This window comes from Oncorhynchus clarkii, chromosome 2 (genome assembly GCF_045791955.1).
Source record: "Oncorhynchus clarkii lewisi isolate Uvic-CL-2024 chromosome 2, UVic_Ocla_1.0, whole genome shotgun sequence".
Lineage (NCBI taxonomy): Eukaryota > Metazoa > Chordata > Actinopteri > Salmoniformes > Salmonidae > Oncorhynchus > Oncorhynchus clarkii.
The window spans coordinates 54,027,149-54,603,864 of NC_092148.1; the positions used below are offsets into that span (position 1 = coordinate 54,027,149).

At 42.4% G+C, this 576,716-nt stretch overlaps 13 protein-coding genes, 1 non-coding gene and 1 pseudogene across 30 annotated transcripts; 2 read left to right on the plus strand and 13 right to left on the minus strand.

Annotated features, from left to right (window-relative positions):
* Positions 1-13,400: 13,400 nt before the first annotated feature.
* Positions 13,401-15,394, minus strand: LOC139369874 (myoblast determination protein 1 homolog 2-like). The gene is made up of 3 exons (XM_071109159.1): positions 14,683-15,394; positions 14,346-14,424; positions 13,401-14,141 (listed from the first exon to the last, which is right to left on the minus strand). The coding sequence occupies exons 1-3, from the start codon at positions 15,193-15,195 to the stop codon at positions 13,915-13,917; spliced, it is 819 nt and encodes a 272-aa protein (XP_070965260.1). The 5' UTR covers positions 15,196-15,394; the 3' UTR covers positions 13,401-13,914.
* A 3,849-nt stretch (positions 15,395-19,243) lies between these two features.
* Positions 19,244-33,860, minus strand: LOC139369885 (ferritin, heavy subunit-like). Of its 3 annotated transcripts, XR_011627079.1 has the most exons (5): positions 33,735-33,860; positions 33,407-33,627; positions 32,914-33,060; positions 23,185-23,567; positions 19,244-21,582 (listed from the first exon to the last, which is right to left on the minus strand). XR_011627079.1 is itself a non-coding variant. In XM_071109177.1 (4 exons), the coding sequence occupies exons 2-4, from the start codon at positions 33,572-33,574 to the stop codon at positions 23,265-23,267; spliced, it is 594 nt and encodes a 197-aa protein (XP_070965278.1). In that variant the 5' UTR covers positions 33,575-33,627; positions 33,735-33,860; the 3' UTR covers positions 21,802-23,264. The 3 variants fall into 3 exon arrangements, 2 of the variants coding, with proteins under 2 accessions (XP_070965278.1, XP_070965271.1); XM_071109177.1 differs by lacking the exon at positions 19,244-21,582 and having other exon boundaries at positions 21,802-23,567; positions 33,431-33,627; XM_071109170.1 differs by lacking the exon at positions 19,244-21,582 and having other exon boundaries at positions 21,802-23,567.
* Positions 33,861-144,781: 110,921 nt separating this feature from the next.
* Positions 144,782-246,504, plus strand: LOC139369905 (voltage-dependent calcium channel subunit alpha-2/delta-4-like). The gene is made up of 35 exons (XM_071109189.1): positions 144,782-145,989; positions 150,400-150,481; positions 152,162-152,278; positions 152,490-152,549; positions 152,819-152,981; positions 153,256-153,387; positions 153,647-153,707; positions 166,957-167,107; positions 167,387-167,461; positions 174,389-174,478; positions 174,619-174,732; positions 174,962-175,174; positions 175,789-175,866; positions 176,169-176,324; positions 188,501-188,587; positions 189,144-189,215; positions 189,338-189,399; positions 189,506-189,573; positions 189,661-189,706; positions 189,941-190,038; positions 190,281-190,374; positions 190,538-190,630; positions 190,854-190,996; positions 191,829-191,900; positions 230,892-230,953; positions 231,248-231,262; positions 231,562-231,606; positions 231,738-231,800; positions 241,026-241,096; positions 241,202-241,277; positions 241,670-241,722; positions 241,822-241,877; positions 242,361-242,478; positions 242,651-242,849; positions 245,942-246,504. The coding sequence occupies exons 1-35, from the start codon at positions 145,382-145,384 to the stop codon at positions 246,029-246,031; spliced, it is 3,783 nt and encodes a 1,260-aa protein (XP_070965290.1). The 5' UTR covers positions 144,782-145,381; the 3' UTR covers positions 246,032-246,504.
* On the minus strand, positions 192,309-206,027 carry LOC139369914 (leucine-rich repeat and transmembrane domain-containing protein 2-like). 2 transcript variants are annotated; one of them, XM_071109200.1, is made up of 4 exons: positions 205,560-206,027; positions 195,299-195,420; positions 194,391-195,062; positions 192,309-194,214 (listed from the first exon to the last, which is right to left on the minus strand). In XM_071109200.1, the coding sequence occupies exons 2-4, from the start codon at positions 195,333-195,335 to the stop codon at positions 193,694-193,696; spliced, it is 1,230 nt and encodes a 409-aa protein (XP_070965301.1). In that variant the 5' UTR covers positions 195,336-195,420; positions 205,560-206,027; the 3' UTR covers positions 192,309-193,693. The 2 variants fall into 2 exon arrangements, with proteins under 2 accessions (XP_070965301.1, XP_070965308.1); XM_071109207.1 differs by having other exon boundaries at positions 195,299-195,447.
* A 5,758-nt stretch (positions 246,505-252,262) lies between the features above and the next one.
* LOC139369931 (mitochondrial inner membrane m-AAA protease component AFG3L1-like) lies at positions 252,263-269,338 on the minus strand. Its single transcript, XM_071109218.1, has 16 exons — positions 269,036-269,338; positions 267,412-267,490; positions 267,061-267,140; positions 266,614-266,763; positions 266,391-266,456; positions 266,047-266,171; positions 263,525-263,789; positions 263,194-263,331; positions 262,826-262,979; positions 262,528-262,635; positions 262,210-262,335; positions 262,021-262,131; positions 261,775-261,890; positions 257,859-258,059; positions 257,118-257,312; positions 252,263-254,532 (listed from the first exon to the last, which is right to left on the minus strand). The coding sequence occupies exons 1-16, from the start codon at positions 269,168-269,170 to the stop codon at positions 254,347-254,349; spliced, it is 2,235 nt and encodes a 744-aa protein (XP_070965319.1). The 5' UTR covers positions 269,171-269,338; the 3' UTR covers positions 252,263-254,346.
* Positions 269,339-279,823: 10,485 nt separating this feature from the next.
* On the minus strand, positions 279,824-320,964 carry LOC139381544 (RNA-binding Raly-like protein). 2 transcript variants are annotated; one of them, XM_071125181.1, is made up of 8 exons: positions 320,915-320,964; positions 316,818-316,893; positions 301,881-301,931; positions 284,393-284,565; positions 283,314-283,427; positions 281,317-281,456; positions 280,354-280,401; positions 279,824-280,192 (listed from the first exon to the last, which is right to left on the minus strand). In XM_071125181.1, exons 2-7 carry the CDS (start codon positions 316,883-316,885, stop codon positions 280,363-280,365), a joined length of 585 nt encoding a protein of 194 aa, XP_070981282.1. In that variant the 5' UTR covers positions 316,886-316,893; positions 320,915-320,964; the 3' UTR covers positions 279,824-280,192; positions 280,354-280,362. The 2 variants fall into 2 exon arrangements, with proteins under 2 accessions (XP_070981282.1, XP_070981272.1); XM_071125171.1 differs by having other exon boundaries at positions 280,153-280,192; positions 280,335-280,401.
* A 9,782-nt stretch (positions 320,965-330,746) lies between these two features.
* On the plus strand, positions 330,747-336,493 carry LOC139381555 (fibulin-7-like). The gene is made up of 7 exons (XM_071125191.1): positions 330,747-331,028; positions 332,116-332,278; positions 332,489-332,659; positions 332,912-333,121; positions 334,500-334,637; positions 334,927-335,062; positions 335,505-336,493. Exons 1-7 carry the CDS (start codon positions 330,957-330,959, stop codon positions 335,863-335,865), a joined length of 1,251 nt encoding a protein of 416 aa, XP_070981292.1. The 5' UTR covers positions 330,747-330,956; the 3' UTR covers positions 335,866-336,493.
* Positions 336,494-338,969: 2,476 nt separating this feature from the next.
* On the minus strand, positions 338,970-378,588 carry LOC139369942 (Golgi apparatus protein 1-like). 2 transcript variants are annotated; one of them, XM_071109229.1, is made up of 26 exons: positions 378,168-378,588; positions 368,074-368,103; positions 367,776-367,862; positions 366,657-366,872; positions 363,899-364,102; positions 363,595-363,666; positions 358,000-358,186; positions 356,544-356,758; positions 356,203-356,324; positions 355,961-356,062; positions 355,545-355,698; positions 352,268-352,306; positions 351,514-351,651; positions 351,175-351,261; positions 351,000-351,062; positions 350,305-350,418; positions 348,169-348,257; positions 347,865-348,075; positions 347,548-347,685; positions 346,979-347,102; positions 346,444-346,586; positions 346,198-346,299; positions 345,975-346,082; positions 345,738-345,858; positions 345,412-345,518; positions 338,970-340,635 (listed from the first exon to the last, which is right to left on the minus strand). In XM_071109229.1, exons 1-26 carry the CDS (start codon positions 378,489-378,491, stop codon positions 340,468-340,470), a joined length of 3,465 nt encoding a protein of 1,154 aa, XP_070965330.1. In that variant the 5' UTR covers positions 378,492-378,588; the 3' UTR covers positions 338,970-340,467. The 2 variants fall into 2 exon arrangements, with proteins under 2 accessions (XP_070965330.1, XP_070965337.1); XM_071109236.1 differs by lacking the exon at positions 352,268-352,306 and having other exon boundaries at positions 338,992-340,635.
* Positions 378,589-378,688: 100 nt separating this feature from the next.
* On the minus strand, positions 378,689-393,901 carry LOC139381564 (E3 ubiquitin-protein ligase rfwd3.S-like). Of its 5 annotated transcripts, none has more exons than XM_071125218.1 (14): positions 393,729-393,901; positions 391,955-392,272; positions 391,569-391,819; positions 391,422-391,480; positions 390,073-390,282; positions 389,583-389,674; positions 389,342-389,456; positions 388,876-389,101; positions 388,549-388,699; positions 388,130-388,306; positions 387,584-387,798; positions 384,371-384,588; positions 379,571-379,750; positions 379,012-379,234 (listed from the first exon to the last, which is right to left on the minus strand). In XM_071125218.1, the coding sequence occupies exons 2-13, from the start codon at positions 392,248-392,250 to the stop codon at positions 379,607-379,609; spliced, it is 2,154 nt and encodes a 717-aa protein (XP_070981319.1). In that variant the 5' UTR covers positions 392,251-392,272; positions 393,729-393,901; the 3' UTR covers positions 379,012-379,234; positions 379,571-379,606. The 5 variants fall into 5 exon arrangements, with proteins under 5 accessions (XP_070981303.1, XP_070981319.1, XP_070981313.1 ...); XM_071125212.1 differs by having other exon boundaries at positions 379,016-379,234; positions 391,955-392,258; XM_071125202.1 differs by having other exon boundaries at positions 378,689-379,750; positions 391,955-392,258.
* A 15,004-nt stretch (positions 393,902-408,905) lies between these two features.
* LOC139369960 (mixed lineage kinase domain-like protein) lies at positions 408,906-422,739 on the minus strand. Its single transcript, XM_071109248.1, has 11 exons — positions 422,667-422,739; positions 416,420-416,863; positions 416,041-416,106; positions 415,384-415,561; positions 415,182-415,282; positions 412,278-412,413; positions 411,296-411,380; positions 410,981-411,120; positions 410,711-410,760; positions 410,390-410,530; positions 408,906-410,262 (listed from the first exon to the last, which is right to left on the minus strand). The coding sequence occupies exons 2-11, from the start codon at positions 416,859-416,861 to the stop codon at positions 410,213-410,215; spliced, it is 1,389 nt and encodes a 462-aa protein (XP_070965349.1). The 5' UTR covers positions 416,862-416,863; positions 422,667-422,739; the 3' UTR covers positions 408,906-410,212.
* A 7,270-nt stretch (positions 422,740-430,009) lies between these two features.
* Positions 430,010-442,433, minus strand: LOC139369982 (mixed lineage kinase domain-like protein). Of its 7 annotated transcripts, none has more exons than XM_071109274.1 (12): positions 441,925-442,433; positions 440,222-440,366; positions 439,678-440,127; positions 439,427-439,534; positions 438,960-439,137; positions 438,758-438,858; positions 438,262-438,397; positions 437,406-437,490; positions 437,154-437,293; positions 434,425-434,474; positions 434,111-434,251; positions 430,320-432,699 (listed from the first exon to the last, which is right to left on the minus strand). In XM_071109274.1, exons 3-12 carry the CDS (start codon positions 440,123-440,125, stop codon positions 432,650-432,652), a joined length of 1,437 nt encoding a protein of 478 aa, XP_070965375.1. In that variant the 5' UTR covers positions 440,126-440,127; positions 440,222-440,366; positions 441,925-442,433; the 3' UTR covers positions 430,320-432,649. The 7 variants fall into 7 exon arrangements, 4 of the variants coding, with proteins under 4 accessions (XP_070965366.1, XP_070965375.1, XP_070965371.1 ...); XM_071109270.1 differs by having other exon boundaries at positions 440,235-440,366; positions 441,925-441,968; XM_071109265.1 differs by lacking the exon at positions 440,222-440,366 and having other exon boundaries at positions 430,010-432,699; positions 441,925-442,204.
* Positions 442,434-455,892: 13,459 nt separating this feature from the next.
* LOC139369972 (uncharacterized) lies at positions 455,893-480,528 on the minus strand. The gene is made up of 4 exons (XM_071109258.1): positions 480,284-480,528; positions 458,637-463,285; positions 458,469-458,531; positions 455,893-457,497 (listed from the first exon to the last, which is right to left on the minus strand). The coding sequence occupies exons 1-4, from the start codon at positions 480,301-480,303 to the stop codon at positions 457,376-457,378; spliced, it is 4,854 nt and encodes a 1,617-aa protein (XP_070965359.1). The 5' UTR covers positions 480,304-480,528; the 3' UTR covers positions 455,893-457,375.
* Positions 480,529-509,858: 29,330 nt separating this feature from the next.
* LOC139370014 (nuclear transcription factor Y subunit beta) lies at positions 509,859-560,566 on the minus strand. 2 transcript variants are annotated; one of them, XM_071109301.1, is made up of 7 exons: positions 560,422-560,566; positions 553,604-553,697; positions 553,126-553,259; positions 525,149-525,346; positions 521,696-521,774; positions 510,813-510,892; positions 509,859-510,470 (listed from the first exon to the last, which is right to left on the minus strand). In XM_071109301.1, exons 2-7 carry the CDS (start codon positions 553,695-553,697, stop codon positions 510,438-510,440), a joined length of 618 nt encoding a protein of 205 aa, XP_070965402.1. In that variant the 5' UTR covers positions 560,422-560,566; the 3' UTR covers positions 509,859-510,437. The 2 variants fall into 2 exon arrangements, with proteins under 2 accessions (XP_070965402.1, XP_070965411.1); XM_071109310.1 differs by lacking the exon at positions 560,422-560,566 and adding an exon at positions 560,085-560,389.
* Positions 510,643-510,756, minus strand: LOC139383709 (small nucleolar RNA SNORD67). The gene has a single exon (XR_011628775.1). It is a non-coding gene; the product is annotated as a small nucleolar RNA SNORD67 (small nucleolar RNA).
* Positions 560,567-562,749: 2,183 nt separating the features above from the next.
* On the minus strand, positions 562,750-573,478 carry LOC139377618 (solute carrier family 41 member 2-like; annotated as a pseudogene).
* Between the last annotated feature and the right edge of the window lie 3,238 nt (positions 573,479-576,716).

The following is a 576,716-nucleotide window of genomic DNA, read 5'->3' on the forward strand; positions in this document are numbered from 1 at the left end:
GTGGAGGGGGAGTGTTGGAAAGATTTTTCACGTTGAGAAAGGAACTGTTGTCATTCACAATGGATGTAAAAAAAACAGACTTAGTTGACTTTCTGGGTGGGGGATGGAACGACAGGGCCCTTATCGACCACTACCGCTGCAGCCTGTGCGAGGATGTCCATTGGGAGTTGGCCTGCAGGGATACCACCCTCACCTTCGACCAGCTGGTGGACCTGTCCATTCGGCTGGATAACCTGCTGGTCAACATTGGACATTCAGAGAGGGCTTTGTGGATTCCCAGTCCCAGCACCACCACTCCGGTGCCTATGGAGCTGGGAGGTGCTGCGCTCAGGGAGGCCGGAGGAGGGGCCTTCACATGCACCATCTGTGGCAGCAGAGGTCACACTGCTGGTCGGTGCCGGGTTGATTCCTCTAGGGGACGAGGCAGCAGGCAGGGCACTCTGGCGTCGCCCCAGGTGAGCCTGCACCACTTTCATCCAGAGCCCTCTATTGTACACCTGTTTGTGCATGTTTACTTTCCTGAGTTTTTCCCACATTCCCAGCATAAGGAGCTCGTCGATTCGGACGCAGCTGGGAATTTTATCGACAGAGCTTTTACCAACCCATCGACGGGAGGATAAATCTCCTGGTAGACGCTGCACTTCCCAGGAGTCACGTGTATCCCCTGTCACAGGTGGCGACAGCGGCTATGGAAACATATGTCTCCGAATCCCTGCGTCAGGGGTACATTCGGTCCTACACTTCACCCACCTCCTCAATTTTATTTTTTGTGAAGAAGAAGGGTCCAACACGTCCTCCACCGGAACCCAGCATCTCTCCTCCAGTACCTCCAACTCCACGAGGTACTGACGGCCACTCGCCCGACGCCTCGAATCCAGTATGGAGCGAACGGCATACGCCGGGACCCCCTCTATGTCCATCGAGGAACCTCCCGCACCTCAGATTCCAGGAGCGGACCAGCCACCAAACTTGCTCCAGTTTCAACTGTTCTACCTGCGGCTATGGAATCCTGACCTGTTCACCGGATGTGCTACCTGTCCCAGACCTATTATTTGACCATGCTGGTCATTTATGAACATTTGAACATCTTGGCCATGTTCTGTTATAATCTCCACCCGGCACAGCCAGAAGAGGACTGGCCACCCCTCATAGCCTGGTTCCTCTCTAGGTTTCTTCCTAGGTTTTGCCTTTCTAGGGAGTTTTTCCTAGCCAACGTGCTTCAACACCTGCATTGCTTGCTGTTTGGGGTTTTTAGGCTGGGTTTCTGTACAGCACTTTGAGATATCAGCTGATGTACGAAGGGCTATATAAATAAATTTGATTTGATTTAGATTTGATCAACCCGTACGGCATGAAGAGGTACTCATAATGCCCTGAGTTCGTACTGAACGCTGTCTTCCACTCGTCTCCTTCTCAGATACAACCTGGTGTTTTTTTTATGTTAATTATTTTCAGAACGCAGTCACATTATGTTGGACAGCTTTTTTGCTTTCTCCATGTTTTTGAAATGTATAGGTCTTTAAATGACCTTTTACAGACTACTTCTACAAACGAGGCTACACTTGTGGCAGCCCCTATTCCTGTGGCCCCCCATCTTCTGCACAACTTCTTGTGGCCCCCCTCCACCTATACCACTTCCTGTGGCTTCCCATCCACCATTCCCTGAGGCTTATCGTCCACCTTCACCAGACTCTTCTGTTGATGTTGGTGATGACAATGAGCAAGTCATCCCTGTAAATAATTAAATGTCTTGTTATTACAGATGAATTGTGGGAAGTATCTGAGCTTTGTTATTTTGAATGTTTCTTTTTTTAATGTTGACCTCCAAACACTGCTGAAGTTAATGAGATGCCAACCAAATTAACGTGATGAGGGACAATGTTTATGATTGTGCAATGACAGGCTTTAAGAGAGCCCGCTTTAATCCGGAGGCAAAAATAGACATGGTTTTTAGGGACGCTGACGGAAAAGGGGCAGCTGATGAGGGTGGACCCCTCAAGAGAATTTCTCTGGCTGTTAATGAGTGCCATCCATTCCTCTGCAATATTTGAGGGACCTGTTTGGCAAAAATGCCTTTCTTGCAACTCTCAAGGCGAGTTACACTTTTACACCAACAAAGACACGTTTGTTTATGGTAATATAGAGTGGGGAGAACAAGTATTTGATACACTGCCGATTTTGCAGGTTTTCCTACTTACAAATCATGTAGAGGTCTGTAATTTGTATCATAGGTACACTTCAACTGTGAGAGACGGAATCTAAAACAAAAATCTCGAAAATCACATTGTATGTTTTTTAAGTAATTAATGTGCATTTTATTGCATGACATACAGTAAGTATTTGATCACCTACCAACCTGTAAGAATTCCGGCTCTCACAGACCTGTTAGTTTTTCTTTAAGAAGCCCTCCTGTTTTCCACTCATTACCTGTATTAACTGCACCTGTTTGAACTCGTTACCTGTATAAAAGACACCTGTCCACACACTCAATCAAACAGACTCCAACTTCTCCACAATGGCCAAGACCAGAGAGCTGTGTAAGGACATCAGGGATAAAATTGTAGACCTGCACAAGGCTGGGATGGGCTACAGGACAATAGGCAAGCAGCTTGGTGAAAAGGCAACAACTGTTGGCGCAATTATTAGAAAATGGAAGAAGTTCATGATGATGGTCAATCACCCTCGGTCTGGGGCTCCATGCAAACACACTACGTCATCATGGATTAAAATCCTGCAGTGCACGCAAGGTCCCCCTGCTCAAGCCAGCGCATGTCCAGGCCCGTCTGAAGTTTGCCAATGACCATCTGGATGATCAAGAGGAGGAATGGGAGAAGGTCATGTGGTCTGATGAGACAAAAATATAGCTTTTTGGTCTAAACTCCACTCGCCGTGTTTGGAGGAAGTAGAAGGATGAGTACAACCCCAAGAACACCATCCCAAACGTGAAACATGGAGGTGGAAACATCATTCTTTGGGGATGCTTTTCTGCAAAGGGGATAGGACGACTGCACCGTATTGAGGGGAGGATGGATGGGGCCATGTGTCGCGAAATCTTGACCAACAACCTCCTTCCCTCAGTAAGAGCATTGAAGATGGGTCGTGGCTGGGTCTTCCAGCATGACAATGACCCGAAACACACAGCCAGGGCAACTAAGGAGTGGCTCCATAAGAAGCATCTCAAGGTCCTGGAGTGGCCTAGCCAGTCTCCAGACCTAAACCCAATAGAAAATCTTTGGAGGAAGCTGAAAGTCCGTATTGCCCAGCGACAGCCCCGAAACCTGGAGGATCTGGAGAAGGTCTGTATGTAGGAGTGGGCCAAAATCCCTGCTGCAGTGTGTGCAAACCTGGTCAAGAACTACAGGAAACGTATGATCTCTGTAATTGCAAACAAAGGTTTCCGTACCAAATATTAAGTTCTGCTTTTCTGATGTATCAAATACTTATGTCATGCAATAAAATGCACATTAATTACTTAAAAATCATACAATGTGATTTTCTGGATGTTTGTTTTAGATTCCGTCTCTCACAGTTGAAGTGTCCCTATGATAAAAAATTACAGACCTCTACATGCTTTGTCAGTAGGAAAACCTGCAAAATCGGCAGTGTATCAAATACTTGTTCTCCCCACTGTATATGACTTGAGTAAGACATTTAATTTTTGAATGTAATGTGTCCTTTATTTACTGTTTGTCTTCTGTGTGACAGCACTCTATGATGGCGTAAAGAAGCAGGTGGGCCGCATGATTGCTGTCTGTCTGGTACATGGGGTTGTAGAGACACATTTTTTCAGAGGCTATACAGGCAAGTGTGTGGCCTACAATCTCCTGTGCCAGAACTGAAAGAAATTGCGGAATATGACTTCAGAGAGAAGTTGGAGAAGGTAAGTACTTTATACTGTGATGGATGTTAAGTTACTGTTAATTTGCACCAAGTTTGAAAACAATTTGGGTTGTAGTTCATGAATACTTTTCCACGTGGATTTGGTTTCCTTTTGTTGGCAGTCAATCTTTTTTAAGGGTAGTGATAATCAGTTTATTGTTTTGCTAATTTTTCCCAAAACACAGTACAATAAACATTCTAAGATCCAGTTAGCACAAACTGTTGACGAGGCACAGGAAGCGGTCATGTTGGGTCCAGTGCGATACATTCGTACATTGGAGAGGGATGCCCTGGTGGAGTCAGCCACAAAGTTCTACTTAGAAAGCAGGATACGGGATGCTCTTGAGCAGTGAGTTTCCATATACAGTGCCTTGCGAAAGTATTCGGCCCCCTTGAACTTTGCGACCTTTTGCCACATTTCAGGCTTCAAACATAAAGATATAAAACTGTATTTTTTTGTGAAGAATCAACAACAAGTGGGACACAATCATGAAGTGGAACGACATTTATTGGATATTTCAAACTTTTTTAACAAATCAAAAACTGAAAAATTGGGCGTGCAAAATTATTCAGCCCCTTTACTTTCAGTGCAGCAAACTCTCTACAGAAGTTCAGTGAGGATCTCTGAATGATCCAATGTTGACCTAAATGACTAATGATGATAAATACAATCCACCTGTGTGTAATCAAGTCTCCGTATAAATGCACCTGCACTGTGATAGTCTCAGAGGTCCGTTAAAAGCGCAGAGAGAATCATGTAGAACAAGGAACACACCAGGCAGGTCCGAGATACTGTTGTGAAGAAGTTTAAAGCCGGATTTGGATACAAAAAGATTTCCCAAGCTTTAAACATCCCAAGGAGCACTGTGCAAGCGATACTATTGAAATGGAAGGAGTATCAGACCACTGCAAATCTACCAAGACCTGGCCGTCCCTCTAAACTTTCAGCTCATACAAGGAGAAGACTGATCAGAGATGCAGCCAAGAGGCCCATGATCACTCTGGATGAACTGCAGAGATCTACAGCTGAGGTGGGAGACTCTGTCCATAGGAAAACAATCAGTCGTATATTGCACAAATCTGGCCTTTATGGAAGAGTGGCAAGAAGAAAGCCATTTCTTAAAGATATCCATAAAAAGTGTTGTTTAAAGTTTGCCACAAGCCACCTGGGAGACACACCAAACACGTGGAAGAAGGTGCTCTGGTCAGATGAAACCAAAATTGAACTTTTTGGCAACAATGCAAAACGTTATGCTTGGCGTAAAAGCAACACAGCTCATCTCCCTGAACACACCATCACCACTGTCAAACATGGTGGTGGCAGCATCATGGTTTGGGCCTGCTTTTCTTCAGCAGGGACAGGGAAGATGGTTAAAATTGATGGGAAGATGGATGGAGCCAAATACAGGACCATTCTGGAAGAAAACCTGATGGAGTCTGCAAAAGACCTGAGACTGGGACGGAGATTTGTCTTCCAACAAGACAATGATCCAAAACATAAAGCAAAATCTACAATGGAATGGTTCAAAACTAAACATATCCAGGTGTTAGAATGGCCAAGTCAAAGTCCAGACCTGAATCCAATCGAGAATCTGTGGAAAGAACTGAAAACTGCTGTTCACAAATGCTCTCCATCCAACCTCACTGAGCTGGAGCTGTTTTGCAAGGAGGAATGGGAAAAAATGTCAGTCTCTCGATGTGCAAAACTGATAGAGACATACCCCAAGCGACTTACAGCTGTAATCGCAGCAAAAGGTGGCGCTACAAAGTATTAACTTAAGGGGGCTGAATAATTTTGCACGCCCAATTTTTCAGTTTTTGATTTGTTAAAAAAGTTTGAAAAATCCAATAAATGTCGTTCCACTTCATGATTGTGTCCCACTTGTTGTTGATTCTTCACAAAAAATACAGTTTTATATCTTTATGTTTGAAGCCTGAAATGTGGCAAAAGGTCGCAAAGTTCAAGGGGGCCGAATACTTTCGCAAGGCACTGTATCTAAGGTATCTCAAGTTTAGTTAAATTCTTCAGGGAAAATAAATTTACTTTTTTGACTTTATAAATTCAAAGAGGGTCTGGAGTGTCTAGGTCTCCTGCCTTACATGAATAGACACTCAAGCCTCTTCAGAGAGGTTTCCATCTATGCTGAGAAACCTCTTTTTGCCACAGACATAGCTTCTCTCTTCAAAGCAGAGTGCTCCCCACCTGGTACCAATCAAAGAGCAATGAGAGAAGAGTCATGTTTCTGGAGGGACTGGCATCTGGAGGTGGAAGGTTAGATGCAAAACCATGATCATTGAAGTAATACAGCCCACATCAGTAAAATATCACTTATTCACTCTCACAACTGTGGGACAGCATTTTATAGCCTTATTCTTCCATAGGCCCCCTAAGAATGTAATAGATCAATTAAATCCCAAACTACTTTCACTTAGAGTATTGTGTTCTCCAATAAGCATTACTTATGGACTTTAATGTCCCCCCCTTCAATTTTTTCAGGGGAGAACACACCCTTTAACCATGGAGAAGGTATTAATTTTCACTTCGGGGGCTTCAACATTCCTAGGCTGGGATTGCCAGTGGAGCCACAGCTACAGGCTACAGTTCTCTCTGCTACCATGCCAAGTCTAGGTCCAAGAGGCTTCTAAACAGATTCTACCCCCAAGCCATAAGACTACTGAACATCTAATCAAATGGCTACCCAGACTATTTGCTGCTACTCTATCTATGCATAGTCACATTAGTATCTCTACCTACATGTATATATTAACTATTTTCTTTCTTTCTTTGTCGTTTAAAAAAAAACTGCATTGTTGGTTAAGGGCTTGTAAGTAAGAATTTCACTGTAAGGTCTACCTACACCTGTTGTATTTGGCGCATGTGACAAATACAATTTGATTTAAAGATAATTAATTTAAGGGGAAATATCAAACATGTTTATCACATGACTACCTAGTAAGTTGGGAATACTGCAGCCAATGTTAATTGGTGATGTGTCCTATAAGAATTGATATTATGAAAGTTTCCGAAAGGATTGTCCGTCAGCAAAAAAAAGTTGTGTAGTGAAAGTTTTCAAAAGCATTACAACCAACCAGAATCAATTGAACCCAGTAATACATAATGCAGCTTTAATATTTGAAAAAATGTATGATTTCTTAGTAGAGTGGGTAAACTGAGCATTATGCAAAGTAGTTAAGGCATGTATGTCAAGGGACTATGTTACAAGAGATCATACGTTTCCTATGTGCAATGTTACCATAAATAAATCTTACAGTAAATATGGACCACATTTCATTTACATGTGTTATGGCAATAAAAACAGAAACCGTAGTTGGTACATAGGTCATGGTGCAGCAAGTTTGAGGGTAGTGGAGAAGCACAAGTGGGACTTTTTGAGTGAAGTAACTGAGGGCAGAAAAGGATATCAGGGTGCCCAGGAACTTGAAGCTGCTGATAATCTCCATGTCAATGTACAGTAGATGGGAGAATGGTCAAGTATCACCATCGACTTTGTTTTGCTTACGCTGAGACTGTTGCCCTATCACCATTATGTCAGGTCCCACAGCTCCTTCATGTACTCATGATCACTGGTGATCAGGTGTGCCATGGTAGTGTCAAGTCCATTCTGGGGATACACATTCTTGTGATAATGTAATTACAGGATTTACACCCAGAACCCTGAGTCTGCTAACCGGTTTGTGGGTCAGGATGGCGTTGAAAGCAGAGCTATGAAAGAAGATGCACTCTGACGTATGTGAACATGTATAATTGACATTTGTTGGGACAATAGGCAAACTGGAGTTGTTCCAGTGAGATTTCTGCTACTATGTGCAACACGATATCTGTTGTTCCAGTTTTTAAAATCGATATCGACTGGGCTGCATTAACAAGAGTGTCAGATTGACAAGAGTGTCAGATTGAAGTGTCTGACAAAATGTAAACAGAACCATAAGAGCAGATGACTTTTTTTGTCATCTTTATTGGCACAGTTTTAAAATGTCTATTTGCAGTCACTTTCAATTGATTTATTGATTCCAATAGCCATAGATTGCTTGTAGTTCATAACATTAACACAACTGACAAACATTGCTTGACCGTAAATTGGGATACATGTTTTAAAAACAATGTATATTTGATTGGGCTTAATGTTGCATACCTTGTGTTGTGCATGCCAACCAGGTGAGAATCACCAGAATTAATTGATACTTGATGAATCAGGTCTTCTCTGCTGTTTTATCAGCCTCCCCCTTGTCCACTCCAAGCTCCTCTTCATGGTTCACTTTGCAAGACACAATTGTGTGAAAATCAAGCGAAAGGAATGGGAACCCTATTCTTTTGAAGCAGTACTATATAGTACTGGGAAAATGCCTGAAGTTATTTTACCCTAATAAGCTTTGATGGAATATAAATGTTCAAAAAACGAAGTGAAAGTGCACATTAAAGTCTACTCTGTTCGAAAGCTGACATGTAGATGTTTGCAAGGGTTTTACAAGGTTGTCACTAGCCAAATTTGCTTCATGTGAGCTTTTCAGTGTCTTCATGCTAATCGCGAGCTACCTCGGTTAACGCTAGCATGGAAATGACAGCCAGTCAAGCTGTAGAAGTTGCCTACCTTCAGCTGTTGTTTTGCTTAAATACAAGGTTTTGGGCCTGCTTCAGTACTAGCTGATAAGTCACATTTAGGTAGCTTGTCTTCCTTTAGTCAATGATAAAGCAAAATAAAGACAATAGTCCAAAAATCGAGAACTACCAGGATGTTGAACATCTCAGTTGTCTAATCTATGTATGCCTAACCCTGCATTCAAGCAACAATCTTGCTAGTATGTAATTTACCTTGATAGTATTAACATAGTTAAATGTATTTCCGTGGCTGTTTTTCAGCAAGGCTTTTAATAAAACACAAGACGGCGCCGTTCACTGCGGCTAGCAGTATGACCGGGCAGTTTGAGGCTGACTATATGATATAATATGGCCGGGGTTATTATCTATCAAGTATCTGATTTAGCTTACGCTAATGTAACAGTAAACTTTAGACCGTCCCCTCGCCCACACCCGGGCGCGAACCAGGGACCCTCTGCACACATCAACAACAGTCACCCACGAAGCATCGTTACCCATCTCTCCACAAAAGCAGCGGCCCTTGCAGCGCAAGGGGAACCGCTACTTCAAGGTCTCACAGAAAGTGACGTCACCAATTGAAACGCTATTTAGCGCGCACCGCTAACTAAGCTAGCCGTTTCACATCCATTACACTAGGCACTGCTGATCCTGTTGCTGGATTAATGTTAGCTGAATTTTATAGCCAGTGATGAGAAACAGATCATTCCACTGTAAACTAGCTGATAAACTTTATGATTCAGTAACAACAATTTTCAAAGACAAAACCGTTACCTTGTAAAGGTGTTCATAATCTGCTTGCAATGCAGTGGGAAAGGAAATTCCTTCAAACTGTGAAATCTGGTTGAAAGGAGGAGCTAGGAAAATTGGCTAGTAAAATTAGCATATTAAAGAATGCGTTAAATTCGCTTGTGTATGTGTATATTTAGCCGCTGTTGGCATTAATTTGACGTGTGCAGGACCACTTGTAGCCGTTTATTTAGCACATGTTGGACCGCCTGCACGCACATTTGCACGCGCTTATTTGACTCGTGCACAAGTTAATTTAACGCATGCACCTGTTTACTTTACACACGTAGCATTAAAAAGATTGCGTTTGACCACGTTCTTTAAGACCCAAACGGCGTTCCATAGAATACCCTGCCATTTTCCTCTGAGCATTAATGTCGCGTCCAAGATAACTGGGAACTCAGAGAAAAAAACAAGCTCCGACTGGGAAAATCGTTTTGAACAGTCATCCAACTCGGAATTCAAACTCAGGGACTCGGGCCTCTTTCTAGAGCTCCGACTTTCCGATCTGAAGATCCTTGACGTCATGATTTGACCTCATATTTTTCCTAGTTCCCAGTTGCAGTGGTGAAAAAAGTATTACATTGTCATACTGGAATAAAATATATTTTAATAGAAAATTACTCAAATAAAAGGGAAAGTCACCCAGTAAAATATTACTTGATTAAAAATCTAAAAGTATTTTGTTTTACATATACTTAAGTATCAAAAGTAAATGTCATTGCTAAATACTTAAGTATCAAAGTAAAAGTATTTTCACATTCCTTATATTAAGCAAACCCGATGGCACAATTTTCTTGTTTTTTAAATGTAAGGATAGCCAGGGGCACACTCCAACACTCAGACATAATTTACAAAGGAAGCATTTGTGTTTAGTTAGTCCAACAAATCAGAGGCAGTCGGGATGACCAGGGATGTTCTCTCTTGATTAGAGAATTTGACAAGTTTCCTGTCCTGCTTAGCATTCAAAAAGTGGCGAATACTTTTGGGTGTCAGGGAAAATGTATGGAGTAAAAAATAACATTTTCCTTAAGAACGTAGCGAAGAAAAAGTATTAAAAACTATAAATAGGGAACTAAAGTACACATATCCCCAAAACCGACTTAAGTACTTTACTTAAGTACTTTACACCACTTCCCTGTTGTCTTGAAAGCACCATAAAACTCATGGTACCCTTCGCCAACCCATATCTGTGTGAAGCTGGATTCAGTGCTCTTGTCTGCATTAAAACCAAATATCGATCCAGGTTGGATGTGACAGCAGAGGTGAGGTGCGCACTGTCGACCACTGTTGAGAAGCTACCCGACATGCGTCAAGCACACCCATATCATTAGTGGTGGTAAGATAAGATACATTATGCCACATTAAAAGTATGTGATGGTGAGTTAAGAAGACAATCACAAACTGTTAGAATGTTTTTCAATTGACTGCCATAGCGGCAAATACAAAAGTGAGCATTGGCTGTTCATTGGGCTACATATGTTTTTTCACATGGTTGAGGTTGCGAGAATTTTCAAATATCAAAATGAGTTCGTGGGCCGAAAAAGTTTGTGAACCCCTTGCCCTGGTCCAGTAACCTATCCCTGTGGTTTGGGCAACATTGTGGTGCATTCAGAGTTGCCTGGCTTACAAACAGAGCTTTTAACATAATTTGTATTTTACTCTACACAACTACAAGTGCCTACTCACCGCCACATGTCGAAGGGGCTTGGCTTAGACAGCCAATACCTTCCAGCCCATGCTCGATTACGTTACATTCAATGGTTTAAAGCCTGCATGGCTGATGTTACTATTTATTGGCCATTGAGCAGTGGTGGAAAAAGTATCCAATTGTCATACTTGAGTAAAAGTAAAGATACCTTAATAGAAAATGACTGAAGTAAAAGTGAAAGTCAACCAGTAAAGTAATACTTGAGTAAAATATAAGGGTATTTGGTTTCAAATATACTAAAGAATCAAAAGTAAATGTAATTGCTAAAATATACTTAAGTATTAAAAGTAAATATCAGAGGCAGTACTAGGGTTGTTCTCGTGGTAAGTGCGTGAATTGGACCCTTTTCCTGTCCTGCCAAGCATTCAAAATGTAATGAGCACTTTTGGGTGTCAGGGAAAATGTATGGAGTAAAAAGCACGTTATTTTCTTTAGGAATGTACCTTAAAGAAAATGCTTTACTTATTTTTATTTTATCTTTAGCTCACCTAATATCATTTAAAAGTATGCATTAATGTGTCTGTAATATAATACATGTGACAAAAACGAATGTAGACGTTAATAAATTAATTTCTGTAGCTTCAAAAATTCCGGGCTTCTGCAACTGCAGTACACAATATGAACTCGTGATGACGCTGTTGCTCTCTCAATGTTCACGGGATATTTTCGGTCCTGACGGTGGATCTACTGTACTCATAGAAATATAATTACTAATAATAATACTATTGGTAGCAACTCACTTTGCACACTTGTCAGCTAAAAAAGAGACTCACTGTCCCTTTCACTTCTGTTCAGGATGTTTACTCTCGTTCACTTTTGAACAAGACAACAAATAAAGGCAAAAACAACTATGTTCACACAGCTCATAATACTTTTCCATCAAATTATATTTATCCTAATTGGCTATAGTGTTAGAAATATAGACCATATCTGGCCCAATGTTGTTTTTGCTTTGTGGACTGATTTATATTTGTAAAGTTAAATGTCAGACACAGAAAAACATGCATGTGTTAAAATAGTTTTTTTAGGCTATAGACTAGGCATATAGTGTCTGTCTATTTATTTTTGTGAATTGCAAAAGTGAAACCCCTTGTGATAATTACAAATGGTGTGTTACTGCTATACACAATTTTGTTTTAATGAAACATGCTACAGTTGGAGTTGCACATACGGCTAGTAAGTATTCGGCCCTGAGTTGATAGGCCTAATATCGCTTAAATTAACCTCTTTTATATAAATAAGGTTTGTGCAGATTATTTTATGGCAACAGTTCATGTCTTATTGGTAAGTAATTTTGGTCATTAGATGTGTTTCATTTAGGCCATAGCCAATAATTTTATGTATTTATTCATTTGACATTTTGCAGTATCAAATCTCTTGAGATGCACCATCTCGTTTTCAAGTATCCGAATAAAAAATAACAATAAATAATAACATTGAAATAATAACAACAATAATAATAAAAACCTACATTAACAGCATAAAACAAAGTTTTACAATTACTACTAGTCCTACCAATAAAAACTACTGCTACATCTACTAATACAACTAGTAAAACGAAGTACCTATAATATATATATACATCTTCACATGCCGATGTTTTATTAGTTAAATGCACTGTGTAATGCCCTGATTTCTATAGGTAAATTGTTCCAGGCAGTTTTTAATTTTTTTTTGGTATGTAACTAGGCATGTCAGTTAAGGACAAATTATTATTTACAATGACCGCCTACACCGGCCAAACGCGGACGACGCTGAGCCAATCTTGCGCTGAGATGCAGTGCCTTAGACCTCTGCGCCACTCGGGAGCCCAGTTGGGCCTTTGTATCTGAAAGATCTTTACTCCAACCTCAAGATGTACCCTTGGAATGTGTAATTGCTGCTGTTGTGGAAAGGAGTAGTGTGTGTCTTGTAAAGTTAGGTGTTTCTTAATATATAGGCCGACAGGGATTTTTTAAAATAAATCTGCTCCAATGCAGTTGTCTTCTGCTTAGGGGAAACATGAATACTTTAGAAACTATAATCTTTCCAGCATAGTTAATGCGTTGAGACGTTACATATGATAGGCCTATGACATGGAGTAAGTATAAAAAATAATTTATGTCTGATCCTATGCTATTGTGTCCTCTATTTCGTTTTTATTTTGCAATCAAATGGATGTGAATTATTTATTATTTTTTTAATTATGTGGATCCAGTATAAATCGCGAGAAATTATCAAATGTACAATAGGCCTAATATTATAATAGAATGTGCTTAATACAGTATAATATGCTTCAGCATTTTGAAGATATTTTAGAATTTCAATATGTCATTATAATCTTTGTTCCTCAGGTTTAATATGCCAGGCGAAACACATTCAGTTATCTTGGCAAAGCCAAGTAAATGATGAATCATGAATCATGAGTAAATGATGAATCATGTTTTGTATAAATAGCTATAGTCATTTATTTATAATAACATCGAACGACTTTCACAAATTTTAAGATGTATAAATATAAAGTTAAACATTTCTCACAACAAACCAACCACGCGCCCCTGAATATAAACAGGCAACATTAAATACATTAAAACCCTTTTTTTCGTTTCACCTCTTATTTACACATAGACCTATACAAAAATGGTCCTCTATTGTCATAAACAATTAAAATGGCAAGGGAAAGAAAGTGGTCAAATATTTCATATACGATTACATGTACATAAATAAATCGGTAAATTATTTCTTATAAAACGTGACCCATGGGATGCCAATGATTGAATTTCAAAGAATTTAAAACGTTCTATTAAAGGAAGGAAAGGCAACTTTGCCATCATATTCTTATAGTACAGCCACATTCTGCAACCCTGTCCGTTCGTTGTTTTCTTCATTTACATGAATGGATTCATTTTCATGAATGTAGCCATTTACTATCACTGTCTTTTCATAGCACTTGGTAGATGGGGTCATGGGAGGGCTGTGGGCACTTGGTCGGCGACGGCACGGTTGCCCCTGTCTCGCTCAGGATAGATCCCTCTTGGGGAGAGCAGGGGCTACCCTCCTGAACTGATAACATAGTGCACGCGGACGTGTCTGTTGAGATTCTCTCCACGATGCTGGATAGACAATCCAAGCTGGAGATGACTGCGTTCTTTTTGCTTCTGGCATCAGCTGTAGTAACAAAGGTGAAGAAAACATCAGAGACAACAATGAACTAGTAGCATTGTCTAAATGTCAAATGCTGTCTGTCTTGAGTCTTGAACTTTGGGCTACAGAAGAAGAGCTGCTGCTGAATAAAACGTTATTTTAAAACCGTATAATAAAGGTCTGGGCCTATAACAAGTCACAATAATATAAAACTAAATAGAAACTTACCATTTGGAGTCTCCGCAAAATAAGAGCTTTCATAGCTGCTTCGTCTTGCGGACGTGCACGTCGGGGCATTATAGTCCATCTGGATAAAAAAAGATGACATTATTAAGAATTCGAGCAATACAATATAACATTTTGTGTTCTGTCAACTTTTGGAATGATATGTCAAACCAAAGACCTATAAATCAACATATCATACTATAGACCTCAATCCTAAATAATATATACAAATAAAATGGAACAGGTCTACTAAATGTATGTGTACATTTTATGTAATAAAGAACGATCGAAATCCAGTGGACATGCCCATAGACACTGAGGTCAAGATGCACCAACTCACCATTCCATCAGAGCAGTTGGACCGTGGGCTGGATGCGTCAGAGTCCCCGTTGTAGTGCTCCAGCGAAGGGTAGTAGTTTTCGCCGTCCTGGCCCCTGAGCAGAGACTGCAGAGACTCGATGTAGCTGATGGCATTTCTCAGGATCTCCACCTTTGGAAGCCTCTGATTGGGGTTGTTCGACGTACATCTCTTCAGGTTCTCGAAGGCGTCGTTGACCTTGCCCAGTCTTCTCCTCTCCCGCATGGTAGCAGCCTTCCTCCGGTCGGTGTTGGTGGTTTTCCTCTTGCAGGCTTTGCATGCCCAGAGGAGGCACCTACCGGCTTGGTGGTGCCCGCTTGGGGCCCTGATGTGCTCGTCTTCGTTATGATGATGGTCGTCTGGCTTGAGGAGACCAACATGGACTAACCGGGGGTCCATGTCTTCGAAAAAATGCATGTCGCTGGTGTTGAAGCACGGGTCGTCATAAAAGTCATCAGCGGAGGTGATAGGGAACGAAATATCCGACAACTCCATCTCTATCTCAGTGTCAAATGCCAAGACCAACTTTGTAACAATTGTTCTCCTGGCTCTGTATTTGTTACAAACGTTCTAGGTTACCAGAAACTTTGGGCAAAAAAGTAAAAGTATCCTTAAAATTATGGTTAGGTTTTAGTGTAGGAATGTGGTTAATAATTTTCCCCAACCTCTATCCTAATGCACCCTGCAAACTGTTGCTGATGCTGTGGATCGAACAAGCTTTTATCCTTGGCGTTAGAGTTAGGGGCGTGCTCTGCATTTCTGACAGCTCCCTGGATTGGCCAATGATCGCGCGGAATGGGTGCATAGGGAGGGGTTTACAACTTCACGCTAATTAGTGAACAATTTCTCATAACTGTCCCTATAATAACATAGAAATCGAGGCCTATTATTCGTTTGAAAACAGTCATACTGATATTTTAAAAAGCTCTGATACTAGAGAAAAATAAATCACAGCAATCAATTCACTTTTCATTCGTTTTTCATAAATATAATTTACAGATTACATTTTTATATTTTGGTGCTTTGTTGTATTATTGGTATGATTCTATCTAGTTCTATTACTAGAATGTTATGATGTTGCTGAAGTTCCTTCTTGAATAAATAAAATAGGCTAATTCTATTCTATTCTATTCCCTTTCATATAGCCATAACCTGTCTAAATATATCATTCTGTTATGCACAAGTTTCTCTAATGTCCCTATAGTCTATTGGCTCAAACGGATGTTACAACAACTTGTTTCTAAGAGTTTCTGAACACAAGTTGGCCTAATGATATCAGCACTTATTCTCTTGCACACACTATTACTTTCGGCAGTGGCAGTTAGCCTATAGCGGTTGCAGCATTAGGCAAGTAGCCAAAATGTTGATAGTTCGAATACCCAAGCCAAAAAATAAATAAATACATATGTTGATGTGCCCTTGAGCAAGGCACTCAACCCTAATAGCTCCAGGGCTGCTGTTGATAATGGCTGACCCTGGTCGTGACCCCACTATCCAAGGGTGTCTCAGGGGGAGTTGGGATATTAGATATATTTTTTAATTCAGGTGTGAAACAGGACAAATATAAGCATCCACCAAATTATTATTCTAATCTATAGCCCTCAGATATATTCATTATCCAATGTGCATGCTGCTTTAGAATTAATCAGGCAGACCAGTTTGTTTTAAACACAATGTACTTTTCTAAATACAAAATGCTCTCTTGGCTGTAATTTCTGCTGCTACCTAAAGTGTATATTTTTTTAGACAGGTCTATTGGAGAATATGAGGCCACTATACGCCTACTTCTTGAAAACCTGACAATATTATGTTATAGGTGAGAATCACTAGATGGCGATAGTGAGTTGACTAAAGCAGTGTTGGCATCCCATGCAAAACTCCTCCAAATATCAAATTAAATCAAATTGTATTGGTCACATACACCTATTTAGCAAATGTTATTGCGGGTGTAGTGAAATGCTTATGTTCCTAGCTCCAAAAGTGCATTAGTATCTAAAAAATGATTCACAACAATACAGACACATCTAAAAGTAAAATAATAGAATTAAGAAATATATAAAAACATATAAAATATATCAATTAAATCAAGCAATGTTGGAGTGGCATTGACTAAAATACAGTAGAATAGAATACAGTATATTCAGTTGAAGTCGGGAGTTTACATACACTTTAGCCAAATACATTTAAACTCAGTTTTTCACAATTCCTGACATAATCCTAGGAAAAATTCCCTGTCTGAGGTCAGTTAGGATCACCAATTTATTTTAAGAATGTGAAATCTCAGAATAAGGAGAGAGAATTATTTATTTCAGCTTTTATTTCAATCATCACATTCCCAGTGGGTCAGAAGTTTACATACACTTAATTATTATTTGGTAGCATTGCCTTTAAATTGTTTAACTTGGGTCAAACGTTTCGGGTAGCCTTCCACCACCAGCTTCCCACAATAGGTTGGGTGAATTTTGGCCCGTTCCTCCTGACAGAGCTGGTGTAACTGAGTCAAGTTTGTAGGCCTCCTTGCTCGCACACACTTTTTCAGTTCTGCCCACAAATCTTCTATGGGATTGAGGTCAGGCCATTGTGATGGCCACTCTAATACCTTGACGTTGTTGTCCTTAAGCCAATTTGCAACAACTGTGGAAGTATGCTTGGGGTCATTGTCCATTTGCAAGACCCATTTGTGACCAAGATTTCACTTCCTGACTGATGTCTTGAGATGTTGCTTCAATATATCCACATAATTTTCCTGCCTCATGACGCCATCTATTTTGTGAAGTGCACCAGTCCCTCCTGCAGCAAAGCACCCCCACAACATGATGCTGCCACCCCCGTGCTTCACTGTTAGGATGGTGTTCTTCGGCTTGCAAGCATCCCCCTTTTTCCTCCAAACATAACGATGGTCATTATGGCCAAACAGTTCTGTTTTTGTTTCATCAGACTAGAGGACATTTCTCCAAAAAGTACGATATTTGTCCCCATAGTGAAGTTGCAAACCGGAGTCTGGCTTTTCATTGCGGTTTTAGAGCAGTGGCTTCTTCCTTGCTGAGCAGCCTTTCAGATTATGTCGAGATGGGACTCGTTTTACTGTGGATATAGATACTTTTGTACCTGTTTCCTCCAGCATCTTCACAAGATCCTTTGCTGTTGTTCTGGGATTGATTTACACTTTTCACACAAAGTACTTTCATCTCTAGGAGACAGAACGCTTCTGCTTCCTGAGCGGTATGATGGCTGCGTGGTCCCATGGTGTTTTTGCTTGCGTACTATTGTTTGTACAGATGAACGTGCTACCTTCAGGCATTTGGAAATTGCTCCCAACGATGAACCAGACTTGTGGAGGTCTACAATTTTTATTCTGAGGACTTGGATGATTTCTTTAGATTTTCCCATGATGTCAAGCAAAAAGGCACTGAGTTTGAAGGTAGGCATTGAAATACATCCACAGGTACACCTTCAATTGACTCAAATGATGTCAATTAGCCTATCAGAAGCTTCTAAAGTCATGACATAATTTTCTGGAATTTTCCAAGCTGTTTAACGGCACAGTCAACTTAGTGTATGTAAACTACTGACTCATTGGAGTTGTGATACAGTGAATTATAAGTGAAATAATCTGTCTGTAAACAATTGTTGGAAAAATTACTTGTATTATGCACAAAGTAGATCTCCTAACCGACTTGCCAAAACTATAGATCATTAACAATAAATGTATGGATTGGTTGAAAAACTAGTTTTAATGACTCCAACCTAAGTGTATGTAAACTTCCGACTTCAACTGTACATATGAGATGAGTAAAGAAGTATGTAAACATTATTCAAACATTACTGAAGTGACTCGTGTTCCATTATTAAAGTGGCCAGGGATTGCAAGTCTATGTATATAGGGCAGCAGCCTCTAAGGTGCAGGGTAGCGTAACCGGGTGGAAGCCAGGCTAGTGATGGTTATTTAACAGTCTGATAGCCCTTAAGATAGAAGCTGTTTTTCAGTCTCTCGGTCCCAGCTTTGATGCACCTGTACTGACCTCGCCTTCTGGATGATAGAGGGGTGAACAGGCCACAGCTCAGGTGGTTGACGTCCTTGATTAACAATTTCAGATTGTCAGTGATGTGTATACCGAAGACCTTGAAGCTTTCCACCTTCTCCACTGCGGTAACATCGATGTGGATAGGGGAATGCTCCCTCTGCTGTTTCCTGAAGTCCACGATCATCTCCTTCGAGTGATAGATTATTTTCCTGGCACCACTCTCACAGGGCCCTCACCTCCTCCCCGTATGCTGTCTTGTCATTATTGTCATTAATCAGGCCTACTACTGTTGTGTCGTCTACAAACTTGATGTTTGAGTTGGAGTTGTGCGTGGCCACGCAGTCCTGGGTGAACAGGGAGTACTGGAGGGGGCTGAGCACCCACCCTTGTGGGGCCCCTGTGTTGAGGATCAGCGAATCAATAAGAATCTTTTGACAAATCTTTTGACTGAAGTCACTATGAACACAAATATTACTTGAAAGTGTTAAATCAAACACCATAGAGAAAAAGAGACTGTTCAGAAATGTATTGAAAACTTTATTTTGAAAGGTAGATATATTGTTGTAACATTGTACTGTATGTGATGAAGAGGGACAGTGTATATTTGATCTGTATAGTAGGTAAAGGCAATAGGTTTTGTAGAAACATAAAGTGTACAGATGAGACCAATCCCAAACAATATCCCATTATACATCAACCCATAATTTCTTATGAGAGTGACCTCTTTGTAAAATACTGAATACAGAAATACCATTATAAGCCATATAACATAGCGAGGTGTGTCAATCCAGATATTAACAGTATTTCAAGTACTTTGCCTTCAGCTTTGATTGTCACATTGTTATCTCTCAATTCATGCAACACCACATTATGACAACATGGCTCAACTTTGCTCATGGAATACATACAGTGCCTTCGGGAAGAATTCAGACCCCTTGACTTTTTCCACATTTTGTCATTTTACAGCCTTACTCTAAAATGGATTAAATACAAATATTTCCTCAGCATCTACACAAAACACGACATAATGACAGAGCGAACACAGGTTTTTAGAAATGTTTTCAAATTTATTCCACTAAAAAACATATTTTTAAATAAGTATTCAGACCCTTTGCTATGTGACTCAAAATTGAGCTCAGGTGCATCCTGTTTCTATTGATCATCCTTGAGATGTTTCTACAACTTGATTGAAGTCCACCTGTGGTAAATTCAACTTATTGGACATGATTTCTATATGAGGTCCCACAGTTGACCGGGCATGTCAGAGCAAAAACCAAACCATGACGTCGAAGGAATTGTCCGTAGATCCGGGACAGGATTGTGTCGAGGCACAGATCTGGGGAAGAGTACCAAAACATTTCTGCAGCATTGAAGGTCCCCAAGAACACAGTGGCCTCCATCATTCTTAAATGTAAGAAGTTTGGAACCACCAAGACTCTTCCTAGAGCTGGCTGCCCGGCCAAACTGAGCAATCTGAGGATAAGGGTCTTGGTTAGGGAAGTGACTAAGAACCCGATGGTCACTCTGACAGAGCTCTAGAGCTCCTCTATGGGGATGGGAGAACCTTCCAGAAGGACAACCATCTCTGCAGCACTCCACCAATCAGGCCTTTATGGTAGAGTGACCAGACGGAAGCCACTTCTCAGTAAAAGGCACATGACAGCCCGCTTGGAGTTTGCCAAAAAGGCACCTAAAGACTCTCAGATCATGAGAAACAAGATTCTCTGGTCTGATGAAATCAAGATTTAACTCTTTGACCTGAATGCCAAGTGTCACATCTGGAGGAAACCTGGAACCATCCCTATTGTGAAGCCTGGTGGTGGCAGCATCATGCTTTGGGGATGTTTTTCAGCGAGAGGGTCTGGGAGACTAGTCAGGATCTAGGCAAAGATGAAGAGAGCAAAGTACAGAGGAATCCTTCATGAAAACCTGCTCCAGAGTGCTCAGGACCTCAGACTGAGGTGAAGGTTCACCTTCCAACAGGACAATGACCCTAAGCACACAGCCAAGACAATGCAGGAGTTGCTTCAGCACAAGTCTCTGAATGTCCTTGAGTGGCCCAGCCAGAGCCAGGACTTGAACCCGATCGAACATCTCTGGAGAGAACTGAAAATAGCTGTGCAGCAAAGCTCCCCATGCAACCTGATAGAGCTTGAGAGGATCGTCAGAAGAAATGGAGAAACTACCCAAATATAGCTGTGCTAAGCTTTTAGCGTCATACCCAAGAAGAGTCGAGACTGAAATCATTGCCAAATGTGCTTAAACAAAGTACGGAGTAAAGGGTCTGAATACTTATGTAAATGTGATACCTGTTTTTTATTTTTAATAAATTAGCAAACATTTTTTAAAAACTGTTTTTGCTTTGTCATTATCGTGTATTGTGTGTAGATTGAGGGAAAAAACGATTTAATACATTTTAGAATAAGGCTGTAACCTAACAAAATGTTGAAAAAGTAAAGGGGTCTGAATACTTTCCAAAGGCACTGAACATGATACAATGAGGCTGTGTCCTTTTAAATGCCCAAATCTAGTGCATAATATATGTATTCATTCTTTTTGAATACATGTATTTTAGAACCTAAAATACTGGATTCAAGATGTTGCCCTCTTTCGAACACACCAAACATTTAAACAAATTGTGCAGAAATGCAAACAGGAATTAAGAAGAAGTGCTACAGCTTGGTTCCGAATAAACCTAGTTGTAACTAAGCCATACACCTGAAATTATTCCCCTTGTTTTTTCAGTTTCAATCATTTCTATTGAGGAGCAAGCAAGTTATGTAGGAATAGGGAGTGTCTTCTACAATACATTGGCCTTACAGACAAGCTACAGTGCCTTGCGAAAGTATTCGGCCCCCTTGAACTTTGCGACCTTTTGCCACATTTGAGGCTTCAAACATAAAGATATAAAAATTTATTTTTTTGTGAAGAATCAACAACAAGTGGGACACAATCATGAAGTGGAACGACATTTATTGGATATTTCAAACTTTTTTAACAAATCAAAAACTGAAAAATTGGGCGTGCAAAAGTATTCAGCCCCTTTATTTTCAGTGCAGCAAACTCTCTCCAGAAGTTCAGTGAGGATCTCTGAATGATCCAATGTTGACCTAAATGACTAATGATGATAAATACAATCCACCTGTGTGTAATCAAGTCTCCGTATAAATGCACCTGCACTGTGATAGTCTCAGAGGTCCGTTAAAAGCGTAGAGAGCATCATGAAGAACAAGGAACACACCAGGCAGGTCCGAGATACTGTTGTGAAGAAGTTTAAAGCCGGATTTGGATACAAAAAGATTTCCCAAGCTTTAAACATCCCAAGGAGCACTGTGCAAGCGATAATATTGAAATGGAAGGAGTATCAGACCACTGCAAATCTACCAAGACCTGGCCGTCCCTCTAAGGAGAAGACTGATCAGAGATGCAGCCAAGAGGCCCATGATCACTCTGGATGAACTGCAGAGATCTACAGCTGAGGTGGGGGACTCTGTCCATAGGACAACAATCAGTCGTATATTGCACAAATCTGGCCTTTATGGAAGAGTGGCAAGAAGAAAGCCATTTTCTTTCTTAAGATATCCATAAAAAGTGTCGTTTAAAGTTTGCCACAAGCCACCTGGGAGACACACCAAACATGTGGAAGAAGGTGCTCTGGTCAGATGAAACCGAAATTGAACTTTTTGGCAACAATGCAAGACGTTATGTTTGGCGTAAAAGCAACACAGCTGAACACACCATCCCCACTGTCAAACATGGTGGTGGCAGCATCATGGTTTGGGCCTGCTTTTCTTCAGCAGGGACAGGGAAGATGGTTAAAATTGATGGGAAGATGGATGGAGCCAAATACAGGACCATTCTGGAAGAAAACCTGATGGAGTCTGCAAAAGACCTGAGACTGGGACAGGGAGATTTGTCTTCCTACAAGACAATGATCCAAAACATAAAGCAAAATCTACAATGGAATGGTTCAAAAATAAACATATCCAGGTGTTAGAATGGCCAAGTCAAAGTCCAGACCTGAATCCAATCGAGAATCTGTGGAAAGAACTGAAAACTGCTGTTCACAAATGCTCTCCATCCAACCTCACTGAGCTCGAGCTGTTTTGCAAGGAGGAATGGGAAAAATTTCAGTCTCTCGATGTGCAAAACTGATAGAGACATACCCCAAGCGACTTACAGCTGTAATCGCAGCAAAAGGTGGCGCTACAAAGGATTAACTTAAGGGGGCTGAATAATTTTGCACGCCCAATTTTTCAGTTTTCAATTTGTTAAAAAAGTTTGAAATATCCAATAAATGTCGTTCCACTTCATGATTGTGTCCCACTTGTTGTTGATTCTTCACAAAAAAATACAGTTTTATATATTTATGTTTGAAGCCTGAAATGTGGCAAAAGGTCGCAAAGTTCAAGGGGGCCGAATACTTTCGCAAGGCACTGTATAATACAATATAGGTGGCCATAAAACACTGACAGGAGAGGCTTGTTTTGAGAGTCGAACTCGCAAAGTAGTTTTCTTTAATATAAACTACTGAGTGATTTATCTACTGGAGACGTTGGTCAACTCCTCCTGCAGCTGGTCGATGAGGTACTCCCCGAAGCCCCCCGAGCGGTCGCTGGTGCAGCCCACCCTATGTGCGTTGGTCAGCAGGTCTCCCAGCAGTTTGACACGGGGCACCAATGGCCCCAGGAAGCGGCTCTTGATCACACTGGCGGAGTGCGGGTCGCTGTGCTCCTTGGACAACTGGCTGAGCTCCACCATCACGGCCATCTCCTCCTTCCACTGGCCCAGCATCAGCTCCAGGGCTGGGATCACAGCATACACCTCCTCACAGCCAGGCCTCTGGGTGAGAAAGACAGCACACACACACACAAAGACCGCCATTAGAATGCACTGACTAAGTCGCTCTGGATAAAACGTCTGCTAAATAACCTAAATGTTACATAGACAGCATTGAAGGATAACTTGAAGGATAACTATTATTTTTACTTGTAATAGTACTTTAAAATCGTTCCACCATTTCCTAAAATTCTAATAGTTTGCCTAATTTCAGTTTGTGACAAAACAAGCAATGCCCAGTGTAGATAATAATTTTACCATCTAAACCGCTGTGAAATATATTTAAATAACAACAAATATTGTATTTTCAGTTGTTTGAAGCTGGTGTACAAAACCGAAAGTAAAAGATGCAAAAACTAAACTTATGAACGGTAAGCATAGAAATAGGGAACTTTGAACAGATCTACTGTTTCTTGGGCTTGCTTTTAATGAGAATGACAGATGTACAGTGCCTTGCAAAAGTATTAATCCCCTTGGCATTTTTCCTATTTTGTTGCATTACAACCTGTAATTTAAATGGATGTTTATTTGGATTTCATATATTGGACATACACAAAATAGTCCAAATTGGTGAAGTGAAAAAAATGTACTTGTTTAAAAAGAAATCTACAAAAAAGAAAAAAAGAAAAGTGGTGCATGCATATTTATTCACCTCCTTGGCTATAAAGCCCCTAAATAAGATCTGGTGCAACCAATTACCTTCAAAAATCGCATAATTAGTTAAATAAAGTCCACCTGTGTGCAATCTAAGTGTCACATGATCTGTCACATGATCTCAGTATATATACACCTGTTCTGAAAGGCCCCAGAGTCTGCAACACCACCAAGCAAGCAGCACCATCAAGCAAGCGGCACCATGAAGACCAAGGAGCTCTCCACATAGGTCAGGGACAAAGTTGTGCAGAAGTACAGATCAGGGTTGGGTTATAAAAAAAAAAAATCTGAAACTTTGAACATCCCATGAGCACCATTAAATCCATTATTAAAAAATTGAAAGAATATTGCAACACAACAAACCTGCCAAGAGAGGGCCGCCCACCAAAACTCATGGACCAGGCAAGGAGGGCATTAATCAGAGAGGCAACAAAGAGACCAAAGATAACCCTGAAGGAGCTGCAAAGCTCCACAGCGGAGATTGGAGTATCTGTCCATAGGACCACTTTAAGCTGTACACTCCACAGAGCTGGGCTTTACAGAAGAGTGGCCAGAAAAAAAACATTGCTTAAAGAAAAAAATAAGCAAACACGTTTGGTGTTCGCCAAAAGGCATGTGGGATACTCCCCAAACATATGGAAGAAGGTACTCTGGTCAGATGAGACAAAAATGTTGCTTTTTGGCCATCAAGGAAAACGCCATGTCTGGCGCAAACCCAACACCTCTTATCACCCCGAGAATACCATCTCCACAGTGAAGCATGGTGGTGGCAGCATCATGCTGCGGGGGATGTTTTTCCATCAGCAGGAACTGGGAAACTGGCCAGAATTGAAGGAACGATGGATGTCGCTAAATACAGGGAAATTCTTGAGGGAAATCTGTTTGTCTTCCAGAGATTTGAGACTGTGACAGAGGTTCACCTTCCAGCAGGACAATGACCCTAAGCATACTGCTAAAGCTACACTCGAGGGGTTTAAGGGGAAATATTTAAATGTCATGGAATGGCCTAGTCAAATCCCAGACCTCAATCCATTGACTTTATATCCATTGTATTGACTTTAGGGGGGTGAATAGTTATGCACGCTCAAGTTCTGTTTTTTTTGTCTTATTTCTTGTTTTGCTTCACAATAAAAAAAAAAACATTTAGCATCTTTAAAGTGGTATGCATGTTGTGTAAATCAAATTATACAAACCCCCCAAAAATCTTTTAATTCCAGGTTGTATGGCAAAAAAAAGGAAAAATTCCAAGGGGGGTGAATACTTTCGCAAGCAACTGTATAACTCACATTTTTATGTGAATTTGGTCAGGTCGCCCAATTTAATCGTTTAATCCTCCTATTTTAGCTATAATCTTTATGAAAATGAATCTGTCCAAACTGTAAAAAAAAAATAAAAAAAATAAAAGACTTCTACCAAAGTCATCTATTATTGCAGAATTGAATACACATCTTAATAATATTAGAACTGACAAATAGACTTGTTCAGGACATATCATTTGCCCTCACTGATCAAATGGATAACAAGGTGTCCCAAATTGCTGATGATGGACCCCTTAGCCGTCCCACACAGGTTCTATTTTACATGACTCGTAAAACTAGAGGAGGCAGAAAGAAAAACTAAAGTGGCAACGTCACCCCGTACATCTGGAAACACAATTAATCCACTGTCCTTCCGCCTGCGCATTAATCTCCCCAATTTTCCGGAACTCAGGGGAAATGTACACCCTGGCAGGCATTAGGCCTGAGCCCCAGGCAAAGCCCCAAGGTTAGGGTTTAACCCCCCCATCCCCCTTGGCCTCAGATTTCCCTAACCTGTCTAGTCCACTCACAACCCCTTATTTCTAGCCCCAAGGAGCCCCAACACCAACCAAAACACCATCTCTGAAAGGTATGTAGCAGATCCTATAGGTATTACGTTGCAACACAAGGACTTTAGGAATAATTAACGTAAACTCACCCCATTCCGTACAAATGTGCATAACCGTGACATTCAAACGAGACTGCAATGAAAACGAATAGGACTGTAAAAGATGTGTTGGCATCAAAATTCAGGGTGTGAACTACGTTTAGAGTCAGTGTTGATTGACATGGTAATACTAACAGTATTAGAGAAAAGATTTTTAAAAAGCTGACCCCTCTGACGCTGTACGTTACATCGTGATCATCATCGTTTGCAACTCATTTTGTGCCATACAGCCTCTTTCCATCAGGGGTAGCCCTTCTCTCACAGATTAAAATCATGCTTAACCATATACACTTGTAAGACAACTTCATTATTCATTATTTTTTGTCTAAATTAATATAATTATTGCTAATATTAAACTAATATTTCATGACTAAGGTGCCAATTGCATTTTTTTTGCACGTCATTACTGCAAGCCATCATGACACTCAAAAGCCAGCACAGCTGCAGTTCACTTGTGAGGCTAACGTTAGCGCAGCCCTAAATCCCTCTTCAAATTTGACACAAACCTTCAAACAGGTATGTGATGAGACAGTACATAAACTCTTTGTTTTATTTACATTTTAAAGTTGATTAGTTGGACAAATCGGGTGAAAAAACCTGTTTCTTCACACAACATATTTCCCTCTTTCAAGATCACTTCGTAGCCTTCGCTTCCCACCCGACATTTTTTTTAAAAGACCCGAAGGAGCTCATTGCCTTCTTGAATTATGCAGAGATGGGCATCATGAAGGTTTCGTCATTCATTTTGTTGGAAAGGGGAGAAATTGTGCTTTACATTGGTATTGATATTACAGTTGATCTGGAAGTATTACGTTTTTTGGGCGCAAAAATAAGGTCAATTGTACGGACCAAGGCGATGTACAAAAGTGAGTGAGTTTATGTTAAGGTTGCCGTTAATCTTGACAGGCAGCGTGCCATTAATTGTTGGAGGTCAGACACACTGAGAAAACTGACGGCCGATAGGTACATTGCCGTTCCTTCTCTTGCAAAAACACAATACGTACCGAATAACCTTCCATTTCTACTTGGCTGTGAGTCAATCAGAAAGCAATTTTCCAGGTGTAATCCGCAGCCTTTATCAGAATTGTTTTAACTAAAACAAGGCTGCATTATACTTTTTTTTCCTATAGCAAGTCTTTACATATTTTACATATAGCTTGAGTTTGATAATGTGCACTTGCTCATTAGCTAGCTAGCTAACGTTAGCTTGCTAACTGAGCCAGGCAGTCACACACACTTCATATGAAATGAATGGGGTGGTATGCAGCACAATGCACACAAAACTAAATGCTTTACCAAGCTAGCTATCTAGCAATTCTCCATTATCCCATACGGTCAGTGCCAGTTCGCTTGCTAGCTAACGTTTGTTAAACGGTTAGCATCGATATTTGCCAGTTAGCTTGCTAGCTGCTCCACTGACTCTCAGAAGCTAACCGGCAGCCTGCTTAATTAAAACATGAATCCATTGTGATTGAATTATAATGTTGCTAGCTATGCAGGTTATCTAGTTGTGGCCATCTGGCTAGCTAGCAACAACATTAGCACAGATAGAACAATGATACAGATATTTCACTGGATGTCTAAATGTGATGCAGCTGCTTGGCGTTTCCACTCACTACCAAATATGGTGGTGAGAGAAAGTCTGTTGCCCGGCAATGGGAGAAAATGGAACGAGATGGATTTTGGCCGACATTCTGCAAATGTTCTCAATACAGTTTTCAGTTCCCAAAACTAGAATATGTTACGAACAGAGTGGACTAAGTTTTGTAAACTTTACCATTAGCTGAAATTGACAAAAATGGCGTTGTTTAGAAGGAGTGCACAGGCGAATTGAGTTACTGCACACTTGCAATTCCATGAGTAGGCGTTAAGTAGACAATGGACCTGATCGGACAGCTCAGAGCCTCTGCTCTTTTCTGTCCATAAGAAACAATTGGATTAGTGGAAGAGGCAGGGCAGGCCAGGAACAAGGAAGAAGGGTGTGGTCAGCAGGGCATCACCCGAGGCTGAATGCCCTAAGGTTTTTATCAGAACGGTTAGTTTCGCCTTTTTGCTTTTCCCGACATGAATTCGTGGTGTTTTGTTTTAGAAATAGAGGTAAAAAATAAGAGGAGAAAAAAAAGAGGAATAAAAGAGGGATAAACAGGCAAAATACATGCCAGAACGCACCAATAGGCTCTTGCTAGCTCATGGTTGGCTCTGCCCCCCCCCCTACTTGCTTGTTTTGCCCACTATGACTCATTTGTTCCCATTGGAAATGAGCTTGCTAGCTACCTAACCGTAGTTATCTACAACAGGCACAAGCCAAACATATCTTAAAGGGACTGCCAACTTGTGTTCTGGAGTTGAGCTGTGCTATGTGAACAACAAAAAGTTGACTGCAGATACTTTCGGCAGAGCTGCTAAGAACAGTATCCTTGGTGTGTCTGATGCTTTATACCATTCATATACTGTATAGTTGCATGTAGCATTAGTGCAGAGTAAGGACTTGCAGATCCTAATCTATGTATTTGCTCAGAGTTACTACAGTAATTGTATCATACTTATTTGTGATATCATGTTCATACTAGGGCTGTCAAATGATAAAAATATTGAGTTAATCACAGGATTTGTCATGCTTAATCGCAAATTTAGAATTTGCTAAAATTGAGCTGTAAATTAAGATTTTTTTTTTTATACAAAAAGCATTACAAGAAAATTAACATCTTCATTTTGTCCAAGTCATCAAAATCAGGTAGATTGATGAAGCACAATTTATTATGTATTTTGGATATGTTCTGTATTTTTAATGCTTTCAAGCAATGTGATTATTCACGAAAAAATGTATGCACAGAAATTAGTTCATAAACTCAGCCCTAGTTCATAAACTCAGCAACAACAAAATAACGTCCCTTTTTTCAAAATAAAGACCCTGTCTTTCAAAGATCATTTGTAAAAATCCAGATAACTTTACAGATCTTCATTTTAAAAAGGGTTTAAACACCGTTTCCCATGCTTGTTCAATGAACCATAAACAATTAATGAACATGCACCTGTGGAACGGTCGTTAAGACACCAACATCTTACAGACGGTAGGCAGTTAAGGTCATAGTTAGGCCTTTCTACTGACTCTGAAAAAAACTAAAGAAAGATGCCCAGGGTCCCTACTCATCTGCATGAACGTGCCTTAAGCATGCTGCAAGGAGGCATGAGGACTGCAGATGTGTCCAGGGCAATAAATTGCAATGTCCTTACTGTGAGACGCCTAAGACAGCGCTACAGGGAGACAGGACGGACAGCTGATCGTGCTTGCAGTGGCAAAACACATGTAACAACAACTGCACTGGATTGGTACAACCAAACATCACACCTGCGGGACAGGTACAGGATGGCACCAGCCACTGCCGAGTTACACCAGGAACGCGCAATTGGACAGAGCTTGTTGTCGTTGCAGGCAATCTCAACGCTGTGCGTTACAGGGAAGACATCCTCCTCCCTCATGTGGTACCCTTTCTGCAGGCTCATCCTGACATGTCCCTCCAGCATGACAATGCCACCAGCCATACTGCTCATTCTGTGCGTGATTTCCTGCAAGACAGGAATGTCCGTGTTCTGCCATGGCCAGCGGAGAGCCCGTATCTCAATCCCATTGAGCACGTCTGGGACCTGTTGGATCGGAGGGTAAGGGCTAGGGCCATTCCCCCAAGAAATGTCCGGGAACTTGCAGGTGCCTTGGTGGAAGAGTGGGATAATCAAATCAAAGTTTATTTGTCACGCGTGCCGAATACAACAGAATACAGTGAAATGCTTACTTACAGGCTCTAACCAACAGTGCAAAAAATGTATTAGGTGAACAATAGGTAGGTAAAGAAATAAAACGGTAAAAAGACAGTGAAAAATAACAGTACTGAGGCTATATACAGTAGTGAGGCTATATAAGTAGCGAGGCTACATACAGACACCGGTTAGTCAGGCTGGCAGGTGGTGGGACACAATGCAGATAGTCCAGTTAGCCAATGTGCAGGAGCACTGGTTGGTCGGGCCAATTGAGGTAGTATGTACATGAATGTATAGTTAAAGTGACTATGCATGTATGATCAACAGAGTAGCAGCAGCGTAAGAGAGGGGGTGGGGGGGGCACACAATGCAAATAGTCCGGGTAGCCATTTGATTACCTGTTCAGGAGTCTTATGGCTTGGGGGTAAAAACTGTTGAGGAGCCATTTTGTCCTAGACTTAGCACTTGTGTACTGCTTGAAATGCGGTAGTAGAGAGAACAGTCTATGACTGGGGTGGCTGGGGTCTTTGACAATTTTTAGGGCCATTCTCTGACACCGCCTGGTGTAGAAGTCCTGGATGACAGGCAACTTAGCCCCAGTGATGTACTGGGCCGTACGCACTACCCTCTGTAGTGTCTTGTGGTCAGAGGCTGAGCAATTGCCATACCAGGCAGTGATGCAACCAGTCAGGATGCTCCTTGATGGTGCAGCTGGATAACTTTTTGAGGATCTGAGGACCCAGGCCAAATCTTTTCAGTCTCCTGAGGGGGAAAAGGCATTGTCGTGCCCTCTTCACTTCTGTCTTGGTGTGTTTGGACCATTATAGTTTGCTGGTGATGTGGACACCAAGGAACTTGAAGCTCTCAACCTGCTCCACTACAGCCCCGTTGATGAGAATGAGGCGTGCTCGGTCCTCCTTTTCCTGTAGTCCACGATCATCTCCTTTGTCTTGATCACGTTGAGGGAGAGGTTGTTGTCCTGGCACCATACTGCCAGGTCTCAGCCTATAGGGAGGAGGTCAATCTCATCGTTGTCGGTGATCAGGTCTACCACCGTAGTGTCGTCAGCAAACTTAATGATGGTGTTGGAGTCGTGCTTGGCCACGCAGTCATGGGTGAACAGGGAGTACAGGAGGGGACTAAGCACGTACCCCTGAGGGGCCCCCGTGTTGATTATCAGCATGGCAGATGTGTTGTTGCCTACCCTTACCACCTGGGGGCGGCCCGTCAGCAAGTCCAGAATCCAGTTGCAGAGTGAGGTGTTAAGTCCCAGGGTCCTTAGCTTAGTGATGAGCTTTGAAGGCACTATGGTGTTGAACATGGAGCTGTAGTCAATGATCAGCATTCTCACATCGGTGTTATGATTCATCACAAAACCGGAAGCAACATCCGTTGAAGTAGACAAAACAAATATTGTATGTAACAAACATTTTCACCCATTGTTTACAACATGCTCAATGAAGTTAATGTTTGACAGTTTACTAAGCAACTACTGATTTAGAACCACAGCAAGTCAGCACAAAGAAACAGGAGCACTGCCTCCGCTATTCCAGCACTATTTCAACTTAAACATCCCCAAATCAACTAGATTATACCGTATATGCTTTGTCTAATACAGTGAAAACAAACTTAAGATAGCAAAAACTATTCAGTCCAATCAACATTAAATTAATATCATGTGGCTCTCCATGGTACTGATTTCTGTGTGCGTGCGCAATTAGAAAAATATGTTTTTGACCCTACTTGTAGAGTAGATGAACGCCAATGCCATCCATCTCTAATTCATGTTGGAAAAACAGTCTATGACTGTCATACAGTAGTACACACGCTTGTAGTTTTTGATGTCCTAGACTAAGCTAGCTGGTTAAAATGCTTGCTAGCCTAACTTCCTTTCATGGGCAACAATGAACCAGCTAAGTTAGCAAGTTCCTTGGTGTCCACATCACTAACGTTCTATCATGGTCCAAACACGCCAACACAGTCGTGAAGGGGGCACGACAACTCCCCCTGAAAAGATTTGGCATGGGCATTCAGATCCTCAAAAAGTTCTACAGCTGCACCATTGAGAGCATCTTTACTGGCTGCATCACCGATTGGTATGGCATCTGCTTGGCATCCGACCGCAAGGCACTACAGAGGCTAGTGCCTACGGCCCAGTACATCACTGGGGCCGAGCTCACTGTCATCCAGGACCTCTATACAAGGCGGGACCAGAGGAAGGCCCTAAAAATTGTCAAAGGGTCCAGCCACCCAAGTCATAGTGTTCTCTCTGCTACTTCACAGCAATGTCCTATACTAGGCTAGCTAGCTAAAAGTCTTGCTAGTCTAACTTCCTCGCATGGGCAACAATGAACCAGCCAAGTTAGCTAGCTAGCTAGTTCATGTGCGATTACTACATCTAGGCTACATGTTGAACTTCAAAAATCAGCTGATTATCAGTTGCTGTCAAACACATGGATCTGAAGCAGACTCTCTTCCCCAATATTGTGCAGCGAATTCTACTAGATGAAATTCAAAAATGATTCAGAGGGGTTGGGTTAAATGTGGAAGACATCTCAGTTGAATGCATTCAGTTGTACAACTGACTATGTATCACCATTTCCCTTTCCATGCCCTGCTTTAGGGTCATCCCTAGATACCACAGACAAAGTCATAAACCCTGCCTATTTCTACCATTTTATTCTTAAAATCTGATTCTCCACCCTAACCTCAACTCTCACCACATTGCTAAACTTATGCCTAACCTTAAATTGAGACCAAAAAGCTTATTTTTTTTCAATATCATTTAGACTTTGTGGCTGGGGAAACTAGTGGAAACCCTGCTTTAGTGCCTAGAGTTAGGAGCCCATCCCCTCTCCGCTGGCAGTGGGCACACAGAATTAGAATATGTAGAATGGGCGTCTCCATTCGGGTCAACTATGCCATAATGGGTGTACTGGATGTTCATTCTATTTCTATGAGTGGGCAGCTTTACCTGGATGTCTTTACTGCAGTACTGTCCCCCTCTGTCTGACAGGTAGTCCAGCATGGCCTCAGCCTTCGCCTGCTCGTTCACAGACTGCTCATGGAAGAACGCTGCCACTCTTGGCAAGGCAATGTCATCCTGCTCAAATATCTTGGCCTGGAAGAGTCAATACAGAGTAACTCAGGTAAGAGTGATCCACGTACAAATAGGTTATTGACATATATTGCTGTATTGGAGGGCATACAACTTTATTTATATTGTGACTCTCATAGGCTACTTGGTAAACGTAATCAACTCATGATGTCCATTTGTTTTCCTCTCTCCATCCTCTTTCGCTCTTCCCCCATGTTTCTCCATCTTCCCTCCACCTCCGGTCTCCCCTCCTACTCCCCCGTCTCCCCTCCTACTCCCCCGTCTCTCCATCTCAATTTACCCTGATAGAATTTCGTAAACAAGTAACTTGCAGTTGCAGCCTATTGCTAGATGGTCGGGTCGCCCTTACCAGTGCATCAAGTATGTAAGATACCTCCATAATCAATGTAGATACTCCGCACAAACTCTCCTCAACGACCGCTGGGAGATTCTGTTTCACTCTGCTCTCGAGAAAAGCTCGGTGAGTTTTACAGTTAGGCAGGTTGGTTTTCAATCTTTTGCCGCTTGGTTCAGCCATGTTCAAAAAGTCCCGACTGTGGTTAGATTGCAACAACAACCGTTGTTGCGCAACTGCAATAAAGTAGATCGCTAACGTTACTGATCTCGATTGAACGACACACTTTTTGATTGCATGTGTAATACTTAATTAATAGATCCTAATATAAACAACTACTTACACTATAAGTGTTGTATACAGTCTTTGGTTGCGGGAGTGTAGGATAATAGAAACGGAGAAATCGTTTCCCGTTCAGCTTCTCAAGTTCATCCGGTGCGTTGAACGACACACCGCCCTATATCAAAGTGAAGAGCGACGTCAATTGCGAATAGTAGCCTACAATCAAACAACGACGAGTGAACATTGTTAGAAAGTGAGCATGTCAGCAAGAACAGTGGCTAATGCATGAACATGAATTGTAGCTTAAGCCTACTGTGATCATACTATCGAAATCCTTCATTTTGATTCAAGGGATGGGATGTTGGTCAGTGCGTCACAATTGGGTGTCGGAAAATAATGTATGCTTGTCACAATAGAATAGAACAGAATAGAGAATAAAATAGTACAATTTGCATTGAACAGAATCACTTGCTTAGGGATACTTCACCCAAATTATAAAATGGCATTATTGGATTCCTTAACCTGTAATTCTATTGACCAGGTATGACAGCAATCCATGCTTTGGTTAAGTTTCCTGGCACTGTTTCCTAATGTCATGGTACCTACAGTTGAAGTTGGAAGTTTACATACACCTTAGTCAAATACATTTAAACTCCGTTTGTCACAATTCCTGACATTTTAATCCTAGTAAAAATTCCCTGTCTTAGGTCAGTTAGGATCACCACTGATTTATTTCAGCTTTTATTTCTTTCATCACATTCCCAGTGGGTCAGAAGTTTACATACACTCAATTAGTATTTGTTAGCATTGCCTTGAAATTGTTTGACTTGGGTCAAATATTTCAGGTAGCCTTTCACAAGCTTCCCACAATAAGTTGGGTGAATTTTGGCCCATTCCTCCTGACAGAGCTGGTGTAAGTGAGTCAGGTTTGTAGGCCTCCTATCTCGTACATGCTTTTTCAGTTCTGCCCACAAATTCTCTATGGGATTGAGGTCGGGGCTTTGTGATGGCAACTCCAATACCTTGACTTTGTTGTCCTTAAAAGCCATTTTGCCATATCTTTGGAAGTATGCTTGGGGTCATTTGTCCATTTGGAAGACCCATTTGCGACCGCTTTAACTTCCTGACTGATGTCTTGAGATGTTGCTTCAATATATGCACAATTTTCCTTTCTCATTTTGCCATCTATTTTGTGAAGTGCACCAGTCCCTACTGCAGCAAAGCACCCCCACAACATGATGCTGCCACCCCCGTACTTCACAGTTGGGATGGTGTTCTTCGGCTTGCAATCCTCCCCCTTTTTCCTCCAAACATAACGATGGTCATTATGGCCAAACAGTTCTATTTGTTTCATCAGACCAGAGGACATTTCTCCAAAAAGTACAATCTTTGTCCCCATGTGCAGTTGCAAGCCGTGTTTGAACTTGCGTACTATTGTTTGTACAGATGAACGTGGTATCTTCAGGCGTTTGGAAATTGCTCCCAAGGATGAACCAGACTTGTGGAGGTCTACATATTTTTTTCTGAGGTCTTAGCTGATTTCTTTTGATTTTCCCATGATGTCAAGCAAAGAGGCACTGAGTTTGAAGATAGGCCTTGAAATACATCCACAGGTTCACCTCCAATTGACTCAAACTATGCAATTAGCCTATCAGAAGCTTCTAAAGCCATGACATTATTTTCTGGAATTTTCAAGCTGTTTAAAGGCACAGTCAACTTAGTGTATGTAAACTTCTGACCCACTGGAATTGTGATACAGTGAATTTTAAGTGAAATAATCTGTCTGTAAACAATTGTTGGAAAAATTACTTGTGTCATGCACAAAGTAGATGTCCTTACCGACTTGCCAAAACTATAGTTTCTTAACAAGAAATTTGTGGAGTGGTTGAAAAACTAGTTTTAATGACTCCAACCTAAGTGTATGTAAACTTCTGACTTCAACTGTATATTATCATTTTTCGTGCATAATATCCAAATTACCTATAACTGACTTTGTTTAGCTACACAGTCAACTTCAAATACTTTAGGATGCTTTGGACATGATGTGTAGTTTTTTTTTATAGGTACCATGACTTTTTAGTGGATTTGTGCCACTAATGCTAAAACATTAACATTAGAAAACAGTGCCAGGTAAACTAAACCAAAGCGTGTCATCATGCCTTGTCCATAGACTGCTTATGGTGTAAGGAAACCAATATGTTATTTTGTAATTTGAGAGAACTATCCCTTTAAATGAATAAATGACAGGTAGCCTTTTCTTGACAGACAAATAGTCAAAAACATCAATGCAAATGTTTTGTTTTAAGTGCTGTGTCGTTCCTGGATTTTATGACAGTGGTAGAAGCAACTCATAATCAGCCAGTTGTGCCAGGACCTTACCCCCTGGACACTGGCCAAATTTAAATTTGATCCCCAAACTATTTACTTTACGCTTTCATGTATGTTGATCCACAAGTGGTGACTGTGACTGCATTCATATCTTCCATGTTACAGAGATGATTTTTCATCTGGGACTCCCCTGCCCCTCTCCTCTCTTCTACCCCATCTCCCTCATTTCCTTTCCTTCCCCTCCTCTCCTTTTCTCTCCTCTCTACCCCTCTTCACCCCTCCTCCTCCTCTCCTTCCCCCATCTCGTGTTTCAGCAGCGCCCCGTGCCACCGCTGCCTCTCACAGATGAGTGACTTGTGGGGCTAGTAGCTCCTCGGGGACCTGCTCGGTCAGTAGGGAAGAAAGAGGAACACCCAGTCTCAGGGCTGGTTTGAGGTCAACAGGACCATGACCCCTATGGCCCACAAACACACAGATAATCACCACGGCTGGACTTAAGTGTAACAAATTACAGCCACGCTCCAGGATAGAGACAAGGGGCTGTCCCAAATGGCCTCCTATTCCCTATGTATTGCACTATACTTTTGACCATTCCCCATAGGGGTCTGGTTAAAAGTAGAGCACTATATATGGAATAGGGTGCCATTTGGACATACAGTCTCCAAGGCCTACAGGAAATACTTTGAATTAGTGTAAATGATATCAATCTGAAAGAATAGAATGATTTTGATTCAAGGGTACAATACGCTTTACAATATGTGCTGATATACAAAAAAACTAAAAGGAATAGTTTAATTTACGTGTTTTAACTACTGCATTAATCGTTCCTATGGCGATGTTCTATTGTTACAGACCCCGCTGGGGATTGTCCTTTGACCTACATCCTGGCAGGGTCCCCCACCCCTCTTTGTCACTGTTTATTTGGTCTGCTCACACACTGGTTTGGAGCGCAGCTGTTGACAGACACTCAAGAGCACTATGTGGACACTTGTGTCATTATTCATGTCCAGCTGAACTCTGTGTACAAACACAGGGCCGTACTCAAAAACAATGACACTTCCCATACCTCACCAGATTTACTGTATCCAATAGCTATTTTACCATTCATATACATCATCTAATTTGTAATCTGTAAATTAATCTCTGCTTACTATAACTTTACTGTTTCTTATCAATCACTTTAAGTTGGTTAATCTAACCTCAAAGTAGTGTTACAGAAAGACTAATACTGTACATATTTTCCTATGCAGATTGTGTGGGGGCACACACACACACACACACACACACACACACACACTACATGGCCAAAGGTATGTGGACACCTGCTCATCAAACATCTCATTCCAAAATCATGGGCATTAATATGGAGTCCCCCTTTGCTGCTATAACAGCCTCCACTCTGGGAAGGCTTTCCACTAGATGTTGGAACTCAGGGGCCTAGCCCGAACCATGAAAAACAACCCCAGACCATTATTCCTCCTCCACCAAACTTTACAGTTGGCACTATGCATTAGGGCAGGTAACCTTCTCCTGGCGACCGCCAAACCCAGATTCGGCCATCGGACTGCCAGATGGTGAAACATGATGCATCACTCCGGAGAACACATTTCCACTACTCCAGAGTCCAATGGCGGCGAGTTTTACACCACTCCAGCTGACACTTGGCATTGCACATGGTGATCTTAGGCTTGTGTGCGGCTGCTTGGCCATGGAAACCCATTTCATGAAGCTCCCATCTAACAGTTCTTGTGCTGATGTTGCTTCCATAGGCAGTTTGGAACTCAGTAGTGAGTGTTGCAACCTAGGACAGACAATTTTGTTTCCACTTCACAATAACAGCACTTACTGTTGACAGGGGCAACTCTAGCAGGGCAGAATGTGACAAACTGACTTGTTGGAAAGGGGGATACTAGTCAGTTGTACAACTGAATGCCTTCAACTGAAACGTGTCTTCCGCATTTAACCCAACCCTTCTGAATCAGAGACGTGCAGGGGGTTGCCTTAATCGACACCAACGGCACCCGGGGAATAGTGGGTTAACTGCCTTGCTCAGGGACAGAATGACAGATTGTGACCTTGTCAGCTCGGGGAGTTGATCCAGCAACCTTTCGGTTACTGGCCCAATACTCTAAACACTAGGCTACCGGGAAGGTGGCATCCTATGACTTTGCCATGTTGCAAGTCACTGAGCTCTTCAGTACAGGCCATTCTACTGCCAATTTTTGTCTATGGAGATTGCATGGTGGTGTGCTCGATTTTATACACCTGTCAGCAATGGGTGTGGCTGAAATAGGCAAATCCACTCATTTAAAGGGATGTCCACATACTTTTGACCATGTAGTGTACATCCCCGCTCACACACATTGTCGTACAACAAACACTATAAACACAGTCAGGACAGGAGTGCTGACCTAGTGTTTGGCTAGACTGACAGGCGAGTGTCTGTCCTCACACCTGTTGCCTGCCATAAAGACTGCTGGGCGGGTTACCCTGTTGGGCCACCACTACAACAGCAGCATTGTGCCTAGGAAGCCCTGACCACAGATTGCATTACACATAGATTACCATTTAAACTGCAGTCAGGGCAACCAACCCGATCCCACTCACCTTGGACAATGGTGGTGTGGGAAGGGGGGCACACACACACACACACACACATGGGGCATAGCCCTGGACATAAGAGCCCAGGTGTCCTGGGTGTGCTGCAGCAGCATGGGGATTACCTCCTGAAATCTACAATTTATAGAGGTGCCATCCAGGAGCCACTCTATGTTATGTTTGTCTTAGTTAACCTCTGCTCTAAAGTCTGGTAGTCTGGCAATGGAGAGGGTCTAGTGATGTAGTTGCCTGGCTTTCCCTCGGATTGACAGGATTGGCCATAATACTTATTGTCTGGGATGGCGCAGTGTGGCTAGACAACTCCCTCCCCCTTCATTAAGTTATCCAAACAGCCCAGAGCAGAGCTGGCCTGGACTGACTGACTGAACACTGTGTCTTGGCCTAACGCATGTGTGTAATGCTTGTCATCTTGTATTGCTGAACAGAGGTTGGCAATATGATATAACCCTCTTATCACTTTTGTTTATAGCAAGTGGAATAAGCACTACATTAAAACTGTCTGAAGTTTATGAAAAATGGCTGTGCTTTTTTTGTCTTCATAATGAAAGTAACAGCAACACATCTTGATATGTTTTGCCATATGCTTATGATTTGAGGTTATATGATCATACATTTTGATATGTTTTCTAGTCCTGCTCTATTGCTCAATCACTGTTGCCAGTGGACTATTTATATTTTGCATTGAACTTTTACTGTATTTATTCAGGGGAGCCCAATTGAGACCATGGTCTCATTTATAATGGTACCCCGATTAAAAACATTTTCTCAATCAAGAAAAATGAACGTTCAAAAATAAACAAGATGAATAAAAAGTTACATTTACAAACAAACAAAAAATTAACAAATAAACCATCACAAGCAATCAAAAAAACTGCAAACCTCAATAAATTCATGTAACACCAGAGTCCAAAACTGCCCTAGTGCCACCAGGGAATCAAGATGCAAGGAATTTTGCAGGTTATTCTATAAATGGGGGGCACTAAAACTAAAGGAGGATTTACCTACTTTAGTCCAGACCAGAGGGGTCTCAAGAGTTAACCAACCCTGTGAGCAGGTTTTGTGGCTCATTATTTTATACTTTCGCAAACAAAGTTAGGCAAGTTGGAAGCTTGTGTAGTAGAGCTTTGAAAACGAAAACGGGAGTAATGAAGTGATCTACGGGACTTCAATGAGGACCAGCCAACTTTTCCATACAGGATGCAGTGGTGAATATTAAACTGTCACCTGTGATAAAGCGTAAGATGCCATGGTAGACGGCATCCAAAGTTTTCAGAGTAGTGGCTGCTGCAATCGGGTAAATGGTGTCATCATAGTCAAGAACTGGCAGGAAAGTTGACACTACAATCTGCTTCCTGCTATTTATGCAGAGGCAAGACATATTTCTTTAAAAGAAGCCCACTTTAAATCTGAACTTTTTAACTAGCTCAGGCCCAGATGTTTATAGGTGGGAACCTGATCGATGTGAGAACCATCCAATTAATTAATATGTAGTCCACCTTAAACATTTTTTTGCGAGAATTAGAGAACAACATGTGTTTATTTAGTCTTGCCCGGATTAAGTACAGAGCTTTATGTAAGTCAACAAGGTCAGATTGCAGCTCTAACACAGCCTGGTCAATAGTTGGGGCAATGGCAATGGCAAACAGTGTTGTCTGCATAGAGATAAATATTACAAGTTTTAACAGATACAGTGCCTTGCGAAAGTATTCGGCCCCCTTGAACTTTGCGACCTTTTGCCACATTTCAGGTTTCAAACATAAAGATATAAAACTGTATTTTTTTGTGAAGAATCAACAACAAGTGGGACACAATCATGAAGTGGAACGACATTTATTGGATATTTCAAACTTTTTTAACAAATCAAAAACTGAAGAATTGGGTGTGCAAAATTATTCAGCCCCTTTACTTTCAGTGCAGCAAAGTTCAGAAGTTCAGTGAGGATCTCTGAATGATCCAATGTTGACCTAAATGACTAATGATGATAAATACAATCCACCTGTGTGTAATCAAGTCTCCGTATAAATGCACCTGCACTGTGATAGTCTCAGAGGTCCGTTAAAAGCGCAGAGAGCATCATGAAGAACAAGGAACACACCAGGCAGGGTTCGAGATACTGTTGTGAAGAAGTTTAAAGCCGGATTTAGATACAAAAAGATTTCCCAAGCTTTAAACATCCCAAGGAGCACTGTGCAAGCGATAATATTGAAATGGAAGGAGTATCAGACCACTGCAAATCTACCAAGACCTGGCCGTCCCTCTAAACTTTCAGCTCATACAAGGAGAAGACTGATCAGAGATGCAGCCAAGAGGCCCATGATCACTCTGGATGAACTGCAGAGATCTACAGCTGAGGTGGGAGACTCTGTCCATAGGACAACAATCAGTCGTATATTGCACAAATCTGGCCTAAATGGAAGAGTGGCAAGAAGAAAGCCATTTCTTAAAGATATCCATAAAAAGTGTCGGTTAAAGTTTGCCACAAGACACCTGGGAGACACACCAAACATGTGGAAGAAGGTGCTCTGGTCAGATGAAACCAAAATTTAACTTTTTGGCAACAATGCAAAACGTTATGTTTGGCGTAAAAGCAACACAACTGAACACACCATCCCCACTGTCAAACATGGTGGTGGCAGCATCATGGTTTGGGCCTGCTTTTCTTCAGCAGGGACAGGGAAGATGGTTAAAATTGATGGGAAGATGGATGGAGCCAAATACAGGACCATTCTGGAAGAAAACCTGATGGAGTCTGCAAAAGACCTGAGACTGGGACAGAGATTTGTCTTCCAACAAGACAATGATCCAAAACATAAAGCAAAATCTACAATGGAATGGTTCAAAAATAAACATATCCAGGTGTTAGAATGGCCTAGTCAAAGTCCAGACCTGAATCCAATCGAGAATCTGTGGAAAGAACTGAAAACTGCTGTTCACAAATGCTCTCCATCCAACCTCACTGAGCTCGAGCTGTTTTGCAAGGAGGAAAGGGAAAATATTTCAGTCTCTCGATGTGCAAAACTGATAGAGACATACCCCAAGCGACTTACAGCTGTAATCACAGCAAAAGGTGGCGCTACAAAGTATTAACTTAAGGGGGCTGAATGATTTTGCACGCCCAATTTTTCAGTTTTTGATTTGTGAAAAAAGTTTGAAATATCCAATAATTGTCGTTCCACTTCATGATTGTGTCCCACTTGTTGTTGATTCTTCACAAAAAAATACAGTTTTATATCTTTATGTTTGAAGCCTGAAATGTGGCAAAATGTCGCAAAGTTCAAGGGGGCCGAATACTTTCGCAAGGCACTGTATACCAATATTATTTATATAAACAAGTAAAGAGGACAGGTCCTAATACTGACCCCTGTGGCACATCTTTTGTAATATCCAGGAAAAGACATTCAATCAAACATTTTGTCCTGTCAGACAGATAATTCTCAAACCACTTACAAGAAGCCTGATCCAGACCTATTTCAGTCAACCTTTGAGTGAGAATGTGACGTTCCTACAGTGTCGAAGGCCTTGGAAAGGACTATAAATAAGGCAGCACAATGATTTTTAGATCTAAGCAATTTAACGCATAATCTAAAACAAGTGTAGCAGCTGAAATGGTGTTCACGTCTCAAACCAGATTGGTGCACATTAAGAATAGAGTGAGAAGTTTAAAAAGTTATTGGCTGAGAGTTGGCTAGGGATTCAAAAACTTTAGAAAGGCAAAATAATTTAGAAATTGAATGGTAGTTATCTAAGTCAGAAAGATCTCTAACAAGGGGGAGGATGTGCCACTTTCCAGATCTTAGGAATAACACCAGAAACAATTGTCAATTAAAAAATATAGGTAAATAGTTCTGCAATAAGTGGGGCAGAGAGCTGTAGTAAGAAGGCATCAAGTGAATCAGTCCCTATGGATTTTTTTGTATATCAATCTTTAGCAAAGCACTTATTACATCATAGACATGGTTGATATTAAAGAAATTAAAATAAAGTATGTGAGTCTGTTAGTGCATCATTCTCTGTAATCTGTTCTGAGGTGACTAAAGTACTCCCTCTAGTCGAATTTGATGCATTTTCAGAGACTATCCTTTCAAACAGGTGGCTAGCAAACTTATTATTAAAAGTACCACAAATGTCCATTTAGTCTAGTATGGGTCTAGAGGCTGCCAAAACCAGCTGGGGCAAATAGGGGGTGGAGTTTTGTTTCAAAGATTTGACTACGTTCCTAAAATTTGCTGGATTACCACCAATCTCTGACACACAAGTTTTTGCTTTCCTAACCAGAGATAGAAATCTATTTCTCAAATGTCCGAAGGACTGCCAATCAGACGTAGAATCAGTCAGTCTAGCCTTAGCCCAAGCTAAATTTATTTCCTATAATTTATCAGACAATGCATGTGTGAACCAAGGATTACAAATGTCTTTTACACTTAGCCTAGTTTATCTGCAACAGAGTCATACAGGGAAATAAAATAATTAACGGCCTGATCCGAGTCGGTGATTGTTGATGCAACCCACCAGTCACTCACCCGCAGTTTAGACAAAATATGTTGCTCATTCCCAAAATGTCTCTTATAATAATGCGTGAGTTAGATTTAAGTAGCTTAACATCTCTTATGCAGGCAATGGGACAATGGTCACTGAACTCATTAGAAATGCCATTGTCTGTAAACTTATGAGGGGCATTAGTTAGAATAATTTCTAAAAGAGTCAATTTTTCAGTGTGTTTAAAATTGGGGGGAGTTTATTTAGTTATCAGATTAGTTAGATTTAGCTCAGTACACATTTTTCAGCCTATCAGATACTGCCATCAACCAATCCAGATTAAGATCACCCACTATTAATAATTCGGATTTAGCATAGTTATACAGCAGTTCAGACAATTTGCTAAGAGCACATTAAGTGGCCGAGGGAGGGCGATGTTGTTGTTGATCCACAGTGTCATGGAGAATAAGGGTCTAATAGCCCAGGTTCAGTCTCAACGCATTAGCCAATAATTTATACATACACTAGACGACTAACAGGGGGCACTGTTTTGAAGCCACCACGCCTCCATCTTGGCACTCCCCCAGCGTTGTAAAAAAAAATATTTTGGAAGCTATAGAAATGCATTTATTAAATGTTTATTCTATTACAGGCACCTTCATGCATACTTTAAATTATATTATGTGAGCTAAACATTACATTTTTAAATGACAGAAAACAGTATATACAAACATTTTCATTAAAGTTTAATAAAAAAATATAATGCTACTGTCCCCATGACAACAAAACAATACTTAAAATACATTACATTGTGTGCTTGAATCAGCTTATTGAAATATTGTACAATTACATTCATTCCTAAGGAGGACTGCTTCTTCTGGGGAGTGCCAATATGGTCGACTGGTGACTTCAAAGCCTCTCATTGGCCAATACGCAGCATCAGCAATCCAGGGTTTATACTTATCGTCAACGCCAGCCTCTTTGCTGAAATTTAGTATTTCAATTTCTATTCCTGTCTCTCATTACAAGACTCAAAATATAACAATGGTCAAGCACTTGCCTCATACCTGAGGTGTACTGTAGTTCCAGTGCAGTTTTCATAATAAGACAGCAAAGCTATGGCAAGTCTATTTAACTATTTTGTCATACATTGCTCTTTCTCTACCTACCATATTATGAAAGTTAGAACGCCTTGGAAGCCTGGTCCCATATCTGTTTCTAATGTCTTGCAAACACCTACAGTCATTGGCAAGACAGCCCAAACAGATCTGAGACCAGGCTATGGCTGGAAATGTTGCCATGTTTCATTTACTGAGCACATTGGTAAGTCAGAGAGAGGGGGGGCTCACTAGCTACAGTATGTTAAGGTGGGCAGTACACATCTGGGAAACAGATAAAGAAGGCATGTTTTTTTTACCAGGGCCAGCAGCTGTCTAATAACCATATTATGCATCGTAATCAACAGCCCTCCCCTCATCTCAGGTCACTTCTCTGCTAATTGATGCCTGTAGATGGAAGGGAGACAGAAACAAGGTAAATACAATTAATGATCATGAAACACAGGAAATCTGAGCTTTTTGTTGGAGCCCTTATTTCATTGCAGGTACCTGATACCAGTACCTGCCTCAAACAGGCTGTTGTTATGTGCACTTTAACTGTTTTTGCAGAGTAGTCTTCAAAATTTCATGAGGCTTTTGTAGTTTTTGCTGGTTGAGGTTGTCAGTTCGACTGACACGACCGACGCATTCCACTCAGTCTTGAAAAATGTTGTTGCTCAACGTATGGTAAGGAGAAAGGTCTATGGAGGGTGCAAAGAGCCTAGTGGGACGCCGGACGGATGGCTTTGTGCCAGACACTATGATTACCCAGAAAGCCCCTGGAATGCTCTCCCCTCATTAGGGAGACAGATATAGCCCAGTGTGGTATTTTTGGTCCTGTGAGGGTAATGAAGGGTAATGAAAGCAAGGAAGCACCGAACATACTGTAGCTAGAGAGCACCCTCCCACTCTCTGCATGGATTAAACTGTAATGAATGATAATGATGCAGTTACATTTAGGGTGGTTTAGTGACATGGTGGTTATTTTTTGTGGACAAATCTACGGAGCAGGTAAAGACAGACCCCCAGGACTGGACATAGTGTATGTATCGCGTTTCAGGAGAAGACCCAGATGCAGACTGTGTCAAAGTAACAAACGTTTATTACTAGAACAGGGGGCAGGCAAAACGACAGGTCAAGGGCAGGCAGAGGTCAGTAATCCAGATCAGAGTCCTTAAGGTACAGAATGACAGGCAGTATCGGGGTCAGAGCAGGCAGAGATCGATAATCCAGGGTGGTGTGACAGGGTTCAGAATGGTAGGCAGACTCAGGGTCAGGGCAAGCAGAATGGTCAAAATTGGGAAAACTAGAAAACAGGAACTAGAAAAAGACAGGAGCAAGGGGAAAATGCTGGTAGGCTTGACGAACAAAACGAACTGGCAACAGACAAACAGAGACCACAGGTATAAATACACTGGGGATAATGGGGAAGATGGGCGACACCTGGAGGGGAGTGGAGACGAGCACAAAGACAGGTGAAACAGATCAGGGTGTGACAGTATGTATTTATATGTATCACTTGATGTCTCTCACTCCAGTGTCTCACTTCAGTTTTGTAGAGAGATGTTTTCAGCAGATAACGGACATAGGTGATCAAAGGAGACATATCAAGAACCCTGCCTTAGCCATTTGTTTTAATGATATCCGTTATCATCACTTGATGAGGTCTGTAGTAAGCTGTAGTGTGTTGGGCTTTTATTTGGCAGACCCTCTCTGTAGATGAAGTTTCATCTCTCTCTCAATCTCTCTCTCTGTGTCTCTGTCACACACACATTCAGTGGATAGTGATGATGACCTAGGTGTCATGTGTAAAGGTTATCAGATGGCCTGTGTGTACCAGTGATTTATTAGGTGTTCTCCATCCACACCCTTCATCACTGGTACATCAGTGTACTGTTGCAGTCATATCTGCCACAGAAGGATGGCCGAACACGTCACCATTCACATCAACGGGGCTGTAGTGGAGCGGGTTGAGAGTTTCAAGTTCCTCGGTGTCCACATCACCAACAAACTATCATGATCCAAGCACACTAAGACAGTCGTGAAGAGCGCACGACAACATCTTTCCCCCTCAGAAGACTGGAAAGATTTGGTATTGGTCCTCAGATCCTCAAAAGGTTATACAGCTGCACTATCGAGAGCATGGTTGCTTCACTGGTTACATTCACTGCCTGGTATGGCAACTGCTCGGGATCCGACCTCAAGGCACTACAGAGGGTAGTACGTGCGGCCCACTACATCACTGGGGCCAAGCTTCCTGCCATCCAGGACCTATATACTAAGCGGTGCCAGAGGAAGGCCCCAAAAATTGTCAAAGCTCTAGCCACCCAAGTCATAGACTGTTCTCTCTGCTACCGTATGGCAAACAGTACTGGAGCTAAGTCTAGGTCCAAAAGGCTCCTTAACAACGTCTACCCCCAAACCATAAGACTGCTGAACAATTAATCAAATGGCCACCTGGACTATTTACATTGACCCCCTTCCCGCTTTGTTTTTACACTGCTGCTACTCGCTGTTTATTATCTAAGCATAGCCACTTTACCCTTACCTACATGTACAAATTACCTCGACTAACCTGTACCCCTGCACATTGACTCAGTATCGGTACCCCCTGGTATATGACCTCATCATTGTTATGTTCCTGTGTTACTTTTTATTTTATTTTTTACTCTAGCTTATTTACTAGTAAATATTTTCTTAACTCTTGAACTGCATTTCACGGTAAGGTCTTCTACCCCTGTTGTATTCGGCACGTGTGACAAATAAAATGCGATTTGATTTGATGATGAGGACTTCGGGCATTTATCAACTAGGGGTGACTTTTCCAGAAACACAAAGATCATCTTTAGCATTAAGATCAATGTGAGACCATGGCCTACCAATGGACTTACTATGAATGAATTGTGAATTCACCCACCTCTACTGTGACTTAAGACTTATAGACACAATTTGTGTGGAACACATCATTGACTTGATTTGTCCTATAGGGGAAATGTGTCTTTTCAGCTGACGCTCAGCAAGGACATGAAGACGTCTTGTGAGACAACATGGGGTATTGGGATAATTCGCTGTGTCCTGGCGAGTGTCAGGTATAAGAGTGGAGTCAGAAGGTGGTCATCTAGCCTTTTAAAGGGCAGTGTAACTCTATGAGATACTGGGGTGAAACCAAACCCTGCTTAAGAGCTCCTCTCTCAATGGTGAGCGGCTGTCTCTCTGGACTCTGGGCACTGTCTGAACCCCCAGCGTGTTTGTGTGTGTGTGTGTGTTCTGCTGTCACTGGGGTGTCTCATGCTGCACCCCCTGTAAACACTTTCTTTGAAGAGGAGCCCCTCTGAAAATAAGATGTTACGAGAGCACACCTTTTGCAGCAGTAGCCCACCCAGACATGACCTCCAGAGGCTGCTACTATCTGTGTGTGTGTGTGTGTGTGTGTGTGTGTGTGTGTGTGTGTGTGTGTGTGTGTGTGTGTGTGTGTGTGTGTGTGTGTGTGCGTACGTACGTGTATGTGCATACGGGTGTGTGCGTGCGCATGGGTGCGTGCGTACATGCGTGCGGGTGGATGTGTCTGTGCTCGAAGTTCATGACATGGATAGATGAACACAACACCAAACATTCACTCAGAACTCATTCCCTATTGGCAGTGACTGACTGATCAATCCTAATGTGAGTCATATTACCCTGCATCTTAGGGACAGAGCCATGTAAAATCATTGTGTGTGTGTGTGATGATAAGCCAGGCTCCCTATGTGGTCCTACCTATGCTAACCCCTTAACACAAGAGTCAGCGGTGAGAGTGTGCTGAGTGCGCTGAGAGTCGGGAAACAAGTTCAGGGAATGAGTATTTTAATAAATAAATGTAACATAATACTAAACAAGAACACAAGATCAACGCACAGACATGAAACTGAACCAGAAACAATAGTGCCTGGGGAAGGAACCAAAGGGAGGGACAAATATAGTGAAGGCAAATCAAGGAGCCGATGGAGTCCAGGTGAGTCTGATGACGCGCAGGTGCGCGTAACGATGGTGAAAGGTGTGTGCCATAACGAGCAGCCGGGTGACCTAGAGGCCAGAGAGGGAGCACATGTGACACCAACAACCACAACCGTCAACACGATGTGTGGGTCAACATTCCCAACGTCATGTGTCAGTTGGATAACACTCCATGTTTCAGAAATATTGTGAATCCATTATCGAAACAGGAGCTTCATCTAACCATGAGAAACTCCTGATTATTGTTGTCATGCTATTATTATACAATAAAATGAATTCACACCATGCAAACTATTATGGACTACAAAGGGAAACCGAGCTGCAAGCTGCCCTGTGACGCAAGCCTATCAGACAGGCTAAATACCTTTTATGCTCGCTTCGAGGCAAGCAACACTCAAGCATGCATGAGAGCACCCGCTGTTCCGGACAACTGTGTGATCACACTTTCCGTTGCTGATGTAATTAAGATCTTTAAACAGGTCAACATTCACAAGGCCGCGGGGCCAGACGGATTACCAGGACATGTATTCACAGCATGCGCGGACCAAAAAATGGTCAAAGACTCCAGTCACCCAAGTCATAGACTTTTCACTCTGCTACCGCACGGCAAACGGTACCGGAGCACCAAGTCTGGGTCCAAAAGGCTCCTTAAGTGGAGCTTCTACCCCCAAGCCATAAGACTGCTGAACAATTAATCAACTGGCCACCTGGACTATTTGCATTGACACCTCTCCCCCATTTGTTTTTACACTGCTGCTACTCGCTGTTTATTATCTAAGCATAGTCACTTTACCCCTACCTACATGTAAAAATTACCTCAACTAACGTGTATCCCCGCACATTTGGTAGGCCATCATTGTAAATAAGAATTTGTTCACAACTGACTTGCCTAGTTAAATAAAGGCTAAATAATACAATTAAGATAACATTGTCTCGGAACCGGTACCCCCTGTATATAGCCTCATTATTGTTATTATTATTTATTTTTTTACTTTAGTTTATTTAGTAAATATTTTCTTAAAACTGCATTGTTGGTTAAGGGCTTGTAAGTAAGCATTTCACAGTAAGGTCCACCTGTATTCGTCGCATTGGACAAATACAATTTTATTCGATTTGATTTAGCAGATACTTTTATCCAAAGCATGCATACCTTTTACGTATGGGTGGACACGGGAATCGAACCCACAATCCATTATTGACACAGCTAGACTCTTTTTCCATCTTGTGATACGTCTCTGATGATTCCAGTCTCAATTCTACACCAAATTCCTGATACAATATTTTATTTATTTGCAGCCTCAACTTTACATTAATCAAGCATGCCCAACGACCATCCATGTTGAACAACCCATCGGAAACCCTCCGAGTCCATTGGTCCCTCCCGGCCGACAGGGTTCCCTTCCCAACAGAGGTGGCTCTCGTCAAGCAGAGCCCTGTCCCCAACATTGAACAGAACGACAGACCTCAGCTAAGATCACAGCAGCACAATATTTTCCTAAGATGCTCTAGTGTTTGATCTTCTTGGGTAGCAGAGGAACACACTGGCAGGGCTCTCATGGGGAACACACACAGAGCAGAGAGACACACCGGCAAGACAAGAGGCACCCGGGAACCTCATCGGGCCGACAGGGCCAGGAGGTGAGAACTGCAAGGACACAGACCCTTAACCCTAGAGCCAAATATAGCACAAGAGATAAAAAGGTTGGGCCCAAGCTGGCGGCTACTAAAAACATATCTCTGAGGTGGTGGTGGTAGTTAAAGTCTCCTGTTTGTCTCGCTCCTTGCTTTCTTTGTCTGTCCTGGTGGTCCACTCCACTTTGCTTCATTTTGTTTTACATGCAAATGGTGAAGGCATCCAATAGGTTTGTTTTTTCAGTCCTAAGAAATCACTTGTCTGTACCCACACATAAGTGGGTTCCATTTGACACAATGCTCTTGTTCTTGTCAATATTGTGGAAAAGAGGCACACGGGATAACATTCCATGACCTCTTCCCTTTTACTGCGGAGATTCATTCTGTCCATCGTATGCCATCAGAGTCAGAGCTATGACATAATGGTGTAGAGAAGTAATTGACACAGAATAGCAAATATGTGACTTCATTTGACCACAGCCGAACTGCACCGTCAGTGTGCTAACGTAGTGGTTATCAAGAAAGAGGGGTTGGTGGAGGAGATGTTGATTGTTCTTGGTTGTAGCAATTAGTGTTGGTAGCAAACACCTCTTATGTTTTCCTTTGGCTATTCAGAGGTATGTCAAATCCAATCAAATCCAATTTTATTAGTCACATGCGCCGAATACAACAGGTGTAGTTGACCTTACAGTGAAATGCTTACTGAGGAGCCCCTAACCAAAAAATCTGGTTAAGAATGAGAGATAAAAGTAACAAGTATGCGTGGAGACTCGTGGAAGTATGCATTGGTAGTTTAGTGAAGACTTTGAGGGCAACAGACTGTCACACCCTGATCTGTTTCACCTGTCTTTGTGCTTGACTCATCTCCACCCTGATCCGTTTCATCTGTCTTTGTGCTTGACTCATCTCCACCCTGATCTGTTTCATCTGTCTTTGTGCTTGACTCATCTCCACCCTGATCTGTTTCATCTGTCTTTGTGCTTGACTCATCTCCACCCTGATCTGTTTCATCTGTCTTTGTGCTTGACTCATCTCCACCCTGATCTGTTTCATCTGTCTTTGTGCTTGACTCATCTCCACCCTGATCTGTTTCATCTGTCTTAGTGCTTGTCTCCACCCCCCTCCAGGTGTCGCCCATCTTCCCCACTATCCCCAGTGTATTTCAAATCAAATCAAATCAAATTGTATTTGTCACATGCGCCAAATACAACAGGTGTAGTAGACCTTACAGTGAAATGCTTACTTACAAGCCCTTAACCAACAACGCAGCTTTAAGAAAAATAAGAAAATACAATTAAAAAAAAAAAAAGAAATAAAAGTAACAAATAATTAAAGAGCAGCAGTAAAATAACAATAGCGAGGCTATATACAGGGGGTACCGGTACAGAGTCAATGTGCAGGGGCACCGGTTAGTCAAGGTAATTGAGGTAATATGTACATGTAGTTAGAGTTATTAAAGTGACTATGCATAGATAATAACAGAGCGTAGCAGCAGCGTAAAAGAGGGGATGGGTGCAATGCAAACAGTTGGGTAGCCATTTGATTAGATGTTCATGAGTTATTGCTTGGGGGTTAAAGCTGTTTAGAAGCCTCTTGGACCTAGACTTGGCGCTCGTGTACCTCTTTCCGTGTGGTAGCAGAGAGAACAGTCTATGACCAGGGTGGCTAGAGTCTTTGACAATTTTTAGGGCCTTCCTTTGACACCGCCTGGTATAGAGGTCCTGGATGGCAGGAAACTTGGCCCCAGTGATGTACTGGGCCATACTCACTACCTCTGTAGTACCTTGCAGTCGGAGACCGAGCAGTTGCCATACCAGGCAGTGAATGTAACCAGTGAAGCAACCATGCTCTCGATAGTGCAGCTGTATAATATCCTTTTGAGGATCTGAGGACCAATACCAAATCTTTCCAGTCTCCTGAGGGGAAGAAGTTTTGTTGTGCCCTCTTCATGACTGTCTTGGTATGTTTGGACCATGTTAGTTTGTTGGTGATGTGGACGCCAAGGAACTTGAAGCTCTCAACATGCTCCACTACAGCCCTGTCGATGAGAATGGGGGAGTGCTCGGTCCTCCTTTTCCTGTAGTCCACAATCAGCTCCTTTGTCTTGATCACATTGAGGGAGAGGTTGTTGTCCTGGCACCACATGGTCTGGTCTCTGACCTCCTCCCTGTAGGTTGTATCCTCGTTGTCGGTGATCAGGCCTACCGCTGTTGTGTAATCGGCATTCTTAATGATGGTGTTGGAGCCTACCAGGGTGTTTTCCGTGCTCCTGTTTTTCCTAATCTCTGTTTTTAGCCCTCCCGGTTCCGACCTGTTCTGCCTGCCCTGACACTGATCCCGCCTGCCTGACCATTCAGCCTTCCCTGACCTCGAGCCTGCTTGCCCCCTTGTACCTTTCAGACTCTGACCTGGTTGATGAACTTCTGCCTGTCCTCGACCTGCCTTTTGCCTGTCCCTTGTATTTTAATAAATATCAGAGACTCGAACCATCTGCCTCCTGTCTGCATCTGGGTCTCGCCCTGTGTCGTTATACAGACCTCAAAGATCTGGTCAGAAAAAGCGTGTAGTTGGTGTGTGTGTCAATGGCTTTCATATTAGGATGAACATGTGTTATGCACACCCCATCTTGTAGTGAAGTAAGACACCTAGAGTTGTTTATTAACTTCCATTTAAAAAAAAATGAATCCCTATTCCGTCATGGAAACCTAAACCAAATATTTTTACCTCTGCATTCCTCCAGTTGCTGCTTTAGCCATTTCTTTCCCTATTTTCTCTCAGTTACTACCCAAAGTTCCTAATAGTAATATCAAGCGTGGCTGTGACAAAAGCAGTGGAATGCCCTTGCTGTCGACAGTAAAAAGCTCTACCTTGGAGTAACAGTGTAATTGTAGCACCCTGGCTATAAACACAGGGTGCATGGGCCCCTGTAACTCCCGAGGATTGGGTTACCTGGACGACCAGGACAAATTCTACATCCTGTCTATCTCTACGGGCGTCAGGACAGAACAGAGGCTAGATTTGTTTGCAACCAAAGAGAGTAATGTTATTTGGGCTACACTCAACCGCACAAAAATGGTGTGACTCTATTACAGAAATATTTTAGCGATATTACACAACACATCACTAAGATATCTCTTAATCATGCATTGGTGCTGAAAAAAATGCAATCTGGCGATATCCACAGCACACATGTAGCACATGCTTGTATACAGTGATCATATTCCCTGGAATAGCCACTGATCATGGTTCTGTATATTCTCAATTGCTCAGTACACTGTTTTACTGTTTGTGAAAAGAATGGAAATATGAGAAGAGTTGAGATCATTATTCTTCCTCAGAAAAAAATCACATTCTTGAGGTCTTTCCCCCAGGCAAACTTAACTGAAGCAACTCCTCTCTCTCTCTCTCTCTCTCTCTCTCTCTCTTTCTCTCACACACACACATACAATCAGATGTCCTGTGTGTACCAGTGATATATTAGGTGTTCTCCATCCACACCCTTCATCACTGGTACGTCAGTGAACTGTTGCAGTCATATCTGCCACAGCATGATGAGGACTTCGGGCATTTATCAACCAGGGGTGACTTTTCCAGAAACACAAAGATCATCTTTAGCATTAAGATCAATGTGAGACTATGGCCTACCAATGGACTTGCTATGAATGAATTGTGAATTCACCCACCTCTACTGTGACTTGAGACTTATAGACACAATTTGTGTGGAACACAACATTGTCTTGATTTCTCTCTCTCCCTCTCTCTGTCTCTCTCTCGCTCTCCTTTGTTTTTAGGCTGCCATTAGTGCAGTCTTTGGCATGCATGTTCAACATTATGGACTATGTCCCAATCAGCACCTGCCCAAGCTGCCAAATCTCCCTCAGCCCGCAGCAGTCAAACAACAGTCTTTAAGTAGCAGTAGCCTGAAACTCTCCACACACATAAAAGTGAACGCTGGACTTTTAAAAGCACTAGTGGTACTCAAAGAGGGGAAATACGAACCATTGTTTTTTCAAAACAAAATTACGGATGAAGAAAGAGAATGGAAATGATGTGATTAGATCCCAGTGTTCTCTGACTGGGAACATTCAACAGTAGACAGGGAAGAGGTGTGTGTGTGTGTGTGTGTGTGTGTGTGTGTGTGTGTGTGTTTCCGTGTGCGTGTGAGTGCGGGTGTGTGCGTTTGCGTGCATGTGTGTGTGTGAGAGAGAGTGAGAACAGGGCCCTGTTTGGGGTGCAGTCATAAAGGAGGAAGTCAGGGGCCCTTGGCTGACCCACGGCTCCCCATGACAGCCCCATTTGGCCCTTGTCACGCTCTCTACATTTCTCATGGAGGGCCACACGGAAGTCTTCATCAGGCCTCATCATACACAGGGACTTCCCAGAGCTCCAGTGATTCCCAATGCTTAGAGCTAGGCTTGACTCTGTCCCCTCTTTTACTATCCCTTCACCAAAGCCTACACTTAAACCCATCTCCCCCCTGACAAGGATCAAATGTACCCATGATACAGAAAGAGGTGTGAACTCTCTCTCGTCTGCAGTGGTCATTTCATGCCAGTGTCAGGTGTGGCTGTGGAGATGTAGCCAGCAAGCCAGGGTTAGTGTATATTCCCTTGTGTTTCACCCTGTAATCGGCCATGCCAGTGAGACGCTTCGGAAAAACCCACCGGCTGAGCTTTTTCCCTTCTTCAGGCGGATTTAGAGAACCCCCAGTAAAATAATCCTGGATCCCACAGTGATAGTGATGTGAAACATTAAAATGTTGGCTCTAAGTACCGGAGGCGCCGTCCTGCCCCGCTCCACACTTAGCGTGGGCACACCGCCAGGGTGGCCGGGCGGGTGGGTGTGGGGGGGTCTCTATTGTTACCAACCATGGAACAAAGGGGACATGCCTACCCTGAGAGAGCGAGAGAGAGGGAGGGGGAGAGAGAGAGAGGACTGGATAACTGTGGGGTACTCATGATGAAAGAGACGTAGGAGCTGTGACTGTAGGAATACTTACCCCCCCCCCACACCCCCACTACCTCCCAGGGGGGAGACAAGGACGGGAGTAACCTCATTCACTCTCATTATTATTATCATCATCTTCCTCCTCATTATCATCACTATTTCATTCATCATCGTCATCATCACTATAATCACCATTGTGATCATCCAGTATGAATGGCTGCATTAGGCCGCATTAACTTCCCGTCCCCTCTACTATAAAACAATTGGGCTTATGGTTGTATGTGTGGGTCAGTTGTGTGTCTCCCTGAAAGGGGTGGAGCGGAGAGGGTGGAGGGGATACTGTTAGGGTTAGGGTCTCTCTGTGCGGTATGGAGAGGAGCTGGGTGGTGTTGACAGTGGAGGTGTTGACAGTGGAAGTAGTCCTTAGAGGGCCCTGTCAAACGTGTCCATGCCCAATCCCATCGCCACGCTGCTTTCACATGCCCCATTAACATGTGTGATCACCCCACTCTGCTCTCTGTCTGGGGTCTGCTCTCTTTCTGGGGTCTGCTCTCTGTCTGGAGTCTGCTCTCTGTCTGGGGTCTGCTCTCTGTCTGGGGTCTGCTCTCTTTCTGGGGTCTGTTCTCTTTCTGGGGACTGCTCTCTTCCTGGGGTCTGCTCTCTGTCTGGGGTCTGCTCTCTGTCTGGGGTCTGCTCTCTTTCTGGGGTCTGCTCTCTGTCTGGGGTCTGCTCTCTGTCTGGGGTCTGCCGTCTTTCTGGGGTCTGCTTTCTTTCTAGGGTCTGCTCTCTGTCTGGGGTCTGCTTTCTTTCTGGGGCTATTGCTAAAGAAGTACAGTGTCTTGCGAAAGTATTCGGCCCCCTTGAACTTTGCGACCTTTTGCCACATTTCAGGCTTCAAACATAAAGATATAAAACTGTATTTTTTTGTGAAGAATCAACAACAAGTGGGACACAATCATGAAGTGGAACGACATTTATTGGATATTTCAAACTTTTTTAACAAATCAAAACTGAAAAATTGGGCGTGCAAAATTATTCAGCCCCTTTACTTTCAGTGCAGCAAACTCTCTCCAGAAGTTCAGTGAGGATCTCTGAATGATCCAATGTTGACCTAAATGACTAATGATGATAAATACAATCCACCTGTGTGTAATCAAGTCTCCGTATAAATGCACCTGCACTGTGATAGTCTCAGAGGTCCGTTAAAAGCGCAGAGAGCATCATGAAGAACAAGGAACACACCAGGCAGGTCCGAGATACTGTTGTGAAGAAGTTTAAAGCCGGATTTGGATACAAAAAGATTTCCCAAGCTTTAAACATCCCAAGGAGCACTGTGCAAGCGATAATATTGAAATGGAAGGAGTATCAGACCACTGCAAATCTATCAAGACCTGGCCGTCCCTCTAAACTTTCAGCTCATACAAGGAGAAGACTGATCAGAGATGCAGCCAAGAGGCCCATGATCACTCTGGATGAACTGCAGAGATCTACAGCTGAGGTGGGAGACTCTGTCCATAGGACAACAATCAGTCGTATATTGCACAAATCTGGCCTTTATGGAAGAGTGGCAAGAAGAAAGCCATTTCTTAAAGATATCCATAAAAAGTGTCGTTTAAAGTTTGCCACAAGCCGCCTGGGAGACACACCAAACATGTGGAAGAAGGTGCTCTGGTCAGATGAAACCAAAATTGAACTTTCTGGCAACAATGCAAAACGTTATGTTTGGCGTAAAAGCAACACAGCTGAACACACCATCCCCACTGTCAAACATGGTGGTGGCAGCATCATGGTTTGGGCCTGCTTTTCTTCAGCAGGGACAGGGAAGATGGTTAAAATTGATGGGAAGATGGATGGAGCCAAATACAGGACCATTCTGGAAGAAAACCTGATGGAGTCTGCAAAAGACCTGAGACTGGGACGGAGATTTGTCTTCCAACAAGACAATGATCCAAAACATAAAGCAAAATCTACAATGGAATAGTTCAAAAATAAACATATCCAGGTGTTAGAATGGCCAAGTCAAAGTCCAGACCTGAATCCAATCGAGAATCTGTGGAAAGAACTGAAAACTGCTGTTCACAAATGCTCTCCATCCAACCTCACTGAGCTCGAGCTGTTTTGCAAGGAGGAATGGGAAAAAATGTCAGTCTCTCGATGTGCAAAACTGATAGAGACATACCCCAAGCGACTTACAGCTGTAATCGCAGCAAAAGGTGGCGCTACAAAGTATTAACTTAAGGGGGCTGAATAATTTTGCACACCCAATTTTTCAGTTTTTGATTTGTTAAAAAAGTTTGAAATATCCAATAAATGTTGTTCCACTTCATGATTGTGTCCCACTTGTTGTTGATTCTTCACAAAAAAATACAGTTTTATATCTTTATGTTTGAAGCCTGAAATGTGGCAAAAGGTCGCAAAGTTCAAGGGGGCCGAATACTTTCGCAAGGCACTGTATGCTTTGTGTTAACTTTTGGATGTACAGAATTACTGTGAAGAAAATACTGTACTACAAACACACATTTAAAAGATACGCATGTTAACAGGTGGATGTTGGAAAACAATGGGTACTCCTATTTAAAACCCACAATGGGTTTCGCAGCTCTGGATAGCCTTGTCATGCTGAGTAAACACTGTTAGGCCTTCCAGTGGATATCATGTTTAATATCGACCTGCAGAAGTGCACGTTCATAGCACCTAGGGGGCTTAGTAAGCCAGACCTCAGACCAGGCCAAAGGGAACCTGAGTGACTGTGAATAATCGACCCACACCCAGGTGTGTTTAGTCTGGGTGGCAGGCTGGGCTAGGCAGGGTCGTAAATATGGCTGCTTGAAGAGGTTTATGTTTACCATTCTGTTGTCCCGTCGTATAAATGCACCAGTCATCTTCAACTGTTGGAACAATCTTGATTAGGTAAAGCTAACTGCCATTTTTTTCATTATCCTGAGCAATCGCTTTCGCTTGTAATATATATACAGTGGGGCAAAAAAGTATTTAGTCAGCCACCAATTGTGCAAGTTCTCCCTCTTAAAAAGATGAGACAGGCCTGTAATTTTCATCATAGGTACACTTCAACTATGACAGACAAAATGAGAAGAAAAAAAATCCAGAAAATCACATTGTAGGATTTCTAATGAATTTATTTGCAAATTATGGTGGAAAATAAGTATTTGGTCACCTACAAACAAGCAAGATTTCTGGCTCTCACAGACCTGTAACTTCTTCTTTAGAGGCTCCTCTGTCCTCCACTCGTTACCTGTATTAATGGCACCTGTTTTAACTTGTTATCAGTATAAAAGACACCTGTCCACAACCTCAAACAGTCACACTCCAAACTCCACTATGGCCAAGACCAAAGAGCTGTCAAAGGATACCAGAAACAAAATTGTAGACCTGCACCAGGCTGGGAAGACTGAATCTGCAATAGGTAAGCAGCTTGGTTTGTAGAAATCAACTGTGGGAGCAATTATTAGGAAATGGAAGATATACAAGACCACTGATAATCTCCCTCGATCTGGGGCTCCACGCAAGATCTCACCCCGTGGGGTCAAAATGATCACAAGAACGGTGAGCAAAAATCCCAGAACCACACGGGGGGACCTAGTGAATGACCTGCAGAGAGCTGGGACCAAAGTAACAAAGCCTACCATCAGTAACACACTACGCCGTCAGGGACTCAAATCCTGCAGTGCCAGATGTGTCCCCCTGCTTAAGCCAGTACATGTCCAGGCCCGTCTGAAGTTTGCTAGAGAGCATTTGGATGATCCAGAAGAAGATTGTGAGAATGTCATATGGTCAGATGAAACCAAAATATAACTTTTTGGTAAAAACTCAACTCGTCGTGTTTGGAGGACAAAGAATGCTGAGTTGATTCCAAAGAACACCATACCTACTGTGAAGCATGGGGGTGGAAATATCATGCTTTGGGGCTGTTTTTCTGCAAAGGGACCAGGACGACTGATCCGTGTAAAGGAAAGAATGAATGGGGCCATGTATCATGAGATTTTGAGTGAAAACCTCCTTCCATCAGCAAGGGCATTGAAGATGAAACGTGGCTGGGTCTTTCAGCATGACAATGATCCCAAACACACCGCCCGGGCAACGAGGGAGTGGCTTCGTAAGAAGCAGTTCAAGGTCCTGGAGTGGCCTAGCCAGTCTCCAGATCTCAACCGCATAGAAAATCTTTGGAGGGAGTTGAAAGTCCGTGTTGCCCAGCAACAGTCCCAAAACATCACTGCTCTAGAGGAGATCTGCATGGAGGAATGGGACAAAATACCAGCAACAGTGTGTGAAAACCTTGTGAAGACTTACAGAAAACGTTTGACCTCTGTCATTGCCAACAAAGGGTATATAACAAAGTATTGAGATAAACTTTTGTTATTGACCAAATACTTATTTTCCACTATAATTTGCAAATAAATTCATTAAAAAATCCTACAATGTGATTTTCTGTTTTTTTTCTTCTCATTTTGTCTGTCATAGTCGAAGTGTACCTATGATGAAAATTACAGGCCTCTCTCATCTTTTTAAGTGGGAGAACTTGCACAATCGGTGGCTGACTAAATACTTTTTTGCCCCACCGTATTTATGTTTTTTGCAACAAGTACAGTATCTCACATTTGTAATGTTGTTTTGAAAAAAGTAGATTATTTTGTCCTGGGTGTGGTTTGTAGTGTGAATTGAATGTATCCAGTACTTAGCAGACTTTTTCCAAATTATTATCATGCCTTTTTTTTTCTTCTTTATGTTACATTGCATCTCAGTCAAAACCGCCTCATTGTCTTCTCCCTACTGAACTAACACTCTAAGAGCCCCTTTTCAAGTCTTATTTTCCCCTGAAACCACACAGAATGGATCTACCACATTTAGTCTGACCTATGGAAACAACACATCCAGGTCACCTCCAGTGTGGTAGCATGGCAGACTCGTTTTAAGCTGTGAGCTGTGGGATCTTAGTCTGTGGCTTCTTCCCAATGACAGCAGTACCCCTCAGAAGTGGAGGGACAGAGGAGCGAAGCGGGCATGTACTGACATGCTGTTCTCGCGTTGGTGTTAATCATACTGACTGTCCCCACCCTGGCTATTCACACCAGGGGGCAGGGGGTAGTGGGTTAGGGAAGGGGGGGTTAGGGGAGTTATAGTCGTGGACGTGGTTTCCAGATGAGCTTTGGGGATTTCCCTCTCTCGCTTTCTGTTGTATGTTGTTAGTTCAGCTTGAAGTGCTGACACAGCGCCACCTTGTTTTACCGTGTTTACACTGCTGTGGTATACACTGAGGGTACAAAACATTAGAAACAATTTTGAGTTGCACCCTTCTTTGCCCTCAATTTGTGGACTCGACAAGGTGTCGAAAGCATTCCGCATGGGCCTGTAAACATTTACAATGAATAGCAAAATCACAGTAATCACAAGAATGTCTTCTGATCCAAGTCTAAGTTGAGGCCGAAGGGAGCAAGGGTCTTTAAATTAAAGATCCAGGCAGCCTTTCGTTTTAACAATAAATTGTCAAGGTCACCCCCTCTCCAAGGAAGGGTGACGTAATTGTTGCCGATATAACGTAGGGAGGAAATAGAGTGGTTCACTTCCAAAAAGTAGTCAGCATTACTGGGTTTGTACACTTTTTGCACCTAATGGTGCTATGATGCTCTGAGATTCGTACTTTTAATTCGCGATTCCTTTTACCCACATCATTTCTACCATGGGGACAAGTTAAAAGATAAATAACTGCCTTAGTGGAGCACGTGATAACATCTTTGACCATTCTTGGTACACACAGGAAACTGTTAGGCATGAAAACCCCAGTTCTTGATACACTCAAACCGGTTCGCCTGGCACCTACTACCAAACCCCATTCAAGGCACTTTTATCTTGCCCACTCACCCTCTGAATGGCACGCATACACAATCCATGTCTCAAAGGTTAAAAATCCTTCATTAACCCGTCTCCTCCCCTTCATCTACACTGATTGAAGTGGACTTAACAGGTGACATCAATAAGGGATCATAGTTTTCACCTGGACTCACCTGGTCGGTCTATGTCATAGAAAGAGCATGTTTTATACACTCAGTGTACATTTTTATTTCAGGGTTTTGTATTAATTCAGATTAGCTTATATTTTTCTTTGGAAAGATTCTCTCAATGATCCACCATCAATATTCAGTGACTGTTCACATAATAGATGATCCTATTCACCACAACAAAACAAATACAACAAATGTGCCTGGGGTGAACAATGGTGATGTTTCACTTTCAAATCAAATGTTATTTGTCACATACACATGGTTAGCGGATGTTAATGCTAGTGTAGCAAAATGATTGTGCTTCTAGTTCCGACAGTGCAGTAATATCTAACAAGTCATCTAACAATTCCCCAACAGCTACCAAACACACACAAATCTAAACGGGTGAATGAGAATATGTACATGTAAGTATATGGATGAGCAATGGCCAAGCGGAATAGGCAAGGTGCAATAGATGGTATAAAATACAGTATATACAGTTGAAGTAGGAAGTTTACATACACTTAGGAGTCATTTTTTTTCAACCACTCAACAAATTTCATTAACAAACTATCGTTTTGGCAAGTCGGTTAGGACATCTACTTTGTGCATGACACAAGTAATGTTTCCAACAAATGTTTACAGACAGATTACTTAACTTATAATTCACTGTATCACAATTCCAATGGGCCAGATGTTTACATACACTAAGTTGACTGTGCCTTTAAACAGCTTGGAAAATTCCAGAAAATGATATCATAGCTTTAGAAGCTTCTGACAGGCTAATTGACATCATTTGAGTCAATTGGAAGTGTACCTGTGGATGTATTTCAAGGCCTACCTTCAAACTCAGTGCCTATTTGCTTGACATCATTGGAAAATCAAAGGAAATCAGCCAAGACCTCAGAAAGAAAATTGTAGACCTCCACAATTGCACAGGGCGGGGTAGAGACCCAGGTCCTCTAGCTTGATTATGAGCTTGGAGGGTACTATAGTGTTGAATGCTGAGCTGTAGTCAATGAACAGCATTCTTGCATAGGTATTCCTTTTGTCCAGATGGATTAGGTGTGCAGTATGATGGTGATTGTGTCATCTGTGAACCTGTTGGGGCGGTATGCAAACTGAAGTGGGCCTAGGGTGGCCGGTAAGGTGGAGGTAATATTGACTAGTCTCTCAAAGCACTTCATGATGACAGAAGTGAGTGCTACGGGACGGTAGTCATTTAGTTCAGTTATCTTTGCCCTCTTGGGTACAGGAACAATGGTAGCTATCTTGAAGCATGTGGGGACAACAGACTGGGATAGGGAGTGATTTAATATGTCCATAAACACACCAGCCAGCTGGTCTGCGCATGCTTTGAGGAAGTGGCTAGGGATTCCGTCTGGGCCATCAGCCATGGAGAAGGAGAAGGGGAGAGGCTCAGCCCTTGGTTGCGGGCTGCAACGGTGGTAATGTATTATCCTCAAAGCGAGCAAAGAAGGTGTTTAGTTTGTCTGGAAGCGTGACATCCATGTCCGTGACGTGACTGGATTTATTTTTGTAGTCCGCGATTTCCTGTATAACCCTGCCACATATGTCTTGTGTCTGAGCCGTTGAATTTAAACTCCACCTTGTCCCTGTCCCGGCATTTCGCTAGTTTGATTGCCTTGTGGAGGGAATAGCTACACTGTTGGTATTCAGACATATTCCCAGACCTCTTTCCATGGTTAAATGCAATGGATCGCACTTTCAGTTTTGCGCAAATACCGCCATCCATCCACGGTTTCTGGTTAGGGTAGGTTTTTAATAGTCACAGTGGGTACAACATCTCCAATGCACTTCATTATGAACACACTCACAGACTCAGCGTATAGGTCGATGTTGTTCTGTGAGAATGACCGGAACATATTCCAGTCCGAAGATTCAAAACAATCTTGAAGGGTGGCTTCCGATTGGTCAGACCAGCGTTGAATGGTTCTCGTCACTGGTACATGCTGTTTAAGTTTCTGCCTATAAATGGAAGGAGCAAGATGGCGTCGTGGTCGGATTTGCCGAAGGGAGGGCGGGGGAGGGCTTTGTATGCATCGTGGAAGTTAGAGCAGCAGTGGTCGAGGGTATTGCGCATGCGCATAGTGCTGGAAGAATTTAGGTAGACTTGTTCTCAAATTTGCTTTGTTAAAATCCCCAGCTACAATAAATACAGCCTCAGGATGTATGGTGTCCAGTTTGCATATAGTCCAGTGAAGTTCCTTGATGGCCGTCTTGGTGTCTGCTTGCGGGGGAATGTACACAGCTGTGACTATAACTGATGAGAATTGTTTTGGTAGGTAAAATGGCCGACACTTGATTGTAAGGAAATCTAAATCGGTTGAGCAGAAGGACTTGAATTCCTCTATGTTGTTATGATTGCACCATGAGTCGTTAATCATAAAGCATACACCCCCACCCTTCCTTTTCCCAGAGAGGTGTTTATCACTGTCGGCGCGATGCATGGAGAAGCCCAGTGGCTGAACCGATTCCGACAACATATCTCGAGAGAGCCATGTTTCTGTGAAATAGAGAATGTTACAATCTCTGATGTCTCTCTGGAAGGCAACCCTTGCTTGAATTTTGTCTACTTTGTTGTCAAGAGACTGGACATTGGCTAGTAGTATACTCGGGAACGGTGTGAGATGTGCACGTCTACGGAGCCTGGGCAGGTGGCCTCTTCGTCTGACCCTTCTTTCGGAGTCGTTGTTTTGAATCGCCTACTGGAATCGTCTTCGGGAAAGTCGTATTCCTGTTCGTCATGTTGGTAAGTTGACATTCCTCTTATATTCAATAGTTCCTCCCGGCTGTATGTAATAAGACTTAAGATTTCCTGGGGTAACAATGTAAGAAATAATACATAAATACTGCATAGTTTCCTAAAAACCCGAAGCAAGGCGACCATCTCTGTTGGCGCCATGCTACGCAGATCTCAGGCCACGAGAGACGAATTGATAATTATAAATCATTTTTTGATTATGTTTTGTCTGTGATTTTTCAGGGGCTTTTACTTCACTAACAGGTGGAGTGTTATCCGAGAGGTACGGGCAGTGGGGGGGGGGGTCTGAAATTGGCACTAGCCACCCCTAAATTACACGTTTGCTTCCTGTACCACAACCTCCAGGTCCCACAACTGCATTGTATTTTGTGTGACTAACAGCTGTTATCACGCTGCGCCGTCAAACTGCAACACAGGTTCTGTTATCAGGGCTCTGTTCAGGAGGGTGTTAACAATACAGAAACGTTCAGACAGAAATGCATTTTGCAGAACAGATTTGTGCATAGTGTCAGCTCTATTCATACATGCAAAGCTGTCATCAAGGCGAAGGGTGACTACTTTGAAGAATCTCAAATATAAAGTATATTTTGATTTGTTTGACACTTGTTTGGTTACTACATGATTCCATATGTGTTATTTCATAGTTTTGATGTCTTCACTATTATTCTACAATGTAGAAAATAGTAAAAACAAACAAAAAACCTGGAATGAGTAGATGTGTCCGAACTTTTGACTGTTACAGTATATATACAGTGCCTTGCGAAAGTATTCGGCCCCCTTGAACTTTGCGACCTTTTGCCACATTTCATGCTTCAAACATAAAGATATAAAACTGTATTTTTTTGTGAAGAATCAACAACAAGTGGGACACAATCATGAAGTGGAACGACATTTATTGGATATTTCAAACTTTTTTAACAAATCAAAAACTGAAACATTGGGCGTGCAAAATTATTCAGCCCCCTTAAGTTAATACTTTGTAGCGCCACCTTTTGCTGCGATTACAGCTGTAAGTCGCTTGGGGTATGTCTCTATCAGTTTTGCACATCGAGAGACTGAAATGTTTTCCCATTCCTCCTTGCAAAACAGCTCGAGCTCAGTGAGGTTGGATGGAGAGCATTTGTGAACAGCAGTTTTCAGTTCTTTCCACAGATTCTCGATTGGATTCAGGTCTAGACTTTGACTTGGCCATTCTAAAACCTGGATATGTTTATTTTTGAACCATTCCATTGTAGATTTTGCTTTATGTTTTGGATCATTGTCTTGTTGGAAGACAAATCTCCGTCCCAGTCTCAGGTCTTTTGCAGACTCCATCAGGTTTTCTTCCAGAATGGTCCTGTATTTGGCTCCATCCATCTTCCCATCAATTTTAACCATCTTCCCTGTCCCTGCTGAAGAAAAGCAGGCCCAAACCATGATGCTGCCACCACCATGTTTGACAGTGGGGATGGTGTGTTCAGCTGTGTTGCTTTTACGCCAAACATAACGTTTTGCATTGTTGCCAAAAAGTTCAATTTTGGTTTCATCTGACCAGAGCACCTTCTTCCACATGTTTGGTGTGTCTCCCAGGTGGCTTGTGGCAAACTTTAAACTACACTTTTTATGGATATCTTTAAGAAATGGCTTTCTTCTTGCCACTCTTCCATAAAGGCCAGATTTGTGCAATATACGACTGATTGATGTCCTATGGACAGAGTCTCCCACCTCAGCTGTAGATCTCTGCAGTTCATCCCGAGTGATCATGGGCCTCTTGGCTGCATCTCTGATCAGTCTTCTCCTTGTATGAGCTGAAAGTTTAGAGGGACGGCCAGGTCTTGGTAGATTTGCAGTGGTCTGATACTCCTTCCATTTCAATATTATCGCTTGCACAGTGCTCCTTGGGATGTTTAAAGCTTGGGAAATCTTTTTGTATCCAAATCCGGCTTTAAACTTCTTCACAACAGTATCTCGGACCTGCCTGGTGTGTTCCTTGTTCTTCATGATGCTCTCTGCGCTTTTGACGGACCTCTGAGACTATCACAGTGCAGGTGCATTTATACGGAGACTTGATTACACACAGGTGGATTGTATTTATCATCATTAGTCATTTAGGTCAACATTGGATCATTCAGAGATCCTCACTGAACTTCTGGAGAGAGTTTGCTGCACTGAAAGTAAAGGGGCTGAATAATTTTGCACGCCCAATTTTTCAGTTTTTGATTTGTTAAAAAAGTTTGAAATATCCAATAAATGTCGTTCCACTTCATGATTGTGTCCCACTTGTTGTTGATTCTTCACAAAAAAATACAGTTTTATATCTTTATGTTTGAAGCCTGAAATGTGGCAAAAGGTCGCAAAGTTCAAGGGGGCCGAATACTTTCGCAAGGCACTGTATGTTTTACTGTTTTGTACTTCATGTCATGTATTTGTACGTTTTATGTGGACGAGGAGCTTCTGTATGTGCAGTAGCTAATGGGGAACCTAATCAACTAAAATGATGATCTCAATGAACCTGCATATATACAGTAATAGGATCAGCATTGAATTAAAACACCATTAGACCAGAGACCTCCTCTCTAGATACCAACAGGAGCCTAGTCCTTTCATCAACATGTCTCTAAGGGAAGAAACTGGACTATGTATTATTTTATTATGGGGGGGGGGGTCCCAGCAGAGGTGTCCCAGCAGAGGGGTCCCAGCAGAGGGGTCCCAACAGAGGAGTCCCAGCAGAGGGTCCCAACAGAGGAGTCCCAGCAGAGGGTCCCAACAGGATGCGGGATTGAAGTATTTAGTTGAGGGGTTATTTTGGACCCATCTCTGATAGACCTGTGGCTGACATCCCAAAGCATCATCACACATAACTAAACCAAAGCAGTAAATGAAATCAAGACAATATCTTTGTGAAATAAATGTGAAATGTAAACCCTCAGAAAAATGTGCTAGCTAGTATAAAAACAGTATTGTCCCTGAGATTTGCTCCCCTCTGTTGCACTGTTGCCTAAGACAAGACACTACTAGAACTGGGTCTCTTCACCTTTGTCCAAGGTCCTTTCCTGACGCCAACTATGGTTTATGGTTTATGATTTATACGTGTGTTAAGGGGATAGTTGGCATTGGTCTCTTAATGAGAACCTGGGGTTGGGGTCACATTAGGTACAGCCGGTCAGCTGGTGAAGATCAAAGGATGACAGTTGAGAGAAAGAAAATATGAAGTTCTCTGTAATAATATGACCCGTTTAAAAAGAAAGAGAATAATATCAACATGACTTATCAATTCTCGTCCAATTTCATTTAAATTTACATCATTTTGGCTGCTTTTCCTTCACTCTGCGGTCCAACTTATCCCAAAACATCTCAATTGGGTTGAGGTTGGGTGATTGTGGAGGCCAGGTCATCTGATGCAGCGCTCCATCACTCTCCTTCATGGTCAAATAGCCCTTACCCAGCCTGGAGGTGTGTTTTGGATCATTGCCCTGTGGAGAAAAAAAAAGATAGTCCCACTAAGCGCAAACCAGATGGGATGGCGTATCACTGCAGAATGCTGTGGTAGCCATGCTGGTTAAGTGTGCCTTGAATTCTTAATAGATCACTGACAATGTCAATAGCAAAGCACCCCCACACCTCCTCCTCCATGCTTCACGGTGGGAACCACACATGTGGAAATCATCCGTTCACCTACTCTGCGTCTCGCAAAGACACAAAGGTTGGAACCAAACATTTCAAATTCGGACTCATCACACCAAAGGACACATTTCCAACTGTCTAATGTCTATTACTCGTGTTTCTTGGCCCAAGCAAGTCTCTTCTTCTTATTGGTGTTTTTTGTTGTTGCAGCAATTCGACCATGAAGGCCTGATTCACGCATCCTCCTTTGAACCGTTCGTTGTTGAGATGTGTCTGTTACTTGAACTCTGTGAAGCATTTATTTGGGCTGCAATCTGAGGTGCTGTTAACGCTGATGAACTTATCATCTGCAGCAGAGGTGACTCTGGGTCTTCCTTTCCTGTGGCGGTCCTCATGAGAGCCAGTTTCATCATAGCGCTTGATGGTTTTTGCGACTGCACTTGAAGAAACTTTGAAAGTTCTTGAAACTTTCTATATTGACTGACCAAAATGTCTTAAAGTAAGGATGGACTGTCATTTGTCTTTGCGTATTTGAGCTGTTCTTGCCATAATATGGACTTACCAAATAGAGCTATCGTCTGTATACCAACTCTAGCTTGTCACAACACAACTGATTGACTCAAACGCATGAAGAAGAAAATAAATTCCACCAAATTTTAACAAGGCACACATGTTAATTGAAATGCATTGCAGGTGACTACCTCATGAATCTGGTTGAGAGAATGCCAAGAGTGTGCAAAGCTGTCATCAAGGCAAAGGGTGGCTACTTTGAAGAATCTCAAATATAAAATATATTTTGATTTGTTCGACACTTTTTTGGTTACTACATTTTACAATGTAGAAAATAGTAAAAATAAAGAAAAACCCTGGAATGAGTAGGTGTGTCCAAACTGTTACTGTATATATCCCAGTCTTCTTCTAGTACGGATTCATCCATGAACCCTGTTACCTTCAGCATCCATCCTCCCCCTAACCCCCAACACAATAGCCCATCAGATCACCCTCTCTTTCTTTAAGTGCTCTTAGGTTTGTGACATTACCCAGCCTTCAGACTAATTAACCAGACTTTCCCCAGCCAGGTCATTCATCCAAGTCCTCTCAGCCTCCTAACCCACAACAATACTGCCCCCAAAAATGGCCAAGCTTTCAACAGAGGACCTGCCCTTGGCTCTGAGTGCCTTGGCTGTAAGAGGAGTAAAATACACTGGCACTTGATGAAAAGTCAGTTTGAAAAAGTCAGCCCAGAACATATGGTGACTCCTATTTTGAAGACGTACCCTTTTAACACTTTGAGAGCTGTCAAAGAAAAGTTACATTCACAGTATAGGGGAACATGTTCTAAATAGGTCCCAAGGGCATACTCTGAAGTGATGAATTCCAAACTGGAACCACCAAGGGGGTTCAGACCCCTATTGTGGGGAGACCCAGGGGGGTAGGAGTGTGAGCAACAGAAAACAGGTTCTCTAGGGGTGGAGGGGGAGCTGTAACCCAATCATCATTGAATGTTTCACCAGCCACACAGCAAGTCACAATTGTTTGGGAAATAGTATAGCTAAGTGTCCAACTGCTAACTATATGGTCAGTATCAGTGGCTTGGTCTGGTTTCTCCCCCACTTCATCTTACAGACTTTGTCCAACCAAAGTCACTCACTTTGAGATAGCTAGGTCAAATCCAAATCTATATTCATAGCACACATTTGATAAAACCTAAATTCAGCCAACTAAGTGTTTGAAGAGGTTGCTTGGATCTGAGTTCTGACTAGCCATCACCACTATTCTACATAAGTAAAATGGTCCCACCAGTATTGTTATGTTTGTTCCTTGTACAATGACAAACCAGGGCGTAGGTTTAACTACTTTTAATAAACAGATACTTCAGCTAGCAATATCCTTGTGTAGCCATGCAAGGCGTACTTCAACTCCCTCACCCTCGAATAGCTTGCTGGATAACGTAGTCTTAATGTTATTAACACATTATTAACACAACACACAAGTATCTCCTAAAGACCAGTTCATGGTCATCTTCATGCCTACAGTATGTGTGTTTCAGTTGGTCAGAGATGGTGGAGGCAATGTGAGATAACCTGGCTTCAGGTTACCCGTCCTTCCAGGCTCTCAGGCTCAGTTCAACCCTACCGTCCACAAGACTGATTAGGCCGGGGTAAAGCATGATAATCCATGGACACTGCGACTTCAGATAAGACTCAAGGTTTAACTAGAGAAAGCTACACAACTTCAGGGGGAAATCATATGAGCAGAGAGCTGGCACCTGACATGGCACCAAACCCTAAACGGAAGAGCTTTCCCAGCAACCCCTGCTCTATATACCCAGAGCAATAGCATTTGGTATCAAAATAAATCAAATCAAATTAAATTGTATTTGTCACATACACATGTTTAGCAGATGTTAATGCAAGTGTAGCGAAATGCTTGTGCTTCTAGTTCTGACCATGCAGTAATATCTAACAAGTAATCTAACCTAACAATTTCACAACAACTACCTTACACACACAAGTGTAAAGGAATTAATAAGAATATGTACATAAAAATATATGAATGAGTGACTGCCGAATGGCATAGGCAAGATGCAGTAGATGGTATAGAGTACAGTATATACATATGAGACGAGTAATATAGGGTATGTAAACATTATATAAAGTGCCATTGTTTAAAGTGGCTAGTGATACATTTATTACATACATTTTTCCATTATTAAAGTGGCTAGAGTTGAGTCAGTATGTTGGCAGCAGGCCCTCAATGTTAGTGATGGCTGTTTCACAGTCTGATGGCCTTGAGATAGAAGCTGTTTTTCAGTCTCTCGGTCCCCGCTTTGATGTACCTGTACTGACCTCGCCTTCTGGATGATAGCGGGGTGAACAGACAGTGGCTCGGGTGGTTGTTGTCCTTGATGAACTTTTTGGCCTTCTTGTGACATTGGATGGTGTAGGTGTCATGGAGGGCAGGTAGTTTGCGCCCGGTGACGCGTTGTGCAGACCTCACTACCCTCTGGAGATCCTTACGGTTGTGGGCGGAGCAGTTGCCTTACCAGGTGGTGATACAGCCCGACCGGATGCTCTCGATTGTGTATCTGTAAAAGTTTGTCAGGGTTTTTGGTGACAAGCCAAATTTCGTCAGCCTCCTGAGGTTGAAGAGGCGCTACTATGCCTTCTTCACCACGCTGTCTGTGTGGGTGGACCATTTCAGTTTGTCCGTGATGTGTACGCCGAGGAACTTAAAGCTTTCCACCCTATCCACTACTGTCCCGTCGATGTGGATAGGGGGCTGCTCCCTCTGCTGTTTCCTGAAGTCCACGATCCTCTCCTTTGTTTTGTTGACATTGAATGTGAGGTTATTTTCCTGACACCACACTCCGAGGACCCTCACCTCCTCCCTGTAGGCCGTCTCATCATTGTTGGAAATCAAGCCTACCACGGTAGTGTCGTCTGCAAACTTGATGATTGAGTTGGAGGCATGCATGGCCACGCAGTCATGGGTGAACAGGGAATACTGGAGAGGGCTGAGAACGCACCCTTGTGGGGCCCCAGTGTTGAGGATCAGCGGGGTGGAGATGTTGTTACCTACCCTCACCACCTGGAGGCAGCCCGTCAGGAAGTCCAGGTCCCAGTTGCACAGGGCGGGGTCGAGACCTAGGGTCTCGAGCTTAATGACGAGTTTGGAGGGTACTATGGTGTTAAATGCTGAGCTGTAGTCGATGAACAGCATTCTTACATAGGTATTCCTCTTGTCCAGATGGGTTAGGGTAGTGTGATTGTGATTGCGTCGTCTGTGGACTTATTGGGGCGGTAAACAAATTGTAGTGGGTCTAGAGTGTCAGGTAGGGTGGAGGTGATATGGTCCTTGACTAGTCTCTCAAAGCACTTCATGATGACGGAAGTGAGTGCTATGGGGCGGTAGTCATTTAGCTCAGTTAACTTAGCTTTCTTGGGAACAGGAACAATGGTGGCCCTCATGAAGCATGTGGGAACAGCAGACTGGGATAAGGATTGATTGAATATGTCCGTAAACACACCAGCCAGCTGGTCTGCGCATGCTCTGAGGACGTCTGGGCCTGCAGCCTTGAGAGGGTTAACACGTTTAAATGTTTTACTCACGTTGGCTGCAGTGAAGGAGAGCCCACAGGTTTTGGTAGCGGGCCATGTCAGTGGCACTGTATTGTCTTCAAAGCGAGCAAATAAGTTGTTTAGTTTGTCTGGGAGCAAGACATTGTGGTACGTGACAGGGATGGTTTTTCTTTTGTAGTCCGTAATTGACTGTAGACCCTGCCACATACCTCTCGTGTCTGAGCCGTTGAATTTCGACTCTACTTCGTCTCTATAATGACGCTTAGCTTGTTTGATTGCCTTGCGGAGGGAATAGCTACACTGTTTGTATTCGGTCATGTTTCCGGTCACCTTGCCTTGATTAAAAGCAGGGGTTCGCACTTTCAGTTTTGCGCGAATGCTGCCATCATTACCGATGCACTTGCTAATAAACTCGCTCACCGAATCACAGTATTCATCAATGTTGTCGTTCGACGCAATGCAGAACATATCCCAGTTCTGCACCCGGCCATACAATGACGCAATGTTGTCTTTCTCGCTCATTCGCTGTCTTTCTCGCTCATTTTTCAAACTAAAAGCCTGAAACTATGTCTAAAGACTGTTGACACCTTGAGGAAGCGATAGGGAAAGGAATCTGGTTGGTATCCCTTTAAATGGAGCAAAGGCAGGCTATGGAACATGGAGTTTTCAAAATAGAAGCCACTTCCGGGTTTGATTTTCCTCAGGGTTTTGCCTGCAATATCAGTTCTGTTATACTCACAGACAATATTTTGACAGTTTTGGAAACTTTAGAGAGTTTTCTATCCTAATCTGTCAATTATATGCATCTGGTCCTGAGAAATAGGCCGTTTACTTTGGGAAAAATAGTGCCCCCTAGCATCAAGCGGTTAAAATCCTCAGCTACAATAAATGCATCCTCGGGATATGTGGTTTCCAGTTTACATAGAGTCAAATGAAATTCGTTCAGGGCCGTCGATGTCTGCTTGGGGGGGAATATACACAACTGTGATTGTGATCGAAGAAAATTCTCTTTGTAGATAATGCGGTGGGCATTTGATTGTGAGGAATTCTAAGTCAGGTGAACAAAAGGACTTGAGTTCCTGTATGTTGTTATGATCACGCCACGTCTCGTTAATCATAAGGCATACACCCCCGCCCTTCTTCTTACCGAAGAGATGCTTGTTTCTGTCAGCGCGATGCGCGAAGAAACCAGGTGGCTGTACCGACTCCGATTGCATGTCTCGAGTGAGCCATGTTTCGGTGAAACATTACAGTCTCTGATGTCCTCACTCCTTTCCAAATAAACGTTCCTGATTGAAAATTACACAATCTAGCTATGTAAATGCAAAATGAAATGGTATACAACATAGATTATATGTAGACCTGACTACAGAGAAAGTAATACAACAACACATCAATAAAAACTATCTTTTTTATTTTGTGTGCGTGTGTGTGTGTGTGTGTGTGTGTGTGTGTGTGTGGTGTGTGTGTGTGTGTGTGTGTGAATGCATTCGTTAAGGTCCATGTCCACTCAAGGACTGAATGACGACTGTAGTGAGTGTTGACTGTCCATGTTTCCTTGATGGCTAGTCCAGGTGGTCCACTACATCAATGTTGTAATGATGCGCTGCCATCAGTGGCTCGCTTGGGCCGCAGCAGTTGACCCTGGTGTACAGGCAAAGCCCAAGCCCAAGAAGCACCCTACAAAGGCCCTGCAGGTTCACAGCAGAATGTTCACTCAATCTCTTCCTTTCGCCAAATGACATCATCCACAGTTAACTAGTCACACAATGTGCACGAGTCACCCACAGCCTCAGCAGCACAAAATTGAAAAATAATTTTACACATGCAGTCCATGATCAGAGAGAGAGAGAGTGAGCTCCAGCCCTTCAGTACAGAACACATGAGCTAAGCTAGCTTATGTAGCCAGCATAAGATAAGCTTGAGTATGTAGCCAGCTAGTTAGCTAACACAGACTGAGTGGTCAGTTAACATTAGCTAGCAAAAATAGCATGTAGAAGGGAGAAAATGTCCACCAAAAGAGGAAAAATATTTTCTCTAAAAATATTGACATACAAAATACAGACAGAAGGGTCCCAAGTTGCTTGAAATAGTCACAGTTACCAAAGTTGAAGTTCTGCAGGTAATAAACCATTGCGATGGCAAACAGGACAAAACAATTTTGCACAGAAACCCTAAATGGAAGTGCAATCCCAGCAACCCCTGCTCTTAATACCCAGAGCAATAGCATCCGGTATCAAAATAAAGGTAATCCAATTCCGGTCCCACAATAGCGATGCACTAAAATAACAATGGCAGCTAACAGCCATCCTAAGCATCTTCACATAACACAGATATCAGTATGCAGAAGAGCGGTTGGCGGTGAGATCAGGGGGGTGAGATGAGAGGGGAGAGATCAGGGATCCACTGAGGGGTCAGGTTGTCCATCAGGCTGCAGACAGGGGTAAGGGTCGACAATCCCCATAAATATCAACAACCTCCCAAGTCCAAGGTCGGCAAGGGGATGCCTTCACTGAGAGAAGGAACAGGATAGGATAGCATTATTAACCCAGTGTGAAGGGGAAAAGAGAACCTAGGCGTCCCAGACCTCTCTATCCAGGCTTTAGGGTTCCCTGCTGTTCAAATGCATCAGCTTGTCACTCACACACCACAATTAAATACAGTTGAAGTTGGGAGTTTACATACACTTAGGTTGGAGTCATAAAAACTTGTTTTTCAACCACTCCACAAATTTCTTGTTAACAAACTATAGTTTTGGCAAGTCGTTTAGGACATCTACATCTAGTCATTTTTCCAACAATTGTTTACAGACAGATTATTTCACTTATAATTCACTGAATACTAAGTTACTAAGTTAATACTAAGTTGACAGTGCTGTTAAACAACTTGGGGAAATGATGTCATGGCTTTGGAAGCTCCTGCTAATTGACATCATTTGAGTCAATTGGAGGTGTACCTGTGGATGTATTTCAAGGCCTACCTTCAAATTCAGTGCCTATTTGCATAATTGGAAAATCAAAAGAAATCAGCCAAGACCTCAGAAAGAAAATTGTAGACCTCCACAATTGCACAGGGCGGGGTAGAGACCCAGGTCCTCTAGCTTGATTATAAGCTTGGAGGGTACTATAGTGTTGAATGCTGAGCTGTAGTCAATGAACAGCATTCTTGCATTGGTATTCCTTTTGTCCAGATGGATTAGGTGTGCAGTATGATGGCGATTGTGTCATCTGTGAACCTGTTGGGGCGGTATGCAAACTGAAGTGGGCCTAGGGTGGCCGGTAAGGTGGAGGTAATATTGACTAGTCTCTCAAAGCACTTCAGGATGACAGAGGTCATTTAGTTCAGTTATCTTTGCCCTCTTGAGTACAGGAACAATGGTAGCTATCTTGAAGCATGTGGGGACAACAGACTGGGATAGGGAGCGATTGAATATGTCCATATGTCCATAGAAATTGGTAGACCTCTGGTTCATTCTTGGGATAAATTTCCAAATGCCTGAAGGTACCACGTTCATCTGTACAAACAATAGTTCGCAAGTATAAATACCATGGGACCACGCAGCCGTCATACCGCTCAGGAAGGAGACACGTTCTGTCTCTCTAGAGATAAACGTACTTTGGTGCGAAAAGTGCAAATCAATCCCAGAACAACAGCAAAGGACCTTGTGAAGATGCTGGAGGAAACAGGTGCAAAAGTATCTATATCCACAGTTAAACAAGTTGTATATCGACATAACCTGAAAGGCCGCTCAGCAAGGAAGAAGCCACTGCTCCAAAACCGCCATAAAAAGCCAGACTACGGTTTGCAACTGCACATGGGGAAAAGATTGTACGTTTTGGAGAAATGTCCTCTGGTCTGATGAAACAAAAATAGACAATGACCCCAAGCATACTTCCAAAGTTGGGGCAAAATGGCTTAAGGACAACAAAGTCAAGGTATTGGAGTGGCCATCACAAAGCCCTGACCTCAATCCTATGGAACATTTGTGGGCAGAACTGAAAAAGCATGTCCGAGCAAGGAGGCCTACAAACCTGACTCAGTTACACCAGCTCTGTCAGGAGGAATGGGCCAAAATTCACCCAACTTATTGTGGAAGCTTGTGGAAGGCTATCCGAAACGTTTGACCCAATTTAAACAATTTAAAGGCAATGCTACCAAATACTAATTGAGTGTATGTAAACTTCTGACCCACTGGGAACGTGATGAAAGAAATTAAAGCTGAAAAAAGTAATTCTCTCTACTACTATTCTTACATTTCACATTCTTAAAATAAAGTGGTGATCCTAACTGACCAAAGACAGGGAATTTTTACTAGGATTAAATGTCAAGAATTGTGACAAACTGAGTTTAAATGTATTTGGCTAAGGTGTATGTAAACCTCCGACTTCAACTGTATATTTCATAGTGTGATCCAGAGGAGGATCCAATAGAAATGAGTGTCCGTCTGTTCTGAATGTTTATCTTGAGGTAAGGGTGGTAGCCCGGTGACCTAAGTGTGAAACCAATACCCCAGGAGGATTGGGACCACTATTTACTCAACTGCTGTGTCCTAACCTTAGTACCTGTTGGTGGCTCTACATGATCCAAGTTAATACTGACAAATGACTTACTGTGAAAGAAAAAAATACTTCTGTGCTGGGTGGAGAAAAATATTAAGACATTTATGATAAGTGCTTGAATTGGGCCAATGTTCTACCGCTTGAAAAAATGTCTGTCCACTTCGAGGAATGTTTATATATTTTTTATTCATTTAACCTTTATTCAACTACGCAAGTCAGTTAAGAACAAATTCTTATTTACAATGATGGCCTACCAAAAGGCAAAAGGCCTCCTGTGTGGAAAGGGCTGGGATTGAAAAAATATACACTACCATTCAAAAGTTTGGCGTCACATAGAAATGTCCTTGTTTTTTTGGTCCTTTAAAATATCATCAAATTGATCAGAAATACAGTATAGTCATTGTTAATGTTGTAATCCCATAGTTGTATTATTTTCTACATTGTAGAATAATAGTGAAGACATCAAAACTATGAAATAACACATGAAATCATGCAGTAACCGGCTGGTCACTGAACTCTCACAACAATCAAATCCATAACACACAATACCACTTGTTATACAATACATGAATTAACATAATGTTGTCTTTGAGACTGAAGTTTTATATTTCATTCAAATCATTACAACTTAATTCATCTTTAATTTGTCCAATGAACCATGGAGTTAGTGCCTACAAAAATATGGTTAGGATGGTTAGTTTAGATGATAAATATTTGCCACCATAGCAGTTCATCTTATAAGCAAAGGGGAATATGTTCCATCATCTATGTTAATTTACATTAGTGCAAATGCTACATATGCATTACTTTTGAGTTTTTTTAAATAATATAACTAAATAGGTTTCTTTCTGTGTTGCGGGGGCAGTCAAGAAATGAAACGGCGAGGCAACATAACATTACATACACAGAGCTGTGGGAGACCACCTCATGCATGCCCCTGGTAGAGCGGGTGTGGGGGGGGGGGGGGGGGGGTATTTACCATCACACCTTCAGCAGGCTGGAAAAGTTGGATTTATCAGTTTGTCTATGTTTGATCCATTTGCTTGTTTCAGTTTTCTGTAGTTAAATCCTTTGATATATAGTTGATTTCAACATTTTTAATTTTCAACAAAAATGCACTGGATTGGATGAAAAGTGATACTAAACTTAAACTGAGTATACAAAACATTACGAACCCCTTCCTAATACTGAGTTGAACCCCCCCCCCCCCCCTTTTGCCCTCAGAACAGCCTCAATTTGTCAGGGCATGGACTTTACAAGGTGTCGAAAGCGTTCCACAGGGCTGCTGGCCCATGTTGACTCCAATGCTTCCCACAGTTGTGTCAAGTTGGCTGGATGTCTTTTGGGTGGCCTTCTAGGCAGAGTTCCTCTGTCTAGTGTCTGTGTTCTTTTGCCCATCTTAATCTTTTATTTTTATTGGCCAGTCTGAGATATCGCTTTTTCTTTGCAACTCTGCCTAGAAGGCCAACATCCCTGAGTCACATCGTCACTGTTGACATTGTGTCACGAACCTCGCCGAGGATGGTGCCTCTTCCTGTTCGGGCGGTGCTCGACGGTCGTCGTCGCCGGCCTATTAGCTGCCATCGATTCCCTTTCCGTTTGTTTTGGGTTATTGGTTAATTGGGTACACCTGTTTTGTATTAGGATTTGTTTGTAGGGTATTTAAGGGCACTAGGCCCGCTGGGTATTTGTGCGGGCTTGTTTTTGTTACTCTGTGTTTTGTTGGTGTGATTTATTATTGTATTTATTCTCCGGACTGTTTAGTCCTGTAGTTGTTTTGGACTAGCAACGTATTTACGCCCTGTGTGTTGGCGTGACTGTTTTTGTTGCGCTGGGGAATAAATCTGAGGAAAACGACTGAACCTGCTCTCTGCGCCTGATTCCACCCACCACACCTAGTAGATCGTAACAGAAGCCCGCACCCCTTGAAATGGAGTCAGCAGGAGCAGCGACCACTCCTCTCCCCACTATGGAGGAGCGCGTTCATCACCATACAGCTGTCCTCCATCGGATTGGTACCGCGATGGACCAGATGATGGAGAGGATGGAACGATGGGAGAGGAGTGGTCTCCCGACATCTACCCCAGCTCCCCCACTCCCGACACCACCTACTCCACCTACATCGTCCTCTGGGTCCGGCGCACTACGTCTCTCCCCCCCGAGGGAGTACGATGGAGCGGCTGCTGGGTGCCAGGGATTTTTGCTCCAGCTGGAGCTCTACCTGGCTACCGTGCGTCCGGCTCCCTCGGGTGAGGAGAGTGTGAGCCTCCTCGTCTCCTGTTTAACGGGCAGGGCCCTGGACTGGGCTAACGCAGTATGGAACAGTCCAGACTCAGCTCGGGACAACTACCTGGAGTTCACCCGCCGTTTCCGAGCAGTGTTCGATCATCCACCGGAGGGTAAAGCGGCGGGTGAGCGACTGTTCCACCTCAGACAGGAGACGAGGAGCGCGCAGGACTTCGCGTTGGAGTTTAGGACCCTAGCTGCTGGTGCTGGGTGGAATGACAGGGCCCTGATGGACCATTACCGGTGTAGTCTCCGGGAGGACGTCCGCCGGGAGCTGGCTTGCAGGGACACAACTCTCTCCCTGGATGAACTAATAGACATGTCTATTCGATTGGACAACCTGCTAGCTGCCCGCGGGCGTTCAGAAGGGGTCCTGTTAATTCCACCGTCCAGCTCTCCCACTCCCACTCCGATGGAGTTGGGAGGAGCTGCTTCTAGGGGGATCAGAGGGGGCTCCTCCTGCTCCTATTGTGGACGGAGAGGACACACTTCGGACCGGTGTTGGAGGAGTCCCTCTGGGAGTCGAGATGGTCGGCAGAGCGCTCCTCGGCCACCCCAGGTGAGTAAGCACCAAACTCACCCAGAGCTCCCTGTTGGTCACATGTTTTTGTTAGTTTTTTTCCCTGCATTTTTCCCCTCTCTTCAGCATAAGGCGCTAGTCGATTCAGGCGCAGCTGTGAGTTTTATGGATCGTGGACTCGCCCGTAAATTGGGTATTCCGTTAGTGCAGATAGACCCACCTGTCCCCGTGCACTCCTTAGATAGCCGACCGCTAGGGTCAGGGCTGGTCAGGGAGGCCACGATTCCGCTGGACATGGTAACGCAGGGGAATCATAGGGAGAGGATCAGTTTCTACCTTATTGATTCACCTGGGTTTCCGGTGGTGTTGGGGGTTCCCTGGCTGGCTATTCACAATCCCCTTATTTCCTGGAAACAGGGGGCTCTTAAGGGGTGGTCAGACGAGTGTTCAGAGAGGTGTTTAGGAGTTTCCATCGGTGCCACGACGGTGGAGAGTCCAGACCAGGTTTCCACCGTGCGCATTCCCCCCGAATATGCCGATTTGGCTATCGCTTTTAGTAAGAGGAAAGCGACCAAATTACCACCCCATCGACGGTGGGATTGCGTGATAAACCTCCTGGAGAACGCTGCACTTCCCCGGAGTCATGTGTACCCACTGTCACAGGAGGAGACGCTGGCTATGGAAACATATGTCACGGAAGCTCTGAGACAGGGGTACATTCGGCCCTCCATGTCACCCGTCTCCTCGAGTTTCTTTTTTGTGAGGAAAAAGGAGGGAGGTCTGCGTCCGTGCATTGATTATCGAGGTCTCAATTCGATCACAGTGGGTTTTAGTTATCCGCTACCTCTCATCGCTACGGCGGTGGAATCATTCCACGGAGCGCGTTTCTTCACAAAACTGGACCTCAGGAGCGCGTATAATCTGGTGCGTATTCGGGGAGGAGACGAGTGGAAAACAGCGTTTAGTACCACATCAGGCCACTATGAGTACCTCGTCATGCCGTATGGGTTGAAAAATGCTCCAGCCGTCTTTCAATCCTTTGTAGATGAGATTCTCAGGGACTTGCACGGGCAGGGTGTGGTAGTCTATATTGATGACATCTTGATTTATTCTGCCACACGCGCCGCGCATGTTTCCCTGGTGCGCAAGGTTCTTGGGCGACTGCTGGAGCATGACCTATACGTCAAGGCTGAGAAATGTGTGTTTTCCAAACCAGCCGTTTCCTTCTTGGGTTATCGCATTTCCAGCTCGGGGATGATGATGGAGTGTGACCGCGTTAACGCCGTGCGTAATTGGCCGACTCCGACCACGGTAAAGGAGGTGCAGCGGTTTTTAGGGTTTGCCAATTACTACCGGAGGTTTATCCGGGGTTTTGGCCAAGTAGCGGCGCCCATTACCTCACTGCTGAAGGGAGGGCCGGTGCGTTTGCGGTGGTCAGCAGAGGCTGATGGAGCCTTCAACCAGTTGAAGGCACTGTTCACTGGGGCTCCCGTGTTGGCGCATCCGGACCCTTCGTTAGCATTCATAGTGGAGGTGGATGCGTCCGAGGCTGGGGTTGGAGCCGTGCTGTCTCAGCGCTCGGGTACGCCACCGAAGCTCCGTCCCTGCGCTTTCTTTTCTAAGAAGCTGGGTCCGGCAGAGCGGAACTATGATGTGGGGGACCGGGAGTTACTAGCTATGGTAAAGGCCCTGAAGGTGTGGAGACACTGGCTAGAGGGGGCTAAACACCCTTTTCTCATCTGGACTGATCACCGTAATCTGGAGTATATTCGTGCAGCGAGGAGACTGAATCCGCGCCAGGCTAGGTGGGCCATGTTCTTTACACGTTTTAGATTTACGATCTCTTACAGACCAGGTTCCCTCAACACTAAGGCCGACGCGCTGTCCCGTCTCTATGACACCGAGGACCGGTCTATCGAACCCACTCCCATCCTTCCTGCTTCTCGGCTGGTGGCCCCAGTGGTATGGGAGGTGGACGCGGACATCGAGCGGGCGTTGAGGGTTGAACCTGCGCCTGCACAGTGTCCGACTGGCAGAAGTTACGTACCGCTTGGTGTTCGTGATAAGTTGATTCGGTGGGCTCACACACTACCGTCTGCGGGTCATCCGGGGATCGATAGGACAGTGCGGGGTCTTAGAGGGAAATACTGGTGGCCCACCTTAGCTAGGGATGTGAGGCTCTATGTCTCTTCCTGTTCGGTATGCGCCCAGAGTAAGGCTCCTAGGCACCTTCCTAGAGGGAAGTTACAGCCCCTCCCGATTCCACAACGGCCATGGTCCCATCTCTCGGTAGATTTCCTTACTGATCTTCCCCCTTCTCAGGGGAACACTACCGTTCTGGTCGTTGTGGATCGGTTCTCTAAGTCCTGCCGTCTCCTTCCATTGCCTGGTCTCCCTACGGCCCTACAGACTGCAGAGGCTCTTTTTACCCACGTCTTCCGGCACTATGGGGTCCCAGAGGATATCGTCTCCGATCGGGGTCCCCAGTTCACATCTCGGGTTTGGAAGGCGTTTATGGAGCGTCTGGGGATCTCGGTCAGCCTTACCTCTGGTTATCACCCCGAAAGTAATGGGCAGGTGGAGAGAGTAAACCAGGAAGTGGGCAGGTTTCTGAGGTCGTATTGCCAGGACCGGCCAGGAGAATGGGCAAGGTACGTCCCATGGGCAGAGTTAGCCCAGAATTCTCTTCGGCATTCGTCCACGAATATGTCGCCATTCGAATGTGTACTGGGTTACCAGCCGGTCCTGGCTCCGTGGCATCAGAGTCAGACCGAGGCTCCTGCGGTGGAGGAGTGGGTACAGCGCTCTAGAGAGACCTGGCGGGCAGTCCAGGATTCTCTCAGGCAGGCCAGTGAACGGCAGAAGAGAGACGCTGACCGCCACCGCAGTGAGGCCCCGGTGTTCGCACCAGGGGACAGGGTCTGGCTCTCGACCCGAAACCTGTCCCTCCGCCTGCCCTGCCGGAAGCTGGGGCCGCAGTGTGTGGGGCCATTTAAAGTCCTGAGGAGGATAAACGAGGTGTGTTATAGATTGCAACTTCCCTCTTATTATCGTATTAACCCCTCGTTTCATGTGTCTCTCCTCAGGCCGGTGGTAGCTGGTCCCCTACAAGACGGTGAGGTACCGGAGGTCCCTCCACCCCCTCTGGACATCGAGGGGTCCCCGGCGTACACAGTACGAGCTATTCTGGACTCGAGACGCCGGGTGAGGGGCCTGCAGTACCTCGTGGACTGGGAGGGGTACGGTCCGGAGGAGAGGTGCTGGGTACCGGGGAGGGACATTTTAGATCCTTCCCTCTTGAGGGATTTCCATCGCCTCCACCCGGATCGCCCTGCGCCTCGTCCTCCGGGTCGTCCTCGAGGCCGGGGTCGGCGCGCTGCGGGAGCCGCGCGTCAGGGGGGGGGTACTGTCACGAACCTCGCCGAGGATGGTGCCTCTTCCTGTTCGGGCGGTGCTCGACGGTCGTCGTCGCCGGCCTATTAGCTGCCATCGATTCCCTTTCCGTTTGTTTTGGGTTATTGGTTAATTGGGTACACCTGTTTTGTATTAGGATTTGTTTGTAGGGTATTTAAGGGCACTAGGCCCGCTGGGTATTTGTGCGGGCTTGTTTTTGTTACTCTGTGTTTTGTTGGTGTGATTTATTATTGTATTTATTCTCCGGACTGTTTAGTCCTGTAGTTGTTTTGGACTAGCAACGTATTTACGCCCTGTGTGTTGGCGTGACTGTTTTTGTTGCGCTGGGGAATAAATCTGAGGAAAACGACTGAACCTGCTCTCTGCGCCTGATTCCACCCACCACACCTAGTAGATCGTAACACATTGAGACTGGTGTTTTGCAGGTACTATTTAATGAAGCTGCCAGTTGAGGACATGGAAGGTGTCTGTTCCTCAAACTAGACACTCTAATGTACCTGTGCACTGGGCCCCCCCCCCCCAGTCTTCTTTCTGTTCTAGTTAGAGGTAGTTTGTGCTGTTACAGTGGGGAGAACAAGTATTTGATACACTGCCGATTTTGCAGATTTTCCTACTTACAAAGTATGTAGAGGTCTGTCATTTTTATCATAGGTACACTTCAACTGTGAGAGACGGAAAAGCAGAACTTAATATTTGATACAGAAACCTTTGTTTGCAATTACAGAGATCATACGTTTCCTTTAGTTCTTGACCAGGTTTGCACACACTGCAGCAGGGAGGCCCACTCCTCCATACAGACCTTCTCCATATTCTTCAGGTTTCGGGGCTGTCGCTGGGAAATACGGACTTTCAGCTCCCTCAAAATATTTTCTATTGGGTTCAGGTCTGGAGACTGGCTAGGCCACTCCAGGACCTTGAGATGCTTCTTACGGAGCCACTCCTTAGTTGCCCTGGCTGTGTGTTTCGGGTCGTTGTCATGCTGGAAGACCCAGCCACGACCCATCTTCAATGCTCTTACTGAGGGAAGGAGGTTGTTGGCCAAGATCTCGCGATACATGGCCCCATCCATCCTCCCCTCAATACGGTGCAGTCGTCCTGTCCCCTTTGCAGAAAAGCATCCCCAAAGAATGATGTTTCCACCTCCATGCGTCATGGTTGGGATGATGTTCTTGGGGTTGTACTCATCCTTCTTCTTCCTCCAAACACGGCAAGTGGAGTTTAGATCAAAAAGCTCTATTTTTGTCTCATCAGACCACATGACCTTCTCCCATTCCTCCTCTTGATCATCCAGATGGTCATTGGCAAACTTCAGACGGTCCTGGACATAAACTGGCTTGAGCAGGGGGACCTTGCGTGCGCTGCAGGATTTTAATCCACAACGGCGTAGTGTGTTACCAATGGTTTTCTTTGAGACTGTGGTCCCAGCTCTCTTCAGGTCATTGACCAGGTCCTGCCGTGTAGTTCTGGGCTGATCCCTCACCTTCCTCATGATCATTGATGCCCCACAAGGTGAGATCTTGCATGGAGCCCCAGAACGAGGGTGATTGACCATCAACTTGAACTTCCTCCATTTTCGAATAATTGCGCCAACAGTTGTTGCCTTCTCACCAAGCTGCTTGCCTATTGTCCTGTAGCGCACCCCAGCCTTGTGCAGGTCTACAATTTTATCCCTGATGTCCTTACACAGCTCTCTGGTCTTGGCCATTGTGGAGAGGTTGGAGTCTGTTTGATTGAGTGTGTGGACAGGTGTCTTTTATACAGGTATTGAGTTCAAACAGGTGCAGTTAATACAGGTAATGAGTGGAGAACAGGAGGGGTTCTTAAAGAAAAACGAACAGGTCTGTGAGAGCCGGAATTCTTACTGGTTGGTAGGTGATCAAACACTTGTATGTCATGCAATAAAATGCAAATTAATTACTTAAAAATCCTACAATGTGATTTTCTGGATTTTTGTTTTAGATTCCGTCTCTCACAGTTTAAGTGTACATATGATAAAAATTACAGACATCTACATGCTTTGTAAGTTGGAAAACATGTGAATTCGGCAGTGTATCAAATACTTGTTCTCCCCACTGTATGTGAAGGGAGTAGTACACAGCGTTGTACGAGATCTTCAGTTTATTGGCAATTTCTCGCATGGAATAGCCTTAATTTCTCAGAACAAGAATAGACTGAAGAGTTTCAGAAGAAAGTTATTTGTTTCTGGCCATATTTCGCCTGTAATCGAATCCACAAATTCTGATGCTCCAGATACTCAACTAGTCTAAAGAAGAAGGCCAGGTTTATTGCTTTATTGCACAACAATTTTCAGCTGTGCTAACATATTTGCAAACGGTTTTCTAATGATCAATTAGCCTTTTAAAATTATAAACTTGGATTATCTAACACAACGTGCCACTGGAACACAGGAGTGATTGTTGCTGATAATGGGCCTCTGTACGCCTATGTAGCTATTCCATAGAAAATCATCTGTTTCCTGCTACAATAGTAATTTACAACATCATCAATGTCTACACTGTATTTCTGATCAATTTGATGTTATTTTAATGGATAAAAAATGTGCTTTTCTTTTTTTTTTTTTTTTAAAGGACATTTCTAATTGACCCCAAACTTTTGAACGGTGGTGTAAGTTCCACTGTTAAAAAAAATTCTCCCTTTTTCTCCCCAATTGGTAGTTACAGTCTTGTCCCTACGATGCAACTCCCATACGGACTCGGGAGAGGTGAAGGTCGAGAGCAATGTGTCCTCCGAAACACAACCCCGCCAAACCGCACTGCTTCTTGACATGCTGCTCTCTTAACCCAGCCGCACCAATGTGTCGGAGGAAACACCGTAGAGCTGGCGACAGTAGTCAGCATGCATGCGCCCGGTCCACCACAAGGAGTCACTAGAGCGCGATGGGACAAGGACATCCCGGCCGGCCAAACCCTCCCCCAACCCGGACGACGCTGGGCCAATTGTGCACCGCCTCATGGGTCTCCCAGTCGCGGCCGGCTGCGATACAGCCTGGGATCGAACCAGAGTCTGTAGTGACGCCTATAGCACTGTGATGCATTGCCTTAGACCGCTGCGTCACTCGTGAGGCCCCAAAATTCCACTGCTTTACAAAGCAGATCTGACTAAGAGGTGTTTTGACATGTGGTTTCTAAACATTTTACTCACATGTTAGTTTTATGCTCTATCAGCATACTTCACTTTTGTAAAATTCCTAAGCTAAAAAGTTTTGTTTTATAATATTTTGAGGTAGATATCCTCAGCCAAGGGCTGCTATCAGTAGATTCCATTTGGTTGAGAATTAACTGGCTATGTAATATAGGAAAGTCCTAAATCTTGATGATGCACACAACACAACTTGTATGCAACCTCAAGTCCTCTTTTGCAAACAAAAGGACAACATTTGTTACACTTCTTGCTCTGGGATGATGATGATGATGATGACAAAGATGATAAAAAAAGCTTGAAATTACATCAATGTAATTTATGATAATGATGATGGTATATTATTAGAACTGGTCTAAGTATTATAAGTGCATAGGAATGCGTTTACATTGTTGACCTACTCCTACCCAGCTGAAAGTAGCCAATTTCTTGCACTAGTGCCATAACTTAGACAGGCTATGAAAGCTACTGTATGTAGCTCATAGTTTCTAACAGTGACATCACAATGGCAGCTTCCTGTGTAATTCCAGCCCAGATTGCAGCGACCCCGTGGCGAGTGCTTGTTGTCTTGGCAAAGGTCAGTTAGAGTTGTGAATTTATGGGACAACAATTTGAAGGTGACCGGCACTGCGAGACATGCCGCTGTCGGCAAGTTCTTCAGCTGCCCATCATATAATACCTCCAACCTGATTTAAGGAGCTTGTCAATTCAAACAAAAAAAAACGAAGAAAACTTGTGTTATTTGAGTTATCAGTGTGCTTGCACTTTTACAGAAACACAGAAATAGGCATGTTCCAGCACCATCATTTTTCTTTCTGAAACATCTATAACCCTTAGTCTCAGTCCCATTGGTTGGTTGTGGCTTTTCCAGTGGCAGTAGTACTGTATGTACTGTATGTGCCGGTCGTGCACTTATCCTACAACACCTCTTTGTCGATGACCATTTGTTTCTGGTGTATTTGGACGTTGGCCTTGACCTTCTCCTAGACTTCTCTTCCTGGTTCCTTGGTCGTTGGTGTTGGGTTTCTGTGTTTGGCTCTTGTAATGGAGGTGTGATGTCACAATGGACGCTGGAATGGTGGAGGAGAACCAGATGTTTATAGGATTAGGCTGTGTCCCTAATGGCACCCTATTCCTCCATAGGGCACTGGTCAAAAGTAGTGCACTATATAGTGATTAGGGTGCCATTTGATACATACCCTTACTAGAGGTTTAGAGGACCGTCACAGGGACGTTTCTCTGCTCCCTGCTCCATCCACATCCAGCTAGCACTGACATACTCTTTCATAGGCCTGCCAGACCTAGGCCTGGGTTCAGGTTGGTGTCCTCTGGGCTGCGCGGAAAGTGGTCTAATTGCACACATCATCAGACATACAGTACATACAGCAGGAGAGAGAATTGCGTGTCTGGGCAGGGGGGCACCATGCACCTTTGACAACCCTCACACACTGATGAACATATCAATGAAGCCCCAGCATCATATGATCCAGGATCAACATAGTCATATGATGGTCCAGTACTGATAAAAGACTATCCAGGACCATCACAGTCACATGACAATCCAGGACTGTCAGTCCTGGATCTATACGTGGTTTATATTAAATGTGGAATTTAATTATTATCATGGATATCTATTTTTGTACTGGTGACAAGCAGTAAATGCATTTATCCTCCCATCTACTTCAAAGTCTTGAGAATAGATCCTTGAGAATAGATCTTGAGAATAGATCCTTATCTGTCATCCGCACACTTGTAGCAGAGGTCAGCGTGTTCCCCTGTCCCAGGTCACAGAGGTTAAGATGAGGATAACTGGCCAAACAAAGGAGCTTGTTCTCCTCCTCCCCAGAAGAAGGTGTCACAAGGTCACTTCCTGTAAACGCGGCCGAGGGGACAAATGTCATGACTTTCTCACTGATTTGATGTCACATGGCCAGTCACTTTGCTGCTCCCACCCTGCGTTGATGACACACACACTCACTCTCAACACACACATGCGCACGCACACACACACAAACACACGCACACACCCACCCATGACAGTGGTTCCTGTCATCGTTAGAGGCTATGGTCCTTCTATGATTACGTCATTAGGAGGGTCTCCCACACTGTGACCGTCACCATCTTCTCCCACATGTAAATCATACCAACCAGCCTTTCCTAAGGTTTACTAACAAGGTTGTGATTTAGGTGCCTCTGTATTGAATGTTTGATAGCGTGAGTAATTAACATGTTTCAATAACTGTTTCATGTTTCAAAGTACAGTGTTGATATGGCATCCCTAAACTACAGTGTAGATGTGCAGTAAAGCATGTTTTTTTTGTATCTGTTATTTTTGTCTGGCTCATTCGTTTGATCATATTACATTGATTATTTCATCAGTACCACTTGTTTTTTTCCCCATAAATGACTTTTTAAAAGTCAAAACGTCTCTGCCACTCGCATTATGCTACTGGAGGTAGCTAACAGACAGCGGGATATTGTTGTGTTAGTTAGTAAGTAGCTGGACCCTGTTCTTGCTTGGTGCTGATAAGATTTATGGGTGTTTTAGTGGCAGCAAGCCTTCTCCAGCTGCCTCGGGAGTCACGGGAATCAGGGCCAAGCCAGAGCTCTCCTCAGCCCTGAACAATGTGGTTCTGAGAGCCAGGGAGAGGAGCACCACCATGGGGGATCAGATCACTGGGGGTGAGGCTGAGTGGGTGGTGGGGGTTGGTCGTGGTGATAGGGGTGTGGGGTGGTAGTACACAGGGTGATGGTGCTGGTGGTAGGAGGGTGGTAGTACACAGGGTAGTAGGTGTTGGTGGTAGGGGGTGGTAGTACACAGGGTAGTAGTGTTGGTGGTAGGGGGGTGGTAGTACACAGGGTAGTAGTGTTGGTGGTAGGGGGTGGTAGTACACAGGGTAGTAGTGTTGGTGGTAAGGGGTGGTAGTACACAGGGTAATACACAGGGTAGTAGTGTTGGTGGTAAGGGTGGTAGTACACAGGGTAATACACAGGGTAGTATACAGGGTAGTAGTGTTGGTGGTAGGGGGTGGTAGTACACAGGGTAGTAGTGTTGGTGGTAGGGGTGGTAGTACACAGGGCAGTAGTGTTGGTGGTAGGGGGGTGGTAGTACACAGGGAAGTAATGTTGGTGGTAGGGGGGTGGTAGCACACAGGGTAGTAGTGTTGGTGGTAGGGGTGGTAGTACACAGGGTAATACACAGGGTAGTACAAAGGGTAGTAGTGTTGGTGGTAGGGGGGTGGTAGTACACAGGGTAGTAGTGTTGGTGGTAGGGGGTGGTAGTACACAGGGTAGTAGTGTTGGTGGTAGGGGGGTGGTAGTACACAGGGTAGTAGTGTTGGTGGTAGGGGGTGGTAGTACACAGGGTAGTAGTGTTGGTGGTAGGGGGTGGTAGTACACAGGGTAGTAGTGTTGGTGGTAGGGGTGGTAGTACACAGGGTAGTTGTGTTGGTGGTAGGGGGGTGGTAGTACACAGGGAAGTAATGTTGGTGGTAGGGGGGTGGTAGTACACAGGGTAGTAGTGTTGGTGGTAGGGGTGGTAGTACACAGGGTAATACACAGGGTAGTACAAAGGGTAGTAGTGTTGGTGGTAGGGGGGTGGTAGTACACAGGGTAGTAGTGTTGGTGGTAGGGGGTGGTAGTACACAGGGTAGTAGTGTTGGTGGTAAGGGGGTGGTAGTACACAGGGTAGTAGTGTTGGTGGTAGGGGGTGGTAGTACACAGGGTAGTAGTGTTGGTGGTAGGGGGTGGTAGTACACAGGGTAGTAGTGTTGGTGGTAGGGGTGGTAGTACACAGGGTAGTAGTGTTGGTGGTAGGGGGGTGGTAGTACACAGGGTAGTAGAGTTGGTGGTAGGGGGGTGGTAGTACACAGGGTAGTAGGGTTGGTGGTAGGGGGTGGTAGTACACAGGGTAGTAGTGTTGGTGGTAGGGGGTGGTAGTACACAGGGCAGTGGTGTTGGTGGTAGGGGGTGGTAGTACACAGCGTAGTAGTGTTGGTGGTAGAGGTGGTAGTACACAGGGTAATACACAGGGTAGTACACAGGGTAGTAGTGTTGGTGGTAGGGGGGTGGTAGTACACAGGGTAATACACAGGGTAGTATACAGGGTAGTAGTGTTGGTGGTAGGGGGGTGGTAGTACACAGGGTAGTAGTGTTGGTGGTAGGGAGTGGTAGTACACAGGGTAATACACAGGGTAATACACAGGGTAGTAGTGTTGGTGGTAGGGGGTGGTAGTACACAGGGTAGTACACAGGGTAGCAGTGTTGGTGGTAGGGGGGTGGTAGTACACACGGTAGTAGTGTTGGTGGTAGGGAGTGGTAGTACACAGGGTACTAGTGTTGGTGGTAGGGGGTGGTAGTACACAGGGTAGTAGTGTTGGTGGTAGGGGGTGGTAGTACACAGGGCAGAAGTGTTGGTGGTTGGGGGGTGGTAGTACACAGGGTAATACACAGGGTAGTACACAGGGTAGTAATGTTGGTGGTAGGGGGTGGTAGTACACAGGGTAGTAGTGTTGGTGGTAAGGGGGTGGTAGTACACAGGTAGTAGTGTTGGTGGTAGGGGGGTGGTAGTACACAGGGCAGTAGTGTTGGTGGTAGGGGGTGGTAGTACACAGGGCAGTAGTGTTGGTGGTAGGGGGTGGTAGTACACAGGGAAGTAATGTTGCTGGTAGGGGGGTGGTAGTACACAGGTTTAGTAGTGTTGGTGGTAGGGTTGGTAGTACACAGGGTAATACACAGGGTAGTACACAGGGTAGTAGTGTTGGTGGTAGGGGGGTGGTAGTACACAGGGTAGTAGTGTTGGTGGTAGGGTGTGGTAGTACACAGGGTAGTAGTGTTGGTGGTAGGGGGTGGTAGTACACAGGTACACAGGGTAGTGGTGTTGGTGGTAGAGGGGTGGTAGTGGTGGTAGGATGTGGTAGTATACAGGGTGGTGGTGTTAGGGTGTGGTAGTTTACAGGATGTTGGTGGGCGGGGGGGGGTGTAGAAATGTCATTCAGAAATACAGTTTTTCCTCTAAATGTATATGAAATGATGAAGGCCATAGTCTTTTCCCAAGAAAATAAAATACCTGCTAAGGATATTAGAATTATTCCGTTCCAAATTGTCCAAATTGTTTAAGCCTTTTAAGAATACATGTTTGCCTACATGCGTTGTCCTCGCAGCTCTCGGAACTGCCCTCTTCACCACCTGTGTAGTAAACATCACCTGTCCATGGTTGTGTCTCCGTCTCCGCCAACTGACGTCAATGGAAGAAGTCATTCATCACAATAAGCACTCTGTCATTAACACCAGCTGTCCTTAGGGCTGTCAATGGCAAAAATACAATGTTGTTCTCCCCTCACCTCACTTTACACACAGGGTAATGTCCTGATGTACCCCCATTCACTTTCACCTTCTGCCTCAGTGTAGCCTTGATATGTTGTGGCCTTTTTGTATAAGATTTGCATGTTGAGGCTAATTTCGGAGTAAATTCAGAGTGCTTGTTCCTGTGAGTTGGAGGTTTCACAGTGTATAGCGTGTTGTTGTATGAACACCAAACTGCCTTTCTCCCTCTACAGCTAGCAAGGCTGTAGTATAGGAATGGTGTTTACTGTCCCAGGCAAAGTGGACCCCGTAACACTGTTGCTGCGCCACTTGATCAAGACCTCGCAACCCCCACACAAACATATTCCCTCCACCCCCGCCACTCCTCTTCTCTGGCCCCGCTGCTCATTGGCCGCTCGTGTCGTCACGGAGACAACAGCTGTGCTCAGGATGAAGAAGCTTCTTTCGGGGTGCCAGCCAGTCTGCCGGTCTGCAACTGGAGAATCCCAGAGTCCCTCATGGCCTTCCAAATGCACACGGACAGAGGGATACATGATGAGCCAACCCACACATACACAGCAGGGACAGTGCCCTCTAGAGGCTATCATTTTAACTCCGTCATTCACATTGCCCTTGTGTGGAATCTTTTTCACAATAAAGGAATGGGATTTGACAGAGAGAAGACAATGAATAATGTTTTATTAACACACCATCTTTAGTCTGCATACAAAACCATATCATCACTTCCCCCCACTGTTGTCAGGCCCTATAGACCAGGACCAAAAACAGTTTGTCTTATCGATAGCACACACTGGATATTCATCCTGCCTGAGATTGCTGGCTCACTGGAGTGTGTATCCACAGTGAGGGTGTGTGCGTGTTGTGGCGGACAGTGGAGGCATTTCCAACTGTAGCAGACTGTCCTCCTGTCTGTACAGGACCCCACTAATCTGCATCTGTCTCTCACACACTGTCTCTCTCACACACACACACACACACACACACACACACACACACACACACACACACACACACACACACACACACACACACTGTAGCACGCTCCTGTCCTGTAGCACGCTCCTGTCCTGTAGCACGCTCCTGTTCGGTATCAGGCCCATGTCCTGTAGCACGCTCCTGTCCTGTAGCACACTCCTGTTCTGTAGCACACTCCTGTCCTGTATCATGCTCCTGTCCTGTAGCACGCTCCTGTCCTGTAGCACGCTCCTGTTCTGTAGCACGCTCCTGTTCTGTAGCACGCTCCTGTCCTGTAGCACGCTCCTGTTCTGTAGCACGCTCCTGTCCTGTAGCACGCTCCTGTTCTATAGCACGCTCCTGTTCTGTAGCACGCTCCTGTTCTGTAGCACGCTCCTGTTCTGTAGCACGCTCCTGTCCTGTAGCACGCTCCTGTTCTATAGCACACTCCTGTCCTGTAGCACGCTCCTCTTCTGTAGCATGCTCCTGTCCTGTAGCACACTCCTGTTCTGTAGCATGCTCCTGTCCTGTAGCACGCTTCTGTTTTCTCCTTTACGATTTAAGTATTCAAATGTTGTGAAATACTGTGTTGTAGTCCTCCGGTTATGTGGAGACAGACATTATCTTGGTTGAAATGAGTTGTGTTGTATCTATCTACAGGACTCTTTTTACCATGCTGAAATAGTATAGGAAGAGTGTTTTCCAATCTCATTGCCCTCTGCCTGTTGGCTGTGTAAAGCTCATTTGGAGCAGATGACACTATCAGGCTTAACTGTTTCAATTAACTGATTAAACAGTGACTTATCTCTGCACTCATGTACCCTCTTCACACACAGTTTCTATCTCTCTTTCTCCCTCTCTCCCTCTCTCTCACGTGTGTCCACTGAGCCACAGCCCTCTGTAGCCACACGTGCGGAGTTGTATGTTGATTGACAGGTGGGGCAGGTGTGGCCAGTCGGTCTGTTTCCAGAAGCCCCCACATAGCCCACCTGTTCCCTCAGTGCTCCCCTTGGCCCTTGACCCCATGACCAGTTCCCCTATCCCCCTGGGCATTGCAAAGGCCCCATTATCCCTGGCAACCACATTGACCCAGGGACCCGAGGCACAATGAATAAGCCATCATCCAAACACAGCTCAGGTCTACCCTATAGCCAGCCTACCTGACTTTGAGCCGAAGAGGGCCAGGGCCCACCATGGTGTTTACAACCTCCCATCCCACTTATAGGGGAGAGTGTAGTATGTTGAGCCATTTTTTACATTCAGCATCACTACGTCCAGGGAAATGTAGTGTTCTTTCTAACAAAGATAGGTAAATGTTGCACAATCCAGGTGTAGAAAGCTTTTAGCTCTTAGAAAGCTCAGATAGACTCACAGCTGTAATCACTGCCAAAGGTGATTCTAACATGTATTGACTCAAGGGGTTGAATACATGTAGTGTTTTACAAATGTTTGAATTTTTTCTTCCACTTTGAGATTTCAGAGTATTTTGTGTAGATCGTTGAGAAAAGAGGACAATTAAATCAATGTAATCCCACTTTGTGAGACATCAAAATGTGGGAAAAGTCAAGGGGTGTGAATACTTTCTGAAGGAACTGTATATTTCAGGATGTTGTGTATCCCTGGAAATAATCAGAATTCATGTAAACAGTTTTGGAAAACATTAGCTTTCCCACCAAAAAGTAGTCTCTTGGAACAATTAACCTGGGGTATGGATTAAATTGATGATAGGGACAGGGTAAGTTGAGCCACCTTGGGGTAAGTGGATGGTGATATCCTGTGACAGTGGGTGATGATGCTGTAAGGCCAAAGTTTCATTTGTGGAATGGGGATGCAGTATATTGTATCTTTAAATGTATGCCTAGATTCAGATACACTAAGTGTAGAAAACATAAGGAACGCCTTCCTTATTGAGTTTCACCCCCTTTTGCCCTCAGAACAGCCTCAATTTGTTGGGGCATGATATCGAAAGCTTTCCACAAGGATGCTGGCTCATGTTGACACCAATGCTTCCCACAGTTGTGTCAAGTTGGCTAGATGTCCTTTGGGTGGTGGACCATTCTTGATACACACGGGAAACTGTTGAGTATGAAAAACCCAGCAGCGTTGCAGTTCTTCACACACTTAAACTTCTGAATGGGACACATACATAATCCATGTCTCAATTGTCCCAAGCCTTAAAAATCTTTCTTTAACCCGTCTCCTCCCCTTCATTTACACTGATTGAAGTGGATTTAACAGGTGACACTAATAATAGCTTTGGCCTGGATTCACCTGGTCAGTCTATGCAGTGGTTCCCAAACTATTGAAAGATGTAATAGCAGAATGCACAAGGTGCCATTTCTAAATTGGGTAGTGCGTCATCAGTTCCTCTTGTCATGTTAGTCATTGCATACCGTAGAGAAGTATTTATAGCTTGTCAGAAATGTCCAGATCAACTAGCCCATGTCAGCTTACATTTTTATTTATTTCGTTTTTTTAGCCCATAGATGTTGTTGTAATTGTGTGTATAGCATTGCTTTTGTTTGCTTTAGAACTGAAACATTTGATTTGCACCCCACAACAAAATGTGTAGAATTGCAGGAAATAAGCTTTAAACCTGCAAAAACTCTCTCCACCATCAAGAGGGGTGTGAACAGTCTGTGTCATGAACAGTGCTTGTGCCCATACTGTAGAATTAGATGTGGTGTGCGCAGGATGTGCCCCAATGCTGGAAGGGGGGGCCCCGAGTGAAAAAAGTTTGGGAACCTATCTATCTATGTCATGGAAAGTGCCTAAGGTTTTGTCCACACAGTGTAGCACGCTCTCTTCAATGTCACTTACCCTTCCATTTCTTGACCAGTTGTCTGGGACAGGTATGTTGTTTCGATGTGCCAATTGAGGAGAGAAGCTCGTGAAACTAGTCCGCGAGATGTTTAGTAAGCTCGGACTCTACGTCATCAGTTAAGTCCGGGTACATGTTCATACATTTTTTGGGGGGGTCAATGTGCCACTTCATTGTCATTGTCTATTTTTTATCACTTACTGCTGCTCAAACTTTTTCCATTCTCTCACTTATTTGCCTTTTAAGAACCTCAGGTGAGGCTAGACCCCTGCTTGTTTTATGTTTTTATACAAAGGGCATTAGGCTGTCTGCTCGGTAACAATACAAATGCACTACCTTGAGCTCATATGCATGACACATGGCAAAAATACTATGCATAAACTAACTAAATGTAATCATTATTTGTATGGGGTATGGTGGCCATTCCCTTAACTTACCCTATGGCCAGTGGCTCAACTTACCCCGAGGCAAACACGTTGACTATTAGCCCACACAGCTACAAGGATGAACTTAAATGCTAGGTTTTGGACCTCATATTGTAGCTTATAGAGACCCCAACTGATATATATATATACAAAAATTGAAAACAATTTAGAAAACCAATACTTTCACCCAATAAATTCATTTGACTTTGTGAAAATCAGGTTTTTGGACTTGCTTACCACTTTTACGAGGTTTCTTCCTTCACAGACCATGAAATGATGATCTCGTTCTAAATATTTGGTCACATTATTAATTTTGTGTATGGTTTTGCTAGATTTTTTAAAATTCTAAACACCTGTCTTAGCGTTGTCATTATGGGGTATTGTGTGTAGATTGATGAGGAAAAAGAGAAGGGGTGTCTCTTACCCCCGTCGGGACGTAGATGTGTTTTGGATGGCAGGTAGCAGGAGCAGATGTTTTTTGTTTGTCACATCTGTGACGTTGGAGCCAAGGGAGGCCGAGGATTACTTTGTGTACGGGTGCAGTAGTGATGAGGAAGGGAAGGCTTTCCTGGTGCATGGGTCCCATGGTGAGGGTGAGTGGTGCTGTAATGTGTGTGAATGTGCCGGATCCCAATGGTCGCTTATCCAGGGTATGGACCGGAAAAGGAGAGGAGTAGGGGTACGAGGTTATGTTCAGGGAGGAGACGGTGGCCAGGTTGATGAAATTCCCTGCGGTACCAGAGTCCACCAGAGCCGTAGAGACAACACCAGTCAGTGAAATGGAAACCAGAAAGGGTTTAGCGTAAAACGATGATGATGGAATACTCACGCCTACCTTGGGAGACGGAAGATCGTGAGGCCGCCCCTCTGCCCTAGTGGACCCCGGGTTGGGACGTACCGGAAACCGCTGAAGTTGCTTCCCCTCCTGGCCGCAATCGGGACAGAGCCCCTGCTGTCTCCGGCAACGCCGCTCTGCCGCAAGGAGGTGTGGGTTCAGGCTCTGCCTCAGGATAGCCAAATGAGGGGGGCGAGTGGCGAGGTGGGCACCGGCGCTCCTGAAGAAGGTTATCCAGATGGATGGCCAACGCAATGAGTGCGTCCAAGGATAAGTTCTCATCCCGACACGCCAACTCCGTCTGGACCTCTTTGCGCAGTCCTCTCTGGCTCATTTCATCCCCTGGAGACTGCAAAAGTCCGAAAGGTGAGGGCGTACTCCGCAGCGCTCTGGGCACCCTGCTGGAGTCGGAGAAGTCGCTCATTTCCCTCTCTGCCATCTGGATGATGGTTGTCGACCACCCTGAACAGAGCCATGAACCTCTCATAGGAACCCAGCTCCTCCTCTCTTCTCTCCCAGACGGCCGTAGCCCACTCCTTCTCCGGAAGGGACAGTCGGGCATCGCTGACCTGTGCGGACGACTGGGTAGGCTGGGGGACTGGCTCACTGTGATGACCAGTGGTAATAGCAATTGAACAAAACAGGAGATGTGTACTGAACATGAAAGCAAACCAATGCTGCCTGATGACTGAGGCTACTGAGGGCTAAATAAAGGGAAGGTAATCAAGGTGATGTTGAAGTCCAGGTGTGCGTAATAATTGAGAGCAGGTGTGCGTAATGATCGTTTCCAGGACCGGTGGTTAGTAGACAGGCGACGTCGAGCACTGGAGAGGGGGAGTGGGAGTAGGCGTGAGGGGTCTGAATACTTTCCCAATGCAATGGCAACTTACCCCACCATCCCCCACCCCATGCCATGGCCTGGGGTAGGGGAGAGTGGTGTAACTTACCCCACTCTCCCCTACCTCAGGCCATGGCCAGAGTGCTGGTAGTCAGATGCTCCTCATTACATGGTAATCCAGTTGGATGACTGTCAGTGTTATACGGTACTTTAGTAGCGGCAGTTATCGAAGAACTATACGGCCGATCATCTCAGTCACATCACCACAGTGAAGCATGTCTTTATTATTGATGATAATTATATCAGCTCCCCAATTCCCAGCTAATACTGACTCAGTGTTAAAAACCATATCATATGGTTTGTGACGTTTCTCAGTGAGTTGTGGTTTGAATTACAGTAAGTGAGGGAGTACGAATGAGTAAGAAAAGGAAAGGAAAAGAGGAAGTGTGAAGAAAGCGTTCCCATTTGGACAAAGCTGGACTGTTTGGTTGTTCAGGGTGGCCTAATTACCATCTCTCTCCCTACTAAAGTGGAAAGAATGTCTCTCTCTTTGGAACAGGCCGCTCTCCTCCCCTCACCATCCGTGTATAATGGGGTGAGGTAATCACCGCTTTTACAAGCTATGACTTTACTCTCAAAGCATGAGAACATGTCATCGTGATGACTACTGTAGATAAAAGGCAAGTAGATTTGAATGTTCCCCCTTGCCTTCTGAAGCTTGCCAGCATGTTCTGTGTTTTACAAAAAATGATATGTTTAACTGTCGTACTGAATACCAGTTGATATGCAATTTCAACTCAAAACTGTTTTTGGTTTATACTGTGTGTGTGTTTGTAAATTGCCTCCAGTGTGTTTTCATGTTATCAAGAGGGTTAGTGACTGTGTGTCACTGGCACCAATTGAATTCCGTTTTTTTGCCAAAGTTTACTGACACCTGTCCGTTTGTAGTCTTTAAAAAAAGGAAATTATACCTCTAGTTCGTTCAGCCATTCCTATACTCTGTTGATTTTCACATCCAAAGAAGGAATTCTCCTTTACCACGCCCACAAATTGGGGAAAACAAACATTCTTTCCTATTGACCCCCATTGTAAAAGAGAGACAACTTCGTCGTACATTGTTTTGTTACACTGAAATAACAAAACATGACAAAAAGCCACTGTGTTGTTCAATGTACATGTAATCAGGTCAAAAATCCTGACCTTAGGTTTGAAATGCTCTTTGGCTTCAGGCTATTCAGCGTGGGAGAGTGGGAAATGTGGGTTACACATAGCTAGGTAGGTGGAAAACATTTCATCACAGGTAAGACATTTAACTAGTTTAGTGTAGTCCGTTCGTAACTCCACTCACTACTTGTAGCTGTATAGTCTGTTTGTTTGTGTTGTTGGTCTTGCCTGGCTTAATGTTCTGGTCGGTAACTAGCTAGCACTCACGTGGCTGCTAGCACCGTGCCTGAGGCAAGCCCTATGATATTAAGTTTTTCTGGGGAGCAGGCAACGATGAAAAGTAATCTTTATAAATCTTATACTTTTCTTAAATGTAGCGTTGTAAATGTACTAAATAGAAGTGTTTGAAAAAGGTGATATTTTTTGTTGTGAGTTAATGGGGTAACCTAGGTAACCACAGGTTGTTTTCCCCACAAGCGGGCAGGGCCGCAACATTCTGTCTAATAGCAACTGGGGCTATGGGGGAAATAAATGGGGAAAAAATGCTGTTTTGGAATAAAAGCCAAAAATAAGGTTAACACGGGCTTAGGAGATCGTATACGTTTTGTTCTATGAGATAATATCAGTCAGTTAACATGACCTTCATGAATTATGAAGTTACGTACTTTATGTGCTTGTTTTGATTACATAAATGCTTCAAAATGATCTCATAAAACAAAACGTATAAGATCTCCTAAGCCTGTATTTAGCACAGACTTTATTTTCAGTGTTTATCCAAAAACCCCACAAAAACCCATTCATTTCCCTATAAGCTTTGGCCAAAAAGATATGGCAGAGTTAGCCTCCATTAGTGCCTACAAAAATTCCTCAATTATGTTGCGCTCAGGCACGCTCAAACCAAATTGGAGTAGATTACCAGTGTGAAATTACAAACGCACCCTGTGTGATAATGGTAATGAATGTGTCATAAATAACAATATATTCCACACACAGTCTGACGATACTAGGGAACATACACTCAGTGCTAGTTTATTAGGGTTTGTTGTTGTGTATGTATGATGTGTGTGTGTGTGTTGTGTGTATGTACACTCACCAGCCGGTGTATTAGGTACACCATCCCATTCACCCCATACAGTACAACAGTGGTGTGCAGAACGACATCTCAGAACGCACAACTCGTCAGTCCTTTTTCGTTCCGAGATGCCGTTCTGCACACTACTGTTGTACTGGGCCGTTATTTGCATGTTTGTGGCCCGCCTGTTAGCTTGCACGATTATCACCATTATCCTTCGACCTCTCTCATCAACGAGCTGTTTTCGCCAACAGGACTGCCGCTGACTGGATGTTTTTTGTTTGTCGCACCACTCTCTGTAAACCCTAGACACTGTCGCGTGTGAAAAGCCCAGGAGTCCGGACGTTTCTGATATACTGGAACTGGCGCGCCTGGCACCAACGATCATACCACGCTCGAAGTCGCTTAGGTCACTCGTTTGGCCCATTCTAACAAGCTGTTTTCGACCACAGGACTGCCACTGACTGAAGGTTTTTTGTTTGTCGCACCATTCATGGATGGGCTATTGCAGCAGACAACCAGTCCATGGCCCCATCCTGCCTGGTGTCAATGGTACTGGCTGGTGGCAGTGGTGTAACGGTATGGGGAATGTTTTCCTGGCACATGTTAGATCCCTTGATATCAATTGAGCAATGTTTGAACACCACACCTTGTAGAATCCATGCCCCGAAGAATTCAGTCTGTTCTGTTAGCAGTGGGGGTCTGACCCAGTATGAGATAGTGGCCAGATTAATGGGTAGACCTGAGTGCATATTCTAAAGCACCCCACTGGGCACAGAAATCAATTCATTGTCTATTCCACATTTCATTGAAATGACGTGGAAACAATGTCAATTCAACATGTGTTTGCCCAGTGAGACTATTGTTCTTTTTTCTTCTCAAATTGAGTACTAGGTACAATACCATTCAGAAACGTGTCTCATTCAGTGTTGAGTTGTATCCCTTACAGTAAGATTCATGTATCTTTTCTGAGAGAAGCACTCCTAAAATATAGCTGAAGTCACGTCAGAGTCTAAGGACAGAGAACCCAACAACATGCCGACTGTTCCTCACCTCTCCTCGCAGGTCCCAGTTTGGGTGTGTGACTGGTCCGGCCGGCACGCTGAAACCTCGCCAGCCCACAAACACTCACTCTCCTGGATTAGCCCCCAGCCACGCTGGAAAAGATGTGTGAAATTGTGACAGGCTTGAAAATAAAACGCCAAACTTTGTGAGGGTGTGTGTGGAGGAGCATGTTAGGCGTTGGCACGCATGTTGGTGTGTAAGCTGATACATATGCATGTGTGCGTGTGGGATGTCATTGCTTTAGGATCGTTTATAAAGCCAGCCTGCCTGCTGCCCAATGCTGACCACTGTGAGTCAGTCAGGGCCAGTCAGAGCTTGGGAGGACAATAACAATGTACTCAGACAGACTGGCAGGTGCTGTAAAATGGAAATGTGATCCCTCCCACACACAAGTGCTGTATCTATAACAAAGATAAGTGGTTAAATACATGTACATATCTCTCAGATATAGGATATAGGACAGACACTTCAGAACAAACTTCCTTTCGATTTTTGGGGGGACTATCTGTTGCTCCATGTAGTGAATATGTTATTCAATGTGTTTGTATGGGCTAACAGTAAGCATGAGAGAGCTAGCAGGCCAAAAATACTTTTTCTTCAAACCATTTTTGCGTGATATATTTTTTGGATCCTTCAAGGGGTCTCAAAATTCATAATCAAATAGCTAAATGATCCTTGGTATAACCTTCTTAAAACAATTCCATAGCTTAGTAGAGCCCCCTCCCCCAGCGTAGACAGGTCTTAGACTCTTATGGCTTAATTGATTGTTTTATCACAGTCAGGGTTCAGCCAAATGGTCCATTATGAATGATCAGAGGCTCGCTTGTGCCCTCGATGCGTTATTACACACTGAGATCACCCTCTCTTATCTCGCTCTCTCTTTTCTTTTTCCTTTTTTTCTTTGTTTCTAATTGCAAACCAACTGATAAATCACCTCACATGCAGAACATGACATCTTGAAGAGACCCAGATGTTAAACTGGCTTTTGAGCTCCTCTTTAGCACCTTTCCATCACTGTCTCTTCACTGTCACATCAGTATCCTCCTGAGAGGGTTGAGCGGTGGTTGCGTATTCATTCTCCTCATGTCTTCATCTCACCTCCTTTAGCTCCTGAGCATGTGTCCCCATTGACACCATTGTCTCCTTTGACGCAACATATATTCACATACAGCCAGAAGAGAGAAAGTGATCCCATAGCAAAGCACGGTAAGCAGGAACGGGCTCTCTCATGTTTGCATTGCTAATCAGGACGTCACCAAGGTGTCACAGTGTGTCACTAGCATTTAGATGTTAATGACACCATTAGAGAAGCGGTCACTTTGTAATTGTTGACATAAACTAGACTCCGTGCCATACATGCCATAGACCGTGCCATAGACTCCGTGCCATACATTTAGCCACAGACTGTGATGTCGTTGCACTGGTTTCATTCATTGTTCTGCAGATGTGTCCCTCCAGCCTCCACCCTGCTGTTCCAGACATCCCTGACCCCTGAACTCCACTCAGCTATCTTCACTCTGTTTAGCCCCGTTGAATGAAACCTTACTTGTCAAGGTCAGCGAAATTCATAACATGGGGAAATTATCCCCAAAATGTCCCCTGTGGGTAAGCTCCTTGTGGTCGTCGGCTTCAATGTGAGATATGCTTTAAGCGTCCCTTATCCATTAATTTCCATATGGCAAGTCGCCAAATCAAAGGGACAACTTGCGGTAAACATGAAAATACAAGTGTTTGGTTTTGTAAACTTGTCAATGGGACTGTTTTGATCAGGGGATGAGGAAGTCTTTCCTGAGATTAAAGGATTGGTCAAGAATGTCAATTCTCCCCGGCCGGCCGGCAGCACTAGAGTGATGTAGTTTGGTGTGGGGTGAGTGAGTGAGGACAGAGTGGGTAGGGAAAGGAAGGGTATTGGATTACTGAGGAGAAATAAATAAAACACTAAGTAAATTGTAACACTAATACCTACAGTATAGTAGTTGAAATGATAAATCATTGAAATCAATGTTTTATAAGATATCCATATTTTGAAATAGCATGTTGAACAGAAGAGCAGTTCACAGACACACACACAGACACACAGACACACACACAGAGACAGACACGCACACAATCAGAAGCACTTCACAAGCTGTCTCTCTTCAAAAACTGCCAACAGCCGCACCGACCTCCAAATCCAGTAGAGCATCTGTTGCTTATCAAACATCGTTGTTTTTCTGTCTTTGTCTTTTCTCCCCCATTCTTTCAACATTGTTCAACAACACTAGCTGGCCTAGGCCTGTATGGCTGGCAGCTTTCATTTCAAAAGCCTCCACAGCATTATATTGTGAAAAATGTGCTATGGAATACAGCTGGTTTCTGAAGACTTTGAAATTGGATCCGGCTACAGAGTAGTTTGCTTACCGTTTGCGAGCGGCGAGTGGGTTCCGAGGGACAAGCTTAATTAATGGACAGGATTGCAGATTGGGTCCCAGGAGACATCACTTACCATTTCATCTGGCCTCACCAGTCTTCTAAACATTTTAAAATAACTTTTAAAGTGACTCGTAATTGGTCTTCGATCTTCCTTGTTACAGGACACGTGTCAAATCAAAAGGCCTCTATGCCACTACTATCATCATGTATTGTGTGACATGCTGAAAAATAACTCCTAAAGTTCGAAGCTATTCCGTATTTCCTGTGTAAAATAACATTTTGTCGACTTTGGATGTTTTTAAAGTTGTGATTTAAGTGGATTTTCCATACACAATGTCGCCTCATCGTAGAGACCATCATCAACCCCCAACTGGTTGTGTCTAGTGGCTACTGTTGATGTTTTGTGCTGTCAGGCGTGCGTAACAGTTGCTGCTGTATAGTGACAGAGTGAATGTTAATGACACACAGCCAACACACACAGCTGCTGTTGCTAGGGCCGTGGTGTCTGGGCCTCAGCTCGTTTGACCACCACCCACACAGAATGAATGCATATGCATTTTCATATGTCTAAGTCTGGCTGTACCCCCAAAGGGCTTATCAGTGCTTACGCACAGCAGTGTTCACTTTCAGTCAGTCAACTTTGGTACAACATACTATGGGGAGTCGTACTCCCGGGACTTCCGTTGAAGCCTGAGGTATTCCGCTCTTCACCTTGGAACAGGAGACTGTCTTACATTGTGCCACCTAAACTGTCCCTTAGTGGTAGAGCGTGCTCACCCCCTGGACTTTGTGTGCTAAAGATTGTATGGCTCTCATCATTTTCCTAATCATTAACAATGAGTTATTCTTTGGATTGCTTGGCCTGGCTATAGCAGTAAGTCATTTTATTTATTTAAACCCTTATTTGGGTTAAAACCAGGTAAGTTGACCGAGAACACATTCTCATTTACAGCAATGACCTGGTGAATAGTTACGGGGGAGAGGAGGGTGGTCATGAAGGTGTGAGGTCAAGTAAGATGCAACTACAACCGAAATGACAAAGGCTGACAAGCCGGTTTCGGGTTTGCTACCGTGCCCCAATGAATTAAAAGATACATTTGTTGTCTTGTATGTCTTGGCTCGGTGCATGCTCAGGCTGCCCTCGCTCAAATCAGTTGTGTGAGACTAGGGGCACTCTTCCCCTGCTAGTGTGAGGAGCAGGTTCTCTTGACAATCGTGTAGCATTCTTTAACGGGCTTGGTGTTTCCTATAGTGACTTTCTCTCCCTGGTGCCCATACATCGGCTAAATCTGAGTTGCGGAACGCGGAGATGGATTGGGTCTTGGTTGGGTCAAATGTCTCCCGGCTCGGATGCGCTCTGTCGCCGGTTAGAGGTGGCTACTTGTAGAGAGTACTGTGGGTATCCCCCCGCCGCCTGTGTCTGCATTGGTTAAGCACTGCTTGTCTCTTCCCAGAAGGGTCCGGGTCCCATTTAGGTATTCCGATGAGGAAGTAGCATCAGGGCACTTGGCTCGGTACACCCCGGAGTGGGAGGCCTTAGCATGGTTATGACCAACCGGTGCGCACCTCCAAAAAAACAATACTGTGATTTCAGTGCCCACACGCTTGGTTATGGCCATCGCCTGTGTCCATAAATGTCTGGGCTTCATCCAGGCTATACAGTCTCACAACTTAGTTTCCCCTCTCTTTTGGTCACCAGTTCATGATGTTCACAGAGTTCAAGGGGTATGTCAATCTCCCCAGGGTGAGAGTATTAAGTTGGGCGATTTGCTCTCTATGCACAAGGAGGCACTCCTCCCCCATAGATGGCTCATTACTGGGATTCATTGCGGATTCCTGCCTGTAACTAACTAGTACCTATGAGGAGCTTAGTGATACAGGTCATGGGTTTTATAGGTGATTGGTTTCATTCCTGGGAATTAGGTTAAATTACAAATTGCCCCTGTATGTTACTACTAAAGGGGTCCATTTTCAGAGCTGTCAGTCCTTTTCCCAGCTGGGTTACAAGGTGCAGTGGCACAGGTACCTAGTGGGTATGATAACCTTCATAATAGCTTTTTTCCCCTGGGTCTATTTTTACTGGTTGTGGTCCAGCATGGGTGCCAGCCGGTTATTGGGACGCATTTTAACTCCTAAACCGACTGAGGCTCGTTGTGACAGAGGTAACACTAAGGGGCACTGCCAATCAGTGTACGTAACTGATTGCCGGAGCTCCTAAACACAGAGTGGAACGAGCTTCAGGCAAAACGTGGCGCATAAACACAGTTCTGTCAACCCAAAGTTCCACAGTGTTCACGGGTGTCAAAACGGTTGTTTCTCCCACATGTGGGTTTCAATGAAAAGTGTCCCTTTTCCACCTTCAGACACGTGGGGGTCGAGGGGAAACTAACCAATCTCTCCCAGTCTCCCAGTCCAGTTTCAGATGACACTTGAAGGGAAGCTTGCTGTCTGCTCCAACCAATGGCATGCATGCACAGTTTTGTTATGGATCATGTGAACAGTGACGTTGGGGTACAGGCTACAAATTCTATGTAACCAACGCTTCAGCCGTGTCATCACATCAACTGTTCCCGAGGCCCCACTGCCCGTTTTATGAGAGGCAACAGTTTTTAAGGGAGGATTGCCCGCCTCCAGGCGCGGGCAATCCGAGTGGTTTCTATGCCGGATCCAGGGTGACTGATACAGCCGGTATTTCCTGGTTCCAAAAAGCGTTCGGGACTTTACGCCCGGTTGTAGACTTGTGTCCTCAGCTAGCACCTTACAGTCTTGGAATTCAGAACGCTCGCGAGCTGTTGGCTATTACAGTCGACGGGCTGGGGGCAAGCAGTGTTACACACATACAGTACCAGTCAAAGGGGTTTTCTTTATTTTTGCTATTTTCTATATTGTAGAATAATACTGAAGACATCAAAACTATGAAGTAACACATATGGAATCATGTAGTAAACCAAAAAAGTGTTAAACATATCAAAATCGATTTTATATTCTTCAAAGTAGCCACCCTTTGCCTTGATGACAGCTTTGCACACTCTTGGCATTCTCTCAACCAGATTCACCTGGAATGCTTTTCCATCAGTCTTGAAGGACTTCCTACACATGCTGAGCACTTGTTGGCATTGCAAGTCTTCACTCTGTGGTCCAACTCATCCCAAACCATCTCAATTGGGTTGAGGTCGGGTGATTGCAGAGACCAGGTCATCTGATGCCGCACTCAATCACTCTGATTCTTGGTCAAATAGCCCTTACACAGCCGGTTGAAAAACAAATGATTGTCCCAGTAAGTGCAAACCAGATGGGATGGCGTATCACTGCAGAATGCCTAGGTAGACATGCTGGTTAAGTGTGCCTTGAATTCTAAATAATTTACCAAGTGTCACCAGCAAAGCACCCCCACACCATCACACCTCCTCCATGCTTCACAGTGGGAACCACACATACAGAGATTATCCATTCACCTACTCTGCATCTAACAAAAACATGGCAGTTGGAATCAAAAATCTCAAATTTGGACTCATCAGACCAAAGGACAGATTTTCAACGGTCTAATGTCCATTGCTCGTGTTTCTTGGCCCAAGCAAGTCTCGTCTTCTTATTGGTGTCCTTTAGTAGTGATTTCTTTGCAGCAATTCGACCATGAAGGCCTGATTCACAGTCTCCTCTGAACAGTTGATGTTGAGATGTGTCAGTTACTTGAACTCTGTCATTTCTGAGGTTGGTAACTCTAATGAACTTACCCTCTGCAGCAGAGGTAACTCTGGGTCTTCCTTTTACTGTGGTGGTCCTCTTGAGTGCCAGTTTCATCATAGCGCTTGATGGTTTTTGCGACTGCCCTTGAATAAACTTTCAAAGTTCTTGAAATGTTCTGGATTGACTGCCCTTCATGTCTTAAAGTAATGAAGGACTGTAATTTCTCTTATTTGAGCTGTTCTTGCCATACTATGGACTTTGTATTTTACCAAATAGGGCTATCTTCTGTATACCACCCCTACCTTGTCACAACCCAACTGATTGGGTCAAACGCATTAAGGAAAGAAATGCCACAAATTAACTTTTAACAAGGCACACCTGTTACTTTAACCTGTTGCGTCGACCAAACCCGGATCCGGGATTCTATTTACAGACCTAAGCTCATTACCATAACGCAACGTTAACTATTCATGAAAATCGCAAATGAAATGAAATAAATATGCCATCTCTCAAGCTTAGCCTTTTGTAAACAACACTGTCATCTCAGATTTTCAAAATATGCTTCTCAACCATAGGAAAACAATCATTTGTGTAAAAGTGGCTAGCTAGCATAGCATTTAGCGTTAGCATTAGAGTTAGCATCCAGCACGCAAGATTTCAACAAAAACATAAAAGCCTTCAAATAAAATCATTTAACTTTGAAGAACTCTCAGTTAGATAGCAGATGCTCAGTTTTTCCAAAAAATATTCTTTGTGTATTAGAAATAGCTCCGTTTTGTACATCACGTTTGGCTACCAAAAAAAACCTGAAAATTCAGTCCTCAAAACGCGAACTTTTTTCCAAATTAACTCCATAATATCGACTGAAAACATGGCAAACATTGTTTAGAATCAATCCTCAAGGTGTTTTTCACATATCTCTTCAATGATATATCGTTCGTGGAAGCATGGTTTCTCCCCTCAATCAAATGGAAAAGTACAAGCAGCTGGCGTTTGCGCACCGAATTCCACGCAGGACACCAGGCGGACACTTGGAAAATGTAGTCTCTTATGGTCAATCTTCCAATGATATGCCTACAAATACGTCACAATTCTGCAAACACCTTGGGGAAACGAAAGAAAGTGTAGGCTCATTCCTTGCGCAATCACAGCCATATAAGGAGACAATGGAAAACAGAGCTTCAGAGATTCTGCTCATTTCCTGCTTGACGCATCATCTTGGTTTCGCCTGTAGAATGAGTTCTGGGGCACTTACAGACAATATCTTTGCAGATTCTGAAACTTCAGAGTGTTTTCTTTCAAAAACTGTCAAGAATATGCATAGTCGAGCATCTTTTCGTGACAAAATATCGCGCTTAAAACGGGAACGTTTTTTATCCAAAAATGAAATAGCGCCCCTAGAGATCCAACAGGTTAAATGCATTCCAGGTGACTACCTCATCAATCTGGTTGAGATAAGGCCAAGAGTGTGCCAATTTGTCATCAAGGCAAAGAGTGGCTACTTTGAAGAATCTGGTTACTACATGATTCCATATATGTTATTTCATAGTTTTGATGTCTTCACTATTATTCTACAATGTAGAAAATAGTAAAAAAATAAATAAAGAAGAACTCTGGAATGAGTAGGTGTGTCCAAACTTTTGACTGGTACTGTAAATACTGGTGTCCTATACTCAGTCTCAAGGCTAAACCAGAAAAATAGCTGTTTGACTTCATTTCAGCACATTCCGTGCCTACTGGGAATGATGACTTCCATGATAGAAGGCGTTCCCCTTGGGCTATTGTTGCTGCGCCCTTCCGTGATAGAAGCCGTTCCTTTGGGCTATTGTTGCTGTTGTCACACCCTGGCCTTAGTTATCTTTGTTTTCTTTATTATTTTGGTTAGGCCAGGGTGTGACATGGGTGATTTATGTGTTTTGTCTTGTCTAGGGGTTTTTGTAGATTTATGGGATTGTGTTCTTTTAGGTGTCTAGGTAAGTCTATGGTTGCCTGGATTGGTTCTCAATCAGAGGCAGGTGTTAATCGTTGTCTCTGATTGGGAACCATATTTAGGCAGCCATATTCTTTGGGTATTTTGTGGGTGATTGTTTCCTGTCTTTGTGTTTTATGCTCCAGTTAGGACTGTTACGGTTTTCACGTTTATTGTTTTGTAGTTTGTTCATGTTTGAGTTTTCTGATTAAAGAACCATGAACTATAACCACGCTGCGTTTTGGTCCGCCTCACCTTCCCAGGAAGAAAGCCGTGACAGCTGCGTCCTTTCGTGATAGAAGCCGTTCCCCTTGGACTATTGTTGCTGCGCCCTTTGTAGCGCTGAGTGCTAGTGCTAGTCACAGCCTAAATCGGTGGTTTGGAACGTCTTCATCGGGCCAGGAGTGGGACCCCCTCTTATTGTTAGGGGGCTCCAACGGTTTCAGTTGTACCCCGCAGGGTGATCAGGACAGACTCAGCCCCCTGAAGGAGGGGTGCACTGTATGATGACAGCTCAATTCGGGCGGTATGGACAGTGGCACTATGCACACTGGATATCAATTATTTTGGGATGGTTACATAATATATAGATGGTTGGTTAAGGCAAAAACAAAAGTAGGGTGGGTATGGGTGTATGTAACACAGACGTCTAGAAATCCAAAGGTTGCGAGTTTGAATCTTTTAGATAATTAGCAACTTTTCAAATACTTTTAGCTACTTTGCAACTAGTTAGCGTGTTAGCTAACCCTTCCCCTAACCTTAACCCTTTAACCTAACCACTAAATGTAACCATAACCCCTAGCTCCTAGCCTAGCTAGCGTTAACTAGCTAACGTTAGTCACCTAGTCACCTAGGTAGAATTTGTAACATATGATACGTTTTGCAAATTCTTAACAAATTGTACATTTTGCAATTTTGTAACATATTTCCCTTTTTGCCTCCTTTTGCTTCTGAAGAGCAACAGTGGTTGTATGCCCTGTGTCCGGTACAAGATTTGCGCATGTAGATTGAGTGGACTGGGATATCCGGTTATGTGGCCAGTTTTTTGTCTGTTTTGCTAATCTAGCTTGAGGCAGGGGGCTCTCTAAGCTCCTACTATCTCCCACTGGATAATTTCCTTGGCAAATAGCAGCAAGGGGCAAGGGTTACCTAGCAGTGTACATGTGTGTACATGCCCACTCTACCAGGGGTCTGGCAGCTTATTGGGCATTATTTATAGGGTTGTTGACTGTACAAGATATTTGTGCTGTGGCAAGTTGGGTATCACCACACACCTTTGTGAGATATTACTGATTGGATGTCCCTGCTCCCAGTGTACTTACAGCTGGGATAGAGGAAAGTCACTAGGCAGCACGCTGTGTGCACAATAACCAGACTGTCACATCTTGCAGGGTCAGATCTTTGTGGTCTGCCATGGGCCGTTTCATTTAGTATCCGCGGGGGTCATCTTGGGGCATTTCCCCATAATATGTTGTACTGAAGTTGACGGACTGTAAGGGAACTGCTCCCTGAAATAGGGAAACAATGTACAACACCTCTTTGGCCCGCACCGCCCGTTCCTGTGGTCATTGAAGAATAGTATTCAACTGAAGGAATGATTACGAGCCTCACACTTATCACCTGTGGAAGGCGGGGCTTCCAGAGGGGAGTGGATATCATTGGCCTTGTCAGGGGTGATTTAAGATCCTTCAACCGAAGTGACGAGAGTGCGACTCTCCATAGTATGTTGTATCTTGTTTCCCTCCTTCAGGGAACAGTAGATATAGGCATAACGTTACATTGTAGAATATTGGACCGCTGGCTTTCATACTTTTATAATTCTCAGCGCGGCTCAAGTTATTTCTCCAACTGTCAACACATTCAAATGAATAAAAGACATGTACGTGGAGCCACTTTGGTTGGGAATTTTGCAGAGGTGCGCATTCGGGCTGTGTGCCCCCCGCAGATGGGAGCTACATGGCTATGAGACTATGTCACAATAGGACGCCGGACTATCATGTCTCTGCATCTGTGGACTCTGAATTACGCTTAACAAGGAAAGGCTTTTGACTTTAATGTTTTTAGCAAGGCTATTGCGATCTCGGTCTGTGAAGATCATCCTGCCCCAAGCAGTCAGTGAGTTTGGGGGTGTGAGTGTGTTGGGGGATTGTAGGAGAGGATGGGGGGTGGCACAGAACGAGGTAGCACAGCTAACAGTGTTTGGCTGGGCCCCTCTCTCATTATCCAGTGCAGATGTTCTCCGCAGCCCGCGGTATCAGGTGGCCTCAAATATAATCGATATCAAAACTCCAGCGAGAGAACCCTAAGCCCCTCTGACGGCTCCGATTACACCCTGTTATAAGACCAGGAGACTTCTGACAAGCATTGCGGGTCGAAACACAAACTGTCCTCACATCAAAGGATGTGGGCATCAGAGAGAAGGTCTCGATCCTCCCCAGCCCACCACCACCTAGGAAGAGATCCTCCGTTCTGCCCTGTTTTCTCTGGATTAGATCCTTCCAGTTATACGACTAATTTGTGACTTAACCGCCTAATCACATTATTCATGCTGTGGCTTTTATCTCCTTGGTGGGGCCATTTGTTTTGGCACGGCTGAAACGCAAGCATTAATAAATCAAGTTAAATGGTATTTGTCCCAAGCTTCATAAACAGCAGGTGTAGACTAACAATTAAATGCTTGCTTACAGGCCCTTCCCAACAATGCAGAGAGAAAAACAGAAAAATTATAGAAAAACATTCAACACAAGGAATAAACACACAATAATATTACTATATACTTGGCTGTATACACGGAGTACCAGTACCTTGTCTAGGTTATTGAGGTAGGTAAAGTATGTAAATATACTGTAGGTAGGGGTAAAGTGACTCGGCAACAGGATAGATAATAAACACTAGTAGGAGTGTGTGATGAGTCAAAAGATTTTGTGCAAAAAGGGTCAATGCAAATAGTCCGGGTAGTTATTTGGTTAACTATTTAGCAGTCCTATGGCTTGGGGGTAATGTTCCGGTTGATTCCAGATATGTAGCATCAGTAACGCTTGCCTTGCGGTAGTAGAGAGAACAATCTATGACTAGGGTGGCTGGAGTCTGACAGTTTTAGGGCCTTCCTCTGACACAGCCAGGTATAATGTTCCTGGATGGCAGGGAGAGATGTAATGGTCCATACGCTCCACCCTCTGTAGTGCCTTGCAGTCGGATGCCAAGCAGTTGCCATACCAAGCGGTGATGCAGCCAGTCAAGATGCTCTCAATGGTGCAGCTGTATAATTTTTTGAGGATCTGAGGGCCTATGTCAAATCTTTTCAACCTCCTGAGGGGGAAGAGGCGTTGTCGTGCCTACTTCACGACTGTGTTGGTGTGTGGACCATGTTAATTCCTTAGTAATGTGGACAATAAAGCCCCCTACAGAAGGTTTTGACTAGGTGGTATACAGCTGGGACTTTTTCGTAGCAGGTTAGGAGAACTTACACTGCAGCAAGGAGAAATAAGTAGCAGGTTAGGAGAATTAGGTTAAGATTAGGAAAGGGTTGGGGTTAGCTAAAATGCTCTTCTAACCTGCTATGAAAGTCACTTCCAGTTGTAGCTGTATTCCACCTAGTCACAATCCCTATAGAGAGCAATAGTAATGGCATCTATTTGTGGGCACTAACTAAGGCTTACTCCGCCTTGGCTTGTTGGCCAAAGCTTATGGGGAAATTCATGTTTTTTTTTGTAGCGCTTTTGTATAAACACCAAAAGTAAGGTCTGCGGTAAACACAGGCTTAGGAGATTTGTTCTATGAGATAATCTTCATCAGCTAACATCCTTTTTGTGAAATTTGAAGCTTTTCTGTAATCAAAGCAAGTAATAAGCTGCCGTTGTGCTAACAGGTAAAAAATAAAACTATACCTCAGGTCTTATGCCTTTGTCTAGCTAACATGCTTAGCTTACCTTATCAGACGGACCCCAAGTCTCCTCTGGACAACATCGTTCGGGAACTGATAAAACAAGCACCTTCCCTCTGAAGATATACTGTATGGTAGCAGCCTGGAGCAAAACAATATACCGTCCTAGCATTTTCATTCGAGCTGATATGCAGAAAGCTAACTAGAACAACTAGCTTTCTGGCAGACTAGTGAAGTGTAGACTGGATTGCATGGTCGGCGTAGTGACGTAAACAATTTTGGCGACTAATGTTATCGTTCCACTTCTTTAACAGTTAGCAACTCGTTAGTAACTGACTTAGCAGTATTTTGAGCACATTGATGCTTCATAATATCAGTACGCTAACAGGACCTTTATCTCATAGAACAAAATGTATAAGATCTCCTGTGTTAACCTCCGACTTTATGTTAAGTGTACATCCCGAAGCCACATTCTCTTCCCTATCCATTTGGGACCAGAGGTAGAACATGCTAACTTATTTCCGGTTGTTAGGACTACAAGCTGGCAAAATCTACTGGCACAGCACTAACAGTGAGTTTAATATGGAAAAGTGATCCCTGTCTGGTATTACAATGGGTCTGGGAGAGGGGAATTGAAAGCTTAAAGAAGAGGATGCGAGTGTAATGACTTTAAGGCAGATAATCCACCACATCTGGGGCCGGACATTGTTTGATATTTATGGTTGATCATCAGACACTAGTAGGTTTATTATTCTTATCATGAGCAGAATATGAGTCGGTTGGGGCCCAATTTGTTTTGTTTTAATATGGGTGCTTTGTTCGAGCCATGGTGATCAGTTTCAGGAGGCTGGACTGTGTTTTTTTTTCTCTGTGTTTTGTGGTGTGAAGGGAACGTGGAGGTGCCACTGAGATACCAGAGGGAGGAGAGTCAGGCCTTTAAGCTGAAAGAAAAGCACCAGCACCTCTTCTCCATGTCTGAGACTAAAATAAGATTAGGTAGAATGAAGTTGTTGGAGTTTCTCAACGAGAAGTAGATGGACATTGCACATATTATGGATGCTGTTCACATATCAGCTCCATACATTACCTTACAAAGTGTTTTTACACAGGGCATAAGACATATGACATCAGACGTTACATAGTCATGACAGTCTGTGGAACCTCTATGTCAGCCACATAGCAGCAAGGGCAGATATGGTTACCCAGTTATCTGACAATATTGATCTCATTGTCTCCCATGTTAGCCTCTAATTTTTACGTCTGTCTTTCTCTTTCTCTGTCCCTCCCACTCTCTATACATTTATTTTTGTTTTGAGACGTTATGGAGACATTCATGATTGAAGAGCAGTTCAGTTTTTCTATGTGTAAGGTTCCACCATTGCTATCCCTCGGTGCCACTGGCTGCCAGTGCCTGACCCTTGACCTACTTGCTTGATGGATGACTTTATGACACTATTTTGGTACCCAGCGTCACAGCCAGCCCAACCACAGAGAGCAGAGAGGGCTCTGTGACCTTTCTCATGCTACTTCTTGCCTGGATAAGATGGCAGCAGAGGACGAGCAAATGCTTCGTGAATCCACAGATCACGTCCAGCATGCACGTAGGGAGCTCCACTAGAATGTTCCAATCTCCACCCTGGAAAGTTCCACTCCACTATGGCCACCCATGAAGGTTGATACAGTTGAAGCCTAGCTATAACCCCGTAAAGAGATGGCAACTGAGGTTTCACAGGAATTCATATCTCAACATGGCTTTCATGATTTGGCTTCCATAAAAGCAACTGGGGGAAAACGACTTTTTGGACATCTTACATTAGGTGTCATACATTGGGGAAAAACGACTTGTGTAGGAGACATTTTATATATTTTTACTGGAATAAGAGGAAGCCTTGCTACACATTCGCCATCTATCTCAATACTTTGTACCACTAGATGGCAGTCCTCCTTACTTAGAATGTATGAATGTGTTGTCAGTAAGCTCCCCCTCGTAATGGTTGAATTAAAACATTACCATGAAATTCAATTTTCCAACTTTGCATTACATTCCCATTTGAGCTAATATATTAAGAGTCATGTGAATCGTATCTGTATTATATGAAATGTCTTCTAACAGACTATGAAGGCTGAGGGACAAAACTCTACATCTAGCTGATGATGAAATCCCCATGATGAAGCATGTTAGAGCTGTAGGCAGACAGACAAGTCCTTCATCAGATGTGTATTTTCCCTATGGGGCTGGTGACAGCCACCGCAGTGTGTTTTGTCTGGTCAAGCCTCTAACTGGCATGGCATCAGTGGCATGCCTGTAAATGTGTCTATTAATACCATCTGAGACCAGGGTCATGCCAAGAATGTATGGTCAAGGAACACCACCACACAAATAGACCCAACCCCCCTCGGGCTGCTCTCATGTGGTCGCCCCCGTCAACAAGAAGGTAATGTGTTGACTGGTCAGCTAAGCGTCAGCAAAGACAATGGACTTTCTTTTGGTATTTTGATGAGAGACAGTTGGACAATACAGTCAGACATTAAAATGTAGTCTGGACATTAGGTTATACATGATCTGGACTGAATTCGACAGAAACTGTACCAAAAAAACAAAGGGCATATCAACAACAGTAATCTACACCTATACATGTTAAGTCAGTACACACCATTCACTATAAATTGTTATACACTGCTCAAAAAAATAAAGGGAACACTTAAACAACACAATGTAACTCCAAGTCAATCACACTTCTGTGAAATCAAACTGTACACTTAGGAAGCAACACTGATTGACAATACATTTCACATGCTGTTGTGCAAATGGAATAGACAACAGGTGGAAATTATAGGCATTTAGCAAGACACCCCCAATAAAGGAGTGGTTCTGCAGGTGGGACCACAGACCACTTCTCAGTTCCTATGCTTCCTGGCTGATGTTTTGGTCACTTTTGAATGCTGGCGGTGCTTTCACTCTAGTGGTAGCATGAGACGGAGTCTACAACCCACACAAATGGCTCAGGTAGTGCAGCTCATCCAGGATGGCACATCAATGCGGGCTGTGGCAAGAAGGTTTGCTGTGTCTGTCAGTGTAGTGTCCAGAGCATGGAGGCGCTACCAGGAGACAAGCCAGTACATCAGGAGACGTGGAGGAGGCCGTAGTAGGGCAACAACCCAGCAGCAGGACCGCTACCTCCGCTTTTGTGCAAGGAGGAGCAGGAGGAGCACTGCCAGAGCCCTGCAAAATGACCTCCAGTAGGCCACAAATGTGCATGTGTCTGCTCAAACGGTCAGAAACAGACTCCATGAGGGTGGTATGAGGGCCCGACGTCCACAGGTGGGGGTTGTGCTTACAGCCCAACACCGTGCAGGACATTTGGCATTTGCCAGAGAACACCAAGATTGGCAAATTCGCCACTGGCGCCCTGTGCTCTTCACAGATGCACCACAGACTGTCCAGGAGTTGGCAGATGCTTTAGTCCAGCCTCATTTTGACTTGTTTTAAGGACATTACATCAAAGTTGGATCAGCCTGTAGTGTGGTTTTCCACTTTCATTTTGAGTGTGACTCCAAATCCAGACCTCCATGGGTTGATAAATTTGATTTCCATTGATCATTTTTGTGTGATTTTGTTGTCAGCACATTCAACTATGTAAAGAAAAAAGTATTTAATAAGAATATTTTATTCAATCAGATCTAGGATGTGTTATTTTAGTGCTCCCTTTATTTTTTTGAGCAGTATTTATATATATATATATATATATATATATATATATATATACACACAGTGCCTTGCGAAAGTATTCGGCCCCCTTGAACTTTGCGACCTTTTGCCACATTTCAGGTTTCAAACATAAAGATATAAAACTGTATTTTTTTGTGAAGAATCAACAACAAGTGGGACACAATCATGAAGTGGAACGACATTTATTGGATATTTCAAACTTTTTTAACAAATCAAAAACTGAAAAATTGGGCGTGCAAAATTATTCAGCCCCTTTACTTTCAGTGCAGCAAACTCTCTCCAGAAGTTCAGTGAGGATCTCTGAATGATCCAATGTTGACCTAAATGACTAATGATGATAAATACAATCCACCTGTGTGTAATCAAGTCTCCGTATAAATGCACCTGCACTGTGATAGTCTCAGAGGTCCGTTAAAAGCGCAGAGAGCATCATGAAGAACAAGGAACACACCAGGCAGGTCCGAGATACTGTTGTGAAGAAGTTTAAAGCCGGATTTGGATACAAAAAGATTTCCCAAGCTTTAAACATCCCAAGGAGCACTGTGCAAGCGATAATATTGAAATGGAAGGAGTATCAGACCACTGCAAATCTACCAAGACCTGGCCGTCCCTCTAAACTTTCAGCTCATACAAGGAGAAGACTGATCAGAGATGCAGCCAAGAGGCCCATGATCACTCTGGATGAACTGCAGAGATCTACAGCTGAGGTGGGAGACTCTGTCCATAGGACAACAATCAGTCGTATATTGCACAAATCTGGCCTTTATGGAAGAGTGGCAAGAAGAAAGCCATTTCTTAAAGATATCCATAAAAAGTGTTGTTTAAAGTTTGCCACAAGCCACCTGGGAGACACACCAAACATGTGGAAGAAGGTGCTCTGGTCAGATGAAACCAAAATTGAACTTTTTGGCAACAATGCAAAACGTTATGTTTGGCGTAAAAGCAACACAGCTGAACACACCATCCCCACTGTCAAACATGGTGGTGGCAGCATCATGGTTTGGGCCTGCTTTTCTTCAGCAGGGACAGGGAAGATGGTTAAAATTGATGGGAAGATGGATGGAGCCAAATACAGGACCATTCTGGAAGAAAACCTGATGGAGTCTGCAAAAGACCTGAGACTGGGATGGAGATTTGTCTTCCAACAAGACAATGATCCAAAACATAAAGCAAAATCTACAATGGAATGGTTCAAAAATAAACATATCCAGGTGTTAGAATGGCCAAGTCAAAGTCCAGACCTGAATCCAATCGAGAATCTGTGGAAAGAACTGAAAACTGCTGTTCACAAATGCTCTCCATCCAACCTCACTGAGCTCGAGCTGTTTTGCAAGGAGGAATGGGAAATGTGCAAAACTGATAGAGACATACCCCAAGCGACTTACAGCTGTAATCGCAGCAAAAGGTGGCGCTACAAAGTATTAACTTAAGGGGGCTGAATAATTTTGCACGCCCAATTTTTAAGTTTTTGATTTGTTAAAAAAGTTTGAAATATCCAATAAATGTCGTTCCACTTCATGATTGTGTCCCACTTGTTGTTGATTCTTCACAAACAAATACAGTTTTATATCTTTATGTTTGAAGCCTGAAATGTGGCAAAAGGTCGCAAGGTTCTAGGGGGCCGAATACTTTCGCAAGGCACTGAATATACACACTCAACAAAAATATAAAACGCAACATGTAAAGTGTTGTTTGTAAAGTAATGTTTCATTAGCTGAAATAAAAGATCCCAGAAATGTTCCATGCTCACAAAAAACATATTTCTCTCAAATTTTGTGCCAAAAATGTGTTTACATCCCTGTTAATGAGCATTACTCCTTTGCCAAGATTATACATCCACCGGATAGGTGTGGCATACCACAAAGCTGATTAAATAGCATGATCACTACACAGCTGAATCTTGGGGACAATAAAAGGCCACTCTCAAATGTGCAGTTGTCACATGACCCAATGCCACAGATGTCTCACATTTAGAGGGAGCGTGCAATTGGCATGCTGAATGCAGGAATGTCCACCAGAGTTTTTGCCAGAGAATGCAATGTTCATTTCTCTATCATAAGCCATTTTAGAGAATTTGGCAGTCCAACCGACCTCACAACCGCAGACCACACAGGTCCTCCACAGCCGGCTTCTTCACATGTGGGATCGTCTGAGACAAACCACCCGGACAGCTGAGGGACACTGTGGGTTTGCACAACCAAAGAATTTCTGAACAACTGTCAGGAACCGTCTCAGGGAAGTTCACCTGAGTGCTTGTCGCCCTCACCAAGGTCTTGTCCTCGGTGCAGTTTGGCGTCATAGACTATATCAGTGGGCAAATGCTCACATTCAATGGCCACTGGCACACTAGAGAAGTGTGCTCTTCAAGGATGTATCCCGGTTTCAACTGTACTGGGCAGATGATGGTGTTGTGTGGGCGAGCGGTTTGCTGATGTCAACATTGTGAACAGAGTGCCCCATGGTGTTATGGTATGGGCAGGAATAAATTATGGACAACGAACACAATTGCATTTTATCGATGGCGGTTTGAATGCACAGAGATACCGTGACAAGATCCTGAGGCCCATTGTCGTGCCATTCATCTACCGCCATCACCTCATGTTTCAGCATGATAATGCACAACCCAATGTTGCAAGGATCTGTACACAATTCCTGGAAGCTGAAAATGTCCCAGTTCTTCCATGGCATGATTTATATTTTTGTTCAGTGTGGTTTACAAATTTAGAGAAAAAATGTATTGTCTTAATGACATCACTCTTGTGCTTTGCAGCAGACAGCAGGTCACTGAACAGTTATTCTGCATTAATCCATATTTCATCTTGAGGACGTATGGAGGTGGAGGATGGTGTCACATTTAGGCTCTGGGGAAACTCTCGTACTATTTGGGCCTTGGTCAGTGGGACGTGCAGCGTGCAGTTCTGCTCAAACGTGGCCCGGCACCCTGCTGGGTGTTATGAATCGTTAGGTTCTCCATGCATGTTCTGTTCCTGGTAGAGCATTTCATGGAACAGATCTTGAGTTCAGGGTGAGGAATCTTGTGTCTCCCCGTCCCTCATTCTCTCCCTCTCCCTTCCTTCCCTTCCTCCATGTGTCGTCATGCCAAGTGGCTGAGTGCAGTGATTCACTGCGGGCTTGAGACACACATTGTAGAACGTGTTCTCTTTCACACAGCTGCTCATTAGTTGCCTTATTTTGTGTAGTGGAGAGAGCGAATGCTAGGCTACTAACTTTCTCTCCATCGTCAAGTGGGCACTGAGAACAGTTCCATTGGTTGCAGTTCCATAAACTAATTTCTAGACGGATTTAAAAAGTATTTAAGCAGTCATTATAAAACAAAATTGGGTGTGGGTAAACCTTGAGTTGTAATTCTGAATTTTGAGCTGAAATAAGTAATCTTAAAATACCTTTGTGCTCAATCTTAAAATAAGGGATCAAATTAGCCTCATTCATGACTTGAACACGCAAATGCAATTACCGTCAGGGGATTTCTACCCCTATTAACAACATGCCATGACTGAACTACGTGCTCTTTATCTAAACATTACAGCAGTATCAGATTTTACATTTAAATGCTTAGTTACCTTCTTTTTTGATTATCAACCAGTTTTACTGTATAGCTCTGCGGAGACAGACAGAAACATGCTGTTGGGGTTTATAGTACAATTATTTTACTCTTTTGAACAGTGTACTAAAGTATACAAGCTAACCTAGAAGTACGACTGGAATTAATATATAAATGCCTGGACTATTTTAATTTTGGACAATCTATTATAATACAATGGGTTAAAGTTATGTATAGTTAGTTACCCCAGGTGTAAAATAGTAAATAATGGCTAGTTTTCAGAAAGTATTAAATTGCCTAGAGGAGTAAAACTAAAGGCTTAAAAACAAATGTGCCATTGTACGCTGAAGATTCATGTTTCTTTTGAATCCGCAATTTGGATCCCTGCACAGCCTCATAGCGGATATAGATCCTCTTTCGAACCTCTCGATTCTAACTGAATTATGACGAAGTTACCATATGTTTTGGATGTCCAAGAAATACAACTTTTACATTACAGTGTAGTTTATCAATAAATGGGACCGATGGAGTTGCGGACATACTCTGTATTCATGTCCAGAATATTCTCACTACAATAAATGCTAATACAAAGTTAGCCAAATTAGATAAGCTTTTGCTACCATGTAAAGGACAACACCTGTATATTTCTCTAAAAATCACCCTGATTAATTAATTAGTCATATCCCAGTGTACCAACTGTGCATTTAGAAAGAATTCAGACCACTTTTTCAAACTTTTTTTACGTTAACTTTATTCTAAAAAGAATTTTTTTAAAAATCATAAATCTACGAACAATATCCCATAATGACAAAACACAGGTTTAGAAATTTGTGCAAAAAAAAAAAAAAGTACTTTCTTGAAGCACCTTTGGCAGCGATTACAGCCTCGAATCTTCTAGGGTATGATGCTACAAGCTTGCCACAAATCAAATGTATTTATATAGCCCTTCTTACATCAGCTGATATATCAAGGTGCTGTACAGAAACCCAGCCTAAAACCCCAAACAGCAAGCAATGCAGGTGTAGAAGCACGTCACACCTGTATTTGGGGAATTACTCCCATTTTCCTCTGCAGATCCTCTCAAGCTCTCAAGTCAGGTTGGATGAGTCTGTAACGACCGTTGGTGGAAGAAGGTGAGGACCAAGATGCAGCGTGGTAAGTGTTCATCATTATTTTAATAAACTGACCACTAACTACAACAAGGAACAAAAAGAAACAACCAAAACAGAAAATAACTACCCACAACCCATAGTGGGAAAACAGGCTGCCTAAGTATGGTTCTCAATCAGAGACAACGACAGACAGCTGTCCCTGATTGAGAACCATACCCGGCCAAAAACAAAGAAATACAAAAACATAGAAAAAAGAACATAGAACGCCCACCCTAGTCACACCCTGGCCTAACCAAAATAGAGAATAAAAAGCCTCTCTATGGCCAGGGCGTGACAGAGTCGGTGTGTCCAAACTTATGACTGGGTACTGTCTATTTACAAAAAAATATATGGGCGATTGCAAATGATGCAGCCAATTACACTGATAGAAGCCGCAATCTATCCCCCCCCCCCCCCAAAACAAAAAGGTAAAACATGTCAAGTTAACCTAGAATGTCAAATCAAACTAAAGCTTTAGAACAAATATAACTTTTTGGTTAACTATAACTGGTGGCAGATACAGTACATGAATCAAAGTTTTAATCAGTAATGCACGCTATAAGCCTACTCTTGTCCCTACTGTTATCTTCATGTCAAGGCATGTGAATTAGGAATTATATGGATATACATTATCTTGCTTTCATCCCAGCTTGCTTTTATCTTGCTTTAATTTGGTTTTAACACAGAGGCATTCTCAGAACCTCTGTGTGCCAACGTTCTGCTGATGCGTGACCTGGCTGGCGGTAAGCGTGCCAACTGCACGGCCCGTTTGGATTGTGTCCGCTTTCAGCACCCCCCCCCCCCCCCCCTCCCTCTATCTATCAGAAGGGCACCCTGCACCGCACTGTACGCAGTCCTCCACCAATCCCCAGTCTCTGGCCCCCCTGGCTCCTGCTCACCTCCCAGCCTCCAGCCTCCCCTTGGCGGTGATCCGTCGTCTTAGACCATGCACTCAACCCCTCTGACATGCCCTCTCACCCTGTGCCTCACTCCCCTAAAACCTCTGGCCCCCTACCCCCGCCTCCCGTTCTCCCCCCTCCACATCACCCCATCGGTCCAGCACAGGGCTGTGAAGTTTGCTCTCGCTCCCTCCGTGACATTTGTTCTTGCAGCTGAACATGTGCAGGAGGACAATTTCTCGATTCTTCCAGGGGCGGACAGCTGCAGTGCACATTACACTAAAGCTGTTGCTTTGGGGGGGATTAGGGTGGTGCAGTGTGTGTATGTATGTGTAAGCAGGGGTCCAAGAAGCACCCCCATGGGGCACGTTAACGTTGTGAAGCCAAAGGCCCTCCCGTCCTCGTGTCACGTATGCAATGTGCTGTACTATCTCTACAGAGATAGAGATCGAACCCTGCTGTAAGCAGTCTACTCTCATTGTGACAGAGGGTTTTTGTTTAAGCCACTAGCACAGCATCAACCAATCATTTCTCTCCCCTAAAAAGGTTTATCATCTCTTTCCTCTTCATAACGGTGAAAAACACATAAGAACACGTCTTGACATAAGAAGGTCTAAACCTTTTTAAAGCGTGAGCGTCTGATTGCTGAGTTGAGTTCACCGCGCTCCGACTGACCCCTGACGACCAGTGAGAGGAGAGGTGGCAGGCGTTGGCTCTTGCTCTCTAGGTTGGGTATCTTACCCCTCTGTGTGAGTGCTCTTCTGCCTTCACCAGTTGATTATGGCCAGCTTATAGATGATAGAGTAAACGTCTAAGGTTTAATGTTTTGGTTCAGAGTTTTTGGAATGGTCAGTAATGGTCAGAAACCTTTTATATTGTAATAAATATGCCCAATGGATGCCCTATTATTTGCCCTTAAATAACATACTTATTGCCTTAATCAAAATGTGGATAGGTCTCTAAAATGAACCATTATCATTGATTGACTAATTTACTGCTACTGCTATTGGAGGGACATTCTTGGCATCTATAATTAACACCATTTAACAACATTTCGTAAATCTGCTTTTAACATCCAGGGAGTTTGACACGGTCAGTCCAGGAGTATTTTAACAGTGAAACCATATCATTGCCTCTATATGGTCATTGGTGTAACGTGTCTGACTCTGAGTAACTTAGAAGGGATTTGTGTTTTACCTGTTATAAAAACCCTCAACCCAAAAGGTTAGAGGTCAGTGGCCATGGTTTGTGGTGGTAGAACGACATCACATTTGTTGACTAGGCTCCTAGTGCGATGAAGACATGCCGTTTGGGTGATATGGTTGGAAGATGGTTTCGGTCCATATTCCCCAAACGCGAGCATATATTGTGACATGCAGGATATTGACTTAGCAGATGCTTTCGATCAAGGTCGCCACTGAATGAATTGGAAGACGCACATACACACACTCTCTCCTCCCTCCTCTTAAAACCTTATGCACTGATGACTTCCAACAAAACCCCAGAGAACAACAGTTTTCTACAAGCCTCATTGAAGATGCATGTAAAGACAGTACTTGACCTCAGCCCAAGCAGTGGGAAACCAAACACCAGCCCCCAGTACATTACAAGGTGACTAAAACCTGTTAGAAGAGCCACATCTGTGCTGGGACAATCGCATGGGCCTTTTCAGATGCTTTGATATTGAAACACAGGCACACAGCTCACCTCAATAGTGAAAAACCATCCTGGGGGTACGGAGGTTATTGTCTCTGACAGAGGAGGAGGGGGAGAAGAGGAGGACCTAGGCCAGGACGAAGGTAACAGGCTTTTTAACTGGGCGGGTTATGTGTGTGGCAAGTGGCAGCGGCCCCGGTTGACACGCGGACAGGTTTTACGACTGAGTGCCCACACAGGGGGATGTTTACAGACCTACTAGGCCTCTGGTTTGAAGGAGAAGAGAGGCTGCTCTGCTCTTTACCATCCCTCTGTTAAGGGCTTTTTATAGCCAGCGATCAGTGGCGGCACGGGGGAGATGCAGGAGATGTGGGGGATCAGCTAGACTGAGAGGCGCGTGGGTGACGAGGAGGACCTCCAAGGGGTGCCTGCTATGATGATCTAGACTACGGAGCTACAAAACAAACAACTGTTCAGGTTATGGATGTTTTAAATGGTGTGTGTTTTGTAACGTTGGAACGTGTAAGAATGAGTCACTGGATGACAGAGAGGGAAAATATCATCTCCTGTACCTATCCCCATAGGACCCACTCCTGCCCATCTAATAATTCTAGTGCGAGAGAACGTCTTTGTAATGTTATCTGTTCCCCTAATCTTTCAGTTTGCCAGTTTTCCATTAGTTAGGGGAACGTTCTATCTATGTTAGTAAAAAAAAACTTCTGAGGACCTTTTTAGCGTGTTTTTGGCGTTAGGAGTTAGGAGAACATTCCTTTAATGTCAATCAGCGCTTATCTAGAACCTGGTTGCAATGTTCTCAGAATATACAACATGCTTTTTATGGGACATTGCCAGAACGTTCATGTGTCCAGTTTTCTGAGAGTACATCGTCAACGTTCCACCAAACATACACAGAACATGTTGTAATGTTTTCAGAATGTAAGATATTCATGTTCTAGACACGTTTCATGGGAATGCTGCAAGAACATTTCTGTATATCAGTCCCAAAGAAGCATTTCATTACCACACGTAATGTGGTACCACATCTTTGGCAGCGATTACAGCCTCACGTATGACGCTACAAGCTTGGCACACCTGCACTTGGGGAGTTTCTCCCGCTCTTCTCTGCAGATCGTCTTGAGTTAAAAAGGTGAAATCAATTAACAAAAATGAAAGACAGGGCTGTGTTCAAGAACACAAAGGAACAGGGCTACGTTCAAAAACACAATGAAACAGAACACAAGGTTGACTGAGAAAATAAATACAGAACCTTACTTGTAAGGTTTAAAACATGAAAAGGGGTAAATGCCGATGGTCCGGGTAGCTATTTGGTTAACTATTTAATTAACTATTTAGCAGTCTTATGTCTTGGGGGTAGAAGCTTTTAAGGGTGCTGTTGGTTCCAGACTTGGTGCATCGGTCATGACCCTACGGTCTTGTGAATGTTAAGATTGGTGGGTCCCCTGCGGGACAGTTGAGTTAACGTAGGCTAATGCGATGAGCATGAGGTTGTAAGTAACAAGAACATTTCCCAGGACATAGACATCTGATATTGGCTGAAAGCTTAAATTCTTGTTAATCTAACTGCATTACAGTGAAATAATGCCATGCTATTGTTTGAGGAGAGTGCACCGTTTTGAACATGTAAAGTTATTAAGAAAATTATGCACATCTGGGCAGTCTTGATACAACATTTTGAACAGAAATGCAATGTTTCAATGGTTCTTCCATTGGCTCAGTCAAAAACTTTGCACATACACTGATGCCATCTAGTGGCCAAAATCTAAATTGCACCTGGGCTGGAATAATACATTATGGCCTTTCTCTTGCTTTTCAAAGATGATTCAAATATACAATTTTTTGTTTGTTTTTGTCTTTGTATTATCATTTACCAGATCTAATGTGTTATATTCTCCTACATTCCTTTCACATTTCCACAAACTTCAAAGTGTTTCCTTTCAAATGGTACCAAGAAAATGCATATCTTTGCTTCAGGGCCTGAGCTACAGGCAGTTAGATTTGGGTATGTCATTTTAGGCAAATATTGAAAAAAAGGGACCGATTCTTAAGAGATCCTTAACCTGTTCGAAGGTCTTACTCACATTGGCTATAGCGAGTGTGATCACAAAGTTGCCCGAAACATCCGGTGCTCTCAAACATTGTTCAGAGTTGCTTGCCTCGAAGCAAGCATAGAAGGCATTTAGCTCGTTTGGTAGGCTCACATCGCTGATGCCAGTTATACCAAAACAATACACAACACAGAGTTCCATCTCCAGGTTTTCATGTGGAAAAATAGACAAATTGGAAAATAATCACTTAGGACCAGTGCTGGGGGTAATAAATACTTACAGCAATATATCCCTAACCTTGCCAACTGACAGAGCTGTGAATAGATCAGGTTCACCAATCAGTGCCTTGATTGACTCGGCTTTGGACACATAAATGTTCTTGACGAACTGTGTCTAGACGACTAATATCTTATATTTTGAGAACATGGAAACCATGTTCTGTAGAGTATATGTTTGGTGGGACGTTGATGGAATATTCTCCTAACCCACAGAAAACTGGACACATGGATGTTCTTGCAACATTCTCATTTCACGTGTCTAGAACATTCATATATTGTATTCTGAGAAAATGACAACCATGTTTTGTGTATGTTTGGTGGGACGTTGATGGAATATTCCCTCAACCGACAGAAAACAGGACACGTGAATGTTCTCGAAATGTTCTCATTTGTGTTTGTTTTTGTATTTCTTATGGATCCCAATGATCTGCTTTGGCAGGATCTACTCATCCTAAGGCCCAGCAAAATTAATGCAGTTATACCATTTTAAAAACATCACAAACATTCTCTGTGTGTTTGGTGCGACACACAGAAAACTGGACACATGAATGTTCTTCCAATTAAATGTTTCTATAACATTAAAATCTTAAGTTCTGAGAGCATGGTAACCACGTTCTGGGTAAGTTCTATTTGACATTATGGGAATTGTCTCTTGGAAACATTCCTTGCACATCACAGGAACATTCCAGTGAAAACGTTAGTTGATGACTTAATGAGACTCTTAAGGGAACATTTTCTAAAGTTGTGGGAACATTTGTTGTTAGCTGGGTGGACTAACATCAAAGAGAAGTTGGAGGACATCCGAATCATGTCCACTTTCACTTTCATGCTTAGTAAAATAAAATTTAAAAAAAGACTCTACACAGACAGACTTAGGGGATAGATAGTCAGGTCTCTTTACTCTCCAGACTTGGGTATGGATGAACAGAGAGCACAGATCAGGGGTCTCTACACTCTACAGAAGGGGTTCGGCCACAGGCCGGCCATAGGGGGAGGGGGGCCGTGTGGACCGCAGTAGCCGCGCCAGAAGTGACAGCTGCAGGTGCCGACAGACACAGGGCTGGAGGGAGCAACAGGCAGAACGAACGGCAACTGTTGGCCTAATGCCTGAGGATAAATAATAAACCAACTGTGAGATAAGCACTGTTCTTCAATCGGGGAGAAAAGGCTTCTAGAAAGGGGGGAAAATGCATGACTTGATGCAGAATTGTAAACCCCCGGCACCGGCGGTTTGGCACAGAAGATTAGTATCTGAAGATTAATTAAGCAGATGTCGCCATGAATATTTCAACTTTTGAGTAACCTGATATTGGACTGCGGGGTGATGTAATATGCACAGGGATCAGTAAATAATCCAGAGAGCACGTGCAAAATGGTCTCTCTCTGGTTGGATCAATTTCATGCTCATCTTGAGGCAGGGCGTGTGTGGACTGTGGAGAACAATCCATTCAAAGGACATCAGGACCGTATGTGTGTGTGTGTGTGAATGTACATACTGTGGAGCTAAACCCATTCAGGAAAGCATCACGATAGACTGAATGCCCTCCAAAGGATGTCCTTCCCATGATAAGCCAAAGACTCATCATTGTGTCATTGTGTTATACCACTTTGTATTGAATAATGAATGTATCACTGACATTCATGAAATTCAGCATCATCAGTACAAACAATGTGTCAGCCACATGGAAAATGAGATGGAGTGATGTGTGATACTGCTGCAGAATCAGAATGCAACAGTCTGTTCTAGGGTCAGGTTAGGTTTAGGGTTAGGTTTAGTTTAGCTAGGTTAGGCTTAGGGTTTCAGCAAAGCAAAATATGACCAGTCTACTACACATCCCATATCTGCACCCTCTACTTGTTTCACTGTGCGGGTCACAGAGAATGATTCCTTGCACGGTACAGAGCTCCATGTACATACAGTGCAGGCGACCAAAACGACCTCAACATGCAACATTCAAACATTGTATCATGACACATTTTCTGCAGTGTCGCCAGAATAGTTGAGGCTCTTTGCCCCTGTTGCTACCCTAGACCCTAGAGGATGTCACCTTCTTACCCTAACCCTTTGAGCCTTGCCCCTCTCAACCCTTCTTCTGGGCTGCAATGCCAGGCATCCAGCTCTGTCAGCAGGGTAACCCTATCCATCTCTTTGCCTGTGCCTGTGTGTGTGCGTGTGTGTGTGTGTACACTCCACTGCGGTGGGTACACTGTGGCTGCACGACCAAACCCCCTAGAGTCGATGTCCACGGCCTCACTGAAATCAAATTAGCATGATGAAAAAAATCCCAATAAAAAGTTTAAGCTAAATATATTTTTTTGCATTTGATGCGTCTCAATCCACCACATCTGCCGATGTCGCACCTCCGTATCTGCGGTGAAAAGCGACAGAGCTGCAGCGAGGTTCGTCAGACCATGAGACATCTCACAAAATCGCCTGTAACGTCCAAACATTTTGGGCTACAAACCGTTATGACCCCTCTATGGAAAGAGGTGTCTTGGGACGCATCTGAAGTCGGGAAAGGTTGTTTTGCTCTGATGCCCACAGGCCTCAGAAGACTCGTCTGAAGGTCCCCCTGTACCAGCAGAAAAACTATATGGAAGGATATATGGAGACTGTATTGTTCCAAAAAATAAGGGGTTAAATACATGGAGGAACTTCCTTGAGATATTTTGGGAGTCTATCTGTTGTTCCATGTAGTGAATCTGTTATTCGATGCGTTTGTATGAGCTAATAGCAGTATGGCCACATTTTTCATCAAATAATTGTATTTGATGTATTTTTTAAACTTCAATTCAAAATCAAATAGCTAAATGATCCTTGGTATGACCTTCTTAAAACAATTCCATAAAGCTTCGTAAACCCCCCGCCCCCGCCCCACCCACTCTCCCTCCCAGATTAGACAGGGTTTAGACTGTAATGGGTTAACTCTAACAAGTCCTGCAGTATTTTTAGCGTCTGTAATTACCCACGTCTCAGTATGCCCCCCTCAACGACACACCTCTCCCCAGAAACCTCTGACCCCGTCCTCCGAAATGTAACTGGAACCTGGGATCAGACAGTTAACGTGACGTCTGTTTCTAAACACCATAGTAAATCTACAGCAAGACTTCACCCCTGTCCTCCAGCCAGATCACTCTGCTCAATGCAACAACAAAAAAGGTTTATAAAAAAAAGACATATATTTTACCATTATTTAACTAGACAAGTCAGTTAAGAACAAATTCTTCTTTACAATGATGACCTACATAGGGTTGAAACTAGGCCTAGTTCTCATTCGATCTTCCAGAAAAGACCAGACTGCCTCTGGAGAATGCCGAGCCCAAAAGGGGATGTGTTGTCTCTGCCCACTGAACAGCTGGGTGCCTGGGGCAGACTGGGAGGACAGACAGGGTGAAGATGTTAATGAAAAGGTGGATGGGTGGATGGGTGGGAGGTCGGTGGTGGGTTGTGTACCATCCCTTGTTGCCCAGCCATGCATCCATCACTCCATCCCTCCATCAATCCATCCATCCGTCCCTTTATCAGTGGAACTCCACCCCTCACATCTCCACATGCGCCCTCGATGAAAGAGCCGCGACAGGCACCACCACACCACCCTCTCCACATGCAACATGCAGCAGCAGGCCACTTGGCACTAACATAAGCTGTCGTGTCTCCCTGAGGCCGGAGTGTGCCAGGCGACAGCTGCATGGATCAGGCCCTGGGCCCCGTGCCCCGCCTGCCTATTGGCCCCCTGTTGGACCTCACTGGTTGGCCCTGGCTGGTCTCCGAGGGCCGGGGCTACGGGGGACCACTCTGTACTTCTCAATAGGAGCATTGTTCTGGGGAGTGCTGGATAAGCCCCCATATCAGAGAGCTAGAGGAGTCATGGTAGAGAGGGTACATGGTGTGTTAACAGTTGGAAGAGAGAGTGGAGACTGGCACTGTGGATCAGATGAGCTTGATATAATGGTTGTGTGTGGGGTGTGTGTGGGTCCATGGGTCCATAACAACCAACATTGACCCTACTGCTGACTCACAAACGTGGGGAAAGGAATGCAATTGTTACCTCGAATGTCAAATCAAATCAAGATTTATTGGTCGCATGCACATATTTAGCAGATGTTATTGCGGGTGTAGCAAAATGCTTGTGTTCCAAGCTCCAACAGTAATATCTAACTATACACACACATCTAAAAGGTAAAGAATGGAATGAAGAAATATAGAAATATTAGAAATACAGTACCAGTTTAAAGTTTGGACACACCTGCTCATTCAAGGGTTTTTCTTTATTTGAATTATTTTTACATCGTACAATAATAGTGAAGACATCAAAACTATGAAATAACACATGTGTAATCATGTAGTAAACAAAAAAGTGTTAGACAAATCAAAATGCATTTTATACAGTGCCTTGCGAAAGTATTCGGCCCCCTTGAACTTTGCGACCTTTTGCCACATTTCATGCTTCAAACATAAAGATATAAAACTGTATTTTTTTGTGAAGAATCAACAACAGGTGGGACACAATCATGAAGTGGAACGACATTTATTGGATATTTCAAACTTTTTTAACAAATCAAAAACTGAAAAATTGGGCGTGCAAAATTATTCAGCCCCCTTAAGTTAATACTTTGTAGCGCCACCTTTTGCTGCGATTACAGCTGTAAGTCGCTTGGGGTATGTCTCTATCAGTTTTGCACATCGAGAGACTGAAATGTTTTCCCATTCCTCCTTGCAAAACAGCTCGAGCTCAGTGAGGTTGGATGGAGAGCATTTGTGAACAGCAGTTTTCAGTTCTTTCCACAGATTCTTGATTGGATTCAGGTCTGGACTTTGACTCGGCCATTCTAACACCTGGATATGTTTATTTTTGAACCATTCCATTGTAGATTTTGCTTTATGTTTTGGATCATTGTCTTGTTGGAAGACAAATCTCCCTGTCCCAGTCTCAGGTCTTTTGCAGACTCCATCAGGTTTTCTTCCAGAATGGTCCTGTATTTGGCTCCATCTATCTTCCCATCAATTTTAACCATCTTCCCTGTCCCTGCTGAAGAAAAGCAGGCCCAAACCATGATGCTGCCACCACCATGTTTGACAGTGGGGATGGTGTGCTCAGGGTGATGAGCTGTGTTGCTTTTACGCCAAACATAACGTTTTGCATTGTTGCCAAAAAGTTCAATTTTGGTTTCATCTGACCAGAGCACGTGGAAACATGTTTAAACAACACTTTTTATGGATATCTTTAAGAAATGGCTTTCTTCTTGCCACTCTTCCATAAAGGCCAGATTTGTGCAATATACGACTGATTGTTGTCCTATGGACAGAGTCTCCCACCTTAGCTGTAGATCTCTGCAGTTCATCCAGAGTGATCATGGGCCTCTTGGCTGCATCTCTGATCAGTCTTCTCCTTGTATGAGCTGAAAGTTTAGAGGGACGGCCAGGTCTTGGTAGATTTGCAGTGGTCTGATACTCCTTCCATTTCAATATTATCGCTTGCACAGTGCTCCTTGGGATGTTTAAAGCTTGGGAAATCTTTTTGCATCCAAATCCGGCTTTAAACTTCTTCACAACAGTATCTCGGACCTGCCTGGTGTGTTCCTTGTTCTTCATGATGCTCTCTGCGCTTTTAACGGACCTCTGAGACTATCACAGTGCAGGTGCATTTATACGGAGACTTGATTACACACAGGTGGATTGTATTTATCATCATTAGTCATTTAGGTCAACATTGGATCATTCAGAGATCCTCACTGAACTTCTGGAGAGAGTTTGCTGCACTGAAAATAAAGGGGCTGAATAATTTTGCACGCCCAATTTTTCAGTTTTTGATTTGTTAAAAAAGTTTGAAATATCCAATAAATGTCGTTCCACTTCATGATTGTGTCCCACTTGTTGTTGATTCTTCACAAAAAAATACAGTTTTATATCTTTATGTTTGAAGCCTGAAATGTGGCAAAAGGTCGCAAAGTTCAAGGGGGCCGAATACTTTCGCAAGGCACCGTATATAAAATTCTTGAAAGTAGCCACCCTTTGCCTTGATGACAGCGTTGCACACTCTTGGCGTTCTCTCAAACAGCTTCACCTGTAATGCTTCTCCAATCATCTCGAAGGAGTTCCCACATATGCTGAGCACTTGTTGGCTGCTTTTCCTTCACTCTGCATTCCAACTCATCCCAATCCATCTCAATTGGGTTGAGGTCAGGTGATTGTGGAAGCTGGGTCATCTGATGCAGATCTCCATCAGTTTCCTTCTTGGTCAAATAGCCCTTACACAGCCTGGAGGTGTGTTGGATCATTGTCCTGTTGAAAAACAAATCATAGTCCCACTAAGCGCAAACCAGATGGGATGGCGTATCGCTGCAGAATGCTGTGGTAGCCATGCTGATTGTGTGCCTTGAATTCTAAATAAATCACAGACAGTGTCACCAGCAAAGCACCTCCACACCATCACACCTCCTCCTCCATGCTTCATGGTGGGAACCACAGATGTGGAGATCATCCGTTCACCTACTCCGCGTCTCACAAAAACACGGCGTTTGGAACCAAAAATCTCAAATTTGGACCAAAGTACAGATTTTCACCGGTCTGTCTACTGTTTGTGTTTCTTGGCCCAAACAAGTCTCTTCTTCTTATTGGTTTCCTTTAGTAGTGGTTTCTTTGCAGCAATTCGACCATGAAGGCCTGATTCACGCTGTCTCCTCTGAACAGTTGATTTTGAGATGTGTCTGTTACTTAAACTCCATGAAGCATTTATTTGGGCTGCAATCTGAGGCTGGTAACTCTAACAAAATCATCCTCTGCAGCAGAGGTAACTCTGGGTCTTTCATCATAGCGCTTGATGGTTTTTGCGACTTCACTTAAAGAAAAGTTAAAGTTCTTTACATTTTCCGCATTGACTGACCAAGTCTTAAAGTAATGATAGACTGTTAACTTTTAACAAGGCACATTTGTTAGTTGAAATGCATTCCAGGTGACTACCTCATGAAGCTGGTTGAGAGAATGCCAAGAGTGTGCAAAGCTGTCATCAAGGCATGGGGTGGCTACTTTGTAGAATCTCAAATATAAGTATATTTTGATTTGTTAATCACATTTTTGCTTACTACATGATTCCATATGTGCTATTTCATAGAGTTGAAGTCTTCACTATTATTCTACAATGTAGAAAATATTTTAAAAAGTAAAGAAAAACCCTTGAATGAGTAGGTGTGTCCAAACTTTGACTGGTACTGTATAGCCAATATGGACAATATATGGCTATAATATGTGTATATCTGAATAGTATACAGTTTGTACAGAAACAGTTAAATAGGATAGGCCTTGACTAGAATACAGTATGTAAACATTATTAAAGGGATTATGTACATAGGGCAGACGCCTTGAAGGTGCATGGTTTGAATATCTGGCTGGTAGCCGGCTAGTGACAATGACTAAAGGTTAGGGCAGGGTACTGGTACTGGGTGGAGGCCTGCTAGTGGTGACTAAGTCTGTTGTCCTTGAGAATGAAGACGTTCTTCCCAGCTTTTATGCACCTGTACTGACCTTGCCTTCTGGATGGTAGCAGGTTGAACAGGCTAGGGTAACTTAGGTATTTGAGGAACTTCCTGTGGCACCGGGTGCTCCATCCACCTGGAGGGCAGGCAGTGAGCCCCCGGTGATGCCCACCACCATCAAATACTTTGAAAAGCAAGCTGAAGTTAAATAAATATTCAGTAACTCTTTGGGAGATGAGAATGAAAGTACCTACGGTATATTATGTTCAATTGTTCAAACCAACACATGCCCACTGCTAAGGTGTCGAACACACAGATGCGCCTGAAGTTAAGCACAACAACAGCTAAATGAAAGCAACCCATGGCCTTGTAGTTACGTAAGAGCAGCAGGCGGCTCTAAAAGTTATTGTATGTATTGATGAAAGTGAGTGTTGTGTAGTGTTGAAGGGTAGTTCCATGACATGGGTGCCCTTTGAGTCCCTTTGATATTTTAAGTACACATTTTGCCTGTTATATTGAATTAAGTGCCCTTTATTATAGACCACAAGGAAAATTGAATAGATCAGATTTTTTATAATTCTGCATTGGTTTTTGAAGTCTGTGACTTCCACTTAATCCAAACATGTATCCAAGTTTTCACCATCATTGTAAAGCCCTAGTTATTTTCTTGCTTTGACAAAGTCATTTCTGAAGATTATTATTGATTTAATTGGGGTGGCAGCGTAGCCTAGTGGTTAGAGCGTTGGCCTAGTAACCAGAAGGTTGCAAGTTCAAACCCCTGAGCTGACAAAGTACAAATCTGTTGTTCTGCCCCTGAACAGGCAATTAACCCACTGTTCCTAGGCCGTCATTGAAAATAAGAATTTGTTCTTAACTGACTTGCCTAGTTAAAATAAAAAGTGATTTTATATATATTTAATAAACTCTCTCTCATTTTTTAGGTCAACCCTGTTATGTGAACTGAACCCTCTTTTAAATATGGTGAAACTACTCCTTTAATTAAAACAATCTAAGGAAATATTGAACATCTAATAGTTATCATAACAGTCAAATCATAGTGTAAAAGCAGGTGAGCTGGTTCTACTCTTTTTGGCCATTTTCTGGTGTTTTGTGGTGGAAAACTGAGTGGTTCGAAAACAACATGTCAACCCTGTTACTCATAGATAAAACAGGCTAGACATGTTTCAACAATATAAATGATTTAAGATGAAGTAGTCAACCCTGTTACCGTCAAAACTGTTGCTCTATTTGTCACTTAATAGGCACTTACTATAGTATTTTTGCAATGGGAAAACATGTTTTCTATTAAGTTGAACATGTGCTCTCTATGACAGAAAACAACAATTCACCAAGGTACTGTACACTACTCAAAATGCACCTAATTGGTGGAACAACCCTGCAGTTGTTACATAATGCCGCATTCACGTGCTAGACGGAACTAGGAAATTCAGAAATGTCAGACTTGCTAACTAGTTGCAGTTATACACGTGCCGCGTTCAATCAATTAGCAAGTCAGAAACGTCAGAGTTCCAACTGGCAAATGAACATGGCATAAGTGACGTCGCCTCCTCACTTTTGACCCCATGGTCTGTGTTTTTGCAGAGTGCACCATCAGTGTGCTAGGGATGGGTAGTTGAGTTGGGCAAGACATTAGTAAGTAGTGCATAAGCCTTTTCCGAGCCAGAACAGAGTTGGGCATAGGATATAAGCACATTTTTTTCTGTGATATAATTAGTGTTTACCCTTATGGGAAAGAAACTACATGATTTAACATGTGAAAAATGTATTTCACATGTGAATTGATGTGTTTTTGGAACACTTCACCTGTGATGGTACTTCGCATGAAGGTTCATATTTCACATAACCTTTCACATGTGGATTCAAATGTTCACAGGTGATGCCCTTTAAACAATAATGAGTTGTTATCATACAAACAGTGCTTTCAACATACAGTGTTTTCAACATACATATATTTTGTATGTTTAGTTTACAGTAACTATTACTCAACATGTTTTTTACCGAGGTATTTGAACTCAAAACCTCCGATCTTCCCACTATTCCACTATGTCCACGTTAGTAACTGATTTCACCTGTATTACTACACTTTGGACTTTAAAGTAAACCTCAGCTTTGTTACAAATACACCCAAGAAAAACAATTACATGTATCATCAAGATTCAGGAGTAACATTAAAACATAATAATATGCCCCACCAACATTAAACAACTACAGAGAAAACCCTAAATTGCTGAAATAAGTACATGCAATCAATGATGAGAGAATAGTCCGAATAATTGATAACTAAAATAGCTGTGCAGGGCAGTGCAGGGCAGTGCAGGGCAGTGCAGTGCAGTGCAGGGCAGTGCAGTGCAGGCACTCTTTTGCTAAGTGCAGAGACGTATTATGTACTGAATGTTTAGGGGAATGCTTCAGACTGTGGTGCATCAAAAATATCAGCTTACCTCAAATCCTAAGGGTTGTTAGTTCAAATCCCAGTTGGGATATTTCTTTGCTGAACAGCAATAACACATGGAATTGCATTTGAAAACATGTAATCACATGTGAAGTGTTCCAAAAACACGTTTTCACATGTGAAATGTCACATTTGAAGTGTTCCAAAACCATGATTTCATATGTGAAATGTCAGAAATGAAGTGTTTAGAAAACACTTGTTCAGTGAAATGTCACATATGGAGTGTTCCAAAACAAACATGTGTAATTTCCCATTTCATGTGTCAAATCAGGTGAGTCTTGTAAATTAACTTGGCATGCCTCACTTTCAATTGCATTTAACCTTAAAGGACACTTCAGATACACTTCAGGCACAAACTGTTTTTGTTAAAAATCCTGTCATTTCATACTAAGTTACCGGCTACTAAGTTGCAGTGAAAATATTGGAAACTTTTAATGTATTTCTACAGCTGACCTATATTTTGACAATACATATCGTATTCAGGAAGTACACATAAATGTTACTTCTAATTATTTTTATTACCGGAAACATAGGAATTGGGTTTACTCTCTGAATTGACTGGAACTTAAATGGATTTGACCTCAACATTGATAAGCACACTTTGGACATAACCACACTTTGGACATAACCACACTTTGGACATAACCACACTTTGGACATAGCCACACCTGGGATTTTAACTCGCAACCTCTGAAAAGGCAGTAACCTGAGTTGCCTGCTTCGCCACCAGGTCTGTGGACCTAATAGAGATCACCCACAGATTTATTGGCAAGAATACATTTCTGCACTTTGCTAAAAGTTGCCTGGAATGAAGTCAATAATTGTGTGATTATCTGGCAAAACCAACTAAAAAGCAGCAATGCTCATGGAAACTTGCCAGTAAGGCCTAGATTCAATCAGATCAAGCGTTAGCACATGCTAGCCGACATCCACATAGGTGGTGTTTTGGCAGCGTCGGAGGTGTAACTGTGTTAGCGCTGTCAAATCGGTGAGCGGCTGTGTGGTTATTGTCATGAAGCCACACCATCCTACTCGTGTTAGAAGTTCAGAATGAGACAGTGTAGGCTGTATAGAAATAATGACACTCGAATAGAAAATCACTAGTGGTTAGAGCGTTGGACTAGTAACCGGAAGGTTGCAAGTTCAAACCCCCGAGCTGACAAGATACAAATCTGTCGTTCTGCCCCTGAACAGGCAGTTAACCCACTGTTCCTAGGCTGTCGTTGAAAATAAGAATTTGCTCTTAACTGACTTGCCAAGTTAATTAAATGAATGTTAAATTTAAAAAATCATTAATATTTCAATGAGTCATATTGTGGTGTTTATTACATGTCATATTCCAGTGTTTCAACCTGTAAACAAGGCTGCAGGGACTTCTCTTAATGCAAAAAGTACAAAAGAACCCCTATGCAGATGTCTGCTAGAATCTACCCCTAAATGTGGATAAGCACTCTTGGGATTTGAACTTGCAACCTTTTGGTCTGGAGTGCATTAATGTGTCAGCAGTGCCACCAGATGGTTATTTGTTATAATGAACATATATGCACACAGAAAAAGAAAAAAAAACAGAGTACCATTACGGTATAGTGTTGTTTCCTGGTGTACAAAAACATTGAGGTACACTCAGAGGTACACATAGGAACTCACATGGTAATGGTCTAATATAAAGCTGTGTTCGTAGCCATGTGGGAGTTGGGAATGTACCAGTTGTGAAGTCGTAAATAGTTGGAGGGCCGTTCAAGAGTCTTTTTCCCAGTTGTTGGTGGTAAATTCCCGCTTCCCACTTGGTGACGAATGCAGCATCATTACTGCACATTGAAATGTATGTGGAGGCAATGTGCTGACGGGGTCTCATTAGCATATTTGGGGGCATGGTCTAAAATATGTTGTTTTTGTGCCACCTGTCAGTAGAGGAAGTTTGAGCACCTGTTTTGACATTGTCAGTGCTGCAGTTTTTGTAAGAACTTGTGAGCTGCACTGTTAAGATGTTGTTGTGCATTTTTAAGTAGCTTAATGGCAGCTACCTAACAGGAAGGTAATGTTTAAAGTTCAATAACTTAGTGTCAACTAGTTACAAGTGGGATATTGTCAAATTCACAGTAATTTACTGTAGCTAATCCATCACACTAACTGACCTGAAGGTCTGATAGGGAAGTGAATGTTATAATTACATGCAGACTAGCTATAAATGAAATATTGTATGGCTCTTTGGAATAACCTGCACTTATGACAGCCTTTAGAAATGCTACAGAACTGACAGTATACAAGCTTAATGTTTATGAACAGAGCACATTAAATAGGATGACATTCCCGCTTACGGAATACCAAAAACAGCTAGCTGAAAGCCACACTTCAAATAGGCACAGCTGGTTACAGTATGCTGCCAATCTGCAACTGATGTGCATATTGTCAGCAGAGGAGTCAGTGAAGGCACAATAGGTTAAAGACAACAATTTGCAAGTAAGTTACTGTGACTAACATAAATTAGAGACAGATAGTTTCTAGTTAATAATTGACAATTTCACAGATCAGCTCATTAATGACACATTCAGAACAGAGGGTGTCAAATTGGGTTGCTTGCATCGGCATAACCATGAAATACTTAAACACTTCCACTGACGGTTAGCACAAATACACATATATCTGACCACACCCCAAAATATTTAAATGTGACCCACCTGTACATTGCCCCCACCTATGAAAGCGCAGTGATGATTGTACCTTATATTCCAAATATTGGGTAAAAAAAATCTCCCATTATAACTACAAGGTACCAAACTGTACAATATGAGTTCATGTGTGTACCTGTGTAGTGTACCTTTGACCTTGTTGTACCCCAGGAAACAGCACTGTAGTATACCCTAACCCAATGATTATTTTTCGATAGTGTGATAATACATGTTCCAAGAAACATTGACGCACTCTCAACCAAGAGGTTGCAAGTTCAAATCCTCGAAGAACTGACGTATACTCTACTTCAAGTGCCCTTGAGCACGGCCAGTTTTATGTTGGTGCTGATAATTGGACAATTATTTACTTGATTCTTGGCCGTTTTTAGCAAAGTGCAGAAATGAATTCTTGCCAACAAGTCTGTGGCCATATCCCTGTCACACTCACAGATCGTGTGGTGTATAACTGCACCATAGCAGGACATCTTAGGTTGCTATAGCAACCAACAAGTTATGAGTTCAAATCCCAATTTGATTCACAGTAAGGATCTCCTAAAAACATCCTTGGGGATGTACCTGTAACAAACTGGGAATTAGACAAAACCTGCTTGGGGACCATGACTGCTAAAATGTAATTAATGTAAATTATTGCATTTCAAAGTAAAATATTCTAAATGACATTTGACACCTGGGTTTTGTTGTCCCAATGTTGTCCCATGTGTAGTGTCATGCACATGTTGAAATTGTGCATCCCCGTGTCACATTTTTTGTCACGTTAAGTTCACACGAGATAATGTTCTCACATGTGCTCACCTACTGTATTGTCACGTGTAGTTTTATGTTATGCCATGTTGCTTCACATGTTGTCCCATGTTGCTTCACATGTTGTCCCATGTTATCCCATTAACTTCACATTAAATCACGTGTTCATAAGAGGAGGCACACCTTTATGTCCTCCTGTATGGCTCAAGACCGTCCCAACACTTTTTTTGAATTAAGGTACATTTTAATTGACACAGAATAATTTCCTCAGGCTCTGTTGCAATTCGTATGCTTCTTTTCACATTGGAGTGTTTTTACAGTTAGTATGGTTCGCACAACGATTCAGGGTAAGCTTGTTTTAAATTCATACGTTTTACTGTGGAGTTTTCCAGTGTGGGTGTATGCCATGTAACTGGGGGTGATTTATCCTTTCACGCTGTGTATTGGGCCAAGAGCACGGCTCTGGTTGCTGCAGGGGCGAACCTGACACCCAGGCCACCGTGAGTTACTACAGGTGTGTCACTAAACCTAACCTCTCAACAGGGACGCAAAAATGTCCCGACTCCCAAATGCGCTGTACAAACATAAGTCTTCAGAGAAAGTTAACTGGAGTAATATGCTCTTTCTTGTCTTATTGGTGGGTGGGTGCCATTATTTTCCCTCTGTCTCAACATCCCAGTACGAACACCATTCAGAACAGAGAGTGTCACTTTTTGAATCCTAGGTTACAGTACTGCTTGCTGGGGTGAATTATTCTGCAATGTATCCATATCCCTTCACCGAGATATACACCTGCATGTTTCCTCACATGCCAGCAGAGGGAGCTATTGTCTTGACTTCATTCTCCACCATGGGCAACTGATGTGGGTTGAGCTGAATGTATCATTTTAGCAATTTACCATCTTTGGTTAGTGCCAAAGGCTCCATTTGTGGACTGCAAAACAATTTTTAAAAAACGTATGGGAGTCGAAAACCCTATGCCCTACTGAAGGTCATGGTCTGAATATGAGATACTATGAGATCCCATAGGCCAGGAGAGTAGAAGCTTAGCGCTCTTCTAATCGTTTTTTTTTTTTTAAAGGAGATTAGTCTTAAAGACCCCCTACTTGATGTCCCACTGATACATCCCTTATCACTTAGCCTCACTGCAGCACTCTCCAAAGTTGTATCAAGTCAAAAGTACAAATAGATTATCCTATTACATTTTATTTTTTTTATCTCTTTGGTACTATTTTCACAAGTATGTGGTAAAACTCGTAGTACAAAACTCAAAACAGATCATCATGAACACGTTTTTTTTCTCTCACAACTTTAAGGGCATTTTCAATTGACTAAGTACATCACACAAAATCACACAGTAACTTTTTGACCAAACCTAATCACTGTTCCGTCTAGAAATACCTTTCATATAAAGTAATTGCCTTTCACAATGCAATGCTCACAATACTTTTCGTATTATTCTCTTCTCATTTGTTTAAATACAGTTGACCATCACTTAATCCAACAGCGTTTAATGGTTTAAATCACTTAACCGTTTGGTAAACCTAGAGATTTTAAACTGGTTTGTCTACTATATATGTATTTTGAGAACTACAGAAATAAAATGTACAGTCGTGGCCAAAAAAATTGAGAATTACACAAATATGAATTTCCACAAAGTTTGCTGCTTCAGTGTCTTTATATATTTTTGTCAGATGTTACTACGGAATACTGAAGTATAATTACAAGCATTTCATAAGTGTCAAAGGCTTTTATTGACAATTACATGAAGTTGATGCAAAGAGTCAATATTTGCAGTGTTGACCCTTCTTTTTTAAGACCTCTGCAATCCACGCTGGCATTCTGTCAATTAACTTCTGGGCCACATCCTGACTGATGGCAGCACATTCTTGCATAATCAATGCTTGGAATTTGTCAGCATTTGTGGGGTTTTGTTTGTCCACCCGCCTCTTGAGGATTGACCACAAGTTCCCAATGGGATTAAGGTCTGGGGAGTTTCCTGGCCATGGACCCCAAATATCGATGTTTTGTTCCTCGAGCCACTTAGTTATCACTTTTGCCTTATGGCAAGGTGCTCCATTATGCTGGAAAAGGCATTGTTCGTCAACAAACTGTTCCTGGATGGTTGGGAGAAGTTGCTCTCGGAGAATGTGTTGGTACCATTCTTTATTCATGGGTGTGTTCTTAGGCAGAATTGTGAGTGAGCCCACTCCCTTGGCTGATAAGCAATCCCACACATGAATGGTCTCAGGATGCTTTACTGTTGGCATGATACAGGACTGATGGTAGTGCTCACCTTGTCTTCTCCGGACAAGCTTTTTTCCGGATGCCCCAAATGATCTGAAAGGGGATTCATCAGAGAAAATTACTTTACCCCAGTCCTCAGCAATCCAATCCCTGTACCTTTTGCAGAATATCAGTCTGTCCCTGATGTTTTTCCTGGAGAGAAGTGGCTTCTTTGCTGCCCTTCTTGACACCAGGCCATCTTCCAAAAGTCTTCGCCTCACAGTGCGTGCAGATGCACTCACACCTGCCTGCTGCCATTCCTATGCAAGCTCTGTACTCGTGGTGCCCCGATCCCGCAGCTGAATCAACTTTAGGTGACGGTCCTGGTGCTTGCTGGACTTTCTTGGGTGCCCAGAAGCCTTCTTCACAACAATTGAACCGCTCTCCTTGAAGTTCTTGATGATCCGATAAATGGTTGATTTAGGTGCAATCTTACTGGCAGCAATATCCTTGCCTGTGAAGCCCATTTTGTGCAACGCAATGTTGCCGACACGTTTCCTTGTAGGTAACCATGATTGACAGAGGAAGAGCAATGATTCCAAGCACCACACTCCTTCTGAAGCTTCCAGTCTGTTATTCAAACTCAATCAGCATGACAGAGTGATCTTGTCCTCGTCAACACTCACACCTGTGTTAACAAGAGAATCACTGACATGATGTCAGCTGGTCTTTTTGTGGCAGGGCTGAAATGCAATGGAAATGTTTTTTTGGGGGATTCAGTTCATTTGCATGGCAAAGAAGGACTTTGCAATTAATTGCAATTCACCTGATCATTCTTCATAACATTCTGGAGTATATGCAAATTGCCATCATATAAACTGAGGCAGCAGACTTTGTGAAAATTAATATTTGTGTCATTCTCAAAACTTTTGGCCACGACTGTATGTTTGCAAAGTAAAAGCTTCTAAATTTCATGCATGACACCTTTGCCGATGTGGCATCCATCAGCTTTTACCAACAATCGCCCACCTTTCAAAGACAGCACCATGTATCTATGAAACATATTTACCTGGTGCCTTTTGAGAAACAACGACTGGGTGAAGCAACTGCGGGCCGAGTATGTTCAGGTACAGCACTATATACTGTGTTACTGTTACTGTTAATGCATATGCTGTTTCACAATATCATACTGGAACTATACTGTAAAAATAGCTAAACAAATACATTTTTAAAAGGTGTTGGTGCTTGATGCTGCTGTGAACTGTTACTTGTATATCTTTGTTGATGAAGCGGGCATCAACCTGGCCAAAACCCAGCACAGTGGGCGGAACCTCATCGGCCAACGGGCGACCGTCCAAGTGCCTGAACAACGTGCGGGAAACATTTTAATATGCGCAGATATCTCTGAAGATGGTGTGGTAGGATGTAGGCAATTACTTGGATCCTACAGTGCTGCACACCTCATTGTGTCTCTCAATAAAATTGAGCTGGCCTGTCAAGGTGAAGGGGTCACCTATGTCATTGTATGGGACAATGTCAGGTTCCAACATTCAGAAGTGGCCCAGGAATGGTTTCGGGCCCATCCCCGATTCGTGACCCTACAGTTAACCTTTCCCCATACTCTACTTTCCTCAACCTTATTGAGGGTCTTTTTCAGCATGGAGGTTAAAGGTATATGATCGCCATTCCCAGGAGCGTGCCAAAAGGTTTTTCTCGTGGTGCATGAAGAATGAGGACATTCACTGTGATGTGGATGAGAATTTAAGGTCAAATACTCAAGACAGGCTGGATGCAAATTAACCTTTAGCACGCATTGTTTTATTTGATTTTAATTTGTTTCATTTAATTTCTTACATTTGAATTTAGAATGTATTACAATTAAACTCAGCAAAAAAAGAAATGTCCCTTTTACAGGACCTTGTCATTTAAAGATAATTCATAAAAATCCAAATAACTTCACATATCTTCATTGTAAAGGGATTAAACACTGTTTCCCATGCTTGTTTATTGAACTATGAACAATTAATGAACATGCTCCTGTGGAGCGGTCGATAAGACACTAACAGCTTACAGACGGTAGGCAATTAAGGTCACAGTTGTGAAAACTTAGGACACTAAAAAAGCCTTTCTACTGACTTTGAAAAACACCAAACGAAAGATGCCCAGGGTCCCTGCTTATCTGCATAAACGTTCCTTAGGCATGCAGCAAGGAGGCATGAGAACTGCAGATGTGGTTGGGGCAATAAATTGCAATGTCTGTTCTGTGAGGCACCTAAGACAGAGCTACAGGGAGACGGGGCGGACAGCTGATCGACCTCACAGTGGCAGATCACGTGTAACAACACCTGCACAGGATCACTACATCCGAATATCACACCTGCGGGACAGGTACAGGATGGCAACAACAACTGCCCATCAGTGCTCAGACTGTCCGCAATAGTCTGAGAGAGGCTGGATCAATTTGGAGGTTGAGGGTCCGTCATGGTCTGGGGCGGTGTGTCACAGCATCATCGGACTGAGCTTGTTGTCATTGCAGGCAATCTCAACTCTGTGCGTTACAGGGAAGACATCCTCCTCCCTCATGCGCTACCCTTCCTGCAAGCTCATCCTGACATGACCCTCCAGCATGGCAATGCCACCAGCCATACTGCTCGTTCTGTGCGTGATTTCCTGCAAGACAGCAATGTCAGTGCTCTGCCATGGCCAGCGAAGAGCCAGGATCTCAATCCCATTGAGCACGTCTGGGACCTGTTGGATCGGAGGGTGAGGGCTAGGGCCATTCCCCCCAGTAATGTCCGGGAACTTGCAGGTGCCTTGGAGGAAGAGTGGGGTAACGTCTCACAGCAAGAACTGGCAAATCTGGTGCAGTCCATGAGGAGGAGATGCACTGCAGTACTTAATGCAGCTGGTGGCCATACCAGATACTGACTGTTACTTTTGATTTTGACCCCACCTTTGTTCAGGGACACATGATTCCATTTCTGTTAGTCACATGTCTGTGATACTTGTTCAGTTTATGTCTCAGTTGTTGAATCTAGTTGTGTTCATACAAATATTTACCCATGTTAAGTTTGCTGAAAATAAATGCAGTTGACAGTGAGAGGACGTTTCTATTTTTGCTGAGTTTATATCTGAAAATAACATGGTTGTTTTGCATGAATGATTGTAGAGGTTGTCGTCATTGATCACACCTTTTATTACACATTGATTAGATATTATGTAAATTCTAGGTTTTCTGTCAGTTTTGTTGTGTATTACCTAATGTGAACTGTAATGCACTGTAGCATATGCGACTTTTAGCACTTCTAAGGGCAATTTGAAACATCTCTGCATTGTTTGTTATTGGCTAACTGGTAGTCAAAACGACTACATTTAGAAGATACCAGTATGTTGTGTTTTGGTGATTAAACCAATGCTCTCATTACATTTCCCAAACTATTATTTTGAATCAATGTTTGTGGTGAGAGATTTTTACAATCCAAATGAATGCACATCGATAGGTTTTTAATGAAAGACTGACTGCGTTACAAGTGTGAGCTGTTTGACGTTTTGTACTAAGAGTTGTGAAAATGTACCACATACTTGTGAAAATAGTACCAAAGCGATTATAAAAAATCATAAAGGTGTGTGTGTGTGTGTGAGTGCATGTATGTATCTGAGCATGCTGTGCATTTGTGCCGTGTGTGTGTTCATTCGGTAATGCTCCCTCCTGCTTAGTGGTGCTTCTGTGCCAGAGTGCCACATTGCCAGAGTGGCCGGGCGGGATTTGGCTTGGCAAGCGTGTTTATGTTGGAGGGGAGTATCAGGCTTCATTAGATATCCCAGTCCAGCACTGCCTTTCCTAAAAAAACGTTGGGGCTTTTATTTATCATCCACTGATTGGATGGACAAGAGCCTGTCTCCAGAAATCACTATAATCCTCTTAGATAAAACAAACCCCTCATCCAATCCTCCGCTTCGATCCCCCCTCGCTCCCTCCCTCCTCCTCTCTACTTTCCCTCCATCCACCCCTCCCTTCCTCTCACTCTCCTATCCCCATCTCGGTTGGGGTGGGGAGTTTTAATCCAACTAGGTTACGCCCTAAATTTGATGACAGAGTAGGCAGCGTCGGAATGCCGACAAATCAATGGCTGCTGCAAGCCTCCCTCCCATCATTTTTCTGTGGGTTATTTTCATCTCGTCGTTGTCAGTGTGACGGCACGTCTGTCTGGTCTGTGCATAACCTGTTCATCTGCTCTGGTATTCCAGAGACCAGGAAGGGATCCTTCACCGCCAGGATGCAGAGAGGAACTACAGTATCTAGATCTTGTGAATGACCACCATGCAACTTTTGATGAATGCCTCAGAGTGTCGTCTTCATGGTTGATCGACGGGTCACAGTGATCGAAACAGTGCCTCTTCATTGTGTCATGTTGGAGTGTTTTGAGCTTCTCAACTTCTAACACTAGAAGGCAACACTTCTAACACCAACAGGAGAATGCTGTAGTGCTTTAGAATTGGAAAAAGGAGAGGTTGGCCTGTGGTTTTGAGAGAATGAGAAGATAACGAGAAAGACTTGGGGGATGACAGAATCCCGACTGCGGGTATTTACGGACTCAGAGGAGGACAGTATTCCGGTTCACATATTCAACACAGTCAAAAATGACGTCATGGGGCTTCCACTTCCTTTAGCCGACATGAGAACACTTTCCCCCACAGACTCATTGGGATGTTCCTCAACACTTTCCTGAGGCTTGCTGATCCTGAGGTGCGTTGTCGTTGTTTTGTTGTGTGCTGACTGAGACATTGGAGAGGAGCCATAGATACCACCGGTACAGATGTCTTCCTCAGGCGACACAGTGGGCCCAGGCAGGATGGGACTACTACCCAGGGCTGACACAGTGGACCCTTACAGGATGGGACTACTACCCAGGGCTGAGACAGTGGGCTCAGGCAGGATGGGACTAGGACCCAGGGCTGACACTGTGGGTCCAGGCAGGATGGGACTAGGACCCAGGGCTGACACAGTGGACCCAGGCAGGATGGGACTAGGACCCAGGGCTGACACAGTGGGCCCAGGCAGGATGGGACTAGGACCCAGGGCTGACACAGTGGGCCCAGGCAGGATGGAACTAGGACCCAAGGCTGACACAGTGGACCCAGGCAGGATGAAACTAGGACCCAGGGCTGACACAGTGGACCCTTACGGGATGGGACTAGGACCCAGGGCTGACACAGTGGACCCTTACAGGATGGGACTAGGACCCAGGGCTGACACAGTGGACCCTTACAGGATGGGACTAGGACCCAGGGCCGAGCCAGGTGGAGTAACAAACAGGCTGGGACCCAGAGGGACTCCAGCGGGGCTGAGGCTGGGCCTGTGGATCCTGTGTTTCAGCTGGTTCTGCTTCACTGCTCACGCTCAGATGAAGATACCACCTGAGACGTGAGTAGCCCCTTAGTGCTATCATGTAGTACTGCTCACCTCCAACAGTCTCTCCTTTAAAGTTTCTATTCATACAGGCTACTGAGGCTTTGGGTGTCAGCTACACCTCAGATGTGGAGGCACAAGGGGGCTAAATCTATCACTTGGTGCAGTGGTATTCTTACTGTACTATCTCAAATATATAATTCCTTGTTGATCCAGCACTGTGTGATATGTAGCAATCCTCCAGTTGGCCTTTGATGTTGATGAGTCTCCACAGTTTTATCAGCAGCTTGTCACCCTGAGATTGACTTTTACAGTACCCTTCTAACAAATGTAATTGTTGCACTTGGAACATTTTTGAGGAAGCACATTTTCTGACCAGCCGAATCCAGCCATTTATAGTAGGGGGACAAAAGTGTCTGCTAAAAGGCATATAAGGAGGAGGATTTCTAGGTTGAACCTCTATTCCAATACGGTCTGTCTGACTGACTGGCTGGTTATTGTTGTTTATCTGCAGTCAGCTGCTGTTCGGTTTGTTTCAAGGCCTGATTACACATTGACCCTGATTCCTCTCTCCTCTGCCTCCGCTTCACTCCCTCCGCTATAATTGAACCCCATCCAACTGTCACCAAAATCACAGCACCTAAAAAGGTCCCATGAGCCAGGGAGATTAATCACGCTCGAGTCCCACACTCTGCACTCTGCTTGTCAGCCCGTCTGGCCCTGTGTTCACATTCATCTCTCATCCCACCATATTAGGGGACAGTGCCAGCGGTCAGCCAGGCCAGTTCCACAACATGATTTGATGTGATGTGATTCATCATCCGGCGTCAAAGCCAGGATTTTTTTCCCCCCCTTGCTTTCAAAATCCAGATTTTCTCAACTTGTGGGAATTCAGCCACCATTTTACTTTGCTGGAAGAGAACAAACATCGTCATCGGGTCACTCAGTGTGCTGATGTGACGGAGTGTTTGTCACGTGGTTTACTACATTACATTTTGCTTCATCCCATGTGGGACAAGGCGAGCCTTGTCTTTGTGATAAAATGCATTGCAGTTTCCCCAAGGCACAATGGGGAGTGCTGGCTGATCTGCGCTTGTCTGTGTTTCTGTAGATTAGATTTTGTAGGCTAATACAGGGCTGGCGTTGGACAAACGGGATATTCTCCTGAGCTTACATACATTTAAATCCTTGAGTCAGGCCGAATATCATATTGATTGACCCAAAGCTGTCTCGCTCTTCAAAGTTGCCAACAGCTTATTGCTGGCAGTTCCACTGGTTTTTAAGCCAGTGTGTTATAGATAAAATATACTTGACCCACTAACAGGCAAAATTTGGCATAGGACGTCATTGTCTTGCTTTTGCAACTAGTAATAAATCTGACCATGATGAAACGAAAGACTCCATAATGACATCCTTGCAACCGGTTTTGCCAACCAAGTTGTTTTTTTACCAAGAAGCATTTCTCCCATAGGCTGCCAATTCCCAGTAAGCAGTGGTCAGTTCAGTCACTGCCAGTGGCAGGAAGTGGTCCAAAGTGCCGGTCGTATGATCGATTGACCACTGTTATTTTGCAGGACTCTGCCCTCACCCATTTGGGCCGGGCCAATAGCCAGGGGTATCACACCACATTGGTAGACAGATGGTCATGCAGACCGAAGTGTGTTGTCAGAGGAACCTCCTGTGAGCAGACCTGCATGTTAACTTGTACCACACTGGGTCCATCACTGCCTGAAGCCTCAGCAGGACTGTGGTAGTCTGATCCAAGGTGTTATCACTGCAGACCTGGATTTGATTTGATTTGAACGGTAGTTTTAACTGTGCTTTGCGGAAAGTAACTATTTTTCCCGGGGGAACCAACAGTTACTTTGGAGGGTGACTATTTGAAAACAGATCTCAGAAAGTGACTACTTTTCAAAACTATATTAATACCAATCTGAGAAAGCTAAAACTTTTTCAAAATATTTTAGTACAGATCACAAGAAGTTACTTCAACGAATGGCAGGGCTGTATCTGGAACTGCATGTTGATGATAGAAATATAATGAATAGAGCACACACAATCTCATATACTATTCCAATCTAGCTGACAGCCATATTTGATCTACACAAAACATTTATATCTGAACATTCGGTAAATGTCCATTCTTCTCAATGTCCATGAACCCAGGTGTATATAATCAAGTGAAACCAATTAACCAATGATATGTTGTACAAATAGGTATAAATAAGTTGTGATGCTCAACTACTGTATGGCTCTTCAACATGACACTGAACATTTATTTTATGATACTTGAAAAAACTGTAATTCAAAAGCCAATTGTAAACAATGCAAAAAGCAAGTTGGACGCTTACACAGCAATTTCTCAAGTGTAATAAAATAAATAATTTACCGTGTTAAATCAACACCAAAAGTGTGGAGTCTGTGGACCCAAATAGACACTATTTCCCAGAGTGCATTGCCTTTCGAGTAAATTGTAGAGCTACCACGCATTACTATATTTGATACTGACAGAGACATGTTTGTTGCATTCATCCATTTTCGATCCTATGGACACCAATTGAGTTCTTAAGCTCTTACATTTTTTTAAACACAATGCCACACTAAATCAGGGATAGGCAACTTTGATGGGGGTGGGTGTCACAAGAAACCGGAACTCATCATGAGGGGCCACAGTTTTAGGGGTATGTACGTTCAGTCACTGTGGGGACGATGTCCTCGATGCACTTATTGATAAGGCCAGAGACTGATGTGGTGTACTCCTCAATGCCACCGGAAGAATCACAGGACATATTCCAGTCTGTGCTAGAAAAACAGTCCTGTAGCTTAGCATCTGCTTCGTCTGACCAATTTCTTACTGACCGAGTCACTGGTGCTTCCTGCTTTAGTTTTTGCTTGTAAGCAGAGGGGATAGAATTATGGTCAGATTTGCCAAATGGAGGGCGAGGGAGAGCTTTGTACGCATCTCTGTGTGTGGAGTGAAGGTGGTCTAGAGTTTTTTTCCCTCTAGTTGCACATTTAACATGCTGGTAGAAATTAGGTAAAACGAATTTGAGTTTCCCTGCATTAAAGTCCCGTACACTAGGAGCGCCACCTCTGGATGAGTATTTTCCTGTTTGCTTATGGCCGTATACAGCTCATTGAGTTCGAGCTTAGTGCCAGCATCGGTTTGTGGTGGTATATAGACAGCTACCAAAAAATACATCTGAAAACTCTCTTGGCAAGTAGTGTGTTCTACAGCTTATCTTGAGATACTCTACCTCAGGTGAGAAAACCTTGAGACTTCCTTAGATTTCGTGCACCAGCTGTTGTTTACAACCATATATAGACAGCCTCCCCTTGTCTTACCAGAGGCCGTTGTTCTATCCTACCCGAAAAAGCTTAAAACCCACAAGCTGTATGTTATTCATGTCACCGTTCAGCCACGACTCGGTGATACATAAGATGTTACAGTTTATAATGTCCCGTTGGTAGGATATACGTGATTGTAGTTCGTCTATTTCATTATCGATTGATTGTGCGTTGGCTAATAGGACTGACGGTAAAGGTAGATTACCCTCTCGGCGTTGGATCCTTCCAAGGCACCCGGACCTTCGTCCCCGATACCTCTGTCTCTTTCTCCTGTGAATGACGGGCTGAGGGCCTTGTCGGGCATCTGAAGTAAATCCTTCCTGTCCGAATCGTTGAAGAAAAAGTACTAGTCCAGTACGCGGTGAGTCATCACTGTCCTGATATCTAGAAGCTCTTTTCGGTCATAAGACACGGTGGCAGAAACATTATGTACAAAACAAGTTACAAATAACATGACAAAACATACACAATAGCACAATTGGTTACAGGATCGTAAAACGGCAGGCATCTCCCTCGGCGGCATTCTTTTTAATGAGGTCGGGAGGAGCAAACAAATAGCATTACGCCTCATTCCATTTGATGTCCATACAACACCACATTGGTAGTCTGTCTGTTGACATATAAAGAGAGAGTTCTATAGGTGCCTTAAAATCATAGCCGCAGGAAGTAGGGGTGCTTAGGGTGCTGCAGCACCCCCTGAAAAATCTGAATAGAAAATTAATAAAACAGAAGTAGTGCACTGGGCCTTTACTTTACTACTATTAGCAGACCCACGGCTATGCTTAAAATCCAATCATGTGCTTGGGGCACCTACATCAGCCATGGACAGATTAAACAAATTTGGCATTACAGTTGTGATATTCATGGCCTTTTTTGGCACATGGGTCCAGTCTGGGTTTTGAGTGTCATGTAGACAGCAAGGCCAAAATCTTGATGATTATATTCTGTCATGGACAGGATGATAGATTATTTATCATCCCTCACTATCCATCACCTCTCTCTCTCTCTCTCTCTCTCTCTCTCTCTCTCTCTCTCTCTCTCTCTCTCTCTCTCTCTCTCTCTCTCTCTCTCTCTCAGGGTCCAAGATTGGGCAAATGCCCTTTCAGTGCAACTACGCGAGGCTACCACAAGATATTCGGGAGCTAACATTCTGCAAAAGGTAAAATATGGGTTTTATTTGGGGGTTGATCCCTAAACGAGAATGCGACCGAATTAACATCAACCATAGGACAGAAACAGCTCCACTTACCACACATATTCTCTGCCATTTCAACCCACTGATCACCATCTTCCCCATACTTTCCTTGTCTCATCACATGTATAATCTCATGTGGAGCACCATATTCTCTTCTAACGCCACACACTAAAAACAAATGGTTCTAAATTATATAGTTCCAAATAAGGCTTATTTGGTTGGTAACCATAACAGAAGGTTGTTTTTCTGAAGGTTCCAAATGGAACCTGTATGGTCCTATAAAGAACATTTTCCTAAGGTTATATAAAGAGCCATTAATAAAAGGTTCTATGTAGCACCCAAAAAGGTTATTTCTACATGGTTCTTTATAGAACCTTATAGAACCTTTATGGAGAATGGTTCTATAAAGAACATTTTTCAATCTCAAAAGTTAGTCTGGATTAGTAACCATATTATATTCTTAAAATGCCAGTGGATGTATTATGTTTATTAACAAGTTGAATCAGGTGTGCTAGCTCTGGCACAGCTGGGGGTCCCTGAGGAGAGAATTGAGAACTACAGACTTAGTCAACTGTTTTCAATAGACACAAGGGCATACATCTTTCATAAGACACCCTCACTGGTCGTAGTCATACATACCATGCAATTGCACAACACCACAGATTACATAAACTGTAATGACACTCTCACTCACCGTTGAACAAAAAAAGTGTTGTGCCCAAACCATTCCCCAAAATATTCGAATGAGCTGCTGTCTCTGTCCTTAATTATCACTAAAAGAGGAAAGAATGCTTTCTTGAACTACAAAGAACCATCGAGGAACCCTCATTTTTTTTTTTTGTAGAGTAGAGTGGACTGGAGTGGAGTCAAGGGAAGGGAGATACTTGGCACAGCTAGTGGCCCAGGGCAGCAGACAAAGACACACATGGTACAGGGCAGCTAGGCTACAAATGCGATCACGCTAATATAATGTAGGAACCAGGAACTCTTTACCATAATGACAATCATCATGATGTTGTGTCCTCCTGTACTTGTTTCAGATGGTCATGTCCCAATCTTGTCTTTACTATTTAGTTTGTTTGCTTGTCTCTACTCTTAGTTATAATAATATTTTTTTTATTTTCAACTACTCATTTATGGTATGCTGATGTAGTCCATGCTACGTACTGGATCTACCTCAATATGTGATATTCCTGACATTATGATGACCATTGTGTACTCATTGTCCCTGTGAATTGCCAGAGGAAAAATACCTGTATCTAGCATAGCTGAACTCTCTCCCCAACAGAGCTATTCAGTCATGACTCCTCTAATAGCTTCAGAATACACAGTATGACGCTTTCACCATTCAGTATATGGCTTGCTTGGATTAATTAGGATTAGTGAGTGACTTAATCGAGTAATTAAGATACAAGTAAAGTCAGAGAGCTCTGTTTCGTCTTCAAATGGCTTTACCTAATGGCTCACACTTAGCTCTCTGAATCAATCAGGCCTAAGAGAGAATGATACGTGCCACGTTAGCATAGCAATGCTGCAATTGGAGCTGAATTTCATTTCCTGTACAAATAACGAAACCAGATGATCAAATATGACATATCAGACAAACTTACAGACATGGTTGAACATCTCCCTTGTTCTTTTCAGAAATTCAGAGATGTAGAGTCCATTATCAAGATAGTGGACATCGATGGGAGAGCCCAAGTGAGGGACTTTTCAGAGGACATAGAGAGAATGCTGGGGTCCAAGATGAAGTCTGTTAAGGTGAGTACAAAGGTCAGATACAAGCCACACACACGTTAGATCCCCTCGCAGGCCAGAATTTGCCATTGGACCATCTGTTGATGTCCCCTGCTGTTATACACTATTTGCAATATGAGAGTAGCCACCCCCAGAACTTTAACCATGAGTATTGTGGTTGGGCTTGTGGTTTGCAAAACTTCTTTAAATTAATATATCTTTATTTTCTCCTCAGCGGTTGGCTGAGTCTGCGGAGGATGCAGATTTGTACCACGAGTTCAACAAAACTCTACAGGTTTGTCATTCTGTCTGTGGGAATGTGAGGTCTCAGATTTATCAAAGTAATGCTACTATGAGTATCAGAAAGCTGTTCTACAGTACCACAATAGAGATAATGAAATGTCTAACTATCATGCACATGTTGATGACCACAAAAACACACAATGCCATGAGAAGAAGCTTGTTTCTGATATAATATGCACTGCTAACTTACTCAACTTCCAATCACATTTGATGAATTTGAATGCAACTCTTCCATCTACCTCGTGCTTCTTCCTTCTCCAGTTTGACTACTATAACTCCATGCTGGTGAACACAATGGATGACGATGGTAACTTCATAGAGCTAGGTGGGGAGTTTCCCCTGGAGGAGAATGAGCATTTCAACAACATCCCAGTCAACACAATGCAGAGTGACGTACAGGTCCCCACCAATGTCTACAACAAAGGTGTGTGTGTGGTGAAGTTGAAACAGGCCATTTGCAGGCCCTTGGATCCAAATCCTCACTTGATGCCCTTGGATGCAAATCCTAATTTATATATGCACATAACACATCGTTTTTACATAAATCACACATTGAATTCAACGAGAGATTAGCATGTAAGAACATTGGATTAGGTGTGGCGTAGTCCGCCTTTAAAGTGAAAGGTATTGCTACTATATGTGATGTTACACTTTCCATCTCACTCATTTGCTGCTCTCTCTATCTCCCCTGTGTAAAGATCCCTACATCCTCAATGGAATCTACATGTCGGAAGCTTTGAATGACGTGTTCGCCAACAACTTCAAGAAAGACCCCACCCTCACCTGGCAGTACTTTGGCAGCTCCTCGGGTTTCTTCAGAATCTACCCTGGTAAAGGACGAGGCAGATGCCCACACAATGCTGATGTCATACGCCCACAGCTGATAGCATAAATCAGCACAGAATTATGTTTAAATCTAGAATAGAACATTTCAGAAAAGATAGCACAGCAAAACATAAAAACATACTAGTATACATAAATCATGTCAACGCTCTCTTATGATGTAAATTGCAGTGGTTTTGTAGAATTTAAATGGATGCCATGATGTTTGCTGACTGTGGAATTTGTTTGACTGTATCATTTACACAGGTATCAAATGGACTCCAGATTCAAATGGTGTGGCTGCTTTTGACTGCAGGAACCGTAACTGGTAAGCTACTATCTCTGCATTTAGTAGTGTCTAGGGTGGCCTTGACCTCGACCAGAGTAGGAAACTGACAGGTATCAAGGTGACAAGAGTAAGAGTAAGAGTTAAGACACTAATACTGTGACCTCTTATACCCTTAGACTCCCCTTACGGAAGCAACACATGATTTCACATGTTGAAAATCACATTATTGTGATTATTGTGAAAACATTATTGTTTTGCACATGTGAAGTCATGTGAAACCATGTGTTTTTGGAACATTTCACATGTGATATTTCACATGATAATCCACACGTGGATTTTACATGTGAAACCATGTGTTTTTGAAATGCTTGTGATGATATTTCACATGAAGTTTCACATGTGATGCCCTGCAAACAAACATTTGATGTGATGATACACACACACAGTGGTTTAAACATAGTGTTTCCAACTTACATATTTGACATACAGTGCTTTCAGAAGGATTCAAACCCCTTGACTTTTTCCACATTTTGTTACGTTACAGCCTTCTTCTAACATGTATTAAATCATTTTTCTCTCCTCATCATTCTGCACACAATATGAGACTCAAAATGAGCTCAGGTACATTATGTTTCCACTGATCATCCCTGAGATGTTTCTACAAATTGATTGGAGTCCACCTGTAGTAAATTCAATTGATTGGACACGATTTGGAAAGGCAAACACCTGTAAGGTCCCACAGTTGACAGTGCATGTCAGAGCAAAAAACCAAGCCATGAGGTCAAAGGAATTGTCTGTAGAGCGCCGAGACAGGATTGTGTCAAGGCACTGATCTAGGTATGGGTACCAAAACATTTCTGCAGAATTGAAGGTCCCCAAAGAACACAGTGGCCTCCATCATTCATAAATGAAAGAAGTTTGGAAACACCAAGACTCTTCCTAGAGCTGGCCGCCCAGCCAAACTGAGCAATCGGGAGAGAAGGGCCTTGGTCAGGGAGGTGACAAAGAACCCGATGGTCACTCTGACAGAGCACCAGAGTTCCTCTGTGGAGATGGGAGAACCTTCTCTGCAGCACTCCAGCAATAAGATCTTTATGGTAGAGTGACCAGACGGAAGTCACTCCTTATTAAAAGGCACATGACAGCCCGCTTGGAGTTTACCAACAGGCACTTAAAGGACTCAGACCATAAGAAACAAGATTCTCTGGTCTGATGAAACCAAGATTGAACTCATTGCCAAGCGTCACATCTGGAAGAGACCTAGCACCATCCCTACAGTAAAGCATGCTGATGGCAGCATCATGCTGTGGGGATGTTTTTCAGCGGCAGGGACTGGGAGACTAGTCAGGATTGGGGGAAGTATAAACGGAGCAAAGTACAGAGAGATCCTTGATGAAATCCTGTTCTAGTGCACTCAAGACCTCAGACTGGGGCGAATGTTCACCTTTCAACAGGACAACGACCCTAAGCACACAGCCAAGACAACACAGAAGTGGCTTTGGGACAAGTCTCAGTGGCCCAGCCAGAGTCCAGACTTGAACCCAATCAAACATCTCTGGAGAGACCTGAAAATAGCTTTGCAGTGACGCTTCCCATCCAAGTTGACAGAGCTTGAGTGGATCTGCAGTGAAGAGTGGGAGATACTCCACAAATACATGTGTGCCAAGCTTGTAGCTTCATACCCAAGAAGACTCTAGGCTGTAATCTCTGCCTAAGGTGCATCAACACAGTACTTATGTTAATGTGTTATTTCATTATGTCATTTTTTTATACATTTGCCAAAATAACAAAAAACCTGTTTATGCTTTTCATTACGGGGTATTGATGAGGTATTTTACTTTTTAAAAAATCCATTTCAGAATAAGGCTGTAACGTAACAAAAAGTGGAAAGTCAAGGGGTCTGAATACTTTCCAAATGCACTGTACATGACTACATTGTGTATGTTTATTTATACAGTAATTATTATGATTCAACATGTTTGTATCTGGGATTTTAACTCATAACCTCTTGGTTCACTGCATTATGATCTTCCTACTACACCATCATGTCTATGTCAGTAACGGATTTCACCTGTATTCCTACATTTATTTGCTAAAAATAGACGTAAGAAAAACAAATATATTTATCCTATTGATTCAGCAGTAACATTAAAACGTAATAATTTATCAACATTAATCAACTTTAATCAACATTACTGAACTATACAGAAAACCCTCAAATTGCTGATATAAGTCAATTAAATTGCAGATGGCACTGCAGAGATGTATTGTAGGTAAGGAATGTTTAGGGGAATGCTACAAACTATGTGAAAGAGCAGAAGGATTCGCGTACCTCAAATCCAGCGGTTGTGTGTTAAAATCCCAGGTAGGGAAATATTTTAGCTTAACAGTGATAACACATGGAATTGCACATTTGATCAAATGTGAAGTGCTCCAAAAGCACGTTTCACGTGTGAAATGTTATACGTGATGTCTTTAAAAATATGTATTTTTTTTAAAATGTTTTCACATGATTTTAGTTGTGAAATGTCACATGTGAAGTGTTCCAAAATAAACTAGCTTCAGTCTGACTGCTAAAACAAATAATGCAGGGAGTTGGTGTTTCATTTAAACTTGTTGGCAAGTAAACATGTTTCAATAAAAATAGATTAGTGTGTCAATATAGCAATTAAGTAGACATGGCTTATATTTTTTCTGGAGACCCGGTTGTTTACACAGCAGGATCCAGGAACAGTTATGGCAATGTATGACATATATACAGCATAAGAAAAATATACTACTAACGCTTATATATAAATACAACAGTTCTACAAAAGGAATACTTGCATGTGGTGTGTTTGGGTAGTGCCGTGAGTTCGGAGTCACTTTTATACAAGGAGAGATTGCTGTTATGGGACCTTTCACATCGCCTCTTGAGAGTCAACTTCTTTTTATCAAACGGTATTGTCTGTGAGAGAAAGACTAAAACTTAGTTACACATTCATGGGCAATCGTTGTGTTCTCTCTGTACTGTAGCAACATGGTGTAGAATATGAGACATCTCACAGACACATGTTAGCTAGCTAGCTACAACACACAGGTATAGTTAACTCCAAGACTGATATAAGTCATAAAGAGAAAGTCATTCCAATACTCTCTGCAATCATAATCAAAACAATTCTCCAGTTTTTCTCCAAATGAAAAGGCACTGAGGCTAGCTAGGCTTGATAGCTAGCTATAACGTTAGACTACAGACTGTAGTACAGTATATTTTAGATATAGCAAATACACAGCTAGCTAGCTAAACTTGGCTAGATGGCCTTTTAGAGGTACTAGCAAGCCCAGTTATGGCCGAATCGATCACCAAATTGTGCTGTACTGAACAACACTGCCTTGTGTAAAAAGAGAGCTTATATTGCTAGCTAGCTACTGACAGCAAAACAACTTACTAATTTGTCATTTGCTCGCCTGAGTGCTGGTCTATCTGGTCTAGGCTGCTGCCGCTGCTTGCTGGTCTCGCAATTATTTTTCTCGTGGTCTCAACTCCTTTTAAGTGTATACCGGCTCAAATAAATAGGGCTGTATGTTACTATGTAAAATAACATAAAAACATGTTTTGTTCCTCCAGCTCTTCTTGGAAAGAGGAATCATCAGAAGCAGCCATTGTAGCTAATTATTTAGCAAGCTTCTGTGAACCTGTAAACTACTACCGCTCCATTTTGAAAAGCCTGCCTTCAACGGTGGAAACAAGGAAGTAGGGCTGCAGTCTTTACAAAGCCAGGGGAAATTAGTGAACCTAGATATAGAAGGTTACATATGTAACCACAGTTATGTGAGCTATATGGATCACTCCAATATATTGGTATCACTCCCTGGCAGAGGGATGAATCTGAGGTGAGGATTTAAAGATTTACTCCCGTGTACACCTGTGTCACGGCTGAGGTCCGCCCCTATATATAGACCCCAAGGCCGCAACACACGTTCTCTAGCACTGTAGGCACCTCTAGCACTGTAGAGGATTGGAGTGATCCATATAGCTCACATAACCGTGGTTACATATGTAACCTTTGTTATGTTTCACTATATTGGATCACTCCAATATATTGGTATACCCATACCAGATTTAGTCGATGCTAGAGGGACCTGGCCAGCCAGCGGATAAGATGCAGGGGCCGTCAATGTGGAAGGGGCACCCAGGACCGCCGAACCAACCGCAGAGGGAAGTGCCACATTTACCGGATATTACCAAGCAAAGGTGCAAGAGGAAGCCCAGCTGGCCGCAGCACAGATATCAGGAGGAGCACAACTCTCAGTAAAGCCCAGGACGCAGCCACACCTCGTGCCACCACAGAACCCAGCACTGGCCTGCCAGCCAGCCAGTATGCTGTCATAATCGTGTCGACGATCCAGCGAAAGAACATCTGCTTTGATAACCCAGCTCCCAGGACTCTCTCACCATAGCAGACAAAGAGTTGGTCTGTTGTTCTCGCTGACCGTATCCGGAACCCCGTTCCGCTAGCGGGACCCCTCGCCAACAGCCAATGAAATTGCAGGGTGCCAAATCAATAAACAGAAATCTCATAATTCAAATTTCTCAAACATTCAAGTATTAGACACCATTTTAAAGATAAACTTCTCCTTAATCCAACCACAGTGTCCGATTTCAAAAAGCCTTTTTGGCGAAAGCATAACATGTTAGGTCAGCAACCAGTCACAGAAAGCATACAGCCATTTTCCAACCAAAGAGAGGAGTCACAAAAAGCAGAAATAGAGATAAAATGAATCACTAACATTTGATATTCTTCATCAGATGACACTCCCGGGACAACATGTTACACAATACTTGTATGTTGTGTTTAATCAAGTTCATATTTATATCCAAAAACCTCAGTTTACATTTGGCTTTGCCTCCAAAACATTTGCACAGAGCCACATCAATTTACAGAAATACTCATAATAAACTTTGATAAAAGATACAAGTATTATGCACAGGCAGTTTACTCTGGGAATTCGTTTCATCCAAACGTGAAAATGCTGCCCCCTATCCCAAACAGGATATACTCCTCCCACCCGGGTCCATCCGATAACACTCAGAACTTACTGAAAGAGCATGGAGCTCTCCCACCCACTTCATGGAAGTAGTCGCAACCAAGAAAGCCACCTTCATAGAGAGGTGATTCAGGGAGGCAGACTCCAACGGTTTGAAAGGCGGCTTTGCCAAAGCTGCCAAGACCACATCCAGATCCCAGCTCACCATTGAGCGAGTCCTAGCTGGACGCAGGCGATGAACCGCCTTCATAAACCTAGAGACCAAGGGATGGCATCCCACTGGCCTGTCCATGGCAGGCAGATATAATACCCCCTCAGTGTAGAGGCTGCCAAACCCTCATCGAATTGAGACTGCAGGTATTGGAGGACCAGCTGCACCCAGCATGACTCGGGCACAACCTCAATACCAGTGCACCAAGAGCAAAACAACCGCCAGAACAACTGGTATGCCACTGTTGTGGCCGGTGACATTGCGCTCTGAATAGTGTTCATTAAGCCCTCCTGTAGTCCTAACATAGACCTTTGGTGCCGTTCAGCAGCCAAGCCCACAGACTGAGGCAGTGCGGTCTCGGATGCCATAGAGTTCTGCCGGCCTGAGACAGCAGATCGGGTCTCGTGGGCCGTTGCCAAGATGTCCCAGACAACAGGGATAGGATAAGGCTGAACCAGGGTCATCTGGACCAGTATGGGGCCACAAGCAGCAGACGATACTCCTGATCCTGTCTCGCAAGGCCTAAATCAGGGGAAGAGGAAGGAATGCATAAAGCTCCAGCCCTGGCCAATCGTTAGCCAGAGCATCCAAGCCCAGAGGCCCTGGTGGCTCCGACATGGAGTTCCACAGAGGGCAGCGTGCATTGTCCAGGGAGGCAAACAGGTCCACTTGCACCCTCCCAAACTTGTCCCACAGATGCTGCACCACTTGGGGATGTAGGTTCCAGTCCCAAGCCCTCCCTTGAGAGCATATCTGCTGCCACATTCAGGATGTCAGGTACGTGCGCTGCACGTAGAGACGCTAGTTGTCCCCGAGCCCAGAGAAAGAGCTCCCGTGCCATAAGATGGAGGCGGTGGGACCTCAGTCCACCCTGATGGTTGATGTAAGCCACCACTGTGGTGTTCTCCGTTCTCACCAGGACATGTCTTCCCTTCAGTTGTGGAAGGAAAGATCGCAGGGCCAGCAGTACAGCTCGGAGCTCTAGTGTATTGATGTGCCTTCCACTCCAAGGGGGGTAGCCATCCGCCACTGGCCGACCTGCTCTTGGTCACACCCCCCACCGATCTGGGAGGCGTCTGTGCTGTCCAGCTCCCTGCGGCACATCCTCAGCATCTTCACCTCACCTGAGAGAAAGGAGTGACAGCGATGCCAACAATGCCCTGAGGAACTGGGCGGTCACCCGCAGCTAGCGCTTCGGGTGCAGCAGGTGGGAGTTGAACCACCATTGAAGAGGCTGGAGATGGAGCAGACCTAGGGGAATCAACAATGAGGTCGCCGTCAGCAAATCTACCAGGCATTGACAGGTCAGGGCGGATACCACCCGCCTCTGCCAAAAGAGGTTGAGACAAGATAAGATCTCCTGAACCCTTCTGGCGGGCAGGCGTGCTCACACGAGGACTGAGTCCAGTTCCATGCCAATGAAGACCACCCTCAGGGTGGGCGTCAGATGACTCTTCTTGTCATTTAACAGTAATGCACAGCCCGCCGATGTGGGTCAGAAGCATGTCTCTGTCTGACAGGACCTGGGTCCTGGTCGGGGCACAAATCAGCCAATCGTCCAGTTAATTGAGAATCAACAATCCTCGGGACGTGAGAGGTCCCAGGACAGCGTCCATCGCACTTTGTGTGCGGGGTGCCAACGAGGGGCCTAGGGGAAGAATCATGAGTTCGTAAGCCGTCCCTTCGAAAGCGAATCGAAGGTACTGCCAATGAGCTGTGTGAACAGGAACATGAAAGTATGCATCCCTCAGGTCCAGCGTCACAAACCACTGGTCCCTGAGTACGGCCTGCAACATGTGGTCTGGGGACAGCATGTGGAAACTCAGTACCTTCAAGTACCCATTTAGGTTGCGGAGGTCCAGAATCGGTCAAAACCCTCCATCTCTTTTGGGACCACAAAATAAGTGGAGTAGAACCCACCTAGCCATTCTGATGTTTCGATCCTGCGGATGGCACCCTTGTCCAGGAGTGAGAAGCTCTCCAGCCACAGGGTTTTCTTCAGGAGGTTGGCCTCCGTGGTGACATGAAAGCCCCTGAAGGACGGGGGCTGGCACCGGAATTGGAGTCGGTACCCCTCGAGCATTATGGACAACACTCAGGGGGACTCCTTTGGGAGAAGTGGCCGAGGCCGGGGAAGGGTGTGTCAGGGGTCCTGCAATGGCCCGCTTCTCCTCTAGCAACTCGAGCGCCTGGGTCCCCCAGGCACGTCCCTATGGTGGTGATGGTTGACAGGTTGCTGCTCCCCCGCACACTGTGCCCCTCCCCGCTGTCGTCCCTCAGCACAATGCAATGGGGTAGGAGAGGGACCCCACCGTCGTTCGGGTGCAGGTGGGTGGCGACGGTCCGTCTGCCTTGGACCTGAGGCCTGAGGAGGCGGCATGAACCGTCTCAGGGTCTGCTTGTCCCTACAAAACTTATCAGTCTGCTCCAGAATGTAATCAACCCCTGGGCCAAACATCAGCCCTGGGGTGATGGGGAGAGTGACTAACGTGCTCTGGAGAGCAGCTGTCAGATGGGATTGGGCCAGCCAGAGAAGTAACCACCTGCGCCATGGCCCGTTCGTTGGTGTGGGGCACATTCCTCTGGAGCGACGAAAGCAGGCGAGACACCTCCATCGCTTCCCGGAGGAGCTCCTCTTTGCCCTCCTGCAGCCGGGGAAACAGAGTCTGCAGGTAGGCCTGCAGCAGCATAGCCATGTTGATAAGGCGGCCAAGAGAGCAGAGGGAGCCATGTGTGGCTTTTAAGTCTGCATCAAAGACTCTGGGTCCCGGCTTCAGTTGCGGGTTCTGCCCTATGATCTCCCAGTCCGGGTGGACCATGGCAGCTATCATGGTGTCCATGATCGGGTACTCATGGGAGGCAGAGTGTAATGCTAACGAAATGCAAGTATGACAAACCACGGGCGGAAGATACAGATCAACCACACACAGCGAGTGGAGCACTCAAGAGAAGGGGCTGGCTATGTGGCCAGCTGCTCCAAGATGCAAACAGCCAGTGAGTATAATTCCACGCAAGATATTACACTTACCAGTGATTTAACAAGCAAACTTCAGGAAGTTTATACCTCAAACTATATGGACTTCCGCCGAGAAAATTAAAGAGAACGTGTGTGCCGCGGAGGGATACCAATCTATAGGAGTGATCCATATTGTGAAACATAACGTGCAGTGTCCTGGCAGATAGGAACATTGTTGAGACAAGTCCAATGCCTCTATTGAACAAGGAAGACCATATCTACTCGCTGCTAGCATGATCGTGCAATTGACGAAACACAAAGGCCACAATAATTGCTACAAAACATGACTCGTCATAGACAGCTATAGCGCATAATTGTATTATTACATTTTTTGAAATAATATTTTATATTTATTTTTGTACTACACAAAAACATACATAGCCAAAAACAATAGACAACTCAACAATTACAGACACAAATTCCAACAAACATTAATGACTTCACAATTGCTCAGACCCACATGGTCCCACCATCCTGCCATCTCACAATAAAACTTTTTAATTTCTCATTCCCTGCACATCACCTGTGCTTACAGTACTTCATGCCATATAGCTTCTAACTGCACTATTCTGCTTCTCTCTGTAGCCCACATTTTTCTATATTTAGAAAATAATCCTTTTGATTCATCCACTGACTTAACGATGGAGGGTTATTTGAGTTAAAGTTTTCAAGCAAATGTTTGTTCAAAATTATTGACAACCCATTGGATCTTTCATCGCACCCTCATATGCCATATCTTGAAATATGCAAATAGACAGATTAAAAGTACATTTAAACTCAGCAAAAAAATAAACGTCCCTTTTTTAGGACCCTGTCTTTCAAAGATCATTTGTAAAAAATCCCAAAACTTCACAAATCTTCATTGTAAAGGGGTTTAAACACTGTTTCCCATGCTTGTTCAATGAACAATAAACAGTTAATGAACATGCACCTGTGGAACAGTCGTTAAGACAGTAACAGCTTACTGTAGGCAATTAAGGTCACAGTTATGAAAACTTAGGACACTAATGAGGCCTTTCAATTGACTCTGAAAAACACCAAAAGAAAGATGCCCAGCGTCCCTGCTCATCTGTGTAAACGTGCCTTACGCATACTGCAAGGAGGCATGAGGACTGCAGATGTGGTCAGGGAAATAAATTGCAATGTCCGTACTGTGAGACGCCTAAGACAGCGCTACAGAGAGACAGGACGGACAGCTGGTGGTCATCGCAGTGTCAGACCACGTGTAACAACACCTGCACTGGATCGGTACATCAGAACATCACACCTGCTGGACAGGACCAGGATGGCAACAACAACTTCCCGAGTTACACTAGGAACGCACAATCCCTCCATCAGTGCTCAGACTGTCCGCAATAGGCTGAGATAAGCTGGACTGAGGGCTTGTAGGCCTGTTGTAAGGCAGGTCCTCACCAGACATCACCAGCAACAACCTTGCATATGGGCACAAACCCACCGTCGCTGGGCCAGACAGGACTGGCAAAAAGTGTTCTTCTCTGACGAGTCGCGGTTCTATCTCACCAGGGGTGATGGTCAGATTCATGTTTATCGTCGAAGAAATTAGCATTACACCGAGGCCTATACTCTGGAGCGGGATCGATTTGGAGGTGGAGGGTCCGTCATGGTCTGGTGCGGTGTGTCACAGCATCATCGGACTGAGCTTGTTGTCATTGCAGGCAATCTCAACCATCTCAATGTTACAGGGAAGAAATCCTCCTCCCTCATGTGGTACCCTTCCTGCAGGCTTATCCTGTCATGACCCTCCAGCATGACAATGCCACCAGCCATACTGCTCAATCTGTGCGTGATTTCCTGCAAGACCGGAATGTCAGTGTTCTGCCATGGCCAGCGAAGAGCCCAGATCTCAATCCCATTGAGCACGTCTGGGACCTGTTGGATCGGAGGGTGAGTGCTAGGGCCATTCCCCCCAGAAATGTCTGGGAACTTGCAGGTGCCTTGGTGGAATAGTGGGGTAACATCTCACATCAAGAACTGGCAAATCTGGGGCAGTCCATGAGGAGGAGATGCACTGCAGTACTTGATGCAGCTGGTGGCCACACCAGATACTGACTGTTACTTTTGGTTTTGACCCCCCTTTGTTCAGGGACACATGATTCCATTTCTGTTAGTCACATGTCTGTGGTACTTGTTCAGTTTATGTCTCAGTTGTTGAATCTTGTTATATTCATACAAATATTTACACATGTTAAGTTTGCTGAAAATGAACAAAGCTGACAGTGAGAGGACGTTTCTTTTTTTCCTGAGTTTATATTGTAAAACCCTCTCATCATTCATAATTATTATTATTACAGGGATACTGGAAAAACACTCCAAATAGTGTCTGACGGTGAAGTTTCCCTTTAGTCTTCATGAACAGAACACATTAAATGGGATGACATTCCGTAGCTGAAAAGCCACGCCTGCAATTTTCTGATAGGCTGCAGCTGTTACAGTATGCTGCCAATTAGCAATTGATGTGCAGGTTGTCAACAGAGGAGTCAGTTTTGGCACAGTATTCTACTGGCAAGATTGCTAGTGGCAGCAAGTGTTTCCAGTTAAGAAATGACAATTTGCCATTAGTTTACTGGAAAATGCACAATAACCTCTTCACAGTGCAGCTCATTACTGACATATTCTTGTACAAAGGTGTAGCGTGTTGTTTTTTCATGTATAAGTTTATGTGAAATCTATGCGCAAGTTTTATTCTGGTTTAGTTGCATCATTTATTTACTTTTTGCTACTTAAAATATGTTAAATTGAGTTTGACTTCACTACAGCATTCATACTACCTTACTTTACTTAGCCAGAGAAAAGAGAGTATGTAGTGCCATGGGTGTATTGCTCTAATGTGGTAGGTCCTGGGATTTGGCCATGTATTATTGGATTATTGTACATGTATATTGATTTACTGTCTCAAGCAGAGGCAAGCATTAGTCCCCTATCACTTATGTTGGGCCTTGGGGTCTCCTAGACCTGTGGTAAATTGAATTTACCACAGATGGACTCCAATCAAGTTGTAGAAACATCTCAAGGATGATCAATGAAAACAGGATGCACCTGAGCTCTTTTTCAAGTGTCATAGCAAAGGATCTGCTTTGTCATTATGGGGTATTGTGTGTAGCTTGATAAGGGAAAAATGTATTTAGTCAATTTTAGAATAAGGCTGTAACATAACAAAATGTGGAAAAAGTTAAGGGGTCTGAATACTTTCTGAAGGCACTGTATATATAAAGGTGCAACTTTTAAAGGAGGAACCACTGTAAGTGAATTTGTCCCAATACTTTTGGTCCCCTAAAATGGGGAGACTATGAACAAAAAGTGCTGTAATTTCTAAACAGTTCACCCGATATGGATGAAAATACCTTCAATTTAAAGCTGACAGTCTGAACATTAACCTCATAGTCATTTTATCATTTCAAACCTAAAGTACTGGAGTACAGAGACAATACAACAAAACGTGTCACTGTCCAAATACTTTTGGAGCTCACAGGGCATTACAATGATGGTAAAAACTTGGAGAAATGTTGGGATCAAATGGGTTGAAAACTTCCTAAAAGTCACAGAGGGTGCACGGAAGGACATGTCAAAATGCTGCATTTTGGCACTTAAGCAAATCTTTATTTATATAAAAATATAAGATTTATTGAATTCTCCATGGCTGCGTTTTGACAACCAGCCCAATTCTGATATTTTGTTCACTAATTGGTATTTTGTCTGTAATATCTTTTTCGGTATGTGTTCGGAATCCATTGGCATCGGCTAATGGGGATCCTAATAAAATCCTCCCAATGTGATGAAAACATCAGCTCTGAAATAGAGCTGATGTGAAAAGATCTGATGTGATTGGTCAAAATAATTGGGCTGCCCATGTGGTCTATGTTAAAGGGCACTTCCATTAATTATTTAGAGCCTAAGAGGTTGGGGGGGGGGCTAAGTTAACATGATATTTTTGTAAGATGGTCATACTATGGATCATATAGCTAATTTATTAAGAATTTTAGGACCCCTTTAGGCATAAAAATTATACATACAGTTTATATTTGATAAAATATTGATTTTGACCTTTACTACTAAAAAACCCATAGAAACACATTGAATAGCACATTCATAAATAGCAAAATGGACAGTCAAAAAAGGCTTTGAAGTCTCTGTCCTAAATCTAGGAGATGTACATACTACACATATTTAACCCCCTTTTCTGGGTAAGCACAAAACTACCTTCCTACTTCCATCTGGTTTTTATTTTATTTTTACCAATACCAGTTACCTTCAGACATCTCCTGTAGGGGATGTAGAGCAAAACAGAGAACACCATCGTATTTGTGAGAATCTCCCCTTTCCACAGTGGGGTCCAATTAGTTTGCAGCCCAAAAGGTTCGGAAGCTACAGTACCAAACAGAAGATGGCACATTGACGGTACCGCAAAAGAACACCGTCATGCTCGTGAGTCTTCCCTTTTCCATTGAGTTTTTGGGATGTCTCCATGGTCTGACAAACACCGCTCTAACTGCCAGCTTTCACCACAGATGGGGAAGTGCGTGGATTGAGACGCATCCAACGCAAAAAAAAAAACTGATGGATTTTGATGGGGATTCTTTTGCTGTGTCATTTAGATTGACACACCGGTGCGTCAGTCGACTCGAACAGACTCGATATCGATATCGATTCACAACTTCTACTTAAAACGTCAAAGGGCACACATGTTGTGGAATGACCCTGATAGGTTTTAGGTAGCATATGGCTGCCCTCCCTATCTTTCCTCTCAGTTGAAAGGTGTCCTGGGACCTGAGCTGCCCCTGGTTTTCAGATACTGTGGTTGCGATGTTATACAGTGCCTATACTGCAGGCCTAGCTTTATATTTAATTGTCAATTGTTATGTAACAGGTTGTGAATTTTATGGGGAGAGTATTTTCATGAAGCAGTGTAAAAGAGAGATCGAGCCCACTCCCTGTACCACAAAATCTGTAGCGGTGGTAGAACCCTCTCATACACCATAGAGTTACAGTCCTGTTTCTCTCCCCCTGTCCCCCAGGTATATTCAGGCTGCCACCTCACCAAAGGACATTATCATTGTGGTGGACATCAGTGGCAGTATGAAAGGCTTGAAGATGACCATTGCCAAACACACCATCAACACCATCCTGGACACGCTGGGGGAGAACGACTTTGTCAACGTCATTGCTGTGAGTCAACCCTCCACTCAGCACCAATGGCCATGCACTCTCAAACAGTGTCTTCTGATTTCCGTGGATTGAAATGTGAAAGATTCACCCCCATCCTCAGTTGATCTTTGTTTGACCAAGTCAACACCATTACACCATCACACCTATACACATTACCCTTTATAGCACAATACTGTTGCATTGCATCACTGTTACAGTACACTGTTGCCAGGACTACAGGCTGACTTGACAAGACCGGTGCTAACGCCAACCCTGCCTTGTCATCTTTTCTCCTCACAGTACACTGACTACGTGCGCTACGTAGAGCCCTGCTTCCAAGGCACTCTGGTGCAAGCTGATTTGGACAACCGTGAGGTAAGTCCATTATCTGCATCAGGTAAACTGTGGACCTAAGCCACGGAGCCCTTACCTCTCAGCAGGGCTCTAGCAACTCAAAGTGTTCCATTATGACATTACACCCCTATGGAGGGAGAAGAGTGAGTGTCCCCCTTGGCTGCCAGGCATGCTTCTGGGCTAGGTGTGGCATAGTTGGCTCCACCTTTTGGCCTAGGTCCTACTTCTTGCATCAGACCAGTGTGGACCAGAGAGCATTCCAGGTCAGCTGTCACTCACAACAACCATCAGCCTACTGTAGATAATATATAAAAATATATATATATATACAGTGCCTTGCGAAAGTATTCGGCCCCCTTGAACTTTGCGACCTTTTGCCACATTTCAGGCTTCAAACATAAAGATATAAAACTGTATTTTTTTGTGAAGAATCAACAACAAGTGGGACACAATCATGAAGTGGAACGACATTTATTGGATATTTCAAACTTTTTTAACAAATCACAAACTGATAAATTGGGCGTGCAAAATTATTCAGCCCCCTTAAGTTAATACTTTGTAGCGCCACCTTTTGCTGCGATTACAGCTGTAAGTCGCTTGGGGTATGCCTCTGTTTTGCACATCGAGAGACTGAAAATTTTTCCCATTCCTCCTTGCAAAACAGCTCGAGCTCAGTGAGGTACACGGTATATTCTGTATGCAGAACACACAATTAGATAGGATACAGAATTATAATGTACTGTGTGCATAAAATGTATTGATAAATCACTCCATGCGATTTTAGCTTGCAGGATTTGTGCGTAGGTAGTGCAATGTGTGAGAGGTATAACCTCCTAAAAAAGTTATATTTAATCTGTCAATCAATCACTCTCTGCCCATATACTGTACCATAGCAGTAAACATATAGTAGAATGAGTGAAGGCTGGGCAGGCAGTGGGGCAGGCAGGCAGGCAGGCAGGCAGACAGGCCCGTTGACTTTGCGCTTGGGGCTGATCGGTTTATGGGCAGACACTTTAAACACTTTTCATGTTTTTCTGGGTTTTAAATGTGCTCCTACATCCTACAACCAGATCTTCTCAGGAACATTTTGGAAGCCTCTGGCACTTTAATGGGTATGACCTCAGGAATGAGGTACGCACTATGGTTACCCTTAGGACCTAGACGAATTACTCTCTCTTGTTAAGGTTAACCATGCCTGTGTAGTTACCAGGTGTGTTAAGTAAACAAATGTACAGTAATACACATTTCCTTATTTGCTGTCATGTACTGTCATGTTGAATTGTCTCTGTCCTTTCCCTTCACCCTGTCTCCCTCTGCTGGTCGTTGTTAGGTTACCTTTTCTCCCCCAATTTCCACCAGCTGTGCCTTGTCTCCTCCTAACCACCTCGTCACCCCGTTTCCCACCTGTTCCCTTTTTCCCTCTGATTAGGTCCCTATATCTCTCTCTGTTTTTGTTCCTGTCCTTGTCGGATTCTTGTTTGTTTGTGTCATTCATGCCTGAACCAGACTGTCGTCATGTTTGCTATAACCTTGTCCTGTCCTGTCGGAATCTGCCGGTCCATCTGAGCCTACCTATGTTTGGTAATTAAAGAAGCTCTGTTTAAGTTGATTCGCTTTTGGGTCCTCATTCACGCACCGTAACAGAAGAATCCGACCAAGAATGGACCCAGCGACTTCGGATCCTCTCCACTCAGCCGTCGGGATCCAGGGAGCGATGCTAGGCAGACACGAGCAGGAATTGTCTGCTGCTCGACATGCCGTTGAGACCCTGGCCACCCAAGTCTCCAACCTCACAGAACAGGTTCACCATCTCCGCCTCGATCCACCGGCCACTTCCAGGGCTTTCGAATCTCCGGAGCCCAGAATCAATAACCCGCCGTGTTACTCTGGGGAGCCCACTGAATGCCGCTCGTTCCTCACCCAGTGTGATATTGTGTTTTCTCTCCAGCCCTACACTTTCTCCAGGAGCACTGCTCGTGTCGCCTACGTCATATCTCTCCTTATTGGACGGGCTCGTGAGTGGGGCACGGCAATCTGGGGGGCAAGGGCTGAGTGTACTAACCAGTATCAGGACTTTAAGGAGGAGATGATACGGGTTTTTGATCGATCTGTTTTTGGGGAGGAGGCTTCCAGGGCCCTGTCGTCCCTATGTCAAGGCAATCGATCCATAACTGACTACTCTATTGAGTTTCGCACTCTTGCTGCCTCCAGTGGCTGGAACGAGCCGGCCTTGCTCGCTCGTCTTCTGGAGGGTCTCCGCGCAGAGGTAAAGGATGAGATTCTCTCCCGGGAGGTTCCTTCCAGCGTGGATTCCTTGATTGAACTCGCTATTCGCATTGAGCGACGGGTTGATCTTCGTCACCGAGCTCGTGGAAAGGAGCTCGCGCTCTCCGATGCCCCCCTCTCCGCATCACTACCATCTTCCTCTGCCGGCTCGGGAGCTGAGCCTATGCAGCTGGGAGGTATCCGCATCTCGACTAAGGAGAGGGAACGGAGAATCACCAACCGCCTCTGTCTCTATTGCGGTTCTGCTGGTCATTTTGTCACTTCATGTCCAGTAAAAGCCAGAGCTCATCAGTAAGCGGAGGGCTACTGGTGAGCGCTACTACTCCTGTCTCTCCTTCAAGATCCTGCACTACCTTGTCGGTCCATCTACGCTGGACCGGTTCGTCAGCTTCCTGCAGTGCCTTAATAGACTCTGGGGCGGAGGGCTGTTTTATGGACGAGACCTGGGCTCGGGAACATGACATTCCTCTCAGACAGTTAAAGGAGCCCACGGCCTTGTTCGCCCTGGATGGTAGTCCTCTCCCCAGGATTCAGCGTGAGACGCTACCTTTAACCCTCACTGTTTCTGGTAATCATATTGAAACCATTTCTTTTTTGATTTTTCGTTCACCTTTTACACCTGTTGTTTTGGGCCATCCCTGGCTAGTTTGTCATAATCCTTCCATTAATTGGTCTAGTAATTCTATCCTCTCCTGGAACGTCTCTTGTCATGTGAAATGTTTAATGTCTGCTATCCCTCCTGTTTCCTCTGTCTCTTCTTCACAGGAGGAGCCTGGTGATTTGACAGGGGTGCCGGAGGAATATCACGATCTGCGCACGGTGTTCAGTCGGTCCAGGGCCACCTCTCTTCCTCCACACCGGTCGTATGATTGTAGTATTGATCTCCTTCCGGGAACCACCCCCCCCCGGGGTAGACTATACTCTCTGTCGGCTCCCGAACGTAAGGCTCTCGAAGATTATTTGTCTGTAGCTCTTGACGCCGGTACCATAGTCCCCTCCTCCTCTCCCGCCGGAGCGGGGTTTTTTTTTGTCAAGAAGAAGGACGGGTCTCTGCGCCCCTGCATAGATTATCGAGGGCTGAATGACATAACAGTGAAGAATCGTTATCCGCTTCCTCTTATGTCTTCAGCCTTCGAGATCCTGCAGGGAGCCAGGTTTTTCACTAAGTTGGACCTTCGTAACGCTTACCATCTCGTGCGCATCAGGGAGGGGGACGAGTGGAAGACGGCGTTTAACACTCCGTTAGGGCACTTTGAATACCGGGTTCTTCCTTTCGGCCTCGCTAACGCTCCAGCTGTCTTTCAGGCATTAGTCAATGATGTCCTGAGAGACATGCTGAACATCTTTGTTTTCGTTTACCTTGACGATATCCTGATTTTTTCACCGTCACTCCAGATTCATGTTCAGCACGTTCGACGTGTCCTCCAGCGCCTTTTAGAGAATTGTCTTTTTGTGAAGGCTGAGAAGTGCACTTTTCATGCCTCCTCCGTCACATTTCTCGGTTCAGTTATTTCCGCTGAAGGCATTAAGATGGATCCCGCTAAGGTCCAAGCTGTCATTGATTGGCCCGTCCCTAAGTCACGCGTCGAGCTGCAGCGCTTTCTCGGCTTCGCGAACTTCTATCGTCGTTTCATCCGTAATTTCGGTCAGGTGGCAGCTCCTCTCACAGCCCTTACTTCTGTCAAGACGTGCTTTAAGTGGTCCGTTTCCGCCCAGGGAGCTTTTGATCTCCTCAAGAATCGTTTTACATCCGCTCCTATCCTTGTTACACCTGACGTCTCTAGACAGTTCGTTGTCGAGGTTGACGCGTCAGAGGTGGGAGTGGGAGCCATCCTTTCTCAGCGCTCCCTCTCTGACGACAAGGTCCACCCATGCGCGTATTTTTCTCATCGCCTGTCGCCGTCGGAACGTAACTATGATGTGGGTAACCGCGAACTGCTCGCCATCCGGTTAGCCCTAGGCGAATGGCGACAGTGGTTGGAGGGGGCGACCGTTCCTTTTGTCGTTTGGACTGACCATAGGAACCTTGAGTACATCCGTTCTGCCAAACGACTTAATGCGCGTCAGGCGCGTTGGGCGCTGTTTTTCGCTCGTTTCGAGTTCGTGATTTCTTATCGTCCGGGCTCTAAGAACACCAAGCCTGATGCTTTGTCTCATCTCTTCAGTTCTTCAGTAGCCTCCACTGACCCCGAGGGGATTCTCCCTGAGGGGCGTGTTGTCGGGTTGACTGTCTGGGGAATTGAGAGGCAGGTAAAGCAAGCACTCACTCAAACTCCGTCGCCGCGCGCTTGTCCTAGGAACCTTCTTTTCGTTCCCGTTCCTACTCGTCTGGCCGTTCTTCAGTGGGCTCACTCTGCCAAGTTAGCCGGCCACCCTGGCGTTCGGGGTACGCTTGCTTCCATTCGCCAGCGTTTCTGGTGGCCCACCCGGGAGCATGACACGCGTCGTTTCGTGGCTGCTTGTTCGGTCTGCGCGCAGACTAAGTCCGGTAACTCTCCTCCTGCCGGCCGTCTCAGGCCGCTTCCTATTCCCTCTCGACCGTGGTCTCACATCGCCTTAGATTTTGTCACCGGACTGCCTTCGTCAGCGGGGAAGACTGTTATTCTTACGGTTGTCGATAGGTTCTCTAAGGCGGCTCATTTCATTCCCCTTGCTAAGCTTCCTTCTGCTAAAGAGACGGCACAAATCATCATCGAGAATGTTTTCAGAATTCATGGCCTTCCGTCAGACGTCGTTTCGGACAGAGGTCCGCAATTCACGTCTCAATTTTGGAGGGAGTTTTGCCGTTTGATTGGGGCTTCCGTCAGTCTCTCTTCCGGCTTTCACCCCCAGTCTAACGGTCAAGCAGAACGGGCCAATCAGACTATTGGTCGCATCTTACGCAGTCTTTCGTTTCGCAACCCTGCGTCTTGGTCAGAACAGCTCCCCTGGGCAGAATACGCCCACAACTCGCTTCCTTCGTCTGCGACCGGGCTATCTCCTTTTCAGAGTAGCCTCGGGTACCAGCCTCCGTTGTTCTCATCTCAGTTCGCCGAGTCCAGCGTCCCCTCCGCTCAGGCTTTTGTCCAACGTTGCGAGCGCACCTGGAAGAGGGTCAGGTCTGCACTTTGCCGTTATAGGGCGCAGACTGTGAGAGCTGCTAATAAGCGTAGAACTAAGAGCCCTAGATATTGTCGCGGTCAGAGAGTTTGGCTCTCCACTCAGAACCTTCCCCTTAAGACGGCTTCTCGCAAGTTGACCCCGCGGTTCATTGGTCCATTCCGTATCTCTCAGGTCATTAATCCTGTCGCAGTGCGACTTCTTCTTCCGCGATATCTTCGTCGCGTCCACCCGGTCTTCCATGTCTCCTGTGTTAAGCCCGTTCTTCGCGCCCCCGCTCGTCTTCCCCCCCCCCCCCCCCCCCATCCTTGTCGAGGGCGCACCTATCTACAGGGTCCGTAAAATCTTGGACATGCGTCCTCGGGGCCGTGGTCATCAGTACCTAGTTGACTGGGAGGGGTACGGTCCTGAGGAGAGGAGTTGGGTTCCCTCTCGGGACGTGCTGGACCGTGCGCTGATTGATGATTTCCTCCGTTGCCGCCAGGTTTCCTCCTCGAGTGCGCCAGGAGGCGCTCGGTGAGTGGGGGGGTACTGTCATGTACTGTCATGTTGAATTGTCTCTGTCCTTTCCCTTCACCCTGTCTCCCTCTGCTGGTCGTTGTTAGGTTACCTTTTCTCCCCCAATTTCCACCAGCTGTGCCTTGTCTCCTCCTAACCACCTCGTCACCCCGTTTCCCACCTGTTCCCTTTTTCCCTCTGATTAGGTCCCTATATCTCTCTCTGTTTTTGTTCCTGTCCTTGTCGGATTCTTGTTTGTTTGTGTCATTCATGCCTGAACCAGACTGTCGTCATGTTTGCTATAACCTTGTCCTGTCCTGTCGGAATCTGCCGGTCCATCTGAGCCTACCTATGTTTGGTAATTAAAGAAGCTCTGTTTAAGTTGATTCGCTTTTGGGTCCTCATTCACGCACCGTAACATTTGCATTATAATTTTTCCTCAATCAATAAATGGATCAAAAACCATTGGACTAGTGTATTTAATAAAATTGTCACAGAGTGATTAATAGCCAGCAACCAGAGACAGCAAACAGGTCATATTGGCCATAAAAAAAACTCCCTTGGTATACAGTCAACTGGACTGGTTTATTTGACCTTACAATGTCCTGTCTTGTCCTGTCTTTCTCTGTGCTGTCTTGTCCTGTCCTGTGTTGTGCTGTGCTGCATAATTTATAATTATTATTTGACCCTGCTAGTCATCTATGAACATTTGAACATCTTGGCCATGTTCTGTTATAATCTCCACCCTGCACAGTCAGAAGAGGACTGGCCACCCCTCATATCCTGGTTCCTCTCTAGGTTTCTTCCTAGGTTCTGGCCTTTCTAGGGAGTTTTTCCTAGCCACCGTGCTTCTACGCCTGTATTGCTTTCTGTTTGGGGTTTTAGGCTGGGTTTCTGTCAACACTTTGTGACATCAGCTGATGTTCAGCTGATGTAAGAAGTGCTTAATAAATCAATTTGATTGATTGATAATTGTCTGTACTTCACGTTGCATTCTCACCATAAAAAGTGCTGACTCTCTCTCTCTCTCTCTCTCTCTCTTTCTCTCTCTCTTTCACTATCCAGCATTTTAAGGTGCTGGTGGACGACCTGCATGTGAAGGGAGAGGGTAAAGTTGCGAAGGCCATGAAGGAATCGTTCAAAATCTTGAACGAGGTTTGCCTCCAGCACACACACACACACAAACACACACACACACACAATCACATACATAACAACCCCCCACACAAACATACTTCCACACAAATGCTATTGGCCCAGTATCAGTTCTTCCTCTGTGTGGTGCTTCCTCCCAGGCAGCGACCAAGGGCCAAGGCAGCCTGTGCAACCAGGCCATCATGCTGATCACAGATGGAGCCATGGAGGACTTCAAGGACGTGTTTGAAGAGTTCAACTGGCCTGATCGCAGGGTACTGTAGGGCAAAACTACTATTTACTCTATATGAATAACTACACACCCACTTGACCTACAGAAATACCTATTTGCAGTACTCTACTTCTCTGTTTCCCTACTGACCCAGAAAATCTAGATCTATAATAGAGGACATTACTCTAACCGCCTTTACAATGTAACCTGTTCATTATTTACTCAATGAACTTACTGAATTGGATATCAGTCTCCAATACTGTCTCTTTCAGGTGCGGCTCTTCACTTACCTTATAGGCAGAGAGATGACCTTTGCAGACAACACCAAGTGGATAGCCTGCAACAATAAGGGTTACTACACACACATCTCCACTCTGGCTGACGTACAGGAGAATGTCATGGAGTACCTTCATGTCTTGAGTCGACCAATGGTCATCAATCACAATCATGACATCATCTGGACAGAGGCCTACATGGACTCTGTGGTGAGTACGGCAGCTGTACTTACCCAGTGTGCTTTGCCTAATAACTACTGTATTTCCCACAGAACTGCACTTTTTATGCTTCAAAGGCAAAGCATTGTTGTTGCATTTGATTTAACCTCATGATTGTCACCTCACATTGTCCTGTATGAAAGTCAACTGTCTGCTGTATTCTCATGGGTGCTGCCAGTTACAGTACATTCGTTTATTCATTCTGTGTAACTGTGTTGTTCATGAGTCCTCCCTATGTGTGCCTTCTGTCCTGCTACTGCGCTCATTCTCTCATCTCACCGCACCTCTTTCACCGGACCTGACACTCACTCACTCACACTGACAGCTGCCCAATACAAAGGAGGTAAAAGAGACCAGCCACTGTGGGAAATACAGCTTGTCTAATAGTGAAGCTCTTGCAGTGCAGTCTTTGTGGTAATATTGAATGCATTCTCCCAAGCTTAAGATAGGCCACCTACAACTGCAACGATATGGCACCCTCTAGTGCAGCGATTTGTTATTGCAGGTATTAGTAGTGAACATGTAGTAGTAGTACCAGAACCAGCAGCTCTTTGATTTGGTTTAGGATTAACAAAAGATCATTAATGTTGCCATTTCTCCTTCAGCTCTTTGCCACAAAGGCTCAAAGTTTACTTCTCATGACCTCCGTGGCAATGCCTGTCTTCAGCAAGAAGAAAGAGACGGTCAGTGGACTAAAACCTTTTGCTAGAATTCAAATGTATTTTAAACGTAGGCATGGTGGTAATCAAAGTAACAACAGTAGAATTTGTCATTGTAGTCTCATGCACCAGACACTTGTTCCCCAATAGCCTGGGGACAAGGTCACAACTGTTGTAAAGTACAGCTATAAAATGTATGTTTTACATGTTTGAACCAGATTAAGCAGCTCTCTGTGTGTACCATACAGCAGTGTTGCAGTGACACTTTGCAGTAGTTGTTGGCATTATGAGTGTTATAAACCCATCTCTCCCCCTTTCTCCTCCAGCTGTCCCATGGGATTCTGCTGGGTGTGGTGGGTTCTGACATCCCCCTGCTGGAGGTCATGAAGCTGGCTCCCAGATATAGGCTGGGTCCACATGGTTACGCCTTCCTCATCACCAACAACGGTTACATCCTGGCACACCCTGACCTGCGACCTCTTGTGAGTTCAGCTGCTGTAGAGCTTGTGCTTGTTTCTGACTATAGTCACTACCATAGTATTACAGTCACTACTAATACTACTACAGTCCCTATATCTACGACTATAGACATGACTGCAGTCACCAGTACTGCTACCACAGTAAAAACTACTACAACTCTAACCTGGGCTCAAATCAAATCCTTCAAGTACTTGTTTCAGGCTACCTGAGAGTGATAGTGGGTCTATTATGTTTAACAATTTTCACAAACTTTTACACGGTTGCTTTTTTCCCATTTTGAATATAGATAATATCGATTTGATGTTGTAGAATTCAGAGACACAGAACGAAAGCAGGGGAAAAAGATAAATCACAATGGGAAAGGAAAGACACATCATTGAGCAGTATAATGCGAGAGAGTCAACTCCGCAACATCCTGAAACATACAGTGGCCAATAGCATTCACATGAGCACACACTTCAAACATGCAACCTTATTAAAAGCACATATAGGATGTTTTTCCCAAACATATCCAGTGGAACATAACACGCACATAAACACTTATATCTGTATTATGATAGAAGTGTATAAGATGTAACTCCTAAACCCTCCTCATCCTCCTCCTGAACACTCTCTCTCCACCTGTCTCCATTGTTTTACACAGAACTCTTGGTTACAGATCATGTTGACAATAGAGTTGATGAACGGTGCCACCATGAGCAACACCATCATTGTGACATGCAGGATACTCCCTTGCTGATTGATGGAAAGGGAAATGACACAGTTTGCTCTTGTAGTAGTACACAGGATACACGGTAGCTACTACAGTGAAATAATACCATGCTATTGTTTGAGGAGAGTGCACAGTTATGAACTTGAAAATGTATTAATAAACCAAATTTGGCACATTTGGGCAGTCTTGATACAACATTTTGAACAGAAACTCAATGGTTCATTGAATCAGTCTACAACTTTGCACATACACTGCTTTGCACATATACTACTTTTACACACTTTCAAAGACGATGGAACACATTTTTTAAATAAACACGTTTTTTCTTTGTTTTATCTTTTACCAGATCTAATGTGTTATATTCTCCTACATAAATTTCACATTTTCACAAACGTCAAAGTGTTTCCTTTCAAATGATATCAAGAATATGCATAGGCAGTTAGATTTGGGTATGTCATTTGGGTATGTCAATATGAAAAAAAGGGTCCGATCCTTAAGAGGAACCTTGGTGAATTGAGCATGTCAACACTTCTTACAAAAACAAGTAATGATGAAGTCAATCTCCCCTCCACTTTGAACCATGAGAGATTTGCATGCATATTATTGTTAGTTCTCCGTGTACATTTAAGGGACAGCCGTGCTGCGCTGTTCAAAGCCAATTGTAATTTTCCGAGGTCCTTCTTTGTGGCACCTGACCACACGACTGAACAGTAGTCCAGGTGCGACAAAACTAGAGCCTGTAGGACCTGCCTTGTTGAAATTGTTGTTAAAAAGGCAGAGAATCACTCTATTATTGACAGACTTCTTCCCATCTTAGCTACTGTTGTATCAACATGTTTTGACCATGACATTTCACAATCCAGGGTTACTACAAGCAGTTTAGTCACCTCAACTTACTAAATTTTCACATTATTTATTACACGATTTAGTTGAGGTTTATGGTTTAGTAAATGATTTGTCCCTGAATCAATGCTTTTAGTGCTTTTATTTTTGAAATATTTAGGACTAACTTATTCCCTGCCACCCATTCTGAAACTAACTGCAGTTCTTTGTTAAGTGGTGGTTAAGCGGTGATTTCACTCGCTGTAGTAGCTGATGTATATAGTATTGAGTCATCAACATACGTAGCCACACTAGCTTTACTGAAGGCCAGTGGCATGTCATTAGTAAAGATTGAAAAAGGTAAGGGGCCTAGACAGCTGCCCTGGGGAATTCCTGATTCTACCTGGATTATGTTGGAGAGCCTTCCATTAAAGAACACCCTTTGTATTCTGTTAGACAGGAAACTCTTTATCCACAATATAGCAGGGGGTGTAAAGACATAACACATACATTTTTCCATTAGCAGACTATGATTGATAATGTCAAAAGCCACACTGAAGTCTAACAAAACAGCTCCCACAATCTTTTTATCATCAATTTATCTCAGCCACTTATAAGTCATTTGTGTAAGTGCTGTGCTTGTTGAATGTCCTTCCCTATAAGTGTGCTGAATGTCTGTTGTCAATTTGTTTACAGTAAAATAGCATTGTATCTGGTCAAACACAATTTCTTCCAAAAGTTTACTAAGGGCTGGTAACAGGTTGATTGGTCGGCTATTTGAGCCAGTAAAGGGAGCTTTACTATTCTTGGGTAGCGGAATTACTTTTGCTTCCCTCCAAGCCTGAGCGGACACACTTTCTGGTAGGCTTAGATTGAACATATGGAAAATAGGATTGGCCATATCGTCCTCTATTATTCTCAGTAATTTTTCATCCAAAGTTGTCAGACGCTCGGGGTTAGGTTTGGGCCGCGGAGCTCCGACCGCCAACCTGAACCGGATTGAGAAGGTGAGCCCGGGCACCCGGAAAAGAAACTAACCAGGATTCCCTCAGTAGCGGCGAGTGAAGAGGGAAGAGCCCAGCGCCAAATCCCTGTCCGTCCGGCGGGCACGGGAAATGTGGCATATAGAAGACCGCTTTGCCTTGTGTCGATCGGGGGCTTGAGTCCTTCTGATTAAGGCTCAGCCCGTGGACGGTGTGAGGCCGGTAACGGCCCCCGTCGCGCCGGGGTCCGGTCTTCTCGGAGTCGGGTTGCCTGGGAATGCAGCCCAAAGCGGGTGGTAAACTCCATCTAAGGCTAAATACCGGCACGAGATTGTCATTGTTTGATTGTCATTGTTGATAGACAACAATAGTTTTTTCACTTCTTCAACACTCACTTTACGTAATTCAAAATTAATCTGCTCGTCTTTCATAATTTGATCAGTTATACTTGGATGTGTAGTGTCAATGTTTGTTGCTATCATGTCTTGCCTAAGTTTGCTAATCTTGCCAATGAACAATCATTAAAGTAATTGCCAATATCAGTGGGTTTTGTGATGAATGAGCCATCTGATTCAATGAATGGTGGAGCTGAGTTTGCCTTTTTGCCCAAAATTTCATTTTCGGTTCTCCAAAGCTTTTCACTATCTTTCTTCAATTAATCTCTCTTTGTTTCATAGTATAGTTTGTTACAGGAATTGTATTAATGGGTGCATGCTTATTAGTAACTGGTATAAGCAATTTCATAAACGTGTCAAGTGAAGTATCTGGTTGCTTCTCATAACACACCACATATCAACAAATATTCTTTACATCAACAACATAGGAATCACTAGAAAACGTATTGTATGACCTCTTACACACCATATTAGGCCCAGCCTTTGGAACTTTAGTTGTCCTAGATATGGCTACTACAGTGGCAAGAAAAATTATGTGAACCCTTTTGAAATACCTGGATGTCTGCATAAATTGGTTATCAAATTGGATCTGATCTTCATCTAGGTCACAACAATAGACAAACAGTCTGCAGTTTCTGTAGTTTCTGGATCAGACCTACACAACGATCAAGAGGAATTTTGGACCATTCCTCTTTAAAAAACTGTTTCAATTCAGCAATATTCTTGGGATGTCTGGTGTGAACCACTCTCTTGAGGTCATGCCACAGCATCTCAATAGGGTTGAAGTCAGGACTCTGACTGGGCCACCACAGAAGGCGTATTTTCTTCTGTTGAAGCCATTCTGTTGTTGATTTACTTCGGTGTTTTAGGTCATTGTCTTGTTGCATCACCCAACTTCTGTTGAGCTTCAATTGGAGGACAGATAGCTTAACATTCTCCTGCAAAATGTCTTCATAAACTTGGCAATTCATTTTTCCATCGATGATAGCAAGCTGTCCATGCTCTGAGGCAGCAAAGCACCCCCAAACCATGATGCTCCCTCCACTATACTTTACAGTTGGGATAAGGTTTTGATGTTGGTGTGCTGTGCTTTTTTCTCTACATATAGTGTTGCGTGTCCCATCCAAACAACTCAACTGTAGTTTCATCTGTCCACAGAATATTTTGCCAGTAGCACTGTGGAACATCCAGGTGCACTTATGCAAACTTCAGACATGTTTATTTTTGGACAGCAGGGGCTTCTTCTGTGGTGTCCTCCCATGAACACCATTCTTGTTTAGTGTTTTAAATATCGTAGACTCGTCAACAGAGATGTTAGGATGTTCCAGAGATTTCTTTAAGTCTTCAGCTAACACTCTAGGATTCTTCTTAACCTCATTGAGCATTTTGTGCTGTGCTCTTGCAGTCATCTTTGCGGGACGGCCACTCCTAGGGAGAGTAGCAACATTGCTGAACTTTCTCCATTTGTAGACAATTTGTCTAACCATGGACTGATGAACATCAATGCTTTTAGAGATAATTTTGTAACCCTTTCCAGCTTTATGCAAGTAATCAATTCTTAATCTTAGGTCTTCTGAGATCTCTTTTGTTCGAGGCGTGATTCACATCAGGCAATGCTTCTTGTGAATAGCAAACTCAAATTTTGTGAGTGTTTTTTATCGGACAAGGCAGCCTAACCAACATCTCCAATCTCATCTCATTGACTCCAGGTTAGCCGACTCCTGACTCGAATTAGGTTTTGGAGAAGTCATTAGCCTAGGGGTTCACATACTTTTTCCAACCTACACTGTGAATGTTTAAATGATGTATTCAACATAGACAAGAAAATGCCTTTGGCATTTCTGTCTTTCTATAGATGTTTTAACCATGTATTGCTACCACTGTATCATAAAATCTATGATCTAAGTGAGTTTCAGAGATTGTCAGAATATGAATGTAGTCTGTTACTAGCAAGTTTTTGATTTTATGAACCTTGTTTCTTAAGCTATATATGTTAACTTGGGCTATTTTTTAGCACTTTTCTGGGATGCTTAATTGTTTTCATTGCTTTACTGGGAAGATTAGCAGAAGTAGACATGCACATGTTATTGATGTTAGTGCAGGGTGAGCTGCACAAAGCGGACTGATTACTGCATACAATAGCTGTAGGATCAGCAGAGGTATTTAGGGCAGTTAGAGGGACATACATTAGACTACTTACATTGTGTTTTCCAACGCCTCTGGGATAATGTACATTTAGTGAAGCATTATGACAACTGAGCCATCGTGACAGGGAATGACAACTCAGCGACACAATGGTAGGGATTAACTGAGCTGGGTTTGGGTCACTGTAGCAGAGGATGATGATTAAAAGAGTCATAATGATACTTGGAGGGACGTGGAGCTGTAGCTTTTATGCAGGAACCAAGTTCATAGATGCACCTACAATTCTAGGGTGGCAGGTTGCCTAGCGGTTAAGAGCGTTGGGCCACTAACCAAAATAATTGCTGATTCAAATCCCCAAGCTGACTAGGTGAAAAATCTGTTGATGTGTCCTTGAGCAAGGCACTTAGCCTTAGTTGCTCTGGATAAGAGTGACTTCTGAATGTTAATTCTAGGCTCATAGCGAAGCCCAAAATACTTAAATACTACACAGCACCTTGTCTCGGGTTGAGCTGGACTGGGTGATTACCCAACAATATCTCATAATTTGACGTATTATAGATAAATATATATTTTTGACACATTCATTCTGCATGGTTACAGGGTTAATTTCGCATGTTTAGAGGGTTAAAACAGAAACAACTCAAATGGTTAAGTTTAGGTATTAATTCTGAGTGGTAAAGGTTATAGATTAACCACAAAGCAAGACGTAAACACGCCTGGGAGGGATGATGCTCTGGTAGTGGATGTTGTTGCAAATAAACACATATCTTTCTATCGCCATGAGCTCCAGAGTCATCTGAGAGCTCAAAAACACAATAACCATAAAAACAAAATTTGCCTTGTACCACCCGAACTAGCAATGAGGAATCGGCCCAGAAGCGGCCCTCTTCCGGGGAGCCGGGAACTGATTGAACCAGGGAACGGGTGTCGGACTCGGCCCAGAATCAAAATGAATGACTGCCCAGAATCGGCCCAAGTGCATCGGGCCATTTCTGTCTACTGGAATTCAGCCGACTTTGCCGGCATCTTACCAGAATCCCCCCAGAAGTGGCCCGATGTAAATTTAAATAAATGTATACAAAATTACCAGATTTAGTCATTTTATTTATTATTATACATTTCATACATACAAATTATACCTATCCACAAAAAAACATTTTGTGTCAGAGGAAGCACTGGTGACCATGTCAGCGTGCATGGGCCTGGCCCGCTACAGGAGTTACAGCGCTACAGCGCTATGGGACAAGGACATCCCGGCCGGCCAAACCATCCCCTAACTCGGACGACACTGGGCCAATGGTGCGTCGGCTCATGGGTCTCCCGGGCGGGTGCAGCCGGGAGCATATGTAACAACCAGCATAAGTAACAACCAGCATATGTAACAACGCAGTTTGCACTGCGATGCAGTGTCTTAGACCGCTAAGCCACTCGGGAGGCTCCATCCAGAAAGTTTGTAATGCTTATCAATTGCCTTGCACAACGTATCAAAATACTTAAATACTACACAGGACTTCATTTAAATGTTAATTGTATTTTTTGATCAATAAATTATGAAATGTTAATTATATAAAACAGCCCATGTAATCATTTGCCTGGGAGTAGCCCCATTGGCCCCCAGCCCCAAGTAATACATTTGGGCCAGATAACTTTCACCGGAATCGTCCCAAACTCAATCCCCGCATCCAAGCCATAAGTAATACTGACAAAGGCGGCCCAGACTCGGGCCACATGACGTCGGCCGAGTCTGACTCTCAGCCGAGTGCCCCCCGACTCTCAGCCGGAATCGGCCCAGATCCACTGTTACTAGCTGGGACCCCCAAAAATCATAGTACGTTGGAACAGAAGAGCGTACAACACAGGGAATGCTGTAATAATGCTGTAATAATGCTGTAATAAAGCCAACAGATTAAGGTGTAGGACGGCTGCCAGAAGCACTCTTTAAGTCTCATCAATCCAATGAGTAGGCAGCTGTTTATCGCCCGAGTGAGGAGAAGTAGAATGAAAAGAATCAGAAAGAAAAAGGTTTTCCCTTCAACGATGTGCCAGAAAAAAAAAGATGTAGAAAGAGTATGCAGTACTGTTGAGCGTTGTTGAAGTGTCTCCAGTCCTCAGACTCAGCAGATGTATCTTCTACGACTTACTCCATGTATGCAGCCCTTTGGTGGGAGGTCATTCAACAGTGATCGATGAACTAAAACACATTCAACCACAATTCTTATCAATCCATGTCTGCTCAAAGGAAATGCATGTTCAGCTCAGCCTGGTCCCAGATCGGTCCGTGCTCTTCCCAGCTCCATCAATCATCATGGTCAATGGACCTGCTCAAACCGTCCAAACAGTTTAACCTCACGACAATCTCAGGGCTTTATTTTCAGCTGGCGTTAAGCCAGTGCAAGTGTCAAACGCACGCTCCTTGGCAATTTCCTCTGGCGCTCTGCTATATCCGATCACTTGTGCCAGGATTGGTAATTGACCTGTCTTGTAGGAGCTCTCTTGCGCTGAGGTGGGAGGAGTGGCAATATCTGATGTGTGTCGCTATGAAACGTGCACCAAATTACCAATGTCAGGTTGTGCTGGTGGACCAACCAATACCTGGTCTTAACGGTTACATGACTGGTTATGGCATGGATTTTGACAGAGGAAGCACAGCCTACCCAGACATGATACACACTGCCCATATGTGCATGGAACAATGGAGATGTGCTTTCTGTACCCATTAAGCTTGTATTTAGAAACATCAAAAATTGTTTTTCCCCAATTAGTTTTAATTGATTCAAAACCAAGCATAGCCTCCCCTCCTGTTTTAGTCCTGCCCAATGCATTCGCCAAGTAGTCAAGTTTATCGATAAAGGGTCCGCTTTCAAACAAATCTCAATCGACAAAGCTGTGTTAGACATTTGGGAGCATCAGAGATGTGTGCGGACATCCCCTTTAAATCTGAAGGCTTACATTATTTAAGCCAGCTCCTGTCATTATTTTGGATGTATATACAACCACTCATGTAGGCTACATGTCCATATGCTCATCATGGAACGAGCGATGAGCTGATGCATGTGACCCTATTTAGAAACATTTAAGTTATTTTCCTGTAACAGTTGCTTGTTTCCCCTTTCATGTGATCAAAAAAACAAAACAAGCTTTCAGTAGGCTACCCTTACCCTATTATAATGAAAGCTGTTTCAACAGCAATGCGTCGGGTGTATTTCTTGTCCTGGCCATGCATTAGCAAAGGAGCCTAACCATGAAAGGTTTCTAAATTAGGCTTTTGCCTCCGTGCTTTTGCATTATTCACAATTCACATAGGCCTACCTGCAGTGCGCACTATATTTGGCTTGTATCCATCCCCATTTGGCTTGTATCCATCCCCATTTGGCTTGTATCCATCCCCATTTCCAAAGAGCGCCTCTTGTCAGGTTACAAAGATGCACTCCACCAAACACATTTCAATTATTCAGTCATTTCACGCCATATCAACGGTAGGCCTAGGATATTTCTTGCTTATTGAGAACGTTCCTCGCACGGACAATACCATTTATGGGAACCTGGTCTTTTTTATTTGAGGAGCAGTGCAGTGCTTCGACATGCCTATACTCATTGGAGCAAATTTCAACTATGTTGACTGTCAACACTCCAAACATATTGAGCAAACACTGGAAGTATTTTATATTTATACATTGTTATTACTCGTTACTGTAACCTATGCTATTTAATAAACCGTAGTATAATAAAATGTAGTATAATGGACTCAATGAGAATATTCCCTGCCCCCAGCTGAATTGGAGTTGATGACAATGAAAATTTTGTCAATAACCTACCGAACTTGAGACAACAGAATGCATTATTAAGCCATGAAACGCATTGATTGGTCAGTGAGTGGCCAAACCCTCTCATACCTCCAATAAATGTTTTCATCAAAACCCAGCCCTTTCACGCCACCGCCAGGTATTGAGCTCATAATTCCTGCTGTGAAAAGAGCAAAAATATTTCTGACACCCCCAGACCTATAGTGCTACTGCCAGTGCTAAGATTTGCCTTTGTGTTAGGTTTGTTCAAATAGAGCCCTCCGTGTTCAAGTCGCAGGTTTTGTAAAGAATCACTGATTGGTTGTTGATCAGAACATTAATAATTCCATTACATGGTTAAAAAGTGTCTTGTGACAGCCTCATGCTCAACACCTAGAGCGTCACAGTGCAGGGTCGCATTCATTATTGCACACCACACACAGTACAACCACAAAAGTTAATTCAACTCTTATGGAGTCAAATTTAAAGACGCACTATGCAGAAATCTCTCCACCATTTCCTGATTGCCTGCTCCATCCTCCAAATTTCATTTTATGTGACAAAACAAGCAAGTATAGTGTAGAGACTCATTATATCATCTAAACTGCTGTGAAATATATTTTTAATGTATTTTCAGCTGTTTAAAGCTGGTGTACAAAACCGAAAAGTAAAAGACACAAAACTAAACTTAAGAACGGGAAGCATAGAAATAGCGCACATAGAACATGTATACTGCTTCTTAGACTTGCTTTCAATGAGAAGGACAGATCTATAAAATACATGTACATTTGGTCAGGTCACCCAAAAAGTTACATACAGTTAATTTGGAGTATTCAGACCCCTTGACATTTACACATTTTGTTACATCACAGCCTTATTCTAAAATGTTTGACATTATTTTACACACAATACCCCATAAAAGCAGGTTTTTAGAAATGTTTGCATTTTTTTTTTTCAAAACATGAAATATCACATTTACGCAAGTATACAGACCCTTTGCTCAGTACTTTGTTGAAGCACCTTTGGCAGCGATTACAGCCTTGAGTCTTCTTAGGTATTACACTACAAGCTTGGCACATCTATATTTGGGAGTTTCTCCCATTCAACTATGCAGATACTCTCAAGCTCTGTCAGGTTGGAAGGGGAGCGTCGCTGCACAGCTATTTGCATTGTCTTTGCTGTGTAATTAGGGTTGTTCTCCTGTGCTCTCGTGCTCTGGAGCAGGTTTTCATCAAAGATATCTCTGTACTTTGCTCCTTGTATCTCTCCCTTGATCTTGATCCTGATCCCGGTCCCTGCCGCTGAAAAACATCCCCACACTATGATGCTGCCACCTCCATGCTTCATGTAGGTATGGTGCCAGGTTTCCTCCAGATGTGACGCTTCGCATTCAGGCCAAAGAGTTCAAACTTGGTTTCATCAGAACAGAGAATCTTGTTTCCCATGGTCTGAGAGTCCTTTAGGTGCCTTTTGTCAAACTTCAAGAGGGCTGTCATGTGCTTTTTTACAGAGGAGTGGCTTCTGTCTTACCACTCTACCCTCAAGGCCTGATTGGTGGAGTGCTGCGGAGATGGTTGTCCTTCTGGAAGTTTCTCTCTTCTCCACAGAGTGAGCTCTGTCAAAGTGACCATCAGGTTTTTGGTCACCTTCGTCACCTCCCTGACCAAGGTCCTTCTCCCCTTCTCAGCTCTAGGAAGAGTCTTGGTGGTTCCACACTTCTTCCATTTAAGAATGATGGAGGCCACTGTGTTCTTGGGGATCTTCAATGCTGCAGAATTTTTATGGCACCCTTCCACAGATCTGTTCCTCGACACAATCCTGTCTCGGAGCTCTACGGACAATTCCTTTGACCTCATGGCATGGTATTTGCTCTGACATGCACTGTCAACTGTGGGACTTTTTATAGACAGGTGTATGCCTTTCCAAATCATGTCCAATTAATTGAATTTATCACATGTGGACTCCAATCAAGTTGTTAAAACGTCTTAAGGATGATCAGTGGAAACAGGATGCACCTGAGCTCAATTTCAAGTCTCATAGCATAGGGTCTGAATATTTAAGTAAATAAGGTATTTCTGTTTCATTATGGGGTATTGTGTGTAGATTGATGAAGGGAAAAAACAGTTGAATCCATTTTAAAATAAGTATGTAACGTAACAAAATGTGGAAAAGTCAAGGGTCTGAATACTTTCCGAATGCACTGTATTGCAGCTTTAGCACTATTTTGGGGTTTATATGGTCCCACCCATATTTTGTGTTAGAATTCCTCAGGTCACGATGTTGATATTTTTGGAGATTAAACAACACTAAATTGAGTAAATATCCAACTTTCAAAGTTGTTTAAATTTTACTCCAATTGCCATTTTACTAGTTTAGGTGGTGTTTTTAATCAACTCCCTTCCACTTGACTATTTTCTATGTTGTTTTGAATTAACAATCAACTACAGCAGAGTACATTTCTTTACTTCATTTGAGTTGTAAGGGTGTAAAGCCTTACCTCTATATTTCTTAATATTTCTGGTGGTTTGCAATGTGATATCTAATCTCTGTTGGAAGCCAAATTGCAGGAGATATCCAGCAGGTTCAAATCAACCTGTAACAGAGCATGCTGAGAAATATGACAATGAGGCCCCTCCCACATCTTTGGTTAACTCCATAGATGCAACTCCCTGTCTCTGGTCACTCTACATGGAGTTAAAAGTACTGCATCCCAATGAACTCCAGTTATCAACACCAGGGAGCGTATCACTCTCTCGGGGGTTAAAATAACTCCCAGTAGAGTCAATTTAACCCTAATTCATTTAACACTGATTTCAACTATCCGTGATTTAGGTCTCTGCTCAGCTTTACAGATTCCACGACAGAAATGTAAAAGTAATTTCCGTTTGAGCTGACATATGGAGCGTTTACCGTGAATGTTGTCTCCACTAAAGCAAGAACATTGCCTTTTCAATTTCAATCATGCTTAAAAGCTGAACTTCCACGATGCGGATTGAATAGAGCCCTTACTGTGTAGAAAATAGTTTTGCAACAGGTAATGAAAACAAGCCTTTCTTATTTTTCAGCTTCAGCTTGTCCCTCCCAGGCAACAATGAGATGTGATTCTGGGTGGCAAGGTTAAGTGGTCAATAACATGCCTACTTGTTTCATTTGGAGCCGGTGGATTCAGGATACCATGTCACAGAGATGCCCATTAAACACATTTGGCCTAAGTGATCCTCTCATCTTACAGAACACACACACACCTGCAGACAGCTGTACATACAGACACATATCTGTCCTCTTCTTGATCTTTTCCCCCATATTGTCTTCCTCATCTTCTCCTCTCCTGTCCCACAGTATAAAGATGGTAAGAAGCTGAAGCCCAAGCCCAACTACAACAGTGTGGACCTGGCTGAGGTGGAGTGGGAGGACATAGATGAGACAGTGAGTAATAGCAGTAATAATAATACATAGATCTTCTATAGCGCTTTTCTAAAAACCCAAAGATGCTTTAGAATAAACGAAAACGACAAATGAGTGAGGCTGGGTATAAAACAGGAAGGAAACACGGAATACACATTTACAGGGGCGGGCTTAGCGATTTGGGTGACTGTTTAAAAATTCCGTTAATGGGAATTTTCCCAGGGATATTACCTGCAATGATCATCGAAAATATTTATTCTATGTACGATTTTAATTTCAGGTTATTTTTAACTACAGCCTCTATAAAGTTGTTCTTAACTTATTTGCATTAAAAATCAGTCAGTGGGGTCGTTTCATTTGAAACCTCTGAAACATAGCAAGGTTCGCCCTTGCACATATACCGTACATACTATATCACATTATTCACTGACAACACAATTCATATCGTCAATACAGTAGAACACCTGTACCTAATTCTAGGTATGAATGTATTGTTCTGGGCTTTAACTGTGCTGGTAAGGCAAGTGAACACAAGTTCAACAGAGATTGTGTTCATTAATGTGTCTGTTCTTTCCAGCTAAGGACAGCCATGGTGAAAGGGGAGACAGGCACTCTGTCCTTAAATGTGAGAGCATCAGTGGACAAAGCGGTAAGTGAGCCCTCGTGTGTGGGGAGATTAAACGTGGCTCAGTAGTTTATGTAAAAACGATTCAATATTGTTGATTGTAACAACTGTCTCACAACGCATTTCAAATGTTTTATTTACAACAGAAAAGGCCTATGTTCTTAACAAATGACTATTTCTACACAACCATCAACGACACCCCATTCAGGTAAATGTGATACTAGGTTAGTGTGTATGGAATGTTGGCCTATTAGATTGAATAAAGTCATTGAACATCTCCCTCCACATTGTACCTTATGTATTTCCCTCCACAGTTTTGGTATGGTGCTGACCAGGGGTCACGGACAGCTGATGTTCATGGGGACGGTCTCTGTGGAAGAGGGTAAGTGCCATTGGCCACTCTCTCTGCCACTCATCTACTGCAGAACAATCTGGTTTATTGACTGGTTTTCATCCAATCTCCTCTCAGGCCTGCATGACCTGACGTCCCCTGATCTATCCATAGCCGCTGAGTGGTAAGCATAGATAAATAAATGAAAATTGGACAATAATATTATATATTACAGAATGTTGGAGTGTAACGCTTAAATAATTGAATTGTAATAATCTAAATCAATGGGTATTGAACTCTAATACTCTAAATGATAGAGTATTGGACTGTAATACTTCATTGGCCTTTAATGGCCCTTGGACTTAATAGAGTGAAAACCCCTCATCCATTCAGGGCGTACTGTATCCTTTCTGTTCAGGACATACTGTGAGACAGACATTGACCCTCACCACCGCAAATACTCTCAGCTCCAGGCTGTCATTCGCTACCTGCAGGGGAAGGAGCCTGACCTGGAGTGTGAGTACTGTCTCTACAACCTGCTCCATCCTCCAAAGACAACCATTTATTCAACGCTAACCCCAATTCGAATGTTACCCGAACCCTAAATCCAAACCTTTTTTTGTGGATCCACAGGAAGACTAGCAGTTGAGAGGGCATCGGCCAATGGGGATAATAAATACTATTATTAAGACAAATAAACAGATATAATATCAGGCAGATGTCCGGTTTGATGTTGACTGAGTGTCTGTGACTTCCAGGTGACGAGGTGCTGCTGCAGCAGACCCTGTTTGATGCTGTGGTGACAGCCCCCTTAGAAGCCTACTGGCAGGCAATAATGCTCAATGCATCTGGGTAAGACTACAAAATTATTATTTTCACAAATGTAATTTTATGTTAGCTAGTACTTGTTTGTGTGTGTGTTGTGTGTTTGCGTGTGAGCATGAGTATGTGCATATGTGTGCGCATGTGTGTTCAAGTGCATTAAAGACCCATCTGTGTATTTGTGTATGTTCAGGACGGAGGCGGGTGTGGAGACAGCCTTCCTGGGAACTCGCTCTGGCATCATCCGGCTGACCAGATACACCGGCATGGAGACCAGGGTCGCCAAGTGAGTCAAACAACCTACATTAGCCCTACATTATATTATACGTTCACTGTGTCCTTTGAGCACAGAAGTATTCATTGGCACCAAATTAAAGAAACAGGAAGGCACTACCTGAACTTGCCCAATAAGAAACAATGTTTTTTTTGCGTTGCAAAACGTTTTGCTACATTGTGCACTAATGAATACGAACGAGGAATTTGATCTCTCTTAACTTCCTGCTCCAAAGGAAGTTCCTGACTCCAGCGGATAAGGACAACCTGTTCACCATGGACCACTTCCCCCTGTGGTACCGTCTGGCCATGGAGAACCCTCCCGGAAGATTCCTCTACTACATGCCGGTGGAGGACAACGACAACAAAGACAAGACAGGTACTGTAGGCCTACCATGTGATCCATGGTTGAGTTCAATTCCTAGCCCGGTCACACATCTGCTTGTGCTGTCTTACCAACACTTGTCGTGACAATGGCCATAGGTGTTGGTAAGCCGACCTGGCACCAGTCTAGTGAATTCTGTCTTCTACCCAGTCAATTTAGGAATTGAGTGGAATCACTATTGAGAAATGTCATAATCAAACCCAAACTGGCAGGAATTTTAGCTGAATTGACCCTAACTCTAATATACAGACATACAATAGGTCAGAGGTTAACTTGCGTACCACAGGCCCACAGGCTCTTGCATAAGTAAATTCAGGACTATGCCTCTACTGCCATTCATTCTCATTAGACTGGTTTGAATTTCTCCCTGACCAAAATGGCTGCCATTTCCCACCCCTTCTGGAACTTCAAGGGTTTATGACATAGTCCCTCTAGTGATTTAATAGAATCTCTATGGTTCCCCTCCCAACTTCCCCTGATAGGATATGAACATGTCATAAGCCGTGTAAAAACATTTTTAAAAGAATTGCAAGAAATTAACTGTAAAACTGCTAAATGTTCTCTCAGCCTCATGGAAAAATGGTAGAATAGCAGGAAATTAGCTTTAAAAATGCAAAATGTACAAAGCCTCAATGCAAAATGTGTAGAATAGCATGATTTTAACTGTAAAACGCCACATTTTTCTACTTGCCCCATGGCAAAATGTGTACAATTGTAGGAAGCTAGCTGGGTTGGAGGGGGGTTTCTCAGACCTGGGGGGTCCACGAAACTGCAATATGCCACTGCAGAGGTGGTGTGAGACTGATGGTTGATTCTGTTGTGACAGGGGCGTCGAAGTATGTCATAGCTGTCACAGCTGTGACTGTATCATCGGGAGGCAAGACAGCCATGGCTGGAGGTAAGCTTCTGCTGTCTTTTACTCTCTCTGAAATGTCTGGCTCCTTTTCACAACTGCTGGAGGCGTTGATGCATCTTGTGGCTTCTATGTGTACTGGAGTGTTCAATACACATAGAAGTGTTCATACTGGAAGTAGTACTCTCAGGGGTGCTACTGCTAAATGTTTGACACACATTCTCTTGTGGAGAGGGAAGCACTCCATTTGTCTTGTCCCCAAAAGACCATGGTTACTGTTGAGTGTGTGTTCCTGTGACAACTGTGATGGTTTTCACATCTTCATAGGCTTTTTTTCAAGACCTGTCTCATAAATATAGCTAGAATGAAAAATTCAGCCAGGAATAAATTGTGACGGGCAGCATAGATAAATAAATGCTTTATTTTCATCGGCGTGAGGAACAGAATATCACATTTCTCACTTCGTCTTCTGGAGCAAACCTGAAGAGCAGATACTGAATGTGCTTAAAGGCCCCTACACACTTTACGTAAACTATGCAAACGCAGCGATGGAACGTTGTTTTCTACGTAGTTCTATGTTCTTTTGTGTGGCTCAAATTTTGGAAGGGACTGTATACGACGCGCCGTTGCTCTGTTTGCATAGGGTGTGTGTGGCCCTTAAAGCTGTGGCCCTTAAAGCTGGAATCCGTAGCGGTGAAACTTATACTTCCAAAACAAAAACGTTACTTCAAACAACCACACAGTTTTTCCCCCCCTCAGACATCATTGCACATGCGATAGAACAGTAGAGTACGTATTACCATTTTATTTTACCACGATGCTGGATGCTCCTCTACTCCATTTCCTCAACAAAACAAAAACAATAACACCTGGGGGGCGACCAGTGGCGCTGTTTTACCTTACGCAGATTTCAGCTTTAACATAGAGACAAAAATAAGGGTTAACTAAATAAGGAGATAGTTATATATATACACACCTGTTTTAGGGCAGTGTTGATGATCTCTTTGACAGTTCTAAATGGTTAAATGGAAATAGCTGACAACTAGATTCAGTTTGTAATGAATATGGCTGCTATCCATGGAACTGATTCTCTTCAGCTGCTGTTATCATAACATCCTCTAGAGGTCAGTAGCGTGCTATTGTATTGTATGGCTTTGGAACATTGAAAGCAGGCTACCTCTGCATAGATATGATTTGGAATATTAAATTAAGCAACTACACATGAGCACAGATCTAATGCACAAGAAAGACTGCTTTAACATTAATTTCTCAGTACATTCATTTCAACTATTTTTTGGTTTTCTCTCATCCAACTAATTGAGCGACAACCACTACTGGGATTGTTTACCTGGGCTTATTGTAGCGAAACATTTGGCGCAGTTACAACACAGGGATATTGGACAGGGATATTCAACATGTTGACTTAATCTATGATCTGTTAACATGTTTTGCTTCAAACACAAATAACTTTGACAACGGTGGGATCAAAGAATAATAACAATTCCAAAGACAATTTCGAGGAACGTCTCTTTAACCAAGGTGCAGAGGTGCCAAAATCATGAACACACAGTTGGAGAGCTGACTAAAGAGTCACAGGGCAGAACAAACCACAGAGCATCCACACGTCTTGAAGCAAAGCAGGATTCCAGTTTTTACTCTATACGATCACCTGTATGATCATGTCTGTATGACTCCACCACCAGCAATGTGCAGCAGGGATATTCTTTCTCAGCTCCGTACATTCCCTCACCTAGAATGCCCTAACAGAGGAGTACGACATGCAGTTCAGTCCACTGAATGCTTGTAACAGGAGTTTCAGCCAGTCAGAAAAACAATGGTCAAAAGCCCGTTATTCTGTATCCGTGGACTATCGGGCTGGACTCCTTTAGCTCTGGCTCATCTGGTGACGTTGGGGAGGACATACAGGCTCCGTCCTCAGCATCTGTCTCCCCCCCTCCCTCCCCCGCCATCAGCGGCTGCCCTCTGTTCTTCAGCTCCCTCTGGTACTTGGCCATGAGAGAGGCGTAGATACAGCCGTAGGTGGCCGCCACCACCATCAACACGCACACCACGCCGCACACACACGCCGCCACGATCTGAGTCCCCCAGGCCCTGCGCACGCTAACGGGCCGGTAGCGCTGGCGCACACATTCTTCTTGGTTAACCTGGGGCCCGTTCATGGGTCCGTTAATCCGACCGACGCAGGGTGGGCTTCCTCCTCTGGGCCCGTTGTAGCCAGGGACACTGTCCTGGTTGTCCAGCTGCAGGCAGTAGTTGAACATCTCTATGGGGATGCTGCGGATGTCCTGCCCCCTCAGCTCTTTGGGGAGGTTGCACTTCACAGCATCCACCTGCCCATCTGAGACACAGAGAGTCATGCAGTGGATCATTAACACAATCAACAGCTAATCAATCTCATTTACATACTTGATACAGTATCAGAGTAGTACATGACATGGAACGAAGGCGAAATGACTTGGCTGTACTTGAAACATTGTAACCTTAAAGCCTTTCAATACACAACATAGCACTCACGTCTGTACAGCATCCACTCCATCCAGTGCTTGAAGTCCCTCAGGTTGCAGTCACACTCCCATGGGTTCCCTGCCAGTTGGAGGCTCAACAGGCTGCCCAGGGGCTGGAAGGTGGCTCTGTCCAAGCTCTGCAGCTTGTTTCCAGCCAGAGACAGCCAGGCCAGGCCCTGGAGCTCGTCCAGCAGGCCTATGGGCAGAACAACCAGGCCGTTCAGCGACAAGTCCAGCCCTTTCAGTGTCCACAGACCCTGGAACAGCTCTCGGCTCAGCCCCCAGCAACTCTTGTTACTCTGTGTCACCTCTGTCTGGTTACTGGGGTCAAGAGAGGTAGGAAGGGGGCAGTCACCCAGATTGTTACCAGAGAGGTTGAGCCACTGGAGGCTACTGAGTCCAGAGAATGCCCCTGGCTGCAGGCTGAAGAGGTGGTTGTCGGAGAGGTCCAGGAGCTCCAGAGCGCTGAGGTTGGACAGGTCCCTGTCGCCTAGGGAGGAGAGGTTGTTGTGGGGCAGGCGGAGGGTGCGGGTGTCCTGGGGCAGCAGGGGCAGGACGGTGGTTAGGGAGAGCAGAGCTAGGCCTGTACAGTCTGTGCCATTGCTTTTGCAGATGCACAAGGTGGGACAACCGCTAGCCGCCTCTAGCAGACCGAGCAGTACCAGCAGTAGACTGGGCAGGGCTGCATAGACTCGGGAGGGAGGAGAGGAGAGATTTAAAAGGAGAGAAATTTAATTACACATTTGAATGACATGACCAGTGCAAGATTTTCGCCAAATGTCTGAGTAATCTAAGTCAACCCCCAGAATTCGTTGGATGCCAAGTCAAATCTACGTACAGGAAATTGTGAAATCAATTTAAAAGACGAGTAACTAAACACTTCTGCCTGTCAATCAGCCCCCTGCGGTAGTCACTCACCCAGGCTCTCCGGGTGGGTCCTGTCAAGGGGCTGCATGTCTGCTCTGCCCACTCTGGTGCCACCATAGACTGGCACTGGCAGTAGGTGCCGTCCTTGTGCCACCCACCAGCTATGCAGAACCCTGGTAAATGGAAAACAGTAAGAAAGACTGAAAAAAGCGAAAGAGAGCGGGAGAATGAGAACGAGAGAAAAGGAGTCATCAGATGAGCAATACACATTGCGTATTTGGATGTGTAGGAGAGAGATTGTTGGCAGTTTAACTCTCTTCTTATATAATAATGAATATGATAATATGCCACATGTACAGATTAGGAAGGACAACAATCTCTTCCATCTGATTTGGAACAACATCATTCTATACTTCACCCTCTTATCCCTCTGACTGTTGAAGACTTTGTTTCCCTTTTTATCACTTTTGTTTCCATTTTACTTCTCTGGTATTTCAAGCGGGGGGGGGGGGGTTCAGTCAAAAAAGAGCTTGATACTAAGGAAATGCAAATACTGTACGGAGATGAAGTCAAAGTTAACTTTCTACTGAACACAGACAACCCTCATCTTTCACCTGCAGACAATCACACAGGAGAGAGAGAGAGAGAGAAAGAGAGAAATGTGTCCTAAATTTCATGATTAGAGAGAAATGATGTAGCTCCATCATGCGTGCCTCTGCTGCCACTTAGTAGAACCAGTTTAGAGGAGCCTCAAGGTCCTTCTTTTGTCATCCCTCCACAAAGGCTCTCCTCCTCTTCCTTTCCTCTTACATTCTCATACGCTGTACTCTCACTAGGGTTATACAACATGATTTCCTGTATTCAACTGTAGGTAGAGTTAGGAGGCATTGAGGGCACTTACAGTATTGTTTGGTTTTGTGAAGTTTGACGCCTGAGTATTGGGTGTGCTTGGTTATATCTTCGTGTCTCAGTATTGGGTGTGCTTGGTTGTATTTCTCAGAATTGGGTGCATTTGGTTCTGTTTCTCAATTTTCAGTAGGAAGTGTAGTTGCTTCTGTTCCTCAAATTTTGATATGAAGTGTTCTTGCTTCTGTTTCCCAGTTTTAGGTGCACTTGGTTATATTAGCGTATCTTCGTTGGGTGTTTTGCTGTTTGACATGTGAGGTGTGCGCATTGCACATCGCACATCGTGTCCTGTTTAATCAGAGCATGATGAGTACATCTGATCTGGAGTCAGATGAACCACAGCGTTCTGTCACTGACTGGAGCTGTCACCAGTGCAGCAACACCACACTCAAAAAAAAAATGCTGTGTTAAAAACTATTTGGGTTCGTTGGTAACCCGGCGCTAGTAAATATTGAACAGAACACATTTAGTGTTCTGTTGGGTTGAGTGTATACTCAGTTCACTTTGAGGCTTACCCAAACATGGGTTAATTTAACCATTAGTTGGGCATTTTGTCCTCTCAGACTGGTTTGACCTAGCAGCTGGGTCATTTTTTTACATAATCCTTTGGTTATTTTCAGGAGGTGTGGAGTATTCAGGGTGTGGCTATCAGCTAGATCTAATTGGCCACCAGTGAGAGTAAATGACATTCCTGTTCATCATGTTAAGTTTATATAAGGCAAATAAGGAACTCAAACACTTCTATAAGCTTTATTGAAACTACAAACATGTCAATGTTCAACTTTGCCATGTATTAATTATACAACAAAACAGATGAACAGGAATGACTTTTACTCTTATGGATGACTAAAAACAACTATCTGAAATCCACACCCATACTAAGCCATGCCTCCAATCATTCGATCTGACCCAGTGAGTCATATCTCAATAACCCATCACCAATAAACCCTTACCCAGCATCAATAACACAGCAGTTTTTAAAGAAAAAAAACCTGACTAAGTGACCCAATGAACCAAACAACCCAGCATTGTTTGAGTGCAGCTTAACCATCCTTAAGAAGATGAGGTAATCCTCATTCCTCGATTAGTGCTGGGGCCTTGAGAAGATTACCCTGACCTCTCTGCCAGAGGTCCAGCATCAAGGAGGTGATAGCAGATGGAGATGAAATGGGAAGATCTGATAAAAGGTGTTTTGAGCGCTTTCATCAGAGACCTGGCCGCGTGGTGCCAGGACAACAACCTCTCCCTCAACGTGATCAACACAAAAGGAGATGATTGTGGCCTACAGCAAACGGAAGACCGAGCACGCCCCCATTCTCACCGACGGGCTGCAGTGGAGCAGGTTGAAGGCTTCAAGTTCCTTGGTGTGCACATCACCCAACTTTCATAGTTCAAACACACTAAGACAGTCATGGAGAGGGCACGACAAAGCCTATTCCCCCTCAGGAGACTCAAAAGGTTCTACAGCTGCACCATTGAGAGCATCCTGACTGGTTGCATCACCACCTGGTATGGAAACTGCTCAGCCTCCGACTGCAAGGCACTACAGAGGGTAGTGCGTATGGCCCAGTACATCACTGGGGCCAAGCTTCCTGCCATCCAGGACCTCTATACCAGGCGGTGTCAGAGGAAGGCCCTAAAAATGGTCAAAGACTCCAGCCACCCTAGTCATAGACTGTTCTCTCTGCTACCACACAGCAAGAGGTACCAGAGCACCAAGTCTAAGTCCAAAAGGCTTCATAGCTGCTTCTACCCCCAGATTAGCCTGAACAGCTAATCAAAGGGCTTCCCAGACCCCTCTTTTAAGCTGCTGCTACTCTCTGTTTATTATCTATGCATAGTCACTTTAACTCTACCTACATGTACATATTACCTCGTCTAACCGGTGCCCCCGCACATTGACTCTGTACCGGTACTTCCTGTATTTAGCCTCGCTATTGTTATTTTACTGCTGCCCTTTAATTATTTTTTATTATTTTTTACTTAACACTTTTTTTTCTTAACTTCTTAATAAAGCGTTGTTGGTTAAGGGCTTGTAAGTAAGCATTTCACTGTAGGGTCTACACCAGTGACAAATCAAATTTGAAATATGCAGACAGACAGATTAAAAGTACATTTACATTGTAACACTTCTGACAGCCAAGTTTCTAACTCCGCCCATAACTTTTGGATTTCATAACATTCCCAGAAGGCCTGGATAATTGAGTCAATGTTAGTTTTACACTTAAGACATGACCCTACCGTTGTGCTGTATAATTTGTCAAGTTTGCCTCTTGTGTAATACATTCTATACATTAGTTTATACTGGATTAAGCATACATTTTCATTAGTTACGTTGCAACATTCCCTCCATCTTGTGCCAATGTCATTTATTGTAAAATGTTGGTTCTGATAGTTTATATTTTTTTTAAAGAATTGTCAGTTGGACAGCCTCTCTGCAAGGTTTTGTATATCTCACCTATCATATGAATATCCTTTGCTGACTCAAATAGTATTCCCTCAAGATTGCTCTGATGTATTCTGATTCTGTCAAATCGTGTACTGTGACCACAATTGGGACTTAGCCTTAAATGGGATTTCAATTCATAACCTCTTAGTTGCAAGCAAACTGAAATGTCCTGCTTACAGTGCAGCTACATCACCAAATATGTGAGTGTGAAAGAGATATGGCCACAGACTTATTGGCAATAATGTATTTCGGCACTTCGCTAAAAGCTGCACAGAATCAAATAAATAATGGTCTCGTAATCACCATCAACGTAACAACAATTTAAAACTAGCAGTGCTCAAAGACACTTGATGTAGAGCATAAATTAATGGTTTGAACTTCCAACCGGTCGGTTGGGAGTGCATCGACGTGTCTGCAGTGCCACCAGGTTCATACCAATTGCTTGGAACATACAGTACCAGTCAAAACTTTGGACACACCTACAGTACTCATTCCAGGGTTTTTCTTTATTTTTACTATTTTTGACATTGTAGAATAATAGTAAAGACATCAAAACTATGAAATAGCACACATGGAATCATGTAGTAGCCAAATAAATATACATTTTAGATTCTTCAAAGTAGCCTTGATGTCAGCTTGGCACACTCTTGGCATTCTCTCAACCAGCTTCACCTAGAATGCTTTTCCTTCACTTTGTGGTCCAACGCATCCCAAACCATCACAATTGGGTTGAGGTTGGGTGATTGTAGAGGCCAGGTCATCTGATGCAGCACTCCATCACTCTCCTTCTTGGTCAAATAGCCCTTACACAGCCTGGAGGTGTGTTGGGTCATTGTCCTGTTGAAAAGCAAAGGATATTCCCACTAAGCGCAAACCAGATGGGATGGGGTATCAATGCAGAATGCTGTGGTAGCCATGCTGGTTATGTGTGCCTTGAATTCTAAAGAAATCATTAACAGTGTCACCAGCAAAGCACCCCCACACCATCACACCTCCATGCTTCACGGTGTGAACCACACATGCGAAGATCATCCATTCACCTATCTGCGTCTCACAAAGACATGGCAGGCTGAACCAAAAATCTCGAATTTGGACTCATCAGACCAAAGGACAGATTTCCACCAGTCGTGTTTCTTGGCACAAGCAAATTTCTTCTTATTGGTTTTCATTAGTAGTGGTTTATTTGCAGCAATTCGACCACAAAGGCCTTATTCACTCAGTCTCCTCTGAACAGTTGATGTTGAGATGCCTGTTACTTGAACTCTGTGAAGCATTGATATGGGCTACAATTTCTGAAGCTGGTAACTCTAATGAACTTTATCTTCTGCAGCAGAAGTAACTCTGGGTGTTCCTTTCCTGTGGTGGTCCTCATGAGAGCCAGCTTCATCATAACGCTTGATGGTTTTTGCGACTGCACTTGAAGAATCTTTCAAAGTTCTTGAAATGTTCCGGATTGACTGACCTTCATGTCTTAAAGTAATGATGGACTTTCATTTCTCTTTGCTTATTTGAGCTTTTCTTGCCATAATATGGACTTGGTCTTTTAACAAATAGGTCTATCTTTTGTATACTATCCCTAACTTTTCCCAACACAACTGATTGGCTCAAATGCGTTAAGGAAAGAAATTCCACAAATCAACTTTTAACAAGGCACACCTGTTAATTGAAATGCTTTCCAGGTGACAACCTCATGAAGCTAGTTGAGAGAATGCCAAGAGTGTACAAAGCTGTCACCAAGGCAAAGGGTGGCTACTTTGAATAATCTGAAATATAAAATATATTTTGATTTGTTCAATGCGTTTTTGGTTACTACATGATCCCATATGTGTTATTCCATAGTTTTGAAGTCTTTACTATTATTCTACAATGTAGAAAATACTAAAAACAAAGAAAAACCCTTGAATGAGTAGGTGTCCAAACTTTTGACTGGTACTGTATATTGACACAATTAAAACATAATGGTATGGTTAGGTTACACTACAGTGTTGTTACCTGGGGTACAAAAAGTAGATATAATGGGAACATTTTTCAATTCAATATTTTGAATATATGGTACGATCATCACTGCACTTTTGATAGGTGGGGTAATTAGCGCATCTGTGGGTGTGGTCAACTATCTATGTGTTTGTGCCAACTGTCAGTGGAAATGTTGTAGCAGTTTGATGGTCATGCCAATTCAAATGGGGCACCTCCTTTGACGTTATCTGTCCTGCAAATGTGTAAAAGAATTATGCATTTTCCAATAACTTAAAAGGTCCTGAACAGTTATTATGATTCCCTTGTAAAAAATAGGCTTTTGAGTGACTATGATATCACTCGTTATAATTTCTCTCTCATGCTAACTGCCACGAATGTTGAAAAGACAGGCTCAGTGGGCGGGGAGCTTATATTCATGAGCTCAACTTGACTGACAGCTCTTTGAGACACCTATGTCAAGAAATGTGGATGCTTTGAGCCGTGAAAAATCAGGTCAAGCAAATTTGGGGACACAGAAAGCAACTGAAACAACGTTGAAGTTGCATAAATAGATAGTTTTACATCCAATTGGCGACAGATTCTCATGTGAATATTCTATCTGCATAAAGTTTGTGTTTCCACCAACCTGACTTGTTGAGGATAAAAATCATTGTGCGCTGTAGTGCACACAAGATGTACTTTTTCGCTTAAGTTTTCATATACAAAATAAAAATTGAATGTTCAATGGATTTCCATCGAATTGTCAACTCTACCTTTAGTTGCAAGTGAGGCATGTCAAGTTAATTTTTAGGACTTGCCAAAAAGTACACAAGTGCATTGTGAATGGCAGTAAATATACTGTTTATCAAAACACTGATAAAGTATCTTATTACTGTAGAAATTGACTGTATTAAGACCCCAACATCGACCACAAAATTAGCAGCAATAGCTAACAGTGTAGTTTCAAGTTATCGCATGTTGAACTGCATGATTTTACGTGAAAAAATCACATGATTTCACACTTCAAATGTGAAATTTCACATGAAATCATGTGAAAATGTGTTTTTGGAACACTGCGTGTGACATTTCACATGGTAAATCATGTGAAAACGTGTTTTTGGAACACTGCATGTGACATTTCACATGGTAAATCATGTGAAAACGTGAAATCTGAAAACATATGACGTGGAACATTTCACATCACATGTGACACGTGACCCCAAAACAACCTATAATAAATAGCAAAAGAGTGCCATCTGCACTGCTATTTTAGTTATCAGTTTTTTTGACTCATAATTTATTTAATGAACTTATTTCAGCAATTTGAGGGTTTTCTGTAAACCTGTCCAATGTTGGTGGGGCATATTATTCTGTTTGCACGTTACTCCTGAATCACAGTGCATTCGGAAAGTATTCAGACCCCTTTACTTTTTCCACATTTGGTTACATTACAACCTTATTCTAAAATTGATTACATTTTTTCCCCTTTTCAATCTATGCACAATACCCCATAATGACAAAGTGAAAACAGGTTCTTAGACATTTTTGCAAACGTATAATAAAAAAATAATAAACAGACATGCCTTGTTTACATATGTACTCAGTCCCTTTGCTATGAGACTCAAAATTGAGCTCAGGTGCATCCTGTTTCCATTGATCATCCTTCAGACATTTCTACAACTTGATTGGAGTCCACCTGTGGTAAATTCAATTGATTGGACATGATTTGGAAAGGCACACACACCTCTCCGTACTTTGCTCCGTTCATCTTTCTCTCGATCCTGACTAGTCTCCCAGTCTCTGCCCCTGAAAAACATCCCCACAGCATGATGCTGCCACCACCCTGCTTCATTGTAGGGATGGTGCCAGGTTTCCTCCAGATGTGACGCTTGGCATTCAGACTAAAGAGTTAAATCTTGGTTTCATCAGACCAGAGAATCTTGGGTTCTTTTAGTTGCCTTTTGGCAAACACTAAGAGGGCTGTCATGTTCCTTTTACTGAGGAGTGGCTTCCTTCTGACCACTCTACCATAAAGGCCTGAATGGTGTGACAGGTTTGAGCGTTTGACTAGTAACCGAAAGGTTGCAAGTTCAAATCCCTGAGCTGACAAGGTAAAAATCTGTCGTTCTGCCCCTGAACAAGGCAGTTAACCCACTGTTCCTAGGCCTTCATTGAAAATAATAATTTGTTCTTAACTGACTTGCCTAGTTAAATACATTTAAAATTCAAAGAAAAAAAATTGGTGGAGTGCTGCAGGGATTGTTGTCCTTCTGGTAGGTTCTCCCCTCTCCTCGGTGGAACTCTGGCGCTCAGAGTCAGAGTAACCTTCGGGTTCTTGGTCACCTCCCTGACCAAGGCCCTTCTACCTCGATTGCTCAGTTTGGCCGGGCGGCCAGCTCTAGTAGTCTTGGTGGTTCCAAACTTCTACCTTTTAAGAATGATGGGGATCTTCAATGCTGCAGAAATGTTTGGGTACCCTTCCTCGACACAATCCTGTCTCGGAGCTCTACGGACAATTCCTTTGACCTCATGGCTTAGTTTTTCCTCTGACTTGCATTGTCAACTGTGTGACCTTATATAGACAGGTGTGTGCCTTTCCAAATCCTGTCCAATCAATTGAATTTACCACAGGTGGACTCCCAAGTTGTAGAAACATCTCAAGGATGATCAATGGAAACAGGATGCACCTGAGCTTAATTTCGAGTCTCATAGCAAATGTAAATAAGGTATTTCTGTTTTAGATTTTTAAAAACCTGTTTTTTCTTTGTTATTATAGGGTATTGTGTGTAGATTGATGCAGATTTTAAATGTATTTAAACAATTTTAATAAAAGTATGTAAAGTAACAAAATGTGGAAAAAGTCAAGGGGTCTGAATACTTTCTGAAGGCACACACACACACACACACACACACACTGCCCTAAGCCAAGGACAAGTATAAAAGAAGGAACACTGAGGGGCGGTACATAATGAAATGTATTTAAAATTTTCTGTGGTTATGGTTTTGAACAGAAGGTGCCTCTGGCCACACCCCTGCCATTTACGTATCACGCACACGCACACACACAAACACACAGACTCTCACACTCTCTATCCTACATCAGAGCACTTTTCATTCAGTCCCTCAATCAGCTTTCACTTCCCTATTGGGGTTCTCACTCACTCAATGGATTGTCCTAATTTTGGGGGGGAAGCATGCACGTCCAGTACAGTAGCGAAGTTGAAGTTATTGAAGCACTTGGGAGTCCTTTCCAGTGGGGGGCTGGCTTTCATTGAATTACAGTACCAGCCACTGAGAGAAGCTTTTGGGGCGGTGGGGGGAGGGGCACAACAACAAAAAGCTAGCATCAATAATTTAGTACAGACTTGCCCACAGAAGGAGGGTAGACAGACGTGTTCGTGTTTGGACACATGGTCATCTGTACAGATGTGTTTAGGTGTGTTGGCACTCTTGCACAATTGACTATTTCTTAAAAAATGTGTTCAAATTCAAGTTCACAAGTGTATTCGTTTGATTTACAGCTACACAGGACTAAGAAGAAGTAGAAAAACATCTAAACTGACATCGAGATTGTTTACATGAAATGCCCAAAAGAATCTTGGTCTAAATGATTCAGAATTCTCATTCATTTGGTTGGAGGCAAGTTATTTTGTTTACTCTGTAATTGATCTCACCTGTGGTAAGTTGCAGGTCTCTACAGGGTACAAAAAGCCATTCAACCAGCTTTAAGAAGAGAAAACATCATATTTTGCTCCATTGCACTCCATTATAAAGTGCAAGGGAGCCAATATATCTGATTTGTGTATGCAAAGGTTCCAGCTCAGGGGTGAGTGCATCACAGTATCACACATTATTTATACCAAGTGTTTAATTACAAGAGATGGTGTTTACGAACTGCGTTTGACAGCTTGTCCCATCAAGTGCACCATCACACAGATCACATCAGATTAGGCTTCCGTTCGCCTCCCACTTATGTGACTAACGCATTGACGGGTTGTAAATGTGGAGTTATTCCTGCCCCAGATTAGGACCGTGGTCTCAATCCTCCGTGGCAGCAGGGTTTAGACTGCAGCACAGATGCTAGTTATGATTCCAGATGGCTGTCTGGCGGGTGGTGGAACACAGAACACATAGAACAACACATAGTCCCCAGTGTTGAACTCTACATCTACAGTATCGCATGTCCCTTAATCTAAGTTATTTCTTGTCCTAAGCTGTGTTATTGTCAGACCGCAAAACCGGCTGTCTCAATGTACTGTACAGCAGTGGTTCTCAAACCTCTCCTCGGGGACACCAAGACGTTTCATAATGTTGTTGTAGCCCTGAACTAGCTCAACCTGAACTCACCTAGTCAAGGCGTTGCTGTGGAATAGTTCAAATACACGGAGCAGCTGGGGTTCCCCAAGGAGAGGTGTGAGAACCACTGCTATGGAGTTTATAAAAGACGGCAAGACAGTGTGAACTCATGCTGTATGGAACATGTCCATTTATGTTATTTATCTTACCAACTTCCTGATACTGGAAGTCTGCATGCAAAGTTGATATACAAGGTTATTCAGCTACGTACTCTGCTGTATGTCCGCGGTCTTCTTTCACGTTTTTATAAAGCCCTAAAGTTAGTGGTTCTCATCCCAGTGCACACTACCTGCATTGCAATGATACCTTTACTGCAGCTTGGTCAATGGCAATTCCCCTTGGTTTCATTTTGCTCCCACAAGTTTATGGATTAGTTTACTCTGATAATTGCACTGGAATGAGGGGGGAGAACAGTCAGCCTGTTTTCTGGTAACAACCACGTTCTTATTGCGTACAGACTCGATGCGTTAGCCTAGTAGTTGTAATATTCTCTCACCAGAAGCCTAAAGAAAGAGAAAACCTTCCCAACAACAGATGCTTTTACACACACACACACACACACACACACACACACACACACACACACACACACACACACACACACACACACACACACACACACACACAGCGCAGCGCAGTACTCACCATCTGTTTCAGCCTCCAAAGTGCTATAGCTCTTACAATAATTCTACAAGAAAAGTGCTACAGTAGTGTCTTTTATCCTCCCCGTGTGGGAAAAATAATATGCTTCATCTGATAATGCTGCTAACTGAGGAGCTTGGGGAAAGGTCCTTTAGCTGCATGTGGTTCGGTTCAGCTGTTTCTCCTGCTTTATGCAGATGTTGGGATCCCAAGGGGAGATGTTCTTGGTCGAGAAACACATGCTCCAGTCTTCTCTTTTGTTTTCTCTCTCTCTCCCTCTGTCTCTCAGAGCAGTGGCTCTCCCTCTCCTCTCCTCTCTCCTCTCCTCTCGGGTCCTCTTTCCAACTCTGCTTTTCCTTGTAGTCTGAGTGCACTACTGTCCAGAGGTTCAGTCTAGCTCAGTGTGTATGTGTGTGTGTGTGTGTGTGTGCGAGAGAGCTAACGCACTGTCGCTCTTGCAGGATACACCACGTCTTTATATGATCCTGGAGGAGAGTGCTGTGCAGTTTCTATGGCATATATATGCGTGCCATGTGGGTGTGTCTGAGTGTTTGTCTGTTTGTGTGTGTGCATGCATTACGCCTGGTTTGGCCAAAATAGTAAAAAATAGTACAGTGTGTTACAGCTGAATGAAAAAGGAGAGGGAGTGAGATGGGGGGGGGGGGCGACAGAGAGAGAGGCAGAGAGGGCGGGTGGAATCAGCTGATATAGCTCAGTACCTCACAGAAGATGAGTGTCTCTATAGGTTCTTGTAAAGGCTGTACCCTGAGCTGTGTCGGGGTCTGTCCCAAAATGCCTACAGTGAAGGTCGTTGTGTGTGTGTGTGTGTGTGTGTGTGTGTGTGTGTGTGTGTGTGTGTGTGTGTGTGTGTGTGTGTGACTGCAGCAAAGCAGAAAAACAATAAAAGCACCACTGCTGCACCAGTGGCTAATGCAAGGCAGTCAGGAATTCCTCCTGCTACTGACAATGATCATGTCATTATGAGATGACTCATTCTGCTGTGTCATTGGTCTCTCAAGAAAGGTAGGCAATGTCTGACAGGGAGGTAGGTATACAGTAGGTCTTCTGATTGGCATTGCCTCTATTCTGTCCAATAAGATGTCACCACCAAGTTACTCTACTCCAAGAGGGGGTTTAAAGGTGTATCTCTGTCATCAACCTATCATCCCATACTATTGGTGATGCATATCACCTTGTCAAAATCAAATCAGATCAAATCAAATGTTATTAGTTACATGCGCCGAATACAACAGGTGTAGTAGACCTTACAGTGAAATTCTTACTTACGAGCCCCTAACCAACAGTGCAGTTTCAAAAAAAATATGGATAAGAATAAGAGATAAAAGTAACAAGTAATTAAAGAGCAGCAGCAAAAAATAACAATATATACAAGTGGGGTGCCGGTACAGAGTCAATGTGTGGGGGCACCAGCAGGTTCAGGTAGTATGTACATGTAGGTAGAGTTATCAAAGTGACCGTGCATAGATGACAACAGAGTGGCAGTGGTGTGGAGAGGGGAGGGGAGGAGCGAGGGGGCAATGCAAATAGTCTGGGTAGCTATTTGACTAGATGTTCAGGAGTCTTATGGCTTGGGAGTAGAAGCTGTTTAGAAGCATCTTGGACCTAGACTTGGTGCTCTGGTACCACTTGCCATGTGGAGCAGAGAGAACAGTCTATGGCTGGAGTCTTTGAGTCTTAGAGCCTTCCTCTGACACCGCCTGGTATAGAGGTTCTGGATGGCAGGAAGCTTGGCCCCAGTGATGTACTTGGCCGTTCGCACTACCCTCTGTAGTGCCTTGCGGTCGGAGGCCGAGCTGATGCCATACCAGTCAGTGATGCAACCAGTCAGGATGCTCTCGATGGTGCAGCTGTAGAACCTTTTGAGGATCTGAGGACCCATGCCAAATCTTTTCAGTCTCCTGAGGGGGAAAAGGCATTGTCGTGCCCTCTTCACGACTGTCTTGGTGTGTTTTGACCATGTTAGTTTGTTGGTGATGTGGACACCAAGGAACTTGAAGCTCTCAACCTGCTCCACTGCAGCCCCATCGGTGAGAATGGGGGCGTGCTCTGTCCTCTTTTTCCTGTAGTCCACAATCATCTCCTTTGTCTTGATCATGTTGAGGGAGAGGTTGTTGTCCTGGCACCACGCGGCATCAGTCAGTTAGTGTGTGTGGGTGGTACTCCTCAGTTCCCCAGACTGCAGATGAGCTACGGTTTCGGATATGACCCCTATTTTTAGTAGAGTGACCAGACTGTGTGTGGTTTTGTGTGCATCGTGGCTACCTGCCTGCATGTGTGTGCCATTATGAACATTAGGGTCAATTGTTACTAGTTGACTTAGATTAGTTTGGATTCAATTAGATAGTACTTTATAGTCATTGATTCACAGAAATGTGTATTAGCTATAAATATTTCACTGTGTCAAAAAAGATCCACAACAAAAATAGAGACATGATATAGACAAAACATCTGACATCCTATGCAAAACATCTAACATACTATGCATAACATCCAATATACTATGCAAAACATCTAACATACTATGTATAACATCCAATATACTATGCAAAACATCAGGCATACTATGCAAAACATCTAACATACTATGCATAACATCCAATATACTATGAAAAACATCAGACATACTATGCAAAACATCCAATATACTATGAAAAACATCAGACATACTATGCAAAACATCAGACATACTATGCAAAACATCCAATATACTATGAAAAACATCAGACATACTATGCAAAACATCAGACATACTATGCAAAACATCAGACATGCTATGAAAAACATGAGACATACTATACAAAACATGTGAAATATTATGAAAAACATCAGACATACTAGGCAAAACATCTAACATACTATGCATAACATCCAATATACTATGCAAAACATCTAACATACTATGCATAACATCCAATATACTATGCAAAACATCAGACATACTATGCAAAACATCTGATATCCTATGCAAAACATCCAAAATATTCTGCAAAACAACCAACATACATTCAAATCTTCTGATTTACTCTGCAAAACATCAGGCACACGATGAAAAACATCTGATATACTATGCAAAACATCAGACATACTATGTAAAACATCAGGCATACTATGCAAGACATCTGATATACTATGTAAAACATCCGGCATACTATGTAAAACTTCAGACATACTATGTAAAACATGAGACATACTATGCAAAACATCAGACATACTATGCAAAACATCAGGCATACTATGCAAAACATCTAACATACTATGCATAACATCCAATATACTATGCAAAACATCAGACATACTATGCAAAACATCAGGCATACTATGCAAAACATCTAACATACTATGCATAACATCCAATATACTATGCAAAACATCAGACATACTATGCAAAACATCAGACATACTATGCAAGACATCAGACATACTATGCAAAACATCAGACATACTATGTAAAACATCAGGCATACTATGCAAGACATCTGATATACTATGTAAAACATCCGGCATACTATGTAAAACTTCAGACATACTATGTAAAACATCAGGCACACTATGTAAAAAATCAGACATACTATGTAAAACATCAGGCACACTATGTAAAACATCAGAAATACCATGCAAAGCTTCTGCTATACTATGCAAAACTTCTGATATACTATTCAAAACATCAGGCACACTATGCAAAACATCTCATACACTCTGCAACACATCTGATCTACTATGCAAGACATCAGGCATACTATGCAAGACATCAGGCATAATATGTAAAACATCAGGCATACTATGCAAAACATCTGATATACTATGCAAAACATCAGATATACTATGCAAGACATCTGATATACTATGCAAGACATCAGACATACTATGTAAAACATCAGGCATACTATGCAAAACATCTGACATACTATGCATAACATCCAATATACTATGCAAAACATCAGACATGCTATGCTAAACATCCGATATACTATGCCAAACATCCGATATACTTTGCAAAACATCCGATATACTATGCAAAACATCCGATATACTTTGCAAAACATCCAACATACTCTGATAAACATCCAACATACTGTGCAAAACATCTAATATACCATGCAAAACATCAGACATACTATGCAAAACATCAGACATGCTATGCTAAACATCCGATATACTATGCCAAACATCCGATATACTTTGCCAAACATCCGATATACTATGCAAAACATCCGATATACTTTGCAAAACATCCAACATACTCTGATAAACATCCAACATACTGTGCAAAACATCCGATATACCATGCACAACATCAGATGTACTATGCAAAACTTCTGATATACTATGCAAAACTTCTGATATACTATTCAAAACATCAGGCACACTATGCAAAACATCTGATATACTATGCAAAACATCAGACCTACTATGCAAAACATCTGATATGCTATGCAAAACATCCAAAATACTATGCACAACATCTGATATGCTATTCAACACATCTGATATACTCTGCAAAACATCCAACATACTATGCACAACATCAGACGTACTATGCAAAACATCAGACGTACTATGCAAATCCTCTGATATACTATGCACAACATCAGACATACTATGCAAAACATCTGATATACTATGCAAAACCTCTGATATACTATGCAAAACATGTGATATACTATGTAAAACATCAGCCATACTATGCAAAACCTCTGATATACTATGCACAACATCAGACGTACTATGCAAAACATCAGACATACTATGCAAATCCTCTGATATACTATGCACAACATCAGACATACTATGCAAGACATCTGCTATACTATGCAAAACCTCTGATATACTATGCAAAACATGTGATATACTATGTAAAACATCAGCCATACTATGCAAAACCTCTGATATACTATGCACAACATCAGACATACTATGCAAAACATCTGATATACTATGCCAAATATCTGAAATACGATGCAAAACATCAGACATACTATGCAAAACGTCTGATATACTTTGCAATATATCAGACATAATATGCAAAACATCAGACATACTATGCAAAACATGTGATATACTATGTAAAACATCAGACATACTATGCAACACATCAGCCATACTATGCAAAACCTCTGATATACTATGCACAACATCCGACATACTATGCAAAACCTCGGATATACTATGCAAAACTTCCGACATACTATGCAAGACATCTGCTATACTATGCAAAACCTCTGATATACTATGCAAAACATGTGATATACTATGTAAAACATCAGCCATACTATGCAAAACCTCTGATATACTATGCACAACATCAGACATACTATGCAAAACATCTGATATACTATGCCAAATATCTGAAATACGATGCAAAACATCAGACATACTATGCAAAACATCTGATATACTTTGCAAAACATCCAACATACTCTGATAAACATCCAACATACTGTGCAAAACATCTAATATACCATGCAAAACATCAGACATACTATGCAAAACATCTGATATACTTTGCAAAACATCCAACATACTCTGATAAACATCCAACATACTGTGCAAAACATCTAATATACCATGCAAAACATCAGACATACTATGCAAAACATCTGCTATCCTATGCAGAACAATCAACTTACATTCAAATATTCTGATTTACTATGCAAAACTTCTGATATACTATTCAAAACATCCAAAATACTATGATAAACTACCAAAATACTATGCAAAACATCTGATATACTCTGCAAAACATCAGGCATACTATGCTAAATGTCTAATATACTATGCAAAACATCAGACCTACTATGCAAAACATCTGATACACACTGCAAAACATCCGATATACCATGCACAACATCAGATGTACTATGCAAAACTTCTGATATACTATGCAAAACTTCTGATATACTATTCAAAACATCAGGCACACTATGCAAAACATCTGATATACTATGCAAAACATCAGACCTACTATGCAAAACATCTGATATGCTATGCAAAACATCCAAAATACTATGCACAACATCTGATATGCTATTCAACACATCTGATATACTCTGCAAAACATCCAACATACTATGCACAACATCAGACGTACTATGCAAAACATCAGACGTACTATGCAAATCCTCTGATATACTATGCACAACATCAGACATACTATGCAAAACATCTGATATACTATGCAAAACCTCTGATATACTATGCAAAACATGTGATATACTATGTAAAACATCAGCCATACTATGCAAAACCTCTGATATACTATGCACAACATCAGACGTACTATGCAAAACATCAGACGTACTATGCAAATCCTCTGATATACTATGCACAACATCAGACATACTATGCAAGACATCTGCTATACTATGCAAAACCTCTGATATACTATGCAAAACATGTGATATACTATGTAAAACATCAGCCATACTATGCAAAACCTCTGATATACTATGCACAACATCAGACATACTATGCAAAACATCTGATATACTATGCCAAATATCTGAAATACGATGCAAAACATCAGACATACTATGCAAAACATCTGATATACTTTTCAATATATCAGACATAATATGCAAAACATCAGACATACTATGCAAAACATGTGATATACTATGTAAAACATCTGACATACTATGCAACACATCAGCCATACTATGCAAAACCTCTGATATACTATGCACAACATCCGACATACTATTCAAAACCTCGGATATACTATGCAAGACATCTGCTATACTATGCAAAACTTCTGATATACTATTCAAAACATCAAGCACACTATGCAAAACATCTCATACACTCTGCAAGACATCTGCTATACAATGCAAGACATCAGGCATTCTATGTAAAACATCAGGCATACTATGCAAAACATCTGATATACTATGCAAAACATCTGATATACTATGCAAGACATCAGACATACTATGTAAAACATCGGGCATACTATGTATAAAATCAGGCATAATACTGTATGTAAAACATCAGACATACTATGCAAAACATCCAATATACTATGCAAAACATCAGACATACTATGCAAAACATCAGACATACTATGCAAAACATCAGACATACTATGCAAAACATCAGGCATACTATGCAAAACATCTAACATACTATGCATAACATCCAATATACTATGCAAAACATCAGACATACTATGCAAAACATCAGGCATACTATGCAAAACATCTAACATACTATGCATAACATCCAATATACTATGCAAAACTTCCGACATACTATGCAAAACATCAGACATACTATGCAAAACATCAGACATACTATGCAAAACATCAGACATACTATGCAAAACATCAGGCATACTATGCAAAACATCTAACATACTATGCATAACATCCAATATACTATGCAAAACATCAGACATACTATGCAAAACATCAGACATACTATGCAAAACATCAGACATACTATGCAAAACATCAGGCATACTATGCAAAACATCTAACATACTATGCATAACATCCAATATACTATGCAAAACATCAGACATGCTATGCAAAACATCAGGCATACTATGCAAAACATCTAACATACTATGCATAACATCCAATATACTATGCAAAACATCAGACATACTATGCAAAACATCAGACATACTATGCAAAACATCAGACATACTATGCAAAACATCAGACATACTATGCAAAACATCAGGCATACTATGCAAAACATCTAACATACTATGCATAACATCCAATATACTATGCAAAACATCAGACATACTATGCAAAACATCAGACATACTATGCAAGACATCAGACATACTATGCAAAACATCAGATATACTTTGCAAAACATCCAACATACTCTGATAAACATACAACATACTGTGCAAAACATCTAATATACCATGCAAAACATCAGACATACTATGCAAAACATCAGACATACTATGCAAAACATCCAAAATATTCTGCAAAACAATCAACATACTTTCAAATATTCTGATTTACTATGCAAAACTTCTGATATACTATTCAAAACATCCAAAATACTATGATAAACTACCAAAATACTATGCAAAACATCTGATATACTCTGCAAAACATCAGGCATACTATGCTAAATGTCTAATATACTATGCAAAACATCCAACATACTATGCAAAACATCTGATATACTCTGCAAAACTTCTGATATACTATGCAAAACTTCTGATATACTATTCAAAACATCAGGCACACTATGCAAAACATCTGATATACTATGCAAAACATCAGACCTACTATGCAAAACATCTGATACGCTATGCAAAACATCCAACATACTATGCACAACATCTGATATGCTATTCAACACATCTGATATACTCTGCAAAACATCCAACATACTATGCACAACATCAGACGTACTATGCAAAACATCAGACGTACTATGCAAAACATCTGACATACTATGCAAAACATCTGATATACAGTACTTTGCAAGACTTCTGATATACAGTACTATGCAAGACTTCTGATATACTATGCAAAACATCAGACATACTATGCAAAACATGTGATATACTATGTAAAACATCAGCCATACTATGCAAAACCTCTGATATACTATGCACAACATCAGACATACTATGCAAAACATCTGATATACTATGCAATATATCAGACATAATATGCAAAACATCAGACATACTATGCAAAACATGTGATATACTATGTAAAACATCAGACATACTATGCAAAACCTCGGATATACTATGCAAAACATCCAAAATACTATGCACAACATCTGATATGCTATTCAACACATCTGATATGCTATTCAACACATCTGATATACTCTGCAAAACATCCAACATACTATGCACAACATCAGACGTACTATGCAAAACATCTGATATACTATGCAAAACTTCTGATATACAGTACTATGCAAGACTTCTGATATACTATGCAAAACATCAGACATACTATGCAAAACATCAGACATACTATGCAAAACATCAGACATAGTATACAAAACATGTGATATACTATGTAAAACATCAGACATACTATACAAAACATCTGATATACTATGCCAAACATCTGAAATACGATGTAAAACATCTAAAATACGATGCAAAACATCAGACATACTATGCAATACATCTGATATACTATGTAAAACATCAGACATACTATGCAAAACATCTGATATACTATGCAATATATCAGACATAATATGCAAAACATCAGACATACTATGCAAAACATGTGATATACTATGTAAAACATCCGACATACTATGCAACACATCAGCCATACTATGCAAAACCTCTGATATACTATGCACAACATCCGACATACTATGCAAAACCTCTGATATACTATGCACAACATCCGACATACTATGCAAAACTTCTGATATACTATGCAAAACTTCTGATATACTATTCAAAACATCAGGCACACTATGCAAAACATCTGATATACTATGCAAAACATCAGACCTACTATGCAAAACATCTGATATGCTATGCAAAACATCCAAAATACTATGCACAACATCTGATATGCTATTCAACACATCTGATATACTCTGCAAAACATCCAACATACTATGCACAACATCAGACGTACTATGCAAAACATCAGACGTACTATGCAAATCCTCTGATATACTATGCACAACATCAGACATACTATGCAAAACATCTGATATACTATGCCAAATATCTTAAATACGATGCAAAACATCAGACATACTATGCAAAACGTCTGATATACTTTGCAATATATCAGACATAATATGCAAAACATCAGACATACTATGCAAAACATGTGATATACTATGTAAAACATCAGACATACTATGCAACACATCAGCCATACTATGCAAAACCTCTGATGTACTATGCACAACATCCGACATACTATGCAAAACCTCGGATATACTATGCAAAACTTCCGACATACTATGCAAGACATCTGCTATACTATGCAAAACCTCTGATATACTATGCAAAACATGTGATATACTATGTAAAACATCAGCCATACTATGCAAAACCTCTGATATACTATGCACAACATCAGACATACTATGCAAAACATCTGATATACTATGCCAAATATCTGAAATACGATGCAAAACATCAGACATACTATGCAAAACATCTGATATACTTTGCAAAACATCCAACATACTCTGATAAACATCCAACATACTGTGCAAAACATCTAATATACCATGCAAAACATCAGACATACTATGCAAAACATCTGCTATCCTATGCAGAACAATCAACATACATTCAAATATTCTGATTTACTATGCAAAACTTCTGATATACTATTCAAAACATCCAAAATACTATGATAAACTACCAAAATACTATGCAAAACATCTGATATACTCTGCAAAACATCAGGCATACTATGCTAAATGTCTAATATACTATGCAAAACATCAGACCTACTATGCAAAACATCCGATATACCATGCACAACATCAGATGTACTATGCAAAACTTCTGATATACTATGCAAAACTTCTGATATACTATTCAAAACATCAGGCACACTATGCAAAACATCTGATATACTATGCAAAACATCAGACCTACTATGCAAAACATCTGATATGCTATGCAAAACATCCAAAATACTATGCACAACATCTGATATGCTATTCAACACATCTGATATACTCTGCAAAACATCCAACATACTATGCACAACATCAGACGTACTATGCAAAACATCAGACGTACTATGCAAATCCTCTGATATACTATGCACAACATCAGACATACTATGCAAAACATCTGATATACTATGCAAAACCTCTGATATACTATGCAAAACATGTGATATACTATGTAAAACATCAGCCATACTATGCAAAACCTCTGATATACTATGCACAACATCAGACGTACTATGCAAAACATCAGACGTACTATGCAAATCCTCTGATATACTATGCACAACATCAGACATACTATGCAAGACATCTGCTATACTATGCAAAACCTCTGATATACTATGCAAAACATGTGATATACTATGTAAAACATCAGCCATACTATGCAAAACCTCTGATATACTATGCACAACATCAGACATACTATGCAAAACATCTGATATACTATGCCAAATATCTGAAATACGATGCAAAACATCAGACATACTATGCAAAACATCTGATATACTTTTCAATATATCAGACATAATATGCAAAACATCAGACATACTATGCAAAACATGTGATATACTATGTAAAACATCTGACATACTATGCAACACATCAGCCATACTATGCAAAACCTCTGATATACTATGCACAACATCCGACATACTATTCAAAACCTCGGATATACTATGCAAGACATCTGCTATACTATGCAAAACTTCTGATATACTATTCAAAACATCAAGCACACTATGCAAAACATCTCATACACTCTGCAAGACATCTGCTATACAATGCAAGACATCAGGCATACTATGTAAAACATCAGGCATACTATGCAAAACATCTGATATACTATGCAAAACATCTGATATACTATGCAAGACATCAGACATACTATGTAAAACATCGGGCATACTATGTATAAAATCAGGCATAATACTGTATGTAAAACATCAGACATACTATGCAAAACATCCAATATACTATGCAAAACATCAGACATACTATGCAAAACATCAGACATACTATGCAAAACATCAGACATACTATGCAAAACATCAGGCATACTATGCAAAACATCTAACATACTATGCATAACATCCAATATACTATGCAAAACATCAGACATACTATGCAAAACATCAGGCATACTATGCAAAACATCTAACATACTATGCATAACATCCAATATACTATGCAAAACTTCCGACATACTATGCAAAACATCAGACATACTATGCAAAACATCAGACATACTATGCAAAACATCAGACATACTATGCAAAACATCAGGCATACTATGCAAAACATCTAACATACTATGCATAACATCCAATATACTATGCAAAACATCAGACATACTATGCAAAACATCAGACATACTATGCAAAACATCAGACATACTATGCAAAACATCAGGCATACTATGCAAAACATCTAACATACTATGCATAACATCCAATATACTATGCAAAACATCAGACATGCTATGCAAAACATCAGGCATACTATGCAAAACATCCAACATACTATGCATAACATCCAATATACTATGCAAAACATCAGACATACTATGCAAAACATCAGACATACTATGCAAAACATCAGACATACTATGCAAAACATCAGACATACTATGCAAAACATCAGGCATACTATGCAAAACATCTAACATACTATGCATAACATCCAATATACTATGCAAAACATCAGACATACTATGCAAAACATCAGACATACTATGCAAGACATCAGACATACTATGCAAAACATCAGATATACTTTGCAAAACATCCAACATACTCTGATAAACATCCAACATACTGTGCAAAACATCTAATATACCATGCAAAACATCAGACATACTATGCAAAACATCAGACATACTATGCAAAACATCCAAAATATTCTGCAAAACAATCAACATACATTCAAATATTCTGATTTACTATGCAAAACTTCTGATATACTATTCAAAACATCCAAAATACTATGATAAACTACCAAAATACTATGCAAAACATCTGATATACTCTGCAAAACATCAGGCATACTATGCTAAATGTCTAATATACTATGCAAAACATCCAACATACTATGCAAAACATCTGATATACTCTGCAAAACTTCTGATATACTATGCAAAACTTCTGATATACTATTCAAAACATCAGGCACACTATGCAAAACATCTGATATACTATGCAAAACATCAGACCTACTATGCAAAACATCTGATATGCTATGCAAAACATCCAACATACTATGCACAACATCTGATATGCTATTCAACACATCTGATATACTCTGCAAAACATCCAACATACTATGCACAACATCAGACGTACTATGCAAAACATCAGACGTACTATGCAAAACATCTGATATACTATGCAAAACATCTGATATACAGTACTTTGCAAGACTTCTGATATACTATGCAAAACATCAGACATACTATGCAAAACATCTGATATACTTTGCAAAACATCCAACATACTCTGATAAACATCCAACATACTGTGCAAAACATCTAATATACCATGCAAAACATCAGACATACTATGCAAAACATCTGCTATCCTATGCAGAACAATCAACTTACATTCAAATATTCTGATTTACTATGCAAAACTTCTGATATACTATTCAAAACATCCAAAATACTATGATAAACTACCAAAATACTATGCAAAACATCTGATATACTCTGCAAAACATCAGGCATACTATGCTAAATGTCTAATATACTATGCAAAACATCAGACCTACTATGCAAAACATCTGATACACACTGCAAAACATCCGATATACCATGCACAACATCAGATGTACTATGCAAAACTTCTGATATACTATGCAAAACTTCTGATATACTATTCAAAACATCAGGCACACTATGCAAAACATCTGATATACTATGCAAAACATCAGACCTACTATGCAAAACATCTGATATGCTATGCAAAACATCCAAAATACTATGCACAACATCTGATATGCTATTCAACACATCTGATATACTCTGCAAAACATCCAACATACTATGCACAACATCAGACGTACTATGCAAAACATCAGACGTACTATGCAAATCCTCTGATATACTATGCACAACATCAGACATACTATGCAAAACATCTGATATACTATGCAAAACCTCTGATATACTATGCAAAACATGTGATATACTATGTAAAACATCAGCCATACTATGCAAAACCTCTGATATACTATGCACAACATCAGACGTACTATGCAAAACATCAGACGTACTATGCAAATCCTCTGATATACTATGCACAACATCAGACATACTATGCAAGACATCTGCTATACTATGCAAAACCTCTGATATACTATGCAAAACATGTGATATACTATGTAAAACATCAGCCATACTATGCAAAACCTCTGATATACTATGCACAACATCAGACATACTATGCAAAACATCTGATATACTATGCCAAATATCTGAAATACGATGCAAAACATCAGACATACTATGCAAAACATCTGATATACTTTTCAATATATCAGACATAATATGCAAAACATCAGACATACTATGCAAAACATGTGATATACTATGTAAAACATCTGACATACTATGCAACACATCAGCCATACTATGCAAAACCTCTGATATACTATGCACAACATCCGACATACTATTCAAAACCTCGGATATACTATGCAAGACATCTGCTATACTATGCAAAACTTCTGATATACTATTCAAAACATCAAGCACACTATGCAAAACATCTCATACACTCTGCAAGACATCTGCTATACAATGCAAGACATCAGGCATTCTATGTAAAACATCAGGCATACTATGCAAAACATCTGATATACTATGCAAAACATCTGATATACTATGCAAGACATCAGACATACTATGTAAAACATCGGGCATACTATGTATAAAATCAGGCATAATACTGTATGTAAAACATCAGACATACTATGCAAAACATCCAATATACTATGCAAAACATCAGACATACTATGCAAAACATCAGACATACTATGCAAAACATCAGACATACTATGCAAAACATCAGGCATACTATGCAAAACATCTAACATACTATGCATAACATCCAATATACTATGCAAAACATCAGACATACTATGCAAAACATCAGGCATACTATGCAAAACATCTAACATACTATGCATAACATCCAATATACTATGCAAAACTTCCGACATACTATGCAAAACATCAGACATACTATGCAAAACATCAGACATACTATGCAAAACATCAGACATACTATGCAAAACATCAGGCATACTATGCAAAACATCTAACATACTATGCATAACATCCAATATACTATGCAAAACATCAGACATACTATGCAAAACATCAGACATACTATGCAAAACATCAGACATACTATGCAAAACATCAGGCATACTATGCAAAACATCTAACATACTATGCATAACATCCAATATACTATGCAAAACATCAGACATGCTATGCAAAACATCAGGCATACTATGCAAAACATCTAACATACTATGCATAACATCCAATATACTATGCAAAACATCAGACATACTATGCAAAACATCAGACATACTATGCAAAACATCAGACATACTATGCAAAACATCAGACATACTATGCAAAACATCAGGCATACTATGCAAAACATCTAACATACTATGCATAACATCCAATATACTATGCAAAACATCAGACATACTATGCAAAACATCAGACATACTATGCAAGACATCAGACATACTATGCAAAACATCAGATATACTTTGCAAAACATCCAACATACTCTGATAAACATACAACATACTGTGCAAAACATCTAATATACCATGCAAAACATCAGACATACTATGCAAAACATCAGACATACTATGCAAAACATCCAAAATATTCTGCAAAACAATCAACATACTTTCAAATATTCTGATTTACTATGCAAAACTTCTGATATACTATTCAAAACATCCAAAATACTATGATAAACTACCAAAATACTATGCAAAACATCTGATATACTCTGCAAAACATCAGGCATACTATGCTAAATGTCTAATATACTATGCAAAACATCCAACATACTATGCAAAACATCTGATATACTCTGCAAAACTTCTGATATACTATGCAAAACTTCTGATATACTATTCAAAACATCAGGCACACTATGCAAAACATCTGATATACTATGCAAAACATCAGACCTACTATGCAAAACATCTGATACGCTATGCAAAACATCCAACATACTATGCACAACATCTGATATGCTATTCAACACATCTGATATACTCTGCAAAACATCCAACATACTATGCACAACATCAGACGTACTATGCAAAACATCAGACGTACTATGCAAAACATCTGACATACTATGCAAAACATCTGATATACAGTACTTTGCAAGACTTCTGATATACAGTACTATGCAAGACTTCTGATATACTATGCAAAACATCAGACATACTATGCAAAACATGTGATATACTATGTAAAACATCAGCCATACTATGCAAAACCTCTGATATACTATGCACAACATCAGACATACTATGCAAAACATCTGATATACTATGCAATATATCAGACATAATATGCAAAACATCAGACATACTATGCAAAACATGTGATATACTATGTAAAACATCAGACATACTATGCAAAACCTCGGATATACTATGCAAAACATCCAAAATACTATGCACAACATCTGATATGCTATTCAACACATCTGATATGCTATTCAACACATCTGATATACTCTGCAAAACATCCAACATACTATGCACAACATCAGACGTACTATGCAAAACATCTGATATACTATGCAAAACTTCTGATATACAGTACTATGCAAGACTTCTGATATACTATGCAAAACATCAGACATACTATGCAAAACATCAGACATACTATGCAAAACATCAGACATAGTATACAAAACATGTGATATACTATGTAAAACATCAGACATACTATACAAAACATCTGATATACTATGCCAAACATCTGAAATACGATGTAAAACATCTAAAATACGATGCAAAACATCAGACATACTATGCAATACATCTGATATACTATGTAAAACATCAGACATACTATGCAAAACATCTGATATACTATGCAATATATCAGACATAATATGCAAAACATCAGACATACTATGCAAAACATGTGATATACTATGTAAAACATCCGACATACTATGCAACACATCAGCCATACTATGCAAAACCTCTGATATACTATGCACAACATCCGACATACTATGCAAAACCTCTGATATACTATGCACAACATCCGACATACTATGCAAAACTTCTGATATACTATGCAAAACTTCTGATATACTATTCAAAACATCAGGCACACTATGCAAAACATCTGATATACTATGCAAAACATCAGACCTACTATGCAAAACATCTGATATGCTATGCAAAACATCCAAAATACTATGCACAACATCTGATATGCTATTCAACACATCTGATATACTCTGCAAAACATCCAACATACTATGCACAACATCAGACGTACTATGCAAAACATCAGACGTACTATGCAAATCCTCTGATATACTATGCACAACATCAGACATACTATGCAAAACATCTGATATACTATGCCAAATATCTTAAATACGATGCAAAACATCAGACATACTATGCAAAACGTCTGATATACTTTGCAATATATCAGACATAATATGCAAAACATCAGACATACTATGCAAAACATGTGATATACTATGTAAAACATCAGACATACTATGCAACACATCAGCCATACTATGCAAAACCTCTGATGTACTATGCACAACATCCGACATACTATGCAAAACCTCGGATATACTATGCAAAACTTCCGACATACTATGCAAGACATCTGCTATACTATGCAAAACCTCTGATATACTATGCAAAACATGTGATATACTATGTAAAACATCAGCCATACTATGCAAAACCTCTGATATACTATGCACAACATCAGACATACTATGCAAAACATCTGATATACTATGCCAAATATCTGAAATACGATGCAAAACATCAGACATACTATGCAAAACATCTGATATACTTTGCAAAACATCCAACATACTCTGATAAACATCCAACATACTGTGCAAAACATCTAATATACCATGCAAAACATCAGACATACTATGCAAAACATCTGCTATCCTATGCAGAACAATCAACATACATTCAAATATTCTGATTTACTATGCAAAACTTCTGATATACTATTCAAAACATCCAAAATACTATGATAAACTACCAAAATACTATGCAAAACATCTGATATACTCTGCAAAACATCAGGCATACTATGCTAAATGTCTAATATACTATGCAAAACATCAGACCTACTATGCAAAACATCCGATATACCATGCACAACATCAGATGTACTATGCAAAACTTCTGATATACTATGCAAAACTTCTGATATACTATTCAAAACATCAGGCACACTATGCAAAACATCTGATATACTATGCAAAACATCAGACCTACTATGCAAAACATCTGATATGCTATGCAAAACATCCAAAATACTATGCACAACATCTGATATGCTATTCAACACATCTGATATACTCTGCAAAACATCCAACATACTATGCACAACATCAGACGTACTATGCAAAACATCAGACGTACTATGCAAATCCTCTGATATACTATGCACAACATCAGACATACTATGCAAAACATCTGATATACTATGCAAAACCTCTGATATACTATGCAAAACATGTGATATACTATGTAAAACATCAGCCATACTATGCAAAACCTCTGATATACTATGCACAACATCAGACGTACTATGCAAAACATCAGACGTACTATGCAAATCCTCTGATATACTATGCACAACATCAGACATACTATGCAAGACATCTGCTATACTATGCAAAACCTCTGATATACTATGCAAAACATGTGATATACTATGTAAAACATCAGCCATACTATGCAAAACCTCTGATATACTATGCACAACATCAGACATACTATGCAAAACATCTGATATACTATGCCAAATATCTGAAATACGATGCAAAACATCAGACATACTATGCAAAACATCTGATATACTTTTCAATATATCAGACATAATATGCAAAACATCAGACATACTATGCAAAACATGTGATATACTATGTAAAACATCTGACATACTATGCAACACATCAGCCATACTATGCAAAACCTCTGATATACTATGCACAACATCCGACATACTATTCAAAACCTCGGATATACTATGCAAGACATCTGCTATACTATGCAAAACTTCTGATATACTATTCAAAACATCAAGCACACTATGCAAAACATCTCATACACTCTGCAAGACATCTGCTATACAATGCAAGACATCAGGCATACTATGTAAAACATCAGGCATACTATGCAAAACATCTGATATACTATGCAAAACATCTGATATACTATGCAAGACATCAGACATACTATGTAAAACATCGGGCATACTATGTATAAAATCAGGCATAATACTGTATGTAAAACATCAGACATACTATGCAAAACATCCAATATACTATGCAAAACATCAGACATACTATGCAAAACATCAGACATACTATGCAAAACATCAGACATACTATGCAAAACATCAGGCATACTATGCAAAACATCTAACATACTATGCATAACATCCAATATACTATGCAAAACATCAGACATACTATGCAAAACATCAGGCATACTATGCAAAACATCTAACATACTATGCATAACATCCAATATACTATGCAAAACTTCCGACATACTATGCAAAACATCAGACATACTATGCAAAACATCAGACATACTATGCAAAACATCAGACATACTATGCAAAACATCAGGCATACTATGCAAAACATCTAACATACTATGCATAACATCCAATATACTATGCAAAACATCAGACATACTATGCAAAACATCAGACATACTATGCAAAACATCAGACATACTATGCAAAACATCAGGCATACTATGCAAAACATCTAACATACTATGCATAACATCCAATATACTATGCAAAACATCAGACATGCTATGCAAAACATCAGGCATACTATGCAAAACATCCAACATACTATGCATAACATCCAATATACTATGCAAAACATCAGACATACTATGCAAAACATCAGACATACTATGCAAAACATCAGACATACTATGCAAAACATCAGACATACTATGCAAAACATCAGGCATACTATGCAAAACATCTAACATACTATGCATAACATCCAATATACTATGCAAAACATCAGACATACTATGCAAAACATCAGACATACTATGCAAGACATCAGACATACTATGCAAAACATCAGATATACTTTGCAAAACATCCAACATACTCTGATAAACATCCAACATACTGTGCAAAACATCTAATATACCATGCAAAACATCAGACATACTATGCAAAACATCAGACATACTATGCAAAACATCCAAAATATTCTGCAAAACAATCAACATACATTCAAATATTCTGATTTACTATGCAAAACTTCTGATATACTATTCAAAACATCCAAAATACTATGATAAACTACCAAAATACTATGCAAAACATCTGATATACTCTGCAAAACATCAGGCATACTATGCTAAATGTCTAATATACTATGCAAAACATCCAACATACTATGCAAAACATCTGATATACTCTGCAAAACTTCTGATATACTATGCAAAACTTCTGATATACTATTCAAAACATCAGGCACACTATGCAAAACATCTGATATACTATGCAAAACATCAGACCTACTATGCAAAACATCTGATATGCTATGCAAAACATCCAACATACTATGCACAACATCTGATATGCTATTCAACACATCTGATATACTCTGCAAAACATCCAACATACTATGCACAACATCAGACGTACTATGCAAAACATCAGACGTACTATGCAAAACATCTGATATACTATGCAAAACATCTGATATACAGTACTTTGCAAGACTTCTGATATACTATGCAAAACATCAGACATACTATGCAAAACATGTGATATACTATGTAAAACATCAGCCATACTATGCAAAACCTCTGATATACTATGCACAACATCAGACATACTATGCAAAACATCTGATATACTATGCAATATATCAGACATAATATGCAAAACATCAGACATACTATGCAAAACATGTGATATACTATGTAAAACATCAGACATACTATGCAAAACCTCGGATATACTATGCAAAACATCCAAAATACTATGCACAACATCTGATATGCTATTCAACACATCTGATATGCTATTCAACACATCTGATATACTCTGCAAAACATCCAACATACTATGCACAACATCAGACGTACTATGCAAAACATCTGATATACTATGCAAAACTTCTGATATACAGTACTATGCAAGACTTCTGATATACTATGCAAAACATCAGACATACTATGCAAAACATCAGACATACTATGCAAAACTTCAGACATAGTATACAAAACATGTGATATACTATGTAAAACATCAGACATACTATACAAAACATCTGATATACTATGCCAAACATCTGAAATACGATGTAAAACATCTAAAATACGATGCAAAACATCAGACATACTATGCAATACATCTGATATACTATGTAAAACATCAGACATACTATGCCAAACATCTGAAATACGATGTAAAACATCTAAAATACGATGCAAAACATCAGACATACTATGCAATACATCTGATATACTATGTAAAACATCAGCCATACTATGCAAAACCTCTGATATACTATGCACAACATCAGACGTACTATGCAAAACATCAGACGTACTATGCAAATCCTCTGATATACTATGCACAACATCAGACATACTATGCAAGACATCTGCTATACTATGCAAAACCTCTGATATACTATGCAAAACATGTGATATACTATGTAAAACATCAGCCATACTATGCAAAACCTCTGATATACTATGCACAACATCAGACATACTATGCAAAACATCTGATATACTATGCCAAATATCTGAAATACGATGCAAAACATCAGACATACTATGCAAAACATCTGATATACTTTTCAATATATCAGACATAATATGCAAAACATCAGACATACTATGCAAAACATGTGATATACTATGTAAAACATCTGACATACTATGCAACACATCAGCCATACTATGCAAAACCTCTGATATACTATGCACAACATCCGACATACTATTCAAAACCTCGGATATACTATGCAAGACATCTGCTATACTATGCAAAACTTCTGATATACTATTCAAAACATCAAGCACACTATGCAAAACATCTCATACACTCTGCAAGACATCTGCTATACAATGCAAGACATCAGGCATACTATGTAAAACATCAGGCATACTATGCAAAACATCTGATATACTATGCAAAACATCTGATATACTATGCAAGACATCAGACATACTATGTAAAACATCGGGCATACTATGTATAAAATCAGGCATAATACTGTATGTAAAACATCAGACATACTATGCAAAACATCCAATATACTATGCAAAACATCAGACATACTATGCAAAACATCAGACATACTATGCAAAACATCAGACATACTATGCAAAACATCAGGCATACTATGCAAAACATCTAACATACTATGCATAACATCCAATATACTATGCAAAACATCAGACATACTATGCAAAACATCAGGCATACTATGCAAAACATCTAACATACTATGCATAACATCCAATATACTATGCAAAACTTCCGACATACTATGCAAAACATCAGACATACTATGCAAAACATCAGACATACTATGCAAAACATCAGACATACTATGCAAAACATCAGGCATACTATGCAAAACATCTAACATACTATGCATAACATCCAATATACTATGCAAAACATCAGACATACTATGCAAAACATCAGACATACTATGCAAAACATCAGACATACTATGCAAAACATCAGGCATACTATGCAAAACATCTAACATACTATGCATAACATCCAATATACTATGCAAAACATCAGACATGCTATGCAAAACATCAGGCATACTATGCAAAACATCCAACATACTATGCATAACATCCAATATACTATGCAAAACATCAGACATACTATGCAAAACATCAGACATACTATGCAAAACATCAGACATACTATGCAAAACATCAGACATACTATGCAAAACATCAGGCATACTATGCAAAACATCTAACATACTATGCATAACATCCAATATACTATGCAAAACATCAGACATACTATGCAAAACATCAGACATACTATGCAAGACATCAGACATACTATGCAAAACATCAGATATACTTTGCAAAACATCCAACATACTCTGATAAACATCCAACATACTGTGCAAAACATCTAATATACCATGCAAAACATCAGACATACTATGCAAAACATCAGACATACTATGCAAAACATCCAAAATATTCTGCAAAACAATCAACATACATTCAAATATTCTGATTTACTATGCAAAACTTCTGATATACTATTCAAAACATCCAAAATACTATGATAAACTACCAAAATACTATGCAAAACATCTGATATACTCTGCAAAACATCAGGCATACTATGCTAAATGTCTAATATACTATGCAAAACATCCAACATACTATGCAAAACATCTGATATACTCTGCAAAACTTCTGATATACTATGCAAAACTTCTGATATACTATTCAAAACATCAGGCACACTATGCAAAACATCTGATATACTATGCAAAACATCAGACCTACTATGCAAAACATCTGATATGCTATGCAAAACATCCAACATACTATGCACAACATCTGATATGCTATTCAACACATCTGATATACTCTGCAAAACATCCAACATACTATGCACAACATCAGACGTACTATGCAAAACATCAGACGTACTATGCAAAACATCTGATATACTATGCAAAACATCTGATATACAGTACTTTGCAAGACTTCTGATATACTATGCAAAACATCAGACATACTATGCAAAACATGTGATATACTATGTAAAACATCAGCCATACTATGCAAAACCTCTGATATACTATGCACAACATCAGACATACTATGCAAAACATCTGATATACTATGCAATATATCAGACATAATATGCAAAACATCAGACATACTATGCAAAACATGTGATATACTATGTAAAACATCAGACATACTATGCAAAACCTCGGATATACTATGCAAAACATCCAAAATACTATGCACAACATCTGATATGCTATTCAACACATCTGATATGCTATTCAACACATCTGATATACTCTGCAAAACATCCAACATACTATGCACAACATCAGACGTACTATGCAAAACATCTGATATACTATGCAAAACTTCTGATATACAGTACTATGCAAGACTTCTGATATACTATGCAAAACATCAGACATACTATGCAAAACATCAGACATACTATGCAAAACTTCAGACATAGTATACAAAACATGTGATATACTATGTAAAACATCAGACATACTATACAAAACATCTGATATACTATGCCAAACATCTGAAATACGATGTAAAACATCTAAAATACGATGCAAAACATCAGACATACTATGCAATACATCTGATATACTATGTAAAACATCAGACATACTATGCAAAACATCTGATATACTATGCAATATATCAGACATAATATGCAAAACATCAGACATACTATGCAAAACATGTGATATACTATGTAAAACATCCGACATACTATGCAACACATCAGCCATACTATGCAAAACCTCTGATATACTATGCACAACATCCGACATACTATGCAAAACCTCTGATATACTATGCACAACATCAGCCATACTATGCAAAACCTCTGATATACTATGCAAGACATCTGACATACTATGCAAGACATCTGACATACTATGCAAGACATCTGACATACTATGCGAAACTTCCGACATACTATGCAAAACATCAGACATACTATGCAAGACATCTGATATGCCATGTAAAACATCAGACATACTATGTAAAACATCAGACATACTATGTAAAACATCAGACATACTATGTAAAACATCAGACATACTATGCAAAACATCAGACATACTATGTAAAACATCAGACATACTATGCAATCAATAGGTGATAACCATTTTAACAAGTCTTCCAAGTAATCAGCTGGTTAAATAAAGTATTACCAGCATTAGTATCTCACAACACAGAATACTGCAGAGGTATCAACAACAACAGGATACCATGAAAGCATGTCAGATATTTGCATAGTCTCACCCCACCCAGACAAGATTTACTTGTACCACACGCCTCACACTACCTCATCAGTGTTTACACAGTGACCATTTGCATGCAAACAGCAGCAGTCTGGTGCTAACTGGGCAAACTGCATAGAGGTGAACTGAAGGCCTAATCGATTTCCTGTCTCACTGTAATGCCCAACCCCACATCCACCCAGCCTCTCAATGTAGTTTCACAGATGGTCACAGTAAATTTAGGGTTAAGGGTTTTTGCAGAGTCCATGTTTTCCTCTCTCAACTGACCTGAGTGTGTGTGTGCACGCTTGTGGTCTATTTTTAGCCATCGGGGTGCAGATGTCCTTGGAAATGCTGGAGAAGAGGCTATGGGCCATTACCTTTCAGGTAAGGGAGCAACACACACACACACAAACATTCAGACACACACAAACGTACACAGACACACACATACACACACTCAGCTCTCCATCGATATATCAGACTACTGACACAATCCATCTCTGGCTCAGTTGGTAAGAGCATGGCAACATCAAGGTCACAGGATCAGTTCCCGCAGGGATCACGTACACATACCAAAACGTGTGCACTACATTTTGGATAATCTGCTAAGTGCTAATATTTGATCATCTCTCTGTCTTTCTCCTCCTCTGCCTCTCTGCCTCTCACCTCCACTCACAGCCCAATGACACAGACGTAAGTAAACAGTGACCTTTCACTTTCTGTTGATACAGTACATTAACTCCTCTCTCTGATTATGAAGAGGTTATCACACCCTATTGACTCAGCTATAGAGCCAGCCATGTTTGTGTTGTTGTTATGGTTGTGTGTTCCAAATCCACATATAGGTCTCTCTCTCTGCTGTCAGCCAGTCACATGATTAATCTGTATCTAAGGGGTGGTCGACCTTCTGACTCACGACCTTGACCTTTATCCTCTCTCTCTCTCTCATCTCTATATCTCTCTCATCTCTATCTGTCTCTTTCTCTCTCCAGTGTACTGAAGTGGAAGGTGTCTGCCCTCTCACCTGTCAAAGCATTGTGAGTACTGAGCCTATTCTACAGGTTTGGGGTCAGTTACGATTAAATTCATGAATGACAATGAGGTTCAAATATTAATTGTATAAATGCTAATGATGCTTCATTTAATGTGCTGTCTTCTTTTCCTCCAGGATGTCAACTGTTTCCTTGTGGACAGCAACGGTTTCATCATAGTCTCGAAAGAGAGGTCAGAGGTAAGTGGCCGACATCATGACCACCCAGTGACCCAAACATATTAAACCAATCCATACGGCCATCCTAACACCACCATCATACACCAGTTGAAAATTCTAAAGTAACCCCTCAACTGTACTATAGTACATCATATGTGGTTTGTTATATAACGATTGCAACATAATAACATGTTTAACCTTTTGATAAGCAGATCAGCAGATCAGGGATCAGCAGATCAGGGGAGGGATCATTTATATAATCACAATCTGGTCGGCTTGACCATGTAAATACACATAAGGTCAGGTGATTGCATCTTAGCACTCTTCCTAAGAAGAGTGTTCAGTGCTGGTAGCTCCTTAGCAACAAGAAAGAGAGAGGGGGAGAGATCGAGAAAGAGAGAGATCGAGAGAGCAATCGCGAGAGAGCAATCGAGAGAGAGCAATCGAGAGAGAGAGAGAGAGAGAGAGAGAGAGAGAGAGAGAGAGAGAGAGCAATCGAGAGAGAGAGAGAGAGAGAGAGAGAGAGAGAGGCACATTGCGTTGCAGAAAGTAGGTAGCAGGCCAAAACAACATCTGGAGCACTCATAGGATTTGAGAACACTTAGGGTCCTAATCCCTCTTAGACGCATTAGCAGAGACTGACTAACTGGGGCTAAAGGCACCAAACGGCCTGCGCCACCTCATCACTTGACTTCACTGTAAAGAGGCCTTGACTGGATGAGGCTCGCCCTGTATGGATCTGGATCTTGACCCCTATAGCCTGTCACGGCGTACCGGGGACTCATTCGTGGGATGTATTTTGTCCTTGTTCGATTGACCATGGCCTCTTACCACTTGTTATAGGGAGACCTTTTGGGTTGAGGAGGAGTGCGGGCTGGAGGAGAGTGCACAAACACACACACAAACACACAGGCTGAACACACACAAATGCACACACACACCGCATCTTGTTTACCCAAAGCAATTCCTCCTGTATAAGAATTCCTCAAATTCAGGTCAGTTGTGAAGAGTTTTTTTTAATGTCCCAATACCTTGGCATCATCGGGTCTATGAATTGACATTTAAAACAACACTTGACACTGTTTGGTTCAATTTAAGCTATTATAAAAAAACACTTGCTACAAAAATAATGCTCAATACACTGAGTGTAGAAAACATTAAGAACAGGACATACACTGACCAGGTGAATCCAGGTGAAGGATATGATCCCTTATTGATGTCACTTGTTAAATCCATTTTAATCAGTATAGATGAAGGGGAGGAGACGGGTTAAATAATGATTTTTAAGCCTTGAGACAATTGAGACATTGATTGTGTACGTGTGCCATTCAGAGGGTGAATGGGCAAGACAAAACACGTCAGTGCCTTTGAACAGTAGTAGGTGCCAGGTGTACCGGTTTGTGTCAAGAACTGCAATGCTGCTGGGTTTTCACGCTCAACCGTTTTCCATGTGTATCAAAAATGGTCCACCACACAGAGGACATCCAGCCAAATTGACACAACTGTGGGAAGTATTGGAGTCAACATGGGTCAGTATCCCTGTGGAACGCTTTCAACACCTTGTAGAGTCCATGCCCTGACGAATTGAGGATGTTCTGAGGCCAAAAGGTGTGTGTGTGTGTGTGTGGGGGGGGGGGGGGGGGGGGGGTGTTATGTCATAATATCAGGGTTCAGATGGAAGGTATCATAGTAAAATGGAGGGATGTATTGCAAAAGGAAATAGCAAAAGGGCATTATACTGGGAGAGATTAGTTAATCTGTGGACATCGGAGGGTTGGAGTTAAAATCAGAATGAATAATGGATTGGCCACTGTGGGTGAAAATCCTGTACTTGAAGGAGGAAATGAAGGAGAAAAGTATAATTATTTAGGAATTGTAGGGTAGGGATAGTAGGGTAGGGGGGAAAATATATATATTAAAAAAACATTAATAAGGGGGATTAGAATTGATGCAAACAATTAAATTGATTGAACCTACAATCAATCTGCAATATTAAAACCTCTTAAGCTGACAGTCCCCGAAATCTGGCACTAGAATTACTTAAACATATATTTTATTGATTTCCAACCGTTTAATACGTCAGAAGACAGAAATCCAGACCTTCCTAAGACCATGTAAAGGTACTCTGTCGAATAAACTTGTATTTGCCCCCCTCTGGTGGTCTGCTGCATTATTACATCGATTTATGTCACTTCACTGCGACATCACGTCAAAGGGGCGGTCCTTAGAAAAACATTTATCCAGCTCGACTGCTTCATCGCACAGACATGGCTAAGCAATCGCTGGGATATGTCTCGAATAGGTAGATCTAAATACACAACTTCCATAGCTCTACTATAAATAATGTGACCTACACTCTTCCTAAAATAAGTAAAGTAATAATTTTTTGTGGAAGTCGCACATGTTTTTTAACGTCAGAGGCAGACACATTGCATATGCTCAGAATGACAAAATCGAGCCCTTTACATAGCCCTTCTCAATTCGAGGGAAACACACTATTTAAATTGCCCATTTAAATGTTGATTTAGAAATGTAACATTTATCACTAATGTAATTTAACATGTATCACTAATGTCATGATAAGTTTGGTAAAGTAATAAAGAATGTGAAATGTTTTTGGTAAGATGCGCCTAAAACAGATTATAACTATATACGGACATATTATAAAGTATGAAAAGGCTTATTCATTCACTATTTATATTTATTTTCTCATCATATTTGTATATTTGTTTTATTATATACTACATCATATGGGTTGAAAAGTATTTTTTTTCTCAGACAGAAATTAACAATTCAAAGTGAAAGTCAAAGGTCATCGCTTTCTAGGGGGGAAACACTACTACATTAATAAAATATTGCCCTCTTGCTAGATTGATGACTAAAGCCATAGTGAATCAGTGCAAAACAGCTGTCAGCTCAACTTTAAAGCTGATCTACTCATAAAAGTATTCTTGCTGCAATCTCTGCCAGTCCCCTATGAAATAAAACATTCACTAACATTAAGCCTACTCAGGCCAAACCAAGGATGAAGTATTTACATTTTCCCTTTTAATTGCATATGTTTATGTCTCAGTAAGGCACTAAAGCAAACCTTAGTAAGCAGACAGTATGATTTAGTGCTACCCCGTAACATTTTGCTGAGGTTAGGACTTTGATCAAGTTTTGTGGAAACACAAAGTATCCCTCCCTTTTTATTCCGAGAGAGGGATTGGGCTGAGGCAGAGCTCTAAATATTTAATCATCGGAAATATGGAAGCAGTGATGACTTCAAGAAATGGGTCATACATAACTTCTTTAAAATGTACCAAGGTACCAATTTTATTTAACCTTTATTTTATCAGGGAGACATACTGAGACCAAAGTCTATTTTATAGATGAGCCCTAAATGACAGAAAATACAACTACAAAATGCAAGCAGAAAGAAAAACAGTCATCAGTAATAAGGTCCTCAATCATCTTTCTGAATCGCCCCATATGCACCAGAACATCACAAATAAGATGCAAGAAAACTAAACGCTGATTTACGTAATTCAGTACAGACCAAAGGAGTTTCCACAGTTAACTATACCTGAGACCGGGTGTGGTAACTCGTATGTCTAAAGTTTAATAATGATGTTATGTACAGTGAGACTTTTTTGTAAAAGGGCTTTATAAATTAAAGCAATGTAAGCAACCTAAGTGACATCAAAGAGAGAATCCGGTGATGATTGTTCAAACTGCCGCCCGTAAATAAAGTGCAGTGCACTCTGCATCTAATGGCTTTAATGAAGTGGCAGCTGCGTTTATATAGATGATGTCGCCGTAGTCCAGGGCCGATAGGAACGTCAACTGAATAATCTGCTTTCTACTATTTAGCGAAAGGCAGGACCTATTTCTATTCTCAGCTTCTGAACTTTCTAATGTATATGCTTTTTAAAATAGCTTTTCAGCTATACAAATGCCCAGATATGTGTAAGCAGGGACAGGATCAATATGGACACCATCCAAAGTACATACAGGGCATTCGGAAAGTATTCAGACACCTTCACTTTTTCCACATTTTGTTACTCAGTACTTTGTTTGTTGAAGCACCTTTGGCAGCAATTACAGCCTCAAGTCTACTTGGGTATGACACTTCAAGGTTGGCACACCTGTATTTAGGGAGTTTCTCCCATTCTTCTCTGCAGATCCCCTCAAGCTCTGTCAGGTTGGATGGGGAGCATCGCTGCTCAAGTCCGGGCTCTGACTGGGCCACTCAAGAACATTCAGACAGGTGTCCTGAAGCCACTCCTGCATTGTCTTGGCTGTGTGCCTAGGGTCATTGTCCTGTTGGAAGGTGAACTTTCGCCCCCAGTTGAAAGTTTCGTCAAGGGCAGTCGCAAAAACCATCAAGCGCTGTGATGAAACTGGCTCTCATGAGGACCGTCACAGGAAAGGAAGACCCAGAGTAAATTAAATAAATGCTTCACAAGAGTTCAAGTATCAGACACATCTCAACATCAACTGTTCAGAGGAGACTGCGTGAGTCAGGCCTTCATGGTCCATTTCTGCAATGAAACCACTACCAAAGGACACCAATAAGAAGAAGAGACTTGCTTGGGCCAAGAAACATGAGCTATGGACATTAGATCTGTTCTTTGGTGTGATGAGTCCAAATTCTAGATTTTTGGTTCCAGCTGCTGTGTCTTTGTGAGACGCAGAGTAGGTGAACGGATGATCTCTGCATGTGTGGTTCCCACTATGAAACATGGAAGAGGAGGTGTGCTTGTGCTTTGCTGGTGACACTGTCAGTGATTAATTTAGAATACAAGTCACACTTAACCAGCATGGCTACCACAGCATTCTGCAGCGATACGCCATCCCATCTGGTTTGCCCTTAGTGGGTCTATCATTTGGGTAATTTTTCAACACACCTCCAAGCTGTGTAAGGGCTATTTGACCAAGAAGGAGAGTGATGGAGTGCTGCATCAGATGACCTGGCCTCTACAATCACCCGACCTCAACCCAATTGAGATGGTTTGGGATGAGTTGGACCGCAGAGTGAAGGAAAAACAGCCAACAAGCGCTCAGCATATGTGGGAACTCCTTCAAGACCGTTGGAAAAGCAGTCCAGGTGAAGCTGGTTGAGAACATGTCAAGAGTGTTCTAAGCTGTCATCAAGGCAGAGGGTGGCTACTTTTAAGAATCTCAAATATAAAATGTGTTTTGATTAGTTTAACACTTTTTTGGTTACTACATGATTCCATATGTGTTAGTTCATAGTTTTGATGTCTTCACTATTATTCTGCAATGTAGAAAATGCAAAAAAAATAACAAAATGTTGAAAAACTGATATGGTCTGAATATTTTTCAAATGTACTGTATGCTTAAATCATCAGTTATTTTTATGCGTTCTAGAGAACAACATATACTTAGTTTTACCTTCATTCAATACTAATTTCAGGTCAATAACATTTTTCTGTTATACAATAAAAGCACAGTTCAGATAGAGCCTGGTCAACCGTGGGGGCAATAGCATACACAACAGTATCATCGTCATCATTGTTAATGTAAACAGTAAAAAGTACAGGACCCAGAATCGACTCCTGCGGGACACCTTTTGTAATATCCAGGAAACCTGATTTAACACCATCTGTAGTTACAGATTGAGTTTTATCTGTCAAGTACATTTTAAACCAGTTTCATGCAGCCTGGTCGAGACCAATTGAGGAAAGCCTGAGTGATCAACAGTATCGAAAGCCTTTGACAGGTCAATGAAGAGGGCAGCACAATGTTGCCTTTTATCCATACAGTTAACCACATAATTTATAACTATGGATGCAGCAAAGATAGTGCTATGACCTGGTCTAAAACCCGACTGATGTACATTTACGTAGAATACATTTCAAATATAAAGATCTTAGCTGATAATTAATCAAGGATTCTAATATTTTAAGCTTGGCAAGAAAGTTTAGAAATAGGGCGATAATTACTTAGGTCACAAGGACTGCCACCTTTGTGAAGGGGGAGTACATGGGCCGCGATCCAAACCTTAGGGATAGCACCAGATATAAGCGTCATGTAAAAAATATGGGTTAATGATTCAGCATTCAGGGAGGCAGAGAGTGCAGGAAAAATGGATCATGCATATAAGCCCCAATGGATTTGTATACCTCAGTCTTAAGCAAGGCATCTAACACATCACAGATAGCAAATTGTTGAAATGAAAACAAAGATTCACTAGAAGTTGATGGGTTAACCGTCAAGTCAGCTAGAGGCTTGCAGAGAGAAGAGCAGTCGATTGACTGCCCAGCATCAATTAAACCACTGCTTCTTCCAAATAAAAAGCCTGCTGAGATAAAATTCTGATTAAAACATCACTTATCCCATTCTTCTCAGTCATGATACCAGAGTCAGAAAGAACTGCAGGGAAGAAGAGGAATTTGTACACCTCAATGCAAATACTATTTGCTAAAATTTAGAAGGATCACCAGCAGAGTCCAAGATGTAGCTTGATTTAGCTTTCTTAATCGAGATAGTATATCAGTATAGGGCAGCCGCTAGCCTAGAGGTTAGAGCGTTGGGCCAGTAACCGAAAGGTCGCTGATTCAAATACCTGCTGATGTGCCTTGAGCAAGGCACTTAACCTTCATTTGCTCCAGGGGTTCCGTACAACTATGGCTGACCCTGTAAAACAACACGTTTCACTGCACCTATCCGGTGAATGTGACAATAATAAAAAAATATATATTTTACTAGACTATGACTAAGCAGAAACAAAAGTCTAGATGCTGACTACACAACATGTAGTATGTCTGTAATAGATTTGATCAAGGACACTGCTTTTGGAACTGCATTGGATTCCCATAATTTGACGGATGCGTTGTTTACAAAGCTTTCCGCCGAAACGTTGTTGCAGTTTTATTTCAAAGCATTTCTGACAGGTAAATAGAGCGTCATGTTCCAGAGTTCTCTGGCCTCGGTGACCAAAGTTCACGCTCGGCAAACACACACACACTCAGCAAACACTGAATCGCTTAAAAAGCCACTGGGAAATTATTTTCCTCTTCTCCCTGTGATTGAAATAAAGTGTCAGCCGCAGTTGGAGAGAAAGGGGAGGAGGAGTGAGGATGACTTGTAAACTTGGACAGTGTTGCTAAAACAAAGTGCCCTTGAATAATTCAGGGGAACAGAGATGTGCTACGGTAAGACAAGAAAGACAGAGGGACGTGTATACTGTACTTTAGGTTAGCCTCTCTCTGTCATATTGAATAAGCTGTGACACTCATTCACAGACGACAGTACTCTAACGTGACATGAACATGCAGTACATGATAGTGAACAGGTGAATACATATAGTAGAGGTACAGAATACAAGATGGAGATGACTGAAAGGAAAGTGTACCCATTTTGAGTGTTATGTCGTTTTTGTGCATCTCTGAGTGATGTTCTATGGATTCCCTGGGTTATTTCATGTTTTCATGAGTATCTGAGTTATTGGGTTTAAGCAGGCAGAAATTTGGCCGTATGACGTAGCTGATAAAGTGAGTAGTGATAAAGTCACTCTCACTACACTGGAAGTTAATAGCAATACGACTTTTAGATTGTGAAAATGTCTCTCATACATGTCCGATTTCAATACTGGCCGATATCAATACTCTGGAGGATGTCTTCTCTCAAATGAGCCATTGATCATATGTTTGATAGTCCTACCTCAAGAAATGTGTAATTTATCAGAGGGTCTAGCACATTTTTCCAATTGTCTGCCTCTTTAGTCCAAGGTGCATGCATTGCAGGTGCTGTTGCCAGAGATATTATAGAAAGGAGATAGAAATCCAATGAATGAAGGAACTTATAATGCCTCACCCAGCAGACTGTCGACCAATTGTGTTCACATTGTCATGCTGCGTCACGCGGCTGCTAAGCTAATTGTCTCAAAGTCAGTGCACATGTCGAGAAACATGCTTATTTTTTTCTCCAAACGACATAATGTCACGATTCCAAAGTTATACGAAACTACAGATAGCAAGTGAATTATCTCACATCTCGGAAAATATTTATAATGTTTTACTTCTTGTTGACGGAATTCGTGCTAATGTTTGTTTTTTGAGCAGCTAGCGCCCAATAGACTCCCATTCACTCCTTGAAGGAGAGCGCCTCTTGTCCCTAAATTGCCCAGAATTTACCGCGCTGTCCATTGACGTACCGTGGGCAACGTTTCCCATCTCCTCAAAAGTATATCTCCCGTTGCGAACGTTAGACTCCACTCTGTGCGGCACATCGACCTGCAGGTTGAACATGGTGAGATTATAGACTCCTAAATTAATAGTACAGTTTGTTTGGGTGATTTTACAGCTAACTAGCTACGTTACATGCTGATATTGTCTTTGGTATTACTGTGTGTAGCTAAGTTTACTAGCTAGCTAGGCTACCAGCCCATAGAGACAGCATTGCATTGTGGATTTTGTTGACTTGAGCTGCAACAGATTTCCACAACAATTTTCCATGTTGCTAACAACCATAATTTAAAGCCAAAATGAAACATTTGTTTTTACAAAAAATATTGTTCTCACATATTTGTGTTATTTTTAAAACTGTAAATTAAAGGAATGAGTGGTTTTGGGTCCAATGCAGCCATTTTTTAAATCTCAATTTCAAATAATTTCTCCTTACAGTGATTGTTTTGAATTAAAATGGTCAAAAAGAAACGAAACAGCTTCTTATCAAAGAGCAATTTCTCAAGCAAGAATTTTGCTAGGAGTGGGGTGGGGAAAACTGAAAACCAGCTGTTATTGACATAGAGGTTTGGAACTCTCTTTCTTATTGGTCTAACTAATTCACCTACTGGTGATGTCACCAGGCAGGCCAAAACTCCTCCCACCAAAAAAAGCTGAAATTTCGGACGATGCTTTCAAACAGCTCTTACACTGAAAGTGCATTATCATAATTCTCACAATTTCACAGTATTATTCCAACCTCATAGTGTGGAAATATATATAAAACGGACGAAAATCAGTTGACTGCAATGGGCCTTTAAGCCACTAGGATCCAATAGTTGATGTTCACATTGGGTCATGCTGACCATAAAACATGTGAAAGTGCTTGCTAACAGCTTACTGTGACTGCTTACTAACAGGGCAGCTTCCATAAAGTAAGATTCAGAATGCCTTTTTGGTGTAACAGAATCTCCCTCTGACTCCATCTCTCTGACTCTGAGGTGATGTATCTTTGCGTAATGATTAAGCTCTGGGGTGACTTAGACCTTAGATATTGTCGTCGTCACTACAGGTTGGACGTTTCTTTGGGGAAGTGGATGGGTCTGTGATGACAGCGTTGATCACGTCAGGCATGTTCAAGCAGTAAGAGAAGCTACATTATGTTGGACATATTATACCATTGATTGAACCTATTGAGCAATGTTACGTAACCCCTAACTACCTAATTGTTGTGTGTTTATGCAACAGGGTGTCGCTGTATGACTACCAGGGTATGTGTAGATCAGGACACAGTCATTCCAGTAGTGCTCGGCCTCTGCTCAGTGTAAGTCAAGCCATATAAGCATGTTTTTCAATTGCTTTATCAATTCCTCAACCATGAAGAAGGCACTACAAGTCGACACATTGGATGCGTTTACCCATTCAATTTTTGGGAGCACATATACAGTATGTGACTTTATTTACTGATCTTGAATCAATTGCTCACTGACAATAATAAATATAGTTATAACGATTAACAAAAATCCAGCAAATCATGAACATTAATTCTAAATGCTCTACTAATGGCTTATGATGCAAGTCATTATAAAATCTCATCTGCTGATGGAATAATATGGTAACTTAGCAGATGTTCTCTTCTTGCTCTCTTTCACCTGACTTACCTGTAGTTTTCTCTCTGTCGTTCTCTCTCCGTATCTCCATCTCTCCTTCCTATAGCCTTTCTACGGCCTTGCGGCAGTGATCAAATGGTTTTTTTCTCACATGTTGATGTAAGTATGAGATGTACTTTTTGGGCTGATTTTGGGAGAAATTCATAGTTAAAAAAAACAAACATTTATTTTCTCTCCAACAACTCTACCTCTTTACAGGTTCTTAATGGAGTTCAACTTCTGTGGGTTGTGGCACTCGGATTACATTGTAGACGGTAAGTCACGCTCTTAATACTTTATGTGACAAAGACCATCGCAAAGAGGATGTTTGCATGCATACCAGTGACGGGAGAGTCACTTTCAAATGAATACATGTTTGTGCTTTAATATTCCCTTGCTGAATCATCCTGCAGTTTTCATACCATGTCTGAATGTCTTTGTCTCATTCACATGTCATTGTCTCTCATCCAAATGCTGTCTCCCATCCCATTTTCTCACCCATGGTCATCATTTGACTGTATGCCGCTCCCATTGCCATGTTCATCTGTCTGTGGTCCATCGTGAACGGTGCACCATCCATCTCCTCTCCACTGTGATTCCCAAAACACAGCCAAGGCTGGCTACCATACATGTGAGTAGACGGGTGCCTGTAGATGTGGGCGGTTGTACATACTGTATGTGAGGGTGGGTGTGTGTGTGTGTATGCATTTCTTTGAAACAAACAAAAATTACATTAATGCTGACTTTATACTCATTAGCCCATAAAGCCAAGAAGGTTGACGCGCTGCAGCCGTGTGACACAGAGTATCCTGGCTTCGTGTACGATTCCTCCATCAGAGAAACCAACAGCCTCATCAAATGTGGCCGTTGTCAGAAGTAAGAACCTCCACCAGACAGTCAACTCCACTGTGGTGGCGCCCTCTTATGGCCATGATACCTACCTGCAATTATCTGAACTGAGTCTTTTGTATTCCCGAATGGAACTGAATCTTGTTTAACTGAACTTGTGTTCCGGAATGTAACGTTAACGGAATGTGTTGTGTTCCAGGATGTTTGTGGTGCAGGCGGTTCCTGAAAGTAACCTGGTGTTGATGGTGGTCCAGGCGGACTGTGACTGCTCCCGGCAGTACTCCTCCATCACCCTGGAGCCCAAGGAGGTCAAATACAACGCATCAGTCAAGTGTAACAGGATGAAATCTCAGAAAGTCCGCCGGCGCCCAAACTCCTGTCACGCCTATCATCCTAAGGTCAGCCCTCTTCCCTCCTCATTGTGTAATATTGAGTTGACTACTGTCATTGACTACAGGGTTAGCATAGCAGGCATGTTGAAATTAAAATAGGGAAGTGTTTGTTACATTTGAAATGGTATGCGATTCACAGAGATGCATCGTCCAAGTAGATTAATGTGTCAGTCAATATAAAGCAGTATGCTCAAAAGATCTTGAGGGGTTCTTTGTCAGGGGTAAGGGTGATATGTGTTTAAAAAATCTAGATATAAAAATGTGCCTATCAGGAAAGGTTCTTTACTGCTGTGATGGTTGTGAAGATTTGACAGTACACTACAGGAAACTGGTTGCACTGAAAGTACGGTAAACAACAACAACTTACTGAAGGGTTGTACCAGTTTAAGTGGTTGATGGGTATGTTGTCAAAGTTTGAGCACCTCCATTAATACTGTCAGTTCTGTGATCTATGTAAGAGAATGTGACAGTAAAGAGTTCCACTGTCAACGTTACTGTCCATTTCACAGCAGTTAGTTAATAGCAGTTAGTTGCCTGGAAGTTGCTGTGCATTTCACAGCAGTTAGTTAATAGCAGTTAGTTGCCTGGAAGTTGCTGTGCATTTTGCAGTCCCTAACTGGCATCCAGCTGTAGGTAAGCTAATGTAAACTTTTCTGATTACTAGATATAGCTTAACATTAGTTGACAACTCCTGAGATTATTAGTGATGAGCACACTTGGGACTCAGCCTTGGTTGACAGAAAACGGACCTTGCTGCCACACCATCAGGTCAGTGAGCATGACAGAGATCAGCCACAGTAACTGTCAATTTTACAATAACTACGTGCAGCAAGTTGAGAGTATATTATTGAAAATAAACATGAACTTCCTGTTGACAAACTGCCATTAACTTACTGCAAAATGCACAGTAACCTCTTAACAGTGCAACTCTTGAATGTCAAAACCTCTTACAAAGTCTGTAGAACTGGGAGTGGACAAATTAGGCGCTCAACCTTCATCAACACAAGATAAAATCACTTAAAGGGGCAGTGCAGTCAAAAACATAATTAACCTGTGTTTTATATATATTTCCACACATTAGACTGCCTGAAATTTCAGCTTGTTTGGCTGGGTGGGGTTTTTGTTAAAAGGTTTAAGTTAATAGACCAATAGCAAAGAGAGTTTTCCCTCCACTCTGTCAAATATAGCTAGTTTTCAGGTTACACATCCCTCCCATAAGGCTCCTCCAAGTAGGCCCCTCTTCCAGACCATTCCCAGAAAGTCCAAGCAAAATTCTTGCTTGAGAAATTGCACATAGCTAGGAAAGCAATTACTTTTTGACCGTTTGAATTAAAAACACAGTAAGGTACTTTATTGTTACCCATAAATCATTTGAAATTGCGATTAAAAACAGAAGCATTGCACCTTTAAACTGGTCCACTAAAGGCTGGTACAAATACAACATATTTTAGACTATACCCCCAAATATGCTAACGAGCCCCTGTCAGCACATGGCCCCCACCTACATTACAAAGTGATTGTACCTTACATTGAATATAAATTATGTTTTCTACTAGATTTTGCAAGTACTTAACAGTGTGTGCCATAAGCTCATCTGAAGTATCCTATAAGTAGAACTACAGAACCTGTCGTTGGTTCTACCTGGAACCAGAGGGTTCCTCTTGATATGTTTCTATATGGAACTCAAAAAGGGTTCCTCTACAGGGACAAATCAAAGGGTTATACGTGGCACTCAAAATTATTCCCCCATAGGGGCAGATGACAGAACCATCGAACCAGAGGGTTCTTCATGAGAGCGTTCTACGTAGGACCCGAATTGGTTCCCTTACAGGGACAAAACAAAGAACCCACCTAAAAATCAAAGGGTTCTACATGGGGCCAACAAAATGTTAAGTGTAGAATGGCCTTACTGAGGAGCTCAGTGACTTTCAAGGTAGCACCGTCATAGGTGCCAAGTCAGTTTGTCAAAATTCTGCCCTGCTAGAGCTGCCCCATTCAACTGTAAGTGCTGTTTATTGTGAAGTGGAAGCGTCTAGGAGCAACAACGACTCAGCAGCGAAGTGGTAGGCCACACAAGCTCACAGAACGGGACGGCCGAGTGCTGAAGAGTGTAAAAATTGTCTGTCCTTGGTTACAACATTCACTACTGAGTTCCAAACTGCCCCTGGAAACAACGTCTGCACAAGAAATGTTCGTCGGGAGTTTCATGAAATGGGTTTCCATGGGCCATGCCAAGCTTTGGCAGGAGTGGTGTAAAGCTCACCGCCATTGGACTCTGGGGCAGTAGAAACACATTCTCTGGAGTGATGAATCACGCTTCACCATCTGGCAGTCTGACAGATGAATCTGGGTTTGGCGGATGCCAGGGGAACGCTACCTGCCCGAATGCATAGTGCCAACTGTAAAGTTTGGTGGAGGAGGAATAATGGTTCGGGCTAGGCCCCTTAGTTCTAGTGAAGGGACATCTTAACCTACAGCACACAATAACATTCTAGGCGATTCTGTGCTTTCAACTTTGTGGCAGTTTGGGGAAGGCCCTTTCCTGATACAGCATGACAATGCCGCCATGCACAAAGTGAGGTCCATACACAAATGGCTTGTTGAGATTGGTGTAGAAGAACTTGACTGGCCTGCACAGAGTCCTGACCTCAACCCCATTGAAGTCAAGTCTCCGCATCAACGTTCCAAAATCTAGTGGAAATCCTTCACAGAGAGTGGAGGCTATTATAGCAGAAAAAGGGGGACCAACTCCATATTAATGCCCATGATTTTGGAATGAGATGTCCGCATACTTTTTATCATGTAGTGTACCTTAATCCATCTCTAATAATACAGTTACTTTTCGGATATTTACCGTATTTTCACTGCAACCAGTAGTCTCTTTACAGTGTAATGAAGAGCCCTCGGGTTCTAACATTGTAATGAAGAACCATACACATGGCTATTCAAAGGGTTACTCAAATAGCCAATATAAAAATGGTCTGCACAGCCCATCAAAAGGCCCCTACACAGACAAAACATACTAACTAGCAAGTATTTTTTTAAATTGTATTTTAGCAATTCATTTTGAAATGTTTCTATCTTCTTGCTGATTGTAGGAAAATGCCAAGGACTGTGGAGGAGCTTCAGAGATCAGCCTATCGGTGGCCGTCTTCTTGACTTCTCTGGCCACTTCATTGGCCCTCTGAAGATGGACATAACAAGGCTCCAGATCTCTTATGGCCGTTCACATTTCCTTTTTGTATATTTTATTATTTTATAAAAGACCTTTAACTACATAAAGGACCTACCAATACAGTAGTTAAAGTCAATTCCGGAGCGAGGGCTATTTTCTAGTAAGACTCCTTTTCCCACAATGAGAGAGAAAGAGACTCAACAGTCCAAACAAAAGCCACATTTCTTTGCTTGGGACTCTTTTGCATGAGCCATGGGATATGAACTTGTGGACATGCGATGCAATGAGAGACTGTTATTTTCATGGAGACACTGATATGGTAGGACGAACCCTGCCCTCTGCTGGACAATCCATCTGATTTTTATACACAGTAAGATTAAGCTGTATTGTATTAAAACTATTTTTTATGTTGAAATTAACTACTGTACCAAAACTGTGTGCTATGAAATAGGAATATTCATATTTTTGTGGTATACTTGATGAACATTTGCAATAAATAATGTATGTCATTACATTCGTGTTTAGACCGGGAACATGCTGGTGACCATTCCCTTACCATCAGAACTAAGTCAGAGGCTAGTCTCGTAGACACTACATATACAAAGTATGTGGACACCCTTTCAAATTAGTAGCTGCCGCACTTTCAACCACAACCGTTGCTGACGGGTGTATAAAATTGGGCACACAGCCATGCAATCTCCATAGACAAACATTGACAGTAGAATGGCCCGTACTGAAGAGCTCCGTCACTTTCAACATGGCACCGTCATAGGATGCCACCTCCCAAACGAGTCAGTTCGTCAAATTTTTGCCCTGCTAGAGCTGCCCCAGTCAACTGTAAGTGCTGTTATTGTGAAGTGGAAACGTCTAGGAGCAACGAAAACTCAGCCGTAAAGTGGTAGGCCACTCAAGCTCAGAATGGGATCACCGAGTGCCGAAGTGCGTAGCACGTAAAAGTTGTCTGTCCTTGTCAGTTGCAGCACTCAATATCAAGTTCTAAACTGCATCTGGAAGCAACTTCAGCACAAGAACTGAGTTTCATGAAAATGGGTGTCCATGGCCGAGCAGCCACACACAAGCCTAAGATCAACATGCGCAATGCTAAGCGTTGGCTGGAGTGGTGTAAAGCTCACTGCCATTGGACTCTGGAGTGATGGAAACGTGCTCTCTGGAGTGGTTATCTGGTTGACAAATCTGGGTTTGGTGGATTCCAGGAGAACGCTTACCTGCCCGAATGCATAATGCCAACTGTAAAGTTTGGTAGAGGAGGAATTATGGTCTTTGTCTGTTTTTCATGGTTCAAACATCAAACACCTATGGGATGAATTGGAACGGCGACTGCGAACCAGGCCTAATCGCCCAACATCAGTGCCCAACCTCAATAACGTTCTTGCAGCTGAATGGAAGCAAGTCCCCGCAGCAATGTTCCAACATCTAGTGGAAAGCCTTCCCAGAAGAGTGGAGGCTGTTAGCCTCAAAGAGGGCACCAACTCCACATTAATGCCCATGATTTTGGAATAAGATGTTCGACGAGCAGGTGTCCACATACTTTTGGTCATGTAGTGTAGTTCATGATACTGGTATGCTTGAAGCTTTACGAAAGTGGGAAACTGTTTAACAACAATGACCTATTGTCAAATGTAAATCAGAAATGTGTCTTTTTTGCTGTCTTATTTTATTCCCAACCCCTCCAGACAACACACACACACACACACACAAAAGCTGGGAGCAGCAGAGGGTTAGCCACAGAGCAGCGTTAAGGGTTATGCGCCTTGCTCAATGGCACAACGGCGGTAGGTGGGACCTGAAATTCTTATGCTAGTGGTTATTGGCTCACTTCTGCCAAATTCTTCCCCTGTGAAATCATTACAAGCAGTGACGGATTTAGGTATAGGCGACATGGACAGCCGCCAGGGGCGGCACGGGGCACCCGCACAAACAATTTCGGAATGGTGACATTTGCGCAATTAGTTTTCTATCGCTCATTTGCACGTCACGTCAATGATATCATGTCACCATGTGGGACTGTGGGTCAATTAACCTTGTCGGAGTGGGCGCCCTGATTCTAGTTTGTGAGCTAAGCAGCCTGGGAAGGTCTCCCACTCAGAAGTACGAGATGGTGCGGGGGGCGGAGGTAGGTTGACCTCAGGTCTCCCCACTGGAAGCCCGGGGTAGGGAGAGCGGGGGAATCTATCAAATAGTGCACTTCTAACTTTGTACAGTATTAAATGCAATTAGTAAAATCAGTCACACTACGAAATGCTACCAAATAAACCACAATTCATTCATAATATCGTGAATACATAGTTTACGGACATACTGTTGCATTTATTTCTGGTTTGTGCGACATCTTTAAGAATAAAACAAAACCAGTCTGCACACCACCAAAGTTAATTGGTTTAGTCTTGACTCTTGGTTGACAGTGTTGGGGGATGGGTAATCTATTGACGCTGGAGTGCCAAATCAACACAAATGCTACATTGTAGCTGGTCCCCTGGCACACTTTAACCCTATGCTTACTTCACCAGCTAACAGTGATTATCTTCTGTAACAAATTCTGCATCAGCCTATCAAAGATCTATGACTTTATAGTCACCAGCCAACGGAATTTCTTAAAATTAGGGATATTTTTAACCTCCAATTTCAAGGTTTACTTTTGTTCCACAAGGTCTGCAAAGTGTCGTGTCCCTACAATATTGTATGATGCACCCTTGACTAGCCTACTAGATGCTAAATCCAAAAGGCACATGTTGACATATATGACTAAATTTGCCTCTCCATTTCACACACATTAATGTGATTTGACAGCAATAAAGACATATGAGGATTATACAACATGTAAATTTATATTCGTACAGTAGAATAAAAGATGAAGAAGCTTGTGGCCATGTCAAATAGCTCTACTTTACCCCTTCCTGCTATTACTAATTGGTGGCATGATCCACTAAGGCCCAGAGACAGTAACAAACAACCACTGTGAGTTCGAATTCTCCTTGGGGCGAGGTTTTCTTTGAGGTCATCGAGTCAAATAACACGTGACAAAGTAGATTATAAAAAATACTTATGAAATGTTTTAGGATTACATTTAGGTGTATACTTCGATGTAATATAGCCAATATGATTATTAGGCCATAACAGTGTTTGCTGAAGAAAGGCGTAGCTTCTTTGTTCTTAATCTTCATTTTGCTGTTGGCTGCACTTCACTTCTCAAGGGGGGGGGGGGGGTCATGTGGGATTGGAACATGAAGATCTAGACGCTCTACACTTTCAGCTACAGTTGAAGTCGGAAGTTTACATACACCTTAGCCAAATAAATTTAAACTCAGTTTTTCGCAATTCCTGACATTCAATCCTAGCAAAATTTCCCTGTTTTAGGTCAGATAGGATCACACTTCATTTTAAGAATGTGAAATGTCAGGATAATAGTAGAGAGAATGATTTATTTCAGCTTTTATTTCTTTCATCACATCATTCCCAGTGGGTCAGAAGTTTACATACACTCATTTAGTATTTGGTAGCATTGCCTTTAAATTGCTTAACTTGGGTCAAACGTTTCGGGTAGCCTTCCACAAGTTTCCACAATAAGTTGGGTGAATTTTGGCCCATTTCTCCTTTCTCCTTGCTCGCACACGCTTTTTCAGTTCTGCCCACAAATTGTCTATGGGATTGAGGTCAGGGCTTTGTGATGGCCACTCCAATACCTTGACTTTGTTGTCCTTAAGCCATTTTGCCACAACTTTGGAAGTATGCTTGGGGTCATTGTCCATTTGGAAGACACATTTGCGACCAAGCTTTAACTTCCTGATGTCTTGAGATGCTGCTTCAATATATCCACAGAAATTCCCTTCCTCATGAAGCCATCTATTTTGTGAAGTGCCCCAGTCCCTCCTGCAGCAAAGCACCCCTAACAACATGATGCTTCCACCCCCGTGCGTAACGGTTGGGATGGTGTTCTCCGGCTTGCAAGCCTCCCCCTTTTTCCTCCAAACTTAACAATGGTCATTATGGCCAAACAGTTCTATTTTTTTCCCATCAGACCAGAGGACATTTCTCCAAAAGTACGATCTTTGTGGCTTTTTTTATGGCGGTTTGGAGCAGTGGCTTCTTCCTTGCTGAGCGGCCTTTCAGGTTACGATATAGGACTCCTTGTACTGTGGATAAAGATACTTTTGTACCCGTTTCCTCCAGCATCTGCACAAGGTCCTTTGCTGTTGTTCTGGGATTGATTTGCACGTTTCGCACCAAAGTACATTCATCTCTAGGAGACATCTCTAGGTGAAATAATCTGTCTGTAAACAATTGTTGGAAAAATTACTTGTCTTGCACAAAGTAGATGTCCTAACCGACTTGCCAAAACTATAGTTTGTTAACAAGACATTTGTGGAGAGGTTGAAAAACAAGTTTTAATGACTCCAACCTAAGTGCATGTAATCTGTCGACTTCAATTGTATATAATCAGTCAGTCAATTGCATGTGATCTAGTTGCTTTGATTATCAGAGCCGTTGGACTTCTGTTAAGTGCACGTTCATGAACAAATGTTGGATCACGTCCAACTACGTTGCCGATTTAAATTGGCTGGTGTGCAATTTGAGACAGAGGTCCAGTTTAAACCTGCACACTGTTTGCAAGTATGGACCCATGACGTATTTCAATACGTGAATCACATTTTCAAACGATGTACATACCGTGCCTTCTGAAAGTATTTAGACCACCTGACATTTTCCACATTTTGTTACATTACAGCCTTATTCTAAAATTGATTAAATAAAACTTTTTCCTCATCACAATACCCATAATGCATAACATTTCTTAAACAGAAATACCTTATTTACAAGTATTCAGACCCTTCGCTATGAAAATCGAAATTGAGCACAGGTGCATCCTGTTTCCATAACTTGATTGGAGTCCACCTGTGGTAAATTCAATTGATTGGACATGGTTTGGAAAGGCACACACCTGTCTATATAAGGTCCCACAGTTGGCAGTGCATGTCAGAGCAAAAACCAAGCCATGAGGTCCAAGGAATTGTCCGTAGAGCTCCAAGACAGGATTGTGTCGAGGCACAGATCTGGGGAAAGGAACAAAAACATGTCTGCAGCATTGAAGGTCCTCAAGAACAGTGGCCTCCATCATTCGTAAATGGAAGAAGTTTGGAAACACTAAAACTCTTCCTAGAGCTGGCCACTCAGCCAAACTGAGCAATCAGGGGAGAAGGCCCTTGGTCAAGTTGGTGACCAAAAACCTGATGGTCACTGACAGAGTTCCTCTGTGGCGATGGGAGAACCTTCCAGAAGGGCAACCATCTCTGCAGCACTCCACCAATCAGGCCTTTATGGTAGTGGCCAGATGGAAGCCACTCCTCAGTAAAAGGAACATGACAGCCTGTTTTGCCAAAAGGGACCTAAAACAAGATTCTCTGGTCTGATGAAACCAAGACTGAACACTTTGGCCTGAATGCCAAGCGTCACGTCTGGAGGAATCTTGGCACCATCCCTACGGTGAAGCATGGTGGTGGTAGCATCATGCTGTGGGGATGTTATTCAGCAGCAGGGACTGGTGAACCAGGGAGGGTCAGGATTGAGGCAAAGATGAACGCACTAAAGTACAGAGACATCTGATGAAGACCCGATCCAGAGCGCTCTGGACCTCAGATGTGACGAAGGTTAACCTTCCAACAAGACAATGACCCCAAGCACAGCCAAGACAACGCAAGTGACTTTGGGACAAGTGTCTGAATGCCCTTGAGTGACCCAGCCAGAGCCTGATCGAACATCTGTGGAGACCTAAAAAAAATAAAATGAAAAATCGCTGTGCAACAATGTTCCCCAGCCAACCTGACAGAGCTCAAGAGGATCTGCATAGAATGGGAGAAACTCCCCAAATACATGTGTGCCAAGGTTGTAGCGTCATACCCAAGACGACAAAGGTGCTTCAAAGTACTGAGTGAAGGGTCTGAATACTTATCACATAGATTGGGGGGCAATATCTAATCAAATTTAAGATAAGACTGTAACGTAACGTGGAAAAAGTCAAAGGGTTTGAATAATTTCCAAATGCACTGGAACTAGGTGAGGACTACATGTGAGATGCCATATTACAATGAATATAAACGTATTTTTCCATTAGTCTCAGAACATGCACTGAAAAGTACTTTGACATTGAAAGTATTACTCCATTGTGCTTAACCCCTTACAGCTTCAAATGAATACCTACACTAAAACGTTACCACAAATGCAATCAAAATCAAATGCAAACAGTTTATTGAAAGTAACATTAAAAGTTGTGAAATTACAAGCAGATGGTTGGTGGCAGTAAGCAGAGGAAACAAAAACATGCTTTATACATGGTAGTATACCCATTGCCTTCATACACAGCATCTTATTTATAATCCAAATGGAAAACCACTTTGTCCCCAGTAATTGGAGAACATAAGGTAAATTTGCCTGTTAAAGTGGTAAGTGCACACAAGCCAAACCACCAGCAACACATACTTTTTATGCAAACATATTTACAATACTGGAGTATTAAATCAATAATTATAAACTATTAGGAATCTTCCGTGCTGATCAGTTAAAATGGTGGAAACATTTATAGTACTGACATACAGGAAATTGTCACAAACCTATACGAAGGCAATTGAGTTTAATACATCGCTTTGAAGTGAGGTAGCAACTTGTTTATAATTCTGTAGATGTGCTGTTGAAAAATGTACATTAAATGTCCTTAAAAACAAACTCGCTGAGCATAGTCAGTTATACTTTGTGGTCAAAGGGATACTTCGGGATTTTGAACAACGGAGCCCTTTGTCTACGTCGCCGGAGTTTGATGAACTCACGGACACCATTTACGTCTCTGCATCCAGTATGAAAGAAGTTAAAGGTAGTTTCGCGAGCCAATGCTAACTAGCATTAGCGCAATGACTGGAAGTCTATGAAATCTACTAGCATGCTAGCAATTACCATATACTTCCAGGCTAGTTGCAACTTTTTTCAAACTGAAATCAGACAATTAATCTGACTCTGGAAACTAAATTAAGGGCTTCATTACCAAAATCCTGAAGTATCCCTTTAAGCTTTCACACCCTACAATTGCAAGCCTGAGAGATGGAGGCAGTGCAAATGGCCACACATCTAAGGAAGTATATTTCTGGCATTTTGATGAACTACGATATTAATACTCTAAGCAGTGCATATTTCATAACCAGTAACTCTGTCATAGGTAGATAAAGATGAACAAGATTAGAAATGTAGCCTTCATTTGAGGGAAGTAAACAAAGTTGTGAATTTCATTTTACAGGGAGGAAGTCCCTTTTTAAATAAAATAGCTGAACATATCAAAACAATCTGGTCTTATGGTGCAGATGTTCAGTCAGGTCCAAAATGATAGGCACCCTTGATAAAGATGAGAAAAGAGAAAAATACTGAGGCTGTTTGGCCACACACCCGTGGTGCTTTGGTGTCAAAAGAATGAACCCCATACCTTGTGTAAGATATTAAGGTCAACGGTGCAGTGAAATTCACCCAGTACCAGGACAATTTAGCCAAAAACCTGGCTGTCTCTGCCAGGAGGCTTGAACTTGGCCACAAGTGAATCTTCCAGCAAGACAATAACCCCAAGCACACATCAAATTCCACAAAAGAACATGGTTAATTGACCACAAAAATCAACATTTTGACATGGCCAACTCAGTCTCCGGACTTGAACCCCATTCAAAAAATCTGTGGTTTGAATTGAGGGCAGTCCATAAGGGCAGACAAAGAATATCAAGGATCTGGGAAGATTCAGTATGGAGTAATAGTCTAAGATCACTCCAAATATGTTATCCAATCTCATAAAACATTTTAGGAAAAACAAGTTCAGTGCCCTTATCCTCTCAAGGTGAGATATTCAACAGTATTGAAAAACAGGGTGCAAATAATTTTGTCATCTTCATCAAGGGTGCCAATCATTTTGTACCCGTCTGTACATGATTCAGTTATGACAAACATATGAAACATATGTGGGGAGAGAGAAGTAAATCAAAGTCCTAAAAAAGAGCAAATCTCAATGCGTCCACTGTCAATCATATTTTTCCTTTGAGTAAAATGTGGCTTACCCCAAAAATGGCAATGAAAGATCTGAATTTGGGCTTGAAAGTTTGCTTTTAACTCCGATAAATAGGTCCCTGGACACTGTACTATGCTAAGTCCACCCAAACCCTCCCTTCTGCCTAGGCTACATGATTGAAGTGATGCGTGTTGTGCTGAGACAGGTTTTAGGTTAAGAGGTCGCCAGTCACTGGATGTCCTGCCTATTGGTCCCGTTTCTCCTTAACTGGGGCAGGCTCCTCAGCTACGTCCTCTCTCCTGGTTCCAGTCCTTCAGGCCCTCTGGCAGGCTGGCGTCCTCTTCAAAACTGCCAGTCCCCTCCACAAACTCCTCATATGTCAGCTTTTCCTTAAACGGCCGTGGCCCCAGCAGCTCCAGCAGCTCCGCCTTGTACAGGACCTCCTTCTCTAGGAGACACTTCCCCACCTGGGGAGAGAGGAAAAGAACAGTAATGTTGCAGTGAGCTCAGTGACATTCATGACACATCAGGAATGACACAGCCAAAGAGCAGCTCTAGGGACAACTAGGTTGTTTTAGTGCAAAAACAAAATATATATATAGATATATATACATATATTTCAAAGAATTCATAAAAATCCAAATAGCTTCACAGATCTATATTGTAAAGGGTTTAAACACAGTTTCCCATGCTTATTCAAAGAACCATAAACAATTAAACATGCACCTGTGGAATGGTCATTAAGGCGGTAGGCAATTAAGCTCAGTTATGAAAACTTAAGACACTAATGAGGCCTTTCTACTGACTCTGAAAAAAAACTAAAGAAAGATCCCCAGGGTCCCTGCTCATCGGTGTGAACATGCCTTAAACATGCTGCAAGGAGACATGAGGACTTCAGATGTGGCCAGGGCAATAAATGGCCAAATCCGTACATGCCTAAGACAGCGCTATAGGGAGACAGGACGGGCAGCTGATCGTCCTCGCAGTGGCAGACCATGTGTAACACCTGCACAGGATTGGTACAGCTGAACATCATACCTGCGGGACAGGTACAGGATGGCAACTGCACGAGTTACACCAGGAACACACAATCCCTCCATTAGAGCTCACTGTCCACAATAGACAGAGAGGCTGGGCAGAGGACTTGTAGGCCTGTTGTAAGGCAGGTCCTCACCAGACATCACCGGCAACATCACCTATGGGCACAAACCCACTGTCGCTGGACCAGACAGGACTGGCAAAAAGTTATCTTCACTGACAAGTCCCAGTTGTGTCTCAGGGGTGAAGGTCGGTTTGGGGTTTATCGTCAAAGGAATGAACGTTAGACCGAGGCCTGTACTCTGGAGCAGGGTCGATTTGGAGGTGGATGGTCCGTCATGGTCTGGGGAGGTGTGTCACAGCATCATCGGACTGAGCTCGTTGTCATTGCAGGCAATCTCAACCCCGTATGTTACAAGGAAGACATCCTCCTCCCTCATGTGGTACCCTTCCTGCAGGCTCATCCTGACATGACCCTCCAGCATCAGAATGCCACCAGCCATACCGCTCATTCTGTGCGTGATTTCTCGCAAGACAGGAATGTCAGTGTTCTGCCATGGCCAGCGAAGAGCCCGGATCTCAATCCGATTGAGCACGTCTGGGACCTGTTGGATCGGCGGGTGAGGGCCAATCCCCCCAGAAATGTCCAGGAACTTGCAGGTGCCTTGGTGGAAGACTGGGGTAACATCTCACAGCAAGGACTGGCAAATCTGGGGCAATCCATGAGGAGATGCACTGCAGTACAAAACGCAGCTGGTGGCCAGAACAGACATGGACCTCCCCCTTTGTTAACTTCTAAGGTAGGGGGCAGCATTTGGAATTTTGGATGAAAAGCATACGCAAATTAAACTGCCTTCTACTCAGGCCCAGAAGATAGGCTATGCATATAATATAAATTAGTAGATTTGGATAGAAAACGCAAAAATGTCCAAAACTGTTAAAATAATGTTTGAGTGTAACAGAACTGACTTGGCAGGCGACCTGAGAAATTAATTCAGGAAGTAGGAATTTTTTGTTGTAGTTTTCTATTCAATGCCATTACAGTATCTATTGACTTAGGACTCAAAATGCAGTTCCTATGCCTTCCACTAGATGTCTTGTCTTTAGAAATTGTTTCAGGGTTGTATTCTGAAAAATGAGGGAGTTAGAGCAGTCTGAATGAGTGGACCCTGCCGTGTCAGAGCTTATTCATGCGCGTCCAGAGAGATTGCCTTTCTTGTTTACCTTTTATATTGACAGTGTTATTGTCCAGTTGAAATATTGTAGATCATTTAGGCTAAAAACAACCCAAGGGTTGAATATAATCATCGTTTGACATGTTTATGGACTTTACGGATACATTGATTTTGTCTGCCTGTTGAGACTGCGTTTGAGCCTGTGGATTACTGAAGAAAACACAAAGAGAGGTTTTCAGATATAAAGAGACTATCGAACAAAAGGAACATTTATTGAATAAATGAATGTCTTCTGAGTACAAACATGAAGAGCAAAGGTAAGGGATTAATTCTCTATTTCTGACTTGTGTAACTCTTATACTTGGCTGGTTACTGTTTGTAATGATTTGTCTGCTGGGCTATGTTCTCAAATAATTGTAAGGTATGCTTTCACCGTAAAGCATTTTTTAAATCTGACAGTGGTTGGATTCACAAGAAGTTAATCTTTAAACATGTTTTTCTAATGAGTATTTCTATATTTGAATTTGGCGCTCTGCATTCTCACTGGATGTTGGCCAGGTGGGATGCTAACGTTCCACATACCCTAGAGAGGTTAAGGGACACATTATTCCATTTATGTTAGTCACATGTATGTGGAACTTGTTTAGTTTGTCTGTTGTTGAATCTTGTGTAAATGTTTATGAACATATGTTAAGTTTGCTGAAAATAAACAGTTGACAGTTTGAGGACGTCTCTTTTTCTGCTGAGTTTAGATGGTGTACCCTTGATAAGACAGCATAAAGAGTACTCTGAAAATCTTAGAACGACATGATGTTCATGTAGGTCAATGCAAGTCTCACCATGTCCACACACGCCCTCTTGTCCATAATAAGCTCCATGGTCCTCTGGTAGGCGCTGTCCACCAGGTCTCGGACCTCCTGGTCTATGAGCTCTGCCGTGGCCTCGCTGTAAGGTTTATCCATCGCCATCTCCCCCTGCTGAGGCAGGTCAAACGACACATGGCCTACCTTCTCACTCATCCCGAACTGCACTACCTGGAGGGCAGAAGTGATGTGTGGGGGGGAGAATCATAAATAGAACAGGTACTATGACAAAGCAACACTTCCCAAAACAAATTCCTATCAACATTGTTGAATTGTGACCATTGCTTTTTTGACTATCTGGAGAGTCATTTAAAAAGCTCTGGGCACAGTTTTTCAAAAGTCATCTAGGTTTCACCTATAAGAGATTATTAAATGCATAGAAATAGAATGAATAGAACAGACGAATTATTGACTTGAATGGGGACTCCTATTTCTACGCATTTAATCGTATCAGATAGGCGAAATCCAGATAGATAACCTTGTGTGGAATTTACATTTTGACATGACTGTAAAAACATCAGGAAAACAAGAGCCAAGTGACTGACTTAAGACATCTGTTCCCAAGTATACAGACACGTGATAGGATACAAAATGTAAGGAAGGTTTCAAATGATTATGTTTTAGTCAAACATCTGTTTGGGCTTCTTGCTGTCAATTTGACCATCCGCTCCAGAAAAAAGTCCCGCGGCTTAATCTAGTTGATGATCCTTGCAGTACCTGTGCGTAGGCTGACTGGGTGACCTTCTTCAGGTCATCCTGAGCTCCTGTGGTGATTTTCTCAAAGAAGACCTGTTCAGCCACACGTCCTCCCAGCATCATACACATCCTGTCTAACAGCTGCTCCCGCGTGTACAGGTACTGCTCCTTGGGAATGTAGTGGGCATACCCTAACCCCTTCCCTCTGGGGATGATGGACACCTAGAGGAAGAGAAGAGGAACGAACACATGGCATTAGAATAGTGAAAGAAAATCCACTTTACAAATCCAGGGTTCATACACATTTTAACAGATGGAATTATGACTTCTCCAAGTTTCCATGACCAACAATTTGCAGCGTCTCTATGAAAGTATATCGACACAGGTAGGGTGCTCTCTGATCCCATGTACCATCTCTGTTCATTGTGCAAGGCACTTAATGCCACACAAAGTATAATATATCGAAAATTAAATGGCTATGTTAGGCTACAAATAATTGTATTCTGCTGAAGCAAGCCCACAAACTCTTCAGGAAATATACCTTTTCTGGTGCGGCAGGGTAGCCTAGTGGTTAGAGCGTTGGACTAGTAACCGGAAGGTTGCAAGTTCAAACCCCCTCGTTCTGCCCCTGAACTGTAAAAACTGCCCCTGAACAGAACGAGGGGACAGGCAGTTATTATTGACAATAAGAATTTGTTCTTAACTGACTTGCCTGGTTAAATAAAGGTAAAATAAAATTGTGTTTACTTTGCAGGCTGACTAGCATCTATTGAGTTGCAATGTCCCATACATTGGATTCCCAAATCAACTGGAAGTACATCTGCAAAACAAGTTGAAGCCACATAATGCAAGAGAAATGCTACATCTAATCTTTTTCCCTAAAAATACTGTTACGACTCTTGAGTCACATGATTCAATTCACTGTGAGGAAGTGAATAATTTGTTTTAAAAAATTAAAATAAGTTTAAAATGAATCTTTCCTAAATGTAAATCAACGTTGTATGGCCTTATTTGCGAGTGTCATTGGAAAGTTTAGGTCAAGACATGAAAACAATGTTAACTAGCAGGTACAATATATCTTTTGAATTGGCTACGTAGTTACTAGTTTGTTCTTTATAGGCTAGGCCTACCTGCTGCTGCAACGTCTGTCTCTCCCTCCTGACATGTACTGTATGTTTAACTGATAGATGAGCACACGTCAATGTTTTTAAATGCAAGTATTTTGTCTATAATGTCTTTCTTTGTGTCGGACAGTGTTTCAGTTAGCTGGTAATAGCCGGATTTTGTAAAAAAAAATAAATAATGAAAAGCCGATAAATACAATTGGAGCTGGTCAATTGTCCAGTAGGAGGAGAAAAAAAATCGCATTGAGAAATATTACATTTTAACCGATTCATTGATTGATATACCAGTCGTGTAGCGTGAGAGCTGCTGATACAGCTCTAAAAGCGGTTTGTTGATGCTGGAGTGAAACGTGTGCTTTAATAAGCCCCATCATTGCGCAACAATTCTAAAGGCAATCACATGTAAAAAATATTATATATAAAAGGCCACGATAAAAAAATATTATTATTTTTTTCTCCCTCAAAATGGTCAATTGAAGCGAGCTTCCCATTTGCCATTCAAGTGCACAGGCAACTAGCGCAGGCTTCAGCGCTTCACACCACTTTGCAATGAGCTGGAAACCTATGCATTTCGAAAACACGTACTTAATTGTTGAAAACTTTAACGTTTTACTACATATGAGGCGTCTTACCTTGCTTCAAAGTAGACTAGACAATTTTACCAAACCTGCAGGCAGTTATTTCATTTTATAAAGACTTCCTTCCATACGCCATTGAAACTAGTAGCCTTTATTTCATTTTCCAACAGCCAAAGGCACAATCCTAGTCGTTTCATATTTAGATATTCCCTCCTATATTTCCAATGGATATCTTCATCTCGGTAACAATGGTGTTTTCCCGCAAATTACATTACTGAACGAACATTCCGGTGTTGCCTAATGCCTTGTGCTCATTTCTGCACTTATGTGAATAAATCATGGTTTATCAACATTTTAAGCTAAACGTTTTGATCTGTTGCATGAGACTCATTGCTTTTTAACGTTTTCTGCATGTAGCCCATAAGCCTTCTGGTTGTATAAATTTGGGATCTATCAGACAACTGTCAGAGTCTGTTTGGAATAGGCCATTTCATTCTGGCAGAGGACAAGCATTAGGTAAACGTTTTACTATGGGGGATAGTAGATAGATATAGGCTGGTGATTTTGATGTTCGTTACGCATCTTGTTGGCTGAAGAAAAGTAAATGTGGACAGTTAGGCGGTGCGTGGGTTTCACGTTCGGGGAAGCTAATAAATGCACATTTATAATGAAGCATTCTCACATTTGCAGACATATGTAAGGTAGGCTAATAATCACTGTTCGCAAAAAGTAGTGGAGTAGGCCATGGCTATATCACAGGAAAATGTTGTCCTTTCATCAACACATTTCATGCAATTCTACTACATTGTATGACTGGAGACAATAACAAATATTCTGCTAATATGACAAGTCACAGGCTAGCCAACTCTGGGCCTAAGGGGAGACAAATACAGTATGACTTCCAACTAACCTGGAAGAAATTGTCCAAAAAAACAAACAAAATTGGCAATGACCCAATGATAAAGACAGTGAATATGTACACTTACTGGGGATATGGCCGATGTTCTCTGCTGGTGCTAATAAGATACGCTACTCAATTAAGTTGATATTAAGACAGATTGGAGTCTTTTCAATGTCTTCTATTTACAGCAATAGCCATTTCTTTCGTGACTGTATTTTGAATTATTGCGATATCCCTGGCTGGGTCTCTGCCTTTCACTGACTGTCGTAACTCAATTTGGTATTTGCTGCTCGCTCTGCACAAATTGCGGCCCCTTCCCGAACGTAGTCTATGCGATTTAAAACAAGCCATAACTTCTTTAAGCTAATGTTCCTCTTTGGGCAAATCATGCTTTCTAATAGCCTATTTTTTTTATTTTTCTAATTTTGGCTATTTAATTAAATGTACTTTAGGGAAAGCGTCCAAGCCTTTTGCTCGCGCCACCTATGTATTCTAGCATCGGAATTCGGTAAGAACGACGCACATGGTCGAATCAGAGTTGCATGTTCTGTTAAGATGAACGCCAATAAACTAAAAATGTGATTTCTGGCATTCTGAGCACCGTGGGAGGACCCCCTAATCAGGTTGCACAACCAACGCATATGGATCCGGTCAATTAAAACGCTGCCAGTCAAATGACAGGCACCACATTTTCCTAATGGAAGGAACCCAGTAAGACCGCGTCGGCAAATGCGAATCCTGATCAATCAAAACCTTGAGCATCTATGGGTGATACAATGAGTAAAGTGTCATTCGGATCCTGGCTGATATTTTTAATTGATTGATAAAATATAAATATGGTACGTAAATAAATCACATTAAGATAAATTATTATCTGCTCAACTTTCCAGTAACAATTTAAAAATATCATGTCTTTTCATGACACCATCTCACTGTATCCAAATGTGGTTGAATCGTGTATTAAATAAATCACATCAAATCATAGCCCAACACTGTGGCTAGGCTTCAAAACAAACTGACATAGGGCACCTCATGAAATGACCTCAACTGCCACACAAAGAGGCCACTGCAGACTGCTCCCTTCACAGGGATCTAGTAAGCTCAGACTCATGGTTGGACAGTATAATGACTTTAAGTCTCACAGGTCTCCTTTTATTGATTCGTGTGTAGGTCAGAGGCCAAACAGCTGGCCTTCACTCACACCAACAAAGGAGTGGAGGGTGCTGCAGAGTTTATAGTATGCAGTGCTCAACAAAAAAAAAATGTAATATTATTTATTCGTTTGGCAACCCCCGACCAAACAAACAAAGCAAGGCCTTTAAAGAGGGCATTACCTTCAGCAGTGGGTCAGCATGTTCCAAGAACCAGCCCACTATTGCATGTCCAGCCTCATGGTATGCTACAGTCTTCTTTTCATTGGGCTGCAGCACCAGGGTCTTCTTCTCAAGACCTACAGGGAGATAGCGAGAGAGAAATAATGGAAGTTTCCATTGAATCCCCACCCAATCTTCCTAAATCTGTAACATTTACAAAGCAGAGACGACACAATAAGAGAAGGAGCTGGAAGACATTGTACCCACCACCGACGACCCTGTCGATGGCCTGCTCAAAGTGTTTTCCTTCCACATGTGGGTTGAGATGTCTAGCAGCGATTAGGGCAGCTTCGTTGCACACGTTAGCTATGTCGGCTCCTGATGAAGACCGAGAGGATGTTTAAAAAGTCAAGATAATCAACATGGCATCTTCTCACACAGAGCAGCTCAACTTGCCAGTGAAGCCTGGTGTGGCGGCAGCCATCTTCCTGGCCAATCCGTCTTTGGCCATAGCAGGGTCCAGTTTAATGGGCTGTAAGTGCACTTTGAAGATGGACGCTCTGCCTTTGATGTCAGGTGGGCCTGAAACATGGACATGCTCATATAGTCTGCTGATTTTAAAATTGTTATGTATGGGTTATAAATGTGTTATGAAGTCCTTATGTAAGGTGTACATAGTCTTACCGAATGGTATTAGATATCAATACAAATATCCAGCAAGTTGACATAACACTGAAATTGCCTGAGCTCCAGTTTAATTTTATGATTCCATACCTATGTAAATCTGCCTGTCAAATCTACCAGGCCTCATGAGTGCAGGATCCAAGATGTCCGGTCTGTTGGTACCCGCCAGGACAACCACGTTAGTGCTGGTATCGAACCCTAGAAGAAAAATACCAGGGAATGAAACTTAGTATATGCATTACAGTTCAAAGTAAACCATTTAGAGTAATGGTGGACAATAACAGCTTTATAACAAATTAAATCACAGAGTAACAAACAGGGGACACATATCCAATTAACAAACATTATGATAGTGATATTAGATGGGGAAACTTTCACCCATACTTACCATCCATCTCCACTAGCAGCTGGTTGAGAGTGTTCTCCTGCTCACTCTGGCCCCCAAAATCTCCCCCACCCCTCTTGCGGCCCACCGCGTCTAGCTCATCTATGAACAGGATACAAGGGGCGTTCTTCCGGGCCAAGGTAAACATGTCTCTCACCTACAGGGAGAAAACTGTCAATACCAGGTCCTTAAAACAGCTTCATTCACAGCCTCTAAGCAAAGTATTTCCAGTAAAATGGATTGAAATGTATCCCTGTGGTTAGCTAGCTATAACTACTTTCAGCTATAATCTAAAATGCGCATAATTTGACTTGAAATGGATGTTATGAAGTCAGCAGTAAGTGTTCCCTCTGGGTCTATTGTGTACTCACCCTGGCAGGCCCAACACCCACAAACATCTCCAGGAACTCTGAGCCATTGACTGTGATGAAGGGGACGTTGGCTTCTCCTGCTGTGGCTTTGGCCAGCAGGGTCTTGCCTGTGCCTGGAGGTCCAGAGAGCACAGCACCCTGAGAACACACACATGAGATTTAAAATACCTGAAACGGTGTCTGATATGAAAGTCTAAAAAAGGGACATTCACTTGTGATGGGTTGTGAAAAGTCATCATACCACATCTAAAATCAAAACACATTTTCTCCCTTGACGTTACATTGAAAGGTGTTTCAGGACTAGTATGACTGCAGTTGTCCCATCCCTTACCTTTGGGATCTTGGCCCCCAGGGTCAGGTACTGCTGGGGGTTCTTCAGGAAGTTAACAAACTCCAGGATCTCCAGCTTGGCCTCCTCACAGCCGGCAACATCCTTGAACTTGGTGTTTATGTTGTCCATCATCGTCGCTGGTGATTCCCTTATGCTGGATTGGGTGAAGTCGGTCCAATCACCACCTCCCATTGGTCTCCGTCGCAGGGAGAAGAGCAGGAAACCAATCAGCCCCAGGGTGGAGATCACGTGCATCAATAATGTCCTGTAGGAGGACAAATTATAAAATGTCTCAGTTAAAACATCAGCTTGAATGTGAAATTTTGGGGTGAGCAAGAGTCTAGCCCGGTGGAGGCATGAATTGCTGAGGTGTGTGTAGTATTTTTCTAGCCTCGTGTGTACCCAAAATCCCCTCAAGAAGAGTAAAATGTGGGGCATTTCCCACATCCCCATGAGGACAAACGCTATTTTAAGTGTAGGTTTACAATTAGGGTAAGGGGTTGAGATTCAATTTAAAATGTAATTTGTAGGTTCCCCCAAGGATAGACAAACAAGTTAGGGCAGCACGATATGGGCAAATAATCAAATTGCAATTTTTGTACCAAATATTGTGATTACAATTTCACTAGAGATTATAGATCAACTCACTTGGGCAAACTGTTCATAGAATAATCATTCTAATTTTATGGTTGGAATACAGTGGGCACTTTTGTTTGGCATGACAAATGAAAAAGGGAAGAGTTGGTTGCCATGGAAACCTAATTAGATTGAAATCGATGGGTACATTCAGACAAACAGAATATTCTTTACCTTTTCCTCTGATTAAGAAAACTGTTGCACAAAACAATGCTGATATACTCGACCACTGGTACCGGCCTGTATTAGAGCAAAGGTTTTCTAGCAGGATTTTCCCTATCAGTGGATTTAGCTAGTCTGCTAGCTATAGATTAGCATTTTTTGGGGCACATTTGCAGCTTGCTAAAGACCAACTAACTAGCATTTTGCAGAGAACAAGTTACAAACTAATAGTAAAATATAGAAAATGTGGATTTATATTAAAAGAGATTCTCTGGTACTTGTATACTTTTTAGCCAGTAGTTCTGAAAGTATACTGAATAAAAATATAAACGAAGCAATTAGATTTTATTGAGTTACAGTTCATAAGAAAATCAGTCAATTGAAAAATTAGGCACTAATCTATGGATTTTACATGACTGGGCAGGGGTGCAGCCACCATGGGTAGGCCCACCCACTTGGCAGCCAGGACCACCCACTGGGGAGCCAGGCCCAGCCAATCAGAATGAGTTCATCCCCACAAAAGGGCTTTATTACAGACGATCCCGCAGGTGAAGAAACCGGATGTGGAGGTCCTGGACTGGCATTACACATGGTCTGTGGTTGGGAGGCCGGTTGGACACACTGCCAAATTTTCTAAAACAACATAGGCAGCTTATGGTAGAGAAATTAATATTAAATTCTCTACAAACAGCTCTGGTGGACATTCTTGCAGTCAGCATGCAAATAGCTCGCTCCCTCAACTTGAGACATCTGTGGCATGGTGTTGTGTGACTGAATTGCACATTTTAAAGTGGCCCTTTATAGTCCCCAGCACAATGTGCACCTGTGTAATGATTATGCCGTTTAATCAGCTTCTTGATACACCACACCCGTCAGATGGATGATCTTGGCAAGGGAGAAATGCTCACTAAGATACATTTTTTTTTTGATAAGTAAGCTTTTTGTACATTTCTGGGACTTTTAACAGCTCGTGTTTGGGGACCAAAACTTTATATGTTGTGTTTATATTTGTTCAGTGTAGCATTCATGAGCAAAAAGTGGGCCCCAGAAATTGGGTACTACATCACATACAGATAGATATGTGTACCACGTCATTGCTTCCCCTCTGTGTGCATCTTGCTAGCTGTCACTCAAATGGAGAGGGGCTGAAGCTCATTGGATGAAACTCAAATTGTTATGGGGCTGGCCCAATGTGGGCGAAATACCCTAGTATGGCTTTCAGAAAACACTCGCTTTCAAACTTGAGATTGTGGCTATTTGAGGTAAGATAAATTCTGCATGTATGAACTACACATTAAAACACATCCAGCCCAATACGGTAAGTTTGGAAAAATACTTACTAGTCAAATTTCTGGAGCAGGTCTTTAAAGAATCAGTGGAAATGCTCATTGTTCCGGTTTAGAAAAATCGGTTGACTGCATGGTGTTTGTTTGGTGAATGCATGCAGAGTAATCTCGAGCATGAGGAACTGCCTACTTAAGAGACAGAGGACGGGGCTTGGTGTGTGTGTGGGATTGGGAAGTGTCAAAAATAGGAGAGATAGAGAACTGCACCAACTCGAGCAATAAATCAAAAGTAAATACATTAAAAAATGGTGTTACAGGCGGCTAAGTGGCGTTTCAAAATAGTCGCAGCGATATGGATATTGCGCATGTCAATTTCTATTAAAATGTGATTAATAGCGCAGCCCGTGTGTGTGTGTGTGTGTGTGTGTATTAACTCACCAGTCACGGTTTGAGCTGTACACAACAGCTGCCCTATGAGAGGACTCCACGCCCAGCTCATCATGAGCCGCCTCCAAGTTCCTCTCGAAGGTGTCCACACTACCGATGTTAAACCACACATGGCTCTGGGGAAAGACCACCAACACATGTCAATAACGTCAACCTCGTCGATAAGGCTGCAGCTTCCAATGTAACCACAAAATACTAACTTCATTTAAACCTTGTTTGCTATATTTTACTGAAAGATGATTCATCCTGAGTGAATCTAAATCAAGCGAGTCATCATGCTATCGTCTAAAGTTTGTCACCATTTCAGATCCAGGGAATGGTCCGTTTCCACGTACCTCATCAGCTCCTGGTAATGGAATGACTCTCACATACCGTTTGTTGACAACCACTAAACGGTCAACCTGTGAAGAGAACAAACTTTTGTAAAGAAACCGACATGACAAATCGATGGAAACAAAAAATAAGTTCTGTAACTGAGCAATTACATCAAGAATATTAAAAATCAGCATGCATTTCCATGTACAGTAATCTCAGTGAATTGTTTCATTTTGTTCTTACCATTCCTCTGCCAAGGTAATGATGGACAAAGTCCTTCCAGGTGATCTCCTTGGCTGTGTCACTGAACTGATTGTAGAGTGCGGCAGATGATATCCCAGTTACTAAAATTGCCAGGGCGCGGAACTCCTTCTCATCCCATGGGATGTCTCCCTAGTAAGGCAGAGGAAAGGGTCAACATAGGAGAAAAATCATTTTAAAAAGTCCCATGTTGAAGCATCTGCATTCAGAAAAATCACACGAGTAGATGTAAACATCCCTCAGAATAGGGTGGTGGTTCCCAAAAGGTTTTGGTTACTGTGCCACCAACTGAATTTCACTCTGCCTGGAGTACACCCTCATATGCATTTTAGCAGTTAGCCTACAGTCTCATGAGTCTTCAAGTACCTCTGGTTGGGAAGCAATGGGATAGGGAGTAATACTGTAAGACAGACCATTCACAGCACATACCTTCTTCATGCGGCTCCACCAATTTTCCCCTGCTCTTTTCCTGCTACTTCGACGGCCTCCCCTGCCACGTGATTCCTTCCCTTTGCCAAGCAAGAGTGAATGATAGCATTACATTGGTCCAGCCAGTGTTGATTAATAGAACCCATCTAGGTTGGGAGAGCGAGTCAGGGCAACCTAGGTCGACGCTTAGACCAATCTTTATGAGTAAGATCTCCCTTATGGAGATCCCCCTTATGGAGATCTTACATCAAAAGATAAGATAAGTTGATCTGAATTTGCATTAGCTTCATGAACTGCAGAACTATGCAGTCTAACACAGGACATTTCTTAGACACAGCTCTTGGGTCTTACCTTTTGGAGGCTCAGCAGAGTAAAGTAGTCCATGAGATGAATATAATCCATGAGATGACAACTTATTTTGTGCAAGAATCTGAAGAGGAAAGCATTTAGAGTTATCATAGCTGGTTTAGCTAGCTACTTGGCTAGTCAGTTGAGCTACTGCCTAGTAACGTTAGTAGCTATGTTAGCTAAATTTAGCAACAAGAGAAACTGTCAACTGCTAATTTTCAGCAAACTTAACATATGTTCATACAAACACTTACACAAAAGATTCAACGGAGACAAAAACTGAACAAGTTTCAGACATGTGACTAACAGAAATTGAATAATGTGTCCCTGAACAAAGGGGGGGGGGTAAAATCAAAAGTAGCAATCAGTATCTGGTGTGGCCACCAGCTGCATTAAGTACTGCAGTGCATCTCCTCCTCATGGACTACACCAGATTTGCAGATCCGGGCTCGTCGCTGGCCAGACAGAACACTGACATTCCTGTCTTGAAGGAAATCACACACAGAACGAGCAGTATGGCTGGTGGCATTGTCATGCTGGAGGGTCATGTCAGGATGAGCCTGCAGGAAGGGTACCACATGAGGGAGGAGGATGTCTTCCCTGTAACACACAGGGTTGAGATTGCCTGCAATGACAACGAGCTCAGTCCGATGATGCTGTGACACACCGCCCCAGACCATGACGGACTCTCCACCTCCAAAGCGATCCCAATCCAGAATACAGGCCTCGGTGTAACACTCATTCCTTCAACGATAAACACGAATCCACCCATCACCCCTGGTGAGACAAAACCACGACTCGCCAGTAAAGAGCACTTCTTGCCAGTCCTGTATGGTCCAGCGACAGTGGATTTGTGCCCATGGGTGATGCTGCCGGTGTTGTCTGGTGCCTTATAACAGGCCTACAAGCCCTCAGTCCAGCCTCGCTCAGCCTATTGCAGACAGTCTGAGCACTGATGAAGGGATTGTGCATTCCTGGTGTAACTCAGGCAGTTGTGATGGTCAGATGTACCGATGTTGTTACACGTGGTCTGCCACTGCAAGGACGATCAGCTGTCCATTCTGTCTCTCTGTAGCGCTGTCTTAGGCGTCTCACAGCACAGACATTGCAATTTATTGCCCTGGCCACATCTGCAGTCCTCATGCCTTTGGCATGCTGCTAGAAGGCACGTTCATGCAGATGAGCAGGGACCCTGGGCATCTTTCTTTTGGTGTTTTTCAGAGTCAGAAGAAAGTCCTCTTTAGTGTCCAAAGTTTTCATAACTGTGACCTTAATTGCCTACCGTCTGTAAGATGTTGGTGTCTTAACGACCGTTCCACAGGTGCATGTTCATTAATTGTTGATGGTTCATTAAACAAGCATGGGAAACCGTATTTAAACCCTTAACAATATAGATCTGTGAAGTTATTTGGATTTCTACGAATCATCTTTGAAAGACAGGGTCCTGAAAAAGTGACTTTTTGTTGTTGCGGAGTTTAGTTAAGAGGCACAGATAGTCCTGACAGTCATAACAGTTCTAGCCACGGATTGATTGTGTGCTGTAACGTTATAGAACTAGCTAACTAGAATGGCTAATTAGCGTACACCTAATTTCAGTTGGCTGAATAATCACATAAAACAATCTTACCCTGACAGAACAGCCACGGTAGACGGGCAGCACAGATACATTCTTTGCCGACACCACTGAACTGCGTACACAAGGTTTTACTGCGATCCGTAAAGGCAAAGCAGCCGTCGAGAGAAGCCCCAACAATTGAGCCATTCTCTGGCTGCCACTTGCCGTCCACTCTGAGAAATAATATCTGATTTTCTTGATATGCTGTCCTCTTACACTTCAACGGCGTCATAATATTAAATAACAGCCACAGTACTTGGCTTTTAAATGCAAGAACGTCGTCCAGAGTTTGACCATTGAGGACTCCAATAACCTGACCATAATCATGCCTGACACAATTGATGTTGGAATGGACAAAAATTGTATGTATTATTTGGATATGGTTGACAAATTATATAAAATGTAAGCATATTCAAAATGCAATGAAAAAAGTATACGAAGTGTTCAATAGATACAAGTGTACAGCTTTAATAAAAAATAAAATCATCCATGCGCGAATACGACGACTTTGGGTCCTTCTGCAGAACTCGATCTTGTTCTGTGATTGGCTGATAAACACACACACGCACATTTCATCATGGACAAGCAATTTGACAGGTAGATTATACAATTTGCACATTTATGATGAACATATAGAAATAGAAATATCCAGCAAGTACTAAACACACAGGTAGCAGCAGTTGTTAGTAACTTAAATGTTTGTGATATCATTTAGATTTTGCACCAAATGACTTCAGTTTATCATCATCATCAAGACTTTTTCAAACACCATTTTTAGGAAATAGTAGGAAAAATACAATTTCAATGTCAGTAATTTTGGCTCAATCTGATAGTATGCCATTTGTTCTTTATTAAATTTGTGTACATAAAAATAACATGTAATTATGGCAAAAAACAAGATCCAGAAAAGGTTATGTGTTGCGGCAATGAGATAAATGACAAAATAAAACCAAATTTATTTGAAATATATTGGTTTTCAGTGTTATGTTTAACTCAGGCCTTTTCATTAGGTGGGCAATGTTAAAACATATTAGAAATTAATTTGTTTTTAACTTTTTTTCCCGCTGGTAGTTGAGGAAATTGTGCTAAAATGCATAATATCTGATCAATAAACATAAAAATAATTGTGAAATAGATTAAAACAGATCCTAATTTTAGTGATCCAAGAAGAATTATGGCAATACCTGTGTAAGAATACTGTTGACTACAGTTCAGCATTCAACACTATTGTTCCCTCAAAGCTCGACACCAAGCTCAGAACCCTGGGTCTGGACACCACTCTCTGCAACTGGATCCTGGACTTACTAACAGGCAGACCACATGATGTGCAGTTTGGCAACAACACCTCCTCCACATTGACTCCTAACACAGAGGCCCCACAGGGGTGTGTCTTCAGTCCTATGCTGTACTCCCTGTTCACCGACAACTGTGTGGATTTACATGACACCAACTCCATAATGAAGTTTACTGACAACACCACGGTTGTAGGCCTGATAACCATCAACAACGAGTCAGCCTATAGGGAATAGGTAAGTGAACTGGCATTGTGGTGTTATGACAACAACCTGTCCCTCAGCGTCAGCAAAACAAAGGAGTTGGTTGTTGACTTCAGGAAGCAGAGGAGGGAAATGCCCCGATGCACAACAACTTAACTGCAGTAGAGTTGGTCCCATTAGGCTCAGTTGGTAGAGTGTGGCACCTGCAACGCCAGGGTTGTGGGTTCGATTCCGACAGGGGACGAGTACGAACAAATATGAAAATGTATGAGCTCACTACGGTAAGTTGCTCTGGATAAGAGTGTCTGCTAAATGATTCAAATACACAAAAACATGTCAAATGTTAAGTTCCACGGCATCCACATCACCAAGGGCTTGTCATGGAACAACAATACCACCACTGTTGTCAAGAGGGCTCAACAGCTTCTCTACTTCCTACATTGGCTGAAGAAATGTGGCTTGCCACACAGAGTCCTCTCCAAATATCACTGCTGCACCATCGAGAGCGCCCAGACCGGTTGCATCATGGCCTGGTACGAGAATTGCTACATCCACAACTGCAATGCCCTTCAGTGAGTGGTGAAGACGTCCCAGTACACCACTGGGACCGTGCTCCCAACCATCCAGGGCATCTACTCAAAACAGTGCCTGAGGAAGGAACGCAGCATCATCAAGACCACACACACCCCAGCCATGAGCTGTTCTCTCACTTACCATCAGGCAGATGGTATTGGGGCATGAGGTCTGATACCAACAGGCTACGAGACCGTTTCTATCTACAAGCCATCAGACTGCCGAACACTTGAGCTGGACTGACCACCTGCTAAGATTTTCTGCACCTTAGCACACATGCAATCACTCATGCACACAACCACATAGACATACACACACATATATACACTCATTCGACAATCAATATTACACTTTATATACACTACCGTGCAAAAGTTTGGGGTCACTTAGAAATGTCCTTGTTTTTGAAAGAAAAGCACATTTTCTGTCCATTAAAAATCCAGTGCAGACATTGTTAATGTTGTAAATGACTATTGTAGCTGGAAACAGCAGATTTTTTATGAAATATCTACATAGGCGTACAGAGGCCCATTATCAGCAACCATCCATCCTGTGTTCCAATGGCATGTTGTGTTAGCTAATCCAAGTTTATCATTTTAAAAGACTAATTGATCATTAGAAAACCATTTTGCAATTATGTTAGCACAGCTGAAAACTGTTGTCCTGATTAAAGAAGCAATAAAACTGCTCTTCTTTAGACTAGTTGAGTATCTGGAGCATCAGCATTTGTGGGTTCGATTACAGGCTCAAAATGGCCAGAAACAAAGCACTTTCTTCTGAAACTCGTCAGTCTATTCTTGTTCTGAGAAATGATAGCTATTCCATGCAAGAAATTGCCAAGAAACTGAAGATCTCATACAACGCTGTGTACTACTCCCTTCACAGAACAGCGCAAACTTGCTCTAACCTGAATAGAAAGAGGAATGGGAGGCCCCAGTGCACAACTGAGCAAGAGGACACCTACATTAGAGTCTAGTTTGAGAAACAGATGCCTCACAAGTCCTCAACTTGCAGGTTCATTAAATAGTACCCGCAAAACACCAGTCTCAACATTAACACTTCTGCCTAGAAGGCCAGCATCCCTGAGTCGCCTCTTCACTGTTGACATTGAGACTGGTGTTTTGCGAGCAATTACCTCGACTAACCTGTGCCACCGCACATTGACCCTGTACGGGTACCCCCTGTATATTGCCTCGATACTGTTATTCTACTGCTGCTCTTTAATTTTTTTTTTTTTTTTTTTTACTTAACATTTATTTTTCTTAAAACTGCGTTGTTGGTTAAGGGCTTGTAAGTAAGCATTTCACTGTTGTATTCGGCGCATGTGACAAATACATTTAGATTTGATTTGATGTCGATAACTTGTTGTTTTATGCCAGCATATGAATCTAAAGTTTATTTGGTTCTCATCACTTACCTGATCATGCAGTTGTTTCAAACATGACAAAAGAGTTCACTTTCGTTCTTTGCAAGGGCAACTCACTTTGGATTCACTATGAGCAAACAGTGGTGGGAGAAGTACACAATTGTCTTACTTGAGTAAAAGTAAAGATACCTTAATAGAAAATGACTCAAGTAAACCTGAAATTCACCCAGTAAAATACTACTTGAGTAAAAGTCTAAAAGTATTTGGTTTTAAATATACGTAAGTATCAAAATGCAATCGCTAAAATATAGTCTACTTATTAAGAATCAAAAGTAAAAGTATAAAGCATTTGAAATTCCTTATATTAAGCAAACCAGATGGCACGATTTATTTTTAATTTTTTTATTTACAGATAGCCAGGGGCACACTACAACACAATTTACAAATTAAGCATTTGTGTTTAGTGAGTCCGCCAGATCGGAGGCAATAGGGATGACCAGGGACGGTCTCTTGATAAGGTGCGTGAATTGGACCATTTTCTGTGCTGCTAATCATTCAAAATGTAATGAGTACCTTTGAGTGTTAAGAAAAATGTATGGTGTAAAAAGTACATTATTTTCTTTAGGAATGTAGTGGAGTAAAGGTTCTCAACAATATACATAGTAAAGCACAGATACCGCAAAAAACGACTTAAGTAGGAGGCTACTTTAACGTATTTTTAATTAAGTAGACTACTTTACAAGACTGTGCGCAAACAAATGTCCGGTGCCAAAGGATGACCAGACCTATTTCGAAAATAAACTAGGGGCTCTATTCAATCTGTATCGTGGAAATTCATCGTTACATTGTGATGGAAATGTAATAAAAGCAATGTTCTCTCGTTAATGGAGACTGCATTCATAGTTAACGCTGCAGAGCCGACCGCTCAATAGGAAATTTCTTTAAATGTCTTATACGGGATGGAATAGAGCCCTTGGTCTATGCGTATCTTGTCAACATTGACAAAGTTTAGCCACATGGTTGATACAGTGTTTATTGTGGTTGCCTGGCCGACTTAATTGCCCATAACAAGACAATATAAAATAGACAATCAAATTAGAATAGTCCACAGATAAAAATAAAGAAAATAATATCCTAATTACTAATTGTTTACAAGTCAGGAAAATTATTGAACTGAGTACAGAGAACACTGCCAAACAATAAGCCACCACATTTCTAGGCTTAGGCTACTCAAATGTATGTTAAATAAATATGCATACTCAGTTATACGAAAATAGTCATACCTTTACTACTGTCACCAATGTATAGTTTACATTCAGTATTTTATAAACACAAAAAAACACGAGACTTCATGAAACATATATAATAATGCAAAGTAAACGCAAATGCTTAATATAATAATATACTGGGAATCTATGAAAAACCATCACATCTTCAACTTTATTTTTTCCAGAGTAAATAGTCTGGATTTATTTTCTTGCTGGTCATAAAGAAAGTGAAATATACTTATTTTAACAGTTGTTTTCAAATAGCCATGGTTTAAAATACAGTACAACATTATACAGTAAGGTCGTTCCACCAATTAGGTGCCTTTTGAATAGTTAAACACGCTGGGGATAAAAACATTTTATTTCACTAAATTTTAACATTCTGTCACAAAGAGCACATGTTCAACTTAACATAAAAACAAAATGTTCCCATCTGAAGAGGTAAAAAAGAAATGACTACAGTAATTGCATGCCTATTACGTGCCAAATAAAGTAACAAGGTTGACAACTTAAAGCAGACATGAATCCCCTTGTGACATGGGGAATAGAAGCTTGGTGTGTGCAACAAGGAGAGGCAATTGAATGCAAGCTTCACTAAAAACATCGAAATTGTTCAAATAATTTCTAGCCTGTCTATGGGCAACATCTTATGCTTTACCCACTCAGTTCTCCACCACAAAACACCAGAAAATGACAAAAAAAATAGTAGAACGAGCTCACCTGATTTGACTGTTCAAAGTTTAATGTCTCTTTTGAAAAAAATAATATTTTAAAAGGAATAGTTTCAGCATACTAAAATAGTGTTCAGTTTACATAACAGGTTTGACCTTAAAATGAGGGACAGGGTTTTTCTTAACCTTAAAATGTATCACTAATAATATTAAATAAATAAATAATCTTCAGAAATTACTTGGTCAAAGCAACAAAATAACTAGGGCTTTACAATGATGATGAAATCCTGGAGAAATGTTGGGGTTAAGAAGAGGGTTAACATTTTCCTTGAGGTCACGGAGGATGCACAGAGGGAGATGTCAAAATGCTGACTTTTGGCACTTTAGCAAGTTTTTTATTCATATTAAAAATCAAATGTATTGAAATCCAATGTGGTCTATATTCAATGGCACTTCATTTAAGAGGCTTTTAAAATGCAATATTTGTGCACAATTTCTACTTCAAATATCAAAGGGAAGCAAAAGGCACTCATTTCGTGGAACAACCCTGTAGTATTTTTCAATGGCAATTGTTATGACTATTTACAATGAATAATAGTTTTTAGTTGTGGCATTGAAGCACCTCCTGGGGTAAAGAAAATAGTTTGATGCCAGCCGAAATTTTCCCCAGAATAACGCAATCAACAAATTCCTCCTCAAGTCAATAAGGTTTCCATCCAACCTTTGTATGCAAGTAAAGTACGTCTGATAAGAAATGGTATGACAGGCACAATGGAAACAGAACAAGTGTTGGTAAACTTTCCAAATGTCTACAAAACAAAATACAGGATCTTTTTGTTTCGGTAAAATTAATTTTGCGGGAAATGTCGGTGGAAACGCTTTTAGGCGCAAGTATTGATATAATAACCCTCATATTGAAGTAAACTTGGAGTCACACGATGGTTTGTGGTGTGGTCCTCCCACTACAACTCGTCGGGAAAGCATGCAGTTTATTAGCTACATATTAAATAAATGATGATGAATTGAACAGGGTTGTGAAAGTGCAAGGTGATGAGCTTAATGCTCCAATAAATATCGAGGTTATTATTCCGGTGACATGATCATCGACGCTTGACTGCCGTTTGAAAAACAATATCGCTCTTTAATCCATAATAATCTCATAATGCTACATGAGCCCTAGCCAACCGCGCGCAGATACACCGTATATAACCCAACAGTGGTTGTGGGAAAACCATCAGTACAGTTGAAAATGCGAAAGAAATGCATTTGACGTGTATTTTTTTATTCGGTACATGGGGATTTAACCGCAAATGTTATTTTTATTTGCTCTATGTCATCACGCACAGTCGTTTATCCGCAACAAGTACATTTGATGGAAACACATGTGTTGGGAAAATGCGCACATTGTTTTTATGCGGATTTTAGAATATTCGCATGAAAATCTGTTGCCAATTGGATGGAAACCTAGATACTGATAATGACAACACATGATAGTCCTTTCCAATACATATTGGAGAGTTTTATCCTAGTGATATGATGATCTATGTTTGGCTGCCATTTGATAACTATAAATAATCTCGCTCTTTAGTCCATAATAATCTCATCATGTATATGTAACAGTATAGCTGTTGACTAGAGCGCACGTGCCAATACCAGAGTGGGCACATTCGCGATGACGCAACATACTGTATTTCATGACCCAACCATCAGTAGAGTTGAAAATGCGAAGGAAACCTATTTAGCGTGGGTTTTTTTTCGGAACATGGGAATTTAACCACACAAGTTATTTGTATGTGCACTATGTCATCACTCACTATTTTTTTTATCCACAACAAGTCCGTTTGGTGGAATGAAAACACACCACTAGTGGGAAAATGTGCATATTTTCTTTATGCCGATATTAGAATATTTGCATAAATATCCGTCTACATTTGGATGGAAACCTAGCTACTGACAGTACTAATGTGGAAGCTATGGGAAGTTGGTAGAGACAAATATGCAAAGTAGAGGAGAACACACAGGGAGTGTAGATGCCTAATATTGTTGTCCGATCAATCAATCAAGCCAATCTCTGGTCAATCTCGAATGGCTATTTATATCAATTGATTAATTACATATTCCTAATCTGTGGTGATCTGAATACATTAAGTGGCAGTACAACATTACGAATGTACAGTTGAAGTCGGAAGTTTACATACACCTTAGCCAAATACATGTAAACTCAGTTTTTCACCATTCCTGACATTTAATCCTTGTAAAAATTCCCTGTTTTAGGTCAGTTAGGATCACCACTTTTTTTATGAATGTGAAATGTCAGAATAAAAGTAGAGTGAATTATTTATTTCAGCTTTTATTTCTTTCATCACATTCCCAGTGGGTCAGACGTTTACATACACTCAATTAGTATTTGGTAGCATTGCCTTTAAATAGTTTCACTTGGGTCAAACGTTTGGGTAGCCTTCCACAAGCTTCCCACAATAAGTTGGGTGAATTTTGTCCAACTCCTCCTGACAGAGCTGGTGTAACTGAGTCAGGTTTGTAGGCCTCCTTTCGCGCACACGCTTTTTCAGTTCTGCCCACAAATTTTCTATGGGATTGAGGTCAGGGCTTTGTGATGGCCACTCCAATACCTTGACTTTGTTGTCCTTAAGCCATTTTGCCACAACTTTGGAAGTATGCTTGTGGTCATTGTCCATTTGGAAGACCCATTTGCGACCAAGATTTGATTTCCTGACTGATGTCTTGAGATGTTACTTCAATATATCCACATAAATTCCCTTCCTCATGAAGCCATCTATTTTGTGAAGTGCGCCAACCCGTCTTGCAGCAAAGCACCCCCACAACATGATGCTTCCATCCCGTGCTTCACGGTTAGGATGGTGTTCTTCGGCTTGCAAGCCTCCCCCTTTTTCCTCCAAACATAACTATGGTCATTATGACCAAACAGTTCGACTTTTGCTTCATCAGATCAGAGGACATTTCTCCAAAAGTACGATCTTTGTCCCCATGTGCATTTGCAAACCGTAGTCTGACTTTTTTAATGGTGGGTTTGGAGCAGTGGCTTCTTCCTTGCGGAGCAGCCTTTCAGGTTATGTCAATATTGGACTCGGTTTACTGTGGATATAGATACTTTTGTACCTGTTTCCTCCAGCATCTTCACAAGGTCCTTTGCTGTTGTTCTGGGATTGATTTGCACTTTTCACACCAAAGTACGTTCATCTCTTGGAGACAGAATGCGTCTCCTTCCTGAGCGGTATGACGGCTGCGTGGTCCCATGGTGTTTATACTTGCGTACTATTGTTTGTACAGATGAACGTGGTACCTTCAGGCGTTTAGAAATTGCTCCCAAGGATGAGCCAGACTTATGGAGGTCTACAATTTGTTTTCTGAGGTCTTGGCTGATTTCTTTTGATTTTCCAGTGATGTCAAGCAAAGAGGCACTGAGTTTGAAGGTAGGCCTTGAAATACATCCACAGGTACACCTCCAATTAACCCAAATAATGTCAATTAGCCTATCCGAAGCTTTTGAAGCCATGACATCATTTTCTGGAATATTCCCAGCTGTTTAAAGGCACAGTCAATTTAGTGTATTTAAACTTCTGACCCACTGGAATTGTGATACAGTGAATTATAAGTGAAATAATCTGTTTGTAAACAATTGTTGGAAAAAATTACTTGTGTCATGCACAAAGTAGATGTCCTAACTGACTTGCCAAAACTATAGTTTGTTAACAAGAAATTTCTGAAGTGGTTGAAAAACGAGTTTAATGACTCCAACCTACAGTGCCTTGCGAAAGTATTCGGCCCCCTTGAACTTTGGGACCTTTTTCCACATTTCAGGCTTCAAACATAAAGATATAAAACTGTATTTTTTTGTGAAGAATCAACAACAAGTGGGACACAATCATGAAGTGGAACGACATTTATTGGATATTTCAAACTTTTTTAACAAATCAAAAACTGAAAAATGGGCCGTGCAAAATTATTCAGCCCCTTTACTTTCAGTGCAGCAAACTCTCTCCAGAAGTTCAGTGAGGATCTCTGAATGATCCAATGTTGACCTAAATGACTAATGATGATAAATACAATCCACCTGTGTGTAATCAAGTCTCCGTATAAATGCACCTGCACTGTGATAGTCTCAGAGGTCCGTTAAAAGCGCAGAGAGCATCATGAAGAACAAGAAACACACCAGGCAGGTCCGAGATACTGTTGTGAAGAAGTTTAAAGCCGGATTTGGATACAAAAAGATTTCCCAAGCTTTAAACATCCCAAGGAGCACTGAGCAAGCAATAATATTGAAATGGAAGGAGTATCAGACCACTGCAAATCTACCAAGACCTGGCCATCCCTCTAAACTTTCAGCTCATACAAGGAGAAGACTGATCAGAGATGCAGCCAAGAGGCCCATGATCACTCTGGATGAACTGCAGAGATCTACAGCTGAGGTGGGAGACTCTGTCCATAGGACAACAATCAGTCGTATATTGCTCAAATCTGGCCTTTATGGAAGAGTGGCAAGAAGAAAGCCATTTCTTAAAGATATCCATAAAAAGTGTAGTTTAAAGTTTGCCACAAGCCACCTGGGAGACACACCAAACATGTGGAAGAAGGTGCTCTGGTCAGATGAAACCAAAATTGAACTTTTTGGCAACAATGCAAAACGTTATGTTTGGCGTAAAAGCAACACCCTGAACACACCATCCCCACTGTCAAACATGGTGGTGGCAGCATCATGGTTTGGGCCTGCTTTTCTTCAGCAGGGACAGGGAAGATGGTTAAAATTGATGGGAAGATGGATGGAGCCAAATACAGGACCATTCTGGAAGAAAACCTGATGGAGTCTGCAAAAGACCTGAGACTGGGACAGAGATTTGTCTTCCAACAAGACAATGATCCAAAACATAAAGCAAAATCTACAATGGAATGGTTCAAAAATAAACATATCCAGGTGTTAGAATGGCCAAGTCAAAGTCCAGACCTGAATCCAATCGAGAATCTGTGGAAAGAACTGAAAACTGCTTCACAAATGCTCTCCATCCAACCTCACTGAGCTCGAGCTGTTTTGCAAGGAGGAATGGGAAAAAATTTCAGTCTCTCGATGTGCAAAACTGATAGAGACATACCCCAAGCGACTTACAGCTGTAATCGCAGCAAAAGGTGGCGCTACAAAGTATTAACTTAAGGGGCTGAATAATTTTGCACGCCCAATTTTTCAGTTTTTGATTTGTTAAAAAAGTTTGAAATATCCAATAAATGTCGTTCCACTTCATGATTGTGTCCCACTTGTTGTTGATTCTTCACAAAAAAATACAGTTTTATATATTTATGTTTGAAGCCTGAAATGTGGCAAAAGGTCGCAAATTTCAAGGTGGCTGAATACTTTCGCAAGGCACTGTAAGTGTATGTAAACTTCCAACTTCAACTGTAGTTGTATAAATGTGGGTGTGTCTGTCTGTGTGATGCATATCAGTTGTCAGACCCATTCTTCAAGAGACTACACATTTTTTTTTAAAGCTGCCATATTTTGTTGAGTCCATAAGTCTGTAGGAACCTGTTACAAAGGGGAGCTGGAGACACGAAGGTGGACAGAAGCTTACTGTAGGAAAGGAACTGAGGGTAACCAGGGAAATATTTCTTACTCATCAAAAGAAAAGATTCACTGAAGATCCAACTTTGTAAGGTACAGTGTATTTGAGGGTTCTGTCCAAGTTGACTGTGATCAGAGATGATCACTCCTCTTCACTTGAATCCCTCTCCATGTCGCTGTGCTGCTGTCATTGGGTTCCTTGAGTCTGGAGAGAGTAAAAGTTATAATGATAGTTAAGAATGAACCAATACTTACTTACACTCTTATTAACATGTAATTACACACTGAAATGTAACAGAATCCACATGCAAACAATCATGTTGAGTGCTATAATCCTGACAGATCACCTTTATTAGCCATGTATACCTGATCTCCTCACATGTTATCTTCCAGATCAGAATGATGGTTATGTATCTGAGAAATCACAAGAGCGAGTGAGACTTTATATGCTGACATGAAACACACTGTGATACATTTGCTCACCATCACAGAAACCATCACATTCACAGATCACAAAAACAGTTATCTGACAGTTACCAGATTTCGCTGTGACTGTAACTCTCCATCTGTGCATCTGTTTAACCAAGTTTAGGAGGGATGAGTGACACTCCCTGGCAATCCTAGGAAGTGTTATTACTCCTTGCCATTAGGACAGATTTGGGATACTGTATTGTGGTTGACTGGTAAACACTCGTCTCTATTCATTCCTTCCATCTTCCTCCCCCTTTCCCCCTCAACTGTCAGAGAAACAATGGCTCCCCTGCCTGGTGAACACACCTACCGCTCAGCCCACACAGCCTGGTATAGATAATGAACAGTGGTACGGAGGCAGAACACTTATTGTGTCAGCCAGGTAGGGAGACACTTGGCTGTAATTGTAGATAATTACTCTTCTTTTGAAGAGATGGGCGCAAAGAATGTAATGTATGTACGAGTCCCAAAATCTGAGAACAATAGTTAATCAATTATCATCTCCCCATATCTCACTCTCTTTGTTCTATGGCACACATGCACACGCACGCACACACACACACACACACACACACACACACACACACACACACACACACACACACACACACACACACACACACACACACACACACACACACACACACACTTTTCCAGAACTATTGCAACTGTGACAGCCAATGCTACAGTGATCTGCATGCCCATTCCACAACATGTAGAAGATATGCACTTTCAGAACAAATAATGAAAATCTATGATAATGTAAAACGTTCACTCACGAACCAAACAGTAATATAACATTGCTGAGGTGCAGGAGTGAGCAATCACCAGTAGGAGGAGGAAGAGTTTTGTGTTTACCCTGTGGTGGTGCTGGTGGTAATCATCGCTGGCCTCTCCTGGCTCTGGGCTCTCTCTCTGTCTGTGGTGAAGGCTGACAGGGGAGTCGTCCAGACTGCTCACTGAGTCCGACACACTGCCCTCCCCGGTCAGAGGTGAATCTGGACCAGACACACGCACACAGTTGTTTTCACAATTGTTGAGCGTGATAGTTTTCAGTGTACCTCTCTGTGGAATATAGTCCATAGAATATTGCTTTAACTGTGTTTTTGAACTGCTTTCTTTGTCAACGGTAGCCAACGTCCCAGTCCTGTGCACAACAAAGCCTGCCGACGGTTACCTTCTAGGCATTGCCCATTTTTTTTAATTTTCTGTTGATGCAGTGCTCACTGATGCAAGATGCCCCAAATGATAATAGATAGTAGTCATAATGGGCCCACAATAATCTGATGACAATACACTACATGGACAAAAATATGTGGACACCCCTTCAAATTAGTTGATTTGCTTATTTCAGTCACACCGGTTGCTGATAGGTGTATAAAATCTTACACACAGCCATGCAATGTCCATAGACAAACAGTGGCAGTAGAATGGAATGTACGGAAGCGCTTAGTGACTTTCAACGTGGCCCCATCAAAGGATACCACCTTTACAACAAGTCAGCTAGAGCTGCCCCGGGCAACTGGAAGTGCTGTTATTGTGAAGTGGAAACATCTAGGAGCAACAACAGCCCCAAAGTGGTAGGCCACACAAGCTCACAGAATGGGACCACTGAGTGCTGAAGCACATATTGTGTAAAAATTGTCTGTCCTCGGTTGCAACACTCACTACTGAGTTCCAAACTGCCTCTGGAAGCAACATCAGCACAATAACTGTTTGTCGGGGGCTTCATGAAATGGGGTTCCATGGCCGAGCAGCCGCACATAAGTCTAAAATCACCATGCGCATTGCCAATTGTCCGCTCGAGGGGTGTAAAGCTCGCCGCCATTGGACTCTGGAGAAGTGGAAACCCATTGTCTGGAGTGATGAATCACGCCTCCTCATCTGGCAGTCCGATGAACGAATCTGGGCTACCTGCCCGAATGCATAGTTCCAACTGTAAAGCTTGGTGGAGGAGGAATAATGGTCTGGGGCTGTTTTTCATGGTTAGGGCTAGGCCCCTTAGTTCCAGTGAAGGGAAATTGTAATGCTACAGCATACAATGACATTCTAGTCAAGTCTGTGCTTTGATGCAACCGTTTAGCGTGACAAAACGAGGTCCATACAGAAATGGTTTGCCTGGAAGAACTTGACTCGAATGCCCATAGCCCTGACCTACACCCCACTGAACACCATTTTTCGATGAATTGGAATGCCGACTGCGAGCCAGGCCTAATCGCCCAACGTCCGTGCCCAACCGCACTAATGCCCTTGTGGCTGAATGGAAGCAAGTCCCAGCAGTTCCAACATCTACTGGAAAGCCCTCCCAGAAGAGTGGAGGCTGTAATACCAGCAGAGGGGGACCAACTCCATAATAATGCCCATGATTTTTGAATGAGATGTTCAACGTCCACATAATTTTGGCCATGTTAAGTAGTTCTTTACTTTAATCAATGAATAGTCATTTTCCCCTCCACGTGTTATCTCTCATTATCATTGACTCTGAAGAGGATTACAAAACAATGTAATGTTAGCAGGGGAAATTCTGTAAGTTAAGCTCCTAATGACGAGATAGTTAAGCAATAAGGAACAATGGGGTGTGGTATATGGCCAATAGGGCTGTTCTTATTCACGACGCAACCAGGAGTGCCTGGATACAGCCCTTAGCCGTGCTATATTGGCCATATATCACAAACCCCTGATGTGCCTTATTGCTATTATAAACGGGTTACCAATGTAATTAGAGCAGTAAAAATAAATGTTTTGTCATACCATGGTATACGGTCTGATAAACCACGGCTGTCAGCCAATCATTATTCAGGGCTCGAAACATCAAGTTTATAATATGACATAAACTCTCCAGTCCAGGCGCCAACCTGAGTGATCTTTTCTCCGTCTGTCCATCTTTTCCACACTGTCCAGCAGTCCATCAATTTGCACCTTGATCAGAGTCAACTCACTCTTTATGGCCAACAGCTCTGCCAGCTTCACTGTAGAGGGAGAGAGAGGGTGAGAAAGAGGGAGAGAGAAATGGAGGGAGAAAGGAAAGAGAGACATTTAGATTTAAGAAATATTCCTCTTTTGAGAGAAAATGACATAAATCTCCCATTAACATTGATGTATGATTTGCACGAAAGTCCAAGTTGTGAGTGCAGGTCTTAAAATAGGATTTGTCCTAGAGAGGCCTGTAATAGTTCATGGTGTTGAAGCCTGTACTCACATACACATACTCACTTTGTCTTTCCCAAGCATTCCACCATCACTTAGTGTAGTGGAAGCACCCTCACTCCCAGGGCCTTAACATCTCCTCTCCACTAGCCTATGGTCTTTAATGGGAAATTCATATCACAACCCCAGCTCTGAGAAAACAACCCTGAAACTCTTTGCTATTAAAAGCTGTTTGACCTCTGCAGCTACAAAGACAATCTAATTCCCCTATGATGGGCTGGCAGTAAAAACTATTAAGGCTTGTAATAAACTAGTATAAACAATTCTTATTTGTTATGCACTATTAACTTGGTATAATTGCAGCATGTTGATAGGCTGGGTAGTGGAAGGAGAGGGGCCCTGCAGTCAAAAGGCTTTTAATGAAGAGACCATCTGGTGCTTCTGACTGTGCCCTGGGGCTCCCAGGGCTGCTTCCCCCCATGCAGACATGGCATTACACTAGGAGGAACACTCAGGCATTCAATATACACACACTCCCAAGTGGATTCATAGGCACGCACATACAAACACACATAGTCAGTGCAAAGAAGCCGATATACACACACACACACATTCGAGATAAAACGCTAAGTGCACATACACAGATGACATTCACCCTGTAATGAGTTTTTTTTAATGAGTGTGTCTGTGTGTGGTGAGTGTGTGTGTGTGAGTGCAGGTGTGCGTGAGCTAACATTGTAAAGAGTCTGTTGTGAGTGTGTGTGTTACAGTGTGTGGGGTCCTTTACACTTAGCCCTGTTGCTGGAAGAGCCGGTACGCTGGGCACTCCTCTTGCCCTGTAGTCTGTCTCTGGAGCGGTGCAGGCCGGAGGAGGAAGAGGGGCCATGGGAGTGTTTCATAGGGCTGGGCTCCACTGGGGCTGGCATCATGGAGGCTGGGACACGCTGGTAGTCAAACACCCTGTGGGGAAACAACATGATCTAATAAGTAATTATACAGTAAGTACTTTGTCATATTTGTAAGTAAACAAAACCTTACTTATGGTCCTAGGGTCCTAAGGATTTCCTGACCACATGATAGGACCAGGCAATGACAGCTATAGGTTCTAAGTCTCATAAACGCATGCTCTTTAAAACAATCATCTGCTGATGTGTCAGAGCAACCTTTCCTAAATTCCCAAAAGAGAGTTGACCATAGACTTTCCATATACTGTCCACTGTAGGAGGAGACTCAATCTTCCTGGCAGGCTGGCAGCACTGAAAACACCTTCCTCCAGACAAATGTTCAGTTTTAGGTTATTCATGCCAATCAAATTAAATAGTGGACTCGTTTATAATATTCATAAGCCATTTGGTGCCATTACATATGGAGTAAATGTACTCGATAATCACAGTGATATACTGATGTAATCGATTTTCATTTGATCTCATAGCCTGGTGCGCCAAATAGCTCTGGGGAGCTTTGATTTGCACTGGTCTGGGCTAAGAGGTAGCATATCCCCTCTTTCTCTCTCTCTTCCTCTGTCTCTCTTAATATCTCTCTGTGTCTCTGTGTATCTCTCTCTCTCTCTCTCTCTCTCTCTCTCTCTCTCTCTCTCTCTCTCTCTCTCTCTCTCTCTCTCTCTCTCTCTCTCTCTCTCTCTCTCTCTCTCTCTCTCTCTCTCTCTCTCTCTCTCTCTCTCTCTCTCTCTCTCTCTCTCTCTCTCTCTCTCTCTCTCTCTCTCTCTCTCTCTCTCTCTCTCTCTCTCTCTCTCTCTCTCTCTCTCTCTCTCTCTCTCTCAGAGCGTTTGAGGTTAACCAGCCCATTCATCCCTCTAAGTGCAGGCATCTCTTCCGATACCAGCACGATCACTGCAGCTGTGTGTGTATGTGTGACATCCCAGAGAAGATAGAGGTAGTCATCTCTGAGATTGTGTAGTTTGACAGAGATGCTGCCTATGGTCTATGGATTCCGCCCATACACTCCTGATCCCCCCACCCAACTCCCGTCACTCTGAAGATTGATCCTGACCTCCGTCTACTAAAACCCCTAACATATTGCTGCTGTCAATCAGGGGATCAAAAGCGATCACAAGGAGGGGATCAGGTTGGCTTATATGTGAGGGTTGCTGTTGCCTTTTCCTTACTGAGGACCACACTAAACTCCTACTTGACTTGAAAAGGAAATATAGTGCATTCGGAAAGTATGACTTTTTTGACACTGTCTTGGCAGTTTGCTTAGGGTCATTGTCCAGTTGGAAGGTGACCCTTCGCCCCCAGTCTTAAGTCATGAGCGCTCTGGAGCAGGTTTTCATCAAGGATCTCTCTGTACTTTGCTCTGTTCATCTGTCCCTCGATCCTGACTAGTCTTCCAGTCCCCAGTCATGGTCTGAGAGTCCTTTAGGTGCCTTTTGGCAAACTCCAAGCAGGCTGTCATGTGCCTTTTATTGAGGAGTGGCTTCCATCTGGCAACTCTACCATAAAGGCCTAATTGGTGGAGTGCTGGAGAGATGGTTGTCCTTCTGGAAGGTTCTCCCATCTCCATAGAGGAACTCTAGAGTTCTGTCAGAGTGATCATCGGGTTCTTGGTCACATCCCTGACCAAGGCCCTTCTCCTCCGATTGCTCAGTTTGGCCGGGTGGCCAGCTCTAGGAAGACTCTTGGTGGTTCCAAACTTCTTCCATTTAAGAATGATGGATGCCACTATGTTCTTGGGGACCTTCAATGCTGCAGACATGTTTTGGTACACTTCCCCAGATCTGTGCCTCAACATAATCCTGTCTTGGAGCTCTACAGACAATTTCTTCGAACTCATGGCTTGGTTTTTGCTCTGACATGCAATAGACAGGTGTGTGCCTTTCCAAATCATGTCCAACTCCAATCAAGTTGTAAAAACATCTCAATGCCACATCTTCAATTTAAGCCTACTAGAAAGTGTGTGCCCTCAGGAATGGAGGGAAGATTAAGTCATTCTGCTACCCAAGAATAGTAAAGCCCCCTTTACTGGCTCAAATAGCTGAACAATTAGCCAATTAGCCTTAGTAAACTTCTGGGAAAAAAAGTGTTTGACCAGATACAATGCTATTTCACAGTAAACAAATTGACAACAGATGTTCAGCACGCTTATAGGGAAGGACACTCAACAAGCACAGCATTTACACAAATGACTGATGATTGGCTGAGAGATGATTGATTGATGATAAAATGATTGTGGGGCTGTCTTGTTAGACTTCAGTGCAGCTTTTGACACTATTGATCATAGTCTGCTGCTGGAAAAATGTATGTGTTATGGTTTTACACCCCCTGCTATAATGTGGATAAGCATTACTTGTCTAAGATAATACAGAGGGTGTACGTTAATGGAAACCTCTCAAACATAATCCAGGTTGAATCAGGAATTCCCCAGGGTAGCTGTTTAGGCCCCTTGCTTTTTTCAATCTTTACGAACGACATGCCACTGACACTGACTCAACATGCCACTGACACTGACTCAACACTATACACATCAGCTACCACAGTAACTGAAATGACTGCAGCACTTGACAAAGAGTGGGTGGCAAGGAATAAGTTAACCCTAAATATTTCTAAAACTAAAATCATTGTATTTGGGACAAATCATTCACTAAACTCTAAACCTAAATTAAATCTTGTAATAAATCATGTGGAAATTTAGCAAGTTGAGATGACTAAACTGCTTGTAGTAACCCTGGATTGTAAACTGTCATGGTCAAAGCATATTGATACAACAGTAGATAAGATGGGGAGAAATCTGTCCATAATAAAGCGCTACCCTGCCTTCTTAACAACACTATCAACAAGGCAGGTCCTACAAGCCCTAGTTTTGTCGCACCTTGACTACTGTTCAGTCGTGTGGTCAGGTGCCTCAAAAAAGGATTTAGGAAAATTGCAATTGGCTCAGAACAGGGCAGCATGGCTGGCCCTTGGATGTACACAGAACACTAATATTAATAATTATGCATGTCAATCTCTACTGGCTGAAAGTGGAGGTGAGATTGACTTCATCACTACTTGTATTTATGAGAGGTGTGAGACATGTTGTCTGTTTGAACTACTGGCACACAGCTTGGACACCCATGCATACCCCACAATACATGCCACAAGAGGTCTCTTTACAGTCCCCAAGTCCAGAACAGACTATGGGAAGCACGCAGTATTACATAGAGCCATGACTACATGGATCTCTATTCCACATGAAGTACAGTACCTTGCAAAAGTTTTCATCCCCCTTGGCATTTTTCCTATTTTGTTGCATTACAACCTGTAATTTAAATAGATTTTTATTTGGATTTCATATAATGGACATACACAAAATAGCCCAAATTGGTGAAGTGAAATGAAAAAAAGAACTTGTTCCAAAAAATTATAAAAAATAAATACGGAAAAGTGGTGCGTGCATATGTATTCATCCCCTTTGCTATGAAGCCCCTAAATAAGATTAAGATAAGACCAAAACTCACGGACCAGGCAAGAACGGCATTAATCAGAGAGGCAATAAAGAGACCAAAGATAACCCCAAAGGAGCTGCAAAGCTCCACAGCGGAGATTGGAGTATCTGTCCATAGGACCACTTTGAGCTGTACACTCCACAGAGCTGGGCTTTATGGAAAAGTGGCCAGAAAAAAACATTGCTTAAAGAAAAAAATAAGCAAACACTTTTGGTGTTTGCCAAAAGGCATGTGGGAGACTCCCCAAACATAGGGGTCAGATGAGACTAAAATTGTCAAGGAAACTCTATGTCTGGTTGCAAACCCAACACTTCCCATCACCCAGAGAACACCATCCCCACAGTGAAGCATGGTGGTGGCAGCATCATACTGTGGGGATGTTTTTCATCTGCAGGGACTGGGAAACTGGTCAGAATTGAAGGAATGATGGATGGTGCTAAATACAGGGAAATTCTTGAGGGAAACCTGTTTCAATCTTCCAGAGATTTGAGACTGGGATGGAGGCTCACCTTCCAGCAGGACAACTGCATACTGCTAAAGCAACACTCGAGTGGTTTAAGGGGAAACATGTAAATGTCTTGGAATGGCCTAGTCAAAGCCCAGACCTCAATCCAATGGAGAATCTGTGGTATGACTTAAAGATTGCTGTACACCAGCAGAACCCATCCAATTTGAAGGAGCTGAAGCAGTTTTGTCTTGAAGAATGGGCAAAAATCCCAGTGGCTAGATGTGCCAAGCTTATCGAGACATACCCCAAGAGACTTGCAGCTGTAATTGCTGCAAAGGTGGCTCTACAAAATATTGAGTTTGGGGAGCTGAATAGTTATGCAAGCTCACGGTTTAATTTTTTAAAATCTTAATTCTTGTTAGTTTCACAATAAAAAATATTTTGCATCTTTAAAGTGGTAGGCATGTTGTGTAAATCAAATGATACAAACCCCCCCAAAAATCTATTTTAATTCCAGGTTGTAAGGCAACAAAATAAGGAAAATGCCAAGGTGGGTGAATACTTTCACAAGCCACTGTAACTGATGTTGTAAAATCTGTGAATGGATTGTAATGTTTTTTTAAAATGTTATAAATTGCCTTAAACTTCTTATGACTTGGGGACAGTATTTCGACGTCTGGATGAGAAGAATGCCCAAAGTAAACTGCTTGTTACTCAGGCCCAGAGGCTAGGATATGCATATAATTGGATGATTTCGATAGAAAACACTCTAAAGTTTCCAAACCTGTTACAATAATGTCTTTGAGTATAACAGAACTGGCTCCGGCTAAAACCTGAGGAAAATCCATCCAGGAAGTGGGATTTTTCTGATGTGGGTATATTCAATTGAATGCCTATAGAGTATCTAATGGGTTAGGACCAAGATTGCAGTTCCTATGGCTTCCATCAGATGTCAACAGTCTTTAGCCATTGTTTCAGGCTTGTTTTCTAAAAAATGAAGAAGAATGAGACCTTTCTGTCAGTGGACTGTAGAATCATGCAGTGCTGGTTTGCTTGCATGACAGAGTGAGCGCCCTTCGTTGTTTTTCCTTTCTATTGAATACGCTATTGTCTGGTTGAAATATTATCGATTATTTAGACAATTGACAACCTGAGGATTAATTATAAACATCGTTTGACATGTTTCAACAAACTTTACCGGTACTATTAGGATGTATTCGTCTGCATGTTTTGACCGCCTTTGAGCCAGTGGATTACTGAACAAAATGCGCCAACAAAATAGAGTTTTTGGGATATAAAGAGGGACTTTATCGAACAAAATGTACATTTATTGTGTAGCTGGAACTCTTGTGACTGCAACCAGATGAAGATCTTCAAAGGTAAGTGATTCATTTTATTTCTATTTCTGACTTTTGTAATTCCTTTACTTGGTTGTAAAATGTTTGTATACTTTTGTAAGCGCTGTCCTCAGATAATCGCATAGTATGCTTTCGCCATAAAGCCTTTTTGAAATCTGACAAAGTGGCAGGATAAACAAGAAGTAAATCTTTAAGCCGATGTATAACACTTGTATTTTTTATGAATGTTTATGATGACTATTTCTGTAACGCTCGTCCTCTTCTTCTGACGAGAAGTCGCAAGGATCGGACCAAAGCGCAGCATTGTACGTGTTCATGACGATATTTATTCAACTCAGAACACTAAAACAAAAATAACAACGAGAATGATACGAACCGAAGCAATCCTGTCTGGTGACATACACAAAGAGAGAAAATAAACACCCACGAAACACAAGTGGGAAGAGGCTACCTAAGTATGATTCTAAATCAGAGACAATTAACGACACCTGCCTCTGATTGAGAACCATACCAGGCCAAACGCAAAAACACAACATAGAAAACGGAACATAGACAACACACCCAACTCACTGTCACGTTCTGACCTTTATTTCCTTTGTTTTGTCATTATTTAGTATGGTCTGGGCATGAGTTGGGGTGGGCAGTTTATGTTTGTTTTTCTATGATTTGGGTATTTCTATGTTTCGGCCTAGTATGGTTCTCAATCAGAGGCAGGTGTCATTAGTTGTCTCTGATTGAGAATCATACTTAGGTAGCCTGGGTTTCACTGTTTGTTTGTGGGTGATTGTTCCTGTCTCTGTGTTTGCACCAGATAGGGCTGTTTTGGTTTTTCACATTTCTTGTTTTGTTAGTCTATTCATGTATAGTTTCTTCATTAAAGAACCATGAATAATCACCACGCTGCGTTTTTGTCCACCTCTCCTTCAACACAAGAAAACCGTTACACTCACGCCCTGACAATACTAAAACAAAGACATAACAAAGGATCTAAGGTCAGAACGTGACAATTTCTGTATTTGGCGCTCTGCATTTTCACCGGATGTTGTTGAGGTGGGTCTCTAGCGGAACGCCTGCAACAGAAAGGTTAATTTTGCTGGACCCCAGGAAGAGTAGCTGCTGCCTTGCCAGCAGCTAATGGGGATCCGTAATAAATACAAATAATGATCAATGGAAACAGGATGCACCTGAGCTCAATTTCAAGTCTGAATAATTATGTAAAGAAGGTATTTATAAATATATTTTTCAATACATTGGCAAAAATTCTAAAAACCTGTTTTCGTCTTGTCATTATGAGGTATTGTGTGTAGATTGATGAGGGAAATGTTGTGTTTAATCCATTTTAGAATAAGGCTTGGACATAACAAAATGTGGAAAAGGGGAAGGGGTCTGAATACTTTTCGAATGCACTGTATCTGCCGTTCTACATTAACTGTTTATAAATGAAAAAGAACATACTTGTACTACATTATACACAATTGTGTATGAGTCATACAGTACTTTATGGAAGTGAAAAAGAACTGAAGGTACATAGTTGGCTTTACTGAGAACTGAATATGATTACCTACTGTACTCTAGATGTACTCTCTGGCAACAAAAAAAAGTCCATGAAGGAGAGAGAGAAAGTGTTACTTTGAGAGTACTGTACCTTTGTAAGCTTTAAATCCTCAGCAGAGCAGATAACTACCAATAAATATTTTTTTCACACACTTGATATGCTCAGCTCAAGGAGAATGCATCAGGGAAAGCATTTCATACTACAGTGCAAAGTGAGTTTACTCTATAATAAAATATTCAAAGACAATCCTATAAGATGATGCATGGTACTCAGTGAAAGGGTAATGATTGTTTGACAAAATTACCCAAGCTCTTTTTGGATCCACTGTAAATCAGATGTTGGTCGTTTGTAAAAAGGACATATAGACTGAGTGTAAAGAACATTAGGAGCACCTTCTAAGATTGAGTTACACCCCCCTTGGCCCTCAGAACAGCCTCAATTCGTCAGGGCATGGTGTCAAAAGCGTTCCACAGGGATGCTGGCCCATGTTGACTCAAAATCAAATCAAATCAAATGTATTTATATAGCCCTTCTTACATCAGCTGATATCTCAAAGTGCTGTACAGAAACCCAGCCTAAAACCCCAAACAGCAAGCAATACAGGTGTGGAAGCACGGTGGCTAGGAAAAACTCCCTAGAAAGGCCAAAACCTAGGAAGAAACCTAGAGAGGAACCAGGCTATGAGGGGTGGCCAGTCCTCTTCTGGCTGTGCTGGGTGGAGATTATAACAGAACATGGCCAAGATGTTCAAATGTTCATAAATGACCAGCATGGTCAAATAATAATAATCACAGTAGTTGTCGAAGGTGCAACAAGTCAGCACCTCAGGAGTAAATGTCAGTTGGCTTTTCATAGCCGATCATTGAGAGTATCTCTACCGCTCCTGCTGTCTCTAGAGTGTTGAAAACAGCAGGTCTGGGACAGGCAGCACGTCCGGTGAACAGGTCAGGGTTCCATAGCCGCAGGCAGAACAGTTGAAACTGGCGCAGCAGCACGGCCAGTGCTTCCCACAGTTGTGTGAAGTTAGCTGGATGTCAATTTGGTGGTGGACCATTCATTGTACACACGTGAAACTGTTGAGCATGAAAAACACGGCAGCGTTGCAGTTCTTGACACACACCGGTGCGCCTGGCACCTACTACTATACCCCGTTCAAAGACACTTAAATCTTTTGTCTTGCCGATTCACCCTTTGAATGGTACACATACGCAATCCATGTCTCAATTGTCTCAAGCCTTAAAAATCCTTATTTAACCTGTCTCCTTCCCTTCATCTACGCTGATTGAATTGGATTTAACAAGTAACATCAATAAGCGACCATAGCTTTCAGCTGGATTCACCTGATCAGTCTGTCATGGAAAGAGCATTAATGTTTTGTACACTCAGTGTATAGTCACTCTAATCCTACACCAGTGTAGGATGAAGTAAGGATACTTCTTAAATTGCCTTGTATTGCGGTGGCTGTGTGAGGGGCAGTAAAGGAAGAGAAAGAGATGAGATAGAGACAGAAGAAAGAGGGGAGAAGGGACTGAACGGATCAGCAATGCCTGAGCTGGCTGTGAAGGGCCTCGTTTTTCATTCTGTCATCCCCTCTCCCTCTCAGCCCTTTTCCCTCCATGGCTGTGGTGTTTCCCCCTTGCTTCACAGTGCTCCACAGTTGGCCTGAGCTGTGTTATTTTCTCCGGACCAGTGGGGCGGGTGGCCAGGCGTCCAGTCAGCTATGCAGGGAGACTGTGTTCACCCATCTGTGAAATCACCACCAGCGGCGGACAACCAGGGGGAATGTCAGGTCATGTGGATACAGTATGGGTCAATAGATAGTTTCACTACAGAAAACCTGCTGCCCCACTACCCGCAGCCCTCAGGGAAGCACTGCATCATCATATGATCTGCTAGCTGAGCCTGATATGGAGAGGCAGCTCCTATATACTGCACTGATTGGGGAACAAAACAATAAGAAATGGGGGTGTTTTAGGTTCTGGGGGTAAGAATTGGAGGGCAATAGCTTTTCTACACACACACCTCATTGATGGAATTACCCATAGAAACATGGTCCCTTATTTCAGTACTTCTAGGGATACCATTATATGAGCCATGTCATCTTCTCTATCTGTGAAAATGCTGAGTTTTCAGTGTACAGAAGTAAGAGCTGTCACCTTCTGTAATCCACAGGAAAAACCCTGTCAATGAGTCTTGCTACTGTAGCTGTGAATAAGCAAGGACACCTAAAAGGCCATTTAAACGGTGAAATGAGAAAATAATAGCCCCAAGGTCCCCCAACTCAGACAGGTTGAATTGTGTACCCTTGGTACAAGGTAGTTGATTTTTTTATTGATTTTTTTTTAAAAATAAGACAAAATACATACAGTGGGCTCTGAAATGATTGACACCTTTTATAATGATGAGCAAAAATTACTGTTTGAAATAAATATTTCAAATACTGAGCTGTATTGTCTGCCAAAAAGATGGGGTTAATATGTTATACTAATACATTTGCTCCGAGAAATTGGGAAATTATATTATTTTAAGCTAAAACAATTGCTCAGAGAAAGAGATTTTGTTGAACAAGTAATACATTTTTTCTCAAAAGGGAAGGGGTCAAAATGATTGACACCCCTGTTTTCAATACCTTTCAACGGCCCTGAGCATTTTTCTCAAATGTTTTATGTGTTGGAGAACACATTCCCATTCCTTGTTAATTAAACAAATTCTCTTTCTCTGAGAAATTGTTTTAGCATAAAATAATACAATTTCTCATTTTTTTGGAGCAGTCAATATAGCTCAGTATTTGAATTATTTATTTTATACAGAGTACTGGGGGAGTGGCGGCAGCCATACCTGTGGTGTAGACTGTAGAAAAAAAAGTTATATTACAGGTCGAAGAAACTTGTCAAACTAAGTATAGAATCAATCTGCAGGATGTTTTCATCATAAATGTTCAATAATGTTCCAACCGGAGAATTCCATTGTCTGTAGAAAAGCAATGGAACGAGACACCTCTCATGTGAAAGCGTGTGACTGAGAACGAGGCTGCTGGAAGACCCCTTAGTCAAACAGCTCTCATCCGGCCCCCCTTCACAGGAGCAGCCTGAAACAACATTCTAAAGACGGTTGACATGTAGTGGAAGCCTTAGGAAGTGCAAAATAACCCATATACCACTGTGAATTTGATAGGGGCTGAGTTCAAAAACTACAAACCTCAGATTTCCCACTTCCTGTTTGGATTTTTTCTCAGGTTTTCACCTGCCATATGAGTTCTGTCATACTCACAGTCATCATTCAAACAGTTTTAGAAACGTCAGAGTGTTTTCTATCCAATACTAATAATAATATGCATGTATTAGCATCCGGGACTGAGTAGGAGTCAGTTCACTCTGGGCACGCTATTCATCCAAAAGTGAAAATGCTGCCCCCTATCCCAAATAAGTTCCCAGTTTTCTATGTCAAAATTCCTCTCTGCAGGTGAGAGCTTAAGGGAAAAGAATGCACATGGGTGGACCTTTTGATCAGAGGGGGAACGTTGAGACAGAACAGCACCTATGCCGGTGTCAGAGGCGTCCACCTCCACGATGAACTGGAGTTCTGGGTCGGGCTGAGTAAGGAAGCTACGCTTGAGTTCCAGGAATGCTGCAGGTCAAGGAGAGACAGGATGAGCAGTAGAGGGCGTGGCAGGATGAGATGTAACAAGTTGTTAATGATACAAACCTTAGAATGTCTTAGAAGTCTAAACATATATGGACTGCATGGTTAAACTATAGGCTATTGACGTTTCGAGAAAGTAGCAAAAGAACTTGCACTCTGTTCCTTGCTTCAGGCTTCACAGCTGTTCTCTCATAAAGTGGTCATATTTTCACCCCTATTTCACCCAGATTTTCACCCATTCTCAATTTAATCTCATCTTTACTAATATGTCAAATTAGTTTGGATTTAAAATGGATGATTATAACCCGTGTTAATGAATGTAGCATCATGTACAGTATTGTTTAAAAATGGATAGTTTGGGAAATAATCTTGATTTTTAATGCTGGTAACCCATTGTATAAAAGCAATAACACACTCAAGGCCATGTGTTATTACATTTTTATCATGGCTGTGGTGGGCTTCGCCTCGTGGCTATGACCACATTACAGCCATGGTAAAAAATGTCATAACACATGGCCTCTCATGTATTATTGCTTAATTATCAAATGGATAGGAACAGGGGCAGGAGGGAAAATATGCCATCAGTATGCACTCGAATAGCCGGCGCTTTCCAACCGGTCCGTTTTGTAGGCTACTTCGGAGAAATAAATATAATATCACTTATTTTACTCCACGCATCAACCACTGTTTGAGGTGCATGCTCTCGCTGGCAAGACAGGTGATATTCCGCCCAAACTCTGTATGCAATGGGCTTTCCAACCTTGTTCCTGCAGCTACCCAGTGCTTAATTTGGGAAACCAAGTGAAATCTGTTCCTTAAAATCGATAGTAACATGTTTTTGCAACAAAACATATTTAACTAAACTGTTTAACTAAACATATTTAACTAAACAGCCTGTCTGCTCGCTCAGGAAAGGAATAGGTCTAAAGGAGAGAGAAGAGGAGATGGAAACGCATGGTGGTGAGATATTCTGGATAACTAAAGATAATGTGTCACCCAATTAATTATGACAAATGCCCTACTATTAGGCTATTCAAAATCAAATACAAATTCACTAATTGCCCAATAGCCTAATAGCCTAATTGTAAGCCCCCTGACAATCCACGAACCAACAGCATAGCCTGGGGCTATAAATTCTCTCCCAGACTCATGGATAGAAAGTTTCGAGTGTAGGATAAGATAACCAGTCCATCCAGTATGCATAATAATACAGTTTACACTCAAAGGTGATGACCAGAATTTGTTTAGTTTTGGAGAAGATGTACCAAAGCATTCTTAAATAATTGTTGTTTTATGTTTTTTTGCTATGAATAATATTTGGTAGGCTATGTATTGTATAACAGTACAATCAGAATTTTAATTCAGCAGAGGGAGCACGCCCCTATCCACATAGCAGGAGTGCAGTGGAGAAGTTGGAAAGCTTCCAGTTCCTCAGCTTGCACATCACTGACAATCTGAAATGGTCCACCCACACAAACAGTGTTGTGAAGAAGGCACAACTGCGCCTCTTCAACCTCAGGAGGCTGAAGAAATTTGGCTTGGCCCCTAATACCTTAAGAAACTTTTACAGTTGCACAATTGAGAGAATCCTGTCGGGCTGTATCACCGCCTGGTACGGCAACTGCACCGCCTGCAACCCCAGGGCTCTCCAGAGGGTGGTTCCCCAACGCATCACCGGTGGCACACTGCCTGCCCTCCAGGACACCTACAGCACCCGATGTCACAGGAAGGCCAAAAAGATCACCACCCGAGCCACGGCCTGTTCACCCCACTATCATCCAGAAGGCGAGGTCAGTACAGGTGCATCAAAGCTGGTACCGAGAGACTGAAAAACAGCTTCTATCTGAAGGCCATCAGACTGTTAAATAGCCATCACTAGCTGGCTTCCACCCAGTTACTCAACCCTGCACCTTAGAGGCTGCTGCCCTATATACATAGACATGGAATCACTGGCCACTTTAAATAATGGAACACTAGTCACATTAATAATGTTTTATACTGCTTTACTCATCTCATGTATATGCTTTATTCTATTCTACTGTATTAAGTCTGCTAAATAATGTCTGCTAAATATGTGTATTCAGTTAAACTGGAAAGCATCTCATGTCATTGCCTATAATATGTCTCCACACACCTAGGCCTACACTATTGATGGATTCAAGAAAAGGTTGTTTTTATTCATGTCAATTTCTCAGTGTCAAAGTATCCTGCCATTTCGATCATTTGTGTGGTATTAGAAAAGATTCTGGCAAAGTCTCCAGTCATGTAAAATGACGTAGAATTGCGTGAAATGCGTTTATAAAAGGCCACATTTTTCCTGGACCCTAAGCTACTTAAAATGATCCCCATGTGTGCAACTTCTTTAAGTGCCTCTACTCTACTGCCTTATGCCATTACTCAAATGCGATTATATGCATGCAATGCTTAATTATAAAGGTTACTTTTTCTTCCATGCGTTCCGGTACCTCAGAACTCCCCAGGGAAGCCCCCTCTCATGCTCACTTTTTGTTCCAGCACCTCCCGATTTACAAATTAAGCACTGCTCTCCCCTGTGTCACGGAGGCTCTCCACACTACCAAAGCTGACTCTCATCCTCTTAGATCTATCCTCTGCTTTTGACATCATGAACCATCAGCTCTTCCTCTCCACCCATTCAAGCCTCAGGCTCTGCACACTCTTGAATTGCATCCTACCTGGCAGGCCACTCCAACCAGGTGACATGGAGAAGATCTGTGTCTGTACCACATACTCTCACTACTGGTGTCCCCCAGGGCTAGGTTATAGGTACTCTCCTCTTCTCTCTATACAACAAGTCACTCGGCTCCGTCATATCCTCACATGGTCGCTCCTATCATTGCTATGTGGATGACACTCAACTACTTTTCTCTTGTCCCCCTTCTGACACCCAGGTGGCTACACGCATCTAAGTGTGCCTGGCAGATACAGTATGTCAGCTTGGATGTCGGCCCACCACCTCAAGCTCAACATCGACAAGACAGAGCTACTCTTCCTCCCAGGGAAGGCCTGCCAGCTCCAAGACCTCTCCATCATGGTTGACAACTCCATGGTGCCCCTCTCCCAGAGTGCAAAGAACCTTGGTGTGATCCTGGACAACACCCTGTCGTTCTCTGCAAACATCAAAGCAGTGACTTATACCATCCAACCCCTGCAACTTATCCAGAACGCTGCAGCCCACCTAGTGTTCAACCTTCCCAAGTTCTCTCATGTCACCCCGCTTCTCCCCACATTCCACTAGCTTCCAGTCAAAGCTCACATCCAATACAAGACCATGGTTCTTGCCTACGGAGCAGCAAGAGGCACTGCCCCTCCCTACGTTCAGGCTATGCTCAAACCCTAGACCCCAACCCGAGTACTCTGTTCTGTCACCTCGGGTCTCTTGGCCCTCCCTCTACGGGAGGGAAGCTCCCACTTAGCCCAGTCAAAGCTCTTCTCTGTCCTGGCAACCCAATGGCAGAATCATCTTCCCCCTGAAGCTAGGACAGCAGGGTCCCTGTCCATCTTCCCAAAAACATCTAAAACCTTACCTCTTCATAGAGTATCTAAAATAATCCCACAGCACCCCACCGTGCACCACCTCCTCACCCATCCCCCACCCCCATAAAAAAAAGCCTTTTGCTCTTGACTCCCTCCCTACTAGGACTGACTTTGCTTATAGGTGCTTTATTGAGGAAAAATGTACTTACTATAACTGAGATACAGTGAATTCGGAAAGTATTTAGACTCCTTTAGTTTTTCCACATTTTGTTACGTTATTATCCTTATTCTAAAATGTATTAAATTGTTTTTTTCCCCCCTCGTCAATTTACACACAATACCCCATTGTGACAGAGCAAATTCTGTTTTTTAGAAAATGTTGCACATTTATTAAAAATAATAAATGGAAATATCACATTTACATAAGTTTTAAGACCCTTTACCCAGTCCTTTGTTGAAGCATCTTTGGCAGCGATTAAAGCCTAGAGTCTTCTTGGGTATGATGCAACAAGCTTGGCACACCTGTATTTGGGGAGTTTCTCCCATTCTTCTCTGCAGATCCTCTCAAGCTCTGTCAGGTTGGACGGGGATCTTCGCTGCACAGATATTTTCAGGTCTATCCAGAGATGTTCGATCGGGTTCAAGTCCAGGCTCTGGCTGGACCACTCAAGGACATTCAGAGACTTGTGGCTTCTCGTTGTCTTGTTGAAAGTGAACCTTCACCCCGGTCAGAGGTCCTGAGGGCTCTGGAGCAGGTTTTCATCAAGGATTTCTCTGTACTTTGCTCCATCATCTTTCCGTTGATCCTGACCAGTCTCCCAGTCCCTGCCGCTGATAAACATCCCCACAGCATGATAATGCCACCACCATGCTTCATCGTAGGGATGGTGCCAGGTTTTCTCCAGACGTGTCACTTGGCATTCAGGCCAAAATGTTCAATCTGGGTTTCATCAGACCAGAGAATCTTGTTTTTCATGGTCTGAGCGTCTTTAGCTGCCTTTTGGCAAACTCAAAGCGGATTGTCATGTGACTTTTACTGAGGAGTGGCTTCCATCTGGCAACTCTACCATAAAGACCTAATTGGTGGAGTGCTGCAGAGATGGTTGTCAACTGTGGTACCTTAAATAGACAGGTGTGTGCCTTTCCAAATCATATCCAATGAATTGAATTTACCACAGGTGGACTCCAATCAATTTGTAGAAACATCTCAAGGAAGATCAATGGGAACAGGATGCACCTGAGCTCAATGTTGGTCTGAATACTTATTTAAATAAGGTATTTACATAACTATTCAGTTTTCAGTTTTTTTTTTTTAATACATTTGCAAAGAATTCAAAAAAACTGTTTTTGCTTTGTCATTATGGGGTATTGTGTCTAGATTGCTGAGGAAAATGTTTTATTTAATCCTTTGTAGAAAAAGTCAAGGGGTTCTATCTAGCTTTCTTAAGAACAGTATGTCTGGATAAGAGTGTCTGTAAATGTAAATTTCACCTGTATTCCTACACTTTAGACCTCACAGTAGATCTCAGCTTTGTTAAAAATATACTTAAGAAAAACATTATTTTTATCATAGTGATTAAGGGGTAGAAGGCCAGCATCCCCGTCACCTCTTCCCTGTTGATGTTGAGACTGGTGTTTTGTGGGTACTATTTAATGAAGCTGCCAGTTGAGGACTTGTGAGGCGTCTGTTTCTCAAACTAGACACTCTAATGTACTTGTCCTCTTGCTCAGTTGTGCACCGGGGCCTCCCACTCCTCTTTCTATTCTGGTTAGAGCCAGTATGCGCTGTTCTGTGAAGGGGGTAGTACACAGCGTTGTACGAGATCTTCAGTTTCTTGGCAATGTTTTGCATGGAATAGCCTTCATTTCTCTGGCCGTTTTGAGCCTGTAATCGAACCCACAAATGCAGATACTCAACTAATCTAAAGAAGGCCAGTTGTATTGCTTCTTTAATCGGGACAACAGTTTTCAGCTGTGCTAACATAATTGCAAAATGATTTTCTAATGATCAATTAGCTTTTTAAAATTATAAACTTGGATTAGCTAACACAACATGCCATTGGAACACAGGAGTGATGGTTGCTGATAATGGGCCACTGTACGCCTATGTAGATATTCCATTCAAAATCAGGCATTTCCAGCTACAATAGTAATTTACAACATTAACAATGTCTGCACTGTATTTCTGATCAATTTATGTTATTTTAATGAACAGAAAACTAGCTTTTCTTTCAAAAATAAGGACATTTCTAAGTGACGCCAAACTTTTGCACGGTAGTGTATATATGGACATGCTTATCATATTTCATAAATCCCTATCTATGCTGTCCCTGCAGACAAAGCATCAGCAGCTCTTTGATATAGATAGATGCTTTCTCAGTGTCCCCATTTCGCTGCTCGAACGCCCCCCTCCCCCAGAAGTTTCTGCACACTCTTCTCTTATCTCTCCTCTCCACCGCGTCCTTTATCAGCACCAGACACAGAGGGCCCACTCCTTGCAGCCAATCAAAGCCTGGCTAATTAGGCTATTCAAGTGGAGCCTCAATGCAAAGAACGGGCTCAATTTGAGACTCCCCTCAGAACACCACAGCATTTCCCTCCCTGTGGCCCTTCACCATAGTCTCACTGTTATCACTTGTGGAATAATATAGACAGACAGAGGTACTGAAGCAAAGCAAGTGTCTTTTGTGCTGTGTAGCCATTTGGGCTGTACCAGGCAAGGGGATTTAAAAGGAGTTAACACTAAGGCGGTACAGTATATTCTCTGGTATCATATTCAACATGCATGACTTTCACAAGCAGCCATACTCCTCCTCTTAGACGAATCAGGAGTCAGAGATAAGCCTGTCCATGAGACACATGCAATCAAAGAGGAGGAGAGGGAAGACTAGAGAATTGCACTCACTTTGAGAAGGGGCTTTGCAGCACAAGAGAACATCCCCAATGGGCACAGATGTCAATTCAACGTCTAATTTGGATTTAAACTTGGTTGAATTGTCAACTAATGTGAATTCAACTTGAAATCAACAAACAATGCCACTATGTCATTGGATTTAGGTTCAAAGTAGATTACTTTTTGCAAATCCAATCAGTGTTCCCATGTTGATTCAACGTCATCGCATTGATTCTTTGGGGTTGATATGACAGGGAAACGACATTGATTCAACCAGTTTTTGCCCCGTGGGTATTTACATATAACATCTGAGTACGAGTTCTAAACAAGAAAACTGGATCATAACAGAGCCTGTTTTTTACTTGTCCATGCGAGTAAAGAACAAGAATCTCCTATAACATAGGTATGTAGGTGAGAGCAGGTGCAGTACAGCTGCCTACCTGTTGTAGAGGTCATCTGGATAGCTGTCATACTCCAGGTCATAGTCAGATCTGAGAAGAGAGAGGGAAATGGTGAGAGAGAAGGAAAGAGGAATATGATACGGTAGCTGTGCATTGGAGGGCGTGAGGGGGTATGATGGGTGTTAGAAGGGGGAAGGATAGAACACGGGTCAATGAAGACGGATAGGTGGCTTGTCCATGGAGAAGACAGATTGATACAGACACTTAAGGCTGATGTGCTATGTTTTAACATCGCTATAATATTGTCTTGACCTGTGGAATCCCTGTTACTCTGGGGACAAAGCCTCTCTTTCTTCTTCACACTCATCGGGAAAGTGAAGTGTGCTCCCGCTCCCCCTCTTGGACCTTTCCTGTCCGTTGTCACAGTTTTGGTTGAATGGTTTTCAAAATCACAGGGGGGGGGGGGGCTGTTGCTGACTGGTCAAATAACAGGCTCTGTGTTCGACCATGGAGGTCAAGCAGAAAGGGAGGGGAAACGGTCATGCTATGCAGTTTTGCTCTCAGGAGCCATTCTACTATAGCAGGCGAGAGACCACATTTCAGACATGAAATAGAAGATTAGGGTTACAATCCCAGCACATTTTTATTACACTGGGAGAAGTGGACTATTGATACACTTGTATCAATGGTTTCAGGACTCCCCTGTATCACAGATATCACAGATATGGGGTAGAATGTAAACCCGCAACTATCAACTCCAGCCTTGACTCAGCCTTTGATTCTCTCTGTGAAGTGCACAATACACACCGCCCTCATGAAAGTACTACTGAACAGTAGAGGCTCCTCAGAGGAGGAAGGGGAGGACCGTCCTACTCAGGTAATTTTTTTATTTTTATTATAGTGAAATGAATAAAGTTGTCCTTTTTAGATAAAACTATACTAAATACACTGAACAAAAATATAAACGTGTGGTGTAACTGATGTCTCTTTCCATTCATCAAATAGCGGGTGCCCAATGCACTGTTGGGGTTTGGATGCTGAAGTTATTTTGTGAGTGAACGAATGTGCCGGGTTGCCTACAGGAGCGCCTTTGTTAAGTGATTGTTTGACAATTTCAAAGATTTTACTGAGTTACAGTTCATATAAGGAAATCAGTCAATTCAAAGTAATTCATTAGGCCCTAATCTATGGATTTCACATGACTGGGACTACAGATATGCATCTGTTGATCTTAGTATGCAGGCCTAGAACTGGGACATTTTCAGTTTCCAGGAATGATGTACAGATCCTTGCGACACGGCATGAGGTGATGGCGGCGGATGAATGGCACGACAATGGGCCTCAGGATCTCCTCACGGTATCTCTGTGCATTCAAATTGCCATCGATAAAATGCAATTGTGTTCATTGTCCATAGCTTAAGCCTGCCCATACCCACTAAGAAATAGTGGGCATACGCTATACCGGTAAAACATTATCTAATTAATACAACATGCCAAAAAAACTATAGGCTATTACACCAATTTTGAACGTTACTGCATGTCAGCCACCTGAAAAATGTGTGAGTTGACTGGGAATAAGGTAGCATACGCTCCAAATTGCATTGTGGTTTGAGGAGAACACTTACATTTTGTCAAGGTGGAGATGAGTGAAGATGAGTGGCTGAGACACTCACAGACAGAGATGAGTGGCTGAGACCAAGGCACGCATGAACAACAGTGGATGCATTAATTCAGGCTACAAGTGTAGGCCTAATGACAATCGCAGAATGTCATCGCAATAGGTGTGGTGTAACTGATGTCTCTTTCCATTCATCAAATAGCGGGTGCCCAATGCACTGTTGGGGTGGGTTTGGATGCTGAAGTTATTTTGTGAGTGAACGAATGTGCCGGGTTGCCTACAGGAGTGCCTGTTTGACAATCAGATGAAAACATCATGGCTGGTTGTGTTTCTGACACATTAAAAGGTGTAGGCGGTGTGTCCATAAGGTTAGGGGAAGCTAAGCTTTCCCTACGGTAAATGTATTTAAATTGCCAAAATGATTTAACCTAATTAGCTTACTCCTGTATATAAGAAATAAATAAAATCATTCAAAATAGGCTACTACACCAGAAAGCATGATTTGGTCACAGAGGATCATTAGCTTCTTTACAAAAAAAACTGTGGATTGTTTTAAATCGCATAGCCTACAGTCGGAAGGGCACGCAATTTGGGCAGCGAGCGCTGAATATTCCAAATAGAATATATGAATGTTGAGTTACAACTGTCAGTGAAAAGCAGAGAGACCCAGCCAGGCATATCACAATATTTAAAAAAGCAATCGCGGAAAAACTGTTTGGAAAGCAAACGGCTATTGCTGCAAAGAGATGACAATTAAAAGACCCCAATCCGTCTTTTAGTTATCAAAATTCCATTCCATCCAAGACCATACCATAATCCCACTGTCACCATGGGGCACTATGTTCACAACTTTGACATCTGCAAACCGCTCACACACATGACGCCATAGACATGGTCTGCCATACACATGGTCTGCCATACACATAGTCTGCCATACACATGGTCTGCGGTTGTGAGGCCAGTTGGACATACTGCCAAATTCTCTAAAATGACGTTGGAGGTGGCTTATGGTAGAGAAATGGACATTCAATTCACTGGAAACAGCTCTGGTGGACATACCTGCAGTCAGCATGCCAACTGCAGGCTTCCTCAAAACTTAAGACATCTGTGGCATTGTGTTGTGTGACAAAACGGCACATTTTAGAGTGGCCTTTTACAGGTGCACCCAGTACAAGGTGCACCTGTGTAATGATCATGTTGTTTAATCAGATTCTTAATATGCCACACCTGTCAGGTGGATGCATTATCTTGGAAAAGGAGAAATGCTCACTAACAGGGATTTAAACAAATGTGTGCACAACATTGGAGAGAAATAAGCTTTTGGTGCGTATGGTACATTTTTGAGATATTTTCTTTCAGCTAATGAAACATGGGACTAACACTTTACATGTTGCGCTTATATTTTTGTTCAGTGTATATTCACGTCACCAACTAACTGATTAAAACACACTGTTTTGCAATGAAGGTCTATGGTGTATCCGGAGGGCAACTATTTTCCGTCGTCCTCTGGGTATATTGACTTCAACACAAAACCTAGGAGGCTCATGGTTCTCGCCCCCTTCCAAAGACTTCCAAAGTCATTATGACGACTTCTGGAGGACGTCATCCAACCTATCAGAGCTTTTGCAGCATGAACTGACATATTGTTCACCCAATCAAAGGATCAGTGTCACACCCTAATCTGTTTCACCTGTCCTTGTGCTTGTCTCCACCCTCTTCCCATGTTCCCCATTATCCCATGGGTACTTATACCTGTGTTCTCTGTTTGTCTGTTGCCAGTTTGTCTTGTTTGTTCAAGTCAGCCTTCGTTTTGTGTCCCAGCTCCTGCTTTTTTCCAATCTCTCTTCTCTCTCCCTACTGGTTTTGACCCTTGCCTGTCATGACTCCGAACCCGCCTGCCTGACCACTCTGCCTGGCGACCTGTACCTTTGCCCCCATCTGGATTCCCAAATTAGCTAGCTGGCTAATTCTATCCAACACTGGAACTCTTCCAAGTCAAGGTAAGCTTTCGCTTTTATTAATTTATTGCCACCGGGGCTGCCAGTGGAACTGTTACTGTACTGCTTGCTGTACACTGCTCTGCGTGATTGTAGCCGGTTTACTAATGCTTTAGTTCTAGGAGTTATGTTTACCATGACGTTAGCTGATATGGTGACATTGACAACGATGTAGACTGTGTGTAGCAGTTAGCGGTTATGGTCACAGACAGCTGTTGTGTTGGCACTGAAGACCCCAAGCGAAGGAAAAAGGTAAGAAGGCAGTGATTGTGTAGAAGCAAGAAGGAATTATACAACAAGCAAAGTGATGATGCTTTTTGTATGTGGATGCTATGAAAGTGAACTGTGTGTGCGGATGATCAGGGGTGTGTTCATTCGCCAATTCTGTTGAAAAATGTTTCTTAAACGGAAGCAAAGGGAACAAAACGGGGATAAATCTACCTGAATTTGTCCGATAGAGACTCTCGTTTGCAACGGTTTGGACTAATGATTACACCCTAGATCAGCTAGATGCAGGCAAGAGTGTGCAAGGTCTCTGAATGTGTCACTGTCTGTCACCTTGATTACTCCAATTTGTCTCTCGACCTGTTATAAACTTTTATTCGTAGGCTGGGTTGTAGCAACCTCATGATGGGTATAGGGAAAATTTGTGTATCATGTAGTAGCCTAAACCTATCAATGGAGAGTGAGTGAGATGACCAGAGAGAAAGAGAGAGAGAGAGCTTATCTGTATTAGCCTCAAAGCTCAAAACAGCATCCCTCCACCACCACTAAACACAGGGTCTTGTAAGCTAAAATGATATATAGCTCCAGTCCTTTTGAAAGCTAAGGCAAAAGCTCTAGTCCTGCTGTCTGCTCATTAAAAGCCCTGCATGACTCTGCTCCATTCATCTTCATCAGCTTTAATGGGTATTAATCAGCATTTAACTGTGTTATTGATTTTGGGTACTGCCAAACTCCTCACCATTTACTATTGAGTGGTGCAGTGAACCAGTCATATTGAGTTGTGTATAACCAAGCATTTAACTATTACTATTGATCTGTCTGAGGACAACAACAAAGTTACAGATGTAGGATCTTAATTTGAGCCAGTTCACTACAGCAGAAAAATGATCCTGCAGCAACAGGACATGTGAGTTATTATGTGGATTATAATTCATTGACATTTTGTTGTAGAGGATGATACATTTTCCGTTAGGTTAAATCAAGACTGAAATGTCTAAGTGGAAATAACAAACTTCAGAATCCTTTTTAAAACTCAAACACACTACCAGTTTACATTTCCCGCTTTGCAGGAAAATTGTCAGCAACAAAAGAGTGATCAAATTAAGATTCTACATCTGTACCTCCTGACTGCATCTTTGTTATTAGATATTATGGCATAGATAATTAAACTTTATACGCACTTGCCCTGTAGTGTCTCTATGTTCCCCATGCATTTACTATTTCTTGGGCTGTTTAGTCCCGCTGATCTATAATAACAGTGAAGAGTAACACTCCCACCATCTAATATGGGTTCATTAGGGCAGCGATTTGTTGTTCCCATGTGTAAAATATTGTATTGCACAGCACTGCATATAATAAAGGATAGGCTACCAGGGATAAAGGCCTTTACAGTGAAACACTATTAGTATTAATAAAGGAATTTATTCTAGGAGGCAAATCGATCTGTTTCTTTTTCTCTGTTTTCTCTGGTTTGACCAGCTGCAGTGGAGATTAACAATCCTGTTTATCTTTAATGCTTCATCCAGACAAATACCTCCTGCAGGTAAGCTGTTTGAAGCTCAGTGCATAGAGCAGAGGTAAACCAAGGTAGAAAACGCAATGATAAAGCTGAGGTAAACTGAGGTAAAACTGTATGGTACGGAGTAAGCTAAGGCCGAGCAAGGTATGCAGAAGTGAAGTAAGGTGGTCGACATACTGTAGGTAAACCATGGTCAGGGTTGGATAGGTTACTTTGTAAATGTAATCTGTTACAGTTACTAGTTATAACGTAACATTTGGTGTCATCATTGTAGTCTCTGACTTGAGGTCAGACTCTCTCAGGTGGAACAGGAACAGGTGGAACAAACTTAAACCCAGGTTTTTTTTCAATGCTGAATTGAATGTCATTGAGAAAACAGAAAGGTGTCATAATGTATTTTTTTCCGCAAACATCCTTTATGAATTTAAAAGTAATCCTAGAAGTAAGTAATCATCTACTTTTCAAAAGTATCTGTAATTTAATGTAACTGATTACAGTTGTAAAAAAAAAAAATGTAATCAGATTACATGTAATCAGTTACTCCCCAACCCTGGCCATGCTAAGGAGTACTCAAAGGTAAATATGCAACTAGCTAGTGTACACAACACAGAAAGATAGAATGAGATGAGAATGGCCCTGTGTTTTGCGCAATCATGTGACATAGCAAGATTTGATCCTGTATTTTAAGCCCTATCCAGAAATTAGAATTGCACCAAAAATTAAAGCTATTGTCTGAGGATGGTGCTGGACCATCTGCCATAAAAAGAGGCGACAGTTGATGAAAAATCCTTAAATAAAGGTTTAAATCCAGTCATGTCACATTGCCTTCCCTCCCTTCCTTCTTCCCTCCCACAGATAGAGGTATTCTGATTTAATGTAGAGCCCTCAGAAGTGTGCTGCTGTGTAATAAATCAGCTTGGCTGCAGCGTGACCAGGGTTAATGGGCCGAGGAGCTGATTTCCTGCCACTTCAGCTCCTCTCAAATCGAAGGGCGGCCCCGATTGAAGCTGAATTATGACAGACATACAGCGACGAGCGGCCATGCAGGCAGACTGGCAGAGGCTCAAATACAGGAGGATGTCACTGTGTCTTATACAATAAACCTTATGCAAAGGCTGAATCTGGCGACCCCAATGTACAAGTTTTGAGGTAAATTGTTGGTACTGAGATTATATGGCAGTATTAGTGATTTCATCAACAATGCAGCATTAACTGGTCCAGAATGTTCTTTCAATAGTCCCTCTTTTGACGGAGCAAGGGGATCTTTAAATGCAAAACACCTGTATGTGTCATAACCTTTTGTTTGCTGCCTTGTTATTTGTTCCCATCTTTCGTTTGTTCTTTGCTGGTAAAACAAAGCTTACCATACTGAATGTATTGTCTCTAAGAGAGACGGGGAGGTTTAATGGTTGGAGTTTTACATTACATAATAATTAACCTGTTATTTTTCTGTTCAAAGGAAGTGCTGATTCATCTTTTCCTATTAAATGCACATCTTAGCAGGAGATGAAGGCCAAAGACATAATTACCGTTCCGTCTCTCTCTCTCTTCCTTCCTTCCTTCCTTCCTTCCTTCCTTCCTTCCTTCCTTCCTTCCTTCCTTCCTTCCTTCCTTCCTTCCTTCCTTCCTTCCGTCCTTCCGTCCTTTCTTCCTTCCCTCTGTCCCTCCCTCTCTTGCTTTGTCTATGTGTTACAATCACATTGAACACAGGAACGAAAGAGAAAAATACGGAAGATATAAAACACAACCATAGGTGTGCAGAACACAATGTAGCCTACTGTGAACATAGCCAAACAGATCAAGGCACAGTTTCAAACTGAAACCCCCAAACATACGCTTTGATCATATGGAACTTTTCCACCGTTGAGCCAATTAAAACCTCTCTTGAAACAAGTTTGGTTGTAGATGCCCTGAGGCCTTCAGCCTGCTGTGAATTCCATGACGCTGTCGGAGACTTTCAACACAGCCAAAACCTGAAGTGAAACCCGTGCCCCTGTTGAGAAACAACCCAAATGACACACTCAAGGGTATGATCAGTCGATCACGTCAGAGGAAGAAGAGAGAGGAGGTTCCACTCCAGTGTACCTTTCTGTGATGTCGCAGTTGGCACTATTAGCTCTAATGCATGGGGCTCATGTGCTGCGCAAGGGCAGAGTCCGTAAATAAACAGGATAAAGCCCCGTAGAGATAATTCTCTTTTATCACTATAGATGAAGCACTCAATATGGATGGACCTTTGAGTATTAGTCAGGTAACAGGACCCAGTACTTAGAAACACTAGCCTCCCTCCACTGCTCAATTGGAGAAGGTGTAAAATATGGGGTGAGTTTATGGGTATATCAGGCACAGTGTGATCAAAACAACAGTGTAGGGACTTTTACTCTAAAACAGCCTGTAAAGCCTCTGAGCTCCATATTATCTCTCCATCTCTTCTGGGCTGATCTTTAAAACGCTGGCTCTGTTTGCTTTTATAGAACTGGGGAGCTGGGCTGTAACTCAGATCAAATGGATGTTGCACTCTTTTAAAGTGAAAGGGCAGCTCTCTAGAGCTCTGAAAGGCCAGCGGCAAGCACAGTCCTCACTGGCTGCGTAGCGAGCAATCTCATTTGTTTTTCTTCCCATTACTGTAATTGTGCAATATGCAATGTGGAATGATGGTCTGCTGTGACAGCCTAGGTGTCTTTTCTGTATCAATGCACCCAAATTCTGCACCCAATGTTCTTTCAAAGAGAAAAGGAACCAGGCATACAGTGTTTTTCTCCCAATAATTGGAATCTTGACAAATACTTTGCGATACTCCAAAGGATATTAATGTTTTGATGACAGTCGACAAGACTTATTGTTCCCACGAGATTAAGGAAATTGAATTTTGTATGATTCATAATACACCAAAAGAAAATAGCATTGACATTTTCACGAGTTGATCCCTGAAAGTACTGTGTGATTACCTAGATAACCTGCCAACCACTATTACGACACACTGATGCCATATTTGCTTACTGTGGATAATCCATGTCTTTATCATCACATAATAAAACAAAGCCATGAATCCCGCCTGTTGTCTAGTCTTTTTCTAAGTGGCATTGCTAGACTGATATAGAATGATCCCACTGCAATGCTACCACAGACTAATTATGTGCGAGGTCGTGGCCTGCCTCTTACTACTGCACTGGGACTGAGCCGTCCCTTCCGTCCGTCTGTCCGTGTGGCATGTTTACTGCAAGTCGACGTGCACACACTTGTGTGTGTACAAGCACAATGAAGAATACGAAGAAGATGAAGAAGAAGCACTTGGTCTCTGGGCTAGCAAGGCTCCTCTGACAGATTTATTTAGCAGTGGCAGGAAGCAGGAAGCAGGAAACAGAAGCCCTTTAGAGTGATTGCATTATGTCTGACTAATTGTGAGTGAATCCAGAGGATGGAGGGGAAGAGATCCATTGCAGGTAACATGTTTGGGCTCCCCATCGGGACAGCTCTTCAGTCAGATAGCTCCAGAGTAAGACAAGGGGTTTGGAGAGCACTACAGAGACAGATGAGGCAGAGACAGAATGGGACAGTACACAACCTTCACAAAGAGATTCAACTGTGATGGATGGGGATATGAGCAGAGATAATATATATTGTTTGACATTTTGTTCATTGAAAGCAAGTTATACAGACAAACGACTACTGCTTCTTTTTGCGTCTTTCAGTTTCGGAACCACGGTGGTGAGTTCTTGGGTTATTATCAGTGCTTAGGTCGATCCCATACAATGGTTACAATTCAAATGTGTAATCTCTGACATGGATGAATCAGTATTGTGAAGAAAAATCATGTCAATAATTTAAACTTTTTTAAAAAAATTTATTTTTTATTTTTTTTAGATCTTACAGCACCTGGTATTCCCAGGTGGTCACCCATCCAAATTCTAACCAGGCCCGACCCTGCTTAGCTACCAAATGTGTTCAGGATGGTATGACTACAATCATATTTTTTTGTAACCCATTTTCTCAAGGAGTTGCTAGAGCGCGATGAGCCAAGGAAAGCCCTCCCGGCCAAATCCTCCCCTACCCCGCACTGTGCCAATGGTGCGCCTTCCTATGGTGTTCCCGGTCATGGCCGGCAGTAGTGGTGCCTCAGTACTGTAGTACTGTAGTACTTTTGACAGCTGCGTCACTCAGCCCCCCCCCCCCCAGCAATTGCTGAAGTAAGTGTTTTGAATCCAATACAGTACTATCATTCAACCTTCCAAGACACCCCAAAGCCAAGCTGAAGGAGGAGACATTAACCAGCTAGAGTGAATTATTTTAGCAGGGGAGGAGAGCAAATTGGCCTAATTTCTGTGGCGGACCCTGAAGCTGCACAATCCACAGACAGCAGATAGCTTCCTTGGTACCAAATCAGCACTCTTATGGAGTTTACATCACTGTTCTCCCCTAGCTTAGACAAACACAACACATGACTATTGGGTAGAGTGCTGTATAGTGTACAACTCAGATAACTGACAGTGTCTTTTCTTCTCCATCCACTAAACCTTAAGAGAGAGAAAGTACTCACAAGTCATTATAGAAATAATTATCAGTATTCAACATTTGCAGCAATACACATGTAGGATAATAATTTGAGTCAGTTTCTACAATGCAGGAAAGTAATCCTGCAGCAACAGGAAATGTGAATGACTGTTTTTCGTAAGGAAAAATCAAGTCAATTTCAAAGTGGATTTTCAAAGTGGAAATTACAAACCTCAGGAGCCTTTTTAAACCGCAAATACACTACACGTTTTAACAGGGTGATCAAATTAAGATCCTACATCTGTAGAACTCTACTCTGTATGTGGATAGGTCCTACTGCTCTCCATTCTTCCGGCCTCATGAGGAGTTCCTATGAAATATGTATCAGCTTCCTGGGTTCTGATGCTTGCCTTTTGAGTGTTTATGGGGGAAATTATGGGAAGAAGTCTGGCGCTACGTGACTGTGAATGGAGGAGCATTGTGGAGGAAACGAGAGCCAAGGCAAAGGAGGGAATTGGAATTGTGTTTTTAATGCACTCACTAGAATGCAGGGAGGAAGACTATAAAGAGGAATGGGTTAGTACACTTGTGCTCCAGTCTAGTGACCCTCCTGAGAGTGGGTTGGGTGTTATGGAGGATCTAACTTGGATGAGACTGATGTTCTCTGAGGCATGGAGATTCTATGCTCTCTTCGAAGCAAGCAACACTGAACCATGCATGAGAGAACCAGCTGTTCCAGACAAATGTGTGATCATGCTCTCCATAGCTGATGTTAGTAAGACCTTTAAACAGGTCAAAATTCACAAGGCTGCAGGGCCAGACTGTTTACCAGGACGCATACTCGCGTACATTTTCAACCTCTCCCTGACAGAGTCTGGAATGCTTACATATTTCAAGCAGAACACCATAGTCCCTGTTCCCAAGACCGCCAAGGTAACCTACCTAAATAACTCCCGCCTAGTGGCACTCACGTCGGTAGCCATTAAATTATTTGAAAGGCGGACCATGGCTCACATCAACACCATCATCCCAGAAACCCTAGACCCACAACAACTTGCATACCACCCCAACAGATCCACAGATGATGCAATCTCGATTGCACTCCACACTGCCCTTTCCCACCTGGACAAAAGGAACACGTGAGAATGCTGTTCGTTGACTACAGCTACAGCTCAGTTCATTGACTACGACTACAGCTCAACACCATAGTTCCCTCAAAGCTCATCACTAAGCTAAGGACCCTGGGACTAAACACCTCCCTCTGCAACTGGATCCTGGACTGCCCCCAGGTGGTAAGGGTAGGCAACAACACATCTGCCACGCTGATCCTCAACACTTGGGCCCCTCAGGGGTGTGTGCTTAGTCCCCTTCTGTACCCCCTGTCCACCCACGACTGCATGGCCATGCACGACTCCACCACCATCATTAAGTTTGCCGACGACACAACTGTGGTAGGCTTGATCACCGACAACGAAGAGACAGTCAGAGACATGGCAGTGTGGTGCCAGGACAACAATCTCTCCCTTAATGTGAGCAAGACAAAAGAGCTGATAGTGGACTACAGCAAAATAAATGCAGAGCACATCCCCTTTCACATCGATGGGGCTAAAGTGGAGTGGGTTGAGAGCGTCAAGTTCCTTGGTGTCCACATCATTAACAAACTATATGGTCCAAACACACCAAGACAGTCATGAAGAGGCCACGACAACGCCTATATCCCCTCAGGAGATTTAAAAGATTTGGCATTAGTCCTCAGATCCTCAAAAAGTTCTGCAGCTGCACGATGGAGAACTGGTTGCATCACTGCTTGATATGGCAATTGCTCGACATCCGACTGCAAGGCACTACAGAGGGTAGTGCGTACGGCCCAGTACTTTACTGGGGCCAGCTTCCTGCCATCCAGAACCTCTATACCAGGCGGTGTCAGAGGAAGGCCCTATAAATTGTCAAAGACTCCAGCCACCCTAGTCATAGACTGTTCTCTCTGCTAGCACATGGCAAGCAGTACCGCAGTGCCAAGTCTAGGTCCAAACTGCTCCTTAACAGCTTCTACCCCAAAGCCATACAACTGCTAAGCAGTTAATCAAATGGCTACCAGGACTATTTGCAGTGACAGCCTTTTTTACGTTGCCGCTACTTGCTGTCTATTGTCTGTGCATAGTCATTTCACCAATACCTACTTTTTTCCCTTATTTTTATTTTTTTTAAATTACACCTTTTTCTCCCTAAGTGGTAGGAGTTACAGTCTTGTCCCATTGCTGCAACTCCCATTCGGACTCAGGATGCAGGGATGGGACAAGGACATCCCGGCTGGTCAAACCCTCCCCTAATACCCTGACTACTCCGCTCACGTCGCATGCGTTGCAAAATAATTTCAGAAATCCATATTATTCAATTATTGCACCCACACTGCTCGCGCACGTCAACGAGCGTCTGCGTTGCAAGGGCCAAAATAGAAGTCAGTTCTATTTGCGAATCAGATCGAGCTGCAAGTCCTGCCTCCCATCTCCTCATTGGTTTATATCAGCAGGTACCCACGTGCCATCTCCTCATTGGTAATACCCATGTGGGTGACTGAAAGACGAGCGAGGTTGGTGGCGGTAATGCACCTAATTTATGAAAGTTGCCAATCGCAATATAAAGTCCAGAGAAGAAAAAGCCTGGAAGGAGGAGAGATGACTAGAAACGATTCGGTTGACCATTTTATGTGTGGATTGATTGTCAGAGTAGAGGACCTTGTGCATTTCAGGTAAAATAACAATTCAATGTTTATATCCCAGGACAAATTAGCTAGCAACATCAAGCTAGCTAAATAGGACAAATTAGCTAGCAAGTGCAAGCTAGCTAGCTAAATTGACATAAATGTTTAATGCTTTTCGACCTGTCCCCAAATTAAAGTAATTGGTTCAGAGTTTGTTTTGGTATTTTAACCTGCGTTTCGTGATCGCATTTGGTGTGGGGGGACAAAATAAATTTAGGCACGATGGTGCACGCACGCAGCCGGTTTGGGTCCCGTGTAAACCAGACAACGCTAGGCCAATTGGAAGCCTCCTCATGGGTCTCCCGGTCGCGGCAGGCTGCAACACAGCCCGGGATCAACCCCGGGTCTGTAGTGATGCCTCTAGCACTGTGATGCAGTGCCTTAGACCGCTGCGCCACTCGGGAGGCCGTAATACCTACTTAAAAAATAAAACAAATTCTGCATTGTTGGTTAAGGGCTTGTAAGCATTTCCTGGTAACGTCTAAATCTGTTCTATTAGGTGCATGAGACAAATAAGATTTGATTTGATGTCCACTATCTCCATATACAATAACGGGCTATGGGGAATATTCAGGTCACTGACATGACCATGAGAACTGTCTCCCATTACCATCTTATTTGCAATCAATATGTATTGAGGGACTGCAGAGAAGCTATGAGTGTCTGTGGGTGTACTGTACTGCATCGCCCAGCAGCTGGATGGGCGTCGATGCCTCCCTCAACCTGCTCTTCTCTGCCTGTTGTCTCTCCTCTCTAATGAAAACTAAGTGTCCCATTAGAAGAACCAATAATGTAAACGTGGAGCCATTGCACCAAAAAATACAGTTACACTGTAGCATGGCTGTTTTAAATTGGCAAAAGGATGTGACGGATTAGAATTCCGTCGTAAGAGTAGAGGCTTCCATCATGGGGATGGAACTAGGTCTGCACAGGTCGCACACCATAACAGTTTCAAAGTTTCATCACATTTTCAAAAACACCCTAATCCTGTCTGTCTGCATGCAGTGATAATACATTTGATGTGTGTTGGTTTTTTCAAGCAGCCACAGCAGCATCAACAGTAGCAGCAGGTCTCAGGGATAGATTGATAGAGGCCACCCCAGTGACCCAATGAGAGTTAACCCCACAAAGAAATAGGACTGGGATGTGACAATGGGCACAGACTGACTGGATATTGGGCTGCTGGTGGGCTGACATCCATGCTGTCTGTGTCACGCCCTGGTCTTAGTATTTTGTGTTTTCTTCATTATTTTGGTCAGGCCAGGGTGTGACATGGGTTTATTTATGTGGTGTGTTTTGTCTTGGGGTTTTCGTAGGTATTGGGATTGTGGTATAGTGGGGTGTTCTAGCATAGTCTATGGCTGTCTGGAGTGGTTCTCAATCAGAGGCAGGTGTTTATCGTTGTCTCTGATTGGGAACCATATTTAGGCAGCCATATTCTTTGAGTGTTTTGTGGGTGATTGTTCCTGTATTTGTGTATGTTGTCACCAGATAGGCTGTTTAGGTTTTCGCACATTTATTGTTTTGTTAGTTTATTCATGTATAGTTTTTCTTCATTAAAAAAACATGAATAACCACCACGCTGCATTTTGGTCCGACTCTCCTTCACCTAAAGAAAACCGTTAGTCTGTCCATTAATCAGACCATCAGACCAGTGATGAAGTTCTGATGTCTGCTAATCCTCTGTAATCTGTCTATGGAAGCATGGCTGCAGGATCTGGGGGGTGTTGGCTAGCTGTGTTTATATACAAACTTTGGGATTGTCACTTTAAAACATGTCGTTAGACCTAGTATAAACCAGGCTTAAGGCTTGGGATAAGCTATGGGCTGGGCTGGGATACCTTGTTCAGAATCAGTCTGACAAAGGCATTCCTCTGCAGCAGCTGCTCCCAGTCCCAGAGCTTCCAGACAGACTATGGAGCCACATTCAGCAAGGCCAAACATGTAGTGAAGAAACAGTGAATACTACAACAACACCCTGGTAACTATACTGTTTTAACAACAAACTGCTACAGATGTAGGATCTTAATTTGAGCCAGTTTGCTGCAGAAGGAAAATAATCCTGCATCAACAGAAAATGTGAATTATTGTGTGGATTATAATTAATGGACAGTTTTGTAGGGGTTGGTACATTTTTCGTAAGGGAAAGTAAAGTCTGAAATGTAAAGAATTACAGACTTCAGAAGCCTTTTTAAACCACAAATACACTACCAGTTTTACAAAGTCATCCTGCAAATGTCCATTAATTATAATATTTACTGTTGATGCATTATTGTTTTCTTTCTGTAAAAAAGTGACTCAAATTAACATCCTATATCTGTAGTTGTGAGGTCCATGACCTTAATGAGGCTGAATCTGGACTCACCCGAAGGCCTCACTGCTGGCTCTCTTGGTTCCTGCCTTTGGGCGACTTGGCCTCAGTTCCCCAGTCATGGTCCTATCTGAAACACAATACAACGACGGCTATAAAGTCATATCCATTTAGAGGTTCAGTAATGTCAGGTGTAAGGACAGGTGTGTCCTTGTAAAGTAACCCCCCTGGGGAAATTGGAATGGAGTTGGACAGGTGAGAAGAATATCCTGCCAGATAGTGTCTGACCTTTTACAACCTCGGGCACTCACATGCACGCACACAGACACACAAATACTGGTATGCGCACACACACGCGCACGTACACACAGACACACACACTCACACACATACACTCTCCCAGAAGGAAATATTAACGAGAGGACTCTGAGCCTAATTGCCCTCTGTCTGCCAGAGTCAAATTAATTGCCTCCCACAGTCATGTTGCTTCACTCCTTCCAACATGTACCTGTCTGTCAATGCAGAGTTCCCTGACCAGAACTGACCCATTATCTCTCTCTCTCTCTCTCTCTCTCTCTCTCTCTCTCTCTCTCTCTCGCTCTCTCTCTCTCTTGCTCTCTCTCTCTCTCCTTTCTCCGCCTGATCTCATTTGAGCCATGCTGTGTGTTGGAAAAGGTTCCACATTTCTCAAATCCAACGTGAGAGCAAGAGAGAGGGCTTACTGTCATTTGTTTTTTCTCTCAAGAGACTGCTCTCTTCCACCCCTTTCTTTTCTTCTAAATCAAATAAAAAATTTGGGGGGGGGGTCATAATAAATATTAGGACGAGCAATGTCGGAGTGGCATTGACTAAAATACAGTAGAATATAATACAGTATATACATGTGAAATGAGTAAAGCAGTATGTAAACATTATTCAAGTGACTAGTGTTCCATTATTAAAGTGGGGCGGCAGGTGTGGTTAGAGCGAAAGGATGCAAGATCAAATCACCGAGCTGACAAGGTAAGAATCTGTCATTCTGCCCCTAAACAAGGCAGTTAGCCAACTGTTCCTAGGCTGTCATTGAAAATAAGAATTTGTTCTTAACTGACTTGCCTAGTTAAAAACATTTTTTAAAGTGACTAGTGATTTAATGTCTATGTATATAGGACAGCAGCCTCTAAAGTGCAGGGGTGAGTAACTGGGTGGTAGCTGGCTAGTGATGGCCATTTAACAGTCTGATGGCCTTCAGATAGAAGCTGTTTTTCAATCTCTCAGTACCAGCTTTAATGCACCTGTACTGACCTCGTCTTCTGGATGATAGCAGGGTGAACAGCCCATGGCTCGGGTGGTAGATGTCCTTGATGATCTTTTTGGCCTTCCTGTGACATCGGGTGCTGTAGGTGCCCTGGGGGGCAAGCAGTGTGTCCCCGGTAACGCGTTGTGCAGACCGCACCACCCTCTGGAGAGCCCTGCGGTTCCAGGCAGTGCAGTTGCCGTACCAGGCGGTGATACAGCCCGACAGGATGCTCTCAGTTGTGCATCTGTAAAAGTTTTTGAGGGTCTTAGGGGCCAAGCCAAATTTCTTCAGCCTCCTGAGGTTGAAGAGGCGCTGTTGCGCCTTCTTCACCACACTGTCTGTGTGGGTGGACCATTTCAGATCGTCAGTGATGTGTACGCCGAGGAGCTTGAAGCTTTCCACCTTCTCCACTGCGGTCCTGTCAATGTGGATAGGGGCGTGCTCTCTCTGCTGTTTCCTGAAGTCCACGATCAGCTCCTTTGTTTTGTTGACGTTGAGTGAGAGGTCATTTTCCTGGCACCACTCCGCCAGGTCTCGTCAATGTTGGTAATCAGGGCTACTACTGTTGTGTTGTCTGCAAACTTGATGATTGATTTGGAGGTGTGTGTGGCCACACAGTAATGGGTGAACAGGTTGTACAGGAGGGAGCTGAGTAGCACCTTGTGGGGCCCCTGTGTTGAGGATCAGTGAAGTGGAGATGTTGTTTCCTACATTCACCACCTGGGGGCGGCCCGTCAGGAAGTCCAGGACCCAGTTGCACAAGGCGGGGTTCAAACCCAGGGCCCCGACCTTGATGATGAGCTTGGAGGGTACTATGGTGTTGAAGGCTGAGCTGCTCCTCTCTACTGCTGGTCTTACTAACTGACCTGACAGATGCCCTGACAGATGTCCGCTTATTTCAATGATGCTATGTTTATCTTAGAAGGTTAACTGTCATGCAGCAACGTCTATGTTGCATGTATTTAAAAGGTCTGTCAACACTATAGAGCTGCATACTCCCTCAACTTCACCCAGGGGCCTGACTGACAGGCCCGCTCTCTACCTCCTCTCTCCTCACCCTCTCTACTGTACCTGTCCATCCAGCATCACTTGTCTTAGTCCACACAAAGGGCGCAATTCAATCAAACACACATTGCAGTTTATAGCTATAATTTCATAGTTTGACAATACAGAACTTGGATTTGACTCCTCTCAACCCTTTCTACTTAGGACTCAACTTGACACTTGGATCTTATGACTTAAAACTTACTCGAAACTCAAGTAAGCGTGACTTGGTTACTTGGTGATCTCATCTCTGAATAACAGGTGAGTTACTCTACACAATATAGGCCTACACACTTTGAGAACCAGGGAAAAGCACTGCACAAACAAAATCCAATGCCGTTATCATTGAAGGCCCCTAAGACCCTTCATGTTTGACACCAATGAAGTCGCATCGGTGGCAATACTGTATGTTTCTGTCAAAGCGCCAGCCAGCCAGCAGCACACGACACAATGTTGAACGTACATCAGACTCCGGCAGCAGCAACAGCCCGCCCTGACAGAAGTGACACCCCATGGCAGCATTGTTTATGAAAGAAAGGCACACTGCTGTTTGTAGTGCATTACCCTTTTAGTGCTGGGTTTATGAGCACCGTCACCTGCCGTCTGTTAGCTGCCTGGCTGGCAGCTATTAATCGGCCAACAGTGGAGATTCATATCGCTGTCAGGTCACGGAAACACTCACAGCTTGCTTATGGGTAATTTTGCATGAATGATCAGGGCTATTCAAACACGTACAGCGCAGTGAAAGAGAAGGTGAAAGAGAAAGAGTGAGAGTGGTAAGAGAATATATTTTATGCACTGTGGTTAGTGATTGTATGGGGACATTCATTTTCAGCAGTTGGAAGGAAATAACATCAGGAGTATGACCCTAGCGAGGCAAACGAATAAATAGTAGCCTGTTTGTTTATTATAATGTAATGAAACTATAATAGTGGACCGCATCATGTGATAATGCGGAAATCTGTGGAACTATTGGAAATCAATTGTATGTTGCAAGTGTAACAGAGTGCATTCTCTTCTGCCCCAAGCAGGGAGATTGGATCGAACTAGCAACCTTCTGTTTCACATCCACTACACAAGGGTCACACAACAACCATACAGTCTATGACACACACACACACACACACACACACACAGATGCACATGCACATGCACGCGCACGCGCACACACACACACACACACACACACACACACACACACACACACACACACACACACACACACACACACACACACACACACACACACCACTTTCTGTCTTTCCCAGTGTGTGAGTGACAGAGGCTGTAGTTGCTCTGGCCCAAGCTGCAAAATCTGATTGATTCCTGGCAGATACTGATCTACATAGCCTCTTCAATCATCTCAGCTCACCACACACACGCAAGCTACCTTTAGATCACATCAACCCATATCATCAACATCCTCACATGCTCCTGTTGCTACTGCCTGTGTGCTATGAGGCTTCCCTTCTATTGCACAGATAATCGAGCATCCTTGAACAAATTTTGTTAGGTATCTGCGCACGGAATATGTTCCAGTCGTGCTCATCAAAAGGATAATACTTCTCACCTTAAATTCAGGCACAATAAACATACAGTGTTCACATTCGATATGCGCTTACGCATCATCAATGTGCTTAATTACTACCACACAAGGAAGGAAGGAAGGAAGGAAGGAAGGAAGGAAGGAAGGAAGGAAGGAAGGAAGGAAGGAAGGAAGGAAGGACGGAAGGAAGGAAGGAAGGAAGGAAGGAGAGTGAGAGAGGGTTCCTATATAAAAAACGTACAGAGAGAGAGAGACAAAAAAGGCAGGCTGCCCTATACTCACGTCTTAGGCTGTGGTATTCACTCTTGAACAGGGTACCAGACTGAGGGAGACAGAGGGAGAGAGAGAGAGAGAGAGAGAGAGAAAAGAGAGAAAAGAGAGAGAGAGTGAGACAACAAAGAAAGAGAGAGAGAGAGAAAGATAGAGAGAGAGAGAGAGAACGAGAGAGGGGGGGGGGGATGCCTTCAAACAAACAGAATCAGCGGAGACTCTCCTATTCTAATCTCTCCTTCCCAGTGTCTCTCTGCAACCCTAACAGAGCGGAAAGGAGAGGAGACTGCTCACTCTGGAATCAATGACAGCGCTCTAAGAACTGTACCAGCGGGATGTACCATGTCACTCCACAGCGGTGAGCTCGGGTTGGTGGGCTGACCCACTCTGTAACAGGCATGGGGGTGCTGTGTGGACTGGAGTGAATGCTACAGCTGTGTGGATGCTCCTACTGTATGTCACAGCCACACAGAGCTCTCAGAAATTGTCACTGTTTATTGAAGTAGCAAAGGTACAGAAGGACTGGAGGAATGCAGGCTGTACTGAGGTAGAAGTGGAGACAGGCAGAGGCAGAGAGAGAGAGAGAGAGAGAGAGAGAGAGAGAGAGAGAGAGAGAGAGAGAGGACAGATCCCCGAGCAGAGACAAGCATCATAGAGGGAGGCTGTGGGAAAAACCTAATTTCCTGGTTCAGAGGCAGACACAAAGCCGAAAGTACTAGAGTTCAAGCACCACCTCACTCACTGCATTAAATGTACTGTAATACGAAACAAGAGAAGACATGTTGGCTACTGTGCTGCATGAGAAATAGTGGCTAGGGCAGCATTTAAGAAAGCAACTGATTATAATCTGTATTGCCGTCTCCATCTCCTGATAAAGCAAAGTGAGAGCTCTCCATTGAGCATTCTTCAGATTCATCCCTGCCAATCATCTACTGAGAGGGCAGAACTAAACAGCAGCTGCTTGCTAGATTGGGCCTAAAAAGGTGCCTCATCATCAACCTGTGAAAGACAAGTGCAGGACAGACAGGAGATTGTATTTGGTTGGATAGGAACAGCACAGTCTCGACTTTTCACTCTCAGATTGTCTGAGACTGCTCCTTTTTCTTTCTATCTCTCGCTCTTTCTCTCTCTCTATTTCTCTCTCTCACCGACTGCTACCCCCCCACTTCTCTCTCTCTTTATCTCCATCTCTCTAAGCGGTGTCAGCAATACTCACTTGCTACTAAAACAGCCGTTGTTTCATCGTTCACGCAGCGGAGGGACAGAGGGAGTCACGCATGAGCGACATAAAAGCTCCATCCCGTCAGAGATCCTCACGCCCTCCCTCCCCTCACAACTGTCAGTCACACACGCACGCACGCACGCACGCACGCACGCACGCACGCACGCACGCACGCACACACACACACACACACACACACACACACACACACACACACACACACACACACACACACACAGATGCAGGATCTTAATTTGATCCCTCTTGTTGCAGGAAATACGAACTTGTAGTGTATTCAAGGTTTAAAAAGGCTTCTAAAGTTCGTCATTTCCACTTTAAAACGTCAGACTTGATTTGCCCTAACGAAAACCTTTATCAACCACTACAAAAACAAAATGGGTTGATTATAAACCACAAAGTAATTCACATTTCCTGCTGTAGCAAACCGTCTCAAAATAACATCCTACATTTGTACACATAAACACAAACACACACACACACCAAAGCTGACTCTAAGTCGGGCATAAAATTTGTGCCCCGCCAGTTTTGTTTCCCCAGAAACATAACAAATGGGATATCAATTACAATCCCGGTTTTGCCAATGTAGCGTTTCGGGCCTGCCAGTAGTGCAGACCAGGACAGAGGCTACGCCGGGTGTGCGCTCATGATCTGAAGAGGGATGTAATAATGTACTATTTAGTAGTTCAAATCCCTAAATGCCTTTTAATTGGGCAGAATGTCATAAGTCACCGCCTTCATTGCCTTGTTCAGGAATCTCATCGGATCCCAGCCAGGGCGGGTTCAAATGTACTTTTTTTTCTCACAGAGAGGGAAAAGCTGTTCACTTTTCCAGACAGCTAATAATAGGCTAGATAGTAGCTACTAGCTTCATTAAGTTTTGGTCACCACGAGATGAATAATTATAGCAAGCTAATCAGCATGGATATCTGAAAATGGTTGTGCACAGCCAAGCGCAAAAAAATGGAGGACCACCAAGTCGAGTGCAATGTCGAGCTCACCGAGCGGCCTGCTGGCCTGACCACCGAGGTTGAGGAGCCTAGCAGCAAATGTAATACCCGCCCATCCCCACGCTGCCTGCTGACCAACAAGATCGAGAAAAGCCAGGGCCTAGCACCAACAACAGCACTAGGATAACATCCAGTGACGATTTTAGCATGTAAATCTTGGTGGGGCAAAAAAATAAATAAGTGGAATGCATGCCTGCAAAGCCACTACACAACACAACAATAAACAATACATGAATTTCACTATAACAGTGACAAACGGTGCCCACAAACTGTGAGGGCCTACATAAAGCTGTACCAACAGCAGAGTCCCAACAGCAGTCCCTTCATCTTACCACTGCTACACCTGGCTATCAGCGGAGCCTTGTCTGGCAGCGAAACAGTTAATTCAGCCTCATTTACTGCCTTTAAAAAAAACATAGCTGATATGGCTGACTTGCTTAAACAATTGAGCTTTCTAATGTCAATTGAGATGTACAAACTACAGCGCAAGGGGAGGAGAAGCGGATAAGAGGTAATCTGTAGTTTTGGTTAAGACATTCATGAGCGAACTAGGACAGACATTAGTCAATATAACTATTTGTTTAGCACTTTTGAAATGTACAGCGACAGAATTCAAAACATGGGCCGTTCTTACAGTGTTCTCCCTGTACACCAAGTCAGAACCATAGGATAAATAAAGGGAGCAAATACTGTAAGCAGACAATGAAAGCTCTTACAATATTCAATGATTACATTTCTCTAAAACAGGTTATAGGCTACAGTAGAACAGTCAGAACAGTAGGCAAAATTTAGAGGGGTACCAGCAACAGTGTGTGAAAACCTTGTGAAGACTTACAGAAAACGTTTGACCTCTGTCATTGCCAACAAATGGTATATAAGAAAGTATTGAGATAAACTTTTGTTATTGACCAAATACTTATTTTCCACCATAATTTGCAAATAAATTCATTAAAAATCCTACAATGTGATTTTCTGGATTATTTTTCTTCTCATTTTGTCTGTCATAGTTGAAGTGTACCTATGATGAAAATTACAGGCCTCTCTCATATTTTTAAGTGGGAGAACTTGCACAATTGGTGGCTGACTAAATACTTTTTTGCCCCACTGTACATATCTCCCTGGCATATTACATCACTTATGAAGCAGCATACAATACATTTTTGGACTCACATTGTTCATGCTATGCTCACTTGAACAGGAAGGTGGCGCGGCGGTCCTCCAAGTTAACAGTTGTTTTGAGTGCATCATTGACAGCCTGGTCAATGTTGAATGTTTATCATTTTAAACTTGGAAAAGAGCCCCTTAATCCCAGATTTGGGACCACACAGCCACACAGACCACACGCAGTCGTTGAATTTGTGATTTCCAAGTTGTTGTGTAATGTTTATGTCCAATGGCCGATGAACACAGATACATTTTATCTGTAATTTTTCTTTATTATGTCTCTTCATATGACAAGGATTAAAAAGGATCTGCCAGTAGATTGTCGACTTGATTAATGATGATGACTGCTAAATAAGATTCTGAAAGTAAGTTGCTGACATGATCAGTCCAATCAAAGCTACTGTACATATAACGTGATTTGACGTCACTTTATCTGTGGCCAATGACTATGAGCCTTCTTGGATGGGCACTTCTATGGCAGCAGCCGAACGGCTAAAATTTTCAAGGTCTCCTCTTATACTTGACAGTGACGTAAAGTCCCCATGAGTGACAGAATACTGAGCCAATCACGGCGCAACGCTCCCTATTTTCTGCGGGCTTGCCCAACCACCACAGAAAGCCCTGAGCAAGGCTGAAACACCTGCATTTTGGTGCTACTTTATTCAAGAAAACAAAAAAGAGGCCATGTTTGTATGCGGCTTTATTAACTCAACGATATATTATTTTTACAATGTTTGTAAACTGACATGTGATACGTATTGATGCCAAAATAACATGAAAAACATACATTATAACATGCTAAAAATGTGGGGCTCAAAACAAGTGTGTGTTGTTCTCGGAATGGGCATTTAATCTTATTCACGGCAGATTCAAGTTAGCAACTGCCATGTAGGACATTACACATCAGCTATGACTGTAGAATATGCATTTAGTTTGACTTAGTTTGCTTTTCTGAAACTCTCCCATACTTAAAACATTGAGCACCTGGCTCTCATTGCGTATTGTCAAAAAATTGTCAGAATTGTAGCCAATAGTTGTAATGATTAAAGTTTAACTTCTTGATGCACCCATCCAGTTAGAGGGATGATTTTCGTCAACTTCCGCTGAATTGCAGAGCGCCAAATTCAAATTAAAGTACTAAAAATATTTTACTTTCATGAAATCACAAGTGCAATATAGCAAAACACAGCTTAGCGTGTTGTTAATCCACCTGGCGTGTCAGATTTCAAAAAAGCTTTTCGGCGAAAGCAAACCAAGCGTTTATGTAAGGACATCTCTCTCAGCAGACAAAACATTACAAACAGCTAGCATCCAAGTAGATTGGTCACAAAAGTCAGAAAAGCAATAAAATGAATCACTTACCTTTGATGATCTTCGGATGTTTGCACTCACTAGACTCCCAGTTACACAATAAATGTTCCTTTTGTTCCATAAAGATTATTTTTATATCCAAAATACCTCCATTTGTTTGGCGCGTTATGTTCAGAAATCCACAGGCTTGAGTGGTCATGACCGGGCAGACGAAAATTCCAAATAGTATCCGTAAAGTTCGTAGAAACACGTCAAACATTTTTTAGAGTCAATCCTCAGGTTGTTTTTACAATATTTAATCGATAATATTTAAACCGGACTGTAGCTTCTTCAATAGGAGAGAGAGAGAAAATGTTTGCTCCAAGCTGTTGCGCATGCAAAACGCTGCTGGCACCCAGCCATCCAATGACTCAATGTGATCTTTCTCGCTCAATTGTCAAAATAAAAGTCTGAAACTATGTCTAAAGCCTGTTCACAACATGTGGAAGCCATAGGAAAAGGCAATGGAACAGAGAGCTTTCAGGAAAAACAGCACTCGTTGGATTTTCCTCAGGTTTTCGTCTGCAATATTAGTTCTGTTATACTCACAGACAATATTTTGACAGTTTTGGAAACTTTAGAGTGTTTTCTATCCTTATATGCATATTCTAGATTCTGGGCCTGAGAAATAGGCAGTTTCATTTGGGTACGTTTTTCATCCAAAATACTGCCCCCTACACTCAACAGGTTAAGCGATGTCTGTAAGAATCTTTGATAAGATAGTGGTGCTCATCCTCTCAAGCTGATACAGTGCCTTGCGAAAGTATTCGGCCCCCTTGAACTTTGCGACCTTTTGCCACATTTCAGGCTTCAAACATAAAGATATAAAACTGTATTTTTTTGTGAAGAATCAACAACAAGTGGGACACAATCATGAAGTGGAACGACATTTATTGGATATTTCAAACTTTTTTAACAAATCAAAAACTGAAAAATTGGGCGTGCAAAATTATTCAGCCCCTTTACTTTCAGTGCAGCAAACTCTCTCCAGAAGTTCAGTGAGGATCTCTGAATGATCCAATGTTGACCTAAATGACTAATGATGATAAATACAATCCACCTGTGTGTAATCAAGTCTCCGTATAAATGCACCTGCACTGTGATAGTCTCAGAGGTCCGTTAAAAGCGCAGAGAGCATCATGAAGAACAAGGAACACACCAGGCAGGTCCGAGATACTGTTGTGAAGAAGTTTAAAGCCGGATTTGGATACAAAAATATTTCCCAAGCTTTAAACATCCCAAGGAGCACTGTGCAAGCGATAATATTGAAATGGAAGGAGTATCAGACCACTGCAAATCTGCCAAGACCTGGCCGTCCCTCTAAACTTTCAGCTCATACATTTATATAGCCCCTTGATTTGATTTGATTGTGGAGGCCAGGTCATCTGATGCAGCACTCCATCACTCTCCTTATTGGTCAAATAGCCCTTACACAGCCTGGAGGCTGTGCAAACCAGATGGGATGGCGTATCACTGCAGAATGCTGTGGTTGCCATGCTGGTTAAGTGTGCCTTGAAATCTAACTAAACCACTGACAGTTTCACCAGCAAAGCACCCCCACACCATCACACCTCCTCCTCCATGCTTCATGGTGGGAACCACACATGGGGAGATCATCCGTTCACCTACTCTGCGTCTCACAAAGACACGTAGGTTGGAACCAAAAATCTCAAATTTGGACTCATCAGACCAAAGAACAGATTTCCACCGGTCTAATGTCCATTGCTGTGTTTCTTGGCCCAAGCAAGTCTTTTCTTCTTACTGGTGTCCTTTAGTAGTGGTTTCTTTGCAGCAATTTGACCAAGGTGGCCTGATTCACGCAGTCTCCTCTGAACAGTTGATGTTGAGAGGCGTCTGTTACTTGAACTCTGTAAAGCATTTATTTGGGCTGCAATCTGAGGTGCAGTTAACTCTAGTGAATGTGTTCTCTGCAGCATAGGTACCTCTGGGTCTTCCTTTCCTGTGGCGGTCCTCATGAGAGCCAGTTTTATCATAGCGCTTGATGGTTTTTGCGGCTGCACTTGAAGAAACTTTCAAAGTTCTTGAAATGTCCCTTATTGACTAACCTTCATGTCTTAAAGTAATGATGGACTGTCGTTTCTCTTCGCTTATTTGAGCTGTTCATGCCATAATATGGAGTTTGGTATACCACCCCTACCTTGTCACAACACAACTGATTGGCTCAAACGCATTAAGAAGGAAAGAAATTCCACAAATTAACTTTTAACAAGGCACATGTTAATTTAAATGCATTCCAGGTGACTACCTCATGAAGCTGGTTGAGAGAATGCCAAGAGTGTGCAAAGCCTTTATCCAGGCAAAGGGTGGCTACTTTGAAGAATCTCAAATATAAAATACGTTTGTTTAACACTTCTTTGGTTATTCCATGATTCCATGTTCGTTATTTCATAGTTTTGAAGTCTTTACTATTATTCTACAATGTAGAAAATAGTAAAAATAAAGAAAAACCCTGGAATGAGTAGGTGTCCAAACTTTTGACTGGTACTGAATAAAACACAGGAAAACCCCATTATATTCTGCCCCGGGCCTTTAAAGCATGACAGTCTCTCAATGTAAGTGCATCTAATAGCATAAGAGCGGTGAGGAATGTGTGATTACTCTACTGTTGAATGTAAATGTATTAGAAGTTGTATTGATTTAATTGTAGAGAGCTTACTTGAAGACTGTACAATGATCTGAGGACATGTATCAGGAACTGCTTCATTCTCATGTGTTTATCCTTAGAGAACAGTTTGGTTACATATAGTACACACTGTACATCTCAGCGTTTTAAGAAACAGACACCTACACATTACACGCACACACACACACAGAGAGAGAGAGAGAGAGAGAGTTCTCAAGTTCTATAAAAGCAGCCATCGCACGACTGCACCCTGTCGAGCAAATGAGAGAGACCATCAGCGAACTCCATTTTAATTAGAAAGTCCATTAAATGATTACATTTTAATTAAACTCGTCCTATCTAATAAGGATATGATGATCTTGGGTGGATTGTGCTCTCTTAGGTTAATTTATTTATCTACAAAGTTTACCCCCGTCAGCAACCCCTTATCATTACTACACTTACAATGAATTCCAATGAGGATATGCTGCTGTAGTATCAACTCAAAAGCATAGCATCTCTGGACTAAAACTAGGCTGAAAGACATTTCCATTGAAGGCAAACAAGTGAGTTCAATATAGTAGAGATCACCTTGTTCTTGCTTTGTGTGTGTTTGATGGTTAAAACATTGTCTGTAGCCTGCACAACCATGTTGTATCACTCCAATGATTCACAGTTTCAGAAGGAAAGCCAGTCTTCCACCAATCAGCACCTATGAGAAACAACACAAACCTACTTCATTACACAGTAACACACCCACAAATCCACCACCGCACTGTATAGAAAACAACATACAGTACATCCTCATCATGGCTCTTCAATAAAGAGAACCGGCAAACAGCGGTTTGTGGCTGCAGGCAGGCAGCGGTGTTGAGGATCAGTGAACTCCAGGATGGTTCTGTCTACCCCTTCCCTAATTAATACAGCCTCCAGACAGAGCTGAGCGGCTCACTACTAATGGCTTGTCAGAGGCAGCAGGCCAGGGAGCCAGTTAACACCAGCAGCCCCACGGTGGGTGATGATAGTCCACTGGGATGCAGAGAGAGGGCTTATTCAGCTCTATGGTCCTGGATGGAACAGTTAGCTAATACACCTGAGCTGCTCTTAATGTATCTAGCTATCTCAGTATTCTCTCAGTCTTGTGCTTATGCAGTGTGTATGTGTGTGTGTGTGTGCGTATGAAGGCCTGATAAAGGTATTCTGTGCGTTAATTGGTAGTGGCTTCCTCCGCTCGCCTGAACTGAAAGTCATTAAGAGACAGCGGTTTTCATAAGAGGATTGTAATTGTCATCCCTTCCTCCAATCGCCACCGGCTGAGTAATTGCATTCTAGTTTGCCATACAATGCAGCAACTGAGTTCAATTCCGCAGGAAAATATTGCTTGCGTTAGCCTGACAGTTAATCCCAATGTCATTGTCCCTGTTAGGCTGTTTCCTATCATGTCCTTTCTAAATCCCCCATTTTATGCAAGCTTACAGGTTCTCCATTCCCTGGAGAGAAGCAAATGCGTACACACACACACACACACACACACACACACACACACACACACACACACACACACACACACACACACACACACACACACACACACACACACACACAACACACACACACACACACACACACACACACACACACACACACACACACACACACACACACACACACACACACACACACACACGCGCGCACGCGCACACGCACGCGCACGCACACACAGATCCACACACACAAACGCAGGCGCTGGCCCTGCAGACTACACTACACAGATTAATTCTCCACATCACTCATTTAACTCCCCTTTTCTGTGGCTCTAGAGCAGTGGCCTAAGGAATGACAAATGTAATATGGATTTAGATCTGGAGCTGTTGTCTCACTGTAAAATCCAAATACCATAGCAACTATTCGCAATAAGTCTCTGAATCATATCATGACACTGTCCTCTAATTATAAAATACCAGACTAGTTCTCTGCTACTACTTCAAATCTTCATAAAGACAGGAGAATTCCGAGCCCTGGATCCACTGGACATGGCACCAAACAACAAGGTGTCACCTTGTGGATATCTAGCACACCGCAACTAAAAACACAGGGGAAATTTTGCGCATGAAAGGTGGAAAGAGTATCTTGCTGGAAAGAGTGAGCACATGGTGTCACAGCAGCAGTCCGGCCTAGGTCTACCATACTGTACACATTAAAACCATGTTTTTTTTGTGCAAAAGATGATGAAAAGATATATTAGCCCATTGAAACCTACCAATTGAGAAACATTGCCTTATAATTTAGCCTTCTATTTTGGTACAATAGTATCTGAAATCAAAGCCACGGTTTTACTTCTATGCAGATGTACGACCCACTACTCTGCTAGTGGTGGATTCAGCTCCTCCTCTTGGCTTTAAAATACCCAACTGGGCGGGGAGAAATGTGGCATCTGCTCTCTAAAAAAAGTAGAGGAGAAATGTTTGCTGTGTTTACTGTTCAGATCGCTGTCATGTTTGAATGAGTCTTACTCTTGTAATTGAAAGAGCATTTATTTATATTTGTAGGCTATTATATTTAAACAACTAAAAACTGTAGGCTATATTAAGGTAACTTATTTTAATTGGTTTATTTTGTTATTGACCAAGAATCCAGGTGAAAGTGTGAAGAGGATTTTTTCCCCCCATGATGATGAATCAGTTTAGTGTTGTTATGGTGATTTTGGGTTTGCATCATCTCTACATTGCCCATGGCCAGGTGAGTACAACACGTGTTCTAGCCAACAACTATTGCTCTGGTTTTGTTTCTCTTGACTGATTACTTTTTAATGGAATATTGCTTCGATTTTTAAAATTACCACTTTATTTAAATGCTTGCTGCTTAAAAAAAATCAAAAATAAACGATTAATTGTAATGCAAAGACATGCACAACTATTGCCCTACTGATACTAAATCCATATTGTAGTGATGTTGTGACGTTGTATTACCAAAAGGCATCTATGGTGAAGTGAATGGATTCTATTTAGTTGAGCATTTATCCAGCTGCATAAACAAGAAGATGTCCATGGCATTCTGACACCTAGGAGCTGCAAATTGTGCCAATAAAAAAAGACTGACCTCCAGGATCACGTTTGCTCTTTCATATTCTCTTATATCAATGCACAGGGCTGTAATTATAGTCTTAACAGTGTAATTGTGTTTGAAAAAGCTATCTAAGTTGAGGCAGAGCCACTAGAAAGTGTTCCTTACACATTTGGAGAAATTGGAGACTGTTTGTGGTCGATCTCTAATTCCTGACACACAACATTTTCACACAGGTGGGACTTCAGTAATTGGTGCAAAACATTTCACAAGGAGCTCTGACACTGAAAACCTCACCTGTGGACCTTTTACTCCTGTTACAGTAAATACTACGTATGCATTTTTATTTTGTTTGTGTGAAGTGAGCAGCCACACACGGGTGATACCTCAGTGGGTGTTTCCCATTGAATGGAGCCAAACATGACTGTCTATAGTTTGCACTTGAAATAAAGCACATTTGACATAAAATATCCACTTTTCCCCAAGAATGTGCAAGGAAAGCTATTGACATAGTCCTTCGGGTTTTTAGTAATATGTCTCCTACCACTGATCTGTAATGAATAATGTACTAACCTGGGTAGGTAGGTATCTCTTGTCATGTTGATTTGAATCATTGGAACCCACTACAGTGTTACTCCACAGTAAACTCATTTAATATTTCATTCACTCACCCAAAGCATTTAGGGCCAATTCCCCCCACAACTGAAATCTTAAAATTGTGGCTGTCTACTGAATGATCTGGACCTTGCTGTGCCCTCCACAGGACTGCGCGTCGAGGCAGGAGCTGCAGAGCTCTCTGCGCCAGGTGGAGAAGTTGCTGTCAGCCCAGGAGGCCTCCTACCAGCAGAGCCTTCGCTCCCTGAGGAAGAGACTGAATGCCTTAATGAACAGCAGTACCGTCAAACACACTACCAAGGCGCACAACGGTGAGATACAGTGACTGCATAGCTTGTCATTTGCACATGGATGTTTTTTCTCTTTTATAATATATACTGTATATACTGTATAGTTTTGCACTAGCGCTTTGACAGTTACTGGACTTACCATTGCCAATGTCTTGTCTCGTGCTTGTCCGTCTGAAAGTGTCATGATTGTCTTACTGTTTGTACTGTGCGTCTCTCCCTCTCCCTGTCCAGCCACCTGTCCTAAGCCTGAGAGTCTGGCTTACGGCAGGAGACTGGGGAGGGTGTTTGGTGTGGGCCACGAGGTGCACTTTGTGTGTAAGGCAGGTTATGAGCTGCTGGGGCCCCAGACCAGAGTGTGTCTGGCGTCTCTGAAGTGGAGCGGCCAGCAGCCCACATGCAGGGGTGAGTCAGAGCCCACTTCTGTCTGTGTCTCTGCTCCCTCCGTGCCTAGAATGATACCATTGTATTATTCTACTATGATATGGTGCGTCATTTATTACTGTAGGGAATATTCAACACTACTGGAGTACTATCTCTGTGTATGAATGGGGAGCCCCTTGTTTAATACTGTACTGTAACGTGTAGACTTTGTCTCATTGCTCTTACTTGCTCTGCTTAGTGGTGTAATATTTATGGTCCCTTTTTGTTCCCCAGTCTTAAACACTGTGAGCAACATCCCCGCCGCCCTTCCCACGCCGTCCTACTTCTCCTCCTCCTCCCCCTCATCCTCCTCCATCTCTACGTCCTCTGCCCCCCTCTCGGCCTTCGTTCGTCCATCCCGCTGCACCCAGTTCCAGGGCTCCTCCCACTGCATCTGTGATGCAGGCTTCACCATAAGCGGCCGCGACAGCAACATCTGCACAGGTCAGTACGGCCGAACCTTACCTACGGCCAAACCTTACCAAGGGCTCCTTTAATTCATGTGTTTCACTTTTAAGAATCAATCGGTTCTTAGAACCAGACAATCTTAGAGCTGTCTGTCATGGGATTTTATATAGGAGTGCAGTCAGTGTACAGTTGTGATTTTGGAAGTGGACCCAATACATCAGAGCTTAAAAAATACGTAGCCTGGAGTTTTTTCTATATATACTGACCAAAAATATAAACACAACATGCAACAATTCCAAAGAGTTTACTGAGTTACAGTTCATATAAAGAAATCAGTTAATTGAAATAAATTCATTAGGCCCTAATCTATGGATTTCACATGACTGGGAATACTGTTGATTACAGATACCTTAATTAAAAGGTAGGGGCTTGGATCCAAAAAACAGTCCGTATCTGGTGTGACCACCATTTGCCTCATGCAGCGCGACACATCTCCTTCACATAGAGTTGACCAGGCTGTTTATTGTGGCCTGTGCAATGTTGTCCCACTCCTCTTTAATGGCGGTGCGAAGTTTCTAGATATTGGTGGGAACTGGAACACGTCAATCCAGAGCATCCCATGCCCAATGGGTGACATGTCTGGTGAGTATGCAGGTCCATGGAAGAACTGGGACATTTTCAGTTTCCAAGAATTGTGTACAGATCCTTGCGACATTGGGTCATGCATTATCATGCTGAAACATTAGGTGATGACGGCGGATGAATGGCACGACAATGGGCCTCAGGATCTTGTTACGGTATCCCTGTGCATTCAAATTGCCATCGATAAAATGCAATTGTGTTTGTTTTCCATAGCATATGCCTGCCCATACCATAACCCCACCGCCACCATGGGGCTCTCTGTTCACAACGTTGACATCAGCAAACCGCTCGCCCACACAACGCCATGCACGTGGTCTCTAAAACAACGTTGAAGGCGGCTTTTGGTAGAGAAATTAACATTACATTCTCTGGCAACAGCTCTGGTGGACATTCCTGCAGTCAACATGCCAATTGCACGCTCCCTCGAAACTTGAAACATCTGTGGCATTATGTTGTGTGACAAAACTGCACAAATTATTGGCCTTTTATTGTCCCCCAGAACAAGGTGCACCTGTGTAATGATCATGCTGTTTAATCAGCTTTGTGATATGCCACACCTGTCAGGTGGATGGATTATCTTGGCAAAGAAGAAATGCTTTTTAACAGTGACGTAAACCAATTTGTGCACAACATTTGAGATAAAAAAAAATGTTTGTGCGCATGGAACATTTCAGAGATCTTTTATTTCAGCTCATGAAACCAAAACTTTACATGCTGTGTTTATATTTTTGTTCACTGTATATCAGTGATATATTGAGGAACTGTGTTTCAGACATGGATGAGTGTCAGCTGTTTCCGCTGGCACAGCCTGGGCGCCTGTGTATGCACACCTGTATCAACACCCCTGGCAGCTACCACTGTGTGTGCCCCAGCGGCTACAACCTGGCCAGAGACAACCGCAGCTGCAAAGGTCAGGACCACAGACCAGACCATTCCACCAATAAGCGCTACCACAGTACCCTGGCCTTAGCCAGTGGTTGTTACAGGGAGATTGTATTTTGATACAACCTCTGATTTTGAGCTCTACTAGTGTCCATGGCCTTTGTTGCTTCGTAACTGCAATGGGAACTATTGGTAACTCTGCATTATATGACAATGTCTTTCCAGTAAAACTGAAGCTTTGGAGATGTGTCGTGGGCTCAGTGGGGACCAGTCTTGGTTACTTGTGTTTCTTTTCTCCCCCCTAAACCTCTGGATAGATATTGACGAGTGTGAGAGCAGAGTTCACAACTGCACCCTGGACCAGGTGTGTGTGAATACGTACGGGGGGTTCCAGTGTGTGCAAGTGGAGTGTCCTCGCATCACAAACGCCACGTACATCAAGACCTCTCCCATGTGAGTAACAGCTGTAACAAAAACACCACTTCTATCCGATCTGGTGTCACTATGCTTCCTGTTTTAACCAAATCATGTTATGGTTTTGCACTAAGAGACTGCACTGATTCGATGGAGGAGGAGATTCCCCTACACTCTCAATCATTTTAAAACAAACATACAATTTAGCTGTTTCTGTGGAGAGAGAAAAACATTTTCATTTTCATTGTCACCACAGTGCAGCTCCACCCATCATTTGGCTCACATAACCTCATTCACCCAAATTACCCCTTGCTCTAGACAATTATTTTTTTATTGTTCATACAAATAACTACTACAATTAAGACAGATATACAATAGAAAACAACATTATTACTATGGTTTGAGGTGGTGAGTTTGGATGTATTTCTCAGTTATATTTACTGGGTGAAACAAGAAGAACCCTTCTCTGTCCCTGTCCCAGGCGGTGTGAGAGGAACCCGTGTGTGGTGGGGGACAAGGCCTGCACCCAGGCTCCCAACTCCGTCTCCTTCCACTTCATGCCCGTGGTCTCCAACATGTCCACACCAAGGGTGCTCTTCCGGGTGTCTGCGGCTCGTGTGCTGGGTGACACGCTGCGCTTCGGCCTGCTGGGGAGTCGCGGCCGCAGCCACTTTAGCATGCAGCGCTCTGGCAGGCAGACGGGCACTCTGCTCCTGGTGAGCCCTGTGCAGGGCCCAGCTACACTGGAGGCAGAGGTAGAGATGAGCGAGCTGGAGAGACAAGCCCTGCTGGGACGCTACCTCACCAAGGTCACCCTTTTCGTCTCCCCCTACGGTTTCTAGAGTGATGGAAAGGAAGAAGGGAGGAGGAGGGGGTGATGAGAGAGCACTGTCAGGTGTGGAACTGGAAGAGCAAATCGAACCACTGGGAGAGCATTGTGGATAATGGCGAAGGGGAGGCCTCTGTGTAGATGGGTGTGGGTTTTTGCTGTCCTTTACAGGAAGTCCTGAACCAGCCATACTGTTAATGTGGATGTGTTTTCTCCCTTTGCCTGTCAGTAGAGGGATCATAGTAATGTAAATAGTGGTTTATAAACATTCCTCAGGCTTTAGGCTGCTCTCTTGTTATCACCTTGGAGAATTTGAGGTATTTGTATGAGTAAACCAGAATGGTTCGGTGTGTTTAATTTCAGTGGGGAATACAATGCGTTTCTTTGGGCTATGGAATCTGTAGCTCTAATATCAAAGGCAGACCACCACATCAGCTATAATGAGAAATGCATTAAGAATTTCAGTATTTTAGTGGTCTATATTAAATGTTTTGTACATGTTCGGTTTTGTGTAAGGTATTTGTGATTGCAGGTCCTCTTCAAACTATATGTACTGTACCTTCATTTCTCAGTTGTCACCATTTTGGTTTATTGAATATTTCCTGAATAGTTCATAGAATAAAAATGGATCCATTTACCAATAGAGCATGCAATGCTTCACTGTGCATGTAATCAAACATCATATTGTATGCCAGGGCTACATGGATGAGACACTTAGCCCCAATACCCTTGTGAGTGGGACGTCTTGGCCAGCTGATCGATGAGCGTTCAATTAAAACGTTCCACCATCCCATCACATTGCAGATGATAGGGGCTGGTCCTGGTTTTCTTAACTCCCAGCAACTGGCAAATGTCTCCATCCACCATCCAAAGAACACTCAAACTACAATATCTAAAAAAGTCCTATACGGTGCACCTGATCCTTACAGAGTGTAAACTACCTATCCATCCACCCATGTATGCAGAGGAAGGCAGAGTGGGGTGGTTTTGAACTAGGCTGGAAAAAATGTAACACTCCAGTGTCAGACAGCACACACAGGATCGGTCCCAGTCTCTGGGTTCCACACGGTCATCTATCCATCCATCTGACCATGACTGGAAGCAGCTGGAAATAACTCCTACATGCGTGTACATACATACACACATATATCCAGAATGTCACAGGTCAGTACTTCAGATGGTCACGAGGCTAGTCTACATGGGGAATGGGACATCATTTATGTCTGTGTATTCTGCATAAGGCCCTTCTTTGTAGAAATGGTTTTATTGGGAGCTGTATTATCCAACTCGGACTACTGGAGCAGGTTGAGGTTGGACACATGAAGGGTTAACCCCATGCAAGCAGACGAGTAGAGCACAAAGCAAAGAAGCGTGTTCCCTACAGACATGTAATTCCCTAATCATATTTAAACATTTGAGCAATTCAGCAGACGCTCTTATTCGAAGCAGCAATGTTTTGGTTACTGGCCCAATAATCCTAACCACTAGTCTACCTAGCCGCCTCATGGCCTGAGACCACCTCTGGCATATCGGAGTATTCATCCTGAATGTAGTTAGCTACCTTGAATGGCCAAGTCTAGTATAGCCAGGCCCACAGAGCACTGGGTGTGCTTCAGAATTGTTTATCAAACCTGGCTACTCGTAGCCATAGACTAGAGGATTTGTGTGCGAAGGGCTGGAATGAACACAGATCCTTCCTTGTTTAGAACCTAATCTGAGTGGTAATGTAGGTTAGTGTTCTTTTGGGAGACTGGCCAGCCCTATAACCTCCCTCCTGTCCTGACTCCTGTCAGTCCTGTGCCTACAAAACAGTGGACAACATTATAAAAACCGGCAGACTTTATTAACAAATTGTCCAACTTCATCGGTATAGGACAGAACTTAAAACCAGGGAAATGCACTGTTATTCTGTGACATGGCATAATCAGAGATGAAAGCAAAAGGACCTCCATACATTTATACACAAGAACATAATTACAAAACATATTTTATCATCATAATCTTAATCATATGTTATAGTCATTGTTATAGTAATTTAATTTTGACTGGATGAAAGCTTTGACAGACTAAATTAACAGTAAGTATTGATAGATTGAACTACTCAACAGAATTCAATGCTGTCTTGAGACAGGAGCGCTGGTATAAAAAAAAAAAAAGAACAATTGCAACGAGTTCTCCCAAACTAGGTGTCTTTGTTGGAGTGTTTCCCTTTCCCAAGTCTGGGGTGTGACAGCTTTGAGGGGCGCATGTACACACACCTCTGCTCAGTTTGAAGGGGAGTTAGGAGTAGGCTAGCGGCTTCTAGTGTGTGTGTGTGTGTGTGTGATATATATATAGATATATATATATTCATGTATGTGGGGGATCCCCATCTGGGATTTTCAGAGTAGGCACACATTGACAAATCTACCTTTTGCATGGTTACAGCGGAGGCCATTTAAATTACATTTATCAATTGTTTTTACAAGCAAGGAGGGAAGCGCTCACAGCTCACACCAATTCAAGAACAAGGCAATGACATAGTAGCAATGAGGGGAAAACTCTACAGACTAATTTACATGGCATGACAGTTTGTTTTGAGAAAGCGATTGTTGAATCATCATGAGAACGTGTTTGAACTCCTCCTTGAGAGGGCTTTCCTCTGTTTGGATTGGTTAAAGTTTAGATCCCACCTGAACAAGTACTTTAGAGTTCAGTAACTAAAACCGAGCCAAGACACTCCTGGAGTGACAACATCCAGCCCCTCCCCCAAACTCGTCCCCAGCACCACCCGCTTCCCTTAACCTAGCCTCAGCTAACAGGCTTCGCTCAAAGGTAAGGTGAAAGGCTGTGGCTACTCTTAACCTGGTCTAACAACAGGGTACTTCACAGGCAATGAAGAAAAAGGCAACAAGAGAACAATCAAATCAAAAAAGGACTCACCAACTTTGACCATTAGTAAACAAATAAATAAGGCTATGAGCAAACAATATCAATATCAATATATATAAATATATATATGGGTATTGGTATATATATATATATATATATATATAGAATAACAGAAAAATGTGCAACTGTTCCAGTATCCTTTCAAACAAACTCTTCACATCTCTCAGCATTAATCTGTATTGTATCTTTTTTTTCTCTTCTCTTCCAATTCTTCTTGGCCCTTTGTACCACCAACCATTCTTCAATACCAATACCCAATGGTTTAAACCTGCTACCCTACAGGTTTCACTACTTGAAAACCAGATGAGACACTTGTTAGAAGACAGTTTTCAAAAGGAGACTTCTCTTTCTGCATCCGTCAGTGTTGTGTCCACTCAGGACAAATTAGACCCAGCTCTCTGTCAAATGCTCACTGCTAACGGAGTACCTTGAGAGAAATGTGTGTGAACGCCAGTCTGTTTGATGCAGACCGCTTCTCTACCATTTCCACCCACTAAGTTAGCATCATGCTAACCCCTACCACCGGCCAAGCATGGAGTGCCTGGAGTACCGCTTCAGACTGTACTATCTAAGCAGGCATCCATCCTTTGCCACTGGAGCCATCTATGATGCACTGCCAGGTCTATCAGCATAATCACAAATAGAGTAATCAATATAATTATCATCAGCTTTAAGGAGTGTAAGACTGATATAATACACTGTAGGCTACAGGACTCCTCTCCCATGAGGCTCAGTCAGTGGAGGACAGTTCAACGCCACACCTGGCAGTCCCATGGCAAATCAGTGACTCTAATACCCATCGGCAACCTGAAGTCTGTCAACCACCTCGTCCTCTCAGGAGAACAAAAATATAATAGAAAAACAGCGTTATTACTCCTCTTTCACAACTGTCAGACCCTCAGACAAACACACACACACATGCACACGCTAATAGTATCAGTACTGAAATCATTGAAAGCCTCCCAGGCAGGCCGTAAGTAAGGAGAGGTTCTTTCTCACATAATAACTCTTCATGCTTACTGAGAACCCACCTCCCCTTCTGACCCACCAACCCCCCACAAATGCAACATTTCTTAAAAGAAAAATAAATATTGCATCTAAATGAGACAGAAAAAAAATAATAATAACACTGCAAAAGAAACCAAAAGCAGAATCAAAATAAAAAAATAATGCTTATGGCCTTGCAGGCTGGCCTACCCCGGGCGGTACAGGTCTGTTAGCGTTAGCTGGTTAGCAGTGGAGCGATAGAGGACTAAAAGGTGGCGGCATCGTCCTTCTAGACGTCTCCTGTAGAACATAACGTGAAGACTTGGCTTTCATCAGTCAGACACTGGAGTGGGGTTGGAGGGGTTATGTGTCGGTCTCACAGTTGGGGCATGTGGGCTCTCACACCAGTGAAACTGGGAGACCAACCACCATAGGGGAGTTTGGGTAATGTAGGCCAGGCCCCAAAGTGGCCCTCCGACGACATAGCAATGATGACAGGGAAGCTTGAATGGCTCCCCCATAGAGCCCAGTCTCAGGGAGTGACGTGGAGGCTTGGGGGGTAAAAGAGGGGGAGAGAAGGTAGGGGAAGATGGTTTGTACATGGAGTCAGGCTGAGGTGGGGGCAGTTGGGGCTATGCTGAGGGAGGGCCCTGTCCAGGTATTTTTTTGCTGTTGGGACCCTCTGAGGCCCCCCTCTCTACCTGTTCTTCTGCTCCTGCATTACTCGCTTGGTGATGCGGCCGCACAGCAGGCCGAACAGAAAGAGAACGCACACGCCCAGGCCAATCATAGCCAGAATGTAGTTCTTGGAGGGTGAGGTCATCACCTGCATGGCCAGGTCTGAGAATCCTTCGGCCGGGGCCACCTGGGAGGGACAGAGGGGAGCAGGTGTGGGTGTCAATCAAATTATGGAAAAGTAGAGAGGTGTGAAATTGTGTGAGTTCAATGCTAGACCATAGGAGGGTAAGCATCCACTGTAGTGTTGCACGGTATACCAGTAACGAAGTAATATCCCCATACAAAAAACTTCATGATACCAACATTTTTAAATACCGTAGTACTGTTTCATATGATAAAGACTTTTTCAGCCCTACCGATCTAAAGAACCTGCTGGCACCTGTTATAAAATGTGTATAAAGTCTGTTGAATTTCAGCAACAGACACTAGTCTCCGGTATGCACAGCTCTAATAACATCCCTTTTACTTTCATGCGCATATCACGTGGGGCAGCTGTAAATCAGCCAGCTGCATCCCACACCAGCCCTCACTCACCTGCTTCTCTCTGCATCCCCTACCAGCCCTCACTCACCTGCTTCTCTCTGCATCCCCTACCAGCCCTTACTCACCTGCTTCTCTCTGCATCCCCTACCAGCCCTCACTCACCTGCTTCTCTCTGCATCCCCTACCAGCCCTCACTCACCTGCTTCTCTCTGCATCCCCTACCAGCCCTCACTCACCTGCTTCTCTCTGCATCCCCTACCAGCCCTCACTCACCTGCTTCTCTCAGCATCCCCTACCAGCCCTCAATCACCTGCTTCTCTCAGCATCCCCAACCAGCCCTCACCTCACCTGCTTCACTCAGCCTGCTCTTCATGCTCATCTATTCCTCCATCAGTTTTGTTAAACATCATTTAGCCGTGATGGTGAGCGGGGATGCAGACCCAGACCCTGAAGACTCTTCTGTTAGATTTGTACATGTGTTACATTGGAGCAGCTTGCAAAGCGAGCAATGTGGATACATGGTTATTTCATCGCCTGTTATAACCAAGAACACAGACTAGTCTGTGAGCAGAGCGAAGCTGGAGCGGAACGCGCCCAATTTCACCGGAGCACGCAGCGAGATTCCCAAAAGGATGGAGTGTCGGCCTCCAGTAGAACTCACTTCAGGAGCTCAGGGCATGCCCGGCCCAGCATGCATTTGTAGTCTACTTGTGTGCTGCTATAGCCCCTTGCTTTAGCTACTGTCATGGAGTTCGCTAAATATTTTCATAAAGAAACTGATAGACCACACAGGTGCTAAATCAAGGTGACTTACAAAGATGAGGACCAAGAGCAAGAGAGGGAGTGCAGTGATGTAGTGTCCACAACTAAAGAATCATTGTGGAATCTGAAAAGACACCTATCCCCAAAGCATGATGGTGTACTTACTATGTGCACATGCTAAATGAAAGGAACGAGGTGGGTAGATAACTAAGTGTGTCATTGCCTAAAATCCTTTGGGCCTACCTACAGAAAAAAAGAAAAAAAAACAACTCTGTATCTCTAACCAGCCTGGCAAGAGTGGCCAAACGGGTGTTCTGCATCCCCAGTGGCTCTGCAAGTAAGGAGAGGATATTCTCCGCTGCTGGCCGGCTCTCCAGGCACCATCGCATGAGACTGAAGCCAACGAAATGTTATTTAAATGCTGAGCGCTTTATATCCCTACCAGCCTATTGGGTCGCACTCACATGGGTCGCACTCAATGCATTTCTTTGTAGGCAATAGCCTTGGAGTAATATAGCCTAAATAATACATTTTTTGTTCCTTCTTAGGCTCCCTGTCTGTCTCCTGACCTATTTAGAGTGTTATATGCTCCTTAATATGACATGTAGCCTATCTGAAATGATGTTTGCTTCTTACAGTCACCTTTTCATGTTTATTCAAAAACGTATAATTCAAGTGCATATGGTTTGGTTTCAATACTTCAAACCAATTGGTAGGTCCAGGTAGTCACACAAATAGATGGGTGTTAGTTAGATTTCCAACCGCTCAACTCCGCTCACATGCTCTAGTCCGCAGCTTCACAGCAGAGGAAACGTCTCGCCTCAACTCTGCAGCTTCACAGCAGAGGAAACGTCTCGCCTCAACTCTGCAGCTTCACAGCAGAGGAAACGTCTCGCCTCAACTCTGCAGCTTCACAGCAGAGGAAACGTCTCGCCTCAACTCTGCAGCTTCACAGCAGAGGAAACGTCTCGCCTCAACTCTGCAGCTTCACAGCAGAGGAAACGTCTCGCCTCAACTCTGCAGCTTCACAGCAGAGGAAACGTCTCGCCTCAACTCTGCAGCTTCACAGCAGAGGAAACGTCTCGCCTCAACTCTGCAGCTTCACAGCAGAGGAAACGTCTCGTCTCTAGTCGAAACGGTTAAAAAAAAGAGGTGCCTTTTTCCTTTCTATCTGGATTCGGGCACATTCAATATAAATTTCACAAACCATGTCGCGGGGCCGTTTTTAAACTAATCCTGGGTCGCTAATTATTGATGTTGTTCAGTCGTTACCGAGACAGCTAACAACCTGGTAAATTGACAGTAGGTTAAGGCACATTTGACTGGCACAGAAAGAAAGGAAAATGGTCTGCTACTTGTGAGATGTGCTTGAAAAGGTAGGATTCCTATAGGCCTAATGTAAAAATCTATTTCTGGTGCTACTTAAATGCAGCTTGCGTGTGTGTTGATGAGAGTCAGGGAGACGGAGAGTGTTGTGAGGAAGGGAGTGTGTGTGTCTCCATTAACTGAAGAGTAAAAGGTTTCGTGCAGTGTTTTCCCCTTACTGACACAATGACATGCAGGTCATTGTGCATGTTTATCACAGGTTGGGGGGGCGGGCTCGTGGTCATGGCTGGAGCGGAATGCTATCAAAGACATTTCTATGTGTTTGATGCCATTCTAGCCATCATTATGAGCCATCCTCCCTTCAGCAGCCTCCACTGATGTACAGTTGTATGTTGGGAGTTTACATACACCTTAGCCAAATACATTTAAACTCAGTTTTTCACCATTCCTGATGTTTAATCCTAGTAAAAATTCCCTGTTTTAGGTCAGTTAGGATCACCACTTTATTTTAAGAATGTGAAATGTCAGAATAATAGTAGAGAGAATTATTTATTTAAGCTTCTATTTCTTTCATCACATTCCCAGGGGGTGAGAAGTTTACATACACTCAATTAGTATTTGGTAGCATAGCCTTTAAATTATTTATCTTGGGTCAAATGTTTCAGGTAGCCTTCCACAAGCTTTCCACAATAAGTTGGGTGAAATTTGGCCCATTCCTCCTGACAGAGCTGGTGTAACTGAGTCAGGTTTGTTGGCCTCCTTGCACACACACGCTTTTTCAGTTCTGCCAACAAATGTTCTATAGGATTGAGGTCAGGGCTTTGTGATGACCACTCCAATACCTTGACTTTGTTGTCCCAATTTTGGAAGTATGCTTGGGGTTGTTGTCCATTTGGAATAGCCATTTCCAACCAAGCTTTAACTTCCTGACTGATGTCTTGAGATGTTGATTCAATATAATTTACCTCCCTTATCCTACCTCATTTGCACACACTATATATACTTGTTCTCAACTAGCCTACCTGGTTAAATAAAGGTGAAATATATATTTTTTAATAATATCCACAGAATTTTCCTTCCTCATGATGCCATCTATTTTTTTAAGTGCACCAGTCCCTCTTGCAGCAAAGCACCCCCACAACATGATGCTGCCACCCCTGTGCTTCACGGTTGGGATGGTGTTCTTTGGCTTGCAAGCCCCCCCATTCTTCCTCCAAACATAACGATGGTCATTATGCCCAAACAGTTCTATTTTTGTTTCATCAGACCAGAGGACATTTCTCAAAAAAAGTACAATCTTTGTCCCCATGTGCAGTTGTAAACCGTTCCTCCAGCATCTTCACAATGTCCTTTTGCTGTTGTTCTGGGATTGATTTGCACTTTTCGCAACAAAGTACATTCATCTCTAGGGGACAAAGCCCGTCTCCGTCCTGAGCGGTATGACGACTGCGTGGTCCCATGATGTTTATACTTGCATACTATTGTTTGTACAGATAGAAAGGTGGTACCATCAGGCGTTTGGAAATTGCTCCCAAGGATGAATCAGACTTGTGGAGGTCCACCATTTTTTTTCCTGGGGTCTTGGCAGATTTCTTTTGATTTTCCCATGATGTCAAGCAAAGAGACACTGAGTTTGAAGGTAGGCCTTGAAATACATCCACGGGTACACCTCCAATTGACTCAAATTATGTCAATAAGCCCATCAGAAGCTTCTAAAGCCATGACATCATTTTCTGGATTTTTACAAGCTGTTTAAAGGCACAGTCAACTTAGTGTATGGAAACTTCTGACCCACTGGAATTGTGATACAGTGAATTATAAGAGAAATAATCTGTCTGTAAACAGTTGTTGGAAAAATTACTTCTGTCATGCACAAAGTAGATGTGCTAACTGACTTTCCAAAACTATAGTTTGTTAGCAAGAAATGGAGTGGTTGAAAAACAGTTTTAATGACTCCCACCTACGTGTATGTAAACTTACGACTTCGACTGTATATTCCTTCCTGCCATTCCTGCAGCCAAATCTCAGGTACGCCTTCGCAAATATGAGGGAATCAGCCATTATATATGCAGGCTTCAATTATACACTGAACAATGTGAAGTTACATTCATTGAGTAGGAGTGTGAATTTTAGTGACAGGTTTTTGAAGAATTTTTAGAAAACGTGAACGGGTGTGTCCGGGGGGACAGGGCGAACAGATGTAAGTGCCATAAAAAGTATGGTGGTAATGTCTGACAGGTTCTCACTTGTTTTGAAGGGACTCGGGTGTGAGTGCTTAGCCAAGCTAGTGACGTGTTGCTGGTGGGTGTGTGTGTGTGTGTGTCTTATTCACCTTGGCAGCGTAGCTCCACATGTCGATGCGGTCCTGCAGTCTCTTCTTACACTCTGGCTGCAGACGCACCCTCTTGTCCTGCAGGGCCTCCATCAGACAGGACATCTCTGAGGAGGAGCCAACGCACACTGTCAGGTACTCAAACTGTATTGGTTGTGTACACATATTGTGCTGATGCTATCACAGGTGCAGCGAAATGCTCCTGTTTCTAGCTCCAGCAGTGTTGTAAGGCCACTCAACACAAAGGGAAAAAGGGCCGAAGCGGTAAGAGACGTGTGTACGAGGGACAGAGGTGTGTATACAAATTGACCGTGTGCGTTACTCACGGCGCCCTCGTCCTGGCGGGATGGCAGCACAGTGGTGTTTGATGTCCAGAGCGCACGCCGTGTGGAGGACAGGGTCCACAAAGATGTCTGCCTTACTCTCCTTTAGTATGTTCAACACCTCCTGCAGAGAAAACAGAGAAAGGCGTGAAGAAGAGAGGGATTTTTCCCGCCTCGACTCTTGACTCCCGGACAGCGGAACATGGTTACATTCAAGGTGAGGAGATGAGAGCCACCCACCTTCTTGCAGCCCTCCACTTTGATCTTGAGCAGGTTGACTTTGAGACACTCCTCTACTTGACCAGTCTGTTCCTGGGCCGCAGCCTCCTCGGGACACAGCCGAGAGATCTGACACGCAAGACGGGTGTGTGAACTCGGTGACTTCCCCAATGTGGGAAAAAAAAAACTTAACGTGCGTAAGACAGCAGAAATAGTCTTGCGTAGGACCGGGAGGCCGACTCACCTCGTCAGTGCAGTGCAGCTGCAGCTGAGGGTCCAGTCTGTAGTCCAGAGCTGACTCTTGCAGGATAACCCTGATCTGATCCTCACAGTCAGGAGACAGACGCTGTGGACAACATTACGCGTTTAGTACACATACGTAAACAGAGAGATATTAAAAAAAATAGAAAAACGCCTCAACGCGGTAGTAACAAACCCCCCCCACCAACAAAAAAGGTGAACCCAATGCAGTAACCCAATGCATTCTGACCTGGTCGGCGTATTTGAGTTTGAGGCAGGAGACGACCTGTCCCTCTAGCTCGCTGTCCCCTGTAGCCTTGTTCAGGATGCTCTGGCAGAACTTCGGGATGTCAGCCTTACACGACTTCCTCAGCACCGGGTTCAACCTGTAGTCTGGACAGGACACACGGGAGAGGAGACAGGGTGAGAACCCCGTGGTTAGATATCGGGTGAGAACAGATGGGACATAGAAGTAATGCTACAGAGGTGCTGTGTTTGCATACTGGAAGCCATAATCTCTGCTCAGATTGTGAGCAGTGGATGCTGGTGGGAGGAGCCAGAGGAGGACAGGCTAATTGTAATGGCTAGAATGGCAGAAATGGAACTGAGTCAAATATGTGGTTTCCATATGTTTGATACTGTTCCATTAATTCCATTTCAGCCATTTGAATGAGCCCGTCCTCCTATAGCTTGTCCCACCAGCCTCCTCTGATTGTGCGCTATAGTGTGTGTGTGTGTGTGTGTGTATGTATGTGTGTGTGTATGTGTCTGTGTTCAGTATCTACCCGTGTTCTGTGTGATCTGTCTCTTGGTGATCATCTGTTTACACTTGGGGTCCATCAGCTCGCTGTTCTTGTTCTGCTTCAGGCACTGCAGCATGTTCTTGGCATCAGCCTCAGTGCAGAACCGCTGGTAGAGACAGAGACAACACTATGAAACTTAGATAGAACCCTGATGAAGGCAGCGTAGCTGTCGAAACGCTGGTTGTTATTATAAATTACATTCATTGCATGGGAGCCACAGACCATGCAGCTTTTCTCTTGTAAGAGTCCCGGACTATAAAAGCACTGGAAGAGAATATGCATGGGAGAGACCAACAGGCACCACAAGCCCCATTCATCCTATCTGTCTGACAGTTTTACTAACCGCCAGGAACCTCTTCTTCAGAAAATTATAATTATACAAAATACACTCAGATTTAATTCCAGACGCAATGCAATCAGCAATCATGGTTTGATAGAGGCGCCTTCGAGCATAACTACATTGTTGAAGACTTCCTTACATTCCTTGCATTTTCCTTGTGTTTGGACCTGTGTCCTTGTGTGCTAAAACTACGCAGTGAAAAAGTACATACCCGGATCATCGGCTTGCAGACCCTCATGAGTTGGTAGTCGAGCTCCGAGTCCATCATCTCTACCTCCTGCAGCTTAAACACCTTGTGGTGACAGCGTTGGGTCAGCTGCTTCTTGTTCTCCTTCAGACACTCGATCACCTATGACAGAGAGAGGGCACTCATCGTCATCGTCATCCTCGTCAAATCAGTCTCATGTAGAAATATCACCGTTGCTAAACGCTTTTGTCTAGGGCACGACTGACAAGAGAGGCTGTCGTCCGGCTGATAGGAATCAGATGGAGAGGAATGTGTTTAGAACACGCATCAATAATACTGACCTGTGCGTTTCCAAAGGCCACATTCTGGCACAGCCGCCCGATGTCCTGCTTACAGGAGTCGTAGAGCTCAGGCTCCAGACGGATATCCTCAGACATCTCCAGCTCCTCCACCCTCAGCTGCTTACGACACTTGACAGACACACGCTGCTCCTTCATGTCCTGCAGAGTGTCGTTCCTCACCGTGGTGCTCAGACAGAGCACTACATCCACCCTGGAGGGAATGAGAGAGAGGGGAGTGAAAGAGAGAACGTTTGTTTGACATTTTGCTTAACTATTTCTGGGTTCTCACTCAGGCAGCACTCACTTCTTCTTGATGTTGGGGCAGAGCTTGAGCACGTCCTCTTTGCAGGCCATCTTAAACTTGTAGGAGAAACGGAAGTCTTTAATTTGGACCTGGGAGGGAAGAGAAGGGACGAGCAAAAGAAGAAGGAAAGAGCAGAGAAATGGGAGTGAATCGACGGTCAAGGGCATGGGTTCAATTCTCACAGGGATCACACACATATACTTATTATGTTTCAGATCAGGAGTGCTATTTGACTCGGCCACGCCTCCTTGCCCGTCCAACAATTCCTAATCTACCACCCCTTCTAAACGCGACTAGCCCCGATGCTCCTCCCTCTTTTCCCCCTGCCACGCTACAAAGTTTCTCCCTGCAGGCGGTCACTGAGTCCGAGTTGCTGAAGGAGCTCCTTAAACTTGACCCCAAAAAGACATCTGGGTCAGATGGTTTAGACCCTTTCTTCTTTAAAAAGGTTGCTATAATCGCCAAGCCTGTCTCTCCTCTCTGGGGAGGTTCCCATTCCTTGGAAGGCAGCCACAGTGCATTCTTCATTTAAAGAGGGAGATCATGCGGATCCTAACTGTTATAGGCCTATTTCTATTTTACCCTGTTTATCAAAAGTGTTGGAAAAACTTGTCAATAATCAACTGACTGGCTTTCTTGAGGTCTATAGTATTCTCTCTGGTATGCAATCTGGTTTACGCTCAGGTTATGGATGTGTCACTGCAACCTTAAAGGTGCTAATTGATGTCACCATTGATTCTAAGCAATGTTGTGCTGCTATTTTTTACTGACTTGGCCAAAGCTTTTGATTTGGTAGACCACTCCATTCTTGTGGGTCAGCTAAGGAGTATTGGTGTCTCTCTCAAAGAGTGCAGTGTATAAAGTCGGTATGTCTGCTGTCTCAGCCAAAGCCTGTCACCTATTGAGTGGCCCACGCTCTTCTCAATTTACATCAACAACATAGCTCAGGCAGTAGGAAGCTCTCGCATCCATTTATATGCAGATTATATAGTGTTATACTCAGCTGACCCCTCCCCAGATGTTGTGTTAAACGCTCTACAACAAAGCTTTCTTAGTGTCCAACAAGCTTTCTCTACCCTTAACCTTGTTCTGAACACCTCCAAGACAAAGGTCATGTGGTTCAGTAAGAAGAATGCTCCTATCCCCAACGGTGTACTTACTACCTGTGAGGGTTGAGAGCTTGAGGTAGTCACCTCATACAAGTACTTGGGAGTATGTCTAGAAGGTACACTGTCCTTCTCTCAGCATATTCCGAAACTGCAGACTAAGGTTAAATAAATCTTGGTTTCCTCTATTGTAATCACTCCTCTTCCACCCCAGCTGCCAAACTAACCCTGATTCAGATGACCAACCTACCCATGCTAGATTACGGGTCCTTAATCTATAGATCGGTAGGTAAGGTTGCTTTTGAGCGGCTAGATGTTTTTTACCATTCGGCCATCAGATTTGCCACCAATCCTCCTTATAGGACACATCACTGCACTCCATACTCCTCTGTAAACTGGTCATCTCTGTATACCAGTCACAAGACCACTGGTTAATGCTTATTTATAAAACCCTCTTAGGCCTCACTCCCCCCTATCTGAGATATCTACTGTAACCCACATCCAACATACTTCCTGCTAAAGGGTCACCAAAGCACACACATCCCAGGGTCACTCTTCTTTTCAGTTCGCTGCAGCTAGCGACTGGAACGAGCTGCAACAAACACTCAAACTGGCCTGTTTAAGTCTGTTCTGTCTCTCCTCATTCAGACTCAATTATGAACACTCTTACTGAAACTTTTGGCTGTTTCGCGTGATGCATTGTCGTTTCTACCTTCTTGCCCTTTATGCTGTTGCCTGTGCCAAGTAAGATTTTTACCATGTTTTGTGCTGATACCATGTTGTGCTGCTGTGCTACCATGCTGCCATGCTGTTGTTGTCGTCTTAGGTCTCGCTTGTCGTGATGTGTGTTTTATCCTATATTTTTAATCCCAGCCCCCGTCTCCGCAGGAGGCCTTTTGGTAGGCTGTCATTGTAAATAATAATTTGTTCTTAACTGACTTGCCTAGTTAAATAAAGGTTGAATAAAATAAAGACAAATGAAATACACCAGTGTTGGGAGTATATTTGGAGTTGGGCCACAGAGACTCACCAGCTGGAAGTGTGTGACGCCCACGGCACACTTGTCGTTCATCTCCTTCTGGTGTTTGTTCTGCACCAGACACTCCATCAGATCCCCCGTGTCGATCTGGTTATCTGCCACCTCCTGGGAGAGAGAGTAAGAAAAATAGAAAGTGGTCAGGAGCCAAAGACCATAAGGAAAAAAGTTGGAGTGCTGTTAGAGTCAGAATACAAAGCCATTGAAATACAGTATGTCTCTTGTCCTTATAAGAGTCAGTGAAATCAGTTAAAGATATGTAGAAATCGTTCCGCCATTTCCTGGTTACTAAAATTCAAATAGTTCGCCTAGTGTCAGTTTGTGACAAAACACGCAAGTATAGTGTAAGGAATCATTGTACCATCTAAACTGCTGTGAAATATATTTTCCATGACCAGAAATATTGTATTGTCAGCTGTTTGAAGCTGGTGTACAAAACAGAAAGAACAAAAACTAAACTTAAAATGGGAAGCATGGAATTAACGCACATAGAACAGATCTACCGCTTCTTTGACTTGCTTTCAATGAGAACAACAGATCTAAAACTCACATTTCTTTTTTAATTATGGATCATTTGAAATTCTAGACTCTTGGCAGGATAGATATCCTTGTCATTGGTAGTGGAATTGAAAAGGGGGGGGTTGGTGGTATGAATAGCCCCTCATCACTGGGGTAGAGGTAGTACTCACGTGACAGTAGGACTGGATGACTGGCTCACAGGCTCGCATCAGCAGGGTCTCAATCTGAATGTCCTGGTGGGAGGAGAGAAGAACATCCTTTTACCATGTGACCAACCATAGTTTACCACAGCCAGTTCCTCACACAGAGCAGTCGGTCAACGTGTCCCTGGTACTCCTTTCTTACCTCAGACTCCAGTTCAGTCAGGTTGCCCACCACATCTTTGCACTCTGACACCAGGTCTTCTAGGTGGTCCTGTAGACAGTCCAGCTCCTGGAACACCCCAAAAATACCATGTCAGACTTCAATACAGAAAACATACACCATGGTTGTGCAATTATTACTGTGCCCCTGGTCTAAGCCCAACATGGTTGACCACATGTTATAGTTAACGAGTACAAAGCCTTCTAAAGAAAAATGATCCCGCCAGCAGTTACAGGCTACAATAAATAGACGGATGATATGGTTTAATATGCAAGTGATAATAATTGTGTGAGAAAGACAGCAGGTGGTCTCCTCCAGTACCTGTCCAGACTCTGCCTTCTCACTGCACCACTTCCCCAGGTCAGTCATACAACGCCTCTGCAGCTCCGGGTCCAGCTTCACATCCAGCGCCCTCTGGTGGAGGATACGCTGCACCTCCACTTTACAGTCCCGAGACAGCTAGGAAATATCAAAGAATAGAACTCGGGATCAGGGTTGGGGTCAATTCCCTTTCAATTCGGTCAATTACAAGTCAGGTTACTTCCTGAAATCAAATGGAATTGAGGCCAACCCTGTTGAGGATGCAGGACAAGCGACAACCAGGCAGTAGGGGACATTGGAGCCCAAGAAAGACAAGCAAGCGTCAAGGCTAATGGGATGTCCCATCAAAATGAATGATACTTTTGCTTGTAGTGTACCTTCAGTATATTGATTGGGTGATCACATTAAGACATTATCCCAACGTTGTCAATGTCACCAAGCAACCATTCCAGTCAAATATTCAGAGATTATTCAGATTATAGTCATTTTCATTGCAAGGCTGAAGATCATTCCCGATTAGAGACCATTACATGACCTAATTCCACTTCTGACACCAATGCCACATTCAACATGTAAAGGTGCACACTGATACATCAAGTGATAAGATATATAGTTACATTTTCAGAAATGTGTTCAAATTGACATTCGACAGCAACAAAAAAAAGCCCACATTCTCCCTTATTTTGATCAGAATCATCTTCAGGAATCAGAACCCAATCACATCACGATAATCATCATCACTGAACTTACTTACAATGTAACCTTGTTTTCCTGTTTGTTCCACTGCATTCCCCTTTTAAAAAGGACAACACTTTCAGGATGTACTGAGGACAGATGTACAGTATTTCTAAAGGTCTAAGAGCACTTCAGACAATAGTTCTTTATGTGATTATTGTAAGTAAATCTATATCGCTATTCCTCTACATTAGGCACTGATGCATTTCCTGTGTGCAGTACGCTGCTGTCAATCATGAGTATATTAAGACATACGGTTTGGACACACCTACTCATTCCAGGGTATCTTTATTTGTATTATTACATTACATTACATTACATTGTAGAATAATACTGAAGACCTCTAAACTATGGAATAACACATGGTATCACGTACAGTAGTAACCAAAAAAGTGTTAAATCAAAATATACACTGCTCAGAAAAAAAAAGGGAACACTTAAACAACACAATGTAACTCCAAGTCAATCACACTTCTGTGAAATCAAACTGTCCACTTAGGAAGCAACACTGATTGACAAATTTCACATGCTGTTGTGCAAATGAAATAGACAACAGGTGGAAATTATAGGCAATTAGCAAGACACCCCCAATAAAGGAGTGGTTCTGCAGGTGGTGACCACAGACCATTTCTCAGTTCCTATGCTTCCTGGCTGATGTTTTGGTCACTTTTGAATGCTGGCGGTGCTTTCACTCTAGTGGTAGCATGAGACGGAGTCTACAACCCACACAAATGGCTCAGGTAGTGCAGCTCATCCAGGATGGCACATCAATGCGAGCTGTGGCAAGAAGGTTTGTTGTGTCTGTCAGCGTAGTGTCCAGAGCATGGAGGCGCTACCCGGAAAAGGCCAGTACATCAGGAGACGTGGAGGAGGCCGTATGAGGGCAACAACCCAGCAGCAGGACCGCTACCTCCGCCTTTGTGCAAGGAGGAGCAGGAGGAGCACTGCCAGAGCACTGCAAAATTACCTCCTGCAGGCCACAAATGTGCATGTGTCTGCTCAAACGGTCAGAAACAGACTCAATGACGGTGGTATGAGGGCCCGACGTCCACAGGTGGGGGTTGTGCTTACAGCCCAACACCGTGCAGGACGTTTGGCATTTGCCAGAGAACACCAAGATTGGCAAATTCGCCACTGGCGCCCTGTGCTCTTCACAGATGAAAGCAGGTTCACACTGAGCACATGTGACAGACGTGACAGAGTCTGGAGACACCGTGGAGAACGTTCTGCTGCCTGCAACATCCTCCAGCATGACCGGTTTGGCGGTGGGTCAGTCATGGTGTGGGGTGGCGTTTCTTTGGGGGGCCGCACAGCCATGTGCTCGCCAGAGGTAGCCTGACTGCCATTAGGTACTGAGATGAGATCCTCAGACCCCTTGTGAGACCGTGTACTGGTGCGGTTGACCCTGGGTTCCTCCTAATGCAAGACAATGCTAGACCTCATGTGGCTGGAGTGTGTCAGCAGTTCCTGCAAGAGGAAGGCATTGATGCTATGGACTGGCCCGCCCGTTCCCCAGACCTGAATCCAATTGAGCACATCTAGGACATCATGTCTCGCTCCATCCACCAACAACACGTTGCACCACAGACTGTCCAGGAGTTGGCGGATGCTTTAGTCCAGGTCTGGGAGGAGATCCCTCAGGAGACCATCCGCCACCTCATCAGGAGCATGCCCAGGCGTTGTAGGGAGGTCATACAGGCACGTGGAGACCACACACACTACTGAGCCTCATTTTGACTTGTTTTAAGGACATTACATCAAAGTTGGATCAGCCTGTAGTGTGGTTTTCCACTTTAATTTTGAGTGTGACTCCAAATCCAGACCTCCATGGGTTGATACATTTGATTTCCATTGATAATTTGTGCGATTTTGTTGTCAGCACATTCAACTATGTAAAGAAAAAAGTATTTAATAAGAATATTTCATTCATTCAGATCTAGGATGTGGTATTTTAGTGTTCCCTTTATTGTTTTGAGCAGTGTATATTATATGAGTTTCTTCAAAGTAGCCACCCTTTGCCTTGACAGCTTTGCCCTCTTGGCATTCTCTCAACCAGCTTCATGAGGTAGTCACCTGGAATGGATTTCAATTAACAGATTGTTATGGCAAGAACAGCTCAAATAAGCAAAGAGAAACGACAGACCATTACTTTAAAACATGAAGGTCAGTCAATCTGCAAAATGTCAAGAACTTTGAAAGTTTCTTCAAGTGCAGTTTCAAAAACCTTCAAGTGCTATGATGAAACTGGCTCTCATGAGAACCGCCACAGGAAAGGAAGACCAAGAGTTACCTCTGCTGCAGAGAACACGTTCACTAGAGTTAACTGCACCTCAGATTGCAGCCCAAATAAATGCTTCACAAAGTTCAAGTAACAGACACATTTCAACATCAACTGTTCAGAGGAGACTGCGTGAATCAGGCCACCTTGGTCGAATTGCTGCAAAGAAAGCACTACTAAAGGACACCAATAGGAAGAAGAGATTTGCTTGGGCCAAGAAACACGAGCAATGGATATTAGACCGGTGACAATCTGTCCTTTGGTCTGATGAGTCCAAATTTGAGATTTTTGGTTCCAACTGCTGTGTCTTTGTGAGAAGCAGAGAAGGTGAACGGATGATCTCCACGCGTGTGGTTCCCACCGTGAAGCATGGAGGTGGTGGTGTTTTCATGGTGACACTGACAGTGATCGATTTAGAATTCAAGGCACACTTAACCAGCATGGCTACCACAGAATTCTGCAGTGATACGCCATCCCATCTGGTTTGCGCTTAGTGTGACTATCATTTGTTTTTCTACAGGACAATGACCCAACACACCTCCAGGCTGTGCAAGGGCTATTCGACCAATAAGGAGAGTGATGGAGTGATGCATCAGATGACCTGGCCTCCACAATCCCTTGACCTCAACCCAATTGAGTTGGTTTGGGATGAGTTGGACCGCAGAGTGAAGGAAAAGCAGCCAACAAGTGCTCAGCATATGTGGGAACTCCTTCAAGACTGTTGAAAAAGCATTCCTCATGAAGCTGGTTGAGAGAATGCCAAGAGTGTGCAAAGCAGTCATCAAGGCAAAGGGTGGCTACTTTGAAGAATCTAAAATATATTTAGATTTTTTTCACACTTTTTTGGTTACTACATGATTCCATGTGTTATTTCATAGTTTTGATGTCTTCACTATTATTCTACAACATAGAAAACATCCAAATAAAGAAAAACCTTTGAATGAGTAGGTGTGTCCAAACCTTTGACTAGTACAGTATGTAAATATGAATGCATGTATGTCTATGGGTGCAATCCTACCCGCCGTCCCTGCTCCTCTGTGCGGTACGCGTGGCGGTACAGACAGGAGAAGATGGCGCCGGGAGGCATCATCTCACTGGTCTCGTTCCAGCCGTGGGTGTGACACAGGCGGAAGGCGTCGCCCTGGCACTTCTTATACAAGATGGGGTCCAGTCTGGGAGGCAGAACGTGTAAGGAACAGTCAGTCAATCAAATGCATCTCGAATGCCCTTTTTACATCAGCAGTTGTCACATAGTGTTTAGTGTCACATAGTGCAAGAGCACGATGTAGGAAAAAGCCATACCAGGAAAATGCAGTGACCAGTCATAATAAAAACCCTTACATGGAGCCTGGTCAGGCTCCTATATGAACGATACAGTGGTTAAAAAGGCTTTGAATGTGTGGAGGATCCCCATAAACTAGCATTGCCACTTACTTCCAATCCCGTGCTATGAAGTACTGCAGCTCCAGCAGCCTGTGTTCACAGTCCTCCACCATCTTGTCTGTGTACAGGTGCTCCATCAGACACGACAGGATCCTACACAACAAACACACATTACCAGAGCTGAAGCATGACAGATAAATGATGATATATTTTTTTCAATTGCTGTTCTGGTAGTTCTCTTTCCTATTATCTATGTAAAGTGAGCAGGGGAGTGGAAGATTTTGGTGACTCACATCGGGTCTCCGTTGCGGATGTGTTTGCAGGCTGTCTGGATGACAGACTCACAGGCCTCGTTTAGGGCCCGGTCGATACGGTAGTCTGCCCCAGGGTCGGCCTCCTGGATCAAAGTCTGGAGCTGGAGGGGGGGTCAATAACAACCAATCAACCGATAGAAATAAAAGTTGAAAAAAAAAAACATTATTTGGAGCGGATACCTGTGTACACTATGTCTATTTTGTTCTGGTCCATGGCTGCTCTTTAAAGCTCCAAACTAAATGATTGTGCCCTTAATCTCAGTCTTGAGAACTCATCTTCTAATATCTATGGTGAGATTTTGTAGGTGAACTGAACTCACAGCTTTCTGGCAGAGGTTGTCGATGGCGCCCAGGTCTCCTCGGCCTACCCTCATCAAACAGTGCAGGGTGCGTCCCTTGCGGTGGAGTCCGGAGCAGTGGGCCTCGATCTCCCCACGGCAATGCAGCACAATCTCAGGGCTCAGAGAGAAGTCCTCCATCAACATCCTCCTGTAGTCCAACATCTCCCCCTGACATTCCCCGCTCACTGTACGACCTAGAACACATACGTCAGGAAATGTCATGCGGGAACTGCAAGTAGTACTCCAAAGGTAGATAGATATACATTACCAGTCAAAAGTTTGGACATGCCTACTCATTCCAGGGTTTTTCTTAATTTGTACTATTTTCTACAATGTAGAATAACAGTGAAGACATCAAAACTATGAAATAACACATATGGAATCATGTAGTAACCAACAAAGTGTTAAAAACATATATATATATATATATATTTTGATTTGAGATTCTTCAAATTAGCCACCCTCTGCCTTCATGACAGCTTTGCACACTCTTGGCATTCTCTCAACCAGCTTCATGAGGTAGTTTCAATGAACAGGTTTGTTAAAAGTTAATTTGTGGAATTTCTTTCCTTCTTAATGTGTTTGAGCAAATCAGTTGTGTCGTGACAAGGTAGAGGTGGTATACAGAAGATAGCCCTATTTGGTAAAAGATCAAGTCCATATTATGACAAGAACAGCTCAAATAAGCAAAGAGAAATGACAGTCAATCATTACTTTAAGACATGAAGGTCAGTCAATGTGAAACATTACAAGAACTTTGAATGTTTCATCAAGTGCAGTCGCAAAAACCATCAAGCACTATGATGAAACTGGCTCTGAACGGATGATCTCCGCATGTGTGGTTCCCACCGTGAAGCATGGAGGAGGTGGTGTGATGGTGCTTTGCTGGTGACATGGTCAGTCATTTATTTAGAACTCAAGGCACACTTAACCAACATGACTACCACAGCATTCTGCAGCGATACGCCATCCCATCTGGTTTGTGATGGAGTGCTGCATCAGATGACCTGGCCACCACAATCACCCGACCTCAACCCAATTGAGATGGTTTGGGATGAGTTGGACCGCAGAGTGAAGGAAAAGCAGCCAACTAGTGCTCAGCATATGTGGGAACTTTCAAGACCATTGGAAAAGCATTCCAGGTGACTACCTCTTGAAGCTGGTTGAGAAAATGGCAAGAGTATGCAAAGCTGTCATCAAGGCAAAGGTTGGCTACTTTGAAGAATCTAAAATATGTTTTATATTTAGATTTGTTTAACACCTTTTTTGTAAATTCATAGTTTGTGTCTTCACTATTATTCTACAATGTAGAAAGTAGTAAAAAAACAAACATGGTGTGTCCAAACTTTTGACTGGTACTGTACATTTACAAAACATAAGAGATCGAACAGGTGGACACACAGATATAGGTTAGGAAGACAAGAGCCAGCCCAACCTCTGTGTACGGCAGACTCGAGACAGAGTAGCAGGTAGGAGAGGCGTGCCTCGCGGGCGCGGGGCATGTTGGTGTCCGCACTGCAGCGGTACTTCCTCAGGTCCGTCTTGCAGGCCTTGGCCAGGGAGTAGCTCACCTTGTAGTCCTGGGCAATCAGTTTCTGACGAGTGGTCAGAGCATCTCTGCACTGTGGAGGACAGCCACAACACACCACAGCTCTGTTCACAATTATTGACTTATTGACTAATGGCCAAAATAACAAAAAAAGATTGACCAGAACAGACTTTCCAGTTTTTCCCCTAGGATTTGTGGGCGTGGTAATGGTCATGGCCAATGGCGCTGCCTCCACCCAAAATTTTAGAGGCCCTCCTCTTGGCCACAGAGACAACATTTTGCTATTTTAAAGTAACTGCCCAGTGTTTCAGATTTCTATAATTAATTACAATAGCAGTGAAACTGTTATTTCCCCAAAATATGTTAAAAAGCAGCTTTTCTTTGTTGGAATGGTGTGGGCATATACCGGTTTTTGAAGTGTTTTTTCTCCAATTTATACTTTATAGGATGAGTCAACAACATTATTTGAGTATGCGTTAATACAAACTTTTAAAGGTGATATTTTCACTGGGCAGTTTCTTTAAAGCTAGTTTCCTGCAATTCTACACATTTTGCAGGGCTCAACATTAATGTTTGTCCTTGTCTGGGACAAGTAAATAAAATAAATTAAGTGGACAAGAATATATACACTAAACAAAAACGCAACAATTTTACTGAGTTACAGTTCATATAAGGAAATCAGTCAATTGAAATACATTTATTAGGACCTAATCTATGGATTTTACATGACTGGGCAGAAGAGCAGCCATGGGTGGGCATAGGCCCACCCACTGGGGAGCCAGGCCCAGCCAAATCAGAATGAGTTTTTCCCCCATAAAAGGGCTTTATTACAGACAGAAATGTTCCTCAGTTTCATCAGCTGTCTTTGTGGCTGGTCTCAGCTGCTCCCGCAGGTGAATAAGCTCGATGTGGAGGTCCTGGGCTGGCGTGGTTACACTTGGTCTGTGGTTGTGAGGCTGGATGGACATACTGCTAAATTCTCAAATATTCTTTAAGGTGGTTTATGGTAGAGAAATTAAAATTATATTATTTGGCAACATCTCTTGTGGACGTTCCTGCAGTCAGCATTGCACGCTCCCTCAAAACATCTGTGGCATTGTGTTGTGTGTCAAAACTGCACACTTATTTTTCACCAGCACAAGCTGCACCAGTGTAATGATAATGCGTTTTAATCAGATTCTTGATATGCCACACCTGTCAGGTGGATGGATTATCTTGGGAAAGGAGAAATGCTCATTAACATGGATGTAAACAAATTTGTGCACAAAATTTGAGAAATTATATTTGTGTGCATATGGAACCTTTCTGGGATCTTTCACTTCAGCTCATGAAAGCTGGGACCAACACTTTACATGTTGCGTTTATATATTTTTGTTCAGAATACATTTCAAACAATTACTCAGATGGATCAACGCCAACATTGGAATAATATTCAAATACATTTTTAATGTATATAAATAAAAAAGCCTACATGTCAAAGTGTAGGTGATATGCATATGCTATAGGCTATAGCCTTGTGTCCAAACCGGTGCTAACGAGGGAAGCGCCAGAACGTGTAGTCAAACTTTAATGACACTTAATTTACCTACATAAATATAGGCTTAACACAAGTCCTTTTGACAAATATAATAAAGAATAATTCATATTTAACGTCTAAAGCAGGGTTATTCAACTATTGCCCTACGATATCCGGTTCTACCTGATAATTCATTGCATACAGCTGGTGTCCCAGGTCTGAATCAGTCCCTGATTAGATGGGAACAATGAAGCAAGCAGTGGAAATGGCTTCGTGGTCCAGAGTTGAGTTTGAAGGGGTCTAAAGGCTTGATTCTTGACATACTCGAGGCACGGTTCATTCAGATCAAATCGTCACAAGACCGGAGCGTGAAGGACAGTGCCTGTTGCGCACCACACAGGCCAATGGCGACCCGTCATTCAGAGCCCCACCTGTTTTGAGCCCCACATTTTTTGCAAAAACATATTTAAAAATATAAATTGGTGCTTTCCTGTTATGTTAGCATTAATACATGTCACATCAGTTTGCAAGCAATGTAAAAATATATACACTACCGTTCAAACGTTTAGGGTCACTTAGAAATGCCCTTGTTTTTGAAAGAAAAGCACATTTTTGGTCCATTAAAATAACATTGAATTTATCAGAAATACAGTGTAGATATTGTTAATGTTGCAAATGATGTAACTGGAAACGGCAGATTTTTTATGGAATATCTACATAGGCGTACAGAGGCCCATTATCAGCAAGCATCACTCCTGTGTTCCAACGGCACGTTGTGTTAGCTAATCCAAGTGTATAGTTTTAAAAAAGGCTAATTGATCATCAGAACCCTTTTGCAATTATGTTAGCACAGCTGAAAACTGTCGTGCTAATTAAAGAAGCAATAAAACTGTCCGTCTTTAGACTAGTTGAGTATCTGGAGCATCAGCATTTGTGGGATCGATTACAGGCTCAAAATGGCCAGAAACAAAGCACTTTCTTCTGAAACTCAGTCTTTCTTGATCTGAGAAATAATGTCTATTCCAGGCGAGAAATTGCCAAGAAACTGAAGATCCCGTACAACGCTGTGTACTACTCCCTTCACAGAACAGCGCAAACTGGATCTAACCAGAATAGAAAGAATGGGAGGTACAACCTGAAAAATCAATTACGGCATTATGATTCAACCTTGTTTTTTTCCCGAGTTCCCAGTTGTGTTGACAGCACCATAAATCCAGAGAATGCCAGACTTTGATGACAAAATTTGCCCACAAAGGACCACCTTACTGTTTAAGTGAGCACAAAAATGTATTGAATGCTGCTGTATAAATGATATATGCCAGCGAGATATGTATACTGTAGCTAAAAAAGAAATACTAACTGTATGTTGTGTAGTAAGATGTTAGTCGCCCATGTGCCTCACCATAATAATTTGGTCTATTAATTTCACCTACTGTTCTGACTTGGTGGTGAACATGTAGCCTATAATCTGTTTTAGAGAAATGTCATCATTGAATATTGTAAGAGCTTTCATCGTCTGCTTATATGCCCCCTTTATTTATCCTACGGTTCTGACTTGGTATATAAGGAGAACACTAAGAACGGCCCATGTTCTGATTTCTGACATTGTACATTTCAAAAGTGCTAAACAAATAGTTATGGACTACGTCCGTCCTAGTTCGCTCATTAATGTCTAAATCGAAAATGTCATTAGAAACCACATTTGATTAAGCAAGTCAACCATATAATTTTTTTTAGGCAGTAAATGCGGCTGAATTAACTGTTTTGCTGCCAGACAAGGCTCCACTGATAGCCAGGTGTAGCAGTGGTAAAATGTTGGGATTGATGTTGGGACAGCTTTATGTAAGCTCTAACAGATTGTGGGCACCGTTTGTCGTTGTTATAGTGAAATTAATATATTGTTTAGTATTGTGTAGTGGCTTTGCTGGCATGCATTCCACATGAGTTTTTTTTGCCCGGCCAAGATTTACATGCTAAAATCGCCACTGGCAGAGGCGATCAGCATTTAGAAACTATTTAACCATAAACTTAAATTGTTTAATGCCATGAAACAAAAACGTATCATGTTCTATTGGTTTTCAAAGTTATTTTATTGTCCAGCAGCCAAAGACATAATCTCAGTCAAATTAGTAATATATAGTTTAATCTGTGTTATATGAAACCACTTGCGCGTGCAATGCACTTTTGAGATCAGTGTTCTCACTAATTGTATTTTGAAACAGTCACACGTAGCCTACAGCCATGCGCATTGTTGACCTTATAATATGAAGAAATACAACTAAAAACAGTCTGATCTGCTGCATCAGCCTCATTGCTTTAAAAAAATGTGCAGTGGTTGTATGAATTTGGATCTGTCGTCCCAGAACTTTCCCAGCATCTGTGAGACAAAATAAGCCATGTATAGTGTAAAGAATCAACATACTGTCTACACCACTGTAAAATACACTACATGACCAAAAGTATGTGGACACCTACGCATTGAACATCTCATAACAAAATCATGGGCATTAAATGGAGTTGGTCCCCCCTTTGCTGCAATAACTGCCTCCACTCTTCTGGGAAGACTTTTCACTAGATGTTGGATAGCTGCGGGGACTTGCTTCCATTCAGCCACAAGAGCATTGGCGAGGTTGGGCGATTATGCCTGGCTTGCAGTCAGCGTTCCAATTCATCCCAAAGGTGTTCGATGGACTTGAGGTCAGTGCTCCGTGAAGGACCGACCTTGACAAACCATTTCTGTATGGACCTCGCTTTGTGCATGGGGGCATTGTCATGTTGAAACAGGGAAGGGCCTTCCCCAAACTGTATAAGCACAGAATCATCTAGAACGTCACTGTATAATATAGCATTAAGATTTCCCTTCACTGGAACTAAGGGCTCCTAGCCTGAATGAAGAAAAACAGCCCCAGACCATTATTCCACCTCCACCAGACTTTACAGTTGGCACAATGAATTGGGGCAGGTAGCGCTCTCCTGGCATCCGCCAAACCCAGATTCGTCCGTCGGACTACCAGATGGTGAAGTGTGATTCATCACTCCAGAGAACGCGTTTCCACTGCTCCCAGAGTCCAATGGTGGTGAGCTTTACACCACTCCAGCCGACACTTGGCATTGCGCATGGTGATCTTAGGCTTGCATGCAGCTGCTCGACCATGGAAACCCATTTCCTGAAGCTCCCGATGAACAGTTCGTGGGCTGAAGTTGCTTCCAGAGGCAGTTGCAACCACGGACAGACGATTCTTACGAGCCATGCGGTTCAGCACTCGGTGGTCCCATTCTGTGAGCTTGTGTGGCCTACCACTTCGCGGCTGAGCCGTTGTTGATCCTGGACATTTCCACTTCACAATAACAGCCCTTACAGTTGACCGGGGCAGCTCAAGCAGGGCAGCAATGTTACGAACTGATGTTGGAAAGGTTGCATCCTCAGACGGTGCCACGTTGAAAGTAACGAAGCTCTTCAGTAAGGCCACTTTACTGCCAATGTTTGTCTATGGAGATTGCTTGGCTTTGTGCTCGATTTTATACACCTGTCAGTAACGGGTGTGGCTGAAATAGCAGAATCCACTAATTTAAAGAGGTGTCCACATACTTTTGAATATAATGTATTTTTCCAATAACTAAAAATATTGTATTTTCTAATGTTTGAAGGTGGTGTTTAAAACCGAAAGTAAAAGACGCAGAAAGGAAACTTAAGAATGAGAAGCATAGAAAGAGCACATAGATCTACCACTTCTTAGACTTGCTTTCAATGAGAAAGACAGATCTATAACTCACATTTCTATGTGTATTTGTTCGAGTAGCCCAAAAAGTTACTCGATTATACAGCCAACCATGCTGACAAAATGCCTTGCAATCAGAGCATTATTCGTATGGACAAATGACAAGTAGCAAACAATGGATATTGATATTTTGGTAATGACTCTCCATTGGGAAATTTCCATCAGGCTAAACAGCAGAAGTAGTACCTTTTCAGACATAGCCTCCTCAAATTTGTGGTTGAAGAGACACTTGTAAACTCTGCCCTCTCCAGCTGGAGTCTAGAAATCAAAGACAATGGAATTGTAATTCAATTAGCAAATATTTTTCACATTCACAAAGTGACAAAAACATCTTTTCAGTGAGTTGAGGGTTCAACTCTGATAAAAGTATGAACGCATCGGACTCTGAATCTTAATATTATGCCTCTTATTAAATGAAAAGACTTGAGGGAATAAGAGAAGGAGCGAGGGAAAGGGGAATGAGCGAGAGAGAGGGAGGGAAAGTACTCACGTTTTCACAGAAGCGCTCGCGGTCCTCCCGGCAGGAGAAGTATAGGTATCGGTCCAGGTGGAAGTCGTCTGAGGAAAGTTCGGCCACGCGCATGATGGCCTTCTTACAGTTGGCCCCGATGGCGTGGGCCCCGGGCTGCTCCTCTGCCTCCCTGACCAGACCCTTCTCCAGGCACGCTATCACCTCACCTTGGGAGTGCACGTCCTTAGGAACATGGGTACATGGGGAGAGAGTTGGCTCGCACACGGATGGGCCTTCGTGTACTGATGATGCATCTCTGTGTGAGGCCTGAAGAACTGTTAGCTTGAATCAGTTATAAAATGTTTCCTTTCAAATGATTTTTGTGTGCGATTTAATATAACACACAACCACAAAAACATCCAAACAGCCAGAGGGGAGGACAGATGCTAGTAAATATAGAGAAGCTAAATATAACATTTAAAAAATAAAAAATGTAATTCAGTGTGAGGAGTTATTGCTGTTGGGTTGCCCTGAAGACCGGGATTTGATTTCCGAAGGCATGGTCATTAATCATCTTGTACAAATTAATAATTCATTAGAGGAAGCCAGGATTAAAAATACAGTACCAGTCAAGAGGTTTGGCAAGAGTGTGCAAAGCTGTCATCAAGGCAATGGGTGGCTACTTTAAAGAATCTAACGTCTAAAATATATTTTGATATGTTCAACACTTTTTTGCTTACTACATGATTCCATACCTACTCATTCCATAGTTTGTCTTCACTATTATTCTACCATGTAGAAAATAGTAAAAAAATAAAGAAAAACCCTGGAATGAGTAGGTGTGTCCAAACTTTTGACTGGTACTGTATATTTGTTAACATAGGAAGCGTGGATAGGAGGTACAGTGGATATCATAAGTAATCACCACCCCTTGGATTTTTACGAAGTGGGATTGATAAATATTTTAGATTTTCTACACAAAATACTACATAATGCCAAAGTGAAAAGAGTATCATACAAATGTTTTCATATTAATAAAAAATGAAATAAAAATATTTGCTGCATAAGTATTTAGCCCCTTTGTTTCGGCAAGCCTAAACTAGTTCAGGAGTCCAATTTTGCTTAACAAATCACACATTTGTAATAATACATGATTTTTGAATGACTACTCTTCCCGCTTAGAACAGTGGTTTAAATAAATAATGCAAAAACACTGCTGGAGAAGAAAGGAAAAGTGCAATATGTGCCATGTAAAAAAGCTATCGTTTAAGTTCCTTGCTGAGAACATATGAAAGCTGGTGGTTCCTTTTAACATGAGTCTTCAATATTCCCAGTTAAGAAGTTTTAGGTTGTAGTTATTATAGGAACATTTCTCTCTATACCATTTGTATTTCATATACCTTTGACTATTGGACGTTCTTATAGGCACTATAGTATTGCCAGTTTAATCTCGGGAGTTGTCATAAACAGTGCTGTGCTTCAAGCATTGCGAAGAGCTGCTGGAAAAAGCAGCAAAGTGCTGTTTGAATGAATGCTTTCGACACTGCTGCTGCCTACCACCACTCAGACTGCTCTATCAAATCATAGACTTAATTATAATAAACACACAGAAATACGAGCCTTAGGTCATTAATATGGTCAAATCCGAAACTATAATTGCAAAAACAAAATGTTTATTCTTTCAGTGAAATATGGAACCGTTCTGTACTTTATCTAACGGGTGGCATCCCATAAGTCTAAATATTGCTGTTACATTGTACAACCTTCAATGTTATGTCATAATTATGTAAAATTAGAGCAGTGGCTTCTTCCTTGCTGAGCGGCCTTTCAGGTTACATCGATATAGGACTTGTTTTACTGTGGATATAGATACTTTTGTACCCGTTTCCTCCAGCATCTTCACAAGGTCCTTTGCTGTTGTTTTGGGATTGATTTGCACTTTTCACACCAAAGTACGTTCATCTCTAGGAGACAGAACGCCAGAGATCTCCTTCCTGAGCAGTATGATAGCTGCGTGATCCCATGGTGTTTTTACTTGCGTACTATTGTTTGTACAGATGAACGTGGTACCTTCAGGCATTTGGAAATTGCTCCCAAGGATCAACCAGACTTGTGGAGGTCTACAATTTGTTTCCTGAGGTCTTGGCTGATTTATTTTGATTGTCCCATGATGTCAAGCAAAAAGGCACTGAGCTTGAAATACATCCACAGGTACACCTCCAATTGACTCAAATGATGTCAAATAGCCTATCATTAGCTTCCAAAGCCTCCTTTTTTTATTATTATTATTACTTTTTGAGAAAGAAAAAAATGCCCCCCCCCCCACTGACATTGCAGTTTATTTTGTGTAAATACTTGACAAAGAATGACAATTAAATCCATCTTAATCCCATTTTATAACAACATTTTGAAGAAATCCAAGGGGGGTGAATACTTATAATACCCACTGTAGGTAAGTATGCGACTGTAGGGAGAGCAAATAGGCTAGTCTCCTGGCCAGAGCCTAACACCGGAGCTCAAAGTAGCATAACGAAGGCAGTAATTCAAACCTGACCACCCTATGCCCAAACCTCATGTAGTCATGTCATGTTTAAACACGTGTCAACAAAAAAAACTGAAAACCAAACTAACAAATTAGAGACCAGCACAAACAAAATGGGCATATCCTGCGCCTGTCTGTGTTTGTGTTACCTCTACATATAGCACAGAGACAGATTCATACAAATCCAAACGCTTGAGCAGTTATTCCAAAAAGCATCTTGACCGGTGTGTATGAAGGCTAGAGCCAGCCTATTACCTTCTCGCCGGTGGAGATGCTGCCACAGTGCAGGGTGTTGATATCCTCGCGACATTTGTCCATGAAGCCACAGATGAGGCGGTAGTCGCTGAACACAATGCTGGTCATCTTGACGATGTACTGGTTGCACTGGTACTCTGTGATGTTACCGCGGTGATCCACCAGGCAGGACACCAGGTAGCCCTTCCCTCTCTCCTCCGCTGCACATTCTTTTATCTGAAGGAAGGAGGAAAAGAACATTGCAGATTGTGTTTCTCATGGTCACAATATTTGTATTACTTATATGATACCTAATTCACGTAGGATTCATGGTATGTTGTAGGGCTGCACAATTACTCAAATTCTTATCGAAATTACAATGTGCGATATCCATATTGCAAGTGGCTTCAATTTTTCTAATGTAATAAGGGTCCCCTGGGAAACTCTGACCAACACTTCGGTTCCTAGATAGATAGCGGGCTAGCTAAAAAAGTAGCAACAAACCAAAACATTGTCCAGAAAGTTGCCTGGCTTGCTAGATTGACATATCCTAAATAGAGCAGGTAACGTTGCTATTTGGACCAGTCTGCTGCATGCATACTGCCGTTTGTGTGTTACTTTTTCATAATAACAATGACAAGTCGGACAACAACAATAGAATGTTCATGATTTAATGGGTGCCAAAGCCGGTAAGATGAAAGGGGACATTTATACTGAGGGGTTGGCGAGAACTTTAAATTAATTACCGCAATCATGACTAGGTTGGTTGGCAGAAATAAAAGTACAGGCTTTGTTTGCCGGCAATACCTTTCAGTCGACAAAACGTTGTCAGGTTTTCATCTTGGTTTGAAAGGGATATTAGTTTGGACATCAAAGTCCTATGAACATAGGGATTAAGCCAAAACGAATTCATAATTAACGAAATAAAAGGAAAAAAATTAGAGGCGGCGGCACCCCCCATTTCCAACTAAGGGCATGGGTGCTTTAGGCCTACTTAAGGGTATTCAAAGTGGTGTGTGTTGCTACTAGATGCTCTACCAATTAAAAATGCTTTGTGTTGCTAGGTGCCAGGAACAGTGACACTAGTAGCATGAGGGACGTATAGTCAGAGCCATAAAGCAAGCTAGCCAGCCAACTTACATCGGCGATGGTGGTCTTGCACACCTCCACAGCCACAGACTCAAACTTGGGGTCGGTCGTCAGGTTCAGTTTGTAGTTCCAAAGGAGCTGGGGGAGAGATTAAACATTAAACATGTCTTTTGATAGCTCAAAGCCTAGGAGTACAAGGCCACTGTGTGTGGGGAATTTCAGCTAGGGCGTGATAGACCCCTCTTGTGGTCAGACCTGCTTACAACGCTGTATTAAAATGATGACTCACATTCAGTTACACAAACTGAAAGGATGGTTTAATGATGTGGGGAGAGTTCAGAACACTTACATGGTTGCAGTCAGCAGCAATCTCTGTTTCCTGGAGAGAAATAAGAGAGAAGACAGTCAAACTATGATCATAACCATAAAGAATATAATTTGCAGCCTATTCGCTGCTGCTTTTTCAAAGCCTGTCAGATACTGTGTAATTGGCTCTACAGAGTGTAATTTGCTCAATAATAGGGGTTGAGACATAGTGGACATCATTACAAAGAAGATATTCTCCTATTTTCAATGTTGTTGCTAGCGTGTTGTTGCTAGCGATATTCATAACATTGAAAGGATTTATTTATTTTTGTGTCTTAATTGATCACTGCCCAGCATTTTTCCTTCTCTGTATACTTATTTTACTTATATTTTCACAGACACCCTGCAGTGGAGTTCCGGCAGACCCCCAGTTAAATAACCCTGTCGTTTAATTTCATCCCTAGAATTCAGTCAATTTATCATGATATGGATTTGTGTCTATATTGCCCGGCTCTACTAACCCACACTGTTTTATGGATAGGATCGATGAGCAGCCAGGGCACTCTGTGTATCCATACTGACACCTAGGCTACATCATAAAAATACCATATTCCCCCCTTTACCAATGCACCCAGAGCTTCTCTGTGCCGCCTAATTCAATCTACAAAAAGTCTGTCACATTAGGACTAAGGACATAAATCATGGGGAAAAGTCACTAAGCAAAGCTATGGTCAGTGTCGTGTGGGACCAACAGGCAAAAATCTCAATTAAAGATGCACTGCTGAAATTTTGTATAATTTCAGTCAGTAGCTTAGAAAGTAGAGTTCACGAGCCAAAAGTGGTCTCTGAAAATTGCCGACTACGTCACAGACGGGTTGGTTGTTTAGTGACAAATGGGGCAAAACAGACGGTGTTGGCTTAGATTGTTGACCGCATGTAAAATATATTTCGTTCCCAATGTTTATTGGATACATAAATCAATTTGCACATCTCAAATACATTGTTACTGTTGTTGGTCATCTAGCTAGCAACTTTTAGCATAGACGCGACATCAGTCAAAACACCTCAAACAAGACATGTTATGAAGAACACGATCGCCTAAAACTAGCTGAAACAAGGCACATACGTTTCCTCACATGGCAGCTTCTTGTCACTGTTTCTAGATATCTGGCCATTAAGAATCTCAACACACTGCCTTCTGCCCCATTGAAGCGTGTGCATTTAGAGAGAGCTAGGTTTGTTGTTTTGTAAAGTTTTGAACGTCTATTGAAACAGTTGTTACTAGCTACCATCTACCATCTCGCTACCATCTAGCCAGTGATCCTGCCGACCAAGGCCGGGTCTAAACAGCTGTTTGACGTAGCAGCTAGACTAGCTGCCTCTCAAGCTAGCAGGGTTGAGAGCGTGAACGCAGCCCGCGACACAGTTAGCCATTGTGGCTGGGACTGCGGATTGTCCCAGACTTTTGTTGATGTTTACGATCTTCCCTCCGACCTGCCCTGTCTAGAACTGCGAGGAATAACAGCCTGACCTATGTTGTTACCATGACAAAAGTCCAAAACCGTCAGGAGTACAGTTGAGGACAGAGCTGTCTCTATCACAGGTGAAGGATTTTAAACAAACAGTTCTACAAGCAGTTGGTACAACAAGAAAATAGCTTCAAGTGTTTTGTCCAAATACTCGTGGAGTCAACTAATAAAAGAATGGGTGACCTGACCAGAGAGGTCCAGGACCTGAAGAAGTTTGCAGTTCTCCTAGGGTCAGCTCGATGAGTTCAAACAGGAGAACGGCAAGATGACAGCACTAAGTAATCAAGGCGGAATAACATGGTTGTGGACAGAATTGCAGAGCCCTGGACAGAGTCTGAAGAGAAAGTGAGGGAAATACTCCAGACACGGAAGATGGAGCAGAGGAAGATTGTGGTGGAGCACGCCCACAGGACTGGAAAATCCACCACTGGCTCAGGTGACAGGCCCAGGCCAATAGTGGTCAAGTTACTGGTAGCAAGATCAAGGTAGCTGTTCTGGAAAGAGCCAAGAACTTGAGAGGAACGTATATCTTCCTCAAAGAGAACTATCCTGAAGCTGTGTGCCAGAAGAAGAAAGAACTTATCCCAGCCATGAAAGCTGCCAGAGAGTCTGGGCACATTGCTTACATACGCTATGCAGTGTTTCCTCAGCGTTCATGCAAGTGTGGCGCTGTGCCACGGCAGAATCATTGCCGCCACACAAAAAGAAACAACCTATTTCTACCAAACATAGTTTCAATAAAGCTTGGTAAAGCACATTTGTTGGTTAGCTCCCAGCATACTCATGCAGGGTAATAAAGACATGATTTGGCACTGTGCTCAGTTGTTTGTTTCACTAAAGGTAGCTGGCTCGTTAGCTAACGTTACATGACATGTGTGTTCTTAGAAAGAATGGAGGAGTTGTGATGGTGACACTGTCAGAGATGTATTTAGAATTCAAGGCACACTTAACCAGCATGGCTACCACAGCATTCATCCCATCTGGTTTGCGCTTAGTGGGACTATACTTTGTTTTTCAACAGGATAATGACCCAACACACCTCTAGGCTGTGTAAGGTTTATTTGACCAAGAAAGAGAGTGATGGAGTGCTGCATCAGATGACCTGGCTTCCACAATCACCTGACCTCAACCCAATTGAGATGGTTTGGGATGAGTTGGACCGCAGAGTGAAGGAAAAGCAGCCAACAAGAGCTCAGAATATGTGGGAACTCCTTCAAGACTGTTGGAAAATAATTCTAGGGTGAAGCTGTTTGAGCGAATGCCAAGAGTGTGCAAAGCTGTCATCAAGGCAAAGGGTGGCTACTTTGAAGAATCTCAAAAATATTTAGATTTGTTTAACACTTTTTTGGTGACTACATGATGTTAGTTCATAGTTTGTCTTCACTATTATTCTACAATGTAGATATTTTTTTTTAAATTAGGAAAAACCATTGAATAAGTAGGTGTCACCAAACTTTTGACTGGTCCTATAAACTATTTATCTGTTACTGCTCGACTTAAACGATCTCAGTCAACCAACAGCTTAACGACCAAACAATCACCCAGTCGACTAATTGGAGTTAGCCCTAATCTGGGGACAATAACTATTCTAATCGGACAGCATCAAATGTTCTAAAACACCAGCCAGAGAGGCTTGTAGGAAGTCAAAACAATAAGATTGTGACTTTATGGAAAGCCGTTTTTACATATCAAAATTATAATAATATATCAATAATTATCTATATCAATAATTCTCCAAACAATTATATAGATAATTGACATTTCCATACGTACTAGGAAGTCAAGTATGATGGAAAAAGTGCCTCAGGCATTGAAAAATATCTATTTTTAAAACCACTAATTGAAAGTAAGGGGATATCAGTGAACAAATGCCAAGGGCAAGGCCACAACAACGGTGCCGGTGCAATGAGTGGTGATACCACAGATGTTCAAAAGCGCATATCAGACCGAGAGCCTAACGCTTCTTAAGTAGTTCATTATAAGTTTTAGTTTAGAAAACAATCTCTCACTGCAGTTACAGGGATGGTAAAAAAAACAGCTTGATTGCCGTAACAACATCAGGGAAACTGGGCAGAAGGGAGGGGTGCTTCAAATACAGCAGTTCTGCAACGTCTTTAATTGAGCCTCTCATTCTCCTTAATTGCCAGCCTCAACATGTTACAGAAGGAGATTAGCTGTATAGGAAGCTCTGGGTACAGATCGTCTTGATAGTAGATAATAAATATGCAGATGCAAATAGACGGTCTATCATCTTTAGCAGAAAACAGACCTTGAACAAAAAAAAGTGGTTAGTTATTTAGTTCATACTGTTGCAACGCAGTTTGAGTTGTGTGTTCGCAGTCCCTTCGCTCTGGAAAACTGGCATGCATCATTCAAGACTACGTTTAAATTGTGTGCAGCGCAATGGACATATAATGCACAATGTCTCAGGAAAGGCTCTCCGGCTTGGCAAATCAGTATAGAAAACAAAATCGGGTCTATAACCTGGACTGACAGTGTGTGGTGAAAATATTTTCACACAAAAATACACGGCGACAAAGTCGCATACTGTAGCTACTATAGGCCTCTACTCAGAAAAAAAGAGAGAAGCACAGACACACAGAAAGAAAGAGAAAAGAGAGAGAGAAGCACAGACACACAGAAAGAAAGAGAAAAGAGAGAGAGAAGCAGCAATGAGGACTTCAGAAGACCAGGCGAGTCTCAAGTTTGAATTTATCCTCAAGCAGACTTACTCCCCCTCATTGTTAGGTTATATGAACAAGTGTATAAATAGCAGCTAAATACAGTATATAGCTTACACACTGAGTGTACAAAAACATTAAGAACGCTTGCTCCTTCCATGACAGACTGGCCAGGTGACTCCAAGTGAATGCCATGATCCCTTAATCCTGTCCCTTGTTAAATCCACTTCAATCAATGTAGATGAAGGGGAGGAGACAGGATAAAGGATTGTTAAGCCTTGAGACAATTGAGACATGGATTGTGTGAGTGCCCTTCAGAGGGTGAATGGGCAAGACAAAAGACAAGTGAACAGGGTATGGCTGTCCATCAAATCTTACTGAAATGCATCAATTCGTTCCCCTAATCAAGCTGAATCACACCCAATAGTTTCAAAATAAAAACGTATCGTTAATGTATAGTATCTGAGCACAAGTATCTAGATGCGTATCGAATCCTTCATGAAAGGAGAGATGCACAAATGAGAATAATATAACTAGTGACCATCAACCCACACGACCTTGAATGTCACAAATAGAACACTGGAAATCATGTGTATTACAGAAAGGGAAAGTACATAAGTACGCTAAACATTATGTGACTCATTCTAAACTGAATATGAACTTCAAATGTAGTGATCTTAGTTCTCTATTACATGGGCAGGGCTAAGCTGACCTTTGTTACAAGGAGCACGTACACCGAGTATACATAACATTAAAAACATTAAGAACCTGCTCTTTCCATGACAGACTGACCAGGTGAATCGTGGTGAAAGCTATGATCCCTTATTGATGTCACTTGTTAAATCCACTCCAATCGGTGTAGATGAAGGGGAGGAGAAAGGTTACATAAAGACTTAAGCCTTGAGACATGGATTGTGTGTGTGCCATTCGGGTTGAGAATGGTCAAGACAAAAGATTTAGGTGCCTTTGAACGGGGTATGGTAGTAGGTGCCAGGTGCACCGGTTTGTGTCATGAACTGCAATGCTGCTGGATTTCTCACGCTCAAGTTTCCCATGTGTATCAAGAATGGTCCCCCCAAAGGACATCCAGCCAACTTGACAACTGTGGGAAGCATGAGAGTCAATGTGGACCAGCAACCCTGTGGAACGCTTTCGACTAGGGATGCAGGATATAAAATCGGCGAACATATCGGATTGGCCAATATTAGATAAAAATGCCAACATTGGTATCGGCCCGATGTCTAGTTTAACGCCCATATTAAATTCCGATGTCAAAGCTACCGTGCATACCTACATAGCGTAGGTACATGACGTAATGACGCCACGTAAAATGTTGCACTACACGTGCAACACAGCATTCCTAACCTAGCCCACAATGTCTGCTGTGTGGATCGAGCAGTCATTTGAAAGAGTAAGACAATTTCAGCGAGACAACTCAAAGGTGAAATCCATTAAAGCCAGGATAATCAAATTCATTCCCCTTGACAATCAACCATTCTCTGTCATGGGTCATGTTGGCTTTCGCCGACTGGTCGAGCACCGGCATGCACTACCAAGTGCACTATTTTTCAGATGTTTCCCTACCGAAGTTACACAATAGTAGCGTCACTGATATTAGAGTCACGGCATACACACTATGGATGCCATTTGGGTCTTTACGTGTCAAAAAAAGATACAGTAGCACTGTCAAAGCTGTACAAATAAGTCTGCAAATAAGCAAACAGGCCAAGAACAATGTGCTTACAATACCACGTTGATAATAAAGCATCATTTGTTTGAGCTCAACTTCTGGGGTAGCTAGCTTTAGCTTGGTACCTAGCTAGCACTAACGCAACCAGTCTGAAAACAATGATCAGTAGAAACTGCAGTCATTTTCATTATTCTTAGCAAATAATTTAGGAATCCTTGTGAGTAAGAATTAGCTATATTTGCCACTTGTTGTCCACCTATTGAAATTAAACTTCAGTTTATGAAAGCAATAGCTAGCCAGCTACTTAACCCTGTTGCCCAAAGCTAACGTTATAAGCAGCCAGCTAGCTTCATCTGGCTAGTGAGGCTCGACGGGACCAGGTTATGTGCTGTGAAGCTAGCCACAATAAGGATTAGGCACAATCGTGGAATTTGCCTTCAAAATAAAAAAATGTCATTGGCAGTGATGCAAATGAATACAAATAGTAGAATTATGCCATACTTTGATTTTGAAGGCTAACCGCAAAGTCTACTATTGTGGCTAATCCTTATTGTGGCTAGCTTCACATAGATGGGTCTGACCACCATTAATAAAATAAGAACCGTCTTATAAATCAGGGTTATTTTAGATGATGACACCTAGCTATATAGTTAGCTGATAACTAACTATAGCTACAGAAACATATGTTGTTTTGCTATGTTTATGGGGAAGAACATTGTTTGCATCCATGAGCTAGCTAGCTTTTTTTTTATGACCAGCACTGTAGGTGCGAGAGACAACTTTGCCAGCATCATAGCACACGTATCGATGAATCGTTGCGACATATGAAATATGAGTGATAGTGTAATCAATGTGTAATAGCTACGTAAAAAAAAATATGAACGTGTTAAATTATGTGACGTGCCGTCATATTCAGGTCCTGATTGGTCAAACAGTGTTATTTGACACGTCAAACAGTGTTATTTGACACGTCAAACAGTGTTATTTGACACGCAAAGACCCAAAGGGCGTTGCATATAAATCCTGGTTGAGAATGAAACGACTGAAAAAAGAACAACGAAACAGCACAGCAAGTAAGTGAAAGAAATAGGTTTAGATTGTTTTACTGGTAATGGGGACATACGTAAATTCCAACAAATAACTTTTTGGTCAGTGTGGTTGGTGTGTGTAGCATATTTAACTAGGCAAGTCAATTAAGAACTAATTCTTATTTACAGTGACAGCCCGGACGACGCTGGGCCAATTGTGCGCCCAGCACACACAAAAGTATGTGGACAACCCTTCAAATTTGTGGATTAGGCTATTTCAGCCACACCCGTTGCTGACAGGTGTATAAAATCGAGGACACAGCCATGCAATCTCCATAGACAAACATTTGCAGTAGAATTACCTTACTGAAGAGCTCAGTGACTTTCAACGTGGCACCGTCATAGGATGCCACCTTTCCAACAAGTCAAATATCAGCCCTGCTAGCGCTGCAGCGGTCAAACTAAGTGCTGTTGTTGTGAAGTGGAAACGTCTAGGAGCAACAACGGCTCAGCCGCGAAGTGGTAGGCCACACAAGCTCACAGAACGGAACCGCCAAGTGCTGAAGCATGTAAAAATTGTCTGTCCTAGGTTACAACACGCACAACTGAGTTCTAAACTGCATCTGGAAAAATGTCAGCATAAGAACTGTTCGTCGGGAGCTTAATGAAATGGGTTTCCATGGCCAAGCAGCTACACACAAGCCTAAGATCACCATGCGCAATGCCAAACGTTGGGTGGAGTGGTGTAAAGCTTGCGGTCATTGGACACTGGAACAGTGGAATGGCATTCTCTGGAGTGATGAATCCCACTTCATCTTGCAGTCCAACGGACAAATCTGGGTTTGGCAGATGCCAGGAGAACGCTACCTGCTTGAATGCTTAGTGCCAACTGTAAAGTTTGGTGGAGGAGGAAAAATGGTCTGGACCCGTTTTTCCATTGTCCGGGCTAGGCCCCTTCGTTCCAGTGAAGGGAAATCTTAATGCTACAGCATACAATGACATTCTAGATTATTGATTCTGTGCTTCCAACTTTGTGGCACCAGTTTGGGGAAGGCCCTTTCCTGTTTCAGCATGACAATGCCCCCGTGCACAAAGCGAGGTCCATACAAAAATATTTGTTGAGATCGGTGTGGAAGAACTTGACTGGCCTGCATGGAGCGCTGACCTCAACCCCATCGAACAATGTAGGAGCACAAGTAAAATTATTTTAGGTAAAAAGCATTTTTTTTGTAGTAATGGTACAAGCATGACGATCATGAATCTGCACTCAGTGTATTCTCCATGGCACTCAGGGGCCGCGGTAGAGTGAAGTAATCATTTCAACAATTATCTGGACGATTTTTTTCTATGTGCATTGGTGGAGCTGAAGTAAAATTCCAGGTTCACAGCAAAATATTTAGGTGCATACCAGTATGTGAGTAAAATGTTTGCACTGCAGAGCCCTGTGTCTGGAAGAGGAAGATGCTTCTTTTCGTCATCTTTAAACAATTTGACTAGACCCTTCCTTGACCTCAGAAACCATGAAAGCAGTACACGCCTGCACAGGTGCCCGTTTAGAGCTTCTGTGAATTTGAGAATGGACCAGTTTATTAAGGTTTCATCAAGCTGAGAGGAAAATATCTGTCCACTTAATTCACACTCAAAGAAGAGCCATGGGCTAAGAGCCAAGGTAGCAGAACCAGAATTAACCTCACTCTGCACAAAACTATAGTGTGAAATGAAAACAACACATTTCCTACAGTGATTAAGGCTAGAAGTCAACGTTTAGGCCTATTTGCTGTAAACAAAACGGCAGTTGTCAGAATGAATGAAAAGCCATTTCATTAAAAGGACCAATAATATCATTTGGGGATTTTTCTTAAAAAAAAAAAAAACTATAAGCTTACAATGCATGTTTAGCCCTATTGAGACTATAAATAGCCATGAAACTCTTCAACCTGAGAGACATTGCCAAAATGCCTCAAATTCCCCCAGAAAAGCTTTTTCAACAACACAGAACTCAAGAGGACCTTCAAAACTCAGAACTAAACGAACCAAGCCATGAGTCCTGAAAATAAAGTCATACTGCCATGGCCTCCTCCCTACTCTGTGAATTGACTAAGTAAACAAAATCACAACTACCATGGAGGCTGGCTGTGAGCAGCAGCCTGGAGACAGGGAAATTGCTGTGTACCTCTAAAACTACCCACACCAAAAGAGCTGAGCCAAGACCACTGAGGACACATTGAGGACTGAGCATCCTCAATGAAAACAGGCCACTGAAATCTGGTGAAAATAAATGAATTAATAAGTATCAGCATTTTACAATGAAGAGAGCAACCACTGGTCATTAACAGAGAACAAGATCCTTACCAAACAAAATCAGCACCAGCCCCTGTTCTAAACTACAATAGACACTAATGCTGTAGATATACTCTAGTCTAGAGTCTAACAATCAAGGAAAACAAACCAAAAAGCAGATTACTCTCAGACCACTGCTGGTACTAGCCCCTTGAGCTAACAGGACCATTGCCTTGAGACTCAGGCTGCAAACACCTGATTAGGATAGACTGGCCACTCACCACATATTACTGTAGTGATTGACTTTCCCTTTCCCAAGCCTAACCATAACCATTGGCTGGAAGATTTTTTTTTATTTTTTAAAAAGGTCACTGAATCTACACTTAAGATCTAACAATCTCCTCCTATCCTTACTCTGAACAGGACATTGCTGGAAATGTTGGCGAAATGTACATATAGGACAACAGATGTGTTAGACCAGGAATGGACATGACTCACAACATATCATTAGAAGATCAAGCTAGCCATTGCTAGTTTAACAAAGGTCAACATAGTTAGCTTGGCACTGTAGGTATTAACGTTACAGTAGCTGCCTAGCAAGTTAGCTAAACTTGTGACTTTAATTACCATTACTACGGTCCTAAATGGCTGGGGGGGAAAGTGGCACTATTTCAGTGGCTATACTTGTCGAATGATGAAGCTCTTAAAGCATATTGAATAATCAATTGCAATCACTTCTATATCCTATTTTTGCAACACAACCAGCGAGATAGTAAATGCTCGCTAAGTTGTCAACTAATAGCTAGCATCGGCTAGTAGTTAGCTAGCTAACGTTAACTGGATAACGTTATATGCTAGCTTGAGTAAAGCCAAGCCAAGGCACACCCAAGTTTTGGTCGGGCCACAATATCGCCCACAATCCAACATACCTCTTTCCTATCCTGGAGGCACTCAAGCACAGCCAGGTTATTGTTCCAGGAATGTTTCGGACAAAGCCTTGTCAAGTCCTCCCGACAAGCCCCCTCTTCGGCCAGCTTCCAGCCGCTAGTGCGTCTACGAAGTGGCAGGGCCGCGAGTACTGGAGCTCCGTTTACAGCAGCCGGTACTCCGCCTGGATTTTGAGCCGGGATAACAACACTAACTGGAGGCTTGGCGACTCCATTGATCTGATATTTATCCTCTCGAATGGGATGCACATACAAAAAGATAGACATCAAAAGCAGGAGACGAGGAACACGTCTACAAGCCGCCATCTTCGGATAACTAGCTAGCTAGGATTGCTAGCTGCAAATTACGACTAGTGATGGGACGTTTTCTTGCATACGTCTGCGTGTGCGTTGTTGGCAATCTGTCATAGATCTACATTTTCTAGAGTGAAATTCGAATTGCGGAAACAGATACGGTCCGCTTCGTTTCTGTTCCTCTGTAATAACTTCAAAGACAATGGATCACCATCAATCAGCATTTTACTTGCAATTAATGAACACAGTTGAATATAGTTCGGAATCTAAACCACTAATACATTTTCATTAGCCAACTATGAGATAATCTAGTATATTTCTATTATCCGTCAGTTATTTTGTTTTTGACAAACCCCTGTACTGTTACGGATATTTTGCTTATGAAAATATAAACTGATTGATTACTGACCTCTAAAATATAGTTCTAGACAGAATACAGACATGGTTGAAAACATCTGAAAAAAATATGGTTTATGAAAATAACGTTAGACATTGAAACTGAAGATGCACAATCACAAGTCAGGATGAAAAATAACCAATGATTACTATTTTATTACATTACAAATTATACAAACATTTGTTATAAAATACACAATTTCCTCTGGAAATAAAATAAGGAAATAAAAAATGAAACGCATCCAGAAGGATTTTTTAAATACATTTTTTTAATGCAGCTTGCTGATCAGTTGTGCCAATCAGGATCCAGGAAATGTAACAAGCCATTGATGTCCTGATTTTCATCCATGGATCCGTCTCTAAAACCAGAGATGGAACACATTTAAAAATGTGTCGACAGCATGGTTAACTGACAACACTAACTGATCGTCACATGCATCGAAAAACAAGAAAGAAAAATCATTTTTTGATAGGATGTCCTCTGTGATTCTTAATGTAAACATTTAGGGCAGTAGTGTATCTATATAGGCACTCCAGTTATCAGTTCCTTCATAACACTGCAGCAGTGTGATGGCTCTCCAGTCCCGCTACTGCTATGCAAACCCAATAAAAGTTTATCTGTAGTGACTTTGGGTAAGAAAAGGCTGTACTAAATGGATGCCATTTATACAGTGCAGCAGCCGTGCTACTCATACATGTTCTATGCTGGTGGTGTCCTCCATAATTCCTCCTCATTCCCACTTGTAAATTTTTAGCATCTTCTCAGTGAGAGAGGCCAGGTAACTGCCCTGGTTCACCTCAAATGGACAGATGTCCAACACTGGGAGGTCAGTAGACAACTTCTGAATCAGGGATCCACTCCCTGCATCCCACACCTGGGGAAAAAAGATGACATGATTAGAAACAATGGCTCAATGTGAAGCTCGAGCCAGTTTTCTATAATTCAAACTATTCCCCAAATGCATCAAAACAGAGTCAAGCCTCTCACTTTTATGGATTTCTTTCAACCACAAAACAGTTGAACCATTTGGGAAGAATCAATCTCAACATTGGAGTAAATTTGAACTGAGCCTAACTTCTAATAATCAGCCAACCTGGAAAAACCTAATCAGCCAACCTGGAAAAAGTGCTCGTTTTTGTTGTTGCAGGCTGTCATCAATCCTAGATCAAACAATGGGGTAATACAAAGTAAGGCCGGATGTCATGTAAAATTAAGTGGTCAAAGGTCAAATATGGGTAAAATGGTCATAATGGAAATAGTAATAGATTTAGGGCAAATATCCTGACATTCTTAACTAAAACTGAGTAGATGATCAAACAGACTCAATGCATTAAAACAGAAAAGCATGTGGAGACGCCTTCAAATAAGTGGATTCTGATATTTCAGCCACATCCGTTGCAGACAGGTGTATAAAAAAAAAAGGAAAAAAAAGAGCACATAGCCATGCAATCTCCATAGACAAACATTTGCAGTTGAATAGCCTTACTGATGAGCTCAGTGACTTTCAATGTGATACCATCATAGGATGTCACCTTTCCAACAACTCAGTTCATCAAACTTCTGCCCTGCTAGAGCTGCCCTGGACAACTGTAAGTGCTGTTACTGTGAAGTGGAAGAGTCTAGAAGCAACAACTGCTCAAACACTAAGTGGTAGGCCACACAAGCTCACAGAATGTGACCGCCAAGTGCTGAAGCATAAAAATAGTCTGCCCTGAGATGCAACACTCACTACTGTATTCCAAACAGCCTCTGGAAGTAACGTCAGCAAAATAACTGTTCGACGGGCGCTTCATGTAATGGGTTTCCATGGCAGTGCAGCCCACTCAAGCCTAAGATCACCATACGCAATTCCAAGCGTCGCCTGGAGTGGTGTAAAGCTCACCGCCATTGGAATCTGGGGTAGTAGAAACACATTCTCTGGAGTGATGGATCACGTTTCACCATCTGGCAGTCCAAAATGACAAATCTGGGTTTGAATGCATAGTGCCAACTGTGGAGTTTGGTGGAGGAGGAATAATGGTCTGGGGCTGATTTTCATGGTTCGGGCTAGGCCCCTTTGTCATTGTATGATGTAGAGTGAAGACTATCTAGATAATTCTGTGCTTCCAACTTTGTGGCAACAGTTTGGGAAAGGCCCTTTCCTGTTTCAATATGATAATGCCCACGTGCACAAAGCGAGGTCCATACAGAAATGGTTTGTCGAGCTCAGTGTGGAAGAACTTGACTGGCCTTCAGAGGTCTGACCTCAACCCCATCAAACACCTTTGGGATGAATTGGAATGCCAACTGCAAGCCAGGCCTAATCGCCCTGACCTCACTAATACTCGTGGTTGAATGGAATTAAGTCCTGCAGCAATTTTTTTTATTTCACCTTTATTTAACCAGGTAGGCAAGTTGAGATCAAGTTCTCATTTACAATTGTGACCTGGCCAAGATAAAGCAAAGCAGTTTGACACATACAACGACATAGAGTTGCACATACAGTCAATAATACAGTAGAAAAATAAGTCTATATACAATGGAGGTGAGACAAGGGAGGTAAAGGCAAAACAAAAAAAAAGGCCATGGTGGCAAAGTAAATACAATATAGCAAGTAAAACACTGGAATGGTAGATTTGCAGTGGAAGAATGTGCAAAGTAGAGAGAAATAATTGGGTGCAAAGGAGCAAAATAACTAAATACAGTAGAGGAAGAGGTAGTTGTTTGGGCTAAATTATAGATGGGCTATGTACAGGTGCAGTGATCTGTTCTGACAGCTGGTGCTTAAAGCTAGTGAGGGAGATAAGTGTTTCCAGTTTCAGACATTTTTGTAGTTCGTTCCAGTCATTGGCAGCAGAGAACTGGAAGGAGAGGCGGCCAAAGGAGGAATTGGCTTTGGGGGTGACCAGAGATATACCTGCTGGAGCGCGTGCTACAGGTGGGTGCTGCTATGGTGACCATCGAGCAGAGATAAGGTGGGACTTTACCTAGCAGGGTCTTGTAGATGACCTGGAGCCAGTGGGTTTAGCGACGAGTATGAAGCGAGGGCCAGCCAACGAGAGCGTACGGGTCGCAGTGGTGGGTAGTATATGGGGCTTTGGTGACAAAACAGATGGCACTGTGATAGTAAACTGGATGCAGTCTGAGTAGAGTTTTGGAAGCTATTTTGGAGCCTGATCAACTCCTCGCCGAAGATCGGTAGGATGGTCAGTTTTACAAGGGTATGTTTGGCAGCATGAGTGAAGGATGCTTTGTTGCGAAATAGGAAGCCAATTCTAGATTCAACTTTGGATTGGAGATGTTTGATGTGAGTCTGGAAGGAGAGTTTACAGTCTAACCAGACACCTAGCTATTTGTAGTTGTCTACATATTCTAAGTCAGAACCATCCAGAGTAGTGATGCTGGACTGGCGGGCAGGTGCAGGCAGCGATCGGTTGAAGAGCATGCATTTAGTTTTACTTGTATTTAAGAGCAGTTGGAGGCCACGGAATGAGAGTTGTATGGCATTGAAGCTCATCTGGAGGGTTGTTAAGTGTCCAAAGAAGGGCCAGAAGTATACAGAATGGTGTCGTCTGCGTAGAGGTGGATCAGAGACTCACCAGCAGCAAGAGCGACCTCATTGATGTATACAGAGAAGAGAGTCGGCCCAAGAATTTAACCCTGTGGCACCCCCATAGAGGTTCAATGTTCCAACATATAGTGGAAAGCCTTCCCAGAAGAGTGGAGGCAGTTATAGCAGCAAAGGGGGGGACCAACTCCATATTAATACCAATGATTTCAGATTGAGATGTTCCATAAGCAAGTGTCCACATACTTTTGGCCAAACAACAAATAGCCAAAATTTTACAAACACACAAAAAACATCTCTCCAATGTTGTGCACAAATTTGTTTACGTCTCTGTTAGTGAGCATTTCTCCTTTACCAATATAATCAATCCACCTGACAGGTGTGGCATATCACGAAGCTAATTAAACAGCATGTTCATTACACAGGTGCACGCACCTTGTACTGGGGACAATAACATGCCACTAAAATGTACAGTTTTGAAGCTAAACACAATACCACAGATGTTTCAAGTTGAGGTAGAGTGCAATTGTCATGGTGACTGCAGGAATGTCCATCAGAGCGGTTGCCAAATAATTTTACGTTAATTTCTCTATCATGAGCCACTTCATACGTCGTTTTAGAGAATTTGGAAGTACGTCCAACCGGCCTCACAACCGCAGACCAGGTGTATGGCGTCGTGCAGGCGAGCAGTTTGATGTCAACGTTGTGAACAGAGTGCACCATGGTGGCGGTGGGGTTATGGTATGGGCAGGCAGGCAGAAGCTACGGACAACAGACAGAGATACTGTGACAAGATCCTGAGGCCCATTGTTGTGCCATTCATCCGCAGCTATCACTTCATGTTTCAGCATGGCCCCATGTCACAAGGATCTATACATAATTCCTGGAAGCTGAAATGGCCTGCATACTCACCAGACATGACAGCCATTGAGCATGTTTGGAGATGCTCTGGATCAATAGCGTGTTCCAGTTCAAGCCAAATTCAGCAACTTCACACAGCCATTGAAGAGGAGTAGGACAACATTAAAGGCCACAATCAAAAGCCTGATGCGAAGGACATGTGTCACACTGCATGAAGCAAATGCTGGTCAAACCAGATACTAACTGGTTCTGATCCACGACCTTACCTTTTAGTTGTTTTAAGTATATGTGACCAACAGATGCATATTTGTACTCCCAGTCATGTGAAATCCATAGATGAAGGCCTAATGCCTTAAATTGACTGAGTTCCTTATATGACTTAAAAAAAATATTTAAAAATCGTAGAAATTGTTGCATGTTGCGTTTATATTAGTTTCCTGTAATTGAACATTCAGATGTGTTCAGTTACAGTTGGTCTGTAGCGCCACTTAAGACCAATCTCAAATGATGTAGAGCCTCTCAGAAAACTGCAGGAGACCCCATTGACCCAGGAGAATATTACCTCGTAAGATTCAGACTTTCTGGGCCAGAGAAACTGTAATGTTATTTTTAAGTGGAAAAAAGTACAAGCAGACAAAAAGGATGGATGGTCGCAGATCCTATCCAAATTTACTGATTAAGTCAATACAAACTTAAATCATACTTTAAATCTTAAATACATAGACTACGGAATAAACATATTTATAGTATATATGCTTTTGGTGTAATTATTATCTTCAAAGCCATGCATATAAACAGATAAAGCATACAGCATGTTCCATCATATTGGTAAAACTTGGGCATTAGCAAACCAAAATAATTATCCGACAGTATAGATTCCCACTAACTACTCAGAGAGACACTTCTGAACAGTAAGCACATCATCTTGTGAGGATCAGACATTCTGGGGCAGATATATTAGGACTGAGGGGTCATGTGTAAATGCAGTCAAAGTTGACATTTTGGGGGGTAATGATGAATCTCAACCATATTAACTGAATAAAGTAAAAATACACACACAAAATTGCATCCATGCCAGTGGCTCACCATGATGGAGTTGGTGGCCTCGTCCCCGGCACACACCAGAGTGGAACCCTCCCCGGCCGGGCTTCTGAACACGGCATTCTTGGTGAGCAGCTTGCAGGAGGAGCCAGCGCTGAATGTCTGGACTGGGTAGCAGGAACACGAGGGTTCCTGAGCCGCGTCCTGCTGGGGGGTCCTGTTCAGCTCCATCAGAACACAGCGCAGCGATGGCTTGGAGCGCCCTGGACGGGATCACACACACAGAGACTGTCAGTCTAAATACGAGAGCTAGTGGTCACCTACCCTGGTCCTGGAGAGCTAAATGGGGAGTATAGGCTTTTGTTACAGCCCAGCACAAGCTAAAACAAAACACCTGCTTTGGAATTTAAGAATTAATCCAGCAAACAGAGAGATGCCAGGACAACAAAGACCCAGTACTAAGTAAAAAGCAGAAAAAAATGCCTATACATCTTATTACATTTACAGTACCAGTCTAAAGTTTGGTCATTCAAGGGTTTTTCTTTATTTTTACTATTTTCTTCATTGTAGAATAATAGTGAAAGACATTAAAACTATGAAATAACATACAGAATCATGTAGTAACCAACCAAACAAACAAAAAAAGCTATTTTATATTTGAGATTCTTCAAAGTAGCCACCCCTTGCCTTGATGACAGCTTTGCACACTCTTGGCATTCACTCAACCAGCTTCACCTGGAATGCTTTTCCAACAGTCTTGAAGGAGTTCCCACATCTGCTGAGCACTTGTTGGCTGATTTTCCTTCACTATGCGGTCCAACTCATCCCAAACCATCTCAATTGGATGATTGTGGAGGCCAGGTCATCTGATGCAGCACTCCATCACTCTCCTTCTTGGTCAAATAGCCCTTACACAGCCTGGAGATGTGTTGGGTCATTATCCTGTTGAAAAACAAATGATAGTTCTAAGCCCAAACCAGATGGGATGGCGTATTGCTGCAGAATGCTGTGGTAGCCATGCTGGTTAAGTGTGCCTTGAATTCTATATAAATCACAGACACCGTCACCAGCAAAGTAACCCCACACCTCCATGCATCACGGTGGGAACCACACATGCAGAGGCCATCTGTTCACTTACTCTGCGTCTCACAAAGACACGGTGGTTGGAACCAAAAAATCTCAAATTTGGACTTATCAGACCAAAAAGGACAGATTTCCACCAGTCTAATGTCCATTACTTGTGTTTCTTGGCCCAAGAAAGTCTCTCCTCCTTTTTTTTGGTGTCCTTTAGTAGTGGTTCTTTGGCGCAATTGGACTATGAAGGCCTGATTCACGCAGCCTCCACTGAACAGTTGATGTTGAGATGCGTCTTAACTGAACTCTGAAGCATTTATTTGGGCTGCAATTTCTGAGGCTTGTAACTCTGATGAACTCATCTTCCTTCAAGATTGTTGAAAAAGCATTCCAGGTGAAGCTGATTGAGTGAATGCCAAGAGTGTGCAAAGCTGTCATCAAGGGAAAGGGTGGCTGGTAGTGAGTGAGACAAACTCAGCAAAGACCCTGTCTTTCAAAGACATTTAGTAAAACAAATCCATATAACTTCACAGACCTTCATTGTAAAGGGTTTAAACACGGTTTCCCATGCTTGTTCAATGAACCATAAATTAATGAACATGCACCTGTGGAACAGTCATTAAGACACAAACAGCTTACATTAAGGTCACAGTTATAAAAACTTAGGACACTAAAGAGGACTTTCTTCTGACTCTGAAAAACACCAAAAGAAAAATGCCCAGGATCCCTGCTCATCTGCGTGAACGTGCCTTAGGCATGCTACAATGAGGCATGAGGACTGCAGATGTGGCCAGGGCAATAAATTGCAATGTCCGTACTGTGAGACGCCTAAGACAGCACTACAGGGAGACAGGATGGGCAGCTGATCATCTTCGCAATAGCAGACCACATGTAACACCTGCACAGGATCGGTACATCCGAACATCACACCTGCTGGACAGGTTCAGGATGGAAACAACAACTGCCCGAGTTACACCAGGAACGCACAATCCCTCCATCAGTGCTCAGACTGTGCGCAACAGGCTGAGCAAGGCTGGACTGAGGGCTTGTAGGCCTGTTGTAAAGGCAGCTGGTCGGATTTGCGTTTAAATTCACTCGATTACCAAAGACAAACTTTTTGAAATGCTTGCGGTTAAATATATATAAAGGACTCACATCACTGTAGTCGGCTGCTACAGACCGCCCTCGGCTTCGGGAGATGCACTTAACTCTGATGTCCTGCACTAGCAAAATGACTCTAAATTCATTATTTTAGGAGATTTGAACTGGGACATGCTTACATCTGTATTGGACTCTTTTAAAGAACTGTGTGACTCCCTGAATCTCGCTCAATTAATTAATGTGCCAAAAAGACCAAATCCCAGAACACCTAACAAATCAACTCTATTGGACATTATTCTAACAAATACCCCTCACAAATACACATCTGGGATATTCTGTAATGATGTCAGTGATCACTGTGCATATTGCTTGTGTTAGAAATACAAAATAAATTACCGAAGCCAAACCGTTGCTCAGTTATGCACAAGGGCCTCCCACTCCTCTTTCTATTCTGGCTAGAGCCAGTTTGCACTGTTCTGTGAAGGGAGTAGTACACAGAGTTGTATGAGATCTTCAGTTTCTTGGCAATTTCTCACATGGAATAGCCTTTATTTATCATAACAAGAATAGCCTGACGAGTTTCAGAAGAAAGTTAAGTTTCTGGCCATTTTGAGCCTGTAATTTAACCCACAAATGCTGAGGATCCAGATACTCAACTAGTCTAAAGAAGGACAGTTTTATTGCTTCTTTAATCCGGACAACAGTTTTCAGCTGTGCTAACATAATTGCCAAAGGGTTTTCTAATGATCAATTAGCCTTTTAAAATTATAAACTTGGATTAGCTAACACAACGTGCCATTGGAAAACAGGAGTGATGGTTGCTAATAATGAGCCTCTGTACGCCTATGTAGATATTCAATTTTTTTTAACAGCTGCAATAGTCATTTACAACATTAATGTCTACACTGTATTTCTGATCAATTTGATGTTATTTTGAAATGGACCAAACATTTTTTTTTGCTTTTTTCCCCCCAAAACATTTCTAAATGACCCCAAACTTTTGAACGGTAGTGTATAGACACACACATTTATTTAGGCCCTTCATTGCCCCTCATAGTCCTCCCCAGGATGGTATAGTCTCACCTGGTCTGTAGGTGACCAAACAGTGTCTGCTCTCTGGCTGCACCTGGATGTCTGTGCAGCCTCCTGTTTCCAGGGGCAACATGTGGGGTCTGTAGGTGGTCCCGTCTACTTGCTCCCAGAAGCAGCCCCCATCCAGAGAGCCTGCGATGAGGCCACCACATGGGAACGAGCTGGAGGCGGCGCGAGGCACATAGGACAGGGATGCCACAGGACACCTGGGAGAAGCCAGAGGTCATGGTTGGTGCCTGTGGTTTTAAAAATCAAACTGCATACTAAAATTGTATTACATATTATAATATATTACACTGTGTGAATTACATTTCACACACACCATATAAATTAATATTCATTCCACCAACTTTGAAAATGAGTAACAAAACAAATAAAATACAAAATCTAAGCCCAGAAATGTACCTGGTCAGATCCTGTTGTGAAGAAGGTAAAACTCTCGGCCCTACCTAGGTTATATTGACAGGTGTAGTTTAAACTGTGGTGTCGAATTCAGACTAGATTACCTTTGCCCGCTGGCCTGGCTGTCAGACTGACCTGGAACGTAGTGGCTGTAGCTCCTGGACATGTGTGCTGGTGTCCCTGGTGTCATACACCAGCACGGAGCCGTTACTGAGACCAGCGTACACATAGTTGTTGTTGTCCAGGCACCAGCAGCAGCTCCACACTGGTTTGCCTGTGTTGTAGGTCTGCACCACTGTGTTGGTCATTAGACTGCAGGAGAATAATGGTACAGTTAGGATATTAGATTTAGAAAGGAAAATACTGTCCTTATTAACCATCAAGGGTTTTGTTATCAATATTAGGTCTGAATGAACTTTTCTGAATTGCAAGAACCAATGTTCTTCTCCATCAGAGCCTGGGGCTATGAAGTCAACGCCATTCTGGAGCACACTGTCCTGATAAATCTCTGCTTAGACACAGACTCTCTGTTTAGAAGCAGACTATCTGGTTACCTGGTGAGTTTTATGGTGTTGTCCAGGGCAGCGGAGAGCAGGAGGCTGTCGGCCTGTCTGTTGAAGGCCAGGCCTCTGATCTGTTTGACATGGATGGGAATGTACTGGCAGGCCTTCAGATTCAACGTGCTCACCTTCTTCACCCCGCAGCCTGGCAGGTAGACACAGAGGGAGGAGGGGGAAGAGAGAGCAAAGGTGGAGAAATTATTCCAAGAGGTAACACATACTTCCCTTTGATATTTTCACATCTATACAATCTGTGCAAAAAAACAAATGTTCACAGCTATTTTGTACTGAAAGCATATCAAAGCTTATCAAAGGTCTTACCGGGCACCAGGCTAGTGTGTGGGGAGGGCTGAGAGGCCAGCAGGCAGCTGAGGGGTTCACAGTAGGACAGCACCCTGCATCCCCCCACCTGGGACACCAGCACGGCCTTGGAGAAGACATAGTGGCCCACCTGGGTGCTGTCCTGTCTCTGAAAGAGCCCAGAGAGAGATGCCGCTGAGCTCTGTGAGGGCCCACAGCCAGGCCGGGCCATCAGAGTCTTCAGCTCCTGACAGAGGTAGAAGGAAGAAAAAAAAGTGACCCACCTGCACTGTTCAATACCAATGGAAGTCAAGTCAAGAATAGCAGATACAGTATGTGATCAGAAAAACATTGAAAGTCAGCATACAATCATCATAGTGGATTTAGGGGTAGATTAATCTCAATGATTAGGGCTCGGTATTCTAGTCCACCTGATAAATGGATGGGAGACTGGGGGATGACCGGTAAAGCAATGGGAATAAAGTACCTGTAGCTGCTTGTGCAGTTCCCCACATTCGTCTGTCATCACCTGCAGTTGTAGTCGGCACTGCGCTGACTCCAGTTCAGCCTTTCTACGCAGTGAATGCTCTTGCTCCAGTGACCTGCACACAACACATTCAGACACACTCACTCTCAACAGCTCCCTTGCTACAGTAGTGAATCAGGTCAGATTCATGCCAATATCAGCAGTTCAGAAAATAAACTAAAGAGGTGAGCAGCTACTTCACCTCTTCATACTCTCCTGCTCGGTGTTGTCCAGAGCCCTCAGCTTGCGCGCGTACAGGAGGACGATATCGGTGCGCTTGGTCTTCTTGTTGCACTGCAGACATACAGCAGAAGATCATTACAAGAGCCAGACGGAGTCTGATGGGACGCCTTCACGTCACTGTCTGCGTATTAAGTCAATTGTTTTTTGGGGGTCATATTTTATGGTGGTATTTTCTCAGATGTAAGTAATTCAGAGGGGATTTCTTAAGTTTCGACTCATTTTTGAATGATTGAGGAAGCTGCGCCTCCAGCACAGATTCCACCTGGTGCCAGTCACTACAGTGGAAGTAGGAGCTCGTTTTTTCCACTTAGGCTTGAATAGATTCTCCTTTCTTTCAAATGCTGAGTGCAGACCTTTTCAATTTTCCTGTTCATAGTGGAACCAGGAGCAATTCCAGTCCTCTCCCCCCACACATACCAAGGCTGACAGACAGACATGAAGACACCGACCTGGGGACACCTGGCTCCCTGGCCCTGGCCCTTCACCCAGCGGGCGATGCAGGTGTAGCCAAAGAGATGTCCGCAGCGCAGGGTGGCCAGGCGATGCTCCCCTGACGTGGTCCAGGGCTCAAAGCAGATGGAGCAGGTCTCCCCTTCCCCCTCATCCCCCTGGGACAATCGAAGGGCCGGTGCACTGGAGGCTAGTGGGTCTGATACAACCTAGAGGGGACAGAGAGATGATGCATGATATTTCTGACAGTGCATGGGAATAAATAAAAATGGCACACAATGCTACTAGAGAAACTGCACTAACGAGCTAATCATCACCAGCACTGCAGTGCATCTCCTCCTCATGGACTGCACCAGATTTGCCAGTTCTTGCTGTGAGATGTTACCCCACTCTTCCACCAAGGCACCTGCAAGTTCCCGGACATTTCTGGGGGGGGAATGGCCCTAGCCCTTAACCTCCGATCCAACAGGTCCCAGATGTGCTCAATGGGATTGAGATCCGGGCTCTTCGCTGGAACACTGACATTCCTGTCTTGCAGGAAATCACACAGCAGCAGTATGGCTGGTGGATCATGTACTCCCGCTCCAGAGTACAGGCCTCAGTGTAATGCTCATTCCTTCGATGATAAAACGCGAATCCGACCATCACCCCTGGTGAGACAAAACCGCAACTCGTCAGTGAAGAGCAGTGGTCCAGCGACGGTGGGTTTGTGCCCACAGGCGACGCTGTTGCCGGTGATATCTGGTGAGGACCTGCCTTAGAGCAGGCCTACAAGCCCTCAGTCCAGCCTCTCTCAGCCTATTGCAGACAGTCTGAGCACTGATGGAGGGATTGTGCATCCTGGTGTAACTCGGGCAGTTGTTGTTGCCATCCTGTACCTGTCCCGCAGGTGGGATGTTCGGATGTACCGATCCTGTGCAGGTGTTACACGAGGTCTGCCACTGCGAGGACGATCAGCTGTCCGTCCTGTCTCCCTGTAGCGCTGTCTTATGCGTCTCACAGTACGGACATTGCAATTTATTGCCCTGGCCACATTTGCAGTCCTCATGCCTCCTTGCAGCATGCCGAAGGCACGTTCACGCAGATGAGCAGGAACCCTGGGCATCTTTCTTTTGGTGTTTTTCAGAGTCACTAGAAAGGTCTCTTTAGTGTCCTACGTTGTGACAGTGACCTTAATTGCCTACCGTCTAAGCTGTTAGTGTTAACAACCGTTCCACAGGTGCATGGTCATCATTACGAATTATCTTTGAAAGACAGGGTCCTGAAAAAAATATGTTTATTTTTTTGCTGATTTTAGTATGCCCATCCAAGAGTGTAGGCCAATCACTGGCAATGAATGTGGTCTTACCTCAGGATTCACTTGATTTCCAGTCACGGTCCTCGCAGCCTCTGTGGTTGCATTAGAATCTATACACAGGATGGCATGGTGAGATTCACTCTTTATAGGTTACAGTAGAAAATGGCTATGTATTGATCAGACTTGAGGTTGGTTTACCTGAAGAATAAAGGCCTTCGGGTGGCGTGACTGCAACTGGAGGGTTTGGATGAGGGTTGGAGGGAACGGCCGAGTTGGGAGGGTCTGCTGCTGGCCCCGGGGGATCTGCCTCATCCTCCGACTCGCTCAGCTCCGTCGTACTCCCAGAGTCGCCCTCGGCATGGTTGGCTGCAGGGACTCGCAATAGGAAATCCAGGAAGCTGCTAGCACGAGCAGCTGTCTGGGTGGAGGAGTGCTCCCTGAGGCCTGGCCTTGAACCACACAGAAACAATACAGGTACAATCAATGGGTATAACATGGGGTGAAATAGGTACTCAATGAAGCATACAATTATGTCTCCAGCATGGATACTCAGTTTAGAGGGAATCCAGTCTAACCATAACTACCTGGCTCTCCGATGCCTCAGGGTGGCTGCTGTGGTGACCCTGGGCTCAATATGACCCTCCCTTCTGATCCTGGACCCAACTTGACCCTCCACTCTGCCTCTGTTCTGACTGAACGCCCAGGTGTTCGGGAGCCGTGGTGGGTCACAGGGAGCTGCATCTGCCTCGTCCTCTGTTTCACTGCCAGAGTCAGGGATGACGATAGGGAGATCTACCTGGTCTGCCACAACATCTGGCTCTGGTTCCCTACTGGGGCCCCCCAGCTGCAAGTCCACCTCCATCGCCTCCATCACCTCCATCTCACAACCTATGGGTGTGGGGCTAAAAATGAATTGCCTTCAATAGGCAGGATAATCCAACTTCCTGAGATGTTTACAAAAGAGTTCCCTCTTGACTTCAGTGTTCTCAGACACTAGTGTAGCCAACGGTCTTAATTGCAAGCAAACTTGAGTACAGTGAACCAATTCTGACTGAAGCCACAAAGGGTGACAACAAAAATCAGGTTATGTAACTTGCATGCAATGCTAACTTTTGCTATAAATGCCTCATGGCTTAGTTTAAACTGTCGTACCCCCATCAGAACCCAAAATATAAGGATGTTTTACTCCAATGTTTGTAAACAAACTTCATAGCCTCATAACAAGGTTAAAACATCCATAACTCAGTCTATGAATTTGAGCGTGATTACTGTTGACCAAAACAGGGGGGGGACTCGCTTTGTTATTGTTAGAAACTGCAGGTTGGCCGTTTTAAGGTAAAAGTTAGGTAACAATAGACATAGCTAACTGGTAGCTAACAATTCTAACGTTAGTTAGCCACGTGCCACTGCTAACTACGTAGCTAGTTACCGTGCCATAGCCGGCTGCCCGCTGCACAGGCTGGCTGAGCGAAACAAGACTCAAACAGGATTACGGATGTGCAGGTTTTGAAACTGGCAAGTAGCCAACGTTACATTGAGAGACTAGCTGAAGTCAACTCCATGGTGAACGAAGTTTACATTGGCGGAAGCCAAAGCAAAGGCCGCTCGGCTAGCTAGCTACAGTAACGTTGGCTACTCGAAGCAGCAAAAGCTAAAGTACATGAACAACTTGATTATTTGGTGACAGTCTCGAATGTGATCAATGGAATAACACCACCACGTGGTTTTCATAACTATATACTTTTTTTGGAAATAGCCTAAATGAGCTAGAATGGTAACGTGAGCTAGCTAGTTCACCGCAGACCAGTCTCTGCTGCTGGCAGTGTTGCCAAATATCTGTATAACTAAACCATCCATTGCTTCTTCTTAGGTAGGGTTTATCGGCGGTTGTAAACCATAGTGCATTACATTACCGACACATACTGTACCGGAGTGTGGGCCAGAGAGAGGGAGAAACTAAATCCTGCCTAGTTGCTCTTAAAAAATAACATATGAAACTATATCTAATTACGTTCTACAATATACTATTTAATTAGCTGTGTCCCCTTCTCTCTCTCATTAGACCTCAGCCTCTATTTCCCTCTGATACTGCTCCTATCACAAGTCTTGTTTAACCGGCTGTGTCCCACCCGTAATCTTGTAAAAAAAATTAAAAAATTGCCTCCTCTTCTGTCACATCCTCCCCGACTTCTCTGTACCTAAAATAAATACATGTCTGCCCTTAGTATCTCTATTCCACTGCTCCTGCCATCTCTGCACCATCACTGTCCATTTCAGGCTTTTGCCTTGCTCATTGAAACTACAACATCAATATCCCTGTTTAAATTAGTTGCATGGCATCTCACATCTACTTCTTACCTTGAAAAATTGCGTGTGACCCAAACTATCCTTGCCAGTGTAAAGCTTCGTGGGTTACCATGTAAATAGTTAAACTACATTGCTTTTAACTTCAACGGTAAGACATTTGGTGTAATAATCTGATCGCAGTCATAGTTTCTTTGCCATCCCATTGTCTATTTTTTTCTTCTTCTGTGGGTTATATGGTGGACTACAACCCAAAAAGTGTATTGCCGCCACCAACTGGACGGATTGAAAAAGCAAAACAAGTTAAATTAAAGGAAAGTCCATATGTGATAGGGAAACAAATTTAATCGACCCAAATTAAAAGAGTCCGTACATTGACCAAAACAAAACTCCCACTTCTTCCATCTTTCAAATCTCCATATCTCCCTTCTCATGCTCTAGGGCCTGAGAGGGTGGTATGGTTTGTGACAATGTTCCATGCCAGGGTTTTTAAAATTAATTTATTTCACCTTTATTTAACCAGGTAGGCAAGTTGAGAACAAGTTCTCATTTACAACTGCGACCTGGCCAAGATAAAGCAAAGCAGTTTGACAAATATAACAACACAGAGTTACACATGGAGTAAAACAAACATACCGTCAATAATACAGTAGAAAAATAAGTCTATATACAATTTGAGCAAATGAGGTGAGATAAGGGAGGTAAAGGCAATAAATAGGCCATGGTGGCGAAGTGAATACAATATAGCAATTAAAACACTGGAATGGTAGATTTGACAGTAGATTAGTGTGCAAAGTAGAAATACTGGGGTGCAAAGGAGCAAAATAAATAAATACAGTAGGGGAAGAGATAGTTGTTTGGGCTATTTATAGATAGGCTATGTACAGGTGCAGTGATCTGTGAGATGCTCTGATAGCTGGTGCTTAAAGCTAGTGAGGGAGATAAGTGTTTCCAGTTTCAGACATTTTTGTAGTTCATTCCAGTCATTGGCAGCAGAGAACTGGAAGGAGAAATTGGCTTTGGGGGTGCCAAGTGAGATATACCTGCTTGAACACGTGCTACGGGTGGGTGCAGCTATGGTGACCAGCGAGCAGAGATAAGGCGGGACTTTACCTAGCAGGGTCTTGTAGATGACCTGGAGCCAGTGGGTTTGGCGACGAGTATGAAGCGAGGGCCAGCCAAAGAGAGCGTACAGGTCACAGTGGTGGGTAGTATATGGGGCTTTGGTGACAAAATGGATGTCACTGTGATAGACTGCATCCAATTTGTTGAATAGGGTGTTAGAGGCTATTTTGTAAATGACAACGTCAAAGTCGAGGATCGGTAAGATGGTCAGTTTTACAAGAGTATGTTTGGCAGCATGAGTGAAGGATGCTTTGTTGCGAAATAGGAAGCCAATTCTAGATTTAACTTTGGATTGGAGATGTTTTATGTGAGTCTGGAATGAGAGGTTGTAATTGTCCACATATTCTAAGTCAGAACCGTCCAGAGTAGTGATGCTGGACGGGCGGGCAGGTGCAGGCAGCGATCGGTTGAAGAGCATGCATTTAGTTTTACTTGTATTTAAGAGCAGTTGGAGGCCACGGAAGGAGAGTTGTATGACATTGAAGCTCATCTGGAGGGTTGTTAACACAGTGTCCAAAGAAGGGCCAGAAGTATACAGAATGGTGTCGTCTGCGTAGAGGTGGATCAGAGACTCACCAGCAGCAAGAGCGACATCATTGATATATACAGAGAAGAGAGTCGGCCCAATAATTGAACCCTGTGGCACCCCCATAGAAACTGCCAGAGGCCCGTACAATAGGGCCTCAGATTTGACACTGAATTCTGTCGGAGAAGTAGTTGGATAACCAATCATTTGAGAAATCAAGGCTGTTGGGGAATAATGGATTATATGTAATCTGTTACATGTAAGGGATTACAAAAAAGTGTAACCAGCAAAAATATTGTAATCAGATTACAGATACTTTTGAAAAACTAGATGATTACTTTGAGGAATACTTTTAAAAATCAGAAAGGATGTTTGTGGGGAAAAAAATATTTGATACTTCTCGGTTTTCTCAATGACGTTCAAATCAACATTGAAAAAAGGCTCAAGTTTAAATTTGTTCCACTTGAGCGAGTCTGACCACAAGTCAGATACCACTATGATGACACACCAAATGGGCTTGATGGATTGCAGGAAAAGAGCAGGAATAGGCTTTTGTAGGCTTTCAGTCTGAGCTATGTCTTCCAATTGTGCGACTGCTATCGGCATCCAAAGATTATCCAACCTGAATAAACACTTGGATGTAAGGATGACAGCTGTGGTGTAGTCTACGGCGATACGGATATAATTTATTATTGATATCTACACAGCGCACTGATGTGAATCACACTTTTGTTTTGTACTGTTAAAGATCTACTACTCACCCTTAACCCATCTTCCTCTACTTTCTTCACTACTCTAACCCTGGAAACCTCAACCTGCCTCTCTCACACGGGACATTTCTGATCCCCAGCCCCATGGGCACCCTTACAATTACCACATACCACTACTTTCCCCAATGCTACACATTCCCTTGTCTCATGCCCTTTTCCACACTTCTCACACCAAGGAACCTCCCTCCTACACACTGCTGCCACATGCTCATAAGCTTGACATCTGTAACAACATAATGTATTCGGCACAAAAGCTTGTACAGGATTACTTTATTATATCCTAACATCACTTTCCTTACTGTATTTGGACAGTATTCGGCATGTGTCCGAAAGTGATTGATGACCTCTTTTATATGTCACGTGGTTATGCCCATATATGTGCATCCTGTCCGGATGTTCTCACGCTATCAAGTGAGTGTTTCTGTAACCTGATAGTGCAGCTGTTCCTTTGAAGTAAAGCATGTGTTTGCACTAAAGCTGTCATGGTGAATCATGTGTAGTGACTTTGTTGACCTGTGGAATGTGTTTGAACATTTGAAAGAGTAGGGAAATGTTGTAGTGAACTTATGGCTCTGCTTTTTAGGGATCTTGTATATGAAACAGTAATTTCCGGGGTAGGTCAGCCGGAATATAAGTAAGATCTGTGAACACTATGAGCACCAAGAAACCTCAAGAGAGCTAAACCACAGAAGACTCTAAAGAAGAAAGAAATAAAACATGGCTCCTAGACCAATTGTCGGTGTATTGTGTCCTTCGTGTCGTGAACACAATGACAAAACCATCGAAGCCATTCTTTGTGATGCCCCTGATAGTTTTTTTTTCTTTGTTTTTTTTTCTTTATTTCACCTTTATTTAACCAGGTAGGCTAGTTGAGAACAAGTTCTCATTTACAACTGCGACCTGGCCAAGATAAAGCATAGCAGTGTGAACAGACAACAACACAGAGTTACACATGGAGTAAACAATAAACAAGTCAATAACACAGTAGGGAAAAAAGGAGTCTATATACATTGTGTGCAAAAGGCATGAGGAGGTAGGTGAATAATTACAATTTAGCAGATTAACACTGGAGTGATAAATGATCAGATGGTCATGTGCAGGTAGAGATACTGGTGTGCAAAATAGCAGAAAAGTAAATAAATATAAACAGTATGGGGATGAGGTAGGTAAATTGGGTGGGCTATTTATGGACTATGTACAGCTGCAGCGATCGGTTAGCTGCTCAGATAGCAGATGTTTAAAGTTGGTGAGGGAGATAAAAGTCTCCAACTTCAGCGATTTTTGCAATTCGTTCCAGTCACAGGCAGCAGAGAACTGGAAGGAAAGGCGGCCAAATGAGGTGTTGGCTTTAGGCATGATCAGTGAGATACACCTGCTGGAGCACGTGCTACAGGTGGCCATCGTGACCAGTGAACTGAGATAAGGCGGAGCTTTACCTAGCATGGACTTGTAGATGACCTGGAGCCAGTGGGTCTGGCGACGAGTATGTAGCGAGGGCCAGCCGACTAGAGCATACAGGTCACAGTGATGGGTGGTATAAGGTGCTTTAGTAACAAAACGGATGGCACTGTGATAAACTGCATCCAGTTTGCTGAGTAGAGCATTGGAAGCTATTTTGTAGATGAAATCGCCGAAGTCGAGGATCGGTAGGATAGTCAGTTTTACTAGGGTAAGTTTGGCGGCGTGAGTGAAGGAGGCTTTGTTGCGAAATAGAAAGCCGACTCTAACTTTGATTTTAGATTGGAGATGTTTAATATGAGTCTGGAAGGAGAGTTTACAGTCTAGCCAGACACCTAGGTACTTATAGATGTCCACATATTCTAGGTCGGAACCATCCAGGGTGGTGATGCTAGTCGGGCGTGCGGGTGCAGGCAGCGAACGGTTGAAAAGCATGCATTTGGTTTTACTAGCGTTTAAGAGCAGTTGGAGGCCACGGAAGGAGTGTTGTACGGCATTGAAGCTCATTTGGAGGTTAGATAGCACAGTGTCCAAGGAAGGGCCAGAAGTATACAGAATGGTGTCGTCTGCGTAGAGGTGGATCAGGGAATCGCCCGCAGCAAGAGCAACATCATTGATATATACAGAGAAAAGAGTCAGCCAGAGAATTGAACCCTGTGGCACCCCCATAGAGACTGCCAGAGGACCGGACAACATGCCCTCCGATTTGACGCACTGAACTCTGTCTGCAAAGTAGTTGGTGAACCAGGCAAGGCAGTCATTAGAAAAACCGAGGCTACTGAGTCTGCCGATAAGAATATGGTGATTGGCCAGGTCGATGAAGACGGCCTCAGTGTAGTGGGCAGCTGGGAGGAGGTGCTCTTGTTCTCCATGGACTTTACAGTGTCCCAGAACTTTTTGGAGTTAGAGCTACAGGATGCAAATTTCTGCTTGAAAAAGCTGGCCTTTGCTTTCCTGACTGCGTGTATTGGTTCCTGACTTCCCTGAACAATTGCATATCGCTGGGACTATTCGATGCTATTGCAGTCCGCCACAGGATGTTTTTGTGCTGGTCGAGGGCAGTCAGGTCTGGAGTGAACCAAGGGCTATATCTGTTCTTAGTTTTGCATTTTTTTGAACGGAGCATGCTTATCTAAAATGGTGAGGAAGTTACTTTTAAAGAATGACCAGGCATCCTCAACTGACGAGATGAGGTCAATATCCTTCCAGGATACCCGGGCCAGGTCGATTAGAAAGGCCTGCTCGCAGAAGTGTTTGACTGCGGACCTGTAGCGGATACAGGCAATGAGGCAGTGGTCGCTGAGATCCTGATTGAAGACAGCGGAGGTGTATTTGGAGGGCCAGTTGGTCAGGATAACGTCTATGAGGGTGCCCTTGTTTACAGATTTAGGGTTGTACCTGGTGGGTTCCTTGATCATTTGTGTGAGATTGAGGGCATCTAGTTTAGATTGTAGGACTGCCGGGGTGTTAAGCATATCCCAGTTTAGGTCACCTAACAGAACAAACTCTGAAGCTAGATGGGGGGGCGATCAATTCACAAATGGTGTCCAGGGCACAGCTGGGAGCTGTGGGGGTAGCAGGTAGCATCAGTGAGAGACTTATTTCTGGAGAGATTCATTTTTAAAATTAGAAGTTCGAACTGTTTGGGTATGGACCTGGAAAGTATGACATTACTTTGCAGGCTATCTCTGCAGTAGACTGCAACTCCTCCCCCTTTGGCAGTTCTATCTTGATGGAAAATGTTATAGTTGGGTATGGAAATCTCAGAATTTTTGGTGGCCTTCCTAAGCCAGGATTCAGACACGGCAAGGACATCAGGGTTGGCAGAGTATGCTAAAGCAGTGAGTAAAACAAACTTAGGGAGGAGGCTTCTGATGTTGACATGCATGAAACCAAGGCTTTTTCGATCACAGAAGTCAACAAATGAGGGTGCCTGGGGACATGCAGGGCCTGGTTTACCTCCACATCACCCGCGGAACAGAGGAGGAGTAGGATGAGGGTGCGGCTAAAGTCTATCAAAACTGGTCGCCTAGAGCATTGGGGACAAAGAATAAAAGGAGCAGATTTCTGGGAGTGGTAGAATATATTCAGGGCATAATGCGCAGACAGGGGTATGGTGGGGTGCGGGTACAGCGGAGGTAAGCCCAGGCACTGGGTGATGATAAGAGAGGTTGTATCTCTGGACATGCTGGTTGTAATGGGTGAGGTCACCGCATGTGTGGGAGGTGGGACAAAGGAGGTATCAGGGGTATGAAGAGTGGAACTAGGGGTTCCATTGTAAACTAAAACAATGATAACTAACCTGAACAATAGTATACAAGGCATATTGACATTTGAGAGAGACATACAGCCAGGCATAAAGTAATCGCAGGTGTTGATTGGGAGAGCTAGCTAAAACAACAGGTGAGACAACAACAGCTAATCAGCTAACACAACAACAGCAGGTAAAATGGTGATGACTAGGCAGAGAGGGTCGGATTAACTACACACAGAGCCTGAGTTAGCGGCTGGGGCCGACAGATAAAAATAAATAAACAGAATGGAGTACCGTGATTAATGGAACAGGGAAGCCGCCACTACGTTAGCACGCGGGCGACACGGCGTTTAAAGTTAGTAGCCCGGGGCTAGTAGGAGCGTCTGCTCCGATGGAGGCCGGTTGAAGGCACAACGGATAGAGTATTCGTCGGCAGACCAGTCGTGGTTTTGCGGCGGGGCGCCGTGTCGACAGAGAATCCAAGCCAGATGGCGAAAGAGGTATTGTAGAATTTAGTTTGCTAGCCGCGAGATGCGCCTGGCTCAAGGCTAACACGGCTAACTGGTGCTAGCTTCATGGCATTGGCGTTAGCCACTATAGCCAATCGGTAGCAGCAGTGATCCGGTGCCAAGGTCCAGAGTTTACAGCAAGGATCCGGTGGAGTATTGGGCTCTAGCCATGTAGGAGTGGGGTTCGGGTGAACAGCTGAGTAGGCCGGGAGGTGGGCCTCAGGGATAGCTTCTGTACTGGGTGCTGTGAGCTAGCTAGCTGCAAGCTAGCTGCAAAGATCAGAAGTAGTGGTCCAGGGATTACGGCAGGAATCCGGCGTTGTTGTGGAGAGACAGTCCGATACTGGTAGACTAGCGAGTATTATCCAGGCTAAAAACAGGGCTGGTATCTGTGCAGAAGGTAAAAGCCGCTAGCTGTGGCTAACAATGACTAAATAGCTTGTAGCTAATTAGCTGGTTAGCTTCGGGAGGTTCTTGAATGTGTTCTAAAATTGAAAATAATAACGATTCCGTATCACATTGGGTGAGGCAGGTTACCGGAAGGTATAATCAAATTAAAAATCGAAAAGAGATTGAAAATAAATTGAAATATATATACAAAAAATACGAAAAATACAAAAGTACACGACTTCACTGCTACGCCATCTTGGAATCAATCCTTTAATGGTGTGCTGGATATGAGTGACGGACATATGGGTTACATTTTCCAACCAGACGATTCAACGGTGAAGATTTTCACAAACAGCTGCCTCATCACCATTTTTCAACCAAAAACAGGGAGTTTTTCTCTTGCGTTGCGGATGAGAGAATGGCTTAAGATAAGACTTGCTCTATGTCAGATCAAACAGACCCTGAGTGGAACAACCCTGCCGGGGTACGCATTGGAAGGGGTAATTTGATTTGAAAGCCATAAGAATCTCGCCAGTGGCATATAGTCCAGACTCCAAAGTGACAATTTTAGGTTGTGCCGAATTCAATTGTTCAAATGCAACCAAATCAGTTAGTTCGTATGTATTTTCAGAAGCCTGCACAGAGGTCAACTATTTTGTGTCTGTCTTTAGCTTCAGGTGGGGAGATTATCATGAAGTCCTTGACATGAGGAAACAACTGGAAATGTGTTATATTTTCCAACATCGTGAACATTTACGTCAATGGGCCATTCTATCCTTAAGACAGAACCTGGGCCTAAAGGCAAGAAGGTTGATCTAACCTGGAAAAGAAAACATACGAAATCTGGATGGATATCATGCGGGGAAGAGACAATGTCTGCACCGGGCACATCTTGACGATGGTGATTTAGAGACTGATGGGGGTTTTGGTTTGCCATAGATCCTTCCCCAGGCTTTTTTTCTCTAAGAAAGGAATTAAATAATAATAACATATAAACATGTATATGTAGTATTGGTCAATAAAAACGTGTAATATGTATGCATTCGGTACTAAAGATTTATAAAATGTAATTTACATTGAATGAAATATCCGGCTGTCTCTCTGTCTATGTACCTCAAAAGGTTGGGGGGGGTGGAAGATCTTTGAAACCAATGTTTTTTTCTCATCATTTCAACAGGTGGGGGGGCCCTTACAGGGGCTATATGTACATAAGGGGGGGCTATATGTATATAAGGATATACAAACAACAGTTGTCTTTTTCCAGAGGATCTCATGACCCCCCTACGGTGAACGTGTGTGTGTGTGTGTGTGTGTGTGTGTGTGTGTGTGTGTGTGTGTGTGTGTGTGTGTGTGTGTGTGTGTGTGTGTGTGTGTGTGTGTGTGTGGCAGGGGCTTTAGGTTACAAGCAGGGAAACTTGCTGAGAACAGTATTTTCCACCAACAAAATACTTATAAATATAAACATTTAAAGGATATTCAAGTGTAGTATTGTATGATAATATGTTGGATTTATATAAAGGTTTAGTAAAAAAAACATTCCGGCATAGTTTAATATTGTATTGTTCACTTTTAATAATTGTGACATGTTTACATTTATGTATTAACATTTTAGAAGGAAAAATAAAAAGGGTTTTAAAATTCTATTTACCTTCAAGGGGCTGAAATATCCGGCTCCCTATGTCTCTGTGTGTCCAGGCTAAAGGCTGCAGGCTGCAGGCTTCAGGGGTAGAGGTGTCAGGTCTATGGGGGGTTACACCCAGAGACAGAGAGAGAATCCTGAAAACCTTATTTTATATATGAATACAATCTTTCCTACAACAGACAATTATAAATATAAACATTTAAAGGATATTAAAGTGTAGTATTGTATGATAATAATATACATATCTTGTATGTACATTTAATTTTTTTGTAAAAAAAAACATTCTGGCATAGTTGAATATTGTATAGTAAAATTGTTTAAATAATTTTTACATGTTTAAAAGGTTGGTACTAAAGATTTAGTATTAAATAAAGGGTTTAAAATTGTATCTTACCTTTAATGAATGGAATCTCTATGTCTCTCTCTCTGTATATGTCTGTCTCCAAGAGATGTTTTTCTCAACATAAGAGAAAGGATTCCGGGAAAGATGTGTGTGCGTGTGTGTGTGTGTGTGTGTGTGTGTGTGTGTGTGTGTGTGTGTGTGTGTGTGTGTGTGTGTGTGTGTGTTTGTGTGTGTGTGTGTGTGTAAGGTCTTTGAAACCAATGTTTTTTTCTCATCAATTCAACAGGTGCCCTTACACTGTAGGGGGGCTATATGTACATTAGGATACCCAAACAACAGTTGTTTTTTCCCCTGAGGATGTCCTGACATCTGTCTATTGCCCACGTGATGGCTGTGTGTGTGGGTGTGTGTGTGTGTGGGGGGGGGGGGGGCGACACCTCTCACCTTCCAAAAGACTTCTTAGCATTTCCCGGGGTGGGGTCATTTATAACTTGTCAAAAATATTTTTATGACCAAATTCACATTCTTTAGTGTAGACATACACCTTTGTATGATTTCATGACTGTTTGATAATAGATCCCTGAATGGTCAAAACCTCTTAAAATAGAAGTATGTTTGTAGCACAAAATATCTTACATGTAGGCCCTCTCACTCTCTCATCATGTCACAAGCGAACAGGCTCTAAACAGGCCATAAAAGGCCCTTGCCCCTCCCCTCTCCAACAGCCATCAGCCCAGAACAGCATGAAGACAGAACAGCTAAAAGATAATCTGGGAATCCTTCCTTCCTCATGAAGTTTTTGAAGGTGAGTTGAATATTCAATATGATGTTTGTATATAGATTATTTAAGAATGAAATGTCTTAATTGTTTTCATTGACATGTATGTTTAAAAAAAAAAGAAGGATATTTATCCATTGAACAGTAACCATTGTTTTTATTCATACTGTTTGTAAACAATAGTCTATGCCCTCTTAGGGTCTATTTGACCCTCTTATTATATCAAACCTCTCAGACTAGAAACTATGATTAGAAAGTATGATTAGAAAGTATGGCCAACTATGTTCAAACTATGATTAGAAACGATAATTAGAAACTATGACAAACTATGATCAAACTATGATAATAAACTATGAACAACTATGAAGCCCTGTGTGTGTGAGTGATGATCTATGAAATTGTGTAATATTGCTCTCTCAATGTATACTATTTGACTCAGTGTATACCAAAGTAACAAATATTTAACAGCGTTTCAACGTTTTGTATTGCAACAGTTCTGAAAGACAATGACGTCCAATTTTTAGGCAATTATTAATATAACGTGTTACATAGTGCGTAAATGTGACAACTTTATGTAATAGATTTTCTCTCTCCCTCTCTCTCTCTCTCTCTCTCTCCCTCTCTCTCTCTCTCTCTCTCTCTCTCTCTCTCTCTCTCTCTAGGAAAAATACAAAATACATAACATTGACTCCTGAGTGTTGAACCTTTCCCCACTCTACAGCCACCCTGGTTATTATATGACCCTGAGGGTCATCTACGAACATTGGAACATATTGAATAACAATAAGTGTCACATGTACTCTTAAATGTCCACACAGCACAGCCCTCGGAGCATGGTTCCTCTATAATTTTGTTCCTAGGTTTAACCAAAACCTTAACATGACTACTTGCAATTTCATTATTATTCGTCACCATGCATCAATGATTGAATTGCGTTATTTTTCTTTGCACATGCGCCGAGCTTCCAATGGCTGGAGCCAAGCAATATGGTACATGAAAAAGACCCAAATAAAACATATGTGAAAAGATGTGGTCAAAGTGTTGTTTATTTTGTAATTTTTTTTTCACAACAACCAGGTCTTCCTAACATTTGCCATAACTAGTAAGCCTTACATCCTGAATGTATATGTGCTATAAAATATACACCTGGGCACACATGAGAGGGGTGGGACCACAGGCACTTCTAAGTAATCGAGGCGAGAACATTATTGCTATATTGTAATTCAAATCATTGACCCGTAAGAGAACACATGACCAAAGCAAGGCATGACCCATTGCCAATAATTACATTAGCTAATGCCCATAACTCCATTTGTTACATCTGGACAACAAAATGACCAATACGTGAAACATAAAATAACATACATACATAACATACATAAACATACATAAAGGGTCCTGCCACCATTATAATTTAAGTCAAAGCAGATGTGGGCGTGAACAAGCAAGAACTGGGACTGAAAGATAATGGTGGCGAAAGGACAAGGGGAGTTGTTTCATTTGCATATGGGGAGTACACATATGCATTATGTAAGGATGTAATGCTATAAAGGGAAAGGTTTGTGCTGAGAAAGACGGTTGTTCCATGGAATTGTACGACTTTGCTACTTTGTAATAAAGTCTAAATTGAATTCACAAGTTCCAGTAAAGGTGTAATATTTCTGAGTCAATATTCCACAACAGTAGTTTTGTCATGACTTCTCCCGAAGTCGGTTCCTCTCCTTGTTCGGGCGGTGAGTAGAAGACTGCGTTTAGTACCACCTCAGGGCATTATGAGTACCTTGTCATGCCGTACGGGTTGATGAATGCTCCATCAGACTTCCAATCCTTTGTAGACAAGATTTTCAGGGACCTGCACGGGCAGGGTGTAGTGGTGTATATCGACAACATTCTGATATACTCCACTACACGTGTCGAGCATGTGTCTTTGGTGCGCAAGGTACTTGGACGACTGTTGGAGCATGACCTGTATGTCAAGGCTGAGAAATACCTGTTCTTTCACATTTCCACATCAGGGGTGGAGATGGAGAGTGACCGCATTTCAGCTGTGCGTAATTTGCCGACTCCCACCACGGTAAAGGAGGTGCAGCAAATTGTAGGGTTTGCCAATTACTACCGGAGATTTATCAGGGGTTTTGGTCAGGTGGCTGCTCCCATTTCCTCACTGCTGAAGGGGGGCCCGGTGCGCTCCTATCCCAGCCTCGGCTCCTGTGTTGGAGCATCTGGATCCCTCTTTGGCATTCATAGTGGAGGTAGATGCCTCCGAGGCTGGGATAGGAGCTGTGCTCTCTCAGCGCTCGGGCACGCCACCGAAACTCCGCCCCTGTGCCTTCTTTTCTAAGAAGCTCAGCCCGGCGGAGCGAAACTATGATGTGGGGGACCGGGAGCTGTTGGCTGTCATTAAAGCTTTGAAGGTGTGGAGACATTGGCTTGAGGGGGCTAAACACCCCTTTCTCATCTGGACTGACCACCGCAATCTGGAGTACATCATGGCGGCAAGGAGAATGAATCCTCGTCAGGCAAAGTGGGCCATGTTTTTCACCCATTTTGTGTTTACCCACTCTTACAGACCAGGCTCCCAGAACGTTAAGGCAGACGCACTGTCCCGGCTGTTTGAAACAGAGGAGTGCTCCATGGATCCCACTCCCATACTCCCAGCCTCTTGCTTGGTGGTGCCGGTAGTGTGGGAGCTGAACGCGGACATTGAGCAGGTGTCACATGCAGCGCCCGTTCCCCCTCAGGGTCCAGCTGGGAGTCTGTACTTTCCATCTGCTGTCCGTGATCGGCTGATCTATTGGGCCCACATGTCACCCCCCTCTGGTCATCCTGGGATTGGTCGGACGGTGCGCTGTCTTAGTGGGAGGTACTGGTGGCCCACTTTAGCAAAAGACGTAAGGGTTTATGTTTCCTCCTGCTCAGTGTGCGCCCAGTGCAAAGCTCCTAGACACCTGTCCAGAGGTAAGTTACAACCCTTACCCGTTCCACAACGGCCGTGGTTGCACCTGTCGGTGGATTTTATAACCGATCTTCCACCTTCACAGGGTGACGCCACGATCCTGGTCGATGTGGTTCGGTTTTCTAAGTCCTGTCGTCTCCTCCCTTTGCCCGGTCTCCCTACGGCCCTACAAACTGCAGAGGCCCTGTTCACTCACATCTTCCGGCACTACGGGGTGCCTGAGGATATAGTGTCTGGAAGGCGTTCATGGAACGTCTGGGGTCTCGGTCAGCCTTACCTCAGGTTTTCACCCTTAGAGTAATGGGCAGGTAGAGAGAGTTAACCAGGATGTGGGTAGGTTTCTGAGGTCTTATTGCCAGGACCGACCGGGGGAGTGGACTGTCGTTGCCTCTCCTTGTTCGGGCGGTGCTCGGCGGTCGACATCACCGGTCTTCTAGCCATCATTGATCTATGTTTCATTTTTCCATTGGTTTTGTCATGTCTTCTTACACACCTGGTTCCAATCCCATTCATTATATGTTGTGTATTTAACCTTCTGTTTCCCCTCATGTCCTTGTCAGAGATTGTTTATTGTTATGTTTGTGTTTCATGGATTGGTATGTGACGGGTTCTTGTACCAACTTTTATTTTATTATGGACTTTGGTTTTGGAGTTTATGTTTTAAGTTATTCAAATATTCCATTTATAACAAGTTTGATTCTCCTGCGCCTAACTTCCCTGCCACCTACACTCACGACGTGACAATATGTGATTGGTATAAAGGGTCTTAGTTGTGGGTGAACAAACATATGTGTTCCTGGGAGGGTGAGCTTTCAGGAATGGGTCACAATAAATATGCTAGAAGCGATAGAAACCAGGATGTATTTCCCAGAATCTAATAGTGTATATCAATGGTAACTCACGTTATCATGGTTCTATGATACGTGATCCATTAGGTGGACTGAGAATAAAATACTTTGCACAGCACACATTTAGATTATTGTTGCAAGTAGAGTTGTAAAACTACCTGTAATTTACCAAAGGTTCTTGTTCTCTACAGTTGAACATGATGGTAGAAAATTGCAAGATTATGTTTTAATACTGTTTATGCATCAAATATCTTTGAGTATTTTCTCATCTGTGTGAGTGTGACTGAGTTGGGCCTCTGGTGCTTGGTGCAGGCAATTGATTTATGATAGCTTGGTGATAAAACCTACAGCCTGCATTCCATAGAATGAGTTGGTGTTTCTGTGAGATACCAGGGATTAGATGTCTCTGGTGGGGACAGTTGATGGGAGGAGCATTGTCTTTGGGGCCAAACCCCTATTTCTATACAACTAGAACAATCTTCACAGCAAATTGTATCTGGCTGGGGGGTTACTTCTTTCTCCCATTCAAAACCTCACCTTTGACACATTCCACACGTCTGTTGTTTGTCACGTGCTCAGAAGGATGTGCTTCGTCTATAAAGGTTGTAACTCAACTCTGCTCGTTGTTTTTCTCAACAGTCACCTCCCTCGAGGTTGAGGACTCCATTACTGCAGTAATTAACAAATAAATGTCAGTTGTTTTGAAGAAATCTAAGTCTCTCTCCTTTGGTTAGAATAATTTCCAGGACAGCATAAACAATATTTCCCGCCCCTCTAAAAACATACTTTTGGATTATAAACATGTAAATAATAAAAAAAGATGACTAAAATAGCCAATGTATCTTATACCACTGTATCATATACATCATAACCCAAGGGGGAAATTGCTGTTCAAGTGCTGCATATACACGTATATTGTTTAGTACCTAGGTATTATGTTACATGTTAGAATGTCAAATAAAAAACTATATTGTATACATTAGAAATATTGTTTTGTCCAAAAAATATCAATATAATAATAATAAAGTTTGGCCTGCACCTGTATGCAGACGATACAGCTGTGTACTCTATCGCCCAACCTGCTGATCATGATCTATCTGAACTACAGTATGCTTTCATTATTTTGCAGAAAACCTTTATTGACCTTAAATTATTATTGAATACGTGTCAAACTAAGTATATGTTGTTTTCTAGAGTGCACAAACATGATTCTAATGATTGAATTGTGTGTACCTAGTATGTTGAAGTGTGTGTACCTAGTATGGTGTATTTGTATAGACATTCAGCTGTCTTTAAAAAAAAACATATTGATGAGTTAGTTACGTAGGTCAATGAATTGCTCTCTTTGCCTTTGACAGGCTCTTTGACATACTGTAAACTCCCTCTGTAGCTAACATCTACAATAACCATTAGAAGTACGAGTCGGAGTTATCATACACCATCTCAGGGATTGCTAGCTCTGGAAATTCCTTTGGTCTGTACAGAGTAAATCAGCTCTTTGCACGTGACTTGTGGAATAATCTCCGAGCTTCTCTAAGCATTGATGTTTTGGTGACTCTAGGTTAATTCAGACTGCTGAATGAGGCCTGTTACAATTTACTTACAAAACCTTTAAAGGAGTTCATGAAACCATTCAGTCATGGATGTATATTTAATGCGTATTGCTTGCTACAGATGACGACTGTTGTACATTGAATAGCCATTCATCCCTGTTACACCTTCTAGATGGGATAGTTCTCTATGTCTGTACATGTTTATAATCCACATAGTGTGAATAGTGGTATCCACAAAAAGTTATTAACCCCCTAGACCTGAATCTGAAACTATGATCTTTCTTACCACTATTACTTTAGGGGTTCTAATCCCCCTCTTTCAAAATTCCCACTGTGAACAAATCTTTAACATTCATGATCCTTCACTATATGTATCCCTAAACTACCAACAATAACTATTGTCTATTGTTTTTCTCACTGACCTTACTGCCAATATGAAAGTCTTATAGCTAGCTAAATACAATGTTGGAGCCAGTTGTCATGTCTTTGGTTATGCAAACATTTGTTAATTAGATTGTATTTCTCATTAAATATAATCCCCCCCCCCCCCCCCCCCCCATTTTTAAAAGGGTTAAGGTGAAACAGGTTTTAAACAGTTGGTTCAAAGACACTTGGGGTTCCACTTGTGTACATATTGTTCCCTTGTGTGTAAGGGACCCCCTAGATTAGCCTACCTGTTAACCATTAAATATGGACAGCTGAGAATTCTTTCTAAAGGGTAAAGGTGAAACAGGTGTAAAACAGGGTCTTCAAAGACACTCCACACCCACACACCCAAAGTGGGAGAGATAGAGGTACAGATGTAAAGATATGTAATTAACTGAAGGTATTTATTTGAGAAATGTCCAGTCTTTGCTCTTTTCGTCATTACCATGCTAATGATTCCAAGTTGGATTTATTTGTATCTGTTTAAGACACTGAATACATGTTTAGCATATTTACTACATTTATTTAGTATGTTGTTTTTTCTCTGCGAAGTAAGTTCATTTTAAGTTATGTGACTTGTTTTATGTAGATACAACATTTCAGTGTCAACACACAGCAACCAAAAACCTGATCCAATTTCGCACATTCATATTGAGTTTGCAGCATATTTGCAGCAAACAATAGAATGTTCACCAAAAGTTTCCAAGATTCTTTGCCAGAAGTTCACGCGTTGCCGCAAATGTACAGCAACAGTTTGCCCCCCAAAAAATCCCTTTGAAAATATGTAATATGCAAATTTGCGACAAATTGGCCAAAGGTTTGCCAGAAACAAAGGTTTTGGCAAGGGATTGGTTGGTCTTCCTTTGACCTGAGGAGTGGGGATGATAGCGGTTCATGGTTTTTCTCTTCTCCGGCCATGTTTCTGAGAACTCTGGAGATGGAGATGAACCTCTGTGTTTGTTAGTCCTCCTCTAAATGCTCCACCACATTGCGCAGTTTGTCAACCAACACTGTGGAACAGAGCAACTTGATTAGGAAACAATAACTGAGAGGACAAATAGGAATCCATATGGAACAGCTGAAAGAAATGTATGTTCCTGCACATTCATCATATGCCATTTAGTTGTGTTGCATTACCTCCCGCTGTCGGCCTGTAGAAGCTGTCATAGGAGCGACAGTCGTTGATCAGTTCTCCCAACGGTTGAGGGCAGTCTTCAAGAACGGGTTCAGTATATTTTTCTGTACACACCCTCTGATACACTTCTTTGTGTGAGCAGTCTGATCAGAAGGACAAGAGAACAGACATTGAATGATACATTTCTAAATATCACAGAGCAACTACTGCATGCTTATAGAGAGAGAGAAAACCCAACCATGCTATTTTCAGATATACAGTATCACTGTTATTGCTGATAGTATTTGTTACACACAGCCTTTAAATTAATGGAGTTGACACACCTTTGAAGGGAATCTTGCAGGTTGCAATCTCCCAAAGGACAATGCCAAAACTGCAACGAATGCAACAATTCAAACAGAGTGAACTCTGAGTATATTTAGGGCCTGCATTACACCAACAGAGAACATTTGAACATACAAAATAATTTCTGTGATTTTGACATTCATTAATTTACAAAAAAGAACATTTGAACACAAAATAATTTCTGTGATTTTGACATTCATTCATTTACAAAAGTGGAGAGTGTGTTGTAAGTCTGATTGGAAGCAGACCTGTACATCTCACAAGCTTTGTTGTAGGGATGGTTGACACTCTCAAGCTGCTGAGGGGAGCTGTAGCATAAGGAGCTCCTCTTCCTGTCCTTAGTCCTCTTCAGCGACGTCTCTGTTTGGGCCAGCTCAAAATCTGCCAGCTGACCACACACAGCAGAACCCAAAACAATTACATTGCGATAGAGTACTGCAACACTGTAAACAAGGAACATCAACTACACATCTTCAAAACAACCTCTACCTCTGTTTAGCAGTGGCCTTACGTTCTGGGCCTGACACATATGGCTGTGTAGAGGACTGCATTGAATCTCATACCTTCACTCTGTACCCAGCATCTACCAGGAACCTGCTGCTGTTGATGCATCCATGCACTTTAAACTTCTTCTCCGACTGGTGCAATCTATAGTGATAGAGATATTAGTTAGTCTTGACAGGGTAGCTCAATGTGATTATGGTACACTTTCTATTTTCTGTGAACTTTGGTGAGAGAGGTACAGGGCACAGATCCAGTGTACCTATTATTTTAGTGAAGAAGAAGCAGCACATACTAATAATGGTGGACAGAGGTTTTAGTAGGTGGATTGTAGACACATGAACAGGAATTTAACGTTCCTCTTTCGAATATGGCCAAATTGTACCTGCCATGTTACCTGTGACACTTGGCCGTGGCAGGGCTATTAGAGGTGCGTTATTATTAGCCAGCTATTGGCGTTGCTTTCCCACACTCTGGTGAAGCCCTTTCATATGTGGACAAGACACATGACTTTCTACTTTTGGAGAGGTAGAAGGGTAGAGATTAGAAAGGGAAGGTACAGACTATAGATCGATTCTTTATTGTATCGACATAACACATTTATTGCAACAATATGATAGAGGTGGTACTCTTTGTGTCATGTGCAATAGGTGTTGTGACCTGTCTACTTGTGTAGGGTACAGGGTAAAAATAATAATTTCTATGGTGGTATACCTGTAGAGGCCCTGTGCTGCATCCAGACTCATGACAATAAACATCAACCTGTTACCTGTAGAGGCCCTGTGCTGCGCCCAGACTCATGACAATAAACATCAACCTGTTACCTGTAGAGGCCCTGTGCTGCATCCAGACTCATGACAATAAACATCAACCTGTTACCTGTAGAGGCCCTGTGCTGCGTCCAGACTCATGACAATAAACATTAACCTGTTACCTGTAGAGGCCCTGTGCTGGGTCCAGACTCAAGACAATAAACATCAACCTGTTACCTGTAGAGGCCCTGTGCTGCATCCAGACTCATGCCAATAAACATCAACATGTTACCTGTAGATGCCCTGTGCTGCATCCAGACTCATGCGAGCCTTTCTGTCCCAGGGCAGGTTCCTTTCGGAATCCAGCACCTCTCTCAGACTGCCCTTCTCACAAAACTCCATGACAATGAGGTAGTTTGGATTCGGTCCTACGGGACAATCACGGTAGAGAAGAGGATTATTAGATGCAACAAGGGCACATTATCATCACATTTTGATATCATATTCTGAAATCACATTTTGGTTTGGTGAATGGCGCTGGAGGGGATGGCTGACGTTTTACATGCTCCCAACAAACTGCTATTTTGTTCGTTTTTTTGCGTTATTTGTAAGTTATCTTTGTACTTATTTTGTACATAATGTTGCTGCTACCGTCTTTCATGACCAAAAATAACTTCTGGACATCAGAACAGCGATTACCTACCTCGAACTGGAAGAATATTTTTTCTTTAACTAGTCCGACGCGAAGGATATACTGCCTTCTTGGGAACGGGCCCAAATCCCCGTCATTTACTTGAAGAAAAGACGGATAAAAAGAGGGCGGAAGTCGGGCTGCCTCCTGAGAACTCATAAGCGAGTGAGAAAACTCCCCCTGCCATCCGTTCTATTGTTCAACGTGCAATCATTGGAAAATAAAATGGATGACCTACTATCAAGATTATACTACAAACGGGACATTAAAAACTGTAATAACTTTTGTTTCACCGAGTCGTGGCTGAACGACGACATGGATAATATAGAGCTAGTGGGATTTTCCATGCACCGGCAGGCCAGAGAAGCTACGTTTGGTAAGACGAGGGGTGGGGGTTTGTGTCTATTTGTCAATAACAGCTGGTTTGCGATGTCTAACATTAAAGAAGTCTCGAGGTATTGCTTGCCTGAGGTAAAGTAACTTATGATAAGCTGTAGACAACACTATCTACCAAGAGAGTTCTCATCTTTATTGTTCATAGCCGTCTATTTACCACCCCAAACAGATGCTGGCATTAAGACTGCACTCAACCAGCTGTATAAGGCCATAAGCAAACAAGAAAATGCTCATCCAGAAGCAGCGCTCATAGTGGCCGGGGACATTAATGCAGGCAAATTTTTACCTATTTTCTACCAGCATGTCACATGTGCAACCAGAGGAAAGAAACTCTAGACCACCTTTACTCGACACACAGAGATGCATACAAAGCTCTCCTCCGCCCTCCATTTGGCAAATCTGACCATAATTCTATCCTGATTCCTGCTTACAAGAAAAAAACTAAAGCAGGAAGTACCAGTGACTCGCTCAATACGGAAGTGGTCAGATGACGCAGATGCTACGCTACAGGACTGTTTTGCTAGCACAGACTGGCACAGACAGGAATATGTTCCTGAATTCATCCAATATGTTCCCGAGATTCATCCATGGCATTGAGGAGTATACCATCTCAGTCCTTGGCTTCATAAATAAGTGCATTGACTACGTCGTCCCTACAGTGACCGTACGTACATATCCAAACCAGAAGCCATGAATTACAGGCAACATCCGCATCGAGCTAAAGGCTAGAGCTGCCGCTTTCAAGGAGCGGAACACTAATCTGGACGCTTATAAGAAATTCCGCTATGCCCTCAGACGAACCATCAAACAAACAAAGCGTCATGGACAGTATGTGGACTACAGGAAATTGTGGGCTGAACAGGTCCCCATTAACATCGACGGGGCTGTAGTGGAGCGGGTTGAGCATTTCAAGTTCCTTGATATCCAAATTACCAATGATCTATCATGGTCCAAACACACCAAGACAGTCTTGAAGAGGGCACAACAACACCTTTTCCCCCTCAGGAGACTAAAAAGATTTTGCATGGGTCCCCAGATCCTCAAAAAGTTATACAGCTGCACCATCGAGACTGTCCTGACCGGTTGCATCACCGCCTGGTAGGGTAACTGCTCGGCATCTGACCGTAAGGCGCTTCAGAGGGTACTGCGTACGGCCCAGTACATCACTGGGGCCAAGCTTCCTGCTATCTAAGACCTATATACTAAGCAGTGTCAGAGGAAAGCCTAAAGAATTGTCAGACTCCAGTCACCCAAGTCATAGACTCTTCTCTCTGCTACCGCACGGCAAGCTGTGCCGGAGCACCAAGTCTAGGACCAAAAGGCTCTTTAACAGCTTCTACCCCTAAGCCATAAATCTGCTGAACAATTAATCCAATGGCCACCAGATTATTTACATTGACCCCCCCCCCCCCCCCCCCCCCCCCCCCCCCCCACACTGCTGCTACTCGCTGTTTATTATCTATTCATAGTCACTTCACCCCTACCTACATGTACAAATTACCTCGAATAAACCTGTACCCCATCGCATTGACTCGGTACCGGTACCCCCTGTATATAGCCTTTTTATTGTTATTTTATTGTGTTACTATTTAATTTATTTTTTACTTTAGTTTATTTTCTTAACTCTTTCTTGAACTGCACTGTTGGTTAAGGGCCATGTAAGTAAGCATATCACGGTAAGGTTGTATTCGGCACAGGTGACAAATAACGTTTTGATTTGATATTATGTCCTGATTACTTTGCTCATTATACAGTAACTGTACTTCGCTACGCACATTCTTGCACATATGCGGTTGCCAATTTTCCCTCTGCCACTGACTGACTGCATATGTAGTTCCACTCCATTGCACATCATGGACTGTACATTTGTTTATACATCCATACCATGCACAATTATTTGTTTCTTTTTTTGCTGTTCATAGTGTATGAGGATTCATGTACATTTTTCATCTATATTCTGCTTGTTTATTTGGTTTACTGTGGCAGCACCATTTCACAAAATCAAATTCCGGGTGTACATGATGAATAAAGATGATTGTGATTGTATCCAGTCTCCTATTTGTTCAGCAACTACAGTATTTCACATACTGCAAAAAGAAGCTCACTCACCGCTCTCTTCCTGGACACAGATCCCAAACATTCGCAGGATGTTTGGTGACTCAAAGCGTTTCATAGTCTCCACTTCCTTTTTAAAGACGCTTCTCACCTGACTGTGTGGGACACACGTAGCCCATTAAAACAAATAGATGTTTAGCACCGAAGCTGATATTACAAGAACTCTCTGAGACGTCTTGTATGCTACGCTACATACCTCAGGCTTGTGCCCCTTGAGTAGGTGTATCTTTTGATGGCCACTGTGAATTTGTTGTACTCTCCTTTGAATATCTCTGAATTGTCATTTTTGATGAAGGGCTCTTTGGGCAGGTCGTAGATCAGCTCCTCTGGCTTGATCTCTCTGATGTCTTGATCTAAAATTCTCGGCTTCTTTACTGTCAATGGGAAACACAACAAAGTCAATGAGATGGCAAGTCATACAGGAACATAACACATCAATAACACAGATAACTAAAGGTCCAACAGGAAAACACACCATCATGCAAAATGCAGTGAGACCATGGAGTGTTTTCCTGATGTAGGATGTAAACTATGCTGTGTTTTGTAGTGTGTATGAGTTTGTATGAGTGAAACATGAGTGCTTGTGGTATCAAACAAAAATGGAGAAAGGTATAAACCACAAAGGAACGAAAACGCAAACAGACACACAGTCTCCTTTATCATCAGACGCTGGTCAAGGTCAACGAGAAATGAGAAACAATAGTTGCTCAGATTCCAAATTAAGTAGTGCAGCTAGTAAACACAATTTTTTTAAACCTTTATTTAACTAGGCAAGCCAGTTAATTAAGAACAAATTCTTATTTCAATGACGGCCTAGGAACATTTGGACATTCATCTATAGAGGCTTACTTACAGGTTTCCAACATGGCTTTGATGTCTTTCATATCTTCTTGGGTGGAGTCCACTTTCTCATGTAGCACTGTGGGATAAATATGCACAATGTCACCTGCTTGAAATTGCTCCCAGTCAAGCCACACACACACACACACACACACACACACACACACACACACACACACACACACACACACACACACACACACACACACACACACACACACACACACACACACACACACACACACACACTGCTACATATGGTGTAATCGGCAGGATCAGTGACTGGCCATAAAACAGCCCAGACCTCCTGGCAGTGACCAATGTACACATATACAGGGTGGCTACCTGATTTAAGACCTTGCACTAAAAAGTGCATGGTAGAAGCATCTCACATTTCTGCAGCTCCAGATGATCGATCTCCCTGTCCGCCTTATCCTCTCTCCATCGCGTCTCCTCATTGAATCTCTGCTGTAGCTGCTCTCTGTGATCCACCTGCAGGGCTAGCGACAGCACCTGAGCTGAATCGTACAGGCGCATGGTCAAACTCTCAAACTCTTCTCCCTGCTTGTAGGCCTTCAAGACGCGGTTCATGTATTTGGCGCTAGTGTATTTCTCAACCATGTCCTGGGCATTTTCCAGGGTGAGTTTGAGCTCATGCAGGCTGTTCTCCACAGGGGCGGGGTCTTCCCCCAGCCCCTTTACCATACTCACCGTTTCTGCCAAGACTTCTACGCGCTGGGCCAAACGCTGACAGCGCTTTTTATTGGCTTTCACTTCAGCACATAAAGAATAGAGCTTCTTCGCTATGCCCAAGATGGGCTTTATGATGTCCATGGCTGGGGAGAGAGGAGAAGAGACAAAGGTTTAGAAATGCATTAGACAGGTTTTCCCCCCAAACATAGGTCTGAGAATGTCTCTAGCTACAGTATACATTTTTGGGGATTTTTGGGGGGTGTAGATAATTTGTAATATTGCAAAAAGATTGTGGCTTCTATCAATGTAATTGTATAATTTCCAATCCCCCATATATACTTTTTATAAATATATATTTCCTTGAATAATTTCCCTTAACCCTACCTCCCGTCCCCAAATTGGAGTAAACTAATGGACAACAACACTTAGGCTTCTACATCCAGCTTCTACATATTATGTACATTTTACAGACACAGTACATTTGACATTAGTTATCTTTTGTTTGTTTTGAGTCCCCTCTTTCAGCTACCATCAACCCCTCCCATCTATCTCTGAACACTATCCAGTTTCTATTTGCCATATATTTCTCAACTGAGCTGTGACGTTTCACAAAATGTCTGAACCTTTCTATTCTCATAGTTTCTACATATTGTAAATGAAATATAAACATTTTTGCTAAGAGTATTATTATTTTATTGATCAATTGACTATGACTTTTCAAAACACCCAGCAGTGCTATTTGCACAGAGTTAGCGCCAGGTAAACAAATCTTCAGCCATTCCTGAACCTGCGACCAAAAACAAGCTACATATGGACAGTACCAAAACAAATTATCTAACGATTCTGTCTCTTCGCAGCAAAATCTGCAGAGCTGGGATTGGTGTATCCCCCATACAGTGCATTTGGAAACTATTCAGACCCCTTGACTTTTTCCACATTTTGTTACGTTACAGCCTTATTCTAAAATGTATTAAATAGTTTTTTCCCCCTTATCAATCTATACACAATAACCGTAATGACAAAACAAAAACAGGTTTTTAGAAATGTTTGTACATTTTATTAAAGTAAAAAAACAGAAATATCACATTTACATAAGTATTCAGACCCTTTACTCCATACCTTTGGCAGCGAGTACAGCCTCAAGACTTCTTGGGTATGATGCTACAAGCTTGGCACACCTGCATTTGGAGAGTTTCTCCCATTCTTCTCTGCATATCCTCTCAAGCTCTGTCAGGTTGTATGGGGAGCGTCGCTGCACAGCTATTTTCAGGTCATTGGGTTCAAGTCCGGGCTCCGGCTGGGCCACTCAAGGACATTCAGAGACTTGTCCAGAGCCACTCCTGTGTTGTCTTGGCTGTGTGCTTAAGGTAGTTGTCCTGTTGGAATGTGAACCTTCACCACAGTCTGAGGTCCTGAGCGCTCTGGAGCAGGTTTTCTTCAAGGATCTCTCTGTACTTTGCTCCGTTCATCTTTCCCTCGATCCTGATTAATCTCCCAGTACCTGCCGCTGAAAAATATCCCCACCTCCCTGACCAAGGCCCTTCTCCCCTGATTGCTCATTTTGGCCGGGCGGCCAGCTCTAGGAAGAGTCTTGGTGGTTCCAAACTTTTTCTATTTAAAAATGGAGGCCACTGTGTCCTTGGGGACCTTCAATGCTGCAGAAATGTTTTGATACCCTTCCCCAGATCTGTGAATCAACACAGATCTCCCGAGTGGTGCAGCGGTCTAAGGCACTGCATCTCAGTGCTAGAGGCGTCACTACAGACCCTAGTTTGATTCCAGGCTGTATCACAACCAGCCGTGATTGGGAGTCCCATAGGTCGGGGCACAATTGGCTCAGCGTCGTCCAGGGGTAGAGTTTTGTCGGGGGTAGGCCATCATTGTAAATCAGCATTAGTTCTTAACTGACTTGCCTAGCTAAATAAAGATTAAAATATCTCTGAGTTCTATGTACAATTCCTTTGACCTCATGGCTTGGTTATTGCTGACATGTGTAGCCGATGTGAAATTGCTAGCTAGTTAGCGGTGGTGCGCGCTAGTGGCGTTTCAATCGGTGACGTCACTTGCTCTGAGACCTTGAAGTAGTGGTTCCCCTTGCTCTGCAAGGGCCACGGCTTTTGTTGATCGATGGTTAACGATGCTTCGAGGGTGACTGTTGACGTGTGCAGAGCGTCCCTAGTTCGCGCCCAGGTCGGGGCGAGGGGACGGGCGTAAAATCTATACTGTTACACATGCACTGTTAATTGTGGGACCTTATATAGACAGGTGTGTGTCTTTCCAAATCATGTTCAATCAAATGTTTCTAAACCATACCAACCCATATTTCCTATAGTGTCACCACAACATTTCAATTGAAGAAGTGTGTTGTTCATAATCATTAGGATATTTTAGCGATCCACAGTACCTTCTAAATTCCCCAGTACGTTCTAAATTCCCCCCAGGCTTCAGAGCTAAACAGTGCAAGAGTTGCCAAACGTCAGCCTCGAAACCTTAATAACTTGGAGAAGATCTCCAAAGAGGACTGGGACAAAATCCCTCCTGAGATGTGTGCAAACCTGGTGTCCAACTACAAGAAACGTCTGACCTCTGTGATTACCAACAAAGGTTTTGCCACCAAGTTCTAAGTCATGTTTTGCAAAGAGGTCAAATACTTATTTCCCTCATTAAAATGCATGGAGCACTATAGGAGAGATACAATTTAGATTTTTCTGTCTGCCTGTTGTGACTGCGTTTGAGCCTGTGGATTACTGAAGAAAAAGCGCAAACAAAACGGAGGTTTTCAGATATAAAGAGAGACTTTAACGAACAAAAGGAACATTTATTGAATATCTTCTGAGTGCAAACAATGAAGATCATCAAAGGTAAGTGATTAGTTGTATCTCTATTTCTGACTTGTGTAACTCACAAGACGTTAATCTTTAAACCTATGTAAAATAGTTGTATCTTTTCTGAATTTTTATAATGAGTATTTCTATATTTGAATTTGGCGCTCTGCAATCTCACTGGATGTTGGCCAGGTGGGACGCTAGTGTCCCACATACCCTAGAGAGGTTAAAGAACCTTTATAAAGCGTGACATATGGTTATATGATTTTTAACACATTTATGTCGAGTTTACGAAGGCTTTATGAAGCCTTTATAAGCTTACGTCATTTAATGCGGGGCCCTATATAAGATACTGTAAATCTTCACATTTAAATGTATGCTGATATAGACCTACTCATATCAATGGTAATTGCATACCACTTGCAGAAACAAGTTTGATGACCTTCATACTCTATGGTACGATACCTTTTTTAGAGATGTTTTTATCAGCTACATCCACATTCACATGGGTGAGATTGAGAATCTGTGTCAACTTGGTGACTGCTGTAGTAAACTGTTAACTAATGTAGTAAAGGTGAAAGGTAAGTCCATAGAGAATGCCGTCATTGTAAATAATACTTTGTTCAACTGACTTGCTCAACTGACTCGCCTAGAATTTGTTCAACTGACTTGCCTAGTTAAATAAAAGTTAAATCAAATAAAATATAAAGGTCCTTGGGAGGTCAGTCTCAGTAATACATTGGTGTTGAGTATCTCATACTGTAACACCATTACGAGATGTGCAGAGTTACTCAACCAGTACAGTACACCTGAAATACTCTATTATCTCGTATACACATGAACACTTTACTTGTGGAAATACTTATGAGACCTTCAAATTGGTATGTGGGGGGGCTAGATACATACAGTAAAGTGCTTTAATTTCTAAAAAGGTAAAACAGATATGAAACGTTTGATCTCTAATCCAAAATGCTGAAGTATAGAGCCAAATAAAAATTTTAGCTTCACTGTCCAGATAAATACGGAGGGAGGCGTGTATATAAATATTTTAAATAATTCACTGAATTTTGGTAAGAATGTGCCCAAAAAGTTGTCAGAATCACTGTTTTCTGAAGATGACATGATCAATAATTGCAATATTTAATCTTCAAACATGTAAAATGATTATGCAGATGTGAGTATTCGTGGATATAAGATTATTAAAATTATATACAAAGTTATCTTGTAACCTATACAACGTTATTCCATTATCCTATTCACATTTCATAAAACATAGGATTAAAAACCATTACACATAGCTATTCTAAATGAAGGTGTATTCTTACTATGGGGCCATAGCAGATTGGTCTGTTACTAGAATGCCAAAAATTTTGATTAATATAAGTGGTCTCAACAAGTGTCACACCCTGATCTGTTTCACCTGTGTTTGTCTCCACCCACCTCCAGGTGTCGCCCATCTTCCCCATTATCCCCTGTGTATTTATACCTGTGTTCCCTGTTTGCCTGTTACCAATTTGTTTTGTTTCGTGAAACTTACCAGCGTTTGTTCCGCTGCTCCTGTCTGTTCTTGCTCCTGTTTTCTAGTCCTTCCCGGTTTTGACCGTTTTGCCTGCTCTGACCCTGAGCCTGCCTGCCGTTCTATACCTTGCCCCACCTCACTGGATTATTGACCCCTGCCTGCCCTGACCCTGACCCTGCCTGCCATTCAGGACCTTTTACACCCTCTCTGGATTACTGACCCCTGCCCGCCCTGACCCTGAGACTGCCTGCCATTCAGGACCTTTTACACCCTCTCTGGATTACTGACCTCTGCCTGCCTTTGACCTGTCATTTGCCTGCCCCTGTACTAGAATTTTGACACTGTCTGCATCTGGGTCATACCTAAAACCTGATAACAGGTCCAACATTGGATTTGATAACATCGTAATGGAAGGTTTATAGTCCTCAAAATTAAAACAGTTAATAGGATAACATTTTATATCATTTTACATGTATAAATACATTTTAAGTGATTGAAGATTAAATATAGCAAAAAAGGATCAAAGCATACTCAGAAAACACCGATTCTGACAGCTTTGATTCTGACAGGACACATTCTTACCACATTTCTGTGAATAATTTAACATCTTTATGTACCTGGTACACTGGAGTCATTTGGTTGTGTATTCTACATCACTATGTGCATTGTAAGATATTACTGGGCATACTACAATAATATTTCATGCTGGTATGGTCAGATGAGAACAGAGTTGTTTGGCGGCCATATTGGAAAAAGGCTTCTGTGGGGTTAATGCGTGGATCCTGTGTTGGTCCTATATCTAAACATATTTCTAAAACCCTGTTCTAGCTGTGTGTGTGAAAAGTTATGATTAACGGGTGAGTAATAACTTGTTGTATACTGACATTGTTTGTCATAGGGTAAAATCCCTATGGGAAAAAATGTATGGGATAGAGGGATGAGTGGTAACGCAGAGAAAGCAACTGTGGAGGAGGAACATTTAATTTGGTATCTTATATGGCCTGAAGAAGGGACCGATCATCCTTTTCCTCTTCATTTCTGTAAGATTGCTCTGTTCTCTGCTATGCTCTCAATCGTGTGTCCTTGGCATGATTTGTCTGTTTGCCTATGGGACTGCTAACTAGGGATAAGCAGAAGTGGCTGACTCACACGAATGGCATGTGAAACACCCCACACATCCTGGGTCTTTATATAATGTCTGTGAGAACTAAGAGCGAGTTGAATTGGTTTTCCCGTGCATATTGAGACTGGAATGTCTTACAAGTGTTTTTTTCCACCACACTACGAAATTGCTGCAATGCTAAAACGCATTTCCCAAAATCACTACGAGACATCATCACCCCAACTGAGCCCAATGGCCCAGATTTGGAGGCCTTGCTCATGGATTTATGAGGAATGATTTGAACAAAATGCATTGCTCACAAACACCAGGAAGCAGGCTTTAGGATACCCATACAGGTTTGCCATTAAGTATACAGTTAATTTGAACTTTTAAGGACAGTTAGTATAACAGTTCAGCTACAGAAAAGATCACATCCATCATAAGCAGTTACTGTTCTCTGTTCAACCTAAAATCTATCGTAAGTTTGAAATTAAACATACCTTGAGAGGCTGTTGTTGTTGGTGCAGAGACTTCAATGACTTTTGAAACTGAAAGGAGACCACACCCTTTATGTTCACTGACGCTGGTTTGTCTTGAGCTCCTCCTACAACACCACTACAACATACAATAGGCTACAGCTGTGCACTTCCTCGGTTTATTTCAGTTCAGGTCTGCTTATCTAATTTATTTCTTAACAATAGTGATTGCCTGCTAAAACACAGTATAGCATGCCACGTACCTACTTGCTTAAACAAGGGACCCCAAATGACCAAATGTTTAAATAAATGTATTTTGTCCAATCAATCAAAAGTTATGAAATATGTCAAAAATAGCACTGAGCGTGTAGTGGGAAGGTGACAGTGGTGTAAATACTTACAGTGGCTTGCAAAAGTATGCACCCCCCTTGGCATTTTTCCTATTTTGTTGCATTGCAACCTAGAATTAAAATGAATTTTTGGGAGGTTTGTATCATTTGATTTACACAATATGCCTACCACTTTGAAGAAACAAACAAGAAATAAGACAAAAAAATAATACTTGAGCATGCATAACTATTCACCCCCCCAAGTCAATACTTTATAGAGCCACCTTTTTCAGCAATCACATCTAGAAGCTTGGCACATCTAGCAACCGGGATTTTTGCCCATTCTTCAAGGCAAAACTGCTCCAGCTCCTTGAAGTTGGATGGGTTCCACTGGTGTACAGCAATATTTAAGTCATACCACAGATTCTCAATTGGATTGAGGTCTGGGCTTTGACTAGACCATTCTAAGACATTTAAATGTTTCCCCTTAAACCACTCAAGTGTTGCTTTAGCAGTATGCTTAGGGTCATTGTCCTGCTGGAAGGTGAACATCCGTTCCAGTCTCAAATCTCTGGAAGACTGAAACAGGTTTCCTTCAAGAATTTCCCTGTATTTAGCACCATCCATCATTCCTTCAATTCTGACCAGTTTCCCAGTCCCTGACGATGAAAAACATCCCCACAGCATGATGCTTCACTGTGGGGATGGTGTTCTCGGGTTGATGAGATGTGTTCGGTTTGCGCCAGACATAGTGTTTTCCTTGATAGCCAAAAAGCTCAATTTTAGTCTCATCTGACCAGAGTACCTTCTTCCATATGTTTGGGGAGTCTCCCACATGCTTTTTGGCAAACACCAAACGTGTTTGCATATACATTTTTTGGAGCAATGGGTTTTTGTTCAAAGTTTCTGATATTTTTTATTACCCAACCCTGATCTGTAGTTCTCCACAACTTTGTCCTTGACCTGTTTGGCGAGCTCCTTGGTCTTTATGGTGCTGCTTGCTTGGTGGTGTTGTAGTCTTTGGGGTCTTTCAGAACAGGTGTATATATACTGAGATCATGTGACACTTAAATAAAGTCCACCTGTGTGTAATCTAACTAATTATGTGACTTCTGGAGGTAATTGGTTGCACCAGATCTTATTTAGGGGCTTCATAGCAAAGGGGGGGAATACATATGCATGCACCACTTTTCAGTTTTCTGGAAAAACGCCAAGGGGGATGAATACTTTTGCGAGGCACTGTAAGTAACAGTACTTAAAAGTACTACTTAAATTATGTCTGAGTGTTGGAGTGTGCCAGTCTGACCGTAAATAAAATAAAAACACAAATTGTGCAGTCTGCTTTGCTAAATATAAGAAACCTTATGAATAGCATTTATTTTAACTTCATAGTTTTACTCTTTTACAATTGAGTACTTTGGCCCCATCCAGGAGAAGCTTAGAGTCGATATGATCCTCCTTAAGGGTCCAACGCACACTACGCATTCTAAAATTTGAGCCGCACAAAAGAAAGCAAAACTAAATAGAAAACAATGCTGTGTTTGCTAAAAGTGGAGCGGAACCCAAAGTATTGTTTGCTGTAGTACGGGGGCATCTTAAAACCGTTGTACATTTGGTCCTGTCATCTTTTGTTTCAGTATGGGAACAACGAGCTTGTGCTGTTCTTGGTTAGGATAAAGTTTACATTCTATGTAAAAAGGGTTATATAAAAATTGTCAAAGCACTTAGCACTAGTACAGTACAAATATATACCTTCAAGGCTTTGCCTCGGAAAATGATATAAATAACTTTATTACAGAAACCTTAGATAGTAAAAAAAACGTTACTCCAGAAATCCATTTGAGAGTTTTCACACCAAACTATTGGTTTTGGCGTGCAAGACCAGAACTGTGGCCCTTCTCTGAACCATTCTGGGTAATATACTGGCCAGGGGGACAAGCACTCGCCAGGTACATTATGCCTTTCTTGCTTGCTCTTTCCCAACAATGCCGTAAGCAATATCAGTAGTAGTATATAATTTAAAAACGTACAGTAGAGCAAAAACATATGAGTAATAGAAATAAGAACATGAGAAAGTAAGCTAAATTACACAGTCAGTTCCAGGGTCAGTCCCAATACCATATTTACAATGCGCAGGGATACTGGAATGATAGGGTTAGATATGTGTAGTAGGGGCCTCCCGAGTGGCACAGTGGTCTAAGGCACTGAATCGCAGTGCTAGCTGTGCCACCAGAGATTCTGGGTTCGAGTCCAGGCTCTGTTGCAGCCGACCGCGACTGAGAGACCCATGGGCCGGCGCACAATTGGCCCAGCGTCATCCGGGTTAGGGGAGGGTTTGGCCGGCATGGATGCTCTTGTCCCATCGCGCACTAGCGACTCCTGTGGTGAGCCGGGCGCAGTAATCACTGACACAGTCACCAGGTGTACAGCGTTTCCTCCGACACATTGGTGGGGCTGGATTCTGGGTTAAGCGGGCATTGTGTCAAAAAGCTATGCAGCTTGGTTGGGTTGTGCTTCAGGGGACCCACGGCTTTTGACCTTAACCGCTCATGAGTCAGTGCGAGAGTTGCAGCAATGAGACAAGACTGTAACTACCATGAAATCCAAAAGAGGTAAAAAAAAGAAGATGTGTAGTAAGGTGACTAGGTGGTGCAGCTGTATAACTTTTTGAGGATTTGAGGAACTATGCTAAATCTTTTGAACCTTCTGGTTGGGAAGCGGCGCTGTAGTCCACGATCAGGTCACTGACCGCCTCCCTGTAGATCATCTCATCGTCATGGGTGATCAGGCCTGCCATTCTGTACCTCTTGACACTGCCCTGGATTACTGACCCCTGCCTGCCCTAAACTTGAGCCTGTCTGCCGTTCTGTACCTTACGGACTCTGCCCTGGATTACTGACCTCTGCCTGCCCTTGACCTGTCGTTTGCCTGCCCTGTTTCGTAAATAAACATTTATTTCAAACTCGGGGTCTTATCAGACCTCAGGATATATATATACACACACACACACACATACATTTGAAGTCGGAGGTTTACATTCACCTTAGCCAAATACATTTAAACTCAGTTTTTCACAATTCCTGACATGTAATCCTCGTAAGAATTCCGTCTTAGGTCAGGTAGGATCACCACTTTATTTTAAGAATGTGAAATGTCAGAATAATAGCAGAGATAATTATTTATTTCAGCTTTCATTTCTTCCATCACATTCTCAGTGAGTCAGAAGTTTACAGACACTCAATTAGTATTTGTTAGCATTGCTTTTAAATGGTTTAACTTGGGTCAAACTTTTCAGGTATCTTTCCACAAGCTTCCCACAATAAAATGGGTGAATTTTGGCCCATTCCTCCTGACAGAGCTGGTGTAACTGAGTCAGGTTTGTAGGCCTCCTTGCTCGCACATACATTTTCAGTTCAGCTGACACATTTTCTATAGGATTGAGGTCAGGGCTTTGTGATGGCCACTCCAATACCTTGACTTTGTTGTCCTTAAGCCATTTTACCACAACTTAGTGTATGTAAACTTCTGACCCACTGGAATTGTGATACAGTGAATTATAAGTGAAATAATCTGTCTGTAAACAATTGTTAGAAAAATATATCCTAACCGACTTGCCAAAACTATAGTTTGTTAACAAGAAATTTGTGGAGTGGTTGAAAAACGAGTTTTAATGACTCCAACCTAAGTGTATGTAAACTTCTGACTTCAACTGTATATATACAGTGGGGCAAAAAAGTATTTAGTCAGCCACCAATTGTGCAAGTTCTCCCGCTTAAAAAGATGAGAGAGGCCTGTAATTTTCATCATAGGTACACTTCAACTATGACAGACAAAATGAGAAAAAAAATCCAGAAAATCACATTGTAGTTTTTTTAATGAATTTATTTGCAAATTATGGTGGAAAATAAGTATTTGGTCACCTACAAACAAGCAAGATTCCTGGCTCTCACAGACCTGTAACTTCTTCTTTAAGAGGCTCCTCTGTCCTCCACTCGTTACCTGTACCTGCACCTGTTTGAACTTGTTATCAGTATAAAAGACACCTGTCAACAACCTCAAACAGTCACACTCCAAACTCCACTATGGCCAAGACCAAAGAGCTGTCAAAGGACACCAGAAACAAAATTGTATACCTGCACCAGGCTGGGAAGACTGAATCTGCAATAGGTAAGCAGCTTGGTTTGAAGAAATCAACTGTGGGAGCAATTATTAGGAAATGGAAGACATACAAGACCATTGATAATCTTCCTCGATCTGGGGCTTCACGCAAGATCTCACAATACTTATTTTCCACCATAATTTGCAAATAAATTCATAAAAAATCCTACAATGTGATTTTCTGGATTTTTTTTCTCATTTTGTCTGTCATAGTTGAAGTGTACCTATGATGAAAATTACAGGCCTCTCATCTTTTTAAGTGGGAGAATTTGCACAATTGGTGGCTGACTAAATACTTTTTTGCCCCACTGTATCTATAGGCTAACAGGCAGCGTGCCTTGGTTGGAGGGCAGCACGGGTTAACTATCCTGTTGAGTAACAATCAAAACTCACGCTGGGGCGACCGTTAAGAGATAATTTGGAACTCACACGTGAAAAGGTTAAAAACCTTACTCACGTCAGCCTCGGAGGGCAAGATCACCCAGTCCCCTGGGTCAACGGTTGCCCTTGTGCACGGCTCGGTATTGTTTTTGTCAAAGCATACATAAAAAGCATTGAGTTCATCTGGTAGAGGGGCATCGTTGGGCAGATCACAACTGGATCTTCCTTTGTAATCCATAATGGACTGTAGCCCCTGTCACTTGCGTCGCAGCCCGTGTAATAAGATTCCACTTGTTCCTAGATTGTCCTTTTCCTTGTTTGATGCCTCCGCAGAAGTTGTAGCGGAACTCCTTGTACTTGTTTGTGTCCTCAGCCGTATCCTCGGGGTTGGCGGCGATAGTCCTGTTTGCGGTTGCCCTGCAATTTAGCTTAGCGCCAACCTCAGTGTTAATCCAGGGCTTTTGATTGGGGAAGCAGCAAACCTGCACTGTGGGGACGACGTCGCCGATGCATTTCCTAATGAAGCCGGTGACGGAGGTGGTTAGCTCATCAATGCTATCGGCGGAGTGCTAGAAAAGCAGTCTTGTAGCATAGCCTCCGTTACGGAGGACCATTTCTCAACGGAGCCCGTCACGGATACTTCCTGTTTGAGCTTCTGCTTTTAGACCGGAAGCAGGGGTATAGATATAGACATGATCTGATTTGCAGAAGCGGGACGAGGGACGGCCTTGAATGCTTGCTTTTGAGTAGAGTAAGAGGGGCTTAGGACTTTATCTATCGCCCCTAGTGGTGAAGGAGACGTGTTGATGGAAATTGGGCATTACGTGTCTTAATGACGTGGAATTGAAGTCACTGGCAACAAGGAAAGCTGCCTCCGGGTGCATGGTTTCCTGCTTGTTTATAACCTCGTACAGTTAAGTGCCAGCAGTCACGATAACAGATGAAAACTCTCTCGTGAGGTAGAAGGGTCGACATTTGACCATCAGGTATTTCAAAATGTGTGAACAATGTGTCAAGACTTCCACTGCGCTACAGTCAGCACACCATTTCTGTTGTTGAAGATACATACCCCTTCCCCTCTTGATTTCCAGTCATACAGTACAGTGCCATCATCCTCGTAATAACTAATAACCCAATAGTCTCAACCCACCTCCTCTCTCCAGCAAGCTATCTTGAGTAACCCTGGTTGTATCACAGGGCAAGAGAGTATTAATATATGGTGTGTGGCTCGGAGACTCAGCTAGTATTGTGTTGCCACACCTCCAAATTCCCTTTGTTATCACAGAAACCTGGTTCGCAATGATGCTAAGCCTCAGATATAAATATGGGTGGCAGGTAACCTAGCAATTATAATGTTGGGCAAGTAACCAAAAGGTTGCTAGTTGAAATCCTTGAGCTGACAAGGTGAAACATCTGTTGATGTGCCCTTGAGCAAGGCACTTAACCCTAATTGCTCCAGGGTCACAGTTGAATGGCATACCCTGGCCGTAACTCCTCTCCGAGTGTGTCTCGGGGAGAATGGGATACACTGCCTTCAGAAAATATTCACACCCCTCAACCTTTTCCACAATTTGTGTTACAGCCTGAATTTAAAATGGATTAGACTGAGATTTTTGTCGTCACTGGCCTACACACAATACCCCATGATGTCAAAGTGGAATTATGTTTTCAAAAAGGAAAAGCTGAAGTGTTGAGTCAATAAGTATTCAACTCCTTTCTTATAGCAAGTCTAAATAAATTCAGGAGTAAAGGTATATTTAACAAGTCTCATAGTAATTTTTTTTAGCATGAATTTTGAATGTCTACCTCATCTCTGTACCCCACACAGAATTATCTGTAAGGTCCCTCAGTCGAGCAGTGAATTTCAAAAAGATTCAACCAAAGACCAGGGAGGTTTTCCAATGCCTCGCAAAGAAGGGCACCTATTGGTAGATGGGTAAAAAAACAAACATACACTAAATATCTCCTTGAGCATGGTGAAGTTATTAATTATACTTTAGAGGTGTATCAATACACCCAGTTACTACAAAGATACAGGCGTCCTTCCTAACTCAGTTGCCAGAGAAGAAGGAAACCGCTCAGGGATTTCACCATGAGGCCATTGGTGATTTTAAAAGAGTTAAGAGTTTAATGGCTGTGATATGAAATAATGGAGGATGGATCAACATCATTGTAGTTACTCCACAATACTAACCAAATTGACAGAGTGAGAAGAATAAAAGCCTTCCAAAACATACATCCCGTTTGCAATATGGCACTAAAGTAAAACTCCAGGGTCGCCGTTGAATGGTAGACCCAGGCTGTGACCCCACTCTCTGAGGGTGTCTCAGGGAGAATGGGATATGCAGCTGCCAAGCTCAGTAGTAGCCAATGATGTCGACCCTGGTAAAGAATTCTGCATGCTTCCCAGCCGGAAGAGTTCATGCATATATAATGACTACATATTGTGATGTTATGACATTTTGTGACTTTTTTTTGTTTGTTTTCGACTTCGGTTAATTTTTTTTTCAGCTGTTCGGGAACACAACATTTCTTCTGGAGGCATGCCGAAGTCTACACCCCTTCATCTGTGATTGGTCAACAATAGGGATTCTTCAATAGTCTTTGTCATTCAACGTGAGACGACTCATTTTCTTGCAAATCTTTTCATTGAGAAATACTGCACCAAACATATTAGTTAGATGTAAAATTGCGTGGCTAAGATCTCCTCAGCAAAAACGTCAAAATTAATGACAGATTTCTTGAGTTATCTTAGATTAATTCAGACCATTTTGAGTAAGTTCTAACGCATGCGCAAGGAGTCAGGAAACACGTGCAGTTAGTGAGTTTAATAATAATGAACAATACAAAACAAGAGAAGCACCTGACATGGAAACATAAACAACATAAACAAACCTGACGACTACTAACAGAAGATTACTATATAAAAAGGGTGAGTAATCAAGGGAGTAATGAAGACCAGGTGTGACTGAGATACAGGTGTGCATAATGAGGGTTGCCTGGTGTGTGTAAAGATGGGTTGCCAGGATCGGTTGTTAGTAAACTGGCGACGTCGAGCACCAGTAGAGGTGACAGAAGTTTATACTGACTATTGCGTCTCAAAATGGACAAACAGTACTATTGCTGCTTTTTTCTTGTTTTTCAAGTGAATTTTCACCTAAAATGACATACCCAAATCTAACTGCCTATAGCTCAGGCACTGAAGCAAGGATATGCATATTCTTGATACCATTTGAAATGTCATGACGTTGGCCTGGGGGGTAGGTTTATGACAGTCATAAATACCTCTTCCCCCCTTTTTCCTCTCTCTACCCTACTGAGGGTACATTTGCAAAACCCTTGGCTAACCTAGAGATTCTGGGAACATTAGTAGGTGGGGAGAGTTACCGGATTCACATGGAATTGTTGTTCGATTTAAATGTTTGAATATTAAATTATTTGTGATGGGATGAAATGTGATTTTAGCTTCTAAAATGTGAGATGTGGGTTTTCATAACATAGGGCTGCTCACTTAGTGGCCCGCCCACGTGAAGAGACAGAGGTTGTAAAACTATGAAACACACCCCTTGTCTCCCTTCCTGTATAAGCCCTTGACGACAACATAACTTCCTGTTCTGAGGACGTGAGGACGACAGTCCTATGTCAGAATGGTTCAGATAATAACTACAGAATGAAGCCAACATCAGCGTGAGCTTTGGTTGCAAATACTATGAACTTTGAACTCTTATTCACTACAGAAGTGATACCTCCTAGCCGTTGAGTTAGCAATAGCCGCTGCAAACGAGGGTTAGGAAGGAACAGACAGAGTATCCCGTCTATCACACAACAACGTAACTACAACGTACCCAATTGACCACCAGAGACATTCTTCAAAGGGCTTGGTTTGGCAACATGGCCTTCCATCTACCACCAACCTACTGAAGCGCAGCTCAGAGTAAATATTTATTGCATTTTCCTTTTCCAAATGGGTGGTAATTTAGGATGCATAAGATACTGTATTTACGATAGCCCAGCTTCTTCCCTTTGTTCCTCAGTCTTCCCGCTCTTTCACTCAACCCAGCCCCTTTTCCTTTGTGTAACAAGCTGTCATATCTGTTCCGCCCGCTAGGGATGTTTTCCTTTATGATGTAATTTGTAATCAAGTTATGATTAATTGTGTGTATGTGTAATCCTGTGTGATTAGTTAGGTATTTAGTAAATAAATAATTAACCCCAATTTTGTATTGCTGATTCAACTTGTTAGCCAGGGTTCGTGCAGATAAAATAATTTACAACTTTCAGATGAGACTGAATTAAGAGGAGGATTAATATTGACTGCTATTGATGTAAAATATTACTAGGTCTTCAAGAGTTTATTCGGAAGATAACAGCTCTATAAATATTATTTTGTGGTGCCCGACTCTAGTTAATTACATTTACACGATTAGCTCAATCAGGTGATATTATTTACGGAGAAATTATTTTATAGCATAGCATGTCATATCACTTAATCCGGCATAGCCAAAGACACGACAGAAAGGAAACACTTTGAAGTTTGGAAATGTGAAAGGAATGTAGGAGAATAACACATTAGATCTGGTAAAAGATAATACAAAGAAAAAGTTTTGTATTTTTTTGTACCATCATCTTTGAAATGCAAGATAAAGGCCATCACGTGCTATTTAGATTTGGTATGTACTTTTGTATGTAGCAGTGTATGTACAAAGTTTCAGACTGAGCCAATGAACCATTGCGTTTCTGTTCAAATGTAAGTATCAAGACTGCCCAAATGTGCCTAATTTGTTTATTAATAATTTTATGTTCAAAATTGTGCACTCGCCTCAAACAATAGCATGGTATTCTTTCACTGTAATAGCTACTGTAAATTGGACAGTGCAGTTAGATTAACAAGAACGTATGCTTTCTGACAATATCAGACATGTCTATGTCCTGGGAAATGTTCTTGTTACTTACAACCTCATGCTAATCGCATTAGCCTACATTAGCTCAACCGTCCCATGGATGGGACACCGATCCAGAAGAAGTTTTAATCCCATAAAGAATGAGAGACAGTAAATTGGTCTTCCTTTGACCTGGGGTTGATAACCGCTTTTGGTTTTCCTCTTTTCGGAGTACTCTGGGGATGGAAACCTCTGTTTGTTAGTCCTCCTCTAGCTGCTCAACCACTTTGCGGAGCTTGTCCACTAACACTGTGGAACAGAAAAACTTGATTACTCAATCTGTCCTGGGTATGATAACACCTCTTAATGATGATTATAAGGATGGAAATAAGAAACAAGGATAACTGAGAGGACAAAAAAGGAATCAATATGGACAGGTGTATGTAGGCCTACAGTAGATCATACAGTGCCCTCCGTAATGATTGGGACAGTGAAGCATTTTCTCTTCCTCTGGCTCTATACTCCAACAGTTTGGATTTGCAGGCTGTCAGGTTAAATTTGATGGTATTTTCATCAATATCAGGCAAACCGTTTAGAAATTATAGCACTTTTTGCCCATAGTCCCCCCATTTCAGGGCACCAAAAGTATTGAGACAAATTCACTTGTATTAAAATGTAAAGTATTTGGTCCCATATTTATAGCATGCAGGGAATACATCAATCAAGTTGGTATATATAAACAGCAAATGCATCTAACAAATGTGTAGAATCACAAGCTTCATGCCGTCATTGCATGCTAGGAATATGGGACCAAATACTTACCTTTTTACTACATCAATACACATACAGCAAGTGAATTTGTCCCAATACTTTTGGTGCCCTAAAATGGGGGGGGGGGATCATGTACAGTGCTGTCATTTCTTAACAGTTCACCTGATATGGATGAATACCCTCAAATTAAAGCAGACAGTCTGCACTTTAACCCGTTAGGTTCTGAACAGCGTAAAAACTCAGACAATTAGAAAAAGCTCAAATGAAGTTTATTCACCCACTGGGTCATATAGCTGCAAAGACATGTCTACACAAGCATATATATTTATACCTTCCTACTAGGCGGAGTCAACTCCTTGCACATCTAGACAGCCAATACATCTCAGTTGCTAGTCAGGAACTTAATTGGTTCCTCTCACTGGTGTAGTCCTAGCCCTGCCTCACGCTATAACCTTTGTGAGCGTGGAAGTATGTGGGTGTGAGAGAGGACTGTTCCTTCTCACTTCATCGGAAGTGACCTCGGGCCGAATTCTTTGCGTCTCCCTAATCCTCGACTGTCCTACTTTATCAGTGACTTAAACCATACTGTTGCTCTTTCCCTCAATCCTTAGGAGCCATGAGATTTAACAATAACATGTTGACAGAACGTAAACTTTCTGCACTCCCTCGTCAAAGTCCGTAACATTCCATAGACCTAGTTCTTATCCATCCTCCATTGGCCCCAACATATACATTCCTTACACATGCACAGTAATCAATAAGTTCTAGTCTGGTAACATGAAAAAGTATATTTCAAGCTAGAATCCAACACCCGGGAGTAATTGTTTTGATTTAAAATCCAAACTTTGAGAGTATAGAGCTAAAAGAAGGAAAACTGAATCACTGTTCCAATAATTATGGAGGACACTGTATATCTAGGCCTATTAGTTGTGTGTGTTGAAGGTATTACCTCCTGCCGTTGGCCTTTGGAAGCTGTCATAGGAGCGACAGTCGTTGATCAGTTCCCCCAACTGTTTAGGGCAGTCTTCAGGAAGAGGTTCAGTATATTTGTCTTCACACACCATCTGATACACCTCTTTGTGTGTGCAGTCTGATCAGAAGGACAAGAGAAAACAGAAATGTAATGATATATTTCTAAATGTGACAGAGCAAGCACATGCTTAGGAGGGAGAGAAACCCCAACCATGCTATTTTCAGATATACAGTGTCATTGATATTGCTGATAGTGTTTGTTACACACAGCCTTGTCACTAATTGACACACCTCTGAAGGGAATCTTGCGGGTTGCAATCTCCCAAAGGACAATGCCAAAACTGCAAAGAACACAACACTTTTAAACAGAGTTAAATTGCAGTAGACTTAGGCCTGAGGGGCCTACATTAGAACAACAGAGACCATTTCAACATTTGAAAAAATTGCATTGCCTTCAGAAAGTGTTCATACCCCCCTTAACTTATTCCACATTGTGTTACAACTCAAATTCAAAATGGAATAAATATATTATTTTGCTCACCAAACTACACACAATACCCCATTATGACAAAGTGAAAACGTGTTTTTAGTTCATTAACATAGGTATTCACACCCCTGAGTCAATGTTAGAATCCCCTTTGGCAGTGATTACAGCTGTGAGTCTTTCTGGTTAAGTCTAAGAGATTTGCACACCTGGATTGTACAATATTTGCACATTATCTGAAAAGTTCTTCAAGCTCTGTCAAGTTGGTTCTTGATCATTGCTAGAACGACATTGTAAAGTCTTGCCATAGATTTAAGGCGATTTAAGGCGAAGTCAAAATTGTAACCAGGCCACTCAGGAACATTCAATGTCGTCATAGTAAGCAACTCCAGTGTTAAATTTGCCTTGAGTTTTAGGTTATTGTCCTGCTGAAAGGTGAATTTGTCTCCGAGTGTCTGTTGGAAAGCAGGCTGAAGCAGGTTTTTCTCTACACTCCTATAAAAAAAATATATATCATAAAAAAAGGTTCCATAAGGGTTTTTCGGCTGTCCCCATAGGAGAACCATTTGTTGGGTCCAGGAAGAACCCTTTTTGGTTCTAGAGAGCACCTTTTTTTCTAAGAGTGTAGGATTTTGCCTATGCTTAGCTCTAGTCTTTTTTTTTATTACATTTTGTTTTTTTACTCCCTAGTCCTTGCTGATGACAAGCATACCCATAACCAAGGGTTGGAACCAGTTCAGGAAACAGAATCGAAAAATAACTTTGAGGAACAGAGCCTGAAACTAGTGATCTATACAGTTCCGGAACAGAACCATTATTTAAAAAGCATGGGAACCGGTTAATACATGTTATTTTACGCTCCAGGCAATTTTTCTAGTCCCACAAATATCGCATCAAAGTACCTATGCAAAGCCCTCGCTGAGTTTCTCAATAACAGAGTGTCTGCCTGCCAGCTGATCTTTGCCAGTGGGTGTGCGTATGTGCCTCCCCTCTGAAGCATAGGTTACTATAGCCTCCTGATGACATTACAAGCATGATTTAGAAATTAGGGAGAGACGTTTAATTAGAGAATGGATTAACTTTTTCAATGCTAGTTAAGGATACTAAAGTCATCACGTTTCACATTGGATTTATTAAACTACAAAAAAGATAAAACGTGTTTTTAATTATAGTGCTGCTCTGCACACACAAGCTTGTTAGCTAGATAGCGTTTCCTCTGATCCAATGTTAAACCAACCTGGAAGGTCAAAGTAATTGAACGATGCCCAGCGCTTCAAGGCAAGCTTCCAACAAAATGTCAGTGTGTGCGTTTCTTTTATTATGATTAAACCATGATGTTACGGCAAAATACAATTTGCTTTCAACAACTTTCCTATGCAGATTAAATTGCTTACCCACTCCATAGTAAGCTGCTCTGTCCGTACTGATTGGTTAAGAAATTTAATGTCGAGCTAAATGTAAAAATTGAAATAAATTCAGAACGTGATTTTGCTGGTCGGAACAGTAACGTAACACAAATAATGGTTCTGTTCAGAACAAAACGATTGGAAAATTATTTTGGTTCCGACCGCTGCCTATATGACATGCTTGAAAATATGGAGTGGTACTCAGTGTTGTGTTTTGTTGGATTTACCCCAAACATAACACTTCATATTCAGGACATAAAGTTAATTTCTTTGCCACATTCTTTACTTTAGTGCCTTACTGCATACAGGATGCATGTTTTGGAATATTTTGATTCTATACAGGCTTCCTTCTTTTTACTCTGTCATTTAGGTTAGTATTGTGAAGTAACTACAATGTTGATCCAGCCTCAGTTCTCTCCAATCGCAATCATTAAACTGCAACTGTTTTAAAGTTAACATTGGCCTCATGATGAAATCTCTTCGCGGTTTTCTCCTCCTCCGCAACGGAATTAGGAAGGACACCTGTATCTTTGTAGTGACTGGGTGTATTGATACACCATCCAAAGTATAATTAATAACTTTGACATGCTCAAAGGAATATTCTGTTTTAGTTATAGCCATCTACCAATAGGTGCCTTTCTTTGAGAGGCATTGAAAAACCTCCCTGGTCTTTGTGGTTGAATCAGTGTTTGAAATTCACTGCTCGACTGAGGGACTTTACAGATAATTGTATATGTGGAGCACAGAGATGAGGTAGTCCTTAAAGTCATGTTAAACACAATCATTGCACACAGATCGAGTCCATGCAAGTTATTAAGTGACTAGTAAAGAACATTTTTACTCCTGAACTTTAGGTTTGCCATAACAAAGGGGTTGAATACTTATTGACTCAAGACATTTCAGCTTTGATACATTTCTAACACAATATTCCACTTTGACATTACAGGGTATTGTGTGCATGCCAGTGACACAAAATCTCAATTTAATCAATTTTAAACTCTGTAACACGACAACATGTGGAAAAAGTCAAGGGATGTGAATACTTTCTAAAAAAAGGTATTATAATGAGTTTGTGATTTTACATTCATGGTTCAATGGTTGAGAGCGTAGTATTTTGACTTGAAGCTGACCTGTACATCTCACATTCCTTGTTGTACTTATGATTAATACTCTCAAGCTGCTGAGGGGAGCTGTAGTATAAAGAGCTTCTACTGCTATCCTTTGTCCTCTTCAAAGACGTCTCGGTTTTGGCCAGCTCAAAACCTCCCAGCTACCCATGTATAACAAAGAACAGAACATTACATCCAGATAGAGTACTTAACGTATCACTTTGTAGTGTCAAACACACATGGATGTGTACGGGGCTGCATTGAATCTCATACCTTCACTCTGTACCCAGCATCTACCAGGAACCTGCTGCTGTTGATGCATCCATGCACTTTAAACTTCTCCTCCGACTGGTGCAATCTACAATTAGAGAGGGATTGGCTAGTCATGACAGCTCAATGTGATTAGGATACACTTTCTCTTTTATGTGAACTTTTGTGAGAGAGGCGCAGACCACTGATACAATGTACCCACCATTTTAGAGAAGATGAAACGCCAGAGCATACTGTATAGTATTGGTGGATAGAAGTTTAAGTAGTTGGATCATAAGCTGCATGAATAGTTTCCAACTGAAAAGCATTCCTCATGACAACTTTTGACCGGTAGTGTATATGAATTAAAGAAAGAAAGAGAGCGAGCGAAAGAGAAAGACTTACTCAACTATAAAAAATGTATGATAGACCGATTCCTTAGCTAAAATTGTATCAATATAACACATTTATGGCAAAGATATGATAGAGATGGGGCTCCGTGCGTCATGTGTAATAGGTGTACTGTCTGGTTTCATGTGTGTAGGGCACAAGGTAAAGATATTCACTTATATAGTGGTACTGTATAACTGTAGGTAGGTTGGCATTTATTGTCACAAATTTTGCCCTGGAGGCAGCTCTGCAGTGGTCACTAGCTGGAACAGCCACAAAGACACAAAATCAGATTTGAAACCTAACCTTAACCACACTACTAAACCTAATGCCTAAAAAAATACCTTCAATCAAGACCAAAAAGCAGCTTGCCCATCTAGCCCATCATTACTGCCTTCAGGTCAAGATTCATGACAATAAACATCAACCTGCTACCTGTAGAGGCTCTGTGATGCATCCAGACTCATGACAATAAACATCAACCTGTTACCTGTAGAGGCCCCGTGCTGCATCCAGACTCAAGCGAGCCTTTCTGTCCCAGGGCAGCTTCCTTTGGGAATCCAGAACCTCTCTCAGACTGCCCTTCTCACAAAACTCCATGACAATGAGGAAGTTTGGATTGGGTCCTGCGGGACAACCACGGTAGAGAAGAGGATTATTAAATGCAACAAGGGCACATCATCATCACATTTTGAAATGGGGCGGCAGGGTAGCCTAGTGGTTAGAGCGTTGGACTAGTAACCAAAAGGTTGCAAGTTCAAATCCCCGAGCTTACAAGGTACAAATCTGTTGTTCTGCCCCTGAACAGGCAGTGTTCCTAGGCTGTCATTGAAAATAAGAATTTCTTAACTGACTTGCCTAGTTAAATAAAGGTCAAATAAAAAACATTTTGAAATATCCTGCAATCACGTGGTGATTTGATCCCATCTTATATTTCTTCAGCAATTATTACACATACTGTAAAACAAATACAGAAGCTCACTCACCGTTCTCTTCCTGGACACAGATCCCAAACATTCGCAGGATGTTTGGTGACTCAAAGCGTTTCATAGTCTCCACTTCCTTTTTAAAGATGCTTCTCATGTGACTGTGTGGGACACACGTAGCCCATTAAAACAAATAGATGTTTAGCACCGAAGCTGATATTACAAGAACTCTCTGAGACGTCCTGTATGCTACGTTACATACCTCAGGCTTGTGCCCCTTGAGTAGGCGTATCTTTTGATGGCCACTGTGAATTTGTTGTACTCTCCTTTGAATATCTCCGAATTGTCATTTTTGATGAAGGGCTCTTTGGGCACGTCGTAGATCAGCTCCTCTGGCTTGATCTCTCTGATGTCTTCATGAAAAATACTGGGCTTCATTACTGTCAATGGGAAACACACAACAAAGTCACTGAGATGGCAAGTCACATAGGCACATCAAACCAATAACACAGAGAACTGAAGGTATCACAGCACATCGTCACGCAAAATACAGTGCGAATGGAGAGACCATGGGATGCTGGCCTGATGTAGGATGCAAAACTGTGCCGATAGGATATACTCACAGTCTCCTTTATCATCGGGCGCAGGTTGAAATCAGTAAGAAATTAGAAACGGCGACAGTTACAAGTACAGTTTGTAATGACAATTAATCTATAGAAGCTTACTTACAGGTTTCCAACATGGCTTTGATGTCTTTCACGTCTTTTTCGGTGGAGTCCACTTTCTCATGCACTGTGTCCACACTTTCCTTTGTGTCCTCCGCCAGAGACAGTAGCACTGTGGGACATAACAGTAACACACACACAAATACATTTTGGGTAGTCAGCAGGATCAACAAATGGAGCTTTCCCTACCTGCTCATACAGAGAGGCCATTTGATTATGACCTTGCACTGAAACGGCATGGTAGAGCTGTCTCACATTTCTGCAGCTCCAGACGATCACTCTCCCTGTCAGCCTCATCCTCTCTCCATCGTGTCGTCTCTCGAGACTCCTGAAGTAGATCGTCACTCTGATCCACCTGCAGGGCTAGCGACAGCCCCTGAGCCGCATCATTCAGACGCTCATTTAAACTCCCAAAATCATCTCCCTGGTCGTAGGCCTTCAGGATGCGCTTAAGGTAGCTGGCACAGGAGTATTTCTTAACCACGTCCTGGGCATTTTCCAGGGTGAGTTTGAGCTCGCATAGGACATTCTTCACAAGGGAAGGCTTTTGCCCCAGTCCCTTCACCTTGACTGCTCTCACCAGCTCATCCAAGGCTTTTATGCGCTGGGCCAAACGCTGACAGCGCTTCTTATTGGCTTTCACTTCACCACATAGAGAGTAAAGCGTCTCCGCTATGCCCAAGATGGGATCTATGATGTCCATGGCTGGAGGGAAAAGAGTGGATTAAGAAATGCATTAGACAAGGTTTTCCCAAATCATAGCTCTGAGAAAGTCTATCAACCGTAGCAGTATACTAACCTGTCCAACTGACCTTGTTGTTGACAGCACCAAACTAGTTCAATAATTCATGTTGAACGCTGTGTTGTCATGTGTTGCTGCCTTGCTATGCGGTCTTTGGTCTCTCGTTATGTAGTGTTGTCTCTTGTCGTGATGTGTGTTTGTCCTACATTTATATTTTATAAAAAAAATTTAAAGATATTTAATCCCCCGTCCCCGCAGGAGGCCTTTTGATAGGCCGTCATTGTAAATAAGAATTTGTTCTTAACTGACTTACCTTATTATATATAACAACTAAAAACATCACAACAGTCATACAAGTTCTGGAGACGCCTCTCTCTCTTCAGCTAGACATTATATGTGTGTGTGTATGTGTGTGCACGCAGGGAAGGCATTGTTACCACCTAATTACATAAATAATAAAATCCGAAATGGATACATCAGGTTTTCTGGTCATTTGTAACCATAACTTCTTATTTCCATAGCTACTTTGGCACTGAGTAATGTCAGTTAATGTCTTTCGAACATTAGTCAAGCAGAGGAAGGGAAACTTGCTTATCTCCGAGACACATCCGATGTGAGACTAATGTGCAGTTTTTAAGCTCTTGTGAAAGCTGAGGGAAGTGTATTTCATTTGGCCTTGATTTTGAAGTCATGTTCAGTTGAGCAATCAATGACAAATGAACAGCAGTAGTTATGACAAACAATAAGGTCTGATTCCCCAGACCCAGGTTAAGCCAAGTCCTGGACTACAATGCACTTTCAACGGGTATGCAAATGGAGAAAATTGCTGGTGATGTCATGGATATGATGTAGCTACCCCTTTGTGTTGGCTGGCAAACCCTGCTTAGGATCATTCAAAGCAATAGCATCTGTCTTAGCCATTCCAAAAATCACAGAACTGTAATTCTACAACCTAAACTGTTTTTCATATTGCCTCTAGGAGGTAACTGAATAACGAGTGCTGACAAGGAAATCATTCGTAAGCAGCTCATTTCAATAGACTGTCTTGCTCTCGAGAACCCAAGGGGGGGTTAACAGCTTTCCGTCTTGGGTTCTCAGCAGAACGTATGGACCACAGCTGGATCTCTGCAAACTACTTTACCTCCATATCACACCAAAAATAATTTCACAAAAGCAAAATATACACTTACTGTAAACTGTTTTAACCCAGTTGCAGCTGACAGTATTTTTCAGTTACACACAGGTGAACATACAGGGATGATTTCTGTATTTTGAAAGTTAGATATCTTGAAAACTTGATTGCTGACAAGCTAAACATTTTGGGACTATGTCAACAATGGACTAAAGAACCAAATACAAAAACATAGTTTTGGGGTGGATTGCAAGCGAGGCGTACAGACGTTTAGACAGAGCATTTGTGCAGCTTCGGGGAATTTCCCTCAGGCAGCAGACAGCTTCGTGAATAGACGATATATGTTTACCGTCTATTGAATGGGCTATAGAGCCCCCATATCACTAATATGAGTCACATCTGTCGATTGGTTGTATTATTTTCACACTTGCCAGCATCTATCAATGACAATCAGAGGTTCTCGCCTTTCAGAGGAGACAGACACACTAGTGAGAACTTTCGATGAATGGTTTGAGTAAAAGGCATTGTTCTCAAAAGCAGGAAGCAGGCTATAAAACAAATCACACGCAGCAAGCACTTGTTAATGTCCTCAACCTAAAACCTATTGTACGTTTGAAATGGAAATTACCTTGAGTGACTGTTGTTGGTGCTGTGACTCTGACATCTGAAACTGAAAGAAGATCACACCCTTAGTATGCAAAGGTTTCTATGGAGCTCCTCCTACACCACCACTAGAAGAGCTTCTTCTTTTTCTTCTGTGGGTTTTATGGCAAACTACACCCAAAAAGTTGTATTGCCACCACTAACTGGACAGTTTTATATCAAATAATATGATCCTTTCCAAAACTTGGACATCTCAGCTTCTCCCTTCTGCAAACACTTGCTACATGACCAACATCTTTACAATTATCACACTGCATTGGTCTTGGGATACATTCTCTGACTCTGTAGTTTATATACCCCAACAGCACTTGAGTAGGGAGAGACTGCATATCAAAAAACAAAAGAACAGATTGATTTTACTACTATTGAAAAAGTGAAGTTTATCTAATTTTGTTGACAATTGTACATAAAACACTCTTTACAGTTTTATAAACTCAGCAGAGAAAGTTCTCGCTCTCCATTCAGCTCCACTCTTATCTTGAGGGGTGTTTCTTTAAAACATCCAACATATCATGCAAGTATTTTTATATTCCACAAGTGTAATATATGGAGCTGTACACCTTTAATGATAGTCCATAACTCCCATGTTTAACAGCCAATCAGTATCACTCTTGAGGTTGAAGGTCAAGGGGATATGTTAATGAGCGGTCTTTCAGTTTGAAGTGCGCACAGTGTCAATTCTTGCCACGCTTCAGATTTAAAGCCAAAAGTTATAGTACATCAGTCTCCATTGTCAAGTTAATTATACCGTGCCATCTAGAGTACGACAACAAGTATCATTAGACTAACTGTTTTGTACAGATAATTATCAGACTCAAGTTACAAATGCTAGCAAACACGCCAATACATTTAGTTTACATTTTTTTTCCACAAAAAGCACTGCACTGGGCCATTGCTAGTCCTTATTTAGCAGACAAATATAGGTGTCTTCAGCGCAGGTAATGTTAACCAAGTATTTTGGAGTTTTGTACCTGAAAGTTAACAGTTACATAAAAATTTGCAAAGCACTTTGCACTAGTACAAATAGATACCTTCAAGGCTTTGGCTCGGATAATGATATAAATAACTTTATTATAGAAAACGCTGCAATAGTAAGTAAGCATTACTTAACCACAGAAATGCATTTCAGACTGCTCACTCCAAATTGTTGGTTTTAGAATACAAGACCAGAACTGTGGCCCGTCTGTTACATTCTGGGCAATATACTGGCCAGGGGACAAGCACTAACCAGCTATAAACCAAATATACAAAAGTATGTGGACACCGTTTCAAATGAGTGGATTTGGCTATTTCAGCCACACCCGTTGCTGGCATGTATATAAAAACGAGCACACAGTCACGCAATCTCCATAGACAAACATTTGCAACAGAATGGCCTTACTGAAGAGCTCTGACTTTCAAAGTGGCACCGTCATAGGATGCCACCTTTCCAACAAGTCAGTTCGTCATATTTCTGCCCTGCTAGAGCTGCCCCAGTCAACTGTAAGTGCTATAAGTGCTGTAATTGTGAAGTGGAAATGTCTAGGAGCAACAACGGCTCAGCCACAAAGTGGTAGGCCACACAAGCTTACAGAACGAGACCTCCGAGTGCTGAAGCTTGTAGCGAGTAGAAATTGTCTGTCCTCAGTTGCAACACTCACTACCGGAGTTCCAAACTGCCTCTGGAAGCAACGTCAGTACAATAACTGTACGTCAGGAGCATTATGAAATGGGTTTCCATGGCTGAGCAGCCATACACAAGCCTAAGATCACCTTGCGCAATGCCAAGTGTCAGCTGGAATGGTGTAAAACTCGGCGCCATTGGACTCTGGAGCAGTGGCAACACGTTCTCTGGAGTGACTAATCACTCTTCACCATCTGGCAGTCCGATGGACGAATCTGGGTTTGGTGGATTCCAGGAGAATGCTACCTGCCCGAATGCACAGCCACAGACAATTATTTATCATCCACCAAACTTTACAGTTGCCACAATGCATTCGGGCAGGTAGCGTTCTTCTGGCATCCGCCAAACCCAGATTTGTCCATTGGACTGCGAGATGGTGAAGCGTGATTCGTCACTCCAGAGAACATGTTGTGAGAGAAATTAAGTATTTACTTGATTTATTTGATATTAATGGTTAACAATTCATATTTAACTAATAGTAAGATATTTCTGTTCTACTAATGCTGTGTCTTTATGGTGTCCAATCCCTGCAGCTAATCTGGGTGTATTGTCACTAGAGATGGCTTGAGCTGACACATGAGTTAAGACAAACACATTCCATAGACAAGATGTGGTGGGTGTAACCGAGATAGAGATAGCCAGGAAGAGTTTAGAATAATCCTTCATTGTCTCTAAATCATCCTGGCATCTGTGAAACTAAGCCAGGTTGGGGTTAAGACAACAACCCCTATGCAGATGACAGGATGAACCCAGAGAACCAACAAATCATAATTTAAGGTGTAGAGCGCTATGTAATTGTATTACATTACATTGTCAGTGTTGTATAGTAAATTATTGTAATTGTATTGACCACCTCTGTTTACAATACAATTACAATACAGTAAAAACATGAGCTATTGCACACTAGATAATGTTGGCAGAGGTGCTGACAAACAGAATAGTAAACGGTGTAAAATATTTTACAAAGTATATACAAACTATATTTTTAAACACAGATATGGTTACTTTTTGTAGTTAATAAGTATAAGGGCGAGATGCAGATACATGGGAGGCAGATGGTTTGAGTCTCTGATATTTATTATAATCGAAGGGGCAGGCAAGAGAATGGCTATGGACCGGCATAAGGTCAGAGAGATGGAGGTACAAAGTGGCAGGCAGGCTCGAGGTCAGGGCAGGCAGTATGGTCAGGCAGGCGGGTTCAGAGTCAAGGCAGGCAAGTGTCAAAACCGGGAGGACTGCAAAAGAGAGATAATAAATAGCAGGAGCATGGAAAAGAACGCTGGTTGACTTGACAAAACGAACTGGCAACAGACAAACAGGGAACACTGGAATAAATACCCAGGGACTAATAGGGAAGCGGGTGACACCTGTAGGTGGGTGGAGACAATCACAAAGACAGGTGAAACAGATCAAGGCTTGACAAATAAGTACCCTCTGAGGCGATGCACGGGTAGCCCTGCAGACAGATCCTCCAGAGCAGCGGACACCGGATTTGTCGGTGGGCAGAGTCAGACACTCTGCAGTTCAGCATGTCCAGCGTGTGTGTCCCAGGATGCATCAGCTGAGGGCAGGCGCAGTAGAAATCAATTTAGACTTTATAAGAATCAATGTAGAGCGCTCTGATTTTGAGACCGCTATCAGGAGTTGGTTCTAGCCAAGTAGTAACACAGAATGAATACCACGATTTTGATTAGTGCTGGGCGAACCACCTCCCCAGGTATGATTGTGAGAGAGCCGCAGGTGGACGAGATAAGTACTGGGCTGGGAAGAAAACCTGCACACATAGTAGTTCTCCAGAACCTGCAGTGGACTGATGTTTAGGTCGGTTTAGGCTGATCTTTCATGCCTGCAGGTAAAGCCATGAAGTCACTGAGGTATCTGTCTGCATAGATTGCAACACATATGGCACTTCTTCTGCAAGAATGGCGTTAGGGCAGGTGTTGTACCAAAAAGCCCCCCCCCCCCCCCCTTCTCATGAATGCGCACGCACTCAATTCTTCATTACTGCGACTTGAATGCTAGTTGGGATTTCTGATCACGTTTAGCTGTGTTTCATTCAATTTTTTTATGTTGGTTTGATCGCGGGGGAGGCACTAGTAGTGTCTGCAGGTTTCAGTTTGGCTATTTGTTTCAAGTGTATTAATCTAGAAATAAATCTCTTTGCCAAAATGTGTCATCTCTCCCATGTCTTATTCGACTAGCAGTTGTTATGAAATGTTTATTGCTTGCCTACATTTTACTCCCTCCTCTATTTTTAGTATAACACGCATACATTTTGTTTAAAATAAAGATAATACACAAATGTTATCACCCAATAACACAAAAACATCACAGAAGTTTGTAAACAAACATTAAATAAGAAACACAAATTTCGATCTTTGCATAATAAGATATAAAATGACAATAAATCAAATATAAAAACACAATAAATAACAAACAAATATTGGAAAGCTGCAACAGCTTGACTGAACATTTAGTCCACTTTTTATAGAAAGTTTTCCAGGTGATACCGTCTCCTGGAACTCAAGCCTAACCTCGTCCTGACAGGCAGCGCAGACATAATCCTCCAATTATGGGATGGTTTTCATACAGGACTGGTGGAACCATCGTGGGCAGCAGTCACAACCAATCTGAAATTTATGATGAAAAATGTTAATATATTTAAAACATTAAATAGATTTTCTTGAATTACAATTATTTCATTACCAGACAAAGCAGACGATACTACCTCTAGAAATATTACTGCTTATACAAATTCGTACTCGGAAAAAGATGCCTTTAGAAGTGAACAAGCAATTACTCAGCCTTCCTCATTATTGTCCACCTCCCCACAGAAGTGGCACATTTGGCTCAGATCATCTAGCAAAACATACTGTCAAGTAGACTATACATCTTTACATGTATTTTTTCTTAGCAAACAGGGAACAAGGGAATAGTAAAGGTTTCTTGTAACATAAATATTTAAATACATGTGTTTTATTGGCCATCTAGTCAGAAGTTGGATCAAAGATAACCTTGAAAGATCCATATAAATGTTTATTTATCTCCAATTATTTTAAATTACAAATTTAACATAAGAGTGTTTTGGAGGAGAGTGAGTGCTATTTCTTCTCTCAGGATGTTAACATCTTTGTCCGTATTTAAAAAGACAATCGACTCCTCCTTCAGAACACATTCAGCAAACTGGGAAAAGAATTTGATGGGCATTTCAGTTTTCCCCAACAAAATTATGTTACACTTAAGATTCTAATTCGCAAGACTACAACGACAAAGCTATAATATAATTTGACAGTTCTGTTTAGCCTTTTAGTCAGTATACTTTCAGTAGGTTAATTGTGCATGACTTATGTATATACTCTCATACTTACTTTCAAGGCAAAGACTCCACAAGAAGTAGCCTCTTGTTGGCATGGGTGAGGAAGGGTACCACACGCCCATTTGGAGATTTTACCCCCCTTCTCTCTCAGGAATGATCTGAACATATATGTTAATACAAGTACAGCATTTTGAAACGCTTTATTGATTACAATATAGAGGTAAATAACAGCATAGCATTTCGAAGACTATTCATTCCATTGTAAAATGACCTTGTCACCCCCTGGCATCTTTTTATCTTTCCGGCACTTTCCCCCATTGGGTCGAGGAACAGAGCCCTCTTCTGGGATGGCAGCATAACATTTCAAGTTTAGACAGACAGAAAGACACACACATCACACACACATATTACACACACATATGGCACACACACATTTTACACACATTTCTTGCTCCCCCAAATGCCAGTCATTTCAAATGTGTCAATGTAGAAAGCTTGCTCGGTTGACTGCCTATTAATATCATTACAATCTTTATAATTCACTGTGAACTGTGAATGAAAATAGATAATGTAGGAAAATAGATAAGAGATAAGTTGAGTGTCCTGTGAATATGTTTATGGATATATACTGTACATCTGTGTGTATATCTTTTTTATTTCAATTATTATTATTATTATCATTATTGTGTTTTGTGGTTGAGGGGCATGGGGCATGGGGTGGGGGGAGGTTGATGGGGATGGTGGAGGTGCTGGGGGTGTCCTATTGAGGGCGAAGTGACCTATTGGGGAGGGGATTCTTCATGGAGGCACATTCAGTCATAGTTTTGTATATTATATTATTATACATTTATTAATTTTTTCTTATTTAAAAAAAATATTATTAGAACAGTTTACTGTGATTTTGGATATGCATTCATGTTGACTTATATATTTGAACTTCCTTTTTCACCCAGAGTAATTTTTTTATTTTGTATTATTATTTTATTATTACTACTGTACCTACATTCTTAAAAGCTAAAACAGAAAAAGTTTTTTAAAGGAAAAGCCATAAGAGGGAAAAGCACGATGGGACTGGGGATTGAGGGATGGGTAGAGAACAGTAGAGTGCTCTGAAAACTATTATTGCTGAAATAACCACTTCCTTTTGTGACTAGTCTAATACTTCCTGTGGCACACATCAGAGGGCACGATAGGTCACCAAAATTATTCTGAAGTGTGCCAGGCCTCGCAGTCCCAATATAGAAGGGGGGTGGGGTGGGGGGGGAGAAAATGGGCTACCATGGGGGGGATATCAGCAGTCAAGAAAATAGCCTTGCCAGGATAGACCCCAGGATAGGCATGGATGTGTGTTATATTAAACATAGAGGAGGGAGTAAATTGTAGGCAAGCAATAAACATTTCAGAATAACTACTAGTCGAATAAGACATGGGAGAGATGACGAATTTTGGCAAAGAGATTTATTTATAGACTAATACACTTAAAACAAATAGCCAAACTGAAAACTGAAGACATTACTAGTGCCTCCCCCGCGATCAAACCGACATAAAAAAAATCAAATGAAACGCAACATAACATGATCAAATCCCAACTAGCAAGCAAGTCGCAGCAATGAAGAATTGAGTGAGTGTGCTTGCGCGTTCACCACAGTGCCAATATCCTCGAAACACCGGCTTTGAGGGCATTATCATTTTTATACAACTGGTTACCAACATATTCAAATAATAATTTACATATTTATTAAAAATGTTACTATTTCATCCTTCCTCAAGACATAGTCCCGACACAAATCTAGAGTTGCTACCCAAGCTGGCTGGTCTTTTTGTTCTGTATCTATGGATGTGACCCAGTTGTTCATTCTAAATGTTCCATTGCCATGCTGGAAGGCAACGTTCTTATCCCTTGCTTGCTACTGTAGCTAGCCAACTACGTCTAATTTACAGTCACGTTAAAAAGTGCAGCCAGAATCACAACAAAGTAACTGCACTTGCATTTGCTTAAGCTGTTTTCTAGTGACATGTATTTGGAACATCGATAACAATGAGCTAATGGCATAGAAAATGTGCTCATTCGTCAGGTCACTGTTCAGAGAAGCTAGCCAACAACACAGCTAAAACAATCACTTCAAACTGAAGCTGGAAAGACTGCAAACTAGCTGCACTTCATTTACCGAGGTAAAGACAGTTTCAGGTTGGATATTCGACGGATATTCGCCTAGTTTTCCTCACGTTCACCAACAGCAGTTAGGGGCTGTCAACATAGTGACAAATCAAATTGTTCAAATTTCAATAGCTCTTTTTAAAACCATTACTCCTAAAACTTTCTAAACTGGTTGTAGCTAACCTGATAGCATAGACACACATTGCACACACTTTTTTTTGGTCAATTTACATTTCGCACTATTTTTAAATATTTATTTACATTTTTTAATTTCAATAGCTCTCGGTTATATGACCTACTGACTTCAAACAAGGTTCAGAATGTACAGTCAGTGGGCCTACACATTGCACACCATTTAGTTTGTCCATTTTCATGTCACATGTTTTTACATAAATTTTTCAAACTTTCAAATTTCAATAGCTCCTTGGTCATGTGACCTACTGATTTCAAACAAGGTTCAGAATGTCCACTGACTACCCTTATGTAGTCAGTGGACTATAGTTTTTCCATTGTACTGTATCTAATACATATTAGCATTTTACATACATTCATAAGTTTAATAATTTTTTATGACAATGTGAAAAACTCTCTTGGCTGCTGACTGTCACTTTCAGACATGCGCAGAGCAGACTGAAAGGGGAAGGGTAGCTCTTGACTTGAACCACAGGGGTTCTCTGTAAAGAGAGAGTAATCCAAAAGGCACAGACACACCCCTTGACTTTCAATTGGCAGCCTTGACCTGTTTGTATTCTCTCCTGATTGGTCTCTGTGGCAACTCCATTGTCGGCCCCATCATAAACATTTTATATAGTCTGGCAGTCTGACTAAAGTGCCAGAGGTATGAGAGACATCCTTCTTTGTATTTATGGGAACAAATATTTCCTAATATTTCCTATTTCCTAATATTTCCTAACACTTCCTGAATCCTATTCTTGGACAGTTAGAAAACACAATGCGTCAATGCAACAATTTTTTATTTTTACTAATTACTGTCCATGAGTAACCTCAACCTTGTGGGTCTGTGGATGTTTGGGCCAATAAAGTGCCAACTCAATTCTACCACAGACTAACTAGTCTCTCATGCCCCTATGAACACAGGGCAATCGTTTTTACTCTAAACTAGCCTTTTTTTTACTGGAGTACACCAACCCTAATTGGGGCTCTTTTCTTGACACATAGTAGCAGTTTACCAGATAAGAAGTCAAGAAGATCAAAAAGTAGATTGGCGTAAGGGTGTATTACGTCCTGTCCTGCCCCATTGTCATATCCATTCTAGATAAAATCATAGCTGAAAAATGCCTCTATGTACATGTATACTGTATGTGGGAATGTCTTATGTCCGTCCTACATGTAGTGTTGGTACATGGAATATTCCTCAACTGCATATATCATAAATTGCTATTGCAAATAGAAGTATCTGTGATCTTTGTGATATGACTTTCTTTAATTAAGCACGTACTGATGAAACTGTCACTTAATATTTTTTTCTTTAAGTCTACAAACACTACATTTATTCACTCTGTGATAGGGTTGGATCCTATATGCTACTTTTATTATTGTCCTGTAAATGGTTCAGTGTCTATAATTTAGGCTGTGTGTAGAATGGGGCATAAAGGAAATTAACTCTACTAGGTTATAGTGATAAGGAAATCAGCATACAGTTTTGTTTGTCCTGTGTATTCATTTGCCTATAACTAATCAGAATCGCATTATGTTTACATAAAAAAGAGAATACTTCAAAATGAGAAGATCCTGCCATGGAAAAGACAACTGGGTGGACATAAAGTAGAAAGGAGGGAAATAACTCACACCATGCAGCAGGACACCTTCAGCTGGGGGTATTTGTAATGCAGGTTTGATAGTTATATTTTCAATGATGAATGGTTAGCTGTTATGTGACAATTAGGTCAAAAAACTCTATTTTATCCCCTCCCAAATTGATATAGAACCTTCGCAAAAACACATGGAGCAACTGCAAAAAGAAATGGCTGAGGATATATTCAAAATGTCTGGTATGTAATGACATTTAATTCAAAGTAAATGTAAATTCTTTATTTTTATGTAGTTGTGTGGGACAACCACATGTTCAGTTCATGCCTATGATTTCAGAGTTCAACAAAGCCAACAACTGCTTCATGTTTGCCACTGATAAAGAACCCTGGATGTGGGCCAAAGACTGACTGGGTTAGTAACTTTATTTAACATGTTTATAATCTTTTGCCAACAGTGACGGCATGTAAGACAATTTATGATATAACACAATGGATGGCTAATTCGTCATACTGCATTGATATTTGATATTATTTATAACATGTTACGCTTTGTTTTGTTTTAGACTGAATGTTTTGCATGCCAACAGTGATTCCATGTGCTGTGCCTACCAATGAAGACAAGAGTTCAGAGTGAAGAAACTGGAACTGGAAGTGATGTCTTTGTTGTTGAAAATGTATGCTATACCCCATCCACTCTGAAGAGGCTCTGAAATGTACATCAACTAGGGATAAAGAGAAAGTTAACATTGTGAAATGTTTCATACTTAATTTAAGTTAAGTGTCTGTTGACATGTTGGAAAATATTAAAGGTCTACAATTTCTGCTTAATTTGTCAATATTCAATTTTTATTCATTGATTTTCTGGCCACCATTACTGTGGTTAAATGCTCAGTATATGTATTGACCAGCAAGCCCACTGCAGCCTACCTCACTAGCTCACTCTCCATCCCTGCTTAGGACAATTCTTAGCATGACTCTCGTACTTTTCCCTTTTCATTTATGATGGATATTAACGACGAAAGGAAATATTATCTGTCCCTCTCCTATTGTGTACCGCTGTTAAATACTGTGGCAAAATAAAAAACAGGGAAAATAAGTACTTAGAACTACCAATTATTATAGATAAATATTAAAGAAAAGGGTTAACACAACACTGGACTGAACCCCCAAATTGTCAAACTAATATTAATTTACAACAATATAGAAGATACATGACTAGAGGTTATGCAATATGGGTGTATATCCACTGCACGCTTCTTAGGTGTGTAATTGACATGACCAAGGAGCCATTGAAATGTAAAACTATGAAAAATGTACATTACACTACGTGATTTTACAGAACACAAACAAGAGTGTGCAATATATAAGGCTAGTCCGTGGACATTCTGAAGTTTGTTTGAAGTCATTAGGTCACATGACCAAGGAGCTATTGAAATTATAAAGTTTGAAAAATGAATGTAAAAACGTGTGAGGTGAAAATTGACAAATGAAATGGTGTGCAATGTGTAGGTCCACTGACTGTACATTCTGAACCTTGTTTGAAATCAGTAGGTCACATGACCAAGGAACTATTGAAATGCGAAAGTATATGTAAAAACGTGTGAGATGAAAATTAACAAATCAAAGGTTGTGCAGTATAGAAGGGTAGTCAGTGGACATTCTGAACCTTGTTTGAGTCAAGTACTATTGAAATGTAAGAAAAGTTTGTACTTTGTTTACATTCCATATCGAATTCAACTAGTAATACAAAATGCTGCTCACATTTCCTCATGTTTATTAGCTTTGGAAAGCGAATTAATGTTCAAATCGTGAAAATAGCTGTGCAATGTTGTGCGCAATTTTCCAACATCTTGATACTTATTTGGAGTCTGTGGCTCAAGTGGTTTGAAAGCTATTGAGGTTTGAAAGCGTGAATATCCGTCGAAAATCCAAATGAAACTGTTTTTACCTCGGTACTTCGTTTCACCTTTTTTCAATTGACATTTCTTTGTATATATCCATAAAAATGATAGCAGGTGATTCATGATTTCGACTGGCTGAGAAATGCAGGCTGTCTGTCTCTTCCCGACTCCGGACACATTCATTACCATGGTACAGTTGGAGAAACATAAACAAACTAATGTTTGGGTGTCGTGTGAGCATGCGGCTTTGTTGCGTGTTCAGGAGAATAGAGATGCGCATAAACTGGCAGCCGTTTCAACGCAGGCCAGGGGCAATTCTTATTAGTTTCGTAAAACACGTCAGAATTGGCTTTTCAGTAGGGATAAATGTTTAGCTTGCTATATATATATATATATATTCCAGAGGAGGCTGGTGTGAGTAGCTATAGGAGGAATGGATCATTGTAATGGGAATGGTATCAATGGAATGGTACCAAAAACAAACTCATGGAAACAATGTATTTGACTCCATGCCATATATTTCATTCAAGCCATTACAATGAGCCTGCCCTCCTATAGCTCCTCCCACCAGCCTTCTCTGATATAGATAACATGCAATATTAAATCACATGGTTACTTTGGATACAGTACATTTCATGTGTCAAAGTAAAAAAACAATTTAAAAAAAATGAATGAATATTTCCCTGTGTTCATGGGTAGCCAGTGGTTAGAGCGTTGGACTAGTAACCGAAAGGTTGCAAGTTCAAATCCCTGAGCTGACAAGGTACAAATCTGTCGTTCTGCCCCTGAACAGGCAGTTAACCCACTGTTCCTAGGCCGACATTGAAAATAAGAATTTGTTCTTAACTGACTTGCCATGTTAAATAAAGGTTAAAAAAAAATTATCTTTGAGATCCGCACCACTCATGTTATGCATTTGATCTCACATAACATAATTCCCAAGATAATGGTTCCCTATGTCTTCTGTGGTAGAAATTGTCTTAGAAATATGACACTTACAAGAACTTGTGAATTCAAGGGTATCATAAGCCGTGTTGGTCTGCGGAACAACCGTTTTCCTTGAGCACTGGCCCTGCTTTTATACACATACAGCATATCAGTCTATCCCACATGCAAATTAAGTTCCTTCCCTCAGTCCTTCTGCCACCATTATCTTTTAGTTCAAGTTTCTTGCTTGTTCACGCCCATCTCTGCTTTTGGTTAGTTTATAATGGTGGCAGGACCCTTTCATGTCCTAAAAATTTTTATATATCTATCATGCTTATGTCCCATCTGTTGGTCCGTTGGCAAGCACTCTCCTTGGTGTGTCCTAGTATTGATTTGTCCTGGTGTCCTAAGTGCTTCTGGCTTTGGCCTTTGCACTTATGTTCAGCTTAATGTACGCCTTCGCGCTTATGTCCTTGCTACTTCAGTATAGCATCTGCCCAGCCTATCAATAATATATTACACTAGCTCCCACACTTCTTGCTTGCGTCCAGTCTGTCTGGATGTATCCTGTTGGTTGGCCTCTGGCAGTAAGCAGCTGTGATGGATTGTTCCTGCAACGGTGGCGTTGTGTGTTCTGTGGCTAAAGCAAATAGATAACGACAGACAGCATCCTTGTCTCCCTTGATAACTTAAATGATGATACAATAGCTCAATCCAACAAGATAACAGACAAAAAAAACTACTTTTTTATGCCCATTCTACTCCAAATATTTTTTTCAGCATCTAACGATACTGCCACTTTTGGAGCGTTCCAAGTTCCTGGTATGATGGATTATGTAAAATAATTCAGTAGAGATTGCTTTTGTACTAATAGCTGCTGTGAACATAAGTAACAGGCTTTAGTAATTTGTGACAAGTGTTTGTAGAATTGTACTGGACATCAATCATTGCCAGGAAATTTCACATTACCAGATTATTGATGACCTCCCTCAGTTCAACCTGGGGGTAATGTTTCTATCAATATACACTAACGTTCAAAAGTTTGGGGTCACTTAGAAACATCCTTGTTTTTGAAAGAAAAGCACATTTTTGTCCATTAACATAACATAAAATTTATCAGAAATACAGTGTAGACATTGTTAATGTTGTAAATTACTATTGTAGCAGCTGATTTATGGAATATCTACATGGGTGTACAGAAGCCCATTGTCAGCAACCAACACTCCTGTGTTCCAATGGCACGTTGTGTTAGCTAATCCAAGTTTATAATTTTAAAAGGATAATTGACCATTAGAAAACCCATTTTGCAAATATGTCAGCACAGCTGAAAACCTGTGCTGATTTAAAGAAGCAATAAAACTGGCCATCTTCAGACTAGTTGAGTATCTGGAGCACCAGCATTTGTGGGTTCGATTACAGGCTCAAAATGGCCAGAAACAAATAAGTTTCTTCTGAAACTCGTCAATCTATCCTTGTTCTGAGAAATGAAGGCTATTCCATGCAAGAAATTGCCAAGAAACTGAAGATCTCGTACAACGCAGTTTACTACTCCCTTCACAGAACAGCGCAAACTGGCTATAACCAGAATGGAAAGAGGAGTGGGAGGCCCCGGTGCACAACTGAACAAGAGTACAAGTACATTAGAGTATCTCGTTTCAGAAAGACGCCTCAAGTCCTCAACTGGCAGCTTCATTAAATAGTACCCACAAAACACCGGTCTCAACGTCAACAGTGAAGAGGAGACTCCGGGATGCTGGCCTTCTAGGCAGTGTTCCTCTGTCCAGTGTCTGTGTTATTTTGCCCATCTTAATATTTAATTTTTATTGGCCAGTCTGAGATATGGCTTTTTCTTTGCAACTCCGCCTAGAAGGCCAGCATCCTGGAGTCGCCTCTTCACTGTTGATGTTGAGACTGGTGTTTAAAGATGATTAACTTTGAAACAAAAGTAAACACCTCACACACATGGTTATGGGCTTAAAAAAAAGAATACACGTGTACCATGTCAGATATTTAGAATTGCAGATTAGAAATATATTACTTTGAGTTTGCATCCCAGTACTACACTTTATATAGTCTATATAGCCTTCTTTTAACCATAAAAAGGGTTAGCATTCACACCTAACCAACAGACACCTCTGGTAAGAATGCACCCTGCCTGTCTTACTTTTGTCCCCTATAAAATCAACAAGAGCCAAGTGAAGGATGCTGCTGACAATATATTTTTAAGTGTACATTTTTTTTATAGAAACAAATAACATATACCAACATAAAGAAATAACACTAGGTAGAACAAATACATACAGTTTTCCTGCTATATGCATCCAGAATACTGCAAAGCAACCTTGTTTCAGCTGGCTTAGTATCTCTAAATCATACAATACTGTTCATCCCGCGTCAAACGGAATCGATTTAAAAGCCAGAAAAATAACTATTGGTAAGGTACCCACTTGTTATAAGATTGTAAAAGGGAACAGTAGAGAGGTGGGCAGAATGATATCTTACAAATTCATACAAACCGCAGTCAATTTTGCATAGTTCAAAACAGTAAACATGAGGTTTGCATAAAATACTGTTTACCCCCCAAAAATGTCAGCTACAACACTGACAAGAAAATAAACATTACAAAAACAGCCATCCAATGACACACAAAACTTTAGTTTAGGGTTTTTAAATTAGATTAAGTTTCGCAATGTTGCCTGTGATGGGGTCAACTTGGGGTCATGACTTGGGCTGCACCAAATGTTTGATGTATAATAATTGGTTATGCTTAGGTTGTATTAATAGAAGGGGAAGGGTTATAAGAGCCCTCCCCCTTACATTTATAGGGTCCTAGACTACAGATTAACAATATATGTGCATTATAAGGTGTAATATTGTTCCAGTTATTTTCTAGTCTCTGCTTCTTATAAGAAACGGTCTGAGAGATGTGATTTATTGCAGTCAAAACAAGGTGTCTGTGAGAAAGCGCCTCAAAGATAAGAGATTCATAGACACAGAACCCTGCAGGGGAGTGAAAGAGATAAGAGACGAGTCAGACATATCACCATAAATCAACTTGGGGAGTGGACATTTACTGATGAGCCTTTAGATAACACTGGAACTATTGTTTGAATAGCTGTGTATGCATAGGCTTTGACTCATGAGAAGAAGGTAATGACGTAGGCATTTACATCACTAGGGGTTGACTGCAAGCATATTAAAAGCAACTTGGACTTTTCCTATTTGGCAGAACTCAGGAGAGACATCAGTTGTATGTGTGATGTTTGACTTCTGTCTACAGCTGTATTTTGATTAAAATTGTTCTGATTTATAAGTGCACATTGAGTGTTCCTTATTTGTTAAGTAAATAACAGAGCCAAGAAAAGTGTAACCAACACCTGTCAGGCCTGAGGTAGAGAGGACACTGTCAGATACATTCTCAGTCACTTAAGAATGTAAACGCCAACTACAGTAAATAATAACTGTATTATGAGCTGCCCAACCTTACCACAATGAGGTCAATTTCTGCATTCCCAAAGAAAATACATTGGTTATGAACATTTGTCATTAAAAACAAATTGTACATATATTTCCATGGGAAACAAGGTACAAGAATCAGATTGTCATCCGACAGTCCTCACTCCACTCCCCCAGTCCATAACTGGAAGCAATACAATTTGTTGTGGGTCAGCTGCCAGGCCTACTTCTTCTGCTTGAATTTCTTCTGAAACTTCTGGAAGGTGGTGGAGGAAGTCTTGGGAACTTTAGTGGTCAAAGAGGTGAGAGGACAATATCTCTTCTGAATGCCAACAGACCATACACCTAAATGGAAAATAATTCATTCGTTACAATAAATGTTACAAAAAATAAAACAAAAACCTACATCCTCATATTTGACAGAAAGGAATAAATGGAGATAGGGAACAAACGGAATAGATACAAGAAATGCTTTCCTTACAAAGATATGGAAAATGCAATGTAGGCAGCGGCCACAATACATAGTGGGGAAAAAAAGTATTTAGTCAGCCACCAATTGTGCAAGTTCTCCCACTTAAAAAGATGAGAGGCCTGTAATTTTCATCATAGGTACACTTCAACTATGACAGACAAAATGAAAAAAAAAATCCAGAAAATCACATTGTAGGATTTTTAATGAATTTATTTGCAAATTATGGTGGAAAATAAGTATTGTGAGATCTTGCGTGGAGCCCCAGATCGAGGGAGATGATCAGTGGTCTTGTATGTCTTCCATTTCCTAATAAATTGCTCCCACAGTTGATTTCTTCAAACCAAGCTGCTTACCTATTGCAGATTCAGTCTTCCCAGCCTGGTGCAGGTCTACAATTTTGTTTCTGGTGTCCTTTGACAGCTCTTTGGTCTTGGCCATAGTGGAGTTGAGTGTGACTGTGAGGTTGTGGACAGGTGTCTTTTATACTGATAACAAGTTCAAACAGGTGCCATTAATACAGGTAACGAGTGGAGGACAGAGGAGCCTCTTGAAGAAGTTACAGGTCTGTGAGAGCCAGAAATCTTGCTTGTTTGTAGGTGACCAAATACTTACTTTCCACCATAATTTGCAAATAAATAAATTTAAAATCCTACAATGTAATTTTCTGGATTTTTTTTCTTCTCATTTTGTCTGTCATAGTTTAAGTGTACCCATGATGAAAATTACAGGCCTCATCTTTTAAAGTGGGAGAACTTGCACAATTGGTGGCTGACTAAATACTTTTTTTGCGCCACTGTACAGTACATTTTCAACACATGGTTGAATAGACAGCATGCTTTATTACCTTTGGATTTTTGGACTATTGCCTTAGGATTCTCAGCCTTCGCAGCAACCGGACCAGCCATGTCTGATGGAAAAAGTGTTTCAATGTGAAAAGAGCAGGAATAAATGTCTAATTATAGGTAACATTAACTGGAGTAGGAGCAAGCATATCTGTGTTGGTATTACTTACCATTCATTGAACCTGTCTGTGTCGGAGGGTCCATGACTTCTTTGAAGTTGAATGACTCCGGCAGCACACTAAACATAAGACTGTTCTCCTCATGAGGCAAAGAAGCAGGGTTTCCGATTTCATATTTACCTTTTTCCACTATATCAGGGATACCGGATGGCATTGCCTCAATCCTAGATTTCTTCAGTCTGAGTTTCAGGCCGCTTAAGATTCTTTCTCTTTCAATGCGCCGCAAAGTCTGCTTGGCCTTTACAGTTCTTTCTGGTGTGGCTCGCCTTTCAGAGGATAATGCACCTCTATCTGTGTTGGTGAGGGCAACAATCTTTTTAGCCATTTCAGCACAAATCATTTTTGGAGCAACGCCTCTTCTGTTTTGTAGTCTTGGCACTTTGCCCCTGGACTTTGTCTTTGTCGGGATAAAACTATTATTCCACTCGCTTAAGATCGATTGTTTGATTGGGCTTTCCACTGGAGGACTGGTCTCGGAGGGCTCCGTTGTCCAGGAGTTGACATTCACACTGAGGGTTACAGGAGGTGCTGGAGCATTGTCTGCAAAAGGTCTGGCTCGAGAAGCATTATGGTCCTTGCGTTGGAGCGTGGAACCAAACAAGGCTAGACTTACTGTGCCAACCCTGCAAATGTTGTTCCCAATTCCATGTTCTGTTGGCTTCTGGAGATTGCTACCTTTTGAACGTTTCTCTTCTTCCAAAGACTTAGAAGTAGTTGTATTAGGGGGCTCAAAATCTTCATCATCATCAGTCAAGTTGACCTCAGGAACAAGGTGAAAGGAGGGACCTAATCCGTCCCTCATTTTCCTTTGCTTTCTTGGGACAGGCACATTTGAATGAGGACTTTCAACACATCTTCTCTTGAGTCCAACCCCTTTTTGTTTAACCTTGTAGCTACAATTTGTTTTAGGAGAGAGATGTTTGTGACATCTTTGTGCCAAGGAAAGTGATGTAAGGAAACCGATTTTGTCTGTTGCTTCAGGTTGCAGATTAGAAGTAGGAATGGGAGCTGTAGGAACGACTTCACTACCTCTAGGGTTTCCTTCTTCCAAAATAACACCAAGTTCTTGTACACATTCCACATGTTTCTGGAACGGACCTGGTAGTTTCTGCTTTGGCTGTACATCGTCCCAAACTAGCTCCGACATTGAGGTGGCTACTTTGATTAAGTCTTCATAACGCGAGAAGACCTCTTCAATTTCAACAATGTTTGTGTGGTTGATGGGGAGTTGCAGTGCTGGGGCTTTTGACAAAGGCAAGCTCTTCACCCCATTTGTGTATATGTGAGCAGTCTCAGATTTTCTATCAGACAAGACAATTGTTTGGCATTCTTCAATGCCTGTAGATTTCCAAGATTGAGGATTCACATTTTTTACAGGATTCTCTTCACTCTTTTCTTCTGCTGTGCCATTTGATTTACGCAAATGCACGCATTCCCTTTGTTCTGCTTTTGTTGTGCTGGGTTCAACAGACAATGTTACCTCAACCAATGCCGTCGCATTCACAGTGGCCTTTGCTGAACCCAATTTCGTCTTGTATTGGCATTTGCAGGACGAAGAATTGGTGGACCCACTGAACACTGACATCCAACGAGAGAGGCAACAGTAATCTTCTGATTGGACATCCCCTTTGTTTTTGAGTTTTAAATCAGTCAACTTCACATCTACCCTCTCAGATGATTTATCCTCCACTGAGTAATCTTTCAACTCAATCAGCTCCGCATCCATTTCCATTGGCAATTCCAACAGGTCTTCGTTCACTTCATCTTGTAGTAGCTGCCCACTGAAAAACTGCAAAGCCTCTTCTGGTGTCAGCACGTTGATCTCCAGGGAGGAAAATGGGTCACTAAAAATGATACCTGCTTTTTCTCTCTTAACCAGTGAGAGGGTCTGGGTGGAACTGTGTGCCAAACCTGACCCTTGAATTTCTTTAGCACCAGAATCAGAGGGTGTTGGTCTCGTCGCCTGAGTGACCTCAGTCTGCATGTCATTGGCAGAGACTGTAGATTTTTCATTTTCGGTACAAATCAGTTTTGGTTGTTCATCTCCTCTTTGAAGAGTCTTTTGGTCATATCTTAGTGACCATGGGAATCCAAACTCCTTGTCTATGTCATCAAGCTGCTTATTTGTGTTCAACCATGATGACTCTTGTGCAGGGAACTCGGGGTGAACAGAATCATGTTTAAGAATAGCACATTTCTCTTCAACTTGACCCCAGTTTTTGCGCCTGGCTTGTGAAAATATGACAGACTGTGATGACATATCGTCATCGTCGCCACACACAGATCTAACCTCTTGCATTATATTTTGTAACATACCAGATCTTGCAGCATCCATAAGCTTTGGCCCATCTCCATCCCAATAGAGGCTTAGTATTTTGCTTTCAACTGGTGTGGCAGTGCATTTTTGACGTTGCACAGTATCTACCAACTCCTTCAATTTACCAAGGGTCCATTTGATTACAGGAATGGAGGACAAATCAAAAATGTCCTCATCGGAATCGACTTTTTCATTTGTTTCCTCACTCAATTGGTTAACATTCACATGAGTGGTCATTTCTGTGTCAGCTAACTCTTTTCTCAGAGTGGCTTGACATTCCACATTAGATAATGGTTGAGAATCAAATTTCTCTGCACGTAACCCATTTGATAATGACCGTTGAGACTTAAAACATGAATATGTCTTGGCCATTTCAACATCAGAAGTTTCTGAACCCCGAGTCAATGTTTTATCAGCCCCTGATTCTAGTCTGATCCTGGGGACTTCTTGTTCTGATTCATTTGTCAAAGAAGCAGATAGCGCAAGGGTTGTTTGCCCTTGTGATGGACTTTGGACACAAGAATGTTCCCCAGGTTTGCTCACATTTCCAACACCTGTTAAGAAAGACATAGCTTGGGTGGTCAAGGAGATTTTATCAGCCACATGTAGAGGTGTGTTTGTTTGCATACACTGCGATAGTGGTTGTACAACTGCAATGGCCTTCTGTGCCGTAAGAACAGAGGGGGCATTACTTGCAGATGATCCTTGCGAGACCAGAGCACTTTCATTAGGTTTATCTCCTATGAAAATACAATTTTCTGTTCTAAATCCATTTCCACTTTCGTCCTCTGTTACTGTTATGTAATAGCCCTGTCTTATGGGGTGTGACGGAGTCACAGACTCACAGTTTCGCTGGCCTGAAGACAGCATACCATGGTTTGTCACAGATGAAGATGGTCCAGTGTTGGATAACTGAACATAATTGTTTTTTGGCTTGTAATGTAGGGTAGGGGCTGCGCCTTGGTTAGGCAAGTGTTGCAGAAAATGTGCTCCTGCCCCAACCACATGTTCTGTCTTGTTCAGGACGGGCCCATGGGAGTGCTGGCCTGGGTATGGTGGAGGCGCGGACTTACGTATCTGCTGGACTGGGTATGGTGGAGGCGCGGTTTCACGGTTGTGCTGGACTGAGGACTGTATACTATAGTTTGGCACAGATGGAGATGGTCCAGTGTTGGATACCAGAACATTGGTGCAGTCTGGCTTGTAATGTAGGGTAGGGTCTGTGCCTTGGATATGGAGCCTAGGATGAGAGGCATGGTGTGCATTATTTCCAATGGGCCCTAACTGACTGTTATTATTTGCACAATAAGATGGGAGTCTGTTCTGTTGTGGTGGGATGGGAAGGCTTTTAGGGCAGATGGGGACATGTCTTGGAGAATTATTAAAAGGGGGGTTATACTTTGTACTTTGTACATTGTACGGAGGATTCTGGCTAATGTTATGCATTGGCATTCCCATTGCAGCATTTGGTACATTGACCTGGTTGTTGATGCCAGTGAGAAGTTGAGAGGGATACATCTGACTGTGGTTTGATGAGCCAGTGTGGACAGGTGCTCCATGTTGAACCCTGTTCATCTCAGTCCTGCTGTCATTGTTCTGATTTTGAAGTAAATACAACAGTTGGTTATACGTTGTTTCCTGTGCACTTTGCAAAGAGTTTGGTGTTTGTGGGTTTCCCTGATGAGGAGCTTGAACTGCTATCCTTCTTGAATCCTGCCCACTCACTACATGATTTACATGGTTGGGGCTCCTACCCATTGCAAGAGAAGCAGAGGTACCACTGGAGGCCCCATCTTGTCTGCCAAGTACAAGCTGCTGACTGCCACTCGCTGGGCTTAGATGATACATAACATTTGTATTCAGTGGTGCATTAATATGAGGGAGGCAGTGAATGGTTGCACCCTGACCATCCTTAACGAGCCTCTGTGGATTGTTATTTTTAACACCCAAAAACCCCTGTCCCTGCTGGAAAGTGGGAAGAGCTACACTGTTAACTCTTCCGGGCAAGGTGTGATGGTTTCCACTTTGTGATGTAACACCAGTTGATTGAGGAGCCGCTGCATTGTTAGTCCAGAGTGATGTCAAAAGGGGACTAGTACCCATCAGAACTTGCTCTCTGGTGGGTGAATGCTGATATATATATGCATATTGACGAGAATAGCTGCTTGGAATCTCACTCATCTGACCACTGGTAACTTGGGGACTTGAGGATTGTCCAGCGACGGATCGATCCAGTCCACTTTGGGTCCAGGTATAGGTCTGCATTCTCCTGGTCTCCTCAGTTTTGCCTACTGCCTTGTGGTATTTCAGAATGAAACCATTTCTGAAGTGAAAAAACACATGATAAACAGGGGATTAGCGCAACACACACACACACAGTAACCAACATAGCCTGTATCCCCCCAAAAAAATCTAGATTTAAAGTATAGCAATCTGGTACTACAAAGCCCTCATCATATTCTCTGGCAGCATAGTCTTATGACAGATAGGCTAGTGTGGGAGATAATTCGATGCCACTAATTGCATGTGCTATTTCTGAGAAAAGATCATGCCAATAATTACATTGGCTAGATGTAGAAATTATGTCACCTAGTGTATTTGCTGTTTCTGAGCTAATTAGCTAATGCCCATAACTACATTTGTTACATCTGGACATACTAATGTCAGGAGAACATGGAGACAGGATGGTAACAAAATGACCAATACGTGAAACATATGTATACTATAAAAGGTATTATTTTATTTTTCTTTGCACATGCGCCAAGCTTCCAATGGCTGGAGCCAAGCAATATGGTACATGAAAAAGACCCAAATAAAACATGTGAAAAGATGTGGTCAAAGTGTTGTTTATTTTTATTTTTTTAATTCCACAACAACCAGGTCTTCCTAACATTTGCCATAACTAGTAAGCCTTACATCCTGAATGTATATGTGCTATAAAATATACACCTGGGCACACATGAGAGGGGTGGGACCACAGGCACTTCTAAGTAATCGAGGCGAGAACATTATTGCTATATTGTAATTCAAATCATTGACCCGTAAGAGAACACATGACCAAAGCAAGGCATGACCCATTGCCAATAATTACATTAGCTAATGTACAGGACTACATTTGTTACATCTGGACATACTAATGTCAGGAGAACATGGAGACAGGATGGTAACAAAATGACCAATACGTGAAACATATGTATACAATAAAATACATTTTTTTTGTATTACATAAATTATAATGGTGGCAGGACCCTTTAAGTCAAAGCAGATGTGGGCGTAACCAAGCAAGAACTGGGACTGAAAGATAATGGTGGCGAAAGGACAAGGGGAGTTGTTTCATTTGCATATGGGGAGTACACATATGCGTTATGTAAGGATGTAATGCTATAAAGGGAAAGGTCTGTGCTGAGAAAGACGGTTGTTCCATGGAATTGTACGACTTTGCTACTTTGTAATAAAGTCTAAATTGAATTCACAAGTTCCAGTAAAGGTGTAATATTTCTGAGTCAATATTCCACAACACTAGCTGATATGTTTTTACCAGTGGGGTAAATCATTCTCTCTATTATTATTCTGACATTTCACATTCTTAAAATAAAGTGGTGATCCTAAAAGACCTAAGACAGGGAATTACTAGGATTAAATGTCAGGAACTGTGAAAACTGAGTTTAAATGCATTTAGCGAAGGTGTATGCAAACTTCTGACTTCAACTGTATGTTGTCTTTGCAGCTGTATGACCCAGTGGGTGAATAAACATGGTTTGAGCTTTTTCTAGTCATCCGTTTGAGTTTCCTCGTTTTGTTCAGAACCTAACAGGCCAGTTAGCCTACTTGTATCTCTGTCTCCTTAATGTTGACAGAGAAACCAGACACATGCTCCTTCATCACATGGAGCGCTCCAAACACATTGATGACAAAAAATTACAAATCAAAAGGGCAAACAATTAACACAATGAATGCGCTAGATTTAGCAGGAGACAGCTCAGAGCTGAGCACATTCTGGAGAGATGTGCCAATATCTTATACTCAAGATATTATCGGTACACATATTTTAGCTGTATTGCTTTTCACTGATAGCCGCATCTCGGCCACGAGCGCTGCCCAGATTGCCAGCTTCCCAACTAGGCATATAGGCCTACACACTTGTAATTTGAAACAATCCACCGCACATCTTTTTTTTTTACAGAAGCTAATGATCCTCTGTGGCTAAGTAATATTCTCTGGTGAAGTATTTTCTATTATTTAATGTATAGACAGGATTAATGATACCATTTTGGAAAATTCATATACATTTACTAAAGGCTGCAGTGACTTCTGTTACCAAATCTTGTCATATGCCTAGGTTACTAATCACATTAGGAATTATATTTTATTGTTAGCCTGCAAATATATATTATATAATATATATATATATATATATAAAATATACATTATAATATATTTATATATAATAATATATATATATATATATATAAAATAATAATAATAAATATATAATAAATATATATATATATAATAATATAATATATATATATAATATATATAATAATAAATATATATATATATATAATATAATATAATATAAATATATATATATATATATATATATTTTAATTAAGTCCCCCTCCCCCCGAAGCGTAAGCAACAGTACTGAAGTTACAAGCGTGATTCAGAAGATAGAGTTTAAATGATTTATGAATGGATTAACTTTTTCTATGCTAGTTCAGGATATTATAGTTATCGTTTCACATTAGATGTATTAACAACAAAAAAGGTTAATTCTGGTACTGCTCTGCACACACAAGCTTGTTAGCTAGCTAGCTCTAGTCCAGCGTTAAGCCAACTAAAGTTCCTCCACAGAAGCCGCTCCTCCGTAGGTATAATTCTGTGGGCCTAATTCAGATATTTAAAAAATATTTTTTTTTTTTAAAGTCGGTCACATCTTGTGGCATACACGCATCTGTAAATCACACATGTAAACATCTAAACTTGCCTGCTTCAGAGCTCTCCAGCTTGTAGTACTAAAACACAGAAATTAGTTCTGGTTCATTCAGACATGGTGATGGGAAACTGAGGCTTTCTGAAGCCTTTGGGTCTTTTACCAAATTGTGCCAGAAAACAGTTCATTACTCTGAGCTTTTAACACAATGCACATTTGTGACATGTGCTGGTCAGCAATGAAAAGCAGTGTGATGTTCATATAGAAGTTTTTGTTACACAATATTCATCAAATCGTCATGGCACGGCAGCTAGTCGCGGGCCTTACTTAGTAGCCTACTATCAGTTACCATACAAGTTCACACCTTCCACTGTGAATCTATGGCATTATTTAGGATGCTTAAGACAGAAACATGTACTTGACTAAATAAAATTAAATTGTTTGAACAACAATGTGCAGAAAGTGTCATTTAACAAAACCATTTTCAAAATAATATGCCGTTGCCAGGATTCGACCCCGTTCCCTAGTTCTGGTCCCAGAGTACCTAGCTGTATTCATATACTCAAACTAACCTCACTATTTGAAATGTAAATTGAGTATGTAGTATGCTTATTGGTCATAGTTAGTATGCCAAAAGTTCCCGGGTGTCGTACTAAATGTGTCAAAATACAAAGTATACAAGCGGTGGACACTATTTCCGTGCTTTTAGGGCCCATAACGCAATTCAGAAAATGGCCGTGGCTTTGCGTTTTCAGATTTAAAGACAACGGCAGAAAACATGCATCCGATTTCGACGAGAGGATACAAATACATTGCTTTAACTAATTATGACAAATGTTAAAATGTTGAGCAATGTAATAAAGTAAATTACTTTTCAAATAAGTTAAGTTACACTATGTTGTTGGCTGACAATTTGTTAGCTACACCATCCTTACGAACCGCATAGCATTACAGCAGTATGTACCGGTATGTTAGCTAGTTACCTAAGGCTAGTTGGCTACTAATACATTGAACTTGCCAGGCAGTATACTAACTAACTACCCAACGTAAAGACTTATTTATTCACATCATTCTTAGATAAGCAGTATAGTCGTTGTGCGGTCTCAATGGACATTGTTAATTCTAGCTATCTACTCAGATTTCAGAGCACTCTCGTCAGAGTGTGCCAGAACTGTTATATAATGTTTAAGGTAATGGTAAGATAATGACTAAATGATTTATACGGTTAAAGTAATATTAAGGCTAGAATTGACCAACAGTATTCCAATCTGTCACTGTATAACGGAGTGAAATGTGTTTGAATCATAAGACTAGAATTCTTGAATGTATGTGCATAGAAAAAGAGGAACTGTTAGCAGAGAAGGAACTGTGCAGACAACTTGTGACCGCTGTGAAACTGATAACAGGGAAGGAGGTCCCACCCAGGGAGGGGGGAAACCGTTAGGCTTGCAGTAGATTATGTAACATGTTGTAGGATATGATATGAACAGCATTGGCAGGGTTAGAGAGGGGCATTTTTATGACCAAATGTGAGGTATAAAAGGCTATGTGATGATTTTTAGAGCTCTCGTAAATAAACATTCTGGCTATTGTAGGCTGGGACTGTCTGTTTCATTCAACTAGAATCTTATCAATTCTGGGTTGCTGACTGAGCAGTTTAATTGAGGTTCAGTTTATGAACATTGATAACATAATTCTCGTAACAAGAACACAGACTAACTGATGAATTTACAAACGCTCAACACCCGTTGAATATGGCTGGTGTCAGGAAACTTCACACACAAACAAAGGCATGACTAACTTCTTTGGGGTAGAGGGCAGTATTGGGAAGCTTGGATGAAAAACGTGCCCAAATGAAGCTGCCTGCTACTCAGCCGTAAAAGCTAGAATATGCATATAATTAGAACATTTGGATAGAAAACACTGAAGTTTCTAAAACTGTTTGAATGATGACTGTGAGTATAACAGAACTCATATGTCAGGCAAAATCCTGAGAAAAAAATCCAACCAGGAAGTGGGAAATCTGAGGTTTGTAGTTTTTCAACTCAGCTCCTATTGAAGATACCGTGTGATATTAGTTATGTTTCACTTCCCAAGGCTTCCACTAGATGTCAACAGTATTTAGCACCTTTTGAGGATTCTACTCTAAAGGAGGGGCTCATAAGGGCTCTGAGTGAGAAGTCTGGCAGAGTGCCACAGCCTCGGTTTGGCGCGCTCACGTGAAAGGTAGCTATGTTCCTTCATTTGTACAGACAAAGGAATTGTCCGGTTGGAACATTAATGAAGATTTGTGTTAAAAACACCCTAAAGATTGATTCTAAACATTGTTTGACATGTTGCTACGGACTGTAACGGAACTTTTTAAAACTTTGTCTGAAACTAGTGAATACGCTTGGTGAGTTTAGATTGTGTACTGAACGCGCCAACAAAAGGAGCTATTTTGACATAAATTATGGACATTATCAAACAGAACAAGCATTTGTGGACCTGGGATTCCTGGGAGTGCATTCTGATTAAGATCAAAGGTAAGTGAATATTTATCATGTTATTCTGACATCTCGACTCCAACATGGCGGAAATCTGTTTGGCTTGATTTTGTTGTCTGAGCGCCGTACTCAGCTTACCGAAAAAGCATCGTTTTTTTGAAATCTGACACAGCGGTTGCATTAAGGAGAAGTGTATCTATAATTCAGTGCATAATTCTTGTATTTTCATCAACATTTATAATGAGCATTTCTGTAATTGATGTGGCTCTCTGCAAAAATCACCGGATGTTTTGGAACTACTGAACGCAACGCTCCAATGTAAACTCAGATTTTTGGATATATATGAACTTTACAGAACAAAACAAAATACATGTATTGTTGTTAGGAATTTAATGAATAAATGACTAAACAATATCCTCATTTTAAATAGAACTGTAACTAAGTAAACTTATACTCTGTTTTATTATATCTGATTAACAATATGAGTTCATAAGAAGGGATTATGTGGCATGGACAAGGAGTAATTAAACATAATGAACACCATTCCAACTAGCCTGGGAAGGAATGGGTTGTGGATTAAGTAAGCAGATAGGGTCATTAACCTATGGTTGAACCGACGAAACTTAGCTCTGGGGTGTTTTAGATAAGGCAGTGAGTGCATTCCTAGGTTTTTTGTTAACTAGAACTGTCAGCTAAGTGGTGATCGATAATGGTGAGGGGTCAAGAGTTAATTCAGATATGTTGTGTGTCCTGTGTGTGTGCTAGTGGGTCATAATGAACTTTGAATGAACTTTTAAAATTGTTGTGTCTCGGTCGAGAGGGGGAGATTCAGTCACCAATGACGTCATATTTTGTATATAAACTGTTGTTCGTTGTTACATGGCAGCGCGCTCCGAGAATAAATACTATTATTGATAAGACTGGTCTCCGTCTATTTTATGCAAACAAGAATCTTACAAATTCTCATAAAATAGATTAAGTGAATTCAATTAATGAAAACATATTGGAATAATGAAATTAGTAACAATTGTGTAACATGATGTCCTATGAGTGTCATCTGATGAAGATTATCAAAGGTTAATGATTAATTTGATCTATATTTCTGCTTTTTGTGACTCCACTCTTTGGTTGGAAAATGGCTGAATGCAATTACAGTCACCAACGCTCTGGATAGCATGAAAACAGCCTAACCAGCTCTGCTAGGGCGAGTAAAATGGTCAGAGTGAGGTGTTCTCACATTTGTGTCTGGAAGTATCTAGCCAACATTAGCCAGTTAGCTTGAGCGCTTGACTGCCATTGTAAGGTCAGAAGGCTTGGATCAACCCTACGAATGGACAATCTGACAAAGCTCTGAATTTATGAATGCCCAGAGCACACTGAGCGCTCTCTGGCACTTCAGATTCGAACACACCCGAAATTGTAAAAATGTCTAGCTAGTCATTTGTTATGCTAACAAGCTAGCAAGAGACGCTCAACTGAAACGATACCGTTTGTTTAAAGTATACTAAAATGAACTAACAGTATGTCGTATATACTCATTATGTAGTATACAGTATGTTATTATGGATATTTGAACACAGCTCCTGACTACCTGCTGAGCTATCATTCAGGTGACGCTACATGCCATCCAAGATGGCGTAGCAGTCAGGCGTCTTGTCCCGTTCCTTGTACATATAGTTTTTTACATATTTTTCTTCGCATATCTTTTAAAATATTTTACTAAACCTCAACACCTAAATACTCTCCTGCAACCCGCCTCACCCAATGTAGCGTATATCTGCTTTTTTATTTTCTTAAGTATTTAAATTGACTTCGGATCTGGAACCCCTCAACTGAAGCTAGCGAGCTAACTACCAGCTATCAGTCAGCAAACCATTGCTAGCGGTCATTAGCTAACCTTTAGCTCGGAAAGCCCTCGCCAGTTCGAACAACGCGACTCTAACCAGAGCATAACGGACCTATTATTTTTATCCCCGGATTCTCACCGCAAACGGAACATTTTCATCTGGATCTTCACAACTAGCTAACCGCAACCCCGGATGACTACTCCTGGCTAGCGTTTCCATCCACTTAGCTTGAAGCTAGCCCGGCCAGAGCTCCTGTGCTACCACCGAAGCATACTCCTGGGCTACAATATCCGGACCCCTTTTACAGCCGGTACGGGGCATGGAACCCCGCAGATCCCCTACGACTGGAATACCGACATAATCTGCCAAATGTGGTACGGAATCGCTATTATTTTTAATTTTAGAACACATTCAAGAACCTCCAGAAGCTAACCAGCTACAAGCTATTTAGTCATTGTTAGCCACTGCTAGCGGCTTTTACCTTCTGCACAGCCAGACAGTTTTTTTTGCCTGGATAATACTCGCCAGCCTACCAGTATCGAACTGTCTCTCCACAACAACGCCGGATTCCTGCCGTAATCCCTGGACCACTACTGCTAGCTTTCACGCAGTACCGAAGCTATCCCTGAGGTCCACTTCCCGGCCTGCTCAGCTGTTCACCCGAACCACACTCATACATGGCTAGAGCCCAATACTCCACCGGATCCTTGCTGTAAACTCTGGACCTTGGCTAATATGGGAGAAATTATGTACATATATGGAGGAACATAAATACTGTAACACAAGAGAGAGATACACTTAGAGTGCATTTGCCATTCTGGTAAAATACATTGTCTATTGTATAGGAGAGGAGAACAGAGGCGGCCATAGGTGTATAGTCTGCTGATCTTAGACAACCACATGAAGAGAAGGCGACACATAGGCGCCTAGGACAGCTGGACATACAAAGGTCAGAGGGATATACAAAGGAGGGGGTCAGCCAAATGACCAACTGATGGATTATAGACATAACTCACATATTCTTAGGACATGGAGATGCTGAAGGAATGACAGGGGAGACACAGTCTGCTGATCCGAGATAAAGACACACATTGAGCTAAGTGCAGGGACAAAGCAAGCCTATAGCATAGAGGAATGTATAGTATTTTTAGTATAGCTGAGCACGCTAAAAAACAGAGGAGACACAGTCTGCTGACCCTAGATAACACACAAACAGGAGAACGCATTAAGCTGAGTGCAGGGAAAAAGCAAGGGTCTTGTCATCATTATCTGACGGAAAGCAGATATGGGCGTTATTGGGCTGAACAAGCAGGATGCACAGATTGGGATGTAACTTCATTTGCATGTGGGATGGACTCATATGTTGTATGTGTATAAATCAGAGCGAGTGCTCTGAAAAAGTGTGTGTGTTCCGCGGACCACTCCGGCTTGCGATACTTTTGTATTAAAAGTATTTGTATTAAAAGTCTATTATTGAATTCACAGGTTCTTTCTTGCAAGTGTCATATTTTGAAATTATTAGCCACGACACTAAAGCCACTGCCACGAAGCTAGTACCAGTTAGCCGTGAGCCAGGCACATCTCCCTGCCAACCCCCCCTTCCACCCCCGGGCTACTAACTTTAAACGCTGTGTCGCTAGCGTAGTGGCGGCTTCCCTGTCCCATCTACTGCTGCCCCCTGGACACTGATCACTTGGCTACATAGCTGATGCCTGCTGGACACTGATCACTTGGCTACATAGCTGATGCCTGCTGGACTGTCCATTAATCACGATACTTCATTCTGTTTGTTTATGTTTATCTGTCGGATCCCAGCCGCGAACTCAGTGTGTAGTTAATCCGACCCTCTCTGCCTAGTCAACACCATTTTACCTGCTGTTGTTATGCTAGCTGATTAGCTGTTGTCTCACCTGCTGTTTTAGCTAGCTCTCCCAATCAACACCTGCAATTACTGTATGCCTCACTGTATGTCTCTCTCAAATGTCAATATGCCTTGTATACTGTTGTTCAGGTTAGTTATCATTGTTTTAGTTTACAATGGAGCCCCTAGTTCCACTCTTCATACCTCTGATACCTCCTTTGTCCCACCCCCCCACACATGCGGTGACCTCACCCATTACAACCAGCATATCCAGAGATACAACCTCTTATCATCACCCAGTGCCTGGGCTTACCTCCGCTGTACCAGCACCCCACCATACCAGTCTGCGCATTATGCCCTGAATATATTCTACCATGCCAAGAAATCTGCTCCTTTTATTCTCTGTCCCCAACGCTCTAGGCGACCAGTTTTGATAGCCTTTAGCCGCACCCTCATTCTACTCCTCCTCTGTTCCGCAGGTGATGTGGAGGTAAACCCAGGCCCTGCTTGTCCCCAGGCACCCTCATTTGTTGACTTCTATGATCGAAAAAGCCTTGGTAGCATGCATGTCAACATCAGAAGCCTCCTCCCTAAGTTTGTTTTACTCACTGCTTTAGCATACTCTGCCAACCCTGATGTCCTTGCTGTGTCTGAATCCTGGCTTAGGAAGGCCACCAAAAATTCTGAGATTTCCATACCCAACTATAACATTTTTCGTCAAGATAGAACTGCCAAAGGGGGAGGAGTTGCAGTCTACTGCAGAGATCGCCTGCAAAGTAATGTCATACTTTCCAGGTCCATACCCAAACAGTTCGAACTACTAACTTAAAAAATTACTCTCTCCAGAAATAAGTATCTCACTGTTGCCACCTGCTACCGATCCCCCTCAGCTCCCAGCTGTGCCCTGGACACCATTTGTGAATTGATCGCAGCCCATATAGCTTCAGAGTTTGTTCTGTTAGGCGACCTAAACTGGGATATGCTTAACACCCCGGCAGTCCTACAATCTAAGCTAGATGCCCTCAATCTCACACAAATCATCAAGGAACCCACCAGATACAACCCTAAATCTGTAAACAAGGGCACCCTCAGACGTCATCCTGACCAACTGGCCCTCCAAATACACCTCCGCTGTCTTCAACCAGGATCTCAGCGATCACTGCCTCATTGACTGTATCCGCTACGGGTCCGCAGTCAAACGACCACCCCTCATAACTGTCAAACGCTCCCTAAAACACTTCTGCGAGCAGGCCTTTCTAATCGACCTGGCCCGGGTATTCTGGAAGGATATTGACCTCATCCCGTCAGTTGAGGATACCTGGTCATTCCTTAAAAGTAACTTCCTCACCATTTTAGATAAGCATGCTCCGTTCAAAAAAATGCAGGACTAAGAACAGATATAGCCCTTGGTTCACAACAGCCCCCGGCCAACAGCCCCCCCCCCCCCCCCCCCCCCCCCAGCTACTCGCCCAAGCCTCTCCAGCTTCGCCTTTACCCAAATAGCAGATGTTCTGAAAGAGCTGCAAAACCTGGACCCGTACAAATGGACTTGACAATCTGAAACTATCCGCCGCCATTGTCGCAACCCCTATTACCAGCCTGTTCAACCTCCCTTTCATATCGTCTGAGATCCCCAAGGATTGGAAAGCTGCCGCAGTCATCCCCCTCTTCAAAGGGGGAGACAACCTGGACCCAAACTGTTGCATACCTATATCCATCCTGCCCTGCCTTTCTAAGGTCTTCGAAAGCCAAGTCAACAAACAGGTCACTGACCATCTCGAATCCCACCGTACCTTCTCCGCTGTGCAATCTGGTTTCCGAGCTGGTCACGGGTGCACCTCAGCCACGCTCAAGGTACTAAACGGTATCATAACCGCCATTGATATAAGACAGTACTGTGCAGCCGTCTTCATCGACCTGGCCAAGGCTTTCAACTCTATCAATCAACATATTCTTATCGGCACTCAGTAGCCTCGGTTTTTCTAATGACTGCCTTGCCTGGTTCACCAACTACTTTGCAGACAGAGTTCAGTGTGTCAAATCGGAGGGCATGTTGTCCAGACCTCTGGCAGTCTCTATGGGGGTGCCACAGGGTTAAATTCTCGGGCCGACTCTTTTCTCTGTATATATCAAATGATGCTGCTCTTGCTGCGGGCGATTCCCTGATCCACCTCTATGCAGACGACACCATTCTGTATACTTCTGGCCCTTCCTTGGACACTGTGCTATCTAACCTCCAAACGAGCTTAAATGCCATACAACACTCCTTCCGTGGCCTCCAACTGCTCTTAAACACTAGTAAAACCAAATGTATGCTTTTCAACCGTTCGCTGCCTGCACCCGCACGCCCGACTAGCATCAACACCCTGGATGGTTCCGACCTAGAATATGTGGACATCTATAAGTACCTAGGTGTCTGGCTAGACTGTAAACTCTCCTTCCAGACTCATATCAAACATCTCCAATTTAAAATCAAATCTAGAGTCGGCTTTCTATTCCGCTACAAAGCCTCCTTCACTCACGCCGCCAAACTTACCCTAGTAAAACTGACTATCCTACCGATCCTCGACATCGGCGATGTCATCTACAAAATAGCTTCCAATACTCTACTCAGCAAACTGGATGCAGTTTATCACAGTGCCATCCGTTTTGTTACTAAAGCACCTTATACCACCCACCACTGCGACCTGTATGCTTTAGTCGGCTGGCCCTCGCTACATATTCGTCGCCAGACCCACTGGCTCCAGGTCATCTACAAGGCCATGCTAGGTAAAGCTTATCTCAGTTCACTGGTCACGATGTCAACACCCACCCGTAGCACGCGCATCTCACTGATCATCCCTAAAGCCAACACCTCATTTGGCCGCCTTTCGTTCCAGTTCTCTGCTGCCTGTGACTGGAACAAATTGCAAAAAAAAAAAATTGCTGAAGTTAGAGACTCATCTCCCTCACCAACTTCACACATCTGCTATCTGAGCAGCTAACCGATCGCTGCAGCTGTACATAGTCCATAAATAGCCCACCCAATTTACCTACCTCATCCCCATACCGTTTATATTTATTTACTTTTCAGCTCTTTTGCACACCAGTATCTCTACCTGTACATGACCATCTGATCATTTATCACTCGTGTTAATCTGCAAAATTGTAATTATTCACCTACCTCCTCATGCCTTTTGCACACAATGTATATAGACTTTTTCCCCCTTTTTTTCCTACCGTGTTATTGACTTGTTAATTGTTTACTCCATGTGTAACTCTGTTGTCTGTTCACACTGCTATGCTTTATTTAACCAGGTAGGTTAGTTGAGAACAAGCAACCTGGCCAAGATAAAGGTGAAATAAATAAAAAATTAAAACATGAAAAGAAATCCTAGCTACATTGTAGTGTCCATTAGAGGATTGATGTTTGAAAGCCACTTTGAATCTTAGAAAGCACCAAACCACAGCGAAATCAGTGGGATCTTGCCACAGTTTGAAAAACAACGCGATCAAAACGAAGCTCCGGATGTCATTGATCACGTGACAATGTTACTTTGAAACGAGCATTGGTACATTGTGTCGGATCAGTAGTGCTTCGAAAACTGCGTCGGCGCTCCGGAATCAATCATCCAATCACTAGGAAAATGAACAGGGCATTGGGATAAACGCCAAAAATAAGGTCTGAAGGTTAACACAGGCTTAGGAGATCTTGTACATTTTTTTTATAAGAGAATGTCAGTCAACATGGCCTTTATCATTTATGAAGCCTTTGTGCTTCATTTCCCCATAAGTTTTGTCCAAAGAACTATGGTGGAGTTGAGGCGTCAGCATGCTTCATTTTTGTTTGTGCCTAGATAACAAGAAATCTATCATTAATGCTGAAAAACATTGATACATGTCCGCTAACACAGGGCTAGTAAAGGCCTAGTGCCCTACTTTAGGAAAAAAATGTTACCTGAATCTATTTGTATTTGAATGTTTACCAGCATTTGTTACTTGAGTCTGATAATTATCTGTACAAAATGGCTAACACTTTTGGAATATAAAAATACTTGCTCGATATGTTTTCCAGTTTCTTGAAATACTTTGCAAATGAAACGTATCATTTGAGAACGTATTAACTTAGCCCGAGTAATTTGCATTGCTGAGCAGTGCTTGACTTCAGCCAGAGCACCACGGCAACTTTTTTGGGGGATTGCATATTTGTTCCTCTATAAAAACGAACAAAAGTAGCCTTTGGCTGGCCTAGATTCACACATAGACAAAACAGGTTTATCAAATCGGAATGAAGACGGGATCTGCATTGAATAGCAATGGAGTGGACATTAATTTCCTAATTCCACTTTTCAGGTTTATTTGCCGCTAGTCTGAATCTGTGAGTGATAGTAGGCTGTTCCAGATTGCACATAATGAAAATCCATCAGCCAATGTTCCAAACCGTAAAATTAGGGATTGTAGGTCATGAAAAGTCATAATATTTTTGTTAATGTAATTCATGAAGGCACGCTTTTAAATCAATCACTTAAAAAGCTACATATCAGCCATTATCGGAACGACACGTCAGTGCGTGTCTGTGTGTGCTGCGTGAGTGGTTGCCTGAGGAGAGAGTGCAGCATTTCAGCAGGTATAAAATAATGACAGACTAACTAGATCACCAATCCAAACCTTGTAGCAGTTCTCGCAAGTTAGCTAAGCATTAATGTCGTTGTTGCTTTTCCACCGGCACTGTAGAGCCTAAATAAATCTACACCGTTGGAAAGCTGGGATTCCTCTATTAAACAGTAGCCATGTAATTGCGACAACGTAAAAAAATATATTATAAGAATAGCCTAATTGGCCAAACTTGCTGTACATAGATCTCCTGTCGTGGAAATTCAACACAGGGACACTGTGGGACACTTTTTTTCCTATTGTGTTATTGACTGTACATTTGTTTATTCCAAGTGTAACTCTGTTGTTGTTTGTGTCGCACTGCCTTGCTTTATCTTGGCCAGATCGCAGTAGTAAATGAGAACTTGTTCTAAACTGGCCTACCTGGTTAAATAAAATAAATCAAACTCAGTCAATTTTAAATGAATCACTCTTTATTGTCAACAATCTGGAGAGGTGTAAAGAGCAAAATTACAAGATAATGTTATAATATTGTTTATTTGTCAAATAAGGTTTGATGAGTACTCTCTCATCTGTGTCTGTGGGTTGAGTTGGCCCTCTGGGGCTTGAACTGAGAATTAACCTGGTGATAAAACCTAAAGACCACATTCCAGAGACAAGATGTGGTGGTTGTAACTGAGATAGCCTGGAGAAATAGAACAAAACCCTTACTGTGTCTAATCATTCTTGCATCTGGGAAACAGCACCAGGTGCAGATGACCACAGGATGGCTTGTGGTGCCCCTGATCAGCATTGGAGGGGTGGAACCAGTCACGTCTAAGCATTTTTAGTGTCAGCTATATAAGAACTCTGCGTTGTCTGTAAAAGAGTGTGGTGTCGACGGCTTCATGATAGCAATAATTAATCAATATTAAATTATGATTGTTTGAAGAAATCTCTCAGCATGAATATCCACGACAGAGGTTGTGGGTATTTTCCAGTATCTATACTGTTTTCTTAGAAGTAGTAAGCAGAATCAATATTGGGTTAACCATTAGACATGTGTAAGCAGAATGAAAGCAGAATCCATATGATTGTGCAAAGTTGGATCAACACAGGCCTAGCCATTCTGGGTCATGCCTGGTCTTGTGAAGGCCATTGGACAGGCAAATTAGTTAATCAGTTATAGGCACAATTAGACATGCACCTACATTAGGAGTGCACACCAATATAATCTACGCAAATAAGAGAATGGAAACTAAGCTAAAATGAGTGCAAGGCAAAAAGATAAGGGTGGCCAAGGCTAAAGGGTATAAGTCACTCCAATTTATGTAAATGATTATGTATGTTATGTAAGGGTAAAACTGTATAAAAGGAGAGTGCTGAGACTGAAAAGATCAGTTGTTCCATGGAACTACTGTAGTATATCCCTAATATATTAATCACTCATCGCCTAGCTGTTTGAACTAGAGGCTTTTTCGTAACCATGGCCTTAGTATCTTCAGGCTGCCTCAGAGCCTGTCTGCAACCCTATAATTAAAGCTTGCACAACATACCCCATGACTGAGACATAAGGCGGCTGTTGCTCAAAACATACTTCTGCATTAACACAAACACATTCTGTCCTCAGCAGATTCTAACCGCATAAGCAACTATAGAATACCAAGCTCATCTGTCTGACTTAAAGTTATCACATGCGTCCCTGTCAAAAAAGGAAGCACCCTAGCCCCAGCCATAAACTGCCAGTTTCAGTTCCCCTTATCTCACGACTCCTGGACACAGACTTTCGTTGCACGAACACACACACCTCACTCCCCCCTCTACTGGTCGGGTGCCAAGAGCAGAGGGCTCTGCTGTGCACCAATGGGGCTCCTGCTCTGGCTAGAGCAGGCCCGCCTCCAACTCTTCAGGACCAGTCAGAAGACCAACACAACAAGACTCTACCTACATTATTACATGTATAAAATCTACTGTAACCTCTGTTCAGGAGCCTTTTCACCTAACTCCTTCAGAGCTATATGAATAGGTCCGTGCACGCTTAAACTGCAAGGACAAGATACCTTTGACTTTAATAAACTGCCTCTTTGCTATACTTGATTCCACTCTGTCCAGCGTCTTGGTCTCTTTCTCTCGCAGTTAAACATCAACACTACTCAGGTTGTTACTTTGTAATAAAGTCTATTTTAATTCACAAGTTCTGGCATCTGATAAATATTATTGGCCGAATATTTCTACGACAAGGTCACAGTCAATCTTCGATGCATAAAGTACCGGTCTGAAGTGAGCTCTAAAAGGGCGTTCCTTACGTACGGCTACATAAAAACATACATAAACATGATTCATTGGATTGGTTCCTACATGATTGGCTCTGTCTCCTATCTTAACTTAAAGAACATATTCATATTCTCAAGCCCTGGTCAAACCATATTGTAGCCTAAACATCAGCTGATCAACAGGACCATAAAGACTTGAGCTGAATTTTCAGGGCTGGATCAAAAGCAAAGCCTGCACACCCAGGAGCTTTCCAGATGGCATGGCGGGTTGGCAGTTCTACGTTAAGTGCCTTCAAGAGCACGACAGCAGTAGATGGTAGGCCTACATTACAGTCGGAAAGTATTCAAACCCCTTAACTTTTTCCACATTTTGTTAGGTTACAGCTTATGAAAAAATGTATTAATTAAAAATATGTTTCCTCATCAATCTACACACAATACACCATAATGACAAAGAAAAACAGTTTAGACAGTTTTGATATCCAGGTGGTGAGTCACAAGTTTTGGTCTTAAGTAGCAACATTTGAAAGTGTTTTTCACATTATATAAAAGTAGAGACTCAGAGCTACAAAATGGTATACCATACACTGCATTTGAGGAACAATGGGAAAGTAATTCTGCTTTGAAAGTTGCTCAACTTGTAAACTCATTTTTGAGAAAAATCACCTGTGAATAGTTTGCCATCTAGTGAAGAGCTCTTTGTCTACAGCATCCAGCATAATTCACACCCTCACCAGCTCTGCTGGCAACAATTTCATTACACTTTTTTTTGCAGACGTTTACTGACACCGGCCATATTCAACATGTGCTGTACATGTCACGTTAGTTAACGAGCCAGCCAGCCAAAGTTAGCTAGTTAAACAATAAACAGTGGCAACAATGCCACAGTGCTGGGAGCTAACTAACCATTTTCAATGTTAGCTAGCTAACATTAGGCTCTGACTAGAATAGCACACGGCTCTGGGAAACAGATAATAACGTCAGCTAACGTTAGCTAGCTAACAGTACACTTAGCTTAAGACATATAGCTTGCTAGCTAGGTAAACAAAGTATAAGTTCACACACATCACGTTAGCTAACGAGCCAGCCATCGAACGTTAGCTAATTAAACAACAATGAACAATGCCATAGCGATGGGAGTTAACCAATCATGTTCAATGTTAGCTAGCTAACATTAGGCTCGAACTAGAACAGCACACGGCTCTGGGAAACAAATAATAACGTCAGCTAGGGAGCCAGCTAGCTAACAGTACACTAGCTTGAAATGAAGCCACTTTCTGTCAAAATGAGAAAACGTGTAATATCTGAAAATGTAACGTTAGCTAGCTAACGCTAGCCCATCTTACCTGTATTCATCATCGTGCATGGACGCGTTGTGTCGAACAAATATTGGTTCAATAATATCTCAGATACCGGAGCTTGTGAGTTCAGTACAGACTTAACTACAAAGTAACAAGCCGAGATTGTCCATGGAGCAACTGCCGGTCACTGACTCAGAGACCTCTGTATATACAGTCTGGCATAACATATATAGTCACTTCTCTTTGTGTGAATGATCCACACCGTTTAGTATTCATTCCTTTTGCACAACGTAGCAACGCCCACTTCCGCTCAACTTCCTACCCGATCGCGTCCTGTCAGCCTATTTGTAGCCATACTAGCCTCGAAGTCGCTCGTTTCATCATTATTTCAGTGTATTAATATAATCATATTTCTATAGTGTTTTTTAATCATTCCTGTTGAAAATTCTGCATATCCGTTCAGTTAGTGATTTTTGTAATTCGATTATTGTGTTCTGTATCTTCTTTTGCCTCTTAGCTCGTTAATAGCTAACTTAGCTAGCTATCTAGTAAGGTGGCTAGCAATTAGCCAACGCCCCCCTACCTTACCAACCATGGCACTGTTTTACTCAAGGCGCTTGCAAGAGCTGCCAAAGATAACAGTGACGGATGTACATCGTCTGGCCAAGACAAGTAGCAAAGCACCGACCTCCAAGTTGGAAAAACGATTCAAACTCTGGCTCCAGTTACCTTTTCAACTACGAAGTTAACTTAAGTATAGCCAAGTTGCCTATCAGACCAGACAAGGACGTTTACTGAAAGCTGTAATGTAGTTTAAGACATGCCTTTTACAGTAGCTAGCTAACATTATGATTGCTCATTCTTTTTATTCCAAACATTTCGAACAGGGACAAAGTGACAGGAGAGGTCAGCGTAAGGGCTTCCTGCTACAGGTCCATGAGGAAAAATGAGAAACCACACAGTGAGTGTAGTGTGAAAAGTCAGCTGTTTGTGACACTATATGCAGGTTACACAGTCAGAGATGAAGCCTAGTCTTAGACTACGAAGTTTCTGTCAATGGAGATCTGCATTAAGAGGCATAGCTTAGTCTAGGACTAGGCATAACCCATGTTTATGAAGGCTAGTATGGCTACAAACAGGCGGACAGGACGAGATCGGGTAGGAAGTTGAGCAGAAGTGGAGCGTTGCGACGTTGTTCAAAGAATTATTGCCATTTCTTCAAACAAACTCTCCCACTTGATTAGAATTTTCCATCACAAGATTCACCTTCCAACAGGACAACAACCCTAAGGACACAGGCAAGACAACGAAGGAGTGGATTCATGACAAGTTTCTGAATGTCCTTAGTGGCCCAGACAGAGTCTGGACTTGAACCCATTTGAACATCTCTGGAGAGAACTGAAAATAGCTGTGCAGCAACGCTCCCCATCCAACCTGACAGAGCTCGAGAGGGTCTGCAGGGAAGAATGGGAAAAACTCCCCAAATATAGGTGTGCCAAGCTTGTAGCGTGATACCCAAGAAGACTCGAGGCTATAATCGCTGCCAAAGTTGCTTCAACAAAGTACTGAGTAAAGGGTCTGAATACTTATGTAAATGTTATTTAAGTTTTGTAATTTTACATTTGCAAAAAAAAATGTTAAACTTGTTTTTGCTTTGTCATTATGGGGTATTGTGTGTAGATAGTTTTTTCCCTCAATTTAATTATTTTTAGAATAAGGCTGTAACGTAACAAAATGTGGAAAAAGTCAAGGGGTTTGAATACTTTCCAAATGCACTGTACATGGGATCAGGCACAGCAGCCTTCCAGTGTCAATAATGGTTACTTTTTCCATGTAAGCTATAAGTCATAGAAAAATGTTTATGAACCCTTAACAGTGAATTATCAAAGGTCTCTACAGCATAATGTAATTTGTGAATGTCGGTGAATAACTGAGCCACATCATATTGTAATTACTTCGCTACTATGGCCTATTTATTGCCTTACTTCCTCACGTCATTTGCACACACTGTATATACACTCTTTTTTTCTATTGTGTTATTGACTGTACGCTTGTTTATTCCATGTGTAACTCTGTGTTGTTTGTGTCACACTGCTTTGCTTTATCTTAGCCAGGTCGCAGTTGTAAATGAGAACTTGTTCTCAACTAGCCTACCTGGTTAAATAAAGGTGAAATAAATAAAACATGTAAAAAAAATCACAAACCACTGGATGTCTCAATGTACTCAATTACTGTATTAAACATTGTTTTTCTCCATGGTGATGGAAAGTCTACAGATACAAACCTAGATGACCAGCCTATGTACAATACAGTAATGTTGTCATGCCCTGACCATAGAGAGCCCTTGGTTCTCTATGGTGTAGTAGGTCAGGGCGTGACTAGGGGGTGTTCTAGTTCAATATTTCTATGGTAAGCTGGTAATCGTTGCCTCTAATTGGGGATCATATTTAGGTAGCCATTTTTCCCACCTGTGTTTGTGGGATATTGTTTTGTGTATGTGCATGTGGCACCACTACTTTCAGGTTTCGTTGTTGGTTTTTTGTTTATAGTTTCACCGTAATAAAGATGTGGAACTCAACACACGCTGCGCCTTGGTCCGTCTCATCACGAACGTGACAGAATATCCAGCCAAGCAAGGACCAAGCAGCGTGTTCATGAGGTTAAGGAGTTTTGGACATGGGAGGAAATCATGGGAGGATGCGAGACCCTTCCTTGGCGGGAGTAGCAGAGGACTCAGTAAGGACAGCTACGACGCCAGGGACCGCGGCCAAAGAACCCCCAAGATTTTTTTTTTTTTGGGGGGGGGGGGGGGTGGCACATGGAGCTGTCGGCTGAGCAGCGGAGAGTGCAAGATCCCGAATGGCAGACAGTGGAGGAATTCAATGAGGGATACCGGAGAGAGGTGGAGGCGAGGAGTAGGCTACAGCGCAGGCGTGCTGAAGAGCGTGTCATCAGTCCTGTGCCATCTCTGCCGGCTCCACGTACCAGGCCACCAGTGCGCCTCCCCAGCCCGGTATGTCCTGTGCCGGTTCCTCGCACTCGCCATGAGGAGCGTGTCGTCAGACCGCTGCCCCAGAAACCCCAAGATTATTTTGGGGGGGGCACATGGAGCTGGCGGCTGAGCAGAGGGAAGAGCCAGATACCACCAGGAAGGCGATGGAGAAGTTGGGAGAGAGAGAGAGGAGAGAGAAATGTTATGTAGGTGTGTTCTGCACAGCATCTGACCTGAAGAGCCTATCAGCAGTCTGGTGAGTCCTGTGCCAGCTCTCCGCACCTTCCTGAAGTGCGTGTCAACAGTCCGGTGCCACCTGTACCAGCTCCACGCACCAGGCCTCGAGTGCGCCTCCCCAGTCCGGTACGTCTTGTGCCAGCACCCCACACTCGCTCTGAAGTGCGTGTCACCAGTCCGGTGCCACCTGTGCCGGCTCCACTTGGCCTCCAGTGCGCCTCCCAAGTCCGGTACATCCTGTGCCAGCTCCCCGCACTCGCCCTGAAGTGCGTGTCAACAGTCCGGTGCCACCTGTACCAGCTCCACTCACTAAGACTCCAGTGACGGTTCACAGTCCAGAGCTTCCAGCGACGGTCAACGGCCCGGAGCTTCCAGCGACGGTCAACAGCCCGGAGCTTCCTGTTTTGGCCTCTATTTCCCCCCAAAAAATGTCCTCCCAAATTCGTACAAATTTAGCCTAAGATCAGCCGGATGCCTCGATCACACAAAATGTTATGCAGCATCATCTGGATATGTGTGCAACAAAAGTTCAACATTCACCTTCAAATCCAATCAAATCTATTTATAAAGCCCTTCTTACATCAGCTGATATCTCAAAGTGTTGTACAGAAACCCAGCCTAAAACCCCAAACAAGCAATGCAGGTGTAGATGCACAGTGGCTAGGAAAAACTCCCTAGAAAGGCCAGAACCTAGGAAGAAACCTAGAGAGGAACCAGGCTCTGAGGGGTGGCCAGTCCTCTTATGGCTGTGCCGGGTGGAGATTATAACAGAACATGGCCAAGATGTTCAAATGCTCATAGATGACCAGCAGCGTCAAATAACAATCACGGTGGTCAACAAGGGTGCAATAGGTCAGCACCTCAGGAGTAAATGTCAGTTGTCTTTTCATAGCCAACCATTCAGAGTATCTCTACCGCTCCTGCTGTCTCTAGAGAGTTGAAAACAGCAGGTCTGGGACAGGTAGCAGGTCCGGTGGACAGGTCAGGGTTCCATAGCCGCAGGCAGAACAGTTGAAACTGGAGCAGCAGTGCGGCCAGGTGGACTGGGGTCAGCAAGGAGTCATCAGGCCAGGTAGGCCTGAGGCATGTTCCTAGGGCTCAGGTCCTCCGAGAGAAATAATTAGAGAGAGAGAATTAGAGAGAACATACTTAAATTCACACAGGACACTGGATAAGACAGGATAAATACTCCAGATATAACAGACAGACCATAGCCCGCTGACACAAACTATTGGAGCATAAATACTGGAGGCTGAGACAGGAGGGGTCGGGAGACACTGTTGCCCCGTCCGACGATACCCCCAGTCAGGGCCAAACAGGCAGGATATAACCCCACCCACTTTGCCAAAGCACAGCCCTACACCACTAGAGGGGTATCTTCAACCACCACCATCCTGAGACAAGGCCGAGTATAGCCAACGAAAATCTCCCCAATGGCACAAACCCGGGGGGGAGGGGCGCCGACCCGGACAGGAAGATCACGTCAGTGACTCAACCCACTCAAGTAACGCACCCCTCCTAGGGACGGCATGGAAGAGCACCAGTCAGCCAGTGACTCAGCCCCTGTAATAGTGTTTGAAGCAGAGAATCCCAGTCGGGGAACCGGCCAGGCAGAGACAGCAAGGGCGGTTAGATGCTCCAGTGCCTTTCCGTTCACCTTCACACTCCTGGGCCAGACTACACTCAATCATAGGACCTACTGAAGAGATGAGTCTTCAATAAAGACTTGAAGGTCGAGACCGAGTCTAAATCTCTCACATGGATCCGCAGACCATTCCATAAAAATGGAGAGAAAGCCCTGCCTCCAGCTGTTTGCTTAGGACAGTAAGGAGGCCTGCATCTTGTGACCGTAGCGTATGTGTAGGTATGTACCGCAGGACCAAATTGTTAAGATAGTTAGGAGCAAGCCCATGTAATGCTTTGTAGGTTAGCAGAAAAACCTTGAAATCAGCCCTAGCCTTAACAGGAAACCAGTGTGGAGGGGCTAGCACTGGAGTAAAATGATCACAGTTTTTTGATTCAAGTCAAGATTCTAGCAGCTGTCTTTAGCACTAACTGAAGTTTATTTAGTGCTTTATCTGGGTATCAGGAAAGTAGAGCATTGCAGTAGTCTAATCTAGAAGTGACAAAAGCATGGATACATTTTTCTGCATCATTTTTGTTTCAGATTTTTGCAATGCTACGAAGATGTAAATTGCTGTCCTTAAAACATTCTTTATATGTTCGTCAAAAGAGAGATCAGGGTCCAGAGTAACGCCGAGGTCTTTCACAGTTTTATTTGAGACGACTGTACAACCATCAAGATTAATTGTCAGATTTAAAAGAAGATCTTTGTTTCTTCTGACCAAGAACTAGCATCTCTGTTTTGTCCGAGTTTTAAAGTAGAACATTTGCCCACACCCACTTCCTTATGTCTGAAACACAGGCTTCTAGGGAGGACAATTTTGGGGCTTCACTATGTTTCATCGGAATGTACAGCTGTGTATCGTCCGCATAACAATGAATGTTAACATTATGTTTCCGAATGACATCACCAAGAGGTAAATTATATAGTGAAAACAATAGTGGTCCTAAAATGGAACCTTGAGAAACACCAAAATTTACAGTTGACTTGTCAGAGGACAAACCATCCACAGAGACAAACTGATATCTTGACAGATAAGATCTAAAGCAGGCCAGAACTGCAGACCATTTTGGGCTCGGGTATTTTCTCTATACCAGGGAGCTAGTTTCTCATGAAATGTTTTTTGTTTTTAGGGGTGCGACTGCATCTAGGGTATTACGCAATGTTAAATTACGTTCCTCTGTTAGGTGGTTAACTGATTTTGCTGGAAACTTACATTTCCCTCACTAACTTTAAACATCAGCTATCTGAGCAGGTAACCGATCACAGCAATTACAGCTGCAAGTCTCTTGGGGTATGTCTCTATAAGCTTGGCTCATCTAGCCACTGGGATTCTTGCCCATTATTCAAGGCAAAACTGCTCCAGCTCCTTCAAGTTGGATGGGTTCACAGATTCTCAATTGGATTGAGGTCTGGGCTTTGACTAGGCCATTCCAAGACATTTAAATGTTCCCCCTTAAACCACTTAAGTGTTGCTTTAGCAGTATGCTTAGGATCATTGTCCTGCTGGAAGGTGAACCTCCGTCCCAGTCTCAAATCTCTGGAAGACTGAAACAGGTTTGACCAGAGTACCTTCTTCCATATGTTTGGGTCGTCCCACATGCCTTTTGGCAAACAGCCAACATGTTTGCTTATTTTTTTCTGGTCACTCTTCCGTAAAGCCCAGCTCTGTGGAGTGTATGGCTTACAGTGGTCCTATGGACAAGATACTCCAATCTCCACTGTGGAGCTTTGCAGCTCCTTCAGGGTTATTTTTGGTCTCTTTGTTGCCTCTCTGATTATTGCCCTCCTTGCCTAGTCCGTGAGTTTTGTTGGGCGGCCCTCTCTTGACAGGTTTGTTGTGGTGCCATATTCTTTCCATTTTTTAATAATGGATTTAATGGTGCTCTGTGGGATGTTCAAAGCTTGGGATATTTTTTTATAACCCAACCCTGATCGGTAGTTCTCCACAACTTTGTCCCTGACCTGTTTGGAGAGCTCATTGGTCTTCATGGTGCCACTTGCTTGGTGGTGCCCCTTGCTCAGTGGTGTTGCAGACTCTGGGGCCTTTCAGAACAGGTGTATATATACTGAGATCATGTGACAGATCATGTGACACTTAGATTGCACACAGGTTTACTTTATTTAACTAATTATGTGACTTCTGAAGGTAATTGGTTGCACCAGATCTTATTTAGGGGCTTCATAGCAAAGGGAGTGAATACATATGCACACACTACTTTTCAGTTTTTTAAAAATATTTTTTTAAACAAGTAATTTTTTTTCATTTCACTTCACCAATTTAGACTATTTTGTGTATGTCCATTACATGAAATCCAAAGAAATATCAATTTAAATTACAGGTTGTAATGCAACAAAATAGGAGAAACGCCATGGGGGTGAATACTTTTGCAAGGCACTGTATGTTCTACTCCCCCAGGCTATCCCTATATCAGTTACACCCACCACATCTTATCTCTGGAATGCCAGCTGTAGATCTTTAGGCTCCTCTCAGTTCACACAGACATAGATTAGAAAGTACTCATCAAAACTATTTGATGCATAAACAGTATTATAACATAATCTTGTAATTTTGCTCTTACAGTACCGTTGAAGTTCAGCTACATTATCACACAGCTCATTATTTTGGGATTGCAGTTACTTCAGCTCGTTCTCTAGAAACGTTACACTTTCCTTGTTCCCCGCTCACAACTGTGTGAAGCTGACGGACAGTCACAGACAAATTATCAATCTTCTTTGATATTTCTTTGGTAGCCCGCTCTATGATGGAAACTTTAGAGAACATGGCGTCTTGTTTAGTAGTCAGGGTCTGGATTGCAGTGAGAAGTTAACTTTTTTCTCCGGTGGATTTTTAATTGGGGGCTGAGGTAAAGAGGTTGCAAGGATCTCATCCTGGTCCGTCTTGATCTTTCTCTTGCTTGAGCTTGCGGCATCTAGTCTATCCATGCTGCTCTGGCTCTCGTCGTTGCTAGCTAGCATGCCTGCCATCTTCTGTGAGGATTGGATATTCTGTCTTCTGTTTTCTTTCTGTTGTGTTCTTCCCATTCAACTTGACAAAAATTAACTCTAAACTTGCCGTATGTAGCTAAAACCAGCTATAGTTTGTTTCTAGCTACATTCATAGCCAAAATTAAACTGTTAACCACCTAACCCTCAAAGTTGCTTGTACAAGTGAGAAATCACTCCCTCTCACAGCGACGCCATCTTGGCATAGAGAACCTGAGGGATGACTGCTCTGAGAGACGAAGTCGCAGCTGGCCCCTATTGCCTCCTCCTGGATATAGAAATCCTTCGACACTGCCTCTTCAATGGTAAGGTTCCTTGGACCATAGGGACACTTTACCTCCACCACTGTTGTGGTGCCCACCAGACCATCCGGTGAGGCACCCAGGATCCCAGACCCAAAGCCCAAAGCCCTGACTCCTGCACACCATCCCTGTAGCCACTTTGAATGCCTTGATGCCCTGCTCTTCATTATCTGTGCCCCACTCAGACAACACCCCATCCAACGACTGAACACCTTGAAATGCATTTGTTGTAAGAAATGTTCTATGTAAATAAAGTTTGATATGATTGATGACATTACAGCTGTAGAATATTTAATCAACTGTAATTTTCACATGAGGACAAGTGCAGTTTTTCCATAAACTTTTAATTGATAACTTGGGATTTATCACTTGACATATCAACAGCAAAACCAAAAAAGCACTTCCTAAAAGTGTGTATAGCCAGACACATGGAAGCAGAAATTGGTCCCTTATTCCCTTGTAATGTAGGCTGACCTTCACTCAGACCAGCTATACTGAAATAATGATACTGAGATGGTCATTCATATAATTTAAATCTGTCAATGGTTTAAACTAATAAAACATGGTCCCCCTCTTTTTATCACCCAAAACAGAAAAAAAGTTTAATGAATCTAATTAAACACCAAATGCAGTTGTCTATGACATACCGTCATTTTTATGGCTGTTGATGGCCTGCACTGAGGGGAGACATAAGAAAAACGGTCTGCAGTTAAATCGCAGACTTAACGAACAGATTCTATAAATCAAGACTGTGTGAATGCCTGCACTACTCCGAATAAATAAATACTGTGCCTTTGAAGATTTGTCTCTGGTTATGAAACTACAATACAGGCTGGATATTTACACAGTCAATTTTGAATGTCAATACATTTTTTTTACTCATTCTCATCAATGACAACATTCTAGATCTGAGTAATCACTCATCGAAGTCTGGTATCCGTGGTAATGTGGTTAATGATTATATAATTGATTAAGTGGCTCTTTCCTTGTAGATTGTTGACAGCGGTATAGACAACATTATTTTGCCAAGATGCTTAAACTTAACTTAATAGCTACACTCACAGACACAGGATAAACTTTATCCGACATGGTGGCACTGACCAAGCCGGTAAGTTTCCTCTCACTATAGCTGCACTTCTTATAGTGGTCTTCTCCCCTTTTAATGCACTTATGCTCATCCTTAAAAAATGCCATAAAGTCTGAAATAGACACCAAAAGCAACATATTGTACAAAAAATGATCTAAGCTAAGTGATAAAAAAGTTTTTGGGATCTGCTGATCTGCTATGTTGCGTAGGCAGTGGCTAGCTAAGACAGAGAAAGGGGAGAAAATTCATGGATTGTGCACAAAGGTCTCTCTGATCGCGCTGGTGAATGGTAGCTGACCGTGACGGCAAGAGATGACTTGCAGGAGCTTCATGCAGGAATTTGTAGTCTTGCTGAGGTCTTCTCTGTTGCTAATTAGAGTTTTGATTTTTTTCTCAGAGAGAGAATACATGGCTATCAAAACGTCACGCCAGGGTAAGCCTACACTAAACCCATATGAAGTAGTTCTAAAATCCTGTACGAAAAAATGAATGGAGAAAAAAAATATTGGAACCATTACCGGGTTTTACCGCTAGCTTTTATGGGTATTATGATCCGTCCACTGTGCGGTCTAATGGCCATTCGCGCCACTTGTTCTCAGAAGCCACACAGCACAGGGATAACTTTCAAGAAGTTAAGAACAAGCAAGAGTGGGGACTGTAAGTACACATTTTTATCAGAATATTAATTTTAAACATTTTATCTGTTCAGGTTGCAAATGCTTGTTTTCTCTAGACTTTTCTCTAAATTGCAGATGCTAGCTAGCAAGCTAGCTAACTAACTAGATAATTTTGCAACAGAAAGAAGTGGATAGCTAAATATCTTTGGCTAGCAACAAGGCGGGAAAGCATAGCTAACTGATTTGCTAACTATCTAATTTGCTGTATGGGTTAACTAGCTATCTAACTAGCTATCATAGTTATTGAGAGAGGGGCATTAATAAGCAAGTGACTAAGAAGGGGAGATGAGGACAATAAATTGGCCAAATCTAGCTAGCCTAGTTAACTACTGCTGGTGACTAGCTAGTCATTGGTGTGTGCGCATGTTTTTTAGTTATCCATAAGCACAAAAAGCTTATTTCTCTCAAATTGTGTGCACAAATGTGCTTATATCCCTGTTAGTGAGCGTTTCTCCTTTGCTAAAATAATCCATCCACCTGACAGGTGTGGCATATCATGAAGCTGATTAAACAGCATGATCATTACACAGGTGCACCTTGTGCTGAGGACAATAAAAGGCCACTAAAATGTGCAGTTTTGCCACACACTGATGTCTCAAGAATTTTGGCCCACCCCTCCTGACAGAGCTGGTGTAACTGAGTCAGGTTTGTTGGCCTCCTTGCTCGCACATGCATTTTCAGTTCAGCAACCAAGCTTTAACTTCCTGACTGATGTCTTGAGATATCCACATAATTTTCCATCCTCATGATGCCATCTATTTTGTGAAGTGCACCATTCCCTCCTGCAGCAATGCACCCCCACAACATGATGCTGCCACCCCCGTGCTTTACAGTTGGGATGGTGTTCTTCGGCTTGCAAGCCTCCCACTTTTTCCTCCAAACATAACGATGGTCATTATGGCCAAACAGTTCTATTTTTGTTTCATCAGACCAGAGGACATTTCTCCATGTGTAGTCTGGATTTTTTTATGGAGGTTTTGGAGCAGTGGCTTCTTCCTTGCTGAGTGGCCATTCAGGTTATGTCGATATAGGACTCGTTTTACTGTGGATACTTTTGTACCCGTTTCCTCCAGCATCTTCGCAAGGTCCTTTGCTGTTGTTCTGGGATTGATTTGCACTTTTCGCTCCAAAGTACGTTAATCTCTAGAAGACAGAATGCATCTCCTTCCTGAGCAGTTTGACGGCTGCGTGGTCCTGTAGGGGGTGGGTCCCAAAGACCCTCCCCATTATTGATTAAGGGCACCTTAAGATTCATATGTTTTGCTGCAGGCCTTATAATAAGAAACTGTTGCTATGTGTCTAAAAACACAATCTATCTCTATTAGTCTTTGTGGTTAAGCCCTGGCTGTTGCGAGAGTGTGCTTGCAGACTAGGTCTGAGTCCGATCGAAACTAGATAAAGAGAAGTAACCACTGTCTGGTGTTTATACAGTGGGGAGAACAAGTATTTGATAACCTGCAAAATCGGCAGTGTTTCCTATTTACAAAGCATGTAGAGGTCTGTAATATTTATCTTAGGTACACTTCAACTGTGAGAGACGGAATCTAAAACAAAAATCCAGAAAATCAGATTGTATGATTTTAAGTAATTCGTTTGCATTTTATTGCATGACAAGTAGTTGATCACCTACCAACCAGTAAGAATTCCGGCTCTCACAGACCTGTTAGTTTTTCTTTAAGAAGCCCTCCTGTTCTCCACTCATTACCTGTATTAACTGCACCTGTTTGAACTCGTTACCTGTATAAAAGACACTTGTCGACACACTCAATCAAACAGACTCCAACCTCTCCACAATGGCCAAGACCAGGGGGCTAGGTAAGGACATCAGGGATGCAATTGTAGACCTGCACAAGGCTGGGGTGGGCTACAGGACAATAGGCAAGCAGCTTGGTGAGAAGGCAACAACTGTTTGCGCAATTATTAGAAAATGGAAGAAGTTCAAGACAGTCAATCACCCTCGTTCTGGGGCTCCATGCAAGATCTCACCTCGTGGGGCATCAATGATCATGAGGAAGGTGAGCGATCAGCCCAGAACTACACGGTAGGACCTGGTCAATGACCTGAAGAGAGCTGGGACCACAGTCTCAAAGAAAACCATTAGTAACACACTACGCCGTCATGGATTAAAATCCTGCAGCGCATGCAAGGTCCCCCTGCTCAAGCCAACGCATGTCCAGTCCCGTCTGAAGTTTGCCAATGACCATCTGGATGATCCAGAGGAGGAATGGGAGAAGGTCATGTGGTCTGATGAGACAAAAAAATAGAGCTTTTTGGTCTAAACTCCACTCGCCGTGTTTGGAGGAAGAAGAAGGATGAGTACAACCCCAAGAACACCATCCCAACCGTGAAGCATGGAGGTGGAAACATCATTCTTTGGGGGATGGATGGGGGAGGATGGATGGGGCCATGTATCGCAAGATCTTGGCCAACAACCTCATTCCCTCAGTAAGAGCATTGAAGATGGGTCTTCCAGCATGACAACGACCTGAAACACACAGCCAGGGCAACTAAGGAGTGGCTCTGTAAGAAGCATCTCAAGGTCCTGGAGTGGCCTAGCCAGTCTTACAGTTAACTAGTCCAACGCAATAACGACCTGCCTCTCTCTCGTTGCACTCCACAAGGAAACTGCCTGTTACACGAATGCAGTAAGCCAAGGTAAGTTGCTAGCTAGCATTAAACTTATTTTATAAAAAACAATCAATCATAACCACTAGTTAACTACACATGGTTGATGATATTACTAGATATTATCTAGCGTGTCCTGTGTTTCATATAATCTGACTGAGCATACAAGTATCTAAGTATCTGACTGAGCGGTGGTAGGCAGAAGCAGGTGTGTAAACATTCATTCAAACAGCACTTTCGTGCGTTTTGCCACCAGCTCTTCGTTGTGAGTCAAGCATTGCGCTGTTTATGACTTCAAGCCTATCAACTCCTGAGATGAGGCTGGTGTAACCGAAGTGAAATGGCTAGCTAATAGCGTTTCAAACGTCACTCGCTCTGAGCCTTCTAGTAGTTGTTCCCCTTGCTCTGCATGGGTAACGCTGCTTCGATGGTGGCTGTTGTCGTTGTGTTGCTGGTTCGAGCGAGGAGAGGGACGGAAGCTATACTGTTACACTTGCAATACTAAAGTGCCTATAAGAACATCCAATAGTCAAAGGTTAATGAAATACAAATGGTATAGCGGGAAATAGTCCTATAATTCTTATAATAACTACAACCTAAAACTTCTTACCTGGGAATATTGAAGACTCATGTTAAAAGGAACCACCAGCTTTCATATGTTCTCATGTTCTGAGCAGGGAACTGAAACGTTAGCTTTCTTACATAGCACATATTGCACTTTTACTATCTTCTCCAACACTTTGTTTTTGCATTATTTAAATCAAATTGAACATGTTTCATTATTTACTTGAGGCTAAATTGATTTTATTGATGTATTATATTAAGTTAAAATAAGTGTTAATTCAGTATTGTTGTAATTGTCATTATTACAAATAAAAAATGTTTTTAAATAAATTGGCCGATTAATCGGTATCGGCTTTTTTGGTCCTCCAATAATCGGAATCGGGATCGGAGTTGAAAAATCATAGTCATAATTTTCTGGAATTTTCCAAGCTGTTTAAAGGTACAGTCAACTTAGTGTATGTAAACTTATGACCCACTGGAATTGTGATACAGTGAATAATAAGTGAAATAATCAGTTAACAATTGTTGGAAAAATTACTTGTGTCATGCACAAAGTAGATGTCCTAACCGACTTGCCAAAACTATAGTTTGTTAACAAGAAATTTGTGGAGTGGTTTAAAAATTTGTTTTAATCAGTTTAATTTCCTCCATCAGCTCTATATCACCCCATCTAGACTGCACAAGTTCAACCCAGATATCTCTTCCCTATGTTTTAGATGTGGCTCAGATGAAGGAACATTCCTCCATTCCACTTGGCAGTGTTCAAAACTACACGGTTTCTGGCAGGGGGTATGCGATACCAAATCCTCAATTCACAGGGTTGCATTCCCTTTAGACCCGGAGGTCTGTCTACTGGGTAACTTTACTAACACCAATCTTAGGCAAAGCCATACTATACAGCTAACAGAAATATTGCTAGCGATTGCCAAGAAATGTATTGCCTTGAAATGGAAATTGGATTCCTCCCTGCCAGTTGCAATGTGGCTATCGCAAGTTAATAGTTGTATCCCTTTGGAGAAAATCACTTACTGCTTGAGGAATAAGTTAAAGACATTTTACAGAATTTGGCAACCTTTTATTGACTATATGGAGAATCTCCCCCCACATCTCATTGATTGAATCTATATATAATCCTCACATAATGTTTCACATGTAATGTATAATATGTAGATCCAATGTCTCGCTATAATTTTTTTTCTTATTGTATGTTTGTTTATATAATTATAATTATTTTAAATTTTTTTTGTTACGCTTGTCTGTTACTGTCACTTTATCCTATCGTTGTCTAATATCTTTTCACTTTTGTTTTGAATGTTCTTAATTGGAAAATGGCACAAAATATATTTTTAAAAAAAAATTATGTAAACTTCTGTAAACTTCTGACTTCAACTGTAGATTGCTGGATGATACGGTACAATTAATTGCATACAAGGTTCATAGTCTGTGTCTTGAGACAACACCAAAGGATGAAAATGAAAGGGAGATGGAGATCAGCATCACATGGGCATAGAATGGAGCGGATGGACGGTTCTTTCCCCAGTCTTAGGTTGGTGTGAATTATTAAACATGTACTTTTTCTCTTTCCTTTTCAAGTCAATATGTTTTTAGGTTTTGTGGAACATCATTGTTCCAGAGGAGGGAATGATGTATATTGACTAATTGATTTGAGTATGTTTTTTAGTATGTAACTGTAGAAGTGCATTAGGAGTAGTAACTATTGTGTTATGGGTTAGATGGAATGATACCACTCTATATACACTGCTTTAAAAAATTAAGGGAACACTTAAACACAATGTAACTCCAAGTCAATCACACTTCTGTGAAATCAAACTGTCCACTTAGGAAGCAACACTGATTGACAATACATTTCACATGCTGTTGTGCAAATGGAATAGACAACAGGTGGAAATTATAGGCAATTAGCAAGACACCCCCAATAAAGGAGTGGTTCTGCAGGTGGTGACCACAGACCACTTCTCAGTTCCTTTGCTTCCTGGCTGATGTTTTGGTCACTTTTGAATGCTGGCGGTGCTTTCACTCTAGTGGTAGCATGAGACGGAGTCTACAACCCACACAAGTGGCTCAGGTAGTGCAGCTCATCCAGGATGGCACATCAATGCGAGCTGTGGCAAGAAGTTTTGCTGTGTCTGTCAGCGTAGTGTCCAGAGCATGGAGGCGCTACCAGGAGACAGGCCAGTACACCAGGAGACTTGGAGAAGGCCGTAGGAGGGCAACAACCCAGCAGCAGGACCGTTACCTCCGCCTTTGTGCAAGGAGGAGCACTGCTAGAGCCCTGCAAAATTACCTCCAGCAGGCCACAAATGTGCATGTGTCTGCTCAAACGGTCAGAAACAGACTCCATGAGGGTGGTATGAGGGCCCAACGTCCACAGGTGGGGGTTGTGCTTACAGCCCAACACCGTGCAGGACGTTTTTCATTTGCCAGAGAACACCAAGATTGGCAAATTCGCCACTGGCGCCCTGTGCTCTTCACAGATGAAAGCAGGTTCACACTGAGCACGTGGCAGATGTGACAGAGTCTGGAGACGCCGTGGAATATGTTCTGTTGCCTGCAACATCCTCCAGCATGACCGGTTTGGCGGTGGGTCAGTCATGGTGTGGGGTGGCATTTCTTTGGGGGGCCGCACAGCCCTCCATGTGCTCGCCAGGGGTAGCCTGACTGCCATTAGGTACCGAGATGAGATCCTCAGACCCCTTGTGAGACCATATGCTGGTGCGGTTGGCCCTGGGTTCCTCCTAATGCAAGACCATGCTAAACCTCATGTGACTGGAGTGTGTCAGCAGTTCCTGCAAGAGGAAGGCATTGATGCTATGGACTGGCCAGCACCGTTCCCCAGACCTGAATCCAATTGAGCACATCTGGGACATCATGTCTCGCTCCATCCACAGACTGTCCAGGAGTTGGCGGATGCTTTAGTCCAGGTCTGGGAGGAGATCCCTCAGGAGACCATTTTCCACTTTAATTTTGAGTGTGACTCCAAATCCAGACCTCCATGGGTTGATAAATTTGATTTCCATTGATAATTTTTGTGTGATTTTGTTGTCAGCACATTCAACTATGTAAAGAAAAAAGTATTTAATAAGAATATTTCATTCATTCAGATCTAGGATGTGTTATTTTAGTGTTCCCTTTATTTTTTTGAGCAGTGTATACTGTTACAGGAGATAGTTTGTAGGAGAGGGAGGAACGCTAACTGTGCACAATATAGGAAGTATTATGAAGTTTAATTGAACATTACACATACCCAGATCATGGTGAAAGTAGCAGAGCTGGTGTTGGCATTTCACTCTATTGTCAACTTTCAAGAAACCTGTGACTCAAAGTTTTATTATGTTGGATATTATTCCAACATCATTAATCTCTTTCCCAATTTCTAACAGCCGACGAACACTTGACAGATTACATGCAATAGTTATTCTGAGTCTATAGTCATGGGTCATGTTAGTAGTAGCAGGGGTTACTTTAGTAGCATTGTTGGGATATCATTTTATGAGGCCTCATGCAACATGGCTTGGTAGCTGGTAAATGGGAGACCGATGGGAGTCCCTGGGCTGTTATTCACATCACAAATTAGAGATCTGGCCATAATGGAAGAGTCTATGTTGTCAGGAAATGACTCATGCGTTGCAGTGTGTATATTCCCAGGAGGAGCAGGGGATAACCGACGGCACGGACAAAATTCTGGAGATTGAGTGTACATCAAGATACCAGGCGGGGGTGTTGGGACAGCATTAGTCTGGTCCACACACAGTACTCCTTACAGCACCTGCAGCGGTAAAGATCGTCACGCCTCTCCTCTGTGGGTGCATAGTTCTCACGTGAAGTGGGGTCCAGCTGCACAATGGGTTCGCTTGAAGATGTCATGACAGAGGAAGCAGGGCTGATGAGAGAAAGAAAGATTCACTGTAGATAGACAGGTGGGTTGGGTCTGGGAGCTACTTTAAACACCATAGTTGGGTTGGGTTAGCTGCTTTATTGGTTAATGCATCATATGAAAGGATCGATGTTGGGGTAATTGTACTCTAAACAACATTTTGGCGGCATTGATGTGAAAGTCAAGCCATGGTTGAAGCAGTTTTAGGTTTGGTATACAAAGACCTGGTATTCTCTGTATGATTCAAGCACTCAGTCCGACAGTCAAGTCTCTCTCAGTACTGAATTTCCATGGCAACAGCCAATATATCTCTGTTGCTAGTCAGGAACTTAATTGGTTCCTCTCGCTGGTGTAGTCATTGTGTGTGTAATAGGACTGTTCCTTCTCACTTCATCTGACCTGACCTCGGGCCGAATTCCGCACTCCTCCCAACTCCAAGGCTGTCCTACCTTATCAGTGACTGAAACCAGACTGTTGCCCTTTGCCTCCCGTCATAGAATCCATGAGATTTAACAATAACATGTTTGACAGAATGTAAACTTCCTGCCCCCCCCTCCCCCACTCAGTAACTTTCCATACACTTAGTTCTTATCTGCCCTCCATTGACCAGCATATACAGTACCAATCAAAAGTTTGGACACCTACTCATTCCAGGGTTTTTCTTTATTTTTTACTATTTTCTACATGGTAGAATACATTGTAGAATAACTATGAAATAACACATAAGGAATCATGTAGTAACCAAAAAAGTGTTAAATATATAAAAATATATTTTATATTCTTCAAAGTTAACGCCCTCTGCCTTGATGACAGCTTTGCACACTTGGCATTCTCTCAACCAGCTTCATGAAGTATTCACCTGGAAGGTATTTCAATTAACAGGTGTGCCTTGTTAAAAGTTAATTTGTGGAATTTCTTTCCTTCTTAATGCATTTTACTCAATCAGTTGTGTTGTGACAAGGTAGGGGTGGTAAAAGACCAAGTCCATCTTATGACAAGAACAGCTCAAATAAAAAAGGGAAACAATAGTCTATCATTACTTTAAATCATGGAGGTCAGTCAATGCGGAACATTTCAAGAACTTTGAAAGTTTCTTCTGCAATGCAGTCGCAACAAATGTTTTGTTGTTATTACATACAGCCGGAAAGACCATTTGGATATCAGAGCGACGGTAACTCACCACCTAACTGAGGAACTCAATTTAACGTTGCGTAATACCCTAGATGCAGTCGCACCCCTAAAAACAAAAAAACATTTGTCATGAGAGACTAGCTCCCTGGTACTCAAAAATACCCAAGCCCTGAAGCAAGTATCCAAAAAATTGGAACGGAAATGGCGCTACACCAAACTGGAAGTCTTCCGATTGGCTTGGAAAGACAGTACCGTGCAGTATCGAAGAGCCCTCACTGCTGCCCGATCATCCTATTTTTCCAACTTAAATGAGAATAACAACAATCCAAAATTGATTTTTGATACTGTTGCAAAGCTACCTAAAAAGCAGCATTCTCCAAGAGAGGATGGCTTTCACTTCAGCAGTGATAAATTCATGAACTTCGACGAAAAGATCATGATCATTAGAAAGCAAATTATGGACTCCTCTTTAAATCTGCGTATTTCTCCAAAGCTCAGTTGTCCTGAGTCTGCACAACACTGCCAGGACCTAGGATCAAGAGACACTCAAGTGTTTTAGTACTATATCTCTTGACACAATGATGAAAATAATCATGGCCTCTAAACCTTCAAGCTGCATACTGCACCCTATTCCAACTAAACTACTGAAAGAGCTGCTTCCTGTGCTTGGCCCTCCTATGTTGAACATAATAAACTCCTCCCTATCCACTGGAACATCTACCAAACTCACTAAAAGTGGCAGTAATAAAGCCTCTTCTGAAAAAGACAAACCTTTACGCAGAAAATATAAAACAACTATCGGCCTATATTGGGTCTTCCATTCCTCGAAAACATTTTTGAAAAATCTGTTGCGCAGCAACTCACTGCCTTCCTGAAGACAAAGAATGTATACAAATTACTTCAGTCTGGTTTTCGACCCCATCAAAGCACTGTGACTGCACTCGTGAAGGTGGTAAATTACCTTTTAATCAGACCAAGGCACTGCATCTGTCCTAGTGCTCCTTGACCTTAGAGCTCCTTTTGATACCATCGATCACCACATTGTAATCGATCTGTGTGTAGCTGGTGTAGAGAGTCAGGCGCAGGACAGCAGATATGAGTAATCAACGTATTTACTCAAGTAAATCACAAATGCAACACAAATGACCAAGCCCACAAATAACGGACTGTATACAAGACAAACAATCACTCACAAAAAGACATGGGGAACAGAGGGTTAAATAATCAACAAGTAATGGGGATTGAAACCTGGAGTGTAAAACAAAGACAAAACAAATGGAAAATGAAAAGTGGATCAGCGATGGCTAGAAGGCCGGTGACGTCGACCGCCGGACGTCGCCCGAATAAGGAGAGGGACCGAATTCGGTGAAAGTCGTGACAGTAACCCCCCCTTTGACATGTGGCTCCAGCAGCGTGCCGACACCGACCTTGGGGACCACCTGGAGACGGTGTAAGTCCTGCAGCAACAAAGGGTGCAGGACATCCTCCACCGGCACCCAGCACCTCTCCTCCGGACCGTACTCCTCCCACTCCACGAGGTACTGAAGGCCCCTCGCCCGACGCCTCAAGTCCAGGATGGCTCGAACAGCATATACGGTAATCTGGGGGAAGCTGTAACATGTAGCATACCTCGTTCAGACTTTGAATGGCCCCACATACCGCGTACCCAGCTTCCGGCAGAGCAGGCGGAGGGGCAGGATTCGGGTCGAGAGCCAGACCCGGCACTCACTGCGGTGACGGTCGGCGCTCGCCTTCTGCCGCCTCACGGCCCATTGCAGGTGCACATTGGCGGCGTCCCAGGTCTCCTCCGAGCACTTAAACCATTCCACCTCAGGAGCTTCGATCTGGCTCTGATGCCAAGGTGCCAGAACCGGCAGAACTTAGAAAACTGATCCACAACGACCAGGATCGTGGTGTTGCCCTGTGAGGGAGGAAAATCTGTCAGGAAGTCCACCGACAGGAGCGACCACGGCCGTTGTGGAACGGGTAGGAGTTGTAACTTCCCTCTGGGCAGGTGCCTGGGAGCCTTGCACTGGGCGCACGCCGAGCAGGAGGAAACATAAACCCTCACTTCCTTGGCCAAGGTGGACCACCAGTACTTCCCACTAAGGCAACGCACCGTCTGACCGATGCCAGGATGACCAGAGAACGGTGACGTGTGGGCCCAATAGATCAAACGGTCGGAACGTACAGGCACCCAGCTGGACACTGAGGGGAGTGTGCCCTGTGCGTAACCCCTGCTCGATGTCCGCGTCCAGCTCCCACACCACCGGTGTCACCAGGCAAGAGGCCGGAAGTATGGGAGAGTGATCCATGGACCGCTCCTCTGTGTCATACATTCGGGACAGTGCGTCTGCCTTAGCGTTCTGGGAACCTGGTCTGTAGGACAGAGTGAAAACAAAACGGGTAAAGAACATGGCCCACCTTGCCTGGCGAGAGTTCAGTCTCCTCCCCGCCCGGATGTACTCCAGATTGCGGTGGTCAGTCCAGATGGAAAAAGGGTGTTTAGCCCCCTCAAGCCAATGTCTCCACACCTTCAGAGCTTTGACAACAGCTCCCGGTCCCCCACATCATAGTTTCGCTCCGCCGGGCTGAGCTTCTTCGAAAATAAAGCATAGGGGAGGAGCTTTGGTGGCGTGCCCGAGCGCTGAGAGAGCACGGCTCCTATCCCAGCCTCGGACGTGTCCACCTCCACTATGGAAGCCAAAGAGGGATCTGGATGAGCCAGCACGGGAGCCCTGGTAAACAGAGCCTTCAGGTGACCAAAAGCCCTGTCCGCCTCAGCCAACCACTGCAGTCGCACCGGTCCTCCCTTCAGCAGTGAGGTAATGGGAGCTGCTACCTGACCAAAACCCTGGATAAATTTCCGGTTGTAGTTGGCAAACCCCAGAAACCGCTGCACTTCCTTTACCATGGTGGGAGTCGGCCAATTACGCACGGCTGAAATGCAGTCACTTTCCATCTCCTTTCCATCGTAGCCGCACCGATGGAAACCCCCACACACCTCCCCGAGGACTCTCGTGACCACCCCTTGAGAGCACTCTGTTGCCACGAAATAGTGGGGTCATGACAGGCCAACCAGGGTAAGCCCAGCACCACTGGAAACGCAGGAGAATCAATAAGGAAGAGTGGTGCTGGGGGATGGAACTGACATGTCCCGATCCGGACATCCGCGGGCAGTCAGCAGGTTGTCCACCAGCTGGTCTAATGTGAGGGTGGTGTCTCGGCCGTCGAAATCCCGACGAACATCCTCTCACAGACTGCACCTGTAGTGATTGATCAGGGCCCTGTCGTTCAATCCCGCGCTGGCAGCCAGGGTCCAAGGCGAAATCCTGCGCTCTCCTCTTCCCCTGCCTCAGGTGGAACAGACGTCCACCCGCAAAATTTTAATGGCATCAGACCGAGGCTCTGCATCTGTCCTAGTGCTCCTGGACCATTGTGCTGCTTTTGATACCATCGATCACCACATTCTTTTGGAGAGATCGGAAACCCAAAATGGTCTGCAGTTCTGGCCTGGTTTAGATCTTATCTGTCGGAAAGATATCAGTTTGTCTCTGTGGATGGTTTGTCCTCTGACAAATCAACTGTAAATTTCGGTGTTCCTCAAGGTTCTGTTTTAGGACCACTATGTTCTCACTATATATTTGACCTTTTGTTGCTGACATTCGGAAACATAATTTTAACTTTCACTATTATGCAGACGATATACAGCTGTACATTTCGATGAAACATGGTGAAGCCTCAAAATTGCTCATCCTGAAAGCCTGTGTTTCAGACATAAGGAAGTGGATGGCGGCAAATGTTTTACTTTTAAACTCAGACAAAACAGAGATGCTAGTTCTAGGTCCCAAGAAACAAAGAGATCTTCTGTTGGATATGTCTCAAATTAAAATGTGAAGGACCTCGGCGTTACTCTGGACCCTGATCTCTCTTTTGATGAACATATCAATAATGTTTAAAGGACAGCTTTTTTCCATCCATGTAACATTGCAAAAAATCTGAAACATTCTGTCCAAAAATGATGCAGAAAATGTATCCATTCTTTAGTCACTTCTAGATTGCTCTACATTCCGGCTATCCAGATAAAGCACTAAATAAACTTCAGTTAGTGCTAAACACGGCTGCTAGAATCTTGACTAGAACCCCAAAATTTGATCATATTACTCCAGTGCTAGCCTCTCTACACTGGCTTCCTGTTAAGGTTAGGACTGATTTCAGGGTTTTATTGCTAACCTACAAAGTATTAAATGGGCTTGCTCCTACCTATCTTTCCGATTTGGGCCTGCCGTACATACCTACATGTACGCTACGGTCACAAGACGCAGACCTCCTTACAGTCCCTAGAATCTCTAAGCAAACAGCTGGAGGCAGGGCTTTAGAGCTAAGTTTTTATGGAACGGTCTGCCTATCCATGTGAGAGACGCAGACTCGGTCTCAACCTTTTAGTCTATATTGAAGACTCTTCTCTTCAGTAGGTCCAATATTTGAGTGTAGTCTGGCCCAGGGGTGTGAAGGTGAACGGAAAGGCACTGAAGCGACGAACCGCCCTTGCTGTCTCTGCCTGGTTGAACCAGTTTGAACCAGACCTGTGGAGGTTCAATGTTTTTTCTGAGGTCTTGGCTGATTTCTTTAGATTTTTCCATGATGTCAAGGAAAGAAGCACTGAGTTTGAAGGTAGGCCTTGAAATACATCCACAGGTACACCTCCAATTGACTCAAATGATGGCAATTAGCCTATCAGAAGCTTCTAAAGCCATGACATAATTTTCTGGAATTTTCCAAGCTGTTTAAAAGGTACAGTCAACATAGTGTATGTAAACTTCTGACCCACTGGAACTGTGATACAGTGATAAGTTAAATAATCTGTAAACAATTGTTGGAAAAATTACTTGTGTGATGCACAAAGTAGATGTCCTAACAGACTTGACAAAACTATAGTTTGTTAACAAGAGATTTGTCGGATGAAAATGGCGCCGTAGAGAGAACACGGTGTTTCAGCGAGCTCTCGTGGCATTCGTAAATTTATATTTTTACATTAATCTCCTAGCTTGAAAAAGTGGTCGAATTGGCTAAATAAGTTACCATATAATGAGTCTTGACGGCTATTTCGCAAAAATCTCCGACAACATGCCCAACAGAACTACTAAGAAGTCGACCAAAACCACCACACCTGTGGATGTGCATGAGGAGCTAGCTAACGTTAGCGAGGCTAGCACCATTGCGGATCCAGACAGAGGGTTGTGGAACGTGTTGTTGAGGCGGAAGGAAGAATTGATGCAGTGGAAACTTCAACTACATCTATGGACGCTAAGATAAAAGCACTTGAGAAACAGGTGCGCGAAATGGCGGAGCACATTGACGACTTGGATAATCGAGGACGCAGATGCAATATTCGTGTTGTGGGACTCCCGGAAAATTCTGAAGGGACACGTTCAGTAAAATTCTTTGAGGAATGGATCCCTGGCTACCTACAAATGGACACTAAGGCTGGTCGTGTGAAGCTGGACAGAGCCCATCGCTCTCAAGCACCGATAACCGGTCCCAATCAGCGCCCACGGCCGGTGGTTATAAAGTTCCACAACTTCACCGACAAGCAGCGCGTCATGGACGCAGCTAGAAACATCGGCTCTGATGGTAGTCAACGTAAAAGTCCTAAGGTCTCATTCTTCAATGATTATTCCACTGCGGTTGTACGAAGACGCAAAGCGTTTGATGAGGCGAAGGCTCGACTCAGGAGAATGAAGATGGACTACGCACTGTTGTACCCGGCCACATTGAAGATTATGGTCAACGGATCACCTAAAAAGCTCTACACACCTGAAGAGGCTGCTGCGTTTATTGACTCTCTCGGGTAAATAACTTTTAAGCTGCACCTCAGCAGCATTGGATAACTTTGTTTATTTTTGGTTGAATCTGATCATGAAACAGTGGCGTGAGTCCTCACGTACTCCGGCTCAGTAATATTCTAATCTTTATTATTTTTCTTGCTAAAGTAATAGCCGCTATAGCTCAGGCTGAGATATGTGTGAATCCATATTGGTGCCCAGGTTTGGTTTTAGGTGGAAGAGCCTCAATCTTCTCCTATTGATTTTCTTTTCCATACATATAAAGGATGAGGCTATGGAGCGGCAATGCAGACTTAAGAGTCTACATTGGAGAGTTGAAATCCCCTGCATGTTAGCTTGTGGGAAAACCCCCTTTTGGATCTTTACATGTTTAATTTTTGGGTTTAGTATAGTTCGAGTTCAGGGTTCATATCGTTTGTTTATGCTCGGTGAGATAGAGGAGAGTTCAACACATGGAAAATGGTACCACCCCACTTTTACAGTGGGATCCAGCCTGGATATTGAATGGTCAAGATACAATGGCAGGTAACGGACTGCGTGTATGTACATGGAACATTAGAGGGAGCCATAACCCCATTAAGAGGAAGAAGGTACTGTCTTTTTTGAAAAAATAAAATATTGATATTGCCCTGTTGCAAGAAACTCATTTGGATGATAAGGAGCACCTGAAATTACAACAAGGGGGGTTTGGTCAAGTGTTTTTCTCATCATTTACATCCAGAAGTAGAGGGGTGGCAATTCTGGTGAAAAAGAACTTACCACTTAAGGTCTTGAATTGTGTGAAATATACATTTGGTCGCTTTGTTATAATTAATGGTACTTTACAAGGGCAGAACATTTCTATAATGAATATTTACTTCCCCCCTGCTCACCCCCCTGATTTCCTCACTAAGGTATTTCTAGACTTTTCAGAATTAAACTCGGACACTGCAGTGGTTGGAGGAGATTTTAACTGCTTGTTGAACCCCCTTATTGATAGGTTTCCCAGCGGTATAGCTTCACTCTCTCCTCAAGCTAAGTCACTTAAAGCTATTTGTGATGATCTGGGGTATGCGGATGTCTGGAGAGCTTTTCATCCCTCCAACAGAGAGTTCACTTTTTTCTCTGCACCTCATGGATGTCAGACTAGAATAGATTATTTTTTTATGCCCAGGACGTCTCTGCAGTCTGTTCTATCCGCTAGGATAGGAAGCATAGTCATATCTGATCATGCTGAGGTGATCTTGGACATAAAACTCAACGGGGCATTCAATCGGTCAAGACATTGGAGGTTGAATACAACCATTCTTAATTAAAGACCATACATTCACATCATATTTCATTACAGAGTTTAAAGCATTTTTCTCTATTAACTCTCAATCAACAGATAACCCCTCGCTCCTTTGGGAGACCTGTAAAGCGTATGCCAGGGGTCTGATTATGTCATACACAGCTACTAAGAGACGGAAAAAGCGTGAAAAGCAAAAAATGTTAGAGGGTGAATTAGGAACTAAAGAGAAGGACTACATTAAAACGCCCACTCCTGCCCTATTAAAGGAAATATCAGTCATTAGATCAACGTTAGACTCTCTCCTAACACAGGACGCTGAAAAGAAAATTAGATTTGTCAGGCAAAAGCTATATGAACATGGCGATAAGCCAGGAAAGTACTTGGCATACCTAGCTAAAAAGAGAGCTGACTCTCAGTCAATTGCTACTATTACTGACTCTGATGGTAATCATTTATATGAAAATAAATTGATAAGTGACTCATTTAAGAAATTTTATACAAATCTTTATGCCTCAGAACTGCCAAATGATGCACCCAAATTAATGGAGAACTTATTTTGTAAGATTGAGCTCCCTACTATCTCTGAAGAGCAGCGGTCCCTCCTTAATGCCCCTATTACCAAGGAAGAGATAATGTTCGCAATTAAGAATCTGCAAAATGGTAAGGCCCCAGGACCAGACGGGTTTTGTAGTGAGTTCTATAAAGAGTTCCATGGCCTGATCCTTGAACCATTGCGTGATATGTTTAATCACTCATTTTCAAATGACCAACTCCCTCAAACGCTGAGAGAGGCCAACATTTCACTTATTCTCAAAAAGGGAAAATGTCCAGAGTCTTGTTCCTCGTACAGACCAATTTCCCTTCTGAATGTGGATAGAAAATTGCTTTCTAAAATTCTAGCCACAAGATTAGAGGACTCACTGCCACTAATTGTGAAAGGAGACCAAACTGGCTTCATTAAGGGCCGTAAGTCATGCAACAATGTCAGGCGGCTTCTTAATGTAATTCAGGCTTACCAACAAAGTGCTGTGGATGGTCTTGTGCTCTCCCTAGATGCTGAGAAAGCATTTGATCGTGTAGAGTGGTTTTACCTATTATTTGCTCTAAATAAATTTGGTCTGGGTGACAACTTTATAAAATGGGTGAACGTTTTATATGATGATCCTCAGGCTGCTGTCCTTACTAATGGGCTAAGGTCAAATAGCTTCTCTATACACAGAGGTACCAGACAGGGCCGTCCGTTATCCCCCCTCCTCTTTGCACTCGTTATGGAACCACTGGCCGAGGCCATCAGGGTAACGCCTGCTATACAGGGGCTGCTCATTGGTGATGTTCACCATAAAATAAGCCTGTATGCTGATGATGTCCTGATATTCATCTCTAGTCCCGAGACTTCAATTACAGCTCTTATTAATATTATTGAATTATTCAGCGAATTCTCAGGCTACAAGATTAACCTAACTAAGTCAGAGGCTATGCCACTTGGTAGCCTACACTCTGTACCTAATACTTCTCCCCCCTTCCCTTTTAAATGGTCTCCCTCAGGTTTCATGTATCTGGGTATATTTGTAACTCCTAAATTCCAGCAAATGTACAAAGCCAATTTTGTTCCCTTGTTTGATACAATAAGACAGGATCTGGAGCGCTGGAACTCTCTCCCGATTTCTTGGTTGGGTAGAATATCCCTCTTGAAAAGGAACATTTTACCTAGACTACTTTACCCAATCCAAATGATCCCAGTATTACTCTCCAATAAGGTAATAAAGGATGTAAATGGATGGCTAAGTTCCTTTATATGGAGTAAATGCAAGCCAAGACTTAAGAAGGCAATATTGCAGCTGCCAAGTTCTATGGGCGGCTTGGACCTGCCCAATATCAGGTTCTATCAATGGTGTGCCCACCTTTGTTATATTTCTGACTGGATCACAAATGATGACTCCTCTATTTGGTTAGACATTGAGACTTCTCTTTCAAAATACCCCTTACAGGATCTTTTATTTTTCAGAAGTTTCAAGTCTGTAGAAGATCACTGCAATAATCCCGTTACACTTAACACACTCAAAGTATGGAGGTCAGTTCAACGCTTCCTGGGAAGGTCCAAACTAACCTCTGCTCTTACCCCAATTCTTAACCCAGATTTCAGTCCAGGATTGCTGGATGCTGACTTTAACTTTTGGCTTAATAAGGGCATACGCAGGCTAAATGACTTATTTGCTGATAAGATTTTGTTGTCATTTGAGCAGATGGTCGAGAAATATCGACTCCCAAAGCAGGACTTTTTCCGCTTCCTACAAGTAAGACATTATATTCTGAAGAGCACCACCTTAATTGGTAACCCTGATGTGTCTGTCATTGAAAGAATGCTTTTTTTCCCACAAAGGAAAATGTCTGTAAGTCTGTTTTATGATACTTTAAGGTCCTTTTCTGCTGTCAACACGCAGAGGGTGAAACAAGTGTGGGAGAAAGAATTGTCTGTTACTATTGACGAAGAGATGTGGGAGGACATTTGGAGATATGCAAAAACAATATCTACATGTAATCGTACTAGAGCAATCCAATTAAGAATAATACACAGATTGCATATATCCCCAAATCGCAGACATGCTTTTAGCCCCACTTCCTCTTCCCCTCAGTGTCTTAAATGCAAAACTGATACAGTCACCCTAACACATTGTTTATGGTCATGTACCAAAATACAAAGATACTGGTCTGGTGTTCTGCAAGAAATTGAAAAGATCCTAGGGGTTGATCTAGAATTGGACCCAGTTTCTTTACTGTTAGGTCTCCCTAGTAGGCATGTTACTTCTGTGGGTAAAAGGAGGCTTTACAACATCCTTACCTTCGCAGCGAGGAAAAACATCCTTTTACAGTGGATTAGTGATAAGGTTCCTTCTATTAAAGATTGGCATAAGATACTATTTGAATGGGTGCCTCTGGAATATCTGACATGTACATTGCATTCTAAAACAGACCAGTTCTACAAAGTATGGGAACCTTATCTAAATTACCTAGAACCTGAGGTATCAGCTATTATGCTGCAAGGATTCTCGTAGAATGGCGGGGATCTATGTATTTCAGAACTACACTGTACGTTCCATGTGTGGAACCTAATCTCTTGGTTTAAACTGAGCTTTTTTGTTTAATTTCTGTTTGTAAGTTTGTTTAAAATGTATGTATTGAGAGACGCAATGATGGGGATGGGGTGAGAGAAGCACCGACCGGGAAGAGGAAAATGGTGTACGTATGTATGGGTGTGTATGTGTGTGTGTGCGTACGCGTATATGAGTGTATATATATATGCACGCGTAGATATGTGTAAGTGGGTGCTGTTTTTCTTGTTTTTTTTCTGTGTGCTTTGTCTCTGTTGTTGTATCTCTTAATATGGGTGAAAATTGTGAAATTCCAATAAAAATACTGTTACAAAAACAAGAGATTTGTGGAGTGGTTGAAAAATGAGTTTTAATGACTCCAACCTAAGTGTATGTAATCTGTCGACTTCAACTGTAGTTTTACCAGCTTGCAAGCAAATCTGCTTCAGAAAGCTCACAAGTCTAGTAGATCTCCAGCATCAAAGACAACAAATGAAACAAATGTTCTATCATTCTCCTCCTCCCTTTTATAATCAAGTTGAGCTGTATTCTATGGAACCCCCCTACTGCAATAACTGCACAAGTTGCTTAATTTGGAAGCTTTCAAGTGTGATTACTTCTCAACCGCCCTCAAATCTTGTCTCCTTACTCTGAAGCGGTTGGCTATGGTTAAAGTAACACAAAAATGCAAGCTCAAAAGTTTGCAAAGCGATAAGTTGTATTTTTTTATGAACTTACCAAAGCGATCAGCAGAAGCTCAAACATGCAACAGACAAAATATGCAATGATCTGATAACTATCGGTGACTGACAAGACACCTGTTAATGTAGGTCAAACTTCACTTTTGGTTCGGTCTCTTACCAAAGTTCAGCATCGAGAGATTAAGACTCAGGCAGCAGTGTAGCTCGCTTCAACAGGAAGCTGTACACTAGAGCCCTGCACGGGCATTAATTGGAAGTCCGAGCTCTAGCCATGACCGAGACGTTCAGGCCCTTACCTACCCCCGGCCCAATTGCTTCTGCCAAATATAAGGCTCGGCCCTGCTCTAAATAACTTCAGTTAGTAAATCCATTAGCTGCTCCTTTCTGTCGGTCACTCGCTCCTGCACGTTGCTCGTTCTCTCCATACTCTTCTCATTCTCTGGTCAGCAGGCAACCATAGGCCCCACCCGACTAGGTTACTACTTTAGGTGGTGCTGTAGTTTTACAGGATCTTGACAGAGTGGAGAGATTAGGAGAAAAACTTGCGAAAAATAAATAAAAACGGAGACTGGCATCACGCTAACATTTTTATTAAAAGGACTGACATAAAATAACTTTACAGAAATTATAGGAAGAGTTACATGAATCTAATCTTAAATAATGTAATTCCACTCACAATTGTTCACAATGGAGTTTAGAGTGCAGAAGTCAACGTTCAACAACTTTTGTTTTTATTGCTTCAAAGAGGTCACCAAATCCCTAGACACACATTTCAACTTTGCTTCTCGTGTTCACGCCCCCCACCCCCAATTAATTCCCGCCCTCAAACGCAGATAAAACTCAAAAAGTGATACACAACATGGAGGAAAAAAATGTATAAAGTGTTCTGAAAACAATCTCCAAACGAAAAACAGCCACAAAAAAATGGCTTCCAGATCAGCTCCAGTCTGGTTTTTTATCATGACCAAAACATTAATCTGATTATGATTCAAACCCAAATCTGCAAATTCTGCATACGCTCCCCTCTCACTCGCCCATGGGTGTTCCCATCTTCCCACCACCATCTTTTGACCTGAGTGTTCAGTATTGCAGTAATCTCCTCCACATTCCAAACGACGTGCTCTGATTCAGAATGAGGAATTCCGGAACCTCATCAAGAGAACTGGATCTGCTGCACTCCAGGAATCTGGAGGAACGAGAGCAGAACTTACATGTAGAGATCTGTGTTTCTCACTTCTTTATGGTTAGCTGCAAGCCATGGGTTACCCAGATGTTTCTTCTATTACATATTCATTAATCCTGATTTAACATTTTCCGGGGTGCACAAATTGTGCATGGGTGTGTACTTTTGTGGTGGCGGTGAGTCAGATGGCCCCTGTGCACATGGGTGTGTCCCCAGAGAGGTGCGGGACGGGACGCCTGTGCCACTGCAACCAGCGCCCCGACTGATGGTGCAACTCATCACTCTCACGTGTTTGGTCTTTAATGAGTACTAGCAGCGTGCATGGAGACTCAGGAGCAACCTTACCTGTTGGTACGAGGTGGTGTAAACCATGACATTCTGTTGTTGTCCATCAGCAGTTATTATTCCAGCAGGCAACTGGTTCGCTGCAAGAGGAAACAGATCAATTGAAATATGGATAGCATATGCAAAAGTATGGTAGCAACTGAAAGGGAAGAGTTTGGAGATTAGGGGAAAATTATTAGACCAAAGATGAGGACGACAGTTAACCTGACAACGGAATCCAAAACATTACTGTTGATTTGATATGCATTTTACATTTACTGTACTTTGCCGCATTTATTGATAACAAAATCAGAAAATACTCTGGATAAATTCAGTAACATGATGAGAATATTCCTGGAAAATGTGCGGTAGGTGTAACACTTGACAAAAGAATGGCAAGGGTTTGAGTGAGAGGACTAACTGGTGTCTCCAAGTGGCCACACACCTCTCCAACATATGCACAGTTAGTTCCTAAGTCATTTCAACGCACTTGTATGACTCACTTGTAGTTTATTTGTTTGGAACATAACCCTAAATCCCCGCCATCACACAATTACTGTTTACACAATCCAAAAACGTCCGATTATAAAATCGCCAGCTGGGCATAATTTGAAAGCTTGTTATATTGTCAACATGGCTAGCTAAGTTATAAAATCCGACCTTACAGTATTAGGCTTTCACACGGGTATTCAGAGAAACAGATTGGAATTTTGGTGCGCATAGCAAGGAGTCATGAGTGCATAGAGGTGCGTGTTCTGCAGCGAATTTTCTTCACAATAGACAAACATAGGCTCATTCTGTTCAGAACAACCCAGGGTATGACACCATGTCATCTTGTAACTGTACATCAAGCATCGTGATCATAAACGTTGACACTGTATATGACATGAGATTTATGATATGGAAATGTGATGGGCAAATTTGGGCTCACGGGTGTTTGGCTTGGTTCTATGACATCAAAGGGGTATTTATTAGAATCCTCAATGTCTTATCTTTCAACATACATCGAGCCCTCTTCATTTACAGCATTTGTCACTCAGAAAACAACAAAACATTTACAAAAGTTGCCCAATTAGCGGGAGGGATGGGGGCAACTTCTTGTTACGTGCAGTGCTCAAGTTCAGAACGGTTGTCAGTCAAAACCCATACAGCGCAGTGCTTGAACTCTGATGTCATTTATAGCATGTTACTGTACAGCCACTGTGTTCCAATTTAGGCCGTTATCAGTCCCCAAATCTGCCATCTTCAACCCGCATACAGGAACGAGTGTAAAGGGTTAACATTATTCAGACTCACGTTTTCCCTGAAGCAATGGTCTGTGTCACTCATTGTTACCCATTGTTCAAAATGAATAAAGGACAGAATACATTTTAAACATATTTTGTTCCTAGCTCCTTAGGGTCCTAAGAATCTATTTCCCCAGGGAGACCAGGATGAAAGGACCATCACTTATCTGTTGATGTTCAGGGGAGGAATAGGCCTGGGGCCCAGGGGGAAGAACAGCAGTAAATAAGGCCATCATGACAGTTAGAGCAACTACACCATAAAGTCTACCGAACAAAAATATAAATGCAACGTGCTGGTCCCATGTTTCAGAAGCTGAAAAATAAAAGATCCCAGAAATTGTCCACATGCACAAAAAGCTTACTTTTCCAAATTTGATGCACAAATTTGATTAGTTCCCTGTTAAGTGATCATTTCTTCTTTGCCAAGATAACCCATCCACCTGACAGGTGTGGCATATCAAGAAGCTGATTAAACAGCATGGGGACAATAAAAAGCCTTTCTAAAAATGTGCAGTTTTGTCACAACACTGTAGGGTTAAAGTTGATTCTGGGGTTCTTCTAAAGACCCCCACCATTGATTGTTGTTATTAATTTGCTTACATGCCATTGTACTTATGCTCACTGTATAGCTGAATTTTGAGGCCTCTCGTCTGTGTCTAGCTCTCTGCCAAATCCCGCAGCCCCGTGTCTACGAGAAAAGGTGAGAAAAGGGACTGAGGGTGAGAGCGAGACAGAGTTACAGCTTCTGTTTTTCTCTGAAACATGGGCAGATTTGCATACCGCTGAGACAGGTTATCAGAACCCTTGTGTTAAGAATAACTTGTTGGGGGGCGCTAGAGAGCGTGCTATGGAGTAGACGTGCTTTGCTAGAGCTCCGCTCCATTTTGAAACAAATGAGTACTTATCTTAAACTCTCACGACCTATATCTTCAAACAAATATGACAAAGGGAAAAGGCACCAGAAAAGGGAGCGCTAAACAAGATCATTTGAATGAGATAGACAACGAACCAATTTCAACATCGCCAACCCACGAGGAGTTAGCTGAAGAGGCTAGCTTCCAAGAGTCCCCCACAGAGCCTACGCAAAGTGACATACTGGCTGCCATAAACTCACTAAGCAAGAAGGTGGACACAAGGTTGGCTGATATCTCAAAGAGTATTGGGACTTTGGCCGAAACTGTGAAGGCAACTCAGAGAAGGGTGCATGAGGTTGAGCAGACGACAGTCGATCACGAGGCCAGGCTACAGGACATAGAGAAACAGTGCGCAACGTTCAAAAATGACAACAAAACCCTGAAAGCCCGACTGGAAATGCTTGAGTCGCATTCAAGACGCCAGAACATCCGAATATGTGGCATCCAGGAGGACGCTGAGAAAGGGAAACCCTCTGAATTTGTCTCGGAGCTGATACCGGCCCTGCTGGGGAGCGAACACTTCAAAACGGCCATCCTGATCGACCGCGCACACAGATCTCAGGCAACGAAGCCGGCCAAGGGCGGGCCACCAAGGCCATTCATTGTACGGCTGCACTATCCCCAGACCAGGGATCTCATCATCAAGCTGGCTAGTCAAAAGTTCCCCCTTACCCTGGCTCCGTTGAAGTTGTCTTTCTACCCAGATCTTACCTTGGAGGTGAGGAACCAACGGAAAGAGTTTGATGAGGTACGCAACAAATGCAGGGCGGCCAACATCCGATATGGATTCCTCTTCCCAGCCCGGTTTAAGGTGACAGTCGAAGGATCAACACGTACGTTTGACAACCCAAAAGAGGCCGATCTGTTCTTGACAAGCAAGCTCCCTGGCTGAGGATACAGAACGGCTGTGTCAGCCGGCTAAATGACCAAATACAGGCCAGGAATGTGTTTGGATTTCCGGACTATGTCTTTTCGATTAGAAGATCAGAATTTGGGACTTATGATTGGTGAGATGTTGTGGCTAATATAGCATTGTTTGGCACATCACATTTTAGCGCCACTCACCCCCTAACGCGAGAGTTAAGTGTTATTTAATATTAGCGTATATGCGGAGGATCTATAGATGACGAGTTAGTTCAAGCTGTATGTCTAGACACCCTAAAGTTTGTGTGTTAGCCAAGGAGTGCTTTGTTTGGGGAAGTCACTCAGTAAATGGACGGGAGGGGGGATGGGGTGTGTGTTTTATGTTCACGTTTATTATTAGTACAGGTGGCATGACAAGCTCCCGCACGGCGGGACATTTTTCTTCTGAGTTTTGTATGACAGCAACAATTTGTACACTCTAAAATAAGAAATGCCACATAGTGACAGAGGCCAGAGTAGACCAGGTGGAATAAAGATAGTCAGCAGGAACTGTAACGGCTTAGGGCATGTGGTGAAACGAGCTAAGGTTTTCTCTCATCTTAAATCACTGGGTGCTGACATAGTGTTTCTTCAAGAAACTCATATTAAACGCTCCGCTCAGGCCAAGCTACGAGTCGGCTGGATCGGTCAGATATACCAGTCTAACTTTGATGCAAAAGCGAGAGGGGTAGCAATCCTGATAAGGAATAACATGCCATTTGTTTACTAATCCTTGATTTCAGATCCTAATGGTCGGTATATTATTGTGGCTGGTACACTGAATTCGAAACCAGTAACCTTGGTCAATTTATATGGACCCAACTTCGATGATCCATTATTTTTTCAAAGGGTATTTAAGGACATACCAAATATCTCGGATACAAGTGTTATTGTTGGAGGGGACTTTAACTGTATGTTAGATCCTCTTTTAGATAAACAGCTATCAAGGTCACTTCAACAATCAAATGCCAGTGTCTGTCTAAATACATTGATGACAAACCTTAACATTGTCGATATTTGGAGACTGATGCACCCAACAGACAGGGATTACTCTTTCTTTTCATCAGTTCATAAATCCTATTCCAGAATTGACTATTTTTTGTTGGACTCCAAACTAATCTCAGCGGCTGAGTCGGTTACCTATCACCCTATTCTAATTACGGACCACTCTCCTGTGTCCATGGTGCTGAAACTCGACAATATGTCGACAGGTCGGCGACCGTGGCGCTTAGACGCATACCTGCTGAAAGATGAGGCTTTTTGTCAGTATTTGAAGGAGCAGATTGCCTTTTTCCTCGGAACTAACGACACGGGGGATGTTGACGACTCCACCCTTTGGGAATCTCTAAAGGCTGTGATTAGAGGTTACATTATTTCTTATACATCAGAGAGGAAGAAACGCGCCAATACTAGGCTAAGAGAAATTGAAAGAGAGTTAAGGGAACAGGAGAACGTTTTTAGGACGAATTCCTCGTATTCAGTCCTTGAGAAGATCACAAAGTTAAAATATGAATACAATACCATCCTTTCGAAACAGGTGGGCTCTTTACTTGCTAGAACGCAACAAAGTTATTTTGAACTGGGTGACAAACCACATAAATTATTAGCAAGACAGCTACGGCATGTACAGGCATCTAGAGCTATTCACAAAATAAAAGACAAGAAGGGTAAAATACTAACAGATCCGCAGGATATTAATAAATGCTTTGCGCAGTTTTACTCAGAGCTATACCAATCAAAATGCGATGCTACTGATCCACAAACTATGGAACGCTTTCTCGCTGAATGTGAACTTCCTAAACTAGACAGGGGGGCAGCTTCTGCACTTGATGCAGGGATAACTTTGGAGGAAATGAACACAGCGATAGCACAATTTCCAAACAGCAAGGCCCCTGGGCCCGATGGATATGTAATAGAATTCTATAAGAAGTACTGCGCCAGTCTAGCTCCACTTATGTTGCGAATGTTTAAACAATCCAAAGAAAATGCCAAACTCCCGCAAACACTGTATGAGGCTACAATAGCACTGATCTTGAAAAAAGATAGGGATTCCATGGAGATGTCGTCTTATCGCCCCATGTCGTTACTCCCCATAGAAAACAAGGTGTTGACAAAGATATTGGCAAACCGATTGAAAACATATATTTCCGACATCATACACCCTGACCAGACAGGTTTTATCCTGGGCCAACATATACACTACAATTTCAGACGTCTTTTCAACGTAATGTATCACAATCATAAGGTTGAGGCAGTGGTAATAGCTCTTGATGCAGAGAAGGCGTTTGACCGGATTGAGTGGAAATATATGATGTCGGTTCTGGAGCACTTCGGATTCGGAAAGGAATTTATTAATTGGATAAGAATTATTTATGCACACCCAATGGCGTCCGTGGTAACCAATCAAGAAATGTCGCAGTCATTCCGCTTGTTCAAGGGGTGCCGACAGGGGTGCCCTATTTCGCCTGCTCTCTTCGCTATAGCCATGGAACCCCTTGCTACTCGCATTCGGGCATGTGCCGATATAGCTTCTGTTAAAATAAAAGGACACACAGCACAAAATGTCCCTATATGCAGACGATGTTCTTTTGTTTTTGTCCAAGCCTAAAACTTCTATTCCACCCTTACTTAACTTGATAAACACATTTGGCTTCTTCTCTGGCTACAAGATAAACTGGCAAAAAAGTGAGTTGATGCCAATATCACGGCCTGTGGATATGCAATTTCTGCAATCTACCCCGTTTAGAACAGTGGTGGACAAGTTCACAAGCCTTGGCATTGTAGTGACAGGAGACCTTGATCAGCTATTGAAAGCGAATTGGGACATGAAAATATATCAGTTTAAACAAAATATAGATTTTTGGAAAACTCTGCCTATCTCCTTGGTTGGTCGTATAAACGCTATTAAAATGGTTGTCCTACCCAGGTTTCTCTACCTCTTCCAATGTCTAACCAATTTCATACCACAAAGCTATTTTAAGAAACTGGATTCAATAGTAACTCCATTTTTATGGGATAACAAGGCAACCAGAATTTCAAAGAAGCATTTATGCAAGTACAAAATAGAGGGGGGATTTGGCCTTCCTCACTTTAAACTGTATTATTGGGCTGCTAATCTGGACATTGTGTCTTTCTGGAGGGAAAGCTTACCTGCGATGAGACAGAAGGATATGCCTGCATGGCTTTTGATTGAGCAGGCCTCCTGTCAACATTCCTCACTCCCTGCACTTGTTAATAGCCCATCATATGTGAAAAAATCCACTTATGACTCTAACCCAGTAATTTGTCATACGCTTAGGATCTGGAAACAGATTAGGTATTTTCTTAACATACCCACTGTATACATTGACAGCCCGATTTGCCTGAATCATGCTTTCTACCCCGCATTGGATGATGTGGTGTTTTCACAGTGGAGGGAGAAGGGGCTCACAACAATTGGTAATCTATACATAGATGATCAGTTAGCTTCATTTCAACAATTACAGGGAAAGTTCAACATGCCAACAACACATTTTTTCAGATACCTCCAAATCAGGAATTTCGTAAGGACACATATCCCACAGTATGGCATGAAGCCAAATAGTCCTACATTAGATAGCTTGATCCTTGTCAAACCCTATTCAAAAGGGTCGGTCTCTAGACTGTATGATGTGCTACAAGCCCACATAGAGGTATCCACAGACACCATTAAAAGGGCTTGGGAACAAGAACTTGGCTCAGAAATCTCAGATGAGGACTGGGTAGAAGCTCTCAGGAATATAAACCACAGTTCAGTGAATGCCAGACACAACCTTGTACAGTTTAAGGTGATACACAGGTTACATTACTCAAAATTAAAACTGCATAAAATATTCCCGGACACCTCACCACTGTGTGAGAGGTGCAAGCAGGATGAGGAGACGTTGACCCACTTATTCTGGACATGTCCTAAATTACATGTTTACTGGTCTCTCATTTTTGATTATTTATCTAGAGCCTTTGATAGAGTTCTAGCCCCAGACCCATTGACCGCTCTGTTTGGTACAGTTGATGGGAATAATCACGAAGGGAAAGCTGTCTCTCTTTGTACTCTATTAGCCAAAAGGCTCATATTGCAATTTTGGAAATTGGAGACTGTACCTACCTTTGAAATGTGGTTACGGGATTTAGGAAATGTAATACATATGGAAAAGATTCGATACAATACCTCCAATAGAAGTCCAATGTTTTACAAAATATGGCAGCCGATACTGGATAAATGGTCTAGTCCCGCTTCATAACTGGGTTGACGATCTGCTGCTACTCTGTGCTGTACTCCACTCAATATTTATTTTTGGCTTAACTACACTGCTTGTAATGACTATATGCTGTCGTCTTGTACATGTACCACCTAATAGGATTTTTTTTAATTTTGATTATGTGTGAGTTAAGTTTTGTTTTGGCCTCTAAATTGGCCATCCCATTCAACAGTACAATGAATGTCATTGTTAGTATTGCTGTCTTTTTTATTTGATTTTTTATTGTAAAATAATAAACATATTATAAAAAAATAACTTGTTATTTTAGCTGCGCATGCAGGGTTTGACATAGGAGATCACACCATAAGGTGTAGATAAGATCCCGTCTTTCTTTTGTTCGGGGCAGAACTCAGGAGAGACAGTTGTATGTCTGATGTTTGATCTTTGACTTCTGTCTACAGCTGTATTTTGATTAAAACATTTATGATTTATAAGTACACATTGAGTGTTCCTTATTTGTCAAGTAAATAACGGAGCCCAGAAAAGTGGAACCAACACAATGCCACATGCAACCAGGAAAAAGGCGGAGCGATTTCTGTATATTGCACCTTTAAATCATTTGTACACATTTGTTTCCTAAAATAGAGAATCAAATAGCTTGCTGGTCCATGTTCTTACTATCTGTATTTGGGCAGTAAAGAGAGAGTGTCGGTTTCAGAAGATTTTCAATTAACTAATTACTTTTAGCAACATTTAAGTGCTTTATATGGTGTGTACCTTTTTTGACAGTTCTTCAGAAGATTTTCATGTGTTGCGACGAGGGCCCACGAGGAGGATATGCGCGACGGGGGCGATTTACAATTAAACATTAACACATGAACCAGGGTCACCCTTCATGCCCTTGAGTGGGTTACCAGAGTCACCAGAATGTGCTTCATAATATGACGGGCCATAAAGGACATCAGGGACCATTCCTTAAGTGCTAAACCTCAGCTGAATCTGGTAATGAATGGTGTGGCGGTTGAACAAGGTGAGGAGACTAAATTACTTGGCGTTACCTTAGATTGTAAACTGTCATGGTCAAAACATAGATTCAACGGTTGCAAAGATGGGGAGAGGTCTAGCCGTAATAAAGAGATACTCTGCTTTTTTGACACCACACTCCAAAAAGCAAGGTCTGCAGGCTCTAGTTTTGCCTAATCTTAATTATTGTCCAGTCATGTGGTACTATGCTGCAAAGAACGACCTAGTTAAGCTGCAGCTGGCCTAGAATGGAGCGGCACGTTTTGCTCTTAATTGTAATCAGAGAGCTGATATAAATACTTTGCATGCCAGTCTCTTAGCTAAGAGTTGAGGGGAGACTGTTTCTTATAAAAAGAAGTGATGCAGTCAATGTGTTGACAATCCCAAATTGTTTGCATAGTCAACTTTCACACAGCTCTGACACACACACTTATCCCACCAGACATGCCACCAAGGGTCTTTTCATAGTCCCCAAATCCAGAACAAATTCAAGAAAACATACAGTATTATATAGAGCCCTTATTGCATGGAACTTCCATCTCATATTGCTCAAATAAACAGTAAACCTGGTTTCAAAAATCAGATAAAGCAACACCTCGTGGCACAACGCCTCTCCCCTATTGGACCTAGATAGTTTGTGTGTATGCATTGATATGTAGGCAACGTGTGCCTTTTTAAAAATGTATGTAGTTATTTTCTTGTCTAATGATGTTCTGTATCATGTTTAATGTATTGTGTGGACCCCAGGAAGAGTAGCTGCTGCTTTTACAACAGCTAACAGGGATCCTAATAAAATACCAAATCTCATCTGTTTCCCCCCATTTCTTTCCGACCCCGAGTGCCACCTGCAGTCAAAAATATATCTTTGTGAACAAAGAGCAAAAAAGGGTGCTAACGCCAGAACATAAGCGTTTCTTATCAATGTATTAAACAGAAAAACTCACGTTTTGGTATAAACCCAATTATACATTGATATTTTTCCCATGTTATTAAAAGTATAATATGCATTTTACTATAAACACAATGTATGCAACTTATTCAAGTCATGTTTAGAATTATGAATAGCCTATTTCCTTTTAAGATAGAAATTGTCCTCTGAACAGGGGAAAAAAACTGAACTCTTATGAGGAAATCTCAGCTTTATCTCATATGAACATTAAACAGGTTGAGTACTCTGAATCAACGGGTCGTTCCTAATGTCACACTGTCCGGCCATTAGAGCCCGCCTTCTGTCAGTCTCCCTATAAATTAGAGGACTTACTAAACATATAATAGAATAAAGGATAATCAAGTTTTGTGTCATTGGCCTACACACAATACTGCATAATGTCAAAGTGGAATTCTTTTTTTTATTTTTATTTTTTTTAATGTTTACAAAATTGAAAAGCTGAAATGTCTTGAGTCAATAAGTATTCTTATCTTATGGCAAGCCTAAAAAAGTTCAGGAGTAGACATTTCTTTAACAAGTCTCATAATAAATTGCATGGACTACCTAATCTCTGTACCCCGCACATACAAGTATCTGTCCCTCAGTCGAGCAGTGAATTTCAAACACAGATTCAACCACATAGACCAGGGAGGTTTTCCAATGCCTCGCAAAGGGCACCTATTGGTAGATGGGTAAAAATAAAAAAGCAGACATTGCATATCACTTTGAGCATTGAAATTTGGAAGGTGTATCAATACACCCAGTCACTACAAAGACACAGGCGTCCTTCCTAACTTAGTTGCTGAAGAGGAAGGAAACCTCTCAGGGATTTCACCATGAGGCCAATGATGACTTTAAAACAATTAATTCTCTCTTATCACAGTCATTAAACTAAGGATGGATCAACAACATTGTAGTTAATCCACAATACTAACCTAAATGACAGATGGAAAAGAAGGAAGCTTGTACAGAACACAAATATTCCAAAACATACATCCTGCTTGCAATAAAGCACTAAAGTAACACTGAAAATAATCTGTCAGAAATTAACTTTTTTGTCTTGAATACAAAGCACTATGTTAGGTGCAAATCCAACAAAACATCACTGAGTACCACTTCATATTTTCAACATGATGCAGCCACCACCATGCTGATGTTTTATCATTCTTTCATAAAAAGAAACGTAGAGCTACACACAGGCAAAATCCAAGAGGAAAACCTGGTTTAATCTGCTTTCCAACAGACACTGGGAGACAAATTCACCTTTCAGCAGGACCATAACCTAAAACACAATAGGTTTCTGGTTTAGGCCCCGGGCCACTAATCTCTAGGTTACTGCCTAATAATCTATTTTCCTAGGGAGACCAGGATGAAAGGCCTCTCTCTTATCTGTTGATCTTCAGGGGAGGATTATGACTGGGTCCAGGGGGGAAAACTGCAGTAAATAAGGCCATGAAAGTCAACTGGACCATAAACTAGCTGATGACCCTGTCACATAAATAACAAAGGAGTACATTTATACATACAGCACTTCTCATCCTTTCATCTAGGCCTAATCCTTGAGCTTTTAACAGAGTGCTGGAGGAAGATAACGACAGTTGATACTTTCTATGAGGATTGAGGCCCCACTTACCGAAGCTGTCGTCCGTGAGTTCTTCTCCGAGTCCCTCCGTTACAGATACGCCTCCGATTCCCTTCTCCCCTTTCATCGCCTATAGATACACATTAAGAATGTGTTAGTATTTAACATTGAGCTGTATTTCCACAGCATCAACCGTGTGATATGTTAAAGGGGAATGGAAACACTATGATTTACAACGCCAGCTGTAAACCGTCATATTGGCATTGTTGCGTCAATGGCAGGAGAGCATTTTGGAACTCTCCAAAATGGCTGAATTTACAGAGTAGCTCCAAGTCTGCGAATGAGTTTATTACAGAGAATTAAATAATTGTTAGTTAGGGAGCCAATAAACCTACTGAAGCCGTTCATGTTTGAGCCAATCGTTGCCCCAGATCAAAGAGTCTATTCTCGTAGCAATAACAACACCGATATGCCGCCTGAAACACCTCAGCTAGAGGGTTGGAGTTGGCAAACACAAACTGGTGTGAGTGGGGATGCTGCCAGGTAATGGCTAGAGTACGAGTGTGTGTGTTGTAGAGAGATGGTGGCGATACAGCACAAAATCCCAGCGGATGGTGGCTGGGTTCCTGTCAGTCTGACAGGATGACGATGTAGTTGTTGAACGCGTCACTAATCCTTACGAAGGACTTCCTGGCTGAAGAGGTTACTCGGCCAGTCAGCAGTCGATATGCCAGTTAAATAATTTGTGAAATTTTGCTTGATTATCAATTGTTTAAGGTTAATATCAGTAGTGGGTAGGTGTCCAATATATGTAGTATTCGTTATAGTATTCTATAACGCTGTTTATCATCAGCGCTGTTTGGCGCGTAGGTAACACATTTACCTTTAGATTAGACGACCAGAGTTCGAATCGCAGACATCATGATTCATGAAATCTCATTCTAACCAATAATGGGGCGTGCTCATTATAAATACATTGTGATTTAGTTTAGGTATCAGACTAACTTTTCTTATGATTTTGTTTGCAGAGCATACAGGCTGGCAGCTTATCGCCAGTTCACCCTATGGAGGGACACAAGGGAGAATAGCCAGAAGCAAAGGCATTGATTAAAATTAATTTAGTAAATCTAGCCTAAGACATATACCTAATGCCTGGGTCTTATGTAAAAAATAGTATGAGTTAGCTTGTCCACTATAACAACAGGTTCAAGTGTAACCAGATAAACTTGCTTTGAAGATAAAACTACTTTCAATGCGCACTAACCCTGTGTCCCTGTCGCTAGTGTAGTGACTTAAACTAGCTTTGGCTGCCTTCTATTGGAAAGGAATGGTACCTACACTGGCAACTAGTTGGCAGAGTCAAAGTAGACTTCAATAATATATGCCATTTAGCAGACACCTTTATCCAAAGCAAACTGGGTACATGGTAGTGGAAACAGATCATAGAAAGAGGATTACAATTTTGATATAATGGATGGTCAGTCCTTGCATCTATAACTCTGTCTATGAATTTGAGTTTGGTTACATTTCTCCGGCCCTATCCCTCAGCTTTTTACCAAAAGAAGAGCAGGGAGTCTCTTTGTTATTGTTTCTACTACTGATTGCCATTTTAAGAAGTTAAAATGCAGATTAAATACACACCAAAATATGCTACAGATACTATAAAAATGTCCCATCACTCAGACAGTGAATACACAGCATCCAGCAGAGCAAACAAATGTATTTTTACAAAAGCCCCTTTTACATCAAAATAATAACCACAGTGGTTAGAGGGTGCAACAGTTCAACACTTCAGAAGCAAATGTCAGTTGGCTTTTCATAGCTGAGCATTCATAGATTGAGAGAGTCGAAACAGAACTGGGACAAGGTAGGTAGCACATCCATTGAAAAGGGTAAAAAAAAAAAAAACACATGCGAAAAAACTATTCCATTCGGATTCCCTTTATGGATGGGTGTATCTTTGAATTCGCTGTTGAATGGCCTGCTCCTTCTCCATTTTCGGAACACCATCCCGCTTCCCCAAAGTGATTGATAGTATATCTTGGCTCGCACTGAGATGATTGCGATTTTTACAGCGAGTTATGGTCTTCACTGATCTCACTGTCCGTCAGCTCCATCTGTGGCGTATAGGGGCAGGACTCGATTGTATACTGATGGTTCTGAGCGCAATCTAGCTGGGCCCTGAGCTCTTTGGTGATGGTCCCACTGGACCTCTTCTCCAGGAACACTCTGGCACCAGGTGGTCAGTTTGGCATGCTGCACTAACCGTTCTTTCCTGTTGGTAGAAAACAATTAAGGCATCTATTAGGCTAGTTAAATAGAATAACTGCATATACCTGAAATAAACAATAGCCAATAACACAGATTTGCAAGTACCACCTCTGCCTCCTGCACAGACTCCTCCAGGATGAAAACATTTCAGGGATGAATATGTCATCCTGAAAACAAACAAATGTTTTGTTAAGACAACTGAACCCAAATATATCAGTTGGCATTAACAAGCTACCTGTCCTGTGTGCCTTGTCAACACACACACACACACACACACACACACACACACACGAGGGACATTTATTTTTCAGCAAACATTAGCGATGTCAACTTCAGTCTAGCTAAATGACGTGGAGCTAACAAAAGATTACAAAAATAAATCTGTCAACAAAATGTATTACAGTACTTGACTATCTGAGATGGAAGCTAGCTACAGTAACTAACGTTACCTAATATCAGGGGTGCACAGATAAACTGTGTTGCAATTTTAGTTGCTGTTGAGTTGCTAACTTGCTAACGTTATTTGCTGGGGGGGGGGGGGGGGGGGGGTTACACAAAACACTTCAGATGCAATTAGCTTGTTACCTTCATCTCGTGTCAAACGCTAGCCTGGCCCTTCATCGCAAAGTCTCCCTCCGCGAAGTGCTGTCTGCAGATCCTGCAAGCTCAAGCTGGCACGTCCTTCCTCTTCAGGACATGGAGCCACTTCTTCAAAAGTTGTAGGTCCTTGGGCAGCCGATGGAAGTTTACAGAGGGATTTTTTTGGAGCCACTTGTCGCCATCTTCATTGTCCGCGCGTATCCTCACTCTCTACAATTCACTCTCTTAGCACAAATTCAATACCACAGACAATTTGCTGATTCCTGCCAGTGATGCACGGACTGGCGTCAGTCGTTTCTATGGCAATTTAAAATGGCGCTGATCATTGCTCAAATAAACCTGGTCGACAATCAAAACACTAAATATAGAGATGTTTTTATGTTAAATGCACATGTTTAATATTAGTGGATTGAATATATATCTTTGCTTAGATCTACTCCTGAAGTGTTTCCATTCCCCTTTAATGGCCAGGTAAGGGAAGGACACAGCAACATCAAGCCCTTTGTGTTTGAGTCAAGGCCATACATAGAGACTTCCTGAGAACTCGAGAATGCACCAGTCCACAGGCAAATGTTTTAGGTCGAGAAATTGCACGCACGCACACCCAGGCTCTCTCTCCCTTCTCTCTCTCACCTCTCTGAACTTCTGAAGGTAGAGTTTCAGGGGCTCCACGTACATGTCGAAGCCCAGGGTGGACATGGCAAACAGGATGTCCTCGCCGTTGATGGTCTTCCTCTTCTCCTGGTGGCAGCGCTCACTGGCCTCCGACGTGATGAAGCTGATGAACTCGCTGACACACTCCTGCACACACTCCTTGGCATCTTTTGCTATCTGGACAGAATGAATAGGAAAAGATGGATGTGTCAAAATGCTGTCTAAAAAGGTTGATTTTGTGGAAACTACATTCAGGGCCGGTTTCCTCGACACAGATTAACAAGTAGTGATGGGGTGATACGATATTTTGGGATGATATTTCGATATTTGAATATATATTTCTTATTGCTAGTCAGCACCAACATTATGATATTTTTCATCCTATAGCTTCTTTTTAAGTGAGCCAACATGTTTTCAGCACTTGTATTATCAAAACTCGTTTTCTCACCCTCTCTCGTCTCTCTGCAGCTGACATATAATGACCAATATGTGTGTAACATCAAATCGCAATAAAAACACAGTATCAAATTGCAATAAATATCAACTCAGCAAAAAAAAGAAACCTATATTAGGGGGGGGGGGGGGTCAAAATCAAAAGTACTGCAGTGCATCTCCTCCTCATGGACTGCACCAGATTTGCCAATTCTTGCTGTGAGATGTTACCCCACTCTTCCACCAAGGCACCTGCAAGTTCCCGGACATTTCTGGAGGGGAATAGCCCTAGCCCTCTCCCTCTGATTCAACAGGTCCCAGACGTGCTCAATGGGATTGATCTGGGCTTTTCGCTGGCCATGGTAGAACACTTACATTCCTGTCTTGCAAGAAATCACGCACAGAATGAGCAGCGTGGTTGGTGGCATTGTCATGCTGGAGGGTCATGTCAGGATGAGCCTGCAGGAAGGGTGAGGGAGGAGGATCTCAATCCCATTGAGCACGTCTGGGGAGGATGTCTTCCCTCTAACACACAGAGTTGAGATTGCCTCCAATGACCACAAGCTCAGTCCGATGATGCTGTGACACACCGCCCAAGACCACGACGGACCCTCCATCTCCAAATCAATCCCACTCCAGAGTACAGGCCTTGGTGTAACGCGAATCCGACTATCACCCCTGGTGAGACAAAACCGCGACTCGTCAGTGAAGAGCACTTTTTGCCGGTCCTGTCTGGTCCAGCGACGGTGGGTTTGTGCCCATAGGCAACGTTATTGCCGGTGATGTCTGGTGATGACCTGCCGTACAACAGGCCTACAAGTCCTCAGTCCAGCCTCTCTCAGCCTATTGCAGACAGTCTGAGCACTGATGGAGGGATTGTGCTTTCCTGGTGTAACTCGGGAAGTTGTTGTTGCCATCCTGTACCTGTCCGGCAGGTGTGATGTTCGGATGTACAGATCCTGTGCAGGTGTTGTTACACGTGGTATGCCACTGCGAGGACGATCAGCTGTCCATCCTGTCTCCCTGTAGCGCTGTCTTAGGCATCTCACAGGTCGGACATTGCAATTTATTGCCCTGGCCACATCTGCAGTCCTCATGCCTCCTTGCAGCATGCCTAAGGCATGTTCACGCAGATGAGCAGGGACCCTGGGCATCTTTATTATGGTGTTTTCAGAGTCAGTAGAAAGGTCTCTTTAGTGTCCTAAGTTTTCAGAACTGTGACCTTAATTGCCTACCGTCTGTAAGCTGTTGGTGTCTTAATGACCGTTCCACATGTGCATGTTCATACATGTTTTATGGTTCATTGAACAAGCATGGGAAACAGTGTTTAAACCCTTTACAGTGAAGATATCTAGATTTGTACAAATTCTCTTGAAAAAGGGACGGTTCTTTTTTTTTCTGAGTTTAGAATCTAGAAAATCGCAATATATATTGTATCGGCACCCAAGTATTGTGATATCGTATCGTGAGGTCCCTGGCAATTCCCAGCCTTAATAAAATGCATGGTTATTGGAGGATCTCTGGAAAGTGTGTCCGGGAAACCACCCATCAGTGTTCAAATTTGATGTGTTGTTATCCTCTCTAGGCTCTCTAGACATTAGCGTCCCACCTGGCTAACATCCGGTGTAATTGCAGAGCGCAAGAATTCTAAATACACCATTCGTAATATTAAACATTCTTGTAAATACATGCATCTTACATCATTTAAACAATTAATTTCTTGTTAATCCAACCGCCGTGTCAGATTTCAAAAAGGCTTTACGGCGAAAGCATACCATGCGATAATCTGAGGACAGCACGCACACACAATTATTACTAGCATTTTCCAACCAAATATTAGCATCACGAAAGTCAGAAATAGCAATAAAATAATAATTTACATTTGAAGATCTTCTTCTTTTGGCAATACAAAAGGTCCAATCTTCACAATTAAATGGTTGTTTTGTTCGATAAATCAATTTTTATAGCATACATTTTGTAAACGGCTTGTGTCATGAATTCTGTCTCCTTCAACGTTCAACAAACCATTGTATGTATTACTCACACTAAATTTACGTTTATCTAGTCATGTTTGGTTTCATTCCAATCCTCTTTTTGTTAGTGGGGGGTGTGCTAGAATAGCATTTTAGTACTTTGTATATAGTTATTTACTTCAAAATGTATCACTGTACCAATTCGGCCACTTGGGTACATTTGGGCAACTTATGTGGGACACCTGGGTGACTACATGCTCAATGTCATGTAGCTCACTCATTCCTGAAGATATCTTTTTGAAACTTTTTTCAAATACTGTTGCCCTCTTATGTTCTTCATCGAAATTATCCCCAGCATCATATCTGAATGTTTGGCTGTTCCTGTTCAGTTGAAAGATGCAACAATAAAAAACTGAAAACGTATGTTTATTTCCTTGTATTTTCTTCTACCATATCTATGGTGTTATATTCTCCTACATTCAATTCACATTTCCACAAACTTCAGAGTGTTTCATTTCAAATGATACCAAGAATATGCATATCCTTGCTTCTCGCCATGAGCTACAGTTAAATTAGGGTATGTCTTCAGGCGGAAATTGAGAGAAGGGGGGGTGTCCCAAAGAAGTTAATGGATCTGGTGAAAAATAAACACGACCAGGTCAACCTGACATGTGCGACTTATGTGGAATGTCACATCTGTTGTTAATCAGTCATGGAAGACATGCTGGGTTGGAAAACAAGGAACAATAGTCAGTCAGGCAGCAAACAAGCAGCCTTCGAGAGCTTTACCACCTGTAGCTGGAACGAGGGAGTACCAGGAGGCTCAAGGACTATGGTGGAAATTACAAGATTATGTTATAATGCTGTTACTGCAGCATAATAAAAGGTTGTTAGAATTCTCATCTGTGTGTGTTCTACTGAGGATGGGCCTCTGAAAGATTTACGATGTCTTTGTGGATTCTGCATTCCAGGGCAAGAGTTAATGTATCTGTTCTAAACGGTACCAGGGAGAGATGGCTCTAGTATGGAGTTGGGGGGCCAGACACTGGTATCCACACAATGGGTTCTCATTCTCATTGTGAATTATAAGTATCTTTCATACAAATCTTAACCTTGTGACCCATTCCATACATCTATTGTGTGTCGTGTAGACTGAAGGAGGATGGACTTGGCTATAAAATGCTGTGGCTCAAACCAGCAGGTTGAGTTCTCAGTGATTACCTCCAGTGGTGATTACCGACCAGCTCCATTACTGCAGTAATTAAATAATAAAGTCGGATTGTTTTGAAGAAATCTTTAAAAAAGTCCCTCCTTTTGATTACAATAATTTCCCCACAGGACATGTGGCCTACTGTATGTTTGGGCCATGGCAGAGAAACACAACAACACTGGTAAATATTTAGTCTTGCCAAATGATATATATATATTTTTTTAAATGTACAGTGTGTCCTTGGGTGACCTGAAAGGCGCTTCTGGGTACTCAGTCTCAGTGTTTCCTCTACCACTGCATGAGTCCAGCTTTCTTTAAAATACATGGCCTCAAATTGGTTATGACAATAATTTAGCCGTTGATGGAAACCCTATATGATGATTATGTGGTCTATGTAGGGCTGGGCGGTATACCGTATTTTATGACATACCGTTATTGATGCAGGGACCGGTTTGGGTTTATACTTTACCTTCTATACCGGTATTTGAATGTTTTTTTTGTTATTCTTAAATGTGATATGCCATGTGTAATGTCCATTTTCATAGTTTATTCCCTACATGAGTCATCTCTCTCTGCTCTTTCTCTCTGTGCCACATTCCACACCGACCTAGCCACGCCCCCTGTCACTCAAGGAGCGCATTTGATGTTCCTCAACCACGAGACACTTGCATTCAGTCTGCATAGTCAATGCAACACATGCTACAATGTTGATGACAACAATGCTGTTCTCACTTTGCTTCTTAATATAAATCCACTAGCGTTCTATAATGACACTATTAGTTTGTGTTTCGTACATCAGCAAACAGCTAGTTTGTATTTTCTTAGCAAGTTGCCTAAACATTTTGAGACACTAATTGTTAGCCACTAATGCTAATAGCTAGCTAGCTAGCTAATAAATGTACTGAGTAAGAGCAAACGTAGCTAGCTAATACAGCCTGAAAATGCCAGTGATGGTGTAGACCTAAATCAGCATGTTGTTTGTGCAACAGTATCTATCTTCAAAGAGGAATATGCAAAGCAAGAATATGTTAGCTACATGAAGTAGCTAAGAGAAAACAAGCAATGTAGCCAAAGCTTATAGGGTCCCCTAGGAAACACTTACAGTGCCTTGCGAAAGTATTCGGCCCCCTTGAAATTTGCGACCTTTTGCCACATTTCAGGCTTCAAACAAAGATATAAAACTGTATTTTTTTGTGAAGAATCAACAACAAGTGGGACACAATCATGAAGTGGAACGACATTTATTGGATATTTCAAACTTTTTTAACAAATCAAAAACTGAAAAATTGGGCGTGCAAAATTATTCAGCCCCTTTACTTTCAGTGCAGCAAACTCTCTACAGAAGTTCAGTGAGGATCTCTGAATGATCCAATGTTGACCTAAATGACTAATGATGATAAATACAATCCACCTGTGTGTAATCAAGTCTCCGTATTAATGCACCTGCACTGTGATAGTCTCAGAGGTCCGTTAAAAGCGCAGAGAGCATCATGAAGAACAAGGAACACACCAGGCAGGTCCGAGATACTGTTGTGAAGAAGTTTAAAGCCGGATTTGGATACAAAAAGATTTCCCAAGCTTTAAATATCCCAAGGAGCACTGTGCAAGCGATAATATTGAAATGGAAGGAGTATCAGACCACTGCAAATCTACCAAGACCTGGCCGTCCCTCTAAACTTTCAGCTCATACAAGGAGAAGACTGATCAGAGATGCAGCCAAGAGGCCCATGATCACTCTGGATGAACTGCAGAGATCTACAGCTGAGGTGGGAGACTCTGTCCATAGGACAACAATCAGTCGTATATCGCACAAATCTGGCCTTTATGGAAGAGTGGCAAGAAGAAAGCCATTTCTTAAAGATATCCATAAAAAGTGTTGTTTAAAGTTTGCCACAAGCCACCTGGGAGACATGTGGAAGAAGGTGCTCTGGTCAGATGAAACCAAAATTGAACTTTTTGGCAACAATGCAAAACGTTATGTTTGGCGTAAAAGCAACTGCTGTGAGCTGAACACACCATCCCCACTGTCAAACATGGTGGTGGCAGCATCATGGTTTGGGCCTGCTTTTCTTCAGCAGGGACAGGGAAGATGGTTAAAATTGATGGGAAGATGGATGGAGCCAAATACAGGACCATTCTGGAAGAAAACCTGATGGAGTCTGCAAAAGACCTGAGACTGGGACGGAGATTTGTCTTCCAACAAGACAATGATCCAAAACATAAAGCAAAATGTACAATGGAATGGTTCAAAAATAAACATATCCAGGTGTTAGAATGGCCAAGTCAAAGTCCAGACCTGAATCCAATCGAGAATCTGTGGAAAGAACTGAAAACTGCTGTTCACAAATGCTCTCCATCCAACCTCACTGAGCTCGAGCTGTTTTGCAAGGAGGAATGGGAAAAAATGTCAGTCTATCGATGTGCAAAACTGATAGAGACATACCTCAAGCGACTTACAGCTAGCTAGCTGTAAGGGAATACCCCCCTGAATTGGACAAAAATGAATGGCAAGATATTGGCATTGGACAAACCATATACACGATGTCCAATACCACCCAAAGCGGCGTTGATTCGTGCAAAGTATATGGCAAATGCCATATGGCAATTGCCAATTGTAACACGTCAAAAATCCAACAGGGGGCGAGTGCGCTCCACCGGGGTTTTTCATATTGGAAATGCAACCCAAGTCAACATCCAAAAGCAAAATTTTGAAAAAATGATTTTTTTTTCAAAAACTTTTCACCCCTTAAAAAAGTGCTTTCTGGTCCGTTTTTCGAAATTCTTTAGATTTTTTTGTCAATTACACATGTGTAAGAACTGTATGAATATACTTTTGTCCAATTTTGTTATCTTATTTTTTTTTTTTTAATTACATGCGCATAAGGCATATGTTTTGTCCATTTGCAATATGATTTCATAGGAAGTCAAAAGTCAAAAATGTCAAAATTTGGTAAAAAACTTCAAACATCCTTAAAAAAGTGCTTTCTGGACCGTTTTTCAAAATTCTTTCAATTTTTGTGTCAATTACACATGTATAAGAACTTTATCAACATACTTTATTATCATTATTATTATTTTTTTACTTGTGCATAAGGCATATGTTTTCTCCATTTGGAATATGATTTCATAGGAAGTCAAAAGTCAAAAATGTCAATTTTATAAAAAACTTCACACATTCTTAAAAAAGTGCTTTCTGGACCGTTTTTCAAAATGTCAATTACACACGTATAAGAACTGTATCAACATACTTTATTCGTATTTTATTATCATATATATATATATTTTTTTTTACTTGTGCATAAGGCATATGTTTTGTCCATTTGCAATATGATTTAATAGGATGTCAAAAGTCGAAAATTAGATTTTTTTTTTAAACTTTAAAAACTAAAAAAAAGTGCTTTCTGGACCGTTTTTCGAAATTGTTTCGATTTTAAGACAATTAATCATGTGTAAGAAGTGTATGAATATACTTTTGTAAAATGTTATTATCATAATTTTAATTTTTTTACTTGTGCATAAGGAATATGATTTGTCCATTTGCAATATGATTTCATAGGAAGTCAAAAGTCAATTTTTTTGGGGCCAAAATTGACTGAACTGATGAACTCGGGACGGCCGGGCAGTGATAGTTGTTCATTTCCATCACTCGTTGTGTTGATTTCATCATGTCCATTTGGTGATGTTTTTTCACTATAGAATCATATTGCAAATGCACGTGCATTTGCAATATGTTTCAATGGGCATTTACCATCACGAATTTGTCATGCTATAAAAATCCTGCAGGAATGTGAAATTGACTGGCCCGATGAACTCGGGATGGCTTTGCAGTGATTCTGGTTCATCGCAATCGCTCGTTAGTGTTGATTTCAGAATGTCCATTTGGTGATGTTTTTTCACTATGGAATCATATTGCAAATGCACGTGCAACTGGTAACCCAAAAATAAAAAAATTGTGATTTCATTATGTCCATTTGTTTATGTTTCCTTACTTTTTCAAAGTCACTGTACATTTGCAATATGGTTCAATGGGCATGTACCATCACGAATTTGGCATGCTCAAAATTCAAACTATACTTTGCTCAAACTATACTTTTGTCAACTTGTATTATCATAATTTTTTTTGTTTGTTTTACTTGTGCATAAGGCATATGTTTTGTCCATTTGCAATATGATGTCATAGGAAGTCAAAGTCAAAAGTAACGATTTTCCTCCGTGCAACTGGTGATCTGAAATGTGCAACTGGTGATCTGAAATGTGCAACTGGTGATCTGAAATGTGCAACTGGTAACCCCCCCAAAAAATGTGTGATTTTTTTGGTTTATGTTTCCTTACTTTTTCAAAGTCACTGTGCATTTGCAATATGTTTCAATGGGCAGGTACCATCACGAATTTGTCATGCTATAAAAATCCTGCAGGAATGTGAAATTGACTGGCCCGATGAACTCGGGATGGCTTTGCAGTGATTCTGGTTCATCTCAATCGCTCGTTAGGGTAGATTTCAGAATGTCGCTTTTGGTGATGGTACCTCACTGTTTAAACATATTGCAAATGTACAAGAGGAGTCAAGTGGACAAGAGTCCATCAGTCAATTAGATATCATTCTGACACCAAACTGATACAAACTGACACCAAACCCACTTTTTCCAACTCGTTCAGAGCTGGCCCAAAATTCACAACGCCTTCGGTTCAAACCATAAAAAAAAACATAAAACACGTAGTTACGTTCTAGCTGCGGGTCCATTTCTTATGTTATGTGTTGGCCTAGCTGAGGCGACCCCAAATCCCAAGTTTCGGCTCAATAGGTCATTTGGTGTCCGAGAAAAACCCTAATTGGTGCTGAAAATCCACTATTTTCCATGACATGCTACGGGGTCCTTGAACGAGCTATCGGACAGAAACGTTGGGGTCCGTCTCTATGGGCCGAGCCGGTTTCAATGCACCTAGCCTTGCGTCTCTGAGACTTTTCTAAACGTCGTCATTTTCGTGATGGTCAAAATGAATTGAAGGTATTGCAAATGTACGAGGCTGTTTCTCGGTCCGAGAACCGTCTAGAGCCACGTAACTCACCACGCACCATCGACCGGAGGTCTAGAACAGGTTTCTAAAGTTTCGGAACTCTAGGTCTGACGGTTCTTTTTTAGCTCGAACAAAGCTAACTATTGCAGCCACTGTCTGTCTCTACGCACCCCAATACGTCCCTCCTTCCAAGTTGTGTTTTAGTGTGATTTTTTTTTCCTTTGAATTTTTTTGGGAAAAATGACTGATTTACAGTTCATGGGGGTTGCCTAATCACATATATGAAGTTTTGGACAGATCTGACTTTTTTAACCCTTCGAAACAGCCCCTGAGACACCAATTATGGCACTTCCGGTTGGCACAGGAAGCTATAATTCACCACATATCCTCATTGGGGTATGCTGTTACAGAATCCTGAGTTTTAAGTCTTTACGTTAAGAACTGAGTTATTTACGGAGGGTTTAGTATGTGTGTGTTATTTCAGAAAATCATAGAAAATCACAGAAATCTCGCAGAGCTCCGCAGCACACTTTAAAAAGATTCGTATGAACACCCTGCAACTGGATCTGTAACCGTTGAAAAAAAAAAACGCCTATTTGTGAACATCACCAAGTTGTCATTGTTCCGTTTCTCTTAAATGACGATAGATAAATGGCTGGTTCTTTTTTTATTGACACCGGAGGCTCCTTGACTTTGACCTGAAGTGGAAAAATAATTTCTCTATTTCCATTTTGGACCTTTAATCCCAGAAAAATGGCCATAACTCAAAAACCGTTGAGGCCTAGACGCCATCTTGTTCGGGGCCAACTGCCCATTATGCCAAACCTACGCTCACCAAGTTTCGGCTTCGAAATATTTTCCGTTTTCGAGATAAGGCCCCGTCGTGATTCGTGATGTTTTGCCAAATTGCCATATGATTCCGTATGCCCCCTTGTGGGAATTTCCGGGATAGCGGAAAAATGGTCAAAAACTTGTTTATTTTATAAAACGGAAACCGAATGTCCGACAAAGTTCATTTGATGACTTCCCGGTAGGTCCGGCCCTACCGCACGGCCCGACGCCGACCGCAAATTTTACAAACGATTTCGGACGTCTAGTAAGGGACCGTACATTTGCAATATGGACTTTTTCACTAATCATACACGAAATGCCAAAATGTTCCCTTAAGGTATGTAATCGCAGCAAAAGGTGGCGCTACAAAGTATTAACTTAAGGGGGCTGAATAATTTTGCACGCCCAATTTTTCAGTTTTTGATTTGTTAAAAAAGTTTGAAATATCCAATAAATGTCGTTCCACTTCATGATTGTGTCCCACTTGTTGTTGATTCTTCACAAAAAAATACAGTTTTATATCTTTATGTTTGAAGCCTGAAATGTGGCAAAAGGTCGCAAAGTTCAAGGGGGCCGAATACTTTCGCAAGGCACTGTATCTACACTTTAGTTCCTACCCTGTCACAATAACTCATCCCTGGAATTTTAATTTGATGTCATCTCAAACAACACTGTATTCAAAGTGCCCACTATTATATTCTAACTATAGAATTAGAATAGTCATTATATTTCCATGATTCCAACAGTTATGCTCTAATTCGGAAGTCAAATCACAATTTCAACATTTGGTTAAAAATAAGTCCTAGATTATTTGCCCATATCGTGTAGCCCTACATGGCAGTGTGGAAATGATCTCAATTGAGCACTGGTGTAAAGTACTAAAGTAAAAATACTTTAAAGTACTACTTAAGTCATTTTTTTGGTATGTGTACTTTACTTTTTCCCCCCGACAACTTTACTGCACTACTACATTCCTAAAGAAAATACGGTACTTTTTACTCCAAACATTTTCCCTGACACCTATGAGGTTTCTGTGTTATGCACTAAAGCCCGTTACCATACATGTGATTTAATATTATCTGCTGTTGGCTTGTATGTATGTATGTGTTATGCAACATAGCTGACTTGAAACATTGTTAACAGTCTCAGGGCCATGGGCCTTTCTCATGATGGAAAAATACAGAGTAGCATGAAGACAGGAACTGTTCAATGAGTTGGGAGGGGGGCACATTCAGAGCGTGGGGTTGCAGAACAAGCGGTCTTTTGTTAGATAACAGGAGCCAGGTGCGAGATAACGGTATCGAGCATGAGCGCATGGATGTTCTTCACAGCAACAGTTACATCTATCAACAGAAGCGCCAAGAGGCGGGGACCCGCCTGAGCGCCTGCAATAGGCTGAGCAAGTTTAAACCACGCCCAGTCTCTACTCTGACAGGCCGGCTCGGAAGCCGGAACTACTACTGTCATCAGGGTATATTATAATATCTTTGTCAGGAACAAGTCAGTTCTCTGTTTGCCCTGCGAGGTGGGACAGAGAGCCCGTATATACGAAAATTGCATTTACCACTTATTGCTTAGCTAATAAAAAATACATAGTATACAATCGTGACTCATTGTCATATTTATCATGATACCAGATTCGAATTGACGCAAATCTAACACACCTAAAAGTACTCATTACATTTTCAATGCATAGCAGGACAGGAAAATGGTCCAATTCACACACTTGTCAAGAGAACATCCCTGGTCATCTACTGCCCATGATCTGGAGGACTCACTAAACACAAATGCTTTGTTTGTAAATTTTGACAGCGTTAGTGTGCCCCTGGCTATCCGTAAACTTAAAAAACAAGAAAATGGTGCCATCTGGTTTGCTTAATAGGAAGGAATTTGAAATTATTTATACTTTTATTTTTGATACTTAACTTCTTGGTGACAGGGGGGCAGTATTGAGTAGCTTGGATGAATAAGGTGCCCAGAGTAAACTGCATGCTACTCTGTCCCAGATGCTAATATATGCATATTATTAGTAGTATTGGATAGAAAACACTCTGAAGTTTCTAAAACTGTTTGAATGATGTATGTGAGTATAACAGAACTCATATGGCAGGAGAAAATCTGAGACAAATCCAACCAGGAAGTGGGAAATCTGAGGTTTGTGGTTTCATTTTTAAGTGATTGCCTTACCGATATGCTATGTCTATGGGGCCAGATTGCTCTTACCAAGGCTTCCAGCAGATGTCAACAGTCTTTAGAAAGTTGTTTGAGGCTTCTATTGTGGAACGGGGTGAAATAAGAGCTGTTTCAACAAGTGGACCAGGCTGTGGCCAATCAGTTGTTTACTGCGCGGTCACGCGGTCGCGCCGTTCCTTCTTTTTCCTCTGTAATGAATACGCTATTGTCCGGTTGGAATATTATTGAAGATTTATCATAAAAAAGACCCTAAGGATTGATTGTAAACATCGTTTGACATGTTTCTACAAACTGTAATGGATTTCGTCTGGATTTTGTGCTCGCGCATTGTGCCTTTGGAATAGTGAACTAAACACGTGAACAAAACGGAGGACATAAATATGGACGTAATCGAACAAAACAAACATTTATTGTGGAAGTGGGAGTCCTGGGAGTGCATTCCGACAAAGATCAGCAAAATTAAGTGAAGATTTGTGCTTCATCGCACGGACCTCCCGGTCACGGCTGGCTGCGACAGAGCTTGGGAGCGAACCCAGAGTCTCTGGTGGCACAGCTAGTGCTGCTGTGCAGTGCCCCAGACCACTGCACCACCCGGGAGGCCCTCACTGTGGTTGAATTAACAATAAGTGTATCTTTAAAATGGTGTAAAATACTTGTATGGTTGAGGAATTTTAATTATGAGATTTCTGTTGTTTTGAATTTGGTGCCCTGCACTTTCACTGGCTGTTGCCGTGGTGGGACGCTAGCGTCCTGAACAATCCCAGAGAGGTTAAGTACATTTTATCAATTACATCTGCTTTTGATACTTCAGTATATTTAAAATCAAAAACCTTTTAGACTTTTACTCATGTAGTGTTTTACTGGGTGATTTTCACTTTTACTTGCGTAATTTTCTGTTAACGTAATTAAAGTAATTTAAACTAATTTTCTTTACTTTCACTCAAGTATGACCGTTGGGCACTTTTTCCACCACTGTAATTGAGTGCAGGAAAAGCAGAAATTATAAAATGCTGAAATTAGTTTTGGTTGAAGTTGAATTGAACAGTATAAAACAATCAGAATGGAGAAAGACCCATTGAAATCACTAAGAATGTATGTGTTGCCACCCTAGGATCACGCACTACTCATAAAGCAAATGTATAACTTCTATTTTTCAAAAACAAAAAAATACCATGACATAATATTTGGGCCATATCAACCAGCCCTAGGTCTATGTATCTGGCTTTGCCACTGTTTCAATATTGATTTGTGTAGATGTATGAACCTCACAGAAAACAAATAAAGAGAAGCAAAAAAACAGCAAAGCAAAAAATGTAGGAATGCACGATATATCGGTGAACATATAGGAATCGGCCGATATTAGTACCGATGCCAAAGCTACCGTGCATTCCTAAATAACGTAGGTACATGACGTAATAACGGCACGTAAAAAATTTCGCAACATGTGCAACACAGCATTCCTAACCTAGCCCAAACAATGTTAGCTGTGTGCAGTGTTGCCAACTTAGCGACTTTGTTGATATATTTAGAGAGTATTCAGACTCCTCTAGCAACACATTTTCAAAAAAAGTGACCAGCGACAAATATAGCTACTTTTTCTGGTGTTATTGGAGACTTTTGGAGCCTCTGACGTGAAAGCACGTATCATTCTAACTCTTCTTAACGAGCAGCGGGTGCTGCCATGGGCCCCACCCCCGTTCCAAAGCACTCACAGGCAGCCCTGTCCTCATGCAGCAGTCCCTCCCAGCTGCAGTCAGAGCAGGAGATGTTCACCCCTCTGCGTCAGACTGCAAATGAATTGCACATGCGGAAAGCCGCCGCTGGTCGATCCCGCCCTGGCTTACATAAAAAAAAATGTTTTTAATTAGCCTGAATTAAGGCCAGACTAGTTACTATAATTTTCTCACATTGACATTGACAGTTTTTTCTATCGTCTCTTTTTGGGTAATTTAGATTGTTTAGAAAAAAAATAAAAAAATGTTATGGTTAAAAATGTTGATGTTTTACTGTGACTTGTTGTAGGCTCCTAAGTGGACCATAAGGTTAAAAACCAAACCAAATTAAGAAAAAAAATTAATTTAAATAAAACAAAAATTAAATTAAAAACAAAGTAACTCCGCCAGTGTCTATTTTGGGTCACTTTTGCAGGTCCCAAGCCCGGATAAAGGAGGGTTGGAATTGTGAAATAAAAAAAAACAATAATCAAAAGAAGAAAGTTCATTTGTAGATCTAAACATATTTAGTGTGTTTTTTACAAATTTTTGTCTCTCCCACGACGTTATTCCTCTCTCCTACAGCGTCCATCACAATTATATGGCCAATTATGCAAATTAGGTGAGGACGTCATTTAGCGACTTCTAACGACTTTTACGACAGCCAATAGCTACTTTCTTTACTGAGGAGTTGGCAACACTGTCTGTGTGGAAAGAGTAAGAAAATTTCAGTGAGACAACTCAAAGTAAAATCCATTAAAGCCAAGAAAATGGAATTCATTGCCCTTGACAATCCAACCGTTCTCTGTCGTGGGTGATGTTGGCTTTCACCGACTGGTTGAGCACCGGAACACACTACCAAGTGCGCTATTTTTCTGATGTTACCCTACCGGAGTTACACAGTAATAGCGTCACTGATATTAGCTTCACGACATACAAACTATGGAACGCTGTTTGGGTCATTGCATGTCAAAAAAGATACAGCAGCACTGTCAAAGCTGTACAAAAAAGTCTGCAAACAAGCAAACACCGGCCACGAATGATGTATTTACAATACCGCTTTGGTAATAAAGCATTTTTTGTTCAACCACAACTTCTGGGGTAAACAACAATCAGTAGAAACTGCAGTCATTTTCATTATTCTTAGCAATGATTTAGGAATACTTAAGAGTAAGTATTAGCTAGGTTGCCACTTGTTGTTCATCTATTGAAATTAAACTTCAGTTCATGAAAATAAATAGCTAACTTAAAACCCACTCACTTTTTTACGTCGCCTTGGTCCGTACAATTGACCTCATTATAGCGCCCCAAAAATGTAATACTTCCAGATCAACTGTTATGTCAATACCATTGTAAAGCACAATTTCTCCCCTTTCCAACAGAATCAATTACATGACCCCCACGCTGCCCGTTTATGCATGATTCAAGAAGGCAATGAGCCCCGTCTGGACTTTTTAAAAATGGTGGGTGGGGAAGCGAAACTAATGCGTGATAGTGAGAAGGAGAGATGTGGGAAAATTGCTTTTTTTCACTCCATCTGTCCAGTGCTAAAGTGATCTTATAGAAGTAAACAGCGGCTTTGAGAATGATGATCGCATGAAAATGACTAGGTATCCCCCCCTTAACCCCGTCACTGTCCATTTCTTGTTTTTAAAGGATGAGAGAAGTGCTACACCTGGTGGAGAGAGATTGTAAGACAGAAATAGTTGCTTTATGCGTGCTGTACGTTACGACATGACACGTCACGTCACGATGTAACGGAGGGTCAGTTTTCTCAACTTTTCTCCAATACTATAGAGCCATTACCATGTCGATCAACGCTTGAATAGAAACCTAGTTCACACCCTGATTTTGAAGTCAACAGTCTCATTAGTTTTCTTTGTAGCCTCGTTTGAGTGTTGCAGTTGCGCACATTTGTACGGAATGGGGTGAGTTTACATTAACCAGCTACTTAACCCTGTTGCCCAAAGCTAACGTTATAAGCAGCAAGCTAGCTTCATCTGGCTAGTGAGGCTCGACCGGACTGGGTTATGTGTTGTGAAGCTAGCCACAATAAGGATTAGGCACAATAGTGGAATTTGCGGTTTGCCTTCAAAATAAAAGTATGTCTTTGACAGTGATGCAAATTAATACAAATAGTAGAATTATGCCATACTTTTATTTTGAAGGCTAACCGCAAATTCCACTATTGTGCCTAATCCTTATTGTGGCTAGCTTCACATAGATGGATCTGACCACCATTAATCAAATAAGAACATGTCTTATAAATTAGGGTTATTTTAGATGACACCTAGCTATAAAGTTAGTTAGCTAACTATAGCTACTGAAACAGATTGTGTTATTTGACATGTCAAATTAGTGTTATATGATGTGTATCTTCTTTGACACGCAAACACCGTTCCACAGAAATCCTGGTTGAGAATGAAACGACTGAACAACGAAACAGCAAGTAAGTGAAAGAAATAGGTTTTGATTGTGTTTTACTGGTAATGGGGACATACGTAAATGCCAACAAAATAACTTTTTGGTCAGTATGGTGTGTAACCTATATTTAACTAGGCAAGTAAGTTAAGAACAAATTCTTATTTACAATGACGGCCCAGACGACCCTGGGCCAATTGTGTGCTGTCCTATTGGACTCCCAATCACGGCCGGATGTGATACAGTCTGGATTCGAACCAGTGACTGTAGTGATGCCTCTTGCACTGAGATGCAATGCCTTAGACCGCTGCGTCCATGTGTGTTTTAACTATTTAACTGCACTATAATGCTTAAATGGCAGCTAAAATGTAAAAAATAAAAATAAAAATCGGTATTGGTAACATTTTTTTGGAGCAAGAAAAATATTAGATATCGGTATCGGCCAAAAATGTAAAATCAGTGCATCACAATTTTTTTTTATTACTTTAAGCATACACCATCATCAAGTCTGCTGACAACACGACGGTGGTAGGCCTGATCATCGACAGCGACGAGTCAGCCTACAGGAAAGGAAGTCAGAGACTTAGTAGTGTGGTGCCAAGACAACTACCTCAACGTCAGTAAGCCCAAGGAGCTGATTGTGGACTATAGGAGAAAGAGGGGAGAGCACGCCCCATCCACATCAACAGGGCTGTATTGAAACGGGTCGAGAGTTTCCAGTTCCTTGGAGTTTACGTCACTAAGGACTTAACATGGTCCACACACACCCGCACAGTCGTGAAGAGGGCACGGTAGTGCCTCGTCCACAAGAGAGAATCTTGACTGGCAGCATGACCGCAAGCGCCACAAAGAGTGGTGCGGACAGCCCAGTACATCACTGGGGCTGAGCTCTCTGCCATCAGAACCTCTATATCAGGCGTGTCAGAGGAAGGCCTGAACAATTGCCAAAGACTCCAGTCACCCAAGCCATAGACTGTTCACTCTGCTACCGTCCGGCAAACGGTAACGGAGCATTGGCTCTCCGACCAACAGGCTCCGAGACACCTTCTACCCCCAAGCCATGCGACTGCTAAATAGCCAGACTGCAGTCAATTAATGGTACCAAAACTATCTTGCACTGACCCTATGCACACTCACTAGACTTTATATACACACACACACACTATACACTACTGTCACTTCCACACAAATCCCTCACACATTCAAACACTACTTCCACACACACACACATTCAAACACTACTTCCACACACACACAAAGTATTCAGACCCCTGGACTTTTTCTGCATTTTGTTACGTTAAAGCCTTATTCTAAAACCTCATTAAATAGTTTTCCCCCCTCGTCAATCAACACACAATACCCCATAATGAAAAACAGCTTTTTAGAAATTGTACATATCTATTCAGACGCTTCACTCAGTACTTTGTTGAAGAACTTTGGCAGCTATTACAGCCTCGAGTCTTCTTGGGTATGATGCTACAAGCTTCACACACCTATATTTGAGGAGATTCTCCCATTCTTCTCTGCAGATCTTCTCAAGCTCTGTCAGCTCTGTGTTCTTAGGGACATCTGTGATAGAAAAAGTACATATGTACCTGGTTTATTTGATATTAATGGTTAACAATTAATATTTCACTAATAATAAGACACTTCTGTCCCATTAGTGTCTGTGTTTTCACGGGCTCCACTCTAGTTCCCTGCAGCTAATCTGGGCGTATGGTCACTGGAGATGGCTTGGGCTAACAAATGGGTTAAAGACTGCATTACATAGACAAAAATGTGTTTTACTAAGGGATAGCTTAGGAGTAGAACAATCACTCATCGTCTCAAAACCATCTGGGAAACTAAGCCAGGGTGGGGTTAAGACAACAACCCACTTGCAGATAACGACAAGACGAAGCCAGAGTGGTTTATGATGCTCCTTGGTCTGCATAAGGAGGGTTGAGGTTAGGTTACTTGGTTAGGTTACTTACTTAACACTCAGGGGGGGGGGGGGGGGTCGACCAGCCTCATTATTGCAACAATTAATCGACATTAAATAAATACATTTTGAAGAAAATACTAAATCTCTCTCAGTACTTAATTTCCACAACACTTTCAATGCTGCAGAAATGTTTAGGTACCCTTCCCCAGATCTGTGCTTCAACACAATCCTGTCTCGGAGCTCTACAGACAATTTATTCGACCTCATGGCTTGGTTTTTGCTCTGACATGCACTGTCAACTGTGAGACCTTATATAAACAGGTGTGTTCTTTTCCAAATCATGTCCAATCAATTGAATTTACCACAGGCGGACTCCAATGAAGTTGTAGAAACATCTCAATGATGATCAATGGAAACAGGTTGCACCTGATCTTAATTTCGAGTCTCATAGCAAAGGGTCTGAATACTTATGTAAATAAGATATTTCAAATAACAAAACAAAAATGAACACACAAAAAATAACTGTTTTCGCTTTGTCATTATGGGGTATTGTGTGTAGATTGATGAGGAAAAACATTATTTTAATACATTTTAGAATAAAGCTGTAACGTAACAAAATGTGGAAAAAGTCAAAGGGTCTGAATACTTTCCCGAAGGCACTGTAACACACACACACACACACACACAAACAATAGGGCTGGGCGATATGGCCAAAATATAATTTCACAAAAAAAAACACAAAAAAAACAACCTTGGGCTGGTATGGTGGTATTTTATGTTTTTGAATAATAAAAGTTTCTAGCTTGAAATATATATTTATTCATGTTACTTTAACTACTTTACATCTATAATGTAATTGTTAAATCTCATGGATCCTATGGAGAGGGCCAAAGGGTAACAGTCTGGTTTCAGTCACTGATAAGGTTGGATAGCCATGGATTAGGGAGGAAGGAGGAATGTGGGCGGAGGTCAGGTTCTATTGCACACATTCTATTACACACATACACTATTGTTCCTTCCAATACGTTATCGGCATTTACAGACACAACTTGTAAACATTAGACATTATCTACAACTTGTAGATAATTGGCCCTTTTTCTGGGACTTTCCCACAAACAGGACAATGCCTGGCCTGATGAGGAGTGACGGACTCCATCCTACCTGGAGGGGTGCTCTCATCTTATCTATGAACATAGACAGGGCTCTAACTCCTCTAGCTCCACAATGAGATAGGGTGCAGGCCAGGCAGCAGGCTGTTTAGGCAGCAGGCTGTTAGCCACCCTGCCAGCTTAGTGGAGTCTGCCACTAGCATAGTCAGCTCAGCTATCCCCATTGACACCGTGTCTGTGCCTCAATCTAGGCTGGGCAAAACATGGCGGTGTTCGCCTTAGCAATCTCACTGGAAAAAAGACCTCCTCCATTCCATTATTGAAAGCGATTGTGATATCTCACATCTCAAAATAGGGCTACTTAATTTTAGATCCCTCACTTCCATGGCAGTTAGTCAATGAACTAATCGCTGATCATAATCTTAAACCCTGATGAATTTACTGTATTAAATGAGGCCTTAAATGAGGCCTTTCCTCCTGTTTACACTAGTGACCATATCCCCCGCGCGTCCCGCGGTGGTGTTGCTAACATTTACGATAGCAAAGTTTTCTTCTTTTGAGCTTTTAGTCATAAAATCTATGCAGCCTCCTACTAAATAACTTTGTATAGCTACTGTTTACAGGCCTCCTGTGCCATATACAGTGTTCCTCACTGAGTTCCCTGAATTCCTATCGGATCTTGAAGTCATGGCAGATAATATTCAAATTTTTGGTGACTTTAATATTCACATGGAAAATTCCACAGGCCCACTCCATAAGGCTTTCGGAGCCATCATCGACTTAGTGGGTTTTGTCCAACATGTCTCCGGACCTACTCACTGCCACAATCATACTCTGGACCAAGTTTTGTCCTGTGGAATAAATGTTGTGGATCTTAATGTTTTTCCTCATAATCCTGGACTATCAGACCACCATTTTATTAAATTTGCAATCGAAACAAATAATCTGCTCAGACCCCAACCAAGGATCATCAAAAGCTGCGCTATAAATTCTCGGACAACCCAAAGATTCCTAGATGCCCTTCCAGACTCCCTCCACCTACCCAAGGACGTCAGAGTACAAAAAACAGAGGGACTCAATTTAACCTGTTGCGTCTACCAAACCCGGATCCGGGATTCTATTTACAGACCTAAGCTCATTACCATAACGCAACGTTAACTATTCATGAAAATCGCAAATGAAATGAAATAAATATGCCATCTCTCAAGCTTAGCCTTTTGTAAACAACACTGTCATCTCAGATTTTCAAAATATGCTTCTCAACCATAGGAAAACAATCATTTGTGTAAAAGTGGCTAGCTAGCGTAGCATTTAGCGTTAGCATTAGCATCCAGCACGCAAGATTTCAACAAAAACATAAAAGCCTTCAAATAAAATAATTTACCTTTGAAGAACTTCGGATGTTTTCAATGAGGAGACTCTCAGTTAGATAGCAGATGCTCAGTTTTTCCAAAAAAGATTATTTGTGAATTCGAAATAGCTCCGTTTTCTACATCACATTTGGCTACCAAAAAACGAAAATTCAGTCCTCAAAACGCGAACTTTTTTCCAAATTAACTCCATAATATCGACTGAAAACATGGCAAACGTTGTTTAGAATCAATCCTCAAGGTGTTTTTCACATATCTCTTCAATGATATATCGTTCGTGGAAGCATGGTTTCTCCCCTCAATCAAATGGAAAAGTACAAGCAGCTGGCGTTTGCGCACCGAATTCCACGCAGGACACCAGGCGGACACTTGGAAAATGTAGTCTCTTATGGTCAATCTTCCAATGATATGCCTACAAATACGTCACAATGCTGCTAACACCTTGGGGGAACGACAGAAAGTGTAGGCTCATTCCTTGCGCAATCACAGCCATATAAGGAGACAATGGAAAACAGAGCTTCAGAGATTCTGCTCATTTCCTGCTTGACGCATCATCTTGGTTTCGCCTGTAGAATGAGTTCTGGGGCACTTACAGACAATATCTTTGCAGATTCTGAAACTTCAGAGTGTTTTCTTTCAAAAACTGTCAAGAATATGCATAGTCGAGCATCTTTTCGTGACAAAATATCGCGCTTAAAACGGGAACGTTTTTTATCCAAAAATGAAATAGCGCCCCTAGAGATTCAACAGGTTAACCTTGCAAAATACACTAGACGCAGTCACACCCCTAAAAACAAAAAACATTTGCCATAAGAAACAAGCTCCCTGGTATACAGAAAATACCCGAGCCCTGAAGCAAGCAAGCTTCCAGAAAATTGGAACGGAAATGGTGCTCCACCAAACTGGAAGTCTTCCGACTGGCTTGGAAAGACACGTGCAGTATCGAAGAGCCCTCACTGCTTTTCGATCATCCTATTTTTTTTTCAACTTAATTGAGAGGAATAAGAACAAACCAAAATGTATTTTTGATACTGTCTTATAAAGCTAACTATTAAGCACCATTTCCCAAGAGAGGATGGCTTTCACTTCAGCAGTGATAAATTCATAAACTTCTTTGACGAAAATATTATGATGATTAGAAAGCAAATTACGGACTCCTCTTTAAATCTGCGTATTTCTCCAAAGCTCAGTTGTCCTGAGTCTGCACAACACTGCCAGGACCGAGGATCAAGGGAGACACTCAAGTTTTTTAATACTATTATCTCTTGACACATTGATGAAAATAGTCTTGGCCTCTAAACCTTCAAACTGCATACTGGACCCTATTCCAACTAAACTACTTAAAGAGCTGCTTCCTGTGCTTAGCCCGCCTATGTTGAATATAATAAACGTCTCCCTATTGTTAGTTTCTAATTTTTCAGAGTAAATAACTCACGGACACTAGAGAAGCTTAACTTCTTTGGGAATGGGGTGCAGTATTGAGTAGCTTGGATGAATAAGGTGCCCAGAGTAAAGTGCCTGCTACTCAGTCCCAGAAGCTAGAATATGTATATAATTAGTTGATTTGGATAGAAAACACTCTAAAAGTTTCCAAAACTGTTAAAATAATGTCTGAGTAAACAGAACTCATATGGCAGGCAAAAACCTGAGAAAAATGCAACCAGGAAGTGGGAAATCTGAGGTTTGTAGTTTAAGTGATTGCCTATCCAATATACTATGTCTATGGGGTCAGATTGCAATTCCTAAGGCTTCCACTAGATGTCAACAGAACGTTGTTTCAGGCTTCTACTGTGAAAGAGGAGCGAATAAGAGCTGTTTCAACCAGTGGTCTAGCTGAAAGCCTCGAGGTGTTTATCGCGCGCGGCCGTGAGTGCGAGCTCCGTTCCCTTTCCTTTCTAAAGACAAAGGAATTGTCCGGTTGGAATATTATTGAAGATTTATGATAAAAACATCCTAAAGGTTGATTATATACATTGTTTGACATGTTTCTACAAACTATAATGGACTTCGTCTGGACTTTGTGCATTTGGATTACCGAACTAAACGCGCAAACAAAAAGGACGTATTTTGACATAGAGATTAACTTTATCAAACAAAACAAACATTTGCCTAACATGGAGACCTGGGAATGCCACCAGATGAAGATCATCAAACAGGTAAGTGATTAATTTTAATGCTATTTCTGACTTTTGTGACACCTCTCCTTGGTTGGAAAATGGCTGTATGGTTTTCTGTAGCTATGCACTGACCTAATATAATCACATGGTGTGCTTTTGCCGTAAAGCCTTTTTGAAATCTGACACAGCGGTTGCATTAACCAAGTTTAATAATTCCCAAATGGTCGACACAGCTGTATTCAGACAAAAGCATGTTTCCACCATCACAAATATATTTTTTATATATATATATATATATATATATATATATATTCCCATTTAGGAACTCCTCCCTCTCTCCAATCCTTACAATTTATGGTTCGACAGGAAGAGGGTAATGAACCATAATTTCTCCCTTCAGGGGATCTGACCTGACCTCCTGACCTCAACCTAATCCACAGATGTCCAACCACTTGCCCTATTGCAATCCTGACTTCCTCCCGTCCACCCAACACATTCCAAAGCCATCGGTCTTTCTACAGAGAACCATTAACTTCTTATGTAAAAACCAGTCTTACACTCCTTAATATACTATGCTTCTGATCTATCATGTCTCCAGTATGTCAATGTTCAAAGTTTACCCCGAATCCAACACTATCCACCGGATGTGTACCAAACTTACTAAAAGTGGCAGTAATAAAGCCTCTCATGAAAAGCAAAACCTTGACCCAGAAAAAAACTAAATCGGCCTATATCGAGTCTCCCATTCCTCTCAAATTTTTTAGAAAAAGCTCACTACCTTACCGAAGACAAACAATGGAAACGAAATGCTTCAGTCTGGTTTTAGACCCCATCATAGCACTGTGACTGCACTCGTGAAGGTGGTAAATTACCTTGTAATGGCATCAGACCAAGGCTCAGCATTTGTCCTAGTGCTCCTAGACTTTAGTGCTGCTTTTGATGCCATCGATCAGCACATTCTTTTGGAGGGATTGGAAACACATATTGATCCACACGGACAAGTTCTGGCATTGTTTAGATCTTATCTGTCGGAGGGAAATCAGTTTGTCTCTGTGGATGGTTTGTCCTCTGACAAATCAACTGTAAATGTTGGTTTTCCTCAAGGCTCCGTTTTAGGACCACTATTGTTTTCACTATATATTTTACCTCTTGGTGATGTCATTCGGAAACATAATGTTAACATTCACTGTTATGCGCACGATACACAGCTTTACATTTCAATGAAACATGGTGAAGCCCCAAAATTGCCCTCCCTGGAAGACTGTTTCAGACATAAGGGAGTGGATGGCGGCAAATGTTTAACTTTTAAACTCTGACAAAACAGAGATGCTAGTTCTAGGTCCCAAGAAACAAAGAGATATTCTGTTGGATCTGACAATTAATTGATGGTTGTACAGTCATCTCAAATAGAACTGTGAAGGACCTCAGCGTTACTCTGGACCCTGATCTCTCTTTTGACGAACATATCAAGAATGTTTCAAGGACAGCGTTTACATCTTCGTAACATTGCAAAAATCAGAAACTTTATGTCCAAAAATGATGCAGAAAAACTTTACCATGCTTTTGTCACTTCTATATTAGACTACTGCAATGCTCTACTTTCCTGCAACCTGGATAAAGCACTAAATAAACTTCAGTTAGTGCTAAACACGGCAGCTAGAATCTTGATTATTCCCCAAAAATGTGATTATATTACTCCAGTGCTAGCCGCTCTACACTGGCTTCCTGTTAAGGCTAGGGCTGATTTCAAGGTTTTACTGCTAACCTACAAAGCATTACATGGGCTTGCTCCTACCTATCTTCTGATTTGGTCCTGCCGTACATACCTACACGTACGCTACGGTCACAAGACGCAGGCCTCCTTACAGTCCCAAGAATTTCTAAGCAAACAGCTGGAGGCAGGGTCTTTCTCCTATAGAGCTCCATTTTTATGGAATGGTCTACCTATCCATGTGAGAGATGCAGACTCGGTCTCAACCTTTAAGTCTTTATTGAAGACTCATCTCTTCAGTAGGTCCGATGATTGAGTATAGTCTGGCCCAGAGGTGTGAAGGTTTACGGAAAGGCACTGGAGCGACGAACCGCCCTTGCCGTCTCTGCCTGGCCGGTTCCCCTCTCTCCACTGGGATGCTCTGCCCCTAACCCTATTATGGGGCTGGGTCACTGGCTTACTGGTGCTCTTCCATGCCGTCCCTAGGAGGGGTGCATCACTTGAGTGGGTTGAGTCACTGACGTGATCTTCCTGTCTGGGTTGGCGCCCCCCTCGAGTTCGTGCCATGGGGGAGATCTTTGTGGGCTACACTCGGCCTTGTCTCAGGGTAGTAGGTTGAAGATATCCCTCTCATGGTGTGGGGGCTGTTCTTGGCAAAGTGGATGGGGTTAAATCCTGCCTGTTTGGCCCTGTCCGGGGGTATCGTCGGACAGGGCCACAGTGTCTCCCGACCCCTCCTGTCTCAGCCTCCAGTATTTATGCTGCAATAATGTAATGTGTCTGTGAGCTAGGGTCAGTCTGTGATATCTGGAGTATTTCGGTCTTATCCGGTGACCTGTGCCCAACTTGGGGGAACCGTTGAGCTACCGTTAGAGGAACTATGTCTGGAGTGACTTCCTGTCTTTTGGCCCCCATTATCCTCACTCAGTTGCGACAGACTGAGGTAACCTTTTCACCCAGTTGTCTCCCCTCACACACACACACGTGCATAGGGCCACGTGTTTTGCAGATGCTTGCATGGGGTAACTTGACTATATAAATGCTCCTGTACTCTTTGTACAGGGAGGCTCTTACTCCATTTCACCTGTGTGGGTGGTACGACCAGGCTCCCTATTATAATACGTTTTTAATAAAAGCAATACCTTTATTGATTATTGATTTTGCCTCTCCTCATGATTAGTTAAAGGTAGAATTGCCACCACACTGTTCAGCTGTCTGATCCATTGGGTGAAAACTTGGTTTGAGCTTTTCCTAGTTGTCTGTTAGGTTCTAAATAAACAGAGTAAAAACGAACAGTTGTCATCAACATTGTTGCATGTGCTGCATTCACCATGCAGACTGAACACAAGAAGAACAACAAATGCGCTCATTGAGTGACAGGGGACGAGGCCAGGTCTGTGTGGAAAGCAGCATGGAGAAGGAGAGAGCAGAGAGAGATGACTCAGTAGCCAAGTAAACTATAAAAACTGATGTTTTGCATGGCGTATCACCTTTAACAAACCAAACATTCAAATACCGTTATAGAAGGTAAGGTAAAAACCCAAACTAGTGTGAGAAAAATTACAAGATAATGTTATAATACTGTTTATGCAGTAATACTGTTTATGCAATGTTGTTTTATGCAATATTTTAGGGTTTTTAAAACTTTCTCATCAGTGTCTGTGTGGTCTGACTGAGACTGTGGTCTGTCTGAGCCTGAGCCTGGGGTCTGACTGAGCCTGGGGTCTGACTGAGCCTGACTGAGCATGGGGTCTGACTGAGCCTGACTGAGCCTGGGGTCTGACTGAGCCTGACTGAGCCTGGGGTCTGACTGAGCCTGACTGAGCCTGGGGTCTGACTGAGCCTGGGGTCTGACTGAGCCTGACGGAGCCTGGGGTCTGACTGAGCCTGACGGAGCCTGGGGTCTGACTGAGCCTGACGGAGCCTGGGGTCTGACTGAGCCTGACGGAGCCTGGGGTCTGACTGAGCCTGACTGAGCCTGGGGTCTGACTGAGCCTGACTGAGCCTGGGGTCTGACTGAGCCTGACTGAGCCTGGGGTCTGACTGAGCCTGACTGAGCCTGGGGTCTGACTGAGCCTGACTGAGCCTGGTGTCCGACTGAGCCTGACTGAGCCTGACTGAGCCTGACTGAGCCTGGGGTCTGACTGAGCCTGACTGAGCCTGACTGAGCCTGGGGTCTGACTGAGCCTGAGGGAGTATAACATAATCCTTCTTGTCTCAAAATCATCCTGGCATCTGGAAAACTAAGCCAAGGTGGGGTTGAGACAATAGCCCCCAGTGCAGATAATGATAGGATGAACCCAGTGTCTTATGATGCCCTTTGGTCTGCATGGGAGGTGTGGAACCAGCCTTGACTAAGCATTTTTAGGTCTACTATATAAAGAACAAAGGCATTTCTGTAAAGGTTAAGCCTTGGCAACACATTTTAGTGTGGGGTCAACAGCTTCATTATTGCAATAATTAATCGATATTTAACCTTGTGACTAGGGGGCAGTATTTTCATTTTTGGAAAAATAACGTTCCCGTAGTAAATGGGATATTTTGTCAGGACAAGATGCTAGAATTGCATATAATTGACAGCTTAGGATAGAAAACACTCAGTTTCCAAAACGGTAAAAATATTGTCTGTGAGAGTAACAGAACTGATGTTGCAGGCGAAAGCCTGAGAAAAATCCAATCCGGAAGTGACTCATCTTTTGAAAGCTCTGCGTTCCAATGCGTCCCTATTGAGCAGTGAATGGGCTATCAACCAGATTACTTTTTCTCCATATTCCCCAAGGTGTATACAGCATTGTGACGTAGTTTTACGCATTTATGTTGAAGAATACCCGTAAGCGGCTACATTGCGCAACGTGATTCTCGCGTAAAATACAGAGGCAGCCATTATTCCAATCGGTCCTACTGAAAAACCAATTGTCCCGGTGGATATATTATCGAATAGATATTTGAAAAACACCTTGAGGATTGATTATAAACAATGTTTGCCTTGTTTATGTCGATATTATGGAGCTAATTTGGAATATTTTTCGGCGTTTTCGTGACTGCAATTTCCAGGCGATTTCTCAGCCAAACATGAAGAACAAACGGAGCTATTTCGCCAACAAAAATCATATTTTTGGAAAAAAGGAACATTGGCTATCTAACTAGGAGTCTCGTGAGTGAAAAAATCCGAAGCTCATCACAGGTAAACTATTTAATTTGATTGCTTTTCTGATGACCAAGTTACCTGCTGCTAGCTGGACAAAATGCTATGTTAGGCTATCGATAAACTTACACAAATGCTTGTCTAGCTTTGTCTGTAAAGCATATTTTGAAAATCTGAGATGGCAGGGTGATTAACAAAACTGTGTCTCAATATATTTCAATTGTGATTTTCATGAATAGGAATATTTTCTAGGAATATTTATGTCCGTCGCGTTATGCTAATTAGTGTCAGTCGATGATTACGCTCCCGGACCCGGGATGGGGAGTCACTAGAGGCTGACAAAGATGATTGTTTGAAGAAATGACAAAGTCTCTCACACTTGATTAGAATATTACACCACACCGGGCCGTGCATCAATACCATTATATCGTAAAATACGGTATACCACCCAACCCTAAGACACAACACAAACATACATATACACACACACACACTTTTACACTCATAATTTGCTGCTGCTACTCTGTTTCCATTTTACTCTTATTATCTATCTGAATGCCTAGTCACTACCTTGCCTTCATGTGCATATCTATCTCAAGTACCTCTGCACATTGATCTGGTACTGGTACTGGTACTTCCTCCATTCCTCTGTATTTTATTCCTCGTGTTAGTTACTATTTTATTTTGTAACCTCTGCATCGTTGGGAAAGGTTCGTAAGCAAGCATTTCACTGTAAAGTCTACACCAGCTGTATTCGCCACGTGATAAAGAACATTTGATTTGAATCCATACCTTTCCTGTCTGTGGGACGGCGTTCTTCATGATGCGAGCCACGTTAGCGATGGGGAGGTAGATGTCCTGCTCACGGAAGTTTTCCTTGCTGCCGTTTCCTTCCTCATGGTCATGCAGGCTCTCATCCCCATCATCTGTCAGGGAGAGGGGCATGTTAGATCCCTATTCAACACCACATTGTGCCTATACAAATCTTCTCTACTTGTATCTAGATAAAATCTACATGTGACTTGGTTCATGTCAAGCCTGATCATTTATGATTACTACAGTATGTAAGCCTGGTTATTTGTAAAGCATCTTTGGCCTTGTGAAAGGTGGTAGTGCCATGTTAGTATCTTTATGTTTATATAGGGGTGCTCTGATTGTGTCCAGCATCATTGAGCACCCAAGTTATTATGACCAAGGGATTGTGAATGTCAGAAAATAGGGTGTTGCTGATTAGGGGTGCTTAGTCTGTGAGGTGAGTTCCACCACCTACCGTCCTGTGATTGAAGAACGTAGTGGCTTCCTGCCATGTACTCCCCTGACATTCCCAACTGAGAGGCGTCGGTGGTTGAACTGTCGCCGTCCATCTGTAAACAGACAGAAGTTATAACTCAGTTATTTGTAGTGACCACACATATACATATATATATATAAATAATCACTAACTACAAGTATTGGGAACTTTTCAGTACATGTGTGACATCTTAGAGTAGTAAGAATAAGTGCACTCTATGTGTGTGTCTAGGTCATTATGCACCATTAGACATTTACCTGTCTTGGGAGTCTGCATGTCTGTTTATTTTAAAACTATTGCTATGGCCTAATGTTTACTGTTGCTGTGGTTACGCCACCAATGGAATCTATGACCTAATGTGAAACCAAGCTAAAATTAGTGCAAGGCAAGAAGATAATGCTGGCTAAATGCCAGAGGGGATGAATCATTAACATGAAGAGGAGTTACTATGTGTGTGACGTAAGGATGAAAACTGTATAAAAAAGTGTGTGCCAAGGCTGGAAAGGCAGTTGCTTCATGAACCAGCTCGGCTTGTGTTACTTTGTAATAAAGTCTATTTGAACTCACTGGCTCTGGTATTTGAGAAATATTATTGACTGAATATTTCCACGACACATGCCGTGTCCACTGCCATTGAAGCTGCTAGCTCTGTCTCTGGGCCACACTCCAGCACAGTAACTTGCAGTAATGCCAACCACCAAAAACAAAACACCAAAGGAAGCTTCTAGCTAGCGAGGCTAGGGGACACCGGTACAGTGTCTTTCGCCCCCACCTGCTAAGCACTGCTTTCCCGCAGTTTGTCGTGGCAAATCGGTTCAAATACGACGCTTTCAAGAACTTCGTGAAATCAATAGGCTTTTAATAAAAAAAAGTATCGCAAGCCGGAGTGGTCCGCAGAACACACACTTTTTCAGAGTTCTGGCTCTGATTTATACACATACAACATATGAGTCCATCCTACATGCAAATGAAGTTACTTCCCTCAGTCCATCTGCCACCATTATATCCCAATTTGTGCATCCTGCTTGTTCAGCTCGATAACATCCACATCTGCTTTCCGTTAAATTATAATGGTGACAAGATCCTTGCTTTGTCCCTTCACTCAGCTTAATGCGTTCCTTTGTATGTGTGTCACCTAGGGTCAGCAGACTATGTGTCTCCTCTGTTTTTAGCGTGCTCAGCTATACTAAAAATACTATACATTTCCTCTATTTTATAGGCTTGCTTTGTCCCTGCACTTAGCTCAATGTGTTCCTTTGTATGTGTGTCTTTATCTCGGATCAGCAGACAGTGTGTTTCCTCTAGTTTTACTGTTTCCAGCTGTCCTGGCGCCTATGTGTCGCCTTCTCTCATGGCCTTACTCTGGCTTCCTGTCCTATACAATAGACAATGCATTTTACCAGAATGGCAAATGCACTCTATAAATGTATGTCTCTCTTGTGTTACAGTATATTGTTCCTCCATATATGTACATCATTCTCCCATAAGTTCTGTTAACGTTACGATGGGGGAAGTAACTAGCTAATGTCGACAACTCAACTCCCACATGGCACTACCGGGTTGTGATTACCCTCGTCGTAATGTTAAAATAACTGCGGGAAAGCAGTGCTCGGCAGGGGGGGGGGGGCAAAGGACAGTGTGTGCAAGTGTCCTAGCTAGATAACAGCCTCAATAGCAGTGGGCGTGACATGTAGTAAGTGACACGTAGTGGGCGCAGCATGTAGAAAACGCGGTCTGCAGATAGACCCTAATCCAGTCATGGGAAATACAACAATACGGGTTGACTGTGTATTCTAACCTGTTTCTGTTTTAGCTACATTAACCAATCACTGGCTGGATGAACTATCCAAATAGCCAATCAAAAACTGAAAGCACATGTTAGTCGCCTGGGAAGCATTTTTTTTCAGACAAAGAGGATATCTTGAGGTTGTTAGCTGGCATGAAACAAGTGGTCTTGAGCGGAATGGTGCTACATGGGAATCATGGAACAAGATCAGGAATATTGGGGCATGGACACAGAAACATGAATTTCTGAGGAGGAATAGAGTCATAAAAAGAGGAAGAGAATAAAGAAAGCAGAGGTTGGATTTGAATCTGAGGAAGACGGCGATAACAATGAATGGGCTGTCGAAGAAGAGTGGTGTTGTGAAGTGCAAACAGAATGAGCCGTGTGCCAGACCGAGTTCTATAGGGGCAATAGAAGTGCATGAGGTTAAGTTAAGTGAGGTGGAAGGTGTTCTGAAGGGCGTGGAACCCGAGCTTAGCATCGTTGGACATGATAAAGAAGAATCTGGTCCAGCAGGAGTGAGGATTTTGGAGAAAGTGGACCTTTCCATTGGGCTGATCCATGTGGATTCAGGGTGGGTGAGAAACGAGTTTTGTGCAGTTGAATCAGTGAAGGTAAACTGTAGTGGACTTGTGATATTTGTTTGTTTCTTCTAATCAGAGGGAGCAGGCGCTCCGTGTCACACAACTTCGGTCAAGATCGGTTTCTTACTTTGATCTTAGGAACAGGGTATCGAAAGCAGGGATTACTGGGGTAGTGTTAAGTGTGAAGGTGGAGCAATTGAAGTACAAGATCCTTGGAATTTGCCCACTGTTTGGTGCGATGCCCGCGCTGTTTGGTGCGACGCAAACCCGGTGGGGAGGGTGGTGAAACAGAGGAGCCACCGGCAGTCCTTATGAGGTGTCAGTCTCTACCTGACAAAGTCATGTTAGGATATCTGTTATCCTGTTAGAGCTTTTGTGCCGAATCTATCTCGCAACTTTTATGGTCATGTAGCAGCAGTTTGTAGGAGGGAGTTTCCAAAATGTGGGAAGTGTGCAGGAAGGCATGGGATAGTGGATGAAGTTGTGTGTGTCAACTGTAGGGGATGCCCATGTTGCTGGGGATCGGAAGTGTCCGGTGCGAGACAGACAGGTTGAGATGGCTAGAGTCAGAGTAGTGTAGAAGGTGTCGTATGCTGAGGCAGTGAAGAAATTAAAGGATGGGTCAAGGGTGCAAGTAGATTTGTGCCAGCACAAAGGGATAGGCCAACGAGTGATTTATTCTTCAGTAAGTTTGGCTTCTTATCGTTCATAGCAATGGCTTAGCAATTGTACAATGGAACTTAAATCACAGAAAATAGAGGTGGTGGCAGCTGCAGATAAGTATTAGGTACAGTACCAGTCAAAAGTTAGGAAACACCAACTAAACACCACATCATGGGTTGTTCTTTATTTTTACTATTATCTACATTGTAGAATAATAGTGAACACATCCAAACTATGAAATAACACATATGGAATCATGTAGTAACCAAAAATGTGTTCAATAAAAATGTACTTTATATTTGAGATTCTTCAAAGTAGCCACCCTTTGCCTTGAAAGCTTTGCACACTCGTGGCATTCTCTCAACCAGCTTCATGAGGTAGTCACCTGGAATGCATTTCAATTACCAGGTGTGCCTTGTTAAAAGTTAGTGGAATTTATTTCCTTCTTAATGCGTTTGAGCCAATCAGTTCTGTTGTAACAAGATAGGGGTGGTATACAGAACATAGCCCTATTGGGTAAAAGACCAAGTCCATATTATGGCAAGAACAGCTCAAATAAGAAAAGAGAAATGACAGTCCATCATTACATTAAAACGAAGTTCAGTCAATACGGAAAATGTCAAGAACGTTTTTTCAAGTGCAGTCGCAAAAAACATCAAGTGCTATGATGAAACTGGCTCATGAGTACTGCCACAGGAAAGGAAGACCCAGAGTTACCTCTGCTGCAGAGGATAAGTTCATTCGAGTTACCAGCCTCAGAAATCACAGCCCAAATAAATGCTTCAGTGTTCAAGTAACAGTCACATCTCAACATCAACTGTTCAGAAGAGACTGCGTGAATCAGGCCTTCATGGTCAAATTGGTGCAAAGAAACCACTATTAAAAAGGAGACCACTTGCTTGGGCCAAGGAACACGATCAATGGACCTTAGACCGGTGGAAATCTGTCCTTAGGTCTGATGAGTCCAGATTTTAGATTTTTGGTTCCAACTGCCATGTCTTTGTGAGAAGTAGAGTAGATGAACAGATGATCTTTGCATGTGTGGTTCCCACCGTGAAGCATGGAGGAGGTGGTGTGATGGTGCTTTGCTGGTGACACGGTCAGTCATTTATTTAGAATTCAAGGCACACTTAACCAGCATGACTATCACAGCATTCTCCAGTGATACACCATCCCAGCTGGTTTGCGCTTACTGGGACTATAATTCGTTTTTCAACAGGACAATGACCCAACAAACCTTCCGGCTGCCTAAAGGCTATTTGACCAAGGAATGATGGAGCGCTGCATCAGATGACTTGGCCTCCATAATCCCCCAACCTTAACCCAATTGAGATGGTTTGGGATGTGTTAGACCACAAAGTGAAGGAAAAGCAGTCAACAAGTGCTCAGCATATGTCGGAACTCCTTCAAGACTGTTGGAAAAGCATTCCTCATGAAGCTGGTTGAGAGAATGCCAAGAGTGTGCAAAGCTGTCATCAAGGCAAATGGTGGCTACTTTGAAAAATCTCAAATATCAAATATATTTTGATTTGTTTAACACTTTTTTGGTTACTACATGATTCCATGTGTTATTTCATAGCTTTGATGTCTTCACTATTATTCTACAATGTAGAAAATAGTTTTTTTTCTAATAAAGAAAAACCCTGAGAATGAGTAGGTGTGTCCAAACTTTTGACTGGTACCGTTTATGAGATTTGACTTCAGAAGAGTTACAGGGTGCGTTGAGTGGTGGTGTCTCCTCCTCCCAGGCTGTTTGCATAGTGCTGGAATGGGGTATTGGATTTTTAATCCCCCTTCCTTTTTATATCACAAATGTAACGTGATTGAACACACACTACAGCACAGTAGGTGGCTGCATGCACAAACAAAATGTGCGAACGCAATGATACCAAAGAAGAAAGCATAGGTTGTTGTAGCCAAATATTTGTATAATTATACCAAGATAAACGACAGACCACAGCCTGAAATGGACAGTCAGTGGACAGAACAAGCAAGGTGGGCAGAGTCAAGCACGAGCTAGCGAGATCCTATTGGCGCATTCTAGCGAACATTTGCATATTTCCCTTAGGGAATGCATGTGAAATAACTCAATTTGCCTTTGCATTCCAAACAACGCAACTTTTTAAATCTTTGAAAAGGGGTAAAGTCTACAAAACGTAGTTCACTCTGTAAGTAACATATTTTAGTTTTGCGTTAAGAAAACTGTATTGAGATCGAATGTTTAATCGATTAGAACATTAGCAGAATCTCCCACTGCCGGTGTTGTGCCGAAAATCTCCCACCCCTTCACACGTTCTTCAATGCAGCGGCTTGATTGCTAGTTGAGACTTCTGCTCTTCACTCCGTTGTCAGTTTATCCCACATTTCACTGATCTTAGTAGCAGAAAGCATTTTTGCCTGCAGTTTTTAGTTTGGCTATTTGTTTCAAGTTTATGTGGTGGTTCTAGCTTGTATGGCGCCCTGGGCGAAACAGCGCGCGCCCACACCCGGGGGCGCCCATGTGCGGGTAGGGCCCGGTAAATTGCCACCCTGGGCAGCTGCCCATGTCGCTCCAACCTAAATCTGCTACTGATTTGTATTAGTCTATAATTAAATCTCTTTGCCAAAATGTGTCATCTCTCCCATGTCTTACTCGACTAGTATTTTTGAAAGTGTAAGGATAATAATTCAGCCATTTATTGCTTGCCAACATTTCACTCCCTCTGTTTAATATAACACACGTACATATATAAAGTATTTGACTCTAGCCACAAAATTAAGAAAATTAGAAGGGGGGGGGGGGGTTCTGGTAGGGTGGTGATTTTCGGCACAACACCAGCCACCCCCCCCGCTACTGGAGTGGAAACGCCAAGCCATTTATACATCCGGTAAAATATCTATCTGTGAGCACCGCTGTCTAGTCGCGGCTAAAACAGAGTACATTCACATTAGCATGGAATGGAGAATCTAACATACAGTTGCATAAAACTACGATTTGTTACTAGTTCAGGCATGGATGGTCATGAATCTATAAGCCGCTTTACTACCCAGCTAGAGAGTCTAGCTAACACTAGTTTTTCCAGAAACGTGCAACATTCTCTTTGTTCCCGCGTTGACTGACTAGCCAGAGGGGAAATACAATGGCTAACTGGTTGGCTAGTAGTAGCGAGTGTAACGTTATCTGGCTTATGTCGACGAAGCGAACTTGCCAAAAACCCAGAGACGGCATTGAGGTCGAGGTAAATACGCGGAGACAAAACAGTTAGCATTTCTACTTAAGATAACATTAGATACCTAGCTAACGTTAGCTAGCTATGATAACAAGATGCGCTAGCTAGATGGGAAGGAGAGCTAACGTTAATGTTAGCTCGTACTAGCCAACTCACATTCATACTAAATCAAAAAGCGCACCATTTAATGGCCATTGTTAAATCGATTAGTAACTCACGATTTGGAAAAATTCTTCATGTTTAAACAATATTCAAGATGTCCCGTCGACTTCACCTGTTCGACCACCATGCCTAACATAGCCAATTACCATAGCTACATTTGACAGATGATTTTAGGAATTGTCTGAGCTAGTCTTTGTTTGGAGGGCCTGTGCGTGAGAAACCATTTACTAGCGAGTCCTGTAATTTAACAACTCGCAGTCTTAATTTCTACTTTCCCGCTGCTAATTCCCATTCACACTACCATCAAATAAAAAGAAACAGTCAAATGCGGAGATTTCGATTCGAGGTAAAGCGAAATCGGATAGCAATCATTGGCCGGAGCCAGCCACAAACCTCCGATACAGCCCTGGTTGGTTAGCTTCTCTAAACGGCCGTGTGGTTGGACAGAAAATGGCTGCGAGAGAACCAGTCCCAGCGCGAAGCCCTGCGTCCCAAAATCTCTATCTCACTCTGCCGCTAGGGGAGCAATGTTTTCACTGTCCAATAGACCTGTCTTCTACTACGGGTACCTGGAAATTAGGCTACTCGTCATATAGATGCAGAGGCAGAACAAGTTTTTAAATATTTTATTTTTATTCACTAGACGTTGGACTCATTCTCAACTCACAAAACAATGCAAAACAAGTCACACATATAACCCTTGACAAAACAAGATCAAAAAAAGATAATATTTTGGACACAGTACATGTAGAATGACAGCAGTTATACTTCACTATAACCACAGTTATGCTGCATTGTATGTTGTACTCTGACTGCAATCTTTTTTCATAAGGGAAGGAAGTAACTGCAATATTATTGTCTCACATTGTCAGAACTAGGGTATGGTAATTTAGACTTTATTCACTTTTAAAAAATGTATACATATATGGTATTTTATATCTGTGTCAATGAGTTTATAGGGGATAGAACATATGGTTCAAGAGAAAATAGCATCTAATCAACAATGGCATTCTTTTCAGTTAACTGCAACTTCCAACTATTCACTTTTTTTCACAACTGCCACCAGTTTGGTGCCAAAACATTTACAACAAAGACATTTAGACATAGTAAAATAAATAAGTGTGTAAAAAAAGAAAAAATATGGATATTTCATGCTGAAACTTGAGGCCTCATATTAAACACCAATGTTATTATTTAACTAGGCAAGTCAGTTAAGAACAAATTCTTATTTTTAATGACGGCCTAGGAACAGTGGGTTAACTGCCTGTTCAGGTGCAGAACAACAGATTTGTTGTCTGCTCGGGGATATGAACTTGCAACCTTTCGGTTACTAGTCCAACGCTCTAACCACTAGGCTAAGTTGATGGTTTTTATTTAGGAAAATGTTTTACATCTTGGTCAGTAAATGTTTTATTTTAAAATCATCTTCTTTCATTATTTTATATATTTTACACGTGAGAAGGCCACAGGGCCAGAAATAATTACTGACCTGTGATAATCTGCAGTACCCAAAAAGACCACTAGATGCCATTTTATAAAATAATACAAATATACATGTGTACAAAACATTAGGAATGCCTGTTTTTTCCATGACGTAGACTGACCAGGTGAAAGCAATGATTCCTTAAGATAACAATAGCGAGGCTATATACAGGTGTTACTGGTTAGTTGATGTATTTGATGTAATATGTACATGTAGGTAGAGTTATTAAAGTGACTATGTATAGATAATAACAGAGAGTGGCAGCAGCGTAGAACGGGGGGCAATGCAAATAGTCTGGGTAGGCATTTGATTAGATGTTCAGGAGTCTTATGGCTTGGGGGTAGAAGCTGTTTAGAAGCCTCTTGGATCTAGACTTGGTGCTCCAGTACTGCTTGCCGTGCGGTAGCAGAGAGAGCAGTCTATGACTAGGGTAGCTGGAGTCTTAGACAATTTTTAGGGCCTTCCTCTGACACCGCCTGGTATAGAGGTCCTGGATGGCAAGAAGCCACCCAGGAGCCAATCAACAGCCTGATCAACTCTATACAAAGGAGATGTCACACTGCATGAGGCAAATGGTGATCACTCCAGATACAGATACCTGTGACCAGAAGCACATCTGTATTCCCAGTCGTGAAATCCATAGATTAGGACCTAATGAATTTATTTAAATTGACTTATTTCCTTATATGAACTAACTCAGTAAAATCTTTTACATTTGCATTGTATGTTGCGTTTATATTTTTGTTCAGTATTTGAACTTTACCAGTTGTCTGTGCAGTTGGTCCTTCAGCCAGTCGAAACAAAGAGACAAAATCTCCACAAAAAAGTATTGTTTATCTGACTTTTTAGAGCGCCTGTACTGCCGTTTAAATTTATATAACCTGGCACATGCGAAAAACCATGTAAACACCTGCAGACTTCGGTTACTTTCGTCATGTGCACGAGCAAACAAATCTTGATTGTTAATGACAGAGAACTGCATTATGAAGTCGGATTAATAACACTCTCCTGTGGATATTGTTTCAAATTTCAACCAACTGAAGGACCAACACCACAAAGCAATCGTCTGAATAAATTCAAATAAATGTATTAAACATTTGACTTGTAAAGGGAATGTTTAGAATTTCTCAACTGTGTGTGGAGTTGCCTACATAATTTGAAGGCATTGCTATGTTTCGTGCCTACTTTTACCCAGGCAGAATCAAAGGAGAATAGTATAAGATGAAGCACCCAGGGTGTCAGTCTCCAGTGGGAACCTGCTCCCCTATGAGCCAGAGCAGGAAGAAGGCCAGAGCGAGGAGGGCCGTGCCCAATAGATCCCCAGAGCGGTGAGGTAGGGGATGGAGTAACTGTCTGGGTCCTTGCCCGTCCACCACAGGCAATGGACCATCCGGTCAGCAAGACACAGCAGAGTGAAGACCTGAGAGAAGAGAACACAGGAATATATACGGAAGGGGGGAAAAAGAGTGAGTCAGCCCTTTATTATAGTATACACTGACTATACCAAACATTAAGATCACCCCCCTTTTGCCCTCAGAACAGCCTCAGTTCGTCGGAGTATGGACTCTACAAGGTGTCAAAAGCGTTCCACAGGGATGCCGGTCCATGTTAACTCCAATGCTTCCCACAGTTGTGTCAAGTTGGCTAGATGTCCATTGACTGGTGGACCATTCTTGATACACACGGAAAACCGTTGAGCGTGAAAAACCCAGCATCATTGCAGTTCTTGACACACTCAAACCGGTGTGCCTGGCACCTACTACCATACCCTGTTCAAAGGCACTTCAATCTTTTGTCTTCCCCATTCACCATCTGAACGGCACACATACACATTCCATGTCTCAAAAGGCTTAAAAATTATTTGCCCCTTCAACTACACTGATTTGGAGTGGATTTAACAAGTGACATCCATAAGGGCTCATACAGTAGCTTTCACCTGGTCAGTCTATGTCATGGAAAGAGCAGGTGTTCTTAATGTTTGGTATACTCCATATCAGTGTTAATAAAGGAGCAGAGGAGAAATAACCCACTTATGACTACTGAGACACATGAATTGGCCTAACTGATCTCTCTTGCTTCATGGTTTACCTGTAGAAAAGCTGCAGCTAAGAAGGTGATAGACAGGAGCAGCACCTGGGCAGAGCGATGACTGGCTCTTGTCAGAGAGGTATAGATAGTTAAACTGACAGGTAAAATACACTGACAACAAGATTTAATTAATTTTGTGTTCACATGCATGTTAAAGGGATTGGTCATGTGTGTGTCATTACCTGAGCCACAAAAGGTCCTGCAGGGGTTGTAGCAGCTCCTTCGATCCTCAGGCACCTGCCTGCAGATCAGTGGTGATACGACTGGACTAGTTGGCAACCAAGTTCCCCCCAACAACCTAGATTGAGATGAGGAGGAGAGACACAATGATCATATGTATTATGACTTACCATTTTCTTGAAGGATCCTGAATGTGTGCTCCTAAAAACCCAGCTCCCCGTCTTACTATTCATAACTGGCGTGTAGACTATCATTCCCGCCATGTTCGGGTCTTATACAGTTGTGTTCAGGATACTCCGATGTTCCGATCTACTATCCTCCGATACTAGAGAAGGAAAAAAAATGAAGCATGGTATTTCCATGAAGTTCACAAGATTCGAATGCTGTGACTGGACTTCAGGGGCACGGAACAGGGTAGCAGACCTGCTGATGACCATGGCAGTGATGATTGGTTCCCAGCCTGTGTAGAGTAGGATGCAACTGTCTGGGTTTCTGAAGTAGACGGTCAGGCAGAGGCAGATCAGACACACCAGGTACGACACATAGGGATAATGCTCTGTGGAGACAGAGAGGAGCAGACATACTTGCTAAACAAACACAGTTGATAGCCAGACAGACTAGTGTCAGAGCCATAAATGTAGCTATGACTCTCCAGTAAATGGGCCAGACTGCCCCCTAGAGACCTAAACCTCTCTCTCTTTCTCACTGCCCCTCTCAACTACCCCCCCCCCCTTTCTTCCTCTTCTCTATGCCTGCTGCTCTCTCCCCTCACCTTTGCATTCATAGAGCCCCTGGCTGAGGCAGGCCAGGGTGATGAGGTCACCGAAGCTGGCAGCGATGGGAGTGGCCACATTGTCTGGGTTGATGCCTATCCTCTTGGAGCCGATGATCACTCCCACCACGATCATCCCTGGGAGGACACAGTCGAGTGTGGTTCAGTCAACTATTCAGAGTTGCATGGCTCTCCAACCAAGGTGCATGAATTGAGGAGCAAAGAGGTGCACAAAATTAAAGCAATGTGGTTACAGCTGGGAGAAGCAGCAGACTGGGGGAAGGCACAGGGGACGAAATAGCCTTCAGTGGCATTATTCACTTCCCCTTATATCCAGTGGTAAATTAAAATTAAGAACCCGTAAACACAGATGGTGAAGTATCTGGACCAATCAGGAAGTAACCTAGGGGCGGCAGGTAGCCTAGTGGTTAGAGAATTTGGCCAGTAACTGAATGGTTGCTGGATCGAATCCCTGAGCTGACAAGGTAAAAATCTGTTGTTCTGCTGCTGAGCAATGTAGTTAACCCACCCCTCTGATTCAGAGGGGTTGGGTTAAATGTGGAAAACACATCTTGGTTGAAAGCAATCAGTTGTACAACTTTCCCTAACCAGCATTCAAAATATAAAACCACATGAATAATTGATTTGACTGTCCTTGATCACAAGCTCTACAGTCTGGTCGGTCTCTCAGATTTTAAGCATTGGTTTTATTTGAGTTATCAAATTATTTAGCAACCAAAATGTCTTTAATATGGAAGAAACCTACAGTTTTAGTTTTAGTTGTATCCTGTGGTCTCTTTGCTGAATATTCTGTGTCCCATAGACAGAAAGAGCATGCAGGCTTTTGACTATGGTAAATAGTCATTAGTAATAATGATTCATGGATACACACGTGCCCCCGTGATAGAGAGGACGTGGTATGTAGAACGACGCACCTTCCCTATAGCAACTGCAGTCTCACACTAAGATGCTAGTGAAGAGGGCCTTATTGCAGGGAGGAATTGGCATGCATGAACCTATGTCGGACAATGAGGTGATGTGATGATATGGATAAATGGTGTTTTTAAACTAGTGTTGGTGTTCGTTGTTGGTGTTCGTTGCTGTAAATACCTAGCTAGCTGTTAGAGCTGTAATTTACAACCTGGGCCTCCCAGAGTCAGAATGGTACACTACATATGCACAAAAGTATATGGACACCCCTTCAAATTAGTGGATTTGGCTATTTCAGCCACACCCATTGCTGACAGGTGTATAAAACCGAGCACACAGCCATGCAATCTCCATAGATGAACATTGGCATTAGAATGGCCTTACTGAAGAGCTCAGTGACCTTCAATGTCGCACCGTCATAGGATGTCGCACCGTCATAGGATTCCAACAAGTCAGTTCGTAAAATTTCTGCCCTGCTAGAGTTGCCCCGGTCAACTGTAAGTGTTGTCACTGTAAAGTGGAAACCTCTAGGAGCATCAACGGGTCAGCCGTTTAAGTGGTAGGCCACACAAGTTCATAGAACGGGACCGCACGTGAAGCACGTAGTGCATAAAAAACGTCTATCCTCGGTTGCAACACTCACTACCGAGTTCCAGACTGCCTCTGGAAGCAATGTCAGTACAAGAACTATTCGTCGGGTGCTTCATGAAATGCGTTTCCATGGCCGATCAGCCGCACACAAGCCTAAGATCACCATGCGCAATGCCAACGCGTTCTCTGGAGTGATGAAAAACGCTTCACCATCTGACAGTTCGACGGATGAATCTGGGTTTGACAGATAACAGGAGAACGCTGCCTGCTCCAATGTATAGTGCCAGCTGTAAAGTTTGGTGGAGGAGGAATAATGGTCTAGGGCTGTTTTACATGGTTCGGGCCAGACCCCTTAGTTCCTGTGAAGGGAAATCTTAATGCTACAGCATACAATTACATTATAGATGATTCTGAGCTTCCAACTTTGTGGCAACAGTTTGGGGAAGGCCCTTTCCTGTTTCAGCATGACAATGCCCCTGTGCACAAAGCGAGGTCCATACAGAAATGGTTTGTTGAGATCGGTGTGGAAGAACTTGACTGGCCTGCACAGAGCCCCAGCCTCAACCCAAACAAACACCTTTAGGATTAATTGGAATGCTGACTGCGAGCCAGGCCTAATCACCCAACATCAGTGCCCGACATCACTAATGCTTTTGTGGCTGAATGGAAGCAAGTCCCTTCAGCAATGTTCCAATATCTAGTGGAAAGCCTTCCCAGAAGAGTGGAGGCTGTTATTCCACAGCAACTGGCACCAGGATGAAGATCTCTGTGACTCTGGAACACCTCCCAATGCTGCCACACACCCACAGTTGAACACACCAACATAACATGCATGACACCAGGGTTCTTCAATCCTGTTCCTGGAGAGCTACCCTCCTGTCACTCCAACTCCAGTTGTAACTAACCTGATTCATATTTTAAACCAACTAATTATTAGAAATAGGTGCACTAGATTAGGGTTAGGGATTAGGGTTGGATTAGGGTTGGAATGAAAACCTACAGGATGGTAGCTCTCAAGGAGCAGGGTTGGAGAGCCCTGTAATAAACTGACACACAATGCAGTGTACACACCAACACACAATACACTACTAGATAGACCAGTAGACAATGCAATAGATCAATATTCAGACACACAATACAATACATAAACATACCATGCATTACACTAAAACACAATACAGTACACGCCCATACACAATGCAATAACAGATCAACAAATAAACACACCATGCAATTTATCAGTACCTCACCTGAACTCCGTCAGGTAGCATCCCAGCTGACACCGTCCCCAATCCAGCCAGAAAAAAAAACAGTTCGAGTTTAATCGCTGTGAAAGGAGAAAACTGAGGACTGATCAATAGCTTTGTAGTTACTCAACAATACTAACCTAAATGACAGAGTGAAAAGAAGGAAGAATAAAAAATATTCCAAAACATGCATCCTTTCCGTTTTATTTTTTATTCTTTCAAGAAAACGTACAGTATTATATAGAGCCCTTAATGCATGGAACTTCCTTCCATCTCATATTGTTCAAATAAACAGCAAACTTGGTTTCAAAAAACAGATAAAGCAACACCTCGCGGCACAACGCCTCTCCCCTATTTGACCAAGATAGTTTGTGTGTATGCATTGACATGTAGGCTACGTGTGCCTTTAAAAAGAATGTATGTAGTTCTGTCCTTGAGCTGTTCTTGTCCAATGATGTTCTGTATCAAGTCATTCTGTATTATGTTTCATGTTTTGTGTGGACCCCAGGAAGAGTAGCTGCTGCTTTTGCAACGGCAAATGGGGATCCTAATAAAATACCAAATACATCATTACATCAAAACTGCATGCATGTTATTAAGTCGTGTGCCCCTGTTTGTAGCTAACTCGTCAGATTTATCTAGTTTGGATTGGACTTTGTCTTGTTTATTTTTGGCTACATCAAGTTGTTCCTGTAGAAGATGATTTTGTTCCTGTAGAAGACGATTTTTGTTCAAGAGTTTGTGCTCGTTTGTCGTCATAACTTTTGCCATTTCTTTTAATTGTTCAGTTTTCAAACACAGTTCCTCGGCTAGCAGTATCTTTTCTGCTTTTGTTATTCGTTTCCTGGTTCTCTCCACCTGTCCTTTCATGTCAACCGTTTCCTGCTCGTGCTTTTGCTGTGCACTGCGGTACTGGACCTGATGTCAATCTGCTGGCAGCCATACTTCAGGGCTAAACTGGAGAGAACCTTTACAAGGCCTGCGCCTGATGGTTTATTTTGGAGGGTGTTTGTTGTTATTTCTGCTGTTCTTTCGCTTATGGCATAGTTTGGGTTTATATTGCTGCTGAGGTCATCGATCAATCTTTCTGTGGGTAAGGGTTCATTAATTAGCAGAGGAATGGGGGCCACCCCCTCTGATAGCTTGGTCATTACTATAAAAAAAAAAAAAGTTTGGGTTTTGACTCGTTGGAAGCTGCAAAAACGATTTTAATCAATTTATAGACATTAATGAATCATCAATACTGGAAACGTAATGTGGGAGTTGGACATCTATGAACTTGCAAAAGCAAATTTAATTGATTTAGCAATGTTAATGATGAACCTTAAATGTATAGGCTATCTGGGAATTAAACTTGAATTAACCTGAAAGTGTCGCTGTATCTAGGTTAAGATTGATAAGTTTAAAATGTCTAATTGGTTGGAACAAATTAATTTGGTCCTTAGCCGAATGATCAACCTGGTAAAAAGGCAATTTAACTTCCTTGTTAAATCAAATGAGATCAACCAATCAGTTGATATTGGTTGAATATTATAAAGTGGAACCAGTTGTTACAGATGTGAGAAGATGTTTTGCTCTCACATTGGATTTTTTTTTTGTCTTCACAAAAACATTGTTGGCAATTCTTCACCACAAGGGGTCAGTTAACCCTGAAAGCTAAAATCACACGGGATTCCAGCAAAGGCGGGACTTCCATCGCCCAAAGCGCGGGATTTCTGCTATAAACAAAGAACAATGTCTTCTCTCTGTTTGTTAGCTTAGCTTCTAATGCAAAGCTAGCCATTCTTGTACAAGCATGTTCACTTCAAGCACAAAAAGGTCCCCTTCAATTGGGGACCGGGGGTTTACGAACAACGTCTCACATTCAACACAATCAGCGTTTCTTGCTAGCAATGTTACCGGAATACGCAGTAGCATAAAGAAACAAAGAGATAATACTTTGCTTCGGCCAAACTAATATATCTTCTCAAATTTCCTTAAATCAGCTGACCCTTATGTCCTAGCTCTGGAAATGAATAATTCACCATACACACTCTGACCTTTTGTCAGATATACACAGGAGAAACGTTGTACATGTAGTGTGTATACTTTCCAAGTTACAGTATTTTCTTCATAACATTTTTAATGACATCACAAAATAACAAACAAAATTACATTTGTGTTCTATAGATCGTCTCTGACCATTCCCCATGTTCTATGTTAGAAATATTGTTCCAGTATTTGCTTTGAACTTATTAGAGTTTCGGCGGGAAAAGTCTCTTGAAACAAAGGTCATAGGAAAAAGACGTTTCGATACCTCTTGGTGCAGAATCTGACTCAAGCGGATATTGACATGCACAACTGGACATTAATGGCAATTTATACTAGGATGACGTTAAGGGTCTAAGCAAAATACCAGTCTTGGTAAAGTTGTAAATAGACCCTGAAGCCCCTTTGACTCTACAGCTACATGAATCACCAGTTTCTCACCAGAGGTCCATAGGTCATCCCTGTAGACTATCCGAAGCTAGTGCCTTACAGCAGTAGCCTCATCATGTAGTTATCAACTTAAGATAGTGCCCTAAGCAACACACCACTAAGTAGGACCGCCCTAGATATGACATTAGACAAAATGTCATGATAGAGTAATTTAGCCAAGACCGTGGACGTATGTAGAATAGAGTCCAATTAGATTATTAAGGTGTTGTAACTATATCATGTATATTGTTTATTTAATTTAAATTGGGTAATTTAGAAAGTAATACGGCCCTTAACAAGTTCCCCGTTCAACCACCAGTTGATGCCACAACGCCGCTCATTTGGGGAAGAAATGTAAGGATGTATTGCGTGAGTGTGGTGCGTTATTAACATCTGCCTAAGTTACTGCCTAGATTAACCGGGCGACGGGTCCGGAACGATGATCCACAACCAGGACATCCCATGGCCATTCTTGTGGTGGTCTGCAGCTTGCAGAAATCCTATCAGGTTAAACCACCAGAGGGGAACTGTCACGACAATCCACAACCAGGACATCCCGTGGTCATTCTTGTTGGGGGTTGAAACTTGCAGAATCCTTCCAAAATTTAACACACCAGAGGGGGACTGTCATGACTGTCCACGAGAATCCAAATAAGTCAGATCAAGTTTACTATGAATAACGTCTATCAGACCCCTCAAACCCGTAGAGGGGGAAGGAAAGAACTAGTGGGGTTTAACAACTCACATCCTGTTGTAAATCAAAGGAGAAGATCCAGGCCTGTGCTCTCAAGATTTACCAAAGGAATGTGCTTAGTCTCAACAGACTTTTTCCCACTGAAACTCTAATACATTCAAAAGCAAATACTGGAGCAATATTTCCAACGTAGAATGTGGGGAATGGTCAGAGTGTCACGGCCGTTAAAGGAAGAGGACCAAGGTACAGCGTGGTGAGCGTACATTTTCTTTTATTAATAAAAATGGCGCCGAACAAAACAATAAACACTACAAAAACAAACCATGAAGCTAAAGGTTATGTGCCCTAAACAAACTCAACTTCCCACAAAGACAAGTGGGAAAGGGCTACCTAAGTATGGTTCTCAATCAGAGACAACGATAGACAGCTGTCCCTGATTGAGAACCATACCCGGCCAAAACATAGAAATACAAAATCATAGATAACAAAACATAGAATGCCCACCCCAAATCACACCCTGACCAAACCAAATAGAGACATTAAAAGGCTCTCTAAGCCAGGGCGTGACACAGAGGTGATCTATAGGACACTAATGTCATTTTATTTGTTATTTTGTGATGTCATTCAAAATGTTATAAAGGAAATACAGTAACTTGGAAAGTATACCCACTACATATACTGTATGAAGTTTCCATACTATGCGTTGTCCATACTATATGTAATATATATTACATATATGAACAATTATAAAAGTGTTTTTGTTAAGAGATGGATGTGATTTGAGAAGTTATAAGAGATTTATTGTTTTCCAGAACTTTTCACAGTGAGTGCCAGCCTGCCAGAACCGCCCCTTTCGAGCCAAAGGTATAAAGGATGGGTGAAGAAGTTAACACATTAGACCAGAAAAGCGTGAAGCTGCAGCTGCACGTTGAAAATGGTTTGAACTTTGAATCTTAACACGAGGTGGAGGTGATAAATTCACCTCCCGGTCAATCACTGGTACGGCTGATTGGCTGTAAAGTATCTTCGAAAGCGAATTTAAGTAAGACCATCCTGTTACTCTGCTCAAACCATCATATTACGCTACTCTCATCACACCACTGGGAAACCATTGATGCGTCCGACGATGCTGCGGCATTTCACGTAAATACATTCATGATTTCTTTCTCAAAGCGGGCAGCGGTTCGTGTGCAAAGTATATAGTTACTGTAGTTGAGAATAGTTTCTGAATGTGGAAATGTTAAATGCCTCCATCCCTCTCTCTCCCTCTCTTCTTCAACAAGCATCCATGTTGGCATTGCATGGTTTGGGCCTGCTTTTCTTCAGCAGGGAAGATGGTTAAAATTGATGGGAAGATGGATGGAGCCAAATACAGGACCATTCTGGAAGAAAACCTGATGGAGTCTGCAAAAGACCTGAGACTGGGACGGAGATTTGTCTTCCAACAAGACAATGATCCAAAACATAAAGCAAAATCTACAATGGAATGGTTCAAAAATAAACATATCCAGGTGTTAGAATGGCCAAGTCAAAGTCCAGACCTGAATCCAATCGAGAATCTGTGGAAAGAACTGAAAACTGCTGTTCACAAATGCTCTCCATCCAACCTCACTGAGCTCGAGCTGTTTTGCAAGGAGGAATGGGAAAAAATTTCAGTCTCTCGATGTGCAAAACTGATAGAGACATACCCCAAGCGACTTACAGCTGTAATCGCAGCAAAAGGTGGCGCTACAAAGTATTAACTTAAGGGGGCTGAATAATTTTGCACGCCCAATTTTTCAGTTTTTGATTTGTTAAAAAAGTTTGAAATATCCAATAAATGTCGTTCCACTTCATGATTGTGTCCCACTTGTTGTTGATTCTTCACAAAAAAATACAGTTTTATATCTTTATGTTTGAAGCCTGAAATGTGGCAAAAGGTCGCAAAGTTCAAGGGGGCGAATACTTTCGCAAGGCACTGTATAAAACATATGTCCTGGAAAGTTGGCTGTTACTTACAACGTCATTCTAGTCACATTAGCGCACGTTAGCAACAACCGTCCCGGTATAGGGACACCGATCCCGTAGGTTTTAAGATTCTTTTGAGAAACCGGGCCCAGGTTGGTTCATTTCAGCCATTAGCTTTTCACATCCTAATTCGGATGCCTTTTTTGTTTTATTAACCTTTTGTAAATCCAAGGCATTTGTGTATATTAACCATATACTTACAGATACAATGTCATAGTAATAAAATTGATTTCTAAAGAAATGTATTGTATAATTCCTCATTAGGCACAGGCTGTCACACCCTGATCTGTTTCACCTGTCTTTGTGCTTGTCTCCACCCCCCTCCAGGTGTTGCCTATTTGCCCCATTATCCTGTGTATTTATACCTGTGTTCTCTGTTTGTCTGTTGTCAGTTCGTCTTGTCTTGTCAAGCCTACCAGCATATTTCCCGTACTCCTGTTATCGCTCTAGTCACTGCTTTCTTGTTTTCCCGGTTTTGACCATTCTGCCTGTCCTGACCCTGAGCCTGCCTGCCGTTCTGTACCTTTCGGACTCTGCTCTGCCTACCCTTGACCTGTCGTTTGCCTGCCCCGTTTTTGTAATAAACTTTTGTTACTTCGAACTGTCTGCATCTTGGTCTTACTGACCCAGTAGACTCAGACAATCTCCTCCCAAGGAGCCACCATTGGGAGACAGGAGGAGTTACTTTGAGGTCTTCTGGACAGACTCCAGACCTTGGCAGAATGCCATGACTGTGCCTTGAATACATTGCTGGAGCAATTCCGTGGATTATCTGTGAAGCAGCCGGCCACAACAGTAGCCTTCCAGCCTCCCAGTAACACAGCTGTCAGCAGTGCGTCTCTCCAGGCCACACAGTCTTCCCAAGATCCCTGCTTACCTTCTCCGGAATGCTTCGCTGGAGGGTCAGGAACCTGTCGGATGTTTCTCTCCCAGTGTTCCCTCATCTTCGAGTTCCGGCCCTCGTCCTTCCTCTTGGACCGCTCGAAGATAGCATATCTCATAACGCTAATGTCCGGGAGGGCTCTCGCCTGGGCTACGGCGGTGTGGGAACAACATGCTGCCGTATGTTTTAGCCTGGAGGAGCTTGTGGCTGAGGTGAAAAAGGTTTTTGATTCTCCGTTGTCCAGGAGAGAGGCTGCCCGGAAGTTAATCCAGCTTCGCGAAGACTCCCACAGTGTGGCGGTCTATGCGGTTGATTTCCGTACGTTGGCTGCCGAGAGTGCCTGGAACCCGGAATCTCTGTTTGACACATTCCTTCATGGATTATCGGAGGAGGTTAAGTACGAGCTCGCAGCCCAGGAGCTGCCTACAGATCTCGATTCACTCATCACCTTGACCATCCGGTTCAATGGGCGGCTATGGGAATGTAGGAAGGAGAGGAGGTCTGCTGACTCGCCTTTTTCGAAGCCAATGCAACTTGGCAGAGCTAGGTTGTCTCCAGCCATACGCTTATGCAGACTTAACACCCAGAGTTGACCGTATTGCGGAACTGCCGGTCATTATGTGTCTACCTGTCCTTTAAAGAGACCAGGCTCATCAGTAGGTACAAGTACTCTGGTGGGCCATACAGAGAAATGTTCTTCTTCCCTTACTCGCACCCTCTCCATGCCATCCTGCTGTGGGGAGACCAGTCTAAATCTCTCCGGGTTCTTAATGACTCTGGGACCAACAAGTATCTGAGCTGGGCATCACCACTCAGCCCATCTCCAGTCCCCTGGACGTTAGAGCACTGGATGGGTGCTCTATTGGCAGGGTCACCCACAACACTACACCTATCCACCTGCGTGTGTCCGGAAACAACATTGAGTTTATATAGTTTATGCTCATAAAGTCTCCTCAGGTTCCTGTGGTATTGGGGTTCTTGGCTCCAGCACCACAATCCCCTTATCAACTGGACTGCTGTTACTATCGTGGGCTAGAGCCCGTTCTGCCACGACTATTGCCTGAAGTTGTCACAGCCTTCTCCGGGACGTCCTCCTGTGGGCTCAGAAGAAGCCTCGGACCTCTCTGCCGTTCCAGAGTACCAGGATTTCCGGGAGGTTTTCAGCAAGGCCCGAGTCACTTCGCTTCCTCCACATCAACCCTATGACTACGGGATCAACCTTCTCCCGGGCACTACACCACCCCAGGGACGGCTGTATTCACTGTCAGGTCCAGAGACCAAGACTATGGAGACGTACATGGAGGACTCCCTGGCTGCAGGGGGTATCCATACTTCTTCCTCCCCCACCGATGCATTGTTCTTCTTTGTGGAGAAGAAGAACAAAACCCTGCGACCGTGTATCGACTACCGGGATTAGGAACCGCTACCCGCTACCAATCCTCGCCTCGGCTTTCGAGTCACTCCAGGGGGCCACTATCTTCTCTAAGTTAGACGGAATGCCTACCACCTGGTACGGATAAGGAACGACACTTCAACACTGCTAGCGGACACTATGAATACCTGGTGATGCCATTCGGTCTGACCAATGCTCCTGCTGTGTTCCAGGCCCTGATTAATGATGTTCTCCGGGATATGTTGAACCGGTTCGTGTTCGTATACTTCGACGACATCCTCGTCTTTACCCACTCGGCTCAAGAACACGTTCTCCACGTCCGACAAGTCCTCCAGCGTCTCCTGGAGAACCAGTTCTTTGTCAAAGCCGAAAAATGTGAGATCCATCGCTCCACCGTTTCCTTCCTTGGATACATCATCGCTGCTGGGAATGTGCAGATGGAAACCCGGGAAAGGGGAGAGCAGTGGTGGATTGGCCCCAACCCCCATCCAGAGTGCAGCTGCAACGTTTCTTAGGATTTGCCCATTTATATCGCCGTTTTATACGGAGTTACAGCACCCTGGCTTCCCCCCTTTCAGCACTCACCTCTCCCAAGTTCCTATTCACATGGTCCCCAGCGGCTGACCGGGCATTCCAGGACCTTAATAGCCTCTTGTAACTACCCTTCCCGGATCCGGGAGAATTGTCATTAACTGACACTAAGTAGCATAACGCAACGGACAAAAAATCTTACTAGAAAATATTCATATTCATGAGACGCTGCCTGTTCCCCGGTCTTGGAATGGGCTCATTCCTCCAGGCTTGCCTGCCACTCTGGCTCCCGTCGGACCCTGGCCTTTGTGCAACAAAACTTTTGGTGGCTTACCATGGTTCCGGACATCTCCACGTTTGTTGCCCCCTGCACCGTCTGTGCTCAGAACAAGACTCCTCGGCAAGCTACGGCTGGCATCCTTCAATCTCTTTCTGTCCCTCATCGTCCCTGGTCACATATATCTCTGGACTTCGTCACTGGTCTCCCTCCGTCTGATAGCAACATCACTATCCTCACGGTGGTGGACAGGTTTTCAAAGCCGCCCATTTCATTCCCCTCCTCAAGCTACCTTCTGCCAAGGAGATGGTGCAGCACGTCTTCCGGATAAATGGACTTCTGGTGGACATGATTTCCGACCGTCGTCCTCAGTTCTCGTCCCGGTTTTGGAAGGCGTTCTGCACACTTATTGGGTCGTCGGCCAGCCTGTCCCCGGGGTTTCATCCCCAATCCCACGGCCAGTTGGAGTGTGCCAATCAGGACAACACTTCTGTGCCTTGTCTCGGCCAACCCCACCACCTGGAGCCAGCAACTCATGTGGGTGGAGTACGGCCGGAACACCCTTCCCTTCTCCGCCACTGGGCTCTCGCCCTTCGAGTGCTCTGTGGGTTATCAGCCCCCGCTCTTCCCAGAGCAAGAGGAAGAATTCAACATACCCTCTGCCCAGATGTTCGTCCGCCGCTGTCGCGGTACCTGGAAGAGAGCTCGGTCCACTCTTTTCAAGACACCTCCAGGTATCGTTAACAGGCGGACCGCCACCGGACCCCGGCTCCCAACTATCATCTTGGGAAGAGGCTATGGCTGTCCGCTTGGGATCTGCCCCTCCGGGTAGAGTCCAGCGAACTTTCACCCCGTTTTATTGGCCCTTTCCCCATCTCCAAGATTATTAACCCCTCTGCTGTTCGTCTTCTCTTGCCCCGTATCCTCCGTGTACATCCCACTTTTCATGTGTCTAGGATTACCTATGTCTCACAGCCTTTTGTCCCTGTTTTTTTGTTTTCTCGGTTTTGACCATTCTGCCTGTCCTGACCCTGAGCCTGCCTGCTGTTCTGTACCTTTCGGACTCTGCTCTGGATTACTGACCGCTGCCTGCCCTTGACCTGTCGTTTGCCTTCCCCCTGTTTTTGTAATAAACTTTTGTTACTTCGAACTGTC

What these genes read in the sequence shown, in the direction of transcription:
- LOC139381555 (XM_071125191.1), top strand. Translation starts at nt 330,957, where the DNA reads ATGATGATGAATCAGTTTAGTGTTGTTATGGTGATTTTGGGTTTGCAT. An exon ending in CACTACCAAGGCGCACAACG is followed by an intron (nt 332,279 to 332,488) that starts GTGAGATACAGT and finishes CTCCCTGTCCAG; the next exon opens with CCACCTGTCCTAAGCCTGAG. An exon ending in AGACAACCGCAGCTGCAAAG is followed by an intron (nt 334,638 to 334,926) that starts GTCAGGACCACA and finishes ACCTCTGGATAG; the next exon opens with ATATTGACGAGTGTGAGAGC.
- LOC139369874 (XM_071109159.1), bottom strand. Translation starts at nt 15,195, where the DNA reads ATGGAGTTGTCGGATATTTCGTTCCCTATCACCTCCGCTGATGACTTT. An exon ending in CCAACTGCTCTGATGGAATG is followed by an intron (nt 14,425 to 14,682) that starts GTGAGTTGGTGC and finishes TTTTTTATCCAG; the next exon opens with ATGGACTATAATGCCCCGAC. An exon ending in TTTTGCGGAGACTCCAAATG is followed by an intron (nt 14,142 to 14,345) that starts GTAAGTTTCTAT and finishes TTGTTACTACAG; the next exon opens with CTGATGCCAGAAGCAAAAAG.
- LOC139369885 (XM_071109170.1), bottom strand. Translation starts at nt 33,574, where the DNA reads ATGGCTGAACCAAGCGGCAAAAGATTGAAAACCAACCTGCCTAACTGT. An exon ending in CTTACATACTTGATGCACTG is followed by an intron (nt 33,061 to 33,406) that starts GTAAGGGCGACC and finishes TGACTCTTCCAG; the next exon opens with GCCAAGATATTTGAGCAGGA. An exon ending in ACTGCAGTAAAGACATCCAG is followed by an intron (nt 23,568 to 32,913) that starts GTAAAGCTGCCC and finishes TTTCTCACCCAG; the next exon opens with AGGCCTGGCTGTGAGGAGGT.
- LOC139370014 (XM_071109301.1), bottom strand. Translation starts at nt 553,697, where the DNA reads ATGGACGGCGACAGTTCAACCACCGACGCCTCTCAGTTGGGAATGTCA. An exon ending in ACTCACGGACGACAGCTTCG is followed by an intron (nt 510,893 to 521,695) that starts GTAAGTGGGGCC and finishes TTCCTCTTGCAG; the next exon opens with CGAACCAGTTGCCTGCTGGA. An exon ending in ACACCACCTCGTACCAACAG is followed by an intron (nt 510,471 to 510,812) that starts GTAAGGTTGCTC and finishes TCGTTCCTCCAG; the next exon opens with ATTCCTGGAGTGCAGCAGAT.
- LOC139369972 (XM_071109258.1), bottom strand. Translation starts at nt 480,303, where the DNA reads ATGCACGATGATGAATACAG. An exon ending in ATGCACGATGATGAATACAG is followed by an intron (nt 463,286 to 480,283) that starts GTAAGATGGGCT and finishes TTTTCACTTCAG; the next exon opens with AAATGGTTTCATTCTGAAAT. An exon ending in ACAGACAGGTTCAATGAATG is followed by an intron (nt 458,532 to 458,636) that starts GTAAGTAATACC and finishes TTTTTCCATCAG; the next exon opens with ACATGGCTGGTCCGGTTGCT.
- LOC139369942 (XM_071109229.1), bottom strand. Translation starts at nt 378,491, where the DNA reads ATGGCGGCTTGTAGACGTGTTCCTCGTCTCCTGCTTTTGATGTCTATC. An exon ending in GCATCTCCACCGGCGAGAAG is followed by an intron (nt 364,103 to 366,656) that starts GTAATAGGCTGG and finishes CATGTTCCTAAG; the next exon opens with GACGTGCACTCCCAAGGTGA. An exon ending in CCCGCCAGGACGAGGGCGCC is followed by an intron (nt 345,519 to 345,737) that starts GTGAGTAACGCA and finishes GCTCCTCCTCAG; the next exon opens with AGATGTCCTGTCTGATGGAG.
- LOC139381564 (XM_071125202.1), bottom strand. Translation starts at nt 392,250, where the DNA reads ATGGAGGTGATGGAGGCGATGGAGGTGGACTTGCAGCTGGGGGGCCCC. An exon ending in GAGCAGGAGAGTATGAAGAG is followed by an intron (nt 389,457 to 389,582) that starts GTGAAGTAGCTG and finishes TGTTGTGTGCAG; the next exon opens with GTCACTGGAGCAAGAGCATT. An exon ending in AACACCATAAAACTCACCAG is followed by an intron (nt 388,307 to 388,548) that starts GTAACCAGATAG and finishes ATTCTCCTGCAG; the next exon opens with TCTAATGACCAACACAGTGG.
- LOC139369982 (XM_071109265.1), bottom strand. Translation starts at nt 440,125, where the DNA reads ATGGACATCATAGATCCCATCTTGGGCATAGCGGAGACGCTTTACTCT. An exon ending in CTGTGTCCAGGAAGAGAACG is followed by an intron (nt 438,398 to 438,757) that starts GTGAGTGAGCTT and finishes GTTGTCCCGCAG; the next exon opens with GACCCAATCCAAACTTCCTC. An exon ending in ATGCTGGGTACAGAGTGAAG is followed by an intron (nt 437,294 to 437,405) that starts GTATGAGATTCA and finishes ATACATGGGTAG; the next exon opens with CTGGGAGGTTTTGAGCTGGC.
- LOC139369905 (XM_071109189.1), top strand. Translation starts at nt 145,382, where the DNA reads ATGTCTTCCTCAGGCGACACAGTGGGCCCAGGCAGGATGGGACTACTA. An exon ending in CGACAACAAAGACAAGACAG is followed by an intron (nt 190,997 to 191,828) that starts GTACTGTAGGCC and finishes CTGTTGTGACAG; the next exon opens with GGGCGTCGAAGTATGTCATA. An exon ending in ACGTCAGGCATGTTCAAGCA is followed by an intron (nt 241,097 to 241,201) that starts GTAAGAGAAGCT and finishes TTTATGCAACAG; the next exon opens with GGTGTCGCTGTATGACTACC.
- LOC139369960 (XM_071109248.1), bottom strand. Translation starts at nt 416,861, where the DNA reads ATGGACATCATAAAGCCCATCTTGGGCATAGCGAAGAAGCTCTATTCT. An exon ending in CAAAGCCATGTTGGAAACCT is followed by an intron (nt 415,562 to 416,040) that starts GTAAGTAAGCCT and finishes TCCCATTGACAG; the next exon opens with TAAAGAAGCCGAGAATTTTA. An exon ending in CTGTGTCCAGGAAGAGAGCG is followed by an intron (nt 412,414 to 415,181) that starts GTGAGTGAGCTT and finishes ATTGTCCCGTAG; the next exon opens with GACCGAATCCAAACTACCTC.
- LOC139369931 (XM_071109218.1), bottom strand. Translation starts at nt 269,170, where the DNA reads ATGGCTCAATTGTTGGGGCTTCTCTCGACGGCTGCTTTGCCTTTACGG. An exon ending in ACCGTGGCTGTTCTGTCAGG is followed by an intron (nt 267,491 to 269,035) that starts GTAAGATTGTTT and finishes TTTCCTCTTCAG; the next exon opens with ATTCTTGCACAAAATAAGTT. An exon ending in ATTACCTTGGCAGAGGAATG is followed by an intron (nt 266,457 to 266,613) that starts GTAAGAACAAAA and finishes TTCTCTTCACAG; the next exon opens with GTTGACCGTTTAGTGGTTGT.
- LOC139381544 (XM_071125181.1), bottom strand. Translation starts at nt 316,885, where the DNA reads ATGACTGGGGAACTGAGGCCAAGTCGCCCAAAGGCAGGAACCAAGAGA. An exon ending in CCAGATGACCTCTACAACAG is followed by an intron (nt 284,566 to 301,880) that starts GTAGGCAGCTGT and finishes GTTTCCCCACAG; the next exon opens with GGTGTTTGACTACCAGCGTG. An exon ending in TTCCAGCAACAGGGCTAAGT is followed by an intron (nt 283,428 to 284,392) that starts GTAAAGGACCCC and finishes CTCCCTCTACAG; the next exon opens with TGAAGCTGGCAGAGCTGTTG.
- LOC139369914 (XM_071109200.1), bottom strand. Translation starts at nt 195,335, where the DNA reads ATGCAGCCCCTTGACAGGACCCACCCGGAGAGCCTGG. An exon ending in GACCCACCCGGAGAGCCTGG is followed by an intron (nt 195,063 to 195,298) that starts GTGAGTGACTAC and finishes GAGTCTATGCAG; the next exon opens with CCCTGCCCAGTCTACTGCTG. An exon ending in GGAGTGGATGCTGTACAGAC is followed by an intron (nt 194,215 to 194,390) that starts GTGAGTGCTATG and finishes TCTGTGTCTCAG; the next exon opens with ATGGGCAGGTGGATGCTGTG.